Genomic DNA, 576,716 nt, shown 5'->3' with positions numbered 1-576,716 from the left:
CCCGACCTGGGGGGAATCAGTCAGTCGCCTTTTCCTGTCCTCTTCTTCATTCTTTTGCTTTCCTATCGTCTTTCTTAACCCTGTCCTGCCATCTTCTCTCTTCCTCATTTCTCCGGTTTTTCTCCAGGCGGCGAAGGTTAACCCTGTACGATGGCTTCACCCCAGATCCCGAGCATAGGGTTATAGTGGCGAGGTACAGTTAACGTGCGCTTCAAAGCCACGTTCCCTTGTTGGGCTCGGTGGTGGGTGACTGGCCCTGCCACCGACCTGATTCCATTTTCTATGGCTATCTTCTCAGCTCCTGCAAAACACCTTGATCGACCTCCTAAAAGGGGTCGCACCGAAGCACTCAGCACCCAACCACCTCAGGCAGCTTTCAGCAAATACCTTGTTGTACACTCGACCGACAAAAAATCTATCACCGACTTGTCAGTTTTCTTGATTGCCAAGTGTATTGAAGACATTGTTGGAAAAGACTGCAATGCCAAAAAGATGTCCTCTGGAGACCTTGTTGAAGTTATGCGAAAAAACCAAAGTGAGAACCTCCTGAAGCAAGAAAAAAAATCGCGCTAATCCACCCCGTGAATGTGGTTGGAAAGCAAAGCTGTAAACGGCAGTCATAACGATTACTCATGAGACGTCACTTAAAATCACTCACATCGCTTTACACATAGTAAAACCAGAGAGAAGTGAAATGCACTAAACCACACCATTTATTACTTCAAAGAGATATTCTTGGTAAGGTTAAATCAATGCATGATGCATGAACGGTGTTTGGTTGAGTTGTATTGGTGTAACAAGAGTGGAAACTTTTTTTATAAAATCAAAGTAAGCTCCAACCCGGTGTTAGACGATCTGACTTCTCCGTCTCTGCGCCGCGGACGGAGGCGACGAGACTTGCGGCTGAGAAGGAGGAGGAAGAAATACTTCTGTTCAGATTTCTGAACGGCCCAGAGTGCAGCCTTGGGGAGTGGTTCCTTCTTCTGTGGGGCCCATATGCAGCCCGCGCGGCCTGTGTTCTGTCCACCCGCTGAAGCTGAGTAGGTAGAGAGGGCCCGGACAGCAGCATCTCCCATTGCTCTTGTTGGGTAGTTGACAGAAAGAGAGGAGGGAGCTCAGGGCTAAAGTCGCACACCCCGATTACGGGGCGGAGTATTCCTACTTTTGAGAAAAATTTATATTCAGCATCGTAGCGATTCGGATGCATTACGTGAAGACGCATAGGCTGTGCGAAGGAGCCCAGATTGTATGAGCCCTATGGTAGTTTGTTGTTCTCTGGAAAGGTCAGGGTAAGGCGAAGGTATGGTCGGTCTCAGAAGGCGATAATGCTGGATTATCTCCCTGGACGGGACAAGCGGGTGACTGTCCTCGTGCAGCTCCATAGCACGGGAGGTAAAAGCGCAGGCTTGTTGGTTGGGCGTATTTGTTGCCCTCCATTGAAGCGTGAGGCGTTGTCCAGATGAGCTGAATGGAACCGTTTGGGGAGTGGTTTTTTAGCACGCACAGTGCAGGTCAGGACACCCAACCCGACTGGTAATTCCAGTAGGCTTGCCCGTGTTTACGAGATTTCGGCGCACGTTAAAGATCCCCAGGTGGTCAAAATTAACCCGGGGCCCTCCACTACGGTGCGCCTCATCGCCTGCGCTGCGTCGGCGCGTTAAACTCTACAATCAATCAAAATCAATTCCAGTAGGCTTGCTGGGAATCGGTGACTACCCTCCGAACCCCTGGTGTAGTGAGAGCCAAGGTGATGGCTGCCTCTTCTGCGGCCGTCATTTGTTGGGTCCTAAGCGAGGTACACGCAAGAAGGTTGGTTCTGGAGGTAGCCACAATGATGGCGTGTTGCTGCCCTCGACGTTAGGCGAAGTCTGTGTAGATAAATGCATGAGCCCCACCGAGGGTGGTGTTTAGCGCTTGAGCCCGTGCTTTTCGTTGACCCTCGTCATGTGAGGGGTTCATTTTTCTAAGCAAAGGGAGCATCTTTAGTTTTAGTCGCAAAGAATCTGGGAGTACGTCAAGCGGAGTGACATTCTGGCCTTCCCAGCCAATCTGGTGAAGCATGCGGTTACCCACCGCAGTTCTGAGTCGGACCTTCTGGTTAGAAAGATGGCCTTCTATCAGCTCTTTCACCGTGTTGTGAAGCCCGTGCTAAGCAGCCTCAGTGTAGACGCACTCATGAGAAGACCAATGGCCTACTCAATCGCCTTTCTAATCATAATATCAACCATTTCTATGTCTTCCTCGTCGAGAAGAAGATAGGGGTTTGTCGTAAGTAACTCTCGAGAGGACAAAAGCTTTAATTAATCGAAAGGTACCGGATTCTTTTAGGCCTCGTTTTTTGGTGGCCACTCGCCTGATCATGTGTATGATTAGATTATTGCTGTTTTTGAGGCGCTGCAAGGAGACGTCACTCTTGGTGTTGGCGTCGAAATGTAGGCCCAGGATCTTGATGCTGGGGTTTGGAGTGATGGCCAGGTCATCAAGGAGTATTTGAATGTATTCCTTGATTTGGCGTGAGGGCGGACGACAAGGAGCTTTGATTTTGTACGTGAACACTGGAGGCCATAGGCTTTAGCACATTGGCGTACGAAAAGTGAGATGCCATGGATTGGTGTGCGCTTCCTTTAATTTTTGTAACTCTTAGCACATGAGGAAGTTGCGCACAGGGCCGCTAGACGGGCGTGAGTGGTCGTGTGACGCTTTCACGTGGCATTCGGCGAGAAGGCAGGGGGTAAACCCGTAGATGTGCTTGGTGAGTACACCATTTGTCTTCCCGTGTTCGCGTGGGCTCGTAGCTGAATCGGTAAGACAACGGGCTCTCGCTTTGTTAGTCTATTAGTTCTAGGTTCGATTCCCGGCGGTGCCAGTAAATTCTTTTGTTTGTTCGCTGGAGTTTCTGGTGATACCAACGGTCGCGAAAGAACCCCTGCGGGGGTAAAGGTAGAAAGCTTTGTTTTGAAATTGCCACCTTGACTGTCACAGTTACGCCACACCGCACGCTAAACACTGTCCAAGGTGTTATCTCTCACAAAGAACTCCTCCATGAGACAGATGATGATCTCCTTGAGGGACTGCATGACCAAGGTGTTGTTGGCATTCGTAGAATTATTATGAGAAGAGATGGAGCAGAGATCAAGGCCCGACACTTTATACTAACATTTTCTAGCTCTACCCTGCCAGAGACAGTGAAGGCAGCTTTCCTTAGCTGTCGTGTACGCGCCTATATTCCAAACCCGAGGCGATGTTTTAAATGTCAACACTACGGTCATGGAACTCTAGCATGCCGTGGCAAGCTCACCTGTGCGAAATGTGGCGAGAATGATCACTCTTCTCATGACTGCAAAAACACAATCATGAAATGACCGAACTGCAGTGGTTCACACGCTGCATACTCAAGATCTTGCCCATCTTTCAAGAATGAAAAAGTGATCATTCAGATCAAAGTAACCGAAAATATCAGTTTCCCTGAAGCACGCCAAAAGCACAAGATGGTTTCGGCTGCATCCTATGCAGACGCCGCCCGCCGGGGGTTGGGGCGACGTTCGGTTAGTACTGCGACACAATGAAGCTTACCTGATGTGTCGCTGTCGTTAACCCCCTCCGAGCAACCACCAGCTCCTGTCTCTACAGCAGAGGCCCTGGTGGTTCCTCCTCCTGCTGGGCTGCCGTCCACAGGCGAGCACCCCGCCCTACGTCTGCGGAGCCCGTGGACAATGTGGTGACGTGCGCTGTAGGGACTGGTCCGGCCTCTTCCAGTCCAGCTCCATTGGCCTGCACCACATCCGAGGGCATTGAGAGCATGAACTCAGGTGGCCCCACACGTACTCCGTCCCTTCCCGCACCGCAGGTTCCAACCAAGAAGCCTGCGGTCACTGCAGGAACCAATCCGCGAGGTGGATGTCGGATGGACACCATGTCGGCGCCGCCTGATTTGTCAGACGAGGACATGGACACATCGGCATCTCAACCTGCCCAGCAGGAGCAAAATGAGTGCCGCAGCACTTTTGGCTGTGGGAAAAAACCACCTCATCGTACAACAGGCCCTAAACAAGACTCACTGACGTGAACCAAAATAAGCAAATTCTCAACTACATCTTTACAATCTTTAATCCATAATAGCTGTTGAAAACATAGTTCAATGGAACTGTAGGGCTCTCATAAAAAACTTGGATGATGTATATGAACTTCTTCACAAACATCAATTCAGTATTGTTTGCCTCCAAGAGACACACCCGAATCCCAAGCAAAGTAACTTTCTTAAACAATACACTGTCTTCAGGAAAGATAGAGATGCCTTTGCTCATTTATCTGGTGGGGTTGCCATTGTGACGCGAAAATTCATTCCATCCCAGTCCATTAGACTACTCATCAGCCTTGAGGCAGTTGCTGTCCGCTTGATCATTTTTGGTTGGCTGAATATAATATGTTCCTTATACATTCCCCTGGATCAGCAATTGTCTACCTCAAAATTTGAGTCATTGGTAAATGAGCTTCCTGAACCATTTATCTAAGTTGGAGACCTAAATGCACACAACAAACGCTGGGGTTCTGGGTGAACTGACGCTCGTGGCCGCTTGATTGAACATTTCCTTCCTAGTATCATCTGGTGCGTGTTTGTTCAACAAAAAACAGCCCACATATTATAACATTACACACAACACGTACTCACACATAGACTTGGCAATCGGTTCTGCTGTTCTTTTTCCACTGGTTGATTGGGAGGTGGAGAAAAACCAGCTTCGAAGTGACCATTTCCCAGTATTCCTGAGATGCCTAGACAGAGACCCTTACACTCCCACCTCAAATAAAAGGTTTAAGGAAACCGCTGCAGACTGGGAGAGATTTAAGCAGAAATCTCAACTCACATAATGTTCTATAGAGCACTTGGGTATTGACGAAGCTTGTAGCCTTGTCACGGCCCATATCCTTGACGCTGCAGAGAACTTCATTCCCCAGACTTCTGGTAACACAAGTAACCTAAGGCGGCCCTGGTAGAATGAATAGTGTCGACAAGCACGCCAGGCACAGAACAAGGTGTGGGGAATTCTTCGCACGGACCCCACTGCGGATAACCATGTAGCGTTCAAGCGCACCAAAGCCATGGGAAGGCGCATTCGCCGTGAGGCCAAAAACAATAGCTGGAGGTCCTTCTTAACTTCAATAAATTCTTTCACCGATACAAGAAAGGTTTGGAATAGGATAAGAAAACTAAATGGACAAAGGACACATGGCTTACCCCTTGTTGACACCACTGGTGGCACCCTAGGGGACCAGGCAAACGCGTTGGCACAACACTTCGAACACACATCAAGCTCTTCACATTACACAAGCATATTTAAACAATACAAAAAGTCAGCTAAGCGGAAGTCCATACATGACCACAAGCAATCAAACGACTCCTTCACGAGCTCATGACTGCGTTTGCTGGTTGCAAGCCTTCGGCGCCAGGTGCAGATAACATAACGTACAGCATGATCAAACACCTTCATACAGACACAATCAATACTCTCTTGTTTTTATGTAAAAGAATATGCGTGCTGGGCACTTTCCTAAGGCATGGAAACGGGCTATTGTTGTGCCACTGCTGAAAGAGGGAAAGGATGCATCCTGTGTTTCAAGTTATCGTCCAATTGCCCTGACCAGCTGCTTGTCCAAGCTGTTTGAAAAAATGATTAACGGAAGGTTACTATACTTCCTGGAATACAATGGTATTCTGGACAGCTGCCAGACAGGTTTTCGGTCGGGCCGATCAACAAGACCAACTTGTCGCTTTTGAATCCTATGTGAAAAATGCCTTTGTTAACAAACAGTTTTGTATGTCCATATTTTTTTATCTAGAAAACGCATATGACACTGCCTGGCGCTACGGCATCCTGCGAGACCGGAAATCTTTTGGAATTTGTGGGAATATGCCTAATGCCCTTGAAAGCTATTTGCCTGAACGAACATTCAGAGTGAGGGTCGGGGCTCCAGTATCCGCGCTGTATATGCAAGAAAATGGCGTTCCCCAGGGTGGAGTACTTAGTTGCACACTTTTTATAGCTAAGATGAACACACTTGGAAAAGCTCTGCCCCGTACCATTTTTTACTCCATTTACGTGGATGATGTTTATATCAGTTTCCGGTCTTCTAACCTGGCTATCTGTGAACGGCAGTTACAACTTGCCACAAACAGGCTTGTAAAATGGGCTGACGAAAATGGTTTTAAGCTAAATCCTCAAAAGAGCACATCTGTCTTATTTTCCAAGAGGCGTGGTATTCACCCAGAGCCCACCGTCCAGCTCAGTGGAGTGGCTGTGCCTGCGAAGGGATTAAGGATTGTGCTAGATGAAAAGCTTTCATTTATTACACATATAAAGCTACTCAAAATAAAATGTATAAATGCAATGAATATCCTTAAAGTCCTATCCCACCACTCCTACGGCGCAGATAAGATGTGCCTGCTGCGTCTCTACAACAGTTTAGTGAAGTCGCGGTTGGACTATGGGAGCGTAGTATACGGGTCAGCTTCGAAAACCGCTTTAAAAATGCGTGACCCTGTTCTGCACCTTGGGCTTCGCCTTTCATCAGGAGCCTTCCGAACGAGTCCTGCACAAAGCCTATATGTGGAATGTGACATGTGGTGCCTGGAAGACCAGCGCTTATACACAGATCTATTGTATGCCATAAAGGCAACATCCATAAAAAATCACCCTTCTTCGTTTATTGTCAACGACACCTCTGCCATGCACTCGTTTCTCAGTCGGCCCTCTATATCTATGCCTTTTTCGTTGAGAGTGAAAGTGCACGCTGAAGAGCTTGGGGTTTCTTTTAGCGAGACTTACAAAACTTCTATCACAGACCTTGTTTCTCCCTGGGGAATGTCCCCGATTTCGTGTGATTTACCTTTTAGAGCCATTAACAAAAGAACTGCACCAAGAGAACTCATCTTGCAGCACTTCCTACATCTACTACACAAATATATCTACACAACGTTTTACACAGATGCCTCCAAGTCCACCCATTCTGTGTCATGCGCTGCACATGGCCTAAACTTTGCTATCACAAAGACAATGAACAAAAATACCAGTATTTTTACAGCTGAGGCACACGGCATTTTAACCACTGTGGAACACATTACAGAAACCAGAATACACAGTTCCATTATTTTTACAGACTCCCTGAGTGTAGTTAGCTCTCCATTCAGGAAAACAAACGAGAAACATTATTTTCATGCAGAAACTACAGCAACGCTCGCATCTCAATATGTGCCCTCCGGTTACTAAAAAACCACAGGGATACCCTGAACCCTACCATACTGACATGGACGCCAGGTCACGCACGGCTCGACGGAAAGGAGCGAGCACACGCTACAGCCCGACCATGCACCCTCCGGGCACCGCACCAGTCGCTCCGTGAGCCAGAGCCCGTCCAGCAGCAGTACCGTGCACTTCTGCAACACCACTGCCTTGCCAGATGTGCCTACCCACCACCGCACCAGAAGCTTACCCGAGAAGAGTCTGTAGCTTGGCGGCAAATACAGACCAACCCATACCACTACCTTAGCTTCCTGCACATCATACACCCCACAATATATCTACCAACATGCCCACACTGCAGCGAACATGCAACACTGTACCATACCACGTGGGCTTGCCAGAGCACACCAGAAGCCCCCATTGTTTGCACCCCCTCCCTCGAGCAGTGGGAGGCAGAGCTGTGCAGTTCGGACACTGAGGACCAGCGACAGTTGGTGGGCCGGGCACGTAGGACCGCAACCTCCGCAGCGGCCCTGGACTGAAGGCTTCTTTCGCTTTCAAGCGCGTATCTCTTGAATAAATGTTTTACCACCACCACCACCACCACCACCATGGAGTGCACCAAAGAAAACACGTTTGTTTGTAATTTACGAGTAAGCCTACTTCATAACCTATTACGTGGGTGTAATTTCGACCAGACGTGAGATTTATCTGAGCGGACAAACGTAAAGCTGTCTCTTTCCCTCCCGGGTCTAGGTATCTTACCATTGTGTGATCCGCCAACCCACTCCAGAGATGACACCGGACCGGTCGCATAGTGCTGTTCGACAGGCACGTTAAAGCTCAAGCCTAAACAGTGCACATGTTATCAGTAAGGGTATGAAACCTATATCTGCGTGTGCCTCCGCCGCCAACCGCCTACCTCTCCTTACCCGTGCACCTGCAACCGGGCAGCCGGTCATGAGCGGGGGCTCAGTAGTGACAGATACTGTCAAACATGTCGCTCTGGAAGCCCTTTAGGCTGAAAGATTGATATTGGCCCAGGTCGGCGTTCCAAGCGGGCCAGGTGCTGTTCATCCGGGAAGAATCCGCAGCTACACGACAAGCTGGAACTTTTGCCGGCAACGGTGGCGACAGCGTCTTCTAGTGGTTTTCAAACCCCTTCACGCTTCTGCTCGGATTGACGTTTAGTTTTTCCCTCTTCTTCCAAGCGAGCGACATTTGTTCGTCCCATAGCGAGATAACATATCGACGGCTTCGACCTTTTTACTAGTGGACACACACCTGCAAATCTCTTTCGCTGCCCAGTCGTAGGCATCTCTTCGCCCCGTGCAACATACCAACCCAGACCAAAACTGCTCGATTGCGGATTACAGCTGACTGGGCGCATTGAGCCTTCAGACTGCTACGTTCAAATCTCCCACCACCACAACGGGTATGTCATCGATAGCGGCATTAAACCCTGCTGTGCGTGCATGCCCGCCCCCGTTTACCCCCAACCCGTGCATGCATAAACTGAGAACTTGAGATGGGTGCCTAATTAGGCGTGAATTAAAATGGCCATAATGGCGAGAAAGGCTTTATATGCGCTCCGACTAGATCTATAATTCTTCCGCCCGAAGAACTCGGACGTGCTGGTGAACGACGGCCGGCGATGCGACGACATTGCTGGGAATGGCTTTCTAGCTTAGAAGGATAATGCGCCCACGCCGGCGTTCCAACGGGGAAAGTTTCTACATGAAATGGCGCACCGGTAGTGGCCGAGGTCGAATTTGAAGCTGCAACTGCCGGGGCTACATTCTGGGCATCGCCGGGGGGGACGGCTTTCGGGCGTTTTTACACCCATTGGTGCTGGTGTTGATTCTCTGCAGTCATCTCATAAAAGCGCTACAACAGCTGTCAGCCGACTCCCCAACTTGTGAAAGGGGCATCAGTGGTTGCAAGTAGAATAATCGTTCTAATAACCATTGTAATTGAGGGGTCGGCTGCGAGGGAAAGCCCCGGAGTGGCGCCTAGTAAATGTGCTTCACCGGAATGAAATGAGGCATATACTGCTTTACTGTAAAATGCGGGAGTGGTAGCGGGGAAGGAGAAGCTACCTATGCAATGTGACAGTTCCGGGAATATACTAGAAAGCATATTGTAGGCACTGTAGCTATGGTTTGAAACAGCTCGAAGATGCCGGGACCTTTGGCGAGATTTCTCTCGCAGCGAATTATTTTTTATTGGTGCCCTACGTTACCAGAGGCGACTTAGCTGTTGCCAGTACCCGCCAGACTGCACTCTGATTGCGGTACTCAGATCCGGATCGACATCCCCTATACAAGACCCTGTAATGAGCGTCGAGGATGACAATTCAAAGTGGTTCTGAATAGCTCTGGTGCTTTACGACCACCTTCTTGGCTTGAATGCGTGCGTGCGTGCAGAAGCGTTGGGCGAGTTGAGCTTGTTTCAGCCAGGCGAATCAATCTGATCTCGCGTTTCGCTTTTGCCACCGCGTCCTTCGCTGCAAATGTGGACCAGCCCCTGTTCCCCTAAATTACCGGCACCGCCAGTAATCCAACCTGGACCAGAATAGAGTGTCTTATTGACAGCCTGTCGTCTTACCGACTAAGCTACGCCCACACGAGAAGGGGAGACAGACGAAGCACATCACGAGCACAGCGGCGGGTCTGCCACCTGCGCTTCTTCAAAACCCTCGTATGAAGTGTGAACCGTGTAATGTATGATAACGATGTTCACATTGTTTGAAATATCGGCGAACAGAACAGCGTCTAGGGAGGGGAGGGCAGAGAGGTCGCTCTGTGGCAACGACGAATAAAACAAGAGTGAGACAGAGGCACTGAGGGAGATGACGCCATAGCCGCACGTATTGCCCTTCTCACCCTTCGCTAGACGCCCCTCCCGGTTTCCTTTCTGCCGTGGTTGCTTCGTTTGGTAACCTTTCACTCTTTGTAGAGCCAGGTGCCATGGCCATTTGTGTCAATTTAGGTGACGTCACATGTGTAATAGTTATGAGTGTCGTTTACAGCTTTGCAGTCCAACCACATTCACAACATGAATTGGAGCGAATTTTTTGTCGGCGTTCCCGCTGAAGTCGGAGATGACGGACTGATAAGGGGCCAATCATAGGTTTTCGTTTCTTTAACATGTATCGGAGTAATACCTGCTTGTCATTGGCGCCAAGACCAAATTTGCGGGCAACACAACGTGCGATGTCGCACCTTCGATACGACGACCAAACGGCCAAACTCTTAATCTAGACCCTGAGTCCTTCAATGCTTCTCTGGTCATGAAACTCCCGGCCAAGTTTCGTACGGGCACAAAGGCTACCGCGGGTGGCGCCACCGCAGACCGGAGGGCATCGGGCGGCCGCGGCTGCTCTGTAGCCAGACCGGCAGGCAGGAACGCCGTAGCAGCATGCCCGTTTGCACCAAATTTTTCCGGCACTCACAAAATGATAAGTCTACTTGAGCAGCCCACGACACGTAAAGCGAAAGACCACTGCTGATGAGGCGGCGAGCGTCTGTTTTATCTTACTCCGTGGTTCATTCCCTGCCAAACGCGCTCTGACCATGCCCACGGCTGCCCACCGATCAACACCAGTGCGGCGGCGCGGTAGCGTACGAAGCTCTCCCATAGCGTGATGGCGAAGTTTCTTGACCAGAAATGCATTGAAGGCCTCTGCAAGAACTTTTGCGTAAACAAGCAATTCCACATCGACAGAAGTCGGCCTGTTAAACGTATTACCGTGAACCATGCACGTGTTATCTCTTCTGATAAGGAGAGCGTTCTGAACTAATGTGAACCGCCTAGAATAATCTTCGTTGATCTACAGTGGTATGGATACACTTCGATTATTCGAGAAACCCTAGCGCCGAGTGATAAACTCCCGCAGAGAAGATGCCGCAGCATTCGATTCGACGACACTTGCCTGCGCAAGTCACTTTGTTGACAGCTGCTTGGCCGCCTCGGTATTCTTTTGAGTTGTTAGGAGAGCACACGTTTTCTCCAATAAACTTGTTTCTCATTCAAGACAACTGCGTCGTCCTTCGCTTCGTGACATCTAGTGGAGGTGCTGGGTACGCACCATTTATGCTCCCTACGACCTCTGGAAGCCGCCAGGCCAGTTCAACTAAAGCCAGCCGCCGACTGCAAGGTTTGCCGCCTGACTTCGGCCTCCTGCAGAAAGACCCTAGACAACGACCGCTACAACCACCACCATGGTCTAAGAAATAACGTTGCCAATCGTCCTGCAGCAACCCCGGGAACCGCCAAAATTCGGAGGACTCCCGGCTGAAGACCTGCAGGAATGGTTGGAGAAGCTAGAGCGCGTGCGGATTTTAAACAGGTGGGGCGATGAAGAAACCTTCCAGCATGTTTTCTTTTACTTGGAGGATGCAGCTTGAACTTGGTTCGAGAACCAGGAGAGAGCCTGGACCAATTGGAAGCAATTGAATAGCGAGTTACTCAAGACCTTCACGACCGTGGTGAGAAAAGAACGACCTGCGCTTTTGCTGGAAACTCAAACGCAACACCCCAACGAAGGAGTCGTAATCTTCCTTGAGGAAATGAAGCGGCTATTTCGCCGTGCGGACGCAGAAAAGATGGAGGAAAAGAAACTAAGGTTTCTGATGCGAGGCGTAAAACAAAAGCTCTTCGCGTGCCTTGTTCGCAGCCCCCCTCCCAAGACCGTGTCTGAATTCGCGTCTGAGGCTGCCGCGATGGAGAAGACGTCCGAAATTGGAACGAGGCAGTATGACCGCCCAGTCAATACGCTGGCTTTGGAGGCGACCGGAGCCGGGGCTATTAGCTCTGACACACTCTGTGAGGCAATCCGCGAAGTCGTCAGGGAAGAACTGCGGAAACTCTTCCCAACAACGCCGCAACCCCCAGTCACCTCTATGAGCGACGTGATCCAGGAAGAAATTGAACTCCCTTTGGGGACTTTTACGCTCTCCGAAGTACCACGCGATCCACAAGCTTGTGCGAATCGTAGAGAACCGCGACCCGCGATCCCGAGCCAGCGCACGCTTCGGGAGAGACTTGTGCGCATAAATCAGTCCGGCGCTCCGCTTCTTCGTCGGCGTCCCCCGAGAGATGGCACCAACCACCAATCTTATGTGCGGGCATAGGCGCGCGGGCGCGGGCGGCGGGAGTGTGTGCGCGCGGGCGACGAGGACAGTCTCGTCGGATACCCACTCGGGGCTGGTTCGGCGGAACATCGCGGCGATTGCGGATACCAGGTCTCTCAAGTGAGAAATGTTGTTTGTCGCGCGCCGTGAGTGCTTGCCTCCCGTTCGTGGTCACGACTCGGACGGCGTGATTCGTGAACGCCGTCTAGCCTTGTGCTCGCATACTTTGGGATTCTCCAAATAAACGGATGTGCTTCGGCACTACTGTCTACTGTGTTCTCGTATCGGCGAACCTCGCTGGGCTTCCGTAGGCATGGGAGCCCGGGTGGTTGACACGCCGGTAGCTAGCGTCGGGGCCTACCCCAGAGTGCTGGCAAGCTCCCCGGTTAAACACGACATATCAAACATGGCGCCCGAACGTGGTTCTCGCCTTCAGACGACTTCGAGGTTGCTAGCTCCCCGAGAAATGCGTTGCTGCAGTCGTAGCCCGCTACCTTTTGTCCGGAAGACTTCGGACGAAACGCCTCGCGCCAGTCGGTTGCAGGTAGACAGTTATTGTGCCCGATACTGCCGTGACGGCAAATGTGTAAACCTTCCTACACGCACCAGGCGGTACGTCAGAAGGATACCTCCGAGCACCACAGTCGCGGCCCACTTGCGAGACGGGAGGTACGTAGGCCTTGTTCCAACATGGCGGCGGGTTGCCTTCCTCGTAGCGCCATCAACGCGCAGTCGCGGCGGCGGCGTCGATTGAAGTTTCCCGAAGGCGCGGAGGACACTACCGAGCGAGGGTTCGGTGTTTCGAAGTTCGCACGCCACACGAAGAGGCCGCCGCTACTGGGCTTCGAGTCCGAGGCGGAGTGTTTGCCGATTTGTCGCCTGACAAAGAGGGCGGGATATCGCTGAAGAATCAGCCTCCTCTCGCTGCGGGGGGAAGCGGGAGTAATGGGACCGTTGTCTCCGCGCTTCCGGAATGCGTGCGTCTCGTTGCCGTGAAGTCTCCGCTCGATATTGGGTTTAGGCAGTAAGAGCTTCGCGCGGCTCGGCAGGGGGCTCGTTGGTCGTGACAGGTCACCAGTTTTAAGAAGAGACGGACTCTCAGGCGACCTATACCGGTGATCTGCGCTCGTAAGCCGCTGGTATTGCGGTTGGCGCTGCTCTACGGCAGCTTGTATTGTTGCGAGTGAGTTGCAGGATCCCCGCATGCTTGATGCTGACGCAGCTTTGCCGACCAACGCACCAGGCCGAAATAGCTGGGATGGGTGTTTCGATGCCGACAACCCGTAATAGTCAGGCGAGCTGCCTACAGGCGGGGGTGGTTGCTGAAGCACAGTTGCCTGACTTTGTAATTCTGCGAGTAAGCGAACGTGCAAGGGGGAGTACCCTCGGGCATGCACCTTTCCGGCCAGTCAAAGGACATTGCTCAGTCCCGCTGCTCCCCACTTCAAGTTTGTGAATCGTTTGCGCCAGTCCGTGAGAGCGAGACCTGCAGAAAACGGATACCACCGGGAGCCACGCCAGTCACAACTGCCACGGACAGCGACGATGGCCTGCTGAGCCACCAGCGGGGCCGAGCGCGGCCCGCGGAGCTACCACCAGTTGCTGCTCCGGCCTGCCGGGTGGCAGCCAACCCTTCGGGAGGACCTGCGGCCGAAGCGGCCACGGAACCCAGGGAGCGGCGGGATCTGCCGCCTACGCGAGCGGCGCGAGCCTTTGGGCAGCCACAGTGGGCGTGGCCGTCCTTGTTGCCGCCTAGAGCTAGGAGTGGGGGTCGCATCATGGCGCGATCCCGGCGTTCGTCGGCTGTGGCTGCAGGCTACCCCCGGGCCTGCCAACCTGCTGTGGTGTCCAACCGCGAGAGACTCGGAACCATTGCAATGTGTTTGCGGATTTGTGAGGCGAGCATCGCGACGCCGAGATCGTGTGGCGAACCCTGCTTGTGGACCGGTGTAGGAGTGGCGTTCGGTGACTGTTTTGCTGACTTCAGACGTCGTGACGAGTGTGGTTTAACGTGGCGTCACTAGAGCTCAAGTGGCTTCCAGTTTTAGTGGGGAGCAGTGTGGGAATCGTGGAGAAACGCGACCAGCGATACCGAGCCGGCGCGTGCTTCGAGAAAGACTGTGCGCGGAAACCGCTCCGGCGGTCCGCTCGTTCGTCGGCGTCCCCCGAGAGATGGCACCACCGATCTTATGTGTGGGCATAGGCGCGCGGGCGCGGGCGGCGCGAGCGTGTGCGCGCGGAAGACGAGGAGAGTCTCATGGGAGATCCGGTCGGGGCTGGTTCGGCAGAACATCGCGGCGATTGCGGATACCATGTCTCTCAGGAGGGAACTGTTGTTTGTCGCGCGCCGTGAGTGTCTGCCTGCCGTTCGTGGTCACGACTCGGACGGCGTGATTCGTGAACGCCGTCGAGCCTTGAGCTCGCACACTTTGGGATTCCCCAAATAAACGGCTGTGCTTCGGCACTACTGTCTACTGTGTTCTCGTATCGGCGAACCTCGCTGGGCAGCCGTAGGCATGGGAGCCCACGTGGTTGACATGCCGGGAGCTTGCATGGAGGCCTACCCCAGAGTGCTGGCAAGGTCCCCGGGGAAACCACACATATCCCACAAGCTATGACCTACTCCGCGGCAGTTCGCCGACCCCGGCCTGCTGAAACCCACCGTCAAGAAGTCCCGCCGTACCGCCGTCCACTGTCACCCACTCAACCCCCTGTAGCCCAAATTAAGACACCGAGGAAGACCGACGTGTGGTGAATGCCCGATAATCGTCCGCTGTGCTACCATTGCGGAGAGGCCGAACACATCTACCGTCACTGCCCCTATAAGAGGCTCGGTTTTCGAAGGTTCTCCGTCGACGCTCCACGCCCGCGTTACAGCCAGCGCCCTGCTGAGATCGAAGAATACCTCTCCAACACCAACCGAGGACCAGCCCGCTTCAACCGTTCGCAGTCGCCCTACCCGTATCAGTCACCGAACCGCCGCAGCACTGCTGACTTCTCACGTGGAAGGTCCCCAAGCCCACGCGGGGGAAACTAAAAGCCGCAACTTCTGGAGGTAAAGTTGCACGACCGCGGAAAAATGAAGACCCTCCAGCGACCCAGCGACTCGCTGAATACCATGATTCAGGACATGCCTTCAGCCCGACTACCCAACCTAACCTTGTCGTGAATTCAGAACACGACACCAGCAAAACGGCGCGACGCGTACCCGACATGACCGAACCTGCCGCTGAGAACACGACGAAGACTACGCCGCATAGTCCCGGACCGTCAACACGTACAAGCGGAGATACGACGCCCCGACGCACCCAAAACTCTACAAAAGCGGCGTCCGACGTTCAGCTGTCCATTGACGGCTTCGATGTAGTCACCCTCATAGTCACGGGAGCCGACTACTCAGTAATGAGCCGACCATTTGCGTCCAAGCTGAAGAACGTTATGACCAGATGGGACGGTCCGCACATTCGCACAGCAGGAGGTCACCTCGTGACGACAAGTGGAACGTGCACATCGCGCGTCACCATAGACGGCACAACGTACACTACGGCGTTCGTCATTTTTCCTAACTGCTCGCGCGACGTAATTCTCGGAATGGACAATTTGACGGAGAAAGGCGCAATGATTGATTTACAGACCAAGTCGATACCTTTTGCCTCTTATCACTCCACGACGCGGCAGAAAAACCCCGAACACCGTGCTGCTGTAAGGATCGCCGACGATCACGTCACCCTGCCAGTTGTACGAGATTTCGGCGCACGTTAAAGATCCCCAGGTGGTCAAAATTAATCCGGAGCCCTCCACTACGGCGCGCCTCATCGCCTGCGTTGCGTCGGCGCGTTAAACCACCACAATCAATCAATCACCCTGCCAGTCCCCGCAAGCTTGATGATCACCATGTACAGTGAGGATGCTGCTCCTGACATCGACGTTATTGTAGAGAGTGACCAAATGTTGCTTCTCAACCATGGTGTCTCCGTCGCAAGAGGCATTGCGCGCTTTAGACAATGTAAATCCCACGTTTTGGTAACCAATTTCACCCACCCGCCGCGGTGGCTCAGTGGCTAAGGCGTTGCACTGCAGAGCACGAGGTCGCGGGTTCGATTCCCGGCCGCGGCGGCCGCTTTTCTGATGGAGGCGAAAAACAAAAACGCCCGTGTGTGCGAGATTTCGGCGAACGATAAAGATCCCCAGGTGGTCAAAATTAATCCGGAGCCCTCCACTACGGCGCGCCTCATCGCCGCGTTGCGTCGGCGCGTTAAACCCTACAATCAATCAATCAACCAATTTCACCCAGGAGTACCAGCCTCCAAACAAGGGCGCTGCAGTCGGGTTCCTCGCAGAAACGCGACGAGCAAGTCAAGTGATCGTGGTCGCCAACTTTGAACGTGCACGCGCACATGCTTCCAAGCTGCCGCATCCTTTCGACGTCAACCCGGCGCTGTCGCAAGAAAATTGGGACTGATTACTGGATTTGCTGCGTCGCTACAGCGAGTGGTTCTCCTCAAACTCAAAATTACGTTAGACACCCCTGGCGCAGCACCGAGTTATAACCTAAGATGGAGCCCGACCTACCCGACAGTCACCGTACCGCGTATCTCCACACGAGCGCGAAGCCATCCGGACTCAAGTCGACGACATGCTCAACGACGACATAATACAGCCATCGAAAAGTTCGCGGGTTGCGCCGGTCATACTCGTGAAAAAAACGACTGCAAACTGAGGTTCTGCTTTGACTACCGGCGTTTTAACAATATCACCAAAAAGGACGTGTAGCCCCTGCCACGAATCGACGACGCCCTCGACCACCTCTGCCACGCGAAGTACTTCTCATCGATGGATTTGAGGACAGGCTAATGACAAATTTAAGTGGACGAGAGAGATTGAGAGAAGACTGCATTCATAACCCCGGGCGGCCTATACGAGTTAAGGGTGATGCCGTTTGGGCTATGCACGGTGCCAGCAATGTTTCAGAGAGTCATGGACACTGTGCTAGCTGGCCTGAAGTGGCACACCTGCCTCGTATACCTCGACGACGTTGGGGTATTCTCCCTTACTTTCGACGAACACCTTGCCAGGTTGCAGTCTGTACTAGAGGCCATCCGTACGTCGGGGTTAACGCTGAAGACTGAAAAGTGCCGCTTCGCGTGCGAGGAACTCACGTTTTTGGGACATCTCGTCAACACCGCGGGAATCCTGCCTAAAGAGGGGAAAACTTCAGCCATAGCGAACTTCCCAAGACCGAAAGATAAGAAGGGCGTGCGAAAATTTCTCGGACTGTGCGCATACTACTGGCGCTTCGTCGCAAACTTCGCACGCATTGCAGAGCCACTCACGCGCTTGACGAAAGATAGCACCCCTCTCCGCTGGAAAAATGACCAAGAAAAATTACGCTCATCTTCCCGCGAGGGAACCCTGACGTGATGCGACGCATCGGGGGGTTCAATTGGCGTTACCATTGGGTTGATTCTCTAAATCGGGTGAAACGTGTTGTGAACGCGTATGATGCATTCCATCACATGCGGGTGTTCTCATACGCGGGAAGATGGGCGTAATTTTACTCTTCATGAAGGGACCATCGCTTCCATCACGTCTTCATCATAAGAATCAAGTCAAGCACGCAGTCGTCAAGCGCAGTGACGCGGAGTCGAACGAGAGCGAGCTCTGACTGAACCGCCGCAGCGCGATACCCGCTTTATATTCACAGCGCCTCAAGGAGAGGAGACAACGTAGGAGAGCCGCGCATGCGCACACTTGTGCGAAGGGAGCGGAGCGAAGCGAGCGAAGCGCGCGCACACATCTGTTGTTTATGATAATGAGGCGGATTGAGAGCGTTGCGCGCACAGCTGTCGGAGAGAATACGGGACGAGAGTCGCGCATACGCAGCTGCCGTGCGGACGCCGGTCAACGCCGACGCAGGAGTGACATGATTCAGAGAAAGAGATGCGTCGCATCTAAAAACATTCTGCGGCCTGCAAAAACGCCTGCAAAGCCGGCGTGAGCTCCCACATTTCGACGAAAACGCCGGAACGGAAATGCACACGGACGCCTGTGATATAGGCTTTGTTGCTGTCCTCGTCCAGAAGCGAAGCGGTTGCGAAAAGGTAATCACCTATTCCAGCCGTGGTCTGTCGAAGGAGGAGAAAAACTACTCTGCCTCCGAGAAAGAGGGCCTGGCTATTATATGTGCGCTTTCAACATTTGGCCCATACGTATATGGAAGACGAATGAAGGTTGTGACTGACCACCAGGCGCTGTGTTGGCTCGCCATTTTGAAGGACCCCTATGGCGCTCTTAGACGGTGGAGCTTGCGCCTGCAGGAGTTCGACGTTACAGTCGTCTATAAATCCGGCAGGAAACACTCCGACGCCGACTGCCTGTCCCGCGCCCCCGTCGACCCACCACCACAAGACTCTGATGAAGACAGCGCGCTCTTCGGAATCATGACGGAGAGCGACCTAGCCGCCCAGCAGCGTGCCGACCCCGACGTACGCGTAATAATTGACTACCTCGAGGTATGCAACGTCGCCGTTCCTAGGACCTTCAAACGCAACTTACCAGCATTCAGCCTGAGAAACGTCGTCCTCGTGAAGGAGAATTTCAGCCCCGGAACAAGAACGAATTACCTCTTGTCATCCCCGCGGACCTTCGTGACAAAATTTTGGAAGCGTGCCACGACGACCCGTCTTCCGAAAATCTCGGCAAGCTCGCACTATTTGAAAAATCTAGACGAAGTACTACTGGCCCTGTCATGCATCCGACGTCACCCACTACGTCCGGAGCTGCCACAGACGAGACGCCACAGACGAGACGCCAGACGAAAAACGCCACAGACGAGACCCGCCGGACTTCTGCAGCCGATCGCCGTACCATCGAGGCCCTTCCAGCTGATTGGAATGTACCTTCTGGGCCCGTTCCCTACGTCACGATCCGTGAACAAGTGAATTGTCGTCGCAACCGACTACATCATGCGCTACGCAGAAAGTTTTTCGTAAACCAAGTTGTGCTGCGACTTGGAGGCCCTGAAGTCCTAATCAGGGACCGCGGAACGGCCTTCACTGCGGAGCTCATGCAAGGAATCTTACGCTACAGCACCACGGATCACCGAAGAACCACGGCCTACCACCCCCAAATGAACGGAGTAACGGAACGTTTGAACAAGACGATTGTGGATATGCGGTACATGTACCAATTTTTTACCAATATCACGGGAGCGTCGACCGTTCTGCCGATGAGCGCGGCGTGATGGAGTGATAGGGCAAACTCGGCGAGAGTAGCCACATGCGCACTGTAAGCAAAGGCCGCTGCTGCCATCGTCTGCTAGGCTGTTCCAAGAGCAGAGGGTCGCCCCAGATTTTTGTTATTCGCTCATCGACCTGTCCTCCATACTCGAAATTTTTTTTCAAGACCAGGCACGTGGCGCCAACTGAAAACAGTAACCAGCTTTGCCGAACGCAAGGATCGTTCGGCGACGCTGATTACTTTGTTTTTAGTTAGGGCCACGTTCCTGGTCTTGAAGAAAAATTTCCAATATGGCTGGCAGTGTGATAAGCGAATAACAAAAATTGGGGCTGGCTTTTGCTCTCGGAACAGCCTAGCAGACGACGGCAGCAGCGGCTTTTGCTTAGTACGCATGCGGCTACTCTCGCCGAGTTGGCCGTATCACTCCATCACGCGGCGTTCATCGACAGAACGGTGGACCCTCCCGTGATATTGGCAAAACATTGGGCTGGTGTACAGCAGTGTTGCGGAATGGGTGTACTCATTCCATTCCAATTTCATTCCGGGGAATGACAATTCGCCTCAATTCCATTATTTCAATTTCTCGGAATGCCAAAAGATCGCCCATTCCCATTCCGGGAATAGCCGCTAGCTCAATTCCATTCTTCTAATTCCTCCCCGTTTTATCGGGTGATTATCAAGTTACCAATGAACACACCATTAAGCTGATGTTATTACACTCGTTAAGAACTGCTAAAACACGCAACACACGTCCCCAAGGTCAACGGATAGGGGTTTTGTGGCTGATCTCGTGCAGTGCGATCACCCTACTAATTCCCGCAGGGGCAGTTCTCCCGTTAGGTATTATGGTATTTCTATGGTCAACATGTCTTTACGAGTTGTGATGCTTTCATATTGTTTAGGCCTGAATGGGTTAATGCTAATGAATGTGTTAAGTATGGTTGAAGAAGACATTCCTTAAACGCGTATTACACGCGTAGTAGTTTACATGACTATGGAGCGGTCGTGAGTATGGTTAGAACTATAATTTTGTTAACGGGGAACAGAAGCTCTGGATCTGGTGGTATCAGTTGGAAGAGTTACCGCTCCAGCACCTTGTCCTGCCTTTGCACCAAATACGGATCATGGGACGTAGAGGTCGTCAACTGTCACGGATGTCGAGCGTGCGTTGAAAGCATGGATAGGTTGAGAACTTTCTGTGTTTGCGTGTGTGCAAGCATGCAATGTCGCCCTTGCCGAAAAGCTTAGTTACGTGCGTCACGTATCATCCACTGCACATGATCGAAAGTTCAGGCTGTGCTTAGAGTATGCGCAACGCTTGTACGGGTGTCTCAGTGGGAACCAATGCGCCGGGATAGTTTTTTCTCTCGTTAGTGTATACTGGGATCAGGGCCGGTATAAGGTGGGGGCTACCGGGGCTGCAGCCCCGGGCCCCCCGCTCTCAGGGCCCCGCTCGACCATTTGACAAAAAGTCCTTGAGTGTGCTTGCTACCCGCACCAAAAGTTGAAAATAGGAGCTTCAACCTCACCTTCACACCGAAGCTGGACTAACTCGTTACAGACCGGGAGAAGCGGGGAGCCCCGCACCTTATAATTGACGACCTTCGACTCCATTTCAATTTAATTTAGTTATTTGTCCTAGGAAGAATCATCCTCCTCTAATTTTTCCCAAGGTTTCTTAGGAGACGTCTTGGACCAAAAGTCAAGGGTACACAGGCTTACGGGGCCAAAGAAGCCCCATAAAAAAGGCCCCGAGCTCGGTTACGGTCTTTTCCGGCACAGGTCGTATCGGTGGTCTTTTCGGTACATGAGCCTGTAAGTACGCGGACGTTTCGACGCGCACGAGTTTCGATATAAGAAAGGGTCAGGCATGCGAAGATAAACTAATTTCTAGAAGCGTGAGGGTTCCGGCTAGTTGGTAATTCATGAGAAACACAGCGCGAAAAAAGACCAGGGACGAGGCGAAGACAAAAAACAAGCGCTTGTTTGCGGTCTTTGTCTCATCCCCGCTCTTTTTTCACGCTGTGTTGCTCATAATTTCTAAAGAACATTGCGAAATGTTTCAATTTGAGGGACGTAAATGTGAATATTGACAACCTAAAGGGGCCATGCAGACAAAATGGAACTTTGATTCATTCAAAAGATTGCGTCGTTACAATCATGCTGACAGCACATTTGACGCAAACTTCGCTCAAATAAACTAGATGTGTAATCAGGAAAAAAGGGAATAGCCATGCGACCCACAAGCTCTACTCCTGCAACAGAACCTATGATGTCATACCAGCCAGCTGTGTGTTTGGCGGAGGCCTGAAAAAGCAAACGCAAATTAGGCGGAACTTTTAACATTGCCGAACGAGCTATTCGCGGTTAAATTTAGGCCACATTCTTTTTATATCAGTAAGAACGTTGGGACATACAGTGAAAGTTACGAAAGCACACGTAAACATAGAAGTACAGACGCGTACTGCTGTTAGTACTGCGTGCACTATACTTGGTTTAACAGCAAAGGACTGCGGGGTTTTGGGGCTATTTCAGACGGCACTGGCCGATTGACGCAAGCGCCGTTGTCTTACATGACCACATTTGTCCACTGAGCACCATGTTGCACGATTATTTTCTCCATGAACAAAAATAAGCCAGCTTAAATACAGTGTGGTGGCGACATTTAGGTTGACTAACACTAAGGAAGTCTTCGCTCCACTCAAAGTTTCTCTGGAAGACCTGTTGTTATGATGTCATGGCAAACGTCATTCAAACATGTTTTGGCGCGAGAATCAAAATGATAGCTTAAATTGATTAATTTCGCAGTGAATAGAGCATGGTTTGCTTCCGAACAAGCGCTGGGGGCACTATAGAAGAAAATATCTTTCGAATAAAACAAACTTGTATTTTGTCTTCATGGCCCCTTTAAGCACTACGCTGTAGGCAGAGATATCTGCGACGCCCGTGTGTACGAGATTTCGGCGCACATTAAGATCCCCAGGTGGTCAAAATTAATCCGGAGCCCTCCACTACGGTGCGCCTCATCGCCTGCGTTGCGTCGGCCCGTTAAACCCTACAATCAATCAATCAGAGATATCTGCGTACGTATTTCTGCCAGAAATTTAAGTGCATAGCGCTTGACAATAAAGTTCACTGCGATTACCACCCGCTCCATAAAGCTAGTGTATTATTTGAATCGCATAAGGATGATATCGACTCGATATTTCTCGCTGAAGTGGTTCAGTTTGCTTGCATTACCTGGAGTGTTGCACTTTCCCAGACACAATCGTGAGTGGTCTTATCAAAAAAGATAAAGCAAAAAATACTTTTTACATTGCTGTTAGTTTATACCGAACTCTTCCTGCAACACATTTTCAGACTGAACACATAGTGAGTGAGTGTGTACGTGAGTGAGGGGTCTTCACGCACTTGGAGCTGGAGTCAAAGTGCAGTTTTAAAGTTTTTCTTTTAATTATCATGTATTCAGCTTTGTTAACATATAGTTGTATATAAATCCTTCACTTCCCTTCATCATATCAAGAACATCTCGAGTTCGTCACTCCGGCCACAATCTGAGAAAATTTCAACACCATCTCCATGCTGAACCCACTGCCAAATCTGGAAGAGCTGGGCGATCGGTTTTCTTATCGACGCGCCACTTCCGGGAAAAACCTTGACCGGTTAGAACTAGCCACAATACATACGTCCTGTTGATTTTATGCGTTTAAAACTAAAACCTAAAAGGCTTAATAAAAATGTTTCTTGTTACAAAATACTCTTCTGTACAATAGCGAGTGCAGGCGGACACGGCACTTCAATTATCTGTGAATTTGTGATGAACCGGCAATCAAACGATAGTAACTTTTACCCCTGATAAAATTCGTTATATAATAATAGACATCAAGCGAAGAAATTTGTTTCCGGAAACCGTGAAATTATGTGTAATTTATCACTGATCAGAGAGCATAACATGGGCTTCGAAAATTAAAGCATAATAAAGTGGAATCATTATCATCGTCGCACCCTCATCATTAGGGCCCCAAGGACACAGTAGCCCCGGGCCCCAAAGTTTCCTAATCCGGCACCGACTGGGATAGTGCACTTGTTCCTATACTAATTTGGGTCTTGTTTTTTTTTCTTTTACAAAGTGGGAGATCGTTCACAATTTTACACCACGCAACCTTTGAATCTAGCTAAACAAAGAAGGACTTAGAGAATGCGTTGTGACCTTGGGCTCAGCAAACACTGAGTCCAACGCCTATATAACTCATTGTATAACTGAGGCCTGTATAACTAATTTGAGGAGTTGCATGCAGTGGAGTAGGAATGTAGGTTCCCCCAACTGTCCTCTGGTCTGGGCGATCAACCGAAAAAAATGTAAAGAAAAATGATAACGATAATAATAGAAGGACACGTTCGGCAACCGGCCAGTCTAGTGTTGCGGAAATCCCTACACCAGAAAAAGTGCTTAGGTGGCCTCGTTGATTGATATTAGGGTTTAATGCGCCGACGCAACGCAGGCGATGACGCGAGATGTAGTGGAGCGCTCCGGATTAATTTTGACCACCTGGGGATCTTCAACGTGCGCCGAAATCTCGTACACACGGTTTTTTTTTTTTTGCTTTTCGCCTCCATTAGAAAAGCGGCTGCCGCGGTCGGGTATCGAACCCGTGACCTCGCGCTCAGCATCGCAATTGATGTCCTCGTGAATTTTATATGGTGTAATAAAGGTCTCAAGCTGCAGTGAAAGGTCGCAAAAAAGCTTTATATTGGTTTCATTCATCAAATTACTTAACAAAATGGTATGAGCTAAATGGGTGCTTCGCCGTACAGTTCTCAAAACACGAAGTGTAAATGACGGCTGCTTAAACGATCAGTTCTAAAAACAAACAAAGCAAAATAAAACAGTACCCTTCTGCCTATACGTGGCGCTTGACAAACATCTGCTGCTCGAAATACGTGTTTGAGAGCCGGTTTCTCTTTGCTGTCATAATCAGGAATGCCGTGGATAACATGCGTTCCACGTCAGCTGACGTCGCATTTACACTGAAAACTGCCCTTGAGAGTCGGGAAAGCAAGATAAAGCGGCTAGCGTTCGCTGTTCAATAGGTCGGAACCGTTTCGGAACAAAGCTTGCAGCGTGCAGCTTGTTTTTTTTTTCTTCACGGGTAACATAAAAAAACTGTTTCCAGTGTGCCATGTTGGCAGACGTATTGTGCGTACGTGAACCGCTGGGCACAGGAGCAAGTAAGCGGCAGTGCGCTATGAAATCGGTGTTTATTTCCCATAAAAAGCTAGGAGGGAGAGGGGGGGGGGTATAGCACAGAAAGTGAAAGGGGAAGCATCGCTCAGCTTTTACAGTATGAGCGTGCTCCAAAATCAATCATTGGGCTTCAATTTGTCGCCCACAGGGTCCAGCGCGGCGGCAGTGCCAACAAACCCCCCCGCTCCTTCTCCCCACCTTTCAGGCGCCAGGTGTGCGGTTACTTCAGTCTTACATCCAGCATGGGGAAGCACAAGTCGTCATCAAAGGTCTACTTGCTGTCTCGAGAATTATTTATTATATTTTTGTCGGCTGCCGTAGCGACTGTTCAGGTGACGGAGAGCTTCTTCTTTATAGCTTTCCTCCGTAGCCGTATGGCTGCATTCAAGTGGATGTCGAACTTTCCTTCATAGAAACTTACTCCACCTTGGGGATTTCCCCTAAATCCGGTCGATTAACACCTGTCCTTCGCTTCGAGTTGTTGATCAATTCGCTCTCCGGGTACAAACTGCTAGCCTCCTGGTTAGCTCAGTTGGTAGAGCAACTGCTTCTGTTTTAAGCGGTGGTCCCGGGTTCGAATCCTGGACCGGGACGAATTTTTCTTCAACTGCGAAGTTTCTGAAAAAGCTCTTTAGCTTTCCTTTGTAGCCGTATGGCTGCATTCAGGTGGATGTCAAACTTTCCTTCATAGAAACTTACTCCACCTTGAGGATTTCCCCTAAATCTGGTCGATTAAGAGCTTCGTCTATCTGGTGAGAGGTTCGTTTGTGCCATGCGCTTTTTGCTGATTTTGCAGACGCTCCCTGGAACTGAGCGAACGCGGCCTTTATTCTGCAGCTCATTGCCGCGTCGGAGCTAGGAAGCGCAGCCGTGGCCGCAGTTTCGATTTCATGGGCTCTGCAGTTTCGGGTGGATCCCCGAACCAATATTTTAGGCCTTCTTCGACGCTGCTTCGGGCAAAGGCGTCCAAGTGTCTAGACAGGACGGACAGTATTGCAAACGTTCCTGGGGGAGAACTGGGCAGCGCGAGGTGAGATGGGGCGTAAGCTGATATGTGGAACTTTGAAGTGAACACAAGAACCGCCCCAGCGTCCCGCTGACGGGAAGGTTGGATGCGAGTCGCCGAAGGTTCCAGAAGCAAAAAACAAAAGTTTAGGGGGTGGGTCAGAGACAGCTTGCAGCCGGAGCGGATGCGCTGCCAAGGTAAAAAATCACAAGGCCCAGTTAGTGGGAGAGAAGGGGGGAGGGCGGATGCCTCCACACTACTTCCCCACCACTCATACCAACGCCTTAGAGCCGCGGTTATCACGCGGAGAATTGCGACGAATGTCGTAGCAGCGCTGTATATCAGGGCAGAATGTAGTAGGGTGCTGCTTATACATGTACCATGCTTGAAACTAGCCAATCGATTTTAACAGTACTGTGTTGTTCAATTCAAGGCTCCGGCTTGGTGATGTTTGAACTTGGGTGGTGGGTTCTTTTGCGTGTTTATGCATATTTTGACAAAAACCGCGCGTAGAAGGAAAAGGTACATGTGCTTTGTTTTGGGAAAATACATGTAATTCCATTCCCCTTTCATTCCGGGCAAAATGCACTTAATTTCATTCCCATTCCATTCCTTCAAGTATTGTCGCCATTCCATTCCCATTCCATTCCGGGGTCGCAAAAATGTGGAATGATCCCGGATTCATTCGATTCCGGACTGGTAACTCCGCAACACTGGTGTACAGTGATGATCTCGCTAAAGGTGAACACTGGAGCGCGTGGCCTCCGGTACTACCAGAGCAGCCTACCGTGACCAGCGCTAAATATCACGCATGCGCTGTGCGTGCCGAGCGAGACTATGCTTTCAGCCTTGGCCTCCTGTATTTTTGGAATGCCAAACGCATCGCCCGCTTCTCAATGGGAAAGCCGGGTACGCCTGGTTTGCTGATTTGCCACAAGATGGGACCGCGGTATGAAGCGGGCCGCGAGCGGGCCAGCGGGGCAACAAGTCAACTCGAGAACGTACGATGCGTGGCTGTCAAGGCCTCCCCCTCTTTGATGCCTGTTCACTTCGCTCCGGCTTCTTGGTTGCTTAAGTTCGCCTAGGCGCCGTGACAAAGCTTTCTGCTTGGCGCTGAACAACTCTTTAGTACAGGCGGCTTTTTTAAACAGTGCCAGCGCGCAGGGTGCACACATTTTAACTACCACAGCATGTTAAACGGTTTTTTAAATGCGGTGGTCGTTGGTTGAGTACACAAACCCGAACATTTTCAGCTGTCTGTCTTGGATGGCCCTCAAAACAGCCTGAAAATCTACTGGTGGGTTCGCTCACTAATGCATCGCCGGGAGTTGCTTGTAAATGATTGGTGAAGAGAGAATAGTGTAGAGGAGAAATAGAGGAGGGAAGAGAAAGAGTAATTTAATAAAAAACGGCGAGGTTAGCCGAGTCGTCTCGCTGGCTTGCTACGCCAAATGGACATAAAAATAATCATAAAAATGAAAACATGTCGGGTGACGGGCACAAACGTTTCCGTCCCAGACAGAAAGGAGTCTTTCCCAGAACTCTAGCCAGTACTGTGCTCCGAATAAAAGTCAAAATAGCTTTGAAATGAGATGTACAGAGGAAGAGGAATAGATGCGGGAGACGGATACGGGAACAAGCGTAGCGAAAATGTACGGGAATGAAAGACTCGGAATGGAATGTGCACTGCAGGATTTGAAATGAAAAATGAGTGCGATTTGAGAAGCGGAGTATGGAGGGATATTAAACGACGAACCTTTGAGGGGAGGTCATGAGGGTGCTCTCATTTGTGTGAACAAAGGAATGAGGTTGTGCGTAAGTGACCACGGCGAGAGTAGTAATTAGCAACAAATGGAGCCCAATACAAAATGCTTTGTTATGTTTTTCAGCCTACAGAGATTGCAGGAAACGGACGTACCCACAACGGAATTCAGCCGTCGGAACACGTATTCAGCATGGTTTGGCAGCTAATATGGAAATGTAAAATGCTTTGAAATTCCGTCATCTTGAAGCAAGAGAAAAACAAGATATACGTACAAAGAATTCGTTTTACTCATGCTTGTGAGACGCGACTCCATTTACCGGTTAACATCAGGATGCACCTTATAGTACTAAATCTGAACCTTTGCGGTTCTGATATTGTCATCTGCGGCTGTCTGCGCTGACCACCATTCTGGGCTGACTTTAGCTGTCGGGCGATGTGAAGAGAGGGGCGCAAAGGCTTCCAGAGATGCATCCGCCGGAGGATAAATGAGACGAAACCGCACGCCTTTTCTTTGATTCCGGAACATTCTTTTTCACCTTTAAGGAACTTCCTTGAAATGTGAAGGGTTCATGACTACCCACGCGATGGTATAACGTGCTTGGCGCGTGGCACTGGTCATTCAACATACATCTGATGTAACTTGTCTTATGCAAACCTCGGTTCTTCCTTCGTCAGTTGAGTCGTGAATTTTAATTTAAGTTCCTGACTATATGTACACGATTGCTTGCCAGAAGGGAAACAAGCGAATTCATCGCCACGAACGGTTGGACCATTGGCCTAAGAATATCCATCCTGTAGAATGCCGGCACGCTAGCCGTCAAGCTTTATACACAGATGAACCTGATCGACAACGACTGTGAAGAGATGAAAGACCTCGACGAGACGATCCAGGCGGAGCTCGATGGTGAGGAATTGGACGCCTGCATGGTCTCCAGCTACGAATACGATGGCAGTGATACCAAGATTCACACGCGCGTTTACTTGGTCATAACCGTCGCCGTTCCTTTATGTACCGTGGTTGAGGACCAGTCACTAGCTCAAACGGTGCCTCCAATGCAAACGCGCCTGAACCAGTGGCCTCTTCCTCTGCCACCAGTGCACGCTTAGCGGCGCTTCCTAAGTCGCAAACCTCTACTTTCCCTGCAGGTGACCGTTGAAGCTAACAGGACTTTCCGACCACCTCGAATAGCAAACACGGCTTGGCTTGAATTGAATTTCTGACCTGTCATTCAACTACACACGTCCGCGAAGCCACGAGCAGCCAGAACACTGCGTTCTCAACTGAGGGAGAGATGAGTGCTGTTATATACGATCGCTGAATTAACACATGACATGGCGGTCACACTAATGCTGTTCCGACTGCCCAAACCTTACTGTTCACCTTATGAGGCGGCTAATTAAGTAAAGTAAAAATACTAAGAGCGACACTCACGCAGCCGTTGTTATTAAAAACATAAATTGCGATTAACAATTTTAGCGGGAAAACGTTCTTACGTAGGACATTCCGCACAAGTACAAGAGCTGCCCTTGCCCATCGCGTCCTGCGTCCGAGAATATTTGGGCTTGAAGTTTCTGATCATGCAGTACCAATTAGCTCAAACCCATTCTTTGATAAAGTACGAAATTCGCGAAAGCATGGTTCCCAATAAACCAGCCATCCATGCCCCGCCTTATTAAAGAAGTACTCTTATTTAACCATGCAAACGCCAAACCCATCAATAACTATATGTTTGATTTATTTGTGCGCGTGGCGCGTCCCACACGAACGGCAGTAAACTAACTTCAAAGCTATAACGACGCTATCAATGCTCGCCGACAGAAGTTATATTTACTAAGTATGTTTTTTTTTGCATACGCTCGAGACGAATCTCGCTTCGAGGACATATAGCCGTGCCAGCGTATTGCGAGAGTTCCAATTTGCATTTCCTTCAAACTGCGCGACCTGGTTGAATGTTTTAGCGGCTGTAAAGATGCGCGTTGCGCGAGAATCACGCTGCGAGAGGGGGTATTTACATTGGAACCAAGCAAAAAAATAGATGGTACAAAGAGAAAACATTTTATAACGCGGAATTGTTTGCTGGAGTATTGCGCGGACAATTTCCGTCTGCGGGCCATCTAAGATTATGCCTGACAACGCCGGTCATTAGTAGGAGCTTTATTGAAAACGAATAGACTAATTTTAACCGTTATAAAATGAGCGAAATACTTTTTCTTTGTGCCAATACACGTTTCTGCGACAGCAGTTAATAGCGTGTAAAAGGGTCACTTCAACTTCGGCCTAGTTTCATTTGTACAAACAAGAAAACAAAACCCGCCCATCTGCCGTCTGCATTTTAGGTGATTTAGACATGCATGTTTTGCGGAACCAACAAACGTCAAGCGCTTTTCTTACCTATTACTTTCTTCTAAATTTTTGAATTCCACACCACTTCAATACTAGTCCGAATAAAATATTCCGAGCACGATGTTTGTCGCTGTTCATTATTATTGTTTTTGAATCCATGTATAGTTCGTCAGAGATTCTTAGTAGACTTACCTGATGATAACTTTTTTTTTGTTGGCCCTAATGAGTACAAAATGACCGGGCCATCTCCACTAACACGAAACCTGAGGAGGGGCGAAGCATGCACTGTAAACTTGTATTCAAAAATTGTAAGTCTCTCTTAGCACACATCGCCAGACATCCCAATTACGAAGACGGTGGAGAAGGGAATTTGGAAACGTAGAACTGCAAATTTTAAGACTAAAGGGACTACGGCGTGGAATTGGTGTAAAAAAGGAAGCGCGAACGAAAAGCGAATGTCCCGGTGTGTTGTTCTGCTACGCGTTTTTCCCACATACATGAAACATTTCTAGCGCGAGGCGTTGGGAAACGAGTGCCCTGTTGTTTTAGTACCGCGAGCACATTAGAATATGACGACGAAGAACGACGACAACATGAGCCGCCAAAAGCCTGAGCCGCCAAGGTACTTAAATAAACTTTACCAGCAGTCATTTTTAGCCTTGGCTGCTATCAAGGAGACAGGTCGGCCAGAAAACAAACAAGCGGAGGCGATGAATGCGCCGCGTTACGTTGCAACGGCCTCAAGCGCATCCACCGCGTCTACGGCCACTGTTGGCGAACGACAGCAGTATTGCCGGTATGGCCGTATGGCGGGGTTCGAAACAGCAGTCTGACATTTATACAAAATATGATCACTGCAGCGCCCCTTATGAGAAGTGGCAGAACAAAACAGCTTGGTTGCCATTTTCCACCACGCGTTGCCCCAAGATGAATCGGTCACGTGATTAAAGCACTAGGAAGGCTGGCGATTGGGGGAGAGTGGCCGGAGTAGAGGGAGAGGGCCTGGTTGGCCGGTCTGGGCTGACGCGTTTGGCATTGTAAAAATACAGGAGACGATAGCTCAAGTCATGGCGGGACTCGGCTTCACAAATATGACGTCAGGGCCTCTCCTAACCTTTTCTTTCCACCATGGCTCTCATCCAGCGGCCGTGCATCTTGGGATTCTTGGCTGAATGGTTGCCAGACCAGCGGTGCGCTTTACGCTAAAAGAGCGAAGGCGAGGCAATGAGTGTCATTACCCAAACATACCTGCCGTACTGTTTCGTGAAACATTTTTTCTTCTTTCAGCTATTTTACTACTTCTTACAAAACCTCAAATATATAAAATTTTTCAATTGCACGGGTTACATTGGATGAAATAACAAAACCCACCTAAGGCTTAAGCACTGCCGCGGGTTATTGAAACAAGCAACGATGTCACTGTTCCTACCTGCATTCTCGGCGATTAGGGTTATAAATGCGTTTGACAGGAGGCGATGTTTCAGCGCGCGCGCTGCGTCATCGGAGCATCTGCGCGTCATCTGTAATGTTTATCGCGCGTGTAGCGTGGAGCCATCAGCCACTTGGAAACTAGCATCCTCATGAAAAATGTTTCCGCGTGAGCGGTAAGTCGTTGTTTAGCTCCAATACAATGGTTTCGGCAGAGCAGCGTAACTCGCCCACTTGTTTCAAACATACTCAATCAAAAGATCACGAACATTTTAACAGCACTTTATTTTTGCAAGAGCTTACAAAAAGTCTTTTAAATGCACATATGGAAGCACGCAATTCAAGGCTTTGAAGGTGGTCACTTAAAGAGGGCGCAGGCGCTATGACCTTCATTCAATATACGGGAGAAAAATATCCTTTACCTTTTCATATTTGGTCGTTTACATGCAAGAATGCAGTAGTCGCGGATCAAAGCAAGGTACAATTAGCAGACGAGACGCAACATAGCCGACGACGAGCAGACGCTCCGATGACGCGATGCGCGCGCTGGAAGCAACATATCGTTCGGCCCGCACAGCGCATGCGCGATGGTTCGCGCTAGGCACGCCAGACTACTCTGATAGTACCGGCGGCCACGCGCTCCAGTGTTCACCCTTAGCGAGATCACCACTGTACGTCGACGTTGAGCATGAGACTTAGGACGAAGTCCTACCGTAGGTCACGTTTGGGTACAACACGGCTATCCAGGAAACCACGCAGATGACACCGTTCGAGCTTGTCTACGGCAGACGGCCGACTACGATGCTGGACGCCATGCTTCCCCACGTGGAAGATGACGACCTCAACGCCGACGTCCAAGGTTACCCTCTGCGTGCAGAGGAGACCCGCCAGCTCGCTCCAGTTCGAAAAACGGACCAGCAGCTGGTGGATGCGAGACGCTACAACCTCCGACGCCGAGACGCCGAGTACCGCCCAGGGATCGTGTGCGGGTTTGGAATCCCATCCGGCGACGTGTACTCACTGAGAAGCTTCTACGACGGTACTTCGGGCCCTACCAAATTCTACAACGTGTTGGCCACCTTACTTACGATGTCCCCACCCGGGGCACCTTGAGTAATCTTGGTGACGATGTTGGCGACACCGCGGACCCCGAGTCCACAAACATAAGCTGCATTCAACCATGGCGATGGGTTGTTTGATGAAGGGTAGAAACCACAAACGGTGGCCGTCGGAGCCCAGGTCAAGCTCCGGCGGACGGGCTACCTGTCTGTTTACCAGGCAGGGGGCTACGGGACCTCTTCAGCTATCAGGGTAAGGCTGACGAAGAAAGTACCCCCGTCTCCCTGCTTTTATAATATGATATATGGATTCCAAATTTTCTAAATCCAAAAATGGGCCCCCTAAAAGGGGCCGCACAGAAGTGTCCTTTCCTCCGTTGCCAACGACGAGCTTCCCAAAGCCGGACAACTATGCTAGGTTTTTGGTACATAATGGAATCTGTTGACGCGTAGAACCCCCTTGCCACAAAGTCTGTCTTCCTGATTTCCAAAATTCTTGAGAGCATTGTTGGTCAATTCTACAAAGCCAAAAACTTAGAACGGGAGAAGTTCTTGTAGAAGTGAACGACAAGCAACAAGCTACAAATCTCTTGGCTCAAACTAGCATCGCAGATCTGGACATCAGGGTCACACCCCACCGCAGCCTTAATAGCTCCCAGGGTTGGATCTCTGAGCCAGATCTGATGAATGAAACTGAAACCGATCTGGCGCAAGGCTTTAAGGACCAAGGTGTGACAGCAGTAAGGCGTATTATGATTCGTAGAGATAACAAGGAAATCCCAACAAAACATGTAATATTGACTTTCGACCATTCCACAGTTCCTGAATCAGTAAATGCAGGCTTCAATTATTGCCATGTCAGACCATACATCCCCAAACTCCGCCGCTGTATAAATGCCCACGGTTTGGGCATGGCACTACCGCCTGCCGTGGTCGACTAAAATGCGCCAAGTGTGCACAACATCATCATCCATCTGACAACTGCCCATCGCAAACCCTCATCTGTGCTAACTGCCAGGCACCCCTCGGGGCCTACTCTAGAACATGCGAGAAATTCAAACAGGAGAAGTAAATCATCAAGGTTAAAATCACTGACAACCTTAACTTACCAGAGGCGCGAATGAGGTTCGCCTATTTCCCCCTGGGGAAGTACGCCGACGCAGCTCGCCGGGGGGCGGAGCAGCGTTTGACGTCAACAAGGACCGAGTTAAGCGAACCTGACCCGGTCCCGCCCTCTGCACCCGTTGGGGTGCCTCACGCAGCCCAACCCGCCACCACACCGCTTGCTGAGGCAGCGGCAGTTGTGGTGCAAGCCACTTCTGTCGGGACCGGTGCTGCTCCCACCCCTGCTCCCCGTCCTCCAGTGCGTTTGGGGGGGGGGGTACCGAGGGGAAGGACACCGTGGGCCCCGAACCAGCTCCCACCGCCACCGCACCGCCTGTGCAACCTCTGGCACCCCGGACGCCCTCGGTGGTGGCGACTCAAAAGAAGGGCTATCGAAGGGGGGCCAAGCCCAAGGGGCCCGGCCCGTCGGGCAACCCTCTGACATCAGACGAGAAGATGGATGTCACGTCGTTTCTGCCTGACACGCAGCGCAAGGAGCGGCCTCCGATGTCCAAGCCGACAGAAAGGCCCAATAATCCCAGAATAACAGCCCCGAAAGACGACACATGAACACACATGCACACACGCTCCAGTTATTTTTAAATGTAAATAATTGGAACACAAAAAGTCATCCAATAGAACTGCAAATGCCTCCTTTAAAATTCTTGACGATGTTTATGAGATGCTGCATGCCAATCGGCCAAGTGTCTTGTTCCTCCAAGAAACACACCTCAATTCTAAACAAACAAATTTCTAAATAGGTACATGGTATTCAGAAAGGACAGGGTTAGCTGCACACATTCTTCGGGAGGTGCGGCCATTGTTGCCCGGAAATGATTAGCATGTCACTATGGTCCCTAGAAATTGTGCTAGTCTGCCGTCCGCGCGCTTTCTCTATGGGAAGGCGTGTCCGCAGCCGCTGATGCACGCACAGCGCTGCGCAGAGGGCGCTGCGAGCAATCGGAGCGCCCGAGCTATAGTGCCTGGAATATATTCCAGGCACTATACCCGAGCGGCCGGAGCGAGAGCGGCCGGCCTGTGCCGCGCGCTACTGCCGCGGAGCGCGAGCGCGCATCGGGGTTTGTCGGCCACTTAGAGCGGTGAAATCGAATGGTACGAGGTACATGAGCTCACAATTGAAGGTACGATAGTACTATAAGACCCTTTAGTTTCAATTGGAGCCTCTTTGCGGCCGCTGAATTTCGCGAGTGAGGCCGAAGGATGAAACCGCAACAACCAGCGTAGCCGTTTCACTACCACCGCTTGAACCATTATTAAAGTGAAGCTTTCTATGTCTCACTGTTGGCGTATGTCGCCTCGAAAAAGCATTGCAGGAAAGCCAACGGTCTCTGATGACGGTGATATTTGTGAGTAAAGTGAGAGGAAAAAAAAACGCTTCCCGTGGTCAGAATCGAAGCTGGCTCCATCGCGTTTTGAAGCCGACGTCTATCTCAATGAGCATTTCCAACATGGTCAAAGCAGTTTGGATTTGGAGAGGAGTGCAGCCAGAAAAATTATCCACTCTTCCACTCCGCAACGATGGTTGAACACGAAGCTTTCTTCGCGTGAAATCAAATGGCAAAGGGTCGATGTCAAATCCGACGCGATCATAAGTCTAAAATGCGTTCGAGTCAAAGTGAAAGCTCAATGAGTCAAATTCAAAACTCAGACGACAAGGAATCCCTCACAAGAAAGCTTCGCGTTCAACTATCAACGTTCAGACAGTGAATCCCGTTCAAAAAGAGCTCCCTGCGGCACCAGAAGCTGCGTTTGTTCCACATCGAAACTGCCGGGTCATTCCCGAACGTCATTGACGGTGACAAGCACGCAGACGGCTGGTAGGCTGACAAAAAGAAAAGCGAAAGCTTGAGTTAAATGTTTTGCCAGCAAAAACTTGTTCCTATATACTTTGGGCAGAGTGCGGGGGGAGGGTGGAGGGGGGATAAAGCAAGGTATATATGGTCATGACAGTATAAATCAACCTCAATATTTTTACTCCTTGGTTTCAAACAGCCGCGATTATAATGAGTGGCCATAACGCACATATTCTCCCGTTTTGCTTTCCCCGCGTGCGTCTCGCAATTCCCTCCGAGTGTGTGGGTGACCAAAAAGAACCTGTGCAATGAGGAATGCAAGCCAAGTTACTGATTTGCAGCCGGGTGTTATTAAAAATCAGTTTCACGTACCCAATGCTGGCGAATGTTTCAAATCGTGGTATTCACGAAAATTACAGGCACGCAAAGGAGGTTTGATAGTACCCAAATTTTTGAAAATTTCGAGGTAAGCGGAGTGTTTTAAGCGAAATGCGAAAAATGTATGGCCAGATCACTGGAACAATAGCTAGTCCTGGTAACAAACGCTCCAATGCACAGGGACGCTTCCGGAATACAGGCAAAATAATTTGCAGAAACTTTTTTTTTAGGTATTGCGGAAAAAGAACTGCGTGATGCACGCCCGTTTCGCCTTCGCATCTGGTCCCAAAAAAGTGTTTTCGAGCTTCTCAATGCCGCATCAACTGTTGGTCGCCAACGCTATATTCTATCTTGCTGTGAAGCAGGCAAAGCTTATGTTTTTCTTGTTCCTGCCGTTTTTTGGCACTTCTTGAGACCCGTCGTCGTCCACATGATCAGAAGCGTCTTCCCCAGCTATATCAACAATGTACGTGTCGGACAGCACTCCGCTAACGGGACATCGGCCGCGCACAGTGCGTACCCCGCGCAAATTGGCCGTTCGCGACGGTGTTCGGCGGGTATGCTAAGCTTTAACGGAGAGCTTATCAGCTGCCTGCAGCGGATGTTGCATTGCGTCCTCTTTGTCAACATTTCCAGATATCCGTGATCCCCGAATGGACGTTTCGAGACAAAGGGTGGAAAATGTCGCCTATGGCAGGTATATGCACGGCAAACAAAGGTTTCAACTTAACCGGTATTTCGAGATATACGAGTTCGAGTTATAGAGAAATCACTGTATCTGATGACTGAAGGTGATTAAACTTCGTATGCATGTGCACACGTCTTGTTTTTTTATTCGGAATTTACATTTAACAGATTCCCAGTTGACTGGACGTAACTGAGGGGGCCGCGAAGACGCGCGCTTAAGGGCCTCCAGATCAACGATGCGAAAGGTCAGAAGGCACCGGTTCGAGCTGCTTTATTTACATACATGTACAGGGGACAACATCTTGGGAAACTTGCAAAGAAAGACGGTTCCAAAGAGCCATACAAAAAAGCGGAGCGCCGACACACCACACACACATTTTCAGGCGCTGACTAATCCATCAGTTAACAACGGCGGGGATATTCACAAAGAACGGTTGTTTGCTTGGTAATGTAGCTGAAGTCCCGCATGATGTTTCCAAGCTGGAAAACGATGCCGTGCCGGCAGTGTTCCCGAAGCTCCCGAGTATGTGCCGAAATCGAAATAGCGTAGCGACATGATTCCGCGGTTTTTGAGGAAACTCGATCCTTCATAATACGCGAAAACGTACTCCTGTCACTTCACGCTTCGGTTAAAACTCTTCGTACTGCTAAGAACCAACTTATTTGGCTAATCTGGTTTGTCGACAGAAGCGGATAGGGTTCGAAAAGGGGCAATTAAAATGGGCTGAACCCGCCCAGAAACAGGGCAGAAATACGAAGGCAGCAGCGGCACGGCAGAGCGCCGTCCGCCGCTGCCCATCGCGCCGGCCGGCCACCGCGCTCCGATTGACTGCAGCGCCGCCGCTGCATGCATCACGGAGGAGCCCCCTTCGCGGCCGGCGGACGGCAGACTAGCACATATTTCTAGGGACCATAATGTCACCCTCTCTCTTTAAACACTGTCATTGAGGCTGTAGCACTCCGTACGATAATATTTAATAGGTTGGTAACGGTATGCCCCATTTACATCTTTCCTGATATTGCACTTCTGAGCTCCGATTTAGAGGCACTGGTTGAGCAGCTACCCGAGCCATACATCCTCACAGGCGACCTGAATTCGCACAACTCTCTCTGGGGCTCCTGAAGAACGGATGCCCGAGGTCGCCTGCTTGAGAAGTTTCTAACATCCTCTGGAGCATGCTTTTTCAACAAAAAAACAGCCTACATATTATAACTTAGGACACAATACATACTCACATCTTGACTTCGCTATTGGCTCCGCACTTCTCTTTCCATGTCTTGAGTGGGGTGTGGGCACTAAACCATTAGGTAGTGACCATTTCCCCACTTCATTACCATACATAGGTACAGGCACAAGCCTTCCATCTTCCCATAAAAGGTTTATTTAATCGAGAGCAAACTGGAGTACATTCACAAACACATCTAAACTACACCAAATATCCATAAAACACCTATGCGTGGAGGAAGCCGCCCAACTCATCACGGCGCACATCCTCGACACTTGCCAAAAGTCCATTCCCGATGCCTCCAGTGCGTCCTGCAACCCAAGGAGGCCCTGGTGGAATGAGAACTGTAGGCGGGCGTGAGAGGCCCAGAACAAGGCGTGGGGTGTCCTTCGCCAGTACCCCACGCCGGATAACCTCATCTCGTTTAAATGGGCAAAGGCGTTTGGAAAGCGTGTGCGTCGTGAGGCGAAAAGGGAGAGTTGGCGGGCTTACCTTACATCCATTAACTCATACACAGACACTCACAAGGTAAGAACAAGAATACATAACCTAAAGGACAACGTACACATAGCCTGCCCCTGCTGAGTACAACAGACGACACACTCGAAGACCCGGCTAACACACTTTCGGAACACTTCCAACACGTTTCTAGTCTGCACACTACACAAACACTTACCTGAAACATAAAACCGCTTGTTAAAAGAAGTCTAGAAATTATAATAGCGCGTAACTCTTTCTCAGAGGCTCAGTAATTTTCTCGTCTTTCGACATATAAAAGCCGGCATAGGCATAAGAGGTAAAAATCTGGTTGCGATTCTTAATTTACATTATATGAGTTGAGAGCTGCCCTGAGCACACGTAAACCTTCAGCTCCAGGTGCAGATAAGATTACATACACGATGATACAACACCTACTCCCAGACACTCTTGAAACACTTCTAGACATATACAACAACATATGGCTTTCGGAGCACATTCCAAAATCTTGGAGGGAGTCCACAGCAGTGGTTTTCCTGAAGGAAAGAAAGGACCCTTCCGTCCAGCCAGTTATCCTCCCATTGCCCTGACAAGCTGCATGTGCAAGATCCTCGAGAAGATGAGACACAGTAGGCTCGTGTACTTTCTTCAGTACAATGGCCTTCTCTAGAGCTGCCAGGCAGGTTTCAGGGCGATGCGATCTACAAATTACCAACTAGTAGCGCTAGAATCCTACAATAATGATGCCTACCTACATAAGCAGTACTGTATGACAGTATTCTTTAATCTTGAAAAGGCGTATGATACTGCTGGGCGGTATGGTATCCTCAGCGATTTGAAGTCCTTTGGCAAGTCGGGTAACATGATGAACACGCTTGCCAGTTACTTGTCTGAAAGCACATTTCGCGTGCGAGTTGGTACTGCACTCTCCAGCGTTCACGTGAAGGAAAATGGCGTGCCACAAGGTGGAGTTTTGAGCTGCACCCTTTGTATTGGGAAAATGAATTCTCTTAGGAAGGCGCTGCCACCATCAATTTCTTGTTCAATCTATGTAGACGACGCTCAACTTTCCTTTATATCGTGTAACTTATCTGTCTGTGAGCGCCAAGTCCAGCTTGGTGTTAACAAGCTAGCCAGCTGGGCAGATAGCAATGGGTTAGAATTTAACCAAGAAAAGTGCACTTGTGTTTTGTTTTCAAGAGGCTTGCATTCGGCCCGATCCAGACATTCAACTCCACGGTGTCTCGATTCCTGTTAAAAAGGAACACAAGTTTTTAGGTGTTATATTTGACGAAAATATCAGATTCTTCCCACACATAAAACTAAAACATGAATGCTTAAAGGCAATGATCATCCTGAAGGTTCTCTCGCACACTTTTTTCGTTGCTGACAAACCACTTCTTTTGCTTGTTTTTACAAGCCTAAAAGGTAATGATTCGACTATGGTAGCGTTGTCTATGGGTCAGGCACTAAAACATCTCTCAGAATGCTGGACCCTGTGCTTCATCGAGGGCTCCGCTTGTCGTGTGGTGCCTAACGGACTAGTTCATTTGAAAGACTGCATGTAGAGTGCAACCAATGGAGCCTAGAACGTCAGCGAGCTTACACGGACCTGCTTTATGCTTTAAAAATCTCATCAACGCCTCACCATCTTTTTACATCAGTTTTTTATATCAGCTCCTTTCATATCTTCTATCAATCTCTGCTCCCTTTCCTTTCAGGGTAAGAGAATAAGCTTCGAAACTTGATGTCATGTTTTCAGACACCATCAAAACCTCCGCTACTCCGTGGCAGCGTCGCCCGATATTATGTGATGTAGATCCACAGGTGTCGAGAAAAACAGAAAGCCTAGATGCGCGATCGTGCAACAATTCTTGTCCCTGTAGCACAAATATAAGTGTGCTGAATTTTACATGGACGCTTCAAACACTGCCACAACTATTTCCTGTGCTGCGCACGGTGGCACCTCCTAGGGCATCCTTCTCGTAGCTGAACATATTGTCACGAAGCCAAGGACCACGCAGTTGTTTTGGAAAAGAAACAAGTTTTTATTTGAGCGAACTTGTGCTCCCCTAACAACTCAAAAGAATACAGAGGCGGCGAGGCAGCGGTCAACAAAGTGACGTGCCTCGGCGAGCGTAGCAGAATCGAGTACCCCGGCATCTGCTCTGCCGGCTTTTTATCTTTCGGCGCGCGTTGTTCTCGAACCGTCGATTCGCATCGAGAACATTGTAGATCCAAGAAGATTATTCGGGCTGTTCACGTTAGATCGGAATGCTCTCCCTATCAGAACAGATAACACATGCGGCACAGAAAGAAAGAATGGAACACGCGCTTCCCCTGGCACTGAGATAACACAGACCGGGCGGTAAAATCAAAACCCAAATAAACAAACCAAATGCATGGTTCGCGGCATTACCCCCCCCCCCCCTCTAATGACGAATTCCATTGGGAGAACAGGAGCAAGTGGAGCGAGCAGCCAGAGCAGCACACGGGAGTGACGGGGATGTGTGCTTTCGTTCCGCGAATGAAACATTCGCGCTGCTCCGGGAGCAGTGAAAAGAGGGGGAGGGCGTGATGTCAAGAGTCATGTGACACAACTTTTTCAGCTCTCCTTCCCGGAGCATTTCGCGCGCTCGTGTTTTCCGCACGCTGTTCCTCGCCAGTTTTGCCACATACGCGCCGGTAGTTTTGTGTCTGCCTTTCGCATGGCGAGGAATGAACAAGGCCAGCGGATATTCATGCCCATGATAGGGTCGCTATCGTATCCCCCTAAAATTAGCTGGAAACGGTAACAGCATCCGCCGTCTTTTCCAGATACGACTCTACCTTCGGTCGCTGGTCCGGAGGGGTGAACAGGTGCTCGAACATAAACTCATGCAATGCAAATCGTCTTCGTCGTCGCTGCTGCTGCTGCTGTCCGATGATGAGTTTCCGCTTGAATCTGCGGTGCTTTCATCATCTAAAAGTAGCAGCATCGTCCAGACGGCCGCGTTTAGCTGCTGCCGTACGCACTGAGCGACTATCGCGGCTGCTGGATTCCGCGATTTTTCCTCCGCCACCCGGGGATAAAACTAGAAATGACGTAAAAGAGGTCATGTGACTTCTTCGGCGTTCCCTGTTACTCCGCCGCTGGCGACGGAGCACCGAAAACTGCTCTCGGCTGCTCTCGGCGCCAAAAAAGTGCTGCTCCTCAAACAATGAAACACGACCCCCCTGCTCCTGCCCGACCACTGGAAGACGCCAGAACTCGCGAGAGCACTTTGGGTGCAGTTAGAAGTGCTCCTGTTCGCTCAATGGAAAGCGCTGTAAGAGTGCATCGACCCGATGCTAACATAAGCGACAGTCCGAACAAATAAAAATAAAAGTTCGTCATCGTCTGTAGAAAGGTTTTAGGCGAACCACGTGGACGACTTCGGCCCGCGTGTGTCGTCGTGATGTGCCGGAGTCACCATCAGGGATCACTTCGTCGGTAAGTTGGACAACACGACGTAGAATATTGTAGCGTCCGAAATATCGTCGCAGAAGTTTCTCACTCAGTCCGCGTCGTCGGATGGGAGTCCAAACCTACACACGATCCCATAGGTGATACTCAGCGGCTCGGCGTCGGAGGTTGTAGCGGCGGCATCCACCAGCTGCTGGTCCGTTATACGAACTCGAGCGAGCTGGCGGGCCTCCTCCGCACGCTGAAGGCATCCTTGGACGTCGGCGTTCAGGTCGTCGTCTTCTACGTGAGGCAGCATGTCGTCAAGCATTGTAGTCGGCAGTCTTCCGTAGACGAGCTCGAACGAAGTCATCTGCGTGGTTTCTTGGATACCGGTGTTGTACGCAAACGTGACATACGGGAGCACTTCGTCCCAAGTCTTAAGTTCAACGTCGACGTACATGGACAGCATATCTGCAATAGTCTTGTTCAAACGTTCCGTTAGTCCGTTTGTTTGGGGGTGGTACGCCGTCGTTCTTCGGTGAACCGTGTTGCTGTAGCGTAAGATTCCTTGCATGAGCTCCGCCGTAAAGGCCGTTCCGCGGTCCGTGATGAGGACTGCAGGGGCTCCATGTCGCAGCACAACTTGTGTTATGAAAAACTTTGCGACTTCTTGTGCAGTCCCCCTCGGAAGAGCGGTGGTCTCCGCGTAGTGCGTCATGTAGTCTGTTGCTACGGCAATCCACTTGTTCTCGGAACGTGACGTAGGGAACGGGCCGAGAAGGTCCATTCCAATCTGTTGGAAGGGCCTTGATGGGACGGCGATCGGCTGCAGAAGTCCGGCGGGTCTCGTCGGTGAAGTTCATCGTCGCTGACAGTCATGGCAGCTCACTTCGCCTTGATTTTTCCAATTGTGCGGGCTGTGCCGAGATGTCCGGAAGACGGGTCGTCGTGGCACGCTTCTAAAATTTCGTCACCAAGGTCTCCGGGGATGACAAGTAGGTAATTCGTTCTCGTTCATGGGCTGAATTTCTCCTTCACGAGGACGGCGTTTCTCAGGATGAATGCTGGTAAGCTGCGTTTGAAGGTACAAGGTACGGCGACGTTGCATCCCTCGAGGTAGTCGATTATGACGCGTAAGTCGGGGTCGGCACGCTGCTGGGCGGCTAGGTCGCTCTCCGTCACGATTCCGAAGAACGCGCTGTCTTCATCAGAGTCTTGTGCTGGTGGGTCGACGGGGGCGCGGGACAGGCAGTCGGCGTCGGAGTGTTTCCTGCCGGATTTATAAACGACTGTAACGTCGAACTCCTGCAGGCGCAAGCTCCACCGCCCAAGAGGGCCAGAGGGGTCCTTCAAATTGGCGAGCCAACACAGCGCATGGTGGTCTGTTACAACCTTGAATGGTCTTCCATACACGTATGGGCGAAATTTTGAAATCGCCCATATAATTGCCAGGCACTCTTTCTTAGAGGTAGAGTAGTTTTTCTCCTCCTTCGACAGACCACGGCTGGCATAGGCGATTACCTTTTCGCACCCGCTTTGTTTTTGGACGAGGACGGCACCCACGCCTATATCACTGGCGTCCGTGTGTATTTCCATTTCGCCGTTTTCGTCGAAATGAGCGAGCACAGGCGGCCTTTGCAGGCGTTTTTTTTTCAGCTCGCCGAATGCTTTTTCTTAGTCGTTGTCCCAGCTGAAAGGGGTGCTGTCTTTATTCAAGCGCGTGAGCGGCTCTGCCATGCGTGCGAAGTTTGCGACGAAGCGCCGGTAGTATGCGCACAATCCGACAAATCTTCGCACGCCCTTCTCGTCTTTCGGCCTTGGGAATTCCGCAACGGCTGAAGTTTTTGCTTGGTCAGGTAGGCCTCCCGCGGCGTTGACGACGTGGCCCAAGAAATTGAGTTCCTCGTACGCGAAACGGCACTTTTCAGGCTTCAGCGTTAGCCCCGAAGTACGAATGGCATCGAGTACAACCTTGCTAGGTGTTCGTCGAAAGTCCGGGCGAATACGACAACGTCGTCAAGGTATACGAGGCAGGTGTGCCACTTCAGGCCAGCTAGCACCGTGTCCATGACTCATTCAAACGTTGCTGGCGGCGTGGACAGCCCGAAAGGCATCACCTTGATCTCGTATCGGCCATCCGGGGTTATAAATGCAGTCTTCTCTCGGTCTCTCTCATCCACTTCTATTTGCCAGTAGCCGGTCTTCAGATCCATCGATGAGAAGTACTTCGCATGGCAGAGGTGGTCGAGAGCGTCGTCGATTCGTTGCAGGGGGTACACGTCCTTTTTGGTGCTTTTGTTCAGTCGCCGGCAGTCAACGCAGAACCTTACTGTGCCGTCTTTTTTCTTCACGAGTACGACAGGCGCAGCCACCGGACTTTTCGATGGCTGTATTATGTCGTCGCTGAGCATGTCGTCGACTTGAGTCCGGATGGCTTCCCGCTCGTGTGAAGAGACGCGGTACGGTGACTGTCGGGTAGGTCGCGCTCCATCTTCGGTTATAATTCGGTGGTTCGCTAGGGGTGTATGACGTAATTTTGAGTTTGCCGAAAAACACTCGCTGTAGCGACGGAGCAAATCCAGTAATCTGTCCCGATTTTCTTGCGGCAGCGCCGGTTTCACGTCGAAAGGTGTCGGCGGCTTGGAAGCATCTGCGCGTGCGCATTCAAAGTTAGCGACCGCGATCACTTGACTTGCTTCTTGCGTTTCTTCGAGGAACGCAATTGCAGTGCCCTTGTATAGATGCTGGTACTCCTCGGTGAAATTGGTGACCAAAACATGGGATTTGCATTGCTTAAAGTGCGCAATGCCTCTTGCGACGGAGACACCGCGGTTGAGAAGCAACCTTTGGTAACCCTCTACGATAGCGTCGATGTTAGGAGCAGCATCCTCACAGTAGACGGCGATCGTCAAGCTTGCGCGGGGTGGCAGAGTGACGTGATCGTCTGCGATCCTTACAGCAGCACGGTGATCGGGGTTCAGTGGCGGCGTCATGGTGTGATCACAGGAAAAAGTTATCGACTTGGTCTGGAGATCAATTATTGCGCCGTTGTCCGTCAAAAAGTTCATTCCGAGTATTACGTCGCGGGAGCAGTTAGGTAAAATTACGAACGCATCAGGGTACGTGATGCCGTCTATGGTGACGCGGGATGTGCACGTTCCACTTGGCGTTACGAGATGGCCTCCTGCTGTGCGTACATGCGGACCGTCCCATCTTGTCGTAACTTTCTTAAGCTTAGACGCGAATGACCCTCTCATCACCGAGTAGTCGGCTCCCGTGTCGATGAGGGCGACTACGTCAAAGCCGTCGATGGACAACTGGACGTTGGACGCTGCCTTCCTTGAGTTCCGGGTGCGTCGGGGCGTCGTATCTCGGATTGTGCGTGTTGACGGTCGTGTACTGTGCGTCGTCGTTGTCGTCGTCTCAGCGGCAGGCAGGGTCATGTCAAATACTGGTCGCGCCGTGTGGTTATCGTCGTGTTCAGGACTCACGTCAGGGTTAGGTCGGGTCGTCGGAATGAGGGCATGTCGTAAGTCACAGTCTTGGGCGAATCGTGGTGTTGTTGGAGGGTTTTCGTTTTTTCGCCGTTCTGCAACGTCACCTCCAGAAGTTGCTGCCTTTAGTTTCCCCCGCGTGGGCTGGGGGACCTTCCACGTGCGAAGTCAGCACTTCTACGGCGGTCCGGCGACTGGTACGGGTAGGGCGATGGCGAACGATTGAAACGGGCTGGTCCACGGCTCGTGTTCGACAGGTATTCTTCAATGTCAGATGGGCGCTGGCCGGGTTGGGGGCGTGGTGCGTCGACGGAGAAACCACGAAGTCCGACTCTCTTGTATGGGCAGCGACGGTAGATGTGGTCGGCCTATCCGCAGTGGTAGCACAGAAGACGATTATCCGGTGTTCGCCATACGTCAGTCTTCCTCGGCGTCTGGTTGCGTACTACAGGGGGTCGGGCGGGCGACAGTGGGCGGCGGTAGGGCAGGGCCTCTTGACGACGTGCTGGATCGTGGCGGGGTCAATGAACAGCCATGGAGTAGGTCATCGCTTGTGGTAGGAGGGGTGCTTCTGACGGCGTAGAAGTTCCCAGTGCATTTTGGACTTCTTCTCCGATTACGTCGGTCAGAGAAGCCACTTGAGGTTGAAGCTTTGTTGGAAAAAGCTTCCGAAGCTCCTCCCTGACCACTGCTCGGATTGTCTCGTGCAATGTATCGGAGCTTCCAGTTGTGGCACCGATGGTCTGGGAGAACAGCGCGTTGACAGGGCGGTCGTACTGCCTCGTTCGAATTTCTAGCGTCTTCTCCATCGCGGCAGCTTCAGACGCGAATTCGGCCACCGTTTTAGGGGGGTTGCAGACAAGGCAAGCAAATAGTTCTTGCTTTACTCGTCGTATCAGAAACCTTAGTTTCTTTTCCTCCGTCATTTCTGGGTCCGCACGGCGAAAAAGTCGTTTCATCTCCTCGACGAAGATCATGACACCTTCGTTGGGGTGCTGCGTTCGAGTTTCAAGCAAAAGCGCTGCGCGTTCTTTTCTGACCACGGTAGTAAAGGTCTTAGTGAACTCGCTTTTGAACTGAGCCCAGTTTGTCAAGGAGCTCTCGTGATTCTCGAACCAAGTGCGCGCCGAATCTTCCGAGTAAACGAAAACATGCCGGAACGTTTCTGCGTCGTCCCACCTGTTGAATTTCCGGACGCGCTCCGGTTTCTCCAACCATTCTTCTGGGTCTTCTGCGGGGGATCCTCAGAATGATGGCGGTTCCCGTGGCTGCTGCAGAACGACGGGAGGATTGGCTTGGTTGACCATGGTGCTGGTTGCGACGTCTTTCTTCTTCGCTTTCTCCGGTAGTAGACCGAACTCTGGTGGTAAATCTTGCTGGCGGGGGCTGGCTCTTGTTGGACTGGCTTGGCGGCTTCTAGAGGTTGAAGTGGGCATGAAGGGTGCGTACCCAGCACCTCCACCAGATGTCACGAAGCCAAGAACCACGCAGTTGTTTTGGAAAATATTCAACTTTTTATTGGAGAGAACTTGTGCTCCCCTAACAACTCAAAAGAATACAGAGGCGGCGAGGCAGCGGTCAACAAAGTGACGTGCGCCGGCGAGCCTAGCAGAATAGAGTACCCGGGCGTCTGCTCTGCCGGCTTTTAAATGCAGAGCATTTCTTAGCCTCGCCTCTTCCTGCGTCGGACGGCGTCCACAGCTCCGCGTCCGCAGTAGGTGCGCGCATGCGTCGTAGTCAGCCCGTTCGCTCGTCACCCCCGGAACGCTCCTCCAGTCCGGCCGTGTCTCGGCGTAACAAGTGCGTGATAGCCGCGCGGTGGGGCGTAGAAAAGCGCGCTGATTGTGCATGCGTGCTCTCCCCCCGTACCGCTCTCCCTCTACTGCGCGCGCTGCAAATATAAAGCCGCTAGCGGTCGCTCGTGCTTCAGTCACTGCGTTGCTCCTTCCTTCCTTGGTTGACGCTCGTTCCCACGTTTACTCGTGTCTGCTACTCCAGCATCACGGAAGAAGCGATGGAAGCAACACTGCCTTCAACCACTACTGAGGCCCCAATGCTCTGCATTTACTCGTGTTCCCCTCGCGGGAAGGCGCGGAAATTTTTTTTTATCTTTCGGCGCCCGTTGTTCTCGAACCGTCGATTCGCATCGAGAACATTGTAGATCCAAGAAGATTATTCCGGGCTGTTCACGTTAGATCGGAATGCTCTCCCTATCAGAACAGATAACACATGCGGCACAGAGAGAAAGAATGGAACACGCGCTTCCCTTGGCACTGAGATAATACAGACAGGCGCAGCCGGGCGCTGAAAGCAAAACACAAATAAACAAACCCAATGCAAAGTTCGCGGCAATATTGTTCTAAATCGAATTCCCAAATCCGTAATTTATACTGATTCTTTAAGAGTTGTGTGTACATTATCTTCACAGAAGTCTAAAACCATGTGGTCAGTGCTTCCATTAGTACAATTATGTCTGTGTATGCGTTAGACCTTCAAGTGACCATATGCTGGGTGCCAGGGCACTCTGGGTTTCCAGGTAATGATACCGCAGACCGAATGGCTGCCGCTGCGGCACTTACAAATACAGTTGACGTAACAATACCCTACACCATTCCAAGTCACACATCAGACAACACACTCGCACAACATAGCAAGCACACTGGAATCAACAGACAGACAACGAACTACACGTTATAAAGACACTCTTCGTCGCATACACCACTGACACACACAACAGACACAACGAAGTTACCTTGGCTCGATCACGCAGAGGCCACGCGCATGCAACACATTCCTACCTGCTCACGGGATCTCCAAAACCCCTGCGTAGCAGGTGTGGAGAGCGCCTATCCGTGATTCACTTGCTATTTCAATGCAAAGCACTCCACACAACACGAGACAATCACATCCCGAAACTATACAGATAACACATCCCGTTTCACCCATCATATTTTTAGGAGACGAGCCCATGTTTTCCTTTAAGCGTGTTTTTAAGTTTCTTGGTGATGTCAATTTTTTTTACATCTCATCTGTTATCATGCATCATGACAACCGCCCTTTACACTAGTCATCTTCATTAGCTTGTATTTTACTTCGTTTAGTTTTGCTGAAGTGCTTCACTTTTACTTTCACGACACTGAAAAAAAAATCGCGCCAATCCACCCCGTGAATGTGGTTGGAAAGCAAAGCTGTAAACGGCACCCATAACGATTGCCCATGCGACATCACTTAAATTCACTCACATCGCTCTTCAAATAGCGAAACCAGAGAGAAGTGAAATGCACTTAACCACATCATTTATTACTTCAAAGAGATATTCTTGTTAAGGTTAAATCAATGCATGAAGCATGAACGGTGTTTGGTTGAGTTGTATTGGTGTAGCACCAGAGTGGAAACTTTTTTATGTAAAATTCAAGTAAGGTCCAACACGGTGTTAGACGATCTGTCTTCTCCGTCTCTGCGCCGCGGACGGAGGTGACGAGATGTGCGGCAGAGAATGAGGAGGAGGAAGTAATACTTGTGTTCAGATTTCTGAACGTCCCAGAGTGCACCCCTTGGGAATGATTCCTTCTTCTGTGGGACCCATATGCAGTCCGCGCGGCCTGTGTTCTGTCCACCCACTGAAGCTGGGTAGGTAGAGAGGGCCTGGACAGCAGCATCTCCCATTGCTCTTGTTGGGTAGTTGACGGAAAGAGAGGAGGGTGCTCAGGGCTAAAGTCGCACACCAAGATTATGTGGCCGAGTGTTCCTACTTCTGAGCAAAATTTACATTCACCGTCGTAGCGATTTGGATACATTAAGTGAAGACGCGTAGGCTGTGAGACGGAGCGCGGATTGTATGAGCCGTACGGTAGTTTGCTGTACTCTGGAAAGGTCAGGGTAAGGCGAAGGTACGGTCTCTCTCAGAAGGCGATAATGCTGGGTTATCTCCCTGAACGTGACAAGCGGGTGACTGTTCTCGTGCAGCTCCATAGCACGGGAGGTAAAAGCGCAGGCTTGTTGGGTGGGCGTACTTGTTGCCCTCCATTGAAGCGTGAGGGGGTGTCCAGATGAGCTGAATGTAACCGTTTGGGGAGGGGTTTTTTAGAACGAGCAGTGCAGGTCAGGACACCCAACCCTACTGGTAAATCCAGTAGGCTTGCTGGGAATCGATGACTGCCCTCAGAACCCCTGGTTGAGCGAGAGCCAAGGTGATGGCTGCCGTCATTTCTTGGGTCCTAAGCGAGGTACACACAAGAAGGTTGGTTCTGGAGGTAGCCACGATGATGGCGTATTGCTGCCCTCGATGTTTGGAGGCGTCTGTGTAGATAACTGCATGATCCCCACTGAGGGTGGTGTTTAGCGCTTGAGCCCGTGCTTTTCGGTGACCCTCGTCATGTGAGGGGTTCATATTTCTAAGCAAAGGGAGCGTCTTGAGTTTTAGTCGCCAATAGTCTGGGAGTACGTCAAGCGGAGTGACATTCTGGGCTGCCCAGCCAATCTGGGTGAAGCATGCGGCTACCCATCACAGTTCTGAGTCAGACCTTCTGGTTAGAAAGATGGCCTTCTATCAGCTTTTCCACCGTGTTGTGGAGCCCCGTTCTAAGCAGCCTCTGCGTGGGACGCACTCATGAGAAGACGAATGGCCTGCTTCACCGCCTATCTAATCATTATATAAGCACCTCTATGTCTTCCTTGTCGAGAAGAAGACAGGTGGTTTACGTAAGTAAATCTCGAGAGGACAAAAGCTTCAATTAATTGAAAGGTACCGGATTCCTTTAGGCCTCGCTTTTTGGTGGCAACTTGCCTGATCATGTGTATGATTTGATTAATGCTGTTTTTGAGGTGCTGCAAGGAGACGTCACTCTTGGTGTTAGCCTCGAAATGTAGGCCCAGGATCTTGATGCTGGGGCTTGAAGTGGTGGCCTGGCCATCAAGGAGTATTTGAATGTATTCCTTGATTTGGCGTGAGGGCGGACGACAAGGAGCTGTGATTGTTTACGTGAACACTGGAGGCCACAGGCTTGAGCACATTGGCGTACTAGAAGGAGATGTCATGCATTGGTGTGAGCTTCCTATAAATTTTTGTAACTTTTAGCACATGAGCAAGGTGCGCACAGGGCCGCTAGACGGCGTGAGTGGTCGCGTGACGCTTTCACGTGGCATTCAGCGAGAACGCCGGGGGCAAACCCGTAGATGTGCTTGGTGAGTACACCGCCTGTCTCCCGAGTCTCTGCGTGTGCCTCGTAGCTAAATCGGTAAGACAACGGGCTCTCGCTTTGTTAGTCTATTAGTACCAGGTTCGATTCCCGGCGGTTCTAGTTAATTCTTTTATTTGTTCGCTGGAGTTTCCTGGTGACACCAACGGTCGCGAAAGAACCCTTGGGGGGTAGAGGTAAAAAGCTTTGCTTTAATAATCTAACCATCCTTTTGCGCTCTTTTTCCTCAGTCGGCCTTGCGCCATAAAAATTGAAGCATCATCATCACCTTACCTACGAGGTGATCCCCATGGTGATTCCGGAACATCACGTCGACGCACGCGGCCCGAAGTCGTCCACGTGGTTCGCTTAAAAACTTTCTACGCACGATGACGGACTTTTTATTTTTTTATTTGTTCGGACTTTCGCTTATGTTAGCATCGGTCGATGCACTCTTAGAGGAGGGGGGTAATGCCACGTACCATGCATTTGGTTTATTTATTTGTGTTTTGCTTTGCCGCAAGGCTGCGCCGGTCTGTGTTATCGGTGTTGTCTGTGTGCCAAGGGAGGCACGTGTTCCGTTCTTTCTTTCGGTGCCACATGTGTTATCTCTTCTGATAAGGACAGCGTTCCGAACTAAAGTGAACAGCCTAGAATAATCTTCGTTGATCTGCAGTGTGCTGGTACACTTCGACTATTCGAGAAACCCTCGCGCCGAGTGATAAATTGTCGCAGAGCAGATGCCGCGGCATTTGATTCGACGACACTCGCCTGCGCAAGTCACTTTGTTGGCCGCTGCTTCGCCGCCTCTGTATTCTTTTAAGTTAGGCGAGCACAACTTCGCTCCAATAAACTTGTTTCTCATTCAAGACAACTGCGTCGTCCTTGGCTTCGTGACAGTATACTGGGTATTGGTCAACTTCCATCGCTGTTACGTTCCTGGCTAAACGTTAAATCTACTGTCGAATACCCTTGCTAAAGCTTCCCGAAATTATTCTGGAGTATAATAGCTGGTGTGATTGACACGAACTTCCTTATCTCACCTGATACACAGCTTACAGCATAAATTGGATATATGCTTCATGCCCAAGTTTAATGAAAAATCTTTGAGAAGTCACCGATTAGTATGAACTTTTTGTTTATTCGCCAACCATGAAAATAATTGGGAAGAGGCAGTCATGCTTTGCATTGTGAAGTTTGCCCTCTCCGAAATGGAATGCTTTCATGCCATAACAATGCTCCAAATACCGTTAGGTTAGATGGATATGCTCCCCTATTGGATTACCGCAAAGATCCTGCATTGGCTGCTGAGCAGGACGTCACGGTTCGATTCTCGACTCCTGCAGCCGCTTTTCTGATGGAGGCCAAAAGTGAAAATGCCCGTGTGTACGAGATTTCGGCGCACGTTAAAGATTCCCAGGAGGTCAAAATTTATATGGAGCCCTCCACTACTGTGCGCCTCATCGCCTGCGTTGCATCGGCGCGTTAAACCCCACTCTCAACAATCAAGATCCCACAATGTAACGGGACTGTCAAAGCTGTGGTGGCAATAAAACCTGATAAAAATAGTCTTTAGTGCTGGACTAGAAACCCGAACGGGTTTGATGCCGAATTTTCTGCCCAGCACTCTTTTCCGACCGTTATCGAGTCACTAGATTACACTAACTCTACCCGGTGCGCCCACAAGGTGGCTGTACGTTTGAATGTCATGCGAGGTAATTTCTTTTGCTTGAAACTCATTGTGCCGTCGTATACGTCAATGTAAGTCTGAGAATAAAGTTTGACAAAAGAACGTGAACTCGCGCAGGAAACGCGTGTGCAAAGAGGAAACAGGTTAGAGTCTTGCTGTAATAGTTGCCTGACAACTGAGCCACCAGGTCCGAGTCCTGTAATGGTTGCCAGAGAACTGAGATGGTAGCGCCAGTGGTTACGTAGGCAGAAAACTTTTGTTATAACAGATTCGCCGAAACAGCGCATTTACAAGGAGTAAAAAGAGAATTAGCGTACAAGGAAGGTAATCACGAGTAACGTCATCACCGAAGAGTCAGCGCATGGTATGAAGAAGAGTCGTATGCGGAAGTCTGTGATCCTACAGCCGTACGTACAGGGAAAATACCAGAGAGGGCTTTAAAACAACATTATCGTCGATAAACACATTTTGGCTTACAGCGTTAAGTGCCTATGTTAGGGCTGGGGGTACATTTTAATAAGGCACTGCTTTATTCCGGTGTCCACCAAGACCTCACGGACGTCATATTGTGACGAAGTCAAAGATGACGCAGTTGTCTTCAAGGAAAACAACTTCCATATTAGAAGGAACGAGGGCAAGTGCGTTTGTGTTCCTTCTTTGTCATTGCTTGACAAGGAACTTCACTTTCTTATCCGCTAGCAGATTGTGTAACTTCTTGGATGTCGAATTTCATCGCTTGCCACAGTGTTTTAAAGCTGTTAATTTTTTGTCGCTCACATGCTTTGTCCATGTTATCTGTTCACACGATAGTATGGTTTTTGTGCATAAGTAAGTGTTTTCTTTCTAATAAACTTTCAGTTGCGAGTCAGCGCTGTGCGTCTTCCAGTCTTCATTTTGTCGCCGTGTTCCTAGGGCTGTTTTTTCACCATGAATCTTAATCTGCACCAACTAGCCCAACTTGCCATCTTACTTCAGAAGCTTCTCATTGAGTCCGCGTCGTCGGATGGGAGTTCAAGCCCACACACGATCGCCTGGGTGGTACTCGGCGTCTCCGCGTCGCAGGCTGTAGCGTGGCAAGTCAGCCTGCTCCTGGTCCGTTGCAGGAACTCGAGCGAGCTGGCCGATCTAGTTCGCACGCTGAAGGTATCTTTTGACGTCAGCATTGAGGTTGTCGTCTTTTACGTGGGGAAGCATGGCGTCCAGCACGGCAGTCGGCCGTCTTCCGCAGACAAGCTCGAACGGTGTCATCTGCGTAGTTTCCTGGATAGCCATGTTGTACGCAAACGTGACATACGGCAGGACTTCGTCCCAAGTATTATGTTCAACATCGATGTACAAAGACTGCATATCCGCGATCGTTTTGTTCAGACGTTACGGTAGTCTGTTCGTTTGTGGGTGGTACGCCGTCGTTCTTCGATTACCTGTGTCGCTGTAGCTGAAGATTGCTTGCATAAGCTCTGCAGTGAAGGCCGTTCCGCGGGCCGTGATTAGGACGTCAGGTGCGCCACGTCGCAGCACAACTTCGTTAATGAAAAATTTCGAGACTTCTTCTGCAGTCCCCCTCGGAAGAGCGGCGTTCTCTGCGCAGCGCGTTATGCCGTCTGTCGCTACGACAATCCACTTGTCGGAGTTTGACGTGGTAAATGCCCCCAGAAGGTCCCTTCCAAACTTCTGGGAGGGCCTCGATTGGACGGCGATCGGCTGCAGAAGCCCGGCGGCGCGTCTCATCGGCGGCGTTTTTCGTCGTTGGCAGTTACGGCAGCTCCTGACGCAGTGGGTGACGTCGGATGTAAGGCGGGGCCAGTAGTACTTCGTCTTAATTTTTCCAATTCTCTGAGCTGTGCCGAGATGTCCTGAAGAAGGGTCGTCATAACACACTTCCAAAATTTTGTCACGAAGATCTGCCGGATTGGCAACAACATAATTCGTTCTCGTTCCGGTGCTGAAATTCTTCTATATAAGGTAGGAGTTTTTGAGGCTGAATGCAGGTATGTTGTGTTTGAAGGCCCTGGGCACAGCGATGTTGCGTCCTTAGGGGTAGTCGATCGTGACGCGTGGGTCTTGGTCCGTCCGCTGCGGGGCGGCTAGGGCGCTCTCAGTCACAACAGCGAATAGCGCGCTGTCTTTAACGGGGTCTTGTGGTGGAGGGCCCACGGGGGCGTGTGGCAGGCAGTCAGCGTCGGAGTGTTTCTTGCCGTATTTATAGACTATTGTAACGTCGAATTCTGGGAGGCACAACCTCCACCACCCAAGACGGCCAGACGGGCCCTTCAAATTGGCGAGCGAACACGGCCCATAGTGGTCTTTCACAACCTTCAGTGGTCTACCATACACGTATGGGCGAAATTTTGAAATCGCCCACACATAATAGCGAGGCACTTTGTCTGAGAAACTGAGTTGTGTTTCTCGTTCTAGAGACCACGGCTGGCATAGGCGATTACTTTCTCGCAACAGCTTTGCTTTTGTACGAGGACGGCACCCAAGCCTATAACTGGCGTCCGTGTGCATTTTGTTTCGGCGTTTTCGTCGAAATTAGCGAGCACGGGCGGGGTCTGCAGGCGTTGTTACACCTCGCGGAATGCTTTTAAAGCATAGCTTTTTACCTCTACACCCCAAGGATTCTTTCGCGACCGTTGGTGTCACCAGAAAACTCCAGCGAACAAATAAAAGAATTTACTGGCACCGCCGGGAATCGAACCGGGAACTACTAGACTAACAAAGCCAGACCCCGTTGTCTTACCGATTTAGCTACGAGCCCACGCGAAGACAGGGAAGACAGGTGGTGTACTCACCAAGCACATCTACGGGTTTATCCCCTGCGTTCCCTCGGAATGCCACGTGAAAGCGTCACGCGACCACTCACGCCCATCTAGCGGCCCTGTGCGCACCTTTCTCGTGTGCTAATAGTTACAAAAATTAAAGGAAGCTCGCACCAATGCATGGCATCTCACTTCTAGTACGCCAATGTGCTAAAGCCTGTGGCCTCCAGTGTTCACGTAAAAAATCAGAGCTCCTTGTCGCCCGCCCTCACGCCAAATCAAGGAATACATTCAAATACTCCTTGATGGCCAGGCCTTCACTCCAAGCCCCAGCATCAACAGCCTGGGCCTACATCTCGTGGCTAACACCAAGAGTGACGTCTCCTTGCAGCGCCTCAAAAACAGCATTGATCAAATCATACACATTATCAGGCGAGTTGCCACCAAGAAGCGAGACCTAAAGGAATCTGGTACCGTTCGATTAAGGGAAGCTTTTGTCCTCTCTAGAGTCACTTACGTCAACCCCATGTCTTCTCGACAAGGAAGACAAAGAGATGCTTTATATAATGATTAGAAAGGCGGTGAAGCAGGCCATTGGTCTTCTCATGAGTGTGTCCACAGAGAGGCTGCTGAGCACGGGGCTCCACAACACGGTGGAAGAGCTGAGAGAAGGCCATCTCTCAAACCAGAAGGTCCGACTCAGAACTGCGGTGGGTAACCGCATGCTTCACCAGATTGGCTGGGCAGCCCAGAATGTCACTCCGCTTGACGTACTCCCACTCTTGGTGACTAAAACTAAGGATGCTCCCTTTGCTTAGAAATATGAACCCCTCACATGACGAGGGTCACCCAAAAGCACGGGCTCAAGCGCTAAACACGACCGTCGGTCGGGATCATGCAGTTATCTACACAGACGCTCCAAATATCGAGGGCAGCAATACGCCATCATCGTGGCTACCTCCAGGACCAACCTCCTTGCGTGTACCTCGCTTAGGACCCAAGAAATGACGGCAGCAGAAGAGGTAGCCATCACCTTGGCTCTCACTCAACCAGGGGTTGGGAGGGTAGTCACCGATTTCCAGCAAGCGTACTGAAGTACCAGTGGGGTTGTGTGTCCTGACCTGCACTGCGCGTGCTAAAAAACCACTCCCCAAACTGTTCCGTTCAGCTCATCTGGACACCCCCTCACGCTTCAATGGAGGGTAACAAATACGCCCACCCACCAAGCCTGCGCTTTTACCTCCCGTGCTATGGAGCTGCACGAGGACAGACACCGGCTTGTCACCTTCAGGGAGATAACCCAGCATTATAGCCTTCTGAGGCAGACCGTACCTTCGCCTTACCCTGACCTTTCCAGAGAACAACAAACTACCCTACGACTCATACCATACGAGCTCCTTCCCACAGCCTACGTGTCTTCACTTCATGCATCCGAATCGCTACGACGCTGAATGTAAATTTTGCTCAGAAGTAGGAACACTCCACCCCGTAATCGGGGTGTGCGACTTTAGCCCTGAGCACCCTCCTCTCTTTCCGTCAACTACCCAACAAGAGCAATGGGAGATGCTGCTGTCCAGGCCCTCTCTACCTACCCAGCTTCAGCGGGTGGACAAAACACAGGCTGCTCGGACTGCATATGGGCCACACAGAACAAGGAATCACTCCCCGGGGCTGCACTCTGGGCCGTTCAGAAATCTGAACAGAAGTATTTCTTCCTTCTTCTCCTCCTTCTCTGCCGGAAATCTCGTCGCCTCCGTCCGCGGCGCAGAGACGGAGAAGTCAGATCGTCTAACACCGGGTTGGAGCTTACTTTAATTTTATAAAAAAAGATTCCACTCTTGTGCTACAGCAATACAACTCAACTAAACACCGTTCATGCATCATGCATTGATTCAACCTAACCAAGAATATCTCTTTCAAGTAATAAATGGTGTGGTTAAGTGCATTTCACTTCTCTCTGGTTTTACTATTTGTAGGGCGATGTGAGTGAATTAAACTGACGTCGCATGCGTAATCCTTATGGGTGCCATTTACAGCTTCGCTTTCCAACCAGATTCACGGGGTGGATTGGCGCGATTTTTTTCTTGGGCGTTTTACTAGCAGAAAGGGGTACCATCCTTCTTCAAGTGCGTGAGTGGCACTGCAAAGCGTGCAAAGTTTGCGACGAAGCGTCGCTGGTATGCGCACAGTTCGAGCTCTCTTCGCGCGCCCTTGTCTTTCATTGTGGGGACGTTCACTGTGGCTGAAGTTTTTGCCATCTCAGGCATGACTACTGCGATGTTGACGACGTGGCCAAAAACCTTCAGTTCGTCGTACGCGAAACGGCACTGTTCAGTCTTCAGCGTTAACCCCGACGTACGAATGGCCTCGAGTACAGACTCAAACCTTGCAAGGTGTTCATTGAAATTCCGGGTGAATACCACAACTAACACATTCCCACACCCGACGCGGCAACACGCCATCCACCCCCTGTGCAAACACAGTGGCAGCCCAGCTACGCTCCACCATGTGGTTTGGGCCTGCCAGTAAAACACAGACTTCGATTAAATCCCTAATACAACTCACGAGCAGTGGGAGAGTGAGCTTACCAGCTAAAATCTGAGTCAGCAGATTTGGATCGCTGAAAGGGCGAAGGCGGCAGGCCGCACCAACGGAGTCCTGGACTTAGGACCCCGCCCACGATCTCGCTCGACTTCATTTTTAATAAAGTTTGCTCCTCCTGCTACTCCACAGCGTCGTCGAGGTATACGAGGCAGGTGTGTCACTTCAGTCCAGCTAGCACCGGTCCATGACTCTTTGAAACGTTGCTTGCACCGTGGACAAACCAAATGGCAACACCTTGCACTTGTATAGAGCGTCCGGTGCTATAAATACAGTCTTCTCTCGGTTTCTCTCGTCTACTTCAATTTGCTAGTAGCCGGTCTTCCAATTTATGGATGAGAAGTACTTCGCGTGGCAGAGGTGGTCGGGGGCATAGTCGATTCGTGGCAGGGGTTACACGTCCTTTTTGGTAGTCGGCGGTAGTCAACGCGGGACCTTAATGTGCCGTCTTTTTTCTTCACGAGTACGACCGGCGCAGCACAGGGGCTCTTCGATAGCTGTATAAGTCGTCTCTTAGCACGTCGTCGACTTGAGTCCGGATGGCTCCACGCTCGTGTAAAGAGACGCAGTACGGTGACTATCGGGTGGTTCGGGCTCCATCTTTCGTTATAATTCGGTGCTTTGCTAGAGGTGTCTGACGTAGTTTTGAGTTGGACGAAGAACACTGTCTCTAGCGACGCAGCAAAGCCAATAATTTCTCCCGTTGTTCTTGCGGCAACGCCGGATTCACGTCGAAGGAATTAGGAAGCTTGAAAGTATCTTCGGGTGCGTTCTCGAAGTTCGCAACTGCGATCACGGCACTTGCTTCTTGCGTTTTTTCGAGGAACGCAGTTGGAGCAACACTTTTTAAATGGTCGTATTCTTCGCTGAAATTGGTGGCCAAAACTTGGGATTGGCGTTGCCCAAAGCGCCAAATGCCTCTTGCGACTGAGACACCGCGGTCGAGGAGCAACCTTTGGTCACTCTCTATGATAGCGTCGACGTCAGGAACAGCATCTTCGCAGTACATGGTGATCATGAAGCTTGCGCGGGATGCCAGGGTGACATGATCATTGGGGATCCTTACAGCAGCACGTTGTTCAGGGTTTGATGCCGGAGTCATGGAGTGATCGGAGGAAGAAGTTATAGAGTTTGTCTGTATATCAATTAATGCACCGTTGTCTATCAAAAAGTCTCTTCCAAGAGTTACGTCGCGGGAGCAGTCAGGCAAAATGACGAACGCCGCAGGGTATGTTGTGCCGTCAATGGTGATGCGCGATGTGCACGTTCCGCTTGACGTCACGAGGTGGCCTTCTGCTGTCCGTATGGGCCGACCATCCCATCCGGTCATAACTTCCTTCAGCCTAGACGGAAATGGTGCGCTCATGACTGAGTAGTCGGCTCTCATTTCTGTGAGAAAGACTACATCAAAGCCGTCGATGGACAGCAGAGCGTTGGACGCCGCCTACTTGGAGTTCCGGGTGCGTCGTGGCGTCGTATCTGGGCTTGTGCGTGCCGACGGTCGGGCACTGTGCGTTGTCGTCTTCGTCGTATTCCCTTTGGCAGGTTTGGTCATGTCGTGTACACGCCGCGCCGTTATGCTGTGTTCGTGTTTGGGAGTCACGTCAGGGTTAGATCGGGTCGTCGTGCTCGGGGCATGTCGTGAATGAAGTGAAGGTCTTCAGCGAGTCGCTGCTTCGTTGAGGGGTTTTCATTTTTCCGACATTGTGCAACTTTACCTCCCGAAGTTTCTGCTTTTAGTTTCCCCTTCGTGAGCTATGGGACCTTCCACGTGCGAAGTCAGACTTGCTACGGCGGTTTGCCGACTGGTATGGGTAGGGCAACGGCGACCGTTTGAAACGGGCTGGGCCATTGCTGGTTTCGGATAGATATGTCATTGGCCAGGGACAGGGCGAGGTTCGTCGAAGGAGAAACCACGCAGTCCGAGTCTTGTAGGGGCAGCGACGATGGATGTGGTCGGTCTCTTCGCAGAGGTAGCACAGCGGACGATTATCGGTGGTTCGCCCTACGTCAGTCTTCCTCGGCGTCTGGTTTAGGGCTGCACGGGGTCGTGCGGGTGACAGCGGATGGCGGTACGGCGTGGATTCTTGACGACTGGTTGGAGCAGGGCGCGGTCGACGAACAGCCGCGAAGTAGGTCATTGCTTGTGGTTCTGGGGGTGCTTCCGACGGCGTAGAAGTCCCCAGTGATTGTTGGACATGTTCTCTTGTCACGTCAATCAGGGTGGCTACTTGGGGTTGCGGCGTGGTTGGGAAACGTTTTTTTAGTTCCTCGCGAACGACGGCGTGGAAGGTTTCCCGTATGTCTTCGGTTGCGATTCCAGGGGCGTTGATGGGGTTCAACAAAAACACGTTGAGTGATCCATTGTATTGCCTGGAACGCATGTACAGGGTCCTCTCGATCATCGAGGCTCGGTTACGAACTCAGCTACGGTTTTTGGGAGGTTGCGAATGAGTCCAGCGAAGAGCTCTTGTTTAACTCCTTGCACCAGAAAACGCCCCTTCTTCTCTTCTGCCATTTCCGGGTCAGCTCTTTGGAACAGCACTTTGATCTCCTCAACGAACGCTACAACGCTTTCAATGGGGTGTTGATTTGCGTCTGCAACAACGATTCGCTCGTTCTTTCCACACGACATTCGTGAACGTTCTCAAAATTCTATTTCGAACATGGTCTATGATGTTAGCGAGCTCTCCTAATGTCCTAAACAGACTAAACCAGACTTGAACCGAGCCTACGAGGTAGAAAAACGCTTGCCTCAGGGATTCTTCCTTATCCCAGTGGTTGAAATATCGGACGTGCTCCAGCTTCTCCATCTACTTTTCCTCGTCTCCACCAGGGGATCCTTGGAATGATGGGGGCTCCCGAGGTTGCTGCAAAACAACAGGAGGATTGTCCTCGTTGACCAAGGTGCTCGTCGCGACGTCTTCTTTCTTCGCCTTCTCCGGTAGTACTCCGATCTATGTTGGGAGTCCTCGCTGTCGGCGGCTGGAACGAGTGGGGCTTGCTTAGCGACTTCCAGAGGGTTTTGGGTGCATCTACCCAGCACCTCCACCAGATCTGACGAAGCCAAAGACGATGCAGCTGTTTTCAAGGAAATCAAGTTTTTTGGAGCGAACTTGTGCTCACCTAACAACTCAAACAATACACGGGCGCCGAAGCAGCAGTCGGAAAAGTGATGTGCTCAAGCGAGCGTCAGCGATTCGAATGCCGCGGCATCGGCTCCACGAGAATTTACCTTTGGCAGCGAGTGTTTCTGCAACAGTCGACGTACATCCAGAACACTGTAGACCAAAGACGATTATTCTAGGCTGTGGACGTTAGTTGGGAACGCTCCCCTTTCACAATAAATAACACATGCGGCATAGAAAGAAAGAAACACGCGCTTCCCTTGGCACACAGATAACAGAGTTAACACAGACCGACGCAGCCGGGTGGTAAAAGCGAAACATAAATTAACAAACCCAGTGCATGGTTTGCGGCAGTATCCGTCACGGAAATAATATCGCCAGAGAAACTTCGATTGACGCGGCAGCACAGGGATTCGAGTCACAATCTCGTTTACCACAACAGGAGGTACGAAAGGAGCTCCCAACTGCGCTACGAAGAGGCGCATAAATAGGACGACGAACGCGCCTTGTATCCTTCACTTCAGATGGGGCTGCCGTCTAGGTGAAGTAAAGCGAAGTAGTGCATTACCACGCTATGAAGCGCCGACAGTTAGCGACTCGATGCCAGCGCCTACGTGTAAAAGGGACGCGCAGCGTAAGCTGCGGGGGAGCCTGTAATGCAACGATGCCTGCTTGCGTACGTCGCGCTTGTGACAGGGTCAGCTGCTCCTTTCGCTGCCGCGGACAGTGTGTTCATGAAACGATTCGCTGACAACCCGTTTGGTTTCGTTTGCCCGGCTACTATGCGAGCGCCTGTGGTTTCAGTCGTATTTATGCAATGCTCCGACGAGTGCAGTCCAGTGTCTAACGTTGATGCGTATAATGGGCCATACCGACTGAATATAAATAGTGCTGTGGAAGTTCACATCGATGCACAATAAACATTCAACTGCTCCTGTGAAGGCACATATGCTTTCGTGTTTTACTGGTTCCTACGAAAGATGGATCAACCACATTTTTTAAGAAACTCACGCTAATTATCAGAGCTGTAAGTCGACTCACTCTAGGCGCATCGCAGTCTTGGACCAAGCGGGAAACTCTGGCATCACACCAGAGGAAAAATTTGATAGTAGTTAATCACGCTGCTCGCAAGGAGACTGTTTCATAAATCTGCCCGCTTTTGTTGGCTGCAATCTAGTCAGGTTCGGGGTTTATACTGAATTTTCATCTGTGTTTGTCACGTCTTGTTATGCAGGGGAGACAAGCTGAATCTGACGACAACCTGTCCCGGTGCAGCACACTGTCGTCTTGAAGGTTATTGCTGTAACTACTGGCCACTGGTGAAGTTTCCACCTGGCTTCATGCTCAAGGCATCGCCAGAAGCACTAAGAATGAACGAAACAATCGTTAATAAAGGCGTTTTAAGGTTTGATTGCTTGTGAGGTGTCTTCTACACGAAACAACTTTTCAGTGCATACGTTTTCACGAGAATCAAAGGGCAGCAGCACTATACCCGTACAAAAGAATGTTTCCCTGTAAAAATCGCATTTGTTGTAATTTCTTCAAGCGCCTTCGCCTTATGGTTACGTAGACAACAATGTTGCGCGGTTGCCGTACTGCACAAATATTTACCAAATTCGTGCTCTCCGTTGTAATATAGTCTTTGAAAATTTGGCTAGGCTGCCGTCCAAGGTCTTCACCGCGGTCTTTTTGGTTATGACAACTTTGGGCAGACCGCAAACCGGTCGATTGCAGCACTCTCTCAGTATACTGGCCCTTTTTGTTTCTGAGACAGTTTGCTAAAAATTAAATTCTGGTTTTCGTAGTTCTTTCTAACAACATTATTTCTGTTCATAACTATTTGAATCTGAATTATATTGTTTAAGAATCTTAAGATTGTGAACCGTATTGCTTACGCCTGTGATCGTCTGCTCACCGTAGAGTGCAGGCGAGCGCAGCTAAATCCGGAGTGCTGCAGACAACGGTAATTTTTCTCTTTAAATTACGAGAAGAAAAAGATTTAGTCGAGAAAAAGTTAGCAAATGAATAATTGTACAGTGAAAATGTATAAAACGAAAATTTGATTTTTTTTAAATGTCTCAGTGGCAAACGCGGTGAGTGCACTGCATGCTGCACTGACAGGGCGCTACGGTCGAAGGGCTTGTGCGGTTCGTCGAGCGCTTTCGATACTTCGACGATACACCGCTGGAATGCAAAGCTGACCCGGACAGCAGACTAGCCAAAGCTCTAGGGGCTATAGTTACAATTGAACTTGAGATGCGTTGAAGACGCAGTGAAAGAAAATAACGCGCCTAGTTAGAGTTAGCAAATCGAATGCCTTTGGTTGCGGAGGCCACCAACAGCGTTGGAAACTATCCCACTTCTTCTGTCGCCGCTCCGTCAGCTCCCAGTACACCTGAGGGCATCGAGGAGATGGACACAGGGGGGAGGGCAGAAGCTCTAATTCTTGCCCTAGTGCCTGCCCCACCCGCGGTGCACTCCACGCCCGCGGCGGTTTTGCCAAACCGAGGGCACTCAAAGGGTACTAAGTCCAGGGTGCCCGGACCGTCGGGCTGCCCCCGGATATCTGACGGCGAGATGGACGTCGGACCATTCCTGCCTGCATCGCAGCGAAGGGGACGGGCTGCAGCGTCCAGATCAAAAGAGGAGGTAAGAAAACCACTCCAATTGTCAAAGGATCGAAACACGATAGATAAAGGCACACATACTTCAGTTGCTAAAAACTAAATAATAACATGAGGAAATATCTTTCAATGGACCTTCAGAGATATTCTTGAAATTCTCTATGATGTTTATGCGATATTGCATTCCATTCAGGGAAAGTGTGCTGTGTTTACACGAAACACATTTAAACTCCAAACACCAATTTCTTGAATAGTTACTTGGAATTTAGGAAGGACAGATATGGTGGTAGTAAATCCTAAGTGGTGGGGCCATCATGGCCTGGAAATCCTTAACATCTCATTCCATCATTGTGAACACTGTCCGCGAGGCAGTCGCAAGTTGTACAATGATACTTTTTTATTTTTATTTTGAATACCCTCAAGGCAATTGAATTGAAGAGGGGAGTGGGTAAATACATTACAACAAATCAGGAACCTGCACCACAAGCAACAGCACAGAAGTAGCTATAACCTCTACAAAACAAAGTTATACGGGTCAATAAGGCCGCAATCTTCCTGTTGCGACGGCAGAAGTGCGGCTGAGGTTTGCATGGGTGACAATTTTTGGCATTCATTGCAAATATGATAAAAAAATTCATACATTGGACAAGTTAAATTCGTAGAAATCAATGCTACGTTATACAGAATCAAACGGCCTAAAATATAATATTAGACACAGCGGTACGAAACAAATCCGGGTTGCTAATTGTAGCAATATTAGAAGGAAGCTGGTTCCAGTCGCTAGAGGTGTGTGGAATGAAGGAATGAAAAAAGGCCTTAGTATTGCAAGAAGGAACGTCAACTTTATGAACATGATCTAAACCCGAAGATATGTATGAAGGTGGAGTAAGTAAAGCGTGGCGAAGCATGTTGTGTAAGAATACTTTATAGAATAAGCGCAACCGTGCAATTTTGTGACGCGACGTCAGAGATGTTTGACCCAAGTTAATTTTCATTCCGGAGACGCTGGCTGCTCGCTCATAGTTGGAAAAAATGAAACGTGCGGCGTTGTTTTGATTCATTTCGAGTTGATGACTAAGAATTTCAGTACATGAATCCCATATCGGTGATGCATAGTCAAGTTGTGAACGTACAAGGGATTTTAAAAGGAGCTGTTTTATCGAAGAAGCAGCGGAATAAAAATTTCGTCTTATGTAGCCGAGCATTCGGTTGGTTTTGTTGGTAATGCTTTCAATGTGAAGATTCCAAGATAGGACAGAAATGATATGAATGCCCAAGTATTTATGAGAAGTAACCGCTTCAAGAATGTTACCATCGAGGAAATATGAGTGCGCGTTAGTAGTGATTCGGGAAGCTTGCATTGATTTGCATTTTGTAGTGTTTCGAATCATCTGCCATGTATTGCACCAATGGGATATGGCATTATAGTAAGATTGGAGTGCGTGTATGTCAGTTTCGTTATTTATTTCCCGAAAATAGACGTAATCGTCAGCGAATAAATGTATTGATGATGAGATACATTTGGCCAGATCATTGATATAGATAAGAAAAAGTAGCGGCCGAAGGACGGTGCCCTGGGGTACACCTGAGATAACCGGGGTTAGAGATGAATTGGTGTCATTAGCTGTGAAAAATTCTTGGCGATGCACTAAGAAACACTCAATCCAATTTAATATGCTGGTGTGGAGAACAACATTTCTTAGCTTGAGTAGGAGTAACGCGTTCGGAACTTTGTCGAACGCTTTAGCAAAATCAAAATGAATGCAATCAGCAAATGAACGGTTGTAAAGAATAGAGTGAAGTTTGTGAGTAAACAAAATTAACTAGGTTTCGCACGAGAAAGACTTACGGCATCCATGCTGTGCAGGGTCAAAAAATGAATTCGAGTCGAGAAGGCTGGCAACATGAGAGTAAATGATGTGTTCTAAATTTCACATGATATGCTAGCGATAGATATTGGCCTGTAATTGAAGGGGGACTGTCTGTCTCCAGATTTAAAGACTGGTACCACTTTTCCTATTTCCCAATCAGCAGGGATTTTACTTTGTCATATGGATTGCTCAAAAAGCTTTGCTAGGATAATAGAGCAGTTTTGTTTAGTACGTTTGAGAAATTTGGAATTAATACAATCTACACCTGAACTAGAAGAAATTTTAAGGGAGTGAATAATTTTAAATATTCCGGTAGGGTCAATCTGCAGAGGGTACATCGGTATGTAGTCGTTGCTTTTAAAACTGGGTAGACAAGAAGTGGGATTGTTGCAGAATACGTGAGAAACACTTTGTTTAGCACACTAGCGCATTCGTCATGAGGTATAGGTTCACCGTTTGTGTCACTTAGAGTAATGCGAGAGCTGTCAGCTGGGTTAACGACGCCCCAAACTTTCCTAGGAATATTTTGCAAAAAACTAGGCATCGTATTAGTCAGGAAGTTTTGCTTTGCAGTTTTGACAGCAGTAACATTCATTGACTGCTTAGCGGTACAAAGACAACCTATAGCTACTGCGGAAGTTTTGCGTCATGGTACAGACGTCTTTTTTTGGTTTAATAGACGCTTTAGGTTGTAGTTGTACCAGGGAGCCTTCGCATTACAGGATATTTCCCGATTAGGTATGAAGCGTTCTGTCAAATCAATGATCTTCTTCCTAAATAATGCCCAGTTGCATTCCAGCGATCGCTCATCGAATGTATCAGAGTAATCAATAAAAAATAAATGCAGCTTACAAATAATAGCGGATTGTACACCAACTTCAATGCCTTCTAAGGCTTGCAATTTATTTTCAACTACTGTCAGTCTACTTCCAATAGTTGCGATTCTTGCCTCAATACTCTGTTGCCTGGCAAGAACCTCCGCAACACTTTCTTTTAATTCTGTTGTTGCTGATTTGTAGGCTTCTTAACTGCACTTGCAAAGTCTTCAAGATGCTGATAATCTCGCTGTCGGCGTCTTTACTGGTTGCAACTTCGGTACCACTATTACAACGAGCGCGAGTGTTAGAACTAGGACCTCGGTTTTTTTCAACGTCACCAGACAACAGCAGAAGTTCAGTACAGGTTAAACACTCTGTCAAAACGCCACAAAGCACCCGTGGGCACGGGAGCAGCAAAAATTAGCGCCATATTCCCGAAGGGAACGCTGAGTAGATGCGGGGCATCGCGGGGTTCCGTTGTGTTTCCGTTGTGTTCGTAGTCGAATTTGGGGGAAATGCCAACCCACTAACTGACAGGACTGTTGCTTCCATCACACTTCATCGGAAGAACGGAGTGAAGTGGAGTCAACCGCAGCAAGCGCTGAACTGAACGCGCGCAGCGCGCTACCCGATTTACATTCAAGGTTGAAGGAAAGGAGACGAGAGGAGGAGAAATGCGCAAACGCCGAGCATGCGCTGCGAAAGCAGAAGCGAGAACGCGGGAGAAGCGAAAGCGAAGTGCACGCAGCTGGTACGAGAAAAGAAGTGGCGGGAGTATCGCGCGGCTGTGGGAGAGAGGGAAGGAGGAGAGTTGCGCATGCGCAGTGTGAGTGCGGACGCCGACGCAGGACATGCCCAGACTATAAGATGCTCCGCATCTAATAAACAGCGATTGCTACTTCTTTTCGCCTACAATGCGGTGTTGGTACACACCTGTGGTACAAGAAGAGGTGGTGTTTGAGCCATTGTGGGCCCTTTGCTGCTCCAGTGCCCATTGACGATGTCGACAGAAACCAGGCCTTTCGTAGTCGACGCTGTGGCTGCTCCCGATGTCGACCCGGTGATGTACTTAATACGGAAAGCGTCACTGAGCCAAGGCGTGTGCGCGATAGCATTTTGTGACGCTCCGGAATTTTGATGCTGCGCCGTGAAGGCGAAATCACTTGCGATACTGCCATGCTGGAACGTACCATATGCCAGGAGAGGAAGCAGGACCTGTGGTACAAGACGACGCTGCTTTTGAGCCATTGTGGCCCCTTTGCTGCTCCAGTGCCCACTCAAGGTTAAATCTAAAAGGTTAACCAAGGTATTAACGCTATAGATTCGTCCTGCATACGGGGTATCGAGTTAAGATTTCGAGGCTCTGATAGACCAGTTGCTGGAACCATTTTTTATTAGGAAACCTCAGTGCTCATAACCCTCTCGCTTCGCCCCTTCCGCAAGGATGTTCGAGGAGGCCTAATTGAAATGTTTTACATCATCGGGACCATGCTTTTTTACCAAAAATCAGCATACGTACCGTAGGCACAACCCGTATTCGTACCTTGACTTGGCAGTTATCTCTACAGTTCTCCTCCCATCCCTTGAGTGGGACATGGGAACACACCCGTAGGGAAGTAATTCCTTCACAACCACATTAACATACACAGGCAGAGGCCCAGTAGTTTACCTTCCCATAGCAAGTATAACAAACTAAAAAACAGACTGGAGCACATTCACAGATGCGTCTAAACTTCACCACACAGTGGTAACACACTTACGTGTCGACAAAGCAGCCCAACTCCTCCCGGTACACATCCTCGCCGCCGCCGGAGAGTCCATTCCCCAGGCCTCCGGGTCCCCACACAACCTAAGGACACTCTGGTTGAACAAAGACTGCAGGTGATCGCGAGTGGAATGTCTTGCGTGGAATGCCCTTTGCCCCCCCCCCAACCTATTCGGCAACCTTGTATCTCTCAAACGGTTAAATCGCCTGGGAAGCGCGTGCACCGTGAGGCAAAAAGGGAGAGTTCCTTACATCCTTCCAGCCTTCTTTACAGCCTTCCTTACATCCATTACGCCATGCACAGACACATACAATGCACGGAGAAAAATACCTAACTTAAAGGAAGATATACACACAGCCTGGCCCGGTCATCGTGACAGGGGATACACTCGAAGACCAGGCTAACACATTTGCACCACAGTTCCAACATGTGGCCCGTTCTTAACCCTGCGCAATCACTTTCCTAAAACGAAACCACTTGTGAAAAGATGTCCCTGCATCTCAACAACAAATCACAGATTCCTTACAACTTCCTATTTACGCTACATGTGCTGCAGGCTGCTTTGAGCACATGTAAGCCTTCAGCTCCGGGCCCAAACATAACCTAGACCATGATACAACACACACACGTAGACACACTTAAAACACTTCTTCAGTTATACAGCACAACATGGCTTTCGGGGAACCGTTCCAAGTCTTGGCGGGAGGCCATAGTAGTAGTGCTATTCCTGATGTAGGGAAACGAACCGTCGCCTTCCTCAAGTTACCATACCATCGCCCCGACAAGCTGCCTGTGCAAGCTTCTCGAGAAGATTATAAACAGAAGACGTGTACTTCTTGGACTATAATGGCCTTCTCGAGGGCTGCCAGGCAGCCTTTAGGGCGGTGCGATCTACTGACGATCAACTTGCTCCCTCGGAATTTTTCATAAAAGATGCCTTCGTTCATAAACAGTTCTGCATTACAATTTTCTTAGATGTGGCAAAGGCGTGCGACATGGACTGGCAATACTGCATACTTGGTTAGCTGATGTGATTCGGTGTTCCGGGTAACATGCTGAGCATCGTTTCTAGCTACATGTCCGAACGAATTTTCAATGCAAGAACTGGTAGTGCACTTTCCAATATATATGCTCAGGATAATGACGTGCCTCAAGGCGGTGCTTTTGCTGCATACTCTTTATAGTCAAAGTGATCTCGCTCCGGAAGGCATTGCCATCGACCTTTTCCTGTTCAGTATATGTAGATGATGTTCAAATTGTTTTTAAATCATGCAATATCTCAATGGGTGAATGTGAAGCCCTGCTCGGGCTGGACAAACTTGTTGGCTGGGTACACACAAACGGTTTCAAATTAAATCCCGAAAAAAAATACTTCCGCTGTGTTTGTTCACCCGTGTGCGCGGGATCCATTTGGACCTTGAGATTGCCATAAATGGCGTGTTAATTCATGTTAAAAAAGACAACAATGTACTAAATATATTACTTGACAACAAACTGACATCCATCCCACACATGAAATCGATTACAAAATGCCTAAAAACAATGAACATTCCTAACGTCGTCTCACACCAATCCTACGGTAGAGAAAAGCGGCTCCTTCTCTGTGTTTATACTTTACTGGTAGGATCTGTATCGTACTACGGCAGTGTCGTGAATCGGTCGTCCACAAAAACGGCACTAAATGCTTTACCCGGTGCTGCATTTGGGGCTTCGCCTTGCCCGTGGCGCCTTCCGCACTAGCCCTGTTGAAAGCGTCTCTGTAGAGTATCATAAATGGTCCCTGCATCACAAGAGTTACGTACACGGACTTGCTGTATGCCTGAAAACCATGTCTATGACTATTCTATGACAAATTCGTGAACTCGGCGTCTGTAGCGCGAACTGTGTCTCTGTAGAGAACTGTCTGTAGAGAACTGGGTCTCTGCTCTCCACTTCAGGCGCGAACACACGTGAACTGGCAATAACACCAATGCTGCCCAGAGTGTTTCGTAAGATCGAGCCGGCCGATCTCGGGTGCTTCTCATGAGGCGCACGCTCCCGTACGCTCGGTAAGTTTACCAACAGAGCATCCTAAGCGTTTTGCTCCGCTGTCGAGCATTACCAGAAAGAAATACGAAGAAACATATCGAGCGCACGGGTGCGTGCGCCTCTTGTGAGGCGCCAGCGGCGGCCGCCAGCTGGACCTCCGAGATCTCTGCGTAGCACTCATGGCGTGATCCCTCGTATGCTCTTTTACTCGACAGTTCACGGGCGTTTTGCGCGTCAAATGATCGTTTTGGGAGCACGGCCGTCGAGTTTAGCGGACGAAACTACCAGGCCTGCCAGCCGTGGAGAACATTGAGCGGGAAGTCCAAAAAACTACGTGAAGGAGATCAGCCGGATCTCCGATGAAGGGAGAGGAGTCGCCAGCTCTGTTTCTCCATCCTTGCAACACTAGTGCAAGCTGCGCCAATTTTCGGTGCCCAGAACCTTGGCAGCCGCTACTGTTTGCCATCGGCGTTGGCATCGCAACCAAACGAGCGAAGACAGAAGGAAAACGGCGGAGGAAAGTGTAGCGAAGTGGTAGGGGGAGGGCTCCATGCTGAAACCGCACAACCAGATCCTCGGTGTCGACGCACGGCGAAAGTGTGAGGGGGAGGCAGTGAGACATGCTTGGCTGTGACGACATGCTACGACATGAAGCCATAGCAGGGCGTGGCGTGGTATGCTGTAAAGTGATGCGCATTCATCTCCTAATACGCAGTTCGTGGTCCCTTCTGGAGACGCAGTTCGTGCCGCCGACGCAGAGGCTCAGCAGCGCAGCCGTCGAGATAACCAACGAGTGAGTGCTGCCTCAGCGCACTGCAGCACTCAGAAGTGAGAGTTGAAGTACGAGTGAGGCAACCGGTGGATGTACTTGGCGTCCTCTCCCTTGCGTGGGACATCCGAACTAGCTGACGTTTGCGACGGAGGTTAAACACGATTTACAACAACATTCTCTGTGGTGGGGATGCGCTACGAGATAAAGGTATAGTAGCGTGCACGACCGTGCGTTTGCTGATGATCCCGCCATCACTTATTGAAACGCCGCTGCTATGCACCGTAACCGAGAAGACTGCAGCTCGCACTGCGCAGAAATTCCATATTACAGGTTACAGTCATCGTCAGGCATTTTAGGGGCAAAACTCCTTAATCGCTCGAGCTTTCGGCGTTTCCGCTAGTGTAAAGTAGTCACGATGCTGAACCACCGGGAGGTTTGTTTTCCGATGCCTCGCACTAGAACGTTTCATCTGCATGGGCAAAAACGGCTACAATAAGAACACACTGGGATATTCGTTTTCCAACGCTTCGCGCTATTTCATAGCATACTTTTTAGCATGCTGCGACATTTGACACGAAGACAAGTTACAGCCAGCATTTCTCTGATTTATTTGCCTAAACCCGGATCAACGCAAGAGACGGCGCCACCGCGTGCGTAGCCACCATAGCCTCAGCCAGCGCGCATTTGCTCCACCCACCGGTGCTTCTGCAGTGCAAAACGAGCGCGCAGTGTGCCAAAATAGACTTATAATCCCTGATTACACTTACTTATACACTTCACGCTTCGCTTGTCCTCATGTTTCACTCTAGTGGAGATGGCACGATTTTTTTCTTGGTACTTTTTTGCGAGGTCCTAAAGGCCAACTGCAATGAAATTTTCAGTTCCTTAAATGCACTATTTTCCGGTAAAATTAACTTAAAATTGCTACTTGCAAAACTTGGAGGCCCAATTATGCGGCGCTGCGTCGTAAACGAAGATCACAAACGCTCTTTCAAAACCGAAACTGGAATAACAGGGTGGCCTTTACGGACGCCGGAAGAGACGTTACACTCAGGAATCGACTTGGCTCAGCCGCTGGATTCTCCCACGGCTGCCTGTGAGAAGACGCCGCGCATTCAATGTCTTTTGGGTCGTCCGTTTCTTCAAACATTTAAAACATGCGCTAAAACGGGTTCGCAAGTTCGTACAACCATTATTGCTTCAATGTGAGCTGCAGAGACATGCCTATAATCGTCCGTTACCATGTAAACACCGGCACCGCGAGGCGTCGAGGGCACACAGAAGGCGGTGTTGAGCGCTAGATGAACGCCCACACAGCCAATATGCCCTGTGCCGACTGAACTATCCTGTGTTTGTGAGAGAAAAAAAACGCTACCGTAAGAGGGAGGCGTCGAAACATGCCAAATAGCCTGTAAGATTTCGGTTTCAGCGCATATCAAAGTTCAAATCAACAATTTTATTATTTTGTTTACACGGGCAGTTTTTTTTGTGTTAGCAGGGTGCCCGCGCTAAATGTTTAGATAATGATGCCATGTATCGACAAAAGAACTGCAGTGTCTTCGCTGGCATCGTGATACACTGACCTTTCCAGATACTCAATGCGGCCAAATGTGCCTGTCTCCCCACCTTTTTTTCCTCAGTGGTAAGAGAAATGTTGTAAGCAGAGTCTAGTATTTATTTGTTTTTCGACGAAGTTCTTTGAAGTAAATCGATCCCGTGCAGTTCCCCGCGTGCTGTACTTGTTCTCGCCCCGACCGACGCGAAAACAGTGACAACAGCGTACGCCTCGCGTCGGCCGTACTCGCGCTACTCGCGCTCTCGAAGAGTCGACCGGCCGCGATCGTGCAATAGGCCGCACGGCTATCTGCCGTACCAGTTCACGACCCGACCGGCCGCGACAACAGCGCGTCGTCTCGCGTCGGCCGTTCTGCGTATTGCGCACTCGTAGAGACGCCCGGCCGCGAGCTTGCAGTCCGCCTCACAGCTGCCGTAGTCGTTCGCGCGCTGACACACCCACCAGACGCGCCAATAGCGTATCGCCTCGCGTAGGCCGTTCACACGTCTCGCGTGCTCGTCGAGTGGACCAAGAGTCTGCTGCCGCATTCGCGACCCCGAAATCGGGCGGTGTGCAACTGCCGTACAGGAGGCGTTGGCAACGTTGGCAGCGTTGCCAGATTGAAAAGAGGCTTCGACACCAGCTTCCTGCCAAAATTTTACCAGATTTCACCAGCAATGAAAAAAATGTCAAATATGACGTATTTCCGGCTACTTCACTTATTTTCAATCGTCGGCAGCAAATCACGTCTTCTTACTGTTTCTTTCTTTTTCATTTTCGCTGCCTTCTTACAGCCTAAATTAAACCATTTTATCGATAAAATAATAAACTCATAAGAAAGGACTCCAAACACACGTACTACAATACAGTTCTTAAAATTGAAAGCTTCGACGCTTTAAATTATACACACATTTTTTTTTATTCCGAAGTAAGCAACACAAACGCATAAGAACGAAGTCCAAACACAATGACGAAGTTCGGTTCATGAAAGGTTTCGAAGTCAAGATTTTAGAAAAAAATTACGAAGCATGAAATCCAGTTACATAAAAGGTAATTCATAGTCACACTGACATAAAATATCCGTTGACACCAAGCACATTCACCCCTGATAATTCATAAGAACACGGAAAACATAAACGGATAGAACAATCGCCCGAGTTCACTATTACAATGATTCCTTGTGTTGCGCTCCTTAGGCGTGTCGTGGCAGCGTTCAACGATGGGGCTTGAGGGATTTACGGCAGAGCTTGCAGAGCGGTAGCCTTCCGTTTGCCGACCCCACGCTAGTCAGCCACAAAAGTATTTGCTTTCTAGAATGTACACAATCACCACATGTGAGAGCGTCCATCCGCGTGCGCACGCGTAAAGCACCGACCCGACCGTATAGCTATAGGAACAGATGGGAGCAATATAACCAACATCGTATGCGAGCAAAAACTGCGCGGAGAGCTAGGAGCTAGAAGCGGGAATAGAAAGCTTGACTACTACCACATGTGATAGAGCGCCAGCTTCCCATTGACCGCCGCGCACAAATACAATGCCCGAAACGGGGAAACAGAGGAGAGGAACAAAACAATAACAAACCTCCCGTCGCACAAAACGTATCCTCCAAGGTCACGTGGTTCTGTTTCTCTCTCGCGCACTTTTTATGCAAAAAAAAAATGGCATCATGCATTACGCTTCCTTACAGGTCACGTGATGTTTTTTTTTTCTCTCACACACCTTCAACTCACGTATGCGTGCATAGCATGCGAGAGAAAGAGAGAGAGAGAGTCTCCCTCTCTTAAATGTGCGCTGGAAACTGTCCCCCCGATGGTCGCTTTCTAGTGCGACCGAGTGTGGATGTGGACAAGAATGTACCGGCAGCTACAGGATGCAAATCAAACCGCTAACAAAACCGCGTGAATTTGAATAGTTTAGGTGGCAAGTCATGTCACAAAATGTTTCACCAGTTTTCACCAGATATCATCTGGTGTAGCCATTCCGGGACATCAACACCAGGCGCCCCCAAATTTCACCAGATTTCCAAAATCTGGTGCCGAATTTTACCATCTGGCAATGCTGGGCGTTGCCCGTACTCGCTCGCCAACGGTCTTATGCAAAAGTGCCGCCATCTACCGGAAGAAAAACGAAACGAGCCCGCGACGCCTTGTTGGGGGGATGGCGGTCGCCGGATTGCTTGGTACGGAGCGTGTGAGGGGCTTTCTCGGCTCGGCGATCCTTTTATATTCAGATTTAAGCCCAGCAAAATGAGCGGCGAGTGATCTGTGGCCCTTTCTGTGTTGCCCACATTTGCGGGCGACTTCGTAATTACGCGTTATGCATCGAAAAAGCAGTCAGGGAGGCACCGGCAGGGAAGCTGTTGGAGGCTGTCGCGTTTCTTCTTTTTTCTTTTTTCTTTTTTTGCTTTGAGAACGAAACATTCAAAGTACATCCGTGTTGGTTCGCATCTTGCGGGTTTCTTAGGAGGTCATTCCTGAAACGCTTCGAAACTTGCGGGCTGTCCTCAGGTTGAAATGGGGGAGAGGGGGGGGGGCACTCGTGATATAGCTATACGCTAATGATCCTCTGGGACACAGAGGAAACCTGCAAAAGAAAAAAAAAACACTTAACAAAATAAATTGCATACCTGGCATTTTTTAACAGCAGATCTGTTGCAGCTGGCCGTAATGTGTAGCGCGTAACGTGTGTGGCGTGTAACGCGTTAAACATTGGCAATAAATTACCAATAAATTAGCAATGAATAATTAAAGTACCAAAAAATTGCCGAGCGCTGGTGAGCGCGTGCCTCGCGGCGACCGCCGAGCGTTCCCAGCACACGCAAAGGTTTTGGCAAAAAAAAAAACAACAACTGTGAAACCTTAAAGAGCGAGAAAATGCCGAGCGCTCGTGAGTGCACGCCTCGGGGCGACCGCTGAGAGTCCTTTGCTCACGCCGTGGACAACAAAACTGGGTGTACACTACCGCTTAGAAAATTCCGCGCGAAAAATTTGATCTTGGGAAAATAGGCTACGGTGGAACAGCGGGCGACGAGCGGTAAAGGACCGATACACGGAATTACTACGTACAGTCCGCGCAGAAGTAAACGTAGCACGAGAGGGGTGACCGAACTGCATCGCTGCGCCGCGTGTGGGCGCCTACGGCAACTAAGGATCGCCGGTTTAAGAGTGCGCTCGCACTGCCCCCGCCTTCCCTATCTCATATGTTTGATCGTCGCTCTGCTGCCGGGTCGTAACGGGCGTGACGGTTTTCAAAAGGCAGCGCTGGGCTATAGAGGGGCGCTGGTTGCATTCCCGCTCCCAGGTATCAGCGGCGGCCGAATCGGTGGCTGTTGAGCGGGACGAAGCTATGTGCGCTTGAAAACGGGCCTTGTGGCGCGCTGTAAAGGGATGCATAAAACTGTAGCCGGCTGCGGTTTCCCATATCATGTCTTTGCGATATAATTCATTGCAGCCCACCAATAAGATCTCCCTGGACAATATAGAAAGCGCATTCGCTGAAATGTTTGTTATTCGAAAAAAAAATCCGGCTTCGATGCGTTGTTTTTCGTAATTTGGGTTTCTCTAAAGGCATTGCTGTCGCTCAGTTCAGGCCAGTTTTGAAGAAGGGAAATGATAAAATGCCGATACGGGGGAAATTTGCTCTGCGGGAAAGCATGCTGCCTATATTTTTAACGAGTGAAGAAGGAGCTACAGCTTTCAATCAACTCCTTCGCGCTGTTATGTCGATAGTAAGGCAAACAAATTATTGTTGTTCTGAGGCTTCGACACGCGCCGTTAAAACAATAACTGCGTCCTTTCACTCTGTGAGGAAGGATGACCAGCGGAGCTGCGGCGGCGGTAGTGTTAGAGTCGTCTTAGCGGTGAAGAAGTGTCGCGTAGTTTGTTTCCGGGTAGTCCCTGCGAAACAAGAGTTACAGCCGTTTTCGTGTAACCGTGCTCCCTTCGTAGATGGCCCTGTACTGACAGCAGACCGTAATTCTGTATCGTTTACAACTCCACTGTGAACTCAGGATCACGTTACAGCCGTTTTCTGTAATCATACTCCCTCCATAAATGGGCATGCTTCACTGCGCATCCGGCAATGTAAGAAAGCCCGCCACCGAGTTTTGTAATTTGGCTTCACCGATGCGCACACAGGCATTGCTGGAAGCAATTTCTAGAGGGCAATAAAAGCCTCTCTAAATACGGGGCCTAGTAGCTTTTTGATATTTTTACGATTTGTTTTTTTCATACTGGGAACTGGCTTTTACGGGGTGGGAAAACGGGATCCGGAAGGAGCGTGATGCGATACCACACCTGACTGCCGTAAAGCCCAGCCCTAGAACAGATCCGCTGTTACAAACACCTTGTGTAACTCTGTAGCAGCGCGAAAGTAGTTGCAATTACACCCGTATTCGGGATGGTGTGTGAACAGAAAAGGGCAACGCCCCAATCTTGACTTCTGGATTTATTCACAACTTCAATAAATGAAAATAATTTAGATGTTTTGAAAACAATGCATGAAAATATTTTACATGAACAATTAAAATGAAAGTAACCGGCATGTTACAAATTAATTTACGTTCATTCAGTTCGGTGGTTCAGTAGCCGGTGAAGGCGCCGTCCACCCTAATGGTGTCTCCAATCCTGCGGGGCAGTGAGGCGTACAGTTGATCAGCGTAGCCTGGCTTCTGGCGGAGAGTTTCTCCATGCGCTTTCCCAGCCATCCACAGATCGTCGGCGGTCGCTGTGGGGAAGTTTAGATGAGCAAGGTTATGCTTAATGGCCCCCTAAACGTTCTCTATAGGGTTCAAATCGGCCCCATTCGGGGGCCACTCGAGTAAACGCACAGCGCGCCTTTCCAGTAGCCTCTGGACGGCCTTTGAAGTGTGGACGGGGCTTCGATCTTGTTGCAAGATGTAGAAGCCGTCCTTGAAGGGCCCGTTCAAGGCATAAGGGATGAGCGTATGCTTTATTACGTCGCAGAAGGCGGCCGAATGAAAGGGCTGTGGAAGCCTAACGAGTGGGCCACGGCCGTCCCTGGTGATGGCTTCCCACACATTCACTGCATACCGACCGCTGCTCAGGACATGGGACACATACCCAGGCTGGTATCTGGCTACAAACAAGAAAAAGCATTAGAAAGCCATTGTTGTAAAACTCAGCCTTGCAGAAAACATGTGGGCACTAACAATGAAGGTTTGGTGGCCAATGAAAAGTTTTGAAATGCATGCAATAAATTGTTTTCAGTCGTGAACATGGACGAGGGTGCGTTGTGAGGAGGGCTAGAGAGGGGAAACATAAAAAAGATCAACAACAGTGTAGCTGCGCTTGCAGGACTGGTTTCTTTTTCGTGCGAGTACGCTGTGTTTTGTATTACTCAGGATGAATTTGTGGTGGTAATAAAGAATGTAATAGTCACGCGCAAACAAGCCTAATACCATTGCATGGTACACACTGGTTCACGGTACAAATTACCATAATTTGTTTAAAAGGTAAAGAGATTTATGTTCTTTGGATATGAATTGTCCGTAAAGTCGCGCAAATAAGCAGTCTATTGAAGGAATGTATGCAAAAAAATCGAACAAACAAATCGTCAATATTGTCGATAGAAAACTCCCTTTCGCGTACGTCTTCTAAAATAAGGCCAAATGCATTTACCGGGCCCGAAGGCATATTACCGAAAGAAACCAATATCGAGACTTCCTTAATGCTGGCTACCGCAAAATTCAAATCGGAAATGAGCCTCATGGGCCCCTCCTTTACATGGGATTTGATATTTTTCTTCCGGGCGATCAATTACGTGCTTCCTGATCTCGACACACGGCCGCTCTTCGCTTTCGCCTTCACCAAAAATTACTTCAGTAGCGCAACAATGTGCAACCGCGGCCACGGGTTGCTGGATTGCAGTGGTAAATGGCACAGTTTCTTTCCTTTTTGGCCCCGCGATGACACTGCGCCTACAAGTGCCACGGCACTAGGTGCACTGGCCTGCACGTATTCGCGTGTCTCAGAAAGAAGCTGGCATTTTCTGCTTCCCTGGCTAAAACGAGGCTCTCTATTTGTGCCTCGTAACATCTCTTCCCGAAATTACCTATAATGTTGATAAAGTCCCCTTTTCCCTAGAACGTCTCCTTGAGAAGCTGTTGTTCACCCTTGAACTTCTTCATACTTCGTTTTTCCTAATTTCACATACAGTTTCTGGCGCAGCCATTTACTCGCTGTGAAAGGCCTGGCTAAGAACTTCGGTTTCAAATGAGAATAAAAATGGGGGCTTTAACCACTGCTCAGTGCAATGGAGTGCCCGGCCGTGAAGAGTTACAAATAATTCGTCCGCTGGGGATCTTTAACCCGTGCCCAAATCTCAGCACATGAAGAGTGTTGTTTTTCGCCGCGTGAGAAACAACAATTCGGTTTGAAAAAGCCTCCCAGAAGGAAGTAAGGGCATACCTGCAGTTGTATGGCCTCCAGACGCGGCACTGCTGGTCCCACCTGGAGGAAAATGTGGATTCATCGCTAAAAACCACTTCTCCCCAGTCGTCGAGACTTCATGCTTCGTGGGCTCGAGCGAATGCCAGGCGCTGCACCCTATGCCGCTCGGTGATGAAAGGTTTCTGGGCTGCAATGCAGCCATACAAACCAGCCTCATTCAGGCGCTGCCTAATTGTGGCTTCGCTGATGTCCAACGACATGTCGCGAATCTCCCTAGCTGTTTGAAAGGGGTCATCGGTGATGACGGCAATGATGAGCAGATCTTGTTCTTCGGAAGTACAGCGGTGTCTTCCGGGCGATGGGGCGTCGTCGATTCGGCCGTTCTCTTGCCGATATGCTTGTATTATGTGGTTGACCGCTGTCATAGATCTTCCGGTCCTTCGGCATATCTCTCGTTGAGGAACACCCTCACTACAGTATTTTATAATTTCCAGCCTGGCGCTGTGCGGTACTCTCGGCGGCATCGTCTTCACACTGCAGGTTCTTAACTTTCCTTGACTTTTTTACCTCAAGCTCAGTTATCGTATTGCATCTGTACCTATCAGTGGAACATCGTTCGGTCCACCGAAGAAAATTGCTTCTTTATCAACAGTTCTACTCGTGGTTTGCTCCGGATCGCTCCCAGAAAAAAAAACGGCTCAAAGCATTGCTTCTTTCTTGCCCCTAGGAATAAATATGTAAGGCGAATATTACGCGATAAGTGGGGTGACTTTAAGGCCACAGACACTCGAAAAGCGAATGGAAAAAAACTAGGGCCCTTCCATTCTGTGAAGAAAGATAACTAACGAAGGTGGGCGCATTTTAAGTAGTGGACGAATAAAATACCTATGTTTGTAATTTTTGATTAGGATCATTGGCTGAATGAAACTTTCTTCATGGAAAATGAAATTAGCTCCATGGACCATTAGCTGAATGAAACTTGGAAGGACTCAAGCTTTATTCTAGCGAAAAAACATGGGGCTGTCCGTTTTCCTCGTGTAGACGGCCATGTGCTGGTAGCAGAAGAGAATTCTGTAACACTTTCACCATCGTCGCGAACAACGCATGAATAAAAAGTAAATTAAACTCTGCATATTGAGTGTGCAGAAACCCCGTGTTGTAGTCGCGGACGAGTGATAGTGGACAAAAAAAATGAAGAGAACTCTTAAAAACTAGGAAAGGTATTTAAAGAATACCAAATTAAAAATAACAGTAAAGAAAACATCCCATTAGTTACGAGATCGCAATGCGAGCTTTATCATGTGACCTTACTTAGAAATCCAAACCAACGTTATTCAAAAAATTAAGACTCCGGAATTGTTCTTTTTTGTTCCAGAATCCTCCCAGATGCGGGCCTAATTGAAACAACTCCCGCACTGCTACAGAGTAAGGCAAGGTGTTTTTAACAGCGCAGCGTTCTAGGGCTGGGGTTTACGACAGTCGTGTGTAATATCGCTTCACCTTTTCCGAAGCAGGCGTTCCCGCCTCAGCGAAACTGGTTCCCAGTGTGAAAAGAAAAAATCACAAAAGCATAAACACGATTTTAGGGTATTCATATTGCATAAAATGCGGATGTATTGCCGCTGCAAAAATGTCCTCTAGCAATGCATTTGTGATTAGACGTAGAACCGTCTTGGGGAAGATCCGTGTAAGCTTGCTCTTTGTAAGCTTGCTTTCCCACATAGCTCTCGCACAGGGAAGCATGGCCATCTACGGAGCCAGTGATACAGAGAAAAACTCTTCATTTTTCCAAGGAAGTTAGTTTAGGAACGCATGTTGGCCGGCGCCCGAAGGCTGGTGGTGGCGGTGACGGCTGAGTCAAGAATTAATAGCTGCATCCCCGGTTTCGAGCTGCCCAGCGCGTCCTCCCAATGCGCGATGCTGGAGATGTGGATTGAGAGTACAGGCCCACATGGCGTGAGTGAGAGGGTCAGGGCAGTCACAGAGGGGACAGATGGGGGAAGAGGACTGGGAGGGATGCATCTTGTGGAGGAGGGAGCGACAGACGAGAGATATGTGGCCAGAGGGGTAGCGTCGGCAGGATAGACTTAGGTAATGCTGCGTGACTCCTTATTGAGAAATGATTCCAAATGCGGACCGACATAGCGCCGTGTTGGATGCGGGAGCGAGCCCAGCACATTATCGGGCTGCATTGCTGGCCGCCTCGAGGGAGTATGATTAGAGAAAACGGCTGTCACGTGATCCTGAGTTCCCAGTGGAGTTGTAAACGATACAGAATTACGGTCTGCTGTCAGTACAGGGCCATCTACGAAGGGAGCACGGTTACACGAAAACGGCTGTAACTCTTGTTTTACAGGAACTACCCGGAAACAAACTACGCGACACTTCTTCATCGCTAAGACGACTCTAACACTACCGCCGCCGCAGCTCCGCTGGTCATCCTTCCTCACAGAGTGAAAGGACGCAGTTATTGTTTTAACGGCGCGTGTCGAAGCCTCAGAACAACAATAATTTGTTTGCCTTACTATCGACATAACAGCGCGAAGGAGTTGATTGAAAGCTGTAGCTCCTTCTTCACTCGTTCAAAATATAGGCAGCATGCTTTCCCGCAGAGCAAATTTCCCCCGTATCGGCATTTTATCATTTCCCTTCTTCAAAACTGGCCTGAACTGAGCGACAGCAATGCCTTTAGAGAAACCCAAATTACGAAAAACAACGCATCGAAGCCGGATTTTTTTTTTTTCGAATAACAAACATTTCAGCGAATGCGCTTTCTATATTGTCCAGGGAGATCTTATTGGTGGGCTGCAATGAATTACATCGCAAAGACATGATATGGGAAACCGCAGCCGGCTACAGTTTTATGCATCCCTTTACAGCGCGCCACAAGGCCCGTTTTCGAGCGCACATACCTTCGTCCCGCTCAACAGCCGCCGATTCGGCCGCCGCTGATACCTGCGAGCGGCAATGCAACCAGCGCCCCTCTATAGCCCAGCGCTGCCTTTTGAAAACCGTCACGCCCGTTACGATCCGCCAGCAGAGCGACGATCAAACATATCAGATAGGGCGGCGGGGGCAGTGCGAGCGCACTCTTAAACTGGCGCTCCTTAGTTCCTGTCGGCGCCCACATGCGGCGCAGCGATGCAGTTCGATCACCGCTCCTGTGCTCCGTATACTTCTGCGCGGACCTACGTTACTTGCGCTACTCATGGCGCTACGTGAAGGTTGCAACTCTCGCGGGTGCTTTATTTCCTGTAACGTTTGGCAAACGAAAGTATGCGTAGCACTTCCATCAAAGCCTACCGAACTTCCAGAATAAAAAGAAAACGCGGGCGTGTAAAGCACGAACGGCTGACTCAAAACTCTACCCGCACGATAAAGTACGAGCTGACCGATTCAGTGCGCCTTAACTACCAGCAGAGAAGAGTGCTCCGCGGCAAATACAGGGCTAGAAAATAGCTCACTTTGGTACCTTTTTTAGTCCTGCACATATTATTCGTTTCGTGGCTATGCATACTATCTAGCTATAATATTACTGCGCGAAGGGAAGTCGACACCCGCAAGCGACTTCACGCAAGGCTCGAGTCATGCTTGCGTTGAGAGATAAAAAAAATATGTGTACGCTATTTACGTGGTCGTCCTCGTATCAATTTTGTGGACAGCAAGTTACACGGCAGTAAGTTGGGCATCTTGGACAACGTTAAATGCCGACGTCCGCGTCGCTAACCCCGGGCTATCATGTACACAGCGGTATCCGGAGATCCGGGAAGCCCCCAACATGGCGGAAGAGCGCCAAGATAATATTTAGGGGTCCTTCGCTGTCATTTTAGCGTCTAAGTTGTGTATGATATGAGTATGATCCTATTACTAAAAGAGCTTAATATATGTGTATAAGGGGCTCTGATATTGAAAATATGAAGATGGACATAATGGTGGATGAAGATGGCTATGATGGGTGCATAATCCTCGGTAGCTCTCTTATACGCTGACAGATCCGAAAGTTACATGTGGTACGAGATGAGATTTAAAAAATCGGCTTCAGCGAGATATGATAAAACCCGTATGTTCGTGATCGCTGGTTCGTCTCCTAAAATCAAAAAGGGATGAAATGGAATTCTGTACTTGTATAAATCAGGGAAGTGTCGCTGTCTCACATCGTTTAAGGATTTTCAGTCAATTAATATAGGTAGGACTGAAAGCCGCTCGGGACATCTACTTCAAACTGGGGGTAATGAACCAGTGAGGAGATACGAATGTGTGCGATGTGTATTTCATATTCGAAGCCTGGTCATGGATGTTTTATTGAATCTATTTTGTTTGCCTGTCATGTATTTGCCTATCTGTGGTTTTATTGTGTGTAGTTTTTTGTGTGGTTGTTCATCCCAGTGTTGTTGCCAGCAATCGCGGAGACGGCTTCGTCTTACTGGTTTCATGTCCTCGTATGGTACCTGTGAGATTTCGACATTACAGCGCAAAGCTTCCAGCGAAGCATTTTTTTCAGCGATCTCATTTCCCCGCATACCACAATGCCCTGGAACCCAGCATACTATTATCTCCAAGCCTAGTGCATGTGCTGTCACCATTTCTTGACTGATTCAGTTTATGACAACATTGCGACTATATTTTCATGCGTGTAGTGACCTAACGACGCTCAGAGATTCTATATTGATTGCTGTATTTTTGTTCGTGTAATGTGCTGTAGTGTTGGAAGAATTACATGTGTTTCTGCCGTGAAAATTCCAGAATTTACATACATCCTTTTTCAACAGCAAAGGTTATGCGATGTAGAGCACATGAAACAGGAGTAGCACTTTTCGAGCCATCTGTATAGAAAGCATTGTACTGGTGATACTTGCGCTGTATGTGTAGAAAATCTTTACAATGAGCTATCTTGGTGCATTCCTCTTAACGATTTCTCTAAAGGAAAAGTCGCAGGCAAATGATGACACTTACCAGGGTGCAGTAAGGTCTGTTACACTGGTTTCATAGAGTTCGTTGAAGGATATCCCTAGTTCTTCAGCTTGTCTTCTCACTCGCAAAGCAAAAGGCGGAGAAAGTTAAGAATGTTTTGAAAACATGCTCATAGTGGATGTGTCTTTGATAATAGTTTTACACGGATTACTTATATTTGAAGACGTCTTAATAGCATATGTTAGGGCCGTAAACATGCGCTGGTACTCCAAACACCACCGGTCACACTCTACATAACACCTGTCAGCGGGCATTTCCGGAAAGCGCCTGACGCAAGACGTAGCCGGAGGTGTGGAACTGGGTCCAGCATTTTTAAAGCAGTTTTGCTGGCTGAGTCACATACTACTCTTCCATTGTCCATGCGCGACCCAACCAAGCTGGTACAAACACGCAAGAAGCACTCCTTATCTGCACCGTAGGACTAAGGAGACAGGACTTTCAGTATGTTTAATGTATTTAAGAACTTTATGTGGTTTTCTTTATATGTGATATAAACGTCAGTTTTTCATCCAGGACAAGGCCCAGAAACTTGTGTTTTTTTGGGACAGCTAACGGTAGTCCACTTAAAGTAAGGTCAGGTTCAAGGCAGAGCCAGAGTCCTTCAATGCTTTACTGGTCACGAAACTGCTCCGTACCTCAATGGGAGAGCTTCATATGCCACCATCTCACTGAGGTCACTCCTCGGGCGGTGTTGTGCTGTCTCGAACGGCGGAGACGCGGCAAGTTGTGTTTGTTTTGTGCGAGAAAAAAATGTAATCTGCATCTCGCGCTGTTGTGACGCGACCTAAGTAGTGCAACGACGATGCCGAGCACGTGTTGCGTCCCGCGATGTCGTTCCTTGTACAACGATGCAACAGAAAATGTTTCATTGGTCTGTTCACCGAGCGACGGGGAGCTGCGTGAGAAATGGAGGAGCGCAATTTCAAGGCAAGAAACGGGATATTGCAGCCTCGATTATAAGTGTCTGGCAGTGTTTGGGAATGCGCTGTGTGTGAGAATGAAAAAAACAATTTACCCTTTTGAGAGCATCCTGGAGCCTAGAATTGTACAAGGCTAACTTAAAGCCGGATTTTTGTCAGATCAGTCAGGTTACATATTCCCGGCCGCGGCGGCCGCTTTTCTGATGGAGGCGAAAAGCAAAAACGCCCGTGTGTACGAGATTTCGGCGCACGATAAAGATCCCCAGGTGGTCAAAATTAATCCGGAGCCCTCCACTACAGCGCGCCTCACCGCCTGCGTTGCGTCGGCGCGTTAAAACCCCACAATCAATCAATCAATCAGTCAGGTTACATGTTCGCAAACTTGTTCGCAAACTCGCAAACTCAGGTTACCTGTTCGCAAACTTGTATTACCTTGTGCTCTGGCTCGCATGTAAAAAAAGCTTCGGCACGACCATGTGCTTTTACTTTTCACATTTCCGCGAATTATCCCTTAGGGTTCGTTTTATTTCTTTGTAACCGCACGTGGCCGCTTCCGGTTTTCTTATCTGGCGTTTCAACCGAATCGCGCCCGTTTGCTATTTTTGTCGTACGTCCCGTCGGGCAATATTGCTTGATATGAAAAGGGTGTCACCTTGTCGCTAACTTTATTTTTTGTTTCTTCTACAATGATCTCGATCCTATTTCCATGGATCTGCAACTAATAACGTTCCGAGAGTAATGCATTCATAGCAAATGCCACGCAACTCACTTTATCGATGTTCATCTGTGCACGTCAAACTGCGGATGTTGGTTCTCGATGTTGGTTCTCGAGCTTAAGAAGGTTCGACGCTGGTCGACCACTTTTGACATGTCGTAGACACTCGAGTCACGGCCCGAGTCAGTGGGCTTGGCAGCACAGCATCGATGGGTCGCACTCACGATCCTCCGTTTTTTGTGCAGCTCTTCTGTCTGTTATGCCCTATACTCCTGGATCTCCCTTTTGGCCCTACTACTGGAACGGATGCTTCCCACGGCTTGCATCCTGGATTTCATGGATAGACTGCTCAGATCCTGACCACCTGGCCAACGCCGGGCAACGGCGGGCAACGCCTGGCCAAAGCAAACAAAACAGGACAAGCTATTTTGAAACATGGAAAAGAAGAAAAAACAAGCTCAGACTTTATTTTTCAAAATACCACAACAATCGGTTCATTCTGCAATTTAACACAGAATGCAATTTATTGGGAAATAAAATATCACGACATAAAAACGGTTCCTACTACACATGCACACAGGAGACGTAGCGCCTATTTAGGATACATCCAAGAAAAATTCACAAATAAAAATGCAGCAAAGCAATTGAAAACACTGAAATACAAACATTAAATTATGACGATAAAAATGACATTAACATCTACAAATAAAAAGGTACTGGCATTAGCACGAAAAGCGTCAGTAGACATACAGCAGTGGGATAACAGTTAACAGTATTAACATAAAACAAAATGGCCTTAGTCAACGCCGCCTGTATTAACATTGCCTGACGCGTCGCGCGCTTTTCAATGGGAAGGGTAGGTACGCTTAGTTCAGGCACTGATCCGCTATGTGGCGCGTGCCGGCGGACATTTCTCCTTACGTCACTGCTCGCGAGTCGCGAACGCTGCACCCACTTCTACGACGTGTGTCTGTCAGCTTGCCTGTTGGGCTTCAAGGGCCGTTTCGCTTACATCTTAGCCGTGACGGGGCGCTAGTTCTGTGGCGCACTGGGGATCTCGTTCGACGTGTCGCTCGCTTCATACTTGCTGCATTTTTCCAAAGATAAAGACGGAGGCGGACTGAAATAGTCTAAGAACATACTGATTGTGGGGTAGACATGTAGCTAACAGAAAAACGATATTTTCGGATGGGGCAGCCATTATTTTACTGATATTTTTCTTTCTGGAGTATTTAGAGAAGAAAAAATTGCGTGCACGTTTTTTGTTCAGGCGCTTACTTCTACGATTACTTTACAATAATATCACGTGCTTGTAAACTTCAGAAAATTATAGGAAACAAAAGGATAAGCAGCTGCGATCCCGCCACGCTGTCCGGGCGCTTCTACAGTATAGTCCTCAATTTTAGAAGTGTGTACCGATGCTGAGTGCGAACAGGGGGGTCAAAACAATACCTAAATGCGGAGGGGATAGAGGGGGGATGCCCCACTCAGAAAATATCAGGGCCTGTGATCCGAGTAGATAAGCGCGCAAAGCCGGCATCAGCCTGCGGCAGCGCAAGGGATTTTGCTTCGGGACAAAGGAAGTTTTATCAGTGACAGACCAAGACAGACAGGCAAGGTGAAAAACAAAAAGGCGTAGGAGCGCCGCCTCGGGAACGCTAAACAAACTTTCCACTATTTTGCATAGTTTCCGAGAAGCGGCGCTGGCTGGCGGACACGAAAGCACGCTGGAAGGCTATGGAGCGGGGGAGGGTAGGAGAGAGCAACAGGAGAGTGGCTGTTTGGCCATTTTTCGCTCACGCGTTAGGCACTGTTTATACAGGCGGCGTTGGCCTGGCGCATCCCGGACGGCGCATCGGATCCACTGCAGCGTATCCCTCTCCCCGAGAATCACAGTCGTCCCCGGCAGCCTTATCCGCCGCTCTGTTGGCCCTTTGTCGGAAGTATCGGAACCAGATCATCTGGACCACCCTCTCCCGCGCAAAGACCCTACTTAAGGCCGACACGGAATCACGCGCCCTTCAGTGCGCTTGGCAGCACAGCATCGATGGGTCGCACTCACGATCCTCCGTTTTTTGTGGAGCTCCTCTGTCTGTTGTGCACTATACTCCTGGATCTCCCTTTTTGCCCTTCTACTGGAACGGATGCTGCCCACGGCTTGCATCCTGGATTTCATGGAGAGACTGCTCGGATCCCGACCGCCTGGCGCATCCCGTACGGCGCATCGGATCCACTTCAGCGCATCCCTCTCCCCGAGAATCACAATCGTCCCCGGCAGCCTTATCCGCCGCTCTGTTGGCCCTTTATCGGAAGCATCGGAACCAGATCATCTGGACCACCCTCTCCCGCGCAAAGACCCTACTTAAGGCCGACACGGAATCGCGCGCCCTTCAGTGGGCTTGGCAGCACAGCATCGATGGGTCGCACTCACGATCATCCGTTTTTTGTGCAGGTAACCAACTCTTATAGCATTTTTGCTAAGCGTACTAGTCGTCGTTCTCTGCTTGTGCTGCCGGGCCCACAGTGTTTTCTTGACATTTTGTGTGATTGTTGCCGTATGACGTTTAAGCTTCTTCTCTTGCTTGCCGGTGACGTGGAGTCAAACCCCGGTCCTTCGAAACCTGTCCCTCTCTCTCCCGACGTGCTCAGCACATTGAAAGACCTGCAGTCAGGGCAGAATGCTATGCTCGAGCAACTCCAGTCCTTTCGTAAAACATTGCCAAACCACGAAAAAACATTTGGTTACTTGAAAGCTCGATTAGAAAAAATCGAATCGGACTGCGCCTCCATTGCAACAGCTAAAACACAAATTGGAGCCGTCGAGTCGACAACGCAAGCGTCGTGTTTCGCAGATTTCTGAATTGTCTGCGCGTGTAGATGACGCTGAAAATAAGTCAAGGGGTTGCAAACTGATCTTTTACGGCTTAAAGGACGCAAAAAATGAAACTTGGGAGGCATCCGAAAAGCTTGTCCTTAACCTTTGCGCCGAACACCTTAACTTGACCATTCCGCCGCGAAATATCGAACGCGCCCACAGGCTAGGTTCCTTTCGCCAGGACCGGCCCCGTCCAGTAATCGTTAAATTCTCGCACTTCAAAGACAAACAAAGTATCCTCTCGTTGCGTAGTCAACTTAAAGAAACTGATTACAGCATAGCGGAAGACTTCTCATCGAAAGTTCGCCTTGCTCTAAGGAACCTGATTGAATTTGGAAAGGCTCGCAATATGCAGTTTAAACTTAAATTCGACAAACTTACTTGTGATGACAAAACCTTCGTTTTTGATCAGACTTCCGAAACTGTTACCGAACTGACCCCATAGCAACCAGATAAACCTAGAAAGGCCTCTTCTCAACCCAGTCATTTCCCCTTATCATTCCTGTTTACTAAGATTCGTAGCCTAATTCCAAAGCGTGATTCCTTATGTGACCTATCGAGTTCACCTTCCAGTAACATTATCATAGTCACAGAAACTTGGTTAAGCCCCTCGATACTCGATACTAAAGTGCTTCCACAGATTTTGACATATTTCGTAAGGATAGAACAAGTAATGTGCGCGGTGGTGGCGTGCTAATAGCAGCTAATCGGCAGTTACAATGCAGCGCAGTTAACTTGTCAACATCACTTGAAATGGTCTGGATTTGTTGCAACGCCTGTTTACCTCCCGTGCTGATTGGTGTGTGCTATCGCCCTCCTTACAGCCACAGCTCTTTTGCGGCTTCGTTTCATGACGCGTTGTTCGCAATCAAAGCTACTCACCAGAACGCCCTCATTCTACTTTTTGGCGATTTCAATTTTCCTACTATCGACTGGTCAGACCTCGCCGCTGCGTTATCATCCAGTAACGTTGCATCTCAGTTTGTTGATACATGTCTTACTTTCGGGTTGTCCCAAATCGTCACGAATCCCATGCGAATTACTGATCATTCAGCCAACATTCTCGACTTAATCCTTACCACAGATCCTGATCGCTTTTCACCTCTGTGTTATCTCCAAGGGCTTAGTGACCACGCAGTCTTACACGCAACCTTTCAGTGCAGCCTTCAGATACCCAAAAAGAAAAAGAAAACCGTTACCCTTTACAACCGTGGCGATTATCTGAACATGAACCGGGAGCTTGAGACTTTCGCTGACAACTTCGCCAATAGTTTTTCCAGCTGCTCTGTCGAATCTAACTGGGAAATATTTAAGAATGAAATGCACCGTTTAATCAATCTTTATATACCAACTACCACCATAACTGAACGTCTTCACTCTCCTTGGTTTAACGTCGCTTTAAAACGCATGAATAACAAGAAAAAACGCCTGTTTCGCTCTGCAAAATCTACTAGGCTGTATTCTGCCTGGCAAAAATATTACGCTGCTGCTAAATAATAAGACACACTAATTACCGAAACTAAGCGCAAGTTCTACTCTGACACTTTACCTACAATGCTACAAACTGACCCTAAACGATTTTGGAAGACCATAAACCCAAACCAATCTAACCTTATCTCTTTACTCGACCGAACCATGTGCCCTATCCCCGATGCAAGGGTAGCCGACATCTTAAACACTGCTTTCTCTTCAGTATTTACTAACGAGCCTGCCAACGATCTCCCTGATATACCCGATTTTTTGCATCCTTCCGACACTATCATTACTTTCAACACTACTGGCATTGTTAAGGTTATAGACTCACTCAGTAATTCTTCCTCTACTGGAATCGATGGTATTTATGCTAAAGTGCTCAAAAACACCAAATATTCATCGTCAAGTATCTTGTGCCTCATATTTCAACAGTCATTGGACACGGGCATTGTTCCATTAGACTGGTTATTTGGCAAAACCACTCCTTTTTTTCAAAAAAGGAAACCGATCATCCCCCCATAATTACCGTCCAATCTCTATTACGTGTGTATGCTCACAAATCATGGAACATATTATTTACTCCCATGCTGCCAATTTTGTATCGTCGTCAAACTTTTTTAATCCCAACCAGCATGGTTTCCGCAAAGGCCTATCCTGCGACACTCAACTTCCTCTATTCCTTCACGACCTGCATTGGCATCTTGACCGCAACATTCCAATTGACGCCCTTTTCTTAGATTTCGAGAAAGCCTTCGATAAAATGCCCCATTCTCTACTAATATTTAAGCTATCTCGTCTGAAGCTACATCCGTCCACGTTAAACTGGATTCACTGTTTTCTTACGCATCGTCAACAGTTTGTTTACGCCAACTCGCACCCGTCCGCCCTGTCCCCAGTTCTCTCTGGTGTCCCCCAAGGCACCGTGCTTGGGCCCCTTCTTTTTTTAGTCTATAATAATGACCTGCCCGACGTTGTCTCTTCTAATATCCGCCTCTTTCCGAATGATTGTGTTGTATACCGGCCAATAGTCGACTCTTCAGATGAGACTGCCCTTCAACACGATCTTCTTGCTGTTCAAGAGTGGTGCAGGAAATGGCTCATGTCACTTAACGTCAGTAAAACATCTTTGATCTCTTTGCACCATCGTTCTAATTATGCACCCAATCGTATTACCTAAACAATACTGCGGTACCCTCCTGTACGTCAGTCAAGTACTTAGGTATACACATCAGTCATGATTTAACTTGGCCCAACCATATCAGTCATATTACTAACGCAGCAAATTGTGTTCTCGGTTATTTACGTCGCAACCTTTCCTTAGCACCATCGTCTGTTAAACTACTTGCATACAAAACACTCGTTCTTTCCAAACTCGATTACGGCAACGCCATCTACGACCCACACCAAGCCAACCTCTGTAACATCCTTGAATCAGTTCAAAAACGCGCAGCCAGATTCATCCTTTCAGATTATTCGTATCACTCAAGCATCTCGGCATTAAAATCGCAACTTCTCCACCCTCCTCTCACCTCCCGTCGACAGATAGCACGCCTGTCTCTTTATCACCGGTTCTTTTATACCTTGCCCCCAAACAATCAGTTCATCCTACCCCCTCCTAAAACATCGCGCCACAGCCATCGTAACGCTGTTTACCCACCACGCGCTCACACTACAACTTTTCAACGTTCATTTTTTGTTAATACAGCGCATCACTGGAACAATCTTCCTGCCGACATCGCCGTTATTACTGATAGCACTCGTTTTAGGTCTGCGATACAAGATTTGTGTCATGACGTGTAACCCTTATTGTTTACATCATTGCACTGTATTTCGCCTGTTTATTTTCCTGCCCACCCCTCATGTAATGCCCCAAAAGGGCCCTTGAGGTACCAATAAATAGATAAATAAAAAATAAATAAAAAGAAGGTCCCCTTCACCCCGAGTATTCCGAGTGGCACTGGCTTCCCAAGCACGGAAAACAAAAATACCTAAACATAAATACCCCAGAAAGTGGAGGAGAAAATCGCCCCGCCGGTAAAACGTCAGTAAACTTATTTCTATTTTCTACGTCTTTCTCGTTTGTCTCTGTCTCTACTAACCTTATTTTTTTCGCGCTCTGTTTGACGTTTGAAAAGAGACAGAGACCAAAGACGAGCAAGGCAACGAAGGCCGATGTCTCAGCACGTTCTCTTATTGCACGCTCTCGTTCCGGGCCACGCGATACTGGTCGTGGTTCGTCTTCTCGCTACCATCATCGTCCGGGGTATAATAGTCCTTCTCACTGCGCATACCACGTCCACAGCACAAGAGAGACTGGCGCACAGCAACCACGTGGGATGTCGTCTTTTTGGGGACAACTGTCTCCAGTACAACCACCCCCGGAGAAAAGAGGAGCCATCCTGGCGACTTAAGGGGTTAAATGAGAAGGGGATCATAATACGGCTTCAAACGGTTTATGTGACTATTTCACGAGCTCTACGACGAAGGTCTTAGGTGGGTGCCGCCGGCTCGATGAGGTAGTTCATGGGCGATGTTTGGTCGATAATTATATATTGGCCTTTGTACTTCGCAAGAAATTTCCTCGAAAGAGCAGGACTGGGGCATTGAATCCAAAGCCGTGTGAGGGATCCAGGTTCAAACGCGGGTGCGTCATCGGAGCTGTCATGGCGGTACTTCTGACGTTCTTGGTCTTCTGATTTCACCTTTCGAGCGAGCTGACGACACTGCTCGGTATACCTCGCCATTTGGGAAACTGGCGCCCATTCAGAGGTGTCGGGGCGATTGAGTGTCAATGAGGCCAGATGGCTCACGCCAATATAGAAGAAAAAACGGTGGGAAGCTTTTGGTCGCTTGCCTGGCGGCGATATATGCGTACGTGACGAAAGGTAAAACCATGTCCCAGTTTGAGTGGTCCGACGATATGTACAGTCGGCAAAAGGCTTGTCTACAACGCTCGAGCGGCGTGCTTTGGACTGCGCGGGAGACACCTAGTGACAAAGCCTGGTTTCATATGGGTAGAATAGGAGCATCCGCGGCCCGTATCAGCGCGATGGCTGTGTCCCTTTTCGCTGTGCCCGTCTCCTTGTCTTTACGCCTTCTTTGACCGTAATAAGCGCTCCATGCCTGCGCTGTCGGGACGGGAAACAAAAGCGGAGATGACCCGCCTTAGCGCGCGCTGTGCGAGTTTTTCGTCTGCATTAGTTTTGGCGCACAGCTGTTCATTGCGTCATAGTTCTGCCAATGCGCTTCATGACTACCGCGTGCACCACTATCCCGTTTCTGCGCTCGGCTTTGCACGTCACTGCTGACGGGCTAACGCCCCAACATTTACTGCACTGTGCATGCGATCGCGGACAGATATCTCGTCACTCTAGAACTCAGGCAGCGATGTGTTATCTACAATTCTTGTTCGTTTTCTCGCATACAGAAAAAAAAAATCGCGCCAATCCACCCCGTGAATGTGGTTGGAAAGCAAAGCTGTAAACGGCACCCATAACGATTACTCATGCGACGTCACTTAAAATCACTCACATCGCTCTACAAATAGAAAAACCAGAGAGAAGTGAAATGCACTTAACCACACCATTTATTACTTCAAAGAGATATTCTTGGTAAGGTTAAATCAATGCATGATACATGAACGGTGTTTGGTTGAGTTGTATTGGTGTAGCACAAGAGTGGAAACTTTTTTTTATAAAATAAAAGTGAGCTCCAACCCGGTGTTAGACGATCTGACTTCTCCGTCTCTGCGCCGCGGACGGAGGCGACGAGACTTGCGGCTGAGAAGGAGGAGGAAGAAATACTTCTGTTCAGATTTCTGAACGGCCCGGAGTGCAGCCCTGGGGAGTGATTCCTTCTTCTGTGGGGCCCATATGCAGTCCGCGCGGCCTGTGCACTGTCCACCCGCTGAAGCTGGGTAGGCAGAGAGGGCCTGGACAGCAGCATCTCCCATTGCTCTTGTTGGGTAGTTGACGGAAAGAGAGGAGGGTGCTCAGGGCTAAGGTCGCACACCCCGATTACGGGGCGGAGTATTCCTCTTCTGAGAAAAAGTTACATTCAGCGTCGTAGCGATTCGGATGCATTACGTGAAGACGCGTAGGCTGTGGGAAGGAGCCCGGATTGTATGAGACGCAGGATAGTTGTTCTCTGGAAAGGTCAGGGTAAGGCGAAGGTGTGGTCTGTCTCAAAAGGCGATAATGCTGGATTATCTCCCTGGACGTGACAAGCGGGTGACTGTCCTCGTGCAGCTCCATAGCACGGGAGGTAAAAGCGCAGGCTTGTTGGGTGGGCGTATTTGTTGCCCTCCATTGAAGCGTGAGGCGGTGTCCAGATGAGCTGAATGGAACCGTTTGGGGAGTGGTTTTTTAGCACGCACAGTGCAGGTCAGGACACCCAACCCGACTGGTAATTCCAGTAGGCTTGCTGGGAATCGGTGACTATCCTCCGAACCCCTGGTTGAGTGAGAGCCAAGGTGATGGCTGCCTCTTCTGCTGCCGTCATTGGTTGGGTCCTAAGCGAGGTACACGCAAGGAGGTTGGTTCTGGAGGTAGCCACGATGATGGCGTGTTGCTGCCCTCGATGTTAGGATAAGTCTGTGTAGATAACTGCATGGGCCCCACCGAGGGTGGCGTTTAGCGCTTGAGCCCGTGCTTTTCGTTGACCCTCGTCATGTGAGGGGTTCCTACTTCTAAGCAAAGGGAGCATCTTTAGTAGTTTTAGTCGCCAAGAGTCTGGGAGTACGTCAAGCGGAGTGACATTCTGGGCTGCCCAGCCAATCTGGTAAAGCATGTGGTTACCCACCGCAGTTCTGAGTCGGACCTTCTGGTTAGAAAGATGGCCTTCTATCAGCTCTTCCGCCGTGTTGTGGAGCCCGTGCTAAGCAGCCTCAGTGTGGACGCACTCATGAGAATACCAATGGCCTGCTCAACCGACTTTCTAGTAATTATATAAAGCATCTCTGTCTTCCTCGTCGAGAAGAAGATAGGGGTTTGTCGTAAGTAACTCTCGAGAGGACGAAAGCTTACGTCACTCTTGGTGTTGGCCTGGAAATGTAGGCCCAGGATTTTGATGCTGGGGTTTGGAGTGATGGCCTGGTCATCAAGGAGTATTTCAATGTATTCCTTGATTTGGGGTGAGGGCGGACGACAAGGAGCTGTGATTTTTTGTTTGATTGATTGTAGGGTTTAACGCGCCGACGCAACGCAGGCGATGAGGCGCGCCGTAGTGGAGGGCTCCGGATTAATTTTGACCACCTGGGGATCTTTAACGTGCGCCGAAATCTCGTACACACGGGCATTTTTGCTTTTCGCCTCCATCAGAAAAACGGCCGCCGCGGCCGGGAATCAAACCCGCGACCTTGTGCTCAGAAGCGTAACGCCTTAGCCACTGAGTCACCGCGGCGGGTAACTGTGATTTTTTACGTGAACACTGGAGGCCACAGGCTTTAGCACGTTGGCGTACTAAAAGTGAAATTCCATGGATTGGTGTGGGCTTCCTTTAATTTTTGTAACTCTTAGCACATGAGCAAGGTGCGCACAGGGGCGCTAGACGGTCGTGATTGGTCGTGTGACGCTTTCACGTGGCATTCAGCGAGAAGGCAGGGGGTAAACCCGTAGATGTGCTTGGCCAGTACACCATTTGTCTTCCCGAGTTCACGTGGACTCGTAGCTAAATCGGTAAGACAACGGGCTCTCGCTTTGTTAGTCTATTAGTTCCAGGTTCGATTCCCGGCGGTGCCAGTAAATTCTTTTATTTGTTCGCTGGAGTTTTCTGGTGACACCAACGGTCGCGAAAGAACCCTTGGGGGGTAGAGGTAGAAAGCTTTGCTTTAAAAACTGCTGTTTAAATTGCGGAGGGCGCCACGAAAAGTAAGCGTTACACGTCATTAAACGCGCTTAACGCGGTACTAACAATCTTTAATCTCCACTATTCTTTCCCGGCCCGGAAGAAGATATGGAAGCCAAGGCGACGGCCACAGCGACAAGGAAAACAGCCATCGTGCTCATCCGGGTCGCGCATGCTCACATTCTACCGGTCTCAAACGAGGCGTTATCACTAGACTTCTGCGGAGTAGGCAGCACGCTGCTCGAACGTTATAGACAAGCGTTTTCCCTACTGTACATGGAGAGCATATCGCCAAGGGTGCAGTTGAACCTTTCTTTTAGTCCATTGGTCTGTCGGTGGTACGAAGTGCTAGTTCTGTGGACTACCTGACATTCCTTAAGCAGCGCCTCTACAACGTCAGAGAGGAGCACCCGTCCTCTGTCACTAAAGAGATCTCTAGGAGTAGCGTGGCGTAGGACTAAAGGCGGGAGCAGAAAAATGGCGACGTCGCGAGCCGTTGCGGTGGCCAAGGTGGCTGTCTGAGCGTACTGAGTTCCATGATCAACCGCAATGATAATCAAACGGTTGCCTGATGGAGTGCTTGGAACAGGTCCGTAGAGGTCCATTATAACCCCACAAAAAGAACGTTCCGGGCCCGGTAGCGGCTGCAACTCTCCAGAAGGGTGCTTTGAAGGGTTCTTCCGACGCTGGCAGGCAGTTACCGACCCTATGTACTTTTTATTTTTATTTCTTGGCAAAACCAAGGGGAGGCTGAAATTAAAGGCGGACGTGACCTGACAGGTGCCTCAGCCACCCGATTTACAGCGTACATAATAATATATCTGTAGGCGTAGGCGTTGATATGTTTTGAGTGTTCCAGCATGACCAAACTGGGCGTCAGAATGAAACGCTACGCATTCCTGCGAGCGCAGGTGACTCGGTATGACGAGCAACCATTTGCGGCCTTCTGCGGTATAATTACTCCGGTATAGCATCTCGTCTCTGATGGCGAAATGCACTGCTTGGCGCCGTAGCGTGCGAGATGCGGAAGACGCCTTGGGTTTCTAAAGAATTTCAGTACTGAGGCAATCCAAGGGTCCTTCCGCTGCTCATTTGGGATGTCGTCAATTTATAGAGATGACACGTCGCAATTCGCCATCAGAGCTTGCGTTGTAGTTTCCGCTAGTAATGACGAACGAGAAAGGGCGTCTGCGTCGCCGTGTTTTCGTCCTGTCCTGTAAACAACACAAATGTCGTACCCCTGCAGGCGAAGTGACCAGCGTGCCAGATGTTCGGACGGATCTTTGAATGATACCAACCAACATAGAGCATGGTGGTCCATTACTTCCTCGAATGGGCGGCCATAGAGGTACGGTCGAAATTTGCCAATCGCCCAAATGATGGCGAGGCACTCTTTCTATGTTGCAGGGTTGTTGTGCTCCGCTTTTTTCAGAGCGCGACTGGCGTACGCAACGAATATAATTGCCAAAAGCAGTCTTGCTTTGATCAAGGACAGTGCCCAGACCGGTACCAGTGGCGTCCGCGTGAAGTGCAGTATATCTTTACGGGTGACATCTACAGATTGCTCCGAAAATGTAAGATGTGATAGCGTTTCTTCGGCTTGAAGGGGCATTTTCTTGTGGAGTTCGTGCATTTACAATTTACTCTTTCCATGGGCTACAGTTCAGTGACGGTAGCTAGAGTAGGTGCAACCCTTTTTTATTACTGAGGCACGGGAAAATCACGGGAAAATACGACCGTGCACCTTATGACATGGGCGTGAAAAGTTACGGCTGCGGTGTGCAAGAAGGTGACAGTCTCGGTGTTTCAACGTGTTTATTCTTTAGCTTCGTCGGTTGAATGAACGTTTTGGCTCCCCCCCCCCCCCCCCCCCCCCCACACACACACACACACACACACACACACACACACACACACACACACACACACACACACACACACACACACACACACACACACACACACACACACACACACACACACACACACACACACACACACACACACACACACACACACACACACACACACACACACACACACACACACACACACACACACACACACACACACACACACACACACACACACACACACACACACACACACACACACACACACACACACACACACACACACACACACACACACACACACACACACACACACACACACACACACACACACACACACACACACACACACACACACACACACACACACACACACACACACACACACACACACACACACACACACACACACACACACACACACACACACACACACACACACACACACACACACACACACACACACACACACACACACACACACACACACACACACACACACACACACACACACACACACACACACACACACACACACACACACACACACACACACACACACACACACACACACACACACACACACACACACACACACACACACACACACACACACACACACACACACACACACACACACACACACACACACACACACACACACACACACACACACACACACACACACACACACACACACACACACACACACACACACACACACACACACACACACACACACACACACACACACACACACACACACACACACACACACACACACACACACACACACACACACACACACACACACACACACACACACACACACACACACACACACACACACACACACACACACACACACACACACACACACACACACACACACACACACACACACACACACACACACACACACACACACACACACACACACACACACACACACACACACACACACACACACACACACACACACACACACACACACACACACACACACACACACACACACACACACACACACAGACAGACAGACAGACAGACAGACAGACAGACAGACAGACAGACAGACAGACAGACAGACAGACAGACAGACAGACAGACAGACAGACAGACAGACACGCACACGCACACGCACACGCACACATTTATAAGATCCAATTGAAGTTTGGGAAAAGGTAGTAAATACGTGGTAGACGCGAAGGGTGACACCGACGTCCAGGTCTCCAGCCTCAGCTGACCCTACCTTGAGAATACAAGGTGGCCGGGACAGCTTTCTACGCGTCGATGCAAGTGTAAAATGCAATGTTTGAATTGTTAACCGCAAAGAATTTCCTGCAATATACCAGGTTTCGCAAAGAGAGTTGGCCTTTCTCCTTGCTTAAGGAAGTTTGACTTTAAAGTTGCACGTTTCCTACCTAACATCCTTAACATGTTCACCCGTATAAACTTGTGGATGTATCTGTTGGTTTGGATTATGCGCCGAGGTGGCAATTTTTCGGCGTTGGGGATCCGTGTGGCCCCGGGAAGGTTGGTATTCCTACGCGCAAGATGAGGTCACGTTATCAATATTTTAGGAAGGAGGTAGGTGTGGTCGCCGTGGTCAACAAGGAGCTCGGTATGCGAGTTTGAGTGAGTGTCATCGGGTGCGTCATTATTTCAGGCCCTTTTTTCCGGGTATAGATGTGATGTTAATGAAAGGTTCCTTCCCAAGCGTTTAGGTACTATGCCTACGGCCAAGAGCCGCCTTTTGAGCGTGTGTAAAGACGTTTAGGCAAGTGCCACGGTAGTCCGCAACAATTGTTGCCTTCTTCCTATCGAGCGTCCCGGAGGTTTCTTCGAAAGAATGGGAGCCCAGCTTGTCGCAAGATCTTGTGTAGGTTTGGGCATATGTTTTGTTGTACGAAGGCTTTTATGGAGAGCCGCAGGAATTTTTACAAATACATCATGGCAGCCAGACGTTTTCTCTCTTGAGGTGCGGCATATATTTCATCGCAACACTGGTCCTAATGTTTTCCCCCGAGCCTCGTTTGGTGGTAGGAGAGTGGCCTTTTTGATATATTCAAAGTTATTAGAAGAACCAATTTAGGACCTGGGCGGCAATCACAAAAATTGAGAGGGAAGGCTTCCCTATAACCTGTTGTAATAATTGTGCTGTTTTTTTGGCTTTCTGCAGAGCGGGCAAGTTTCGGACAAGGAAGGCTGACCAATGTCCTGCTTATGATCAGTCCCCACATACGTTTTGTCGTTTCCTGTTTTATTCCTTCGGTTTCCGTGTGTCGGCGTTTTACAATTTCGGCGAAATCTTCAAATAATTTTTCTGTATTTTCCCAATTGTGTCATCAGCGCTGCTGTTTCGCTGTAGGACCCGGCCAATGCTTCTTTCGTGACTGTTTTCTTATAAAACACGACTGCTTATTTTTAGGTTTTGTGAATTGGCTTCGTCGCGTCATTAATTATTTGCTGGACAGAGCTTGCAGCAGAGATAGGGCACCAAGGAATTAAAAATCTTTTAGAATTCTTGTAATTAAAAGCCGTATACTTTTTGTTTCTTGGCCCAGCCGCGTTTTAGTTCGTTTCGGGTTTTAGTTGTGGTTGTTCGCAGTTTGAGAGAGTAAGGCATCATTCTCTTTCGCCCTTTTTTCTGTAAGCTAGCGGCACCATTAGAGTCGGTTGAAGATGCGCTTTGGTGGTGACGTAAGTTGCGGGTATGGCTGGTTACCGCGTCGGACGAGCATTCGAATAAATATTGTGCGTAGAACCAACATCACTGCGCAGACGTGGCGCCTATTGAAATCGCATGCGTGTCCCTTTGTCTTGTCGGAAGTCTAAAATTAATCATTTCCACAGTGTAGTTGGCGATGGTCAGTACTCCTGATGTGGACGACCCCTGGTATCTGGTTGGCTCAGTTGTAGATTCCTGTTAGCACCGATGATGCGCTTCCGTGGACTCTTGATGAGCACAGATAATAGCAGACGGCTTGCAGGCCCCAAAAAATTGAGAAACGAGCCTCGTAACACTATCGCTTTAAAATGCGGTTTACCCTTCTTTTATAGGAATGGGTAAAACACGAGAGTGAAATGTGCCTTCGCGGGGATATTTGAATGTTTATTGTGCATCGATACGAACGTGCACATCCCTATTTATATTTTGTTCGTATTTCACCATTAAACGCGTCAATATTACACACTGGATTACACGCGCCGGAGCATTGCACGAATGGGATTGAAACCCCAGCAAATCTGATTGAAACAACCGAACGGGTTGTCAGTGAATCGTTTGGCGAAGTCACCGTCCGCTACACCGAAAGGAGCATGATCTGTAGTTCCGCAGCAATCTTGTGGGTGTGCTTGGTGAGCAATGTCCTGCTGGCGACCGACGTCCTGCTGGCGGGTCACTTCGGCAAAGGCGTTGACATAGATTGTTTCCCCTTTAGTGGGAAATCGTTGCTGTAGAGCCTTCGCCCGGCGCTTTCTACATCTGGCGTGGTATACAGGATGCGTGTTCCCGGGGGTTGGTTTGACAGTAAGCTTTTTGTGAATTTCAGTGGGTAGGGGGAACCTGTCTTCCGTATTATTGATCTCGTTGATTTTGAGTTGTTTGAGAATGTGCTTTTCAGTTGAGGTTTTGGATAAACGAGCTATTTGATTCGATATGTGAGCTTCTATAAGCATCGTTCTGCATTCGCAATAGCAGTAACAAACGACCCCAAAACACCACCTGCCCCGCCTCCTTAACTGCCTAACTTTTCTAACCTCCAACCCTGCAACTGCGAAAGAGGGGGCTATAGCCCTAGCCCTCGTACAAAGTCCAACTTCTACAACCATAATTTAACATTCTAAGACGGCCATTCAATATTTTTCCCCAGACCTATTATCGCTGCAGGCAACCAAAATTATCCCACAGTACCCACCACAATCCCCAGTAGAACTCGTACGGGCTCCGGTGAAAGCCGGCGTGGAGGGTAATAAGGCTGCCCACTGCAAGGCTCGAGAGCTTACTATCCCAGCCGGGGCGAGAACGTTCCCCACCATGGTGCCAGATCCGCCAGAGGCAGAATAGTCTCATATGAAGAAATAACAATGCACTACCGCCTCTCCCGCAGAAAACTCTCTTCAGCCAACGTGCTGCTCACACCCGCGAAAGGGCCCATGCGGAGACTCCTCCAAACGAATAACTTTCTAACCCAGACAAGCAAAGCCTCACCCACCCTTCCTTTTGACACTAATAATAATAATAATAATAATAATGACTTTATTTGGCATGAAGGATACATGATGCAGGAGACCTGCAGAAAAAGCTGGCGTGATGCCAGCTTGACAAGGCCGCAGGCCCCCCTCCCTCTCCCCGAACACATGGCAGCAGCCGTCACACTTTCATAAAAATATTCCGGGTCATACGCGTGAAATAAACAGGTCTACTACAAGAAGAATCATTACTGTACATGTGTAATGAAACGAAACGTGTAATGCTTGAACAAAATATAGTTTCACAAAATGCGAAAAATGTAGGCGCATTAGCCTTAAAAAAAAGAAAAGAAAAGAAGAACCATACGCGTGATACATACAAGTGAAGCATACGAGAAAGTCTACGAGAAAAAAGAAAAAAGAAAAAAGGAGCAACAAACACTGTACAGGTGAAGCGCATTGGTGCGTATAATGCTGGAAACAAATAATCGATTTCGCAATGCGAAAGACAGGCGTACTTGCCTTGCAAACACAAAAAAACAGCATCATAAAGAAAAAAAAACAGCATCATAACCAAACTTAAAAGCATACGGAGCCCTCACGAGCCTTTCCCACATCATATAAAAATGCATCAAACACCCTTTCCCCCATTTCCTCCAATGAGCAGAGGGAGGAGGCACTGGCGAGCTCAGACCAGAAGATACAAATTTCTCTGGTCACCGGAGCCGCCGTCGTCGCTGCCCGGCGTAAACCGGCACCCACAGCAGGCTTCTAACCGCACAAAGCGAATAAAGTGCTCTCTCTCTCTCTCTCTCTCTCTCTCTCTCTCTCTCTCTCTCTCTCTCTCTCTCTCTCTCTCTCTCTCTCTCAGGGAATGTGCGACGACGTTGGTCCTGCTCCGTGGCGTGCACGCCAGATGCGTCCGTTGCGATGACCTGAGCTTGTGGAACGCGGCGGCAGTGTTCCACAAGATGAGCGGCGTTCCACATAGGTGGCGGACGGATAAACATAGCAGGCTTCTCTGCTATACGCTGCCCTATCGATACGCCAACGATTGGCGCTCATTAGCGTCATGACGCACTACTTTGGTTTACCTCGCCTACACGGCAGCACCATCTGAATGGAGAAGTTACAGGGAAGGACTATAGGCGTGTTCGTACAGCTATCTGGGCATGAGTTCATGGCTTTGTTGGCAGAGCGTTTCACCTCTCCTGTTGCAGCCAGACTGATCGTGGGCTCAAATAGAACTTTTTCTGGTGATGTCATTTCCGAGATGGATATGACATCGGTGAGGTATGTGTACCCTGACTTAAAACACTTTCGTGCTAAAAAAACCCCAGGGAGAGACAGCGATAGAGATAGCTGCTGCGACTTCTGCAGCCACGCGTGTTAATAGCCTTACTTTCCAATTGACTAGAGGCCCTGAAGTGCCTTCTAAAAATTGGGACGTCCGACGGTACTTCACGCCACAAAGGCGGAAATTGAGAATATATTGCCACAAGTGTTCTGCCCGAACTCTCACGCAGGGTTATTATCCTCGCTAGGCTATGGCCTACTACCCGAACAATGGGAGCAGAGAATACGAGGACGCCCAAGTGCTAGCTCGGCTGGTGTTTTGGACACTTGGCTCCAACTGCCAGTTCAGGTGTCATCTGTACTCCCACCTGGTTCAGTAAAGAACAATTTTTCTACTCTTAACACGTGACATGTTTGGTAGAGGAACTGTTTAATCCAATGCACTTCGACCCCTTGTAGCTTGACCTAAGCGGCAGTTATTTGGAGACGACACCAGTGCACAGGCCAAGTCACCGCGTTCGACGACTGCATCCAAAATTCGGACCCCCGGTCCCTCCACCCCTTATCATGAAAACCACGACGGCTAGCCAAACCAGCCAGTGCAGCAGAGCCTTCTCACCACTGGTCCCCCACTCACCGCGCACACCACGGTCATTCCAAGGCGTTACCTTTGGCGGCGTTGAGGATTTTCTGGATCATTTGGACCACTGGCCACGTTCAACGAGTGAAAAGGTGAACGTAAGCTTCGAAACGTTCAAAGATTCCGCGCAAACGTGGTTTGAAAATTACGAAAGTTTATTTACCTGTCGAACTAGCTCTGCAATCCAAGGCGAAAAAGCCGAACGACAGCGTTAGTATGTTCGTCTAGGGCATGTTCAGCTTGTTTAGGCAAGCCGATCATGGCATGAGAGATGCGAAAAAAGTGCGCTTTCCGATGCAGGGTGTGAATGAGCAGCTATTTGTGGTCGCTTTCACAACCCAGCCGCCACAGTTGCTGACTTTCTTCGAGGAGCTACAACAATGCAGTGGTCACTTCAGCAATGTACCATGCAGTATGGGCTTCCAGCAATCTAGCCCCTTGCGCTTCATCCTTCGACAAAAAGGCCCTCCGGGGGCTGGTGCGAAGCGTTGTGCGTAAAGAACTGCAGATACTTCATCAGAAGTAGTGCCGGCCAACGTTCGCTGCTGTTACAAATGTCATCTGCACCGCAGTTCAGCGAGCTATGGCGCTAGTTGCGCCACCGAAAATTCTGTGTCCGGCCACAACCTACATGGATGCGCTAGCCAAGTCGGCTTCTGCAGTAGACTCCTGTTGGAACTTTTAGTGATCGTTTGCTCACGACGGCTGCAGCACAGCATCAGCCAACTCCTGCCGTGACACCACCACTCAGGCGCACCCTGAGTCCGGCCTCGTGGTATGAACCGAGAAGACTCAAACGGAAAGCGGTTGTTCGGCGCACGTCTAACAATCGGACTCTCTCCAACCACTGCAGTGAAGCCGGTCATCTGCCTCGTCACTGCCTGTATCGTTTGCGTCTCCGAGGGTTTTCGCCTGACGCCACCCCAACGCGTTACGGGGAACAGCCGTGAGAAATGGAAGAATATTTGTCGACGCACGAAATCTCGCCTACTTCGAAGGTGATGCATCAGCCCAGACCGCCTTCACCCATCAGGTACCTGTTCCCCAGCCGTTCTGGCGCTCCTCGACCCGCCGAGAATCACTCCCCGAGAATCGCTCCCCGGGGAAAGCCTCTGGGTGTGAGCCAGCTGCAAACATCGCTCAAGAAGCTCCATCGACGCAAAGACATGCGCACATTACTAGAACTCGAGAATTTTTCGAAAATAACGAAAATATTTCCGCCGAAATTCCTGTCCTCACCGACAATCATCCGCTACCGTTCCTGTTAACACCGGCGCTGATTACTTCATTATTAGCTGGTTACTGGCGTTCAACCTACGTAAAGTCATGACGCCGTGAATTGGTCCGCGAATCCGCACGGCTGGTGGACGCATTGTGGTTTCAAGTGGCGTGCCCACAGCTGGAAGTGGAATACACGATGAGACTTATACCAGCTGTTTTGGCATTCTGCGAGAATAGTGTAAAAATTCTATACTCGGCTTGGACATTCTCCGAGATTTCGGTGCGGTGATCAACCTCTGAGAAGTTTTTTAGACATGTTTTGCGCCCGGCGACGAGGAGAGCCACGAGTCAAGAACCGCGCTATGTGACTCCGCTGAGAGCGTTACATTATCACCCACTGTCAGTACGCTTGTAGTGCCACCGATAACCGTTCAGATGGGGCATCGTGGAAGAAAACGTATCACTGCTGCTTTCTTGACAAGCCTGGTTGAGGTCAGAACAGGACGAACAGATATTCTTGTCACAAACGGTACCCGCGAATACCAGCACTTATTGCAGAGAACAGCGTCCCCTATTTCGAAACAGTCACAGGGGAGAACAAACCACATAGCCTTGCAGTGTTTAACGTGACCAATTACCTCGAAAAAGAAAACGTCTAAAATAGACGTGAACCCCCATCTGGCGATTTCCTAACAGGAAGCGCTCCTCAGTGGTATCGAGTCTTTTAGCAGCTGTTTTGCCCTGTCGACCAAAATACGACAAGCAACCACTACTAAGCACCGCATCATCACCGACGAAAACGAACAACCCATACACCAACACCCCTACCGAGTGTAGACGAAAGAACGAGCGGCTATTCGGCGCCAAGTGCATCCAAATTCTCCGAGATGAAGTCATACAACAATCGACGAGTCCGTGGGCCTCACCAGTTGTCCTCATTGAGTAAAAAGATGGTTCTCTTCGTTTCTGCGTGGAATACAGAAAGGTTAACAAAGTAACAAAAAAGGACATCTATCTGTTGGAACGCATCGAGGACTCGTTCGATCGGCTGCGCCATGGCAGGTTATTTACCTCGATAGATTTTCGAAGCGGCTACTGGCAAATCGAGGTTGAGGAAATGGATCTCGAAAATAAAAATGGACACCACCCCGCCCTGCGGAAGCGGATGTCCAGCGAAGCTGTTGTAAACCACTACACATGAGGGTATGAAATGTGCCTTGTTGTCCTGGCGGGCTTGTCGCTTGCCCTTGGCTTCTCTGACGGCAAGTGCTGGTCCCTGACGAATGCGCTCAGGGTTTTAGGCAAGAACTGCTGGGTCCTGACTTGCCTGTGCATGCGCTACCCTCAAATGATGTCAACCCCCCACCCTATCGAGAGCATCTGCAAAGCTAATCTTTATCAGAACACATTGGGGAGCATGAAGGGTGGCTCCATTGTTCAGCAGCGCCTTATTGTACATCATGCGGTTTCGATGCTTGTTTTGTGGTTATTTCTTTACGCGAAACACTGAAGTCAACGCTGCACGCCTGATTAGCCTGACGCATGCGCTCGGCGTCTTGGGCGAGAACTGCTGGGTATTGCAATGAGTTTTTTGTTTACAACAAAAAATTTTCGGACCATTGAGAGGCTAACAGCTTCGCTGTAAAACAGGTTTGGTTACTTCTATATGAGTCCCCGCACGGGGTACCTTGAGTAATCTTAGCGGCGGTATGGGTGACACCGTGGATCCCGAGCCCCCATACTAACGCTGTAACCGACCGTGGTAGTGACTTTTATGGTGAAGGGTAGAAACCACAAACGGTGGCCGTTAGAGCCCAGGTCAAACTCCGGCCGGTGGGCTCCCTGTCTGCTTATAAGGCCGGGAGATCCGGGACCTCTCTAGCTAACAGGGAAGGCTCGAGAAGGAAGTACCCCCGTTCCATGCTTTCTACTATAGCGTATGCTTTAGCCTAAACGCCCCCAACCAAACGATCGAGCCCTGAAGGGCACCGAAGTAATTGCTTTGGCACCAATTTCTGCTGAATTGTTTACAAGACCTGACAACTTCCCTTGTTTTCTGTAAATACAGTCTTTCGAGAAAGATTCACCAATCACCAGTAAATCAGTCTTTTTGGTAGCTAAGTTCTTAGAGAGTGTAGTGGCTGTCAACTACAAGCCAACATAAGGTGACATTCTCGTTGAAATGCAAAATAAAGAACAATCCAGTAAACTATTCCGCGAGACCGACATGCACGATGTCAAAGTATCTGTCACTCCACACCGAAGCTTAAACAGCTCGCAAGCCGTAATCTCTGCACTTTACCTTTTGAAATATGTTGATCTTGACATTCTAGATGGCACGCGTGACCAAGGAGTTACTGCAGTCAGGAGGATAACGATAAGGCGTAATGGAAATGAAATACCAACGAAGCATGTGATACTACCTTTTGATCGGAGCACTCTTCCCTATTCAGTCAGTGCAGGATTCTTGCATTGCGAAGTCCGACCATACATACACAACCCATGCCGACGCTTCAAGTGCCAACGGTATGGGCACTCCTGGCGCGGTCGTCTGACGGGCGTCAAGTGGGCAGCGCACGATCACCCGTACAATCGGCCCGTACAATCGGCCCGTACGATCGGCCCGTACAGCTGTACAACCGATCAGCTGAAATGTGCGAACTGTGACCAACCACATGCGCCTATTCTCGAACGTGTGAGAAGTTCAACGCAGAAAAATAATCAACCACAAACTAACACAAAATATACCTACCAGGAAGCACGGAGAAAACGTTATCTCCCACGTATGCCCACGAGACTCGCCGGGGGGGGGGGGGAAGGGGAAGCCGCGTTTTGTGTCGGTGGCGACCCAGTACAGCAGTGCTGACTTGGTCCCATCTTCGCCCCCCGCTGTGCTGACCTCGGCAGCCCAAAACATCGTCACACTGTCTGTGGCTGCAGCAGAAGATGCCACAAAGACTTCTGGCGATGGTTGGTGAAGATGGACTCGGGGGGAGAGCGGTTCCATCCTCCACGCTTGCCGTGCCGTGTTCCGCGCCTTCAGCGCGCTTGGCCAACAAAGACACAAACCCTCTCGGAGCACGTCCGAAATAGCCTGACTCATGAACTGCTAATAGGGTGTCCGTTGAGGAAATGGACGTAACACCGCCTACGGTGGCACCAGAGCTGTCGAGGCAACGGCGCCCCTTAGTTGAGCGTAGAAAGCAAATAACAAGAGTAACAGCTCCACCATGTAACAAATAAAAATCAAATAAACAAACAAGCACAATCTTCCCTAAAAGAAAATCTATACTGCAAAACATTGTACAGTGGAATTGTAGGGGCCTGTTGAAACATTTTGACGACATTTGCGAAACACTTTCAGAACACAAGCCAGATGTAATTGTCTCCAGGAAACACGTCCGAACGCAAATCACACACACTTTCTGAGACAGTACACAACTTTTATAAAGGATAGATACAGCTGAACTCGCTCTTCCGGAGATGTGGCCGTAGTCATTCAGAAGTGGATTGGTTGTCACAAAAAATCAGACTGCAAACGAACCTGGAAGCGGTCGCAATGAGAGCACTTATTAGATGCGACGCTGAGAGGAGCATTTCTTGCCGGCGGCCCTGTCCTTCCTGCGTCGTCGTCGTCCGCGTCCGCACAGCTGGGCCTCTCCTCCGCTCGCCTCCTCTCCTATCTCGCTCAGCGAACACTCTCGCCCAACATCTGCGGGCGCGTGGCGCAGCGCACTCTCACTCCGCCGGTGGGCGGTGCTGCGCGCGGGGCAAGCGCGCTGTGCGCATGTGCAGCACACTCTGTCTCCGCGGTCGCCTCTCCGTTGTGCGCACTGCGCATATAAGCGGAGTACAGCGCTCCGCCCGGTCTCTCATTCGATGGTCGTCCGCGCTACGCTTGCTCTCTCTCTCTCTCTCTCTCTCTCTCCCTCTCTCTCTCTCTCTCTCTCTCTCTCTCTTTCTCGCATTACCCGATGATTGCTCACGCAATTCGAGTAATCGACCCAACGGAAACGTACAATGGAACCCCCTTCAGTGTCGCATCACACCAGGGTTCCCGCGAGGGGAGGTCGGCGTAATTTTTTGGGTAAGTTAACAACAGTGTGTTCTTTATGTATACCCCAGGATTACAAACTCTGGGTTAATAAATTTGAAAGTCTAGTTTACCAGCTCCCACACCACTTGATACTGATGGGTGATTTTAATGCTCGCCATGAGCTCTGGGGCTCTCCACGTGCCGAAGCCTGGGGGAGACTTAAAAAAATTTTCTTCTCTCATCGGGTACCTGGTTGTTTAACAAAAAACACCCAGCTAGCTACAGTACTACGCACAACACATACTCTCCGATCGACGGAGCAATAGGCTCCCCCACTCTCTTTCCTTTAGTAAAATGGACTGTAGGTTCCAATCCCCACGGCAGCGACACCTTCCCTGTCACTTTATGCGCTCTAAGCAGACCCGGAATCCCAACACGTGCAGAAAGATTTTGTGAGGTGTGTACCGATTGGAAAAAATTCAACGAAATGTCCCAACTATCTTATGCACACTTCGAAAACCTTGACATTGACCACGCCACAGATATCACCACCGCAAACATTATTAATGCCGCTCATTCCTCTATCCTTGAGACTTCTGGTAGAAACAAAAACAAACCGAGGCCTTGGTGGAACGAGGTGTTCAGGGGAGCTTGAAAGGAACAAAACAAAGCCTTGAGTGACTTTAGAAGGCAGCCTACGACTGAGAACCTCATTTCTTTTAAACGGGCAAAAAAATGGGCAGGCGAATACGACGCGTTGCCAAAACTGAGAGCTGGAAAGCATATTTTTCATCCATGAACTCATACAATGATATAAACAAAATTTGCAAAGCTAATAGTCCGTTACAACGGCGGAACGCAAACACCTTCCCACTTGTTACCACGACTGGAGACACGCTTGAAGATCAAACTAATGCTCCTGGCCGACACTTTGAGAGTGTTTCCAGCTCTGCTCACTACACCGCACTGTTTTTAAGACACAAAAATCTCATGGAAAAACAACCCTTGCGAAAGATTAAATCCGAAAAAATGGGATAACACTGTCCAATTACTGTGCATGAGTTCTCTGCAGTACTCGCAATATGCGGGAAAACAGCCCAAGGGGCGTGCAGTATCACATACGAAATGATAAAACATGCACATGCAGACACCCAAGCCGCAATTCTTCATTTACTCAATAAAATATGGCGAACAGGACGCCTTCCAAAATCGTGAAAAGAGGCCATTGTTTTTCCAATCATCAAAGATGGAAAGGAAAACTTTTTATCAAACAGCTATAGGCCGATTGCGTTGACGAGCTGCTAGTGTAAACGGCTTGAAAAAACGATTAACACGTTTAGTGTACTTTTTAGAATATCATAAAATTTTAGAAAATGCCCAGGCGGGCTTTCGGTCAGAAATGTGCACAACAGACAGTCTCGTGGTTTTTGTGCCTTATGCAAGGAATGCATTTTTACATAAGCAACACTGCATGACTGTCTTCTCCGACATGGAAAAGCACATGACACTGCATGGCGTCATGGCATCCTAGTGGATCTCCGCTCGTTTGGAAGTTGTGGCAATATGCTAAATATTATACAGAACTATCTTTCGCACAGCACGTATCTCGTGCGGCTTGGCAATGTTCTATCGAGAGTGTATACTCAAGTACATGGTGTACCCCAACGAGGTGTCGTGAGTTGCTCTCCCTTTATTGTCAAAATGAACTCTTTAGGACACGTTTTGCCCCACTCACACTCTTATTTCTTCTATGTGGGTGAAATTAGGTAAGTTTTAAATCATGCAATTTGGCCATTTGTGGGAGACAATTCAGGTAGGAGTGAACAGCTTCTCGACATGAGCCGATGAGAATGGTTTTAAGTTAAACAGAGACAAGAGCACCTGTGTGATGTTTTCTAAACTGCGAGACGTGCGGCCGGACCCATGTGTGAGTCTTGATGGAAGAATCATTCCAGTAAGAAAAGAGCAGTAATTTTTGGGTGGGCTGCTGGTTGAAAAATTATATTCCATACTGCACATCTAAACATTACAGTTAGTATGTATAAAAACAATGAACATCCTTAAGATTCTCTCTCGTCAATCGTATTACATGGATAGGCGATGCATATTTAAAATCTCCAACAGTTTTATCAGTGTGGTAGTGTGGTAATATGGTTGTGTGGTCTATCAGTAGGCCCCAAAAGGTGTGCTGAAACTGCTTGATCCTGTTTATCATGTAGGCCTGCGGTTGGCAACTGGTGCTTCCCGCACCAGCACAATAGAAAGTTTAAATGTTGAATCAGATAGGTGGTCACTGGAAAATCAGCGTGCCTACAAAGCCTTGCTATACGCTGTAAGAACAACCTGAATCGTAAAGCATCAATCCAATGTCCTAATACATGACACATCGACTGGGTCTGTATTCCATACAAGGCCCTCACTTCCACAGCCTTACATGATGGAGTGTCCATGACAGCATAGCTGGGATCAAATGCCTGTAAATAATAAAGCTCTAAGCTGAACAAGCACAATAAATGTCAATCTACGAGAAATCAACCCACAAAAACCTGTTCCCTAAAAGTAAAAATCACGCTTCCCATATTTGTTCTTCCCAAATTTCTTTATTCGCTTTCGTGCACCAGCCAGTGCTAGAAAAACTGCGCTGCAGGACATCAAGCTGTCCTATTGTTCACTACCATCACGCAGCCTGAAGGCGGCAGAAAATGTTTCGAGTATTTATATTTCACAACTTATTTGTACCTTATTGTTCGCGCTCATCTGAAAGTAAGCTTACACTTGTTCATGTCTCAAAACGAGGTGCTGGTGGGCCGCTGGGTGCCTCATCTACCGTGGATAAGTCAGGAATTGGGGCTCTATCCTTGGGTGGTTTTTATTTCGGAGTTTTCTGAAAAAAGGCTTGCTTTTCGTTATAGTGACCATCACAACTCAACTATCAATTTATGCGCAAACAAATCTTACAAAATTAACTCATTTACATGCACGAAGAAAGCGGCAGTTAAAGGTGACTCATCCAAGCATCGCAATAACGCATCGCAAGCACCGCAATAAGGCAAGAAAAAAGTGCGAGGACATGCTTAAACCATTTGGTAACGTGCAACGATAATTCTTTGCCCCTAAAATACAGCTTCACGTTGCAAAACATGCGAGCGATGCTTGTTAGTAAGGACTCAGCAAGGAACTGGCTCCCACAACGCAGCATACAAGCGTCCGGAATGAGTACTGCTCTGAACGACGAAACTGCAAGAATGGCGGACACATTGACAAGGCTTGCACCAAGGAGTGCTAAGACACCCAAAAATGCTGCCTGCATGATTGTTAGCAAGACAATGTGAAGTGCTATGTGGAGACACAATCCACCTAGGCTACAGACGGACAACGTGTTGATGCTCACGTGGTCAGGCCAGTTTCTTCAAGTTTTTGGTTCTGCAACAGTTAACATTGTAGACGCCCTGAAAGCTCACTTTGACTCACAACAATCGTAGCTCTAATGTCGAGCGCGCTTGCAACGTCGAAATCACGAACAGGGAGAAACCGCGGGTCCCTACGCTACACGCTGCAAAACTAAAACATCGATCATATACGCAGAACGGTAAGCCAGGCATAAACCAGACTTAATTCGAGGCGAGTTTCTGCGTCGCATGGGTCCCCGATCATGGCTCGTCAAGCATCGGCGCGTTAAATCTCACAATCAATCAATCAATCAATCAATCAAATGCTACACTGGAGAGGTCACCAATTTCAATGTTCGCTCAACCGAATAGCAGCCGGCGGTTTACTGAAGCGCTGTACATATGTACAGGACGACGACACGCGTGTGCATGCTTCGCATCGGCTCCGGGAATGTTACCAAATGTCGGCGGACCTTTTTGCCCCAGTGAGTCTTAAAAGCTACTATCGTGTTCAGCTTCACATGAGGAATAGACTGACACCAAATTTGGTGAGTTTCCGCAATATTTTGCCGATTTACTGGACTTTTAATGCTCCGAGGCGGTGCCGCCTGGCTAAGCCTACTTTGGGCTTAGCTCGAACCCGGCGCCCGGCCACGCCGGCGGCAGCTGCTAGGCCTAACGCCGGCTGCCCCAACGCGTCGACGCGTCGCCGCCAACGCCGCAGCCAAGCAGCTAGGGTCGACGACGAAGCAAGCATCGCTAACCGGTGAGTCCACCGCCAAGGCCTCACCCAGTTACAACCCCCACTATGTCAAGAAAGTTAACGCTGCAATGACTAAGTCGGCACGCATGCCCGCACGCATACCGAGGGATGAGCATAAGATTATAATTAGACTGCGGGGCGGCCTCCATGCCGGGCGTGTCAGAGCGACAGGGCTCTTGGCAGCAATAAGAACGGCCACCGGTATCGCTAGGGACGAAGCCTTACGTGACACCATTTGCCCGAACACGCAGCAGAACATCATCGTTGTGAGCACGCCGTGCGAGGCCCGCGCAGCGAAGCACGCACAGCTACAGTCGCTACGAGTGAGCGAGCAAGAAAACCAGGTATATGCATACCAAGCCGCCCCCGACGGCACTGCCAAGGGAATGATACACGGTATAGACAGGGAAGACACCGCAGAGGAGATTAGGGAGAATGTAGTTAACGAATACAACCCGCTAGCGCAGGACGCGCATCGCATTGGCAATTCCATGGCGGTGATCGTCCTGTTTCAAGGCCTCAAAGTACCGTCGACAGTCAAGTACGGCGCAGTACTGCTAAGGTGTAACCTGTACAGACAACACCGAGAAGTGTGTACCACGTGTGGAAAGATTGGCCACAGAAGGAACGTATGTCAGCAACCGCACGTGCGGGTATGCCTCGCGTGTGGCAAACGAGACCCGGGAGAGGAACCCGAATTAGAGTGCAAACCGCAATTCAAACTGTGCGGAGGGCCCCACACGACCGGAATGCAGGGCTGCACAAACAAATTCAAGATCACATATATCGTGAAACGGGGGCAATGGGAGCGAAAGGAAAGAAGGGCCCCCGAGATTTCCGCAATTTCCCGTCAATTTCCCGTCATTAGGCATCGGCACGGCGAAGCGAGCGCGCAGCCGCAGTCGCGAGGAGGGACGCAGCCGATAGAGGCGCAGCCGCAATCGCGCGAGTGGCGACACCAGCTGTTCCGCCGATAGAGGGGCAAAGGGGAGGAGCCGGAGTAGAAGCGCGTCACGATCATGTGGACGCGTGGAGTGGGCTGACGTGATCAAGGCAACACCTGCGCGCCGAGCCCACTCCCGATCTAGAACGCCGAGCAGAGGAGAACGTGAACGCGCGAGAGGAGGACCACAGATGAATCGCCGAACCACAGCAGAAGAAAGGATACATGCGGAGAACACGTCGTTACGGAAAGAAAATGCGCAACTGAGACTAAACTGACATAAACTAAACTGACTGGCCGACATAAACGAAAAGCTGCAGCGTCTCCTGGCCTCACGGGAAAAGCAGCAACCACAACAGCAACCACAACAGCAATCGCAGCCGCAACCACAGCGGAAAGCGCCGGCCCAACCAGGATGGGAGCTGGGACGGGCTCCGCTCCCCCAATCGCTCTCGCCGCGAAGCCAACCCCAGCCAACAACGCCCACAAAGCCAACACCGCAGACAACACCGGCAAACCCACAGCCGAAGAAGAAAGCAAGGAGTCCAACACCATCACCACCACCTGGAGTGACCGAGGGAGACCACGTAGCCGATATGGAGACCCAAGAAGAAGACAAAACAGTCCCTCAAACGGCAGAAGACGAACAAGAAATGCGAACCCAAGAAGGAATGGAATGCGTGCCGCCGACCGGATTCGACTGCGGCGCTGCGTCGATAGAATCGACAAATTAGAGAAGAGGGTCGACCGTCTAAGCGCGCGACTAGACGCTCGAATCGACGAGCTCGAACACAGCGTGAACACACGGCTCGATGCGCTGCAAGAATTCTTATACAAAAAGCTCGGCCGCGACGAAGACGTGGTCGCAACAGGAGACCGCAATCACACCGATAACTCGAGAACATCAACACCATGAACAGACGACCCAAGAAGGCAAACTCGAAGATCACAATATGGCAGTGGAACGCTAACGGTTTCCACTTTCGCAAGGCAACGCTACTCCAAATCATACAGAGTTCCGAGAAGCCCTCGGACGTCCTCATGGTGCAAGAGACGCTAGCGGAGGACGCCCCGTCCCTCTCGGGCTACAGGGCGCACGCGAGCCCTCCGAGCGCGCGAGCCTGAGTCAAGGGATCGGCGCAAGGCGTCTGCACCTTCGTAAGGAGGGAGATCCCGTTCGTGAAGCACGAGGACTTCCTCGGACGGAGCGCGCTGGAATACTGCGCGACCGAGGTGGTGCTGGGAAAGAAGAAGAAGGAATCCATCCTCCTGTTGAACGTATACAGCAATCCCGCGCACCGCCAGCAAAAGTTCCGCACCATGCTGCACAATACGCTGGCGGCGGCACCGAGAGACACGATAGCGATCTGCGGAGACTTTAACGCTCCTCACAAGGAGCTCGGATACACCCGCACAACGCTCAAGGGCAGGGAACTACTAGACGAGGCGGCGGACGTGGGGTTCACCTTACACATGGACCCCTCGGCTCCCACCGGAATCGGCACGTCGGTGACCAGGGACACGAACCCGGACCTCACGTTCGTCCGCGCGGCCAACACAACCAAAGGAGGCGTAAAGTGGCGAAACACGGGCCAGAACCTGGGCAGCGACCACTTCGTGATAGAGATTGAGCTGCCGACGTCTGCACGACACCGAGACGAGCGCGATCGCCGCCGACAAAAGATTACGGATTGGAATCTCTTCCGCGCGCGAGTCGAAGAAGAAGGGCCCGCACGAGAAATCACAGACATCGAGAACTGGACCAGCGATGTCGTTCGCCTAACGAAGGACGCGACGACGGAAAACAACGTAGACGAGGACTGCCCCGGCATGGACAACCGCCTGGCGCACATGCTGGAATTCCGCCGGTCGATGCAGAAGAGGTGGCGGGGAAGGCGCAACAACCACCGCCTCCGCAAGAAAATAGCGACGCTCGGCCGCGAAATCGAGAAGTACAGCAGGGAGCTCTGCACCCAACGCTGGCACGCGGTGTGCAATGAAGCGGACGGCCAACTCCACAAGGGGAGAAAGTGGAAGTTTCTCCGCCACCTCCTGGCCGAGACCGGCACCAAGGGCTACCAGCAACACCCCCTCGCGCAGGTCATACACGCGGCAACCATAGCGCTGGGAGAAGAAGAGACGAGAAACCGCATAGATACCAAGTATCTCCCAAGCACCCCCGTTGAACGACACGGCAAATACGCGGGCATGGACAACCCGGCTCTCGACCGCGACATCGAGGAGTGGGAGGTCCGGGCTGTGCTCCAGAGCATCAATTGCAAGTCGGCGGCCGGACTGGACGGGATATCGAACAAGACCCTACGAAACCTCGGCGACGGAGCCATCGCGTCCTTGAGGACATACTTCAACCGCTGTTGGCGTTCAAGAACACTACCGAAGCAGTGGAAGACGGCAAAGACGGTACTCATTCCAAAGCCGGGCAAACCGCCGAGCATAAAGAACCTGCGCCCAATCTCCCTAACGTCATGCGTGGGGAAGATCGTAGAACACATACTGAACGACAGGTCGCAACGATACCTAGAATCGGAGAGACTCTACCCGGACACCATGCTCGGCTTCCGGGAGAGATTGAGCACACAAGACGCAATGATTCAGTTACAACATGACATTCTGGACGCATCCGTACCCACCCACGATAACAGGGCCGTGCTGGGGCTGGACCTGCAGAGGTCGTTTGACAAAGTCAAGCACTCTGCCATCCTCGCGCAGGTCAGCAGCCTCGGCATGGGCAGAAGATCCTATGAATATATTCGGGACTTTCTTTCGGAACGAACCATCACAATACACACGGGCGACCTACAGCTGCCGCCCAAGAAGCTAGGGAGCACGGGAACCCCCCAGGGCTCGGTGATATCACCGCTGCTCTTCAACCTAGTCCTGATCGGCGGAGATCACGCAGGTCCGCCACACCATCTACGCGGATGACATCACGCTGTGGGTCCCCGGGGGCAGCAACGGCCACGTCGAGGACGCGTTGCAGATAGCGGTGAACGTCATCGAAGACCAGCTCATAGGCACGGGACTGCGGTGCTCGCCGCAGAAGTCGGAGCTGCTGATCGTCCCACCGCGGGGCAGGTACCGCAAGAAAGAGGCAGAAGAATCGGCAAACATCACATACGAACGAGGGACGGCGCAGTCATCCCAGGGTCGCCACTCTCCGGGTCCTTGGCATGCACATCGAGGCCAGCAGAAGCAACAAGACCGTGGTGGACCACCGCGTCACCAAGATCGGCGCGGCGGCCCGACTCATCCGGAGGGTTTTGACGCGGCACAACGGAATGAAGGAGGCCAGCCTCCTCCGCCTGCTCCAGTCCTTCGCGATGAGCCACGTCACCTACGTCGGGGCGTTCCCCTTCTGGCTGCGCCAGGAGAGGGACCGCATCAACGCGGCCATCCGAAAGGCGTACAGGACGGCCCTGGTCTTGCTAAATAGCACCAGCACGGCCCGGCTGCTCGAGCTCGGGGTGCACAACACCATCGAGGAGATCAGCGAGGCCCAACGAACGGCGCAACTCGAGCGCCTCGCCACCACGAGCTCGGGCAGGCGTATCCTGGAACGCCTCGGGGTGGCGGGCACGTCGTCGCAGCAGAACGAGACAGCGCAGCAACAGCAGCGGCAGCAGCTCCAGCCGGAGGTGATGGGGCGACTCCGGATCCTCCCGCTGCCCCGCAAAGTCCATCCCGACCGCAACCGCGGTCGCAGAGAGGCGAGGGCCCGCGCTCTCGCCGCAACGCGCGCCAACGACACGGGCGCCCTGTACGTGGACGCCGCCCGGTACAACGACCGAACCGACGCCTACGTAGCGGTGGCGGTCCGCGCCACCACGGGAGAAATATACAGCGCCTGCAGCGTCCGCGTGCCCTCCGCCCGCCAGGCGGAGGAGACGGCGATCGCGCTGGTGCTGACGGATCCGCAATGCACCACAGTGCTCAGTGACTCGCGGTCGGCCATCGCGAACTACGCCAAGAACAACGTATGTGAAAGTGCAGTGCGGTGGTCAGTGGAGCGGTGCCGGCCACCCACCTTCGGTGGTTCCCGGCGCACACCAACATCAGAGGCAACGTGGGGGACGGTCTCCCCAACCGCAACGAGACGGCGGACGCAGCCGCGCGAAGACTAACCAACCGCGCGGCGGCGGTCTCTCCCCCCCTGCCGAGCTCCGCGACAGAGGGAGGCCAACGCGAAGACAACGACGACGAAGACGACAACGACGACGTAGAGTGGGACTCGGAGCCCCTCCTGACGTACGGGGAGGTGCTGGAGTGGTACCGGCTCCGCCGGCGCACCGCTCCGGCGCCCCACCCGGAACTAACACGACAGCAGGCAGTGCTACTACGCCAACTACACAGTCAGTGATCACGCCGGCGCTCGCGCGTCACGTGTGCCCGGACGTGTACGCCAGTGACGTGTGTAGTGTGCGGGCAACATCGCGCAACTCTGGCCCACATCCTGTGGGACTGTAAAGTGCACCCCGTGGAAGCTGCCGACCTCTACGGCTGGCTGCCGGACACCATAACGAGTGCCGTATATTCGACGGACCTGGACGCAGAAACTCTAGCCGTTTAGCAGCTCGATTCTGCTCTCGCCAGGCAGAAGCGGAGCGAGTCGCAGACGGGGGGAAAGGGACGAACTCCCGAGTACATTTCGCGCACCGCTCACGCCTACGCCGGCGGGGCATAGTCCCGAAGACGTCGTGAACGTGGGTGGGATGTGGAGGCTCTGCGCAGCCCGACCTCCCACTCCCTGCTAGCCATAAAGAAAGTATTTCTCTCTCTCTCTCTACATATGTACATATATCGTCTTCCACCCACACACTGCTTGTCTATCGCGCCAGAAAGGCGCTATCGGGAACTCTCCGGAGCAGCGTAGCGAAAGCGCGCACGGCGCGCCGTCTCAAATATCACCCAGGTTTGGGGCCTTGGTCAGCGGTATATGTTACTTTTGCCGTGCATGTGAGATGCTACATTCGGGAAAGATCTTCTACGCAGCCCATGACTTTGCTTAGAAGTTATTGGTGCACATTGAGAAGACGTCTCACCTTCTACAAGTGCTCCGGGAAAGAAAACACGCTTGGGATGGCATCGCTTTTCTGACGCGTTCTTACACCCGAGCGGTCAAAACACGACTCGGTAAAGTGCTTGCTGCAAAGTCTGCTACCTCAGATGGCTTCCGTGTGTCACTTTTGAGATTAACAACCCACTGCTGGTACAAGTGGGGCTTGGAACGCGGAAACCTGGGGGACAAATACCGGAGAGCTTTAACACACTGTTCTACGAATCGCCAATGTTTTCTTCATGCTCCCTGAAAGTCAGTTACGGGAAATAAAGAATGATTTAAGGGCACTTACGCGTAAAACGTCTCTCCAGAAGACTTTTCTGGCCTGCTTGTGCAATTAACAGCACAGCAGACAGGCATTCTTTTGAGAGAAGTGCAGAAAACATGCACGCTGGCAGTAGTCAGGCACACTCTAAGAACTCGAGGAGTGCTGGGCACTCTGTCTAGGAGTAAAAACTTTTGTCCCATATTTCACTCCCTTTGGAAGCATTGGGCGACTCTTCCGAGGAGTAGCGCGTGGCGACCGAACGAGAGGCGAAACCCTCCCCGTGGGATTTACTTGCTGCTTTCGAAGCGGAGTACTGGAACCCTGTGGGAATTGCAATGCCATCTCCAAGGCAGCGTTCCGTCACTCCCTTCAGGCGTAAATAAGCTCTATTGGCGGCGTTCCCGCATACTGCAGACGAGTACTACTACTCTCTCTTGGAAACCATCTCGTTACGCCTCAAGAGCGTTCTGCTATTCCCCGTGAGGCAGCGTGCTTTCGCTCCGCCTGCTACTAGACCCCCCCCCCTTCCCCACGATGGTACTATAGGCAGTTACAAGCAAACAAAACAGGACAAGCTATTTTGAAACGTGGAAAAGAAGAAAAAACAAGCTCAGACTTTATTTTTCAAAATACCACAACAATCGGTTCATTCTGCAATTTAACACAAAATGCAATTTACTGGGAATTAAAATATCACGGCATAAAAACGGTTCCTACTCCACATGCACACAGGAGACGTAGCGCCTATTTAGGATACATCCAAGAAAAATTCACAAATAAAAATGCAGCAAAGCAATTCAAAACACTGAAATACAAACATTAAATTATGACGATAAAAATGACATTAACATCCACAAATAAAAAGGTACTGGCATTAGCACGAAAAGCGTCAGTAGAAATACAGCAGTGGGAGAATAGTTAACAGTATTAACATAAAACAAAATGGCCTTAGTACATCAGTGAGTGCTTCACATGGACTGGAAAAGCCAGCTCTTATTTAGCACACATAAAAAATATTTACAAATAAATTTTGCGAAAGAAAAATCTGGGACTAAAACAATTCAGCGTGGATTACTATTACGCATTACAAGGTGCACTCAACACAAAGATACAAAGCCATTGACACGGCAACTTTGCAACAGATATATTTTGGTGGTACAATAGGAAACCGCAGGAAACATTCCCACTGGGTTTTTTAGGCGGGTGGTTCTCAAATGAGGATGCGCTAGTAAGATTTAAAAAGGCATAACTTGGTATTAAAAACAAACACGTTCGAGCTGACTGCTTCATAATGTTGGTGGCGGCCTTCAGAACAGTACCGACCAGGGCACCGTGCTTGAGCCAAAGTAACGTCTACAGAAGCAAGAAGGTGCGCTTCGCCTTTGAAGCGTATTACACAATGAACGGCCAAAACACAGACAGCAGCAATGGGAACCCATCCACGGTGTCCAAGGGTGTGAGGAGAAGTGTCTTGAATGCGACGGCCACTCCTGCTGACACCTCGGGGTTCTCTCTCTCTCTCAAAAAAAAAAAAAGAATCTTCGGGCAAATAGCGTCTTCCCGTGGTTTCCTACATAGACAGAAAGAGGGGCACAGCAAAGATAAGTTCTACAATGAAAAAAATATTAACGAGTTTGACAACGTTAAATTAAGTTTATTGGGTTAGATTAGTTTTTGCGCCGAGAGCACGCACTGAACCCGTATTGGAATGCCATACTGCTTGGCGCAGTAACCAGTCTAGATGCGGATGTGGTGACCTTGGATGCCACCACGCTCATTGTACCACTTGCCCAATGTCATGTCAGACAGCGCGCCCTACAGCTGTCTGCCTACGCACTGCGCCCCAAACCCATTAGTGCTTACGTGTCCGTAGCTTCAACTGTTTACCCCGCTATCATTCGAAACCCCGACCTTTCCCTCATTCCCAACCATTCCCGTGAGCAGTGGGAGAGCATGTTGTCCAGCTCGAGCCTCGACGACCAGATGATCTTGGTTGACCGAGCGGACAGAGCCAGGACAGCCCATGGACTTCCGGACTAGGAAGCCACCCCACAATTTATCTTTGCTCATTAAAGTTTCTTCTCTCTCTCTCTCTCTCCCGGTATAAAAACATTGCACAAAATTTAAGGAAACATAACTCTTTTTGTAAGGTTATAATCCCTGAATAATTTGCATTGGATTTTGTCCTCAGCCGACTGCAACGTAGGGCCAATTATACGTTCACAAGACTAGCGTGGAAAAGTTGCTAATGGGTCACATAGCTACTGTTTTCTTCATTCTCGAGTACGCTTCGTTGCATGCACGCTGCAGATCGCAACATTTGATGAGAACCAATGGGCTCGTTATTGAACGATCAGAACGCTCGAGCGACGGCGACAACCGACGCGAAAAAAGTAATGTAATGGGTACAACAAACAGTGTGGGCGACAGAGACAAACGAAAAAAAGTAATGCATTGCTGCCAATGCCCTTCGTCGTCGTTGCTGCCGCTCGCTTGTGGGCTGCTTCTGTCCGGGAATAAACCCGCGACGGCGACGGCCCGTCGCCGCTGCCGCCGCCGTCAGCGGCCTGTGTAAAAAATTTTCGCTTGTCTGTGTCGCACACAATACCTGTTTGCCGTACACACTGAGTGAGGTTTCTCGCGTCGCTCATCGCCTTAGACGCATGTAATTACCCCTTAACAGTGCGGTGAGTACGCCCCGAAAAGTCCCATTTCCGTCCATCCTGCCCTCAAGCAAAACGTAAAAAAACTTGTCTGAACAGCATTTCAGTCTGCTGCTGTACGCGCGGCGGTCACTAAAATTATTGTAATTTAGTGACTACCACGCGCTAGACGCGCTCCTATCACTCAGCCTATTGTACGCAATTATTTGGAGCCGCGCAGGTAGCCACAGCTACTGCACGGCCGCCACTCTAACCCTAGCCGCCGAGCTACGAGTACAGCGTAGCGCTGCGACTACTCGCGCGACCATGCTTCCTACCTGCGAAAACATTCCGCAAGGATACCAACACTTCACGAATCAAAGGGATTGAAACGGTGCAAGAATCGACGCTGTTTGCACACGGGTACAAAAGCCGCCCTTCAAAACTAAGAAACGGTCAAAATCAGTCACGAAAACGTTAGGACTAACCGCTTCCGCGGACCGAAGTACCGAGAGTAACTTTGCTTCGTTAAATACACAAGACAAGAATACGAGGTTAACTAATGGCTTACCTCTACTTCCCGCCAGCGTTTCTTCGTCCGGTAGATAAATCCAAGGTCGTAATAGCTGCGAAAGATCACAAGCTCAAGGCGCGAAGCCTGCGACGGCCGCGGATAGAGTCCGGCCATACCGCGCGCATCGCTACACAGTGCGCATAGTTCCGAAATCGGCCTCAGCGCTGTCGCCGCTGTGATGTTCGTCCGACAGAAAAACTAGTACCACGCACGCACGCACGCACGAATGAACGAATATACGACTTGCTCGCGTGTGCATGATGGCGCGTTGACGCACAAGCGGCCAGCAGTTAGCCAACACGCGTCGTATACTGTGTCGAAGCAAGTATGACGATAAGGGCAGGTCCAACTTCCCATGTTGCACGAAGCGTCTGCTTGAAAGCCCACTTAGTTCGTAGCACATTGACATCACGGTCTGGCGCGGCCTGTAAGTCGCCCGTCCGGCCTTGGCGGGTTCACCGCCTGTGTAGGTTTTTGCAGAACACGCGCACTCCGTGGCTCGCTGAAGGTGCCTTTCTCACGCTTGCTCGGGCGGTTCGCGTTACCTGATCCCCCGGATGTATGACGCGTTACGTATCGTGATCCACGCCTGCGCCGCCGCGCGGGGGGGGGGGGGGGTCATCATTTCTCTTTGCTTAATAAAGGCGCTTGAGTTCCAGCAACCGATCGGTGTGTACGCTTTTATCGTCGCTCGTCAGCCGACGAGATAGTTTTCACCGTAGAGGGTGTATTTGAGATGCCCTCGCAGTGATATCGCCTGTTCCTCACACTCTGATCTTGCAGATAGGCCCCGTATTGCTGTTAATACCAGTTATGTATACGGATTTCCTTTATTTAACCTAATAAAAGCTATCGTATGTACATGCCTATCTCGGCGACACTAGCCACGGTTGTTGGGTCGGGTTCGTGTTGCGCTTGCAGCTTGAGCTATCAGAAGAGCGCGGACTTCACTTCTTGCAACACCATTTTTATCAATCGATCTCAGATTTACAATCCGTTTTTTTTAGCTCGACTAGGCGCGGGACAAGCGTACGTCTATCAAACTCTTTCAAAGCGACCGTCGGCAGCGGTCCGTAGATTAGTTCCTTCGGTTTGCCGCCTGCCGCCACTGAACGCTGCGAGCAATCGTTACATGAATTCATATTCTTGCACGTTTAGAATGCGCGGCAGAAGTAATCGGGCGCTTTTTACACAACCGCTTTATATAATCTATTCGTATGCAAATAAAACATCGCTGATGAGTTGGTGTGCGCAGATGGCAGGAGTGCATCTCCATGCTTACTCCCGCACTGGACAAGAATGAAATTGCAATTCTACTCTTCGTACTGGAGATGGGAGACGATGCGCAGGTTTACTCTTCACTGGTGCGGGAGCAGAACTGGGGCTGCACTCCGCCGCGCACGAGAAGAGTACGCGGTCAGTTTTGCTCTCCTCCTCATGGGGAGCGAGCATTGCATCCAACTCCCCGCAGCTTTCGAGGGGAGTCCACCAACGCTTGCAAGAGTACAATGACGGTTGGACTCTTCAACTGCTCCCCCGATTTCTTAGAGTGCATGATCAAGCACCGGCTTCCGGGACAAGGCCGCCGACTTCCGGTGGCTTTACGCCGGCGTGCTCTAAGCGCCATACAGCTGCCCTAGTGGAGGTCAGTGTCTCAGACCCCCAGAAACCAGCAAGCTGGACGCCCTAATCCGCAAAACGTACAAAGCTCCTTGGGCATCCCTACATTTAACTTCAATGACCGTCTGCTTCAACTTGGGCTGCATAATATCCTCAGCGAAATTCTGGCAGCCCAACATACCTCACACCTACAAAGATTGGCCCTCACTCCCACTGGAAGAACGTGCTTCGCACTATCGGCCGTTCCGCCCCGTCTGCAACTCACGAATTTCAATGCATCCCTCTACACATTCCCCAGCGGCCTAAGGTGGCCCCAATCCCAAAACATATGCATCCAATGTTAAATAGGGGAAGACGAGAAGCTCGTGCCAGAACGCTCACAACTCGATATGGAAACGACGCTCAAACGCGCTACACGGATATCGCCCATACTCCCAACGGTTCACACACCACCCTCGTCCCCCTGGACTCTACCGACCATCTCGCCACTGCAGCCACCTGCAAGCAGCTACCAGTTCCCACAGCAGAGGCACTCGTCGTCGCTCACGCGACCACCACCCACAAAAACAGCCCTACCTGACCATCATCCCTGACTCTCAGCAAGCATGCCGGTACTATCAAGGTGTCCTGGCACCCCTCAACCTCTTCCCATTTTTCACTGTCTCCCCAAAGAAATAGAGATAATAATACTTTGGACCCCTGGCCACTCTGTTCTTGCTGGAAATAATGGGGCTGATGCCGCAGCTCGCACTCTCCACAACAGGGCACTCCCCTCTGCAAGGGTAGACACCACAGCACGTACAGGTTCCGCAAGCACCACCTTAACACAGCTCAACTATAGCTCCGTCCTTTCCCACAACACAAACAACACAAGGAGGTGCCCTCTTCCTCACCCGTCCTTTACCCCACATAACGCCTACGTCTATGGCCGCCTTCAGACTGAAACTTTATATAATCACACAATTCCCTCACACATGTCGCCATCCCACTTCCTCCATAACTGCCAAGCGTGTGACCTTTCTCTTACCACCTACCACCTAGTGTTCTCCTGCCCCCATCACCCAACCTCCCTTTACTACCCCACCCTTGAACAGTACAAGTCCTCCCTGACAAGCTCAACACCGGTGACAGCAACTCGACAGCAGCTCGACAGCAACTTGCCCTGGTGAAACGAGCTATGGATTCGGCGCCGGCTCGTGGCCTCCGGGACACGGGAGAATGACCACTTCGCCTTCATTTTCCCCTCAAACTCAAATAAATGTTTTTTTTTTACCAAAACCACCACCTGAGTTACTTGCAGAGCACTTAATAGTCCAAAAGAACGAAAGTTTTCTCTAAAGTTGTACTTATTTAAAAAATTGTAGATTGTTGCGAATGACGCCCTGCTTCTGGTGGCTGCAGTTCTATTCACCTTTGTGATCACGCATGGAAAGGCGTAAGACCTGTGTTTTATAACTTGTTTTGAGCCAACAACATAGCAATCGTACTATGCATACAGCAAACTGTGCATACCGGAAACAATAAAATGTAATCAATATTTCATTCGTCGAGTTTCAAGGCGTGACGCCCTCAACCCCTCGAGGGTGAACTGGTGGTACGGCCCTAGCATAAACACATTCCTCCAGCTTTATATCCTAATATAGCTTCTCTCACACGCCCCTCGAAAACAGCGCCAGCCATACATTGCACTGTAATCGTTTCAGTGGCCACGTTTTCCAACTTTCAGCCGCGTCAATGGCTGCGTGTTTTTCCTTTTTTGTTACGACAATTGACACTCAGGGAAAACGATGTCTGTGCCCTTCTGTTCCCGTTTGGCGAAGGATGCCCACAATGACGCACATTTCTCCGGTTCTCTATTTATTAAAGACGATAGTCTTTCTTCGGGTACACAAACCCAGAAATTTTTGTCTGTCTGTATGTCTGTATGTCTATCTGTCTGTCCGTCTGTCTGTCTGTGACTCGATTCAGCCACCCGGCCAAAGCAAAACAATGCCTGCGCAGTAGTCTTATATAGTAAGAGCTAAATCTACCCGTCTATGTCCGGTGTAATGCTCATACTTGTCAACATTGTTGAAGAAGAACAAGACATTACGCAAATATGTGACAACAAATCAATACAGAAGTGATATTTGCAGTGTTCCTGCATAAAAAATCAAACATGCTTGGGTTTTGCGAAATTAAATACTTCATCAACTGCAGAAAAAGAATTCACTCCGCCGTTGCCTGCTGTCGCCCGCGCCACTACAGCTTCGGGCGCCATTTTAAGAAAGCGACCGGCAACAGTTACGCAAGGTTCCGGTAGATAGGTTTCACGTTCTGCTTGCAACGCACGTGGAGTAGGGAAACGCGGTTCTATAAACGTTGAAGTAGGGCGCCTCGATGAACGCTCGTCTTCACGGTACGGCAGCGTTCGCATCGAGACACCCGGTTTGGACCAGTGGAACGCGGGAAATTTAAAATGATTTAAGCAAACATTTGGCGTATTTACCTTGGGAGGAGCGCGACGCAAGAGGAACAACATGAGAGGTGAGCGGGAAAGCGAAGGGAGGCATTTACTACGCAAAAGCCGATAAAGACTATCGTCTTTTGACGGCATTTGCAACGAAAGGAGCAGATACGCGGCCAATTTTTTTTTAAATGCAGAGCATTTCAGTAACTCACGATGTCACCCGCGTTGGCGTCTGTAGTCCGCATCGCCCCCCTACACTATATAAAAAAAAATACTTACCGGCGCCAGGTTTCGAACCAACGACTCTGCGGGCGGAACGCAAGGTACATGGTACTCTACCCACTGCACCACAAAGCCGACACAGAATGGAAGGTTACGAACACGCCTTATATCCTTGACTCATTCAACCGTCGGCCACAGGTGCGCCCTCTCCCTCGCGTCCTCCTCGCCTTCTCTCTGCTCGCAACGCCCTCTCTCGCCGCGTTCGGTTCGGGCGCACAACAGGTGGGGACGTGCGCAACACCCTCTCTCGCCGCGTTGGGTTCGCGCTGATCAACAGTCGGTTCGCGCGCAAGAACAGGTGGGGCGCTCGCATCGCGCTCTCTCGCCGCGGTCGGTTCGCGCTTAAACCACATATGTCGTTCGCGCGTGCTCCGGTCGCTAACATCTGTGGCGTGATCGTGACGTCAACATCACGCGTTCGTGTGGTGGCGCGATTTTGGCGCTATAACACTCTCTCGCGAGGGGCATTGGATTGGATTCGATTGGATTGGCTTGGATTGGATTGGCTTGGCTTGGCTTGGCTTGGATTGGATTGGATTGGTTTGGATTTGGATTGGATTAAAGTGGATTGTGTTGGATTGTGTTGCGTCATAGCCGCGCCACGTTGCGTCATAGCTGCTCCACGTTGCGTCATAGCCGCGGCAGGGGGTTCACGGCACGTTTCACGTTTCACCAGCGACTTCATCGACAATGTCTACGCTGGAAGACAACAATTACAACAACAACCAATACGCAATCCATACGACTAGCAGGCGCGCCCCCCGCGGAAATGCTCTGCATTTGATCGTGCCCCTCGCGAGGGGGATGTTTCTTGGCAGCGGCCGAAGGCAAGGAAATGGAGCAGCGTGTTTTCCCTGCCATCGCTACAGCTGAACGTCAAACGTCCTCGTCCATAGCAGGGCTACAGGCCGGCGTTCTGGGGGCGGTGGAGTGCCTGCAGTCTTTGAAGTCATCAGCGTCAAATCTGAAGAAAATAAGATAGGATGATAAATGAAGACGCACTTCGCACAAGTTCTTTACTTATTAGTGGTGGCCTGTACTAAATCACTCCTGCCAATATTATGTCACTGCAGCGCGAAATTTGAACGTTCTCGACATTTGTTTCTCTGTCTGGGGGGGGGGGGGGGAGCTTGAAAACAACTTTAGCACCCCCCCTCGCCTCCCCCCCCCCCTTCCCCTTGAAAAAAATCCTGGCTACGCGCCTGCTCCGTGCGTCAATCTTGGCGCCGCACGGGATGCGAGATGTTGGTAAACAATGTGACTGTGCCGCGCAGCCTTTTACGTCAGGTGTCTTCGATTTGACTGCTCTCGCTAAAGTCATTCAGGTAGTGGAATACTCGCCTCTTCGATTTTCGAGTGGAGCGACGGTGCAGAGAGTGCAAGATGCGTTCACGGCTTTGCCTGCCGTTCCCAGAGAGGAGGTGTAGAAGCAGACGAGAAAAGTTCTGCAGCGGCGGCACCTAGGCTAGACCTAAGCTGAACTAACCCTGAACTCGCGCAGAAAGTACAGGCCAAATCGAAGAGACCTTTTACCTAGAAAACGTCTAGCGGACAGCGCAACCGCAGCGCGAACGACGGCCGGGGCGCTCCTGTGATTTGTATTCTCGTTACGGATAGTCGGGTTTTGGTCGTTTCGATGCACTCGGCATAACAGTGTGACGCCATCTCTTAGTTTAACTTGTAACAGCATGCGATGCTAACTTAGTGCGGCCCGCTACGGCGGCACCTCGACGTGAGTTTAAGTAGAACGTTTCGTCAGTTTTCCGTCGCGATACGGCAACGCTTATTTCGAGCAACAATTCTAACTCGGGCTTCACTTCTTCCTGCTCGAGTTGAATTTCATGCTCTAGGTGCTTGTTCTCCCGTTAGAGTCCATCTCACTCGAGCCTCTTTTTTTCCCTTCGGATTCGCTCGAGGGCGTACCATCGGATCTTTTCCTCGTGTTCTCGTAAAAATTTCTGATGTTCTCGCTTCCGTTCCTCGCGTGCCTGTTTCCGTCTCTCGAGCTCCTCACGCTTGCGCTCAGCCTCTGCCTCTGCAGCCTGACGCTTAGCGGTCTCCCTGTCATTGATAAGCTCAATGCATTCCGGCAGCTCGTCATCGTCAGCTCCAACAGCGAGTATAGCCTGTATCAGCTCTGGCTCTCTCAGCGCGTCCGTAACATCCAAGCGCAACTCTTTTGCAAGCTCAAACAACTGCGGTTTTTTCAACGCTTTCAAATTCATGGCCGGTCTAGAGTACTGCTTTCCCACTGCTCCAAAAATGTTTTGCGCGAATAACCCACGCGACAAAAACACACGCCCTACCAGCTATCCTCAGAAGCCTGGTAAAACTCAGTGAAGAAACGTCCCGCACTCACCCTTGACCGCCGTGAATTCTGCGAAGTCTGAAGCCGCCTTGACGTACGTGGTGTTGGGTCTCGCACCGCTGGCTTCAGGTGTTACGAAGTTGCCATCCGACCGCTGCCAACCAGTTGTTGCGACCGAGTGGGGGCACCCGATCCGAGCTCCGTGGCTTCCGACATACGAGTGGTAGCGTGTATGATGCGAGCGGCCAGCCGCTGTTGCCGCCGTGAAGAAGTCCAGAAGCCGTAGGCTAACGTAACTGTTTACTTCATAGCGAGAGGTGAGCCGAAGCCAAAGAACAATGCCCCGACGGGCGAGGTTACAATACAGGACTCGAGCAGAGCGACAACATCGATTCGCTGCTCTAACAGGAATGGTTTACAACGCTTGGGCAGCTCTATTTATACCCAAAAGCGATAACGGTCAAACGCAACAAGCTGGAACACACACGAACGTCACAGACACACACAACACTCTTTCCAGAGTTCGTAAGTCGTCGGTAGCCTCCGCGCACGTTGAGTCCGAGAGAGGGGAGAGAGGAGGACTCCGTTGCGATCGACAGGGACTCTGTGTCCTTGAAGAGCGTGGAGACGAGCCTCGCAGGCAGCCGCCGAAGTTTTGAAATGCGCAGAGAGCAAAGCGTCTGACGCGGCTTTGTCGCAACTTGTTGCCGACATGATTGCGCTGTTTTCGAAGGCGCACGAGTGGCTTCGCCGCACAGCCGAGGAGTGATGCGGGGAAGTACTGCGGCGCTGGCCGATTCGTAACAGGATCCAATGCTGTGGGTAGCGGCGGTTTCTGTGAAGATAGCGTTTTCGTGACAGCATAGTATGAGCTTGTCACTGCTGGATTATTTGGATACTTATGCGGACGTTCAGGTTGGTGAAAGGTAAAATCGGAAGCGCTGGGGTTGTTTTAAAAAATATATTTTTTTGTAGGTGGGGTAACCATTACTTTACATCCGAGATTTCACGGTTATTTTCTCTTTAACGAATCCCGATCTACCACAGCGGCCACAAAGCTAATATCACTACCATTATTCTAAAGTAATAATAAAACATAGCCCCCATCAGCATGCGCGCTGTTTGATAGAGCTTCAATCAATCAATCAATCAATCAATCAATTTATTAATATCTCCAAATGATACATGGGGGTTATATACAGAAGGAGGTCCCAAGGTCAAAGACTGTAGCGGGACCTCCTGCCAAGAATCACTTAAAATGCACTGTATAATAGCAGCAAATGAAAAGAGAGATGTGTACAAGAATGATGTAAAGCAGAGTCAATAAGTAAATTACATGGTAGCAATAACTATACACAATCAATTTAGAAGAGAAAAACACTGAAAAACAAAGCATCAGGAACAATCTTGGTTAAGTCTGGGGCAGGGACATCAGGTAGCACTTTAAATCTTTTTTGAATTTGTGCAATGTGTTAGAAGACCTAATGGCGGGTGGCATAGAATTCCATAGACATATAGCCGAGAAGTGCACTGTCTGTTTGCCGTAGTTAGTCTTTACTATCGGTAAAATGAAATTGTGCTTAAAAGCTTAAAAGCAAACCTAGTGGTGTTAGTATTAACAAGACTAGCGGCCAAAAAAGAGAAACACGGAAACTCATTGCGAAGCACCTTAAACAAAAAAATACCTGTGGGCGTGAATGTCCAGCTTCGCTGGACATTCACGCCCACAGGGCGGGATGGCGGCCAATTCTTTTATTTCACGTACCATCAACTTCGTACCCGCTCGCGCACTTTCCCCTCCAGACAAAACACTATCACGTTCTATGTAACAACAGGGTAAATGAATGAACACCAATGTAGCAATTGTCTGTTGCTGCTGGAAGCCCGAGCGTAGTGCAAGCTGACCAAACGAAATGTCATTCTCGGCAGCTTGCAGGGGATGTAAAACGACTTTGCCCTTCCCTAGCTGCGACTTTATTGGAACAATCAGGCTGCACGAGTGCTCCACTGCGGAACAGCGAAAGCCCACACCCGATGTGTGCAAACGTTTTGCATTTCAAAATTTGTTTAAAAGGTCCGAGACCTGCAAATTGTTAATACTTGACAAGTGTGACTACAGGAGCTTCCCAGTGGCTAAGCCGTTTGCTGCTGACTACAAGTGGCCTCGATCTCCCTTCCCCACGACCGTTTATCTGAAGTAGATGGGAATCGAGAACGTCCGTGTGTGGAGATTTCGATCCACGTTTAATATCACCAGCTGGTTAAAATAAGTCTACCGGCCTGCAACATAAGCTGCGAATCGAATCAGAGATATAGCACGGGACATCAAATGCGCCAGTTTTTTTTATATGTGTTTACGCGGAAAACCACAAAAAAGAAAAGGCAAATCACGTTGTTTTAAAATATTACGCAAAAAGTAAGTAAAACCGAATAAGTAAAAAAAAAAGCACCAAAACGTGGATATCGTGTGCTGCAGCTGTGTGCCCTGCCTTTCACAACCAAACGTGTCATCAATGCGAAGGAAGTGAGTTCCGTGGTCAGTTTTTTAGGACAGTACAGTTGACAAGTTCCGTTTTTTACAGATAAAAATAACAACAGATATTACAGGGGAAACTGTTAAGGTGCCCACTTAATCCTTTGGCAAGAAACTGCAGTCCTCGACCTTGTCTTGGAAGCAGAAACAGTAATAAAGTAGAAGACACGTGCAGAAAGGCAGGCCGGTACCTCACACTGCCCCATTCGCCCAGCTATCAACTTTTCTGCTTGTTCTGCAGTTTTGTCCCTTTCAGATCTGCTTTTTTTTCGAAGGTGCACCTGTACTGACTGCCCTACTCGCCACATTACTTCTACTGCTACTCGTTCCGGAGGGGAGTACTGCGGTGGACGAATTAAACAGTGTCTATCCAAAAAAGTCCCATCTAATGCTGCGCGCGTCAAACTTCCCTTTCATTTTGTAACAGCATAATCTGTTATAAGATTCTGCAATGTAGCACGCGGAACGATGGCGGGGGGTCAGGCGGTGCGATGACATACTGATTGTAATGCCCAGATCCGGTAAAGCTATTGCAAAAGGAATCGCAGTGGTCAGAGCAATAATGCAGTGACTGAGCGTTAACTAAACTTACTTTTAACAAAAGTGTTGCTAACACATTCGTTAAGGCGACAGCTATCAAATTATTCAGGGTGACCAAATAATCTAATTCATTGCTAGTATTTATGTGCCTGTTGTAGGATTTTTCTGTTTTGTTACAAATACAAAAAAATGTGGGCCAGCTGGTATTTGTACATGCCAGTACGCAGGCCTAAATCGAAGGCTTCAAGGTTAGCATGATGGGCGGTTCCATAGCGACGATTGCGATTTAAACAAAAAAGGAAAGGGCAGAAAAAAAAATCGCGCCAATCCACCCCGTGAATGTGGTTGGAAAGCAAAGCTGTAAACGGCACCCATAACGGTTACTTATGCGACGTCACTTAAAATCACTCACATCGCTCTACAAATAGTAAAACCAGAGAGATGTGAAATGCTCTTAACCACACCATTTATTACTTCAAAGAGATATTCTTGGTAAGGTTAAATTAATGCATCATGCATGAACGGTGTTTGGTTGAGTTGTATTGGTGTAGCAAGAGTGGAAACTTTTTTTTATAAAATCAAAGTAAGCTCCAACCCGGTGTTAGACGGTCTGACTTCTCCATCTCTGCGGCGCCGCGGACGGAGGCGACGAGACTTGCGGCTGAGAAGGAGGAGGAAGAAATACTTCTGTTCAGATTTCTGAAGGGGCCAGAGTGCAGCCTTGGGGAGTGATTCCTTCTTCTGTGGGGCCCATATGCAGTCCGCGCGGCCTGTGTTCTGACCACCCGCTGAAGGTGGGTAGGTAGAGAGGGCCTGGATAGCAGCATCTCCCATTGCTCTTGTTGGCTAGTTGACAGAAAGAGAGGAGGGTGCTCAGGGCTAAAGTCGCACACCCCGATTACGGGGCGGAGTGTTCCTACTTCTGAGAAAAATTTACATTACGTGAAGACGCGTAGGCTGTGGAAAGGAGCCCGGATTGTATGAGCCGTAGGGTAGTTTGTTGTTCTCTGGAAAGGTCAGGGTAAGGCGAAGGTACGGTCTGTCTCAGAAGGCGATAATGCTGGATTATCTCCCTGGACGTGACACGCGGGTGACTGCCCTCCATTGAAGCGTGGGGGGGGGGGGTCCAGATGAGCTGAATAGAACCGTTTGGGGAGTGGTTTTTGAGCACGCGCAGTACAGGTCAGGACACCCAACGCGACTGGTAATTCCAGCAGGCTTGCTGGGAATCGGGGACTACCCTCCGAACCCCTGGTTGAGTAAGAGCCAAGGTGATGGCTGCCCCTTCTACTGCCGTCATTTGTTGGGTCCTAAGGGAGGTACACGCAAAGAGGTTGGTTCTGGAGGTAGCCACGATGATGGCGTGTTGCTGCCCTCGATGTTAGAAGTCTGTGTAGATAACTGCATGAGCCCCACCGAGGGTGGTGTTTAGCGCTTGAGCTCGTGATTTTCGTTGACCCTCGTCTTGTGAGGGGTTCATATTTCTAAGCAAAGGGAGCATCTTTAGTTTTAGTCGTTAAGAGTCTGGGAGTACGTCAAGCTGAGTGACATGCTGGGCTGCCCAGTGCCCAGCCAATCTGGTGAAGCATGCGGTTACCCACCGCAGTTCTGAGTCGGACCTTGTGGTTAGAAAGATGGCTTTCTATCAGCTCTTCCACCGTGTTGTGGAGCCAGTGCTAAGCAGCCTCAGTGTGGAAGCACTCTTGAGAAGACCAATGGCCTGCTCGACTGCCTTTCTAATCATTATAAAAAACACCTCTGTCTTCCTCGTCGAGAAGAAGATAGGGGTTTATCGTAAGTAACTCTCGAGAGAACAAAAGCTTCAAATAATCGAAAGGTACCGGATTCTTTTAGGCCTCGCTTCTTGGTGGCAACTCGCCTGATCATGATTAGATAAATGCTGTTTTTGAGGCGCTGCAAGGACACGTCACACTTGGTGTTGGCCTGGAAATGTACGCTCAGGATCTTGATGCTGGGGTTTGGAGTGATGGCCTGGTCATCAAGGAGTATTTGAATGTATTCCTTGATTTGGCGTGAGAGCGGACGACAAGGAGATGTGAGTTTTTACGTGAACACTGGAGGCTACAGGCTTTTGCACATTGGCGTACTAAAAGTGAGATTCCATGGATTGGTGGCAGCTTCCTTTAATTTTTGTAATTCTTAGCACATGAGCAAGGTGCGCACAGGGCCGCTAGACGAGCGTGAGTGGTCGTGTGACGCTTTCACGTGGCATTCAGCGAAAACGCAGGGGGTAAACCCGTAGATATGCTTGGTGAGTACACGATTTGTCTTCCCGTGTTCGCGTGGGCTCGTAGCTGAATCGGTAAGACAACGGGCTCTCGCTTTGTTAGTCTATTAGTTCCAGGTTCGGTTCCCGGTGGTGCCAGTAAATTCTTTTATTTGTTCGCTGGAGTTTTCTGGTGACACCAACGGTCGCGAAAGAACCCTTGGGGGGGTAGCGGTAGAAAGCTTTGCTTTAATATATCCCACCGTCATATCTTTTGGCGGTCGCTTTATGAATAGTCGCTAGGACAACATAAAGTCTGGGCGAGAAAGTAGGTGGTAAATCGTCGCCACTTCATCTGTTTTTCTAATATCTGGTATTTGTTTAAATTATTTATTTGATACCTGCATCGCTTTTGCATTCATTACACGAGGGGGATACATAAAAGTAAGCATCCAATTTGACACCAAATAACAAGGTAGTTCTAGAAAGCGCAGTAATGATCGTCAATAGAAACAATAGATACAATTATAGGTGGCATAAAACACGACTCTCGTGTTGATCTAAAAATGAATTGTGCAAGGCGGCACATTTAAAGAGAGTTATTAATTTACTTTGAATTTAACTTCGCACTTCGTGATGTGTAGAATAGCGCTTGGATATACTTCTCCTTACCGATTACAGTTTACGAATGGTAAATGTTGTGGAAAAAAATTCAACCTGAGGTTTCATCTGCGACGGTTCACGTATTACCGTTTATGTTCACTTTAGCTTTCCCTCATACCAAGTTGGCGATTCCAATCACTAAAACGAATCGCACTGCCTGTTTGTCTATGCTTTCGAGCATATCGACCTGCTCATTGGTGTACAGATCCCGAAAACACATTCGTACTCCAACATTCGGCACACATGAGTGAAATACGGTTGTTCTTTTAAGTTAGATGTAAGTTCGCTGGAATTCTGTCTCAGAAAACCGAAAACACGTGCAGCCTTGACTTTTATTTTGTGAACGTACCTATTTATTCTCAAACCACGTGTAAATTAACTCCTAGTTATTTATATTCACAGGCAGTTCTACAAGGAGCGTCATTAATGCTATACGGATTCAACTATGAAAGGTTCTTTGTAATGATGACGTGAACACACTTTCTAACATTCAATGAAATTTCTTCGGCAGTGGCGGTGGCGCCGAACGTTTCTTGGGCTGACGTATCGTCTTTACGTGATGCACGCATGCAAAAACTTTTCAACACCGGATTTCTCTGCGGGATTTTCGTTCCCCCGTGAGGAATTTCCTCCGTCTATTCTGCGGATTACTTCGCCCACGTGGTACTTCTAAAATGGGAACTACTGCCGCTAGCGCCCCTACGCTGTCATTCACCGCAACAATCCCGGCAGCACTGCAGCTGAAGCGCCCACATCTTGCCGCTTCGGCAGTGGCGGTGGTGGCGAACGTTTCGTGGGCTGACGTTTCATTTTTACCTGATGCAGATTGGTTATTCTGTGTTTTAGCCTGAAAAGTGCTGCTGTAATTTTTTTTATTCGCCACTTCGCCCTGGTGCTGCCGACGATGTGATATTTGCCGTTTTCTTCTTTATTCTTTCCTTGTTTCGCAACTTGTTGTCAATGTGTAATGGACCATTCTGACAATAGAGAGTTTTAGCCACTGAGTAAGACCGTTTTTGACGCTCCGCTTTGCTCCCGACGTCCCGTTCCGCACAAGCGGAGCGTCAGCAGCCGAAAGGCTTTTAAGCGATAACCGTATCTCCCTCGGCGGGGAATGATTCGCGTGACTGGTCGTTTCGCGTGCGCCTGTAAACCAAACTTCAACCTAAAGGAAACATAATAATTTGTATTTGGTCACCCAAACAAAGCAAAATAACGTGTTTCTTACCCTCATTTAACCTTTTTTTGTATTATGTAGCCGCTGACATGGTATAATTTTTCCAAATACCAATAAACAAGCCGATAAACTTTGGAGTAGCCAAGCCAAGGCTGTCTTTCACTGCGCTGCATAGAACCAGCCCCGCGGTTCGGTCGACGTTTTTCGCTTCCGTTCTAAAGATCTTTGAGGTGTGTGGCACCATTGCCTATTCGGAAGCGCTTTCGCGGCTGCGTCGGTCGTGTTTCAACTGAAGAAACGAAGTTCGCCGTAGCGCGCTCCCATCGCGGGGGAGCCATGTTAAATTTCCGCACGGTAGCGTAAGCTGCCGCGACGGTCCGCTAAGGGGTCTCAGTTAGCGGAGCGGGCCCCCCTCCTGTATCGCCGGTAGCGCGCTAGCGTGCCACGCATGCGCAATGGCGCTCCCGCTTGCTATCAGAGCAGAGCGGACCGTCAGAAATGGTCAGCTAAAACTCCCTAATGCTTGCGGTGGCTGTTGTAAAGCGCTTCCTGCGCGAGGCCGTTCTATGCGATGCTCGGAGTGCTCGAAGATTTATCTTGGTAAATGTTCAGGTATCACTGAAGCAGTGGTTAAGGGGAAGGGTGATGCCTTTTTCGAAGCTTGGAAGTGCGCAGCGTGCTAGTCCTCGCGACTGAGAGGTACAGGTGCACCGAACGAAAGGTCTGATAGCGACCTAAATGAAATGTTGCTCTCTATTAAACAGCAGTTGAATAAGCTGGAAGACCTGCCGGAAAAAGTCGACAAGATCGAGGAATCGATTTCTATTATGTCTGCCGAATACGACAAAGTGTTGGTGACCATGGCAAGACAGTATGCGGAGTTAAAGGAACTGCGCAAGCGCGTAAACGTTCTTGAGGCTGATAATCAAAAACAGAAAACTGAGCTACTCAAACTAGAATTAATACTGGTCAGCCTAAATTTAACTGCGTACGCAGACAATGACATGAAACGAAGCACATGCGCTGGCTGTGCTTCGGCGCTGACTGCGCCGTTTCATGTTATTGTCTGCGTACCCAGTTAAATTTAGGCTGACCAGTATTAATTCAAGTATGATCCAACTAGCTCAGACTCTGCCTATTCTACTCAAACCAGCTGCTAACGACTTAGAATGGAGGACCAGGCGCCAGAATCTTGTAATTCATGGAATTTGTGCTACGCAAAATGGGAACTTGCTTGCGAAAGTGAACGAGGTTGCCAAATTATTGAATTTACCGGAACTGGGTCCAACAGATCTGGGTACAGTGCACAGGCTTCCGGCGAAGCCTGGTACGATAACTGGCATTATTGTTCGCTTCCTGCAACAGTCCGTTAGAGATAAGTGGATCCAGAAGAACAAGAACCAAAAAAATCGGACTTTACTGTGTACATTGTTGAAAACCTAACTCATCTGAACAGGTTCCTACTCGCTGCTGCACAAGATTGCATCCAGAACAATGGCTACAGGTTTGCGTGGCACAACAACGGGAAAATATTTGTTTGGAGAGCAACAGGCGAGAATGCTTACGCAATCAAATATAAGGCAGATTTAACCAAGTTGGCTCCCTAATTACTTCAAGCTCTGAGGGTCTGTTCGACAATTGTCCACTGCATAGCTCCCCAAGTGATGGTACTAATCTTATATGTGGCTCTTGTCCTCAATGTTTTGACCTGCAGTTGAATATACAATTTGTTCGTGGAAAGTAAGATGTTTTGCAAGTGTTTTTGAAGGAATTTACATTTTAGTTTTACGTGGTAATGCTTACGGAAACATGAATTTCGGACGATAGTGACTTTTTTTGGAAGAGCATGTTTATGCCGAAAGCGCTCGTCCAAATCTCGTGACGTCACTTCACGCGCGTGGCCCCAGAAGCGGCGACTGGGCCAGGGGAGTGAAACGTCCTGTACCAATGCATGGGACACGAATTTCGCTCGCAACGCCAGACAAACCCCTGGTATATGGGGCCGGTACTAAAAACCTGGCGGCGCGTTGCAGACATACACTGGTAAACACCATCTTGATGAGGACTGAAACGCCGAGAGGGTGGGGGGCGATTTAGCGCCAAATAGAATTGGGACGCACATGCAAAGTAAATTGAGCGAGTAGAAGATATTCAGATTCCCAGCCCGCAATCATGTTACTCTTGCGCACCCCCCCCCCCACCCCCATTAATTAAAAGGCAATTGTTTCGTTCTTATTGCAGAAGTTTTGTCCATGCACTCGTTTTGCACCCCTTATTGCAAGTGATGGTGATGGTTGGAGTTTTATAGCGCAAAACACGTTTATCGTAATGTGCGATGGAGCATATTTCCTAGCCAATTAGCTGAATGAACGTCTCACGGATCCAAGCTTGTTCTTGCAGATAAAAATGGAACTGCCTGTGTCCCTCCCGTGTAGTAAGCATTTTACTCTTTGTGTAAAGCCGGGTTCAGATTTTGCCGCAACTGCCGTAACAACTCTAAAGAAGGACGTCATTTAACGTCTCAGCGTAGCAAATTGAGTGACATGGCATTTTTTACGCCCTCAGATCACGATACGTGTTTTGCATCGGTAATCTGAACACAGCCTAACACACAAACCCAATCCACTCTAATACTAAGGACTCCGGATAGGTCCCATTGGGCTGTTTAACGTCCCCGTTTAAATCTCGCACCACAACAACGGACATGCCACCCATCAATACGCGCATAAAACCTATAGCTTCGAGTGCACCCCTCCCCTTCTCCATCCCACTATTCTCCACTACAAACCTTAGCACGCATAAACCGGCGACCGGTCATTTGCGCGTGCTTAGAAGGGACAGACGCCGTCGAAAATATCCCCTGAAAGCCCTCTGAAGAAGGGACATTGGCTCACGCCGGCGTTCCTGGCGGAAGTAGCGGCGAATTCTTCCCATCCGGGAAGAATTCGCCGCTACTCGATTAGCTTTCCGTTGTTTTTGCACCCATTCGCCCTTGTGTTGGGGCCAAAGCTTCAATTCTTGCTCTTCTTCCTCCAAACGAACGGCATGCATCCGTCCCATTACGATTTAAAACATAGAAGCCCCGGAGCTATATTCACGTGTACAAACACATGGCTCTCCATTTTCCCTCCCCCTGGTATGCATCTTACTGTGTGTGCAAGATGTCTGTGTAACACATCAACCTACACCCGAACCACTCGATTGAGGAGGACAGCCGATGGGGCCATGTAATTTCGAAATTTAAATCTCCCACCAGCACCACCGGCATTTCGTCGGTAGTGACATGAAACCTATCTGTGCGTCCACGCTCCCTTTTTCTTCCCCCAAGCCGTGCACGCATAAACTGCAAACCGGCGATGGCGCATACTGAGGCAAGAAAGACACCGGCGAAAATGTCTCTCGGAAGGCCTTACAAACTGAAAAAGAAATATGGGCTCAAGCCGGCGTTCCAGCTGGGGAAGTTACTCTTCTACCGGAAGGGATTCGCTGCAACTTGGCAAAGTGAATTTGAGTGAAAACAGCGACTGCGGGATTCCGTCGTTCAGTGGGAGCAATTTGGATGCCGTTACCTGGGCTTTTCGGGAGCGGCGTTTCTTCATATCCGCGTAACGGAGTGAGTGAACGCGGCAGCTACGAAAGAAAGAAAATGGCCAGGAGCGTCTAGCGAAGGGTGAAGGGGAGTACGACACGTGCGGCTACTGCGTCATCTCTCTCACGTCCGTTCCCTCACACACCTTTCATGTGTCCCCACAAAAGAGAGCCCTCCCTCTGACACTTTCCCCACACGCTGTTCCATTCTCCGCTAATCCAAACCACGCGACATTTGCGCCAGAGGTTCAAACACGATATGCAATAACATGCTCGCTGCTCCCTTGTGCGGGGCTAATCGTAACCACGTGACATTTGCGCGGGAGGTTCAAACACGATTTGCAACATGCTGGCCGGCGATGCGGCGCACTGCGAAGTAGCAGCAGGGTAGCACACGCCGCGTTACGTTCACTGATCAGGGGAGCACTTCCTGATACGCAGCAGAAATGCGCCATGACCGAGAAGACTGCACCGCGCTCTGCGCGCAAATTTATTATTAGGGAGTGTAGTAATCATCGGTGCATTTTCTAAGCCCATCCGTGCTTCTGTTGTTTTTCGCAATCATCTGATAACCACACTACCGCCGTTAGATTCCGTCTGTGCAACTTGCAAAAAGGGCATGTATGGAGGCGCGGGAGAAAATTGTTATGAAAGAGATGTCAGCGGTGGTGAGGAGGAGTGACGGAGCGGCGCCGATTAAATCGATGACATCGGAATGGAAACTGGGGGGGTTTGACATATACTGCTTTGCAGTAAATTCGATTTTTGAGTACCACAGTACATCTGAAGTAAGAGTTGCAATATGCAAATCATGTGTTTCATGAAACTATCCAACAGAGGTGACTGCAGGAACAAGGGCCAATTATTCACCAGGGAAACTGACAGCAGAAGAGTGCTGGGTAGCACCGGAAGTTATGGGAGTACAGACTGTTAACTATTATGATACAAGGAGTTAAGGGCCGTTCAGACTTGTAACTGGAGCGACCAAAGCGACGCGATTTCTGTCAGTCTAGACACCCGGTACCCCTCCTATCGCATCGCTGACGTTGCTTTTGCTCACTGGTATTGACCAATTTTTTTCACGGAAACAAGAACAGAAATTAGAACCGCTTTTGCTGCTTCTGTCGGACGTGTAAATAGGCCTTATACACGAATCATTCACACTGTGGCTGGCAGCTTGTGGAGGGAGGTTAATTTGCGCACCGAAAGCCGAATTGGTTTTTAAACATCCAGTAGCCCACTTCAAAGCTTGGCAGACCCAGTTGGCACAGTTCGATAGGCTGTATGCAACTACTGTTAATGTTTACTGCAGAACAAAGGCCTAGCCAGATTTTAAATACTGAAAAACTGCATACCCCGATTGCATCGAGCAAAGCGTTTGTATGCCCGCCGGATATATAACAATATAAACGTACGCGTTTACCTATGCGCTTTGACAGCGTCTATCAATTATGAGGTGTAGCGCGCCGACGAAACGCAGGCGATGAGGCGCGCCGTAGTGGAGGCCGCCGGATAAATTTTGACTACCTGGGCTCTTTAACATGTGTTTTCGCTTTTCACCTCCAGCAGAAAATTGGCCGCCACGGCCGGGAATCGAACCCGTGTCGTCCGTCTCAGCAGCACAACGCCTTAGCCACAGAGACAACGCGGCGGGTATTTACGGCTTCTATCATCGGATAGTATGTATACGAACGCATACAGCAATACGCTAAACATATTAGTACACTTTACGCTCACTTCGGCAAAATGCGGTGACTTCGCCGCGTTCGCCGGCATTACTTTCACCGCACTAGCCGGTAGGCTACCTCGGCGTAAACGCTACGGCCGGGTTCCTACTGGGGTCGTGAAATCACATCCCTCCCTAAAAAAAAATCGCGCCAATCCACCCCGTGAATGTGGTTGGAAAGCAAAGCTGTAAACGGCACCCATAACGATTACTCATGCGCCGTCACTTAAAATCACTCACATCGCTCTACAAATAGTATAACCAGAGAGAAGTGGAATGCACTTAACCACACCATTTATTACTTCACAGAGATATTCTTGGTGAAAGTTTCCACAAGAGTGGAAACTTTTTTTTATAAAATCAAAGTAAGCTCCAACCCGGTGTTAGACGATCTGACTTCTCCGTCTCTGCGCCGCGGACGGAGGCAACGAGACTTGCGGCTGAGAAGGAGGAGGAAGAAATGCTTCTGTTCAGATTTCTGAACGGCCCAGAGTGCAGCCCTGGGGAGTGATTCCTTCTTCTGTGGGGCCCATATGCAGTCCCCGCGGCCTGTGTATTGTCCACCCGCTGAAGCTGGGTAGGTAGAGAGGGCCTGGACAGCAGCATCTCCCATTGCTCTAGTTGGGTAGTTGACGGAAAGAGAGGAGGGTGCTGAGGGCTAAAGTCGCACACCCTGATTACGGGGCGGAGTATTCCTACTTCTGAGAAAAATTTACATTCAGCGTCGTAGCGATTCGGATGCATTACGTGAAGACGCGTAGGCTGTGGGAAGGAGCCCGGATTGTATGAGCCGCAGGGTAGTTTGTTGTTCTCTGGAAAGGTCAGGGTAAGGCGAAGGTGCGGTCTGTCTCAGAAGGCGATAATGCTGGATTATCTCCCTGGACGTGACAAGCGGGTGACTGTCCTCGTGCAGCTCCTTAGCATGGGAGGTAAAAGCACAGGCTTGTTGGGTGGGCGTATTTGTTGACCTCCATTGAAGCGTGAGGAGGTGTCCAGATGAGCTGAATGGAACCGTTTGGGGAGTGGTTTTTTAGCACGCACAGTGCAGGTCAGGACACCCAACCCGACTGGTAATTCCAGTAGGCTTGCTGGGAATGGGTGACTACCCTCCGAACCCCTGGTTGAGTGAGAGCCAAGGTGATGGCTGCCTCTTCTGGTGCCGTCATTTGTTGGGTCCTAAGCGAGGTACACGCAAGGAGGTTGGTTCCTGAGGTAGCCACGATGATGGCGTGTTGCTGCCCTCGATGTTTGGAGGCGTCTGTGTAGATAACTGCATGATCCCCACCGAGGGTGGTGTTTAGCGCTTGAGCCCGTGCTTTTCGTTGACCCTCGTCATGTGAGGGGTTCATATTTCTAAGCAAAGGGAGCATCTTTAGTTTTAGTCGCCAAGAGTCTGGGAGAACGCCAAGCGGAGTGACATTCTGGGCTGCCCAGCCAATCTGGTGAAGCATGCGGTTACCCACCGCAGTTCTGAGTCGGACCTTCTGGTTAGAAAGATGGCCTTCGATCAGCTCTTCCACCGTGTTGTGGAGCCCGTGCTAAGCAGCCTCAGTGTGGACGCACTCTTGAGAAGACCAATGGCCTGCTCAACCGCCTTTATAATCATTATATAAAGCATCTCTATGTCTTCCTCGTCGAGAAGAAGATAGGGGTTTGTCGTAAGTAACTCTCGAGAGGACAAAAGCTTCAATTAATCGAAAGGTACCGGATTCTTTTAGGGCTCGCTTCTTGGTGGCAACTCGCCTGATCATGTGTATGATTAGATTAATGCTGTTTTTGAGGCGCTGCAAGGAGACGTCACTCTTGGTGTTGGCCTGGAAATGTAGGCCCAGGAACTTGATGCTGGGGTTTGGAGTGATGGCCTGGTCATCAAGGAGTATTTGAATGTATTCTTTGATTTGGCGTCAGGGCGGACAACAAGGAGCTGTGATTTTTTACGTGAACACTGGAGGCCACAGGCTTTAGCACATTGTCGTACTAAAAGTGAAATTCCATGGATTGGTGTGAGCTTCCTTTAATTTTTGTAACCCTTAGCACATGAGCAGGATGCGCCCAGGGCCGGGCGTGAGTGGTCGCGTGAAGCTTTCAAGTGGCCTTCAGCGAGAACGCAGCGGGTAAACCCGTAGACGTGCTTGGCCAGTAGACCATTTGTCTTCCGGTGTTCGCGTGGGCTCGTAGCTAAATCGGTAAGACAACGGGCTCTCGCTTTGTTAGTCTATTAGTTCCGGGTTCGATTCCCGGCGGTGTCAGTAAATTCTTTTATTTGTTCGCTGGAGTTTTCTGGTGACACCAACGGTCGCGAAAGAACCCTTGGGGGGTAGAGGTAGAAAGCTTTGCTTTAAAAGCGCTGTACTGCCCTGAGCTGAAGTATACGGACAAGGGGAGCGGTGGCCAAACCTAATTGCTGTGCCGTCTGGTTGCGCGGCACCTGATGTAGAAAGAGCGCACAGCGCAGGCACGGTCTAGCAGTACAGCACACATACCGCTATCGCTCGCTTCCGCGCGATTGCCTCACTCTCCGATAAATTGTTGTCAGGAGAACCTCACTGCCCTTTTTCTGTCTGCTCCTGCTGCTAAAGATACCTTCTGCGGAAACGGCGCGCTGGCGCAATCAGTGCCAACGCTGCTCCGCTGCCAGAGTTGTCGCGCTGGTGATTATCTCGGGGCTGAAGCTTATTTTAGGAGCGAAGCATCATAAAGGGACAATAAAGACAAAATACAAGATTGTTTTATTTGAAAGATTTCGTGCTTTATAGTGATTGATTGATTGTAGGGTCTAACGCACCGACGCAACGCAGGCAATGAGGCACGCCGTAGTTGAGGGCTCCGGCTTAATTTCGACCACCTGGGGATCTCTAATATGCGCCGAAATCTCGTACACACGGGCGTTTTTGCTTTTCGCATTTATCAGAATAGCGGCCACCGCGGCCGGGAATCGAACCCGCCACCTCGTGCTCAGCAGCGCAACGCCTTAACCACTGAGCCACAACGGCGGGTGTGCTTTATAGTGCCCCCAGAGCTTGTCTAAATGGAAACAATGCTTCCTTCACTGAGAAATCAGTTCATTTAAGTTGAAATTTTGATTTTCCTGCTAAATCGTGCTTTCGTGGTCTCCAATGACCTCACAGGAACCGAACGCTCTGCACCCGATTGGGCACGGCGGGCAGAGCGGCGGCGTTCACGCGTTTGTTTACGTTACTGAACCTAGATTGCGCCACCATACCGTGGCAAGCCGTTTACTGCCTTCGGTTTGTTTTTGACCCTATTAGTTTTGTTCTGGAAGAAAATAATCGTTTCGTGAAACACAGGGCTCGCTCGAGAAATATGTTCCAGTAAGACACCGTTGCTTGCGTCAATCGGTTAGTGTCGTCTGAGACAACCCCAAAGCCCCGCAGTGCGGTGCAGCTAAACCAAGCATAGTGCCCGCAGTACCAACACCAGTGCGCCTTAGTACTTACTTCTATGTTTACATCGGCTTTCGTAACCTCCACTGTTTGTCCCACCATACGTATTGCTTTAAAAAGAATGTGCTCTAAATTTAAGCCTCTGAATGCCTCTGATACGCTCAACACGTTTGTAGAAATCCTGCCTACAACAAAAAAATCAACATCGCTCTTTATTCTCAACGCGTATAGCCCACCTAACAACCAAGTCAACCATGTCAACCCCCTCATCTAAAAGGCTATTACAATAGCAAGAGATGCCCCCTTCCTAATACTTGGAGACTTCAACGCTCCACATATGGGTTGAGGATACCACTAAAACTCCAAGAAAGGCACGCGCCTACAGAAACGCATCCACGATCATAGACTTTGTCTTCAAGACTACGCTACTCAACCTACCCGCATCGGAAATAGCGTAACGCGTGATGCTATTCCGGAACACCTTTACGTAGAACTGCTCGCTAATAGATTGGACGTGCCAAGCCAATCGCTTAGGCAGTGATCATGCCATTATCTCAATCAGACTAACTTACCAAAGTAATCCAATACGAATCGGGCAAGCTCGAATCACCGACTGGCAAAATTCCACGGAGATAACGCCCCTCGCCCTTCCCCGCAAGAAAATGTCGCCGCATGGATTGATGCGCTCGAACAACGGCTGCGGAAGCACACGACAACAATATCATTGATGAAGGAACACCAGGTAGCACAGCCACATCTCTTGCACAATTCGGAAGCTAGACAGAGTCTTACTAGGCCGTGCCGTAAACAAAAGCACAATAAACGCCTAAAGCAACGTACTGCTGTCTTAAACCAACAAGCGGAAGACTACTCCAAAATTTTACAGAAACAGAACTGGCCATCTTTCTGCAACCAGCTTCAAGGTACGCTAAGCACGAAGAAAACATGGCACATACTGCGCTCTCTCATGGACAAAGAACAGACGCGCACCGTTACTTCAAACCAAATGCACCGCCTAGTACAAACCCCAGACTTATCACCTGAGGAACTCCTACAATAAGTTCGACGGAAGATCTTTGGCCATGAATTCCAATATTCACCATCAAATGATTCTAAGCGATATACTGGAAATGACAATACAGAGCTAGAGTCCCCGTTCACTATGGAAGAACTCCATCAGGTGCTACAAATGCTAAAACGCAACAGTGCCCCTGGACACGATCGAATAACTAACCGACTACTCCGCAATCTCGATGGCGAAACCGTACAAGCCCGTCTTGACCTTTTCAATCAACACTGGGAAACCGGAACTCTGCCTGAACAGTGGAAAAGATCGGTTATCATCCCCATACCGAAACCCCACAAACCCCTAGGACTCAACAATCTCCGACCTATCTCTCTTACGTCTTGTGTTGGCAAAACATTTGAGCACTTGGTTCATATACGTCTAACCACGAATCTTGAAACAACCGGACAGTATCGCAACATGCTGTTTTGCTTTCGTACTGGACTATCCACTCAAGACGTGCTGCTACAACTCAAAGAGCAAGTAATTCAAACCCTCAGCCGCCGCCATTCCAAAATCATCATGACTCTCGATGAGCAGGGAGCATTCGATAACGTTTACCATTTTGCAATTGTGGACAATCTTGCCACTACACACTGCGGCCATCGAACCTTCAACTACGTCAAGGCAGCACACGCCCAGGACACGGAGCTTCTTGAACCTTCAACTACGTCAAGGCTTTCCTCCACAACCGAGCGGCCACACTTCGACTCAGCCCGCACTCGACCCCCCTTTTTGACATGCCTGCGCGCGGCCAACCCCAAGGCATCACGCTGTGGACAACTGAAGGGTGAGTCGGAGCCCAACAAGACACCACTACACCAAGCCATAAACACCATCAATACGTATCTCATACCTCGAGGGCTTCGCTGTCAAGCCGAGAAGTCTCCAGTACTGATGCTTCGCTCGCGCACACGAGGTACGCCTCCTGAACCCCCAATGAATCCTAATCTGAAAATCCAAAACACTTCTATCCACCAAGTGCCTACTCTGCGTATTCCGGCGTTCCTTTCCATCACGATGCCTCTGGTGCCTCCCGTATCCCTCAACTCAACAAAACATGCGCCCAGCTTACCAACCTGATAAAACGTGTAAGCCACCACCATGCAGGTCTAAGGGAGAATGAATCCTGCAAGCTCATACAAGCTTTGCTACTTAGCCGCATCACCTATGGGACGCCGTATGCTGCACTCAATTCCGCTGAATTGAGAAAACGTGACATATTAGTACGAAAAGCCTACAAGACGGCCCTTCATCTGCCCACTTTTACGCCCACACAAAAACTCCTCGAAATGGGTACTCACAATACCATTGCGGAGCTTCTTGAAGCACAACGCAAGACTAAAATCCATCGCCTTAAACTTACTCCAAAAGGGTGACACCTGCTCGGTCTTCTGCGACATGACACCCCAAGAGCTCAGGACACGCCATTTACAATCCCTCTTTCTTTGTGTCAACGTAATCACGTCACTCATATCCCTCAGGCAGATGCACCCTAGTCACAACCGGGGCAGAAGAATAGCTCGTATCCGAATGCTACAAAGAAGACTAGACAGAGATCCACACGTCCGATATAAAGATATCGCCTGTACTCACCATGACCGTCGTACCACAACTGTAGCTCTCGACTCTACAGGTACCACGATGACTGCTGCCAGGTATCATGGAATCTCCTCCACTACCGCTGAATCGATCGCAATAGCTAACGCCCCTACCACGCACTGCCTTCAACACCCCCTCACGATTGTCACGGACTCTCTCAATGCATGCCCACACTACCATCGTGGACAAGCTCCTCTCGCAGCTTTTCTCCATCTGAAAAAGCTTCGCTCTCAACTATTCATCACAGTAATATGGACCCCTGTTCACACCGGCCTGCTCGGGAATGAAGCAGCCCAAGCTGCAGCCCGCGAGATCCACAACCGGGTATCCTCAGCATTCGAATCGTCAGCCACGGAAGACACCACCACCGAACCTCTGACCACAACTGAGGCCATTCTCACCCACTACAGGCACCTCCGCTACAAACATCCTTTGCCGCACCCCTCCCTCACGCACGCCCAAGCATACACCTGGCGACGCCTACTAACAGATACCTATTACAACTGTACATGATTTGACCACATTGCTCTAACGCTCTACCCGAAAACCTGTTCCCCATGTAACGCCTCCCAAATCACTTTCCATCTTGTCAATTAATGCCCGCACTCTCCAACCCTACCTCCCCGACTGACCCCCCACCACTGCCCGTGAGCAGTGGGAGAGGTTGCTGACCAGCTCCGACCGTGAAGATCAAGCTATGCTGGTCGGTATGATTCTAACAACGTAATCTTTTACATGATTGAAACTTGTGTTTTGTCTTCGTGGCTCCTTAAAGGCCGGGACTTGTCCGGCTCCCGGCGTCCGTGCTCACGGCACAGCACCGTGTAAACCGAAACATCTTTGAACAAAAGGCTCACAACAGGTTAATACGAACAAAAAAAGGTTCACAAAATGTTAGAGAGAGCGAGAGAGAGAGAAAGAGACAGAGAGTAAGAGAGAGAGAGAGAGAGACGCACAGAACCGTGTAAATCAAAACATCTCTGAACAAAAGGATCACAAAAGTTTAACAAGAACAAAACAAAAGGTTCACAAAAGGTTAGAGAGAGAGAGAGAGAGAGAGAGAGAGAGAGTTCCTGAAGAGCCAGGCTGTGCATGCGCGAGGAGCATTGGATTGAATTGAATTGAATTACATTAAATTGCATCGGATTGCGTCGGATTGAAATGGATTGAATTAGATTGGACAAAATTGAATTGCATTGTATTCGATTGGAAATCATTCTAGCGGCAGTAAGTACTTTCACGGGTGATTTACGGTAAGAACGGTCGCCACTGCTTCGCCCACTCGTCATGACTCATTTCGTGGGGATGCGGGATTTTGTTTGCATATGGCCCGGATGATGTAGCCAAGCAGAAAATGAAGCAGAATGAAATCACTGTGCAGTCGTAGAAAAGAAGACAAAACACTATTGTTGCCGGGACTGAGGACTGTGGCAAAATAATAGCGCCCTGCGAATGCAAGCGAACTTGAAAAATTATTCATGCTAAGCTTACATGCTAAGGTTTTGACTAATGCTGCTGTGCTTAGGCCGACTAGATATGATTGAGGTTAGTTTCTTGAGCTAATTTGGTTAATATTTTCGCCAAAATAAGTTAATATTGTAAGCTGCTTTGGTATATATCTTGCATCTCATTAAGTTCAGTTTGTTTCAATAAGAAATAAAGAAACGTGGGAACGTCAGCTTCGCTGGTTGCATCCATGTTAGAATGAATTAGTGGGCTGCCATTTTGTCCTTGTATTTTTGATCATTTTGAAGCAGTTATTAAATTCTCCAAAAGCAAGGTATACTGTGTTTCACGTGACCAACCACTTCAGTGGTTTTATATTTTCAGCTGTTCTATTTATGGGAAATATAAGGACTGCCCCTAGCACGAACACACACCGACACGTTGGTCACGAATAAGGTGCTATGCCAAATCAGCTGGACGTCCTTTGGGAAAATTTAAGTCCTGTAACAAGGTGTGATGTGAGAAATGGCGGGATATGGTGACGGGGCGTGAGGGGTTGTGGCAGCTGAATAGGATAGGATTAGCTGTAATGTGGTCGGAAGCCTGTTTCAGTAGGGGACAAGTTTTCCCCGCAGCAGGTGCAAATATATCAGAACAAGCAAATTAGCCCGTACACCCCCTTGAGCAAAGAGAGAGCACCCGCGTTGGTTGGTCCTTTTGTTCGTATGTATTTACTGCAATTCTTCCCCGCTGGGACCTTGTGATACCGAAGAATAAAAATGGCTACAAGCCCAACGCAGCCAAAACAGGCTCTGTGTGACAGTGTGACACCATTGCCGCATATCAGGAAGTCGCACCATTTCTAATATTAGGGCCGTGCCCGGCAGTATACCTTTAAAGGAGCCATGAAGAAAAAATACAACTTCGATTAATTTGAAAGAACTAGGATTCAGTATCTCATTCAGCTCCATTACAGCCACAAAAAGTTTTTAACAAAAAAAAGCAAGAAGTATTTAAAACTTTCTAGTTTTGCACCACAGTTACGTGTTATGAGCAAGAATGACGTCATACGGGCCAAGAATAAATCACAATTTTCAGTGCGTTAACTGCACGTTAGCATTCAAGTGATGCGGTCAAATGGAACTAGAGGCCACATTACAGACGTGCAGTCATGTGTCCTCGCGACAGGTCAGTTAGGCGGCCGCCAATCGCACAAGCAATGTTCCATGACGTCATAGAAAATTTGCGGGAAATTGACTAGTGGGTCGCGACTGCTTCAAACGTTTTCTTTAATATCTCCGTTATTTGTTCGAAGATATCGATGATATTGGTATCATTGTTATCGGGGCTAAGCAGTCTTGATAATAAACCCAACTTGTTCTTTGTCTTCATGGCTCCTTTAACTGTGCGGCGTGGATCCCCTAACGCGCATGCAGTCACGAAGGAGCGAATGTTAGTGGCATCCATGCAATACTGATTGGTCGCTCCTGCGCTATGGGGGGTCTCTACAGTGGGCGCCGCGCAACTAGCGCATCGGTTAGTTTAGGGCGCTACTGCCATGGTCCGTATACTTCCGGTCATGGCTGTACGGCTTCTAATACTATTCATCACACCGTCCCTATATTTCTCCTCAACACCAATGGCACGTCCGCACCAAGCTCACACAATAAAAATTACCCCGCATTTCCCCGAGGGGGAGAATGTGAAAGTGCGAATGCACGGTTGTCGGCCCGCTTGCGGCGCTTGCGCTCGGCCCCCGCAGCCCACCGCCTCGCCGCCTTCTCTTCCATCTCTTCCATCGGGTTTGTAGTATCACGTGTACACCACGCAGTTATCAAGCCGCTATAACGCCGCTGAGTCGCCAACGCACGCCGCTGACGACGTAGTTTGAATGCGTTAAAGATATAAGGCGCGTCTAACAATGATATCACCGTCGCGTCCGTAGCTTGGTCGGTAGAGCGTCGCGCTGCGGCCGCAAAGTCCTCGGATCGAAACCTGGCGCCGGATGCTGTTTCTTTTTCAAATATAGAGGAGCACTGCGGACGCCAACGCCGCCGCCGGCGGTGGATGGTTTGGGGTCGCTTATAAAGTGTATTCACACTTAAAAAAGTTACAGCCGTTCCACTCTACGTGAAAACTGTTGGAAATGCAGAGCACTGATTCGCCATAATGGGCTGTAGCGCCGTTATCCGCTCACTGCTACCACCCGACGCATTTCAAATTCCCCGCCTTCGCAGTGCTCGCGCGCCCCCTGCCTGAAACTGCGCCAGCAGGAGTTCTGTTCTTTTTGTGCTTGTTTTCCCTCCCGCATCGCCGCCCGACGTTCACGAATGGCTGCGGCTTCTCGCTGGCGAAGTTCGGCGTCGGCGGCTCGCTTGCGACGTTTGCGCTCAGCATCCGCAGCACGCCGCCGCGCCGCCTTCTCTTCCCGCGTAGACATTGTCGATGAAGTCGATGGTGAAACTAGCATAGAGTTGGAAACTAGAGTGAACTAGAATAGGGGAGTGTCCCGAGCGGCGGCGCCGAGCCGCTCCGGTTGGCGTCGACACCGCGAGGTGGCGCGACTGCGCCCTTTCGCAGCTGGTCTGGCGCAGTGAGACTACGCGTCTGGCCTTGCACGATGATGTTCTCGCGTTCTCTTTCGGCTTTCAAAATCATTCAGAAGCTAAGCAAGATTCTAAACGGCCAAATGTAATTTTTGCTTTACTTACTGCTGCTCCAGGTCGAGCACAAGGCCTGTGACCTCGATGTGGTGAGCCGTTCTGGTTGCAGGCACTTTAGTTCCGCTATCCACGATTTTGATTCACCCCGATCTTTATATCTGGCGCGGACGCTTCTGAATGTCAATTAACTGTCACCTGTGTTCTCCGCAACCCGCCGAATACTGCCTGACGATTGACAATTAACTACTTTTTGCGAACTGGCAGGTGTTCAGCATGGACTGTTAGTCTCTGCACAGGGCAGAGCATCGCGGTTCTAAAAACACGTCATTGCTCGTATAGGAGCATTTAAGAGCGACAATTTTTTTAGCTGAGGTGTTGCAGTAAACTCTCATGTATTATTCGGCGCATGTGCGCAAATAAGCACGTTGACCCCCCTCACCCCCAATCTCCTAAAAGGAGATTAGACCCGCCGCATAGCACAAAAACGAAACTAACTGCTGCTTGCTTGCCAATATGGTATGGAGTCTACTATTTTTCAGAGATCAAGGGTCAGGCGAAAGGCAAATTATTTTGTAGTTATTTCTTGTTATAATTACTATAAAAAAAGAACAGTAACTAATGTTAACACTTACATGCAATGCTACATGTTAAGCAAAGTTGTGTACAGCTATATAATGACCCAGCTTCACCTTTTTCAAACCCGATGACAATTTTTATAATATACATACAGTGAACGAGATAGAACAGATTACCTTTCAGTGTGCTGTCATGTTTATTTCGCAATTTGGTCCAGTACTACGGGCATTTACCTAGTTTAGCATACTTTGCAGATTGCCGTCTTTTTGCATTGCTTCTGTTGATGCTTTTGATGCAGAAGTGAATGCGGGTCGTGAGGTAAAAAGCACCTCTGCCGCAACAGCCTTACAATGATCACTGCACTCAAGTTCCCACCGCTGCTTAGCCTTCACCGCACTCAAAATGTCAAGGATGCTATCCCAATGAAGCTCAAGAACACTGAAACATTCAGTGAACGCGTTCTCCATGTTTAGCACAAACTGGTGCAGAACGGCCTGTACACAAAGTGGAGCTCGCACACTGCAGCCGACGATTCTGTGAGGGGTTTGTCCTAATAGTTACAAATACGTTTGCCCATTCAGTCAGGATGCATCTGTTATTTCCCACACAATTCGACGCACAATGTAAATTCTGTACTCAACCAGGCACTCTATGGCACATAATATGGGAGTGCGTCAAGAACCCAGACCTCCCACCTCCTTTTCCTTCCCCTACTCCTGAGCAGTGGGACATACTGCGTTCCAGCTAGCTCCCTTTCTCAAGATCAACTTCTGCTGGTCGAGAGGGCCAGTCGAGCCGGGACGGCACATGGTTACCTGAAATGAGGAACCACCCCACCTAAAAGCTCGATAAAAAAGTTTTGTCTCTCTCTCCTGCCGGCGCAAATTGCGCTCCCACTTTTTTCGAACCTCTTCGTCTCTTGGGGCGGCGAACAAATACGCCTTTGGAGCGCCTTGATAGCCGGCGTGGCAGCCTGGTCAAAACAGTGCGCATCAGTTCTTCTTTTCGCCATCTTCCTCACATACTGGTCCTTGACGAAATGCACTCTCTCACTGTTTTAAAAAACACGTCAGAACCTCCGCACCGATTCCACCGAACGCGCGTGCACCCACCGCCTTCCAAGTTCTACATTTCGTCCGGTCTGAGGGCTGCGGCGACAGCGCGGGCGCGGCTGACCGGCTGCGAGATCGTGCACGAGCGCCCCTAGCCACCCTAGCGGTGGTCGACGGCGCGCGGCACGCCGAAAGCAACGCCGTCTCCGCCCGCTCGGGCCACTCCCCTATTCTAGTTCACTCTAGTGAAACGTGCCGTGCACCCCTGCCGCGGCTATGACGCAACGTGGCGCGGCTATGACGCAACACAATCCACTTTAATCCAATCCAATCCAAGCCAATCGAATCCAATCCAATGCCAGACCGACGGGGAGCGATGCGGACTACGGACGCCAACGCGGGTGACATCGTGAGTTACTGAAATGCTCTGCATTTAAAATAGTGGCCATCACTCACTGCCACCGCTGCCACCTAGAGCATGGAGGAAAGAAAAGTTTAGGAGGGAGCGTCACGTGACAATCGTGAAGCCTAGTCATAAAAAAGCCGCCCGCATCTTCCCACGGGGGGAACTCGAGTAAATGCGTCGCATCTACTCGAGTCAAGCAAAGCGTCACGTCAAGCGAAAGCCAAGCAAAGACGCCCTTGACTGAATTCCGAACGCGCGCTCCACCGCTTATATACGTTGAGGGGACTGCGTAAACCGATCCCAGTCGACTACGTTGGCGTACTTGTGAAGTGGCGTGGACTCTAGGTGTTTGAGCCAACCGCGGATGTTGCTTGGCCGGAGAACGGCACATCGGTTATATGCGCAGCGTGCCCGAAGGAGAGGAAACCGCGGAAGAGAGAGTACTGCACATGCGCCGGCCCAAGCGCGTCTGCCGCGGCTATGACGCAACGTGCCGCGGATATGACGCAACACAATCCACTTTAATCCAATCTAATCCAATCCAAATCCAATCCAAGCCAAGCCAAGCCAAGCCAATCCAATCCAAGCCAATCCAATCGAATCCAATCCAATGCCCCTCGCGAAAGAGTGTGCGAATCCAATCCAATGCCCCTCGCGAGAGAGTGTTCGCTTTCGCCTCGACTCGACGCGCATGCGCAGTGAGCGTGCGGACTACGGACGCCAACGCGGGTGACATCGTGAGTTACTAAAATGCTCTGCATTTAAAAATTGGCCGCGTATCTGCTCCTTTCGTTGCAAATGCCGTCAAAAGACGATAGTCTGTATCGGCTTTTACGAAGTAAATGCCTCCGTTCGCTTTCCCGCTCACCTCTCATGTTGTTCCTCTTGCGTCGCGCTCCTCCCAAGGTAAAGACGCCAAATGTTTGCTTAAATCATTTTAAATTTCCCGCGTTCCACTGCTCCAAACCGGGTGTCTCGATGCGACCGCTGCCGTACGGTGAAGTCGCGCGTTAATCGAGGCACCCTACTTCAAGGTTTATAGAACCGCGTTTCCCTACTCCACGTGCGTCGCAAGCAGAACGTGGAAACTATCTAGTGGAACCTTGCGTAACTGTTGCCGGTTGATTTCTTAAAATGGCGCCAGAAGCTACAGTGGCGCGGGCGACAGCAGGCGACAGCGGAGTGAATTCTTTTTCTGCAGTTGATGAAGTATTTAATTTCGTAAAAGTCAAGCATGTTTGATTTTTTTATAAAGGAACACTGGGAATATCACTTCTGTATTGATTTGTTGTCTCATATTTGCGTAATGTCTTGTTCTTCTTCAACAATGATGACAAGTATGAACATTACACCGGACATAGACGGGTAGATTTAGCTGACTATATAAGACTATTGCGCAGGCATTCTTTTGCTTTGGCCGGGTGGCTGAATCGAGTCACAGACACAGACGGACAGACAGACAGACAGACAGACAGACGGACATACAGACAGACCAAAATGTCTGGGTTTAAGTAGCCCAAGAAAGACTATCGTCTTTAAAATTCTTACAACCCTCTCCGTGAACTTGCGTGAACGTAAAATTAGCCACTACGCACACCACGTTGTAGGTAGCGCCGGCCTGAATGCGAACGTGGGCGCACTCAACGACTTTCGTTTTGAGCGAGACTATGCGTACGTACGGCTGATAGCCTTAAAGAAGCGGTGTAACTAATTTATCACGCCCATGTTTGCGAAGACCAAAATATCCCTGAGCGTTTTTTTTTACACTGCCATTCAAAACGCGCCAAGCCACTTATGTCTAACTTCAGTACAGCGTACAGTGTTTGCAGTACACGGATAGCTGTAGACAATTTCCCCGTACCCTCCCCACTTACTGACACTCATGAAAATGACGTATCCTTCGTTCAGGACGCAAATAGATGTCTTGAAGAGAGCAGCGGGGTTTCTTTCTCTCAAATAATTGAAGTTCGTTGGCGCTTCGCAACTCGCACACAAAAAAATTCCCTCGCACTTCCCCGAGGGGGAGAGTGTGTAAGTGCGAATGCACGGTTGTTGATTGCGCGATTACGGTGGATATCGTGATCTTAATGAGTAGTCGAGAGATTACACACACGCACACAACTGTAATGTTCGCAAAAGAGAGATCACACACACACACACACAACTACAAAGAAAGAAAGATGCATTTATTCACAGACACCTATTTGTGTTGTCGTTGTAGTTGATTGCTAGAGCGGATCTCAGCTTTGAAATTTCGTGTCAGTACTCCTTTAAGCGGGTGCATTCGCCCTTCTCACGCCCGATTCCTGGCATTTCCCCCACGTGGGTATGTGCCATGCACAGACACCTATTTGTGTTGTCGTTGTACTTGATTGCTAGAGCGGATCTCAGCTTTGAAATTTCGTTTCAGTACTCATTTAAGCGGGTGCATTAGCCCTTCTCACACCCGATTCCTGGCCAATCCCCCACGTGGGTATGTGCCATGTCAGCGGCCAGGCAGCGCGCGCCCATCTCCCCCCATTGCCAAGGAAGACGAGGAGATTCCTGGCCAATCCCCCACGTGGGTATGTGCCATGTCAGCGGCCAGGCAGCGCGCGCCCATCTCCCCCCGTTGCCAAGGAAGACGAGGAGCGCGCGCACCCGCAGCTGTTGCTATGCGGACGGCGGCGGAATGCGGACGGCGGCGGACGCTTCAGGCTCGCTTAAGAAGTGCATTCGCACTTAAAACCAAATGCCTACGGCTCTACGGCTTGATGTGGCTTGACCAGTGTTGGCTTTGCATAGCGCAAAAAAAAAACAGTGAAAAACTTTGGTTACAAAAGAACATACTTTTTACCCTAATTAGCCGCAAATCAAACAATACAACATTGTATATCAACCCAACGGTTTTTATGAAACTTTGCGATATCTGCTATCTTTCCTTTTTTAATTCGAATATAATTATACACAGTCATGGACAATTCAAATACGAACCGCAGAGCGCATGGCCGAAGATACCGGCGCCGTCACCTGGCAGCGGCCGTGAAAAACACACGGACTTGCGCAGTTGATGTCGGGAGTGAGGCTGCGTGTCCCACTGCGACGTGTTGCCCTCTGGTCGCTCGCATCCTTGCCTTCTCGCCATGCCGCAAGAGAGATGAAAAAATTGTTAGCGGTGCGGCGCAAGATCGTATCTGCTATTACTCTGTGCTCGGCTCACATGAGCGCCTGCTCCCGTGTGTGCCGGCGTCACTTTTCAGTAACTCACGATGTCACCCGCGTTGACGTCCGTAGTCCACACCGCACCCCTCCCTACTATATAAAAAAATACTATCCGGCTCGCGGTGTCGATCCCTCGACCCTGCGGGCGGAACGCAATGTACATGGTGCTCTACCCACTGCGCCACAAAGCCGACACAGAATGGGACGCTACGAACGCGCCTTATATCGTTGACTCATTCAAATTACTGCTGACGAGCGCTCTCTCGTCAGCAGTTGCCACAAGTGCAACAACATTAACGTAACGCAAGCTACTTAACGTCGTGTGCCCCCGGAAATGCTCTGCATTTGATCGTGCCCCTCGCGAGGGGGATGTTTCACTGCGTCTTCTCTCGGTCGCGGGACCCGTGGCGCCATCTGGCAGAGGTGCGGAACAACTCGTAGCACTTTCTTCGAAAAAGCGCCTCGAAAGCGCGGCAAATATGAAATAGGGATAACGCGCTTTCGAGGCAATCCGCCGACGCGGCTGCTTTGTGTACAGACTCGGCGGCGAGCGTCCCGGGATTCTGGTGCCGAGTTCTTGCCATAACTTAGCTTATAACAGCTCTATAACTTCAACGTTCGTCAGCGCATTTTTTCGACGTAGCTTTGCATGCGGGTTCACTAACTGGAGCCAATAACGATGGGCACCTGGGTCACTCCCAAACCAAGCTCAGTGCTCCCCGCTCCACAGATTTGCTGCCCGCTCCGCAAAAGTACTGAGGGGCCTGCCAAACAAAAAAACGAGAAAAGGAGGCCAAAAAATTGTTGCACGGGCAACTTTCCTATAGAATGGTTGTACCTGCCTCTCTTCCTAATTTTTGTTAATATTTGAATTCTGCCAGTAATTTTCCCAGACCACACAATGCTTGCAGTTAATTTACATAACTGGCTATGAATTCTGGTGGTATATCAATTGTTTGCTACTAGCACCAACTCCGCGAAATGACTCAGCCATTACTCTGTTATATCAGGAAGCATTCTTAGCGGCCAGTTCATTGTTCGATTCCCGAGCCGCTGCACAAACGCAAAACAATGCAGTGCCATCAGAAGTTGGGCGGCATGCATTTCTTTTGGCTCCATATCTGTGCAATTTTTTTCTTGAAGAAAGCATGATGAGCTCAACAACATGGCTTACGAAAGCTTGCACGCGTTTCCCACGCAAGCACTGGCCGCATTCGCAAACAATTACGCGCCGCATTGCTCTCAACGCGACCAACACCCTCAGCAGCATCAGCGCTGGTACTTGCAGTGCTTGCAGCGCTCTTGCGGCATGGCGAGAAGGCAAGCATGCGAGCGAGGAGAGGGCGACATATCGACGCGGGACACGCAGCCTCGCACCCGACATCTCAACTGCGCATGTCCATGCGTTTTCCACGGCCGCTGCCAGGTGACGCCACCGGTATCTTCGGCCATGCGCTCCGCGGTTCGTATTTGAATTGTTCATGACTGTACATAACTCGTTCAGCGCGCGACGAGTGTTCGGTGAACGAGCCCGAAAGGCGCAAGGGTTAAATCTATTACATTGGTTTTCTGAGGTGAGAAATTATTTTCCTCCCGCTGCAAGCAGCAAGAATAGAAATAACGTAATTAACTCGCAGCTAATTACGATAAGTGGTTAACATGATCCAGGAATATTGCTTCAACCATGCTGACGTACGATGGCGACCAGCGGGCTTGATTGATGAGACCATAATAAATGTACATGCACAAACGTAGCTCGGACATCCATCAGGCCAAATTTAACGGACGTTCACGTTTCCCAGAAAAATAAATTGGAAGTACGTTCGCCGGACGCCAAGCGCGAGACTCGGACGTTTGGCTCTAAAACGGACGTCCTACGGATGTCTGTGGTCCCGTGGGATCCTACAGCTGTTCTGCCTCCTTTCTTCCTTGCCCCGCACGGGACACCTTGAGTAATCTTGGTGACGGTACTGGCGATACCGCGGACCCCGAGCCCCCCAACATAAGCTGTGACCTACCGTTGTGACGTGTTTTCAAGGTGAAAGGTAGAAACCTCTAACGGTGGCCGTCGGAGCCTTGGTCAAGCTCCGGCCGATGTGCTCCCTGCCTGTCTACCAGGCAGCAAGCTCCGGGACCTCCGGGAGCTCCGGGACTACCAGGGTAAGGTCAAAGAAGAAAGTACCCCCGTCTCCCTGCGTTTTCCTATGCCATATGTATAATTCAAACCCCCCCCCCCTCCCCAGACGTGATCGGCCCCCGAAAAGGGGCCGCACCGAAGTTTCCTTTCCATCCCTTCCAACAATCCACATTCCGAAACCTGACAACTATCCTCGATTCTTGGTTATCGAGGCAATTGACAAAACAAACCCTGTTTCTTCCATGTCCGTATTCTTGATCACTAAGTTCCTGGAAGGCATCCTCGGAAAATCGTTCGATGCTAAGAAACTCCGTACCGGTGAAGTCCTAGTCAATGTCAAGACGCAGCAACAAGCCACTAACACCCTGTCGGAAACCTGCATGGCAGATCTGGCCATCAGAGTAACTCCCCATCGTAGCCTCAACAGCTCTCAGGGTGTGATTTCGGAGACCGATTTGTTGAATGAGACCGAAGATGATCTGTTAGAAGGCCTGAAAGATCAGGGTGTAACTGCAGTGAGGCGTATCACCATCAGACGAGACAAGCAGGAAATCCCCACAAAGCATATAATCCTGACTTTCAACCGCTCCACACTTCCTGAATCCATTAAGGCAGGCTTCATCTCGTGCTCCGTCCGAGCGTACATCCCGAATCCGCGTCGCTGCTACAAGTGCCAGCGGCTCGGGTATGGTACTAACTCGTGCCGGACCCAGCCAACCTGCGCTAAATGTGCCCAACACCATCTCACTGATGACTGTTCATCCAATCAATTCCTCTGTGCCAATTGCCAAGGACCTCACGCTGCATATTCGCAAACCTGCGAGCGGTTCAAGCTTGAGAAAAAAATAATAAACATAAAGGTCACAGAAAACATCACCTTCCCAGAGGCGCGAAAGAGGTTCGCCTCTTTCCCCCTGGTGAGGTACGCCGACGCAGCTCGCCGGTGGGCGGAGCGGCGTCTAGTATCGGCGGGGACCCAGTACCGCGAGTCGGACTTGGTCCCGCCCCCGCCCCCACCGCCCCCACCCCCCCTTCCTGGGTTGCCTCTGGCAGCCCAACCCGCCTCCGCACCGCTCGCTGAGCCAGCAGCTGTTGTGGTGGCAACCTCTTCCGTCGGGACCGGTGCCGCTCCCGTCCCTGCCTCCCCATCCTCCAGTGCGTTGGAGGGTGCCATGGACACCACGGGCTCCGCACCGGCTCCCACCGCCACCGCACCGCCCGTGCCACTTCTGGTGCCTCCGATACCTGCGGCGGTGGCGGGTCAAACGAAAGGCCCTCGAAGGGGGGCTAAGTCCGGGGGGCCCGGTTCGACAGGTACACCCAGGACATCACACGACGAGATGGACGTCGTGCCACTCTTGCCTGCAACGCAGCGCAAGGATCGGCCTCCGACGTCCAAGCCTATAGAAAGGCCCAGAAAGCCCAATCCAAGAGTCACAGCCCCGAAAGACGATACATAAACGTACACATTCCAGTAGCTCTCACACTAAATAATGGGAAGAGAAAACATAGTTTAATGGAACTGCAGAGGCCTTCTGAATAATCTTGACGACGTGCATAAGATTCTGCATGCCAATCAGCCAAGTTTAATGTGTGTCCAGGAAACACATCTGAATTCCAAGCACACAAATTTCTTGTATAGTTACCTGGTATACAGAAAGAACAGGGTTGGCTGCACACACTCTTCTGGCGGTGTGGCCATAATCGCCCGCAAATCTTTAGCATGCCACCCTGTCGCCTTGAACACTATATTTGAGGCTGTAGCAATACGCTTAATAATATTTAATAGGTTGATAACGGTATGCTCCATATACATTCCTCCTGATGTTACACTTTTGAGCTCAGACTTCGAGGCGCTGGTTGACCAGCTGCCCGAACCGTACATTCTAACAGGCGACCTTAATGCTCACAATTCTCTTTGGGGCTCTTTTTGTACGAATGCCCGGGGTCGCCTGATAGAGAGGTTTCTTACATCCTCTGGAGCATGCCTTTTCAACAATAAACAGCCTACATATCATAACATAGGACACAACACATACTCATCTCTTGACTTGGCTGTTGGCTCCGCAGTTCTCTTTCCTCTTCTGGAGTGGGGTGTGGGAACTGACCCATATGGCAGTGACCACTTCCCCACCTCACTTACATATATAGGTAAAGGCCCAAGCAGTTCATCTTCCCAAATAGGTTCAATGAAGCACGAGCTAACTGGAATACATTTACAGAGACAACCAAACTACACCACACATACATAGGACACCTACACGTTGAAGAAGCTACCCAACTCCTCACGGCGCACATCCTCGACGCCGCCGAAAAGTCCATTCCCCACGCCTCTGGTGCCCCACGCAACCAGCGGAGGCCGTGGTGGAATGAGAACTGTAGGCGGGCGCGGGAGGCCCAGAACAAGGCGTGGGCTATCCTCAGTCAGTACCCCACGTCGGGTAACCTCATTTTGTTCAAACGGGTTAAGGCGTTCGGAAAACGTGTGCGCCGTGAGGCAAAACGAGAGAGTTGGCGCACCTTCCTAACACCCATTAACTCATACACAGAGGCACGCAAGGTATGGACAAGAATACGCAAACTTAAAGGACAACATACACATAGCCTGCCCCTGGTCAGTACAACAGTGGACACACTCGAAGACCAGGCTAACACACTCGCACAACACTTTCAACACGTGTCCAGCTCTGCACACTACACAAACACTTTCTTGAAACACAAAGCCTCTTGTGAAAAGAAGTCCCTACGCGACAACAACAAATCACAGACTTCTTACAACTCCCTGTTTTCACTACATGAGCTGAGGGCTGCTCTAAGCACGTGTAAACCCTCAGCTCCAGGCACAGACAACATCACATACACAATGTTACAACACTTACACGCAGACACACTCGCAACACTTCTACATCTATTTAATAAAATATGGCTTTCGGGGCACATTCCAAAGTCTTGGAGGGAGGCCATAGTAGTGGCTTTTTTGAAGGAGGGAAAGGACCCGTCGTCACCCTCAAGTTACCGTCCTATAGCCCTGACAAGCTGCCTGTGCAAGCTCTTCGAGAAGATGATCAATCGTAGGCTGGTGTACTTCCTTGAGTACAACGGTCTTCTCGACAGCTGCCAGGCAAGCTTCAGGGCGGGGCGCTCCACCAATGATCAGCTTGTTGCATTGGAATCCTACATAAAAGATGCCTTCATTCACAAACAGTTCTGCATTACAGTCTTCTTTGATATGGAAAAGGGCTACGACACGGCATGGCGATACGGCATCTTGAGTGACTTGAAGTCATTCGGTGTTTCGGGCAACATGCTTAGCACTCTTTCTAGCTACATGTTAGCGAACTTTCCATGTAAGAATTGGTAGTGCACTTTCTAATGTACATGTTCAGGAAAATGGAGTACCTCAAGGAGGTGTTTTGAGCTGCACACTCTTCATAGTGAAGATGAACTCACTCCGTAAGGCATTGCCACCAACCATGGCTTGTTCAGTTTATGTAGATGATGTCCAAATATCTTTTAAATCATGTAATATGTCAATCTGTGAACGGCAAGTCCAGCTCGGCGTGAACAAGCTTGCTGGCTGGGCGGATACAAACGGCTTTAAGCTGAACCCCGTAAAAAGTACTTGCGTTGTGTTCACCCTTGTTCACGGCATCCATGTGGACCCTGACATTACTCTAAACGGCGTGTCGATTCCTGTAAAAAAGGAGCACAAGTTTTTAGGCCTAATATTCGACAACAAACTAACATTTCTTCCTCATCTGAAAATGCTTAAGCAAAAATGCCTAAAAACTATGAATATCCTTAAAGTAGTCTCTCACCAATCGTAAGGTGCAGACAAGCAGCTACTCCTGCGTCTTTATACTGCACTGGTAGGATCTCGCTTGGACTACGGCAGCATCGTATATGGGTCTGCAACGAAAACGGCCCTTAAATTGCTTGACCCAGTTCTGCATTTGGGGCTTCGCCTTGCTTGTGGCGCCTTTCGCATCAGCCCTGTTGAAAGCCTCTATGCAGAGTGCCACAAATGGTCTCTGTATCACCAGAGGATATACACTGACTTGTTGTATACCTCTAAAATCATGTCTCTGACAAATCATCCTCTTAACTCGACCATTCATGATGCATCCTCACAGCAGCTCTTTCTAAACCGTACATCTATTCCCAATCCGTTCCCTCTCAGAGTGAGAGCAGAAGCTTCTGAGCTAGCAGTGTCATATTCATATATCCACAAGACAGTGATCATTGATTTTATTGCACCATGGCAAGCCAGGGATGTTTCTTGTGACATGTCCTTTGTGCAGTTCGACAAAAACAGGGCACCAAGGGCAGCTATTATGCAGCATTTCCTCTTCCTACAGGATAAGTACCAGTGGGCAGAGTTTTACTCCGACGCATCAAAGACAGCTGATCCTGTGTCTTGTGCTGCGCATGGACTAAACTTTAACGTGGCAAAAAGAATGAACTCCCACAACAGCATTTTTACAGCTGAAGCACACGGCATTTTACTTATTTTAGATCACATTGTCCTACATCAAATTCCAAAGTCCATAGTGTTTACAGATTCTCGTAGTGTTGTACGTGCACTTTTGTCCAGAAAACGCTCCAAAAATTATGTAATCAATCTTATTTTTAAGGCCCTTATGGCAGCATACGCATCAAGTCTTGAAATAACAATATGTTGGGTTCCTGGGCATTGTGGAATAGCCGGGAATGAAACCGCAGATGAAATGGCCTCTGCTGCTACACTCTTGAATTCAGTGGGCATAAGAACACTGCCGTACACAGATATGAAGCCACACATCAGACACCAACTTCACAACACGTGGCAAACAAACTGGAGTGAACAGACAGATAACAAGTTAAATGTAATAAAACCTCACTTGAGACCATACGCTACTGACTCACACAACAGACACATTGAAGTTACCTTAGCTAGGTTGCGGATAGGTCACACACATGTAACACACTCACACCTGCTCACTAGCTCTCCAAGACCTGGGTATAGCAGGTGTGGGGAGGGCCTATCCGTAGTCCACATCCTAATCACATGCAAGGCACTCGACACAACAAGACACAGACACTTCAAGGAACTATACAGACAACACATTCCGCTACACCCTTTGTTGTTTTTGGGTGATAATGACATGGTCTCTTTGCAACGCGTTTTTAAATATTTGTCTGATGTAAACTTTTTAAACCTCATTTCCTATCATGCGTAATCAAAACTGGCCCTATACACCAGCCGTCACCATTGCCGTTAATTGATTTTACTGTTATTTTGGCTTTAGTAGCCACTATTTTCTTCTAGATACTTTTGTTTGGCGCCCTTTGCCCCAGCTAGCCTTGCGCCAAAAAACTCCAACCATCATCATCATCTTTCTTCCTTGGTCAAAGTAAAAAAAAATAATTCAATGTTAAGCTGTTAGGAGTGTACTTTTCGAGTAACCTAACGTGCGATAATCAAGTTAATGAAATATACAAAATCTTCGCAAAACAATCGGCCTCGTCAATAGAAATAGATACCGACTACCAGAGGCCATAAAGCTCTTGTGCAATTCTCACCTCAGCTTAATCTCACGCACTTGTTTGGCGGATCACCAATAAAGAACATTGGCAAGTTACTTTTACAGAAAAGGGCATTGAAAGTTGTAGCAAATGTTCGCTTTTTAAATGCGGAGCATTTCTTAGGCTCGCCTGGTCCTCCGTCGTTGATGGCGGCGCCGTCCACACGCTCACTGCGCATAAGCAACTCTCCTCCTTAAACCCACAGCTCCCCGATACTACACTATAAAAAAAGAAATAGTTAGCGGCGCCCGGTTTCGATCCTACGACCCTCTGGCCGCAACGGGAGGTACGCGGTGCTCTTCCCACTACGCTACAAATCCGGGACAGGAGCAAGTGCTACGAACGCGCCTTATGTCCTTGACTCATTCAAACTACGTCAAGAAGCTACTGATACAACGAAGCCACGCGAAGCTGAACGTCAACGGAAACGACGAACTGAAAACTTTAGAGGGGGATGCTGAATTTTTCGTGGGAAAGCTGTGGCGGGAAGCGCCACGCGCCTTGCAGCTCAACCAGCCCCGTCCGCAGCGCCTCTGCTGCTGATTGTGGCAGGATGCCCCTAGGGATTGGCCAACCAAAGAATCCATCACGAGATAGGTTCGCGTTCAACCACCGTCGTCATCTTCCCGTTGGGGAACCGCCGAAGAAGAAGAAGAACGAGAAGACAAAGCTGCGAAGAGGAGGGCGTGTACATTGCTCTCAGCCGGTGCACCAATGTCAACAACTTTACCTCACCAAATCTGACGGAGACTACCAATTCTACCAATGAGACAACATCGACAAGAACATGATGGACGAGTTTAGGTGCCTCGAGAACCACCGCCTACTCACCGTAACACAACAGCACTTGTGTGCCTTTGCCACCGGTGTGGACCCGGACGCGGAATTCCCTCTCGCGCTAGTAAAAACCAGATCACTCGCCATAACGGACACACAATGGAACCACACGGAACCGCCACGATGCTTCGCATCTTCAGCAGAGTTCCACACGGGAAGATGGTGTAATTTTTATTTTCACTCCCAGAAATATTTTCATCAGTATCGCGAGTAATGAATGTAAACCACCTTTACAAATACCCTTTAACATTTTGTTTCTCGTGGAAAAGAGAAACAATAACGTGTTTTATAACCACCTATCTATACTACAAAAAGATCTCACTCGGCAAATATGCATTTCGCGTAGGCCTGGTTTCCTCCCATCCCCTGAAGTTCCTACGCATTTTGTTCGATTTCCTATACACTGACCCGTCTATTAGAAAATGTTTAGAGAACGCTATAGACATATGTCGCTTGCCGAAGAACATTTTACAAAATGTTTTTGTGTCGTAAGATTGTGGCATTTTTTATTGCTAATAATCCTTTTTGTTGTTGTTCTTTCTATTGGTGTATAGTTTTTATAGGATTTTGTCGCAAAAATTTGTGTTGCTGCGTTACACCACGGTGTAAAACAACGAACCCGTATTTAACGGTGCGACTATCCTTGTGTACAACAATGCCTTTTTTGCGTCCGTGAAGACACTTTTTTCACAGACGTTTCTAGTTTTTCTTGGTGGTGTTTCTTGGTTTTTCCTGGGGAATATGCGACTACCTCTGTGTACAATACTGCTATGCGGATTTTTCGTTGTCGGTGCAGGCGTTTTTATAGTATGTATTCCTAGGCGTGTTTTCTACTGCTGGCACTGCAGGTCTAACCGCGTGGTCAAGCTACGTCTCACCGTAGCTGGTTGCGGCTGCTCCATCTTGTTTGATAACAAAAAATAAAGATTTGATTTCATATAATTTGATTCAACTTCATAGGATTCTTGAACAGGATGATGTACACAAAGCTTCATTGATGTAGGGTTGAATGCGCCAACGCAACGAAGGCGATGAGGAGCGCCGTAGTGGAGGGCTCCGGAATCATTTTGGCCACCTGGGGATTTTTAAAGTGATCAACACAAAGGTCTCTACACAAAGCTCAAACAAAGTACTTCCCACACTGTCACAGTGAGGTTGATTCCTGGCTACTCTGGAATACCACGTATCGAGGTGATGCACAGCCCCGCCCGCTAACGTTTGCACCTGGCGTCTGGGATACCCTGGACCTATCCACCCACGTGGGACAGCACTCTCTCCTACAAACAGCAAATAAAGAATTTCAGAGAAGCTCTTGGTACACTTCTTGTTGGAGACAAATCTCTAGCGACCACGCAAGAGCGAATTCTTTGATGCATACAAATAAATACCATCCTCAATCCTGCTCTTTCCTTTTTCTACTGTATCCGTAACTCCCTCGGATTCCCCAGTTCTCCCAAACCATACAGTAATTTATTACACTGCATTTTCCCCTTCCCCTTTGCCATTCAGCCACCACATTTTCCATGACATCCTTTTTCGACAAGGCAGGTTTCGCTTGCCTTGGACAAACTGATGGACCAGTTGGTGTTCGTGAACCTAGTCTACGGCATACTCGATGCTTAAAATTGCGTTTTTATTAAGATTTTTCCTCCTCCGTCTCCTCCCAATGAGTCGTTCACGCTGCGACTTTACGCGGAATAGGCCCGGTTCCTTATGTAAAAGTACAAGCGCAGAGAAGGCGAGAGTCTATTCTCTTGTGGGTACAATCCCACGAATTCGTGTACGCCCCCACCGCCACGTACCGGTTCACATCCAACACTCATTTGTTTTGAGCAAGTGCTAACATAGCCTCAGCACTCGATAGCCTCAGAAGCCTAATGGGTTGAACCATGCTGGTGGTGCGAATGGGCCGGATTGCAGCCCTAGCAGTGCCGGCATTTTTACAGTGGCGACATCTCTGGTGGCGTACGCCGAAATGCCTTTTGAATAAGCCAACTTTATCTATGTGCTCTGATGATGATGATGATGATTACCCTGAAGTGCTTGGCACGCACCCACACGTGAATATTGGCCAGAGCTAAAGTTTTGATGGTGCCCCTCTTCGAGCCTAATAGATTGTTGGAGCTCCCCGTTCGTGGCCGGCGAGGGCGCCATCGCACAGTTGTCGCGCTCTATCACATCGTCATAAGAGTCGATCAGCGTTGTCGCTGGCATCACATATTTATTTCAAGAGCCTAAGCTCGCTCTCATCGGGCAGGTCACCTAGCGCGGCATAGGTAGGCCGTGAGGGTCGCACCGAGAAGAGTGGACCGCCATTCAAGAACGTAAAAGTTCCCGAGAATTGCCAATTGCCAAGAAGAACAATATCGCTTTCTAAAAATTTGCGTTGGGGTAAAGCTCAGTGAAGTGAAATTGTTTCGTTTTAGTCGATCGATACCATTTCGTTTTCATATTGGTTTTGTTGTCATATGATTTTGACAGAAGTGTGTTTGTTTACGTTTTGCAGTCGTTGCTTCACCCGCACCTCTAATTCTGGAGGGAACGGGTTCGTTACTTTGCTCATCTTTCAGGTCGGTGTAAAGGTGGGGCGCCGCATAGAAATACGTTTAATCATAGTTCCGCATATTAACCGAAGTGCCTGACTTCAACCTATGTCAGCACGAAGTATCGTCAGGTCGCCGCTCAAGCTCTCTCTCTACCCAGTAAACCACGACGCGCTTGTCACCTGGGAAGCCGACATCATTCAGCACATCCAAAGCAGATAATTTTTTTTACACGGAAGAACGTGGCGGTTAGTATCTGTAATCCGGATTCGCTAGCGACGTTTAGAAAGCGGTTTCCTAGAGGTCAGATTTTTTGCTGCCCCGAGGTGGTTGATGTGCATTGAAATCGCCCGTTTTCACATACTGGGGTGGCGTGTTGACAAACTATAAAACCTGACGCTTGTGTCAACGTGCGCGAGGTGGTATGTAGCCTGTATGACTGTGCATTTCGCGGCAGAGAGGTTTACCGTTGTCGTCATATGCCATTTAATAGTCGGAGGAGCACAAATCCGCAGGCCATCTCCAATCGCCAGCAGCACGCGGCCTCAGCCCTTTTTATTCACGTATACTCAGAGCGAACACTCAAAAGCCGAACCCGGTAGCGCATGCAAGTTAATTCCGATTTGGAAAATATTAGGATGCCGGGACGGCTGACAGCAGCCAGCGGTAACGGAGTCCACAGGAATTCTATTGATGTACGCTTTCATGATGCCGGATATCTTGTCGCCATTTTTTCACGCCAGTGCTCTATGATGGAAGCTACATCAAGTAAGGTTCTGATGGCACGGAACATTGGAGACTTGGAAGACATCCAGAAGCACATCCCACGAGGAGCTTGAGCTCTGGGTAGGCTGGTTTCGCTATCGGCTACAACTTACATTCATCAAACAGTATATGTAAAGCTCACCTCACCCGGTAGATAACCTAAGACTATCTCAGAAACGAAGGTGGTACTGAGAATTTCCTTACGGGCGCCGTGAGCTTGGGTAGCTTAATAAGGAAAAGGGGTATACGTTTGGTGGGCTCGTGGCGCTTTCTACGCAAATCTGTCACTGAAATCTTTTTCCACGCCAATCTTTCGCTTTTTATCACGTGCATATTCGAGGTCCATGTGTTCCTGCTTCACCTGATAGATAAGGCCAAAGGGGCGTAATTATAGCACCCTTGGACCATCATGTTCATACCACTAATATTATACGACAACAGTGGTGCGAGATTGGGAAAACTATTGTGTCGTCTTTGTATAGAACAGTTTCCCTTTTGTATGTTAAGTATGTCTACATATTGTTCCACAATGTGGGCAATTAGGTAAAAACTGCGTGTATGGTTTTTATTGCGAGGCATTGCACCTCTAGACGCCGACGGTCGCACAGCTCCCTAGGTAGCTGTGCGACCGTCGCCGTCTACAGAGAACTCCCGTGAGCAAATATAAGAAATTAATCGCACCCCCAGTAACCGAACCTTGACCCGAATAGGGTGATGGAGTTACAGCCCTCGTCTTACAAACTAAGCTACGCCCAAATGAGGAGACGGGGAGACAGACGATTCAAACAGTCAGCACAGCAGCGGGTGTACCACCTGCGCCTATTCGAAAACCTCGTATGAGATGCGAGCCCCATAGTGTATGACAGCGGCGTTCACGTGCTTAGGATTATCTGCGAACACAACAGAGTCTGGTGAGAAGAGGGCTGGGAGGGTGCTCCGTGGTGAAGACGCATGAAACAAGAGTGAGGGGAAGGCAGTGAATGAGATGACGCCATGTCCACGCGTGCCGCCCCGTCCTCACCTTTCGGGGAACGCCCCCTTCGGTTTTCTTTCTGCTGTCACTGCGGCAGTCGTTCTTCTCTGGTTGCACTCTTTGTGGGGCCACGTGTGTCAATTCAAGTGACGCCGCATGTGGAATCGTTGCGGGTGTCCTTTACAGGTTTGTAGTCCAAGCAACTTCACTCGTGGATTGGAGCCAATTTTTTTTCGGCTCTGCTGCTCAAGTCGGCAATGACGTAACGATATGGGACAATTATGGGCTTTGCTTTCTATAAAACGTGTCGGCGTAAGACCTGCTTACCATTGGCGCCAACACCAAATTTTCTGGCAAAACAACGGGCGATGTCGCAACTTTGTTACGACGACCAAATGGCCGAACTCTTAATCAAGAACTTTCGGGTGCTCAGGGGATTCGGTGTCGGAAAAAGTGGGCATGTGAAACGTAAACTAGCTGTTGATAAACTCTCAGCGCTGCTTCTTTGCTCGCATAGGTTTTGTTCTTTAACTTTCCCTAGAACTGTGCAGGATTGGAATAGTTTAAATAACCATCAAGTCACAAAACAATCCTTAGCTTGCTTTGCCGCTGGTCCAGAATAGCAGAGAAAATCATATGACTTTAGTGCTAGCTTTGTTTTCTTTTCGTAAAATGACAGTGATGTTTGATCTGTGCTATATTGTTATGTTTGTTTACGTTTGTAAAACGCAAGTGATGGTTCTTTGTTTGCCTTGTGTTATATGGCTGCCTACTATGTGAATTGTGAGTGACTGTTCCATTTGTTTGCCTGGTGTTATATGCTAATATCTTCGTCTTTTGTACCCACCTGCTAAAATCCCTCCAGGGGATTGCAGTACCAATAAATAAATAAATAAATAAGAAATAAATAAAAAATAAATAAAAATAAATACATAAATAAATAAATACATAAATAAATAAATAAAAAATAAATAAATAATATTTTCGCGGAAGCTCCCGACGTTAATCTGACATATCCTGCTGTGGGTGACGCGAAATTCCTTTTTGGGCCTGATAAACGGCTCATAGCGTAAAATTCAAGATTACTTCATGAGAACGTCTGTTAAACTTTCAGAAGTCGCGAATTAATATTAACCTATTGCTAATTCGGCAATCGTGAAAATAAAGGGGAGAAGCAGTGATGCTGTGCGCTGTGCACTTTTACCTCTCCGAGATGTGAAGCTTTCATGCCATAATAATGCCTGCAGTGCGTTTGGTCAGCTGGTTATGCTCCCCTATGGCTGAAATGTAACGCCGCTGTAATTGTAACGTGGCTGTGATCCTGAAATGTTACGCAGCTCTGAAAGCTGTGGTTGTAATAAACCTGATTAAAACTAGAATTTAGTGCTGAACTAGAAATACTAACAGGTTCGATGCCGCGTTTTCTTCCCAGCAAGCACTATCCTCCCATAGTGATAGAATTGCTATACTACCTCAACTCTACCATGCGCGCCGACCGGGCGGCTGTACGTTAGGATCTAAAACGAAGTAATTTATTTTTGTTTCAACCACACTGTGCCGTCATATACGTTAAGTGTAAGACTGAAAATAAAGTTTCGCAAAATAACGTGACGTTGGGCAGGAAAAGTTTGCGCAAGGAGCAAGCAGGTCATTGTGCTGTAATGCTTGCCAAACAACTGAAGCAGCACGTCGGAGTCCTGGTTTAATAATTGCTAGACAACTATAACATTCGGGCGGGCGGTTACGTGGACAGAAAACTTTTGGTATCTGAGATACGCCGAAACAGAGAATTTAGAAGGAGTAAAAACAGAAAAAAGAGGATTAAATTACAAGGACTTTAATCACAAGCCACGTCATCACTTAAGAGTCAGTGCATGGTATGTGAGTGGAAGTGTATGGGGAACTCGATGATCCTACCACCGAAGAAATACGAGAAATAGCGCAGAGGGCGTTAAAAAAGCGTTATCGCGGATAAACCCATTTGGGCCTGGAGATATTCCCGCCTATGATAAGGCAGGCGCTTACTTTGTTATGAAACTCAGGGTAATTATCATAGCTATTGGTCTCTATGCGTCGCAACTCCTGTCTATGCAAGGTCCTTCGTCACACAGGCAACGTCAACTACGAACTTCGCCCTCCGGGAACTGCGCCTTTTCCTCGTGCCGCGAAGACATCCGACGTCGTGCACGCCTCAATAATGATGCCTTATTACAACGTCATACCTCCTCTTGAACTGCTTTGGAACCCATGTCTTTTTTTATGCTTACTCTTACGGTTTCTGTATCTTCCTTGATTCAAGCACTTCGTTAGTGCGCATCGTGGCGAAGCATTCACTGGGGAGAGGATAAAGCCAACAGTGTTATGCCAGACCTCTTACTCAAGGTCATTAGCTTGCCAGGGTATGCATCACTACCCGCGAACAATGTAGGCAGAGAGGACAAGGACGCCGATCTGTTAGCTTGCCAAGTGTTTTGGATGCTTCTTTTTCACCTCCAGCTCAGGTGTCATTTCTACTCCAGCCTGGTTTTGTAAACACTAGTTTTTTCTGCTTTTCATGCCTGACAATGGGCCGTGACTAATATAAGTTCTGCAGCATCATATTGTTTTCACTATGTGCAACATAATCATCAAAAACGTACGTTCAGTAGTAAAAACAGTGCCGTGGTTCACTAAAACGAGCCCTTGCGAAGTACTGTTAAAATTTGGCCGCGCACTTCAATCTTTCATTGCATATGCCGACAAAAGACGATAGTCTTTGTCGACATTTGCCAAGTAAATGCCTCCCATGCATTCCCGCTCACCTATGATTTTGTTCCTCTTGCGTCGCACGCCTCCCAAGGTAAACACGCGAAAGTTTTGCTCAAGTCAGTATTAATTTACCACGTTCCACTGCTCCAGGTCGGGTGCCTCGATGCCAGCGCTGCCGTACGGCGGAGGCGAGCATGAATCGAGGCGCCCTACTGGGACATTTCTAGAACCGCGTCCCCTAGTCCATGTGTGTTCCAAGCAGAACGTGGAACCTTTCTGGTTGAACCTTTGGTAACTGGTGGCCCTTCATTTTTTAAAATGACGCCAGAAGCTATAGTGGTGTGGACGACAGCAGGCGAGAAAGTTAATTATTTTGTCTGCAGCGGATAGAGTATTTTATTTCGCAAATATCAAGTATCCATGAATTGTTTGATTAAGGAACACTGTAAATATCCCTAGTGTATTAATTTTCTGTGTTATATTTGCGTAATGTCTTGTCCTTGTTCAACAATGTTCACAAATATGAACATATAAACAGGACATACACGTTCAGATTCAGCTATGAGTATATAGGACTATGGCGGAGACTTCGTTTCACTTTGGCCGGGGGGCTGAATTGAGCCACAGACAGACCGACAGACAGAGAAGCAGAGATACCGACAGACTAAAATTAGTGGGTTTAAGTAGCCCAAGAAAGACTATCGTCTTTTACAGCTTATAATTGTAAATTTGTAGATTGCTTATTTTATTAGGCCATGTAGTCGTTTTGACGTTACGCATTCCTTTTATATTACTATAATTTTGTATGAACATGTAAGTAGAAAATTTGTATTTCAAATGCAAAAATGTATGTGTCTACGATTTTTCATTTTTATGATTGTGTATTGTGGGCGCATACATAGAGTATCTTAATGTAACCTAGTGGGAAACCTGGGGGCACGCATGGTTTGTGCAGGAAACGGCCGGTACTTTAGACGACTTGGGGGTCGACAAAATTAATCCGCTGACATAGATTTCCTGTCTGTCAGCAGGAAATGGTTCTATCTCTTACCCTAATGACAAGAACTTTCTCCGTGATATATTTAAAAATTGCCTTATACACAGCCAAATAAAATTTGTAGTGAACGCATCGTATATCCCATTTCTGCAAGTTGTAGTGACGAAAAATAACCATCTTTTGAAAATTCGCTTAAGCTAAGCGCTTCTCGCTTTGCTTTCAACTTTAGGAGGAGCTTCTGATGTCAATGCGCCATTTCTTACCTGGGTGCTTGGTGTTTTTTTTAGGGTACTCCAGGTGGAGCTACAAAAATAAATGAGCAGTCGAGAAGTCAAAAAAGAGAAATTAAAATGATTTTAACTACACAATCAGCCTTCCACAATGCACACAGTCTAGAATATATATGGCTACAATGTTTTGCACATAACATACATACCGCACGCAGTGAACATAGCTTCGCCCATGTAAAGGAGGCAAAAATCGTGGACAGGCAGAGGGGAAGTAGAAGCTCGCTCTGCAATGTACGTCTCGAGAATATACTGGCAATTATATTGTAGGTGCTGCAGGTATTGTTTGAAAGACCTTGAAGGTGCCGGGACCTTTGTCAAGATACCTCTCGCAGCGAATCGATTTTTTTTTTTGGTGCCGTACGTTGCCAGAGGCGGCTCACTGGTTTCCACTACCCACCAGCCTGCATCTAGTGATTGCGGGACTCGGATCCGGATCGGCATCGCCAACAAAAGACCCGGCCATGAGCATCGTGGTAGGAAGTCCAAAGGTGTTGTGAAGCGCTCTGGACCTTATCCAGGACCTTCTTGGCTGAAACGCACGAGTGCGTGCAGGAGCGTTTGGCGAGCTGCGTTTTGTTCCAGCCAGGCGAATCAATGTGCTCTCAGGTTTCGCTTTTACCACCGCGTCCCTCACTGCAAACGTGCGCCAGCCCATGTCCCCCTGAATCGTCGCTGTTGTCGTTTACCCAGGCGTCTCCATGGAATTCCAACCAAACAACGTGTTCTTGACGCCACTACAGGTGTCCACCAGTGCCACAAGAGACGTAGAGCGCTCCACTTTCTTGGCTATTGCCATGGACTGCCACTATTGTGCTGCTGTAACTTGGTACATTGAAAGCAGAGCTGGGCAGTATCGCGATACTAGGATATCGCGATAGTATCTTAGAGATACTTTTGAGTATCTGTATTTCAGTATCGAAATACATTTGAAAAATGTATTTGTATCTCGGTAGTGAAATACTTTTACGGTGTATCGAATATATCGAGATACTCCGGCGCCGAAAAGTATCTCGTTACATTCATTTTCTTGTCTCATAAGAAGTCGGCTTTTTTATTTAGGTTGGCGCCACACCGCCTGGCTTCCTTCTGTGGGCGGCAGTGTTAGCCTAGACATTCCGGGCACGGCGGCAATTAGGCAGCCGGGTAGATAATTTCCACCCCAAGGCACATGTGTTTGTTGTAGCTCTTATTAACCAAATGGTCGACGCTCCCTTTATATTAAAAATGGGGAGGGCGTACTCACAAAGAGCTTCGTCGCCGCTCATTTTGGTGTCAGGGAGTGCGGCGTTTCGCCCGATAGCGATAGTCACACGTCGCCCCGCGCCCGATCCCTCTAAAGAAAGCGCATACTTCGTTCCGTTGAACTGCGGAATGGGAGTGAACTTCCAGGAAGGGGCGTGTTAGATGTACAAGAGATTTCGTCGACACTTAATTTGGTGTTAACGCACTGGGGCGGCTCGGGCGACATGGTGTATTTAAAGGGGCACTGACACAAAATTTTGAAGGCCAAATAACTTCGGAGATAGATTAGTGGGAACACATATACATCATCTGCAAAATATCAGCGGCGAATACAGCCTATAACGTATTTAAAATCAATTTTAAAGTGTTCGAAACGCCACCGAGCAGCCAGCAGAGGACCACGCGCAATCGACATCCCGAGGATATTTTGTAAATAAACAACATCCAAACACGTCACGAGTTTGTGTTTGCCGCTTCCGCACTGCCGGCGTTTTTCGCCGGCTCGCCCGGCTCGCCGCTCCAATCGGAGGGCCGGAGGGCGGAGCTTCTGCTCTCGAGAACGAACGACCCGATCGTTGGCGGCGGAGGCGCCGTGATTTCGTCAGCTCATCGGGCAGCTGGCCGCGACCAAAGTTCTACAGCGATTCCAAGCACTCTGTTTCCATTACTGTTTAACCCGCCGCGGTGGCTCAGTGGCTAAGGCGTTGCGCTGCTGAGCACGAGGTCGCGGGTTCGATTCCCGGCCGCGGCGGCCGCTTTTCTGATGGAGGCGAAAAGCAAAAACGCCCGTGTGTACGAGATTTCGGCGCACGTTAAAGATCCCCAGGTGGTCAAAATTAATCCGGAGCCCTCCACTACGGCGCGCCTCATCGCCTGCGTTGCGTCGGCGCGTTAAACACTACAATCAAATCAATCCATTACTGTTTATTACCATTGGATGCGAAAACGCGCCGGAGGCACGAAAAGCCCACTGAGCTAGTCGCACGGTCGCTGTGCAGGCGGCGGCCACGGCCGCGAAGTGGCCCAGGCCGGCGCAGGTAGCTCGAGTGATAGCTTGTTACCGCTGCACAAAATTGTCCCCAAGTCCCGACCATGGTGGCTTACATGAGAAAGGAGTTAATGATGCGATGGCGGGTTGCATTAAAAATTGTCATCTGCACCGCTTACGAGAGCGGCACTAGAATATCCGCCGCAGTGCTAAGCCGAACACATCTGTAGGCGGACCTGTAGGTAGACCGGCCGGCTGCTCCCAGCTCGCGTCTTGCCACCCACCATCTCGAGCGTCGCGCGAAGTTCTTTAGCCGCGGTAGCATTTGCACTCGCAGCGCCTGCGTCACATCCACGGTCGCTTTATAATTAAGCGCCTCACGAGATCAGTACGTGGGGGCATTCGCAGAATCTGCCGTCGATGCGGATTCGACAGTGCTACGGCGGCTCCGCTCTGTGATATCCCTCCGACGGTCACGTGGTTAGCTTTGTTCACACAAAATCCACAAAATCCATCGTGTCGCGGCACTCGCTGAAACCGAAACTGCGACTGGCCGCATTGAAAATGCCTCTTATTAAACAACCGTCGCACGCTGAAGCAAATGAGGTTTCTACAGGTTATAAGTAGGTCACTAGCTACTTATCGCAACAAAAAAAACAAGATGCAAAATTTTTGTGTCAGTGCCCCTTTAAGGGCCGGCTGTGGTAAACGAGGATTACTGGCGTGTTGACCGTTGCTTTCGTCGGTGGCGAACGATGGCGGCCGCTGAAGGCCGTGAAGCACGGTTTATCCTGGATGGCACGTTCTTTGAACCCTTGGAAAATGATTCAACTGGTTCAACTCTCAAAGCAGAATCAAGCTTTGCGGAAAAGTACTTTCGGGTTCGAGGACGTCGAAGTCACACTTCAAGATACATCTGAAGGTAAGCGGGCACATTTACTCGAAACGGGCTCGCGCATTTCTATTTTCGGTGTTGTGCGTTTTACTCGCTAATATTTGTAAACGGTATACAATCGGTTTTTCTTGTTTTTCATTTATTTACCAGAGGAAACATCCCGGCGGAGCAACCGATTAAGAACAGTATTTGAAGAGGCCCTGGAAGCACACTTCCAGTCATAATAAAACAAACGACAACGAGTGTTCAAACCTGTTACAGCAACACCCAAGGCTGGACAATTTTTTCGGTGCAACTAAAAACAACGTAGAACAAAAGAAGTTTGATGACCTCCTGCAGAACTTGATAGTGAAATCCATGCTGCCGCTGCAATTTATTTGGGAGGACGCGTTACAGCAGTTTGTGAAAGGTAGTGGCAAGTTTTTTTCTGCCCAAACTGGTTTCGTTTTATTCTTATGGATGCGATTAACGGCGTATGTTCCCTATTTTCAGGAACATGCCCCGAAGTCACGCTGATGTCTCGTAGGACGCTCGAAAGAATAATAGATGATGCATTTCAACAAAAACTAAACGACATTAAGCGTAAACTGTTACAAGCGACTAGCGTGTGCACTACGGCGGACGTGTGGTCCACTTCCACGAAGAACTTCATTGGTGTGACAGCACACTGGGTAAAGTCATATACTAATTTCTATAGGCTATTTGGTGCAAGAAATGGCGCACGGGCGTTTTTTCGTATTGCCATAGTACACAAAATGTATGATGGTCAACTTGTAAGCGGTTAATTGACCGTATGCCTGATCGCAGAATTTGATGTTTGTGTTCAATTTTCATCTACCACTTGCAGATTGACTTCGACACACTTGAACGAAGATCTGCAGCTCTGGCGTGCAAACGCTTCATTGGGACGCATCCATACGACCCTGTAGCCGGCTTGCTGTTGGATGTCTATGGAGACTTCAACCTTGAAACGAGCAAAATTGTAGGCACTGTGACCGACAACGGGAGGAATTTTGTGAAAGCTTTCAAAGAATTCGGAATTGACGCCGCCACTGACGGTATACTTGAGTGTCATCGAAAGAATAGTATCTTGTCCCTAAGCTATTTTCTTCGCAGATATTTCGGGCGTATTTTCACATTCTTTGATTGTTCAGATTCCGAAGAGGACGTCATCTTCCGCCATGAACTTCCCGGGCCATCGCTTCCTCATAACCTGAGGTGCGCATGTCATACATTGAGCCTTGTGGCAACCGCAGATGTCAAGAAGGCACTCGCCATCAGCCCCGTGTGCAGTCGTCTCCACGACACCGCAATGGCGAAATGCGCTCTGTATAGGGTCTCATCGAATCGGCCAAAGTCTGCACAGGTGGTGGCATCAGGTCTTGGAAGGCAGCTGTCAACACCATGCGTCACGCGTTGGAGCTCTCTCTACCATGCCCTGGGTGTCCTGCTCACCGATAAAGAGAAACTGAAGACACTCTCGGGAAAGCTCGACCTCCCACAATTCAGAGACACAGAATTCGACTTCCTGGACGAGTATCGGGGCGTAATCTACCCGAATGCCGCAGGTGAAGTACGTTTGCTCGTATATTTCTAGGGACATTTGTTTGCGCTCACCAAGCGTAGAAAATAGCTTGCAAATTGACAAAATATTTTGTATACTATATTTTGCAGCAGTTGATGTATTGCAGAAAAGCCGCAGCGGATACTACGGAGAGCTTCTGCCTACCATCGTCACAGTAGAAAAAAGCTGCTTGCGCAGAAAGGAAAGGTACGACAGGGATCAGTGATACTAGACAGCTGCCTCTCGGGCTTGCAGAAGCGGTTCTCTGGCCTCTTAAGGATGGAAAATGAAGAGGCAATAATTGCATCGTGCTCGCACCCATACTTCAAAATGCGGTGGGCCCCAAACAAAGTTCCGAGAGCTTCAGACTTCGAAAGCTTGTTCTTGCGAGCAGCAGAAGCTCATGGACCGGACCATAAGAACTCTTACGACGATACGTCATCAGCTGCGACGAACCACGGCTTCTACGCCTTCGAAAATGAAGACTTCCCGACATCAGGACGGTCAGAGCATACGCATGTTCGAGCGGAAGTTTTTCGGTACCTTGACGACCCGAGGAAGGATTCCGCTACGCTGCAGGACTTCCCAGCCATTAAGTCTGTGTTCGTTCATTACAACACAAACTTGTGTTCTTCTGCACCGGTTGAGAGACTTTTCTCGTTTTCGAGCCTCGTGCTCAGACACAATCGACGTTGTCTAGAAGACACCTTGTTTGAGAAGCTGCTTTTGCTTAAGTGTAACTAACTAAAGAATCAGCCGCTGAAATTTAGACTTATTATGGTAAATGACCTAGTTAAACATAAAAACAAAGATGTATTATCAATTTATTTAAAGACCTCCGCCGCGTGATTGTGTAAACTTATGATGATTGTGTATTATTAGTCTTTTCGTTATTTAATTTTCTTTTGTTTTTGCATTTACTTTTACTTGCTGTTTTTTTCTTTGATTTGTTCACAACTGCTTGCAAGTACCTGCACGTCAGTTATACCTTGTCATGTATGTATACCAAGTTTGTATCTGTATCTTGTATCTGTATTACAGAATACTTTTTTGTGCAAATTGCGCAAGTATCTCAGTAATATCCCGTTACGTCTAATTTACATGTATCTTAGTATCTGTATTTTAGGCGCCCAGAGCATGTATCGGGACATCTGTATTCCAGAATACATTTTGAAGTATCTCTGCCCAGCCCTGATTGAAAGGAGTGTCTAGCATACGCCGGGTCGTAGCTGCATTCAATATTAATTTGCAGACGTCAGCATTGTTAACTTTACGAACATAAATCACTGTTTTTATGCAGTAATTGATAAATATACTGACGGGTGGTTCAGGGAGAGGTAGCGGTTTTGAGTGTTTGTTAAAGTAAATGGAAAGTGCTTTAGCTAGAGTTTGATCCTCCAATCTGTAGTTGTAGTAGTAGTTATGTATCATCTTGACGAAACAGCGTAAAAAACAGGGACACTAGGACACGCTAAAAAACGGGGACACGGGGACACGCTGTTTCGTCAAGATGATACATAACCAGTACCAACTCGCCCAAATGTTGATCCTTCTGTTGTAGTAGTAACTTACAACTAACGGTACCTCTGCTTGGCCTCTGACCAGAAACGGTTGTGCGAGAGTTGTAAAAATCAAGATACACTGTATGAATAGGTGGCTAGTGGGCTCCGGCCTGGATGTGTTCGCTGGAGCATCTGGATGTATTTTCGAGCAAATATTTTAGCTATATAAAATAAATTCTTCGCAGCAGTGGGGGCAGTGACCAAATTTCGCCCATATATTTATGGCAGACATTTCGTGGTGGTAACTGACCATCACTCCCTATGTTGGTTGAAAAATTTTAAACGACCCTTCAGGGCGCCTCGCTCGTTGCAGCCTTCGCTTAAAGGACTTCGATGCCGTAGCCTATAGAAGACAGGTCTCCAACCAGAGGTCGGCGAACTCACTCATGAGTCCACTCACTCAGACTCATTTGGACTCAAACTCACGCGTGAGTTTGAGTTTGAGTGAGCGCGAGGCTAGTGTGGCATGGTGAGTTTGAGCTTGAGTGAGTTTGACCCGAGTGATCCCGACTGAGTTTGAGTCCGATTGAGTTTGAGTATGCTTGAGACCTAGAGATTTCTGAGTCCATTTTGAGTTCTGAGTACGATTTGAGTTTGAGTCCATTTTGAGTTCTGAGTACATTTTGAGTTTGAGTCCATTTTGAGTTCTGAGTACATTTTGAGTTTGAGTCCATTTTGAGTTCTGAGTACATTTTGAGTTTGAGTCCATTTTGAGTTCTGAGTACATTTTGAGTTTGAGTCCATTTTGAGTTCTGAGTACACCTTGAGTTTGAGTCCATTTTTAGTTCTGAGTACATTTCGAGTTTGAGTCCATTTTGAGTTCTGAGTACATTTTGAGTTTGAGTCCATTTTGAGTTCTGTGTCCATTTTGAGTTTGAGTACATTTTGAGTTTGAGTACATATTGAGTTTGAGTACATTTTGAGTTTGAGTACATATTGAGTTTTGAGTACATTTTGAGTTCTGAGTACATATGAGTTTTGAGTCCATTTTGAGTTTGAGTACATATTGGCGCGAACCATACATTGGGTTTGTTTATTTGTGTTTTGCTTTTACCGCCCGGCTGCGCCGGTCTGTGTTATCTCTGCGCCAAGGGAAGCGCGTGTTCCATTCTTTCTTTCTGTGCCGCATGTGTTATCTGTCGTGATAGGGAGAGCATTCCGATCTAACGTGAACAGCCCAGAATAATCTTCTTGGATCTACTATGTTCTCGATGCGAATCGACGTTTCGAGAACCACGCGCGCCAAAAGATAAAAAGCCTCGCCGGGGCATTCGATTCGACGACACTCGCCTGTGCAAGTCACTTTGTTGACCGCTGCTTCGCCACCTCTGTATTCTTTTGAGTTGTTAGGGGAGCACAAGTTCGCTCCAATAAACGTGTTTCTCATTCAACACAACTGCATCGTCCTTGTCTTCGTGACAACTGGTGGAGGTGCGGGGTAGCAGGGTGATGTGATCGTCGGCGATCCTGACAGCAGCACGGTGATCGCGGTTCGGCTGCGGCGTCGTGGAGTGATTGGAGGAAAATGTTATCGACTTGGTCTGCAGATCAATTATTGCGCCGTTGTCCGTCAAAAAGTCCATTCCGAGAATCACGTCGCGGGAGCAGTTAGGCAGAACGACGAACGCCGCAGGGTACGTTGTGCCATCTATGGTGACGCGCGATGTGCACGTTCCACTTGGCGTCACGAGGTGGCCTCCTGCTGTGCGTATGTGCGGACCGTCCCATCTGGTCATAACTTTCTTCAGTTTAGACGCAAATGGTCCGCTCATTACCGAATAGCCAGCTCCCGTGTCTACGAGGGCGACTACGTCAAAGCCGTCGATGGACACCTTGACGTCAGATGCAGTCGTCCTCGAGTTCCGGGTTCGTCGGGGCGTCGTATCTCTGCTTGTACGTGTTGATGGTCGGGCACTGTGCATCGTCGTTGACGTCGTCTTCTCAACGAACGTCTCGGTCAGGTCGGGTACGCGTCGCGCCGTGTAGCTGTCGTCGTGTTCGGGAGTCTCGTCAGGGTTAGGTCGGGTCGTCGGGATGAGGGCATGTCGTGAATCACTGTCTTCAGGGCGTCCTTGCGTCGTTGGAGGGTTTCTAGTTTTTCGCCGTAGAGCAACTTCACCTCCAGAAGTTGCCGCCTTTAGTTTCCCCCACGTGGGCTGGAGGACCTTCCACGGGCGAAGTCAGCGTTGCTACGGCGGTTCGGCGATTGGTAGGGGTAGGGCGACGGCGAACGGTTGAAACGCGCTGGGCTACGGCTGGTTTCAGATAGATACTCGTCGATCTCACGTGGTCGATCTCAAAGAAAAAAGACGGCACATTAAGGTTTTGCGTTGGCTACCGGCGACTGAACAAAATCACGAAAAAGGACGTGTACCCCCTCCCCCGAATCGACGACGCCCTCGACCACCTCTGCCACGCGAAGTACTTCTCATCGATGGACCTGAAGACCGGCTACTGGCAAATTGAAGTGGACGAGAAAGACCGAGAGAAGACTGCATTTATAACCCCAGACGGCCTATACGAGTTCAAGGTGATGCCGTTTGGGCTGTGCACAGCACCAGCGACGTTTCAAAGAGTCATGGACACTGCTAGCTGGCCTTAAGTGGCACACCTGCCTCGTATACCTCGACGACGTAGTGGTATTCGCCCGGACTTTCGACGAACACCTTGCAAGGTTGGAGTGTGTACTCGAGGCCATTCGTACGTCGGGGTTGACGCTGAAGCCTGAAAAGTGCCGTTTCGCATACGGGGAACTCAAGTTCTTGGGCCACGTCGTCAACGCCGCGGAAGTCCTACCTGACCCGCCAAAAACTTCAGCCATTGCGAACTTCCCAAGGCCGAAAGACAAGAAGGGCGTGAAGAGATTTCTCGGGCTGTGCGCATACTACCGGCGCTTCGTCGCAAACTTCGCACGCATTGCAGAGCCACTCACGCGCTTGACGAAAGATAGCACCCCTTTCAGCTGGGTACGCACCCTTCATGCCCACTACAACCTCGAAAAGCTGCCAAGTCAGTCCAACAAGAGCCCGCCCCCGCCTGCAAGATTTACCGCCCGAGTTCTGTTTGATGCCCGAAGGGCCCAAGAAAAGGAACGCTGCAACCAACACCATGGTGCAAGAAACAACGTCGCCAATCGTCCTGCAGCAGCCCCGGGAACCGCCATCGTTCCGAGGAGCCCCCGCAGAAGACCCAGAAGAATGGTTGGAGAAACTGGAGCGCGTCCGGAAATTCAACAGGTGGGACGACGCAGAAACGTTCCGGCACGTTTTCTTTTACTTGGAAGATTCGGCTCGCACCTGGTTCGAGAACCACGAGAGCTCCTTGACAAACAGGGCTCAGTTCAAAAGCGAGTTTACTAAGACCTTCACTACCGTCGTGCGGAAAGAAAGAGCCGCCCTTTTGTTGGAAACGCGCATGCAACACCCCAACGAAGGTGTCGTGATCTTCGTTGAGGAGATGGAGCAGCTATTTCGCCGCGCGGACCCCGAAATGACGGAAGAAAAGAAGTTGCGCTTCTTAATGCGCGGAGTGAAGGAGGAACTGTTTGCTGGACTTGTCCGAAATCCGCCCAAAACCGTCGCCGAATTCGTGACCGAAGCCAGCACCATTGAGAAAGCCCTCGAAATGCGTGCTAAGCAGTATGACCGCAACTTTGTTGCCGCGGCCAATGCGAACGACTTTGGCAGCACGCGGATCCCGGCCGACAGCCTACGCGAGACTATCCGCGCAATAGTGAGAGAGGAGCTGCGGGAAACTTCTCCCAACGCCGCCGCAGCCCCAAGTCGCTTCCCTCACCGACGTGATTAGAGAAGAAGTACAACAAGCGTTGGGAACTTCTACGCCATCCGAGGTACCCCGAGAGCCACAAGCTATGACATACTCCGCGGCTGTTCGTCGACCCCGCCCTGCTCCAACACGCCGTCAAGAGGCCCCGCCGTACCGCCGCCCACTGTCACCCGCCCGACCCCCGGTAGCCCGAAACCAGACGCCGAGGAAGACGGACGTATAACGAACTCCCTATAACCGTCCTCTGTGCTACCACTGCGGAGAGGCCGACCACATTTACCGTCGCTGCCCATACAACAGACTCGGACTGTGTGGTTTCTCCGTCGACGCACCTCGCCCTCTCCCTGGCCAACGACCAAGAAAAAGCCTTCGGCGAGCTGCAAAAACGCCTGCAAAGCCCGCCCGTGCTCGCTCATTTCGACGGAAATGCCGAAACGGAAATGCATACGGACGCCAGTGATATAGGCTTGGGTGCCGTCCTTGTCCAAAAGCAAATCGGCTGCGAAAGGGTAATCGCCTATGCTAGCCGTGGTCTGTCGAAGGAGGAGAAAAACTATTCTGCCTCTGAGAAAGAGTGCCTGGCTATTATATGGGCGATTTCAAAATTTCGCCCATACGTGTATGGAAGGCCATTCAAGGTTGTAACAGACCACCATGCGCTGTGTTGGCTCGCCAATTTGAAGGACCCCTCTGGCCGTCTTGGGCGGTGGAGCTTGCGCCTGCAGGAGTTCGACGTTACAGTCGTGTATAAATCCGGCAGGACACACTCCGACGCCGACTGCCTGTCCCGCGCCCCCGTCGACCCACCACCACAAGACTCTGACGAAGAGAGCGTGTTCTTCGGGATCGTGACGGAGAGCGACCTAGCCGCCCAGCAGCGTGCCGACCCCGACTTACGCGTCATAATCGAGTACCTGGAGGGATGCAACGTTGCCGTTCCTAGGACCTTCAAACGCAGCTTACCAGCATTCAGCCTGAGAAACTCCGTCCTTGTGAAGAAGAATTTCAGCCCCGGAACAAGAGCGAATTACCTTCTCGTCATCCCCGCGGACCTTCGTGACGAAATTTTGGAAGCGTGCCACGACGACTCGTCTTCCGGACATCTGGGCACAGCCCGCACTATTGGAAAAATCAAGGCGAGGTACTACTGGCCCGGCCTTACCTCTGACGTCACCCACTACGTCCGGAGCTGCCGTGACTACCAGCGACGAAAAACGCCTTCGACAAGACCCGCCGGACTTCTGCAACCGATCACCGTCCCATCGAGACCATTTCAACAGATTGGAATGGACCTTTTAGGCCCGTTCCCTACGTCACGATCACAGAACAAGTGGATTGTCGTAGCGACAGACTACATGACGCGCTACGCAGAGACCGCCGCTCTTCTGAGGGGGACTGCACAAGAAGTGGCGAAGTTCTTTATAAGCCAAGTTGTGCTGCGACATGGAGCCCCGGAAGTCCTAATCACAGACCGCGGAACGGCATTTACTGCGGAGCTGATGCAAGGAATATTACGCTACAGCAACACAGATCACCGAAGAACGACGGCGTACCACCCCCAAACGAACGGACTAACAGAACGTCTGAACAAGACAATCGCAGATATGCTGTCAATGTACGTTGACGTTGAACATAAGACTTGGGACGAAGTGCTCCCGTATGTCACGTTTGCGTACAACACGGCTATCCAGGAGACGACACAGCTGACGCCGTTCGAGCTTGTCTACGGTAGAAGGCCGACTACGATGCTCGACGCCATGCTTCCGCACGTAGAAGACGACGACCTCAACGCCGACGTCCACGGATATCTTCAACGTGCGGAGGAGGCCCGCCAGCTTGCTCGAGTTCGTATAACGGACCAGCAGCTGGTGGATGCGGGCCGCTACAACCTCCGACGCCGAGACGCCGAGTACCAACCAGGGGATCGTGTGTGGGTTTGGACTCCCATCCGACGACGCGGACTCAGTGAGAAGCTCCTGCGACGGTATTTCGGACCCTACCAGATTCTACGACGTGTTGGCCAACTTACCTACGAAGTGATCCCCGATGGTGACTACGGCACATCACGACGACGCACGCGGCCTGAAGTCGTCCACGTGGTTCGCTTAAAACCTTTCTACAGACGATGACGAACTTTTATTTTCATTTGTTCGGACTGTCGCTTATGTTAGCATCGGGTCGATGCACTCTTAGAGGGGGGGGGGTAATGCCGCGAACCATACGTTGGGTTTGTTTATTTGTGTTTTGCTTTTACCGCCCGGCTGCGCCGGTCTGTGTTATCTCTGCGCCAAGGGAAGCGCGTGTTCCATTCTTTCTTTCTGTGCCGCATGTGTTATCTGTTGTGATAGGGAGAGCATTCCGATCTAACGTGAACAGCCCAGAATAATCTTCTTGGATCTACTATGTTCTCGATGCGAATCGCCGTTTCGAGAACCACGCGCGCAAAAGATAAAAAGCCTGCAGTGCGGACGCCGGGGCATTCGATTCGACGACACTCGCCTGTGCAAGTCACTTTGTTGACCGCTGCTTCGCCGCCTCTGTATTCTTTTGAGTTGTTAGGGGAGCACAAGTTCGCTCCAATAAACGTGTTTCTTATTTAACACAACTGCATCGTCCTTGTCTTCGTGACAATATGAGTAGCCTAGCAGGCAGCTATGGTTGGCTGTTAAGATTCATGCGTCACTGTGGGCTCGAAATTCGGGTTACCTGCGGGTACGGCACCAATCGCGATCTGAATGATCGGTTGGGAGGGAAGGGGTGTCTGATTTTTTTAATTTCTTGTTGAATTTTCATGGCCATAAGCACTTGCTGTATACTTAATTTTCGCGGCTGGGCGCGTGGGTAATAATTGACTGGTGAGGTCTTAAAAAAGGGTTGTCTTAACTTTTCCTCCTGACGGATCCACTAAGAGCGTGGGAAAGGGTGGTGGGAAAGCACACGGCGGCGCTGGCGTGCTGGTTGTTCGCCTGCTACTGTTAACACCTTGATATACTAGGGGTCACAAAGGAAGAGGTGAGAGCCGGGGGGAAATGGGGGTGGGGGCTGTCCTTTCTGCTGTTTCAAATGAATTAGCTGAATTGACAGGGCAGCGCCCCTTAAGACAGAATAATGACCACATTAGATTGGGTGAAAAGTGAAACTGATGAAGCTAAGGCGTGTAAGGTATCAAACGAAAGGTCCGGATTAACGGAATAACGCGGGGTAAATAAAAAAAATGCTTCCTGATTGAGTCATTACGCAGTCATAATGAGTCATAGATTGGGTTAAAATTCAAAATGACGCTGCGAGGGCATGTGGGGAATCGAATCAAATTCAAGGTCTCGATGTGGGGAATCATTCGGGACGAAAATGAGTTATGGATATATCATGACGTAGTCAGGTAAGTCATAGATTCAGTTAAAATTCAAGTTCGTGACGCTAGGGCGTGTGGCGTATCAAATTAAAGGTCTCGATGAGGGTAATCACGTGCTTCCTGATAATTATCATGACATAGTCAAAATGGGTCATAAATTAGGTTAAAATTCACAGTGATGCCACTGGGTGTCCCCGACATCAAATTGAAGGTTCCGATAAGGGAAAACACGTGGGACAAAAATGTGGTAGGGCTATATCATGAGATAGTCATGGTTAGTCATTGATTGGTTTAACATTGAAATTGATTCCGCTAGAATGTGATGGGTATCAAATTAATGGTCTTGATGAGCGGAATCACGTGGGAGAAATACAAAAATGCTTCCTGGTTATAACTATGAGATTGTCATGGCGAGTCTTATATTCGAAGTGGCCCCGCTAGGGCGTGTAGGGTATCAAATTTACGGTCTTGACGAGGGGAATCACGTGGTACAAATAAAAAAAGGCTTCGTAGTTCGAATTATGAGATAGTCATTATGAGTCATAGATTGGGTTAAATTCAAGGTGAGGCCGCTGAAGCATGTGGGGTATCAAATTGAAGGTTCCAGTTAGGGGAATCACGTCGGACACTTAAACAATGCGTCCTGGTTACAGTCATGAGACTAATTGTTAGTTTGACTGGTATGAATTCCATATGACCCTGCTAGGGTGTGTGGGGTATAAAATTAAAGGTCTCGTCGAGGGGGATCACGTGGCGACAAAAATAAAAATGCTTTCTAGTTATAGTTATGAGGATATAGCAAAAGGTATATAGGAAAAGGTACACACTCACACTCACACTCGCACGCCCACTCACTCACTCACACTCACTCACTCCCTCACAATCACACTCTAATACTCACTCTCACACTCTCACACACTGACACTCATACTCTCACTCTCACTCCACTCACACTCATTCTCACACTCACACTCTCACTCACACTCACACTCACACTTACACCCACACTCGCACTCACACTCAACTCACACTCACACTCTCACACTCACTCACCCTCACACTCACGCTCACACTCTCACTCACACTCTCACTCTCACTCACACTCTCACACTCGCACTCACACTCACACTTACACTGTTACTCTCACTCTCACTCACACTCACACTCTCACTCACACTCACACTCACTCTCACTGTCACTCTCACTCTCCACACTCTCACACTCACACTCTCACTCTTACTCCACTTACACTCACACACACATTCACACTCTCACTCACACTCACACTCTCACACTCTCACACTCACTCTCACTCACACTCACACTCACACTTATACTCTCACTCACTCCACTCACACTCACACTCACACTCAACTCACACTCTCACTCTCGCTCACACTCACACTCACTCTCACACTCTCACTCTCACTCTCACTCACACTCTCACTCTCACTCTCGCTCACACTCTCACTCGCTCACACTCTCACTCTCACTCTCACTCTCGCTCACGCTCACGCTCTCACTCTCACTCACACTCACACTCACAATCTCAGTCACACTCTCAGTCACACTCTCAGTCACACTCCCACTCACACTCACACTCACACTCTCACTCTCACTCACACTCTCACTCTCAGTCACACTCTCACTCTCACTCTCACTTTCACTCTCACTCACACTCTCACTTTCACTCACACTCACACTTTCACTCACACTCTCACTTACACTCTCGCTCTCACACTCATACTCTCACACTTACACTCACTCTCACACACTCTCACTCAAACATTCTCTCACTCTCACTCTCTCACTGTCTCAATCTCTCACTCTCACTCTCACACTCACACTCTCACTCTCACACTCTCACTCTCACACAGTCTCTCTCACTCTCACTCTCTCACTCTCAGTCTCTCACTCACTCTCTCACTCTCTCTCTCGCTCTCTCGCTCTCTCTCACTCACACTCTCACACTCTCTCACTCTCGGACTCTCACACTCACACTCTCACACTCTTTCTCTCTGTCACTCTCACACTCTCTCTCACTCTCACACACTCTCTCACACTCTCACTCTCACACTCTCTCACTCTCAATCTCTCTCACTCACTCTCTCTCGCTCACTCTCTCTCTCTCTCACACACTCTCTCACTCACACACTCTCTCAAACACACACACACACACGCGTGCATGCTGGAAGTTAACAGCTGGGTACGGTGGCAATCATTGCTTACGACAGCGTGGTGTTTTTCCGAGCTACGAGAGCTCATCCCACCTAGCAAACGCTAATAAAAACTAATACAAGTGCCCAGTGCCGGATTAGGAAACTTTGGGGCTCGGGGCTACTGCAAGCTTGGGGCCCTAATGATGATGAAGATAATATTGGTTCCGCTTTAATATGCGAAAATTTTCGAAGCTTATGTTATGCTCTCTGATCAGTGATATTATTATACATAATTTTACGCTTTTCGGAAACTAATTTCTTGGCTTGATGTCTAGTATTATATAAGTGATTTTATCAGGCGTAAAAGTTAATATGATTTGATTGCCGGCCCCGGCCGGTCCATCACAGATCCACAATTAATCGAAGCGCAGTGTCGGCCTGCACACGACATGGTACAGAAGAGTATTTTCTTACAAGAAGCATATTTTATTAAGCCTGTAAGATTTTAGTTTTATTGTAAAGTTCTCCACCTGCATATATGGCAGGGCTCAAAGTTTGCGCAGGCAGCTGTCACTCACACACATCTGCCAAACAGTTCGCCGCCACGGCTTACGGGCCAAAATCTTGTAGGTCACCCGCGCATACGAGAAAGCACGCGGCGGTTAGAACACGCGCCGCCTTTGAAGGAGGTTGGGAGGGCGGGGCTTGGACATGTCGCGCAACGCAATCTTCCTATCGCAGCACGATTAGCACAAAGACGATAAGCAGAAAAATGTCGTTTTTTGGGCTTGGGAGCGGTCTGCTTCGTGCGTGGGTTTGCGCATGGGCGTCGAACTTTCAGCGGCGATGAACTCCGGTTGCGGAGCTGTGATAGTCCTGCTAGTCGGCAAGCCGTTACAGATTAACGGGTCCCCTTTGGGTTCGAGAGCGACAGGTGAGCACGAGAGATGGCATCAGACAACAGTTTAATGGGGATAGAATGTCTCTGCTCACCCCCGCGCTGCTGCTCCCGTCGGTGCCGCGCAACAGTTCCAGCAGTCAGTAGTTCGATGTTGATCGGTCGGCTCGTTGTTCGGTCGTAAATGGCAGTGGAAACACGCTAAAGCTTCTCGTATAGATTCGGTATCTACGACGGAGGCGAGCATGGGTGGACCTCTCGTTTTCGAGTCCCCAACACGTCTGCCGCGTCTACTGTTTTCCCGCACTCCTTCGGGGGTTCCTCTCCTTGTGCTGCCGCACCCAAGCGGGACGAGACCTGCGGGCCGTCTTTTGGTCCGCGCCGTCCGCCGGCTCAGCCCAAAGCGAAAAGCGCCCACGGGGACAAACAGCTTACCGTCCCCGAGTCGCGGCGGAGGTCCGTTTTCAAGGCGGCATCGAAGGGGCCGCACGCAGGATGCGTTTTTAAGTGGACACAGCTTTCGTCATCCCGAAAGGGAACAGATGTTGTTGTTGCTTTGTTTGGCGTCCACGCCTGAGCTCGTCACACCACCCAGGCCTGCTGATTCCCCAGCTCTAAAGGAGCCGCTAGGGTCGGGCTGGCCCGGCGGCCTCTGCGTCCACACGGAGTGGCGCCTAGAGAATTACGCTACGAATGGAGTCGCGCGGACATGTAGCTTCCGCAACGCTTGTTGCTCAGACAGCGTGCAGAGGCTACAGCACAGAGGCGCAGGCTGAAGCCGAACGACCCCGCGAGTGGCTCACACAACCCTTAAACATTTAAATAACCATATATAGTACGCTGACCATTCAGCGAGAAATATCGAGTCGATATCAATCACGCTTATGCGATTCAACTAATCCACTAGCTTTATTGAACGGGTCGTCATCGCAATGAACTTCCTTGTCAAACGCTATACATTGAAATTTGTAGGAGAAACTGTGAATGAGCCCGTAGGTCAGTGCTTAAGTTGTCAATAATTACATATAACGTCCCTCAGGCTTAAACAATTTGCAATGTTCTTCAGACATTATTTCATTATTCGCATGCCTGACCCTTTCTTATACCGAAACTTGCGTGCGCCGAAACGTCCGCGTACTTCGATGTCCGTGTACCGAAAAGACTACCGAAACGACCTATGCCGAAAAAGAGCGGAGCCGAGCTCGGGTACTTTTTTATGTGGCTTCTTAGGCCCGGTCAAGCTGTGTACCCACGACTTTTGGTCCAAGACGTCTTCTCATAAACCTCGAGAAAACAAGAAAGAAGAGCAGGAATAACTAAATTAAATTAAAACGGACTCGAAGGTTGTCAACCATAACGTGAGGGGCCCCCCTACTCCTCCCCACGGGTCACGAGTTAGTGAGCTTCGTTGTGAGAAGGAGGTTGAAGCTCCTACCTTCAACTTTCAATGCGGGCAGTCAAGATATTTGTTCTCATATGATCGAGCGGGGCCCCTGACAGCTGGGGGCCCGGAGCTGCAGCCCCCGTAGCCCCCACCTTAATCCGGCCCTGCAAGTGCCTCAGCAAACAACGAGGCACTTTTTTGTTTGTCCCACGTGATTTCCCTCCTCGAGACCCTCAATTTGATACCCCACATTCTTTAGCACCAGATCTCTCTACATTTTCACCCAATCTGAGACGATCTATGACTCCGGTGTTACACGGTTCGCCATTTTCGATATTTTTCTTATTTTTTTAACATTTATTTTTCTCAATTCTCTCCATTTACACTTTTATAATGATTACAGGTTGAACTTCCGGGATATCTGCATTTTTGTGTATATGCAGGGCGTTACAAGATCATGGGGGGATAGGGGGAGGGGTGTACTCGGCAAAGAATGCTACGCAATAAAACAGCAAAGGTATATCCATGAACGCCTCGCGCTTCAGAGATTCGCGGGGCCAGTTCGCTTTGACACAAGGCGTTTTTTCACGGAACCGTAACCCTAAACAGCTTCGACATAAATGAATGGAGCAGTGAGCGCACGTCCCCTGACCCAATTGTTTCGACCTGGGGACCCAGCACACCATCGAGCCTGGACCACCTCCGTCATGAACACGAATACGGAGCCTACATCAAGAGTTTGGTATCCAATATATACGTACAATTGCATCCAACCAGCGCTACTCTTCATGGGCAGCAGGTCTAGCTGTATTAAACCTGCAACGAAAATTGTTTCCGACCTCACAGGAGCTACGGTGTCATGTCGTGGCGAATTCAAGAGTTTGAGCTCACGAATTTTCGCCCGTAATATTTTTACCACGCGTGAATTTGGAAGCACTGACTTCTAATGAAATCAGAGTCCATCTGACCCCGAGTAAATTCCTAGCATGAGAGTTGTGAGGACATTTGAGTTCTGAATTCATTTTGAGTTCTCAGCCCATTTTGAGTTCTGAGTTCATTTTGAGTTTGGGTTCATTTTGAGTTCTGATTACATTTTGAGTTTGAGTCCATTTTGAGTTCTGAGTACATTTTGAATTTGAGTCCATTTTGAGTTCTGAGTATATTTTGAGTTTGAGTACATTTTGAGTTCTGAGTACATTTGGAGTTTGAGTCCATTTTGAGTTCTGAGTCCATTTTGAGTTTGAGTACATTTTGAGTTCTGAGTCCATTTTGAGTTTGAGTACATTTTGAGTTTGAGTACATATTGAGTTTTGAGTACATTTTGAGTTCTGAGTACAATTTGAGTTTGAGTCCATTTTGAGTTTGAGTCCATTTTGAGTTCTGAGTCCATTTTGAGTTCTGAGTATATTTTGAGTTTGAGTACATTTTGAGTTTGAGTACATATTGAGTTTTGAGTACATTTTGAGTTTTGAGTACATTTTGAGTTTGAGTCCGAGTGAGTTCTGAGTTTTGCGCTCCATGTGAGTTTGAGTGAGCGCAGATGTCCTGCTCAGCATTGAGTCTGAGTTTGAGTGAGTGGTGTTTCGAAAAAAAAATTGTGAGTGAGTTTGAGTGAGCCGCGCCAACTTTGCCGAGGTATGTCGCCAACACAGTGATGCGGATTTCCTGTCCCGCGACCCAATCGGAAAAGCCTCGACTGATGCAGACGAGGAGCAACGCTTTCTCGGACCCATACTGCCATCCTATCTTGATCAACTACAACAGAATGATTACGAGCATTGCTGTGCAAGCGATAACCTTCAAGGATGCACCTCCACGCCGCCTCGACCTCTCACACGCAGCTGTCGGTAATTTCGTTTGCGAGAGAATGTCCTATACAAGAAAACATTTAATGCTGCAGAAGCTTAATACCTACTCGTAGCACTGAAACAACTACGCGGAGAAACCCTGCAGGCCTGCCACGGTGAAACATCTTCTGGTCATCTTGTATTTTCCCGTACAGTGCCTCGCATACAACGTCGATATTAATTGCTCAACCTGCCGGAGACGTGAAGCGGTACAGCAAGACCTGCGGCGACGGCCAGAGACTGAAACGCGGTCTACAAAACTAGCTGGATTTCTCCGACCTATTGATCCCCTGGAATTCCATTTCAACAGGTCGCGATATGGATTTGCATGTCCTGTCTCTCTTTGGTCAATGTGCAAGAGATGAATTCTGGTCGCTACAAATTTTTTACATGCTACTGTGAAATGAAGGCCCTGACGAGGAGTACAGCCACTGAATATTCATTTTTTTATTGAGTACGTGGCACGTTGTCTTTGTGCCTCGGCAATACATCACTGACAGAGGTGCGACGTTCACCCCGACACTTGTTCATAAAATCACGAACTCAGCAGAACGAAACACCGCAGAACGACCGTGTACCACCCGCAGGGGAGCAAGACTATCGCGAGCAAGACTATCGGAGACATGATCTCCATACATGTTGACGTGGAATACCGAAACTGGGACTGCGTACTTGCATACGCACATTCGTCGAATACACCCCGGCTCTAGAAACCACACGATTCACTGTTTTCTGCTTGGTTCATGGGCGAGACGTCCTCAAGGTGTAGGATGCCAAGCTTTTCAAGGTCGACGGAACTACCCAATTGACGGAAGCCGACAAAATCACTCAGCGTGCAGAGATGACCCGAAAACCTGCACGCCAATATATTGGTTGTCAGCAGGGGAATGATGCCCAGCGGTACACTCTGCGACAACGACGAGCTGCATATCAGCTAGGAGATTTAGTCTGGATGTTGAGTCCTGTTCGCCAAAGGGGCGATTCGGAAAAATAATGTGCCGCTACTCCGGTCCCTGTACACAAGGTTCTTCATTGCACAGGCACCGTCAGCGACGAGGTTCGCCCTGACGGAGGTGTGTGGTCTCCTCGCAACATGAAAAAATCAGACGTCGTGCGCGTCGGAGAATGAAGCTTTATTGCACCCGTCAGACTTCCTCTTGAACTGTTTTGGGATCCATGTCCTTTGTTTTCATGCTTACACTTACGGTTCCTTTATCTTTCCAAATTTAAGCCCTTCCTTCGTGTGCATCGTGTCGATGCATTCACTGGAGAGGGGGTAAGGCCACACCTGTTCTGTGAAATCGCTTACGCAGGGCTTTCCCTTTGCCTTTGTATGACCAACTACCTGAAGAATGTCTACAGAGAACGCAAACCCTCCGAAGTGTTAGATCGGCATGCGTTTTGGATGCTTGTTTCTCACCGCCAGTTGAGGTGTCAGCTGTACTCCAGCCTGGTTCAGCAAACACCACTTCTTGTGCCCTTATGTCGCGCAAATATACCACGAAAATGATCAGTTCTCCCACGTCATATCGCTTTCAATATGTTCAGCATATTCAGGCCAAAGGTCAACATTAAGAGTAACAGACTGTTAAAACAGTGACGCGGGCCACTCAAATGAGCCTTTAAACAGTGCTAATAAATAGCTCATAGTTGTAAAAATTCTCTTTTGCAATATATATTGCATATTTTCTTACTTAAGAACTAAAAACCGTCTAGCTTTGTCGACATAGCGCACTTCTTTGATATTACTCTAGTTTAATTAAACAGTTAGGGAATGAAATTGTATTTATAGTGCCAAAAAGTACGCTTTACTAGTTTTAAATTTTTTATTGTCTGTTATGGGCGCACACAGAGGTTTCCAAACTAAGCTTGCGACAAACTCTATGGGCGCGCATGGTTGGGGCAGAAAACACCCGGAAATAAAATTAACTAGCTGACATTGGTTACCTGTGTGTCACTGGGAGATGGTTCTCGTTCTTGTCCCTATGATCACAACTTTCCCTGCAATAATTAACATTGCATAGGCCGGAATCAGACTGTTGCCGCAACAGTCGCAATAACTTTAAACAATTAAGTCATTTCACGTATAATCCAACCGAGCTGCGTGACGCACGATTTTTTACGTTCATAGTTCATGACATGGCTTTTGTGTCGGTAGTCTAAACATAGGTTCAATCGAAGCCAGATTATATTATTTTATGTGAATTCGTGGTGTTTCACAAATGTGGAAGGTGTTATGACGAAAAATTGCAGCCTTTTAAACATTTGCTTAAGCTAACTGCTTCTCGGTTAGCTTTCAACTATCCTCGAGCTTCGCGATCGCTGCGGCGCCTGCCGCCGCCTCTCCGCGGCGCTTACAGGATGGCCGCAGCGCAGCCGGTAGTGGCTCATGCAGTAGTATGGTTCACTTTCGCTTCCTTTTGCCTTTCGGCGTGTGAGACAACTTGTTACGGTGATGTCTGTAAGCAAATAGTACGTTTAGGGCACTTAAAGAAACAGATGCGCCCTGAGAGAGCGCTTGAACGCCAACAAGAGCTCTCCGGGGAGGCAGAGTGCGAGCTTTTCGCCGCTCTTACAGGTGTCAGCGACGGCAGCAGCATATCACCACTGTCACCTCCGAATGCGTAAGGTGCAAATGACTTCTTTTATCGCCTCGTTTAGACCTGGTACTGCCACAGTGAGACGTTGGTTTTGTTTTGCATCACGGAGGACGAATGAGGCTTTATTTTGATTATATACGTCGTAAAAAATATTATTCAGGGATGTGGTTACGTAATACCTGACAATAACGTGTGCCTTTTATTGGAATAGAGGCCTCGCGAAAACGGTTAATATATTAGAGGGCTCTGCGTCCTGAAATATATACCCACAACGCCATATAGCAAGAACCAATGTGGGTTAATGAAACCATTGAAAAATCAATGGTCTACAATTCCAGGACAAACGAACTAGCTCGTACGGAAATGTTAACAAGCCAGTGTCGCTTCCGAAATACTAAAGAAGTTCGTCGAAACTTAAGCCAGGTAGTACTTACCAGAGCACTAGATGCGAAATGCAGGGCTATTTCGTTGGACATAGGGGGGGGGGGGGTGCGGCCGGGGGACGCTTAATTATGATCATTGTGTTCAAATGCGGAGCGAAATCAAGGAATAGGTGTTTTAGTAATCACAAACACACAAGCTGCGCGTTCACTTTTATTTAGTTCTTCGACTTTAACGAGCAGCTGATCTCTCGGCAGACGCATTTTTCGAAGTATACAGTAAGTAAATGCGTAGTCAGAAGCGATAAAAGGCGTCGTTGGAAGATTAGGCCCCCTGATTTCACTTTTTTGCTAGATTGTGCAGGCTGCCTATGTCATATGAATATGTTTCGAAGGAGCGTTTAGTCGCGGACGCGGGTATATAAGACGAGGATTTATGGTGCAGACGATGAATGTTTGTGAGTGCTCACCTCGCGACAAGACGACCCAGCAGTAAATTCTGTGTCGTGTGCTGATTCGAGCACATAATTTTGCGTTATCCATCGTACTAATTCCATAGAATGTCCGTGAAATTTATGCCACATTGGCTTGTTCAAGGTAGTGAGGAATATCTGAGATGCGTAACTGGCGAGCTTTGCTCCGCTAGATTATATAAGCACACGAAAGCGATTTACGTAGAATGATTATCTGAAAAAATGCTGCTTACGGAGGTACTGCTATCAGATTTCAGGGCCATGGAAATTCCATCAGCTTCATTCATATGCGGGTTTCGCGAGGCCGGCCTGTGACACACACCTGCTTATGCGGACCGAATGCACCACACTAACATCGCGTAAGAAGCATTTACACTCGTAAATACACAGCATTAGCGAAAAACGTGACTGCTCCACAATGATATGTATTTCCACTGCATAGAGACGGAAAATATCAGTCGCGAATGTGCCGCAAAAGCAACGGTGACAATGGTGAGCGGGCCCCAAACTCCCGCGGCTGCTTTCGAAACGGGCCCGCTAGGGGGATTTCAGTGGCTCCCCTAGAGGCAGCGCTCGAGGCGTATAAAAGAGGCTTACACGCCAAGGTACCATTCTTAAATGGGAGCTAAGTGTTTTTTTGGATACACCTGATGGAGCCAGAGTAGAAACAAATAAGCAGTCAACAGACCAAATACACAGAAAATACGACGATTTTAATTTCACAGTCAGCCTCCTACATGGCACACAGTCGAAAAAAAAATATGACCGCAATGTAATGTGCAAACATTAAATATAAACGCATTATTACGGCCTCCTTTATGTAGCTTCCTGTATGCAAAGGAAGCACCAACCTTAGTGCCCTTCCACTCTGTGAAGAAGGGTGACTTGCGTTCCAACACGTGTCCAGCTCTGCACACTACACAAACACTTTCATGAAACCCAAAACATCCTTTGAGAAGAAGTCCTTAAGAGACCGTAATAAGTCGACTTCATCTTATAACACCCCCTTCTCACTTCAAGAGCTGAAGTTTGCACTCAGTACTTGTAAATCTTCAGCTCCAGGCGCAGACAACATTACATACACTATGATACAACATTTACACGCACCCACACTCGAAACACTTTTGCACCTCTACAACAAAATATGGCTTTCGGGGCACCTTCTAGGGTCTTTGAGGGAGGCCATCGTAGTGGCTCTCTGAAGGAGGGAAAGGATCCGTCTTCCCCTGCTTGTTATCGTCCCATCACCCTAACAAGCTGTCTGTGCAAGCTGCTGGAGAAGATGATCAATAGGAGGCTCCTGTACTTTCTAGAGTACAATGGTCTTCTCGAGAGCTGTCAGGCTGGCTTCCGGGTGGGGCGATCTACAAATGATCAACTTGTTTATTTAGAGGCTTACATTAACGATGCATACATACACAAGCAATACTGCATGACGGTATTTTTTGATATTGAAAAGGCTTTGATATGATATGATATAAAAATTTGATATGATACGGCATGGCGATACGGAATTTTAAGAGACTTAAAATCTTTTGGTATTTCAGGTAACACGCTGAACACTCTTTCTAGTTACATGTCCACCCGAACATTCCGTGTCAGAGTTGGGTCGGCACTATCAAACGTTCACGTGCAGCAGAGTGGCGTGCCTCAAGGTGGCGTTTTGAGCTGCTCATTGTTTATCGTTAAGATGAAATCTCTCCGAAAGGCACAGCCGCCCTCCATTTCTGACCTCGTGTATGTCGATGACGTTCAAACATCTTTCAAATCATGTAATATCTCCATATGTGAACGTCAGGTCCAGCTTGGTGTAAACAAACATTCCCAGTGGGCTAAAGAAAATGGTTTCAGACTTAATCCTGCGAAACGTACCTGTGTTGTATTCAAAAAAAGGAGCGGCATTCTGCCCGATCCTGACAATAAACGCAATGGTGATTCAACCCCAGTGAAAAAGGAACACAAGTTTTTGGGTGTGGTGTTTGACGAAAAACTCCCTTTCATCCCTCACATAAAACGACTCAAACTAAAATGCCTAAAACAATAAATATTCTAAAAGGCATTTTAGAAAAACAATAAATATTCATACGGTGCAAACAAACCACTTCTGCTTCGAATTTATGCTGCGTTGGTAGGGTCACGATTAGACTACATAAGTGTTGTTTATGGGTCACCCACGAAAACAGCACTGAAAATCCTCGACCCAGTGCTTCACTTGGGGCTTCGCCTGTCTTGTGGCGCATTCTGTAACAGTCCTGTTCACAGTCTTTATGCAGAGTGCGACACATGGTGGTTAGCCTACCAGGGAACTTACGTTGACCCTCTACATACTTCCAAAATCTCATGAATGGATAACCATCCTTATAAACCACTTTTTAATGATAAATCAAAAACTTAACTCTTTTTAAACTGTCCATCATTTTCTGTTCTCTCCTCGCAGAGAGTGAGGGACGAGATGACTATTTATAAGGTCTCCTTCTTCAACACATTCAAATCATCTCACACTGATCTTGTAGCACCATGGCATCTTCATCTCGTGTCGTGTGACTTGTCTTTCGTATAGTAAAATAGGAACAGGACCCCAAGAACTGAGATTTTGCAGCATTTCATGTATCTGCAGCACAAATACAGGGCTGCAGAGTTTTTCAGTGATGCATCTAAGACGTTCACTGTGGTGTCTTGGGCTGCACATGGACCCAACTTTGCAGCAAGTAAAACCATGTATGTAAAGACTAGTATTACAGCAAAGCTTTTTACCTCTACCCCCCAAGGGTACTTCCGCGACCTTTGGTGTCAACAGTAAACTCCCGCTAACAAAAAAAAAGAATCTCTCGGCACCACTAGGAACCGAACCTGGAACTAATAGAGTACCAAAGCGAGAACCCGTTGTCTTACCGATTTAGCCACGAGCCCAAGCGAAGACTGGGAAGGCAGGTGGTATACTCACCGAGCGCATGTACGGGTTTACCCCCTGCATCTTCGCTGCATGCCACGTGATAGCGTCACGCGACCTCTCGCGCCACTGTGCGCTTCGCCCACGGCACGCCTAGTGGCCCTGCGCGCGCCTTGCGGGTGGGCTAGAAATTCAAAAATTAAAGGACGCTCACACCAACGTATGTCATCTCACTTCTAGTACGCCAATGTCCTAAAGCCTGTGGCTTCCAGTGTTCACGCAAAAAATCACAGCTCCTTGTCGTCCGCCCTCACACCAAACGACACATCAAGGACCACATTCGAATACTCCTTGACGGCCAGCACAGAACGTAACTCCGCTTGATGTACTCCCAGACTCTTGGCGACAAGAACTAAAAATTCTCTCTTTGCTTAAAAATGTGAACCCCTCACACGACGGCGGTCGCCGAGAAGGACGGGCTCAAGCGCTCGACCTCATTTTGGGTGGCGATCATGAAGTCGTCTACACAGACCCCTCCCAACATCGAGGGCAGACGTACGCCATCATCGTGGCTACCTCCAGAACTAACCTCCTTGCGTGGCCTCACTCAAGACCCATGACATGACGGCAGCAGAAGAGGCAGCCATCGCCTTGGCTCTCACTCAGCCGGGTGTTCGGAAGGTAGTCACCGCAAAGCCTACTAAAACTACCAGTGGGGGAGGGGGGGTGGTCCTGACGTGCACTGCGTGTGCTAGAAAAACAGTCTCCAAACGGTTCCATTCAGCTCATCTGGACACGCGCTCACGCTTCAATGGAGAGCACCGAACACGCCCACCAACAAGCGTGCGCTTTAACCCCCCTTCCCCGCCAATGGAGCTGCACGAGGACAGTCACCGGCTTGTCACGTTCAGAGACATAACCCAGCATTATAGCCTTCAGAGACAGACCCTATCTTCGCCTTACCCTGCCCTTTCCTGAGAACAACAAAGTACCCTACGGCTCATACAATCCGGCTCCTTCCCAAACCCGACGTGTCTTCCCTTAATGCACCCGAATTGTTACGACGCAGAATGCAAATTTTGCTCAGAAGTAGGAACACTCCGCCACATACGCGGGTGGTGCGACTTTAGCCCTGAGCACCCTCCTCTCTTTCCGTCAACTACCCAACAAAAACAATGGGAGATGCTGCTGCCCACCCCTTCTCCGCCTACCCAGCTTCAGCTGGTGGACAGGCGGCGCGCACTCTAGAGAAGGAACCACTCCCCTGGGCCGCACTCTGGGCCGTTCAGAAATCTGAATAGAAGTATATCATCCTCCTCATCCTTGCCCTCCGTAATTCTATGCCGGCGATCCCGTCGCCTCCGTCCTCGGAGGCAGAAACGGAGAAGGGAGATCGTCTAACAGCGGGTTTTAGCTTCCTTTAATTTTGTAAAAAAAGTTTCCACTCATGTGCTATACCAATACAACTCAACCAACCACCGTTCATACATCATGCATTGATTTATTACTGACCAAGAATATCTCTTTGAAGTCACAACGGGTGTGGCTAAGTGCATTTCACTTCTCTGTGGTTTCACTATTTGTAGAGCGACGTGAGGGAATTTAAGTGACGTCTGATGGGTAATCGTTGTGGGTGAGGTTTACAGCTTTGCTTTCCAACCACATTCACATGGCGGATTCGCCTGAATTTTTTTCTACGGCAGAAGCATGCGGCATTTTTTCTGGTTGTAAGTCACATAGTTGAACATCATATTCCTAAATCCATCATTTATACAGATTCGCTGAGCGTCGTCCGTGTAATCGAAAAACCATGTCATTAACCTTGTCTTGAAATCACTTATGATAGCTTATTCGTCAAAACTTGTGGTGACTGTGTGTTGGGTGCCAGGCCACACTGGCATTCGCGGAAATGAACTGGCTGGTGAAAGGGCCGCCAATGCCGCCCTCCGAAACACAGAAAACATAAGAACACTACCTTAGACAGACCTCAAGGCGCACATAAGACACCAACTCCAAAAAACGTGTCAAGCAGACTGGAGCAAACAGACAGACAACAAGCTACACGTAATAAAACCGCACTTGGGATAATACACCGCTGACTCACACAACAGGCACATTGAAGTTACCTTAGCTAAGCTACGGATAAGCCACACACATGTAACGGACTCGTACCTGCTCATGGGATTTCAAAGCCCCTGTGTAGCAGGTGTGGGGAGGGCCTATCCGTGATACACATCCTCATTTAATGCAAGGCACTCGACATTACACGACGCAAACACTTCAGGAACTCTACAGACAACATATCCTATTATATACGCCATACTTTTTAGGAGACGAGGCCATGTTTTCTGTTCAGCGCTCCTTTAAGTACCTATCAGAAGTTCACTTCTTCCAACTCATCTCATACCACCCATAGTTTTTTCCCTGGTCCTATACACCAGCCACCTTATTTATCTTTTACCCATTCTTGGTATTCACCCTGGCCCTTTACACCAGCCTTGCTCATAGCCTTTAACTGATTTTATTCGTGTTCCCTCCTCATCAAAAAACTTTGTGGTGGGCGCTCTTTGCTCATGTCGGCCTTGCGCCATTAAACACAAACCATCATCATCATTTTAAGGTAGTTTTAATCTTCGCATGCTCGAAAAAGTTCAGAAGGGATTCCCCTTTGACATCGACAAAAGCGTGATGCCATGTGTGCCTCTCCCCAAACTGCCGAAGTCGGCTCCCGTGACGTAGCCAAGGTGGCTTGCTGGTGTTGGGCCGCGCTGCTCTGCCTTGGGCATCACGCCAGTTTTTGGAACTGACTTCGTGCGGCACGAGAGCGTGCAACCACGGCCGGTCTGGTGTACATATGCGGGTGTAACATATTTAGCACAAAAATGCTTAGCACAAGCATTGCGTGTGAGTACTGCTTTAAACACTGACCTAAAATGATGGCGGCCGTGTTTTCAATTGCACACAATTTTCGAGAGCCATGAGCTGCTGTGCAGCTTTTCAATGTTCTTGGTGTGTCTTTTTCGTCTATTCTCATTAATCTTCAGTTGTGACTATGCGCTCGTCTGGTGTTCCCATCGTTTGTGTCCCATTTTTTCAAGTTTTGCGTTTTTTAAAGATTTCGACATGCTTTAAAGTAGTTGGCCCCAATCCTCGCTGTGAGGGTGGTTGTAAAGCATAGCTTTAAACGGCACCCACAACAATTGCCCATGCCTCGTCACTTGAATTCAAACACGTGGCTTTGCAAAGAGTGAAACCAAAGATTCGGCCAGCCATCATCTGGAATTCTAGGGGGCGGAATCCCGAGCGCAGAAGCGTCGGCCACGGCCTCGATAGAGCGGCGGACGCTGTCGCTGTAGCCCAACCGTGGGTCGGCAGAGAGAAAACGGAGAGGAGCGTCTTTCGAAGGTTGAGACAGCGGAACCTAGCCATCCTGATGTGCTAGCTAGGGGCTACACTACGGCGCGACACCAGCGCAGACACCGGAAAAATTCGGCATGTGATCTTAGTGATTACCATTTACACAGATTTAGTAAGTTTAGTAAGTTTGAGATTTGCGAAAAAGGTGAGTGAACATTTTGGCATTGACATTGACATGGCAAAAACAGGGTTTTACAGAAGGAGGTCCCATGGAAAAAATCCGACAGGGGGACCTCCCGTCTCATAATGTAAACAAAAATATCACTGGGCAGGTGCTATACACAGCGATAAAAATTAAACACAAAGGAACAAATTCATTCAAATAGTTATTCATTGGTAGTAAATTCGAGTACTACGCATGTGCGCAGATCACTATAATCACTATTTATCAGAACCAGTTGCTCCTTGCGCCTCTTGCAATACATCTTCAAACACGACCGAATCGGTATTCACTAATTTAGAAAACGTGGGTCCTATTCCTGGCAAGCGGTGCGCAAAAGGTAGTGTTTGTCTAGTCCAAAGATGTCTCCACGTGGTCGCTACATTTTGTTTTCCCGCCCTGCAAACCAATCCTTAGCGCATCTTTACCTTACGACCATTAATTGCGTCGGGTCCGGGTTACCCAGGAGGTGCTGTCAAAGAGTTATTCAAGCCGTGCAAAGGAAGCGTGCAATGACCCCGAAGCTGCGCCATATCCGGCCCAAAACAACCGTTGCTATAGCAGACGACAAAGCAGACCGAATGATTCCCGACATCGTGCCCGCCGGTAGGCACGGAACGCTTGGTAATAGCGCGCCTTCACCGCCCCATCTGCACCGTGCTCCGTGAGTTAAACCCACCCCTCTCCCTCTTAAGCCGCGTTAGGAGTTTCTTGTACGGCATGCCGCGAAGAAACCGTTGGCTGGTAGAGGTAAAAAGCTTTGGTTTAAAAATGCATGTTGTCCTCATGGATGAAAAGAAAGTGAAGTGCACAAAACAAGCAATACACAAGACAGCGAAATTGGCACGAACTATAGCACTTGTGTGTTTTCTTATTTCTTTGTCCTAAATGTGCCGCCCATTTACATTCTCTTTTTCAACTTAGAGCCAACTTGCCTCAGCCTCAACCCTAGCAAGTCTTCATGAGTCCTTCATTAAAATTGTGAAGCGTTTAATTGGTTTGCATGCTTGCGTGGTGTATCCAATGAAAGACCTTATTTTCATTCACTTCGTAATGAACAAGTTGTGACAGGTTAAAAATTTATTGCCACTTTTGCTGAATATTAGATTGTAGCAGGGGTTGGCACACTTTTCAGGCGGAGAGTGAGTACATGAAGCCGACAAGGAAGAGGCAGGGGGCGCATTGGGTTGTGGGGAGGGGGGATTTTCAGGCAAATAACTTTTGTACAATTGAAAACAGTGTACAAAATTATATTAACAATCAAAATTACATTTATTTTTAGTACTGAAGTAACGGGCTTTCATGCCATTTGAGGTGAAAACTGCCATGTCTGCCTTCAGATAGTAGCTGAAAGAGGAAGAGGTGGGCGGGCACCATTGTGCCGTCCGCCACATAATATTGCCCCTCAGGCTGCGGGTTGCCGGTCACTAATTTATAGCATTTTCGCATATCAACTGAATTTGAAGCACTGGGCCAACTCATGTTGTCAGCTCGTGATGGCTTCACTTGAGACGGTCATGCGTGGCATCTTTGGAAACTTTCTCGGTGTTTGAAACAAGTCAAGACAGTTTTTGTGGTATGATCGACAAGCATGCTCTCATTACGTTGCAACACTTGGAACAAGGAAACGCTGTGTCAGAGAACCTGTTTACGGACTAGTTTTCTGGGGCGAACAAATTCCAAAATTTTAATGGCTGCGGCAAAGATTTTAAAGAAAGAATTGTTTTTACAATTATGTAACAGTTTGTGACCCCCCTCGAGCATTCAAAATACTTGCTCTGCTCGTTTGCGATGCTATTCCATTTTCAATTCGCAAGATATTCTATAATATACTGTGTCGCGTCTTTTTTTTTTTTTACAGTGCCTGGCATGGGCTCCCTACCACAGATACTGCCAGAACAGCTGTGGATGAGAGTCGGCGAAAGTTGTGCGTCACTGCTGTCAATCTCAGAAGGTTTGTGAGCTTTCTGCACCTTAAAATCGAGGAAATGGACGCGAATTTTGATTGGCCATAGACAATACCCCCGGTTTAAAGAGACTGGTGGGTTCCTTGGCATACCCATGAAGCAGATTATGATTGCTCTGTGTTTAACGTTATTTAAGACCTTCTTTCAAGCTTTCAAACACGTGTTTGGTGCGTTGGTGCATCATTTCTTTTTGGCGCATCTTTTGTTGTCGCCTCTTTCACAGCAATTTGTGTGCTCACCGCTTCACGTGCACGTGTAATATTTGGCTTGGGTATTCCTGGGAATGTAATCGAAACGCCATGGAAGTTTATTCGCACTACGCAAAGCGTGTTGCAGGGTCGCTTTAATCTTGCTTACAATGCGGGAGCACATTCTTGCTTGCCTGATTGGTGGTGAAATCACCACCTCAAGTCCAGTCAGTACTCACCTTCGTCATGTTACCGGACATAATTTAAATGCTTAGAACTGCACGGTATTCATTTCCCTCTTCTTTTCATTGTTACTGTTACAATTTCCGGTTCTTCGCTTTTTCAGTAGTTTCTGTGCTACCGCAAACACGAATTGCAGCAGGAATTCCAGTTCTTTGATCCTGACAATCTGCACGCCGAAGCATTACTTACTTTGTAGAGGCATGATTTAAAGTAGTTGGCGGACATATGGAGTCTAGTGCCCCTTTAAGCAAGAAAAAATATGGTGTTAGTGCTGAGACACACATGCGAGATAAATGCGTGATGCTTACCCCTTGAGAAGGAAAATGACTGTGTCAATAAGGCTGTATACTTGAAAAATGAAGTACATGGAAGAGCGTATTTATTTGAGACACTGAAAACTTTCCTTATCACATTTTTGTGCGTGTGCAGCCATGTACCTCTGCTTGTGCCGTCGTCATTGCATAATAGTTGCTACTCTGTGCCAGTTCTTGTCTGGTACTCTCTCTCTGTGGTTGTTAATATTTTCCCTATTTTAAGTATTGTTTCAAGCTATTCATGCACTCATTGACAGACAGAACTGGTGCGAATATTCACTTGCAGCATTGTACAAATAGAGCGTTGGCAATAACAAGAATTTGTGCATATGAAAACGCAGGATTAGGCACAATGAAAGGGGGAAGTTTGGTTTCAAATCGAATGCGATTTAAGGGGTCGTGGACAGAAAATGCATTTCTCTTTCTTTAATTTGGTATTTTTGAACGACATTTTGAGGGCAAAAATCTCAAATATTTTCACAATAAAAAGCTTCTGGAATTCAGGATGTCTTCTGCCTGCACTAACGTCGGAGGCAGAACACATTCAAAAGGTAAACGCTCTTTGTGTATAGTGCTCTGTACAACTGCAAACACGACATTTTAAAAATAAAAGATCCTTTATTCGTTGCTGTAACTACTTTGTATTGACGTGATAGGTGTCGTGACCACCTCACTTATCTGGCAACCACTCTAGCAGAAATATGCCATAGGCTTCTATAGAGGGTATCATTCTGACCTACTGGCTGTTTTTACGATTTGTAGCCATTTTCCCTGCTGATGTTCAAGTTGTTTTGCCAATTATCTTCACAATCATACCTTTTTATTGTATCAATAAGCGGAAAACTGTTCAAGCAAAAAAAGAAAAGTGCCCCATGTGTGATTCAAACTTTTGGCCGCATAGCTAGCCTTACATTATGGCCAGCCTGCATTCAAGTAGGACACTTTATCCAATACCCTGTCACCGTAAGAAGCGTGTGCGGCACAAAACAGCGGCATATGCGCCCCTGCGCAATATTAACCCAGCACTCTGGTGCTGAGAAACTGTATTTAGCAGAGAGCTTTAACCGCCAACTCACTGTTGAACGTTTCTGCAGTACGTCAAAGGGGAGCGTATCAATTCCACGAAACAACAACAAACGCATGGTTTATTGGAGTAAATAGGAAAGCAATCGGAACTGCGTGATGGTGGCACTCAGCGATTCGGCGCTGTATCACTGCTTCTTGCTAGTTATTTTCGCAGTTGACGAGTAAATGACGTGTTGTTGTTAAGTTCTGCCTGCTCGAAGTAACACGTGTTTATGTAGTAACTTCTCATTTTATGCTTTTGTTAATAATCTCCTCAGGTCAGAGGCTTTACGTTCGCGCAACTCACTTGCAGGCTGCGTGATACAGACGTTGGCAGTTAAAGCTAGTGCGAACGAGAGCAACCCACATTACTTTAAACGTGTTTACTTCTGCCTGCGCCACTCGCCCGCGTTGTTGGCTGAACGTTCTACGATGTTTATCAGGCGCATCCGATATCAGACATCTCCCATTCAGCTGAAAGTGACTTTTATCATGGCGCAGATGCAGCTTTATATGGCTCTTTGCCAGTCGGCTCTTTGCCATTGAGGGGGAACTGTGATTGGCTTCTTAGCAAGGCATCACTTCACTACCTGAGAAAAGCCTCGGTGAAACCCTAAATGATTTTTTGTTCCTACTTGCCCATATCGGACAAAGAAACGAGTGTGCATTGTTTGTTTTTAAAGGTTCCACAGCTATAGGTACCCACACAACGCAATAATTTTTGAAAGTCTCTTCGCGGCCACTTTAATGTGTTTTTGCGGCAAGCACTATTCTGTTTTGAAGTTTACAGAAAGCTGTCTTTTTGTTGCTTTTTGCGTGTAATTTAAGGGCCAGAGAATTTATGACTCATAAAATACTGCTTGGTATTAGGTATAGTATACCTGAATAAAAGTGGAGGGACCGGCACGTGACTTCTAGAAGTTATCCCGTTAAACCTCAGGTTTTTCCTATAGGTGGCTAGAAGCAGATGGAGCCATATGTGGTCACTGCGGAATTTAAATAGCCTTTGAGCTTAACTAAATTGAGTAACAAGGCAGTGTAGATAACTGAGATAATCAGAAATCTTAGAATCATTGGCCACTAAAGCAGCAAACTACAGGTGTCTAGTGCCTTCTCCATCACCTTTGAGAAAAAAATAAAGCAAGATTAACTTCATGTCAAGAGAGTCTAGTTGAATATTCTTCCAGCTTCATCACCATAGCAGACTTCGTATTCTTTCGTATTGCCTCGCGGTTAAGCTACTACATTCAGAATACCCATATTTTCGCTTTAGTGGGTAACCATCTTATTGCAAATATCCACCACTTTAGATTTTTACTTTTTGTTGCTCTCCTAAATATTTGTGTGCTATTTTTAGGCACACTATAGAGATGCAAAAACAGTCTGCCTGTTTGTGGAATATTGAACGTAAAGGGAAAGCTTTTCTATTATTGCAAGAAAAACTGCTTTGTTGAATTACAATAGTAAATTTAGCGAGTGCTATTAAAAATAAAGAAATTTGATGATAACCAGCCTAAGATTCAGAAAACAATGTACTCAATATTTGTAAAGGGTCAGTCTGACCATTTTGTCATGTATTCCTTGGACATGCAGATTTGTTGATTTGTAGATGTTATTGTGAAAGGAGAGCAAAATTACGCCGTTCTTGCTGGAGAGTTGTTCTTACCCCCATGTGTTCATGATTTCGACGCACGTTAAAGATCCCTAAGTGGTCAAAGTTAATCTGGAGCGCTCTGCTACAGCGTACCTCATCGCCTGCATTGCGTCAAACTTTTCAATCAATCAATAACACAATCAACAGTTCTTACTGTTCGGCAAACTGGGACAGGGAAGCTAAAACATTTCCGTACAGGGATACAGGGGTAGAGTCATGGAGGCAAACTTTCTGCCTACAGAATGTTTTCGATAGTTGTTCAGATGCATTGAGTTGTGTAAACGGGGCTGGTGGATCGCCTTGTCGTGAAAACGTTATCTGGATCACCACACAGTATCTGCTATTATGACTTGAAAATGCGGCCTGCGCTCGGCACCTGTGCAAAGAAAGGAAATATTCAACAGCTTAGGTATGAACTCAAATCATTTCTTTGTATCCAAACAGAGAAAAAGCAATTCACCATCTTCTCATTTCTTGCTGGATTTGTGAATTTGTGGTTATGATCCCCGTACACAAGATAAAGTGTTGGGCAAGCTCTTTATCTTAGTGTAAATTTACATATCTTGCACTCTCGGTCCCTATTACTGATCACACAGAATTTGGGGTTAGTTCACTGGCACATTATGTTATTGGAGCTGAGTGCGTTTACGGCGCAACAATTATTTTACAGCTTTCATTTCACTGTCAGAAAACCAGTTGCCCAGCTCTCTTTACTTTCGCAGGAAGCTTGCAAAGTTGGAATAGCTGCATAATTTGTTTCCACTGAACTAACAAAAGCTACAAATTGAAGCTGTGGTACTTGTGCCCAAACAAAAGGGTTTCGATTTTCTTCACCAATAAACTAAGGCAGTTTAGGCTTAAATAAATGAGTTGGAGCATATGTTGCTTTTTAGAGTTGCAGTTGGTTTGTGAATTACAAAAAGGTGCAATAATTGCAAGCACAAATTAATATGTAGGAGTGACCTGCTTGCTGTGTGGGCCAGCAAAAAAAAAATGTCACTGTCGGTGGGCTCATGTCAGTGTGGTCTGTTTGTCCAAGGAGTGAATCATTATGGCAGCAGCCACCGAGCTGTGTGAAACAGCCTATCTGTGCATCATGAGTAATGGCCAAAGATAAAGCGCTGCCTAAAGGATAATTATAGGGTAAATTTAAAAATGCTCAGCTTTTTGTGGACTCACTGAGGTTGGCGGGCCCGTTCTGCTGAAATGCTTTACTATAGTAACTTTGTAGCATTTCCTCCGGGCTGGTTCGCTTCTTTGAACAAGTGCGTCTTTGAATTAAGTTGTATCTGAAAAATGGCTTTGGCCATCCATTGTTTGAACTCTTCCTATAAGCAGTCCAGATTCTTTGTAACTAGATTACTTGTACTGGTAACCCAAGATTCATCAAAAATGTTCTTTCTAGAATTGTTACTTTCTTAAATCAAGGTGCACTGCATATTAGTAGTGTAAATATCTGTAGGTGGCTTGAACTGCATTCCTGAGTTTGGTGACAGTGTGAGCTGTGCAGTGTTGTAACTCGTCATTTTTTATTTGTTCACTGCTGCAGGCATTCTCGAGCATAGCAGCTTTCATTTTTATTGGAACAGAGCGGCGGTACACTTTCCACGACCACAATGGCGGTCGCATCAAACGGAAGCACCATCACGGTACGGGCTGCAACTCAGGGAATAAATCTGCACCACATTTTGTAATCAACACAGTCGCTTCAGCTGCTGGATTGAATTTTTTCTGGAAAAGCACGAATGATTGCTGTTCCAATGCTATAAATTCTGCACTTAGCTATAAAAACACCTTGGCTATAGCTATTGTATGGCTGAATGAGAGCTGGAACACCACAATCAAAACGCCTGCTGCAGTGGAATGGCTGCGCGAGAAAGTCGCACGGGTGAAGTTCTTCTATGGCTGAACAGCCATGGTTCGACAACGGGTCCCCTGGCAATGGTGAGCAGCCGTTTCTCATGTGATTTGAATGGCCGTGTTTTGTTAGAAGTTGAACTGCCATCGGCCAACAAAACAACGGCAGGGCGGTGACAAAGTCTCACGGGCGAAGCGCGGTTGTGGGCCCCTTGGCGGTGTGTTGGTGAAAGGTGAGAAGCTGCTCAGCTTACACCAAGAACCTTTCAGCACATGGCCAAGGCCCACTTTTGACTATGGGCATTACACTTTGATGCAGCAATGGCCGGGTAGAAATTACTTGGCCAGCGATAGACCGCAATGCTTAGCGGTACAGTCTTTGTCAAAATTTTGTGGGCCACGGCGACCGTGGCCGGAGCAGGCGCGCAGCCGAGCAGGGGCGCTGCGCTTGCCACTGCCGGCTGGTTACGCGGCTAAAGAAAGTGAGGGGAAATTGCTCGCTTCCCTTCGTAGCGCGATAAGTGCAGCGAGGCCGGTTTCTCAGAGCAGGTGCACTTCGCTTCAGCGCAGGCACTTTGCGCAGCTCTTGTCGCACCGGACACAATACAAAAGCGAGAACAAAAGTTCCCCTCGCTCTCTTTAGCCGCGCAACCAGCCGACAGAGGCAAGCGCAGCGCCCCTGTCTGGCCGCGAGCTTGCTCCGGCCACGGTCGCCGTGGCCCACAAAATTTTGACAAAGACTGTACATGCTTGTGCTGCTTGGGCATAGCTTCCTGTATGTAAAGGAGCCGTGAATCGAACATTGGTAGAGGGCAAGACGAAGCTCCTTATGCAACAGCACAGTGCCTAGATAATACAGGCAAGGATATTCTAGTCAATGTAGCTATGGTTTGAAAGACCTTGAAGGTGCCGGGAGCTTTGCCGAGGTACGTCTCGCCAGTCTGCATCCTCTGATTGCGGCACTCAGATCTCGATCAACAAAACCCAAAAACGACGCTGTCACGAGCACCCCCCATGACTGCCCAAAGTGGTTGGGAAGCGCTCTGGTCCTTTCCGTGCACCTTGTTGGCTGGCACGCAGAGGAGTGTGCAGGATCGTTCAGCGAGGAACGTTTGTTCCAGGAAGGCAAACGCATCAGTTCTTGTGTCTCACTTTCGCCATTGCTTCCCTCGCTGCAAAGGTGGACCAGCCCGTGTCTGCTCGAATCATCTGTGTTGTGAGTTTCACACGCACATCCATGCAATGTAAACAGCACAACCCCTTATTGACGCAGCTACAGACGTCAGCCAGTGCCCCAGGAGGCATTTAGCACTCCACTCTCTTGTTCAGGCAATGCACTACCACTATAGTGCTGTGCGCACTTGGTACGTCGAAGGGAGAGTTTAGCATATATCCTGTCGTAACTTAAACCACATCTCTTTAATGTCCAGACGTAGCCATTGTTAAAGTTATGACCGTACATGGGTGGTTATTAGCAGTAATTAATAATTACAGTGATGGGGGTTCAATGAGAGGTAGCGGGTTTACGGCTTGGTAAACTGAAGCGAGACTCCTTTCACTGGAGTGAGATCCGACCATCTGGAGTTTTTGAGTAATTGATAATTAACAGTGACTATGTCGGATCGCTGACCAGAAACGGTTGTGCCAGCCGTGTAAACATCAAAAGACTGTATGAAGGGGGTGGCCCAAGGTGTTCGGCCAGGAGGCGTATACTGGAGGATTTGGACGCATTTTTGCGTGATTATATGCTCATACAGGGTGTCCCCGCTATCATGCACCAAGATTTAAAAAAAGAGTAAAGGCGTAACTCAAAGAAAACCTAGTGCATAATGTTTGCAGTACTGTGAAGAAGCGGAGAGTAATTTTTTCGTTAATGAGACTTAATTAACTCATTGTAATTAATTATCTAACTCGAGAAATACTGTCCTAATCACTAAAGTGTCAATGAGGCACTTGTAGGTAAACACGAGGGGCATCCAACTGCGGTATTTTCAGTGATGAACTAATTGCGGACACATTTATTCTGACTGATAAAGGAAACCCGCGAAATATGAAAAATACCACGTGACGGCGCCTCCGCGCGCACCATCTGCTTGTTTGACCGCCGTAAACTGACCCACATTTCTCCAGAGGATTCCTATAAACCACATGCTCCACACATGGGACGTGCGGCACACGATGCTTTACCTGGCACCCAAGGTTCTTCGCCCCTGTCTTTGTACTGTAGTTGGCAGATTTCACGAGCTTGTGGGTAGCGCTAAGCGCTACCTTCACGTATACACGGTTGGAAATTTTTTTATACCGTGAGACAAGCCGTGAATGTATGGTGCAACACCAACTATTTTGTCTTACAACTCCTAACCAGGCTCTTCTTGCAGATCCTTACGACGGCACTTTTTCGAGGATGTTGACTATTTCGAAAATGCCCCGCACAAAGTAATTGCCTACCCAGGCGGAATTCCAGACGCGCGAACCTAAGCACGCGGACGCTGCCGTGAGATCACGTTGCCATGCATGCGAGTGCTGAACACGAGACAGTAATAAGCCAACCAAACGCCATAAGTAGGCCACTAAGCAGACGAAACAAGCAGACCGTATAAGTAGGCGAAATTGTAGACCATTCGCGCTCCATCGCCGGAGCTGCGTCGGCGCGTTAAACCCTACATTCAATCAATCAGTAGTAGTATTGGTGTAGAATAAGAGTGCTAAGCATGTTACGAGATGCATATTTTTTTTTTCCACCAGTGCGTACGCGCGCCTTAAGTTGTGCTATCATTCCCAGCGTCCCGGGAGTATCACCACGCCTTGAGCATCAGCGGCGTTTTAAGTGCGAATGCACTTCTTAACCGACCCTTGTCATCCGTCCGGCGCGCCGTCCGCAGCCCGCTCCACCAGCAGGTGTTATCTCTCCGCGCTCCTCCTCCTCTCCCCTAGCAACGGAGCGCGCGTAGCAACGGAGGGGCGCCGCGCGAGGGCGCGCGCATCGACGGCGCTCCGGCAGGTTGGGCCACGGCCGGGCTGGAGGAGCGGCGGGCGCGCAGTTTCATACGGCCTGCGCTTCGGGTATAGTTCCCACCTTTCACCGCCGCTAGTTTGTGGCGCTTCGGACCAACCCTCGCCAGTTGACCCACAGCACGGGCGGGGTAGAGGAGCGGTGCGCGCGGATTTGCCGCTGCCCTAGCCCTGCCGTGGCTACAGGTGATACCTGCCAGTGTTAATTTACATGGGCGTTCTTAAAATAGTTGATTCCTTACCCCCTTCTGAATTTTCGGTCTATTAGGGTCAAACAGCCTAACATTATCATTCGGAAGCGCCGAATCAAACATTTGAAAGAAACATTTCAACGCGGGGCGCATGACGAAAAATATGCGAGGTCTTCATATCTTATCAGCGACTGTATTATATGACAATGGTGAGACAGCCAAATAAACACGGCACTTTCCGTGACTGAAATATCATTTCTTTTTTTTTATTTTTCCTTTCGGATGATGTCTTGGTTTGCACACGCACTGGGCACGACCAGTGACGCGAATGATTTCCCGTCGAGGGAGATAGGGTTATCGCTTAGCTAAACGTGATTCTGCTATTCACGCTCCGGTCGGGCTGAGCGGCCCGCCGGCAGCGAAGCGCGCTGTCAAAAACACACAGCTGCTCGGCCAGAAGCGATGCGTCGACTAACAGAAAGGCGGGTTGGAAGGGCAGAGGGTTGGTTCGAAGCGCCCCCACTGTAAAGAATCTGCTGTATTGGTTCCTTCTTGGGTGCGCAGGCCGTATGAAAGTGCGCGCTCGCCGCTGCTCCAGTCCGGCCGTGGTTGGGCGTGGGCGCGCGCGGCTGCGCGGGCGTAGTAACGGGTTGCGCCGCGTGAGGGCGCGTTCATCGGGGCTCCCGGCGGGTTGGGCGCGGGCGCTCGCTGCTGCGCGGGTGTAGTAACGGGTTGCGCCGCGTGAGGGCGCGTCCCCTCTCCCTCTCCACGCGTACCCTCTTCACTCCACGCGTACCCTCTCCACTCCACGCGTACCCTCTCCACTCCACGTGTACCCTCTCCACTCCACGCGTTTACCGCCCCTGCGTAATCAACTCGTGCATTCGCACTTTCACATGCTCCCCCTCGGGGAAATGCGGGGGGAATTTTTTTTCCTGCAGAGGAATTTTGTTCTTCGGAGCCACTCCCTTACCAAGATTTCAGGATATTTCGAAGCATAAATACTGTGTGTAAGGTTTCGGGTGCATTTTTTTTGTTACGACCCCCGCCGCAGTGACGACGGTGTTAAGGTGTTGGGAGCAAGCACGACGTCACGCGATTAGTTTCCGTCTGCTGAAGGGGTATGGTGTCGAAAGAGCCAGTGTATACGTACGACGTTTCAAAGACATTAGAATACTTTATGGCAGTTTGTATATTAACCAGCAGCCTTACATTTAAACCGGTACATGGACATTCCTCACATCTCCGATATACAGTAGTGCAAGACATCAAAAGAAACGTGCTCTGCCGAAAACAAAAATAAAATAAAATGCCCTTGTGGTCAACAACGATGGTTAAAATGCCCAGCTTACTCGTGGGGGATCCTTTCGTCGTTGTGGTGGTACGGGTTCGCAGAGTTTTGCTGGCGGGACAGCCGAGTCAATGAGACGAAGAAAGCTGCGCTCTAAATCAAAGCCGCTTTGATTGTGTCGTAGTGGCCCGATCGGATAGACGTCGCCTTCATAACGGCAGGGACCCACGTTCGACTCCGAGCACCGCAAGCGTTTCTTTCTCGAGGCGCTTCATGCGCCTCGGCTCATCATCATCATCGGTTTGTGAAACCCCTGGAGTAAAGTTGACTTCGCTGCTGCGTGTTTTCGTGACCGGACGGTCGCCATCATTGAGGCATTGAAAGCTTCGCTTTCAAATTACAATAAACCTGTTTACGAAATCACGCCAAGGGTATGAACCTCTTGTGGTAACCAGATAAGAGGAAACCGACACTACGCCGACAATTGTGTTATGTGGAGCCGACATTTAACATAACAACGATCACTGATTTAGTCTGTTAAGTAAACCACTGAACGACTGCTCCGTAAAAGTAAATCGCTGAACGACTGTTCCGAAAACTACCCATGGCGGAAAATTGCCCGTTTCGGATTGATCTGAAATACGGAGCTTCCGCGCGAAAATGTTGGGTTTGCGGATAAGGCAATCAAGACCTGCTTAGGAGGCTTCACGCACAGCCTCACCTCACAGTATGGTGAAAAAGAACTTGCGCTCAAATTTACTTATTTTGAAATCAAAGCATACGTTGGCTACTCAACGCATTTTGCAGTATATTGCAGGCTGGCCATGTGGCCTTCGCGCCTTATTGCAAGGTCACCTGTACGGGGGTACCACCGAACACAGGGCGCCTTGGTGGTGAAGCAACCATTAGTATTGTATTACGCAGCACTCCTACTTGCGTTGGTCGCACTTTCCCGCACTCCTACTTATTCCACGTAATCATATGTTAGTCCACCACTGTTTGCGACCCCCCCCCCACGTCATTTTTTTCTCCCCACCTATTTCCAGTGCTTTTGCTCATTCTCCAACCCTCAGAAGGCAAGCGTGTAGGCGATTGTAAGCGCCTCCAGAACTCAATTAGCATTCAGAAAATTCAGTAAGGCCACTTTCTCTCTCCCTCCCTCCCCCTCCCCCCTCTTTCTCTCTCTCTTTCTCTCTCTCTCTCTCTCTATCTCTCTCTCTCTCTCTCTCTCTCGATCTCATTCTCTGTAGGAATCCTTCTTGGGAATAGCGATTAACTCTCCCAAGCCAAATAACGCATCCCATTAAAAGACAACCTTGAGAAGTAAATTCGGCGTGCAATTGTTTTCTTCTGTGATGTTATTTTAGAATTTGGTATTAACGTCAGGTGCATAGAATCCTACGATTGCTATTTGAAGAGGGGAGTGCCGGAAAGTGCAGGTAAGGAACAAAGCCGCAGTAGTATTTTTTTTTTTTTTTGCTGGCGCTTTTTCGTGTAACACTCGACTGAAAACTACTATTTTTTTTTTCATTACTTCATTTCTTTGGAGTTCCAAAATGCGCTTACCTTCTGTTCGAATGCGTCAAAGCAGAAGTCCTTGATCCGCTGTTATGGTCACATTGTCATTTTGCTGCTAATGGTTAAATCGCAATTGCAGACTAATTTGGGTCAGTTACATACACTCTTTGGTACTGCTCCCCTGTAAATTCGATCGCAAATCAGGTATTGTAAAATTGCAATTCAAACCACATTGACCATTCATCACGTAATACGAATTTGGTATTTTATCTGCTCCGCTGTTCAATCATGTGACACGACGGAGTGTCAGCGATTTTTTTTTCTGATCCTGTTTCATCAAAGAGAAAAACTAAGCAATTTTCATATTTAAGCGCATTATCTCACCGTAAGTATTTCGGGTATTGCCAGGCCATTATTTTACGATGTGCCTTAAGATTTTGAAGCGTAATCTAGAGGTCGTTAGCAAACTTAAGCGCCGTAAACGATCTTACGACTGTGTAGATAAAAGAAATCCCAAATGCCATTGCATCCGCTTTCCTGTCGTTTCCCTACAGGTACACGAGAATCACAAACTCAATTTGTTTACGAGGCTTAGTTTGAAAAAGACACTGTTTACACCGCTTTTATATCCTCCGGAAGCAATAAAAGACTTTATATACGTACTTCACTCATCGGTCCTTTTTATGAACCATTTAAATACGAGAGCCTCAAAAATGGGAGGCAGTTAGAAAGAGGCATCGAAGCAGAGAACGCAATTTCGTTGGTAACAATAGGGTGTTCAAGGGCCAGAGACACCGAGTAGGAGTATCCACCACACACGCCACAGTGTATAAAGAATTTTATCGTTTCCAAAATGAATTCTAAGTGGAATAATGACGTCACAATCATCTTTTCAGGTGATGGTTTCCGTTATTAGAAGGGAGGGTAGAGTTCAGAGGAGGTAGGCACCGACTAGCGGGGGAGAATTCTTTGAGTGCTGTAGGACGAGCAAACTTGCGTTTCCGAACTTCGTTCTTGCTAGAAGTCCATAAACTCGGACCACGAATGGTTTTATCATCGGAAATTTAGGACAACGTTATACAACTGCTCTGCGGGGCACATGATGGGGGCGCTCCGCAAGCGGCTTCCGGGTAGTACAAAGCCGGGCGGGTCCCATAGGACCGCGTGTTGACAGAAGCAAAATGAACTCGATGTTCTCTATTGTTTTGCGACATGGTCACCAGCCCATCTCCGGTGAGTCCGGTCTCTTCCGACGATCAACTTGACATCAAGGGAAAAAGCTTTGCAGCGCTAAATACGTTTGCAGCGCCGACGAAAGTGCCGGGACGGTGACGGCGCTCTCCCACTAGCAGGTTCACTGACCATTTGAAGTGAAACTTCTAGTTTCACTTCAAAAAATAAGAGGCACGCAATCGGCGATGATCGCGCTTTAAAAGGGTCATGGTTTGGGCCTGTTGGTGATGCATAATGGAAACTGAAAGCGCAAAATAGACACGGACAAAGAAAGGGGACAACAGGACGAGCGCTAGCTCGTCCTGTTGTCCCCTTAGCGCTCGTCCTGTTGTCCCCTTTCTTTGTCCGTGTCTATTTTGCGCTTTCAGTTTCCATTACGCGCTTTAAAAAGCCAGCGAGTCCGGCGGACTACTGGCTCGCCTGCTGCGGTGCGCCGCTCTTTTGCGTACCTGCGCACTATTGGTGCACTTTCATTAAACAGTGCTCGTTTGCGTCGTTGTTACGAATACATGGTGCAGCGTTAGCTTGCCGTTTTGCTGCGTGTCTCATCTACACAATGCAGCGAGCGTCAGAAGCGTGAAATCTGTTTTGCGATTCCGAAATTAGTGGCGGTAAAACAAGGTGGTCGGGCGAACTGAGAGGCCGCTCGCTTTCCTTGTTTGCTCTCACTGCATACTTAAGTACCCTCTTTCATTATATATTCCCAGTTCGCACTTAATAGGCTAGAATTAGGGTCAGCAACGTTTTGAATTGCAAGGCCGAGTTATGTTAGCCGACACGGCGGAGGGCTGGATGGCAAATCGGGTGGAAGAAGGCGAGGGGGGGGGAGGGGGGGGGGCTTTGAACGGAAAAAAAAAGAAATAGCGAATTGCCAATAATATTTGACAGTAATCTGGTGAAGTGTGAAGATGGGGGACAATTCAACTGGAAGTGACCAATTCTCTGTTCTTGTCTCCCTGCCTAACTCCATTTGAGGACAAAACTGGTGTGTCGGCGTTCATATTGTGAGCGACGACCCCTGCACTAGAAGATAACAAACAGAGTCAGTGATGCTCGTATGTAAATATTCGGGGCCACACGCCGTGTATGCGGCTGTTATGCTATGAAAATATAAAAGTACACATCTTTGCGGGTAGCGGGCGTGCGGTTTGGTGCTTGTTTTGCGTCCTTTAATAGCGCTTAAGTTGTTTATTTGACGCTATTGCCTCACCTACTCGCTAGTATACATGTACCCTGCCGTTCGTTAATCGCGCGGCGTAAAACGTTACGCAAGAATCATTTAGTTTGCGAAAATACAAAACAAAATTCAAACTCGTTTTCAAGGCGGTGCCAGGCCAGCAGTGTCAGCTGAGTCGGCTGCGCAATTCTTGGGTTCGCTTGCATGCTCCCGCAGAAGCAACCTTCCGCAGTTACCAGCAGCGTTCCCTGTTTATGCTAGTCGTGAACTTTCCTTTGTCGACCGCACGCAAGAAGAAAGAACGGTAATGGTCGTCAGGAAGTTAGACCACCCGACCTGGCGATACTGTCCCACGCCGCGACGACCGCGACCGCTCGCTCAAATGAAAACCCATAAATCGGCTTGCTTCAGCGGATATTACTTTGTTTAGCCTCTGCAACTTCTTTAAGGAGTATTTCAGACAGTATGCAGTCATTTAAACGCGCGACAAAGCGATTAAACTAAGTACAACCAACTTTACCCCGGGTTGTAATTGAAAACACATGGAGGGAGGCGAGGGTCGTCTGCCTTTATACTACCCAGAGACGTCGGCCACTAAAGGCGCTGCATGTCGCCAAAACTCCAGCGCGGGAGGCCTATAGGGACCGGGCGGCCGTTGTATGGCACCACCGTCGTTTCAGCGAACAGCGCCGCCCGTGGCGAACCGCTCGTCAGTGGAATGCCGGTGGCGGTCAGCGCAGCGTAGTTGTGCATGGCTTTCTGTCGTTTTTTTGCGGTGCGGCTTGCAAAGCGAACGTAACCCCACGTGCATTTTTCAAATCGGTAAATCTTGAGTGTGGATGTGACGTTTACGAGGCACGCCATGTGTGTTATTTACTCCCATACTCAGTATTTACAAATAGCAGACGACGCTCAATGTGCCAAGCTGGAAGTCAAGCTGGAAGTGAAAGTTCGTTGTTCATGCAGTTTTTTCATTCCTGCATGCAGTTTCGCGAATCGAGGAGTATATTGCCGCTAAATGCTCCCACAAACCCGGTGTGGGCAACCGATCTAGGAATGCTGCGGCGCTGGCCTTTGGCAGTTGATGACGAAACGGCGCCGACGTCGTGCACAAGCGAAAGACAGAGTTGGATGGTGTCTTCGAAGATTTACCTCAAAACAGAAATTGTGACGGACGACGCTTCCGTATCTTCATTACCTACGGCTGAAATGTGTTTAATTTCACAGAAATGTTCTTACTACAGTCATCGGGAATCATTGATAGAATAAATACTCCATGATAGTAGAATGTTATTGCTTGTCATGGAGAAGCATTTCTTTACAAGAATTGCAATGGTTGCTGGCTAGTTGGTAAATGGTTTTTCAAAAACCAATTCCTGCGTGGCTGAAGGACGCAAGACAGGAGGGTGCCCGAAACCTGTACTCAGCTTCACAACCGAATGCTGCATGCGGTCGGTTTACAAGCTGCCACCTACGCTTGAAAAATCATGCACACCTCCGTCTAACGACGATGATAGTTTATCGCAAAGCTCTATCGTATGGGTTTCCCTGGTTGTCTTCTGGATTTAAACTCTGACTAGTTAAGCGTCGAATTTGACCAGCACGCAGTTTGGTCTTTTGATCGCAGCGACTTTGACTTTGACCATTTCCCATTCGATCTCGCACGAAGAAAGATTTGTGTTCAACCATCATAATCATTAGACGGGGGGCTAGATGATTTTGCTGTTTAATTTTGAACTTCCATGCCCCCTCTCCGAATCTAAACTTTTTCCAGCGTGTCGGAAATGTGTCTCTTGTGGAGGACTCGGGCTCATGCACCCATATTTAAGGCAACTAATCGCGCGTTTTTGGCGTCTTCACCAGGCATTACACAATTTTTATAGGTACTCTGTAAAGAATACTTAAGCATTAAAAAACACCGTCTGACGTTAACACTGCCACATGTTTTAACTATCGGTGCCAGCCTTTATTCTACGCAGGTGGAAAAACGGGAAGGGGAGGAGGGATGGGTTGTAGCTTGGGCTGTTGGGTTGGTGAATAACTTTGGCTCTTCATAAAATGACCACCACAAACGTGGGATTTCCACTTCGGCTTTCAGGCTCCCATGCTGTCACACTGTCGCTCACCAAAACCGAAGGTACAAAGCTCACGGTTACAGAAAGTGTAAACTACCGCAATATTTCTACGGCTACACGGTAATCCATCTCGTATGCAGGTTCCTTTCTATTTAAAGCACGCGTGTCGAGGTGTCCCAGCGCTAAGGCTGGCGTGGAAACCGTAGTCATTGAAACCAGTGAAGATAATTTAAAATGGTAGAAATGCATTCCATTATTGCTAATAGTTTTATTCCTACTCAGATCGCGCGGAGCCAGGCGCAGAGCGCGGCAAAAAGCGCTCGTGTCAATGTAGCCCTTCCCCAACCTTACAAGCATCCAATAAATTTGCGTAGCCGTGAGTGCATTTAAGAAGAAAATAATAATAATAATAGTAGTTTTATTCGTAACTCATATCGGATGGAGCCAAGTGCAGGTCGCTGCAAAAAGCGCTCATGCTATATATTGCAGCCGATACCCAACTTTAGACGCGTCCGACAAGTTTACGTAGTCATTACTGCATCTAAGAACCCAACACATCTGTTTAGACTTCTTTTTATCTCACATGTCTGCTCTCAACGCCACCAAAACATACAAAGCACCGAAGCAAACACGACAAAAACAACGGGACGCTGTGTAGTCCAATGCACCGGCTCATTCCACTGACGAGGGGAGCGCCGAGTGGTGGCGCCACCCGTCCAGCTGCCCGGTCCCTATAGGGCATGGTGCAAAAATAGCTCGTCCAAAAAAGCGAGCGCGGTATAGCTGCGGCACTTTTGTTTTCGTTTTCAGGCTGGTAGAGTATTTTTTAGGAATATTCGGCTTTTCTGCAGACCGTAGAAGGGTATTAGAATCCTTGGTATGACTGATTGAAAGAATTGCAACACAATATGCACGCGCGAAGCGGTGATCCGCGTGTAGCTGACGTTACGTTCCCACGCCACAAATAATAGTTGGTGTGATTGTCTTCTGCAAACAATAAACGTTTCCTCGCTTTGCAGCGGCTGAGGCACGTAACGCCACCGTCAAGGCGACGGGGAAGTCGAGATCTAAAATGAAGTCAACAGGCAGCAGCAGATGGCGCTTCAATATCAAGAAAGAGTCTGGGCTTGGATTTTCTTTTTGTAGTGGCGCATTTGCACTGCCCTCCTGCGACAGGCATGGACACTGCCGCGCATGGATCCAAGAACTCTCTGTAGGTAGCGGGACAAGGCAACAGGTTTGGCTATTTCGGAAGTTTCGGTGGCTCCCACACTTGCGAAGCAGCCTCTTTGCGAGGAAGTTAATTATACCACCTTCCGACCTACGCCGGTAGTTCTGGGGGCCCCGCCACCACTCCTTTCTCGCGTTCCCTCGCGAGACGGCAACCAACTTGTACCTGTAGAAATGCCTTATTTTGTACCATTTCTCATATTATCGCACCGCAAATGCTACGCATACCCTTTGCGACACACAAGCAATTTTCCCAATTATTATCCCCTATTTGCGTTTTGAGAGTTCTGTAGGATATACCCGAGGACATCATGGGCCATTTTTCACGTGAAAAATCTGCAACGCTGCGGCGGGCGTTGCCCTAAGTGGTCGATCTAGGCTGAACATTGGCGGTGTGGTGGGAATTATGAGAGGAACGGCGGGAAAAAACATGGCCAGGAAAAGAGCTGCGGGGCTGTTGGCTTGTGCTGTACGAGTGATAGATGCTAAGATGCTTATTAGTCGTGCCAATGCTTAGAAACGGTTACGCGGTCATGCAAGGTATGTTTGTTAGGGCACGGCCGCTCGCTGAAAGAGAGGTGAGAAAGGGCAAAATACCAGAATGTTATAGAAAAGCAGGAAACCGGTCCTCGTGCGCGTCCTCGGGAATACTCTCCGTCTATTGGTCTGCGTACCGGGACCGTTTCTCCACTCTGCTGACAGTGATAGCGGAGTGAAAGCCTAGGACACATATACGTCTTAGCAATCCAGTTTCTGAAGCGGGGCGTCAAAACATCTAGCTGGTTGGATGAGCGCGGGAGGTGCCGATGCGGCGGTTCTAGGAGCGGAAAGGCATGCGAGACGCGTGCCTTACCGCTCATGTGTTCGACACTTGTGTTAATTTTTCTATAATTAGGGATTGGGCGGGGCTGTTTTATTTGTGCGAATGCGGTGCGCTACTTCAGTCCCTATCTGGAAACATTTCGTTTCATTTCATTTTATTACCTTAAAGGTCCCCGGGGGGACATTACAAAAGGGGTGGGGTTACACAAAAACGTACAAAAAAGCCAAGAATTAGTTTGAAAAATGGCTTGTGACGCTATGCATAAATGTTGATGGACAGGTGCTTGCTGCAATATGGTGGGGGAGGTCATTCCAGTCTTTTGCTGCACGAAGAAAAAATGAGGCAGCAAAAGTAACGGTGCGGGAACGTTGACGGGTAACTTGAAAGATATGGCCAATGCGATGTGATCTGCGAAATGGGGGGGAGATGTAAGGTTCGATTGCAAGTGGACTGTGAAAAAGTTTATGAAACAAGCAAATGGTAGCAATGCGGCGGCGGGAAGACAGAGGGGACAGGCCTATTTCTACTTTTAAAGATGACACGCTAATGTGATAGGCATATGAGGAATGAATGAATCTAGTAGCCCGGTTTTGAAGTGATTCGAGTGCAGTGATGAGATACGCGTGGTGTGGGTTCCAAATTGACGACGCGTATTCGAGCTTGCTTCTTACGAGGGATTGATAGGCTAGTAATTTTACATGGCGAGGTGCGTTGCGCAGATGACGTTTTAGGAAGCCGAGAGTACGATTAGCAGCCGTGATGATAGTTCGGATATGCTCAGTCCAAGTTAGGTCACTGCACAAAGTTAGGCCAAGGTATTTGTATGATTGCACAAGTTGAACATTAGTGTTAGAAATTATGTAGGAAGTGGTCAGCGGGTTATGGCGACGCTGAAACGACATAAGTTTACATTTGTTAGGATTAAGTTCCATTTGCCAGTGTTCACACCAACGCTGTACTTGGTTAAGGTCACATTGGAGGCTAATTTGATCGGATACATTAGTTACTGTGCGGTACAAAACGCAGTCATCAGCAAACATGCGTATGTTACAAGTTAAGTTCGTTGGGAGGTCGTTAATATATATTAGAAATAACAAGGGGCCAAGGACGGAACCCTGAGGGACACCTGATGTTACTGGAATAAAATTGGAGAGCTGATTATTTACAAGGACAGATTGGGAACGGTTATTTAAAAATTCTTGGATCCAGATTAAGACTGCGGGGTGTAAGTTTAAGTGGGAAGGTTTCAGTAACAGGCGTTTATGGGGTACCTTATCGAATGCTTTGGTGAAATCTAGAAATATGGCGTCGGTTTGAAGGTTATTATCGAGATTGGAATGAAGGTCATGGACAAAAAGTGCTAGCTGTGTTTCGCATGAAAATCCTTTTCGGAAGCCATGTTGTGCAGGATGAAAAAAATTAACCTTGTCAAGAAAACTGATAATGTGAGTGAATATGACGTGTTCCATGATTTTGCAAGGCACCGACGTTAGGAGATTGGACGATAATTTAGAGGCGAGTTTTTGTTACCGGTTTTGAAGACTGGCATGACCTTCCCTTTTTTCCAATCGTCGGGCAGTTGGCCTGTTGAGAGTGACTGTGAAAACAATAAACATAAGTATTCGGCACAGACATCTATAGTGTTTTTAAGGAACTTGGAGTTAATATTGTCTACACCAGCGGAGGACGACAGCTTTAGGTTGTTTATTATAGATGTTATACCGGACACGGAAAATATGATGGATGGCATGAAGAGTTCGATAGTGGAAGTCGGCATGAAAAATGGAAGGTCTGTTTCTTTTGTGAACACTGATCCAAATGCGTTATTAAAGATGTTTGCACAATCGACGTCACTCACTGGTCTGCCGGCATCATCGGTGAAGTTAGTCGATTGAGTTGGGTGAGGGTTGATTATTTCGAAAAACTTGCGTGGGTCACTTTTTAGAATGTTCGGCAAGTTATAGTTATAGAAAGAGTGCTTTGCTTCGCATATCTTTCCTAGGTAGTCATGTTCAGCTACATAGTATTTTTCCCATGCGCATTGGCTTCCCTTCTGTTTGGCTGAACGAAAGAGGCGTTTCTTTTTGTTTTCTAGGCGTTTTAATGTTTTGGTGAACCAGGGCTTTTGAGTGTCGGCCTGGAAATTAAATGTGGGTATATATTTGCTCACAAGATAATCCACTTTGTCCCTAAATATTTTCCAATTATCTTGCACGCGTCTATTTTGGAATAATGATTCGAATGATGGAAAGAAAGAGCGGAGTTCATCAATGATAGCTGTATAATTTCCTTTGTCATAAAGACGTATAGTTTTTTTGCTTTTCTGACGAGACACCGGTTTGAACGTAAACTCAGCATGATATACCTTGTGATCGCTAATTTCAGGAAGATATGAAATGGACGAAAGGCTCTCAGGGTGATCCGTTAGTATTAAATCAAGGGTATTGGCGCACGTATGAGTTACGCGAGTTGGTTCAGTTACAAGTTGGGTTAAGTTAAAGTTTAGGCACACATCAAGAAAGTCGTGCGCTTCGGGTTCTCCTGATGTCAAAGTAATTTGGTTTACCCAGTCAATGAGAGGATGATTGAAATCCCCAAAAAGGAGAATGCGGGCGTTAGGGTATGCAGTAGTTAGATCATTTAACATGTCGTTAAGTTTACGAGCAAAATCGGGAGTGCTGTGGGGAGGTCTATAGCAGGCACCAATTAAAACAGTTTCGGGAGTGGCGTGGCAAAGAAGCCATATAATTTCGAGGTCAGTCTGAATGTTAATTGCAGTACAAGAAATATCTTTGCTGATTGCAATAGCCACGCCTCCGCCTCGCCTATCTATACGGTCCTTGCGAAAAACTGTAAAATTTGGAAGGTCTGCTAGAACTTCATGGTCGCTGATGTCAGGGTATAGCCACGTTTCTGATAACACTAATATGTTACTGCTTGACGAGGAAACAAGATTAGAAATGACGTCGCGCTTTGGTAGAAAACTGCGTATATTAGTAAAGATAACTGAGAAGGAAAGTAGTGGGCGTGGGGTGGATCTGGGGCCATGACGCACGTGTTCAGATTCTACACACCAATTATTTACTATGAGGTAATGACACGTCTTACATAGTGCGTTCAATTGTTCTGCTTGTACAGATCCTATTTGGCTGATGGTTTTAAAATTAATTTCTTGTAACCCCCCTAATTCTTAACTACCCTGTACGAGAGTGAAACAGCTTGGCACTTGGTACTTCGCAGCCCAGTACCTTTTCTGTAACGTTTTATTATTCCAGTATTTGGTTCATCCCGTATTCAGCGCTGTTCATTGACGATTGACATTCTTCTCAGGATGGCAAACGTTGTTCCTGAGCCGCTATTTCTGTATTTGTCGCATTAACGGAAGTAAGCGCATGCTTGCTGAAGGAAGCCACGCCTATGGTAACGCGGGGTGCCACTCTGGAAAGCGCCAGTGATGCTTCGTCGCTCCGCCTGCGTCAACATCTGTTTTGCGGTGGCGTCCGGACAAATAAGTGGCGTTGACATGAGAAAAGGTGCATTCATTGCGCCGCTCCCACTGAAAGTCCAAGCTAAAATTGCTTGGATGACGTCGGCGGACAGTGGGCGTCCCATGAAGAAATAATACGCAGGCGCCAAGATGATTTGGCAGCGATGCTTAAGCGTTCCTAATACATCACAGGACACGAGGCTCTCCGTACTGGTCCTCATGCGCGTTGGTCTGCGGTATTGCAGCAGTCGTCGTTTATGTTTGCCTTGAATTGAAGTTTTCGATTGCTTGTGCACAAATGGTGTCATGTACTGGAGCGACACAACATTCCTAGCAAAAAATTCGGAGACAAGGTTGTCTTTAGTAGGAAATGGTGGAAGAGATGAATAGAATCCTCAGCGTATTTTATTGTTATCATTGGTGGTAGTTCCATTAACTGAAAACGTAATCGAGGGTGTGTTGCACGACTACAATGAGGTTCAATGTTTTTAGTATTGCTTTTCATTAATTTAGACGTTGTCACGCCAAACTGAAAGCCTCTAATATGAGTGATTTGTACTTGTAGTTCCACTTGGTGAAATTCAACTTTTCGGCTCGGGATGGTCCCCAGATTGTCGTGACGCCATTGTCTACACTCTCGACGAGATTAGCTGCATTCTTTAACGATTCGCCTAAGATGTTTAGTCTTTTGTTGTTCAAAATTGGCGTTGTTCAATATTGGCATACCAATATTGTCTATAAAAAAGCTCGTGTTTGTTTAGGAACTGCGGATGGAGGGAGAACAAAAAGCTCCTTCTTGAACATTATTTTTAAATGTATTTTTAAATATTATGTTGAAAAATTTTAAGACAGGCCGCCTGCCGCCGCTGGGTTGCTCCAAGTGTGGCTAACTGAGCCTCCATGCCCAAAATCAACGGCAGCGTTCAGTAAACAGATCCAGTGCAAGAGGTTTGACTATTCTGCCTTAGTCACGGGCGTTTGTTGAGGCAAAATACTCAATTTCAGTTTCTAAATATGCCAACAGCAGCGTTCAAAAAAAAAAAAAAGAAGAAGGCGCCCGGGGAGAATCGAACTTCCGACCACCACAACGTGGAGCCAGATTCTACCTATCGCCCATCCCAACAGATGGCGCCTTCGTGCAAAATAGACTGGATAATTAAAAAAAAAACATAGAGGAATGAAAGCCTGCGATTCACGCTTTTTTTAGCTGGGGAGAAGTTTTTAAATACCGCTTTGTATTTCGCATACAGACAAAAGTATGTTGCCGCGCTACTGTATGTTATGGTTGCCAGCATTATTTTTGGGAAGTCACATACGATTCATAGATCTAAAAATTTTGGTTTAAAAAGTTCTAGGGCGTTATCAGCAAAACCGTTTCTCCTTAAGTTGTTTTAAGTGATGCCCTTTCATTTGGGATAGTGATTGCGTACCTGTCAAAGCTTCATCTGCTTATATTACCTAAAAAGGATTTTTAATCAAACTGATTAAAAGTGTGTCGTCATTCGGAGAGCATTGGTTTCATTTAGGAAAAAATGAACCAAATGTTTTTTTATAGGGTGCTGCACGTGATGCTGGAACACCAAGCTACGAGCGAGAATGAAATTCCCCGCCTCACTTCCTTGCCGGCTATAGTGCAGGGACACGACTTGCTTCGAAAGACTTCGGGTTCTCCAAGGTGCACAATATCTCTGGGCACAAGATTCAAGGCTTGACAGAAACGTTATATTCTTCAGTATTTATCCCTGCCGCATGTACCGCTTTCTGAACCATAAGTACACCCGATGCCTCGGTGTGTACATGACTGGATTCTACACAACATTAGTGAATGGTAAAAGAATAATATGGTTATAGGCAAATTTTACAGAGAGCAACGTATGTACGCATGAGAACATATTCCAGAAAGCCACCAATCTGCGTAGTTCTCAAATACAGTACCAAATTTTCACTTTATTTACTGCCAGTTACCAATGGAATGATAGCACATCTGAAAATATTAAGGGGCAAGGTAAGAAGGCAACTAGAGATTTAGACATATTTTGGGGACACCACGGAGCCAATAGAAAGCACGACTTGGCCATGTGGATATTTATCAATGATCACCTGTTAGCAGATCGTAACTTTGCGCCCGTATTCTCCTTAGCCTATGAAGGTCAGATCTATTGTGTTTAAGGTATTAGAGATACTTATGTGCAGTAGACTGCGGTAGGTGAAATATTTAGGTAGGATTGAATGAATAAACAGACGGATGCTATCGCTGTGTGCCGCAAAGATGGGCCCTGGCGGGGCAAGCAATCCCAGAGGGCAACTGCCCCGGAAACCTGATATCAGCGCGGTTTCCACAATCCATCGATGCGGCGCGCGGGCCAGTACATCGAAGGGCATTTCATCGAGAATGAGAACTGTGGGACGGTGCAGACTTCTCTTTGTCTCCTCTTTATTGAATTTGTTTACAGCTTTTCATGGATGTAGAAATAGGCTAAAAGAAGTAGAAACACGAGAAAGCCAGTTTTGATTCGTAGAGCACAAGGACGTGCTTCAAGAACGGAAAAAAATGAACGGAATGGTCAATTTCCTCTTCTGCTTTTGTTCTTTTAATCTGAAAGTCTGCGCGGGCATTTTCCGAACGAAGCCTGAGTGTCCTCACAGATGCCGTTATACGCCAATACGCCCAGCAGGAAAGCCAACTTTTTCTGACGATAATTATGAAGGATACTGGGTGAAGTAAAAGAAGAAAAAAAACGCTTCCAGCGACCATGCTCGACCTGGATCCACCGCATTATGAGGCAGGTGTCTATCCGACTGCTCCATTTCGACATTTTTTTCTTTGCTGCATCAAAAACTGCACCTATTACAGCCTACACAAGCTATTAATCGTCCAAGAAGATGCACATCACTGCAGCTAAAATAAGCCGTCCGTGGAAACTCCGGCAAGCAGACGCACGCGTCCAACAGATGCAGCCATTCCGGTGGGTCACTTTGCGCCGCATAAATTCTCCGCACCAACGCAGCCTGCTCCTGAAAAATGCACTTCGTTGGGCGAGGGGGTTCAGCATGCCTGTCCGTCATGCGGCACTTCCACAAGCTATACAATCCCATCCCAACAAATATATCATAGGGCAGTCCAGTAATATCTCCAAAAGGCAAGAACCGAATTGTATGAGGGGTAATGTCCATGTCCTTTGTAAGAGTTCGTTGCAACATATCCCAGAAAAACAAAACAATGATCAATGGTTTCAGGTTGATTGCATAAACGGCAATTGTCAGACCAAGGAATAGACATTCCTTTCTCGCGGAACCATGTTTTCACTAGGAGTGTTGATGTATGCACGTTAAAGAAACACGTTTTTGCATTTGGAGGAAGGCACATACGTGTGACACGCTTCAAAACGCTGTCCTTATGGTGGCCAATGTAAGGCTGGTGATAAACCGGCACTTGGAACAAACTCTTTAATAAAGTGTTCGTGAAAGTCTTCCTGGAAAGGGTAAACAGATATTGCAGGGAAAACCTCGCAGTAGGAAATGAAAGGTGTCGACCACCTCCTTTAAAAAGCCCATGGCGGCTTCGTACTAACTTGACCCGTGGCGACAAGCAAAAAAGGTAAATGAAAACGTATTCGCTGTTCGATAATGCTTAGCAGAAGTGAATGATGGGTCACTTTATAGAAGAAAAACGGAGATACTAGCTGATGTACAAACAAATGTGTCAGTCCAGCACCCCCAGACACAGATGGAAGAAGAAAATTGTCCCTACACATAGGTTCCCATTGAGACCCCCACATAAATGTCGCAAAAACTCTATGTAGAGCTTGTACTATAGAACGAGCACAATGAAGTACTTCCAGCACATAAACAAGCTTAGGACAAGGAAAACATAACACACCTGCGCACGCGCAAGCACAGAAAGTTCCTGCGAGGCTCGCTTGACTTTTTGGAGTGTCAATGACCAATGCGACCCGTTGTTTCGTATTTGGTGCGAAGGTACACCTAGATATTGAAGTGCGTCCTTATTAATCCCACCTAATAAGGAGGGTTTCGTCCCCATTTACCAAACCAAAATCTCTTTGATTTTTTCTATATTCACAGCCGCTCGAGACGTGTCACAAAACTGCCTGGTCAGATTAAGGGCTTCTTGAACGCTTTTTTTATCAACACAAAAATAGGCAATGTCATTCGCGTAAGCAAGGAACTTAACCTCACAGGATAGTGAGGAAAGTCCCCGTACTCTTTGACTCTGCTGAATTCTACGGCACAGAGGTTTGAGTTATAAGGCAAACAACAAGGGTGAAAGGGGGCAGCCCTTTCTAACAGACGGCTTACTCCATTTCAAAATGGTCGACGCGAAAGCCAAGCAGCAGATACCGATTCGCGCAGTACGCCCGAAACCCAAATATTTGGCCAATGTAGTGCACACCCGAGAAGTGCTGTGGGTATTTTAGAAAAGTGGGGCGCACCTCCAGAGTGCTCGCACTGGGCGATTTTCCAACCAAAGAATCCATCACGAGAAAGCTTTTCGTTCAACCATCGTTGTCGTTAGATGGAGGGGTGCATGGTTTTCGGCCTGCGAATCTGCCTCACGACGCCAGCCATCAAGTTAAAATTCGGCTAAGAACAATCCCTCGGAGAACTCAACACTGCTGACGTGATTTGAACACGAAGGCATAATGTCTCTGACCAGACTGCGTCAACCGGGGCGGTCGCCCAGAGATGACGTTGCATTAATATGCTACACACTAAACTTTTTTACGCCCTTTTGGCCAAAAAGGGTGTAAGATAATTGAAAAAAGGGTGTTGGGAGGCCCTTACGCCCTTTTTCTTGAATCTCAACACCCTTTTTTGTAGCTTTCCACACTTTTTGCGTGAAAAAAAGGGTGTTGACCAACCTCAACACCCTTTTTTTTGGAAGGGTGTTGAAAGGGTGGGGAAAAGGTGTTCAGCTCAGCATTGATTGAGGTCATGCATGCAATATAATTTCAAAAAGACATCCCATTGTACCATCCACCCAACCTCGTCAAAAATGTTCAAAAGCAAAAAAAAACTGCCAAATTCAATAAAATGCAGCGCCAGCACCGACGTTGAAACAGGAAAAAATTTCAGCCCTTGCTTATTACGACATTGACAGAATAACACTCCCCCTCCCACGTTTTGTTTTCTACAACCTTGCACGGAGCACAGCACAACCTTGAACTGTGACATCTGTATCATCATTCCGTCGTTCCCTGTTCCTCTCCTGCCCCACCAGCACAATCATAGCCCCCTCTGACAACAGTCATTCTCGTCACTCAGTGGAGTTATAAAGTACTAGCAATCACAATTTTATTCCATTCTTATTGTTAGCGACCGTAAATACTGTGTACAAATGCAATAAACAGACCACCTAGTTTCTCCTGCAGAAACAACGTTGGAGAACAAGGCAGATATCAAAGGAAAACAAAAGTTGGGGAGGGAGGGGGCATGAAATCGGGCGCTAAATAAACAGACGCCAAATAAGAATACGATTACTTACACTAGAACACTGCCAAATTTCATTGCGGAGTGTTATCTTACTATCTGCTGCTTTTTTTAACGTTCAAATTGAGCGCCAAAAACTCAGTTCGCGTTTTGTGTTTGTAAACTTAAAAAATATAAGCTTCTTTATTATATTACACACAAACAATAATAAGTTACTGTTATATTCAGTAAAATAGGCAATTATTTATTGTTGTCGTTTTAATTTGTTTACGCAACCCGCTGCCAATGGCCGACACCCTGAGTACGGCGTGCGGCGGCGCGGCCAGTTACCTCCTCGAATCGTCCCGTGATCCGTGTGGCGTCGATTGTGATCTGTGGTGTACCGTCGTGCCGTTAAAAACAAGCGCAGTTATCACGGTTAATTGGGTCCCTCGTCGTTTTCGGTTGTGGCTGTCGTGTACGACTTCGCGAAGAAATATTTGAGAACAACTTTGCACCTGAAGATGGCTAATTTCGCTTGGCGCTTGCCCCTGAACGTCGCTCGCTCTTCTGCGTCGTTAAACGTCCTGGCAGGTAAGCTGTCTCGTAACATTTGCCGCCTTTCTCGTCACTGGATGTCGTTTGTAGCTGTGATCGCCACTTTAAGGATTCGTTAACAGGAGCCCGCGTGTGTGAATTGTTTAACTGAACTGGCTAGGTTGAACCTAAAGGGCTGGTCTCTAAAAAGGCGATGTGCTAATGAACATTGTGGTGCTTGCATTGAGCGCTGAACGCACTGGCGCTCAGTAACGCAGCGGCGCTCAGTAACGTTTCCCATTCCGGAGCACTATATTGAACAGCTTCAGAGTTCACCACTGCGAACCACGTCTTACGCGTAGTTTATCAGAACACGGGCGGCTACTCCTCTAAACTGTGCTGCGCAGCGTTTACGGCTTCGCTAATCACCGCTGTCGTTTGTGCCGTGTTGGGAATGGCGAGGGAGAATCGTTTGCGAGCGAATGTGCGCGCCTCGCAAGCTTCGTTGCGTTTGCGGCGAGCCACCTCACCATGTGTACGGCGCCGCTGTACGCGGGCATTGATTTTGGCTGAATGTTGTGTTGTCCGAGTTGTAACATTCGTGCACCCAATAATTTCCATTCTTGCCTGTGTGGTAATCATGTGTCATCCTGTTTTAGACCTCTGGACGGTCTGAGCACATCACGTCCCTCCATTCAACCGGCCAAGAGCCACAAGCATTGTCAACAGTGTTTGGCTGCCAGAACGTAAGTTTTCAAACACAGTTTTGGTAGCACAGTGGGCTACGATACTTGAATAATGTTCAATCACTTGAATGTACAAGTTCTCGCCCCCGTAACAACAATTATTGGTGTTTCATGCATAACCTAACATGTAGCCACTAAAGGGCAACCTTTGTTGTTAATTTCGGAAAACTCAAAGTTTCACCCAAGATCATAATGTGGGCGTAGCAGTTAATCACCATGTATACGAATTTCCTGGTGTTAGTCATGTTTACGGTGAAGCCATATTTCTTGGGTACACAAAAATGTTATTACCTTCGTAGTTTAGTCTTCGATAAAGCCTTACCAGTTCTGTTTACAGCTATTTTTTTATGTTTATCATGTGAATTGACAGTCCTTGCAGTCCACTTTTCCAAATAGTTATGTAACTGCCCGTACCATTTAAAGAGGCCTGATTGGGGTTCTGAAGGCTGCTATTTACGCACGCTAGTGCTGTACCGCCAATAAAGAAACATCCTTCCACAAAGAAAAAGATTTGAAAGTGTAAAGTATCAGCTGCATTATTCTTAACTGGAACATGCTAATTGAAAGGCCTGGGGCTTTTTCTGAAAGCACTGTGGATGTTATGAGAGAGGAAAACCACTGTCAAGGCCGTTGTCAAGGCCGTTGCTGCTCTAAGATGCGTGCAAGCATGGAGTCTTCTGAGCAATACATTACACCCTTTTTTTTTAAACAACCGACGTGCATGCTGAACGTACTCCTGATTGGGCGTGTGCCAGGCGCGTAGCCAGGAATTTTTCTCGGGGGGAGGGGGGGGGGGGCGTGGTCGACCAAAAGATGGGACGGGGAAATATGTAGGCAAGGCATCGTGCGCGTTGTTTTGCAAACGAAGCTTGAAATAGCTGACTTTAACATGCGATTTGTGTATGCTCAATACTAACCGTAAAGCCCACCTTAAGGAGCTTAGATGGTGATGATAATGATGATCACCTAAATTCCCGTTCGCTGGTCTATGGGCAGACCACGGGCGATTCATTAGTCCGCAGAGCAAGTGGTTAGGTGGACCCGCGCTCGTGAGCGTGATCATGAGTGCGCTCGTGAGTGGAGCGCGGTCCCCGAAGTTTGTCGGGCGGAAGTGGAGGCTAACACTGGTTGTTTACTATCAAGATTCTCATGTTTTATAAAAGATTTTCCTTTAGAAAAGGGACTTTTTCTTGTCAGGTATGAAGTACAGTCGAGCACGATTTGAAGGTTATCGCGCCAGCATAGAGCGGCCAAGCGGGCCACCAGCCCACGGTTTCGTTTCGGAACCATGAAAATCGAGATTTCGCACTCTTCGCTCCCTTGTTGGCTGTTCCATGATACAACAATGGCCCGCACGACTGACTTGCCACCCTTTGCGTTTCAAGCTGTACATTCGTTGTTATCGAGCACAAACTTGGACTTGGTTGCCCTTTATCTACGCCGACGATAACGGAACTTGCATGGAATATTTGCTAAAGCTGGTGTTTTTTCTGCTTCGTTTGAAAGAGTAGCTTTCCCGCGACAACCTTCGAATCGCAGTGGACTGTACATGCGATGAATTCGTATATTATGGCGGTGAAGCTAGCAAACGTGCGTCTTCGATGATGTTTAGAGTTTAATGGCGCAAGGCCGACTAAGGGCAAAGAGCGCCAAACAGAAAGTTATTTGATGAGGAGACAACACGAAATAAAATCAGTTAAAAACTATGAGTACGGCTGGTGTAAAGGGCCAGCGTGAAGAACAAGGGTGGTTAAAAAATAAATAAGGTGGCTGGTGTATAGGACCAGGGGTAAAGCTATGGGTGGTATGAGATGAGTTGTAAAAAGTGAACTTCTGATAGGAACTTAAACGTGCGCTGAACAGAAAACATGGCATCATCTCCTAAGAAGTATGATGGGTGTGGTGGAATATGTCGTGTGTGTAGTTGAGGGAAGTGTTTGCGTCGTGTAGTGTCGAGTGCCTTACATTCTATGAGGATGTGGATCACGGATAGGGCCTCTCCGCACCTGCTGCACAGAGGTCTTGGAGATCCAGTGAGCAGGTGCGAGTGCGTTGCGTGAGTGTGCCCTATCCGTAATCTAGCCAAGGCGACTTCAGTGTATCTATTGCGTGTGTCGGTGGTGTATGGTCCCAAGTGTGGTTTTATTACGTGTAACTTGTTGCCGGTTTGTTCGCTCCAGTGTGTTTGCCATGTTTTGCGAAGTTGTTGTCTGATGTGTGGTTTCACGTCGGTGTAGGGTAATGTGGTTATGTCTACTGTATTCGAGAGTGTAGCAGCAGCGGCCATTCGATCCGCTGCTTCGTTCCCGGCTATACCACAGTGGCCAGGGACCCAGCAAAGGACTAGTTCAAATTTGTGGACATACACAGACATAATACCCTTGACTATTAGATTCACAACGTGATTTTTTGAAGACTTTGTTGACGACAACGCCCGGACGACACTGAGGGAGTCTGTATATATAATGGATTGTAGGATGTGACTTTGAAGGATATGATTAACAACAAGAAGTACACCATAAGCCTCTGCCGTAAAGATACTCGTATTACTGTTAAGAGTTTTAGTGACATTAAGGCCGGGCCCATGCGCCGCGCAGGACACAGAGGTGGCAGTTTTAGAGGCGTCCGTATAAAATTCAGAAAATTGATATTTCTGCTGCAGATACAAGAAGTGCTGCAGAATTGCACATGTGGGAGCTCGGTTTTTATCTACATGTGTGAAGGATGTGTCGCATGATACAGGGCGGAGATGCCATAGTGCTATAAAATCTGTTTGAGAACTTTGTATGGTGTCTAAAAAGGAGACAGAAAGCTCTGACGCTTCCTCTCTAACTCTGTAAGAGAAGGGCGCAGAGAACGATGGTCGGTTAAGCAGTAGTGCAGTCATAGACGTATCATAAAAAGCCGATTTAAAAGGAGGGTGTGGCATAGATGAAATTTTAAAAGCAAAAAGGAGATCTGTGTATGCTCGCTGACGTTGTAGGTTCCACTTATTACACTCCACATAGAGGCTTTCGACCGGGCTAGTCCGGAAGGCGCCACATGCCAACCGCAGCCCCAGATGAAGCACTGGGTCCAGCATTTTGAGGGATGTCTTACTTGCTGACCCATAAACAACGCTTCCATAGTCTAATCGTGAACCTATCAGGCTGGTATAAACACGTAAAAGAAGTTGTTTGTCAGCCCCATATGAAGAGTGGGAGAGAACCTTGAGTATATTCATGGCCTTTAAGCATTTATGTTTAAGTTGTTTTATGTGTGGAATGAACGAGAGCTTTTCGTCAAGGACTACACCTAAAAACTTGTGTTCATTTCTCACTGTAATTGAGACACCATTGAGTTTGATGTCTGGATCCGGCCGAATGCCGCGCCTTTTCGAAAACAAAACACAAGTACACTTCACTGGATTAAATTTAAAACCGTTGCTATCTGCCCAGCCAGCTAGCTTGTTAACACCAAGCTGGACTTGGCGCTCGCAGATAGACAGGTTACAAGACTTAAAGGATAACTGCACGTCGTCTACATAGATTGAGCAGGAAATGGTTGGTGGCAGAGCCTTCCGAAGAGAGTTCATTTTTACAATAAACAACGTGCAACTCAAAACTCCACCTTGCGGAACACCGTTTTCCTGCACATGAACCCTAGAGAGTGCTGTTCCAACTCGCACGCGAAACGTTCTTTCAGAGAGGTAACTGGCAAGCGTGTTCCACATGTTACCCGACATACCAAAGGACTTCAAATCGCTGAGGATGCCGTACCGCCAAGCAGTGTCGTACGCCTTTTCAAGATCAAAGAATACTGTCATACAGTACTGCTTATGGAGGTAAGCATCTTTAATATATGACTCTAACGCAACGAGTTGATCGTTCGTAGATCGCCCCGCCCTAAAGCCCGCCTGACAGCTCTCGAGAAGACCGTTGTACTCTAAGAAGTACACGAGTCTCCTGTTTATCATCTTCTCGAAGAGCTTACACAGGCAGCTTGTCAGGGCAATGGGGCGATAACTGGCGGGAGAGGAAGGGTCCTTCCCTTCCTTTAGGAAGGCCACTACTATGGCCTCCCTCCAAGAGCGTGGAATGTGCCCCGAAAGCCATATTTTGTTGTATAGGTGTAAGAGTGTTTCAAGAGTGTCTGGGTGTAGGTGCTGTATCATGGTGTATGTAATCTTATCTGCGCCTGGAGCTGAAGGTTTGCACGTGCTCAGGGCAGCCCTCAACTCATAGAGAGTGAATTCAGAGTTGTAGGAAGTTTTTGATCTGTCTTTGTCGTGTAAGGGCTTTTTTTCTGCAGATGTTTTGTGTTTCATAAAAGTGTTCGTGTAGTGTGCTGAACTGGACACGTGTTCGAAGTGTTGTGCAAGCTTGTTAGCCTGGTCTTCAAGTGTGTCCCCTGTTGTGCTAACCAGGGGCAGGCTGTGTGTCTGTTGTCCTTTGAGCTTGCGTATACGTGTCCAGACTTTGTGTGTGTCCGTGTATGAATTAATGGATGTCAAGAAGGTGTGCCAACTCTCTCGTTTCGCCTCACGGCGCACACGTTTTCCTAACGCCTTGGCCCGTTTGAACAAAATGAGGTTACCCGACGTGGGGTACCGACGAAGGACACCCCACGCCTTGTTCTGGGCCTCTCGCGCCCGCCTACAGTCCTCATTCCACCACGGCCTCCGCTGGTTGCGCGGGGCACCAGAGGCGTGGGGAATGGACTTTTCGGCGGCGTCGAGGATGTGCGCCGTGAGGAGTTGGGTAGCTTCTTCAACGTGTAGGTGTCCTATGGATGTGTGGTGTAGTTTGGATGTCCCTGTAAATGTGTTCCAGTTAGCTCATGCTTCATTGAACCTATTATGGGAAGATGAACTGCTTGGGCCTTTACCTATATATGTAAGTGAGGTGGGGAAGTGGTCACTGCCATATGGGTCAGTGCCCACACCCCACTCAAGACATGGAAAAAGAACTGCGGAGCCAATCGCCAAGTCAAGACATGAGTATGTGTTGTGTCCTATATTATGGTATGTAGGCTGTTTATTATTGAAAAGGCATGCTCCTGAAGATGTAAGAAATTTTTCTATAAGGCGACCTCGGGCATCCGTGCGAGAAGAGCCCCAAAGAGCGTTGTGAGCATTAAGGTCGCCTGTCAGGATGTATGGTTCGGGCAGCTGGTCAACCAGCGCCTCGAAGTCAGAGCTTAAAAGTGAAACATCAGGAGGAATGTATATGGAGCATACCGTTATCAACCTATTAAATATTATTAAGCGTATTGCTACAGCCTCAAGGACGGTGTTCAAGGTGACAGGGTGGCATGCTAAGGATTTGCGGGCGATTATGGCCACACCGCCAGAACAGTGTGTGCTGCTAACCCTGTCCTTTCTGTATACCAGGTAACTATTCAAGAAATTTGTGTGCTTGGAATTCAAATGTGTTTCCTGAACACACATTACACTTGGCTGATTAGCATGCAGTAGTTCGTATACATCGTCAAGATTTTTAAGAAGGCCTCTACAGTTCCATTGAGTTATGTTTTCTCTTCCCATTATTTAGTGTGAGAGCTACTGGAGTGTGTGTGTTTGTTTATGTGTCGTCTTTCGGGGGTGTGACTCTCGCCTTTTTTGGCTTGTCAGGAGGCTTTGGCGTCGGGACGCGTTCCTTGCGCTGCGTTGCAGGCAGGAACGGCCCGACATCCATGTCGTCGTCGGATGTCCGAGGGGTGCCCGACGGACCGGGCCCCCCGGACTTGGCCCCCCCTCGGGAGCCCTTCGTTTGAGCCACCACCGCCGAGGGCGTCCGGGGCGCCAGAGGTGGCACGGGCGGTGCGGTGGCGGTGGGCGCCGGTGCGGGGCCCGTGGTGTCCATCACCTCGGTACCCTCCAACGCACTGGAGGATGGGGAGACAGAGGCGGGAGCAGCACCGGTCCCAACGGAAGAGGTTGCCACCACAACCGCTGCTGCCTCAGCAAGCGGCGTGGCGACGGATTGGGCTGCCTGAGGCACCCCAGGGGGGGGCGGAGGAGGGACCAGGTCAGACTCGCTGAACTGGGTCCCTGTAGACACCAGACGCCGCTCCGCCCCCCGGCGAGCCGCGTCGGCGTACCTCCCCAGGGGGAAAGAGGCGAACCTCTTTCGCGCCTCCGGGAAGGAAATGTTCTCGGTTACTTTTACGTTTATGATTTTCTTTTCTACTTGGAATTTTTCGCAGGTGCGGGAGTATGCTGGGTGGGGTCCTTGGCAGTTGGCACAGGTGAAGACCTGTGCGTTGCAATTATCAGTGGGGTGATCGTTCTGGGCGCATTTGGCGCAGGTTAGTCTTCCGCGACAAGCGTTAGTGCTGTGACCGAACCGCTGGCACTTGAAGCAGCGGCGCGGGTTCGGAATGTATGGACGGACTGGGCAACGGATAAATCCTGCATTTATGTGTTCTGGAAGTGTGGATCGGTCGAATGTTAGGATGATGTGCTTCGTGGCTATTTCTTTGTTGTCTCTCCGGATTGTGATCCGCCTCACTGCCGTCACACCTTGATCTTTGAGGCCCTCGAGGAGGTCGATGTCTGTCTCGTTTAGGAGATCCGTCTCAGAGATCACACCCTGCGAGCTGTTGAGGCTGCGGTGGGGTGTGATCCTGACATCTAGATCGGCCATGCGGGTTTGCTTGAGAAGACTTGTTGCCTGTTGCTGATTATTGAGTTCTACTAGGAGTTCACCAGTTCTTTGTTTTTTAGCCTTATAAGATTTGCCCACAATGTTTTCAAGGAATTTCGAGATCAGGAATACAGACTTGGAAGTGATGGGGTTTTCTTTTTCTGTTGATTCGATTATTAGGAAGCGGGGGTAGTTGTCCGGTTTAGGGGCAGCGATTGCAGGGAGTAGTGGGAAGGAAACTTCGGTGCGGCCCCTTTTCAGGGACCGATCGTGTTTGGAGGGGGGTTTCGAAGAAGCCATGAATTAATAAATTCTATTCGGCCGTGGTGCATCCGCCCACCCCGGGGCCCAACAAGGGGACGCGACAGGTACTTGCAAGCAAGGCCTGCCTGCGCCAGATTTACACCACAGCTATAACCACATATGGCATAACACAGGGTTGTTAGCCACACCAGGTTAACCCTAGCCGCCAAGAAAAGGAGAAGAACCAAGAAAACGTGCGTCTTCGTCCTTAAGTAATCACCTTTTGTTATTTTTTTGTGCTAGTAACGTGAGTAGTAAACTTGCGCTAAGCGGAACACCTTATTGCACTGCTGTTGAATGTTGAGCTTGTTGCACGTTTCTTAAATTTCATTATATTTCTATCTGTTAAAATGAAACAGACGTGGCTTCAGTAAAATTCTGGTTAAGCAAATACAGAATGCTGATCCTAACCAAGAGGGAGGTCAAGGAAACAGTGGAATAGTGCCAAAAAAACAAAGCTTCGCAATAAGGAGAATTGTGTAGTTTTGTTGATGTGGAGGAAATACAAGATGGGCAGAGCAATGCTTTTTATGCAGCAGAAATTATGGATCTGCAATAGTCAATGAAATGCGATGTCGGTAGAAAAATAAACATATCAAGGATTGATAGTTGACTGAACAAAATACAGCGACATGCTCTGTCATGTGATTATACTTTGTACCAGTGTAAAGACAAGGAATGACACGCTCCCGTCCACATGTAAGCCTATATGAGGCTTTTCCTGCTGTTCTGCCATTCCCCGGCCGTGCTGTTCCGCCAGGGAAACAGTGGGGCTGTTTCGATCGGCTCGCGGCAGGCTCCCGGCACTTGTCGGTGTATCCGGCGCGAAGTGCAGCCGGGCTGTATATATTGACAGGTACAACACCATCCTGAGCGAGCGCAGGGATCAGACGTTGACATAGCCCTTGTTTTCAGCTTTATATGAGCAAGAATGTCCTTAAAACTGCAGGTTCCGTGCCTGCAGGTGACTTCAGGCGGTTTTTCAGGCTGCTTAAACCGCACCCCAGCCTTGGCATAAAACATTATAGGGGTGGGGGGGGGGCACTGCCCTCCCCTCTCCCCTCTTTTCCCGGCTACGCCCTTGGCGTGTGCTTATTCTTTCTTGCATTCACCACATTCGAGTCGTCACGTTGATTTGGGAATGCTGGAATCCAGCATATGCTGGCAATATACGAGAGCTTGAACACAACCCACTTGACCGCAATGAGTTTTCAAAGATCTCCACCACCTGAAGGTACTGAAGTGAGATGTAAGCATTGCCTGAAAACCATACCAGATGGGGGTACCAAATTATAGTTATGGGTGTTTCTCGCCCATTTACGTGTTCTGAACGAAAAAAGTGCCATTTAAAGGTGACACGTTCCCTACCGATTTCTGATGCCTGATTAAGTTTGTGGGCATAAATTTAGCGGCTTGCTCACATGTCTAACGTGTATGTGTGCTTGTTAGGAGTGAAGTAGGTAAAAATTGAAAGGTTTGATTGTAGTTGTGTATAGATTACCTACATTGTTTTCATTCCTAGAAAAGAAAAATTAAGGTAACCCTGCCAATTGTTCTGCATTACTGCATTTTATTATGCTCGTATGATGCGTAGAACCTGCAGGAGTTCAGGTGCTTGTTAAAGGAGAAATGAACAGTGGTACAAAAAGAAGAGCATCTACTAAATAAAAATCTTCACAATCGCAGGATGCCAACGGTCCACCTACCAACTTGCGTCCTGCATTGTTTCTGCTGGGTGGAGCGGCGCATGGAGAATTTTTCAGCTTCTCGAAGTTTGTGATCAAGCGCTGCCCCAAGTGAAGGATGCCACAGAGGGGTCTTCTGTTTTAATGCCACAATTTCATGTGCTGAGCACTTACTCGTAAGGCATTTTAAATATTCATCATCCCAGAGGGTATGTTACCTCCGTCTTGGGTGGATTGTGGCTGCAATCAGGTTATTTGTGACAGAAACAAGTGAACCACGTGGTGAGAGTCATTGAGGCCTTGTTGATTGCGCATGCTTCTGAAATAACATTATCATTCCGCTGTATACTTTCTAAATATTTCAATTTGTGAACAAAATATGATAAAAGTCATGATTAGTTGTACTACAGTGCAGGAAAGAAATGCCAGCATATATTTTAAGAGCCTCTGATATTTCAGGTCATTGGCTGGTGAGCAATAAAACAGAACTGAAAATTGTTTAAAGTGAAATCAAATATTTGTTGTCACCAGTGCATGACCCGTAGTAAAAGCTATCTGGTCTCCCAATTTCAAATGAGACCGGAAATGCCAAAAAAATAAGGAAATAAACAAGACAGCTCTCTACAATTAACCCATTCAAAGAATTGCTCAATGTCTATAAAGTGGTGATTCAGGCGGGTTAGTTCGGTGTTGATGAAATACAAGCAGGGACTCGCCTGGTCAAAAACAAATAAACAAATAAAGACGTTTTGGGGGCCCTACTGGTCCCTTGAGCACAATGAAAGGAGGGGGGGGTGAAAGGTCGCGATTATTTATAGGTTCGGTGGTGCAGAGTGCGCATGTATATCTCGGGGAGATTACCCCGTGACCGGTTAATCGTGTTTTTAGTTGGTTGAATGCACTGATTCTAAAAGTAGTCGTGTCGACAGGCGCTTCTCTGATGCTATTATGCTTGCGGAATCCCAATCGATGACGTGGTCAGTAGCCAGGTGATGATCCGCCAAGGCATTTCAGCTTGCATTGCCTTTTTTGACATCGTTCTGGTGCTATTGAATTCTTTTAAAAATTTCCAGTTTCACCTATGCAGGATGCGTCGCAATCCTTGCATGGAATTTTGTAGGCAACTCCGGGGAATCTTGATTTTCCTAAAGGGTCCTTCACGCGTACCAGCTTCTGCTTAAGCCTGTTCGTTGGCACGTGTGCAATTTTAATGCCATATGTGCCAAACACCCTTGCAAGAGCTTCACTGATGCCTTGCGTGTAGGGGACGGCAGCGCGTTTTTGCCTGTCTTCTTCAGGAACCCTTTCGGAGGAGGCAACTGAAGCCCGCAATTGTTGCGTCCTCACAAGCTTTGAAGGGTAGCCGTTGCTACGAAGGTCCTTCCTTACCACGGCTAGCTCTTGCTTGCACAGACCAGGCTCAGAGCAGATTCGTGATGCGCGTGAGACGAGTGCAGCGGCGACGGAGCGTTTTTGGCCTATAGGATGCGCAGAGTCGAACCCCAGGTATCTACCCGTGTGGGTCGGCTTTGGATACACAGTGGTTGTAAATACTTTGGCCGACCGTTTCAGAAGTACGTCGAGGAAGGCGATCTGTCCGTTATTTTCCTGTTCTATTGTGAACTGGATGCTTGGAACCCAAGAGTTTAGATGCTCAATTAAAGGCATTACGTTTTGGCGGTGGATCACACAAAAACAGTCGTCTACGTAGCAGACAAAGATCTTGGGGCCATCTTGTACGAGCATAGCGCAGACTTTTCTAGAGCCTCTAAGGCAATATTCGGACAGACTGCTGAAACGGAAGCTCCCATGGCTGTTCCAAACCGCTACTTGTAACATTCTACGTTGAAAACAAAACATGTGTTCTGCAGGCCAAATTCCAGGCAAAATTACGCGGTCCGGAGTTGCAAGGATCTACTCGAGAACGATGCATCTCTGCCTTCACGTTCGCCAATTGAGACGCAAGACTTATATCGTCTCCTGGAATTTGGCCTGCAGAACACATATTTTGTTTTCAACGGACACTATTACAAGCAGCGGTTTGGAACAGCGATGGGATCTTCCGTTTCAGTAGTCTGTGCAAATATTGCCTTAGAGGCTCTAGAAAATTCTGCGCTATGCTCGTACAAGATGGCCCCAAGATCTTTGTCTGCTACGTAGACGACTGTTTTTGTGTGATCCACCGCCGAGACCTGATGCCTTTATTTAAGCATCTAAACTCTTGTGTTCCAAGCATCCAGTTCACCACGGAACAAGAAAATAATGGACAGATCGCCTTTGTCGACATACCTGTGAGATGGTCGGCCAAATGATTTACAACCAATGTGTATCGAAAGCCGGCCCACACGGGTAGATACCTGTGGTTCGACTCTGCGCATCCTATAGGCCAAAAACGCTCTGTCGCCGCTGCACTCTTCTCACGCGCATCACGAATCTGCTCTGAGCCTGGTCTGTGCAAGCAAGAGCTAGCCGTGGTAAGGAAGGACCTTCGCAGCAACGGCTACCGTTCAAAGCTTGTGAGGACGCAACAATTGCGGGCTTCAGTTGCCTCCCACGAAAGGGTTCCTGAAGAATACAGGCAAAACCGAGCTGCCGTCCCCTACACGCAAGGCATCATTGAAGCTCTTGCAAGGGTGTTTGGCACATATGGCGTTAAAATTGCACACGTGCCAACGAACAGGCTTAATCAGAAGCTGGTACGCATGAAGGACCCTTTAGAAAAATCAAGATTCCCGGAGTTGCCTACAAAATTCCATGCAAGGATTGCGACACATCCTACATAGGTGAAATTGAGAGCATGACTGAATCCCGTCTTACCGGGAGGGTACATAGGAACGAAAAAGAGACGCCGACCAGTCCAAACAAAACGTACTGACGTTTCGGCTTCCAGCACGGAAGCCTTGTTCACAATAAATGCATCACCAGAAGTGGGTCGTTTAAGTGGGCTTGAATAATGGCTTTAAAGAGCGTGCGTAGATCGGGTTTAGATTTCAGTCGTTACGATTGACCGTGTTAGATGTGGTCTGAATGATTAGTGATTCCAGATGTAGCCGTGATGCGGTCACTTTTTCTGTAGCGACGATTCTTGCATTGTCCCAATCAATCTTGTGGTCATTCACGACGGCGTGTTCGGCTAAAGCATTGTTGCGGACGCTTCTATTCTTTACGTTACGTGCGTGCTGCTGCAGACAATTCTTATAATTTCCTGATTCCCCGATATACACGCCGCTGCAGTCTGCACAAGGTATCTCGTATACCTTATCCGTATACCACACCGGGGAAGCGCTCCATGGGCAAGCGGTCCTTGACTCGCACGAGCTCATGGCGCATCTTTTTGGCTGGAACGTGGGCCACCTGTCGAAGTTCCTGCACCAAGTTATGGCTCCGCTCGTCGGTAAAGGGACCACTCACGTTCGTAATTCTTTCGATTTTGTCGAGAAGACTCACAACACCGTGATCGAGAAAAACGACTTGATGGTGTCCTTCGACATGAAGTCCCTTTTCACGAGCGTTCCGATTGACCTGGCTGTCAACGTATGCACCGCTGCTCTCGAGGCTGATGAGACGTTGCCGGGAGATCACCGATGGATGTGCCAGAACTACGCAGGCTTCTAGATTTTTGCCTGAACAATACGTACTTCGTCTTTAAGGGCCATTTTTACAAGCAAAGGCAGGGGACTCCAATGGGTGCCGCTATTTCGGTCACGGCGGCGAACCTGACCATAGAAGCGCTGGAAGCACGCGCGCTAGCCTCCTTTGCCCCTCAACCAAAAGTGTTCTTGCGTTATGTCGACGATTGTTTCTGCGTCGTTCAGAAAGACGCGGCGAACAGCTTGCTGGCCCACCTCAACAGTATGGAACGTGCCATTCAGTTCACGTCAGAAGAGCAGGCCGATGGCAAAGTTCCCTTCCTGGACGTCCTCGTGTCTCGGCAGGGCCAGAGGCTACGTTTCAGCGTATACCGCAAGGAAACGCACACAGGCCGCTACCATAACTTCAACTCCGTGCACCCCGCTTCCCACAAGAGGGCTGTTGTTAGCACGCTACTGCAGCGTGCGAAAAGATTGTGCTCGAAGCCCGAGGATGCGGCGATGGACACGGCAAAGGGGTGGGACGACCTGGCTAGCTGCGGTTACCCGAGGCACTTTATAAATGCAACGGAAAGCCAACTGACCCGACGGGGACAACTGGACGTGCCTCCTGCCCCGATGAAGCGAGCTCCTGTGCCCTACCTTCCAGGAACAAGTGAATGTTTGGCACGTGTCCTACGGGAATATGACGTGCAGGTGGCCCACGTTCCAGCCAAAAAGATGCGCCATGAGCTCGTGAGAGTCAAGGACCGCTTGCCCAACGAGCGCTTCCCCGGTGTGGTATACGAGATACCTTGTGCAGACTGCAGCGGTGTGTATATCGGGGAATCAGGAAATTATAAGAATCGTCTGCAGCAGCATGCACGTCACGTAAAGAATAAAAGCATCCGCAACAATGCTCTAGCCGAACATGCCGTCGTGAGTGACCACAAGATTGATTGGGACAATGCAAGAATCGTCGCTACAGAAAAAGTGACCGCATCACGGCTACATCTGGAATCACTAATCATTCAGACCACATCTAACACAGTCAATCGTAACGACGGATATCTAAACCCGATCTTCGCACGCTCTTTGCAGCCATTATTCAAGCCCACTTAAACGACCCACTTCTGGTGATGCATTTATTGTGAACAAGGCTTCCGTGCTGGAAGCCGAAACGTCAGTACGTTTTGTTTGGACTGGTCGGCGTCTCTTTTTCGTTCCTAATCCTACATAGGTGAAACTGGAAATTTTTAAAAGAATTCAATAGCACCAGAACGATGTCAAAAAAAGGCAATGCAAGCTGAAATGCCTTGGCAGATCATCACCTGGCTACTGACCACGTCGATTGGGATTCCGCAACTATAATCGCATCAGAGAAGCGCCTGTCGACACGACTACTTTTAGAATCAGTGCATATTCAACCAACTAAAAGCATGATTAACCGGTCGCGGGGTAATCTCCCCGAGATATACATGCGCACTCTGCGCCACCGAACCTATAAATAATCGCGACCTTTCACCCCGTTTCATTGTCATGAAGGGACCAGTACGGGCCCGAAAACGTCTTTTTTTGTTTATTTGTTTTTGACCAAGCGAGTGCATGCTTGTATTTCATCAATAAATCACCCTCCCCTGACGAGTTTTCGTCGAACCTTGGACTCTGTTAGGTGTCAGTGGGTTTACACAGCCAACTTGTGGGGACGCACATAAGCTCTTAACAAATGAGCTGCGTGGTGGCTATGCACTAGCGATGGTTTTTATTAGTTGCCTTGATCAATATGATCTTCTGTCGCAGTGTTTTAGGTAGCTCACTCGCACATTATTCCTTTGTTTTAGGACATGGTGGAGTGTCCAACGATTTTTCGTTCCATTTCTGATTTTTATTGCAACTGTAAATATGTCAGGAGTCAAGTAATGAGTTTCTGGCAGTAATAGAGCACTAATGTGTGCATGAAGGCAGCCTAAATAAAAAAATTGGCTGCCTTGCCTTTGCTTAGAAGGGCCATGCAGACAACACACAAGTTTCGTTCATTCGACAGGTTGCCTCGTTAGAATCATACTGACACCATTTTTAACGCGCACTTCACTCGAATAAGCTATATAATTAGGAAAAATGGAATGGCCATGCGACCCACTAGCTCATTTCCCGCAGCAGTACCTATGATGTCATATGTCCCCAGCTGTGCGATTGGCTGAGGCCGGCAAAAGCAAACGCAAATGGGGCAGGCCTTATAAACATGCCGAAAGAGCTATTTGCGCCTAAATGTAATGCATATTCATTTTACAGCAGTAAAAATGGTGCAGTAAACAATGAAAGTTACGAAAATACGCGTAAACACACAAGTATCGATGCGCACTGCTGTTGGTACGGCGTGCACTGTGCTTGTTTTAGCGGGACAGCACTCCGCCGCTTTGGAGTTGGCCTGCACGGCACTGGCTAATTGGCATAGGCGATGTTGTCTTACGTGACCCTGTTTGTCGAGGATACCCCATGTTTCACAAAACCATTACATTCTACAGTAACGAAAACAAGCCAGGTGCAGACGCGGTCAAAAACAAAGCAATGGCAAACAGGTTCGTGGATGAGTATGGTAGCTCCACCTGGGAGGACTGATGGCTAGCAAGGCTGTAGACCCGAGTGACGCAGTAGTTTGTTTGATTACACGCACTTATGTCTTCATTGCTGACATCCCAAAAACACACGATATAGTGGGAGAATCAGACTTTTAACCTAAATTAATTTCTCAGTGAATGCAGCATCATTTGCTGCCGGTCAAGTGGCGGGGGCACTTATAATACAGGAAATATGTCGAACGAAACGAAATTCTATGTTGTCCCAATGGCCCCTTTAATGCACTGTATTGTATTTTTGGTTGCTGTAGTGATGTCACCATGAAGGAACCGCAGTAGACAAAGTTAATGTCAGCACTTTACCATGCATTTTTTTGTGTTTGATGGAAACAAATATAATACTCTAACGAAGGACTTTATCCGAAGCGTTCCCCGTTTCGCAACCTACTTGGCTCCGTCATTAGAACTGTCTATGTTTGACCAAGAGTAATACTAGTTCTACATATAAACAATTTTTTTGTTTGCTGCAGCGGATCAGAGGCTAGGGCACAAATAGGGGTTAGGACAGCTGGATATCTGTTCATCTTTCGCCGGCTTGCTTGGGTGTGACAACTGTATCTAGTTGTCAATTCCAATTTGTTGTGGTCAGTTTTTCTCAGCTAAATTGTAGCTTTTTTAAAGATTATGGTATGTTTTTGTGGGCCTGAAGGGTTGCCTCATTGCATGTTCGGCCTATGTAGCGTTGAAAGCGGATATTTTGCTTCAAAGTGGATTGTCGGCCTAGCATCATGGTCCTTTGGTTGCTGCTCACTTTCATTCATGCCATTATTTTTTATATTATCACTTAAAATTAAAAGTTAATTTTTTTTTGTGTTTGATGGAAACAAATATAATACTCTAACGAAGGACTTTGTCCGAAGCGTTCCCCGTTTCGCAACCTACTTGGCTCCGTCATTAGAACTGTCTATGTTTGACCAAGAGTAATACTAGTTCTACATATAAACAATTTTTTGTTTGCTGCAGCGGATCAGAGGCTAGGGCACAAATAGGGGTTAGGACAGCTGGATATCTGTTCATCTTTCGCCGGCTTGCTTGGGTGTGACAACTGTATCTAGTTGTCAATTCCAATTTGTTGTGGTCAGTTTTTCTCAGCTAAATTGTAGCTTTTTTAAAGATTATGGTATGTTTTTGTGGGCCTGAAGGGTTGCCTCATTGCATGTTCGGCCTATGTAGCGTTGAAAGCGGATATTTTGCTTCAAAGTGGATTGTCGGCCTAGCATCATGGTCCTTTGGTTGCTGCTCACTGTCATTCATGCCATTATTTTTTATATTATCACTTAAAAATAAAAGTTAATTTTTTTGTGTTTGATGGAAACAAATATAATACTCTAACGAAGGACTTTGTCCGAAGCGTTCCCCGTTTCGCAACCTACTTGGCTCCGTCATTAGAACTGTCTATGTTTGACCAAGAGTAATACTAGTTCTACATATAAACAATTTTTTTGTTTGCTGCAGCGGATCAGAGGCTAGGGCACAAATAGGGGTTAGGACAGCTGGATATCTGTTCATCTTTCGCCGGCTTGCTTGGGTGTGACAACTGTATCTAGTTGTCAATTCCAATTTGTTGTGGTCAGTTTTTCTCAGCTAAATTGTAGCTTTTTTAAAGATTATGGTATGTTTTTGTGGGCCTGAAGGGTTGCCTCATTGCATGTTCGGCCTATGTAGCGTTGAAAGCGGATATTTTGCTTCAAAGTGGATTGTCGGCCTAGCATCATGGTCCTTTGGTTGCTGCTCACTTTCATTCATGCCATTATTTTTTATATTATCACTTAAAATTAAAAGTTAATTTTTTTTGTGTTTGATGGGAACAAATATAATACTCTAACGAAGGACTTTGTCCGAAGCGTTCCCCGTTTCGCAACCTACTTGGCTCCGTCATTAGAACTGTCTATATTTGACCAAGAGTAATACTAGTTCTACATATAAACAATTTTTTTGTTTGCTGCAGCGGATCAGAGGCTAGGGCACAAATAGGGGTTAGGACAGCTGGATATCTGTTCATCTTTCGCCGGCTTGCTTGGGTGTGACAACTGTATCTAGTTGTCAATTCCAATTTGTTGTGGTCAGTTTTTCTCAGCTAAATTGTAGCTTTTTTAAAGATTATGGTATGTTTTTGTGGGCCTGAAGGGTTGCCTCATTGCATGTTCGGCCTATGTAGCGTTGAAACCGGATATTTTGCTTCAAAGTGGATTGTCGGCCTAGCATCATGGTCCTTTGGTTGCTGCTCACTGTCATTCATGCCATTATTTTTTATATTATCACTTAAAATTAAAAGTTAATTTTTTTTTGTGTTTGATGGAAACAAATATAATACTCTAACGAAGGACTTTGTCCGAAGCGTTCCCCGTTTCGCAACCTACTTGGCTCCGTCATTAAAACTGTCTATGTTTGACCAAGAGTAATACTAGTTCTACATATAAACAATTTTTTTGTTTGCTGCAGCGGATCAGAGGCTAGGGCACAAATAGGGGTTAGGACAGCTGGATATCTGTTCATCTTTCGCCGGCTTGCTTGGGTGTGACAACTGTATCTAGTTGTCAATTCCAATTTGTTGTGGTCAGTTTTTCTCAGCTAAATTGTAGCTTTTTTAAAGATTATGGTATGTTTTTGTGGGCCTGAAGGGTTGCCTCATTGCATGTTCGGCATATGTAGCGTTGAAAGCGGATATTTTGCTTCAAAGTGGATAGTCGGCCTAGCATCATGGTCCTTTGGTTGCTGCTCACTTTCATTCATGCCATTATTTTTTATATTATCACTTAAAATTAAAAGTTAACCAATCTGCTGTCATTTTAATTTTGTCACCTGCTTTATACTTTCTTTTTTTCCAACTGCCTGTAAGGAGTGACAATTCGTCTTTTTATGATACCAAGGCGTCGGACTGTGCTAGTTGGAACATGTTTGAATGGATGAAAAACTAGCGGAAAACACAGGGTACGGAAGAGAACGACGGGATAAGCTTGTCCCGTCGTTCTCTTTTAACTGTGTCCTGTGTTTACCGCTGGTTTTTTATCCATTCAATTTTCATGAATTTGTTGAACAGTGATTAGTTTAAGTGCTCAAGCAATTTTGGGCTTGAAGGTTCCCTGTAGCATTTATATAAGTGCTCTCTGCTCTTTTTTTACCCGAGACCCCATTACCAGCCTTAATGAGATTGTCTTTTGTAGACATGAAGTTGAAATAAATATTTGTTTGCATTGCTTTGCATATTTTGAAAGAATTCCTTGCTCACTTTCTTACAACCCTGTTTCTTAATCCTGCTTAAAGCATTTTTCCATGTTTATTTTTTTTTCAGAACCAGGAAGGGTGCTCATCCTCGGTTCTTGCTGAAGCACCAGTATCTGTACTTCACACGTGAGCTTTGAACACGCAGTAATTATGGTATGAAACATTTTACCAGTATTAGCTTGCTTTGTAGATGTCAAAGCTCTCGACAGTGTAGTACATTGTCTGGTGTAGTGCACAATCTCTATATAACAGCACCCGCTGGGTGCTGTTGTAGAGAATAATTTTGTGGCTATAATACTTGAGATTATTTTAAAATGTACATCAAATACTAGTAAGAATAGCTCTCTAAATTGGTGGCCATTTTCCTGGTGGAGGCAGAAAGTGAAAATGCCCATGTGTGGAGATTTAAGTCCACAATAAATATCCCAAAGTTGCCAAAGCTAATCCAGAGCCCTCCTCGCGGTGCACTTAATATCCCATGTGCAGCTTTGTGTAAAAACAGCCAGAAATGTATGATCAATTTAAATTGATTGTAACGTTTCTAAATGCAAGTATTCTAAGTTTAAGCTGCCTTATTTAGTAAAATATTTTCTAACAATTGCATAGCTACCAAAGGTTTACAGAAAAGCTTTCATTGGTTATGCACCTTCTCAGCGAAACAAAAATGTCATTAAGAAAAGCAGAAAAAACCTAAATATGGAAAGTAGCAACACTAAAGCTGCTAATAAAAAAGATGCTAAACGTTTTATCAATAATATTGCTGATTTTACTTCTAGTCAAGTCTAAAAAGGGCTATAGACGGGTTTGATGGTTCCCATGACGCACCTCGTAATACTAGACGAAACTGATGGGCACTGGCTGTTGGCTTTTCATTTGCAACATCGAAAAATGACCCCACATCCACCAGCAGGGACATAATGCAAGGCACCATGCACAAGCTAGACTCATGATAAAATACTGCTATAACAACAATGTCATCACATTTCAACCAGGGAACTCATATGCATTGTTCTGTGATGTTTACAGTTCTTGGTATTGCTATGTGGGGTCATTTTTCATGAAGCAAAAAGAATAATGTAAAATAAAATAAGTGGCAGTGGGGACCCAACTTTTTGGGTAGAATAAAGCCACAGTACGTAGCTAAGTATACATATTGTATTTGGTCTGCCTTAATATTGAGCTTTTCTGCTCAGCTCAAGAATAAGGCACTAAACATTGCGAGTAGCTACCGTGATTGGAAGTTTGAAGCAATGCTGAGAAGCTAAGGGTTTTCAGGTTCGAAGAACTTTTGTGCAGTTGATCTGTTGCACGCCTACTTGCTTTCACTGCATAAAACGTTTATGCTGTGCAGTGAAGCTCGAAGGGTGTGCGCTGCAGTTTAGCAAAATGAACATAAAATTGAATTTTTAACACCGTTTCGAATAATCAACATCCTCTAATGATACAGCTTCTGTACTGCGATTTGGCTGTAATATTAGACTTTATAAATGGGTGTTTCAAAAATCGGCGGGTCAAAAGTTCAAGTAACTTATCAGCTGACATTGAGCTTTAATGGAATGTCTCATAGAACGGAGCTTGGAAAGCACGAATGTTTCATACCGTAATTGTGTGTCATACTGTGCCATATGTGGCTGCACACCTGCAGCGCCATTTGTGAACCGAGGATGATGCACCCTTTTTGTACCCCTTTAGGTGGGTGCTTTTGCAGGAAAAGCTCCTACCTATGATATTTTGGGCAGAAAAGGGTGCTCCTGTGGCGAAAGAATCCAAGCACCGTAAAGCGTGTGCTTGGATTCTGGCGGTATTTGTCCGTGCTAAGCGCATGATATGGTTTGGACATTCCAAGCTCTAGCCCGCCGAACGCAAAGTGATGCCTTGACTCCAACGCAAGTGCTTTTAATAACAACTTTGATGACACCACTGTTGAGAATCGGTTGAAACGGAGCAGGCGACGCACGTCGGTGTTATATTTTTCTTCGGTGTGCGGCCGCAGTGGCACGAGCCGCGCAATCAACCATGTTCGTGGCTATTTCAGTGTTGCCAAACGAAGAAATTGACAGCTAAACTTTTCAATGAATACCGGCTATAGGCTGGGTCAAAGATAAATGTTATTTATAGTTCAGACTGCTGTGTCCACCTCATTGCATTCGGAGGGAAGGAAGTTCATAATTGCTTGTATCTTGATATTTGGTATGTGCTTGGCTGTAAAGTTTTAAGGGAAGTTGCCAAAATGTTTATTAATAGACACCTCAATCATAGTTTATGGTTGTGAATTAGTTTTAGTCTCAGGATTCATGCACAGAATTTTGCAAACATTCTCGTTTCTTTTTTTGTGTTGCAACATTTACTGTCGATTGTAAAAGTTTGTTCGGAAAACGTGGTTTCATTCGGCTTGAGTCTCAAGATTTTTGACACAAAAGAAATTGTGCAATTTATGCTCAATAGAACTTATAAATGTGGTTGTCTGCCTTTTAAAAAAGTTGTGACGACAAATACCAATACAAGTTCTCTACGGGTGCACATCACAAGGGATATTGTTTTTGGAAGCTACCACCAGAAAACATGATTTCAATTGTAGTGGGGGTCTAGTTCTGTCTAGTTGTATCACTTGAATGCTAATGTGTAGTGAGCACACTGATAACGGTTTTCAGTGGTCCCTCTAGTGCACCAATGTTGTGATCGTCACGTGCATGAAATTGTGAAGTTCTATTATTTCTTCTTTTTTGGTTCAGACTACTACGTTTTTATTGTGTGTGTCATGTCAAGTTAACCGATATTTCAAGATATCCGAGTTTGATGCCACGAGGGATCACTGCATATATAACTTAAAATTGTGCCATTAGTCATAAATTGTTGCATTTCATTTACTTACAGAGCCTCCAGACATACACCTGGCGCCATGAATTGCATTAGGACACCATGGTGATAGGTCGCAAGCCTCCAAGGCTATGGTGATGACATGCGCAACACCATGGTACTGCGCATGCCATCACCTATAAAAAACAGTGTGAGGATGCTCAACACCTTTTATTTAGGGTGTTGAGCATCCTCAACACCCTTTTTTGAGCTCAAAACCCTTTTTTTGTTCTTACACCCTTTTTTCGTCCGTACACCCTTTTTTGCGAAAACACCTTTTAAAGGTGTTAGCCATGGGACAAGGTTTTTACACCCTTTTCGGCCAAAAAGGGTGTAAAAAAGTTTAGTGTGTACCACGCGCTAAGTGCGCAGCCGCAGTAACTCCCGCTTTCAAGCACTTATCCGCTGTACCGAACTTGTTCACTGGACTGGTAATCGGCTATTTCAAATGTTACAGTACGGGTTAAATCACCCACCACGTAACAGCCACCACCAACATAATGGTTACCGTTAATACGAATCCGGAGCCCTCCACAATTAATCAAAATTAAATTTGAATCCGCAGCCCTCCACGATTTATTTAGAGTAATTGTGTAAGGCTCCGGATTCAACTTTAATCCGGAGCCCTTCACTACGGCGCGCATCATCGCCTGCCTTCGTCGGCGCGTTAAATCCTACAATAAAAAAAAACAATGGTAATAACTATTACTTACACAGTCGGCTACCGTTAATACGAAGTACAAGGTGGTCGCGAGACACTTAATTTAACCGAACTGCCAATGAAACAAAAAGCGCAAAAAGAACATTGAGGACCTCAAAAGAGAGAGATGCGCACGCTGGCGCAAGTCTAAACTGGCCTGACGCTTTATCAACTGTGTTCTGCCTCAGTTGCAATGGCGCAGACAACTGTACAAAACACGGCCCTGTTTTTGCGCTTAAACGTTTTGAATTTTATCAACAAATGACGGGCACTTCGGTGTTTTTTATTCGAAATAACTTCCAATCAACCGATACAGCTAGATTTACCTTCGAGCTATCGAGTGATTTCTGCCCATTGGATTGCATGCGTAGTTGCCGGGACCACCACATGACTTCCAATTAATCGAAAAGTCCCATTGAGCGACTTAGAATTATCTAGAGTCGACTTTACCGCCTGAAAGATTCGTTCTGAATGCATTTTCCAGTCCCCGCTATTGAGGCTAAAGCACACTTCGACGTGATTACTATGGAATCAAAAAGCAAGATTTATGATAATGGCCACGCTGCGCAAATGCTAGCTCAGCCCGTCTAACCTTAATTCCTAAGTAAAATATGGTGTCCCCCGGTCTCACGCTGTATGTAAGCCCTAGGTCATACGTGTACGAGGAACGAGCAAGCGATAGCAGGAGTCGGCTCATAACCCCTGTACTGTTCTCCTTTCCCATTCCTTTTTGACCAACTAAAATTTCGCATCGCTAAGCCCGATTCCGCGTGCTTAGAAAGAAAAAAATGAAGGAACAAGAACGCGAGCCGGTGGTCCCAAGTCATCTCTTGCAGTTCCGCATGAAAGAAATCCGGTTTTACAGAGCTGCGAAAGGGGCGACATTTTCAGTCGCTAGAAAAGCCAGCCCGGCCTTTAAGTAGTAGTGAAATTCGGCCACAAAGCCTGCCTTTTTAATGAGTCAGAATTTTTTGCCCAGCGCCCCCCACCACCAAGAGTGTAACGCCTTGCATCTGCACAAAGATGGATAATTGGCGAAGTTAACGCGTTTAATCGTCGTAATAGTGTAAGTGGGGATTACTGGGTTTTCGAAATTTAAAAAGACAGCTAACACAAAGTCCAAAAATTAAGAAAATTCTCAAAATAAACTAACAAAATCTCAAATATCAATATTCGACATCGCGCTCACACGACGAAGGCAAAACGAATAAAAAAAACGGACAGAACAAAATAATTGTGAAGAACCACCTACGGAGTAACCCCTGTATCTGCAAAAATATGCATAAACTCCGCAGTTAACACGTTTAATCGTTATGCTAGTGTAAATACACAAATTTGTAGAGGAAAAAAACTGAAATCAGGGGAATCCGTATAGCAATGCTTCGCTTTAGTAGAAACATAAGAAATTTTCTTCATTTTATTTATTGAGACCCAACCAGCCACAGGTCCGACATTCAAAAGAATATACCGTAAGATCCCGGTTGCTTCATGGTGAATAAACGAGAGAAAAAAAGCTATACCTGATATGATAACGACAGTGAGGGTAACCCGCCGCGGTGGCTGAGTGGCTAAGGCGTTGTGCTGCTGAGCACGACGTCGCGGATTCGATTACCTGCCATGGCGGCTGCTTTTCCAATGAGGCGAACGAAAGACAAAAACGCGTGGGTGTACGACATTTTGGCGCACTATAAAGATCTCCAGTTGGTCAAAGTTAATCCGGAGCCCTCCACTACGGCGCTCTTCATCGCCTCCGTTGCGTCGGCGCATTAAACGCTACATTCAATCAACAGTGACGGTAATGCAATAACCACTCTATAGCCCTCAATATTGCAAAATTTTGAACATAATTTTTATTGTTTGCTGGGATAGCGGCGCAAGCGAATTGCAGGCACACTGCACAGGAGACTACACCAGCAGCCGCAGGGGTCCTGGTTCTGGCGTAAGTGCGACCCGGTTGCACTTACGCAAGAATGGCCGTCGTTACCCTTTCGGTACCGCGCTTGCCGACACAGGCGCGTGAAATCCCTCTTCCTCTCTCTGTCCCTATCCACCGGCTTACCCACCCCCTCACCGTCTCTCCCTCCCTCCATCCTTCTCCTTCCGCCTCCTCCTTCTTACCCTCTACCTCTAAAATTGAGCTTCTTCGTTGGGTGGTACTCGTTTGTAAACTGCAAACTCCGACGGAACGTACGCCTTGAACGTTGAAGCCGCTTGAACGTTGAATTGAACGCTGAAGCCGCTTATACGTATCCTCACCGAAAAAGTACAAAAATCTCCGAAACAACACAATTTAAAACGACCCTACTAAAACTGAAAATTCGAACGCGAAATTTTCTAAACAACACATTTACCACAACTCTTCTAAATCACATCTGTCACCAGACCACCAACTGCGACTGTCGATCGGGACACTTCTTCAGAGCCGTCCCTAGGGTTTGCAGATATTGGATAGTGACGCATATTTTGCTTTTAGCTGGCACAGACGAAAGTTTTTGTGGCGCAAAGATGAAGGAAATGTATTTGTCACATACCATTTTTCTTTGTTTAGAGACACAGTGCGTTTCATCCAGACATCGTTTGTAGGCATATTCTGTACTTTTGCGGACCGGCACATGACGCGATTTAGTGCGGCCGTTACCATAATGGCCATGGACGGCCTCACCTTGTCGTTAGTTTTCCACACTGCCCATTCAGAAGTTCCTTGTTGTGTTTCTCTTGTCCCTATATTCCAAATAATGACTCAAGCTCCTGGTGACTCGAAAGACAAGCCATTCTTTTTAAGCTTAAGCACGATATTGTTTGCGCACTGTTTTTTCTCGGGCTCTCGCAATTTGTACAATATGAGTACCGAAACGACACTAAGATACCAATAATGTTTGCTTTGCTATTTATTCCAGGATTCATATCTTATATATGATTATATATCTTTTGATTAAATATATATATATATATATATATATATATATATATATATATATATATATATATATATATATATATATATATATATATATATATATATATATATATATATATGATTATCTTATGATTATATAGTATAAATCTCGGCCTGTCATGTTTGCTTCTAGTCGCTTCTAAAGTTCGTGCAAAGTAAGTGAACTGTCTTCGGGTGCTTGCAGTTTTTGAATAGGAAAGCATCTGCCTGCGTTCTCACATAAACTGACCGACATTCGGTTCCTTAAAATTAACATTAGGTGAATTCCTTTCTTTTGCGTAATAAAATCAATAATTTCTTGCAAAGTGGCTCTCTACCCCTCTGCACCCCTTTATCTTGGTTGCCAATGACCAGCCGCAACAATGTCTACGAGGCGCATTTTCACAACAGCATATTGAATGAGATAGTGAGAGACTACAAATATGGAAAATGTACAATGTTTCTGGCTAAGACCGCTGAAGAACTTCCATTTGTAAAAGCTCGACGCTTGCTTTGCTGATGTAAGATTAACTCGTAGGTTTCACGTCTGAGCACTCTGAATGCACCCAGCTTGATTGATTATATACATATTTAAATAAAAATAATAAAACAAGAAATAAATAAACAAAAATAGTGTAATAGGTTAAGTTTGAAAGTTTAGTTTGATTTCAAATGAAAAATTGTTGGCTGCGTTCGCGTCGAAAGGCGCTCGAACAGTACTTACACCACGAAATGCCCGGCTCATTCATTCATTTCTGTGATTGATTGATTGATTGATTGATTGATTGATTGATTGATTGATTGATTCATTCATTCATTCATTCGTTCGTTCGTTCGTTCGTTCGTTCGTTCGTTCGTTCGTTCGTTCATTCATTCATTCATTCACCCACCCATTCACTCACTCCCTCACTCACTCACGCACTCACTCACTCACTCACTCACTCCCCCACCGGGAACCAAAACGGACTGTTTCTTTTTATCTAAAATTTTAACAAAAAAGGACTCGTTTTTTTCATCTAAAATTTTTGGCTTGTCCATACCGTCAGTGATGTCGTATGGCTCTGGTAAACCATCACAAACGAGAGAATAAAACCAAATGGTGTGATTTTTCTTAGGTTTGTAATTCGATCCTGTCATCAGGGCAATAATGGCACATCGGCAAGGAGTCATCATAGAATGCGGGGGCCATACTAAACACAAAAGCTCTTCGCGTCAGGTAACAAGGAACTGATCGCGTATCATTTGTCCCATCGGACAAATGAGCTTCGCTGGCAAGAAATCTCCCTTACAGGCTCGACAATTGTCCATATATGTGCCCGGCTGGTGTTGGTTCTTTGGTTCAGCTGGCGCCTCACCTGTCTTTCCTTACCAGCGTCCCCTAAAACGATGTTCCCTCGTGTGCCTGCCCCGCACACTAAACTTTTTTACACCCTTTTTGACCGAAGAGGGTGTAAAAGTCTTGTCCCATGGCTAACACCCTTAAAGGGTGTATTGGCAAAAAAAGGTGTACGGATGAAAAAAGGGTGTTGAGCTCAACACCCTAAAAATGGTGTTGAGCATCTGGCATGCGCAGTGGCAATGTGAATCGGCGGAGCGCGCAGAATTCAACACAAACAGTCAATACGCACAAGTTACAGTTGAAACACAAATGAATTGACCAAGAAAACCAACGGGATGCAAGCGGAACAGGGAGACCATACTTACTTAGAAATACATCTGCTGTTCTTGTTTTTATATCCAGCAGAGGACAGCCCCCCAATCGAGTCGGTGGGCTCGTCGCAAAAAACAAATATTTTAGCGCTTATTTTGGAAGTATGGATTTTACTATGCGAATACACAAATCAACACGCGGATTTGCAAAAACTTTTTAATTACGATGTAGTTTTTCTGTTCCATAACTTATAGAATTTTATTAAATACCAAACAAGTCTTCCCCGCCACCTCAACACCCATCAAAAAGGGTGTTCGTTATTTCAATACCCTTTTTCCCTGAAGGGCGTAAAGCTACAAATTAGGGTGTTCGAAACTAAGAAAAAGGGCTAAAGAAAAAGGGTGTAAGAACAAGGGTGTAAGAAAAGACCGTCAACTGAGAAAAAAACGTGAAGAGACCTCCAACTTTGGAGGCATTTTGTACCTGTTGTACACGGGTGGACTGAACATTTTCTACAAGTGGTGGGCGTTTTGTACCTCACAATGTTTAAAGCAATATGAATTGGCATAATTTACTACCAGTGGAGCTCTTTAAGCTTGAGCTATTTTCGGTGGCGCTAACAAAAATACAAAGAAAAAGAACTGCGGCAACTGTAAATGGTGCACCACCGCAGATAGGGTATTATAACAGTGAAGTCGGCTTTCGAGCTTGTTAGAGTGTGAGCACGGGGGGCGTATGCGTATGCGCACCTCTTACTACACCATTTCAAAGGTACTAGGCTTTTTTGGATTCTAAAAGGCAGACAAATTTGCGCAGCTGGCAGTAGGGGTGCAAGGCAGGAGAAACAGCATAGCTGGGGGCCGACGTAGCTTGTTTCCCCCTTGGATCCCCTGGCAGTGAGGTGGGGGGGGGGGGTAGGGGGGAGGCACACACACTGGAACAGCCTTGTAAAATCGGGTTAAACTTGGCCTCACCCCTCAGCAGTCGTTCTAGCTTAGCAAGAACATTGCAAAGCTTAGCAAAGGCAAACATAACAAAACTTAGCAACACAGGAAAAAAACTAGGTCGACCCCCAGCTTCGCTGTTCTTTTCTTGCAGCGGAACACCTATTTCACACCGTTTCAAGAACCTACAGAAAACCAAGCGTGTTGAAGTCGGTAAACACCCTTTCCGCCACACGACTATAGTCTTTTTCATTTTGAAGGTTCAAATTCGTGTTTCACGTGCCAATGCTAAATTTGGGGCATGAGGTGCACCGCATATGGAAACGATCGATAATGGCATAAGAGCTATTTTTTTGCGTTTGAAAATTTCTTGCGAGTAGAGGAGTATATGAGGGGATGGCTTGTTCTTTACAATGCTATTATGCATCCAAGCATGGCCTTATTAAACGAACATCTGAACACCTTTCGCACACCCTTTCAACACCCTAAGAAAAACCAAGGGTGTTGAAGTTTATCAACCCCCTTTTTTTTCGCACAAAAAGGGTGTAGAGCTAGGAAAAGGGTGTTGAGGTTCAAGAAAAAGGGTTAAAGGCCTCCCAACATCCTTTTTCCACTTATGCTACACCCTTTTAGGCTAAAAGGGTGTAAAAAAGTTTTGTGTGCGCTAATAAGCGTCTCGTTGCTTCAATTCTCGCACAGCCGAAAAGGGAAGGGCTATTGATATGAAAGAGCGCATCTTTTTTACCGAGCATACTTTCATCTCTCATCATTTAAGTGGATATCCGAGACACCCCACCAGACAACTGTGCGCACCACCGCATTAATTATATTCCACACGACCTTTCCGCTGTGGCGCACCAAGAGCAATATGGCGCCGGAAAATTGCTCTTCACGGCAATGAGTACATGCCGGCCCGGCTTGTGCGTACGTGGAGTGGTACTGTATTCGGTAAATTCCAGTGCAACTCCTCGAAGAGACCTTGAGAGCTTAGGGCTGCTTTGTGCGTCTCACGGTGAGACAGGAACCGGGAAAATGCTCATATGGGCTTATTTTCAATATTTATCGACAGTTTTTTTTGTGTTCCTGCCAAAGAAAGCTATACCGTGTTGTACTGAGGAAGAAAAGTGCGCGTATTCGCCAGGATAATTCTGCGGCCTTTTACCAGACGCACCATCCAGCCGGAAGCTTTACGTTACTCAATTACAAGTGGAATAGTAGTGTGATTGGGAGGTTGAGAGGTCGTTGAGCTGCCTTTGATTAAGGCCCCTTCAAGGCGCGATACACTTGCGGAAGGAATCGCAAATAGCCATGACTGCCTTCTGTCCCGTCCTCTAGTGACATATTGGAGTGTTGCGGCGTTTTCTTTGCGCTCTACCTATGCCTGCCCAAAACTACGACCGGATTAATTCAGAAGGGGCGGCGAGAAAATGATGTGGACGCCATAGAATTACATGACCATTAAATAGGTATTTAAGGAAGGTATATGCATTCCCAGTTTACTTAACAAGAATGAGGTCCACGAGATGTAGTTAACGTGCTGAGTTTGCGCTGACGATTTGCATTGTTTTCACAAATAAAGGCGTTGAAGTATCCTTCATATCCTACTATGCTCCTCTGTGATCTGGCGATATACTTGAATATCCCTGGGCGGCATCTAGTGAATTCAGGGGCCGTATTCTGTGACGTCAAAATGACGTCACAGAATACGAAATGACGTCACAGAATACAAATAATCGTGACGTCAAAATGACGTAACAAATCGCCACCGCCTTCGCCCTCGGAGATCCCGGGTAGTACGTCATGTCCCGGAAGTGCGTGTCAAGCGCCTTCGGGGACAATCTCATAAATTTGAAATGCTGCTAGAGCGAAATTAATTATATTGTTTAGATATAACGAAGCCTTTTCTGTTTGTGTGTTTTCACTAGCACTGCCGTTGCTTCTAATGCTAGTTGAACATGTTTACAGGCAATTATTTTTTTACTTTGTTCAGTTATAAGGCGCCAGGGAGCGCTGCGTGCGGTGCAGCTGTTTTTAAAGGAGGGATATTTGAAGGCTGAGTGCAGGCACTGGACAAAGTTTTCGTCCCACCAGGGTGTTCTCTTGGGACGAAGAGCGACGTAAACGGCAGTGGACTTTCTCGTGCAGCTTGCAGAGTACGACTCCATCGTTTTTCGAGACTTGAGCGCCCACTCTAGAGTGGGAGGAAAACTGTTGCCAAAGCGGCAGTATATATGAGAACTATGACGTGAGTATGATATTTTCATCAGTTTTCTAACGCCATGTCATTGTTCGGCCACTCTCGCTTGTGCAGTGAATTGAAACAGTTTTTCAAAACGTATGTATGCGTGTTTTGCGCACGATCAGACTACGCACTCATATTGTCAAGAAGCCAAGGACGACGCAGTTGTCTTGAAGAAGAAACAAGTTTATTCGAACGAACTTGTGCTCCCCTAACAACTCAAAAGAATACAGAGGTGGCGAAGCAGCGGTCAACAAAGTGACTTGCGCAGGCGAGTGTCGTCGAATCGAATGCCGCGGCGTCTGCTCTGCAGTCTTTTATCTTTCGGCGCGAGTGTTTCTGGAACCGTCGATTCACATCCATAACACTGTAGATCAGAGAAGATTATTCTGGGCTAGTGCCGTTAGGGCGAAACAGTCTGCTTATCTAAATGAGATAGCCCGTGCGGCACAAAAATAAAGAATGGAAGACGCGCTTCGCGGACACAGATAACAGAGCCAGGCGTGGCCAGGTGGTAAAAACAAACAATAAATAAACAAAGCCATGCATGGCTCACGGCAATATCATGGCAAGCTCGTTTTAATTTTTTTTAATGAAAGCAGGGCTGCAAGTGCAACGTCAATGAAAAATAATACTGACCTCCAATCTTTACCATCCCCAGGATACGTTTCCCGCCTAGCTTTGTTTCATGATCTATATTAACATGCTATTCAGTGTGACGAACTTCTCTAACAGCCTCAGCATGTATCACGTCACATTGACCACGCCCACAATTTTGGTGTTTAATCACGCAATATGAAGTACTTTGCTGAGTTTTTTTTTTAAACATCCCGAGAATCAAACCACCCGCCGCCGCGGTGGCTCAGTGGCTAAGGCGTTGCGCTGCTGAGCACGAGGTCGCGGGTTCGATTCCCGGCCGCGGCGGCCGCTTTTCTGATGGAGGCGAAAAGCAAAAACGCCCGTGTGTACGAGATTTCGGCGCACGATAAAGATCCCTAGGTGGTCAAAATTAATCCGGAGCCCTCCACTACGGCGCGCCTCATCGCCTGCGTTGCGTCGGCGCGTTAAATTCCACAATCAATCAATCAAATCAAAATCAACCGAGAATCAAACCGCGTTCCCGCAGGTGTTCTTTCTATCCGCGATAATAACTTGTTTCTACAAGCATAGGTACAACTGTGCAATGAGGTGTATTTTTCGTAATTTAGCACCTGCACTGTATACTTACGTTAGCATATTTTGTAATTCCACTTCCCTATTTAATGCCTCTATCCTAGAGTTTAAAATAGGTAAAGTATATCGCAATACGCTCCATTAACTAAGATAGAGATCGAAGTTTTTACCCCTTTGTTGTTTTTTGGCCGTAAAGCTCATAATGAACACATTTTCAGACACACTGGATCTCACACTAAACTTTTTTACACCCTTTTAGCCAAAAAGGGTGTAGCATAAGTGGAAAAAGGGTGTTGGGAGGCCTTTACACCCTTTTTCTTGAGTCTCAACACCCTTTTCCTAGCTCTATGCCCTTTTTGTTTGAAAAAAAGGGTGTCGATCAACTTCAACACCCTTGGTTTTTCTTAGGGTGTTAAAAGAGTGTGGAAAAGGTGTTCAGCTGTTCATTGAATAAGGCCATGTTCGGATGCATAATAGCACTGTAAAGAAGAAGACATCCCCTCATATACTCCTCTACTCACAAGAAATTTCCAAACGCAAAAAAAAATAATTGCTCTTATGCAATGATCGCTCGTTTCCTTATTCGGTGCACCACATGCCCCAAGTTTAGCTTGAGCACGTGAAACACCAATTTGAACCATCAAAATTAAGAAGACTGTAGTCGTGTGGCGAAAAGGCTGTTTACCAACTGCAACACGCTTGGCTTTCGGTAGGTTGTTGAAACGGTGTGAAATAGGCGTTCAGTTGCAAAAAAAGAACAGCGGAGCTGGGGGTCAACCTAGTTTCTTCCGGTGTTGCTAAGTTTTGTTATGTTTGCTGAGCTTTGCAATGTTCTTGCTAAGCCAGGATGATCGCTCAGGGATGAGGCCAAATTTAACCGCATTTTACAAGGCTGTTCCAGTGTGCCCCCCTTCCCCCCCTCCCCATTTCCAGGAGATCCAAAAGGGAAACAAGGTAGGTCGGCCCCCAGCGTTGCTGTTTCTCCAGCATTGCACCACTATTGCAAGCTGCGCGAATTTTTTTACCTTTTAGAATCCAAAAAAGACTAGTACCTTTGAAATGGTACAGGAAGAGGTGCGGATACGCATACGCCCCTTGTGCTCACACTCTAAAAAGCTCGAAAGCCGACTGTTATAATAACCTATCTGCGGTGGTGCACCCTTTACAGGTGCTCCAGTTCTTTTTCTTTGTATTTTTTTGCTAATGCCACCGAAACTACCTCCTGAAGCTTAAAGAGCTTCACTGGAAATAAATTATGCCAATTTATATTGCTGTAAACATCGTGAGCTACAACCACCCCCCCCCGCCCGCTTGTAGAGAATGTTCAGTCCACCCGTGTAAACAGGTACAAAATGCCTCCAAAATTGGAGGTCTCTCCACCTTTTTTCTTCGTTGGCGGTCTTTTCTTACACCCTTTTTTTCTTTACGCCCTTTTTCTTAGTTTCGAACACCCTAATTTGTAGCTTTACACCCGTCTGGGAAAAAGGGTGTTGAAATAATGAACACCCTTTTTGAAGGGTGTTGAGGCGGCAGGGAAGATTTGTATGGTATTTAATAAAATTCTATAAGTTACGGATCAGAAAAACTACCGCGTAATTAAAAAGTTTTTGCAAATCCGCGTGTTGATTTGTATATTCTCGTAGTAAAATCCATAGTTCCAAAAGTAGCGCTAAAATATCAGTTTCTTGCGACAAGCCCACCGACTCCATATGGGGGCTTTCCTCTGCTGGTTATAAAAGCAAGAACAACACATGTATTGCTAAGTAAGTATGCACTCCCTGTACGGCTTGCATCCCGTGTTCCAACTGTAACTTGTACGTATTGGCTGTTTGTGTTGAATGCTGCGCGCTCCGCCGTTTGACATTGCCTCTGCGCATGCCATCACCTCAAAAAAAAGGGTGCGAGACTCAACACCCTTTTTCTAGGGTGTTGAGCTCAACACCCTTTTTTCATCCATACACCCTTTTTTTGCCAAAACACCTTTTAAGGGTGTTAGCCATGGGACAAGATTTTTACACCCTTTTTGGCCAAAAAGGGTGTAAAAACGTTTAGTGTGCTGGAGAGCTGCTGGACGTGGAAGGCCCTGAACGAACAAGCAGTACTGTGGGCCTCAACAAGAATAGGTGCCAACTATGAGCACTTTAACTTAGCTGGAGTAGAGAAAGCGGTTTTGGTATTGCATCACAAACATCAAAGTACCCTTCTTTATTTTTTCAATGAAGATAGCATTGGTTTCTGTGCCCTTTAAATAAGGCTGTGTACCAACACTAGAGAAAGGCTATAGTTGATTTTGTCACGATTATTTTTTTCCCAGTGTTGGTTACTCTTGGACGGTGCTGCTGCTGCAGGGGAAAAGAAAACAGTTCAACATAACTTGTCGCACTCTGATTTATTAAAGAAAAATTCAATACACCTTTGTAGATGCTGCTGTTGGCATATCATAATTATTTTTTACAAGCAGGTGTCCTTCATGATGGAAAAAATCGCAACATCACTCTTCACAAATGTAAGCAAGCAGTCATCCAAGCACTGAGTGCTTGAATACAGGCAATGGTGGGGTAAATAAAACGTTTGTGACCATTTTGCCACTTATCATGAGAATGTCAGAGTGAACCATGATAGTGAACTCTGTGTTAAGAGACAGCCTCCAACATTTTAAGCACGTTTATTTTTTTGCATCAACAGTGGAGATACATACTTGCATATTGTGTTCTCTTAAGTAAAATTATCTGCCAGAGATCATCAAACAAAGTCACTGTGCAATGGTTGTGCTATGTCATATATAACTCTTGACAGGACTGAACAAAATGTGTCCAGAAGAGTCCGCAGTAAACTCATTATTTTTTTGTTTGTAGTACATGCATCACCATTCTTTGCTTCAGAGCAGAATGACGGTTACAGTGTAATAAACAGAATTTTCTGAAAAGAATCTTGACCGGTCTCTATAATCACAACAAGGCCTCACGACCCATCAAAACAGTAGTCACTGGCTATTCCAGATCAAGCAACACCGTGTCAAGATATAGTATATAGTGGTCGAAAGCAAAGCAACTTTCTCTGTTATCCTCACACCACCATGTCCAACACAAAACGACAAGAAGCTTCTCTACAGGAAACAATGCCGCGTCAGGGCATAGTATATGCTGCTTGAAACAACAACAAAACAACTTTCTCCCGACAAAACAAACACCGCACACCACACACAATCAGAAACGAAAGTTAAAAATGGCATGTTCAGTGCCACAAAGCTGTCTCAAGATGCGTTGGTTGCCCTGCTCTGCACCTGCCTGTCCTTCAGGAGCAAGAATCAACATGTCGGGGGCAGGTACCAGGCGACCATGCAGGCGACCTTAGAGGAAAATTGGTTACTTACAACTATAGATAAGGGCCCTCCCTCCCATCTATGCGGTACAACTGCGGAGCACAACCCCCCTCCTCACCGCGCATTTCGAAATCGATAAACCCTTAAAACGAGCCGACAAGCTGAACTTGTCACCTTTTCACTATGTGTCAAGGAGGGGAAAACATGTCAGCTGAAGTGACAAACCACCGAAGCAGTTGATACACGATGCGGGCGGGGCGAGGGCGATATAGGTTACGCATATATTACACGGTTCGTTATGAATTCAGTTACACGCCCCACACGATACACCTGTTTATCTTTCTTTATAAGGTTTTTTTCTTTCAAGACGCCACCCTATTCGATACCTCTGAACGTGTTCATTTTATATACATTTATTGACATACATTTTCGATATTATTTCACTTAAGGCAACATCGGCCGGACAGCTAAAAGATTATTTACATAGGCATCTACTAAGTTGTTTTTTGTTTTTTGTTTTTTTGACACACTATTTGATCATCCACAACTGCGAAATTTATGGGAGATCACTGCCACCACACGACACCGCTCAAAACAAACGCATTTCAGTGACTGCTTTTCAGACATCGCACTCGTTTTCCCTTCGATGCAAGACAATAGAGAGTTTTAGCTGACCGTTTCTGACGGTCCGCTCCGCTCCGATAGCAAGCGCAAGAGCCATTACGCATGCGTGGCACGCTTGCGCGCTACCGACGATACCGGAGCGCGACCCCACTCCGCTAACCGAGGCCTCTTAGCGGACTGTCGAGGCATCTTACGCTAAAACACTGCATGGGCCTGATTTTAAGGCCCGAGCCCGGCCCGGGCCCACTTTGTGAAGCCCGAGCCCGACCCGGGCCCGTAATTCAGAGCACGAGCCCGGCCCCGGCCCGGAAATTCATAAGTGAGACTAGCCCGGGCCCGGCCCGGGCCCGCTGTCTCAAGCCCGCGGCCAGCCCGGGCCCGGTCATTTATTTTTGAGCCTAGGGAGGGCCCGCGTGTGTGTGACCAGGCCCGGTCTTGGACGCTGAAGAAAATAAAAAATTTGTTTATTATTGGCCTCGAGGACATATACCGTGGCGCCACTTACGAGTGACGCCGCTTGTAGGACGCCGAGTCGTGTTGTCGTCTGCCAACGTCTGCGACAACACATTTCCTGTGCTTATGCAGAAGCGTGGTTTTTTGTTGTGACCACCGTCTCCCCCCTCCTTGTGGATTTCATGCAAATTACCCAAAAAGGTTATCTGCAGACCGAATAATCCGGGCAAGCAATCAGCGACTCGCTTGTTTCCGGCGACACCGCGGCGTTTAGGTAGTTGCTACGATCGCGATTCACAGCTTGTACGCAGCCAGCTAATGCCAGGGACGATGCAACTGATGCCGAGTAAAGTACGCTGTAAATTTATTATGAACTGCTTGCGACGGACATGTACGAGACTGTGTGCGCAAGGAAACACCTTGTAACAGCGGCGGAAACGCGTCGCTCATTTGTGATCGCACCGCATCGTACTGTTCTGACATGTGCACGATTGAGGACTCGATACCGTCCACCTTCGCAACAAGGTTAGTTAGGGCATCCACTTTGGCTACAAGCGGCAAGAGCAAGGACAGCTTTTGGTTTATCTCAGTCAACGTGCGCTCCATGCTGCAACTCCCTTCTCCACTAGGAATCGGAGTGATTGTGCTTGCTCGCTGTCTCACAAGTAGCGCAGCACCATTTCGCTTTAAGAACATCACCTTTACTTCAAAAAAAAAAAGAAGCATTTACGCCGGAACATTTGCCAAGATGGTAAATGTAGTTGCAGGTAGTTCATCTGAGGTACAGTCATGAACAATTCAAATACGAACCGCGGAACGCACGGCCGAAGATACCGGTGCCGCCACCTGGCAGCGGCCATGGAAAAGACACGGATATGCACCGTTGAGATGTCGGGAGCGAGGGTGCGTGTCCCACTGCGATATGTTACCCTCTCCTCGAACGCATGCTTGCCTTGTCTCCATGTCACAAAAGCGCTGAAAACAACTGTTAGCGATGTGGCGCAAGATCGGGCACTCGTTTTTGGCGCACACGAGCGCCGGCTCCCCGTCTGTGCCAGCGCCGCATTGGCGACATAGCTTTGCATGTGTGGTGCAGTAACTTGGGGCCCTATTCTCGACTGCACAAATTGCCGGCAATGTGCCGGAAGTCTTGTCTGATTGGCTTTCAACTTTGGTCACGGGCTTTCGGTTGACAAAGCGGTTGTGTGTGTTGTCATTTTGACGTTTAATGACGTTTACGGGCACCAGTTCTAAAGTTTGCCTTATTTCTTTTCACTGAAAGCGCATAATTCTTGGCCGGCAATGAAAAACCAGACTAAATCACTAGACATGACAACGTAGGCCTGTCTTTGCTGTTCAACAACAATACTGCCTGTAATACACGCCCTTTCTGTGATTGGCTGAGAAGGCATGACGTAATTTAAACAGTTGGCGGGTACGATTACGTCATGCATTGGCAACTTCAGCCTGTGTAAAAGTGACGTAATACTACGTAACAGCTTCAAAATGGCGGCTTTTTTTGTCTCAAAATAAAAGCAAAATAGGGCAAAAAATTGCCCCGGTGTTCGGCGCCGCGAAATGTCCACCAATTTTCAGCAGGCGCAGTTTCGCACGCACGCTGTTTAAAGCATCTTTCCTACCGAAACAAATTATAGTTTCAACTGCTTCCAAGTCAGCGATCGTGGAGCATACAAATAACGTGCAGTATTTTGCTTTTATGTTGGGCAATAAAATAAAATTATTTGTTTGGCGTAACCGCAACATAAGAGGACAGTACTAGCCTCTCCATGACAAAGAGAACCCAATGCATGGCATTTGTCCATACTCGTCCTAGTAAGCTGTTGGGTGACATGATCGAACTCAAGGGAAAAATACCAAAGAAAGGTGACTCTTTGGTTCGTTACAGCGCTGATTGAAGTAAGTCGAGATTGCCGAATGAGTGAATCGGCGACATCTGTGCGCTCCGCGGTTATCAGACGTAGCGCTTTGCTGCTCTTATGTGTCATAGAAGCGATGGTCGCGGGCGTCTTTTTCTGTGATCACGCCATAAACTTGTAACATAGCAGCAGACGATGGCGTGGCGGTGGTGGTAGCAGGGAAGGTGATAATGCAACAACGCTTGCATTGAAGCATAGAGCCCAGCTATGTTACTAAAAGCGATTGAAAGAAATAAATAGATACTGTAAAGAAATTGTGTGCTGTTCTTTAGCTCGACATCCGCCTTTCGCTCGCTTTTGGATCAACGTTACTCGATCGCCCTGTGGGGTTGACGCCAATTTTGACCTCCAGAAATGTGTTTTTCTTGTCAGCCTCAGCTACCGTCTTAATTTTTATAGTACATGCCAAGTGTTTTTATATCTTTCTTGCACAATATTTGACACCTTGGTTGCGATCTTTATGAGTGAATCGTCAAGTTACACTCCAAGTCGTCATAGCTATAGGTGCCGCACATCACTGATTGCTTACGTCGTGCTTACGCAAAAAATTGCCGGCAATTTGTGCCGTCGAGAATAGGGCCCTTAAGCGAATAACGATGGACACCTGTGTCCCGCACAAAACCATGTTCAGTGCTGGCCGCTGGAATTGTGCAAGAAAATAGGTGCCTCCGAAAAAAACGAAAATACCGGGCCGTCAACATTGTTGTGCAGGAAAAACTGACCTAGAGGTGGTATTCGTTGAAAAGTTTAGCTGTCAATTTCTTCGCTTGTCAACACTGGAAACGCGGCCACAGAGGTGGCGGATTCGCCACGGAAATGGCGCGGCTTGGGTCACTGCGGCCGCACGCCAGAAAAAAAAAAACGCCGGCGTGCGTCGTCTGCGCCGTTTCAACCCGATCCTCAACGGTGTTGATGTTATTATTCGCACTCACATTGGACTCGAGGCAATACTCGAGGTTCGCTGAGGTAAAGTTTGTTAACGTGCGACACAGTTATGTCCTTTGCACGGATAAGTACCGCCATCCTGCTGAGTCCAACGTAACGAGGGACGGCGCACTCACACGGTTGCCTGCATGCGCGCGTCACCAGTGAGTACAAGCAATAGAAAGGTTGGCGGTGCCTAATTTCTTAACTTGAACATTAGAATTCTGCCAGTAATTCTAAAAGCCACACAATGCTTGCAGTTGGAGACGAATCCTGGGGGTATATGTATTGTTTGCTACAAGCAACGAATCCGCGAAAGGGGTCACCATGCATAACTGCGTCAAACAGCGTGTTCTTGTTGGCCAGCGCAATGTTCGTTTTTCGAGACCATTAACCACTAACGCAAAACAATGCAGTCTCATCAGAAGCTATGCGTCATGCTTTTTTTTCTCTCCATTTCTGTACACTGTTTTTTTTCTTCAGGAAAGCAGGATTACCTCTACAGTATGCCTTTTGAGAACGTGCACGCAATTCCCACACAACCACTGGCCGTAGCTGCAAGCAATTACGCGCCGCATTTCTCTAAGCACGACCAACACCCTCAGTTGCGGCGGCGGTAGTACTTGCAGCGCGTACAGCGCTCTTCCGGCATGGCCGCAAGGTAAGCGTGCGTTCAAATAGAGTGTAACATATTGCAGTGGGGCACGCACCCTCACTCCCAACATCTCAACTGCGCATATCCGTGTATTTTTCGACAACCGCTGCCAGGTGACCGCACCAGTATCTTGGGCCGTGCGTTACGTGGCTCGTATTTAAATTGTCCCATGACTGTACGTACATTTCACCGTCAGGCAGTTGTAAATGGCATGTCAAGCACGTTCTGTCCCTAGTAGAAACTCAGCACAGGGCACCATGCCCTGTGCTGCCACGCACAATTCCACTGGTGCAGTATAATTATCTACACGATATACTAGGGGTGGCATAGTCGCCCAATGGTGGCAGTGGCAGCTTTGTCTTCGATAAACATTTAGTCGTACGCATTATAGAAACAACGTCCGGGTGAGGTGACGCTCCTCTGGAACATAAAAAAAGGCAATAGGTAGGTTCACTTACAATGTAAACTATAAAAACAACTTTCCTAGGTTTGCAAGACTTGCTTCTCCTCGAAAAATAATTCGTTTCCGTTGGATAAACGACGCAGCTGCGCGCCCCTGAAAGTTCCGTCATCGCTTCAGACGTGTACGAGGGGATGCGAAAGTTTGAATAATGGCCGCATTGGAGACACGACGGACACGGCCGCATTGGAGACACGACGGACACGCTCGAAGTTGCGCTGCTGCTTCTGTGCACAGAAGCTCAATGTTGAACTCACATGCCAAAGTTTTCCTCCATCACATTTTTGTTATCTACTGTTCGCGCTGGCTTCCAAAGTTTGCGGCACATTGCACCCACTCACGGTCACCGTGGAAAACGGGAACAACCACGCAGGACGCTGAACTCGCAAACACGAAGCTTTACAGACGTGCGCGTTCGGTTGGTTGGGCACGTGGGGCACTCGCCGAACTCAGCCGTCGTGCAACCGCGGCATTGTAGCGCTGGGTTGACAAAATAGGGGACAGGGAACGAAGGTATACTAGGTATACTAACGTACTCTTGTCCAGAAGGCGAACTGAAATTCAAGCGAGCGGCCGTGTGCCATCCGCAAGTCGTCGTGGTTAGTTCCAAGAATTTCTGAAAAAGCTTTCACAGATGAGTGAAGATCTAACACATCGCGACTGAGCTGCGGGCATTCGTGACAGGATCTGCCTATATTGCTCCTGCAGCGGGCCTGTGGAGGATAAAAGTTTCGCGATACTCAGCCGACTCGCGCTCTGCGTATATCTTCTTTGGAGTTGGTGTGTAACACGCTGCGCTCTCGAGCTGGCTGGAAAACGTTCCATAACGAAATTTTCGTTTAGGTGTAAACAGAATTCGCCGCAAATCGATGATCTGATCTGATTGTGGGGGTTTAACGCGCCGACGCAACGCAGGCGATGAGGCGCGCCGTAGTGGAGGGCTCCGGATTAATTTTGACCACCTGGGGATCTTTATCGTGCGCCGAAATCTCGTACACACGGGCGTTTTTGCTTTTCGCTTCCATCAGAAAAGCGGCCGCCGCGGCCGGGAACCGAACCCGCGACCTCGTGCTCAGCAGCGCAACGCCTTAGCCACTGAGCCACCGCGGCGGGTTCGTCGCAAATCGAACACTTGCGTATGGGTACATTTACCTATATCTGATGTTCACCTTTATTTTCTTTACTGGTAAAGAGATTTTTGAAAGCGAATTCTTCTCAGTTTTTTTATTTGCTGTAGATAACCTAATTCAGGTGTAAGATAATTTCCAGAATTTTCTAGATTCCCTCCCGCAGCCTCCACTACGCTCCAATGTTACCGGAGATTTTCCGCATGAAATCATGGGCTTGCTCTGCGTCAATTCACGTCCTGACGTTACTACACAATAGAGGGTAATCATCGTATCGTAACCGGCCCAGACATAAAGTATCGGGTACTCCTTTATGATTTTTTTATTTTAAATACCATTGTGGTTAATTACGACGGATTGCCATAAGATAAAATGTGCGCGCGAAAAGATGGAATGCAGTAAAAATACAGAAAGAAAACATCTAATCTCCAAAGGTTGAGGTTTTAAGACCTGCAAATTCAGGCATGACGCGCGCTATGGTAAAAAAAATGTGTGGAACAAATTGCATTCATTGGAACGGTATGGGGTTAACCTAGTCCAGTAGAAATCATACAGCATTGAGCAAAAGTGACAATCATTTATAAAGCCCTGTGCTTTAGAATTTCAATCATGATTTAGAATGTCAATCATGCCTTCAAGCGCTTATATGCGTTGAAATGAGGGGAAAGAATAATGCCGAGACTGGCAGGTGATGCGCTTCTGTAAATCATAGCTGCGTATTGACCGCTATTCACCCTTCTGTGTGAAGAAGACAGTAAATTACAAGACCCAACGCTGAGGTTACAACCAAAGGCCGCGCCAACGGGGTGTGAAAGCGGGCAGAGAAACCGCAATTGACAGAAAAAAGCACAATGAAGGGGGAGTCTGTCGCTTCTAAACACATTCATTCTGAGCCTTTCGGTTCCACCATATTGCAGCCATTGGTGTTTTTCTTCTTATCGCTCCCAAGACAGAACAGAAGCACTGCCGCTCGAGTTGTCGTAGTCGGACGTTCAACCTTTGTTTCACATAGAGAGAACCGCAGCTACCCGCGCATTTTAAGAGGGCGCTAGTTGAAATACGTGTGTGCGCCCGTCAGCCTCGATCGCTGTGCCATCGCGGTATCTTCGGCATGCGCAAAAGAAAAAGGGAATCGATAACCAGGTTGTCCGTTAATTTATCAAGCCCCCGCCTGCTTTCAGGAAGCCACTGGACGTTTAAGGCTGTTTGCTGACAATGTCGTTCAGTTAATCGCGCATAAACTTTTTATAAGGGTAGCCACGTGTGTCAAGAGAAATAAGCGAGTTCATATTTCTTGCTTCACGGCGAGTAGTGCACTTCTGTACTGATCTGCATTACAGATCAATACAAAATAGAAAGAAGTAGCATTTCCACCATAAGAGCAATAACGCAAAAAAAATGTGTTCGGATACAGGCATTCATGCACGCCATTCGTAAAATCAAAGAGTCTTTGTCCTCCATAGTATGTACAATTGATTAAAATTGTTCTAGAGTGTACACCGTTTTCTGAAGAGTGCTGCCATCTTAAAGCAGTGGCGCTACGTAGCACCGGGCAATTATTGTGACCACTTATCTCCAGCGGCCAGCTCCGGAACATTTCGCCAAGCATGCGTACTCGTCTATCTCGCTTTAGAGGTGTACTCTACGCATGCGCGCCCATTATGCGGGGCTACTGCAAGCTCGAGAAAGGGAGGAGCACGTTCCTTCTTTCTTGTATGTGCAACAGGCTATACCATCGCCTCCTGTATTTTTACAATGGCAAACGCATCAGCCCGGACCGGCCAATTAAGCCCTCTCCTTCTACCCCGGCCACTCTCTCCCAATCGCTAGCCTTCCCAGCGCTTTAGTCATGTGACCGGTTCATCTTGGGCGACGCACGGTGGAAAGCGACAATGTTGGCAAAACCTGCTCCGCCGCGGCGAGTTTTCTAACGCTAGCGAGAGCGTCGTTACTTCCACAACGTTAAACATCGGTTGCCTTGGCAACCAGGCACAAGCCGCTCTCGAATTTAGTTACGGTCGGGTGATCCCAGTTCAGCTGAGGGCCTCACCTTGCGACGTATGTACACTGCAGGCGTACCACTCACTCCCATTGGGAAGCGCGCGATGCGTTTGGCATTGCAAAATACAGGAGGTGATGGCTATACGTAAGAAAATTGACTGGGGTCGAGGCTAAACGAGAAAACGGTCTATATGCCCCCTCCGTCACATCTGCATTCAACAAAGCTCACCTTACAGGCTCAATAGTAACGAAATGAATGAATTAAGTTTTATTGTAAACAACGGAAGAAAAAAATCAGGGAAGCTTGCACTCACGTGCAAGAATTCAATGGCGGAGCTGTTGTAGGTGGCTATTGCCAGATCCACAGTAAAGTTTCAGTATCATTGTTTATTTGCATAGTTCCGGTGCATATAAATCGTCATATCCTCGTCATATGCATCGAAGAGGTCGTCGTCTTCTTCGCGGGGAGTGGTGGATGCAAAGTCAACCTCTGCCTCGTACACTTCTACCGGTTCAACTGGCAAAGCTTGCACTAAGTCGCGCATGGTTTCAACCATAGCGAAGCCGCAGGATTTCTTTATACGTGCGCACTAAAGGACACATCCCCATGCATTTGTGAAACTTTGAAATTGTTTATTTACATTTCCATTGTTGCTTTGCACTGTGCTAGTAGTAGCCATCGTCAAATGCATCAATGTCGTCGTGTTCCGCATGTAAAGCATGCATGCGCAGTAGCGCTTGACAACAGCCCTGGACTTTTTGTTTTGTTGTGTTTTTTGCTCAAGCCACTGCGTGTGGCGGGAACGCTCGGCGGTCGGCGCGAACAACACGCTTACGGGTGCTCCGCATTTTCTTCGTATTTTTTCCTGCAACACGAAACTTTGGCTTGTACAACAGCTCCGCTCTGAAAGGTAAACGACGCCGTTCTGATGTTTTTGTTTTCTGTTTCTGCAACACACTCTGGGGACACACGCTGTCAAAGCAGATATAACAAAACTAGCAGCGCGGGTTTATTGTACTCGTCGGCGCATACAACATTCAGGAGTGGGTATTTTTACACACTTTGTTAGATGAGCTTGCTACCCCTTGCCTATAATATGCATCTGGTTGGAATCCACTCGTGAATGCCGGCACAACACCCATCTAACTATAATGGCGAGCGACAACCAAATGAGCCCCCGCGTGCCCTTAGCAACCAGAGCGTAACTTCGGAATATACACGCACACACGACCGCACACTCGCACATAAATGTACGCCTTAACATAAGTGACGCAATGTTTACAGCGCCGTCCAATGGCGCTCCATCTCAGCGCTGCAGCCGTGGCTAGTGTGCTGTTCAATGGCTTTCGCATGTTTAAAGGAGTACTGACACCAAATTTTGACGCCTAAAAAATGATATAATTGGCTTCAGTAGTTTGTAGAAATGCCTCACAGAAATGTTTGCAGCGATCCTAGGCCGGAATCACATCTAAAATCGATTTTGGTTGTCCCGGCCGCGAGCTTCCACAAATCGGCAGCACTAGCGAAATCGCTTTCGCCGTGACGAAACATCGGCCTGCGTGTCTGGCCGATTCAGGGTGACGTCATATAGTCGTTTTCGGAACCGGAAACGATATCCTGCGCTGCTGTTGTCAGTGGTATTCGTTTGGGCAGGAGACGTGGGCGTTGCTGTGTAAGCAATGCTTGTAAACTTTGCGAGTTCGACAAATTTGCTCTTCAGTTCGTGGCCGGCGCATGGTGTTCCCTTGCACTGGTGCCGAAGACTGCGCGGTGCCGACACCGCGCAGGGCGCGATGTCGACGCGCACCGCGGCGACGCGGCGGTGCGCGTCGCCGAGCTCGCCCAAGTTGTGCTATCGCAAGCTCGCGGAATGCGAAGTTCTGCTCGTCGAAGCCTGTCCGAGCAAATCGACGACGACGCTAAGATGCATTATTTTCCACGCGACGACATGCAGCGCTAAACGTGGACTGAGTTCGTGCGCGGCGGCGACCGCAAGAACTGTCGCCCAAGCCAGCGGACTCGGCGTTGCTCTGGTCAGCTTGGGTGTTGGGAACTTTAGGCTTAGTATCGTGGCGACTATTTGATCGCTGGTATCTGTACAACTGCGAATGACCATCCCTTACACAACTTTTCCCCACACTATCATCCCCTTTTTCGCATATGGAGCTTTATTGTGGCGATAAATTCCGCCTCAGCGATCGGTGACCAAAGCCTGCCATGGCCTGTTTTGATTCTAGCGCGCAGGTGGCGCCATCTTTCGGCCGCTCGCCGCACCGCGGTGCCGGCAGTGCCAGAAGGCTCTGGGCAGTGCTGGGTCGGAGCGCCGAACCTCTGCTTCCGGTCAGCGTAGGCTTACCATCGCGGCAAATATCTGAACGCCGCTTTTAAATTCAGCGCTGATAACAACCCCTAGCACAATTTTTCAACGCACTAACATCTACTTTCTCGCATGTGGAACTTCTTTTTCGCGATCAGATTGATTAAAAGAGTGGCGACAAGCTGTTGCTATCACGGTCTGCGCCGGTTCGAGCCGCAGTGATATTAAAAAACGGACGACGGCGAAGACATCGCCGGCCTAATTGCCTGGCCAAATAAAGTTGTTCTGCCTGTCGGGTGGCACCGACTCATCCGAGTCTGACGATTCAGACGACATGTCGACTGCGCGGGCGAGTGCGTACCATGTGCAATCCTAGCAGACGATGCGGCGAACGTCCCTGACGTCACGGGTGAGACCGTGACGTAAGGCTGGCCCGCTTGCAGGCTGGCCTTCGAACGGCCATTTTCCCGCACGGCGACCAAATTTAAAGCTGGTTGCAATAAACGTGCTATAATTAATTCTGTGTTGGCGGCTGACGGCTTTCGGTTCGATTTTCGTAATTACTGGGCCAATAGGTATTCTTTACAGCATAAAAACTGAAAGCGAGAAATTTCGTGTCAGTACTCCTTAAGGCTGGCCTCGCACGGCGCGGAACATCTGGCATAGAAGAGGCTTTTTTACCTGCACTGGCACACTGGTGATAGCAGTTGATTGATTGATTGTTGGTTTTAACACGCCGACGCAACGCAGGCGATGAGGCGCACCGTAGTGGAGGGCTCCGGATTAATTTTTACCACCGGGGGATACGTGTGCCGAAATCTCGTTCGCACGGGCGTTTTAGCCTCCATCAGAAAACTGGTGAAAGCAGCGCAGCATATGTTCATTGTTTTTACTAAATTATAGCTGCAGTAGCACTCTGCGCTAGTCTGCCCTACGCTGCTCTCATCTGGCTCTCATCTGGCAGAGTGGTGAATGTCTACAGATGTTGAAGCCGGGCTTGAGAGTCCTCGAGCTGCGGTACTCTCTAAAGACTCGTGCCCCTCATCGCGTCCAAGCGATATAGATGTCTATCGAATTTTTTCGTGCTGTATGAGTCGTGGATAATATCGCAAGTGTCATCGCTGAAATACGACTCTTTTGAAAGTTAAGGCAAGGGAGTTGCGAGTCGGTAATGACGGTAACCACGTCATCACCGACAAGAACAACTGCTGTTTCCTCCGTGGAGTCAGTGTGATCCGTATTTACCACTGCCCAGTGTAAGTCCTCTCCTTCAGTGCTTATCACACTTATCGCGTGCGCTCCCTTGACTCTTACACGGTATTTCGCAGTGTCGACCCTACTTGTTGCGTCATACTTGCTGTAGGCTCTTCTGAAGGTCCTGACCGTGGCTTCCTTCCAAGCGTTGTGGTAAAATGGGTGTTCTTTGTGTAGGGCATTTGAAACATCTTAAGGCGTATACGGGATGCGCAGTTTTTCGTTTCGGGCTCCCATTTTCCGCCCTTAACCGACGCGGTGCAGGGTTTCTCAGCGGGTGTCTGTAAGATTGAGTCGCCCGATTTGCCTGTTGTTATTCGCCTTGGGGAGCTCCTACCACGTGTTGCGCACCCTCAACTAAAGTAGCTCCTCTGTCGCTGTCTTGGCTGGTAGTCGCAGCGCTTATATCTATGCTTGCCGAATTAAAATGTGGTGTTTCTTTATTTCAGCGATTTTTATATCCCCAGGTAAGGGGTGCCGTAGATGATTCTGCTAATTACAAGGGCTTGCATCATTTTGATTGTGTCCTCTTCTTTCAGGCAGTGTTTTTGTTCGTCACTCGCTTAATTAGGTTATTCACTTTGGTGATAGTGATTGGTAATTTCTGGAGGGTGGCGGCACCGGCCACTTATTAAAAAGTCAATACTCGGAGTGTATCGACACTTGGAATAGTAGCGGTGTGAAGCGTCACCTCTTAAGGGGGGGTTTCAGTGGGGGTCTGGCTGTGGTTTTTTTTAAATATCAGAATTTAATATTTCTGCTTAACAATAGACAGCTTTTATCTTTTCGGATAGGTTTTTGTGCATGAAACCGCTTCCTGCAGGGTGTCCTCTTGTATGCTTGTTTGGGCTTTGGGAGTTCAAAAGGTCACGTTGTGGGCATAGATGGTATGACCGTAAAGGTGGAAAGTTCACACGTACTTGAAGCAGCTCCGAGCGCAAGCAGCCGTTTTCTGGTTTCAAGCATTTGACTTCAGTTTCCAGCAAACCCAGCCTGTTTAGGATGGTCGAGAGCCCGCTGATGTGGTCGAGGGTACTTAGCCTTCCAAATTACAGCTGAGTTGCTTGTTAGGTGCACTTCCGTTGATTAAGAGAGCCGGACACTTCGCCCGCATCACGCGATCAGGACGAAGGCTTTGCACACGATGAACACTTGTGCAGACTTTGGCCGGACTCCATGTACAAGTTATAATCTTCAGGGCGAAATTTTATGCATTTGCAGTCAAAGCGTCGTTCGCAACTCAAGAACTGCAAACACTGCTGCTTGGCGAAAATGCGAGTGGTGCAAGATCCATGCCCATCCATCAGCGAAGCATTCATTGAAAGGGGGTTATGTCCCGCTGGATCACTCGGCTTTTTAAGTGCGAATGCACTTTATAAGCGACCCTGAATTCCGTTGACCGCCGTCCGTCCACATAGCAACAGCTGCGGGTGCGCGCGCTCCTCGTCTTCCTTGGCAACGGGGGGAGATGGCACATACTCACGTGGGAAATTGGCCAGGAATCTCCTCGTCTTCCTTGGCAACGGGGGGAGATGGGCGCGCGCTGCCTGGCCGCTGACATGGCACATACCCACGTGGGGGATTGGCCAGGAATCGGGCGTGAGAAGGGCTAATGCACCCGCTTAAAGGAGTACTGACACGAAATTTCAAAGCTGAGATCCGCTCTAGCAATCAAGTACAACGACAACACAAATAGGTGTCTGTGCATGGCACATACCCACGTGGGGGATTGGCCAGGAATCGGGAGTGAGAAGGGCTAATGCACCCGCTTAAAGGAGTACTGACACGAAATTTCAAAGCTGAGATCCGCTCTAGCAATCAAGTACAACGACAACACAAATAGGTGTCTGTGAATAAATGCATCTTTCTTTCTTTATAGGTGTGTGTGTGTGTGTGTGTGATCTCTATTTCGCGAACATTACCGAACCGCGAAAATTCAACTCCTGCATTCGCACTTTCACATTCTTCCCCTCGGGGAAATGCGGGGAAATTTTTTGCCATGGTGGCAAGCGAGCGCTTGAGCAGGCGTCAATAAGGCATCGCCAAAGTCAACGATTAGTTAATTTAACTGCCAATAATTGTAATTACAGTGAAAGCTCATTAATTACAACTCTATGAATTCGAACTCTCGGTTAATTCGAACTGACGCCCTGGTCCCGACACAGACCTGTATATTTTAATGGGACAAGACTCTCGATAATACGAACGCATCGGTATCCAGACCTGTTATTTCGAACTGGGACCCCTGGTTTCCATCGCTCCCCGCAGAAGAAGTCGGCCCAGAGCGACTAGAATGTGTTGCAAATCCAAATCAAACCAAATTTACTAGAGATGCAAAACAACAAAACAAAAACAACAGCATAGAACACACTGTTGCGACAGCTTATTTAGACTAAAGCGGTAAGTTGGGCGAGTTGGTTACTAACTAGGGAAACCATCGTACTAGCGAACACTAAACAGAGACGAAGGTAAAAGAGGCGACGAAACACACGCTAGACGAAACACACTGCAGCGGGTGCCGCGCCACCGGCGCCAGTGCTCGGGCACATGCCGTTTAAGGTTTTCTTTGTGCCGCAGTCGCTAGTATGGGCTTCCCAGCGTGTATTAGCATAGAGTTTTATACTAATATATACTAGAAAGAAATCTGGCGCCACTGTTTTGGGGAGCCACGCTTCAGCGAGCGTTCCGTCATGTACAGGGCAGGCACCATATAGAGTTTCTTAGTAAGTATACTAGAGAGGAAACTGCGCCTCGTAAGCCATGTCGTCGGGGGGGTTCATGGGAAGACCCCCTTTTTGGCTTGGGCTTGGCATGACAATTGGATTTTCAAGCGGTTTTTGGGATTTACTTTCTTCACTATGCATTAACACGTTTACGAGCTACAAGGAAGCCGAAATCCTCCCTGTTCTGTGGTAGCCATGTTCGGTGAAAAAGCAGGCAGTGCGTGATCGCACCTGACGTTGCTCATGCCGCAGTCGAAGGACGCATGGCTGAGCGGGTACTATGCCGCCGCGAAATTTGTAGCCGACGAAAAGAAGAAACAAAACGTACTTCGACGAAGACAAGATATGACCACGGGGATACGACAGATAGGGGCGCTTGTATGCGTCCTATCTTGTCATCGTGCACGACTGTTTAACGCCACGTTTTCTTTTTTCTTGTTAAACTATAGTTGGCGGTCGGTGCACCGGTTCACCACGAAGGCAACGTTTTAATAGGCACGCTTAAAAAACTTTCCAAACTCTTCAAGCAACCTAATATTTGCAATTATGGTAAAATTAATATCAGAGTCTCTTATGAGTTTCCCCCCAAAATACTAACTTTGTTCGTAACTACAACCTTAGCCTGCGGAATAGCAGGCACAACCGTTCCGGCAAAAATACGCTTTACTTCCTTTTTCCTTAGTGTTCAAACAGCTGTTTTTAAAGCAAAGCTTTCTACCTCTACCCCCCAAGGGTTCTTTCGCGACCGTTGGTGTCACCAGAAAACTCCAGCGAACAAATAAAAGAATTTTGTGGCACCGCCGGGAATCGAACCTGGAACTAATAGACTATCAAAGCGAGAGCCCGTTGTCTTACCGATTTAGCTACGAGCCCACGCAAAGGCTGAGAAGACAGGTGGTGTGCTCACCAAGCACATCTACGTGTTTACCCCCTACGTTCTCGCTAAATGCCATGTGAAAGCGTCACGCGACCACTCACGCCCGTCTAGCGGCCCTGTGCGCACCTTGCTCATGTGCTAAGAGTTACAAAAATAAAAGGAAGCTCACACCAATGCATGGCATCTCACTTCTAGTACGCCAATGTGCTAAAGTCTGTGCCTTCCAGTGTTCACGTAAACAATCACAGCTCCTTGTCGTCCGCCCTCACGCCAAACCAAGGAATACATTCAAATACTCCTTGATGGCTAGGCCATCACTCTAAGCCCCAGCATCAAGATCCTGGGCCTACATCTCGAGGCTGCCCGCCGCGGTGGCTCAGTGGCTAAGGCGTTGCGCTGCTAAGCACAAGGTCGCGGGTTCGATTCCCGGCCGCGGCGGCCGCTTTTCTGATGGAGGCGAAAAGCAAAAACGCCCGTGTGTACGAGATTTCGGCGCACGATAAAGATCCCCAGGTGGTCAAAATGAATCCGGAGCCCTCCACTACGGCGCGCCTCATCGCCTGCGTTGCGTCGGCGCGTTAAACCCCACAATCAATCAATCAATTACATCTCGAGGCTAACACCAAGAGTGACGTCTCCTTGCAGCGCCTCAAAAACCGCAATAATCAAATCATACACATGATCAGGCGAGTTGCCACCAAGAAGCCAGGCCTAAAGGAATCCGGTAGCTTTCGATTGCTTGAAGCTTTTGTCCTCTCGAGAGTTACTTACGTCAACCCCCTGTCTTCTTGTCGACAAGGAAGACATTGACATTCGTTATATAATGATTAGAAAGGCGGTCGAGCAAGCGATTGGTCTTCTCATGAGTGCGTCCACACAGAGGCTGCTTAGCACGAGGCTCCACAACACGGTGAAAGAGCTGATAGAAGGCCATCTTTGTAACCAGATGGTCCGACTCAGAACTGCGGTGGGTAACCGCATGCTTCACCAGATTGGCTGGGCAGCCCAGAATGTCACTCCGCTTGACGTACTCCCAGACTCTTGGCGGCTAAAACTAAAGATGCTCCCTTTGCTTAGAAATATGAACCCCTCACATGACGAGGGTCAACGAAAAGCACGGGCTCAAGCGCTAAACACCACCCTCGGTGGGGATCATGCAGTTATCTACACAGACGCCTCCAAACATTGAGGGCAGCAATACGCCATCATCGTGACTACCTCCAGAACCAACCTCCTTGCGTGTACCTCGCTTAGGACCCAAGAAATGACGGCAGCAGAAGAGGCAGCCATCAGTTTGGCTCTCGCTCAACCAGGGGTTCGGAGGATAGTCATCGATTTCCAGCAAGCCCACTGGAATTGCCAGTAGGTTTGGGTGTCCTGACCTCCACGGCGCGTGCTAAAAAACCACTCCCCAAGCGGTTCCATTCGGCTCATCTGGACACCCCCTCACGCTTCAATGGAGGGCAACAAATACGCCCACCCAACAAGCCCGCGCTTTTACCTCCTGTGCTATGGAGCTGCACGGGGAAAGTCACCCGCTTCTCACGTTCAGGGAGATAACCCAGCATTATCACCTTCTGCGACAGACCGTACATTCTCCTTACCCTGACCTTTCCAGAGAACAACAAACTACCCTACTCCTCATACAATCCGGGTTCCTTCACACAGCCTACACGTCTTCACTTAATGTATAAAAATCGCTACGACGCTGAATGTAAATTTCGCTCAGAAGTAGGAACACTCCGCCCCGTAATCGGCGTCTGCGACTTTAGCCCTGAGCACCCTCCTCTCTTTCCGTCAACTACCCAACAAGAGCAATGGGAGACGTCGCTGTCCAGGCCCTTTCTACCTACCCAGCTTCAGCGGGTGGACCGAACACAGGCCGCGCGGACTGCATATGGGCCCCACAGAAGAAGGAATCACTCCTCAGGGCTGCACTCTGGGCCGTTCAGAAATCTGAATAGAAGTATTTCTTCCTCCTCCTCCTTCTCTGCCGCAAATCTCGTTGCCTCTGTCCGCGGCGCAGAGACGGAGAAAATAGATTCTCTAACACCAGGTTGGAGACTTTAATTTTAAAAAAAAAGTTTCCACTCTTGTGCTACACCAATACAACTCAACCAAACACCGTTCATGCTTCATGCATTGATTTAACCTTAACAAGAATATCTCTTTGAAGTAATAAATGGTTGTGTTAAGTGCATTTCACTTCTCTCTGGTTTTGCTATTTCTAGAGCGATGTGAGTGAATTTAAGTGACGTCGCATGGGTAATTGTTATGGGTGCCGTTTACAGCTTTGCTTTCCAACCACATTCACGGGGTGGATTGGCGCGATTTTTTATTTTCCACTTACATAACTGCACACTATTCTTGGCGTTTTTGTGGCACTTTGTTTCAATTTGCGATCACTGAAACGTTTCAGCCCAAGCCAATGATGAAACTAAGGCGAGCGCCATGTATAATGGCGGTCCATGACGACACAGACGGCCTTGATGTGAGCCGCATAGACGCTAGCGCCAGATTCCTCTCTAGTGTATATTGTAAGAAACTCTATGGCAGGCACGTTCCACTTGTCCTTGGAATGGCTCATTAACTGGCTGAAAAGTTGGCTCAGGCTGCAAAAAATCAACAATATTACTGTAGAAGGTTCATGAAATTTGCTTTGTTATTATAAAATTCTACGTCCAAAAGGATTAATTTTCAGTAATTATTTAAAAGCTTCCTGTACAATGAACAAGAAAAAATTGTTACCCTTTTTTGTTGATTTTGGCTTCGAGACAAAAAAGAAGTCGTCTGGCTAGCTAAGCCAAGTAGGCGAGGAACGTCGCTAGCGGCAATGGCGCCGGCCACGGCGGCCCGCGACTGCAGCGACAGATTTTCCTCTAGTATATATTAGTATGAAACTCTATGTGTATTAGCGCCTCATTCGTGATAAGAAGTCGAGAGGTGGCTTCTTTGTGTCTTGCCAGCGCAGTGTGGCGCGATGTCCATTCATTCCAGCGCCCGCCCGCTAATTCTAACTCCGCTTGATTCGAACAATTTTATAGTCCCCTTCGAGTTCGAATTAACGAGTTTTTACGGTAATTGGCGGATTCATGGGAGGTTGCGGCCATTACTACACCAGGGTGGCCAATTCTGTTCTGGTGAGGGAGCGCGTTACCGGCAATGGTCGCTGGGATCAGGCGGCACCCCAAGCCTCATTCTCCAATTCCATCAACACGCGGATTTACTTTTTTTTAATCCGGTGGGACAATAAAGTTCCTCGTCTCTCTGTCTGTCAATCCGGTGGGAATGGTGCGGAACCGAGATTGGAAACACAGCACGCGAGGTAGATGCTCTACCTCTACGCCACCGCTGCACCGCGGTCCTCACCTACAAGGCAGAAATGTGGAGGCTCACTAAAAAATTAAACTTAAATTGAGGAAGACTCAGCGAGCAATGCAACGGAAGATGATAGGTGTAACATTAAGGGACAAGAAGAGAGCGGAGTGGATCAGGGAACGAAAGCATGTTAAGGGCATATTAATAGAAATTAGGAAGAAATGGGTGTGGGCAGGGCAAGATAATTGTTGGTCATTAGGGCAATAGAGTGGAACCCTAGAAAAGGCAAGCGTGGCAGAGGGCGGCAGAAAGTAGATTGATTGTAGGGTTTAGTGTGCCGACGCAACGCAGGCGATGAGGCACCCCGTTGTGGAGGGCTCCGGATTAATTTTGACCACCTGGAGATCTTTAGCGCGCGCCAAAATCTCGTACGTACGGGCGTTTTTGCTTTTCACCTCCATCAGAAAAGCGGCCGCTGTGGCCGGGATTCAAAACCGCGACCTCATGCTTAGCAGCGCAACGCCTTAGCTACTGCGCCACCGCGGCGGGTGGGCGGCAGAAAGTGAGATGGGCAAATGTGATAAAGAAGTTTGTGGGGATAAACTGGTCGCAGTTAGTACAGGACCGAGATAATTGGAGATCCATGGGAGAGGCCTATGCCCTGTTTTGGGCGTAGATAGGATGACGATTACGATGATGATGATGATCAATTGTAATTAAATAGCTTCCAACACGGTATACAGGAAATATTTTGTAAATCAATCCATGTTACTGCTACGGGCATAATTCAGCATTGAGGCACGGAGAAACTCCCTAAAAACGAAGCCTTCCTCGCCTTTTTCGGACTTACCTCGTGTCTAACCAAGGAATAAAATGACCAGTCAACACGGCCAACGAACGTCTAGAACTATTAGGTATTTATAACACGATAGAAGAACTAGTCAAAGCGCAGTTAACAGCTCAATCGGAACGCCTATCCAAACAGGTAGACACATTCCTCATTCTTTCGGATTCAGAAGCGAAGGTTCCCTCCAACATAAATGGGACCTCCTACATAAGTCACGAAGACGAATTCACATCCCTCAATTACGGAAGAATATGCACGCAGAAGAAAATCTTGCAAGAAAAATAAAAAATCGCGCCAATCCACCCCGTGAATGTGGTTGGAAAGCAAAGCTGTAAACGGCACCCATAACAATTACCCATGCGACGTCACTTAAATTCACTCACATCGCTCTAGAAATAGCAAAACCAGAGAGAAGTGAAATGCACTTAACACAACCATTTATTACTTCAAAGAGATATTCTTGTTAAGGTTAAATCAATGCATGAAGCATGAACGGTGTTTGGTTGAGTTGTATTGGTGTAGCACAAGAGTGGAAACTTTTTTTTTAAAATTAAAGTCTCCAACCTGGTGTTAGAGAATCTATTTTCTCCGTCTCTGCGCCGCGGACAGAGGCAACGAGATTTGCGGCAGAGAAGGAGGAGGAGGAAGAAATACTTCTATTCAGATTTCTGAACGGCCCAGAGTGCAGCCCTGAGGAGTGATTCCTTCTTCTGTGGGGCCCATATGCAGTCCGCGCGGCCTGTGTTCGGTCCACCCGCTGAAGCTGGGTAGGTAGAAAGGGCCTGGACAGCGACGTCTCCCATTGCTCTTGTTGGGTAGTTGACGGAAAGAGAGGAGGGTGCTCAGGGCTAAAGTCGCAGACGCCGATTACGGGGCGGAGTGTTCCTACTTCTGAGCGAAATTTACATTCAGCGTCGTAGCGATTTTTATACATTAAGTGAAGACGTGTAGGCTGTGTGAAGGAACCCGGATTGTATGAGGAGTAGGGTAGTTTGTTGTTCTCTGGAAAGGTCAGGGTAAGGAGAATGTACGGTCTGTCGCAGAAGGTGATAATGCTGGGTTATCTCCCTGAACGTGAGAAGCGGGTGACTTTCCCCGTGCAGCTCCATAGCACAGGAGGTAAAAGCGCGGGCTTGTTGGGTGGGCGTATTTGTTGCCCTCCATTGAAGCGTGAGGGGGTGTCCAGATGAGCCGAATGGAACCGCTTGGGGAGTGGTTTTTTAGCACGCGCCGTGGAGGTCAGGACACCCAAACCTACTGGTAATTCCAGTGGGCTTGCTGGAAATCGATGACTATCCTCCGAACCCCTGGTTGAGCGAGAGCCAAACTGATGGCTGCCTCTTCTGCTGCCGTCATTTCTTGGGTCCTAAGCGAGGTACACGCAAGGAGGTTGGTTCTGGAGGTAGTCACGATGATGGCGTATTGCTGCCCTCAATGTTTGGAGGCGTCTGTGTAGATAACTGCATGATCCCCACCGAGGGTGGTGTTTAGCGCTTGAGCCCGTGCTTTTCGTTGACCCTCGTCATGTGAGGGGTTCATATTTCTAAGCAAAGGGAGCATCTTTAGTTTTAGCCGCCAAGAGTCTGGGAGTACGTCAAGCGGAGTGACATTCTGGGCTGCCCAGCCAATCTGGTGAAGCATGCGGTTACCCACCGCAGTTCTGAGTCGGACCATCTGGTTACAAAGATGGCCTTCTATCAGCTCTTTCACCGTGTTGTGGAGCCTCGTGCTAAGCAGCCTCTGTGTGGACGCACTCATGAGAAGACCAATCGCTTGCTCGACCGCCTTTCTAATCATTATATAACGAATGTCAATGTCTTCCTTGTCGACAAGAAGACAGGGGGTTGACGTAAGTAACTCTCGAGAGGACAAAAGCTTCAAGCAATCGAAAGCTACCGGATTCCTTTAGGCCTGGCTTCTTGGTGGCAACTCGCCTGATCATGTGTATGATTTGATTATTGCGGTTTTTGAGGCGCTGCAAGGAGACGTCACTCTTGGTGTTAGCCTCGAGATGTAATTGATTGATTGATTGTGGGGTTTAACGCGCCGACGCAACGCAGGCGATGAGGCGCGCCGTAGTGGAGGGCTCCGGATTCATTTTGACCACCTGGGGATCTTCATCGTGCGCCGAAATCTCGTACACACGGGCGTTTTTGCTTTTCGCCTCCATCAGAAAAGCGGCCGCCGCGGCCGGGAATCGAACCCGCGACCTTGTGCTTAGCAGCGCAACGCCTTAGCCACTGAGCCACCGCGGCGGGCAGCCTCGAGATGTAGGCCCAGGATCTTGATGCTGGGGCTTAGAGTGATGGCCTAGCCATCAAGGAGTATTTGAATGTATTCCTTGGTTTGGCGTGAGGGCGGACGACAAGGAGCTGTGATTGTTTACGTGAACACTGGAAGGCACAGACTTTAGCACATTGGCGTACTAGAAGTGAGATGCCATGCATTGGTGTGAGCTTCCTTTTATTTTTGTAACTCTTAGCACATGAGCAAGGTGCGCACAGGGCCGCTAGACGGGCGTGAGTGGTCGCGTGACGCTTTCACATGGCATTTAGCGAGAACGTAGGGGGTAAACACGTAGATGTGCTTGGTGAGCACACCACCTGTCTTCTCAGCCTTTGCGTGGGCTCGTAGCTAAATCGGTAAGACAACGGGCTCTCGCTTTGATAGTCTATTAGTTCCAGGTTCGATTCCCGGCGGTGCCACAAAATTCTTTTATTTGTTCGCTGGAGTTTTCTGGTGACACCAACGGTCGCGAAAGAACCCTTGGGGGGTAGAGGTAGAAAGCTTTGCTTTAAAAACCGAGCACGAGCCCTCCGCACATCTTTGGGTAAACAGAATGACCCACGGGAAATGGGCTATGTACACGCTGCCGACTACTATGACGACTCTCATCTCAACGTCAGCTGTCGACAACGACGGAGTCACGGTATCGTCAGCCGTGTAGGCTGACGACACCGTGAAAGACATCATACTCAGGATGTGGAGACGGCCGACGCCCCCCTTACCCCTGGGTAGTTGTGTACGACCTGCCTCTTGACCAGGGACGGATCCAGCTTTTTTCTGGGGGGACGGCCACCTTGTACTAGCGATGAGGATGATGATGGGGAGGAGGAGGAGGATAGTAGCCTTTTTGTATTGCGATAGTATGCCCTTTGGCATAAATACTATATTACAAGTATAGGTTAACTCCAGTTTCGCGAAGGAACGCAAGAAGGGAGCGGTGGAGGGGTCCTTATATCCACCGATGAAGGTCAGGTGGTTTGCCAGGGTGGAGGCCTGTGCCTCGAAGGTGTCGTTTTACTCACGGAAATTTTGTATTAGCGAAAAGTACAAGAAAAAGAACAAAAATGAACTAGACTTCTACCATAACCTGAGGTGTCATATTCTTGGGAGTATAAATTCCAAAATTAGGGGGGCGGGGGGTTAGGACATCCAGACCCCAACCCCCCTCTGGATCCGCCAATGCTCTTGACCTTGTCCGTAGAGTGTGCCAGAATTTCTAGTACACTATATTGTCTTGGCTTACCGCCCCATAGGAAACGGAACACAAGGCGCGTCGCCTCCAGTTTGGTTCGCGCAGCCACGCAGAGGAGACGTTGCGCATCAGCGGCGTGAAGAGCGAAGACCGCGCCGTCGTGGCGCCAGCAGAAAGTTGGTAGTTGAGAGGTTCATAGTACCGGGCCTTCCTTTGGAGCCTAGTGAGAACTGCGTGCCAATACTGTAAAAGGGATCTGAAGGGGAAGCGCAGAATAAGCCCGCAACGGAAACTCCGAGAGCCCAAGTTTTCGTTGCAGTGATGCACAGTGAAAGTACATGAACGAACACTGGCGGTGTTGAGCCGCCTTCCAACGGCCCCGCCGTGCAGTCACTGGCGTCCAGCAGGGAGCAATGAGCTCTCACCTGCGACGGCGATGGTCGGGGCACCCGCGTATCCGACGGCCAGCGACGCAAATGCATTCTGATTTTGGATTTCTTTATCATACGTAATTACATCAACCACTCACCAATACAAGGCCAGAAAGTAGGGCCAACACGGAGTGTGTGAACTTCGTTTTTTTTTTTTTACTCTACCCTAGAGCCCCAGCATAAAACACCGGTGGTAAACTTAAATAAAACAAAGTAACTCTCTCAGTGCTTGTTAATTGCTATTTTTAAACAATAAAAATGTAGCTCTTCTGTTACCTTTGCATTGTTAGTTTTGTGTGATAAAAAAAAAGTAAAGTAAGGTAAACAAATTTCAAAGGCAGATGTATTTTCAGTCAAAGCACAAGCCGCACACCAGAAATGTCTAGTAGGGGGAGTGAACTGCCGGAGAGCGCAGGGCCATTATGCGACGGAAAGTTGTAGATGGCGCTGGCTGCAGCAGGCGTCCACACTGGTGGTCAATCGCAGCCTGGCCGCGTGGCGTGATCGCTCGCTGTGCTGGTTGCTATGGGTCGCAGTTATTTGAGGTGTTTGTGAAACCCCATGCCACAAAATTGGCAAATATTATTGTTTACAGCAACCAATTATACATAGACTGTAACAGACGAAACTTGTCAAACCCACCTGTCATTTGTGATAGCGGTAAATGCGTATTTGAATCGTCGTACCAAGAAAATGTGTGCATGCGGCCACTTTTTCGTACCGCTAAGTAGAAGTTAGTGCACGCGTAGACGCCGTCCTCGCAGCAATGACGCCCCCCCCCCTACCCCTCCACAGCACTTAGGAAAAGCCGTCTGGTAGTAGTGCTCGTGAGCCCTCGTTCTGGTCTGTTCGTTGCCGTTCTGCTTCGCTTTTTTGTGCAGCAGAAGCGGCAGCATGTAGATGAGAGGTGGTCGGGCCTGTTTGCTCAATGGTTGATATGTTTGTGCCTGTTTTAAATGCAGAGATTTTCTTAGCCTCGCCTCTTCCTGCGTCGGACGGCGTCCGCAGCTCCGCGTCCGCAGCAGGTGCGCCTCTCCTCCTTCCCTCCTCTCTCTCAACAGCAGCTGGCGCGCGCATGCGTCGTAGTCAGCCCGTTCGCTCCGTCGCGGTCTCGGCGTAACAGGTGCGTGATAGCAGCGCGGTGGGGCGTGGAAGGGCGCGCGCTGCTTGCGCATGCGCGCTCTCCCCCCCGCCCTGCTCTCCCTCTACTGCGCGCGCTGCAAATATAAAGCGGCTAGCGGTCGCTCGTGCTTCAGTCACTGCGTTGCTCCTTCCTTCCTTGGTTGACGCTCGCTCCACCCTAACGCGACTTTACTCTCCTCTCTCTACCCCAAACCAACACCAACGCAACAACGACCCAACTACCCACCCTAACGCGACTTTACGCGGCGTTAACGACCCCCAATGCTCTGCATTTACTCGTGTTCCCCTCGCGGGACGGCGCGGGAATTTTTTTTCCAGCCTTCTTCTTGGATATTTTGGATACGGCAAGTTCGAAGTCGGCCCGGCCAGGTCAGTCGTGAGGGTTTGTTTAGTTATGGTTTGTGAGGCGTGCTTGCGCGGAAAGGAGCGTTTTCTTGTCCGTCCGTAGGCCGCAATGGCGAGCCATAATGTGCGGCTGCGGCCGTACTGGTTCTTCGCGAGGCTCCCGCACGGAGTAACGAATGTTGAGCTGTTGAAGGCACTGGTCCAGCGTTTCACGAAGGCATAGTCGAGTGGAGTCCAGGATTTCTCAGCAGGCAGGTTCGAGATCGTGTTTAAGACGAACGTGGCGGTCGATCCCTTCTTAGCAGATCCCATCGTCAATGTGCGTGAGGAGAAGGTCAGGTTCTAGTACAGAGGATCCCGAGGGAAGATTGTGCGAGTGTTTCAGTACCTGCTGGAAGAACAGAACGAGGAACTGAGGCATGTGTTCAGCGAGTACGGGCACGTTCACTTGATCCATCGCGAGACGATCCCAGGCCTCGCCAATTTCCTTTCGGGGCCTAGGCGCGTGCGGATGGACATGTCTCGGCCTCTCCCTAACCTGGTCAAGATGTTGGACAGGTTCGTCGCGCGGTTCGAGGGGGTCGTGCATCAATGCGTTCGCTGCGGTGGCACGGGCCACTACGCGGCCGCATGCCCTCCCCCAGGTGCTCGCGAATTGAGCGTCTAAAGGTCCAACGAGACGAAAGATCTAACAAGATGAAACGTCCCGCAGTGGATATTCCGTCTCGATGGACCTATCATCTCGTTGGACGTTCAGGCTCTATCGGACCTTCCGTCTCCGTGGATTTTCGTCTCGTTGGACATTTAGGCTCTTACTATTAAATGAATGTCCGGAGCACTCTAAAGTTAGCTTCAATGATCTCTACGCAATATAGTTTTGGGACCTTCTGCATTCTCACATGGAATAACTTTTACGCGATAATTTGAAGTGAAATGCACGCCTGGCACGTCTTATTTACGCCGTAAAATTTCGGTCTGTCTGCAACGCTATTGACGAAAGCAAGCTTGGTCACGAGTACGTTGCTGAGAGTGCCGAAATAGCACTTCATTTTTTTCATTGGGGCCTGTTTTATCATTCGGGAAACTGTACGGGTTTTTCTAGTTTTTTTGGTGTGCGCTAATATCAGCAAAAAAATAACGTTCCCGAGCTTCATGCGCATGGCACGCACTCGAGCGCTAAGCAAACAAGCAAACAGTCACGTGCTCTTCCATCCAAAAAAGGAGGGCGCTACGACAGTAGCCTGACACTCACCGGGTACGCGTGTGAGTGTCCGTCAAGTGCTCGCAACCCGTAAGAGGCGGTCGATGCGGATAAGGGTTGTATGTTCTGAGTTGGGTCTCATCAAGGCGTCAGTTTGATGTGTCATTTGTCATGCGAGATTTCACATATTAATCAGTTATTGAGATAAAACAACCAACTTGAATATCTTCCCTTCTGATATTTTGTTTATATTTCGAGCCCACTTATTAATAATTTACACCATCTTCCCGCGAGGGGAACCATGGGGTAGATGCGACGCATCGGGGGTTGCCGTTGCGTTTCCGTTATGTTAGCGATGTCAGCGTGTGGATTGCTGTTGTTGTGTATCCTATTTACGCAGCATGTTCACCCCCGATGCGTCGCATCTACCCCATGGTGCCCCTCGCGGGAAGATGGTGTAAATTTTTAACCGAGCGCAAGCTGCGCGCTAGCACACAGCTGGCACGGCGACGGGAGCGAGAGCAGCCGAGCGCAAGCTGCGCGCTGACCGCGCTGACGCACAGATGGCGCTGCGGTGAGAGCGGTGGAGCGCGCAGCTGCCGCGGTGAGGAGAATGGGGGAGGGATGCGGACTACGCCACGACAACGTGGGACAAGGCGAGTTAAAGAGATGCGTTGCATCTAAAACGACGTTATTGTGCTTCACGCTGTCACAAGAGCAAGCCGAAATACAAGCTTCAAGCCATGGAAGGATCATAGTATTCACTTTTCAAATGTGGAAACTTTTCACAAACCGTCTTTTCACTGATTCCCTTTCCTCATCTGTCCGCAACACTTGTGTGCTTGATGGGCCCATGAGGGCCTAAGTGGTGTTCGGGGTGTTTCCCCACGCCCGGAAATGACCCATCCAAAATGTCCCAAAAAGGTTCGCGGCGTCCACGAGGGAGACGCCGCGACGGGTTCGACTCACCGACAAAGGCGACGACAGGCTCCAAAGGGCCAGAGCGAACCAGGACATTTATTGGCCGAGTGGTACAGCGCATAATGAACGCCAAGACAGGGTTAAGAACTACACTGTACCGACGCGCGCCTCAAGCGGGCCGCGACGGCTGAGGCGACACGTGGCTGCCGGCAAGGTTGGACTAGCCCACCTCGCGCGTCCGGTCGGGGTCAGGGGCCCCGCTCCGGACGGGTGGCGGCGAAGGTGCGGACGAGCCGCGAGCCCCAGTGTTCCCTACACTCTATCACCATCTCCTTTCCGTGCGCCCGAACCAAGAGCAAGAGAGAGAGAGAGAAAGTGTTTATTAACATGAAAATATTTACAGGGCGAAGTTTTGCCTCTCGGTAGAGGGCACAGGTCTCGCCGGGGGAAGAAGGAGTGAGAGGGAATTGTTGATTAAGTATGATAACAGGCTATGTAAAGACTATGTATAAAAGGCTATGTACAGACTATATACATACGCTCTCAGGTTACCTGCAGCCTATTTACACACACACGCACTCACACATACACAGCCACGCACACAAGAGGGCTAACAGGGGGTGGATGGCCGGTGGGTTCTGGTTTCAACAGTTCATGGGCGGGTGTTGAGGCCTGACTCGTCGAGGTACGAGAGAAGCAGCCTGAAGGCCTCCCGGTGCAGCATGAAGGGCCCCCTAGGACGCAGGATGTCCTCTGCGGTGCTTGATGGTAGCCCCAGCCGCCGGTACCCAGACACCAGTTTGTTTCGGGCACCAGCGTACGCAGGGCAGGAGCAGAGAATGTGATCCAGTGTCTCGGGGTCGGGGCAGTGGGCACAGGTGGGTGTGGCCTTGCGGCCCTGCCTGTGGAGGCGTGCTGCTGTGTTGTAGCAGCCGGTGCGGAGCCGGAGGAGGAGGGACCGCTCAGACTGGGTTATCCCTCTGGTGGGAAGGAGCCGCGGGGCCTCGCCGGTGGCCACTCTTTTGCAGGGGTGGCGGGCAGTCACCTCACGCCTGATGACGTCCCTGGCAACATAATAGCGCACCAGGGACGCAGAAACTGGGGTCGTTGGGGAGTGGTGGGCTGCTTTGGCTAATTCGTCTGCAGCCTCGGTACGCGCGCGCCGCGTTTATAAGGCGCGAGGGAGAGGAGGCAGGTTCCCGGGCGAGGAGGAGCGACAGCGGCGGCGGGACAGTTGGTGCCCGCCGGCGCGTCGGCCCGCGAGAAAGCGCGCTGGTTTGAACGCTGCGCTCGCGGGAGGAAGAAAGGGAATCTAGCGGATCCCCACACACTAGAAATTTGGCGATGCCATCGGCAGCATAGACTCAGCACTAGGACATACAGGGTGTTACATCAATAAATGGAACACGTTAAAAACATTTCCTGAGCGCATCGCTTCTCCGTTCGCGCTCAAACTTCGCACGGAGGTGGCATTTTGTAGTCTATTTTCTTTGGCACTGGAACAATATAATATGGATTTTCGACTATGGCAAATGGCGGCCATTATGGACGGGCAAGCTGATCTTGGATCGATGGTGCCACCTGACATATACAAGAAAAAACGAGCGATGGCGATTTACGGTAGGGAGAAGACGAATGAGGTAGCAGACGATCGGAAAACCTCTTTTGTCCATAGCTTAAGATGGCCATAAATAATTTCATAGCAGCTACTACAAATCATAATTCTGAATTCCTGCGGTTCATTGTTGTAGATACCAGACATCTATTTTCAGTTCAGCTGTCGTCTGCTGTGCCAGGTTACCCCACTTTCCGAAGTAAGGCTTACGATTCTTTGTTCACGTTTGTTGCTTTGTACTTGTTTTTCTTCTATTATTATTCTGTGCGTGCGTGTCTGTGCTTGTGACATGGCGTCATGAGATCACTCACAGCATACGAAAAGGCATATCCTGTTCACCTGCAGTTAACGATATCATGGCGTCATGTCACAAGCACAGAATGTTCGCCGTTCGGCTGGCTTGAGAGGCAGGTAAGGTGTGCCGTACAAAACGTGCCTTATGAAAAAAGCTTAAGTCAGATGATTTGGTTGGCTGGGTCATGGTGCGTTGAAGTTCTAGTACTGCATGGAAGCCTGATCCGTCCTGTGGGATGGTGGGATGGTGAGTCCGAGTAGGCTCAAAGCCAACTGCACTCAAAACTTCAACCTCCTGAAAACGTTATTTCCGCATAGTCGGCCTAACAAGACTACATGCATGCTTAGGCAAAATGGCTAAGTGTTCGTGTTCTGGGGGACTACTTGACCTTTCCCCAATCATTACACCCTTTAGGGACTAAATGTGAGTGGACGAACGGTTATTCCGGCACCCCGTTGGTCTGTTCCGATACTCCCCAGGGATGGACAACTATAGTTGAATCGAAGGAGTGAACAAGAGAGAGCGCCAGCCGCCGATGCTGCTCGAATGCAATTATTTGTTCTCATAGCGGTTCATATGATTTTGTGAGCACGTTAATTCTAGTCAACCATTAAGGAGTGCTCCAGCTAACTCGGGAAAATATATCCCATACGTTACTAAAAGTATCAGTTGAGCGTAAGTTCATTTTCTAGCTTAAGAGTAATTGGCAAAAAAACGTGATTGCCGTGCCAGTCTTCACACGCCATTAATTATACGATGGTATTCTGTGCAGCGAACAAACAGATAAGTCTTATAGATTTCCATACACACTTTCTTGTTTGTTTTGTGGTGGAACTATTTTGAGGAGGTTTACGAAAGCCATCCCACGGCAGGTTCATGTGTAACGCTTTAAATTGACGCAAAAGTGAGGCCTGTACACGACTACCTGCGCTGTCACAACGCTCTTTTTTTTGGCACAGCACACTTGAACCCATCGCTATTGGCTTAATCTGCACATAAAATTCGTGTCTTAAATAAAACAGTGAGGCCTTCAGACTCGCTTGTGGTCTGAATGTCCAACGAGACGAAAGGTCCAACGAGTCGAAAGGTCCCATTCGTCACGTGATCAGCGAGCCTGAATGTCCAACAATACGAAAGGTCCAATCGAGCCTGATTGTCCAACGAAACGAAGGATCCACTGAGACGAACGGTCCAGCAATACTAAGGCCCCACTGTTTCATTCAGGACACGCATTTTTTTTAAAGATTAAGCAAATAGCGATAGGTTAAAGTGTGTTGTGTCAAACGTTACACTAGGTTAATAAAATGAGTGTTGTGACAGTGCCGGTAGTCGTGTGCAGGCCTCACTTTTGCGTCAATATAACGGGTTGCACGTGAACGTGCCGTACCGGATGGCTTTCGTCAATCTCCTCAAAATAGTTCCACTACAAAACAAGTAAGAAAGCGTGATTTTGAGTATGGAAATCTATAAGACTAATCTGTTTGTTCGCGGCACAGAGTGCAATCGTATGATTAATGGCTTGTGAGACTGGCCCGGAAATCACAAAATTTCGCCAATTACTCTTAAGTCAGAAAAAACGAACTTCTGCTCAAGTGATTTTTTTAGCAACGTATGGGCTATCTTCTCGAGTTAGCTGGAGCACTCTTTAATGGTTGACTAGAATTAACGTGCACACAAAATCAGCTAAACCGCTTTGAGAATAAATAATTGCATTCAAGCAGCATCGGCGGCTGGCGCTCTCTCTCTTGTTCGCTCCTTCGTTTCAAGCATAGTTGGGCATCCCTCAATAGTTGCATGTTACTCCATCCGAGAGTGATCCTAGAGCGATATCCGACAGCGATATCCGACAGCGGTATCCATTATCCCGATGTCCATTAGGAAAATATTAAACATGTGTTAAAACAGGGATTTCGGGACAAAATATACAGCCAGTATTTTGCGGACAGCAATCCATGGTTGGAGGGCTACTGATTAATTGATGACGCCTAATGATCTATAACGTGCGCTCAAATGTAGACACACTGATGCTTTTGCGTCTTCTACGTTACCCTGCGTAGAAACCCACCGCTAGTTTGTGCTGAGTGGCGCAGCACAAACTTGCAGTAAATTAAACATAAAAGAAAGATGGGCATAGTAAATGAAACGTATTGTGCGGATGTGCGCAAATAAGTACTGTGGTGCTCTTGAACCGAAGAGGCCGGGTATTTCTTATTACGTCACCGCTGTCGTAGTGTGGCGGGAAATTTATATCTTTTTCAGTTTTTTGTATTGTTCTTCGGTTAAAAAAAACGTCTTTCAGGGCTGGTATGGAGTTGAGTGGGTGATTAAAGGCTGGCTCCATCGAAATATACTGTTGCATTTGGCATTCTTAAACCCTTTAAAAAACAGACATATAACGACCTGGACAAAGAAAAATGAGAGAGAATTATGAAGACGTGGCAGCAGGGGTTTCCCCGAAATTCCGAGTATATATGCGCACAGGTTGCTATTTCCTTTTAGTGTTTCGACTTCGCGCACAAATTTATGCTAGTTTCTTTGTTACGCTGGTCGACTGAACACAAGCTAAACGTATCTGCCTTTTGAAAATTCCGCTTACCGATGCGTAAGTGCTAAATTTGGCGAGTAAGCTTTAAGGACGATTTTTTCTAAGTTCTAAAGCTCATACCTCGCGATTATGCAGAAGTGTAAATTGATAGAATTACTGCAAAAAGTATTTACCGAATTTGTGCAACACGTACAGTATGCACAACCAAGAGCACCAAATATAGTTTTACCGAAGGCTTGAAGAAGCTCTGAGCCTATATGGTCAAAATATTTACCTTTTCAGATTCCTGCTTGGTAAGAAGTTTAAAGTGGGAACAAATTCAAAACTAAATGGAAAATATCTGGTGCAGCTGTCCATTTTCTTTCCTTTTTCTAGCGTGTATTTTACGGCTAACGCTGGTCATCGCATTTTTCACGGAAATGTATTAGGTTAAGCTATAGTGCAAAACTTTTGGAAAGATAAACGCAGATTGTTGGCGCACACCATCAAGCATTTTTAGGCCCATAGGAGCCTTAAAATTATATCGTATGTCTTTTGTATGTATGCTTCGTTTAAATATTGTTTAAAAAGTTAATTGTTCTCATGCGAACTCTCTATTTTAAGTTGACTTAATAAAAAGTGGTTATTAGTGAAATAGGGTAGGCCTTCACACATGCAATGAACCAAAATTAATGAGAGACATTACTGATATACCATGAGTGCGCCTTGGTGAGAAAGGGAGCCGTATCAAAACTTTTGGCGCGATCTTATTTGTTGAGTTTTGTTGCACACCCCGTAATGTGCGAAAAAAAAAATGGCCAAGTTTTACTAGAAATCAGTATCACGCAGAAGTTATGAATGTTTGCGTTTGAACCAATCGCCAAAAATAATAATTCTGAGAAAGTCAACCAGAAAGAATTCCAAGAAGCCCAGCGCATGCACAAGATAAGCCTAAATTGCAGCAAGCTCAGTCTTCGGTCATGCTCTCGTCTGATTTATATCATGCTACATTGAACTAGCTAAACAATGAGCCTCTAGGTCAGTCTCGCAGTTCGACTTCCTTGTATTGCTTGCTGGAAAACTTTTATTTGTTTGCCTAGTGTTCTATACTTACCAGATTATGGCTGCCAGTAAGAACAGATAGTAGACAGAGTAAGCCATCCAGAAAGCAATGAACTGCTTTTCTGACGTGTCCTCAAAGCCTCCGGAACTCTAACAACACATCCAAAATATTGCGCATCCGCATGGTCAGAATTTTAGGATTCCAGTTGATAAATACTTTGGCGAGAAGAGTCTTAGGGCATTATGACATTTTTGTACGTGGCATTCTTTTTATAATAACCAGAAAAGAACTGCAAGTCAGGGATATTTGTGTTACGCGCAAAACTGGAGTACTGACACGAAATTTCATAGCTGAGATGACTATGTAAAAGGCTTCCTTTGTATATGGAGATGTGTCCCACCACGTTTCAGCAGTAACCGTTAAATATAACGTATTGCCCCTACGCAACTGCTGTTCACCAGAACCGAAAAACGCTTTTAATGAGGAGAACTTGTTCCTTGCTCTTTTAACTAGAGAAACACGGATGACCGGGTTGCAATGAATCTGTGGCGTTGTGCACTAAATACATTTTCACTAAATACAACACTGCAATACACATTTTCTACTGACAATTTCGTCGCGGCATGGTAGCGCATTCTGCTCCTTGGCTATTGCTCCGGGAGTCGGAGTTGCGATCCCTGCTGGTGCTAGGTTCATTTCTTTTTAAAGCAAAGCTTTCTACCTCTACCCCCCAAGGGTTCTTTCGCGACAGTTGGTGTCACCAGAAAACTCCAGCGAACAAATAAAAGAATTTACTGGCACCGCCGGGAATCGAACCTGGAACTAATACACTAACAAAGCGAGGGCCCGTTGTCTTGCCGATTCAGCTACGAGCCCACGCGAAGACAGGGAAGACAGGTGGTGTACTCGCCAAGCACATCTACGGGTTTACCCCCTTCGTTCTCGCTGAATGCCACGTGAAAGCGTCACGCGACCACTCACGCCCGTCTAGCGGCCCTGTCTGCACCTTGCTCATGTGCTAAGAGTTACAAAAATTAAAGGAAGCTCACACCAATGCATGGCATCTCATTTCCAGTACGCCAATGTGCTAAAGCCTGTGGCCGGCAGTGTTCGCGTAAAAATGCACAGCTCCTTGTCGTCCGCCCTCACGCCAAATCAAGGAATACATTCAAATACTCCTTGATGGCCAGACCATCACTCCAAGCCCCAGCATCAAGATCATGGGCCTACATTTCGAGGCTAACACCAAGAGTGACGTCTCCTTGCATCGCCTCAAAAACAGCATTAATCAAATCATACACATGATCAGGCGAGTTGCCACCAAGAGGCGAGGCCTAAAGGAATCCGGTACCTTTCGAATAATTGAAAATTTTGTCCTCTCGAGAGTCACTCACGTCAACCCCTTGTCTTCTTCTCGACAAGGAAAACATACAGACGGTTTATGTAATGATTAGAAAGGTGGTCGAGCAGGCCATTGGTCTTCTTATGAGTGCGTCCACACAGAGGCTGCTTAGCACGGGGCTCCACAACACGGTGGAAGAGCTGATAGAACGCCATATTTCTAACCAGAAGGTCCGACTCAGGACTGCGGTGGGTAACCGCATGCTTCACCAGATTGGCTGGGCAGCCCAGAATGTCACTCCGCTTGACGTACTTCCAGACTCTTGGCGACTAAAACTAAAGATGCTCCCTTTGCTTAGAAATATGAACCCCTCACATGACGAGGGTTACCGAAATGCACGGGCTCAAGCGCTACACACCGCCCTCGGTGGGGATCGCGCAGTTATCTACACAGACGCCTGCAAATATCGAGGGCAGCAATGCGCCATCATCGTGGCTACCTCCAGAACCAACCTCCTTGCGTGTACCTCGCTTAGGACCCAACAAATGACGCCAGCAGAAGAGGCAGCCATCACTTTGGCTCTCACTCAATCAGGGGTTCGGAGGGTAGTCACCGATTTCCAGCAAGCCTACTGGAATTACCACTCGGGTTGGGTGTCCTGACCTGCACTGCGCGTGCTAAAAAACCACTCCCCAAACGGTTAAATTCAGCTCATCTGGACACCCCCTCACGCTTCAATAAAGGGCAACAAATACTCCCACCCAACGAGCCTGCGCTTTTACCTCCCGTGCCATGGAGCTGCACGAGGACAGTCACCCGCTTGTCACGTTCAGGTTGATAACCCAGCATTATCGCCTTCTGAGACTGACCGTACCTTCGCCTTGCCCTGACCTTTCCAGAGAACAACAAACTACCCTACGACTCATAAAATCACGGCTCCTTCTGACAGCCTACGCGTCTTCACCTAATGCATCCGAATCGCTACGACGCTGAATGTAAATTTTTCTCAGAAGTAGGAACACTCCGCCCCGTAATCGGGGTGTCCAACTTTAGCCCTGAGCACACTCCTCTCTTTCTGTCAACTACCCAACAAGAGCAATGGGAGATGTTGCTGTCCAGCCCCTCTCTACCTACCCAGCTTCAGCGGGTAGACGTAACACAGGCCGCGCGGAGTGCAAATGGGCCCCACAGAAGAAGGAATCATTCCCCAGGGCTGCACTCTGGGCCGTTCAGAAATTTGAACAGAAATATTTCTTCTTCTCCACCTCCTTCTGTGCCGCAAATCTCATCGCCTCCGTCCGCGGCGCAGAGACGGAGAAGTCAGATCGTCTAACACCGGGTTGGAGCTTACTTTAATTTTATAAAAAAAGTTTCCACTCTTGTGCTACAATACAATTCAACCGAAAACCGTTCATGCATCATGCATTGATTTAACCTTACCAAGAATATGTCTTTGAAGTATTAAATGGTGTGGTTAAGTGCATTTCACTTCTCTCTGGTTTTACTATTTGTCGAGCGATGTGAGTGAATTAAAGTGACGTCGCATGGGTAATCGTTATGGATGCCGTTTACAGCTTTGCTTTCCAACCACATTCACGGGGTGGATTGGCGCTATTTTTTTTTTGCGACTCCCTTTCACCATTTCGTCCTTTGGGGAGTGTGGAAGAACGTCCAGGGAGGCAAGGGAGGAGGCCGTCGTCAATAAAAAGCACATATATTTACATTATGTACAGGGAACAGTCTAAAAAGCGTCCATCTTGTAGCCGCGCCTGGTCGTCTTCGTCTTCTTCCTATGCGTCTGTTGCGCGCGGTACTTGCATCATCTTCATCGTCATTGAAAGTTCCAACAGGGAGTATCGGAAGTGACCAACCGGGTGGCGTACTAACCGCTCGTCCACTGTCCCTGTGTCCACTGCCCCTGTACGCTCAACTGATACTTTTAGTAACGTATGGGATATATTTTCCCGAGTTAGCTGGAGCACTCCTTAATGGTTGACTAGAATTAACGTGCTCACAAAATCATATGAACCGCTATGAGAACAAATAATTGCATTCGAGCAGCATCGGCGGCTGGCGCTCTCTCTTGTTCACTCCTTCGATTCAACTATAGTTGTCCATCCCTGGGGAGTATCGGAACAGACCAACGGGGTGCCGGAATAACCGTTCGTCCACTCACATTTAGTCCCTAAAGGGTGTAATGATTGGGGAAAGGTCAAGTAGTCCCCCAGAACACGAACACTTAGCCATTTTGCCTAAGCATGCATGTAGTCTTGTTTGGCCGACTATGCGGAAATAACGTTTTCAGGAGGTTGAAGTTTTGAGTGCAGTTGGCTTTGAGCCTACTCGGACTCACCATCCCACCATCCCACAGGACGGATCAGGCTTCCATGCAGTACTAGAACTTCAACGCACCATGACCCAGCCAACCAAATCATCTGACTTAAGCTTTTTTCATAAGGCACGTTATGTACGGCACACCTTACCTGCCTCTCAAGCCAGCCGAACGGCGAACATTCTGTGCTTGTGACATGACGCCATGATATCGTTAACTGCAGGTGAACAGGATATGCCTTTTCGTATGCTGTGAGTGATCTCATGACGCCATGTCACAAGCACAGACACGCACGCACAGAATAATAATAGAAGAAAAACAAGAACAAAGCAACAAACGTGAACAAAGAATCGTAAGCCTTACTTCGGAAAGTGGGGTAACCTGGCACAGCAGACGACAGTTGATTGATTGTAGGGTTTAACGCGCCGACGCAACACAGGCGATCAGGCGCGCCGTAGTGGAGGGCTCAGGATAAATTTTGACCGCCTGGGGATCTTTAACGGGCGCCGAAATCTTGTACACACGGGCGTTTTTGCTTTTCGCCTCCATCAGAAAAGCGGCCGTCGCGGCCGGAAATCGAACCTGCGTCCTCGTGCTCAGCAGCACAATGCCTTAGCCACTGATCCGCCGCGTTGGGTTTTCATGGATGACCATTACTATTCTAGCACAAGCGCTGGTTTTTGCTTAATGAATTCACAACTCCAGAAAAACGTGACAATCACACACGTGGGGGTGGCCTCGTGACTGAAAAGTTGCGGTGCTACGCCCTGGATTGCTTGCTCTATTCCTGATCGACTAGACTGTAATTGTTTTCTTCAAACAAGGTGTCCTTCCTTAACTGAGTTAAATTCATCAACGACCTTCCACTGTACGCATCGCCCCTGTTTTGATCCATCCGTAGCTTTGGTGCATTAAGCCCGAATAAGATATTTTTTCTAAATTTGTTAAAATGCTCGCCCTGCGCTGTGGATATCTCGCATTTGACACATTGATGCTCCGAGCTTTCTCTCACTCTGGCCGCCCATCCAGGAGGCCTCAGGAGAATGACCGATAGCCGCATTTAACAGCGCAACCGGACACGAAAACAATTCCCAAGCTTCATGCGAACGAAAACCGCTGCCAAGTGTGTGAAATCCTCGCAGTGAGCCAACTGCTGAAACGATACGTGACATAAATTAGGGCCTGATGAAGTTGAAGACATCATAAAAGCAGGCTTACTCGGGGAAGGTACCTCTTGGCAAGCCTGCTGAAAAATAGGATTGTTATAACGTGCTGACCTCAACGCTCTCGCAGGGCCTGCACGTGGAGCATGGTGCTACGTTGAGCATGGACTAGAATGGATGGACAGACAATGGTATTCCTATAGGCTGAAGACACTCGCACTTCAAATCAGCCTGTTTTATTAACGAGTGCGCTCCCATATTGGCTGTACAGAGATCACACACCGTTGCCGCGGCTGAAGAGTATTGTAGGTTACTGTCTACCCGACCGGTACCGCCGACACGCCCACAAGTGCCCCCTCCGAAGTCCCGCTTGCGGCATCTGCCGCCATCGACCTTCTCTTTTCCATATACGAACTCAACGCAGCCATTTCTCGTGCGAACTAACGTTCTTCACCGGGTCAAGACGAAATAACTTACGAGGCCGTTTCTCATCTGTCCCATCACTGTCGATTGCGTCTCCTAGATTATTATCATTCAATCTGGCTCTGTGGCACAGTACCTTCCCAATGGAAACTAGCTAAGCTAGTGGCCATCCTAAAACCTGGTAAACCACCATCGACTTATGACACTTTCGGACCAATAGCTTTGCTAAGCTGTGTCGGCAAAATTATGGAGAAAATGATATTCAACAGAATGGCCTGCTACCTTGAGAGCAGAAAACTCTATCCGCCTCAGATTAACTGCTTTCGCGAAAATAAAGCAGCCATTGACAACGTGGTTGGCTAGTTTCATCTCTGGAAGAAGAATTACATAAAGTATATAGGCAATTGCGCAGCCACCGCCATTGCTCTCACCCTAGTGTCAGCCGGGGTTGAGGCCACCTGGAGGAGGGAGCCCAGCACGTGGGGATCCGACCATTACCCGCTGCACATCGCACCACCCGACAGGACAGCCAAGCGAGCCGCACTGCACCACGTCACCCACTGGGACCTGTTCCAGCGCCGCCTTGCCGAGCAGGACCTGGGGGAAGGAGCCGAGCTGTTCCGGGGCCTGGTTTGCTGCGCCAGACAAGCCAGGCAGAGCTGCACAGTAGCCGAGGGGGCCACCACGCCGGACCTGAAGCTGCTGCAGCTGCGGGCGGTGCGCAACCGTGCGGAGAGGAAGGCCCAGCGCTCGGGGGAGCGGACGGACTGGACAGCATACCGGCGAGTGGATGCGGCTTGCCGCCGTCACGCCAACCGCCTGAGCCGGCAGCGCTGGGCCGACCTATGCGTCAGCTCGGAGGCCGACCCACGCTGCCGCCGCCTCTGGGGCATCTTCAACGCCGTCCTGAAGCCCCAGAGAAACCGCAACCCCCTGGCTGCCATGGCCATCCGCAAGCAGGCCAGCTTTGCGGAGTTGGCCAACCTCTTCGCTGCACACTTCCTGCCGCCACACCAGGCGGAACCAGGGCCCGCTGCTGCTGTTGCTGAGACGGAGGAGGTACTTCACCCCCTCAACAACGCCCCTATCATGGAGACTGAGCTCCGCAGTGCCCTCCGCAGCTGCAAGCGTAAGTCGGCGCCAGGGGCGGACGGCCTCACCTACCAGATGATGCGCAATCTGGATGAGGTGGGGTTCGGCCGGCTCCTGGCCGCCTACAACGTCATTTGGGACGCGGGCCGGCTGCCACCAGAGTGGCTGCAAGCCATCTTGCGGCCTATCCCAAAGCCAGGCAAGGGCCTTGTGGCAGTCACGGCGTACCGGCCTGTCGCCCTCACATCCTGTGGCTGCAAGCTGCTCGAACGGATGGCACTGCAGAGGATGGAGGCCATCGCAGCGGAAGAAGAGGCCATCCCCGAGCAGCTAACGGGCTTCCGGAGGCACCGGGCAGCCACCGACTCCATCGCCGACGTCGTGGCGGCCCTTGAACACGCCATGGCCTCCAAGCAGGTGGCGGCCTTGGTGCTGCTGGACGTGAAGGGCGCCTTCGACAACCTGCAGCGTCGTGCCATCTCCCTGGCCATGGAGGAGGCTGGCATTGGGGGCAAGCTGCGGGGCTTTGTCGAGGCGTTCCTGACGGGCCGCACGGCGCAGGTGCAGGTGGGAGACGCCCTGTCAGCCCCCCAGCCGGTGGACGTGGGCACCCCACAGGGCTCCGTCATCAGCCCCTTCCTCTTCAACCTGGTGATGGCCGCCCTGCCAGGCTGCCTGCCCAGAGGAGGGGGCCACCGAGTGTACATTTCGGTGTACGCCGACGACATCGCCCTGTGGGTGCTGGGGCCCAAGGGTCAGGGCCGAGCCATTGTGCGGCGGCTGCAGGCGGCCATGGATGCAGTCCGGGCCAAGCTGGCGGGCGTCGGCCTACAGCTGTCGGCGTCAAAGACACACGCCATGCTGGTGCATCCAGACGCCGCCGCCCGTGCACGGACCCGGCGCCTGACCATCGATGGTGAGGAGCTCCAGTGGAAGACCAGGGTGCGGTACCTGGGACTCACCCTGGACCACCGGCTGAACTTCCGGCAGGCAGCCAAGGAGCTCCGAGCCACGGCGCAGCTGGCCACCACGGCGGTGCACAAGATGGTGGCCCGGGACAGGGGTTGCTCACAGCGGACGGCTCTCCGGCTGTACAACGCCTCCGCTGTGGGTCTCCTCATGTATGCGCTGCCGCTGGTGAGCCTGCGGAAACCGACCTGGCGGCAGCTGGAAAGGGATCACCGCAAGGGGGTCCGCGCTTGCCTCGGCCTGCCCCAGAGCTCGTCGTGCGAGAAGACGCTGGCCGAGGCGGGGGCGTGGAACCTCCAGATGACGGCTGACCGGCGGGCGCTTGGCCAAATTGACCGGCTGCGGCGCGCCGAGGGGGGCGGCCCGCTGCTGCAGCGACTGAGGGGCCACCACCGCTCGCGCATGGGGCGCATGCTCGCGCTCTACGAAGAGGTGGTGGCCCCCGTGGATGCGCAACCTGGTGGCCCGGCTCCTGCTCTGACAGCTGAAGTGAGGCTGGACATCCCAGGCCTGCGCAGCAAGCGGCGGACGCCCCCATGCGGACAACTGCAGCTGACACGGGGCGTCGTCTGGGGCGATCTCGAAAGCCACACCCTTGTCTACACGGACGGCTCGGTGCGGCAGCAGCAGGGGTCGGCCGCAGCGGCCGCCTTGCTGGGAGAGGCCACCCGGCAGGCGCGGCTGCCCTATGCCTCATCTTCGGCCAGAGCTGAGCTGGTGGGTGTCGGACTGGGCCTGGACCTGCTGCTGGAGGTGGAGCCCTTGCCCGAGCGCTGTGCCCTGCTGTGCGACTCCCGGGTGTCCCTGGCGCGTCTACGGGACGGCGACTCGCACTCCCTGTTGGTGCGGGGCATCCTGGAGAAAGCGGCGCAGCTGGCAGACCGGGGCACTCGGCTGTGCCTTCAGTGGGTGCCCGCCCACATCGGCCTGGACGGAAACGAGCGGGCAGACGAGCTGGCCGCCGGGGCTCACGCGCTGCCTCCCTCGGACATGTTGGCCCAGGCGGCAGTGGACGACGCCCGCCTGCTCATCCAGCGACACCTCCGCACCGGGCATCCAGACCCGCGGCTGTGTGTCGGAGGGGGTCTGCCGCCTGTGCGGGCATCACGCCTGCCTCGTCGACTGCGCTCGGCCGTCCTGCGCCTCCACGTGGGGACCGCGTGGACGTCAGAGCGGAAGCACCGACTGGGGCGGGTGCCCAGTCCCGCCTGCACTCACTGCCGAGCGCCCGTGCAGTCCCTGCCGCATGTACTGTACGAGTGCCCCAAGTTTGCGGCAGGGCGGGCGGAGCTTCTGGCCGTGCTCCGAGGGGTGCGGCCGCTCGAGGAACTGCTTTGGCCCCCAGGAAATGCCAGGGAGCGGGACAAAGTGCTCGAGGCCCTGGGAGCATACCTGGGGGCCTCGGGGCTCCACAATGCACTAAGCTACAACTCTACGTAACTGCCCTGGTCGCAGTGGAGTGTAGCTGTTAGGGTAGAATTCCTGTGTGTGTGTGTGTGTGTGTGTGTGTGTGTGTGTGTGTAAGTGTGCAGGTGTCCTACTCCTTCGTGTCCCGTATTTTGATATTTATTTATTTGTCTAGTGTTTCGTTTTTTTTCTTTCACCTAACGTTGTATATAGGTTATTCTTGCCCATGTTTTATATATTTATGTTAGCCCTCTACCCTATCCCCCTATTCCTATGTACTCTTTCCTCCCTATCCCACCTCCCCTACACCAGCAGGCGTTCCGGTGTCCGCCCCGAGGCGAGACAATTTACGCCTGTTGGTGGACCTTCCTTTCTTGTTTTTGTGCAATAAATACATACATACATACATTGCCGTATTTTTAGGCATCAAATCGGCATTTTATTCCGCTTTTCATGATGCCATTCTGACATCCCTTGCTGCTCTTGGGTTTGGTGGAAAACTTTACGTTTGGATTTCAAGTTACCTGCTAGAGCGACAACGTTTCATGTCCACACCGGATGGCCCAACTTCCTATTATACTATACAAAAAAGGAGTACCTCAAGGAGCCGTCTTGAGCCCTCTGCTCGTTAATCTTACTCTTATTCACCTAAAGCGAGTATTCCCACCTGGCGTCCCCGTCACACTTTATGCGGTCGATATCTCGATCTGGAGTGCGTCGCGATCGCGTCGTACTACGCAGCAAAGGCTACAGAAAGCTCTCGCAAAAATATCTGCGTACCTTTCACCGAGAGGACTCCACCTTTCTTCCGAGAAAAGTTTCGTCATTGCTTTTACTCGCAAACACATGAAATGATATCCACTGGTTTTCGGAGGCCGCACCCTACAATATATGCGAACCCGAAGATTCCTCGGAAACTTTATAGACCGGAACCTTTCCTGGGCACCGGAAGGGAAGAAACAACGTACAAAAATCATCGAAATTTCAAAATCCTGGGGTATCTCGCCGGCAGTCGCTGGGGCAGTGACTGTCGCTCTATGGTACTGTTCTGCAAAGCCTATGTCCACGGTCTACTGCGTTACAGCCTGCCTGTCCTCCAGAAGCTTCCGCCCACAAGCAGAAAGCAGCTAGATGCGGGCAAAAACAACTGCCTCCGCATCTGCCTCAGCCTCCCGAAAGGGTCGTCGTGCTTAGAAACGATCGCTGAAGCTGGCTGCCTGCCTCTGGACGTGATTCGACTCCAGGAGACTGTGCGAATACATCTGCGTCATCGGCTGCACGCCAAAAGCCATATACTAACACGCATGGTTGAAAATGGTAATTCGAGTTTCAGGCAAACACTCAGGACGCTAAATCTTTCTGTTCCCTCCAAGACACCAAAAGCAGTGTCGTCTAATTTACCACCCTGGACCCTTTCGCCCCTCCATACCAGATGCAGGATTCCCGGAATCGACTCCAAAAAGAGCATGCCTCAATGTGGACTCCTACAATTAACAGTTTATCTTATCAGCCGGCTGTACTCTGAAGCAGACCACACCTGAGCGCCATTCCTCCGGAATATGTATTCCCTCTACTGGCCAGACGTTCTCCTATCGCCTCGAGCGTGAGACATCATCTATGACCGCCGAGCTTCACACCATCAAGGAAGCTATACGCTACATTTTACGCCGTCAGCCGAAGCAATGGACTTTTTTCACAGACTCGAAGTCGGCTCTCCAAAGCCTACAACGCAGCGACTGCTTCACCATTCATGAACATGAATCTCGTGACATCACATATCTGCACCACCTTGCCAACGCCGCTGGACACCGTATAGTGTTTCAGTGGCTTCCCGGTCACTGTGGTGTTCTAGAAAATAAGAAGGCGGATGAAGTTGCTCGCAAGGGCCTGGTAATGCGCAATGTGAGAAAGAATTTTTTTCACTGAGCGTGATGCCACGGATATGGCGAAGGCACTCGTTTTAGTGGAACGGAACCGTCTCTGCTCCCTTCCAGATCACCACCACGCCTTCCTACGCCACATAAACCCTGAACTCAGGATGAGACTGCCAGAGGTACTTCCGCGCCGATTAGAGACGTTATGCCACCGACTTCGTCTCAAAGCAGCGCTGACGAAGTCATGCCTGTTTCGAATTGGTGTCACCACAAACCCTTATTGCGACAACTGCGGGTCGCCGGAAACCATGAAGCATTTGCTGCTGAAATGCTCCGCATACATACACGCAAGGTGCAGTCTTATGCAGAAACTAGAGCGCCTCAGCCCAAGACCAATGACCTTGAAAGTACTTCTTAGTCTATGGCCATCTCCACCAGCTCAAAGCTGAGTACTGGAGGCGCTGTTCGACTATTTGGACGATATTGGCGTGATTTCAGTGATGTAGAGTTTACAAGACAGACTTTTAAATCCCACTATTCACAAACTGAACGCAATTTTTTTATTTTTCTGTCTTATTTTATTTCCTCTCTTTCTGCTTTCTTCTGCCCTGTAATCTATGGGACTTTTTCTCTCCCCCTTACCCTTCCCCCGCCGAGTAGCATGTCAGTGTCGCAATTCAGGCAAACATCTCGGCTTTCTCTTCTAATAAAGAGCATTCTCCCTCTCTCTCTCTTTCTCTCTCTCGCTCTGACGCACACACACAGCAGGGGGGTAAAGCGAGCTCCGAGACCGTACGAATCGTGGGCGCCGACATGATAGAATTCCCATGGTTGCCAGATCAATTGTAGTCAGCCTCCTAAAAATTTGTTCCGTAATTATTTACCTCAAACAAAGAACTGAAGCAAAATAGTTACAAATGATTGCCTCAATAATAAAAACTAGCTCTATAAAAAACTTTTAGTGTAATTAAGCTCTAATTAGCGAACAAAGAGTAAGTGCGCAGTTCGGTTTTGGTTTCGATTTTCTTTAAGTGTGCTAGGAAGTGGCAAGGCCCTTACCCCTGACTTGCGCAGTGTGTGTGTGTGCAGTCTCCAGCTCAGATCTGCGTGCGTACAAAATGTACACAACTGGTACAACTCGGATGCACGAGCTGAGCAAGTGCCTCCCCGGGCGCTTGCGAGACTGTCATTCGTTTCTTCGCGTTGAGCACCCTATCTATTACCCCTGAACTGACGCCAGAACAGCGATTCCGATCTGACCTTGACTACCGCAAGTTCACTATGGGCTACGGAGTGGCAGCCAGCCATCGTTAGCTTTTATAAATGTTCGGTTCCAGTTGTTTTATTCATTGAACTTCTTACAACTCTTCGTGCTTCGAACTTTCGCGCAAACGTTCGTGAAGGTAGAACGAAAAAATAGGTAACGAAATGCGGTTTCTTTTTTAATCTGTCACAATAAGTAAAAAAAATTACACCATCTTCCCGAGGGGAACCCTGAGGTGATGCGAAGCATCGCAGAGTTCCAATCCAATCCAATCCAAGCCAAGCCAAGCCAAGCCAAGCCAATCCAATTGAATCCAATCCAATGCCCCTCGTGAGAGAGTGTTCGCTATCGGAGAGGAGAGGGGGTGAGGCGGAGAGCGAGCTAGCTGGCGCGGCGAGGAGAATGGGGGAGGGGTGGACGCCGACAACGCCGACAACAACGCCGGATGGATGCAGGGACAAGGCGAGTGAATGAGATGCGTCGCATCTAATAAGTCAATGTTCTCTCATCGCGCGCTCTGTGCGACAAATCGCTGCCCATTTAATACTGCCCATTCAGTCCCGTAAGCTTTCCTTTTGAAGTCGTGGAAAGCAGTTAGAACTTGACGAACACAGACTGAAATAAGACGGGACACGCCGCTGACTGTATTTCGCATACTCCCTTGGCATGCATTCTTCCACTCCGTTGGCCTGCGATCGACCGCGTTCTTTCGTTCCTGTGCTTCAAAGGGCCGCGACTCTCCGGCAATATCAGCGTTGGCCCATGCGATAACTTTTTTTGTGTGTGTGTCGATAAAGGTTTTACATCCAGCTAAACCCACAGTTCCCTTCACTTCGTTTGAAAAGCATTGAGCGCCTCACAAAATGTGACAGAATGGCAAATAAAGCGGCACAGCGCAAAGATGCACGGAGATCATGACGGAGATTCATTTTTCTGCGCGGCCCAGTACGGATCAGATGATTCCTTGGCGTCCTCGCGCATGCGACCAGTCGCATTCGAGCTTGCGCGCAAGTGTTGTGTGAACGTTGCCACATCTTGCTCAAATTGTCTCAGTACATACAAGTCCCACGCTAAACCGAAAACACATCGGTTACCTGCCCACAGGAGATAAACTACGCAATGCTGTCGACGGCGCCTAACAAAATCCGCCTGGCCAGCGGTCCGCCATGTTACAATTAATCCCGGCATGCTTCGCTAGCCGGACGCGGAAACGCCACAGTAGCACGTTGACAAATGACAACCCATCACTTTCGCCGTTTTAAGTAAGCAAAAGCTCAGCTGGCAACCTTCAAATCGTTGTATCATGTCTGCCACTGTGTGTCGTACGGTTCCAATGCATTGGCTCAGCGGCGCGCTTTCCCTCTAGAGTCAGTATATTATCTCTATGACACACACCGTTGCTCCAGGCAAACTGGCACGGGTAGTCCCGATGAAAGTAGGTCGTGTGCCTTTCGCCTACTGACCGTGCGAGGAATTCGAAATAATCGCGGCCGCCACAGATTACCGCAGCAGTCGCCGCTCAGAGCGGATTCATCCCCCATTCGTTTTTGTTCTAGCGTTTGCATCTCACGGGCGTGAGGGGCTACCGTAAAAACAAGTTTACGCCACGTGATCTACATAGCTTTCGTGGCCAGGTCAAACCGCTCTCGCCACACCATTGATACGCGTGACGAAAGCAACCTTCGTTCCGTCGAAGCACGTCATAGGAGAGGCAGCGGTGGGAAAGTAGTTGGCGCGAGAAAGGCGGGAGAGGATAATCACCCGGTTCTCCATGAGGACAACAAAGGCGGAAGCAAGGCCCGGCCGGCCCCACGCGCGAAAACCTCCTTGCAGCCGAACTGTCCGCACGAGGCGGCACAGTCTTTTTAACTAACGGCACGTTAAGAGGTCAGTTCGCCGTCTGTGCTGGCGAGGAACTGGGTGTGTTTGCGGGGGCGGTTTGCGGTAACCGTCTACCGCAGGAGGCCAAATTTCTCGCAGAGGTGTGCCTGCAACGAGTGCACGAGTTTCGGTATTCCACTGGGATGCGGAACGCCGCTACATCGGGGTGAAAAATACCCGTTACTTCAACTTTGCAGCGGAGGCCCAAGTGGGTCATCTGACTAGACCAGCGCATACATTGGAATTGAGAGGTGAGCCGTCGCGGGTCTGCTCTTGCATACACGCTGGCCTCGATTTCGCCGGCTCACGATTGCTTACAGGTTCATTGAGTGCTTCTCCGCTGTGCGTGCCCCGCTTGTGACTACGCACCTCATTTATCTTCCCGACGCCTAACCATGCTGGCCCAGCTACCAACTCCCGGTAATCGTTGCGGCTTTACGAGAACGCTCGACGAGACTTGCACAAGAGAGAAACAGGAAGAGAGCTAGCTAGGCAAGCAGTGGTAAAATAGTGCCGAAGGTTGTACAGTGGAATAGAGAAACTAATATGTCTGAGCTTCTAGCGTAAACGAAGCCGGTCGGGAACCGAATAGTTATCGGCGAGCCATCCACCCCGACATTGAATATAGGCGCATGGGAAAAATTGGTCGGGGGGATGCCATGAAACATGGTAAAACAGCGCCGCTAGAGACAGGAGGCAGAGAAATAAAGCACAGGACAAGCGCTGGAGTCCTGTGTTGAGGGGTGATGCGCCTTAAGATCAACTTCGGGAAGAAAAGACGGCGACTAATGTGGTCAGAAAAATCACCTAATCGCGTTCAGCTTTGGTGTGTTCGACTTCGCGTTTTCCATCCCCTCGTGCGCCATTTTTATTCGTACGCAAAGGCAGCCGGCGCGCCAGAGTGCACTTCATAATCACGGATTACACCGTAAACGCTGCAATAACATGGTATTCTATGTATGTAATGATATATATTTAGGGGTGGGCGATTGGTCGATTAACCTTCCGATTAATCGATGATTAATGCTTTCGTCGCGATTAATTTTTTTAATCTGTTAATAGGTTGAAGTGTAGGGCGCCACAGGAGAAAGGCCTGCTGTCTTCGACCCTTCGTGCGACTCTGCGTTTTTTTTGCGTTTTTTACGTCCCGTGTACCAGCCTTCTCCTTTCCATTAGCGGCCGCCACCCTCAACTACCGCGTTGCCCTTGTCCAGATCGTCGCTGTCAGTTCCGCAGGCGAAGGGGGAACGCCGTGCTGTTCACACCGCGCAGCTCTGAGAAGAAAATGCTGTTTGGGGGTTCGTTTAACCGAAACAACATGCTTCCGCATCGGAGAACCCTCGCAGCGGAAGCGATCGGCGGCGGCTATTTGAAGAATTTACGCTCTCAAGGAGTAGATTGCACAGCACCATTGTACGCTAGCCAACGAACCCTGCGTCCCAAGATGTTTTCCCGAACAGACCGCCCGCGACGTTCTCCGTCTCACAGCGAGAAAGCTCTGCGATGCGCTTGCGGACAACAGCACTCGCTAGTGGGGACTCGCATGTGTCGAGACGTCGCTATGCGTTGTAGATTGGCGCCTTCTAACTTTTTCGTGTCACGTGCTTTTGCGCCTCGTCAGTTATCCATGAACCTCCCGGGAACAGAGCTGCTTTTGATACCTTCCGCGCATGCGCTTTCCTGGTTGCGCGCAGCTGCTGGTGTCATTCTCCTTTCTGTGTAAAAATGCTGCTGTGTGTTCCGGTAACTTCAACGCCATGCGAGCGTGTGTTCAGCACAGCCGGGATGACTGTCAGCAAGCAAAGAAACTGTCTGCTGCCTGAAAATGTTAACAAGCTTCTTTGTCTCCGCAACTGGATGAATTATCACTGATTGTGTAAAACGATGTGAACAAACTAGCATCGAGACCGTGGAAATGTAAACAACCATGAAGAAAAACTGAACATTCTGTCTTTTAAGCCTTATTCACCTGAATGAACACATCCGATTAATCGATTAATTAACCGATTAAAGGAAGCCGGTTAATCGGATTAAAATGTTTGACCGATGTCCAGCCCTTATATATATATATATATATATATATATATATATATATATATATATATAGATATATATATATATATATACACATACAGGAAATGTTTGTTTTCGGGTTTTTATATTTTTCCACAATAGGGGGTGGGGAAATTTGGGTGCTACTTTCAAACTGATCATCGGAGAAAAATCGGGGATTTTGCAATAGCATTCCGAACTTCAGGTTTTTTCGGGTTAAATGCAGAGATTTACTCAGAAATACACTTAGTTTATTTTATCAGTATTCATTTTATCAATATTTATTCTATAATTTTTACGAGCTTCCTAACACTAACACGTTAAAATTGTTGTTTCTTTGAAGCCGGCAATCGGGGTGATATCGGGGTTTTCTAGTGAAGAATCTACGAGATTTAGCGCTTGTTTGGATACGAATCAGTTATCATGAGGGTAGAAGGCATTTATAACTTCTAATAAATGAAACATTTTATTCGCAAAAAGACCTTCTTTACATACATCATCCGAATACGCGACATGTCAGTTTCCAGTCGAGACCTGTCTGATCGATGAACGAATCTCAACTTGGAGAAAGTTCTCTCGACAACGCAGCTTCCACTGGCTAGGAACAACAATGTCAGTGCAGCATTTGCCAGATTAAGGTAGCAAGCGGTAGAGCTATGCAAACACTCCATGAGTTCGGAAGCTGAGTTTGCTGTGCTTGCTTCCAGCGAGTACTGCTTGGAAACGGCGGACCGTCGGCGCACGATGGTGCAGATCGCTACTTTGAAAAGGTCAGTTCTGGGAGCAATCGGGTTCAATTCGATTGTTCGATTTTTCTGAAACGTGTTCGGGGTGTAAAAATAGGGTCAAATTGGGTTTTACCCAAAACTAAACAACCCTAATATATATATATATATATATATATATATATATATATATATATATATATATATATATATATATGTGTGTGTGTGTGTGTGTGTCGACCCAAAAAAAATACCGGATCGGTTACGGTTCGGGTTCGGATAAATTCATTTCGTTCTGGTTCTGTGCTGGTTCGACTAAATCCCGTCGCCAACCGATTCTACAAGCCTAATTATCGGGGATATGAGAAAAACAAATGTTTAGTAGTTTATAGCGACCGTAAAAACGAAATACAAACACAAAAATGAAAATATTGCTTTCTCGTAATGGCAGTGGTGCAGTTTCCACGACGACTTTAAAAAAATTGGGGCAGAATAGATGAAGTAGTTATCCTTTTTAACCTAGTCCCTATGTCGCCCTATGTCAGGAGAAGTTTAAGGGTGGGTTTGTGTTTAAGTTTAAGCACCCAAGCCTTCACAGGTGGTGGAAGAGGTGGTTGCTGTCAACCTTTTTAATTCGGACAAAGAATTTATATGCAACTTTTTGTGCACAAAATGTAAGAAATCTGAATTTTGCCGGAAGAAAAGTTTTCCTTTCTGAATAAAAGTCTTGAATCGATCACGGGTCACAGGCACTGGACGAATATCGCAAAACTTGAAATTCTATCCTCGGCACAACACAAGCTATCGCCGGTGTTGCCGCAGTCTTTTTTCTGTAAAAACATTGTATACATATAAATGAGCTAATAGATTCTTTTTGTTTGCAGAAGATTTTATAATAAAAAATTACAAATGTGACTCCTTTTAAAAAATAGCCGGAATTTCGGTCCTGTTTTTGTGCATCTAAATATCCTAAGGACTTTAATTTGTTAAGTGTTATTCCTCCACCTTCTTTTCCTAATTGTGCTAACCTTTGTTTAGGTAGAAAGAGCATTTCAATTTAAGAAATGCACTTCATTTTAGTTAAGTTGAGCGTTTTGCTGTAATGTTTGAACTAATATTAAAAAAGGCTATCGTGGGATTTCTTCCTCAAGCTTTTGAAAATCGAAGCCAGAGTTGGTTTTTACCACACGCCTCGAAAACATGTTGAAACCTTTGAATACTGTTGTAGCTAGAAAGCACGAAATTTGACCTTGTTAGCTTTATTTCTGTGACATACTAGACTTGTTTGTAAAAAACTTCTGACGTCAACGTAAGAAGAGAAATATCCTCGTACAACCTTGTCCACTGTACGCGTCCTGAGAAATGAACAATTATACCAGCCGCGACGGCCTTCGCTGCTTTCGCAGTGATGAGAACTGTGGTTGTATGAAAAGGGCGACAGAGAAAGGGCGACAGAGAAACTCTTCGCGGAATAAATTAAGACCAATTTATGTATGGGCTTTACTTTGGGTTTTCCTGCGGAAACACTTTCGTCGTAAAATTTTGCCGCGTTTGGTGCTTCGAAGCTGTCTGTGCGATCAAGTGCACCGTGCATTGCAGGGCAGAAGAAATAAATATTTTGCCCACGTGAGAGTTAGTAACCAGCATCCAAATTGGGACCGGAACCTAGAGTTTGCCGCGCGACACTAGCGTCATTTTTTTGCCGTAGTGGTGGAAAACGGAAATTGTGGACGGAAAGAAAAAATAACGTGCCGCAGCTGTGGGCGAGATGCCAACAGCTGCAGCACGTTTCTTTTTTTTTTTTTTTTGCGCGCGGGAGCGCTGTCTTTGCTTGCCGCGAGTTTTTCCCGAGGCAGCAGGGCCCGAACGTTACTTACCCAATTTAGGTTAATTAGTTATTATTGATTCGTCAAATTGGGTTCAAAGTCAAAGTGATGTCACTAGGGCTTGTGAGGTATTACATTAAAGGTCTCGATGAGGGGAATCACGTGGGAGAAATTAAAAATTTCTTCCCGGTAATAGTCATGAGATAGTCACGTGAGTCATAGATCGGGTTAGCAGTGAAAGTTATGCCAGTAGAACTTGTGGGGTATCAAACTAAAGGTCTCGACGAGGGGGATCATGGGGGACAAATTAAAAATCGCTTCCAGGTTACAATCATGAGATAGTCATAGGAGTCATTGATTGGGTTAAAAGTCAAAGTGATGCCACTAGGGTTTGTGAGGCACCAAATTAAAGGTCTCGATGAGGGGAATCATGGGGCACAAATTAAAATTCGTTTCCTGGTTATAGTGATGAGATTGTCACGTGAGTCATAGATTAAAGTACCACAGATAAAGTACCATGGTACTTTTATCATAGATAAAAGTACCAGTTCGGTACAGTTCCGGTTCGACACACTTATATATATATATATATATATATATATATATATATCAATAAGGGTGTCGAACCGAACAAAATACCGTTGCGGTTACACCTCTGGTTCAGGCGAAATCATTTCGTTCCGGTTCAGTTCCGTACCGCACCGGTGTTTGTGAACGGGTTCGATGAGTTGAATTATCACTGAAATTAGAAAAAAAAACATTTAGTAGTTTAAAACGAGAGCCAAATCAAAATACAAACAAAAATTCAAAATGCTGCTGTTTCCCAAGGGCAGTGGCGCAATTGCAAAGCAAACTTTAAACAATTACGACATATTAGAACAACAGATGACGTGGCGACGATTTACCACCTACTTTCTTGCCCAGACTTTATGTTGTCCTAGCGACTATTCATAAAGCCACCGCCAAGAGATATGACGGTGGGATATATTTTCTGCCCTTTCCTTTTTTGTTGAAATAGCAATCGTCGCTATAGAATCACCCATCACGCTAACCTTTAAGCCTTAAATTTCGGCCTCCGTACTGGCGCGTTCAAATACCAGCGCCTAGTACCAATGGCCCACATTTTTTTTATATTTGTAACAAAACAGAAAAATCCTACAACATGCGCATAAATACTACCAATGAATTCGATTATTTGGTCACCCTGAATAATTTGTTAGCTGTCACCTTATCGTATGTGTTAGCGCCACTTTTTTGAAAAGTAAGCTTTAGTTAACGCTCAGCCATTGCATTATTGATCTAACAACTGCAATTCCATTTGCGATAGCTATACCGGACCACGACCTCCTGGAGGTCGTGGGTTCGGATCCCACCCGGCGGGCATTTTTTCACCACTTTCTTTTCGACTCCAAAAATTCTTCATCTCTTTCTATGACTCACCACAACCTCCCCTTTGCTTTCCGAGGTTTTCTTGACTGCCAACCCTTATTTTCTATATATATATATATATATATATATATATATATATATATATATATATATATATATATATATATATATATATATATATATATTATATATAATCATCATCAGCGTGTTTGTGCCTACTGCTGGACGAAAGCCTCTCCCAAAGATTTCCATCCACGCCTATCGAGTGCCAGCTGAGTCCGGAATCGTGCGAACGTTTTAGCGTTGTTTTTGAAGTTTCAGGGTGTTAATTGATGTTGCAGCAGGATGAGAAGACAAATACTTATGCACATACTGCATGATTTCATGCGGGTGCAGGCCCGTTCCTCACATGGCGTGCTGTCAGGGGCAAGTTGTACCAGGATAATTGGTCACATAGGATCATTTTGATTGGAAACATCGCCATAGAGGCGCAAAAAGAAATTTGGAAATAAGTATACAGTCTTCAGTGAAGCCGCGATCTGACGTCGCTATTTTCGGTGACTGTGTGCTGGCATGTACTACTGCTGCGGAAATTATTTCGTATACATGCCAGTGCAGCCTCCTAATTGTTTTCAATGCGTCTCATAGTTGAACGCTTAATAGCTGATCACAGCACTTCAAAAAATTTTCATAATCGGAATTGTAACTTTTATCTTGCGAACTTCCTTTTGCCGCGGGGCCAAATGAACCCTCCGTTCGTTAACCTTGGTAGGAGTGTGGATATAACGGTTATGCAAAGGCGTAGCACAAGCTCTGTTGGTGGTTAATAAATCTAAGTCAAAATCCAGAGAAAAATCATACAATCGAGCAGCCCATCTGTTATCATCAATTAGTTGATAACAAATAATTTGGGAGAACTGATAAACCAACGATGGCTTGCAACCAAATGCCTTCCACGCTTCAAGCTGCCTTGGGGTCATCTTGTCGCGGTTTCCACTTGGGACCATGTTGTCCGGGTTTCGCATTGGGATCAATGTGTCCGGGACCATTTTCTCCGGATTCCCATGTAAATACTTGTTTCGGAAACCCCTCAATGAATACAAAATACACATTAGGCTACTATGTACTATCTTCAGTGCGAGATGTCAATCTTACAGTAGAAACAACCTAACAGCGCAATACATTTTACAGCAATATGTTTAGGTGGTCGTCACCCAGAAACTTTTCAGCCTTTTTTGTTTGTGCAACTAAATTTTCTGAATGGTTGAGGGGGAGAGCCCCGCAAAATTTCCAAATGAGGTTGGTTCGACCGACTTGATATTTTTCAGTTCACTGTAACCGTTTCCAGAGCCGCTTCACTAACCGTTCCCGGAACCGGTTCGGAATCGTTCCTTCGATTTGTTCCGGTTTGGGTTCTGTTCCAAAATGGCGGAAAAAATACGGTTCCGGTTCCGGTTTTCTGCTTTGGTTCCGGTTCCGGTTCGACACCTTGGTTTTAACTGAAGTTTACCACGTTAAGAATATTTGTCGCACACGGATCACGTGCCGCCTTCCGCCCACATAATAGACTACAACTCTACAGTGATTAGCACCTTTCGTTGAAACGACGGAACGAAATAGTGACAGGGCTGGTTGCCAATGCTACACGGGATAGATAATATTTTTTCTGCTAGCCGTTGAGCCGCCTTTTTCTGCACGTTTATTCCAGTAAAGCTTATTGCCGTCAGGCTTATCTTGAAGCAAGTTTTAGTAGTGCGCCGGCCAACTCGATAAGACAGCTCCAGCTCATGCGTTGCTTTCAAGGAAAATGGCAAGTGGAAGAAGTTCGTTTCTCTGGACTACGGGTAATTATCGAAACGTTGAATTTTGTCCCACCATTCCTCACATATATTTAATGATGCGAACACACTCTATGTGGGCAAGCCAACGGATTACACCTTGGCGGATATCAGTACTGAAAACCAAACTTGATTGTTTTGTTTTAGAGACCAACGATTGTGTTGAAATTGAGGAGTTCGTTGCGGTACAATATACGTTCATAAGCGGCAGGTTACGCTGATGCAAATTGAGCGAAAGTCGGGCAAGGCGGAACTGTGGTGATAATAGTAAGCTCATGATAATATTCCGTGGCAGGGTTAAAACGCTTTAAAAATGCGATTCATGATATCTGCTGATTGTTAAGGTGAAGCAATCGGTCCAGGGCGGCCCGCTCCAAGGATGCGCGACTAGGGCGTGGCACATCTTTCAGTGCGTTCTATCGCTCCACTGCGGCACTGGTAACTACTGGGGGCAAGCAAATCCATATACTTTATTTCATTTCACTTTTACTATTTTAATATGTAATTCGCTATAAAGTTCATTTCATTTTTCATTCAAGGCGTTCATATGGGCTTTTTGTTTGAAATTTTTCGTCCGAAGAAGTAGTTTCTGCCGTCGGTGGCAGACAGTGCAATCACGTGACTATGGCCGACTGGCAAAAAGAGAAAGCGGGTGATAGAAGCGCGCCACATTGAAAACAGTTGCTGCTCGTATTACGTTATCGAAACCCCCCGCTTTTCGACACAAAGTTCCCTCGGCGCGGTCCAGTCTGCCTACGTGCTTTTAAGGCGAAAGCCTGGCGATACGTAGTAGCAACTTCTTTTCTGATAGAGTGTACTTGCGCCTTTTTCCTCGCTTTCGTTTCTTGGTCTTTTGGTACGGAATAATTTACAGGGCTTCTTTTCTGCTATTGCGTGTTCCCGCCAGTTTCTTCTCTTTCATTTGATCGTCTTCTTGTGTGAATTACGTCAGCGAGCAGACTGGAACATGCTGCAGCCTCCATAGAATAGGGGTTCTGCGAAGGTGTTGTGCACCTGTCCTACTCCCGTGACACCACGTTTAGCCTTCACTCTGCACGTACTATTCCACAATTGTTACTTTTCAAATTCACAGTGTTATGAATTTTGCGAACCAGGCACGTTAGTTCCTCAAAGCTCCCACGTGCCGGCCAATCGCCCAAGTGGCCAAGTGTTACGAAGGAAAGAATAGCAACAAGGACAACAACTTTTAAGATTTGTTTCCCTTATTTTATTTTTCTCGTCACCACTTTTGTTCGAAGAAGCTTTCCGCAGTCGTTTTTTTTTTTAATATAGTTCAATCCCCTCATTACCCTTTCTTCTTTCGCACCCTTCCCACTCTCCCTTACCCTCCCTCTGGCATCACGTGGTTACTTTAATTCTTCGCTCTCCCCTTTGCACGCTTTCCATGCTCTGCTTCCTGTCATACAACGGGGACGCTGAACAAAACCAGTTGAAATGTCTAAAGACCGCCTCTGACTATAGGCACATGCCGTTGATTGTATTGTAGCGAGGATAATAGTGAACAGATGCAACAGGGCAACAAGCTGTCGTGGTATTCTCCGTACAAGTATCAGCCATGTGGAAGGAGGAGGTGGGATTACGTCCAATCCAGACGCGAGGATATGCGCCAAAGACGTGTCAGGGGAAGAAGAACCCCATAAGGTGCATGCACAAGAAACGGGCTGGGTTATCTCAACGCTCGGACCTGCGTTCGTATCGGTTGCACCCCTGCGAATAAACCACCTCAACCAGCTATCGATGCGTCGACTGTCTCCTCGACAGTATATGTAATACGTATAGGCTGTCCTGCCAGTAACCTTTTCACAAGAAATCCGCGTCACGCAACCCCTCAAGGGAGGGAGTCTGCCGCTCTGATGATAAACAAAAAGCACAGTTACGCAACGCCTCGTTCGAAACTTGTTTTGCGAGCAGACGATAACTGAAGCGCACACTCCGGCTGCAGACGGATAGACGCGCGGTATAGGAACCTGCGGAACTCATGTCCGCCAAACCACCTAAAAGAAAGGCGAGGTCTTGGAAACACGTCTCCGCTGATCGTATTGCGCACGCACCGGTTGACGGTCGACGGTTGAGGGCGTGGCCAGCATCCAGGCTGGGGATTTCAAAGTAGCAGTGGGGTTATCTAGTTTATGCTCGGGAATGAGTATTGAAAGAGCGATTTCAGATGGTTGTGCATGAGGAAGATAGCACAAGCCGTACTTTACCAACGTAAACGGCCCAAACGCAGCGCGCTGAATATGCCAGGCGTGCTGCGCGCGATTCCGGTGGTTTCAATGGAGGTGTATCGAATGTTCCAGTATCTCTACTTTCATAACCCAAGAAGCTGGAAACTCGGGAGTATGCGAAACTCGGGGCTTTGGAATAGCGCCCAAAAACTGAGCCTTGCATACATATGCATACATACCCGGCTTTCTCGCTCAAAATTCTGACCTCTCAGGAACCTAGCAAAACCAATTCAGGAAAGTGACATTTGGCATAAAGCAAGAAGTCTACGTGCAGATGAAAAATCTCTAAAATTTACTTTCTAGGATTCTGAGTATTTTTATATTTTTTGCGTAATTCGCTGTCAAAGCTTACTCCCCATGCACTTGTATGGGATAGTTTCCATGGATCTGGGACTTAGTCGCGCAACGTGCAAGACCTGAAACCATCCACAAAGCAAGTCCCCCCCACCAATATTAGCTGCGCGCAAAATGTTTACATTTCGTTAAATAACTACAGAGTAAATCCTAGTTTAAAGGACTGCCATGAGCGCAAAATCTGCCCGTGAATACGTGTATTACAATTGTTAAAGCGATCATTTAAGTCTTGGGGGGGGGGGGGGAGGATTCGGCAGAACCGAGTGAAACCCATCACTGACCGCTCTATTCGAATAAGCACACTAGGCCTTTCCCATTGTTGGACCTTTCATATCGGTGTACTTTTCATCTCGATGGATATTCGGGCGCGACTGTATCTTTTTCCGCGGTAGATCTTGATATTCAGGCTCGATTGGATCTTCTGACCCCGTGGTTCTTCCGTCTCGGCGGATATTAATGATCGATTGGATGCTTTGTCTCGGTGGACGTTTCGTCCCACTGATCATGTCACCGATGGGATCCTTACGACACAATAGGCCGTGCAGTCGGTGCCCCGACCTGCGGTCGCGGTGCGGGGCCGCAAGAGTTTGCTGTTGTAACTTACCCTATAGATCTCCACCACCGGTCACTTCCTTGGCCCTGTGGCCAGTGCCAACGGCGTTGTGCTGCTGAGCCCAAGGACGTGGTTTCGATTCCGCTTCGCAGGGGGAGGCGAAAAGCGAAAACCTCTGTGTATGGAGATTTCGGCGCACGTTAAAGATCGCCGCGTGGTCGAATTTAATCTACCCGCTGAGGTGGCTCAGTGGCTAAGGCATTGTGCTGCTGAGCACGAGGTCGCGGGCTCGATTCCCGGCCGTGGCGGCCGCTTTTCTGATGGAAACGAAAAGCAAAAACGCCCGTGTGCTCGAGATTTCGGCGCATATTATAGATCCTCAGGTGGTCAAAATTAATCCGGAGCCCCCCATTACGGCGCGCCTCATTGCCTGCGTTGCGTCGGCGCGTTAAACCCTACAATCAATCAATCATCGAAGTTCATCTGTAGCTATCCGCTACCACTCGAATCATAGCCCAGTTGTAGCTTCGGTGCGTTGGAACCTCAAAATATAACAAAATTCGATTTCCCCGGCCCCTTCAGGCGTGAATCGCCGGGGTCAGCGCTATCTGATAATAACCCAAACGCGCACCCGGCAAGGTTTGCAGCCGCAGCAATCCTCAAAAAACCCCGAGGAGAACCAAACGAAGGTTCGTTATACCTACACGACTCCGGGCACTCGTTAAAGGTTGGGTGTACCTGGACGCAGCCACCTTAGAATAAGAACAGCCAACGCACGTGTGATAGAGACGTTGCGCAACCAGTCCTACACTAGCGGGAGCTTGAACGGGTGCGGTGCTTGGCGCTCCGCTTACGCCGGACGTTAGCGGACCTTGTTCCGCACTTCGCTAGCCGGCTTCGGCTTAGCTCAGGGCGCAATCGCACTCCGCTCAGCAGCTGAGCGGAGCGTAAAAAATTGCGCCCACCTCCCCGCTAGGGGAACCCTGTGTAGATGCGACGCATCGTGGGGTTCACTTGGTGTTTCCGTTGGATTGATTCTGAAATCGCGTGAAACGTGTCAGGAACACGTATGATTATTATGTTTTATGATTATTATAATGTTTTATTGGCCAACCTTGGTCAAACTCTCTAAGTGGTATGCTTGGGGCTTCGCTGTCGCAACGACCTTTACTCCATCATTGTTGCTGTAAGTGGGGGCTTCTTTTCTTTTATTGCAAGTGTTAATCATTACCCCATCATGCGTTGTATCAGTAGCTTATTGACGTAGTCTGAATGAGTCAAGGATATAAGGCGCGTTCGTAGCATTTGATTCTATCTCGGTTTTGTGGCGCAGTGGGAAGAGCACCATGTACCTCGCGTTCCGCCCACAGGTTCGTGGGATCGAAACCGGGCGCCGCTAACTGTTATTTTTTTATAGTGTAGGGGGAGGGGTGTGGACGAGAGAGGGGCATCGGAGAGGAGAGGGGGGAGCGGCGGAGAGCGCAGCTCGCGCGGCGAGGAGAATGGGGGAGGGGCGGACGACAACAACGCCGACGCTGCATGGACAAGGCGAGTGAATGAGATGCAGTCTCATCTAAAACGGCTAGATAAAATTCGCTTTTCATGGTAAACGCCGCGCTTGAAAGAGTTGTACAACAGCGAAAACGACGCCGGGCTCAACGTGCGATCGTTGGCCCCGAAGGGCTCGGCGAACACATTGCAAAAAGAAATCCGAAACAGCGCAACGAATAGTAGCCAAGCGGTGCCACCCTCGCTCGAACGGTAACACTCGCATTCATTTCAGTCAAACCTACTTTGTTTTTTTTGTTGTTGTTTTTTTTTGCCTTTGCCGGTAAGGGACTTGGAAACTTCAGGCCGGAAACTTGCATTTTGCTATCGTCTGTTCGTGTATAGCGGGTTATCCTCACACCAAAACGCGACACTTTCAGTGACCTCAAGTACTGGTTAAGAGAGAAAGAGAGAGAGGGAGAGAATGAACCCTATATACTACGAGCACCAAAAAGGGGGGGGGGGGGGTCCATGGGTGAGGACTCTACGAAAGACTCCTGCTGCAAAGGCCGAATCTGGATGTCGGTATCGGAGCTGGACAGTGCCTCCCCCACTGCTCACGGGAATGATGCGGTGTTGTAGCAATCTTGAGATTTTCCGAACACTTCCATACAATTTGGGGCAGAGTGTCTTGTGCAGCGCAGAATATACACAACGGGAAGTGCTGTGAGTGGAGTTTGGTCAGGTGCTAAAAGTTATTTGTCAATGAAACATTTAAAAATTCATCGCAAAATGACCTTCCAGTGAGCCCAAGTAGTCTTTAAAAACGCAGAGTTTAAAAAACAAGAAAAATGTCTCGTTTTCAGTTTCCTGAGAACGCAACCACACGCGTGAAACGCCGCAAGAAAGTATTGACGACAGGGTCACAATACAGGGTCACAGGTCTTCTTGCGACAGGGCACTGTCGCAAGAAGAGTAAAGACTGCCTGCCATCACAAGTTCCTGCGGAACAAAGTAAGCGCTGACCTAAGTCAGAGCGCACGAAATTAGCATACGAAACTCGATAAGAGAGTCGTGTGCAGCACGCGTCTTGCGCCGCACGCAACGTGAAAAAGCAGACGACGCGAGAGCGCCATCCACACTAGCAGCGGTTCGTCCCGCCGCCGCCATGGGCCGACTGTGTTCGCGCTCGGGGCGAATAGGCGGCGTAAAAATCGACGCCCCACGTGACCAACCTACAGCACAGTTTTCGACCATCAAGTCCACCAGACGGCGAAACCGAAAGGTTACATTTGGTATATAATACAAAACATTCATTCCGTGACTCAAAGAGCCAACACAGTTCGCTTACAATGTGTTGTTTAAACATATTATTAACAAGTTCCGCATCAAACATTCGTTGAGCAAAAATGTACGCAACTTTTTACGAACAGCCGACTGGTGCCCCACCTCGTTTCTGAATTCGCAACCACAAAGCCGCCAATTCAAATTGAAACCGCTGCAACGGCCCACCGTTTCTAGGTGCGCGGAGCACTGGTTTCGTGACTGTTATTGCTGTTATGGCTTCAGCCGCATTTGCGATCGACGGTGTTGTGGGGGCAGTGTTTTCCAATGTGGCCAATGTGGTGTCAGTGGTAGCACAGCGTGTGTTTTGGGTGATAATCAGCTACTTTTACTATTCCCATATAATATTTGACTATGTTTGGGAGTGTTGTGGCGTTAAAGGACTTCAGCCTGTTGGCAGCTCAACCATTTCCGGATTTCTTCATTCGACTCATTGGGTTCGACATCGATGACTCCACGTGTCATGTTCGGACGGCGATAGGAACTGTTGATCTCGACAGAATAGTGGTTACGCTGCCGTTTGGTCTTGCTTGTATGGATGTTGCGTGAGCTATTCGCCATGTTCGTTGTCGTATACCGTGATGTGTATGCAGTTGCTGTTACATCTCATCAGTGGGAAGCTATTTCTGAGAGGTATGTTTGGTATGCCATCATGCCAATGAGATGTGCGAACGAGCTTTTCGGTATGTCGCGGATGTTAATTTTAGTAAGAGGTCTGCGCGCGAATACTGAACGAAACCGACTTACCAGGTCTGTCTTGGCGATTGTTTCTGAGCTGTTTGGTTCCGTTGCCACGTTAGAAGGGGGTCACCGCCGGGTAGTCAATTTGGTGTGCCATGCTCGTCTTGCTGGTCGTAGTCCATCAAGGTTTCACGTCCAAGGCCGGGTAGAGAGTCTTTGCTCCGTTGTGTCGTAGAGCCTCCTCTGGATGATGGGTATATCCGAAGTCTAGTTTTATTGCTTGTGAGCCGATCTGCGGCGCTTCTAGGCTCACCAAAGTTCGCTCCTTTTTAAAGCAAAGCTTTTTACCTCTACCCCCAAGGGTTCTTTCGCGACCGTTGGTGTCACCAGAAAACTCCAGCGAACAAATAAAAGAATTTACTGGCACCGCCGGGAATCGAACCTGGAACTAATACACTAACAAAGCGAGAGCCTGTTGTCTTGGCGATTTAGCTACGAGCCCACGCGAAGACAGGGAAGACAGGTGGTGTACTCACCAAGTACATCTACGGGTTTACCCCCTTCGTTCTCGCTGAATGCCACGTGAAAGCGTCACGCGACCACTCACGCCCGTCTAGCGGCCCTGTCTGCTCCTTGCTCATGTGCTAAGAGTTACAAAAATTAAAGGAAGCTCACACCAATGCATGGCATCTCATTTCTAGTACGCCATGTGCTAAAGCCTGTGGCCTGCAGTGTTCACGTAAAAATTCACAGCTCCTTGTCGTCCGCCCTCACGCCAAATCAAGGAATACATTCAAATACTCCTTGATGGCCAGACCATCACTCCAAGCCTCAGCATCAAGATCCTGGGCCTACATTTCGAGGCTAACACCAAGAGTGACGTCTCCTTGCATCGCCTCAAAAACAGCATTAATCAAATCATACACATGATCAGGCGAGTTGCCACCAAGAGGCGAGGCCTAAAGGAATCCGTACCTTTCCAATAATTGAAAATTTTGTCCTCTCGAGAGTCACTTACGTCAACCCCATGTCTTCTTCTCGACAAGGAATACACAGAGATGCTTTATATAATGATTAGAAAGGTGGTCGAGCAGGGCATTGGTATTCTCATGAGTGCGTCCACACACAGGCTGCTTAGCACGGGGCTCCACAACACGGTGGAAGAGCTGATAGAAGGCCATTTTTCAAACCAGAAGGTCCGACTCAGGACTGCGGTGGGTAACCGCATGCTTCACCAGATTGGCTGGGCAGCCCAGAATGTCACTCCGCTTGACGTACTTCCAGACTCTTGGCGACTAAAACTAAAGATGCTCCCTTTGCTTAGAAATATGAACCCCTCACATGACGAGGGTTACCGAAATGCACGGGCTCAAGCGCTACACACCGCCCTCGGTGGGGATCGCGCAGTTATCTACACAGACGCCTGCAAATATCGAGGGCTGCAATGCGCCATCATCGTGGCTACCTCCAGAACCAACCTCCTTGCGTGTACCTCGCTTAGGACTCAACAAATGACGCCTGCAGAAGAGGCAGCCATCACTTTGGCTCTCACTCAACCAGGGGTTCGGAGGGTAGTCACCGATTTCCAGCAAGCCTACTGGAATTACCACTCGGGTTGGGTGTCCTGACCTGCACTGCGCGTGCTAAAAAAAATCGCGCCAATCCACCCCGTGAATGTGGTTGGAAAGCAAAGCTGTAAACGACATCCATAACGATTACCCATGCGACGTCAATTTAATTCACTCACATCGCTCTACAAATAGCAAAACCAGAGAGAAGTGAAATGCACTTAACCACACCATTTAATACTTCAAAGACATATTCTTGGTAAGGTTAAATCAATGCATGATGCATGAACGGTTTTCGGTTGAATTGTATTGTTGTAGCACGAGAGTGGAAACTTTTATTATAAAATTAAAGTAAGCTCCAACCCGGTGTTAGACGATCGGACTTCTCCATCTCTGTGCCGCGGACGGAGGCGACGAGATTTGCGGCACAAAAGGAGGTGGAGGAGAAGAAATATTTCTGTTCAAATTTCTGAACGGCCCAGAGTACAGCCCTGGGGAGTGATTCCTTCTTCTGTGGGGCCCATATGCACTCCGCGCGGCCTGTGTTCCGTCCACCCGCTGAAGCTTAGTAGGTAGAGAGGGGCTGGACAGCAGCATCTCCCATTGCTCTTGTTGGGTAGTTGACAGAAAGAGAGGAGTGTGCTCAGGGCTAAAGTTGCACACCCCGATTACGGGGCGGAGTGTTCCTACTTCTGAGCAAAATTTACATTCAGCGTCGTAGCGATTCGGATGCATTCAGTGAAGACGCGTAGGCTGTGGGATGGAGCCATGATTTTATGAGTCGTAGGGTAGTTTGTTGTTCTCTGGAAAGGTCAGGGCAAGGCTAAGGTACGGTCTGTCTCAGAAGGCAATAATGCTGGGTTATCTCCCTGAACGTGACAAGCGGGTGACTGTCCTCGTGCAGCTCCATGGCACGGGAGGTAAAAGCGCAGGCTTGTTGGGTGGGCGTATTTGTTGCCCTCTATTGAACCGTGAGGGGGTGTCCAGATGAGCTGAATTTAACCGTTTGGGGAGTGGTTTTTTAGCGCGCGCCGTGCAGGTCAGGACACCCAACCCGAGTGGTAATTCCAGTAGGCTTGCTGGAAATCGGTGATTATCCTCCGAACCCCTGGTTGAGTGAGAGCCAAAGTGATGACTGCCTCTTCTGCTGGCGTCATTTGTTGGGTCCTAAGAGAGGTACACGCAAGGAGGTTGGTTCTGGAGGTAGCCACGATGATGGCGCATTGCTGCCCTCGATATTTGCAGGCGTCTGTGTAGAGAACAGCGCGATCCCCACCGAGGGCGGTGTGTAGCGCTTGAGCCCGTGCTTTTCGGTGACCCTCGTCATGTGAGGGGTTCATATTTCTAAGCAAAGGGAGCATCTTTAGTTTTAGTCGCCAAGAGTCTGGAAGTACGTCAAGCGGAGTGAAATTCTGGGCTGCCCAGCCAATCTGGTGAAGCATGCGGTTACCCACCGCAGTCCTGAGTCGGACCTTCTGGTTTGAAAAATGGCCTTCTAACAGCTCTTCCACCGTGTTGTGGTGCCCCGTGCTAAGCAGCCTGTGTGTGGACGCACTGATGAGAATACCAATGCCCTGCTCGACCACCTTTCTAATCATTATATAAAGCATCTCTGTGTATTCCTTGTCGAGAAGAAGACATGGGGTTGACGTAAGTGACTCTCGAGAGGACAAAATTTTCAATTATTCGAAAGGTACCGGATCCCTTTAGGCCTCGCTTCTTGGTGGCAACTCGCCTGATCATGTGTATGATTTAATTAATGCTGTTTTTGAGGCGATGCAAGGAGACGTCACTCTTGGTGTTAGCCTCGAAATGTAGGCCCAGGATCTTGATGCTGGGGCTTGGAGTGATGGTCTGGCCATCAAGGAGTATTTGAATGTATTCCTTGATTTGGCGTGAGGGCGGACGACAAGGAGCTGTGAATTTTTACGTGAACACTGCAGGCCACAGGCTTTAGCACATTGGCGTACTAGAAATGAGATGCCATGCATTGGTGTGAGCTTCCTTTAATTTTTGTAACTCTTAGCACATGAGCAAGATGCAGACAGGGCCGCTAGACGGGCGTGATTGGTCGCGTGACGCTTTCACGTGTCATTCAGCGAGAACGAAGGGGGTAAACCCGTAGATGTGCTTGGTGAGTACACCACCTGTCTTCCCTGTCTTCGCGTGGACTCGCAGCTAAATCGACAAGACAACAGGCTCTCGATCTGTTAGTGTATTAGTTCCACGTTCGATTTCCGGCGGTGCCAGTAAATTCTTTTATTTGTTCGCTGGAGTTTTCTGGTGACACCAACGGTCGCGAAAGAACCCTTGGGGGGTAGAGGTAAAAAGCTTTGCTTTAAAAACCACTCCCCAAACGGTTAAATTCAGCTAATCTGGACACCCCCACACTCTTCAATAGAGGGCAAAAAATACGCCCACCCAACAAGCCTGCGCTTTTACCTCCCGTGCCATGTAGCTGCACGATGACAGTCACCCGCGTGTCACGTTCAGGGAGATAACCAAGCATTATCCCCTTCTGAGACAGACCGTACCTTCGCCTTGCCCTGACCTTTCCAGAGAACAACAAACTACCCTACGACTCATAAAATCATGGCTCCTTCCCACAGCCTACGCGTCTTCACTTAATGCATCCGAATCGCTACGACCCTGAATGTAAATTTTGCTCAGAAGTAGGAACACTCCGCCCCGTAATCGGGGTGTGCAACTTTAGCCCTGAGCACACTCCTCTTTTTCTGTCAACTACCCAACAAGAGCAATGGGAGATGCTGCTGTCCAGCCCCTCTCTACCTACTAAGCTTCAGCGGGTGGACGGAACACAGGCCGCGCGGAGTGCATATGGGCCCCACCGAAGAAGGAATCACTCCCCAGGGCTGCACTCTGGGCCGTTCAGAAATTTGAACAGAAATATTTCTTCTCCTCCACCTCCTTCTGTGCCGCAAATCTCGTCGCCTCCGTCCGCGGCGCAGAGACGGAGAAGTCAGATCGTCTAACACCGGGTTGGAGCTTACTTTAATTTTATAAAAAAAGTTTCCACTCTTGTGCTACAACAATACAATTCAGCCGAAAACCGTTCATGCATCATGCATTGATTTAACCTTACCAAGAATATGTCTTTGAAGTATTAAATGGTGTGGTTAAGTGCATTTCACTTCTCTCTGGTTTTACTATTTGTCGAGCGATGTGAGTGAATTAAAGTGACGTCGCATGGGTAATCGTTATGGATGCCGTTTACAGCTTTGCTTTCCAACCACATTCACGGGGTGGATTGGCGCGATTTTTTTCCATTATCTGTAAACATCTTATTGTACAACGCGTCGTTCGTATCCCATGTGAATTATTGCTTCCTTGTCTGGGGAAATACAACAAACTCCAACATACAGAAAATTTACCTGCTCCAAAAGAAAGCAGTGCAAAACATAGCTAACGTTGACTACCTTGCGCACAACAGGGAGTTAGTTGTTCACGCGTTTTAAAATTGTACCTCTTACTAATTATATAAATTTTGCCTGGTGACACGTTATACAAAATCTTTTGCTAATTGTGAAGAATGTTTTTTACAAATCCTATGCCTTAAATGAAACGTCGTAAGTTACACGTTTCGAAAGCAACAATTTTGACGCTGCTAAATGATTTCATTTCAGACGGTTTCTCCCTAGAAGGAACTAGTGTTCGCGCTACACGAGGGCACTTCCTGTAACTGCCACTTGTTATGACGACTTTGTTTTCATAGGTATTGCTGTTGTGCATTGCTATATAATATGCAGTGTTGTACGGAACGGTGTTCCAAGGAATGGCGGTTCTGGAACTAGTTCCTTTTTGGAGGAACGGAGAAACGCCACCATTTCATTAAGGGTCGGTGGATTTGTAACGGTAACTCGTTATGTTTCTGAGGGAATGGCAGGAACGGCGTTCCTTCTGCAAACGTTACATCGCTAGGATGTGGCCCTTTTTGATGCCAAGGCTGGAGTACAAAAAATCTAAAGTCGCTACTGTGTTTCTTTTCCTTTAAGCGGGCCAATTAGCTCGTCCTTCAGCGGAACGTGCTTCCTCGAAATGGAAGGCAGAAGAATAGCCACGCAGCGGGCCGCAGCTTGTGCTTTCTTTCATGCCGGGTGAGCTTACACGGCGTTCGGCGGGTGAATAGCGCAGCCGCCAGAATTGTTTTCACCTTTCATCGTTTGTCTAGGGAGGCCAGGATGCGCGTCTGGCCGATAGAATTGTTCCCTGCCGGGGAAAGGTTGCCGAAGTCAGAACGGCGCTGCAGGTAGATTGTGAAACCACCGTATATTGTGAGGGGTAGTTACCGCATTAGTGCGCGCGAGGCGCGAGTCTATTGTTGTAGTGGGAGTTGCGCTCGCTGTGAGGTCATTCGAAGGGTCACCGGATTGAAGGGTCACCGGGTCACCGGGAATTGTTCGGGATTGCAGGTTTGCAGCCCTCAAAGGAAAGCGCGAGCTCGTGGGCGCCAGTTGCTTAATCACATGGTTTAAGCGATCAAGGATCCCAGACAGTTCTATGCTAGACAAGGCGACCAACGACATAAAGACAGAGCTGGCTTCGCTCACCAAGCCATCCAGCCCAGATTTTGCCACCTCGTCCGCACCCGAGGATCTCTTTTCCTTTGGGCAGCAAACCCTTCCAGCAGAGACACAGGATCAGCCGTCGCGGTTCCTGCTGGTACCAGTTGACTACCCGCTGCCGCAGCTGAAGAACTTCGAGGTACTGAACCAACTTTTCTTCAAGTACGACACGGCAGCGCCCTCAAGCGCTTCCGTGGTACGGCTCTTCAACATTGCGAACGAAGTGTTGACGAAAAAAAAATCGCGCCAATCCACCTCGTGAATGTGGTTGGAAAGCAAAGCTGTAAACGGCAACCATAACGATTACTCGTGCGACGTCACTTAAAATCACTCACATTGCTCTACAAATAGTAAAACCAGAGAGAAGTGAAATGCACTTAACCACACCATTTATTACTTCAAAGAGATATTGTTGGTAAGGTTAAATCAATGCATGATGCATGAACGGTGCTTGGTTGAGTTGTATTGGTGTAGCAAGAGTGGAAACTTTTTTTTATAAAATCAAAGTAAGCTCCAACCCGGTGTTAGACGATCTGACTTCTCCGTCTCTGCGCCGTGGACGGAGGCGACGAGACTTGCGGCTGAGAAGGAGGAGGAAGAAATACTTGTGTTCAGATTTCTGAAGGGCCCAGAGTGCAGCCTTGGGGAGTGATTCCTTCTTCTGTGGGGCCCATATGCAGCCCGCGCGGCCTGTGTTCTGTCCACCCGCTGAAGCTGGGTAGATATAGATGGCCTGGACAGCAGCATCTCCCATTGCTCTTGTTGGGTACTTGACGGAAAGAGAGGAGGGTGCTCAGGGCTAAAGTCGCACACCCCGATTACGGGGCGGAGTATTCGTACTTCTGAGAAAAATTTACATTCAGCGTCGTAGCGATTCGGATGCATTACGTCAAGACGCGTAGGCTGTGGGAAGGAGCCCGGATTGTATGAGCCGTAGGTTAGTTTGTTCTCTGGAAAGGTCAGGGTAGGGCGAAGGTACGGTCTTTCTCAGAAGGCGATAATGCTGGATTATCTCCTGGACGTGACAAGCGGGTGACTGTCCTCGTGCAGCTCCATAGCACGGGAGGTAAAAGCGCAGGCTTGTTGGGTGGGCGTATTTGTTGCCCTCCATTGAAGCGTGAGGCGGTGTCCAGATGAGCTGAATGGAACCGTTTGGGGAGTGGTTTTTTAGCTCGCGCAGTGCAGGTCAGGACACCCAACCCGACTGGTAATTCCAGTAGGCTTGCTGGGAATCAGTGACTACCCTCCGAACCCCTGGTTGAGTGAGAGCCAAGGTGATGGCTGCCTCTTCTGCTGCCGTCATTTGTTGGGTCCTAAGCGAGGTACACGCAAGGAGGTTGGTTCTGGAGGTAGCCACGATGATGGCGTATTGCTGCCCTCGATGTTTGGAGGCGTCTGTGTAGATAACTGCATGAGCCCCACCGAGGGTGCTGTTTAGCACTTGAGCCCGTGCTTTTCGTTGACCCTCGTCATGTGAGGGGTTCATATTTCTAAGCAAAGGGAGCATCTTTAGTTTTAGCCGCCAAGAGTCTGGGAGTACGTCAAGCGGAGTGACATTTTGGGCTGCCCAGCCAATCTGGTGAAGCATGCGGTTACCCACCGGAGTTCTGAGTCGGACCATCTGGTTAGAAAGATGGCCTTCTATCAGCTCTTCCACCGTGCTGTGGAGCCCGTGCTAAGCAGCCTCAGTGTGGACGCACTCATTAGAAGACCAATGGCCTGCTCAACCGCCTTTGTAATCATTATGTAAAGCATCTCTATGTCTTCCTCGTCGAGAAGGAGATAGGGGTTTGTCGTAAGTAACTCTCGAGAGGACAAAAGCTTCAGTTAATCGAAAGGTACCGGATTCTTTTAGGCCTCGCTTCTTGGTGGCAACTCGCCTGATCATGTGTATGATTAGATTAATGCTGTTTTTGAGGCGCTGCAAGGAGACGTCACTCTTGGTGTTGGCCTGGAAATGTAGGCGCAGGATCTTGATGCTGGGGTGTGGAGTGATGGCCTGGTCATCAAGGAGTATTTGAATGTATTCCTTGATTTGGCGTGAGGGCGGACGACAAGGAGCTGTGAATTTTTACGTGAACACTGAAGGTCACAGGCTTTAGCACATTGCGTACTAAAAATGAGATTCCATGGATTGGTGTGAGGTTCCTTTAATTTTTGTAACTCTTAGCACATGAGCAAGGTGCGCACAGGGCCGCTAGACGGGCGTGAGTGGTCGTGTGACACTTTCACGTGGCATTCAGCGCGAAGGCAGGGGGTAAACCCGTAGATGTGCTTGGTGAGTACACCATTTGTCTTCCTGTGTTCGCGTGGGCTCGTAGGTGAATCGGTAAGACAGCGGGTTCTCGCTTTGTTAGTCTATTAGTTCCAGGTTCAATTCCTGGCGGTGTCAGTAAATTCTTTTATTTGTTCGCTGGAGTTTTCTGGTGACACCAACGGTCGCGAAAGAACCCTTGGGGGGTAGAGGTAGAAAGCTTTGCTTTAAAAACGGGTTCGTCTGTCTGACTCCAACATCGAGATGCAACTTGTGCTGAGAGAGAGAGAGAGAATGCTCTTTATGTGAACTACTGAGGTCAGCCCTGCTAGGGAAAAGGCTTGCTACACCAGATGGGGGGACGGTGACTACCTTGTAGAGTGGTGAATATTAGACATTAGGGGTACAGCAGGAAGAAGACAAACAAGAAACGTTAAATAAAAAGACAAGAAAAACAAGAGAATACTGCCGGCAGAGTCCGAACATAAAAATACAATTGAAAAGAAAATCATTATTGGAAACGCTGAAACAACATGAGAAGTAAACGACGCGAAAAAAAATGAGTAACACCACCAACCCAAGAAAAATAAACAGATGAACGACACAGTGACACCAACACAAAAAAATAAATAGATGACTTCCACAGTGCGAAAGAGTAGATATTGTAACACACTTTCTCTGCCTGTGATCTAGAGAAATTTTTCTTGTTCAGTGTCTCTTAGGAACTGGAGTAGAACTTTTGTAGCTAAGGTACTGTCAGCACCATTGGCCCAGTGCCCAAAAAAATGACTAAGTTCCAGGCTGCCTCCATGGCGTACACGAGAGAGGGAGCTCGCTGCAGTTTCTCGCGCAGCAGTCAATCGAGGGCAGACGTACAGCAAGTGTTTTACAGTCTCACGCACAGCACATGTCCGGCACAGGGGGAATCGTTCCAACCTATCTTGAACTTTCAACTCCGAGTAAATGCTACATTCAGGCGCAGTCGGTGCAACACTCCTTCAAACCGCTTCAAATAAGGGACTCTACGTAGTTCCGACTGTGCATTCAGGCATTTTTTTCCACTAATTGTTTTCAATTTTTTGCATTCATGCTACATTTTTTTCTCTTCTGCCATATCTGGTAACTGTTTTATGTACTTCACTTTTTTCTGCTTGAAGAAACAAATAATCTGTCATGTCTGTACCACAGCACGTGTTTTCTTGTTTTCGTGTTAGTTTTTATTTATTTGTTGTTGTTTCTTTTACTTTTTAGTGTCGCATTTTGTGTCCGACTGTATTTTATTGGTGTAAATGTTTTTTTTACGTGCGTGAGTAGGGTCCGCGTTGTTTCCTGTGCTTTTCCCTTATGCGTATTTCTAACCACAGCACCTTATTTGTTCCGCGCTTCCACAAAAATATTTTAAAAAAATGTCAAAATGGGCTGAAATAAATTGCTTGGAAAAAAATGCTTCCAAAACAAAAGCTGTTTTTTTACACCTGTACAAAACATAGTGAATCGTAACCTCAGTTTATGCTTAGGATAACAAACATAGAAGTAGTGCAGGAAGTAAAGACATTGGGAGTGATGTTTCATGAACACCTGAACTGGAATACACAAGTCGGTCATGTGGCTAAACGATTGTCAAAGGCATGTGGTGTCCTATGTAAATTTCGGCAGGTACTGCCATCCAAGGTTAAATTGTTTACAACTGTATGTTTGCCGCTCACATAAATTACTGCAACCTGGTATGTGGAAACACATTAGAAGGCAACATAACAAGCTCATTGCATTTCAAAAGAAGGTCATCCGCCACATTGCAAACGCTTCTTATGACGCGCACACGGCCGAGTTGTTCGAAACGTTAAACGTGCTTCCCCTGCAACACAGTTTTCAGTTTAATCTAATCATGAAATATTAGCACAGTTTAAAATATAAAAATGAACTCTTCTTAAAATTACGTAATCTCAGGAGGCCTTATGAATACCAATATATTATTAGGAACAGACACCCATGGTTAATACATTTTTCTCGCACAAACCATGGTTTCGATAGACTAGAGCACTGCATGCCCACTTCCTTAGGACACCTTCAACGCCAGGAAATCGATTTGTGCACTATATTACAACAAAGAGTTAAAAAGCTATCTCATCCTGAATAATAAGTAATTACGCCTTTTTTTACATTTTAAATGTCGCACAAATTGCATGTTTATGTAGTACCTCCTGTTCAATGTTCACGACTTAAATTTTCCCCATCTATGTTATTGAAAGAATTTCGTTGATACCTTGTTGTTAATACGTGTATATTTAGTGGCAAATCTTTATTTACGTATTCCCTGTATGTACACCTTCTCTGTAAATGTGAAATGTGAGTTAGGTGAGATCATTCTATCATACGTCTGCTTCTCTACATGTTAACATGAATTTGTTTCTTGTGTTTTTATGAATGTCTATGACTATGTAACGCGTTGCCCATGCGTATTTTATGCACTTTTAATCTTTGCTTGTTTTCCTCTGTGCCAAGAAATAGGCAAGAACCCCGTCAAACTACTTTGCTGTAGCTTTTTGTTCCTGTCCAAGCATTTTTTTCTACTTTGTTGTGTAAGAGGAAAAATGTGAAAAATAAAGTTCAAGTTGAAGTTGGAATGTTTGGCTATCTTTGGTTGTTTCCTCTATCGACTACCCTGATTTTGTTCGGTATACTTTGTAATTCTTCTGCGTAGATTTTCCGTATGACTACGCTGTTGACTTTTTTCTTGTTATCGTCTTCCGATTTTAACTTGGATTGCAAACCTCGTAGTTATTACTTGTTCTGCTGTGGTTTGTTACTCGCAAATCTGTGCCATATGACCCGCAAAGCTTCACTTTTGCGACCCCTTACTAAATTTCCTGCAAAGGGCGTGTAAAGTATTATAAACTGCAATGTTTAATCAGGATTTACTAAGGGCCTATGTATTGTTTTTTTCAACGCGGTTTCTTATGTAAGACATTTAATTATGTTCCTGATGTTCCTGCATGTGAGTAGCTTTCTATTTTTACATCTGAAGCGCAGGAACCTTACTGCGCATTTGTAAGACCGAAGTAGAATGTGCCATATGTGTTGCACCTGTAATAGACGAGCACTAAAATCGCAGTTAGACATGTCGGGAGTTAGTGCGTGCTTCCTAAAAAAAATCGTCTAGGAGCTTTTCTTTAGATTCTTTTTATCTCCAGATAAAGTGCTCCCAGTGGTGTTTATATTCGTAAAATATACGTAGTTCGATGTGATTTTAAAGACGATAGTCTTTCTTGGGCTACTTACACCCAGAAATTTTGGTCTGTCTGTCTGTATGTCTCTCTGTCTGTCTGTCTGTCTGTCTGTCTGTCTGTCTGTGACTCTATTCAGCCACCCGGCCAAAGTAAATAGATATTGCGCTATAGTCTTATATACTCATAGCCAAATGTAAACGTCTAAGCCCGGTTTACATGTTCATACTTGTCAACTTTTTTGAACAAGAACACGACATTAGGCAAATATAAGACAGGAAATTAGTAAACAAGGCATATTTGCAGTATTCCTTTATTTAAAAATTCATGGATGCTTGGTTTTTCGATAGCAAATGATATTCTGCATCTACTGCCGAAACCCGCCCCCTCCTGTTGCCCGCGCCACCTCCTGGCGGCATATGAAAAATCACGCGGCAACAGCAACGAAATGTCCCACTAGCTAGGTTCCACATTCTGCTTGGAACGCACGTGGAGCACGGCTACGCGGTTCTATAAACCTTGCAGTCAGCCGCCTCAAATTCACGCGTGTCTCCGCCGTACTGTAGCGCTGGCATTGAGGAACCCGGCCCGTAGCAGTGGAATGCGGTAAATTCAAATCGCATCTGTTTTATCAATTGAGTGCGTGAAGCGCTTGTCACATGAAGCGCCTGTATTGCTGAGGGTGGGAGATGTGCCCTTGATGCATGTCTTGTACCCAAGGGGGGCTCGGGTGTCCTCAAGTGAACGCTGTTCGCTTTTTGCCCGAGCCTACCCGCATCACTGTGATGCAAATAAACTGATTTGATTTGATTGAGGCACAGGTACGGGAGCTTGAAGGGACATTCTAGCGGCGGCCCCTTGCTGTGATCCCTGCTGCAGCCCCAACATGGCGGGCCGCAGCGGCGGAGGATGCAACAACGGCGTGGTGCTGGTTAGGCTTAGGCCACCCGAGAGATTTCTTCGCTCGCAATAAGTTCACCAGTGGACCTACCAAGGTGGTACTTACACCACGGTGTAGCTGAGCACTTCACAAACACGATAATGCAACTCGTGGGTCACTGGCGCTAGAACTGCACTTACTGATGTACAAAGCGAAGCCGATGTGGGAGCCATCCGCACCCGTTCAAAGGGCCCTATGCTCTCCGCCTTTCTAAGAGCAAAAAAAGCTGAACATGCCTTGCGTGCGTTGTTACAACAAACCGTAACTCCGGTGGTACTCAACAGCACCAGCATAATTCCGCCCTTATTGCAGTTCTATTAAATATAAATAGAAAGCTAGCAGAGCTGCCGCAGATTATAAGCAAAGTCGAGTTACTAATGGAAGTGAAGCAAACAGTGAAAAATATTGAACAGTGGGTGCAGCTCATATCCGACAAGCACGCCGACGTGTTACAGGGACTGAAAGAGCACGCGACTGAAATACAGTAATTCCTCGTTATAACGAAATCGCTTTATCGAAATATTGCTTTATTCGAAATTTCGTCTGGTTTTAACCCAAACGCCTGCATTTGCGGCCGCTTTACTCAAAGCGCACGAAGACCTTGACCCGCTTACAGCGAAATAGCGAGCAGGGGCCGTCGCCTAGCACCAGCGACCCAGCGGCGAGTCAGGCTGTAAAATGGCGGGTCAAGGCAAGTTGGTGCTTCCCGGCGAATTTTTCGAGCCGGTCATGCTCGATTCGCGCCATCCAACTTAAGACAAACAGTCGAAGTGCGAGGTAGGGTCACTGAATTTTGTTCCTAGACGCTAGTCAATGGCGTTGACCTGACGGTGCGCGAACACCGACACTCGAACCACATAATTAGCAGCGTCGTCAACAAGGGGGCACCGGAAAACACTTGTTTTGCAATGTTTACGGCTGCACACCTCGGGAAAAAATTGTCCAGTGATCAAGAAAATTCCCTTGTGCAAATCCAGCCAGTTTTAAGTATTGCGCTGTGTACCCACATGAGCTGGTGGCAAGACTGCGCTGTGTACCCACAACCGTATAATGCATAGACGGTTCGACACAAAGAATCGGCAAGTGGTTTTCATAACTGATAATTGTCGGAGCCACGGGAAGATAGAAAACCTCACGCCGATCGCTTTGGAATTTTTTCCTGCAAACACAACCGCAATACTGCAACCGATGAATCAGGGCATAATTGAAACCACCCGGAAGCTGTACCGCAAGGCTCTTTTGAGGCGCATGTTCACAGCGTATGATACCAGCAAGAGGTACAACATTGATTTGCTTGGTGCGATACCTTTGCTAAACATTTCATGGAAAGAACTTGCACCTTCGAAGGTAGCCAACTGCTTTGCGCACGCCGGCTTTTCCCGCACCCTTGTCAGCGACCCTGACAATGACCAGCTTAATGAGGGCTTGACTTGCAGCGATCTCCACGAGGCTGTTCATAAAATTGCTGGCCAAAAGGTAGAAGGTGACTTCTAGACGTTTATTTTGGCTGATGCTGCGGCTCCCGTGGTCGCCCCAACGTCGGATGTGGAGATAATTGACACTGTTGTTGTGGCCCCGATGAGGACGAAGAGCCGGTGGACGAAGTGCCAACTATGGTGCAGACGCGGGAGTGCTTACGCCGGCTGCGAAATAAAGTTCAATGCATGGGCGGCGACCACAGCCTCATGCGATTCATGGTAAAATGGCAGCACGGGTTGCTTGTGCCCTGCAAGAACTTGAAACAGCCATAGCTCACTTCCTTTATTGCACCTGAATGAAGGTTTGCTTCACTGAATACATGGTGTTTTGATTGCTCGCAGTTGTGGCGCAAGTAAAGCTCAACTGATTTAGATTTTCTCGAGCGGTTGCTTATATCGAAATAGTGCTACGAACGGAAATCTTCGCCGTTCCACTGATTTCGTTATAACAAGGGATAACTGTAGTTGCTTTGAAAAATAAATCGAACGAAGGGCCGCTGACAACGCAGGCCGTGATCTGCTAAAATTACGGGTTAACAGCCTTGAACAACACAGTCGGATACAAAAGATTAAGATGTACGATCGGCCATTATCTGGCAACGAAGACCTGAGGATCAAAGTTAATGATCTGGCCACAGATCTGAAACATGTTCAATAAAGTTAAGGTAACAGAACCTATGAAGTGATTCTAAAATTTTCGAATGTTTCCAATGACTATGAGTCTATTGTTGTGCGGTGTTTTGAAACAATCATTTTGTCAGTTTATCGCCCTCTATTTGGAGATATTAAAAGGACACTGAAGTGATTTGTAAACATTCCGGGATTACTAGCACAAATTGAAGTCCAGAGTCCCTAGGCCGTGTTTCAACCACGCTGGATGCGTTTACGCGAATTTATTTTGTAGAAAAATCAATTCGAAAATGCTGTCCTCTCTCTGCATCCTCTCCCATTTTCTGTGGCGTTTTCGTGTAACGTACGAAAAAAATGACTTGGCTTGTCTGCGCTACTGCACGGCTCGCCGACCTTCCGACAGAGTCAGCGGGCCCAACGTTTATAGTCTGCCGGCCGCCGACTGGTCGTCGCAATTCGTTCACTCAGTTGCGACACGTTTGTGGAAAGTCATGGGTAACGCATAAATTGTGTAAAAGAATTAAAGAGATAAGCTCTTCGATAAATTTATCCGCCGCAAAGGATCCGAAATATGTTCAGAATACAATCCCTAAAGGAACAGGCGCTTGTCGGGTTGCTCCGTGGTAGAACCACGTTAGACCCGTACCTGTAGGGGAGTAGATACTACTGCACCCTCAGGACGTAGCGATGGGTGCAAACCCTATCGCTCGCCGTTCTGCCACTAGAAGCGGGACTCCCACTTTCTGCTTCCAGTATGAGCTGTTTGTCATCGCTTGTGCGAACGTGATAGGCCTTTAGATCGCTAACGTGATCGCTAACGGGACTCACCAGCTCGTACCTTTCAAGCGGCTGCATCTCATACGTGAGCAGAGTTGTCTGCACCATAATTCGGTATGGCCCTCGCCTTTTGTGTGCGAGCGCTGCGGTGAAACCGCGCGCAGTGTTGCTGAGTTGGTGCGTTCTCCTTAGCACTAGGTTATATACAAGGTCACGACGGCCTTTCCTATACTGCTCGGCTTGCTCCATGCGCGCCACGTCGAGGTTCTCCCGAGCCGTGCGTTGGCTGCTAGAAGGCGTTCCCGGAGCCTAGCCGCGTACTGCGACAGAGGAGGGGCGTTACCCGCCGCCGCGCACAACACTGCATTTTCCAGTGGAAAAGTGATCTTTTGACGAAGTTTTGGTAACCTGGGGCGGTAATTCTCGTAACTTTCCCTTTTGAAAACGTCCCTTTTGAGTCCTTTTACCGTGACGTACTTCTGGTTAAGCAGTGGGCGTTGGCAGTAGTTTTGTTGCGCTTGCGTTACATCACTTCCGGTTGTTTGCTTTTAGCCAATCAGGGCTCGCCAAAAGAGCACTTTTGAAAGGGACGCAAAAGGGATAAAACTCGAGAATACCGCCCCTGGTGACGAACTCGTTGACCTATTTGCGGTAGTAGTTGTCGCGAAAGCCAATTTAGGCAAACGCGCGTGCCAGTCCGTATGCTCCTTGGTTATCGCAACCAGCATGCACTTCAGGTTCCGGTTCACCCTCTCAGTCATATTGCTCGGAGCATGATAGGGACTCATTTTCCAGTGCCGAATGTGCAACGCTCGACAACATTCCAAAAAGACTTTCCTTGTGAAAAACCAAGCGTTGTAAGTGACCGGGTCGGAGGGGAAGCCGAAACGAAGGGATGTCTCCAACAGCTTCTCTACGATCCGCTCCGACGCCAGCTTTCCAAGGGGAAACAACTCCATGCACTTAGAAGAGTGGTCCGCTGTAATCAGAATGAACTGGTTTCCTCGCGCAAATCTTGGGAGGGGTCCCATTACGTCCTACGCTACAATCTGCCACGGGTAGCTGCTTTCCACCGGCTTCATGAAACCCACAGGTTTCCCAGCGCGCGGCTTCGCTACCTCACAGAGGGCAAGCGCGAGAATAGCTCAGTACCAGCGTTGCCAGATTGAAAAGAGGCTTCGATACCAGCTTCCTGCCAAAATTTCACTAGATTTCACCAGCAATAAAAAATGTCAGATATGACGTACTTCCGCCTACTTCACTTATTCTTAATCGTCGTCAGCAAATCGCGTCGTCTTACTGTGTTTTTTTTTTCATTTTCACTGCCCTCTTACAGGGAAAAAATATGTGAATAAATACGTGAAACAACAATGGGCTTTTTAATCATGCAGACGGAAAGAGTAGCCATTAAGATAGTGTTTTTGTTTCTTATTAGGGTGCCTCCTACAACGGAGGAGGTATATTTTAATTCCCTTTTGAACTATATTTCCTAAATAGGTTTGAGAAAACTTAAACAAAATTAGTTATTTATATGCGCCCAGTTCCTAGTTGTCAAAGCACCAAATAATCAAAATACCAGGTGGTCTAATTAGAGCAACAGTGACTACCCCCCTTTTTGTGATATACTTTCGCACGCTGCATAAGATACCAGTAGCCATAAACACTTAATAGACATGGAGTCAAGGATACTGTGTTTTTTATTTATGTGCTTCTGTTGTGAAGTGGCGCTGCAAACTCGAAAACATCATTTCTTTTAGGGGTACAGTTAACTAAAATACTGCGGGCATGCACCCACCGAGTTACGGCGCATTCAATCGAGTGCTCACTGTGTTCTGCACCACGATATTTAAACACCCGCCCTTCGTGCAGTGTATATTTGCTTCAAGTTATATTTGAGCGTTTATATTTTAGTGTGTTCATTGGAAAATCAACATGCCAGACAAAGCTATTGCAATTTGTAGTTACCACAGGTTACTAGGGCGTGATTCATTATGGAAGGAATATTAGGGGTACATTATTCATAAAGAATTTCCAAACACGTGTCATTTAGTGGTGGTTTATTTGAAATACAGAACGTCACACTCTTTTTTTGTCACTTTCAAAACCAAAATACAAATGACAACATGCCTGCAGCAAGTTGGTGTTTAAGAGCATGAAAGTCTTCTACTCATTCAAAGGAAAGCATGGTTCGAAGCAGTGGCTCATTTCTTATAGCTGCACAGGAAATAAATCTCAGAATAAAATATATTGTCTTTATTATTATTATAACTCACTAAATTAGTATCGACATTAGCACAGCATGGACATATTTAAAAAAAAACGGGTGAATTTAAGAATGAATATCTTTTGTATCGGAGAATGCACATCAGTACAGTGAAGCACCAGTTATTATCATTCACAGTAACTTATCACAACAGCATTTTAAGGGGTCTGAAGACATGGATGATGAAACACATTATAAATAATTATCACAGTAAAATACAGCCAATAGATTAAAATTAGACAAAAATGATCCTTCTACACGCGTACTGAAATATCAGAATCCGATTTTGGATGCAATGTCCAAATAAAAATACAAAGATTGCTAAGTGTGTAGGTGGCCTAAGTAGTTGCTCGTTAGGACCCTTTAGCGTACTTAGAGTCACGGTATTAGCACTACAATTCAAATTAGAAAGGTCACTTACAGGTTTAGTCAATTAAGGCTCGTCACAGCCCAATATAAAAAATAAATCAGCCATCTGGCGCTGGCTACACTTTGAAAGGATATTTAAAATAATGGCGGCCACCGCATCGTACGAAAGATTACAAAATATTGCACTTAGGCACCTGTAGCGTAAATTAAGCCACATTTTTTCGATAAAATATTACACGCGTAAGGAAGGAGTCCAAACACACGTACTACAATGTAGTTACTGACAGAGAAAGCTTCGACACTTTAGAGACACCTATACTATTAATTATTCACTCATTTTTGTTCAGAAGTGATCAAAACAAACACATAAGAACGAAGTCCAAACACACAATGACAAAGTTCGGTTCATAAAAGATTTTGAAGTCAAGCTTTCACAAAAAAAATGCTAAGAATGAAATCCAGTTACATAACAAGTAGTTCATAGTCACACTGACATAAAATATCCGTTGACACCAAGCGCATTTACCACTGATAATTCATAAGAACATGGAAAAACAAACGCATAGAACAACCGCCCGAGTTCACTATTACAATGATTCCTTTTGTTGCGCTCACTTAGGCGTGTCTTGGCAGCGTTCCACGATGGGGCTTCAGGGATTTACGGCAGAGCTTCCAGAACGGTAGCCTTCCGTTTACCGACCCCGGGCTAGTCAGCCACAGAAATTCTTTCTCCCATGAGTCCGAATACCTCCTGGCGCTGTCGTATGACTTCTTTGCTCTTTTGCCGCGTTGATATGCATCAACGTCACTGTCGGAATCACTCTCGCTGTTTTTTTTTTTTTTTTTTTTTGAACTTGCTTTGAAAATTAATGTGCAGTCTAGCCTAAAAAAATTAAAGGAACATTAACACAAGAATAACATCATGTTTAAATCTACGAGCAATACGTGTAAAAGAGAAACCGTCACGCCAACAAAGTACATGCAGCCTTTGATGTGCTATCCGTGCTATTTAAGGAATATAAGTCATCTACTTACAAAATATCGGCGGTGCTCGTGTTGGGGAGTGGGTCGCACCAATGACAGCACGGCGGACGGCGCACTGTCAGATTTTTGTAAAAAACAGATTAACAAGAAGATAAACACTGGACAAGACCCTGCGTTTATATTTCCCGAGCAACCCAAGTCAGACACGCGGAACAGAGCCAAGTAGTATGACAAAAGGCGATAGCGTTAATGATCTGGCAAAGTTCTCACAATGCAGACATTCAGTTCAAGTGCTAGGCATGAACGCTAGTACAGCCGTCTTCACGGAAGAGAGTAATTTAAAATGAAGCACTCATAATCCCCAACCAAGTACTGAAAAGCATGAAGTCAATATTAAAACATTTTTCGTTCGTCCGCAGTGTTTACAAGGTCTTTGGCACCTCACTGCACCTAGCCTAGCTAGGACTTCGTGCTGTGGAAAGCAAAGGTTGGCTCGCTTCCTCGCCGTGCCTGTTCGTTTAGACCAGTAAAAATTAAAGCACGCGGTTGGAAGCAAGCATCAGCTAAGACCAGGGCCTTAGACAGAAAATTTTTCGGAAGGGGTTATGGGCTATTAGAAGCAGGAGTTTTGCCCAAGGGAACGCCGATTCTCGCTTACGCGCTGCCCGGAAAATTTTCAGAGGAGGTTCAAACCCACAAACCCCCCCTCTGGCAACGTTCCGGGCGAAGATTGCACCCTAGGTCTGATGAATCTACCACACACGAGTGCTAAAACTCTCTATTAGAGAGTTTTAGCAGTCCGTCTGTTCCGTCGTGTGCGTTGTTACCGTGTTGACCGGGACCTGTCTGGGCACTTCTGCATTCGATGCGGTAGGGGGATTAGTTCCGCGGGCCGGCCTTCTCCATGTCCGCGCATTCGTCCCGATGGAGTGCGCCTCCTCGCCCTTCGCTCGCGCAGGCGCAGTCGGGTCGCGGTACACACGATAACTACGTACACGACGGAACCGACGAACTGCTAAAACTGTCTATTGTCTGCACACGTGCACTACCTTGACCGCGTCAGCTGCCTCGTGGTCGGCCCGTTCGTACAGCTCCTGCATCGCCCTTGGGTGTAGCCCCAATCAACCCATTCCCGTTGGAACCCGTACCGTTTGAACCCATTCCCAAAACGCCCTTCCCATTTGATCCGCCCCGTGTGCGCCCCTTCCCGAAACGACCTTCCTGTTTAAGCCCTTTCTGCCACAACCCGTTCCCAAAACGCCCTTCCCGTCTCAACCTGCTCCCCCATTTTAACCCGTATCGTTGACGTTGCCGTTTGCGTTACCGTTTTTGAAAGTGTCCCCCAAAATATGCATCCAAAGAATGGGTCATTGGTTACTGTAAATACCTCTGTGCGAACATTTATCTAGAACAGAGCATTCGGCCGATATTTCCGGCGTATAAAAGTTTGCGAATACCTGAGGTACTCTTAAAGCATTTTGAAAAAGTAAATGCTTCCGCATTTATCGTTCGTCTGGCTTCTGCACGGAATAAAAAAAATTATTCGTGCATTCATGGCTCCCATCAGAAAAGAAACAATCGCGCTGAAACAATTATTACGCTCTCGAAAGACTTTTTTTCTAATACCGGGGCTCCTAGCAGCCACCACGGTGAACTAATTAGTCGTTCCGGGAAGATGTCGCTGTCAAAAAAACTTGTGAACGGACCATCCTGCATCGATGTGGGTGGAAATCCCGACAGTTGCGCGTTTTTATATAATCAAGAAGCGTGCACCCAAGTGCAAATGCAACTAATGCAAGGACTCATTCGACAAAACTGCGTGCATTGCAGGTGATGCATGTCTGCGCTGGAATTTCAAAGAAACATTCCTAAGCAGGCAGCTGGTTCTGCAAAAGTGTTTGAAGCATTAGATGGATAGCAACCTAAATATGTACTACATTGGCTTTTCCACGTATGGCGTGCCCACATATGTATTTGCCGCAAAACGTACACGCAAAAGAATAAAGCTTGAGGTGCTCTTACCGCCTGGATGAGAAATGTGTGCTAACCATTTCCTCCAGAGAAATTTTCAGCTTTAGACTTCTATGGCAATCCTTTTTCAGACATTTGCACATGGAGTGAACGTTAGCCCCAAATGAAAATGGGTCGTAAAAACCACTGGCTTGGCTCGTAATGTTTACCGCTTTCATAAAATACGTTTCTTACTGGTTAATTATATTTGGTAATTAAATTTCGCGAGATGTTCTTCCCGCGTGAAAATGAAACAGTTGCCCTTTACTACCCCTAATAAATTATTCATTGTCCTTGGTAAAAGACCTAAGTTCGTACTTAGCGCGGTGCGAACGCTACAAACTGGCAATTTGTAGCGTTCGTAACTTTTTTTTACTGGAGAATACGTTTGACGTAACTTTAGCTTAATTTTCAGGTTACGTCGGAAGTAAGAGTAATTTTTTACTTTGGGTATGTGTTACGTCCGACGTAACTCAAAACATTGGGTTAATTTCAAAACTCGCACGCCTCGGGCGGAGTCATCTAAGTCGAACCGGGTACGTTATTCCAAGAAGGGGCTAAATGGGTCGTTTTCTACAGGGTTGAAACGGGAGGGAACAAACGAGAAGGTTCAAATGGGAATGGGTTCGATTGGGAACAAAAAAAATGGGAAAGGGCTAAACGAGAAGGTCGTTTTGGGCCGGGTTTAAACGGGACGGAACAAGCGGGCAGGTCTAAATAGAAATGGGTTCAAACGGGAACCCCTCTCGCCCGCACGTACTCGAGGAGGCTCTCCTCGGGGTGCTGCGGGCGGAGAGCAAGCTCGGAAGCCGGTTGGCAACGCCTCAAACGCGCAGCGATGCCTACTAGTGCCACGGGTAAGACGTATGCCTCAGTACGTCATCATCCGATGCGCCTACCGCAGTCTGGTAGGAATTCAGTTGCTGCAGGTATTCGTAAACAGATTCCACGTCTCCGTAGCCGGAATACGAGGGAACCTCGATATTCAAACGCCGCTTCTAGACTGGCACTACGGGACTCGCGGCAAGAGCTGCCGGTGCCGAACCGAGCGTTTGGGTCACCTCCGCGAACATCACGGTCATCTGCCTCACCACTGAGGTGAGATCTGCGGGAAGCAACTGCTCAGCAGCCTCCTGCGCAACGGCGTCCACGCTGCGTCTCCTCCCGAGCCCTGCGGCCCCTCCTGTCCCGTCTCACTCCTTGTGATAGCAGCCGTTCCGAGCGAACTACAGAAGAATAGGCTGGCTCACCGGCGCCAAACTGCACACGAGCAGATACCAAGCACTTCTCGTTGACTACATACACAACGCGACAAACCCCACACAGAAATCAACAACGGATGCAAAAAAAAACGTCTAGGCAATATATGACAAAAAACTGCAGTACAGGCACGGCAACATACACGAGCGACTAAGATCCCTTCAAACGCTAAATAAGCTCGCAATGCGACCACTTAAGACGTTACACAAACAACAGAAAAAACATGTGGTTGCAGCCTCTTTCATAGGAATCGGTAAAACACGGAAGTGCAATGTGCCTTCACAGGAGCATTTAATGCTTATTGTGCATCCATATCAACATGCGCATCGCTATTTATATTACGTCGGTATGGAACCGTTAGGCGCACCAACGTTAGACACTGGATTGCATGCGCCGGAACATTGCGTAAATCCGACTGAAACCACAGCCCCTTGAAAACCATGCTAACGAAACCGAACCGAAACCGAAATCAGTAGGTGGCGGAGGGTGGCTAAATTCACCCGCGTCCCGCGTACACGAAGACGCTGGCATCGAGGAGCCAACTGTCGGCGCTCATTAGCGTCATGGTATACTTCGCTTGGCCTGTCCTAGACCGCAGCACCATTCGAACAAAGAAGGTAGTGGGAAAGATATAAGGCGCGTTGGTAAACCCACTTGCGCTTGAATTCACACCGCAGTCGGCATAGCGCTATCCATGTACCTCCCGTTACGGCGACAGTGTTCGTGGTTCGAATCCGGCCGGAGCCGCGTCAACGGAACTTTTTCTGGTGATATCATTTCCGTGTCAGATATGACGGCGGTGAGATCATGGTGTACCGGGGCATAAAGCACATTCGTGTAGAAAGAGCACAAGAAAAACTTCGGGCATCTGCAGCCATCGTAAAACCTAAGCGAACTAAAGCACCGCCATCAAAACTATTTTACAAACAATGCATCTATATGGTTGCATGCCCCGTTTAACCTACTGCCGAAATGGCGTTTCGTTGCCGGAACAAAGCAATGCTGTCCCAAACCGCAGTGAGCCCTTTCCCGGCCGCCGCAGAAAGCAAATATCAAGGGGTGGGCTTGAATTTTAGCCCCACATTGGGTGCCAGATGTGGGCCTGCTCTCTATGGCATGCCAAGTGATGAGGCACAGTGCGGTTTTGTACAAGAACTCTTTACTCACATATTGGCCAAACCCAGCCACACCGCCCAGGCACACACCAAACGTTCCAGAGTCCTGCGGGCCGAGTCCGGGGCTCCCGCCACACGCCCGCTTCTCCCTCGGGCACCGACGTCCCCAAGTCCCACAGCCGGAGGCCGCAAGGGCAAGCGAGGAGGCAGGGGGAGAGAGCCCACGTTGAGGGGCGCCCAGCAACACCCTTCAGTCCAGAAGGCCCTGCACCAAGGCGTTCCCCACACATTCAAAGTTCTCGTCGGTCGCTACGGAACCCAAAAAAGTTTAGAATGTAGCGGGAACTATCATAGCGAACTGTTCGACTTCAGTACCAGCGATGCTCATGTTTGATGGCGTACAATTAAGGCACAGTTGACAATTTTCCGTCTGTCTTTCTGTGTTTTTCTATTCTTTGTCAGTTTGTTTCCTCCTCAATGTCACACAATCAGCAACGAAAAAGTTTACCAATTAAAGTGCTGATGTGTTTTACACTGCCTCCAATGTCGCTTGCCCCAATATCTAGCTGGCAGCAATGTGGAAGAAGCCTGCATACCCAAAGCATCCCCACGCAGACGCAAATTGTGTCGCCCATTTTACCTGGGGGATATAAAGGGACACTGAAGTGATCTATAACATTGCGGGATTACTAGCGCAACTTGTTGTCCTGGGTGTGTTTACGTGAATTTATTTAGTAGAAAATTCAATTAGAAAATACTGTGCTCCTTTCTGCCTCCTCGACCATTTCCTGTAGCGTTTTCGTGTGACGTTAGGAAAAAATGACTTGGCTTGACTGCGCTACTGCAAGGCTCGCCGACCTTCCGACAGCGTCAGTCTGCTGAGCGTTTAGTCCGTCAGCCACCAACGGATCGTAACAATTCTTCTGCTCAGTTGAAACTAAGCCACGACACGTTTGTGAATGGAAGAATATGCCTTTTTTAGTTTGTTAGTTTGTACACTGTATCAAGCTCCAACTCCAGGTCGCTCCACACAAGCGCTGCACAAGCGCACATGCTACACTTCGCTGACTGGTACGCTAGTAGGAAAATATGTGGCCAATTGAAGGCCGGATAAGAGTCAGCGAAGTTATTATAGGTACTAAGGAAATATATTCAACAGAAACGTTTACCGTACAACGTAAAACTCGCGTGCAAGAAGCCCTTTTTTGCGCTGGATGAACAAGCAGTGCGGTCAGCAGCACGACACCACATCTGCGAACGCTTTTCCGACTAGGAAATGCAATTGCTAGACGTGAGATATTGTGGAAATTTGGGGGACGCTGACTGCACGAGCGCTATAGAACAAATGCTCATCTAAGCTGCTTGAAATGCTAAAGCTAACTAAAAATGTCAAATGGTTATAAATTATATACCTTATATTTCCTACAGCGGCAGCGGTGGCTGGTAGCCGAGTGGCCTGAAGCCTTCCGAGGGTTGACTTCTTCGTTTTCGGCCGATGTTTTTTATACTCAATTCACCATTTTTGGGCCGTACGTTCATAGCCCCACGAGCAAATTCGCTGAAGGCGCGCAGGCTTACACTGACGCGCTAGCGAGTTCTCATTGGCGTGCTGTTGCCATAAGCACCGACTGCTTGCGGACAGTGGGGACAGGCCAGAATCAGCAGACCCTTGGCCTGGTGCGAACACGCTTTTTACGATACAGGCATGAGCGAGGCAAGCTCCAAATATGGGGGGAAAGCGCAAGGCGTTTGAGCGTCTGCGGTGACGCGGAGGGCGTTCATGCACTGCGTATGCCTCGGCTGGTGATTGCTACGATTCGAAGCCATCCTGGTAGGCTTATCTGAGGCATCTTAATTAAGCCGACAACATGACAGAAGCACGGTATGTGGATTATTGAGATATCGAGAATGCCCATCGAACGGTAACGTTGGATGTCAAGCATCTTGTTTCACAGAACCGAAACAAAAACTAATTTGATTGCTAATCTTCGACATCATCCAATCACGTAGAACCTTTACCCGACGTCAGTGTGGTTAGTTCGTGCAGCCTCCATAAGCTGCGCATGGTAGGTTTTTTTCTTTCAGGCTTTATTTAATAAATACTGCCTTTTCGCCCGGATAAACGATGAAAAGTGCTTTCATTTGAGCCAGTCTACGCAGTACAACAAAAAATGGGAGCTTGACAACTTCACTTCAGTGTCCCTTTAAGGTTGAACTGCCGTCTATTAGTACTTTCCGCCAGAAATACGTAAAATATTGAAATGGCTCCGTGCATCGAATATTCACAAGCCGTGGCATAAAAGCACACGTTAAAATAAAAGGAAGCGTGTAGCTTGCCGGTGTTATGGTTCTGCATTTTCGTTCCAGGTATCTATCGAAACGGGAATTTTTGGAAGAAAGAGATATATTTAAAAACCACACTGCATTGTTTATACTTTTGTATTACTATTGTACTTTATATTCATGGAGCGATCATACCGAAATCAGAGATCACCCACTGCCGCATCCTAACCTCGTAGAGATAAAGATTTCTAATTTATTATTCATGTTCATGCGACAACATTTTTTCGTAAATACCACACCGCTCCAACCATGCAATGTACTCTATCTCTACAAGAATGCGTTATAGCCAAAGATAATAACTTTATTCGTTATAAATGTGTAACTGTGAATTATTCGTGAAAAGAGGCAAAGTAAGAAAAAAAATTCAGACAAAACACAAGCCCCACGAAGCACCCTATAATAGCCCAAAAGTATCCTAATTTGCCCTCTTATTGGCAAGTCTTGCACGAAAAAAACTCCAGAAATCGAGCGGCTTATGAGTGCACTTGTATTAGACAGCAATTGACCAAAATTCTATGCATTTTCTGTGCCACCAGGCTGGTATGTTCATGAATACAATAGTTAGTACAAGGACATGTAGTCAGGATGGAAAGAATTAAATCAAAGTAAGCTTTGCCTGCATTAATTTAACTTATGCTTATTGTTGTAAGGTGCAGAGGGGGAGATAGATATTGCCCGATAAACATGTCATGAAAACTTTGCGGTGCTGTTCAGAGCCACGCTACACGTTACGTTTCACCTGCCATCGACTAACATTGTGCGCCATCGGAACGTTTCCAGACTATCTGTGCTCCAGAAACAGAATTTTCGGCTTGTTTAAATACAGAAAAAATCGGGGCGCTTGGGTTTTTTTCCTTTATAGGGTGCCAATATTAATATGCGGCAGTGGGGCACCGCCTACATATAATCACAGGGCACCTCAATAGCAACATGGGTCCGTGGACCAGGGAGTGAGTGCCCGTAGGCAAAGCAATGTTGTTTGGCGGGTGGCTTGTTTCGCGCGTCGAGGACACGAACCGTTGATGCTGAAGCTGTGTCTGATGATGATTATGAAGGGTGCTTGCGGTTGACAAAGACGTGGCTGCTACAATTCTAATCTCGCATAGTTGGTTGTTACATCTAACTCTGACCGAAACTTCTTGGGTATCCTGTACCATTTCATACGGCTGAGGTCCTCCGCTCCTTTAAAGTTGGCCGCATGAAAACAGCAACGTGTGGGCTTTGAAAGGGCTTATAAATGTGTCCATCATGTTTCTGCATCTGAGAATAATGTTTTCTTCGCCCTGAGACACATTGGTAGAAGCTCTTGTTTCAACAGTTGATAATGGGATACATTGGAGTTAAAAATACGTCAGTGTAGCAGATATACAGGGTTTATTTTATAGCCATGAGCAACGCGAACAGTTTGTGTTCCTCCGCGGTGGCGCAGTGGTTTTACAACGTTGTGGTGTTGACCCCAAGAACGCGGGTTGGATGACAACTGGGCGCACGTCAGCTTTTCTGATGGAGGCAAAGAGCGAAAGTGACCGTGCGTCGAGATACCAACGCACGTTAAGGATACCCATGTAGTCAAACGTTCTCCAAATCCATCCACATGAACAGCCTGATTGGCCCGTGGCAGCTTCGGCCCATTCAACACTGAAATCCCAATTTAATATACCTATTTGACATACGTAGCAGTCTGTCGAGTTCGGGAGAATAATGAATACTGAAACAAACTCTAAAAACGCGACTAGTTTATAATCCACAAAACACCACCTATGCACGCAACCGGCATAGAAAAAGGAATAACGCTTAGTTAACGGGGCTAAGTTTTGGCGAAATCGAGAAGAGTTCCAACACATGAACAAGTTTCAGTACGTGGTAATTAGCGGCAGGGGTCCGTAGCAGCTCATGTTCCGATAGCACAATCGTGGAGTGTCGGCGTCGCTCACCGAGGTGACAAGTCGGGGGTCAAGCTGACACGGCGCGTTCCCAACTCGTGTCTAGAAGGATTGGGCTATTTTTAGCGGTTTACTTGATTATGACTTGTTTATTGTATTTTGTTTATTTCCGTCATACCAGGCTACTTTTGTGTATATTTTATCTGCCGGACAATGTAAACACCGTTGTGGGGGAACCGAAATTAGAAGTACCAAGTATATGCACAAAGGAAAGCATGTATGAGAAACCAAGCAATAGTAACCATACTGAAGCCTAGTTTGCTGTCCCGCACGCGGTGACAGGGAAAATAAGCAAAAAAGACAAAGCAAACAGGGAACATGAATGGTCAGAACCGACTGGATTAAGGTAAACCCAGTGTTCGAGCACTGTACCTTCAAGTTCAGTGATCAAACACCAAAAAAAATTCAAACAAACGCCATCAAACACACGTATAGCCTTGCTCTAATGTTTTCGAACGCCTCAGGTGGGCATAGCGAAAAATGCGGGGAGGTTGCGAAGTTGTTCCACCCATCCTGGGGATACCCCATAATATGGCCTCAGAGAACACTCGCGAAGCTAACACACTATAAACATGGGCGGCAGCCCTGGCTAACTCTTACCCCCGAGACTCAGTTCGAGCTGATTGGACGAGCGAAGATCGGGTAGCTGAAACTGGGCCCATAAAAAGAGGGCTCCACTCACTTTTCTGGCTCCATCTTCCCCTTCCCCCCTCTCACATCACCACCCTCTGAAAAAAAAAATTTCACGCAAACTTTCACTCACTGATTGACTGGAGTTCAGTGAGAGTCGCTGAAGCTTTTGCTGCTACAGTAGTCGAGCAATTCCATGGTTCATAATTCCGCGGTTTTCAAAGGGGGCACAGAAGCTGTAAATGTTTTGTTTCAGCTTTTCGTCTAGATGTTCTTCAATTTTGCAAAACATCTCCGTTCACAACGATTTTTTCGTTGTTTCACCGAAACCTCCGAAAAAAATAATCAGGGAAGCTTGCACTCACGCGCAGGACTTGAATGGCGAAGCAGTAGCAGGACACCACAGACGGACACAAAGCTCAGTCTTAGTATTGTTGTACTGTAGCGGTTGACGTCGGCGGCATAGCCTTTCAATAAACTTACGTTGAGCAAGGCAAGAGTGAGCTCGTTGCTTCGGTCGACGTGTTCGTACTCTACCCTGCAAGCACGACTTATCGTCCCTAGCGGATGCTTTGAACGCCGAGCCTCTCGAAGCGCGGCCTCTTGCTCGGACGTGCGAACCACGGAGCAAGAATTATTGAGGAGGCGCAACAGAGCTTGCTCTGGCAGCGCGATAAAGTCACGGCGCCAAGCACGGCACCGACGCGCCCTCTGTCGCGAGGCGCGAAAGAGAAAAGGCTCGCCGGTTCAAGCTGAGTCACTGTATAGCCGGCTGCCGCAGAGGGCATACGACACCGACGAATCCCTAGCGCAAATGGACTTTCATTGGAGTCTGTTCGCGGCGGAAGAAATTGCGTTTCAAACGTCTTTCATAGGATGAAAGCGCTTTGTGTTTGAGAATATTAGTTCCAGTGAATGATGGTTCTGATCCTCTATGCCATTAGTCATATTTAGACTGTCCCAACTTCGCCGCCCTGCCTGTGCAACACGAAAAGCGCGCGCAAATCTTAGAAGCCGCCCGAGCGGCGAGAGAAAACCAGTCGTGGCGGGAAGGCGGCGTCGGCAGACGTCGTCTGCTCCGGGATTCCTTCAAGTACTTCGTTTCAAGCGCGGTACGGCTTGTAACCACGGCAGTATTTATCAATAACTGCTGCTAAAAGGTTCAGCCCTTGTATTCATTTATTTTACAGAGAGAAATTGGCGATTTCCACAATATATGCGATGATATTACGATTTTTGTGCGTCGCGTCCGTAGAAGAACATGTACACTATGGCAAGCACTTGACGCGCCACCTGTTGGGCTGCTACGCAAGCTGCATTTCCTCCTCGCCAGACAGTGACATTAACGCGCAGCCCGCTCGCGCTGTCCCAACCCAGCAGATTCCCCTCCTGAAATACTTCTTTCTCCGTGGTGCGAACTGTGCACGACCGGGTCATGTGGAGTCAATGATCACCGACAGCAGCTTCGACATTCAAGTCACAGCTCTTCTACGGTACAGAGGGCAAGCGCACGACGACTCGAGGACGAATGTACGAGGGGCGTACGATATATGACGTGTCTTTTTCATATGTTTCTCGTGTCTTTCCCACGATACCGCGAGCGCTGGAGATATTTTTTTCGACCAATGTTGCCCAGTCAACCTAAGTGGGTAGGCTTGGCTTTGACGAACCTGCACTCGAGGCCCGCGGCGAACGCTGGAGTTTTTTTTTTTTTTTTTGCAATATTGGCCAATCTCTCTAAGTAGGTATGCTTAGCTTGACTAACGTGCTCTCGAGGCACGCGTGCACGAGCGCTCGGAATTTTTTTTTTCGTATTTTTAACTGCGCACACCATACAAAAACGATTTGCTCAACAGCTTCGCTGTTAAGACTACATACAGGGTATTTTGTTCAAAGCTTCGAAAGATCTAAGTAATACTTTTGAACTGAAAGAGAAAGGAATGGTTTGCACTTTCTGCTGCGCGGGTTGAGTAAGCTCGCTACGCGAGCAGCTGACCGGACACCAGGATGACGGGAGGCTCAGCGGTGCTCCTGACCCTGACTTTCCTCTTGGTGGCATTTGCGGCGTGGGCCGTAAGGAGGCGCCACAAGCAAGGCCTCCTCAAGAGATACGGGTTTCCTGGACCTAAGCCAAACCTCTTTTTAGGTAACTGGCTGGAACTGAAGATTGATCGTATCAAGGTGTGCGATAAAAACCAGTGCTACATTGCAAAAAAAAGTCGTAATGGTTTTGTATATTTCGCAGCTCATGGAACCAAGAGGGAATTGTTTCTGTGGAATATTAAGGATGAGTTTGTACGATAAATAGTTTAGGTATATCATCTTCATTTTTGTGACAGCATCGCAGGGAGGTGTGCCGATTGCCAGCCCGGTGGCATCCTGCACCGGCATACCCTGGCGTCGGTATAGTAGCTATCGTGGGAGGCGGTACTTGTGCAGCAGTAGCGCGTTATGCGGCTGTGGCGCAAACACTTAATTTTGATCCTGAGCTCAAGAGAAGTGTATCTTGACATGTCAGTTGTGGTATTGATTCGGCGATGGCTACATACATAGTTTGCCATAACGTAATGTATTCTTTCTTTGCAAAATGTTTGCTGCTGACCAAATCCTTGTTGCTGCTAAGGCTAACTGGCAGAAGCACTTTTGCCTTCTGCGCGTAATTTGGTGCGTAAAACGGGTATGGAAAAATCAGTGCTCAAGTTATGGAAGCAGAAGCTGAGAAAGGTAGCCTACTTAATTTCGGCAGTTAGAACTGACCTCTTCTAATCTATACGCTATTTTAATCTATGAGCGAAACGAACAACCACTGATCGCTCAGTGGAAATCTTCCCCGGGGCGAATTATACACCGGCCCAATCTTCCAACGAAACCGAATTAAAGTACAAATGACTGCGGGTTAAAAGCAACAGCCTGATAGCCTCAGCTATTTCGTGATGTGGTGGTGTAATGTTTTAACTGCAATTCAGCTTTGACATGAAAGATAGGCAGGTTGTATTTAGTGCACAGTATAGACCTATTTATATAGGGGTGGCTCAGCTTGAAGTTCTGTCCTGTTATGTCCGCCTCGTTTTCAAAGAATAGGCTGTGCCTTGTCATGCAAGAGCCGCAGGACGGCGCACTAATAGAAAGGTGATGCAGCGCACAATGAACCAATTTTAAAGCAAAGCTTTTTACCTCTACCCCCCAAGGGTTCTTTCGCGACCGTTGGTGTCACCAGAAAACTCCAGCGAACAAATAAAAGAATTTTCTGGCACCGCCGGGAATCGAACCTGCAACTAATACACTAACAAAGCGAGAGCCTGTTGTCTTGCCGATTTAGCTACGAGCCCACGCGAAGACAGGGAAGACAGGTGGTGTACTCACCAAGTACATCTACGGGTTTACCCCCTTCGTTCTCGCTGAATGCCACGTGAAAGCGTCACGCGACCACTCTCGCCCGTCTAGCGGCCCTGTCTGCACCTTGCTCATGTGCTAAGAGTTACAAAAATTAAAGGAAGCTCACACCAATGCATGACATCTAATTTCTAGTACGCCAATGTGCTTATGCCTGTGGCCTGCAGTGTTCACGTAAAAATTCACAGCTCCTTGTCGTCCGCCCTCACGCCAAATCAAGGAATACATTCAAATACTCCTTGATGGCCAGACCATGACTCCAAGCCCCAGCATCAAGATCCTGGGCCTACATTTCGAGGCTAACACCAAGAGTGACGTCTCCTTGCATCGCCCCAAAAACAGCATTAATCAAAACAAACACATGATCAGCCGAGTTGCCACCAAGAAGCGAGGCCTAAAGATATCCGGTACCTTTCGAATAATTGAAAATTTTGTCCTCTCGAGAGTCACTTACGTCAACCCCATGTCTTCTTCTCGACAAGGAATACACAGAGATGCATTACATAATGATTAGAAAGGTGGTCGAGCAGGGCATTGGTATTCTCATGAGTGCGTCCACACACAGGCTGCTTAGCACGGGGCTCCACAACACGGTGGAAGAGCTGATAGAAGGCCATTTTTCAAACCAGAAGGTCCGACTCAGGACTGCGGTGCATAACCGCATGCTTCACCAGATTGGCTGGGCAGCCCAGAATGTCACTCCGCTTGACGTACTTCCAGACTCTTGGCGACTAACACTAAAGATACTCCCTTTGCTTAGAAATATGAACCCCTCACATGACGAGGGTCACCGAAAAGCACTGGCTCAAGCTCTACACACCGCCCTCGGTGGGGATCACGCAGTTATCTACACAGACGCCTGCAAATATCGAGGGCAGCAATACGCCATCATCGTGGCTACCTCCAGAACCAACCTCCTTGCGTGTACCTCGCTTAGGACCCAACAAATGACGCCAGCAAAAGAGGCAGCCATCACTTTGGCTCTCACTCAACCAGGGGTTCGGAGGGTAGTCACCGATTTCCAGCAAGCCTACTGGAATTACCACTCGGGTTGGGTGTCCTGACCTGCACTGCGCGTGCTAAAAAACCACTCCCCAAACGGTTAAATTCAGCTCATCTGGACACCCCCTCACGCTTCAATAGAGGGCAACAAATACGCCCACCCAACAAGCCTGCGCTTTTACCTCCCGTGCCATGGAGCTGCACGAGGACAGTCACCCGCTTGTCACGTTCAGGGAGATAACCCAGCATTATCGCCTTCTGAGACAGACCGTACCTTCGCCTTGCCCTGACCTTTCCAGAGAACAACAAACTACCCTACGACTCATAAAATCATGGCTCCTTCCCACAGCCTACGCGTCTTCACTTAATGCATCCGAATCGCTACGACGCTGAATGTAAATTTTGCTCAGAAGTAGGAACACTCCGCCCCGTAATCGGGGTGTGCACCTTTAGCCCTGAGCACACTCCTCTCTTTCTGTCAACTACCCAACAAGAGCAATGGGAGATGCTGCTGTCCAGCCCCTCTCTACCTACCCAGCTTCAGCGGGTGGACAGAACACAGGCCGCGCAGAGTGCATATGGGCCCCACAGAAGAAGGAATCACTCCCCAGGGCTGCACTCTGGGCCGTTCAGAAATTTGAACAGAAATGTTTCTTCTCCTCCACCTCCTTCTGTGCCGCAAATCTCGTCGCCTCCGACAGCAGCGCAGAGACGGAGAAGTCAGATCGTCTAACACCGGGTTGGAGCTTACTTAAATTTTATAAAAAAAGTTTCCACTCTTGTGCTACAACAATACAATTCAACCGAAAACCGTTCATGCATCATGCATTGATTTAACCTTACCAAGAATATGTCTTTGAAGTATTAAATGGTGTGGTTAAGTGAATTTCACTTCTCTCTGGTTTTACTATTTGTCGAGCGATGTGAGTGAATTAAAGTGACGTCGCATGGGTAATCGTTATGGATGCCGTTTACAGCTTTGCTTTCCAACCACATTCACGGGGTGGATTGGCGCGATTTTTTTTCAGCTTTTGGAACCACTCGAGCTGGGAAAAGGGCTGAATCCTCATTGCGCCAGCACTCCAGTTTGTTATTTCGGAAAAAATAGGCCTCGCTCCCTTAATTGTAAACAGGTTATTGTCTGCGTCAACTGCCTGTGGGCATGACTGGGTCCTGGAGGCAATACTCTCCACTCCACGATTATATGTTCTGTTATCTTGTATTTAACTACAGTGGAACCCTGCCTATACGTCCCCCGGACTTACGACTACCCGCTTCTTACGACGGATCACCGCAGTCCCGGCAAACTCCCCATAGAAACAATGCATTAAAAATCCCGATAATATGACGCTCGGGTGCACACAGTCCGCTTCATACGACGCACACTGGCGTTGTCTAAGATGGAGGCAGTAATTTGGCCTTCTTAGAACAACCTGCAAAATTCTCCAAAAGCAAAAAAGCGTTGTAGGCACTGTAAAAGTATTGAAGTACTAACTCGCCCACCTAAAACGGAACAAGATAGCGATGTCAAACTTTTCCCGCGCCCGCACAGCATATTTGCAGAGAATTAAAATGATAATTTGACACCTTAGGAAACACCGCGAAAATCTGACACCCTATAAACAGCGCGAAAAACTTGGACAGTAAGAGGGCAAGCAGACACGTGTCTGTTTGCCTTCTCTCTGTCCAAGTTTTTCGCGCTGTTTCCAAAGGCGTCATGTCTGCCCAACTAGCCCAAAGTCAAGCTTTAGCAGTGCATAAGCAGAATTCTGGAGGGAAAAAAACTGTTTCCTTTGGTTCTCCTTCACGTGGTTCAATATATTGCCCTTCCGACGCATCTCATGGTACCAACCTGCCTGATTCAACCGATCTGGGCATAACACGAAAGCAAGCAACAAGAGAGAAAGAGGACGACAGGATGACGCTGTGCTCAAAACTAAGTTAATCTAAACAGCAAGACAATACGTAAGTACTAGGACCAAACCTACGTGCCCTCACATCATGAAGCCATATTTATAGACTGCAACACACATCCCCACTGCATGAATTGACACTGATCCTTGCAACATGGGCTAATTCAAGAATTAAAATTTTTATTCATGAAGTGTTATTGAGAGCTCGCGTACGCACAGATCGCCTCTTTTTGTAATTCTTAAGCGATTTATTGATTGATTGTAGGGTTTTAACGCGCTGACGCAACGCAGGCTATGAGGCGTGCGGTAGTAGAGGGCTCCGGATTAATTTTGACCACCTTTAACGTGCACCGAAATCTCGTACACACGGGCGTTTTTGCTTTTCGCCTCCATCAGAAAAGCGGCCGCCGCGGCCGGGAATCGATCCCGCGACCTCGTGCTCAGCGGCGCAACGCCTTACCCACTGAGCCACCACGGCGGGTAATTCTTAAGCGAGCCGTGGATCACACTTTATGGAGAAAAAAATTCACTCTTTGATCAGTCCGTTTCAATAATCAGTGTCAATCCATGCAGTTTGGGATGTGTGTTGTAATCTATGTATAGCGTCATGATATAAGGGCACGTGGGTTTGGTCGTAGTACTTGTGTTTTGTGTTGCTGTTTGAATTAAATTAGTTGTGAATACAACATCGGCCTGTCCTCTTCTGTCCCACGTGTTGTGACTACTACGCTGCGCTGTTCAGAATGCTTAACCAAGACCAACTTCCCCAAATTTCCATCCTTTGGGAGCTGAATAGAAACCTGCCCAACTGCTTTCTACCTTTTCAAGTAATGTTTTCGAATCCTTACTTAGATTGGCACAGAGAAAAACGCTAGTTTCGAAGTTTGCTCGCCGGCAGTGCCTATAAGGCAGTTCTTGATGCGGCGGACGTATTTTTAAGACATATCCTAATGTTCTTACCAGCTTCAACTATGCTCGACACTGGTATTTTTGAAAAAAAAAAAAGTACCTTTGTTAGACCCGTCTGGTTATACAGTGCTGATGGTGATGACGGCGCTCTCTTACTTTCGCCGGACAGACCTCGAAAATAGGCGCAGCGCATTTTACACCGTTCTCACTCAGCGTTGCGTCCGTCCACTCCTCCCTCTCTACCTCCGCCAATTATTGTGTTCCCATGTTATTTTGAAGGCAAAACTTCCTGCTTCCTGCTTTGTGTTGAGGTAAACAAGGTTACTCCAGCCTTTCTTCTGCCTCTTCCTTTTGCCGCTGCGTCTTTCACTCTCTCAAGCCTCGTACATGAATGCACGCACAAATGACTCTGCGGCCGCTTCCCTTGGGCCGCAACCCTGGAACGTGTGCAGCCTTTGGGCCCGGTAAAACGACACGTCAGATGAAAGGTCGCCGCATTGCAACTCGAGAATTCTAATCGATAGCCTTGGCTGCTGTAGTAAGCAGTTTAATTGAGACATTATACCCCCGGTTTTTTTTTTACGAAGCATACCAAAACATTTTAAAATAAAGCCCACCAAGTCAAACGCAGTTTCGAAGCTGAACAACTAGGACTGTCAGGCTTCGTAGCACGGGTTATATCTTCTAATGTGCTTGGTATAACTTGAATACTCTAATTAATTCATTTATCAGCAACGTTACGTGGTTACTGACAAGTGAAAGTCTGCAGCTACTTGTACAGGTGATTTAAAATCAGTTTTTAAATAGTACGGAGAGTGTTTCTTCTTTACTTTGGGGCAAAAAAAGTCGTGATGAGAATTTTGCTTAAACCTTCGTATGTCACAACATGCTTCCAATAGTTTCTCACCCCAAAAGCACATTTCTCTGGGAGGAAAAGGCCGTTTTACTGCCATCAAGACAGCTCTCGGACTGTGGCCAGTAACAGCAATCGGTGCCTTGGTAGTTGTAATTTTTATCTCCTTCACATCCAGGGATTGGCTTGGGTGGTCTGCTTTTTGTAGTGAAAAGAACAAATACGAAGATAAGTCCGGCAAGTAAGCAGGTAACGAACGATTGATAGCGTCATCGGGTATTCACTAATAAATTGCCAATGGCTTCGTTGTGTGTCGCCAATAGCATTGTCGTGATGCACGATACACACGGCTCACTATAGCCCAAACCGAGGCGTTTTTTTTACGAACGCCACGGCTTCAGCAATACAAGTAAAAGATGTGCTTAACAGTCTCGCATTGCCGTACAAACTAGGTATGCACTTCCCTATTTGTATTCAAGCAGGGGATCAAAATTGTTTTGATCCTTCAGTATACTTGTATTTCCTTTCTCTGTGGCGGCGATAGAGGAAGGGGGGAGACAAGAGGAAAACACAGCCTTTTTCCATTAACATTATTGCTGCTTGGTTTGGGACCGTACCCGAAACACCACTACTCATTTAATGAGGTGATTTTGTGCAAAAAAAGCCTTGATCAGAAACCAACTATTTTTTCAGTTCATAGCGGGCGTTCAAACGGCCACTGTCTCGTTTACAGAGAGAAAAGGGGGAAGAAATATTGCGCTGACATCTTCTGAACAAAGCTCCTCCGTTACGTTCGGTAGACTCAACTCGCAAGAATCGACATCAACGCATTTTTCCCAATATGGTGCAACGTTTTCCCATGGAAAATTTTGGGCGTATTTCTATTTACAAATGGGTTTTCAAGGTAGCTCTCGTCTGCGTGCTCCTCAAAAGACAAGTCGCCTAGTTTGTACTTAAAAAACAATACGTAACAGCCTGTTGGGATCGAATATTCATTTCACCAGTCTTCGCAGGCCCTATTGGAATTTTCAAGTGATCTGTACTACCTCAGAAGGGAACAGTACTTGATATCGGCGGCCATCGGCCATTACTATAATGACAAAGACGGTGATATAGTTACCTGACACTGTGGCTTAGTGTCTAAGGCGTTTGGCTGTTGGGCACAAAGACAATGGTCCGATCCCATCCGCGGTGGCCGCTTTCAAGTTGGACGCGAAAACATAGTACACTTGTTTGTCAGCAATTCGGCGCACGTTAAAGGCCTTCAGGTAGTCAAACTTAATCCGGAGCCTTCCGCTACGGCGCGCTTCATAGCCAGGGTGTAGCTTCGGTGCGTTAAATCCAGTAATCTGAATCTCCGGTGACGTATAAAACGCCTTGAAAGAAAAAAAAAACACTCTTCGGAAGTTTGTGCGCAATGCATATCAATACATTTGCCTCGTGGAAAGGTCGGTGCTAACACCTTTTTTTTTTTTAAAGGGATATGTGATAAGTGCATAAGTGCCCCGTCCATTCTGTTGTCAAAAAATGAGACCACTTACTTGGGCAACCAATGGTGAACTTTCCTTGAGATGATTATGTAGCGATGTATGCGTCAGAAGGTCTTGATCTGTTTTGTGACGTGGTTTTGTTTCACCTTGGTATCTGCCATTCCTTTGTGATAGAATGTATATTTATGTGTATGTTTCTTGTCATTAAATTTTAGTTGGAAGTCAGCGCTTGTTTGTCGTCTTCGTTCGTCCCTGGTCTTCTTCGCGCTGTGTTGACGATGAAGCGACGTTAGTTTTTTTCTTCCGTGGTTTTAAAAATTTCGCGGACGTCAAGCTTGTTCAGTCATTTTAAATACGTCTTATGCTTAGAAGTAAGAAATGTACTATAGGAAAGGACCCAATAAAATTCGCTGTGGCACACTAAGAATTAAGCCGACGAAATTTTACCTCTTCACATTATTACCACTATTGGTAACTTAAGGGTGCCCTTAGAGCGCACTGTATCGACAACAGAAAATGCAGAAGTGCAACTATCTTCGTAAGGCGAAAAACAAATGTTACACTCGTCTAATTGTTACAAGCACTCTTTGTACCGATTTGTCGTTGTGAGAGGTATGGTTAGTACCATAAGACTTGAGAAGATATCCGCAAACTTGCTCCTCAAAGTTGCAACCGTCGAAGCTTCACCAGGAGTGGCGAATGCCCAAAATGCCGCATATATATGCTGCCTTTTACGTTTACCTGGAAGGGAGCGGTAAATAAAAACGGTGACAATTCGAATCTTTTATTTTCAAGTCAAATAAAAGTTTATTAATTTAAACAAAAGTACAAGCGTACATAAGGGAACTGCAGAAACCCGTCCCTCAGTGGGGCGCGGCCGAGAAGACTTCTTAAGAAGATATAACAGCGGGTCCGTTTACATGGCATCGTATCTGCGCTGTCATGAGCAGTACAGTCTGCTTTCTTCCCAATCATTTCCCCTTGAATTCGTAGGTAACGCCCCAACAGAAAACATCGGAGCATAGTTTTATTTAGCCCTTGGTACGATCCAAAGGCCATCTTAGGAACCCAGATTATCCGTTAAAAAAATTGGGTACGTGCCGAAACTCAGAGAATCGTTTAATTGACGCGTTTACTCTTTTCTCCCACAGGAGACGAATGGAGACACGTGCGGAGCACCTTAAATCCCAGCTTTACGTCAGCAAAAATGAAGCTCATGCTCCCAACCATACACCAATGTGATGAAACGGTGAAAAGAGCGTACATTTGAGCCAGTCTACGCAGTACAACTAAAAATGGGAGCTTCGCAAATTTTCTTCAGTGACCCTTTAAGGTTGACCTTCCGAGTGTTTGTACTTTCCCCCAGAACTGCATAAAATATTTAAATGGCTCAGTGCATGGAATATTCACTAGCCGTGGCATAAAAGCACAACCTTAAAATGAAAGGAAGCGCGTAGCTTGGCGGTGTTGTGCTTCTTCTACATTTTCGCTCCATGTATCTATCGAAAGGGGAATTTTTGGAAGAAAGAGATATATCTAATAACTATACTGCATTATTTATACTTTTCTTTACTATTGTACTTTATATTCATGGGGCAATCTTACCCTAATCAGAGATCACCCACTGCCGCATCCTAACCTCGTACGGATAGAGATTTCCAATTTATTCTTAATGTTCATGCGACAACATTTTTTCGCAAATACCACACCGCTCCAACCATGCAATGTACTGTATCTCTACAAGAATGCGTAATAGCCAAAGCTAATAACTTTATTCGTTATAAATGTGTAACTGCGAATTGTTCGTGAAAAGGAGCAAAGTAAGTAAAAAAAATTCAGACAAAACACAAGCCCCACGAAGCATCCTATAATAGCCCAAAAGTATCCCAATTTGCCCTCTTACTGGCAAGTCTTGCACGAAAAAAACTCCAGTAAACGAGCGGCGTACGAGTGCACCGGCATTAGAAGGCAATTGACCAAAATTCTACGCATTTTCTGTGCCATCAGGCTGGTATGTTCATGAATACAATAGTTAGTAAAAGGACATGTAGTCAGGATAGAAAGAATTAAATGAAAGTAATCTTTGCCTGCATTATTTTCATCATGCTTATTGTTGTAACTCTTGTAAGGTGCAGAGGGGTGGTAGTAATGCCCGATAAACGTCACATGAAAACTTCGCGGTGCTGTTCAGAGCCACGCTACACGTTACATTTTTCCTGCCACCGTTTCCAGACTACCTCTGCTCCAGAAACTGTATTTTTCGCTTGTTTATATGCACAAATAAGCGTGGCGCTTGGGGTTTTTTTTTTCGTTTAGAGGGTGCCAATGCGGCAGTAGGGCCCCGGCTACACATAATTACACGGCACCTCAATGGCAACATGGGCCCGTGGACCAGGGAGTGAGTGCCCGTAGGTTGTGAGAAAGAGAGAGAGAATAACTTTAATGAAGACCAGCGATGTTAGCCGACCCGTCGGGCTCGCTAGCTACGCTAGATGAAAGAAAAACAAAAAAGAAAAAAAGAGAAAAAAAAGGAATGATGTCATTTGATGCGGCCTAAATTTCTAGTCACAAAACTCTGTCCAGTTCTGTGCTCCGAAGAAACTCCGAAAGAGCTCTGATTGCACGTGCACCAGGCAAAGCAATGTTGTCTGGCGGGTGGCTTGTTTCGCGCGCCGAGGACACGAACCGTTGATGCTGAAGCTGTGTCTGATGATGATTATGAAGGGTGCTTGCGGTTGACAAAGACGTGGCTGCAACAATTATAATCTCACATGGTTGGTTGTTACATCTAACTCTGACCGAAACTTCTTGGGTATCCTGTACCATTTCATACGGCTGAGGTCCTCCGCTCTTTGAAAGTTGGGCACATGAAAACAGCAACGTGTGGGCTTTGAAACGGCTTATAAATGTGTCCATCATGTTTCTGCATCTGAGAATAATGTTTTCTTCGCAATAAGACACATTGGTAGAAGCTCTTGTTTTACTAGTTGATAATGGGATACATTGGAGTTAAAAATACGTCAGTGTAGCAGATATATGGGGTTTAAGGTACTTTAGATACTTTATAGCCATGAGCAACGCGAACAGTTTGTGTTCCTCCGTGGAGCCGCAGTGGTTTTAAAACTTTGTGGTGTTGACCCCAAGAACGCGGATTGGATGACAACGGGGCGCGAGGCGGCTTTTCTGATGGAGGCAAAAAGTGAAAGTGACCGTGCGTCGAGATACCAACGCACGTAAAGGATACCCACGTAGTCAAACGTTCTCCAAATCCATCCATTTTGGAGAGCCTGATTGGACAGTTGCAGCTTCGGCCCATTAAAACCTTAAATACCAATTTAATATACCTATTTGACATACGTAGCAGTCTGTCGCTTTCAGGACAATAAATTCTAAAAACGCGAGTAGTTTATAATCCCCCACACACCACATATGCTCAGGACCGACATAAAAAAGGAATAACACTGAGTTAGCGGTGCTAAGCTTTGGCGAAATCGAGAAGAGGTCCAACACATTAACAAGTTTCAGTACATGGTAATTAGCGGCAGGGGTCCGTAGAAGCTGCTGTTCCGGTAGCACAATCGTGGAGTGCCGGCGTCGCTCACCGAGGTGACAAGTTTGGGGTCATGCTGACACAGCGCGTTCCCAACTCGTGCCTCGTAGGATTGGGCTATTGCTTGTACTATTTTTCGCGGTTTACTTCATTATGACTTGTTTATTGTATTTTGTTTATTTCCGCCATAACAGGCGACTTTTGTGTATATTTTATCTGCCGGACAATGTAAACACCGTTGTGGGTGAACCGAAATTAGAAGTACCAAGTATATGCACAAAGGAAAGCATGTATGAGAAACCAAGCAACAGTAACCATATTGATGCCTAGTTTGCTGTCCTGCACGCGGGGACAGAGAAAATAAGCAAAAAAGAGAAAGCAAACACGGAACATGAATGGTCAGATCCGACTGGATTGAGGTAAGCCCACTGTTCGAGCACTGTACCTTCAAGTTCAGTGATCAAACACCAAGGAAAATTCAAACAAACGCCATCAAACACACGTATAGCATTGCTGTAATGTTTTCGAACGCCTCAGGTGGGCATAGCGAAAAATGCGGGGAGGTTGCGAAGTTGTTCCACCCATCCTGGGGATACCCCATAATATGGCCTCAGAGAACACTCGCGAAGCTAACACACTATAAACATGGGCGGCAGCCCTGGCTAACTCTTACCCCCGAGACTCAGTTCGAGCTGATTGGACGAGCGAAGATCGGGTAGCTGAAACTGGGCCCATAAAAAGAGGGCTCCACTCACTTTTCTGGCTCCATCTTCCGCTTCCCCCCTCTCACATCACCACCCTCTGAAAAAAAAATTTCACGCAAACTTGCACTCACTGATTGACTGGAGTTCAGCGAGAGTCGCTGAAGCTTTTGGTGCTACAGTAGTCGAGCAATTCCATGGTTCATAATTCCGCGGTTTTCAAGGGGGCACAGAAGCTGTAAATGTTTTGTTTCAGCTTTTCGTCAAGATATTCTTCAATTTTGCAAAACATCTCCGTTCAGAACGATTTTTTTGTTGTTTCATCGAAACCTCTGACAAAAAATCAGGGAACCTTGAAGTCACCTTCGAGACTTAAATGGCGAAGCTGTTGTAGGTCACCACAGACGGACACAAAGCTCAGTCTTAGTATTGTTGTGCTGTAGCGGTTGACGTCGGCGGCATAGGCTTTCAATGACCTTACGTTGAGCAAGGCAAGAGTGAGCTCGTCGCTTCGGTCGACGAGTTCGGGCGCTACCCTGCAAGCACGACTTATCGTCCCTAGCGGATGCTTTGAACGCCGAGCCTCTCGAAGCGCGGCCTCTTCCTCGGACGTGCGAACTCTGCGCGACCGGATCATGTGGTGTCAATGATCATCGACAGCAGCTTCGACATTTAAGTCACAGCTCTTCTACGGTACAGAGGGCAAGCGCACGACGACTCGAGGACGAATGAACGAGGGGCGTACGCTATGACGTCTCTTTCTCGAATGTTTCTTGTGTCTTTCCCGCGATACGGCGAGCGTTGGAGATATTTTTTCGGCCAGTGTTGCCCAGTCAACCGAATTGTGTAGGCTTGGCTTTGACGAACGTGCGCTCGAGGCCCGCGGCGAACGCTGGAGTTTTTTTTTTTTTTGCAATATTAGCCAATCTCTTAAGTAGGTATGCGTAGCTTGACTAACGTGCTCTCGAGGCGCGCGTGCACCAGCGCTCGGCATTTTTTTTTCGTATTTTTAACTGCGTACACTCTACATAAACGATTTACTCAACAGCGTCGCTGTTAAGACAACGTACAGGGTATTTTATTCAAAGCTTCAAAAGATCTAAGTAATACTTTTGTCTTGAAAGAGAAAGAGAGAGAGAGAGAGAGAGAGAGAGAGAATACATTTATTAAACGTCTAAATTGGGAGTGGTTCTTTATTCACTGGAGCCCATATGATGTCATGGCCGCCTGCGCCCGGTCGACCAGCGCTAGCTGGGTTGCGAGTAAGGAGCTGGACATCAAAATCTCCCATTGCTCTCTAAAAGAGGGGGTGGGGGGATGGAGGAGGGGTGGATTTTCTGAGCTGAAGTCGCACTCCCCATTTATGTGGCGGAGTGATCCTGGTTTTTTACAAAATTTGCATTCGGCCGAGTACTGTTCCGGGAACATGAGGTGTAGTCTTGTTGGGTGGGGGAAGGATCCAGATTGAATGAGGCGAAAGACTGTCTGCTGCTCCTTAGAGAGGCTAGGATGAGGTGGAGGGAGTGTCTGTCTTTCTAGCCGGTAGTGCTGCGTGACTTCTCTGAAAGTGATAAGCGGGCAGTACTCCACGCCTTCCTCCGTAGCCTGGGGTGCGAGTGCGCAGGCTTGTTGGTGGGCAAACTCGTTATCCTCAATGGAGGCGTGAGCTGGCGTCCACACCAATTTTATTTTTCTATTTGCTATTTTGTTCTGCAGCAATCTAAGGGTCACTGGTGACACCCATCCTGATTGGTAGTTCCGATATGCTTGCTGCGAGTCGGTGACAATTGTTTGTGCCGGCGTCTGTGTGAGGGCCAGAGCAATTGCCATCTCCTCCGCTGCAGTGATGTCCGTGGTCTTGACTGTTGCGCTTACCAGGAGACTGTTCTTGGTCGATACCACTATTGTTGCGTATGGCTTGCCTCTACAGTGGGAAGCGTCCGTGTATACGACTCCGGGGTCTTTTCCAAAGCTCGTGCTGAGCGCTCGAGCTCTCGCTGCTCTTCTCGCCTCGTGATGGGTGGGGTGCATGTTTCTTGGCAGTGGGTGAATAATTAAAGACTGGCGCCAGGAGGTTGGTATCTGTACCTGCGGGATCGCGTCGAGGACCGCCCACCCTATGTTGAGGAGTATTTTCGTCCATCTTTAGTTCGGCTGAGTCTGGCATTTTGACTTGATAGATGACCTTCGATCAATTCTTCTGCGGTGTTGTGTATGCCCATCCTGAGCAGCTTGTCTGTGGACGCGCTCATGGGTAGTCCTATGGCATGCTTGACTGACTTCCGTATGAGTATATTGAGGAGATTTATGTCGCTTTTGTTTAGTAAGAGGTACGGCGTGATGTAGGTTATCCTTGAAATGACGAATGCCTCGACCAAACGCAGGGTATCCGCCTCTTTTATTCCTCTCTTCCTTGTTGACACCTTCCTAATCATGTGCATTATTTGATCGGTAGTTTGCTTCAGTTTTTTTAGGGAGATGTCACTCTTGGTGTCTGCTTGTAGGTGAACTCCTAGGATTTTAATGCTGGGACTAGGAATTATCGCATGTCCCTCTAGTTGGACTTGGATGTCTTCCTTGATGTTCTTCTTGGCTTTCGGGCGGACAACAAGGAGCTCGGACTTTTGGGGCGCACACTGGAGGCCACAGGCCTTGGCATATTGATTTATGACGTCCGTTGCCCTCTGGAGTGTGTCCTGAATATCGCCGAGGCACCCGGTTCCCGTCCAGACGGTGATATCGTCAGCATAGAGAGCATGCCCAAGGTTATCTATGGCGTCGAGTCTTCTGGGGAGGTCAAGCAAGGCAACATTAAATAACAACGGTGACAGCACAGATCCCTGGGGCGTGCCTCTAGCTCCTAGCTTTATCGGGTCGGATGTGGCATCTCCTATCCTGAGTGCGGCAGTGCGGTCCGAGAGGAAGTTGCGGATGTACTCATACGTCCGCGTTCCGCAGTCCGTAGCATTGAGGTTCCTCAATATACTTGCGTGAGTCACGTTGTCAAACGCGCCCTTGAGATCGAGGGCCAGGATGGCCCGGGGGGAGTGGCGCGTAGCTTGCTTGAGTACCTCCTCCTTGAGTTGAAGGAAAGAAATTGTTTGCGCTTTCTGCGCGCAGGTTGAGCAAGCTCGCTACGGGAGCAGCTGACCGGGCACCAGGATGACGGGAGGCTCAGCGGTGCTCCTGACCCTGACTTTCCTCTTGGTGGCATTTGCGGCGTGGGCCGTAAGGAGGCGCCACAAGCAAGGCCTCCTCAAGAGATACGGGTTTCCTGGACCTAAGCCAAACCTCTTTTTTGGTAACTGGCTGGAACTGAAGAAGGATCGTATCAAGGTGTGTGATAAAAACGAGTGCTTCATTGCAAAAAAAATCGTAATGGTTTTGTACATTTCGCAGCTAGTTGTACCAAGAGGGTATTGTTTCTGTGGAATATTGAGAATGTGTTTGTACGATAAATAGTTTAGGTATAGCATCTTGATTTTTGCGACAGCATCGCAGGGAGGCGTGCCGATTGCCAGCCCGGTGGCATCCTGCACCGGCATACCCTGGCGTCGGTATAGTAGCTATCGTGGGAGGCGTTACGTCTGCAGCAGTAGCATTTTGTGCGCCTGTGGCGCAAGCACTTAATTTTCATCCCGAGGTCAAGAGAAGTGTATCTTGAGATGCCAGTTGTGGTATTGATTCGGCTATGGCTACATACATAGTTTGCCATAGCGTAATGTATTCTTTCGTTGCAAAATATTTGCTGCTGACCAAATCCTTGTTGCAGCGAAGGCTAACTGGCAGAAGCACTTTTGCCTTCTGCGCGTAATTGGGTGCGTAAAATGCGTATGGGAAAATCAGTGCTCAAGTTATGGAAGCAGAAGCTGGGAAAGGTAGCCTACTTAATTTCGGCAGCTAGAACTGACCTCTTCTAATCTATACGCTACTTTAATCTATGAGCGAAACGAACAACCACTGATCGCTCAGTGGAAATCTTCACCGGGCGAATTATACACCGGCCCAATTTTCCAACAACAGCGAATTAAAGTACAAATGACTGCTAGTAAAAAGCAACAGCCCGCTAGCCTCAGCTATTCCATGATGTGGTGTTCTAACGTTTTATCTGCAATTCAGCTTTGACATGAAAGATAGGCACGTTGTATTTACTGCACAGTATAGACCTATTTATATAGGGATGGCTGAGCTTGAAGTTCTGTCCTGTTATGTCCACCTCGTTTTCAAAGAATAGGCTGTGCCATGTCATGCAGGAGCCGCAGGACGGCGCACTAATTGAAAGGTGATGCGGCGCACAATGAGCTGATTTTTGAGCTTTTGGCGCCACTCTAGATGGGAAAAGGGCTTAATCCTCATTGCGCCAGCACTCCAGTTTGTTATTTCGGAAAAACTTTGGCCTCGCCCCCGTAATTGTAAACAGTTTATTATCTGCGTCAACTGCCTTTGGGCATGATTGGGTTCTTGAGGCAATTTTTTCCACTCCACGACTATATGTTCTGTTATCTTGTATTTAACTACAGTGGAACCCCGCTAATACGTCCCCGGGACTTACGACGACCCGCTTCTTATGACGGATCACCGGAGTCCTGGCAAACTCCCCATAGAAACAATGCATTAAAAACCCCGATGATATGACGCTCGGGTGCACGCAGTCCGCTTCATACGACGCACCCTGGCGAGGTTAAACCGGCCCTTTTTCCATAATTTAAACCGCTTCGCCGCCTCGTCCGGACCTTCTTTATTCTTAACCCCCGTCTGACGCTGCTTGATGTGCAAAGGTCCGCACGCGGGTCAGAGCACTTAACAGACGCAAGCTAGCAGGCAGGCACATACTCGTGACCGGGAGTGAACCCGTGACTCCCCACGCGGCAGCAGTACGCCAAAGCGCTAACCGCCAGGAGTCGAAGTTCAGGTGGCAGGTGCACCTTGAATTTGAAGCTCCCGTTGAACCGACGACGAATGCAAAAACACATACGACGCAACCCCACGGCGATGACCGAACAGCCGCATGCCCCTCCGCACCACCCGCCCACCCGGGTCGATCCAGGTTTTGTTCCTTTCATGAGGCTCTTTCTCCCTATATCGCTGCTCTCTGCTTATGAGTGTTTTTCAAAGCCACGTTCTCACTCCAGTCTTTGCTAGAGTGCCTCACCCGCCGCGGTGGCTCAGCGGCTAAGGCGTTGCGCTGCTGAGCACGAGGTCGCGGGTTCGATTACCGGCCCGTGGCGGCAGCTTTTCTTATGAAGGCGAAAAGTGAAAACGCCCGTGTGTTCGTGATTTCGGCGCACGATAAAGATCCCCAGGTGGTCAAAATTAATCCGGAGCCCTCCACTACGGCGCGCCTCATCGCCTGCGTTGCGTCGGCGCGTTAAACCCTACAATCAATCAATCAATCAATCTAGAGTGCCTCAATTCACGCGCGTCCGCCGCAACGGTGGAGCAAAATACAGGAGGCGATGAATGGAGACACTTACCCGTTGGCATTGCCATTTTGGGTCTCTCGCTGCCGCTGCACCAAGTCACTGTAGCAAGACCGCGCTATAATTTTCGCCGCAACACGGTTTACTTGTGAAGGCTGAATGATCTATTTCGCGTTTCTGGGTCTTGTGGGAAACGAAAACAGCTAATGTTGAGCATATGACCCAATAGTGGCGGCAGGGGATCGTTCAAAGTGTGTCTCCACCACGTACGGCAATGCCGTTTTTTGTTCACCTCCGCCTTGTACTATCGTTCGTTTCGCTTGTCCTTGGTAGTTTCATATTGTACTTTTCCCCTCTCAATTCGCTCGACCACGTCGGGCTTATATCGCGTAGCGCGCGGCACTTGGCTTTGGGGCTAGCTGGACGCCATAAAGGGGAGGGGGGCACAACATAGGCGTTGCATTTTTTAACTTGGGATTTCAGCTAAAAGTTCGCAAATCACATGAGAACGCGCTAAATATGGTAGTTTAAATAAGTTCTTAGCCCACCTGTCGCGTGAGACCGTCTACTGGGCCGGAATTTACCCGCACCCCGGTCGTATGACACCTCGGTCATACGACGCTTTCTTGCGATCCCTTGAAAGTCCTATTATCGGGGTTCCACTGTACAAGATGCGCTCTCAGATTACGCAACAGAGTTTCGTGTTCTCTTGTATTGGCGTCAGCCTTCATAAGCGTATACGGTCACGTGAAGGCAGATTCGTGCGGGGGGCTAAGCAGCGGAGCTGACTATATATACCTTTTTTGTTGGTTCTTGTGCAAGGTGAAGCCTGAAAAATCTGCTATTTTTGCTAAAAGCAGGTGCCATTCACAGCATATCCGATTTTCTCTTCTGTTTTCCAGTATCGTCACTCACAGTTCGTGCAGCACGCAGTACAGCACAGCACAGCACTGTGCGTGCCGCACAGTGTGCAGCACGCAGCGGCACACAGCTAAAATACATTAGTCACACATCGCTAGCAACGCTTAGGCATCTACGTCTTGCCCAGGGAAGTGGCACGCAATATCTGTGCGCACGGAGCAAGAAACAACGATACATTCCTGTTCCGCGTATGCACCTGCAAGCTGTTTACGGTATTTGCTAAAAAAATAGATTACTGGTGCTTTTCCCAACTGAGCCAGCATTACAAACAAACAAGAAGGCGCTAAAACGCGGTAAAGGGAAGAGGCTAGCTCAAAAAATGTAAACGCCTTTAAAGTACCAAACCCTGTTCTTTATTAGTCTACGACTGACCGTAGGTTAGCGGTCGTATGTTAGGAATTACATTGAAAACTCAACAAATAGAAGTAGAAACAAAGAAACCGAAAACAACTTTAGAGCCATTCGCAGAATCTCATTTTTTTATTTAATTCGGGTCATCTTCTCGAGCCGGGAAGACTAGCCGTATAAAAAACCCCAGAGTTTCAACGACCAGAATCCTTCTTGGGCTACCTAAACAGGAAGATTTTGACTGCCTATCTGTCTGTCTGGGATTAAATTAAAAATGGTGTGAAAAGCATCGACAACAGTGCCTTTCAGGCGCTATTAGCAAAGCACCTGAGGACGATTGCTGACATCCTCTCATCGCCTTACGGTCAAGCTACGATGAATACGGCGAGCAAATGGAATATTTAGGCACTCATCTATCCGGAACGAGCCTTTGTTGAGCTCGGCACATTTGACACACCCACACACGCATACAGGCATATACCGCTAACCGGCGACATCAACCTCGCTTAAATTAAACCCGTTTGGGACTTATCTCTGCACAAAAAAAGCGTATTAGTAGAAGTGGAGTGACTGAGTAAAGCAGATATAATGATGCGAGGCATGTGAGGTTTTTTGTCAGCCACTGAGCGCATTGATATGCCCGTCTCGCGGCTTGCGAGAGTAGCGTCAGAGACAGAACGACGATTCTTGCGGTTTAGTTCTTTTGGTCGTTATTGTGGTCGGTCGACACGCCTTGGTTTCATTGTGAACACACCTCCTGGCACTCCAGATCTCTTTTGAAGCGAAATTTTATTTGTCTAGGTGAAGGCAGTCCAGCGGGCGCTAAAAGCCCTTCCATGGCAACCCAGGCGAGAAGCAAAAACGCCCGTGTGCACTAGATTTCGGCGCACGTTAAAGATCCCCAGGAGGTCAAAATTAATCTAGAGCCCTCCAATACAGCGCGCCTCATCGCCTGCGTTGCGTCGGCGCGCTTTAAATACTACAATCAACCAGTCAATCAAATTAATTCCTTGGCAACGCCATAAGAATGCGTAAAAAAATCACGTTGGATAAGAGTTAGAAATAAGGGGATATGTGTAGTTGGGTTTATCTCGCTCACAGCGGAGCGGGCGTGCAGCGAGCTGCTGTGTGCAGCACAGGTGAAGCGATTTCTAACGGCGAGCAAGGACGATCGGTGGATCCTGTGGAGAAGCCTCAACGTTGCAGTGGCGAACACCGGCCGCACGTCACTTCGAAACGGGAAGGCCACGCGTGACACGAACTTCCGAGCAGCAAGCAGCTTCGCAGAGGCGATGGCGCGAGCGGGAACGGGTGCGTAAGAAAATTCCAAAAACGTGCAACGCATGATGAAAAAACTAATGAACCAATTAAGGGGTAACACGCTGGTAAGCAGCGGCCACACGTGACAGCTTCGCTGGGTATTCATCTGTGCGCAGTCCGGGACGCATTTCTTTCTTCTTCTTTTGCAAGGCTTGTGTAAGGTTTGTGTCATCCCAATTGACCCCCGTGCAGCTACGCCGAAGGAGACGCGTCGAGCTTAGCAACATTTGCGATATCGCGTCCAGAGCTGGTGTCTGCAAAACGCGTCCACGAAAGCCTTGTGCGGAGACCTCTCCTGCCGGAACTGACGGCTAAGCAATTAGGCCGGGACGGGAATCAAACCCAGGTATGCCCAGTTACTCGCCCTCTATTTTAAGCCGACTTTTTTTCGCAGCAGAGTTGCTTTGTTTACAAATGATACACAGATGTGTCAACTAGCTGCATCAATTTGAGTCGGCGCAGATACGCGAGTTGAAAGTCCGTAAACACGTAAGTTCTAGCAGGAAAAGATAAACCGAATCGGGGATAAGAATAAGAGCCGCAGAGCCGTCAAGCAGTGTGTTAGGAAAAGGTGGTGAATATACAGGGTGTCCCCGCTATCATGCACCAAGATTTTAAAAAAGAGTAAAGGCGTAACTCGAAATAAAGCAGGTGCATATTGTTTGCATTACTGTGAAGAAGCGGACAGTATTTTTTCGTTAATGAGACTTAATTAACTAATCATAATTAATTATCTAACTCGAGAAATACTGTCCTAATCACTAAAGTGTCAATGAGGCACTTGTAGGTAACCACGAGGGGCATATAACTGCGGCATTTTCGGCGTTGAACTAATTGCGTACACATTTATTCTGACTGATAAAGGAAACCCGCGAAATATGAGAAATACCACGTGACGGTGCCTCCGCGCGCACCGTAAAGCAACGCCCTCAAACAGGCTGCCTCTGAGTTAGCCAGAATGAAATAGACAAAAGAAAGAAAGAAGAAATCGTGACCGAGTTTGTTCCTTATCTGCACACGCGTCCCGCGAATCTTACTGCTGCTGCTCCTGCCATACATGCTATTACCAAGGTGATGCGCTGTCTCTCCGGGCGGGTAACACGCGAAGCAGTTGCTTTCAATCAGCTTTGTTTGGGGACGCTGCTTTACAATGCGCGCGTAAGCGTCGTCACGTGGTATTTTTCATATTTCGCGGGCTTCTTTTATCAGTCAGAATAAATGAGTACGCAATTAGTTCAACGCTGAAAATGCCGCACTTAGATGCCCCTCGTGGTTACCTACAAGTGCCTCATTGACACTTTAGTGATTGCAACAGTATTTCTCGAGTTATATAATTAATTACAATTAATTAATTAAGTCTCATTAACGAAGAAATTGCTCTCCGCTTCTTCACAGTACTGCAAACATTATGCACTAGGTTTTCTTCGAGTTACGCAATTTCTCTTTTTTTAAATCTTGGTGCATGATAGCTGGGACACCCTGTATAATTTACGGATTCTTTCAAGGGCTCTGGAAAAGAGCAAATGGATGGAGAGGAAGGCTCTGAAGGAAGTTCATTGCTTGGTAGAAATGAACAATGAGTGCTTACCCGTTTTAAGCACTCAAATGAAATCCCATCTCCTGTGGCGTTTGTTTCAACTCCATCAGCGCTCCCAAGCTTTCTCCAGCGTGTCACGCTGCTCAGCCTCTACCAGGACCGCCAAGGGCAGTCACTGCCCACCCGCCTTTTGCGCAAAATGCCTTTGAGCGGGAATGGGGAATTCATCACCGACAACCACATTAATTCTCGCCCTCCATAGCCACTGGAGACGAATGACAAGGACGCAGTCACGGAGGAGTGGGTGCTCCGAAGCCGTATTCAAGAACTTTTGGTTCATCCAAGTGAGCTGCCAGCGTGTTCCAAACAACAATTGCGCCTCATTACAGAGAAAACCCACCGTATTTCACTGATAGGACTCGGCGCGCAGTGCCTTGGTTCTTGTTGAACCATTTGTGCTACAGAACAGTGCTTAATGTTTTTCTATCACACCTTAAACTGCGGGTCGTTGCGAATCTTTTTGGAAGCAAGCAGAAGCTCCTGAAAACAATCTTTGATATTTCGCGAATGCTACACTGAAGGCCACCGGCTGCTTTTAATACTCAGCCGTACAGTTCCCGCCAATAAAACGTAAGCGTCGGTTATAAGCGATTTTGTTCGCTGCGTCGATACATAAGCATAGATTTCGACCTGAACACGTAGTACAAGGATAATATAAAATGCCACGCGCTGTCCCCCACTATTGGTCGTTCAATGAAGCAATTAAGTTTGCATGGTTTTGTCACGCAGTCCTTGTACCAATCCGATAACCGGGGAATGCATTGTTGATAGGAAGGAACAGGAGGACAGGCATGTCGGTTCCATCTTAAGACATTCGGTACCGCTTACTGGTGCAGTAAATCTGCCCGCGTAGCATCAGAAGGTGGGTTCACAGGTTGCAGCTCTTCTGCTGTTATACTGCAATGTAAGAGGTGAAGCTTTCTTTCCCGACATTAGTGCCTGTTCATAAATCAAAATTCAATACTCGCAATAATAAAGAGGAAAAGCACATCAACTAAAATGCAAGATTCTAATTAACGAGTCGTTGACGATAATCAGTTTAGCTTCCTGCCAGGTTTACGCCGGCGTTGCTTTAGTGAACTTCATGACTCGGTCACGGTGAACGCGTGGAGTATGGCTAAACCTTGAACATGCATTGGTGTTTCAATACCTTATTGGTGGGTGAAAACATTTATTTTCGGAGAAGAGGCTTCCCGTCATGACTTTCTGGCATTCATGGCTGCCAATTACAATGTACAAAAAGTTGTGGCGCGCCTTTTCTTAACGCTTCTTCAGAAGCAGGCTATTGTCCACTCCATCTTACATGTTGTCCCGCATCGACCATCTGCATAAATTTCACGTCCCATCATGTCGTACCAACCTGTACCAGGATTCCTTTGCCCCAGCACTTGCGCAAGTTGGAATCGGCATCCTCGGTCCGTAGCTGAAATTGCTTTTCGTTCAGCCATAACCAACCTGTTTTCGCAACAAGCTGTAATTGTAATCTTTATTGTTGTTGTATGGTTGCTGTTGTCTGCATTATTGTGTTGTAACGCCCTCGGACCCTGAGGACAACACAAACAAACAAACAAACAATAAATAAATAAATAAATAAATAAATAAATAAATAAATAAATAAATAAATAAATAAATAAATAAATAAATAAATAAATAAATAAATAAATAAATAAATAAATAAATAAATAAATAAATAAATAAATAAATAAATAAATAAATAAATAAATAAATAAATCGACTACTCGGGCCCGCTGCGCTCACGAAATGGGTTTAGGAACTAGAAAACAACATCACCATGTTGATTTGCGCAATGATTGCGATTAAATGCCCGGAGCGGTGACAGCTCACGCTTAATCTAGTTTACATATGCACTGACACATGAAACTTCTGGCGCTTAATCGCTTTCTGTTTTCCTTTCACAGGTCATGGAGGAGTGGGCCCAGAGGTACGGTAGGGTGTACGGCTACTACGAAGGTGAAGTTCCCAAAGTGGTCATCGGCGACATGGACGTCATCAAGGAGTGCTTCATCAAGCAATCGCATGCCTTCATTGATCGCCCGCCTTTGGTCATCAGCGTTGAACCGATGGAGAGCTGCCTTATTGGACTGAAAGGCAAGATTTGGCACTGCAGTAAACTCGTTCAAAAGAATTTTTGGCTGCTCTACAGCGCAAAACCTAAAATGTACCCTTACAGAAAACTTCGAAGCTCGTTCTCGTTTATTGGACTACATCTGGCACGGGAGCACGGCGTAGGCGATTGTCTGGGTGTGCTTTATTTGCGTTTCGGGAGGCGGTTCTGTTGTTTAGCTCATATTTTCCTCCAGTAGCGTGGTCAGTTGATTTCAGTATCCTTTAAGGTGGCCAGCTTGGGGTTTTGAAACTTATTCCCCTGGTAGCATAGCATGACTGGCTTGATGCCTCTAATGTCTGACAAGAAAGCCAAGCATAACATGCATTGCTCTTTTGGAGGTAAATTTTACACCATCTCTAACGAAATTGTTTCTCTGCACTGCCCAATTTACCCAGCAGCGAAGGAGGGTTTGAATTTTTTATGTTTCTGCGTATTTTATCTGGGAATTATTTACTTTTAAGTTAGGTGGATATGAATTCCGTAAACTGACTTCATTTCGGCAGCAACGTGGACTTGGCTACAGCGGCGGTACTACCACTGCGTGACTGTATTTGACTACATAACTGCTTGTTATTCACGACTCCATTAATGGGCGTGGAGGGGTTGGAAGCAGCCAAGACTAACCTGTAAATACTGTTTGGTGCGGACGTGCACACGCTTCACACAGTGCTGTCACCGCAAAAAGTTGTCCGTTCAGGAGCGCAAGGCGACCAGAGGCTAGGGAATCGCATATATTTCAAAATTTTTAAATCCGTTCATCATTTTACGTAATAGTACGTTTGGCAGTTAAAAGTAAAACATTCATGGCCAAGATAAAATCCGAGAAAAGTGTGAACCAGATGAAACTTTTCTTGAAAATTTTTGGAACTATTAAAGTTTAAATTTAAGCTTCCAAAGAGTCCAAATAACAAGGGATATTATATATGAGCTGAACTGATCCGTCAAGGTTGAAGTTTGTACACAAATCATCCACATCATGATTGAAACAGAGTTGGCGAACATGCACGCTTTCACACCAGAAACATTGATCCGTGTTCACATAAAAAGAATTCTAGCACCGTTTACTCCATCAAGCTTTAACCAGTGGGTGCGTTCGAGAATACAACATAAAGGGGGCGTCCAAGATTGCAGTTATTTACCCTTAACGTGTAATGTAACAACGACAGTAGCAGAAATCGTAACATTATGGATGAGTTTCTAGGTGCTTTTATTCACCTTGAAGCGTAAAAAAAACTCTCTAAGCACCCCTTGCAATTACCTCTGGAACTTAAGTATCTAGCCACTGTCGAATGATGTAAGGGCATGAGAAAGGCAGCGTTGTCAAAACAAAAAAGAACGACATTTTTACTTTTTCATTCTGCAATTTTGCCCCAGGGCATCAAAGGAATGGAAATATACATGCTCAAGTTTACGTGCATTCATAAAGGTCGAGAAACTGAATAGGGGAAAAAAAGGTGATGCAATGTAGGCGATTTCATGCAACACAGAATACTCTACAAGCCAGTCTCAGCAAGATAGTTCAACAGCTGCTTGTAGAGATGACCATGCGTCCACCGCTGAACATCAGGAGGACGGCCTGGGCGATGTCCTGTGGCTACCATGCGCCGGGTTCGAGCTGGTCGGAGTCTTGCCCAGGAGGTGGTCCAGTGTCGCTTCCGCAGCGGGAGCATGGCAGTAGGAGAAGGCTGAATAAGTCACTGCCGGTCTAGAAGTCCGTGCTGCACGATCAGCAGGCGTAAGTGCAACGCCCAGGCGAATTCTCCGGAGCGTGACCTCCTCACGGCTGGTTAAGCCGCCAGGAATGTCAGTCCCACGCGGAGGGAGAAAGGCACGCGTCGAGCGCCGAAGAGACTCTTTTTTTAATAAGAGTGTCCTGCCATGACAGCTGCAGAAGCGGGAGCGGGTACATTGTGCGCGGAGGATGAGCAGCTAAGTCGACGTCAACGTGCTACGGCGGGTCCAGAGGATGCGAACAGGTCATGGGAAATGATTTCCGTTTCCGATGCACCTCGCATGTAAGGCCGAGTGCACGCCGTATCTGTTGAGTAGCCCGGGTGTACGTCGTGTACTATATGGTCAGGCGAGGTGGTGGTGCTGCACAGAGGCGAGGGCCTAGAACACAGAACCCATCACGCATGGTTACGAGCTCAGCTAACATCGATGGAAGTGGCCCTTCCGTAACATAGGCGCATGTCTTGTTTGTGTGCGGTATAGCAGGGCAAACTAGGCTCTTGTGGATGATGCCATTGTAAACCCCTGCATCCACATGAGCATGATGGCCATCTGGTGTATAGATAGAGAGGGGTGGGTTGGTCTGCTGCGCTGGGCGAATACTTTTTATACGCCCGACAAGATGGTTGTCGGTGGCCAGTGGACGGTGCCGTGGTGGCTCGGTTGGACGTGGTATGAGAGGAAATGAGTCGTTATAGTAGTGCGCTAGTGCTGCAGCGGCAGGAATGAAATTCATTTTTAGACGAAGAACGGATCGGGGATTGTGTACAATTTCGTCCATTGTGTTAAGTTGTGCCTCGACTTGAAGGGTGGGAATACAGGTCATGCGAGAAAGGCCGGTGATCGCTCGCATGGCTTCCGTGTTCGCAGTTTCCAAACTGTACCATTCGCGTAATGTACAGTGCTGGAACTGGGCTTGGTACACGATGCGAGGATGAAAGATGTTCCGGCCGGACTAGTACACGCAGGACTCGAGAGCAAGCACCGCCTGACTGCTGGCAGATTCCGTGGACCGAGTGTAGCATGCTGGCAGCCTTTTGTCAAGTGTAAACGAACCGATGAAGCTGCCGAACCTGCTGCGCTTATCTCCAACCCCATACACACATATGAGCAGCAGCATCCAGGGTTTCGCCATTAAAAGACCGTACAGAAGATGTGACTATGAGGTGGTTACACAACGAACTGCACCGGAAACAAGCAGGTGTGAAGGTTGCCTTGCACATTATTTCTCAGTGGTGTTCAATTCTTGGAGTCTGTACCCTACAAAGACTATACTTACATGTCAAATGCCAATCGTGTAGGCAAACGCCGGTTGTCGCAGACACTAATATGCCTGTCTTTTAATGGCGGACCCCTGGAGACGCTGCTCATATGCGTCCTCCACTAAAATGACTTCCGAGCGTGATAGTGTTACACGGACGAGCGGCTAAACAACTCGGCTGCCGTTGCCCTCGTATGGCCCAGGGGAATGAGAAAGGCAAGCCGCGGAGCTTGGGACACTGTCGCACTGAGTTTGTATCTGAGCCAATCTCTGAGCATGCACAGTGGCCCCATTGTGTGCGTCACGGCGTGCTCACGCAGCCGCTCCATAGTAACCACGCCGACTCTGTATTGGCCACAGCACACTTCGCAAGTTCTGGGATGCAGCGAGTGCCAGCAACAAGCGCGCGTAGTAGACAGACGAAACCCATCCATCCACCCCTAGCCGTTCAGAAGTATCATGGGGCACGAAAGCCTTAACACATATGATCAAGCCCTCACACTGCCAATCCAGTCAGTGAACCCAAAGCCAGCCCCGTTCCCTCCTCCACCCTCTTAGCAACTTCCCTGTCAGCCATCAGCCGCACAAAAGAGGCCTACACTTAGATCAATGCCCATGCGCTGAATTATGGGTTTAAATGCCATGCCACCTCGTTTTGATGGACAGGGGCGCAACACCCCCCCTTCTCCGCCCCCCCAACCAACTAAAAAGCCGTAATTTTTAAAGCAAATATTTACTAATCTTGTCCAGTTGTTTCGCCGTTGCAGAGGATTTGACCCTCATTTGACCACAGCTGTGCCGCACGTGACTCGCGGGGCCGACGTCTGGCGTCAGCTGAGTTCGCTAGCCGCCCGGCGCTGCTGCCAGCTCAGGCTTGGTGCATGCGCTCTCCGCAGCTGCTCGGCCGCCTAGTCTCATGATTCGCCGCGTGCACACTTGGGCCATGGATGAGAGCAGTGCCGGGCTGGCTTCTCTTCTCCGAGCATTACGCGGGAGCTGGAGGCTTTGTGCCGTCGGCGGAAAGCGGCGTCTCACCTCCCCTGGGATATCGCCGGGCAAGCTGCTTCACTGGAGGAATGCCAAGCGCGCGAGGCTAACGTCGGAGACTGAGAAAGAGAAAACGCCGGAAGATGCACGAAGCGGGACCCCAACCGTGTATAAAGGCAGGCTTTGGACGTATAGTAGAATAATTACAACTAAATCAAATGTTGCACAAGTGAAACCAAGACTTAACCAGGCTAAGCCAAGCTTTCGCTTTGCATATCCAGGGTTAGCTGAGCTAATCCACGGCAATTTTTTGAAGAAGGTTACACATGAACATTCTCTAATTCTGTCCTATTAAAATAATGTAAGTGACATACCATTAATAGCAGTTTTATCTCGAAGTCTTCAAGGCGAGTCCTCTCTCTCCTGCCATTTATCTCACCATCATACGTGCTGTTCCACTTCTTTATACACTCTTTCTCCATCTAAAATTTCCTCCCTCCCACTACTACCCGACCTCACCACCCCTTCCCACCTTTCTTTTTCCGTTCCCCAATTCCTTCAGCTACGCTTTTCTCCCTCCTGTTTTCTCCATCCTCTTATGCCATGTCTCTCTACACCACTCTCCCTTCTCTCTACGCCACTCTGACTAAACTTCTCTTGCCTTGCTTCCACTCTCTGTCTGCTTTGTCTCTTCCCCTTCCTCAAATTTTCCTTTTCCAGCCGCACTCTATCCCTCCGCTTCCCCATCCCCGTCTAACTCGTATCCTCCTCATCTGACCTTCTACACTATTCTTTCGTTCCTCTCTCCATCATCTTCCGTCTCTATTACCCTCACTTCATCTACCCCACTTCACTCCTTCTCTTGTTCTACTACACTGTTTTAGTCTCACCAAGGACTTCTCCATCAATTTTGAGCGGGTCAGAAACCCACTAGAGAAAATCCTAAGCTATACAACTCCAAGCTTATTGAAGTGGCAGACATGCATACCGACAGACGGACAATGGACGGACGGACCGACGGACGGACGGTTCGTTTATGCGCCCGAGGAGAGACGATCGTCTTTTAAGTGGCCATGCACACAAAACACAGGTTTAGTTCAGTCGAAAGATTGCCTCGTTAGAATCATACTGACAGCCCTTTTAATGTAAACTTCGCTCAAATAAGCTATATAATTAGGAAAAAAGGGAGTGGCCATGCAACCCACTACCTCATTTCCCGCCACAGAAGCAATCATGTCATATGCCCATATGTGCGATTCGCTGAGGCCCGCAAAAGCAAACGCAAGTTAGGTAGGGCTTATAAGCTTGCAGAACCAGCTATGTGCGCCCAAATGTAAAGCATATTCATTTTTAGCGGTAATAATAGTAGGGTAAAGAATGGAATTTACGAAAGTACACGTAAACATAGATGTACCAGTGCTGTTGGTACTGCGGGCACTATGCTACAGCAGTGTGGCGCTTTGTGGTTGTCTCGCAGGACGCTGGCCGATTGGCGTAAGCGACATTCTACTAAGTCACCCTGTTTGTCGAGCATCCCCATGCTTCATGAAACGATTACTACATACCGTAACAAAAACAAGCCAGGTGCAAATACTGTCAGCAACAAAGCAAAGGCGGACGCGGTCCTGCGCAGTATGGTGGCGCCGTCTGGGAGGACTCACGGTAAACAAGGCGCTCCGCAGTACGCTGCACACTAAACAGCGCACTAACGTTCGTTTGAAGATCCGTCCATGTGACGTCATGGCAGACTTCACAAAACACGCGATTTGGCGGGAGAATCAAAATTTCGACTGAAATGGATTAATTTCTCGTGAATAAAGCATAGTTTGCTGCCGGAGAACCGCTGGGGGCACTATAAAACACCAAATCGTTCGAATAAAACAAACTTGTATTTTGTCTGAATGGCTCCTTTAAATTTTGACTTAAAATTCACGTAGCGGAGTAGTATAAATCCAGTCCTGGAACGGCCGCGCTAAACATAACGCATTCAGACATGACGAGAGAAATTATTCCCATCCGCAGGTAAGCTGTTCAAGCAACGTGATGTCGGAAATGCATCAAGTCGGGAATTGTAAACGACGTTTCATTCATGCTCCACCCCAATTTTCTTGGAAATGATATCAAAGAGCACTGGGATTTGTGCAGTACCGGCCCATCACGATACTACTATCCATGCAGTAGAATGGTTTCATATGAAGAGTAAATCCGAGATGCGTCATGGCGGATGCAATTTACGTGATTTCGCCAACATATGCCTCACATCCCTTCAGCATACCTAGGCAAGATTGATTGATTGATTGATTGATTGATTGATTGATTGATTGATTAATTGATTGATTGATTGATTCGTTGATTGATTGATTGATTGATTGATTGATTGATTGATTGATTGATTGATTGATTGATTGATTGATTGATTGATTGATTGATTGATTTATTGATTGATTGATTGATTGATTGATTGATTGATTGATTTAAAAAGAATTCACAGCATATCCACGGCGTGAATGATGATGAGTGGGCGAAGCTCCTGAGGGGAAATCATCGGTAAAACCGTGACTCTTCAGTGAAAGTTCGCCCACTACATCTGTGTCCTAACGTAACGTCTAGAAAGTCTCGCTTAAACCGCGCGTCGGCACCTTGGGGCTGAGCTCGCCTGGTGCGTTTTGCAGACGCCTCACGAGCTCTCACTGCATCGGGGTCTGCCTGCCGATACGCGCGCTTTCTCGCCGCTTCCCGTTCTCTGACGTTTTGGAGATCCTCTTCGCGCCGCAGCCGTGCCGCTTCGCGTACGGCAGGGTCCTCGCGCCGTTGCCGTGACGCTTGGGCCTCTCGTTCTCGAACGCTGGGATCTTGGCGGCGTCGTCGCGCAGCCAGACGACACGCTTCGGCCTCCCGCTCTCGTACGGCAGGATCTTGGCGGCGGCGTCGCGCAGCTTCACGGAGCGCTTCTGCCTCGCGGGCTCGCACATCTGCAGCCTTATCCATCGGGAGACTCCGAGCACGCGCCAACAGCGAACGGATTTTATTACAACGCTCCCCGCCATCTAGTAAACAATCCAAGAACTAAACTAGAGGTAGTCACGCCATCTAGTAAACAATCCAAGCGCATCTTTTCATCATATACAAGTACCGCCATCAAGTGAACAATCCAAGAACTAAACTAGAGGTAGCCACGCCATCTAGTAAACAAACCAAGAACTAAACTAGAGGTGGCTACATACATACGTCGAGGATGGACAGACCCACACCCTAAGGAGCTTCGCCCCTAAAAATAACTTGCCATTCTAGTTATACAAAAGTGCATGCCCAGCGAAGCTTTTTAGGATACGCCATGAGACGACAACAAAATTATGCGCAAGTGTCCAGACATTTTATCTCGTGAGCGTTGAAGAAAGTCATCCTTACGAAAGACGTATTCATACACGCACGCATTTTTATTTTGACTATACTGATATCGAAAATGATGCCTATTAATGCACCAATATACTCCAAATACCTATCCAAGTGATAATCCGTATGAGGTTGAGGGAAAAAATCGTTTGAAAGGCGTGCGACTTAGGCGGCGACCGCCTTCTAACAGCTCACACACCTACACGCTTGTTATCTAAGGCCGCGCGCTTGCTCGCCTGATCAGGCGCATTCTACGACGCGAGCGGCAATGCGTGTACTTTTGTTGGCTCTCGCTCTCAATTTACAGGGGACGGTTTCCGCCGCTACGCTCTTGGCGATATGCGTTTGCTTTGGCAATAAGCTTGATAATTTAAAGCGAAGCTTTAAACGGGTAGGCGACAGAAAAATGCGCTGGTACCATGTGCGCAGGAAACAACCTCACGCGCATGCGCGAAAAAACCAGTTCGGGGGGAGCTAGGAGCAAAGGGAGAGAGGTTGGCTGGGTTTATAGATGACGTAGCTACACGCTCGCATCTACCGACACGGATAGGTTGGAACGGCGCATCGGAGGGAGCGAAAAAGTGTTACTCTCGCCGGAGGGCGTGCACTCAGAGACTTGCTGTGGGAAGCACAGCTCAAGCGACAACGGCGGGCAGAGACGGCGGCGGTGCTGGCGTAGCAGCGCCAGCGTGGCAATGTCAAGCACCGGCCGCCCGATACTTGGAAATGGGTAGGCCACACGACATACGTAAAACACCGGCTGTACGTCATAGCTTCACTGTTTAACCATATATACAGAGTGCATAGGTCATTTTCTAACGCTGGCTTTCACACCTTACAGTTTCCCGCGCTGCGCGATCACCGTAAAATTCTGGATTCGAGCCATAGAAGCTTCTCTTAAAAATATAGATAGAGGTGGGTGGCTTTCTCAGTCCAGAAAGCGGCGACTGAGCGCGACTTTCTGGGCGCAAACGATGAGGCTCCTGGCTGTTCCGACTGGTTTTGGCTTGTCTTGGCGCACAGGGCCATTCAGGAAAAAAATGTAAGCCGTTCCACTCAATTTGAAAGCTGTCAGAAATACAGAGCAGTGATTGGCTGTAATAGGCTTTGGCAGCATTACCCGCTCACTGATACCACCCCTCCCGTTTTTCGCATCCCTGCCTCACTCCTGTCTTGGTGAGTGGAACAGAGGTCTGTCCAACCCAATTCAATTTTCCCACCTTCATAGTGCTCGCATGCCCACAGCCTGGAACTTCGTAGTAATAGCCGAAAAATGTATGCGAATTTGTTCACACGTTTAGGAAAAGCGTTTTGAGTGAACTTGCCCTGTGCAGCTTAACAGAAGGTGAAGTTACAAAGCGCGCAACGGTATGAAAGTAGGCAAGGCACCGGATGATGGAGTGTATATAACCACAAATCTAGTGCATCGTTGTGAGCTCATTGATGCTGAAAAGCTCTCAGAATAATTCCCACGACCTCTAAGTCCTTACAACGTGCCCGGGCATGAGGAAACGAGAAAATAATTCTGCTATTCAAAACGGCGGTATCAAGGAGCTCCAAAATAATATTCGCACTACTTTACGTTCGCATGTGCATAAGCTACTCACTAACGTAACACAAAATGGCCCCACTGATAGCCCCGGCATTTAAAAGCCAGGAGGGCAAGCCACACTTAGGAGGGTCTCCTCACCAGTGAATCATATTTATGCGCTCGACCAGGTAACCACAAAAATCTGCAAAATACAACGTATCTCTCTATTGGAACTGTATGCGGCAATTTCTGCATTCTCTGTAAATGGCCTTTGTAGATTCCAAAAGGAATTTGACTCAGTAGCTACCACCCCTCTACATCCCGAAGTACAAGAGCCATACATAGCACTATTTGAAGGCATTTTCAATGATGCGCCACTAGGATACTTCTTCAAAATTGTTTCGTATCCAAAAATCTTTCAAACAAGGTTATACAGTCTTTCCTGAGATTTTCGCAGAATGTCTTCAGTGAGTTTTAAGAAACATCACTTAAAAAAGCAGGCTTACGAAGAAATGGAGCATACTTGAGTCACTCAAGATTCGCAGATGACATCGTCCCTTTGAACCCGTCCGAGCTCGGTCTGCAGAAAATGCATAATGAGTGCTACTGAAAAGCGTGTCTGCGGGAATAAAATTTTACACACAGAAATCAATAATAGCGTAAATATATGCATGCAACAAAATACACCTTCACGATGTGCACCAAATATGCATGGTTAACTGAGTGAATATAAGTATATTGGACAAAGTACAGTGCTGACCCAAAGCATGAGAAGAACTCAAGGGTATAATGTTTATGAGTTGGGCTGCATTCTGAAACCATTCATAAAACATGAGCAGTAATCGGCCCCTCCCGTTGAAACGACTATAGAAGCATATCCGCCCGTGTGCTCGAGATTTCGGGCTAGTTAAAAATCCCCAGGTGGTCAAAATTAATCCTGAGCCCTCCACTACGGCACGCCCCATCGCCTGTGTAGCGTCGGTACGTTAAAGTTCGCAATCAATCAATCGTCGAAAAGGCTGGTATACAACCAGTGTGTACTTCCGGTGATTACATATACGGGTCAAAATGTTGGGGTCTAACCAGGTACCTTCAAATAAACTTAGGCCGGGCTAACCAGCCGTAGAAAGCATGACACTACGGATAGCCTGCGAAGACTGCATTATGTATTAGTCAATAAGTTTGGGTCGTAGTCACTTTAGCTGAAATTAAACGTGAGAAAAAGAGGCGGGAAGGTCTGCTAGGCGAACGTCCGATAATCGGTGGTCGATCCTTTTGACGGAGAGAAGACAGCGTCGACATCACGGGGAGACCAAAGACCCGAAGGAGGGACGGAGCACGGAAATTTGGGGGCATATAATGGAGTCGGAAGGCCTGTGACACAGGGGTCGGAAATCTCTAGGAAAGGCCTTCGTTCAGGAGTAGACGCGAACGGGCTGTCGACGCCTACGTCAGAGTGGACCCACCTTTCAACACAGCTTTTGAATTTCTCCATTACGTGTCTCTGCCTTACTGTATCTACCCCCATTTCTCTCCACTTCTCACCGCTCCTCTTTGCAATGCTTAACCGCTGCGAAACAAAGAATAAGTGCAACCATGTCTGTTTAAGTCCGCAAGGTAAAAACAATTGGAACCTGTTGGCAAAGTCACGTAATATACTAGCTATTAACGAAAAAGTCTGGCCAGGGTGCTAGAATACGCAGGATAGGCAGATTATGTGCAGCTCTCCTTATATTCATTAGCCAACTCAGCCAAACACGCAGAAGGTGCCCGCAGAGTTGCAATGTCATGTATAAAAAGTTTATACCTTACCCTATTTAGCGCATCACTTTAAATCGCTTGATTTGTCCTAGAAACCAAACTAGGCATTTCGTGGTTAATTTTTTTGCAGTAGACCTCTTTGGAGCCGTAGGCACGTCGGATGGACGCGAATGGCTTGGAACGGAAAGCGAAGGAAAGAAGGAAGAAAGGCTTTGTTGAATGCCTGCAACAGACACGGTGTGTACACTGCGCCAGGACGTAGCCACTCGTCGATCCCGACGTCGCCCCTACTCGCACCACCCCTTCGCTACTCGCTACGGGGTTGAACGCCGCTGCCCCGTCAGGCAGGGCGTCGCCCCGCAGCTTTCGCTCCGGTGCTGCTTTTCGAGGGCCGCCAGGACCTGCTGGACGGCTGATAGTTGGGTGCTCTTGTCACAACTGCGCACTGCTTCTCGGATCCACGGTGGTAGGTCTGTCCTGGTGGCCGCCTCATTAGGTCGCACTTCACAGTCCCACAGTAAGTGGGCGCTCGAGGCCCTAGCATTGTCACACAACGCGCACTTGTAGTCCTATCGAGTTCTGGCTGTGTGTTTCATGACGACCAGGCTCATCAGTGAATTCGTCTGCAGCTGTCTGAACGTGGACGCTTCCTCCCTGGTTAGCTCGGGGTGCGGCGGTGCCAGCGCCCTCTTGCTGTTGCTATAATATTTCGTGATACCCTAAAAGGTGATACCTGTCCTTCGTCTCGGTCCACCACTCTGCAAACGTTTCCACTGCTGCCGCGCGGCCAGCTACTAATCCTTGCGCGACTGCGTTCGCCGCCTCGTTGTGGTTGGTGGCGAGTTCCGATACCTCGTTCCCCTCGTGGGCGGGGAACCACTTGATTGTCACCTTGCGTCCATCGATGTTCACCCGCTCGAGCACCCGCACTGCTTCACAGCACAGCCAACCCTTGGCGAAATTGCGCACCGCACTCTTGGAGTCGCTAAGCACCGTCGTCGTCTCTCGGTCCGCGATGGCGAGGACGATGGCCAGCTCTTCCGTTCGCTTCGCGTCTCTCGTGACGATGCTCGCGGCGTTCACTGTGACTCCCGTCTTCCCGTCTATCACCACCGCCGCGAAGCACCAGCGGTCGCCGTACTCCGCGGCGTCGACGAATCTGGTGCGTTCAGAAGCTGTTCCAACACAGCCTTCACTCTGGCCAAAAGCGAGAATTTTACCTGCACACATGCCGCGGACCCTGCCGTGGTTTGGAGTTTCTCGCCATTTTAAAGCAAAGTTTTTTACCTCTACCCCCCAAGGGTTCTTTCGCGACCATAGGTGTCAACAGAAAACTCCCGCGAACAAATAAAAGAAGTTACTGGCACCGCCAGGAATCAAACCTGAAACGAATGGAGTAACGGAGCGAGAGCCCGCTGTCCCACCGATTGAACTACGAGCACACGCAGAGACGGGGACGACAGGCAGTGCACTCACCAAGCCCATCTGCGGGTTTACCCCCTGCGTGTTCGCTGAGTGCCATGTGATAGCATCACGCGACGTGCTGCGCCTCTGTGCACTCCGCCCATGACTTGTGTAGTGGCCGTGTGCGCGCCTTGCGCATGCGCTAGGAGTCACAAAAATTAATGGAAGCTCACACCAACGCATGGCATCTCACTTCTCCCCCGTCTCTGCCGCCGATCACGTACCATTCACGTGGCTACTAGGCACGCAGGACAACACCCCCCTCACCCTGAGCGGCCAGCTGCTGCTGTGGTGCCTGAGGGTCATATATCTGGGGCTCCTCATCGACTGCCGACTGGCCTAAATTCCAGCGGTGAGGGCACTCCAGCAGCGCATGGTGGGAGTCCAATGGGGCGTGCGGAGGCTGCTGGTACGAGGCCAGTGCTGCTCAGACTCTGTGGCCCTGCGAGAGTTTCATGGAATTGCGTCCTGGGCCGTCTTCTATGCACTGCCACTGGTACACATGCAGCCGCTGCGCTGGAATGAGATGGAGATGGACCAGCGCCGGGCCATACGCCTCTGTCTGGGGGTCCCGGGCACGCCCTCGGCTGCGGCTACCTACACAGAGGCCGGCACCTGGTTCATTCAGATACGGGCACTGCCGACGGGGCTGCACCACAACCACCGGCTCTATAGCGCACCGGATGAGGCAGCCCTTCTGTGGAGCTACCGCAGCCGCGTCTACTCGCAGATGGGCATCCTGGGGTACATCTACGACAGTCACATCTGGCTGCCTCAGCGTCCCCTCGAGGCACCGCCACCTGGCACCGGGCGAGCTCTTGGCATCAGCACCACGCTCCCGGTGATTCATTGCAAGCGGTAAACACCAACCTAGGCTATCCATCAGGAGGTTGCTGCCCTGCTGCGGGACGATATGGCTGGCATCCTGCAGCTCTGCACACAAGGCTCCGTGCAACCGTCCATGGGCAGAGCTGGAGCCGCCTGCACGGCCATGAAGCTTGGCACCAGTCGGGTGGGCTGCCTGCCCTTCCCCGCCTCCTCCACACATGCAGAGCTGGCCAGGCTGCACCTTGCTTCAGACCTGCTCCTGGATAAGGGAAAACAGATTCAGGGGGGCGTCATCCTCACCGACTGCCGGCCCGCTCTCTTGTGACTTCGAGCGGCAGACCAGCCATCGAGCTCCAGCGGCTACGTGGAGCGGTCGATGGCGGGGAAGCTTCACCTGGTGGAGTCCCGCTGCTGGGCCCTGCGGCTCCACTGCTTGGCTTCTCATGTCGGCATCAGCGGCAATAAGCTGGCTCGCGCCCTACCCAGAGGTGCTGCTCGCCAGGAGGGGGTCCCTGCCTCCCGTGACCTGAGGCCCTTCGATGCCGCACAACCCACACTGGCGCGGGAGGTACCGACGATGCACCCGGACCCCAGAGTCATCACCGGCCAAGCTCCACAGCATCAGCAGGGACGCCTGCTCCATCTCCTCCGCATGCGGCTCGAATGCTGCAATGTGGCAGCCCGCTTGCACCGACAAGGTCGCCGGTAGTCGCCCAAATGTGCTGACTGACGAGAGTCCGAGACCCTAGAGCACCTGCTATGCTTCTGCCGCCAGCACGATTCCCCGGAGCAGAGATTCAGGCCGCACTCCAGGGTCTCGGGCCGCACAGCCACACCCTGCTGAACCTGCTTTTCCCGACGGGCCCCACCTTCATCTGGCTGGAAGCCTTCCGACGTGTCCTGGCCTTCCTCGAGGAGACCGACCTCATCAAACGGCTGTAGCCAATGCCTGCCGGCCAGCCTTACACACTCCTTATCTCTTTATTTTTCTCGCTGTTCCTCTGGCCCCATTTGTTCTCACCTACACCCTTTCATTCCCTCTCCCCTTCCCCCGTACTGGGTTTTATGCTGGTGAACCCCGAAATTATTTCAAAACATCCCCAGCCCACTTCTTTTCCACTTTCGCTTTCAATAAATACTCACTCACTCACTCACTCACTCACTCACTCACTCACTCACTCACTCTCGTCGCCTTCGTCGGCGGCGGTAGAGACAGAAGTGAGATCGTCTGACACCGGGATTGAGTTTAATTTAATTTGATAAAAAAAGTTTCCTCTGATGTACTTCAACAATACAACTCGACCATACACCGTTCAGCCCACTTCTTTTCCACTTTCGCTTTCAATAAATACTCACTCACTCACTCACTCACTCACTCACTCACTCACTCACTCACTCACTCACTCACTCACTCACTCACTCACTCACTCACTCACTCACTCTCGTCGCCTTCGTCGGCGGCGGTAGAGACAGAAGTGAGATCGTCTGACACCGGGATTGAGTTTAATTTAATTTGATAAAAAAAGTTTCCTCTGATGTACTTCAACAATACAACTCGACCATACACCGTTCATGAATCATGCATTAATTCAACCTTACCAAGGAATATCTCTTTGAAGTAATAAAGGCTGTGGTTATGTGCATCTCACTTGTCTCTGGTCTCTCTTATTTGTAGAGCAACGTGAGTGAATTTAAGTGATGTCACATGGGTGATCGTTGTGGGTGTCGTTTACAGCTTTGCTTTCCCACAACATTCACAGAGTGGATTGGGGCGCATTTTTGCACATTTTTTACATTTAAAACCATTACCTAACCCAAAATGTACGGCTTGCTCTTTACTATTACGAAAAATACCATGTACAAATAGCAATGGTGCATCCATCACAACGATTTTAGAAAAGTTAGAGAGAACATCTTCATTGCGGTCTTCCGACATGCGACGTGATAGCGTTAATTCCTCGTGAAGGGAGCGTTTTGAAACGAGAATTTTGAAACGCCGAAACGAGGTCTTTGGTCATGGTGTCTGTTCTGAGTGTTGTCTTGCTTTCCTCTGTGATGTTCCAAGGTTCAACTGACTTGGACCATGACATTGTGTTGCGCACCGACTGCCGCCAATCCGGCCACCTTCCGGCCTAATAAGTAAAGCTTCGCCTCGGTCATTCCCGGAAACGGCCAGTTATGGGGACAAGGCTAAACGCCTTCGGACGGAGGAGTTTTCCTCGAGAGCGGCTACCGAAGCGGAACTGGCGTAAACAGAAAACCGCCGGGACGACTGTAGACCGGTACGCGCAAAAAAACACCAAAGAAGGGTTGGAAATAAACGCATTGGCTCAAATGCGTTACTGAAACACAAATACTAAATATTCAGCAACTTAAACTCTCACTTTTTAGGTTACGCTTCCGGGAAAGTATAGATTCATGCAATCGTCTGTGAGTTTATGTGCGCTCATTTGCGTTTGTAGTGTCTGTATAAGCTTTTGTGTCTTCGCTTCCTTTCACTTTCGCACCTCTCATGTTTATGTCGAGCAGCAAGCTAAGCTCGCTGCCAGGCTTACTTCTCTTCATCATTTAAAAGCATCCCTCATCCCCCCCCCCCACCTAACCGTACAAATGCGCGTAAGTTTTCTGTAAAATAGTGGCGCGCCTGTCGGCCTTTCCGTTCGCTTCTCTCCTCCTCCTCCTAGTGACGCGCCACGTAGTGAGGGCTTGTGATTGCTAAGATGGAGACAGTAATTTGGGCTATCCTAGAACAACCTGCGAAATTCTCCAAAAGCAAAAAAGCGTTGTAGGCAGTGTAAAATATGGAAGTACTAACTCCCCCACCTTAAAAGGAAAGAGATAGCGATGTCAAACTTTTCCAGCGCCTTCACATCATATATGCAGAGAATTAAAATGAAAATTTGACACCTTAGGAAACAGCGCGAAAAACTTGGACAGAAGGAGGGCAAGCAGACACGTGTCTGTTTGCCTTCTCTCTGTCCAAGTTTTTCGCGCTGTTTCCTAAAGTGTCGTGTGTGCCCAACTAGCCCAAAGTCATTTACAGTGCATAAGCAGGATTCTGGAGAAAAAAAACTGTTTCCTTTGTTTCTCCTTCACGTTGTTCAATATATTGCCCTTCCGACGCATCTCTTGGTAACAACCTGCCTGATTCAACCGATCTGGGCGAACAGAATGGCATAACACGAAAGCAAGCAACAAGAGAGAAAGAGGACGACAGGACGACCCTGTGCTCACAACTAAGTTAATTGAAACAGCAAGACAATACGTAAGTACTAGGACCAAACCTACGTGCCCTCACATCATGAAGCCATATTTATGGATTGCAACACACCTCCCCACTGCATGAATTGACACTGATCATTGCAACACGGGCTAATGCAAGAATGAAACTTTTTATTCATGAAGTGTTATCGAGAGCTCGCTTACGCACAGATCGCCTCTTTTTGTAATTCTTAAGCGATTTATTGATTGATTGTAGGGTTTTAGCGCGCCGACGGAACGCAGGCGATGAGGCCCGCGGTAGTGGAGGGCTGTGGATTAATTTTGACCACCAGCGGATCTTTAGCGTGCACTGAAATCTCGTATACAAGGCCGTTTTTGCTTTTCGCCTCCATCAGAAAGCGGCCGCCGCGGCCGGGAATCGATTCCGCTACCTCGTGCTCAGCAGCGCAACGCCTTACCCAATGAGCCACCGCGGCGGGTAATTCTTCAGCTAGCCGTGGATAACACTTTATGGAGAAAAAAAATCGTTCTTGGATCAGTCCGTGTTTCAATAATCCGTGTCAATTCATGCAGTTTGGGATGTGTGTTGTAATCTATGTATAACGTTATAATCTAAGGGCACGTGGGTTTGGTAGTACTTGTAACACAAAACACCCCCGTAGTACTTGTGTTTTGTGTTGCTGTTTCAATTAAATTAGTTGTGAATACAACATCGGCCTGTCCTCTTCTGTCCCACGTGTTGTGACTACTACGCTGCGCTGTTCAGAATGCTTAACCAATACCAACTTCCCCAAATTTCCATCCTTTGGGAGCTGAATAGAAACCTGCCCAACAGCTTTCTACCTTTTGAAGTAATGTTTTCGAATCCTTACTTAGATTGGCACAGAGAAAAACGCTAGTTTCGAAGTTTGCTCGCCGGCAGTGCCTATAAGGCAGTTCTTGATGCGGGCGGACGTATTTTTAGGGCATATCCTAAATGTTCTTACCAGCTTCAACTATGCTCAACACTGGTATTTTTGAAGAAAAAAAAAGTACCTTTGTTAGACCCGTCTGGTTATACAGTGCTGATGGTGATGACGGCGCTCTCTTACTTTCGCCGCACAGACCTCGAAAATAGGCGCAGCGCATTTTACACCGTTCTCACTCAGCGTTGCGTCCGTCCACTCCTCCCTCTCTACCTCCGCCAATTATTGTGTTCCCATGTTATTTTGAAGGCAAAACTTCCTGCTTCCTGCTTTGTGTTGAGGTAAACAAGGTTACTCCAGCCTTTCTTCTGCCTCTTCCTTTTGCCGCTGCGTCTTTCACTCTCTCAAGCCTCGTACATGAATGCACGCACAAATGACTCTGCGGCCGCTTCCCTTGAGCCGCAACCCTGGAACGTGTGCAGCCTTTGGGCCCGGTAAAACGACACGTCAGATGAAAGGTCGCCGCATTGCAACTCGAAACACGACCGACGAAGCCGCTTTCGCGGCTTCGTCGGTCGTGTTTCAGTTGCAGAAACGAAGTTCGCCGGAGCGCGCTGGCATTGCGGGGGCAGCCATGTTAACATTCCGCCCGGTAGCATAAGCTGCCGCGACGGTCCGCTAAGAGGCCCCGGTTAGCGGAGCGGGGCCCCGCTCCGGTATCGCCGGTAGCGCGCTAGCGTGCCACGCATGCGCAATGGCGCTCCCGCTTGCTATCGGAGCGGAGCGGACCGTCAGAAACGGTCAGCTAAAACTCTCTATTATACCCCCGGTTTTTTTTACGAAGGATACCAAAACATTTTAAAATTAAGCCCACCAAGTCAGACGCAGTTTCGAAGCTGAACAACTAGCACCGTCAGGCGTCGTAGCACGGGTTATGTCTTCTAATGTGCTTGGTATAACTTGAATACTCTAATTAATTCATTTATCAGCAACGTTACGTGGTTACTGACAAGTGAAAGTCTGCAGCTACTTGTACAGGTGATTTAAAATCAGTTTTTAAATAGTACGGAGAGTGTTTCTTTTGTACCTTGGGGCAAAAAATCGTGATGAGTATTTTGCTTAAACTTTCGTATGTCACAACACGCTTCCAATAGTTACTCACCCCAAAAGCACTTCTCTAGGAAGAAAAGGCCGTTTTACTGCCATCAAGATAGCTCTCGGACAGTGGCCAGTAAAAGCAATCGGTGCCTTAGTAGTTGTAATTTTTATCTCCTTCACATCCAGGGATTGGCTTGGGTGGTCTGCTTTTTGTAGTGAAAACAACAAATACGAAGATAAGTCCGGCAAGTAAGCAGGTAACGAACGATTGATAGCGTCATCAGGTATTCACTAATAAATTGCCAATGGCTTCGCATCGTCGTGATGCACGATACACACGGCTCACTATAGCCCAAATCGAGGCCTTTTTTTTACGAACGCCACGGCTTCAGCAATACAAGTAAAAGATGTGCTTAACAGTCTCGCATTGCCGTACAAACTCGGTATGCACTTCGCTATTTGTATTCAAGCAGGGGATCAAAATTGTTTTGATCATTCAGTATACTTGTATTTCCTTTCTCTGTGGCGGGGATAGCGGAAGGGGGGAGACAAGAGGAAAACAGAGCCTTTTTCCATTAACATTATTGCTGCTTGGTTTTGGGACCGTACCCGAAACACCACAACACGTTTAATGAGGTGATTTTGTGGAAAAAAAAGCCTTGATCAGTAACCAACTATTTTTTCAGTTCATAGCGGGCGTTCAAACGGCCACTGTCTCGTTCACAGAGAGAAAAGGGAGAAGAAATATTGCGCTGACATCTTCTGAACAAAGCTCCTCCGTTACGTTCGGTTGACTCAACTCGCAAGAATCGACATCAACGCATTTTTCCCAATATGGTGCAACGTTTTCCCATGGAAAATTTTGGGCGTATTTCTATTTACAAATGGGTTTTCAATGTAGCTCTCGTCTGCGGGCGCCTCAAAAGACAAGTCCCCTAGTTTGCACTTAAAAAACAATACGCAACAGCCTGTTGGGATCGAATATTCATTTCACCAGTCTTCGCAGGCCCTTAGGGAACAGTACTTGATATCGGCGACCATCGGCCATTACTATAATGACGAAGACGGTGATATGCTTACCTGACACTGTGGCTTAGTGTCTAAGGCGTTTGGCTGTTGGGCACAAAGACAATGGTTCGATCCCGGCCCCGGTGGCCGCTTTCAAGTTGGAAGCGAAAACATAGAACACTTGTTTGTCAGCAATTCGGCGCACGTTAAAGGCCTTCAGGTAGTCAAAATTAATCCGGAGCCTTCCGCTACGGCGCGCTTCATAGCCAGGGTGTAGCTTCGGTGCGTTAAATCCAGTAATCTGAATCTCCGGTGACGTATAAAACGCCTTGAAAGAAAAAAAAAAACTCCGCTGTTCGGAACTTTGTCCGCAACGCATATCAATACATTTCCCTCGTGGAAAGGTCGGTGCTAACACATTTTTATTAAAAAAAAACAAGGCGGGGGGGGGGGGGGGGGGGGGGGCGGGGTTAGTTTCCATTGTATTTTTCAGACCTCTGGCGCTGTCAGATTCTGACGTAAAAACAGAAGTGGCGATTTCTGTGCTTCACTGATGGCGAACGCACTGCAGAAAAGCCAACTTTACAAAATGGGTTTCACAGAACGATGATGATGATGATGATGATAGGCGAACGCACATGAGGCGCCTCAAAAAAGAAAGAAAACGCTTCGTGGGCTCGGAGTCCCACCTGGGTCCCTGGGGTTGCAAAGCCGACGTCTCTGTGATTGTGCCATTCCGAAACAACCCAAGCAGTTCCGATTAAAACGAAGTGATCTTGGTCTCACTGATGGCGACCGTCCCGTTAAAAAACTCTGTGAATCCCAACAAACCCAACGACAGCGGCCTAATTCCACACGAAAAAGCCGAGGGCTTCCATCATCGTTCCCGATAGACGAAGCGACGTTAGTTTTTTTCTTGCATGGTTTTAAAAACTTCTCGGACGTCAAGCTTGTTCAGTCATTTTAAATACGTATTATGCTTAGAAGAAATGCACTATCGGAAAGGGTCCAATAAAATTCGCTGTGGCACACTAAGAATTAAGCCGATGAAACGTTACCTCTTCACATTATTACCACTATTGCTAACAAGAGTGCCCTTAGAGCACACTATCGACAGCAGAAAATCCAGAAGTGCAACTATCTTCGTAAGGTGAAAAACAAATGTTACACTCGTCTAATTGTTACAAGCACTCTTTGTACCGATTTGTCGTTGTGAGAGGTATGGTTAGTACCATAAGACTTGAGAAGATATCCGCAAACTTGCTCCTCAAAGTTGCAACCGTCGAAGCTGCACCAGGAGTGGCGAATGCCCAAAATGCCGCATATATATGCTGCCTTTTACGTTTACCTGGAAGGGAGCGGTAAATAAAAACGGTGACAATTCGAATCTTTTATTTTCAAGTCAAATAAAAGTTTACTAATTTAAACAAAAGTACAAGCGTACATAAGGGAACTGCAGAAACACGTCCCTCGGTGAGGCGCGGCCGAGAAGACTTCTTAAGAAGATATAACAGCGGGTCCGTTTACATGGCATCGTAGCTTCGCTGTTATAAGCAGTACAGTCTGCTTTCTTCCCAATCATTTCCCCTTGAATTCGTAGGTAACGCCCCAACAGAAAACATCGGAGCATAGTTTTATTTAGCCCTTGGTACGATCCAAAGGCCATCTTAGGAACCCAGATTATCCGTTAAAAAAATTGGGTACGTGCCGAAACTCAGAGAATCGTTTAATTGACGCGTTTTCTCTTTTCTCCCACAGGAGACGAATGGAGACACGTACGGAGCACCTTAAATCCCAGCTTCACGTCAGCAAAAATGAAGCTCATGCTCCCAACCATACACCAATGCGCGGACACCGCCGCCCAGATTCTTGAGCAACTTGTATCGACCACAGGACATACTCCCATCAACGTGTCAAAGCTCTGCCAAGGGATTTCGTTGGACGTTATCACCAAGTGCGCTCTAGGGTGGCAGGTGAGTTAGGCGGCTTGCAGGCATAAGATCAATCAAGTAACTCTAGTTCCAGTATAATAACGGGACGGATGCCTCGGGTCCGATTTACAAGAAGTATGTTAGAATATTGCACGTTGTTAGCGGTATTTTGAATGCCAGTATTGTTTCTTGCATACTAGCTTAAACACAAACATTCCTGACTTTATTGGAAACTTATTCAGCTCCCGAGGCCTAAAAACACTTTGTTTATGTTATACCGGTCGCTCGAATCCACGCTTCAAATGTCAGAAAGCTCGATACGCGAAAGTAAACTGAAATACATCCCCTCAAACGGAGCGAGCTATGTGCGGGACTTCATTGGCCAGTTTCGAGCTGACGGTAACGATAACTGCTTTAGGCTGGAAGTTTGTTGTAGCTGTTCTTTTTAAAACGGCCAAAGTGCTAAAACTTGTTTTGGGCATTGTGTCTCTCGAAACATACTTTCTGCGGAAACCCCGCACGGGGCACCTTGAGCAATCTTGGTGACGGTACTGGCGATACCGCGGACCCCGACCCCCCAAACATAAGCTGGATCCAACCGTGGCGATGTGTTTATAGGTGGAGGGTTAGAAACCACGAACGGTGGCCGTCGGAGCCCAGGTCAAGCTCCGGCGGATGGGCTCCCTGTCTGTCTACCAGGCAGGGAGCTCCGGGACCTCTTTGGATACCAGGGTAAGGTCAAAAAAGAAAGTACCCCCGTCTCCCTGCTTTTATACTATGCTATATGGCATTTTCAAACCCCTTCCCCAACCGTGATCGGCCCCCTAAAAGGGGCCGCACCGAAGTATCTTTTCCTCCTTTGCCTTCTATCTAGCTCCCAAAGCCAAATAACTACCCTCGTTTTTTGATCATTGAATCTGTGGACAAATCGAAGCCGGTTTCCTCTCAATCAGTATTTCTTGTTTCTAAATACGTTGAAGGTATCATCGGCAAAACATATGACGCCAGAAAGCTGAGAACTGGTGAAGTGCTAGTTGAAGTAAAAACTCAGCAGCAATCCACAATCCTCTTGAAAAAACCCGCATGGCAGATCTGGAGATCAGGGTCACACCCCACCGCAGCCTCAACAGTTGTCAAGGTGTGATCTCTGAGGCAGATCTCATGTCCAAGACCGAGGCCGACCTTTTGGAAGGCTTAAGGGATCAGGGCGTCACGGCTGTAAAGCGCATATCAATACGCCGCGATGACAAACAGGTAGCAACTAGACACATTATCTTAACCTTCGATCGATCCATCCTTCCAGAATCCATAAATGCCGGTTACATACATTGTTCTGTCCGCCCATACATTCCGAACCCGCGGCGCTGCATCAAGTGCCAACGGTTCGGGCATGGCACAAACGCCTGCCGCGGCCGCCTTACCTGTGCAAAATGCGGCCAACATGACCACCCATCCGAAAACTGCAACACCCAGAGTTTCACCTGTGCTAACTGCCAGGGGCCCCACGCAGCGTGGTCCCGCACTTGCGAGAAATTTAAACGGGAAAAACAAATCATAAATGTAAAGGTCACAGAGAACATCACCTACCCAGAGGCGCGGAAGAGGTTCGCCTCTTTCCCCCTGGGGAGGTACGCCGACGCAGCTCGCCGGGGGGCGGAGCGGCGTCTGGTTTTGGCGGGGACCCAGTACCGCGAGTCGGACTTGGAACTGCCCCCCCCCCCCCTGGGTTGCCTCTGGCAGCTCAACCCGCATCCGCACCGCTCGCTGAGCCAGCAGCGGTTGAGGTGGCAACAACCTCTTCCGTCGGGACCGGTGCCACTCCCGTCCTTGCCTCCCCATCCTCCAGTGCGTTCGAGGGTGCCATTGACACCACGGGCCCCGCACCGGCTCCCACCGCACCGCCTGTGCCACTTCTGGTGCCTCCGACACCAGCGGCGGTGGCGGCTCAAACGAAGGGCCCCCGAAGGGGGGCCCAGTCCGGGGGGCCCGGTTCAACGGGCACACCCAGGACATCGGACGACGAGATGGACGTCGTGCCGTTCTTGCCTGCAACGCAGCGCAAGGAGCGGCCTCCGACGTCCAAGCCTACAGATAGGCCGCCCAAAATGCCAAATCCAAGAGTCACAGCCCCGAAAGACGACAAATAAACATACACACTCCAGTAGCTCTCACACTAAATAATGGGAAGAGAAAATATTGTTCAATGGAACTGCAGAGGCCTTCTGAATAATCTTGACGACGTGTATGAGATTCTGCATACCAATCAGCCAAGTGTAATGTGTGTTCAGGAAACACATTTGAATTCTAAACACACAAATTTCTTGAATAGTTACCTGGCATACAGGAAAGACAGGGATGGCTGCACACACTATTCTGGCGGTGTGGCCATAATCGCCCGCAAATCCTTAGCATGCCACCCTGTCACCTTGAACACCGTCCTTGAGGCTGTAGCCGTCCGCACAATAATATTTCATAGGTTGATAACGGTATGCTCCATATACATTCCTCCTGATGTTACACTTTTGAGCTCTGACTTCGAGGCGCTGGTTGACCAGCTGCCTGAACCATACATTCTAGCAGGCGACCTTAATGCTCACAATTCTCTTTCGGGCTCTTCTCGCACGGATGCCCGGGGTCGCCTGATAGAGAGGTTTCTTACATCCTCTGGAGCATGCCTTTTCAACACTAAACAGCCTACATACCATAACATAGGTCATAACACATACTCACATCTTGACCTGGCTATTGGCTCTGCAATTCTCTTTCCATGTCTTGAGTGGGGTGTGGGCACAGACCCATATGGTAGTGACCATTTCCCCACTTCATTAACGTATATAGGTAAGGCCCGAGCAGTCAATCTTCCCATAAAAGGTTTAATGAAGCAAGAGCTAACTGGAATACATTTACAGAGACATCCAAACTACACCACACATCCATAGGACACCTACACGTTGAAGAAGCTACCCAACTGCTCACGGCGCACATCCTCGACGCCGCCGAAAAGTCCATTCCCCACGCCTCTGGTGCCCTGCGCAACCAGCGGAGGCCGTGGTGGAATGAGGACTGTAGGCTGGTGCGAGAGGCCCAGGGTGTCCTTCGTCGGTAAACACGTCGGGTAACCTCATTTTGTTCAAACGGGCCAAGGCGTTAGGAAAACGTGTGCGCCGTGAGGCGAAACGAGAGAGTTGGCACACCTTCTTGACATCCATTAATTCATACACAGACACACACAAAGTCTGGACACGTATACGCAAGCTCAAAGGACAACAGACACACAGCCTGCCCCTGGTTAGCACAACAGGGGCCACACTTGAAGACCAGGCTAACACGCTTGCACAACACTTCGAACACGTGTCCAGTTCAGCACACTACACAAACACTTTCATGAAACACAAACAAACGGCCGAAAAGAATCCTATACTAGATAACAATAGGTCAACATCTTCTTATAACTCAGAGTTTTCACTGCATGAGCTGAGGGCTGCTCTGAGCACGTGTAAACCCTCAGCTCCAGGCCCAGACGACATCACATATACAATGATACAATACCTGCACGCAGACACTCTTCTACCACTCTTACACCTGTATAACAAGATATGGCTTTCGGGGCACATTCCAAACTCTTGGAAGGAGGCTATAGTTGTAGCTTTCCTGAAGGAGGGAAAGGACCCGTCGTCCCCCTCAAGTTACCGTCCTATTGCCCTGACGAGCTGCCTGTGCAAGCTTCTCGAGAAGATGATAAATCGCAGGCTCGTGTACTTCCTTGAGTACAACGGTCTTCTCGACAGCTGCCAGGCCGGCTTCAGGGCGGGGCGATCCACGAACGATCAACTCGTATCTCTTTAATCGTATATAAAGGATGCCTTCGTTCATAAACAGTATTGTGTAACTGTGTTTTTCGACCTCGAGAAGGCGTACGACACCGCTTGGCGGTACGGGATCCTCAGTGACCTAAAGTCATTCGGTGTCTCAGGTAACATGTTAAACACTCTTGTCAGTTACCTGTCAGAAAGAACGTTTCGAGTGAGAGTCGGTGGTGCACTCTCAAGGGTTCACGTGCAAGAAAATGGCGTGCCACAAGGTGGTGTGTTAAGCTGCACTGTCTTCATAGTAAAAATGAACTCTCTTGGTAAGGCACTGCCACCCACAATCTCTTATTCCATGTATGTAGATGACGTCCAGATATCCTATAAATCATGTAATATGTCGATCTGTGAACGTCAAGTACAGCTTTGTGTCAAGAAACTTGCCGGCTGGGCAGACAAGAATGGTTTTAAATTGAATCCTGCAAAAAGTTCCTGCGTTGTGTTCTCCAGGAAGCGTGGGGTCCATCCGGACCCAGACATTCATCTTAATCTCGTGTCGCTTCCTGTGAACAAGGAGCACAAGTTCTTAGGTGTGGTGTTTGATCACAAACTCACATTTATTCCCCACATCAAAGGAACTTAAAAATAAATGTCTCAAAACAATGAATATACTTAAGGTTCTCTCCCACCAATCCTATGGTTCCGACAAAGAACTCTTACTTCGCTTGTATACTGCTTTGGTTGGGTCTCGTTTGGACTATGGCATTGTGGTGTATGGGTCGGCGACTAAGACAGCCTTGCGAATTCTTGACCCAGTGCTACACTTGGGCCTTCGTCTTTCGTCGGGTGCTTTTCGCACTAGCCCTGCTGAGAGTCTTTATGTTGAGTGTAATAAGTGGAGCCTTGAGAACCAACGAACATACATGGACTTGCTTTATGCTTTTAAAATTTCATCGCTGAATAATCATCCTTTTTATCCTGTCTTTAACGATACATCAACATCTCTGCTCTTTGTAAAGCGCCCATCCGTTCCTCTGCCCTTTTCACTTAGAGTGAAAGAGCGAGCCTCGGATCTCAGTGCTTCGTTTTTAGATGTGTACAGGTCATCCTTTTCAAACAGTTTACCGCCTTGGAAAGTTCGCACTGTGTCATGCGACCTTACTTTTATTACACTTGACAAAAATCGGGTACCACGAGCTGCAATACTGCAACACTTTCTGTCTTTGCAGTCTAAATACACATGTGCAGAATTTTATAGTGACGCTTCTAAAACATCCACTATGGTGTCGTGCGCTGCTCATGGTCCAAATTTCAATGCAGCCAGAACCATGAGCGTGCACACAACAATTTTTTCAGCAGAAGCGTATGGAATTTTACTGGTTGTACGACACATCCTTGAAAATCAAATTCCCAATTCCGTCATCTATACAGATTCTTTGAGTGTTGTTCGCGCACTGTCGTCGCACAAGCCCACCAAAAACCACATAGTTAATCTTGTATTCAACACTATCATGTCCGTGTATGCACTAAAGCATGAGCTGGTCCTCTGCTGGGTTCCAGGACACGCAGGGATTGCTGGGAACGAGTTGGCAGACGAGAGGGCCGCTGCTGCTGCACTCAGGAATACTGTAGACATTACAACGATACCCTACACAGACCTCAAGCCACACATAAGGCAACACCTGCGCAGAACATGGCAAACACACTGGGACGAACAGACAGACAACAAACTACATGTAATAAAGCCACACTTGGGACGGTACACAGCTGACTCACACAACACACACACACGGAAGTCGCCTTGGGTAGGCTGCGGATAGGGCACACCCATGCGACGCACTCGTATCTGCTGACGGGATCTTCTAGACCCCAGTGCAGCAGGTGCGGAGAGGCCCTATCCGTAGTGCACATACTAATCACATGCAAGGCACTTCACACAACACCACACAAACACTTCAGAGAACTCTACAGACAACATATTCCCCTACATCCGTTCTTTTTTCTAGGTCACGATGCCATTGTTTCTATGAAACGTGTGTTTGAGTATTTGTCAGAGGTCAAGTTTTTAAACCTCATTTCCTATCAGGCATCATGAAATCTGGCCCTATACACCAGCCATGCTCATTGTCGTTTCGTGATTTCACTTTTGTTTTTACTGACTTTACTTAGTGTTTAAGGTTTCACCCCTCATATATGACTATTGTTTTGGCGCTCTTTGCCTCAGTTGGCCTTGCGCCATAAACATCCAACCATCATCATCATCACTTTCTGCGGAAAGCAGTCGCAATTTTCTTAAAGTTTGCAACAAGTTTGTGTAAATGTTTGCATTACTCTAAACCAAGTCTCCTGGAGACCGCATGCAGTGCTGTTTCGTACTGGAGAGAAAAAGTTCCATTTTTGGGTTCAGAGATTCCCTATTTTTAGCACTTTCTCCCGCTGGTTTCTCGGGAATTCCCTGGAAGTTTTCCTGCATTGTGTTTTTGAAGCTGATAGATCTTTAGGTGGATTCGTGTTCGGTTTTGGGCGCACGCCACCTATGTATACTTTATGTAGCCACTGCACTCCTGTTTTATTAATGGGATTGAAAGCGGTGCTGTAGCTTCTGGCTTGTGGGAACATGACTGCGGATATCTTTCTGTGAGAAAAAAGCAATAAATAACGCTAGGTCCACTTTACTGACATTGTTTCTCATTTTTTAGTCCATGACTCCCAAAATTCCCTGCATCTATTAAAGATGCCTGTTATGTTATGGCAGGTTCAGGGCCGTAGTGGGAGCGGCTCTCAAGTGACCAGGCAGGTGACCAAATTCAAACAACGGAAATATTTATCAAAAAAATAAAGGCAGAAAAAGGAAGGGGGAGAAAAATGAATAAAGATGCCGCGAGTCCGGCGTGGCACGCGAATACGCTGTCACTGTCAGAAAGGTCCGAGTCCAAGCCGCGCGAAATCGCTCAAGGGCCTCACAGTTTTTTTGGCGGCGGCGGGAGCGGCAGCGGGTAGAAGCTCCGGTCGAGGCGGCTACCGCTGGCGGTTGTTGTCGTTGACGCGGCGTGGCCCCGGCATCCGAGCGCAGTCACCGCGCCATGACGACGTTACCGTTGGTCTGCCCGAGAAGCTGGTCGGCGGGAACACGAGCAGTGCTTGGGGTAGCGCTCCCGCAGTCCGGGCGACTGCCGCTGAAGCGCAGGGTCCTCACCGGATCGGCGTACCCGCAGTCCGATCGACTGCCGCTGGTCCGCCAGGCTACCACGGGGTAGACGCTCCGCTGGTTGCCCTCGATCACTTCTCGATCCTTCCTCGAACCCCCCCGAGCCTCGTTCCTCCTCTTTCTCCCTTGTCTCGAGCCCCTTTTCCATCTTCGCTTCTTCCTCTTCCCTTTGCCACTCGCACGCTTGCTGCGCCTTTTCCCCGCCGTTTCTTCTTGTATTTCCCGCGCTCAGGGCACTTCATGACATCACCCCCCGCACAAGAAAGTTGCCGGGTGAAAACACGCGCACTTTCACAACTTCACGCGGGAAAAACAAAAGGAAGAAGGGTATTAAAAGTAAGAACTGCAAATATTGTGCACGAAAGTTATTAATACCATACTTGACGATTAGGCATACAAGTGCCCATGAAATTGCTAGAGCGTTCCCTCGGCTTTTTATATCTGACCCTACGTTTTCGCATTCCTTGATGCAGTGAACTGTGGGCGAATACGCTTGCAAACAAAGGCTCAGTTTGAGCACTTAGTTGTCCCGGTGCTAGGCTCTCTGAAGTTACTGCATGGGCTGGTGGTCTGTTCGCTAGATTAATTCCTTTCCGTAGGGTTAGGTGTCCTTTCGGATGGCCCACACAAGCGCTAAGCATTCCCGGTCGACTGTTGCATAACGGTTTTCTCGCGGGACAAACGTTCGGCTTGCATATGAACCCTGGTGCGGCTGGGCGCTGTATTCCGGTAGCTGTACTCCTCCGAGGCTTCTCTGTGAGCCGTCTATTTAAAGAACAAACAATTTGCTTCTTTTGGAGGGGCAGGAAGGGTTTTTCTTCCCAATCGATGTAACCTTCTATCGCACTGACGGCCGCTACGCACGAGGACGCCTGTTGCCGTGCCTCGTATTTCTTGAGCACGTTTACGGGAAAGAGGGTTGTCTTCTTGCCCATGTCCACTTCGGAGTCGACGTCGTCCTTTCGTCCCCTTTCGTCCTCGAGGTCGTCCTTTCGTAGTCGAGGTCGTCCTCTTCCCTTCGGTGCAGTCCTTTGGCAGATGTAACAGGATTTTACGAGTTGCTTCACGTCGGCATGCACCCTCGGCCAGTAAAATTCGTCGAGAATCCTTTTCGTTGTTTTTCGGATGCCGTGGTGTCCAGTCGTGATGCCTTCGTGTGCCCTCTGTAGCACTGCGTTCCTCAAAGGTTGGGGTACCACAACCTGTTTGAATGAGCGTCCAGACAAAAGGTGATACTGCCGGTACAGCAATCCCCTGTCTACGACATATTTGTAGTGGTTGCCACTCCTCGATATGAAAGTTGTCCCCCGCTTCCGAAAACAGTCTTTCAAGCTGTCATCTTGTTCTGGTTTTTCCTTGAGCTCATCTCTCGTGACCTCCGTGATGTTAAAGCTACCTGGAGGCAGCCTGTCGATTTCGGCGACAGCCACGAGCTTCTGAGAGTCCATCGCAGTATTAGAGCTGCCCGAGCTCTGAGCTGGTTCTTGATAGCTTTCTGGGGTTGTCTTGGCTTCATCAACATGTGGATGCCATTTCCAGTCAGGGTCGTTGGGTGGTCTGGCTCCTGGTATGTTCCCTAGTACTAAATCATACAAGGGATCCTGCATGCATTTCACCAGAAGCATCCCTGAAAAGTAGGGCGTGTGGACCTTGACGTACGCTTCTTGAAGTTGCTGCGCAGTTTTGTCCACGAACACCACACTGGAAGCTTGGCCCGTCAGACAAGAGTCTGGCACAAGATCACGGCGCACGATTACGGTATTACTGCCGGAGTCTCGTAGCACCGATATCCGCTTCCCGTACATTTCCCCAGTCACCACAGGTAGGTTTTCAACCAAGAACTTGTTGATCCTTGAATCGCTCTTTTCTAGCTGTTCGGGTGTCCTCTGCTGTAGACGTCAGCGCTTCGCTACGGTGCAAGCCGAAACCTGTTTTGCGTCGCCCTCTTTTCCTCGACAGTTCTCAGTTCTATGGCCAGGTTTTCCGCACTTGCCGCAGCTACCATGCCGTCCTGACATTCTACAGTCACTAGCACGGTGGCCTAGTTTGCCGCAGATGAAGCAACCTTGGATCTTCGTTAATTTTGGGGCCTGATCTGACCTCTGGTCCCGTCTCGGTTCATCTCGGGCCTTACCCAAGTTTTTGATGGCCTCTGCTTCCATGAAGTGGTCGCATGCTTCTGCCATCTTCTTAGTTGTCTTGCAGTTCCTTTCCTTGATAAAGACTGCTAGTTGCGTGTGGCAGCACTTCATGAATTGTTCCCCAATCATTCTGTCTCGCAGTTCGTCGAAAGTTTTCGCGACGCCGGACGTCTCTAGCCACCTGTCAAAATAGCCAGCAAGGCGAGAAACGAACTGTACGCCGGTCTCCCCGTCTTCGGCTTTCGCATTCCTGAACTTTTCGTTGTACCCCTGCGAAGTGAAGCGGAATCGTTGAAGCAGGGCCAGCTTCACTTTTCTGTAATCTAGGGAGTCCTCTGGGGTCATTCTCCCTATTACTGTCAGCGCTTCACCCGCGAGGCACATACTCAGAGCTACTGCCCATTCACTTTCAGGCCACTTCTGCGAAAGCGCGATTCTTTCGAACCTGACAAGATAGGCGTCGAGATCGTCTCTCCTGTCATCAAAAGGCGGGATAAGCTTGTGAGGGCTGACCGCCGTTGCGTGTCCCGAGGCTACAGGTTCAGGTGCTGAGCGATCAACTTGCGCGCTATCCCTCGCGAGCTCTTGCAAGCGGATCTTCATCTCTAATGTCTTCTGCTCCCGCTCGGATGCTTCTTTCTGCCGTTGCGCTTCTTCCCTCGCGCGTTCTGCAGCTTCTTTCACGGCCTCACGCTCTGCCAGCCGTTCTTCCCATAATCGAGCCTGCTCAGACTTCACCCATTCCCGAAGCTCCGCATCCTTGTAACCCAATTCCTTCCCTAGAGCGATAGTCTTTTCGAGGTCCATGCTGCCACTCCTCTCGTGAATTCCGCTCGGTTCTACGTCCTGCTCTTCAAGATGTTAAGAAGAGTCCTGTCGCGGACGCCACTTGTTATGTTATGGCAGGTTCAGGGCCGTAGTGGGAGCGGCTCTCAAGTGACGAGGCAGGTGACCAAATTCAAACAACGGAAATATTTATAAAAAAAATAAAGGCAGAAAAAGGAAGGGGGAGAAAAATGAATAAAGATGCCGCGAGTCCGGCGTGGCACGCGAATACGCTGTCGCTGTCAGAAGGGTCCGAGTCCAAGCCGCGCGAAATCGTTCAAGGGCCTCAGTTTTTTTGGCGGCGGCGGGAGCGGCAGCGGGTAGAAGCTCCGGCCGAGGCGGCTACCGCTGGCGGTTGTTGTCGTTGACGCGGCGTGGCCCCGGCATCCGAGCGCAGTCACCGCGCCATGACGACGTCACCGTTGGTCTGCCCGAGAAGCTGGTCGGCGGGAACACGAGCAGTGCTTGGGGTAGCGCTCCCGCAGTCCGGGCGACTGCCGCTGAAGCGCAGGGTCCTCACAGGATCGGCGTACCCGCAGTCCGGTCGACTGCCGCTGGTCCGCCAGGCTACCACGGGGTAGACGCTCCGCTGGTTGCCCTCGATCACTTCTCGATCCTTCCTCGAACCCCCCCGAGCCTCGTTCCTCCTCTTTCTCCCTTGTCTCGAGCCCCTTTTCCATCTTCGCTTCTTCCTCTTCCCTTTGCCACTCGCACGCTTGCTGCGCCTTTTCCCCGCCGTTTCTTCTTGTATTTCCCGCGCTCAGGGCACTTCATGACAATGCCCTTTTTCCCTTCTGACCAAATTTCAGCCGAAAATTCCCCGTGAATGGGAAAATTCCCCGCATGGCACATCACTGCTGAGAGCTATGGTTGTATTGGCTACAAAACACATGGCTAATTATTCGCTTGTAAGTATGAGCTGAACCTTCCCCAAGGCACCAAGGCTTGAAAAAAAGGGAAAAAAAACTGAAATAACGTAGGTCGTATGCAGGCACGTTTAGAGCGGTCGTCAAAACTTTCGCAACAAATACATTAAGGCGCAAGCCTGGTCTGTTCAATCGAACGCGAGAAGTGATCCCAGTTGTCGCGATCGTCTGCGGCAACGCAAGTGGCACCAAAATTGCCGCCGCTGCAAAGGGAAACTAAATAAACAAGATCACATACACATTTTCCTCAGCGTGGGATTTGAACCGGAGTCGCCAGAGCAGCAGCAAAGTGCGCTAACCACGGCGCCATGATGGAACAGGAATCAGCCAGATGCGCACCCGCGACCGGTGATCGCGACGGCACGTGCGTAGGACAGGTGCACTCGGAGGAGAGCTCTCACCGTGGGCAAGCGGCCGCGTGAGTCGGGGCCAGTCTGCCAGTCCGGGTAACTCGCATCAAAAGACGTATACAAAAGAAGGCGAAGAGAGTCGTACACACGCACTGCAGCGGGGGAGAAGTTCGCTGGCTTTCGCCTTCAAATCATCCAATCCGGCTTACGTGTACCCAGGAATATGGTTGAAAAGTTGTTACCTGCCTAAACATGACAAAACAGTACGGAAAATTAAATTAGGCTTACACTGGACAAGCGCTACCTGTGTATTTCACTTTTGCAACTTTACCTCAACTTTTCGCGCTGTCTAGTCTTGTCAAGAAATTCTCGACCGATGTAAAATGGCGGATGTTTTAGCCTGCAAGAAAAGCCCTTGCAGTTAGTCGTAATATTTGGGGGCAGAGTTCAAACTTAAAAATCCTCATCCGGCCCCGAAGCTCCTTATTTTCAAGCACATTGTTTATCATCCCCTCTTAGCTTTCCTTTCAGACCTCAGCAACGATATTCGAAAAGCGGGAGGGGGGTCAGAAGCTACAAAACGCATAGTACAAAATGCAAAAGCCACAGCTGCCGATTACGATCAAACAAGGACTGCTACCCAATCTCGCACCCGGAATTCTCCAGCAATTACTGCGAACTTCTACTTTCTTGTTTGCCACGTGGGCTGCAGAAATAAGGGTTGCTCCGTCCCATTTTGACTCAAATTAGTAATCAAATCGCATGTTTTAGCCCTCACAAATTTGTAACTTTCGGATAGCATGCGCATGATATCAGCAACGTGTATCCTGTGGGCAAACGTTTTTTGAAGGTGAATGTGCGGACGAGGCCGTGAGGCGGCCTGTTGTGGGCACAAACAGGGCCTGAGGCCGCCAGAGAACATGGTGTGCAAGGGCACCATATTTGAAAGGTTGTCTTGCTGGGATAAGCACCGTACTGGTTTTTAGGCTAACCCTCCGATTAGTAACTCCACTCTAAGGCTGCACAGGAGTGCCGCTCCTTATGGGAATGCCCCCTCCACTCATTCCCTTGAATCACCCGCAGCGAGCACTGAAGGCAGGCGTTGGGTATACTCTAACCGTACTGTACAAAAATCTGGGGTCAAAAGAGCGACCGAAGTCGCCACCAGCCTTCGTCCGGTGGCCACCGCGCTTCTCTGAGTACTTGCTTGAATAAAGCTCTCTCTCTCTCTCTCTCTCTCTCTCTCTCTCTATATATATATATATATATATATATATATATATATATATATATATATATATATATATATATATATATATATATATATATATATATCTATATCTATCTATCTATCTATCTATCTATCTATCTATCTATCTATCTATCTATCTATTTATCTATCTATATCTCTATCTATCTATCTATCTATCTATCTATCTATCTATCTATCTATCTATCTATCTATCTATCTATCTATCTATCTATCAATCTATCTATCTATCTATCTCTCTATCTCTCTATCTACACTCTAAAGCAATCCCGTTGTTCAGCTACACCACAGTGCACTCAGTTGCCCAATCTGTGCCAGAAACAAAGCACATTCGGCGAATGGAAGTGGCGCTCTACAATTTGACCCAACATTGCCATCGGCACAGCCGCCCAGCGCAACTCAGAACGCCCCGCTTGCATTGCGCGGTGCCACAAGGCGGAACAAGCTTTTAAGTCAAATCGTATCTACGGCGTCGTCATTCGTTAAAAATTTTATTGTCGCCGGCAAGTATTGGTGAATCAAGCGCTCTATGGTGAAGCTGAACTACAAATCGTCTTAGACTGTACAATTAGGTAACAGAAGAACCACTGGAGATGCACAAGCGTTATTTCGTGCGGTACTAGAGCCACAAACACGGGTGATAAGCTGATGCAAAACATGGCAGTCAACAAAACCAAGAAAATGCCTAGCGCTCTGGCGCGCGTGCCTCGCGAGGACCACCCAGCGTCTCCTGCGCAGGTTTATCAAGCCAAGCATACCCACTTAGGCAGATTGGCCAAGATTGCGGTGACCGCCCGGCAGTAAAGAAAAATCAAGAAAAGGCCGATCCCTCGGGGGTGCGTGTCTCGCGGTGACCTCCCAGCGTCCCCGACCCACGTTTGTCAAACCAAGCATTCCATCTTAGGGAGATTGGCCAAGATTGGCAAAAAAAAAAACTCCAGCCTTCGGCGTAATCGTGGCAACACTTGCTAGGAAGGAGAAAAACACGCCATAGCGTACGCCCCTCCACTGTAATGTCCAATGATTAACACTTCAAAAAATATATGAAACAAGCTCATACTTACAGCAACAATTATGGAATAAAGGTCGTTGCGCCAGCGAAGAAGCAAATCGGCTGCAACTGCGGACTCAAACTTTCGTGATGGTCGTGAAGGTTGCGTACAGCTTCGCTACCTTCAAGTCTTACGCGTTGGTGCTAGGCTTCCTTCATTTTATTTTCGGCGCGTTACGTTGCAGCCTTCACGATCACTTTCAGCCTGGAATTTTTTTTTCAGCAAAAATTGTTTCTCTGTGTGTTTTTGTGCAGTTTTTGACCTCACAATCACAGAAGCGAAAGATTGAGCTGATAGTGCAAGTATTTATTAATTTACGGACATGACAATTAATTGTGTCACTAGTGAATTAAAATATTTCTTTCGTGTATAAAACAATATTTTCTTGTTTTCTTAACGGTACACCGCCATAGCTTGCAGGGAAAAAGCCAGTGCACTCGCCATTTGTACAAGTGCGGCACGCACACACACAGCTGGCTGGCGCCGCATCTTTTCAAAGTGCTACGAGTTGTGCCGCGCCTCCGCCAGATGGCGCCACGGGTCCCGCGACCGAGAGAGGACGCAGTGAAACATCCCCCTCGCGAGGGGCACGGTCAAATGCAGAGCATTTCCGGGGGCGCACGACGTTAAGTAGTTTGCGTTACGTTAATGTTGTTGCACTTGTGGCAACTGCTGAAGACAGAGCGCTCGTCAGCAGTAATTTGAATGAGTCAACGATATAAGGCGCGTTCGTAGCGTCCCATTCTGTGTCGGCTTTGTGGCGCAGTGGGTAGAGCACCATGTACATTGCGTTCCGCCCGCAGGGTCGAGGGATCGAAACCGGGGGCCGGATAATATTTTTTTTATATAGTAGGGAGGGGACGGTGCGGACTACGGACGTCAACGCGGGTGGCATCGTGAGTTACTGAAATGCTCTGCATTTAAAATATGCTGGTAGTGCAAGTATTTGCAGATTTACAGACATTTGGACAAAACTGGACTACCCGCCCCGCAGTCATACCTTGTGTCCACTGAAGCCTTTTATTGTATATATCGGGAGCCCCACGAACACGAACAGTGGTGATGTCTATCGCAAGAGGCATCCTTGCAGAACACTTGCACAAAAAAGTGGCAGTTTTGTTTGTTTTTTTCTCAACACGCCAGAGGTTATGTGTGGTGTCGTGAAATGACGACACCAGGGCCGAAAGGCGAAATTCAAGTTTGAAGGTAGCGATTTCAAATTACCCACTACCTCCACCATTATATATGGCGTAATAGGGGGAACAGCCGAAGGCGGGGCTGCTAGGGATGAAAACGGAAGTCTGGAATCGCGAATCAAACCTAGCGAATCTTAGCCCTGTTTTTCACCATGGGATAAAGCTACGTGTAACAATAGCCTTCGCTCCCAGTTTGCGCAATGATATTGATTATTTCAGGAGGGTAGTATAAGTAAAAGACAATGGAGTGTTAATGAAGAGGAAAATGCCCGCGATAATTTGACCTGCACACTGACGAGTGTTTGGTCTGTCAGTATCCGCCTAACCGTCTTCGCACGGCCTTTCTGATTGATTGTGTGGTCTAACGCACCGAAGCCACACCTTGTACTATGAGGCACGCCGTAGTGGAGGGCTCCGGATTAAACTGGACAACCCGGGAATCTTTAACGTGCGCCTAAATCTCGACCAATTGCCTTTCCGGAAAGCAGCCGCCGCGACCGGGATCGAACGCGTGTTTTTGTGCTCAGCAGCACAACGCATAGCCACTGAGGCACCGCGGTGGGTTCGAAAGGTACGGCGTTAATTTCACTTTCAAAGGGAGGGGGGTCGAGGGTGTGTAGGGCTTGCAGATTGAACTAGAGGAAGGAGGGGAAATTGGAGAGGGAAGGGGTAATTGGTAAGGGGTATTACGAACCGACAGCATTTCAGCAGAATGCTGCACGTGCTGCACTTCCTGAATTTTGTACAGGTGATATTAAAATCTCCCTACAAATCTAAATCCCACGGGCCAAATTAGAGGCTAGATTCACAACACCTAAAGTGATGTTTCAGTTCAAAATATGAGGAAATACAAGAATACACCGAAGTTGTGAACGGTGTGTAATAATGTACTTTAGCTCCTTCGTTACTAGTGGTTACAATTAATTTATATGAATCTCCTTCCTGTAATGTGGAGGTTTTTTATCTCAAATGTTCACGTATCTCTAGCTGCATTATAATGTCTCTCTACCCATGACATAACGTTTCTCCGCATCACTCCGTTCATATAAACAGTTTACTGTATTACAGTAAAACGTGTTTTTCGCATTATTGAGCAACAAGTCAAAGGCGAGTTACGCTTATTTAATACCGGATAGAGTAAGCTGTGCTTCGTGTTTTTAAATGCGTAATCTGGCAGTGTCCAACCTATTTTCGTATTTTTCTTTCAACAGAGTGATAGCCAGAGGAACACGGAAGACCCCATCATCAAAACCCTCCTGAAGATTCTAATCGATTCGGGCAACTTCATCAGTGACGTGTGCGTCCTCGTTCCTTCCCTCGGGGCTGTGCTGTCACGAATCTTCCCATTCCTCAGCTACGGCAAACTATTTGCACGCCTCCAGGAACATCTGCGGCAGCTTGTCGAGTCACGCAAGAAAGCGTCCGCCAAAGTGCCCGACATTGTTCAGCTCTTGTTGAAGGCCCGCAGGAAACCTACCCCTACCACCAACATTGAGAAGGAAGTGACAACAGGCGCGGAAATGCCGTTCAAGACCAAGCTAAACACCGGCTTCGTGACAGATACGCACATTGTATCGAACTGCTTTCTATTTCTGGTGTCTGGCTTCGAGTCTACATCTGCCACACTTGCGTTCACCCTCTACGAGTTGGCCACACACCCCGAAGAGCAGTGGCGACTCTACAGAGAGCTCATGGCTTCATTTCCCGTCCAGGAAGCGCTTACATATGAGGACCTGAAGGTTCTGAACCGATTAGACGCGGTCATCAAAGAAACCCTCAGGCTTTACCCTCCCCTCGTAATGGTCACAAGTCGCACATGTAGCAGGGACGTTCCTCTGGCTACAGGTCATGTGATTCCTACTAAAGCACACGTCGTGCTACCCACGTGGAACGTACTTCACGACCCTGACCTGTGGTCCGAGCCGTACTGTTTCGATCCGGACAGGTTCAGAGAGCGGCTTGAGGGGTATCAGCTCGATGCATCCCGTGTCGTCTTTGGCATCGGTCCGCGCGAGTGCATTGGAAAGCGCTTGGCAGTGCTGGAGGTCAAGGCTGTCCTGTCTAAGCTCATCAGAAAGTTCGAATTCGGCGTCTGTAGCGAGACCGAGGTGCCCCTGAAGGTCAAGGTACCGCTTGTGAATGTTTTTCCAGAGCGTGAAATCTGTCTACGCGTCACGAAACGGCGTTCTTCGAAAGTTTAAGGCGGGTACGTGTAACTTGGAAATTGGCTTCAAGTTTGTAGAATAACATTGCTTGCTCATCTGTTCAGGTATAGTTGTGATCTGTAGCCATACATACACGAAATTGAACAGTAAGGGCGCTGTTCAATGTATACATTCTTACGCAGCGGCAGGATGAAGGTTACACAAATCACGGTATGTGAGAATGATCTATTTACATTATCTAAAAGGCGGCAATCGCGGAGTCCGCGCAGGGTGCCCTCACAAAAAACCCTGTTGTGTTTTTGACGTATTTCTGTAGGGTTTTGTATTCCTCTTGTATAGAGATTTTGTAGCGTTTGTGAAGAATTTTTTTGACGAGCTCTTGACGTGTTTCAACAAGTATTTGGCCACGGAGTTTCTGTAGAGAGTGTGACGAGTGATTTTCTGTAGAACTTATGATGTATTTTGCAGCCTTTTTAAGTAGATTTATGCGTACTTCTTGATGCACTTCTCATGGAGTTTCTGTAGAGAGTTTGACGAGTGATTTTCTGTAGAACTTCTGATGTATTTTTGAAGCCTTTTTAAGTAGGTTTATGTGTACTTCTTGATGCACTTCTATGGCTTTCATGATGACGTCTTACGTACTTCATGACGTATTCTTACGGAGCTTCTGCATTTATTTCTGCGTACTTCCTGACGTATTCTTGCCATTTTTGTAATGCGTTTCTTAAACTATGTGAACATTTTAGGTCAGCAAAGTGATACATAAGTCCACATTTTACGCTTTGCTGCAAAGTGTCATTGGGCAAAATAGGGACATTTTTGGCAGTGTCACAAGATGTAAATGGGCAGCAGTAATGGTCACACATAAATTTAGTCAGACAGCGACAGCTAGCTGAAAGTGCTGCCAGTCAAAGCTGCTGAAATGTATAAGCAGAGACAAAACTCAGCGACTCACGACCGATTTAATTTTGAGACAGATCTATGCAGCTGACTGACTGAGCCTTGATTTCCCGTGACACTACGGACAAGAGGGTCGCCTTGATTAGCTGCTGTGGCACAGCAAACTTGGAACATGTGGAGGCTGGAAAGAAAGAAAAAAGCAAGTTGATATCAGAATACAACATATAAACATTGCATTTTTTTTAAATATCCCTTTTTGCTTATGTTTCGTTTGACTCTCTTCGATGCTGATATTTAGCCCATTTTTAATTTCCTTAAATGCTAATCTGTTGATAAATTCTTAGCAAGAATACACTAATTCTTATTTTAATACTTGTGTCATTGCTTGAAGTTTTTAAGCCAGCACGTGTGCTAAACTATTTTTACATGAATTGTACCAGCAGTGGCAGTAATTCAAAAGATTTTGCTCACATATACATTGTAAGGTCCACTTATGAGATCAGCGGCCAAGCGCCCGGGCTGCGCTTGAGAACCCGCCTCTCTGTCTAGGGGTCCAGCACTGGGGACTCCACGCCGCAGCCGTCGCCAATTCATCATGGCGCGCACGGGAGACGGATTGTCTGGCCCACCGAATGCCGCGGGGATGATCCCCCATTGAGAAAGCAGACGGCGCCACCGAATTCCGAGAACCGTCGACGTGACGCGCGGAGGTGGTGGAATTACCGGCGTCGAAGCACGCGCGGCGCGAGACACCATTGTTAACGTGCCCCGGTCCGCACAGTACACTGTCGCCGCCTTTCGCTCTCACCCCGCGGGGTCACGCGCACCTGCTCGTCCGCGAGCGTGCCGTTGACCCAAAGATGGCGGCGCCTCATTGAATATTCCGTAGCGCGCTGAGTGACAGCTGTCTACGTGAATTTGGGCACTCCCTTACGCGTGTACGAACACTACAGGGGCGTTCCCGAGAGAGTGTGATCTCGAGGTGTTATAAGGCCGAACTTGGCCATTAGAAATCACTCTTGTCTGAGCGCTGAGCTGGGCAGTTCCCGGCGGGAAAAGGAGTCTCGACCATTAAAGCTAGGTTAGGATTTGTGAGCCCCCTAGGGTAGAGGTTAAGATCGCATCGGAGGTTTAGGGTACAGCGCCGTACTGGGCAACTAGACGGATCTTGCGGCGAGACAGTCTCGGCCGTCATTTCTCGAGCGGTTTGTGTACGCTCCGAGAATAGGAGAGTTAGACGAAGTTGAGGAGCTAGCGTCTAGGTGAAGTTTGAAGTTTTTCTTTCTATTACTCATGTACCCAGTTTTCCTACTGGAAAAGCTGTATATAAACTCTTCGTTTCATTTAATCAACCCCAACGCCTTGACTTCGTCAATTCGACCGCCGTCTCCAAGAACTTCAACACCATCGCCCATCCAGCCTCCTGCCAAATCAACCGGAGCCCGGGCGATTGGGTTCCTCATCGACACCGGACTTTGGGGAAACGAACCACAACCGTCTTTACTTACATGATCTTCTCTCAGTATAAAAAGCCACCTCATGTCACTAGACGTTCAGCACCAGCAAAATGACGAAGGCTAAGAAGGTTTCACCTGAATCCCCAGAATGCCACGTTACCAGCCACAAAAGGCTATGCAATAAAAGCACCAATGACTTGGTTTCACTTATGAATAATGCTTGGACACCTAAATAGCTTGTGTGCCTGCATACACAGGACACCTATACTGTTGTCATTCTCATTCTCTGCATCCAGAGAACTCCAGCCAGTGCAACCTGCGTCCGCAACTTTCATCCCAAAATAAACAGTTCCACTCTTGTTCTCGACCGGGCTGATCTTGTCTCTCTTGGCCTCTCACAACAATAGTGTACATTACATGGTGTAAGAAGTAAACCGCAGCCTGCAACTATGGTCACTGCTTTCATACAACATCCTGCAAACTTCGAGCCAGGCGACAGCCCTCAATAAATCTGGGAAGATTCGAAAGACGCGTACAACATCTACGAGTAAGTATGTGAGCACACCACCAAGCCTAACACCACCCGAACAGCGCTGCTCGTCCCCTATTGGGGCCCCACTTCCGCCGCATCGCGCCGACATTTCCCCCCTCAGCCACCGAGCGCCGACCCTGTGCAGCCTCAGGATCAGGTTACGCACTTCCTCAAGCAGTTCGACGCGCTCTACAAGTCATACGAAAACGTAGTAGAAGCGTCTGCTGCCTTCAACTGCAAGAAACAAAAAGAAAGCCAGGGCTTCGACGATTTCTTGGCAGTCGTTTGAAGGCAAGCTGAGAAATGCGACTTTGGAGAGAAAACAGAACGGCTCATTAGCGACCGTGTCGGAGTAGAAATAAGAGACGAAGCACCCAGGGAGCGACTACTTCGCGAGAGAGACCTCACGCTCTATATACATAATAGTAGCTACGTGCAGGGCAGCGGAAATTTCCAGAAGCATGCAAGAGATCTAGAAGAGCCTAAACTGCATGTGTAAGTCATACAGAGAGGCAGAAAGGTAACCAGCAACAACCAAAACAAACAGCTCCGAAAGCAGCCCATCCTAAACAGCCGAAACCCCAACAGAAGGGCTCGCACTGTGGAACGACACACAAACCGCGGGAAGATCCAGCCTCCGCACGTAACTGGCTACAACTGTGGCAAATTTGGACATTTTGCCAGCTTGTGTAGATAAGGGCAGCGAAACAACAATACCTCACGCCAAAGAGTAGGGTTACTCGGGGATATTGAGGAACAACACAACCAACAAGAGGTGTTTTCGGAGAGCCTCGATCTCCTTAACGTAAACTCCTCGTCTGAGTGCATGGAGAAGATTTCCGTTCCGTCAATGGCTATGACGTGTAGTTCACGCTCGACACTGGCTCATCCGTGAACGTGATTCCAATGCATTTGATAAAGGAATGGGAGGCGCTACCAGAAATTAGAAGAACAAGTGCGAAAGTAATCACATATAGCCGACTAGAGCATCCTATCGATGCTGAGGGCGAACTCAACTGCGCAAATAGGGCAGCCTCATGCATTTTGAAGTGACTGGTAGTCAAGCAACCTCTCAATCCAATTTTAGGAGCCAACGCTTGGGAGCTTCTTAACCTTCTCACGAAAATTCAGCCGGAGCAAACGACTGTAGCTCAGTGCTCAGCGCTCGACGGATTCCCACGTGTATTCGAGGTCATGGGAAACTACCGGGATTATGCTCCATACAACGCAATGAAGGAGCCATTCCTACCATTTCAGTGACGGGAAGAGTACCCAGCGCTCTAGAAAGCGAAGTGAAGGCGTGCAATCAAGGTAGTGCATAGCTCAAACTTTCACCCGCATTCCAACCCAGTAGAGCGAACGCACTCAGTGCGAAAGCGAAGGTTGAGAGTCCTCTGCTTTGAGGGAAACCGCGGTTGGGAGGCATGCGTGCCTGCCGCTATGTTCGCTTTGAAGTCAGCTCCACACGAGATTACGGGCGTCAGCCCCAGGAAGATTGTATGTGACCGGGGAAAGAGAACGCGTTTGAAATGACGAAACGAGCCTAGGACGTAGAGCTAGTTCGAACGCTGCGTTCGTTTCCCCTTTCGGAACAGTCCGTCCCGTCGTCATGTTGAGCTTCGGTCTCAAAAACGCACCGAATTGCTTGTCGAAACTAATGGATCACGTTTTTCGTGGCCTGTCCGAGTACGTGCTCCTTTACCTCGACGATGTCGCCATCTTTTGTAAGACATGGTAGGAGCTTGTAGAGCCCTTAGAGTCATGCTGAGCAGGCTCAAAGAAGCAGGCGTAAAGTCAAAACGTGGAAGGTCACATAGTATGCGCCGAAGACGTATCTAGCGCATGTGGTCGTAGCCCGGCCGACGCACCATCAGAAATTAATAGAAGGACTGTCAACTGGGCTACTTGGTACTTGTTCATGATGGAAAAACAGCTCAAAGACGACGAACTAGAAATAGGAAGGAGACAGGACACGCTGTCAGCGCGTGTCCTGCCTCCCTTATTTTTCTAGTTCGTCGTCTTTGAGCTGTTTTTCCATCATGAGTCAGAAATCAAAGTAGCCGCAGTCGTGAACTACCGCCGACGAACCACTAAGTCCGAGATAAGGGCTTTTTTGGGGGGTTTGGCTGGCTATTACCACCATTATGTGAAAGATTACTACACAATTGCTTAAGTGACGCTATTAGAAAGATTGAGCCAGTAAAGGTGGAGTGGGAAACAAAGAAGGAGGACGCGTTTTAAACACTGAAACGAGCCCTGAGCGAGGAGCCAGTTCTATTGGCCCCGACTTTTCAAAGGGTTTCGTGATTCAGTGCGATGCGAGCGATCGTGGCATGGGAGGTGTACTATGCCAAGAGGACGCGAACGGCCGGGAATGACCAGTTTTGTACTTAAGCCGCAAGCTAACTTTCAGTGAACAGGCGTACAGTACATCCGAAAAGGAATGTGGCTGCGTCATGAGGGCAGCGCAGAAGTTGGCCTGCTATTTAGCCAGTTCCCAGTTTGTTGTAGACACTGAGCATTGCCCGCTGACCTGGCTAAATAACATGTCATGTAAAAGCAGTCGTTTGCTAATGTGGGGTAACATACTCAAGCAGCACAATTTTGTCATTTGCTATAAAAAAGGAAAGTTGAACGCTAATGCAGACGCACTAAGCCGTGCGTTCTAAATAATGCTGCCTTCGTCCACCCCGTGACTTCTGCTTCATCTCTTCGTGAATAGCTTTTAGCCTAGCAGGTATGTGGGAGCAAAATTATTGCCCTCATTTGCTGCCTCAGTTGATTGTTTCCGCACCACGTGATTTCAAGTAATCAACCGTAGTTACGATCATTTCATGTCGCGTGTTATGTTTTACACAAAGTTTGAGTTCTCACTTAAGATTCTTGCGTCCCGACGCGTGGGCCTCTGGGCGTACAGGGTCCAAATTGGGGACAGACACTTAGCTAGGAGAGTTTATCACGTTTTTGGAGTGTGGTGTTTTGACTGAAAACAGAGGGTACTTGCTAGCGCTGGGTGTTGCCTGTTGTTGTCGGTTCTTTGCAAGCTGCGGAACGATGAGTGACCGGTGCTGAGTAACAAGACCGGAAGAGCCGGGCGAAGCTGGTCGACACCCGTGGGCAGCACGGCGACGTACCTGTGATCCGGACCTTGCAGGTGGTACCTGTTCGTAGAAGGGAGCGTGGAACCACCCCCTTTTCTTGGAGCACCGGAGGTGAACTTGGATGAGCCTGGCGAACGAGCACGCCCGGCATCCGAGCCACGAGGGAGCAGCTCGTCTTCCTGGCGCATTGTCTGGCGCCGGGGGTACTGTTTTGCCAGAGCGCCCAGCCCAAATTCGCTTCATCTGGCGACGCGTGACGGCAGAGCCGATTCGCGCCTCTTTCAATCCGCCCGCGGCAGGCGTGCCTCAATATAAGGCGCCGCAGAGTCGCTTCTCGTTTTCCCTTCTCAACGACTGAACCGAATCATGCCTCGGACGAACTGCCCGCGGCAGACACGGCGCTACATGTCTAGAGATGGTGCCGCTCAGTCGCCTTCCCTTTCCCCGTTAGGGGGGGCTCGGCTGACGCAACCGCGTCGCCTCCATTCATCAGATTCAAACTTCGGCCAGCGAGAATCCTGATTGGAGCGATTCAAACCGCTCCCGGTTGCAACAGACTCCCGATGGTATAAAACACGCCCGAAAGCACAGCGAGCGCGGCACTTTTCGGAGGCACCGAGTTTAGACGTGCTCTCGCCTTTGTGCGAGCCATGTAACGCTGTTCATACTGTATAGGCTCCGGACAGCGAAGTTTGCTCGGCGAGCACAGCTCCAGCCGCGGCAGACCCGTGCACCTCTGGGTCGATCCCGCCACGCCGACCGCCCTCAGCGCTTGCGAACGCACCTTTGCAAAAACGGGAGACTGCACTTCAGTCTCTCGGTGTACACCGACCTGGAACACTCAAGGAGTGGATAGATCCACCATCGCACGTTGGACCATCGGACGCACTCTGGCTCTGGCGGGCTTTTCTTTGATATTTTCAGAACGAGAGAGGACCCGGCCGTTTCTTTGTACAGCCGACGTCGGGACCACCCCACCTCGGAGACGTGAACAGCGGCCCCCCTCCCCCTCCACCATAAATTCCCCCATTTCTGTCGCAAGGTTTATAACCCGTAGAAAGCAGAAACAAAGACGTCATTAAAAAACGTGTGCAATGACGTTGTTTGAGTGCATATCTACTAAAATGCAATGAAGTCACGCATAAATGTTATATCGTAAGGGGAAAGCCTCCAAATGAAACTGCGTGATGATAGAACGCTGTCGTCTTGCTGCCGATACGTAGAGAAGATTGTAATCAAGGCTAAGCGTTCTCCCACGGATTTTCTTATCCTCTTCTTTTCTTATTTTTAAGATGGGAAGCGGTGGTTACAGAATCTTCAAAAGCCAACTGTAAGCGAGTGGATTACAGGCTGCTGTAATGTACGAGCAGCTTCCTAGCAGTCTGGTTAGCAGGCGGTATATACACATAAGTGCGCATTTTTATTCACAACGAGTGCCCCCAAACACACTTATAACAGTCTAGTTTATCACTGCGCGGTTCTACTCTGCTCACCTAATATTTCATGTGCTTACATCGCCGTATTAAATACATGTAGCACATATGGGGCGGGCGCCTAAGGCAATGACGTTCCCAAATATTTCGTCAGCTGTCACATAGCATAAAATTATAGTCTCTTCTTGCAAAAAAACTATGAAATGGTTGTCTAAGCCGCTGAAAAGCTAAGAAAAATACAGATAAGACGTGCAGAAATAAATGTTGGAAATACATGAACTCAGGACGAAATTTTCGTGTTTGAGTAGGGGGGGGGGTGAGGAAGGAGGAGAAATTTTATCTACCCCACCCGTTGTTATTTCGGTCACTCCGCACAGGGAACTAAATTTTTTTCCCTTGCCTTTTTCTGCAGAGGTGTTACGGTAATAAAATCGCTACTATCCCTTCTTAACAGAGGTCTTAGGCCGGACCCGTTAGCGCAGAGATACAAAAATCACCGAATATAAACATTCTGAAACTTATTCCAATATGCCTATTAGATGTTCTTCTTACCCCTCCTCGCACATTGGAAGGTACATGAAATGAAAGACAGTAGCCTTCTCGTGACAGTTTCTTTTTTCAGGGCGTGTTTTTACACCGCTGGCGCGCTTCGTTACACCTGGAAGCCCATCAAGTTTTTTTTTTTTTTTTTTTTTTGGGGGGGGGGGTTGCAACTTACACCGAAAGCTATCCATTTTTCTTTATCTGTGAGGCTGGAAAGGGGGATTTTATCTGTCTGACATTGCTCCTGCAGAACCGAACGACGATACATGAAAAGCAGATGACACGTTCAGCTCTTGTAATAAATCGCTGATGTTTACCCGAAGTCACGGATTCAAAATCGCCATTGCACCGAATACGAAGTCTCGTGGACTGGAAAGTCCTCGAGAGTTCGTATTCCGTCGTACATTGCACTAATTGATGTCAGCACTTCCGCTATACACCAACACAAAGGTGAATTTTAAATTGTTACATGTATGGAGCATCACATTCGAATAAAAGACCGATGCGTAATACCCATGTGGTCCAGTTAGTAGTTACGCAGTCACAGGTGCAGGTCACTTACATAGCTGAAATACCCCGCGCAGAAACATCGCGCAACGTGTGATATATTTGCAGAGAAAACCTCCTCCTTTGTGGGGTTAAGAATATAAATTAAGTTTTCTTTAGAAGTAAATCATGCAGATTTTGCGAAAGTTGTGTTCGCAGGTCGGCTGTACAAGCGTTTCTCCTCTTGGCGTAACGCCCATACGGCCTTTAGTTGCCTTCCCATACGCGAGTTCAACCGAATAAATCCTTCTTCATTCACACCTGCACTGTGTGGCTGAATCACTGTACAATCTCGTACTTCGTTTTAAATACAAAATAGATTCATCTGCGCTGCAAAGAGGAGTGCGCCAGAGCCTGGAACGCACTGGCTTACGGGGACCGACCAAGTTTTGCGCGCATACACCGAAGTTGGCGCTTGGCGCCACGGGCTCCGTGTCGCCCTCTGGGCGCTATCCGGTGCCTACGTAAATGTTGCTTCAACTCTTCGTCGGCTCGAGAAGTTCATCGCTCTGCTCGGCGCCGCGTCGATAGCGGACGGAGCAAGACAACTTCACAACACCGGTGACTGCCTTCGGATGGCCAGTGTTGGGAACGACGCAGGCACATTCCTTTTCGGATGTACTGTAAGCCTCTTCCCTGCAAGTTAGTTTGCGGCTGAAGTACAAAACTGGTCGTTCCCGGCCGTTCGCGTCCTCTTGGCATAGTACAGCTCCCATGCCACGATCGCTCGCATCGAACTGAATAATGAACCTTTCGAAAAGTCGGGGCCTTAGAACTGGCTCCCCGCTCAAGGCTCGTTTGAGCGAGCCCTCCTTTCTGTCCCATTCTACCTTTATTGGCTCAGTCTTTCTAAGAGCGTCAGTTAAAGGACTAGCCATAGTGGAGTAATCTTTGACACGAGCCTGATTATGTCTCATCATCTTCACCTTCCCATTTACGCCCACTGCAGGGCAAAGGCCTCTCCCATTATTCTCCAATAACCTCGGTCCTGTGCCAAATGTGACCAATTTATCCCCGCAAACTTCTTGATCTCATCTGCCCATCTAACTTTCTGCTGCCCCCTGCAACGCTTGCCTTCTCTAGGGATCCACTCTGTTACTCTCAATGACCAACATTTATTTTGCCTTCGCATTACATGCCCTGCCGATGTCCATTTATTTTTCTTAATCTCTACTAATATGTCCTTAGCACGTGTTTGTTCCCTGACCCACACCGCCCTCTTTTTGTCCCTTAATGTTACACCTATCATTTTCCGCTCCATTGCACGTTGAGTCGTCCTCAATTTAAGTTGAACCCTCTTAGTGAGCCTCCAAGTTTCTGCCCCGTAGGTGAGTACCGGCAGAGTCCTTGAAGGACTCTGGTACCGGTAAGATGCAGCTGTCATACACTTTCTTCTTCAGGGACAATGGTAGGCTGCCATTCATTATCTGAGAATGCCTGCCGAATTGCCGAATGCACTCCACCCCATTCTTATCCTTCGAATTATCTCTGCCTCATGGTTGGGATCCGGGGCCACAACTTGGCCTAAGTAGATATATTCGCTTACTACTTCCACGTCCTCGCCACCTATCTCAAACCGCTGTGCTGTCCCGAGGTTATTGACGATTATTTAGTTTTCTGCAAATTAATTTCCAGGCCCACGGTTCTACTCTATTTGTCCAGTGCGGTAAGCATGCTTTGCAATTCCTCCCCGAGTTACTTAACAAGGCAACGTCATCAGCAAATCTGTATTCTCCATTAACCCTTACTCCCTCCTGTTCCCAATCCAATGTTCTGAATACTTCTTGTAAACATGCTGTGAATAACATTGGAGAGATTGTCTCCTTGTTTCACACCCTTCCTTACAGGTATTTTACTGCTCTCCTTATGGGTGATGATGGTAGCTGTGGACCCATTGTAGATATTCTCTTGTATTCTTACATAATCCTCATCTACACCCTGGTTCTGTAATGCCTGAATGACTGCTGAGGTTTCGACCGAGTCAAATGCTTTCTCATAATCTATGAAGGCTATATATAGGGGTTCAGTGTACTCATCCCACTTCTCTATCACCTGATTGATCGCGTGAATATGGTCCATTGTTGAATAGCCTTTACGGAACCCTGCTTGTTCTTTAGGTTGACTGAAATCGAAGGTTGCAGAAATTCTGTTAGCGATTACCTTGGTAAGTACCTTGCAGACGACTGACAGTAAGCTGATCGGCCTGTAATTTTTCAAGTCCTTCATGTCCCCTTTCTTAAGGATTAGGATGATCGTCGCGTTCTTCCAAGATTCCGGTACACTTGCGGTCCTTAGGCATTGCGTATACAGGTTTGCCATTCTTTCAAGTACAATTTCTCCGCCATCCTTCAAGAGGTCTGCTGTTATCTGATCCTCTCCAGGTGCTTTGCCCCTTTCATTTCTTTCAAAGCATTCATTACTTCTTCGGTCGCTACTGGTGGGATGTCTATCTCCTCTGAGCTACTGTCTCGTTCGGCATTATCCTGGATATCCCGGCTACTGTACAGATCCCTATAGAACTCCTCGGCTCCTGTGACTATTTTATCCCTATTTAATAATGTCTAGTCAAACCCAAATAAGCCCTTATCTCTGACTTAGTGGTTGGTCGGCGATAGTTCACGACTACACCTACTTTGATTTCGGATGGTCTGCATCGGCCGCGCTACCACAACCACCTGCCTTAATTACGTCACTTCGGCGCAACCTAAGTGACACGACACGGTTTGACTCTTACGCCTACTTCTTTGAGCCTGCTCAGCCCGACTCTAAGTGCTTTACATGCTCCTCCTAAGTGCTAGAAAGGCTGGCGACATCGTCGAGGCAAAGGAGCGCGTACTCCGACAGGCCACGTTTCGAGAGGCCACATGGCGCGCTTTTGACATCGAAGCTCAACATGACGAGACAGAGCGTTCCGAACGGGGGAACGAACGCAGTGTTAGACCTAGCTCTTCCCCAAGGCTAGTTTCATCACTCGCAACGCGTTCTCTTTCCCCGGTCATATACCAGCCTCGCACGGCTCACGGCCGTAATCTCGCGCGGAGCTGACTTCAAGGCCAACATAGCGGCCGGCACGCATGCCTCCCAATCGACTTTTCGCCCTAAACAGAGGGCTCTCAACTTTCGCTTTCGCCCTGGGTACCCTTGCTCCACTGGGTTGGAGTGCGGGTGAAAGTAGCCCACCTTGCTTTCAAGCAAGCCATCGAGAACTGGGGACAACATCGAGATCGCCTCGCAACGCTCGGCCACCCGGGTTTCCCCTCCGATGGGGATGACGCTACGCGCTTCGGCCGTCGGCGGCTCCACTAAGCTACTGCCAGAGCTTTCGGTCCGCTCGCCGCTCAGGCTTCGTTGCTCGCGCGTCTTTCGTGTCCCGCTCGCAGGTTTTGCCACAACATCCCCAGAGTTAGAGCTCGCACCCGAAGGAACACCTCCTGTTTCCGGGGGCTCTAGCGGCTTCGTCTGGCTAGCCTCGCTGTCCACACTTTCCCGCGAAACCTCGATATCTCGCGCACCGAGCGCGTAGCGATCGGAAACCACCTCCAAGGCCTCCCATGATTCTGAGCATTCTACCCAGATCATTGAACCCGAGGCGCCACATAAGCGCGATCTTTGGACCCGTACGGCCCTCTATCGGACGTCTCAGCAAGTGCCTTAGCTCCTCGGAAATTTCGATGAGTTCCTTCACTTTCACTTTAAGGTCCTCCATCGCAGTGGCGGATCCAAGAGGGGCGGGGGGGTTGGGCGATCGCCCCCCTCCCCCCCCGTTACACCCCCATGGACACCAATTTTTCGGCACGTCTAATTTTTTAGACCATGGAGGGGGACGCGAGGGCCATCGCTGTACGCGGCGAGCAAAGCACCCCTCGCTTCTAACTTTTTGTTGGGCGTATAGTAAGGACGCGTGCCCCCGGCTGCGATTTGCCTTGCGCGAGCGAGCTCAAAGAGTGTGGAGAGCAAGCTGGTTCCCCGACAGGAAGCGTGCGCCGACGGCGTTTTGCTGCGCCGAAGTTGGTGTTTTCTTGTCTGTCCGTGGTTTTCCCTGTCCGATAATTGAGTCCAACACCATGAAAACAGGAGTAATTGGTGTATTTTACATTAGACTGAATTCGAACTATTGGCTACTACAATGGCGTCCGCTAATCCTTGTTGTCTTCTTCTTTCTTCCCTAGCGTCCTCGAGCCATGTCCCCTTCTTCCTCTCGGTTACCTTGCTATGCGTGACACAATTAATTCAACAGTCCCCTCAAAGGGGAATCGTGACGGGGCTGCGGCGTTCCGTATCGCCCAGGAAGCTCGCTTTCACGAAGGCGACGCCAGCGGGCCAGGAGGAACCGTGAATATCCAGCACGGGCCGCCACCTGCTTGATTCCGGGAAGGCGACGTCAGCAGGAGACAGGAGTGGGGGAACGACAGCTGTCCCGGCCGCATGCGCGCGTTGTTTTGAGGGGTGAAGTCGAGAGCGAGAAGAGAAAAGGTCCAATGGGGTCAAAGCGAACGAGAACCGAGTAGCCACGCCCGGCCCTCTGAGGAAGAGGGGGTCGATCCTTGGCATTGAAATAAAGTTGTACCACCACCACGGTGGCACCACCACCTCTGAGGGGTCTTCTTAAGAAAGCCCGAGCAGTAGCTATGGGCAGTCGGTTTGAGATCGTACAATGTGCAAGTCCCTTCCTGATGTCCGATGTCCGATGCTAGGTTCCTGATGTCCGATGCTGGGTTAGCGGCTGCGTGTTAAGCCTCGTCTCCGGGATCGTGTGTGTCATCGTGGACTTCAAGGCCACCTTGGACTCCGCACCCCGGACCCCGAAAAACCTAAGCGAATGCCCCGGTGAGGCCGTCGTCGTTGAACTTACGGTTAAGGCTAGCCATGCCTAGGGTTACGATGTTGGCCTCCTCCTACAGTACGATTTTTTTCGTAGTTCCTTTCTAGTGTATTTGTTGTATTTTTTCCTTGTGTAGTTAAGGCCTTGCGTTAGCCGCCTATCACGCACGTGCTCCCATTGCACTGCGTCCCGCGCGTAGTGCCTGCGCCCGTGTACCATGTCCGCGTGAGTTTTTTTTTTTTTTTTTTTTTTTTGTTAAGCGTTGTCTGTCCCTCTGTAGTCTGGTCTGGTGTCATGCTTCTGAGTAAATCCCTGTGTTTAAACCGCGGCCGGCTTTGTAGATAGCGTACTGCCCACGCTCGTCGATTCCGCGGGCCGACTTTGGTATTGCTTGTCTGGCTTTTTTTTAATTTTTTTCCGACGCCAGTGCACGGGCTGACGCTAAATTTAATCCCAATTGCTCCACTGTGTACGCACTGGCTCTGCCTGCCATCGTTGTTATTTCGTTTTTTTCTCGGCTCGTTGTGCCTAAGGTTGTGCCTAATCTTTCTAGCGTCTTTTTCGAGTTCGGCACGAAATAAAAAAATAAAGGAATATAGCTGTGTGTGCCGTTTTCACTCAGCGCAGCGACGGAGCTAAATAACGCTCGCGTGAGCGGTCGGCGCACGCAGACGGAAGACAAACCAAACTGGTCACACGCCGACCGACGATCTTTCATACCAAGGGTGCACACGTATAACTTGTTCATAGTACTTCGTACTGCGGATACGCCGCTTTTCGCCCGGATGTGCGGCATGTGCTGAAAGCCACGCGATCCGTTGTTCGTATTTCCATGTACCACGATAGTACATGTGAGAATTCTGAGTAGCTCCAGCGACTTCGGCGCACGTGTATACGCGCGGGACGACCTCCCTGCAGAAATAAATGCCTACGTCGCGTCTTGTGTGCTCGAGCAGGCAAGGGGGTTGTGACAGTCATCCTCGCAAATGTGCTTGCAACAAACGACTGCGTAGATGTTCCTAGTCACTATTTCTCAGCGGATCGCCGCTTTTTCACTGTAGTGATAACAAGCTCATTGCTGCTTTGATGAGCCATATTGAACGCTGAGGAACGTGCGAAATAGACACGACGCGAGCCCATAGCCATTCGCGCGCTTCCGTCAGCGGAGCACCCGAACTAGTAGTCTCACGGCGAAGACTAGGAGAGATGCTAATGCGCGACAGCTTTTGCGCCATCGTAACACGTCAGAAAGAGCTTCTCAAATTTTTCGTAGGTGTTTTGATCATTGATACCGATAAAACTGTGCAAACTGCCCAAACGTGGGTACAATGGTACATGCTGGTACCTGTCTGCTGCGAGCCGTACTGGAACTGCACCCGTAAATCGCGTTTTCAAATTGTGTCTTAATTTTTGTTGTACCCATTGCCTGCTAAAATTTTGTAGTGTTGCGTGCGAGCAGACCTCGGATAAAAAGCCTTTTTGTGCTACATGGGTAATGTCTACGTTTGCTGAGACTCATGGGTACCATTTTTCTAAGCTTCTGAAACCATTTCGAACTAAACGTTGATTGGATTCATACCTCTTTTAAGCGCGATTCGTACCTCTTTTTTCTGCCTCGTTATAGCCTACTGTGAAACATGAAGCGAACGAGTTCTAGAACTATCGACAGTTTTTTCAGTCCAGTGACCAAGAAGGCCTTCCAAGTTGCCGTTCAAGACAGCCAACCCGAGACATCATTTCCAGCCCCTTCTTTGTTACACCTCGATGAGAATGATGCGAATTCCGAGTGCGCGCGGAATGCCGAACACGAAAGGGAAATACCGTGCGCATTTGCGGACAAGCAAGTTGACGACTTCTCTAAGAGGCGTTTGCTAGAGTCCCATTGGCAGCCACCAGAAAATTATAGTTTCCCACACTCCGTCCACAATAAAGGCGGCATAGACGAGAAGAGATACTTGATCCACTCACACTTGTTAAAATTCAATTGGCTTGTTCTGTCGGACAGTCAGAGAGGTCTCTATTGCAAATACTGCGCATTGTTCACAACGGGAAGCGTAGGAGGCTACCAAAAAAAGGTTCGTCTTCAAAAATTTCTGACGAGGCCGCTCAAAAAATTTGCGAGGCTACTAGGCAAAGATGGGGATCTTCCTCTGCATGAGGCCACAAGATACCACAAGGAAGCAGTGGAGGCCGGAAAAAACTTTCTTGCGTGTGCTGATGCACCAGAAAAAAATGTCGCCAACCAAGTTTCCAACCAGCGACTTCTCTAAGTAACTGACAACAGAAACCGCCTGCTAACTATCGTGGAATCCATCATATTTCTAGGCCGTCAAGGCATACCGCTGCGTGGACACAGAGACGATGGCATTCTCCTCGGCAGCTCACAAGAGGCTTCGCCAGTCGCTAACGAGGGCAATTTTCGTGAACTTTTGCGCTTCCGGTCTCCAGTGGTGAGAAGGAACTTGAGAAGCATCTAGTAAGCACATCATCTCGGGCCACTTATATGAGCAAAACGACTCATAATGAGCTGATCAAGGGCTGTGGGGAGGATATCCTTGCTAGGATCATTCAATGGGTACAAGAAGCCGGCATGTGCAGTGTAATGTTCGGTGAAACCACTGACGCAGCCCATTTGTCACAGTTATGCCTTGCTCTGCGATATGTCCACAACAACGTAATTCGAGAGGACTTTGTGCAGTTTCTAGACATTCGTAGTGACATAGGTGGCCCGGATGTCGGAACCTGTATAAGTGAGCCTGTTTTCACAGGAAGGGTGCTCGGAGAACAGGTTATTAAAGGGACCCTGCAACACTTGCCATCGACTACTAGTAATGTATTTTGGGATAAAGTATATTGTCCTAGAAATCTCCTCCCACAAGAATTATGAAAATCCGTTCACAATTAACGAAACTACGCGCGATGAGAAATCGCGCATAATCGTTCCCTCTCAACTCGACCGCGGACAACTCGACGAAAGCTGCGCGCTCTCTCCCGGAGAGGGGGGCGGCTCGCGGCGTACTCTTCGCCGGCCTTCGATATATCACATGCCGGGTAGTTTTCTTCTTTTCTCCGCAACGCGGAGGGGCCTATTTCCGGTCTGGTGCCACAAAAAAGCAGGCATGGGTGCCTGGTCGCAAATGCGCGGTCGGGCTGCTAGGGCGTTTTTGAAGCAATAAACGTTTGTAGTCGAGTGGTCCCGTTGAAAGGGAAGTATTGAGCTCATCACTCAAACTCCGCGCGCACTCAAAACACAAAAGAAACGGCAAAACAGTGCCTACAGGTTCAGGAATAGAAGAGGTTCGTACACAGCGATGACGACGACGGAAATGGGAGAATCTAGCCGCGAAGTTGACCAGTGACCGCCGATCGGGCAGCCATGGCCTATGGACGTCCCTTAGGCCATTCCAGGGGTTGCATAATGAGGACAACTGAAGAGAGAGCGGTTGGTTTTTCCGCGTCTTTCACATCGATTTGCGCGCTCACCGCTTCACGTGCACGTGTGATATTTGGCTCAGGTATTCCTGGCAGTGTAATCTAAACGTCGCGCAGGTTTACTTGCACTGCTCAAAGAGTGTTGCAGGGTCCCTTTAAGGCTCTGAAGGCGTTAGGACTTGATCTTCAAAAGTGCGTTGGTATAGGTACGGATGGCTGCAGTGTCATGGTCTCTCAGGCTTGTGGCGCTGTATCTGAAATTAAGCGTTCTGCACCCAATGCTGTGCACTGTCCTTGCTTCAACCATGCGCCTAACTTGTCGTTGTCAAAATCATCAAGAGTCCAGTCCATTGGGAACGCTGTTGGTGTTATCAAGGAGGTAATTTCCTTCTTCACAGCGTCCCCTAAACGGAATGTCGTTCTGAAGAGCGTTCTTGGTAGCCAACTTAAAGGCCTCTGCGAAACAAGATGGGTGGAACGACACGACAGCATTATCCGGTTTCGAGATTCACTCGGGAGTGTGGCGAAAGCTCTGGATATCATTTCCGGCTGGACAGAAATGCACAGCTCTGCGAAAGCTGCGACACTGCGAGCAGCTATCAGCGACGGCTAATTCCTGGTTGCAGTTACTTGCTTGGCAGATATGCTTACCCGTACACTTCCGCTTAGTCGCCTGTTCCAAAAAGAGTGCGGTGACGTCCGAACAGCTAGGACTGCGTTGGTAGAAACCATTGTGGTTCTTGATAACCGAAGAATGGACTCTGCCAGAGCATTTTCCAAGCTCTACAAAGACGCCGTCGATTTGGCGGATTATCCGGAAACTGAGATTCCGTCCCCACGTATAAATAAAAGATAGACGCACAGGTGCAACGCGCCTATGCTAGACACAGAGAGCTATTACAGAACGGCCGTATACATTCAATTACTCGACAATGTGCTTACCGACTTGAAAGCGCGATTCACAGTCGAGACGGAAAGTGCTTACGAACTGTTCATGCTTGTGCCATCACAGACACGCACTACAAAAGACGACGACGAAAAATCTCTCGCAACTATTGCTGAGAGATATTCCGCGTTTTTGGCGACAAATGCTAATGCATCAACGACCGCAAAGATAGGCCACGCTGAGCTGCGTTTATGGCACCAGAAATTGAAGCGCGAGGCCGAAAACGGAGCGTAAATTCCAACTACTGCTGTTGGGGCGCTGAGCATGTGCGACAGGGAAGTCTTTCCCTTAATACATACCTTCCTGCAGATACTTACCACCTTGCCTGTGAGTGTTGCCAATGCCGAAAGGTCTTTCTCCGCTTTACGCCGTTTGAAGACCTGGATGCGCTCTCAAATGGGCGAAGGGCGCTTGACTGGACTGGCAATGCTACACACTCATATGGACATTTCCATTGACACGGCCAAAATAATTGAGCGGTTCGCAACCAAAGACAGCAGACGACGGAGGTTAGAATTTGTTATCTAGGTAGCTTATACATATAGTGCTGCGAAGCAGCTGGTCTGTTTGTTCAATTATGTGTTTTGTTTTAATTGTCCGGCTGCGCCCGGCTGTGTTATCTGTTTTGCAAACGGAACACGCGTTTCTGTATCTTTCTTTTGTATGCCGTGCCGGCTATCTAATTTGATAGGAAGAGTGCAGCGCCGTCTTAACTGAACTAGAATGTTCTTTTTAATCGCCGATCTTCGAGATGTAAATCGATGGTTCTCGAAGGGTTGATGCCGACGTATAAACGTTAGCCCGGAGAACACCGCGGCATTCGATTCGCCGACGCCCGTCTGCGCATGGTCACTTTGTTGACTCCTGTATCGCCGCTTGTGTATTCTTTCAGTTCGTAGGGGAGCACAAGTTCGCTCCAATAAAGCTTTGTTAAGGAGCCTGCGTCGTCCTTGGCCACGTGACAATATGTTGGGTCTTTACAGGGTAATTATGAAGATGCCAGCCCTGATGTTTGTATAACAAACCTTTGAACCTTGTTATCGCAAATGAACATTTTTTCACAGTTTGTAGAAATATTGTCTTTTCTAGTGCTGCGTTTTTCAATTTTTCTGTGCTCGTTGGTTAAGGTTGTCGCCTGTTTTCATATAGTTCTTCGTTTCTTTTAGTAGACGTCACGTTATTTTAGTCGTTTTTCTTCTCTACATATCAGTTTGATGTCATAGTGTTAACGTGTTCTCTATGGCTATGAGTTACTCTACTTCCTACAGGCATAGCTCAGCATGGCTGTTATGGAAAACGAAGGAATCGTCGCACTGTGCTGGTGAACGCTGCTCGTATAGCTCTAATTTCCCATTGTGTTTTTGTAGCCGGAATTACGATTCCTGTATGAAAAGTGTGTTTTAGCGTTTAGGGCTAGTACAACGTTTCGCCTTGCCTAGTGGCGTAAATAAATTGTTTTTGAACTGGTCACATGGTTGTCTCAAAGATGTTGATAAAAAAAGCACTAGGTGTGCAACTGAGGACAAATGAAATTTTGGTCGGTTGCGCCCCCCGTCCCATCAGCATTATGGAACCGCCCCCCCCCCCCCCCAAAGTTGGCACCTGGATCCGCCCCTGCTCCATCGTTTGCACTGGCATCTTGCTACTTACCCGCGTTAGAATTTCCTTGCCCTTCCTATACTATCGAGCTACTAGTAAGGCACGCGCAAGTAATTCCCTACGCTCCTTTGCTTACACTCTCGGCACTAGCTTTGGTTTCAGCCCACTTTCTCTAGGCTTGAAACACTCAAAGCTATACACAGTGCTTCACACAGCCCTCCTCTAAACTACCATAGCATATGCTAGAGAAGTCTGGTGAATTGAGAGAAAACGTTGAGCGCTTACCACACTAGGCACCAGCCGTTACCGGTCGATCCCGCAACTGCCATCCACTGTTGGGAATAACCTTCCCTGCGCTGCTTCCAGGTGTCTCACATCCAGCTCGTCACAGGTGTTGGGAATCAGCCATCCCGACGCTGTCACCGCTGTTGGGACTGGGCCCTCTCACCGCAGCCTCCACTGTTGCGACCGGCCATCCGAGCGCAGTCACCGGTGTAGCGACGTTGCCTTGCTCCGTCCGCTATCGACGCGGCGCAGAGCAGAGAGAAGAAGTTCTTGAGCGACGAAAAGTTGAAGTAACATTTATATACAGTATGTACAGGGGTAAGCACACGTTACACGGCTCGCACAAAGGCGACAGCACCTCTCCACTCGGTGCCTCCGAAAAGTGTTGCCGGAGAAAAGCCGGCGATACTCGATCCGGGCGGGTTTTTATACCCCGGAAGGTCGTTGGAACCCCGTGAAGTTTGAATCGCTCTCGCTGGCTGAAGTTTGAAATCCGACGAATGGTAGCGAAGCGGTGAGTCAGCCGCGCCGCCGCGATGGGGAAAGGGAGGGCGACGCCCACGCCGTCTCCGCGACCTCGCCTCCAGGCGAGTAGCGACAAGCCCGTTGTGGGTCGTTCACCCGATGCAGGATCTGGCCGAGCCGCTGCGACGTAAAAGGAGAGGCGCCTCTGCGGTGGTGCGTGTTTCAGCTTGTCCACCGCGGGCGGTTTGGTCTGGTTCGTACGAGGCGTGAATCGGCCCCGCTGTCGGTGCGGCGCCCCGTGCAACGCATTTGGGCCGGCCGCTCTGGCACAACACCAGTCGCTACAGTGGTGGCTGCGGTGAGAGGGCCCAGTCACAACAGGAGTATGCAATGCGTGCCAAATTTTCACAGGTCTCCGGTACTTTCAGTTTCCAGTAGCATCCTTTCAGACGTTAGAGCATGTCCTGTCATGCGCCTGCACCCTACATTGTGATGTGCAACGGCACAGGCAGTACAATGTCAACCAATTTTCGTAGTCGTTTTCTTTTTGGCATAACCCTTGGTAGCTACTTTAAAGTGGAACGCGCACACAAAAACTGGGTCATTTGAACAACTTCACGGAAGTAGGCTTTGATTGCTCCGCCAGGAAAGCATGCAGACGTAACAACAAGTTCAGGTAATGCCTTAGATCAGGGGTAGGCAATCACTTGAGGTGGAGGGCCGAGTTACATGAAGCGGACACGGAGGAAGACCGGACCTCAAATCGGGTGGTGGTGGTGGGGGAAATGGGAGGGCGGCTTTGCAGGCAAAGAGAAAAAATTTAGTAAAATGACAATGATTGACCATAATCTGGTTCAGTGTGAAGATAGGGGACAATGCCAACTAGAAGCGATCAAGTATCTGTACTTGTCTCCCGTCCAACCATATTAGAGGTCAAAATTAGCGCGTCGGCCTTCAGGTGGGAAGTGACAGGGGGAGGGCAGGAGGTTCTGACGACGTTCTGAGGGCCGCAGAATACTGCCCGCGGACTTCAGCTGACACACAGTGGGCGAGAAAGGATTGCTCACATCACGAAAGAACAAAAAGCGATTGGCAACTTGCAGCGAAAATAAATGAGACTAAGAAAGGCCCTCCTAACGCACACGCCGAAATAGGTTCGTGCGGCTGGTTTTTTCCCTCCAAGTGGATCAGCAAGCATCGCAGCAGGGTCATCCAGCCTCACAACCAGACCACCCGGGGCGGCCCGGTGACCGATCCAGAACCCCATCCGCGAGAAGGAGAGGAAATTCAAGCACCAGGTCAAAATCCGGGTCCTGCAACCGTGCACCGAAGACCGAGAACGACGAGAAACAGGTGAGCTGGGCTTGCGTTGTGTCTCCCACTGCTCGACGCGACCCCACACCCACACCAACAAAAAACACAGATTCCCACCCATGTCCAGAATGTTCAACCTTTAAGGCGCAGTTGGCGCAACAACAGATCATAATTGCGTCATTAGAAAAAAGGCTAGCCGAACTAGAAAGCTCCCGTGACGATTCGCACCCAGACAAACGCAAACGCCCTTCACGCATCGCCGGAACAAATTCGAATGCCATGGACACAGCTCCCTCTGTCCCACCCGCTCAGGGGGAGTGCGCAAGTTTCTCTCCACAAGCTGAAGTCGAAGCGATAGGTCAAAACAAGACTTCGTCGGAGCACACCACAGGCCACTTCTCGCAACAAACCCAGTCTCAAGGAGGCACAACCTCCCTCGAAGACCTACTCAAGGCGCTCCAGACCCAGAGACAGACCCAAACTGACCAAATTGACTACAGGCGCTATCCGCTCAGGTAGCCCAGAACGCCGTCCAAATCGATCAAGTCGTAGGTCGGGTCGACCAACTCGGAACTCGCATCGACCGGCTAGAAGGCAGAATGGAGACGGTTGAAAGCAACAGTCTCCGCAGAAGGCAAGCTCCGTATTCCCGCCCTCCAGTATCCGAAAGCAAGGATTTCGTTTCATTCCCCGATGAGTATGCTACCAAACAGGCAGGACTCCACCACATTGCTCCAATAGAATTGCCGCGGAATCAAAGACAAGTCAGCAGCTCTACAACAGTATCTCGGCACACTCTCTCCCCCACCTGATATCATTGCAGTCCAAGAGACGAATGGTCCAACCAAGCTCCCAGGATACGTTACTTACACGGATCCTTCTGGGCGATCTACGGCAACCTTGATCAAGAGCAACATAGCAGCAATGCAGCACCTTACCCCCTAAAGGGAATGTGAGCACACTCTAGTGGAACTCATTCCTCGGACATCAAAATGCAAAGAGAGCATCTTTATTCTCAACGTCTACTGCCGACCCTCGAAAAAACGACCAGGTATAGAAGATACTGTGTGCGAAGCCCTCCAACTCGCTGGTAGCTCTCCTCTTCTCATTTTGGGGGACCTTAATGCAGCGCACGAACTTTGGGGATACACATACAACAGTAAGAGGGGGAAAGATCTGCTCAGTGTTATGGAATCGCACAACCTCACGCTCCTAAACGATCCGCACACCCCAACTCGCACAGGGAACAGCGTTTCTCGAGACACAAGCCCAGACTTATCCCTACTCCGAAGCTCACTCGACATCACGTGGACCAACACCATGGAGAATTTGGGATCCGATCATGATATGATACAAGTCCTCATCAAAGGCTTGAGCTACAGGTCATACATTGGTACAGCCAAATTAACTGATTGGGACGAATTCAGAAAAGAAAGGAAAGATCGAGATCATTCGAAGGGACAATCTTACGACCAGTGGGCGGAGAGTGTTATACGAGATGTAAAGGCCAACACAAAAACAATAGCCACAACATACCAAACACCACATGTCGATTCCAAACTCCTGCACATCTGGGAAGCCAGACACAGCCTGACCAGACGCTGGAAGAAGCAGAGGCACAACCGCCGGTTTAAGAAACGTATAGCACAACTAAGTAAGCAGGCGGCGGAGTACGCTGCCCACCTGTGCAAGGAGAATTGGCTTACGTTATGCGATCGCCTCCAGGGAACACTATCTACTCGCAAAACGTGGCACCTGCTTCGACACCTTATCTACCCCCTCAAGAACAAGGGAGAGACCAGTAGAAGCCTAGCACGCACTATGCACTTGTACCAGGGAACCACGGATGACCTCATTCAAGACTTGAAGAACAAGTACCTACGTCCGGGAAAAGAAGGTGCTCCTCCCCCTTATGAAGGTCCAACCAATCTCGCGCTAGACAGAGACATTGAAGTCTACGAGGTCCGAGCCGCCATTGCAGCCTGCAAGCGCTCCCGCTCACCTGGGCAAAACCAAATCACCAACAAAGCGTTGGCTAACTTGGATGACAGGGCTGTGGAAGACCTCACAGACCATTCCAACGTCTGCTGGCGCACAGGCAAGCTTCCCATCTCCTGGAAGACAGCCGAGGTGCGACTGATCCCGAAACCAGGCAAATCACCACATATAGATAATCTTCGGCCGATTTCGTTACCATCCTGCGTGGGGAAAATCATGGAGAGGGTAATTTTTCTACGACTTCAGCAATACCTCGATGAAACCCAGCAAATTCCCAACTCGATGTTTGGATTCAGAAAGCACCTGAGCACCCAAGACATCCTGATTCAAATCAAGGAGGACATACTCGTTCCGGCCACGAGACACTGCCCCCGGGCCATACTGACCCTTGACCTAAAGGCAGCGTTCGATAACGTGGCGCACAACGCAATCCTCAATAACCTGGCAAGAACAGGCTGAGGAGAGAGGACGTACAACTACATTGCCGATTTCCTCTCCAACCGCCAAGCTGTCATAAAGATAGGGATGTCTCCTCTGATCCAATTACTCTTGGGGACAGGGGAACTCCTCAGGGGTCTGTTCTATCCCCCATGCTTTTCAATATAGCGCTGATAGAGCTGCCGAAACAACTAGAGAAGATCCCAAACATAAAGCATGGCCTTTACGCCGACGATATTACTATCTGGACGGGCACAGATTCGATCGGCGGCCTCCAAGACAGAGTCCAACAGGCAACTGATACCGTCAATCAGTATGCCAAAGAGTGCGGACTAATATGCGCTCCGCAAAAATCTGAACTTCTGGTCGTACGCAGACGACCCACAAAGAAAGAGAAAGACGACATCCAAGTCACACTGGAAGGCCATCCCATCAGGCCTACAAAGGCGATATGAATACTTGGACTTAATATCCAGGCGGACACAAGGAACAACGAACTGATTCAGAAACTGAAGACTACCGCCGAACAGGTCACCCAGATGTTACGCAGGGTGTAGAACAGACAAAGAGGGATGAAAGAGGAGGACACCACCAGATTGGTCCAGGCCTTCATTCTATCGCGCATTATCTACGTGGCCCCGTATGTAACTCTGACCAAAACTGAGGAGGAGCAGCTCAACGTCATTATACGGAAAGCCTACAAACAAGCACTAGGTATCCCCACGAGCGCTTCGACTGCTCGACTACTCAAATTAGGCATTCACAACACCGCATCAGAATTAATCGAAGGACACCTCTCCAGCCAAAAATTAAGACTCGAACTCATACTTGCAGGCAGAAAGCTCTTGACGAAACGTCAATGGACGCCTCAAGGGCAGCTACAACCCCGAACTCTTGCGCCAGATATGAGGCAGCACATACACATTAAACCAGTTCCCCGCAATATGCATCCGGAACATCATGCAGGCAGAAGACAGGCCAGGGCCGAAGCTCTAGATAAAATTTACGGTAAAGACGAAGGGACGGTTTACACCGACGCAGCAAGCAGTAACCATAAGGGAGCAATGGTGGCAGTAGTAACATCGAGAGATAAATGCCTCACCAGCGCAACCATCCCCGAAACTTCCCCTCAAGAAGCAGAAGTGGCCATAGCGCTTGCCATAACCCAGACCAAGGCAACGACGATAATTTCTGACTCGCAGCAGGCCTGCAGAAGATTTACTTTTGGATCGGTGAGACCCGCAGCATACCGCATCCTGAGCACAAACCCCCCGAAACGGCACGTCACGATAGTCTGGGCGCCGGCAAACTCCTCCCTCGATGGCAACGAATTCGCCCAAGCGACGGCCTGCGCACTCGCCCACCAGGCCCTGGAAGGAGAACCTGACCCCACCCCTCTTGTGACTTACCGTAACATTACCCAGCATTACCGGCTAGAACTTAAAGTCTATCCACCACCTCACCCACAATTAAGTAAAAAACACTTCGCTTACTTCAAACAAACACGTACCCTCACCCAGTCCGGCTCCATATGCAATTCCCCAATCAGCATCCACCTCAATGCAAGTTCTGTGGAAAATAAGGCTCCCTATATCACGTAGTCTGGGAATGTAGCCAAAACCCGGACTTGCCACCCCCTTTCCCTAGCCCCAACCTCGAGCAGTGGGAGACAGCGCTGTCCAGCGCACACCTCGCCGACCAGGTCAGGCTGACGGAGAGGGCGGAACGTGCGAAGACGACGCTTGGACTTCTGGACTAAGAAGCCATCCCCACGCATATAACTGCTCAATAAAGTTTTCCTCTCTCTCTCTCTCTCTCCCAGGCCGATTCCCAGATCAGTACTGGGAGCACCCGGTGCAAGCGCTGTAAATTAGCACGTTAACAGTGCAGCCCCTGAACAACATACCATATTTTGCTAATTAGAAGAACGTTGCATACTGATGCCCTGGCAAACAAGGATAGATCACTGCCTTTCCATTTATCCGTGTTTTCGTGCAGTTCAGCAGTCTGCGCCAATAGCGTTCTGCATCTTCATAGTATACTAGGGGCACTCCCAAGTAATTGGCTGGCGTCGTCTGCCATCGGATATATTCAAAAACACTTGGCGTACATTCCCAGTCCCCAAGCCAGAACATCAAACATTTTAGCCTGTTGACTCCACCGGAACTATATTTACAAAACTTTTTCTGGATTTTTACAGCAACGCTCATACTACTCCTGTCGGCACAGAAAAGGGTAATGTGACAATGTCGTCAGCATAAGCACACGCGCATCTCAGAGGACAAACCGCAAACGGTTGATGCTCTCACTTCTTAAAGAAAGGGCTTCAATGTAAAAACAAAAAAAGCAAAGGTGACAATGGGAAACCCTGACGCACGGTGTCCTTACCGCTTTGTTGAAAAGGTGAGAGCGACACCAACTCCTAACGACGACCGGCCCGAGCCTGTCCGCGATCCGCGCACGCACAATGCCAAGCTATCTCCAACCCAGCCGCTAGCAGCAGATATCGGCAGAATGCTCGGAAGCCACGCGCTCGGTCGCCTTAGACAAGCCTGACACGCGCTGTACGTCTGTCCCTGCAAGTGCACGAGCAACTTTTGTGGCGGGCGGAACACACACAGTTAAAGTTGACTATTAAAATTACTAGCATCTAGCCCGCTCTGCATGGTGCGAATTTCGCCTGCGAATTCGCAGCTGCGACGCCGCTCGTGTGGCAAAATGATCTACTTTTTGTATTTTCCGCATTACGACAAATGGCCAAATGCCAAGCGGTGTTCACATGAAGCGTTCGATTGTTCCAAGCATTTGGCATAGCAATGGGAATAGATAGTTTCAGCTCAGGGGCGGCGAGGGCCTTGCAACGACGAGGGCCTTGCAACCCGCCAAACGAAGGTTGGCGGCAGGTCGTCAATGGTCACATCCACCTTCAACTTGAAGGTTCCGAACGCTGCGTCGAGCCCTTGTCCTGAATGCGCCACCGCTCCTCGGGCACCTCGCCGACACGCTTGTAGGGTGCGAGTGCAGCGCGAGATGCGTCGTCCGGCACATTGTAAAGCAGCCAGTGCTGTTTGAGCCTAACTTCCTGCTTGGTAGGGTCGGTGGCGATACAACGACGGTCCTTCACCAGTCTCACAATAAAGTTTTACCTCCTCCTCCCCGGCTTTGCATCGTTCATGGCCAAGATCTTCTTGACACCACCCGCCGCTTTGAAAGTTACGGCCTAGACGTGATTCATCTGATACGGCCCCAATGACCAAACATCGGGGAGCAGTTCCAGACGAGTAATTTTCTCGTAAATCTTGGACCCGGTACGGGCGCGCACCCAAGACCGCATGAAAGAAAACCGTGTATAACACAGAGTGACCTGCTGGAAACTCGAGCAATTAAATAAAAAAAAACTTGATCATCTTCGGAAACGGTAACAGTGATCCTGTTACCGCGGGCGGTAAGGCCCACGGAAGCGTCTTTTCAGAGGAACACTGAAGTGATTTGTAAACATTGCGGGATTACTAGCGCAAATTGTAGTCCGGAGACCCTAGGCCATGTTTCGACCGCTCTCAGTGCGTTTACGCGAATTTATTTAGCAGAAAAATCAATTCGAAAATTCTGTCCTTCTCTCTGCATCCTCGCCCATTTTCTGTGGCGTTTTCGTATGATGTCAGGAGGAGATGACTTGGCTTGACTGAGCTACTGCACGGCTCACCGACCTTCCGGCAGAGTCAGTCGGCCCAGCGTTTAGTCCGCCGGCCGCCGACTTGTCGTCGCAATTCGTTCGCTCAGTTGAAACGAAGCCACGACACGTTTGTGAATGGAAGAATGTGTCTTTCTTTACTTTGTTAGTTTGTACAGTGTATCCAGCTCCAAGTCAAGGTCGCTCCACACAAGCGCTGCACAAGCCCACATGCGACGCTTCGCTGAATGGTACGCTATAGGATAATCTAAGGCCACTTGAAGGCGGGAGAAGAGTCAGGGAAGTCAATATAGGTACTAAGGAAATAAAATCAACTGATACTTTTACCGTGCAGCGTAAAACTAGGGAGCACCAAGCACTTTTTGCGCTGGGAGAACAAGCACAGCGGCCAGCAGCACGATCACACATCTGCGAACGCTTTTCCGTCAAAGAAATGCAATTGCTAGACCTGAGCTATTGTGGAAACTCGGGGGATGCTTACTGCACGAGCGCTATACAACAAATAGTCACCTAAGCTGCTTGAAATGCTAAATTTAAATGAAAGTGTAAACTGGTTACACATTATATATCGTGTATTTCCGGCTGGCCTACGGCCGAGTGGTCTAGAGCGCTAGGAATGTTATTTTGCAAGTCAAAAGTTCGAATCCCCGCGGTTACGTTGTTTTGTTTGTTTTGTAAGTTGACTTTTTTGTTTTCGGCCGATTTTTTCTGTACAGAGGTCACGATTTTTGGGCCGTAACGTTCACTGCTCCACGAACTAGTTCACAGAACGCGCGCAGGCTAACAGTGACGGGCTAGGGAGTTCTCGTTGGCGTGCTGTTGGCATAAGCACCGACTGCTTGCGGGCAGTGGGCACAGGCCAGAATAATCAGACCCTTGGCCTGGTGCGAACACGGTTTTTGCGACACAGGCATGAGTGAGGAAAGCTCCAAATATAGGGGGAAAGCGCATGGCATTTGAGCGTCTGCGGTGACGCGGAGGGCGTTTATCCCACTGCGTAGGCCTCGGCTAGTGATTGCTACGATTTCAAGCCGTCCTGAGAGGCTTATCATAGGCATTTTACAGCCGACGTAGCAGAAGCGCGGTACGACGATTACGACGATTACTGGGATATCGAGAATGCCCATCCAACGATGCCGTCGGATGTCAAGCATATTGTTTTACAGAAATGAAACCGAAACCTGTTTGAATTCTAACCTTGGACATCGTGCAATCAAGGTGCATCTCCTCCCGTCGTCACAGTTTTTAGTTGGTGCGGCCGCCGCAGGCCTCTTATGTTAGTTTTTCTTCTTTCGCGCTTTATAAAATAATTACCGACTTAACAACCAGATAAACAATGAAAAGTGGTAATTTGAGCCTGTCTACGCAGTGCAAGCAATACCGGGAGCTTGACAAATTCACTTCAGTGTCCCTTTAAATTGAGTACTACTCAGCGAGCAATGGAACGGAAGATGATAGGTGTAACATTAAGGGACAGGAAGAGAGCGGAGTGGGTCAGGGAACAAACGCGTGTCAAGGACATATTAGTAGAAATTAAGAAGAAGAAATAGACGTTAGCCCGGCATGTAATGCGAAGGCAAGATAACCGTTGGCCATTAATGGTAACAGAGTAGATCCCTAGAGAAGGCAAGCGTAGCAGGGGGCGGCAGAAAGTTAGATGGGCAGATGAGATCATGTTTGCAGGGATAAATTGGTCGCAGTTAGCACAGGACCGGGGTAATTGGAGATTAATTGGAGAGGCCTTTGCCCTGCAGTGGGCGTAGATAAGCTGGTGATGATTATGATGATGATGATGATGATGATGATGATGATGATGATGATGATACCTTCAAGTCTAAATAATTGAGGCTTTTTGTTTCTTAAAATGTAATACATCTGCTGACTCCCCTATTCTTAGACAGCGCTTAAAATCGTTCAGTATTTTGGAGTCATTCTATGACACGGCTAATAAGGAAGCGAACCGATGAACCACTGGAAATAATTAGTCTTCTGACGTGGTCAAGCATGCACACACGCAATACGCCACGTTCGAACTGCCATTAATGTCATGCTCACAGTCCCTTGGGACTACAAGCCATTTTGGGACGCATGGGCGATCCCCGTTTGCAGTGGAAAGCGCGAGCAAAGCGGACGTTGTCCTTGAGGGGCAAGTTGCACTTCGCCGGGCCGTCGTCTTCGCCACACTGGGGAAGGCATCTATGAACGAAGAACAGTTGCTCCTCCGAAAGCGACCGAAGGCCTTCTAGCGTGGTACTACCACTAGCAAGGCTGCCTTCTAGTACAGACCATAGGACGCTGGAGGAAAATATGGACACCAGGATGTCTTTCTTGGAAAGCGCCGGGAACTCTCCGGCCCGCTCCCTTCTGATAACGCATTCCCACAGTCTCTCCATGTTTTTTTCTAACATGTCACAGGTGTTTAGGTTTGAGATCAGCTCGTGGAATATCGCTTACGCCACACGAGATCCAAAACCTGCAAGCTTCACGGAGAGCGGGGCGTCAATCGCGTACCACGGAATGTCAAGGCACGCGGGCTCGATAGGAGATTCTCTAACGCGAGCACTTTCTCCTGATATTAGTTTCCCAGTAAGCACTTCTTGATCAATATAACTGGGTGCCGCTTCGATTGTTTGCATCCAGTTTGCAATTGGACTGTCAGTCATGTCCGGAAGTGACTTGTACGCCTCCTTGACGTAAGCGGGGTCATACTTCTCTAGTACGCTCAGTAGTCTGTCCCTATCGTTGGCATAGGCGGGGCAGGCACCAAAGAATAGCCAACTAGCCGTTGTGGTGTCGTCGACAGCCCGCACAAGACGGGCCACAAGTCGAGTTATGTCGTCCCGAACAGATTCTGTAGTTACATCGCGAGCGATGCTCTCTTGAAATGCATAATGCATAATGTAGTCCGTTTGATGAAAACAAAGACCTCGGTGCTGAATTGCTGCATCCTGGAAGGAGTAGTAGCTTGACACTATCTTGGCATTCGTGAACGAAAAAAGTGCTTGCGCACACAGCCAACTGTACAGATCCATCGCCTTTGTTGCTCCAAGCCACCGGTAGTGGGCGAAAACCGCCAAGAAATAGTCTTTGCTGTACACTGTTACTGGCACAGAATCGTTGTTGTTGATTCGCCAGTATTTGTAGAATACCGCCTGCCACCGCAGCTTAGATAACATCCTAGTCCACGTGTGAATATCTGTAGTGGTTGTTACTGCCTGGTCTAAACTCCGTAGCGAAGCGTTCAGAGACTCGAAGAGGCGGCTCTCCATGTCTACAAGAGCCTCGAAGCGCCTTCTCTCATCTGGGGCTTCATTAGGCGAAAACGCTTTGTAGAGGGTTTTTAAGAAGTTCTTGAAAGGGGATTGTGCCACTTCCCTTGCACGGCTATTCATTAGATAAAACATTGCCATCGTGTTAGTAATTCCAATTCTCCTAGACGTGCTGCGGCGATTGTACGAGAAATGAAGCAAAACCGGCACTCTCACAACCTCTGCCATATAGAACATTGCGTTCAGAATGTCTCCATTGTTTCTTACACCTGGCCACGTGATGCCACCTTTACGAAGCAATTCCTTTATGTCTTCCAGGTGGTCTACTGAGTCTGACATGATGCCATTACAAGCTGTAAAGTACCGGGCAGCCTTCTCTTGAGGCGTTTGATGGGCGTCGGGAATTGGCAAGTTTCTTAAACGCTGCGTGACGTTGGCTATAAAAGCTTCTTGAAGATATTGCGACATGGTTTGCGAATGCGTTTGAAGCCAGCCACCACAAGCGAAGTCGTAGAAGCTGACGCAGGGTTGCGCCGTGATGTTCACGGCACTCAGCAACAGCCGGACAAGTCTACTGCAGGCTTCGCTGCGGCACAGCCTCGGCAAGGGAGTCTTCCAGCGCTGTGGGGCCAGCCTGGGGCCGCGGCGGGAATCGACCTCTGTGAATAGCGTTGTCACGACCAGCGCTGCAAAGAAAGAAGCGGCCAGTCCTGAGGCTGCTGCAGGTGTCCGCCCCCGTCGATGGGATAGAAGCATCCCGGATGACTGCGCCCTCGTTCGGTGGCCTTTCAACATGCTTGTCATCTCCTGCACAAACCCGCGAAAACCCGCAAGTTTTTCATTCCCTTTGAATTAAAGGATAATAACGCTCGACGTTCTAACCTGGTGACGGGTTTGCGAACGCAAAGAACGCAAAGATAACTTGGAGCGAGAATTAGCGTAGAGATGCTGTATTTTCCTGCTATAAACAGTAAAAGATCAATTAAGGTAGCGTAAACCAGCTCATTGTAGTTCAACATTTGTGGATATACATTCGGCAAAAAATTAGCGTAGCTTGCACTAGTTGTGCAAGGCATGAGAAACAGCAGAACTGGCGGCCCCTCTCCCTTTGTCGCAGACCCGGCTGTTGCACCTCACGTAGATTTCCGAAATTTCCGAAGTGGATTTCACATTGATTTTCCAATGACGATGAAATAACTGGTGAACGTGAGAGTCAAGCGAGAACTATCAGCTGCAGAGTTGCAGAACATTGAAATAAACAGCAAAGAATTTTACGTTAAATTTCAATTGAGGGACATAGGTATCTGGAACGCTATGAACAGGACGAGCCTAATTGGAAATGCGGGTGTACGAGCACATGTTAATGCGTCGGTTGGCTCAGCGCGCCTTCGCAGTGGACGTCGCCGTGATGCTTTACGTGCCTGCAGCCACGGTTGTTTTTTGAGACCCATGCTCTGCAATTTTGCTGTAGCGTTTATGGGGTGATATTATCAGTAGCCAAGGTAGTGGCCAGTGTAAGTACACCGCTTTTAATCAGGGGGTGCTCTCCACTAGCGTAAAATATTTTCCGTGTTGAACGCGGTTGAACCGTTTTTTTCTGAGTGACATCGGACACACGATTGAACCTCAAGACAAACCACAGAGGCTGCTCGTCCCAGTCACCGGTCACGCGAGCGCGTAGTGAACTAAGATGCAGAAAACGCCTCCTTTCTTCCTTTTCTGGTGGCACGCGCCCTGAATTTTTCCGCGATCCCTTTCGTTACATCCCCCTGCCCTTGGAATACAAAAGCAATAGGATGTTTGCACTCTGCAATCGCATGGCCTAACCTTGGCGGCGCTTGAAGGTAAGATTGACGGTACGAGGCATCTTCGGGGTTTGTACTTGGAGTTGTAGAGCTTTCGCTCTAAAAGGAACATCAAGACCGGGCCATAATCCCGTCGCTCATGAGGGCCGGCGCAGCTTTACATTAACCAAAAAGAGCGGGCACCTTATATCCTCCCTCATTCACTCATATCGCCTTTTAGCACTGCTCCTCACTGTCGTGACTTATTCTGAACATCGCCCGTCATGACGCACAAGTGGCGTTTCACCTGGTTCGGGACTAACGCAATGGGGAGAGGTTCCACGAGGCCACGCCTTATTAGGGCGGGCGCATGGAATCCCATGTAACGGACTCAATCAATGCACTTCAATACAGGAGAGAAAGCTACGCATCGAAAGCAATCCAAACCGACTCATCGCCTTCCCCACTCCGACATTGAGTAAACGCATGACTCACTTATCACTGCATGGTGTGCAGTGGCAGGTCCCGGTACTTTCATACGAAGCGGACGTCCACGTCACAGTGAGCTCCACCCTGTTCCTTCCCAGCGGGGTGCGGAAATGCACTTCTCTGCCTTGCGATGTGGCGCGGGGCTGCGCATTTCGCGGCACCTTGTGATCGCAATTGGAGGACTGGTTGGTCACCTCAAAAGGTGCAACATACCCCCGAGGAGTATGGCCGAGAAGCTGTACAGTAACAACGTGTACAGTAAGTGGCGTACCCTTTAGACGCAGAAATAGCACTATCAAAATAATGTAAGCACAAAAGCACTTCAGGGCTCTCAACTACTAGTAAGGTTACCTACCAGATGCGGCGCAGCCTGGGACTGGACTGCTCACATTGAATTCCTGTGGCCAAAGCCCACAACTGCTGCACCAATGAGTGAGGCGACCAGGGGTGGCAGCAGAAGATGCAGCTGATGAAATGGATTCAAGGTAAATTCGTAGTTGTCTGGCGAACGTGCCTCAAAATACAAGAAAGTGATCTATCGTTTCCAAAACCTCAGTATTTTGTACGATGGTGATGACGCTTACAGTGAAATAAACAGGTGCACGAATATCAACAGAGATTGCCCAAGACGGCACGATTTGGAAACTGAACACGGAAGCCTTTTCTGCAGTCCGCACGTTAGGGAATACTGCTAAAGTCTAGTATAGTTGCGTGTTAGTACAAGGTAGTAAAATAAGGCATGCCTACAAGGCGAAACTTAGAAAACCTGTTGCGGTCACTCGACGCATTGTTTTGAGCTTATGCGGAAAGACGAGATGTCGACTCGGGATTCAGGATATATTAATATTTCCCTTTCCGTAGTCTTAGGGCAACTTCGAAATGATGTTCCTTTCAAACTGCGGAAGTTTATCTTCTCGATAAACCTTAGTGAAAACTTGTCCCCAATTTTACAAAGTGTCCCATACGTGTGACGTTAGCGGTGCACGCGTTTTACACGAATGACCAACACAGATTCCTGCTCTTTTCCAACAGTAAGTTACCGGCTTTCAATCGTTCAGCCTCCCCACCCAAATGTTGCATATAAATATGTATTGGTGTGTGTGTGCGCGGGCGTGCGTATACAATCAGAATTTGGAATGAATGACTCGTTGAATGAACATAGAAAATCCAGCAGTCAGGAACAGCACGGTGGGAATAGTAGTAGTTCGCCGTTTTTCTTTTCGGAAACGAATTTTTTTTTTGTAACAAAAGAAGGACTGTAGAAGGAAGGCATACTACCGTGGTGGGAACCGAACCCAGGAACTTTGGATTACGTGTCGAGTGACCCAGAAACTGGGCTGCTGAGGTGTCTGTATTCCCCTCCGTTCTATGGTGCACTTTTGCGGATGTGTTCGCTACCCTTATGGGTGTGACCAGCGCCGCTACGACATTTCGCGGTGAATCAAGCGAAGGTTTTTTAAACCCCCGACTCTCGACTCGAGCTTGTACTTCTTGTTAAGAGCAGTAGGGTAGCGTGTAACCGTCTCATGCTACCAGTGGCATCAAGGCGGCCGACCCTGATAAAAAGGGGAGCCGAGCTACCAAGAACCGAAAGGTAGGCACAGGGGCAGCAGTTTGTGACTCTTGGTGTCGAAATAAACAAAATGTGCTATGAAATAAGCAAAGTGAAGGAAACACGCACCCCGGTGGGACTCGAACCCATGACCTCCGGATTACGTTTGTGCGTCCTATGCCTCATTTGCTCGGTTAGGCTGCATTGCCCTTCAGTCGCTGGCTGACTGCTCCCCTTTAGTGGACTGTCAAGGTTACTCACCACTCGACCCACCTGAGAGTAGAAGACGTTCGAGTCACGGCCCGGGTGCCAACATGGAGGTTGCCTGCACTACGAGTTGTCAAATCTGCACAGCAGGCAGAGAGTGAAGGGTAATACAGCCGCCCTGGTAGCGTACTTCCAAACGCTTAGCTGAAGAGCGCCACCCACGTGACATTTGTCACGCTTCTCCACGCAATGCAGAACGCTACTTATACATGCTCATAGGCTGCGCCCTGAACCTGAACCGACATAATGGCTACCAAAACAACTATATTAACGAAAGGTGTGAGAGAACTAGACTGCTGAGGCTGGAACTCAGGCCTTCAGTGCCAGAAGCCAGAACCCTACAACTCCTCCTCACTTTCTACCTGTGAATAAAATATTATCTCTCTCTCTCTCTCTCTCTCTCTCTCTCTCTCTCTACCTCGACGCCACAGTGGACCAACGGCGGACTGATTTTAGTAGTTTGCTCAATAGAATAGCACGCAAATTGACGTCAGACATGCCACGTAGGGGTGTTCTGCAGTGAAGCATTTAGAACCATGCTCCCAGAAAATCGAATTGGTAAGCCATCTTTTATGAAGAAATTACGGAAATAGAGCCTTTGCACCCCTGTCATAGTCCAAGTGTTTCCGGGCTTGAGAGATCAGGGTAGCCTTACTTTTGAGCAGCCCTGCCAAAAGGTCACCGTTGTTGGCGGAGCACACGATAAACAGTTTTTCGGCTTGGAATAGTGTTAAGAACAAAAGCACCAAGAACAAAATCGTCTATCGGGAGAGCGATGTAAATACCGCTTGTAATGTTTTCCTGCAAGCCATAGGAGAATGCTACGATGCAGCCTTTCCTCTACAACCTGCAAGTAAAAGAACCAAGAAGGTGCGGAAACCCTGGGTGTATCCAGATCTGTAAAAACGCTAAAAAAATTCTATGTTACACAATTTTATAAAAACGAAGGATCCCGAAATACGCAAGGCGTACAAAAAGTCAGAAACAAGCTACAGAGCGATTTAAAGAGACTGAAAAGAAAATATTACGAATGGCTATTTTTTCACACACGAGGCCAGCCTAAAAAGATATGGGACACTTTTAACAAAATAACAAGTAGAAAAACAGTAGCGCAGCTGCAATTCACGCATATAGATGGAGAACCGGTAGAGAGCCTTCAGCTAGCCAACTGTATGAATACTCATTTTATTGATGCTGGTGCGCACCCAACACACACTGATAACGGCAGCCGCGAATCGACTGGAATTACACGATTGTCCAGCTCTATCTTTCTCGAACCTACGAACGATACCTAAGTACGGGACCTTATCGGAAAAATAAATAATCATTCAGCGGCAGGAGTTGACGGGTTTTTATCGAGTGTGATTAAGCACGTGGCACTGGAAGTGACGTGTTAGAGTACATTGTCTGTCCACCGGTGTTTTTCCTGAGCAACTTAAAGTTGCTAGAGTAACGCCGATTCATAAAGGGCGAGCACACGACGATGTGTCAAATTACAGGCCAATATCTGTCCTGACAGTTTTTTCCAAGGTATTTGAGGGAATAATCTATAATAGACTATCGACTTTCTTTCTTAAACACAATGTAATTTCGAAGTATCAATATGGTTTCCAAAAATCTAAATCAACAGAGTAATCATTACTGTACATTAAAGATAAAATAATTGCAAACATTGAAAAAAGGCAGTTCACAAGTGGACCGTTTTAGACCGTAAAAAAGCATTTTATTCGATCGATCATAATATGTTGCTCAATAAATTGGAGAGATATGGAACACGTGGCGAGGCAGGTAACCTTTTAAAAAGCTATTTGACTCAAAGAAAGCAGTTTGTTCAATTAAACTCCATTGCATCACACATATTAGAACTAAAACAAGGTGTCCCGCAAGGCTCCAAGTTAGGCCCGTTACTGTTTATAGTTTTGTAAATGACATCATTAATATAAAAGGTCCGCAAGAACTTGTAATGCATGCGGATGACACTAACGTATTCTTCACATCTGGTAATATACTTAAACTTCACTCAATGGTAAATGTTTACTTGGAACAATTATCAAATTTGTTATTAGATGGGTTATTTCATACCAAATGTCCCAGCCGTAAAATCGACCATCACGGATTTGCTCAGTAAAAACTGTGGGTCATCCTCGCAAGGCCCACAATGCTCCCTGAAAGTGTTTTTGTGCAAAAAAAGTTTCTTTTTCTAGCGGCCCTTTTACCTCCATGGTTTAAAGCAAACTTACGTCTGCGAAAAATTCATGAAAAAATAACTTCTATTACAATGGCCACCATTTTTTGTGAACGTCATGTTGAAGCCCTGGGCTGCTCTATGCCGCATTTTTACACTATTCTTCCTTTTTTTTTTTTGCTGTGATTACGCTATTCAGAAAATGCATGATGTCATGCATTTTCAGACATTTTAGCAAATACGAGCACATTATCTCAGCCAATGAAGCATTTGTACGTCTATCTCAGCATTGTGAAAAATTGGAGAAAACTTTGTTTACGCTGAAAAAAGGTGAAGTGTATGAGAAAACGTTTGTCAAACTTTAAAAAATCTCCTTTCTGGCCCATATTCACATTGAAATTGCGCATTGTTGTGCTCGTAGTAAAAATATCAAATACAAACCATTCACTACCACAAATGATCGCCGTTTATTTCAGAAAGTTTAATCAGAACAGTTTTTGTTTTGGCAGAGAAAAATATTTTTCAATTTGTACAGCGCCACTACTTCACCCCGCTGTTCCACAGAGCGTCTTCTCTGCACGGCATGCACCTGCCTGCATGAAAGAGGCGCGAGCCAGTGGGTTTGCGCTACAAGAATACCTTTCGCCTCAATGCTATTTGTAGTGTCAGTACAGGAAAAAGGAATAATTCGAGTGTTAGTGGGGAAAGTACGACGTGGAGCCAGCGGTGGTGCCCCCATTCTATGAGTACGGTTAACTCAACGGCTGGCTGGACATGGACGTGCATTTAAAGAAGCAGGGTATATGTGGTATCTTTTAAGTATGCCGAAAATTAGGAAATAAACAGCGGCGGAGTCATCGAGTTAAACGGATTTATTTGTATGCGTTAGTGGGAATTGCATAACCCGATGCTTTAAATGCACATCTAATGTCCAGCCGGTGAGTTACCCGTACTCATGGAATGGGAGCACCACCGCTAGCTACACGTTGTACTTTTCCCACTAACACGCGAATTATTCCTTTTTCCTGTACTTACGCTACAAATATCATTGCGCCGAAAGGTATCCTTGTAGCGCAAACCCGCTGGCTCGCGCCTCTTTCATGCAGGCGATTGCATGCCGTGCAGAGAAGCCAGTCTGTGGAACAACGGGGTGAAGTAGTGGAGCTGTACAAATTGAAATTTTTTTTCTGTGCTAAAACAAAAACTGTTCTGATTAAACTTCTTGAAATAAACTGCGATCATTTGTACTAGTGAATGGCTTGTATTTGAAATTTTTACTACGAGCACAACAATGCGCAATTTCAAGGTGAATATGGGCCAGAAAGGAGATTTTTCCATGTTTGACAAACGTTTTCTCGCACATTTCACCTTTTTTCAGTGTAAATATAGCTTTTACCAATTTTAGACAATACTGAGATACAGGTACAAATGCTTCATTGGCTGAGAGAATGTGCTCGTATTTGCTAAAAATGTTTCAAAATCGTGTATTTTCTGAATGGCGTAATCACAGCAAATAAAAGGAAACATATTTTAAAAATGCGGCATGAGCAACCCAGGGCGTCAACATGATGTTCACAAAAAATGTTGGCCATTGTAAGAGAAGTTACTTTTTCATGAATTCTTTCACAGAGGTAAGTTTGCTTTAAACCCTGGAGGTAAAAGGGCCGCTAGAAAAAGAACAAAGTTGTTTTGGACAAAAACACTTTCAGGGAGCATTGTGGGCCTTGCGAGGATGACCCACAATTTTTAGTGAGGAAATCCGTGATGGTCGATTTTACGGCTGGAACATTTGGCATGGAATGACCCAGATAATAAATTGCAACTTAACGCTACAAAGACAACTTACATGATATTTAGGCCGTACAATAAAAATGTCGAGAAAGAAATCCCGATTATTTTCAATGGAACCAAGTTAAACCGAGTGACAGAGCAGAAGTTCTTAGGTGTTTGGTTTCAAGATCAACTTTCGTGAAATACGCATATTGCTCACCTGTCCACCGAACCCTCTAAAAGTGTAGGTCTTATATATAGAATCGGCCATTTGATACCACTGTGGTTGAAACAAAACTTATACAATGCTCTCATTTATTCGAAACTATTCTACGGGATTTTGGTGTGGGGGTCCACAACTAAAACTAATTATAACAGGCTCATTGTATTGCAAAAAAAGAATTTTGCGCATATATTTAGATTATCATGACTCTTACGCAGATTTGAGGACAGGTCCTTTATTTACTGAATATTCAATGCTTCGAGCTGACTATATCCATTATATGAAGGTTCTGCACACCATTTATAAGCAAAAGACCCACAATCAAGTTAACAATAAATCTTCTGGCTACCATCTCAGGCATACAATACGGCACACTCCAAAAGTAAGAACAAACTATGGTGAGCAATCTTTCCTGTACCAGTCAACTGAAATATTAAATAAATTTGGAGAAAAATTTAACTTCGACGCCAGTGAACTTACGTTTAAAAAACAAGTCAAAGAAGTTTTACTTAAGCAAAACGCTTGCAATACTGATATATAATTAAGGGTTTGAAATATATGTCTACATGTTCCCTTAAAGGTAGAAATTAAAAACAATTACAAACAAAAATACATTCATACGTAATTGTGACGTAGTAGTGTAACTGATAAAACTTCATGCGTACGAATTACTGCGTTTATGTGTACACTGTGATCCTTCTGTGAATTTTAGACCTATGCTTTGTATAATACATAGGAAATGTAGTAATGACTTTGCTTTGTGGTGTTTTTGTATTACGATTGTGCTATTATGCTTAAATTTGTGAACCGACGTGTTATTATGTACGCTATAAATCGGGTGGGTGAGGCCCTGTCAGGCCACGCCCACCTTTAGTCTCAACCTCGCCTTGTTATTGCCAAGAAATAAAAATCAAATACTCAAATACTCAAAAAGGCGAGGAAGGACGCTAATACAGCTTCGGTGGTCTTTTTGGCGAGCTCAACTTTAAACTACCCATTTAGTCATACCAGTACCATTGAGCATAGCAGTGGCTTACTTTTCTAACGGCCAGGCTTCAGTGGATCAGTCATCATTAAGCCGGCATCTCAGCATATTCCTTCAGCACCGCGCGTAAAAAAGCAAAACCGACAAATGCTGGCTCAGTATGGCGTGCACGGCAACATCGTCCGCGGGAAACTTCTCTCGCTCTCTCTTTTACGTACGGCTATCTGAGCCGAGCCCATGCAGGTATGGAGTACCGCCTGCCCGGAAAGTAACCATCATCCCGCATACCTAAGCGGCTGCACTAGAAAGGGTCAACCCCGTTAGGAAGGCTCTTAGGGACACAAACAGCACTCCCTCACCAGAGAAGGATCTGGTCACCATGGTGTAATAGTTGGCCGCCACCTCTTATGCCTGACCAACTCAACACTCGCCTCTCAGTCCCCAGCAGCTGTTGAGCATCTGACGACGGCGGCGGCCAGAACAGCGATACAACAGAGGGTGCTAAAACTCTATGGGTCCGGACAGGTTGCCTTTGAAGGACAGGAGAAGGCTTCATGTAGTTCCCTAGCGGGCATACACACTAAGAAGTCGAGGAGTGCTGGGCACTCTGTCTAGGAGTAAAAACTTTTGCCCATATTTCACTCCCTTTTGAAGATTGGGCTACTCTTCCCAGGAGTGGCGCGTGGCCGTCAAAACGAGAGGCGAAGTACTCCTTGTAGGATTTACTTGCTGCTTTCGAGGCGGAGCACTTGAACCCTGTATGGGAATTGCAATTCCATCTCCAAGGCAGCGTTCCGTCACTCCCTTTAGGCGTGAATAAGCTCTATTGGCTGCGGCGTTACCGGATACTGCAGAAGGGTACTACTATTCTCTCTTGGAAAGCATCCTGTTACGCCCCAAGAGCGTTCCGCTATTCCGCGCGACACCTGCTACTACCTCCCTCCTCATGATGGTACTGTAGGCAGTTACAAGCAAACAGAAAAGGACAAGCTATTTTGAAATATGGAAAAGAAGGAAAAACTAGCTCAGACTTCATTTTCCAAGAAAATATCACAACAATCAGTTCATTCTGTAATTTCACACAAAAAGCAATTTATTTGGAATTAAAATATCACAGCATAAAAAACGGTTCCTACTCTACATCCACACCGAAGGAGACGTAGCTCATATTCAGGACACATTCAAGAAAAATTCACAAATAAAAATGCAGCAAAGCAACTAAAAACACTGAAACTACAAACATTAAATTAAGGCAATAGAAAGGGACTGGTATTAGCACGAAAAGCATCAGTAGAAATGCAGCCGTGGGAGAATAGCTAAGAGTATTAAAATAAAACAAAATGGCCTCAGTACATCAGTGAGTGCTCCACATGGACTGGAAAGCCAGCTCTTATTTAGGACACATTAAAAACACAAATATTTTTTTAAACAGAAATCTGGGACTCAAACAATTATGTTTCAAAGATGCCATCAATTCAAAGATGCCATCAACACAAAGATAAAAAGACATTGACACAGAAACTCTGCGACAGGTATATGTTGGTAGGACAATAGGAAACCGCAGGAAACATTACCACTGGGTTCCTTAGTAGGGGTGGTTCTCAAATGAGGATGCGCTAGCAAGCTTAAAAAAAAGGTATAACTTGGTATTCAAAACAAACGTTCGAGCTGACTGCTTCGTAATGTTGGTGGCGGCCTTCAGAACAAGTACGGACGAGGGCAGTGGGCTTGAGCCGAAGTAACGTCTCCAGAAGCAAGAAGGTCCGCTTCGTCTTTGAAGCATATTACACACGGAACAGCCAAAACACAGACAGCAGCAATGGGAACCCATCCACGATGTCCAAGGTTGTAAAGAGAAGCGTCTTGAATGCGTCGGCCACTCCTGCTGACGACTCGGAGATCTCCCTGAAAAACAAAATCTTTGGGCAAGTAACGTTTCTCCTAGTTCCTACATCGGCAGAAAGAGGGGGACAGAAAAGATAAGTTCTACAATGAAAAAAGAATTGACGAGGTGGAACAATAAAGTTTATTGGGTGATAGCTTAGTTTTTGCGCCGAGAGCAGGCAGTGAACCCGTATAGTAATGCAATACTACTTGGTGCAGTCACCAGTCTAGATGCGAATGTGCAGTGACCTTGGATGCAGCCACCCTCCTTGTGCCAGTTGGCCAATGTCATGTCAGACAGCGCGTCCTACAGCTCTGTGTGCCTACAAACTGCGCGCGAAACCCATTAGTGCCTCTATGTTATGTTTACGAGTCCGTAGCTTCCATTGTTTACCCCGCTATCGTTCCCGGTATAAACACATTGCGCAAAATTTAAGTACAGATAACTCTTTGTGTAAGGTTATAATCCCTGATTAATTTGCATTGGATTTTGTCGTCCTCAGCCGACTGCAACGTACCACCCGTGGAAAAGTTGCTAGTGGGTCACATAGGTACTGTTTTCTTCATTCTCGAGTACGCTTCGTTGCATACATGCTGCAGATCCCAACATTTGACGAGGATTAATAGGCTCGTTATTGAACGTTCAGAACACTCGAACATAAAAGGGGTAATCACATGTAGCGACGGTGACAAACGAAGCGAAAAGCGTAACGTAATGGGTACAACAAACAGTGTGGGCGACTGGGACAAGCGGAGAAAAATAATGCATTAACGCCAATGCCCTCCGTCGCCGTCGCTGCCGTTCGCTAGTGGGCTGACTCTGCCCGGAAGAAAAGCCCGCGACGGCGAAGGCCAGTCACCTGACCTGACGTTCAGGAACGGTGGACGAGCCCTACTGCGCATGCGCCAGCTAGACATCAAAAAACAAAGAAAGCGACTTTTTTTTGCCGGACGTGACGTCATGGTTTAAAAAAATGGCAGCTGTTGTACGGTTACCTCGCTCCGATCTTCTCGCTGTGATTTTTGTCTGCCGTTGCAGCGGTGCATAGGTGTTTGGCTTGCGATTGTGATAAGGGCGCTCTCGAAGAACTTCTGGAGAGCACTCATGGTGGTGTGCAGCGTGTGATTGAGACGCTGAGTGTGTGCGGCCGCCTTATTTGCACGTAGTGCGTTACGACGGTGAACACGGGCGTTCTGCATGAGTTGTGCCGCCTAGATTTGCGAGAGTGATGAGTGCGCTCGCGAAAAGCTTCTGCGCTACATTTCATTAGAGCACCGTGTTGAGGCCGCTGGGCGTTTCGTCTTCGACGTGCGAGTGCGCGTATGCCTTCAACTTCAAACGGCGGTGCTATCATAGCCAGTCGCGAACGATCGTTCGCACGAAACTCTTGTCGCTCACCACACGGTCATTGGCTAAGAAATATCAAGACAAGACTATTCGACCGGCCAGCCACGAACGATCATTCGCACGAAACTCTTGTCGCTCACCACACGGTCATTGACTAACAAATAACAAGACAAGACAATTGCGACCTACAAAGGTGATTCCTGCGCGTCGCTTTGGTACGTCGAACCCCGTGTCTTGTAATCGCTGCGTGCTAACATAAGCTCCGGGACATCATATTCAGGAGGTCATTGTCCTGCTGCATATTCTTGTTAAATCATTGCAGGGGACTCTTGGCGCGCAGAAATGAAAAGTTTGTAATTATCCACGTTAGTTTCGTTGGTCTCCAGAGGGTTGCGTTCCTGACGAGCGTATTGATGCGTATATCGCGGTATGGGAGCTGTACAAATGTGTTGACGGATGTGGAGGGGCACACTTTGTAGCTATTCTTGGGGCGCTGGATATACGAGTAGTTCAAGGGTGTCTCGTCTGGTAGGTGGTTGAGGCGGGAGGTTTGGGAGTGATGGTAAGCTTCGTGCAGTTTATCTAAGGTATTATGTACTTCCAGTCCTACCAACTTGCACGTGGGTGTCGAGAGGGCACTGTTCGGTCTGTGGAAATATTTATTTTGCCCACCACCATATTTGGTGCCCGTTTGTGCTTCTGCTAGCAGCCTTCGTCGTGTTCTGCTTGATCCTACACAGTGACAAAGTTTGATAACCGTAGCGGGACCCCGCACGACATGCGACAGTGGGCCAAATTAACATTCTCAAATGATATTTCCATAACACTGTTGGACACGAATTCTTGTAACTTTGTTCCTCCTGTGGCTACACAGCCCGTCACCATGATGCACAGCATGTACTGAAAGTCACATGCTTTGTTGTTCCTATTTCAATGTATCTTGATGGTACATAGGGCAGACAAGGCCCTAACAGGCGGCGGTGGGAGCATGCCGCATTGCTGACGACTGGAACAGAAACCGATTTGGTGCTCCACTCCAAGGCTCAATGCACGCCAGGTGGCTGCATGCCAGAATTTGATACGACGAGAGGGCTGAAGTTGTATGGCACAAAACAGGAACGAGAAATCTTTGAGGCGTATGTGATAAAGGTGGGAGACAGATGCACTATAGAATACTGAATAATTAGTGTGAAATGTGCAGCAGCTGTAATTGATTGTTACATGTGGTGTTAAAGCAGTGTCACATGAGGGTTTTGTTTACTTTGTAATCGCTCTCAGAGGGAAATGAAGCTTCGTTGATGAAGCTCATTCCTGTCTCTATCCTTTCTTTGAGTCATGCCTGACATTTGCCCAAAATTTCCACGATGAAGTCTCAACTAGCCTGCGTAGCCACCTTCAGTCAGTTCACTGTTTTGATGCATATTTAAGCACAAAACCCCAGGACGTATGCCATTAATCACTCTAGCAGGGTGGCGAGTTGGTGTACTTGCATCTTGGGGAACAGCGCGAACTAACCGGGACACAATAAGAAAGAAGTGGACAGGACTATCGCTGTCCTGTCCACTTCTTTCTTATTGTGTCCCTGTTAGTTCGCGCTGTTCCCCAAGATTAATCACTCATAAGAAACCCTTGATGCCCACCACACTCACCACTCCCACTTCCACAACTTTGCAAAAAACAGATGCAAGCACAGCCATGACAGGTTCCACCGTGCTTCTCAGTAAGTATGTCCCTTGATCAAGAAGGATGCATCACATCTCAAATACACTACGACGCATACAAAAGCTAGTGATCATCTACCTCATCTGGACATCACGCCTTTCTACAAGGGAATGAGGCGGCACGCACTGCTGCTCTCAAATTTACTAGCCACGGATTCGTAGAAAGCAGAACAGACCTTCCAGATTCCCTCACCAACCTCTAAGTTCAAAGCCGTTGTACAGATGCCTACAAACGCACACATACTACAACACAACATATTACCCAACACGTGCCCCTATGAATGCCCACCCTGTAAATGAAGGAAGGAGAGAGAGAGAAAGAGAGAACAAACACTTATTTCTAAGTCCAGGTCCTAATTTGAAAGTTCAATTTACCGGATCCACGTTGTACTCCTGAATGCCTGGTCCTAATTTGAAAGTTCAATTCACCGGATCCACGTAGCACTCCTGAATGCCTGTGCGGATCCGGTGCACGTGTTTGTAGAGAGCTTCCTGAGCAGCCTGGATGTTTACGCCGGCGGGGAAGACAGCCAGAGCTCCCAGGAGGTGATGGAGGCGAGGGATAAGGCAAGAAATGGTGGGGTGAAGTCCCAATTAGAATGAGGGGTGGATGGGTAGGAAGAACACCTGGGGCAGGAAGGATGGCCAGGGCGCCGATAGATGCGGTGAAGAATGTGATGGGAAGGGAGTGAAGAAGTGCGATCCTGCCGAATGAAACACGCAGTCTCACGAGTTAGACGGGAACTGCGGGGAGGGTTCAGGGTGCGTGATAGGCGTTGGGCGTGTGATTGGTAATGGCGGGAAGCATGGGTGTTGAGTACGAACCGTCGGCGGGTGGTACAAGGTTGGCCAGGACATGGGCGAACCCGGGAAAGGTACTCGGGTGAGCGCGTCTGCCAAAGCGTTTCCGCACATGTCAGCGTGGCCAGGAACCCAAACCAGAGTGAAGTGTGGCCGAGGATCCGATGCAAGTATCGAAGTGACGAAATCACTGGTGTGTGGGTGGGTCTCATGGTTAGCGAAATTACGAAGGGCTGACTGACAGTCGGAGAAGATATATTGTCACGGACACCTAGGCGGCCAACGCCCCATTATGGCTCATCACGTGAAGACGACGAGGACGACGAAGAGGTGGCTGGGTCCCAGCGGGCGCTATTATGGCCGCATTGTAAATTATGTAAATAGATCGTTCCCCATCCTCCAGTCATCGTTCGAGTCATTGGCTCTGCCGCCACGTTACAATATACTGCCGTGGTAATAGGAACATTAAAGGGACCCTGCAACACTTGCCATCGATTACTAGTAATGTATTTTGGGATAAAGTCTACTGTCCCAGAAATTATGAAAATCCGTTCAAAATTAACGAAACTACGCGCGATGAGAAATCGCGCATAATCGTTCCCTCTCAACTCGACCGCGGACAACGCGACGAAAGCTGCGCGCTCTCTCCCGAAGAGGGGGGCGGCTCGCGGCGTTCTTTTCGGCGGCCTTCGATATATCACATGCCGGGTAGTTTTCTCCTTTTCTCCGCAACGCGGAGGGGCCTATTTCCGGTCTGGTGCCACAAAAAAGCAGGCATGGGTGCCTGCTCGCAAGTGCGCGCTCGGGCTGGTAGGGCGTTTTTGAAGCAATAAACGTTTGTAGTCGAGTGGTCCCGTTGAAAGGGAAGTATTCAGCTCATCACTCAAGCTCCGCGCGCACTCAAAACACAAAAGAAACGGCAAAACTGTGCCTACAGGTTCAGGCATAGAAGAGGTTCGTACACAGCGATGACGACGACGGAAATGGGAGAATCTAGCCGCGAAGTTGACCAGTGACAGCCGATCCGGCAGCCATGGCCTATGTGACGTCTCTTAGGCCATGCCAGGGGTTGCATAATGAGAACAACTGAAGAGAGAGCGGTTGGTTTTTCCGCGTCTTTCACGTCGATTTGCGCGCTCACCGCTTCACGTGCACGTGTAATATTTGGCTCAGGTATTCCTGGCAGTGTAATCTAAACGTCGCGCAGGTTTACTTGCACTGCTCAAAGAGTGTTGCAGGGTCCCTTTAAGAGTAGCGTGCTCTATTGCAAAGGCAATGGCGTATTCTTCGAGGGAGGTCGAATCCGGTGGAGAAAGAAAGGAAAGCATAGCAGTGTCTAAAGAAGGGAGTAGGAGAAATAAAGCCATGCCCGTTGAGTTTGAGGGGATGTAGGAGATAGTACAGGGAAGACAGAGAGGTTAACCATCCAATCAACTGCACCCAATGCTTAATAAGACCTATAATTAGCAAAAAAGAGAATGGCTATGCGATACACTAGCTCATTTCCCACACTAGAACCTGTGACGTATTATCGGCAGCTGTGCGATTATCAGGGATTTCAAATAAATGCGTCAAACTTGCATGAAACACCTTACTGCATTTTTAACTCTCATTCATGAAATTATTTGTGTAAATTATACACTTATACTGAAGTGAACACGCAGTATATTTGAAGGTGTGTGAACATTCGCAACTTAGAATACTGTGCGAGTACTTTTTGATATTCGATTTGCAGCTCTGTTTCAAATATTTGAAATTTACAAATAGTAGAGGAACGAATGTTTGCTCTATCTGAAGACGTGCAAACTTTCAAGCCAGGGTGTCGAACCGGAACCGGAACCGAACCCGAATTTTTGCCCGGAACCGGAACTGAACCGGAACAGTATTCTTTCCGCCATTTTGGAACTGAACCCGAACCGGAACAAATCGAAGGAACCGTTCCGAACCGGTTTCGGGACCTCAAAAATATGATTTCTAGTTTTCCATTTCGGTACCCTACCTTTGCCACGCGCCAGACCGAACCATGAAATATTTTGCATAGTATGCAGTTCCCAAGGCCCATCATGTGCCCTCACTATTGCCCTCAATTTAAGGGGGGACGAGGGTCTTAAAAGTAACTTTTTTATTTATGGGTAGAAACATGAAAATTTGCACACGGATGTGTTTTTCTCTGTAGATTTCAAATATGCAATTATATTTGAGCTGGTGCTGTTAGTTCAAAAGTTATCATACAAAGTCTAAACCGCAATTAGGTAATTTCTTACCAAGCTTTAATGAACTTTCGCATTGCATTTTGTCGCTTTTAATTACATGAATGGATAGCCAGAGAGTTCCCATACCCGATGACATTCTTCGTTTTTCTCTAAAGTCACGGCATCCTAAAAAAATATGTCAAGTACAAAAAATGGCAGTATTGGATATTTTGGCTCATCAAAATAACTGCAAGTCATTATTTATGCGTAGCCTAAACAGAAAAACTAAGAATGTCATCGGCTGCCTCAGGCTGTACTGAAAAAAATGGTACCAAGATTGACCTTATGAAGCAAGAAGAAGTTTCCAAAAAGCTGCGTAAGGCTGAGGGAAGTGACCAAAAATATGAAACTGAGAAAACTGCATTTGAAGTTTGGCCATGTGTTATGAGATGAACCGTCAGTAGCGTAGCTTCAAAATTTCCCAGTAACAAAGACATGTTCTTCCCATTTTCAAATCTGTCTTTGGATTCCAAAAATGTCAACTAGAACTGGAGATACAAAAGGCCAAGTAACGGACCCAATCATGAATTTTGCAATATTTATCGACTTCGAATCGGTTGGCATTTTGTTAGCGTTGTTAAATCTGGTGGTGTCTTGCTGGCGTCGTGAAAACTGCAACAGTCCTTCGTGAAGTGCCATCATCTATTACAGTGCACTGTGGTACCCAGAATATTGTGTACGGCAAAAGTGTGAGGGTGAAACTTGCTTTAGGTGCCCCCCTTTTTTTGTTCTTTGGTGAGGCTATTTCATTCGCGTTTTTATGCTGGAAGTTTGAGAGGATACAGGGGTGGGACACTGCGCAGTGCGTTTTCCGCAAATGCATCATGTTGTTGGCCCTCAAAAGAGTCTTTTGGGGAAAATAAATGTAGCCGAAAGGCAAACTTTCTTGGCCTATGGGGATAAACCCATAGACGCCTTTTTCCTTCAAGCCGTGCATGGTGCGGCTATCTCGATCGGACATCACGGTTGTGTACCGCAGCCCATTCTTGGAGAGCAAGCGCTTGAACATTATCAGGGCTGCCTCTACCTCCATGCGTCCTGCACCACAGTCAATGTTTCGCTGACACTCATGGTCTGCCAGCCAATCTTCGTAGCCCTCATCTGAAGCTTTGGGTCCGATGGCGCAACCTAAGCAAAAGTTAGAGAGGACTACATGATCAATCACCAAGCCGGTGTACACTTCAATGATGCAGCCCACTTCAATGTGTGACAACCGTCCCCTTGTCATCCATGTGCCATCAAACATCACATCTATGTTGTTTGGCGGCTGACCAAGGTCCGAGTACAAGTCCTTGATGGCACGCACACTATCAACTTCAGAGGCTGCTGCAGTGTCCTCGCAAACCTGAACCACTTTCCTCAAGTGCGCTTGAAATGTCTTGTGGTGCAGGCCTCTGTAGGACAAGTTCATACCAGCACAAAAATCTGACAGAGCAGTCACCCCCTTCCCGATGCTTTGAATACTTTTCTAAGCCCTCATATTCACTTCAAAAAGAGTGATATTGCCAGATCCTTCGGTCCTTGGCGAGGAAAAACGTTCCACACGGTGTTCACAAACCGAGCACGTCACCTCGAGCTTCACGGCGAGGCCGTACTGCCGGTCAGGCTTCCTCAAATCCGGCGCCGCCAGCCCGCACTTGCCACACCTGACGTGCGCAAAAAGGTCCTTCAGCATTGCAGAATCCACTAAGACAAAATCTGTGCCGGATTCTTCCTCTCAGTGCGCCAAATCCACTTCAAGGAGGTCGAATTTTCGCTGCGTTGCTGACTTGGTCTCCATTCCGCGCTTGACCTCGTCCGCGTGTTCCGTACGCTCGGCGATCTCCTCCGCCGTGTAATACCTCGTGCCAAGCCGGCAGGACGTGCTTGGACCAGGTATGGATTCCGGAGGTGGTTGGTCAGGCGATGGGGCAGGCGAGGCAATACGAGGCGGCAAACGATTCTCATCCGGCGGAGTCGAGCGGCCCGAAGTCACACCACGCGACCTTGGGATAGGCGGACGACGCTTTCGCTTCCCGTGCGCATGACGGGTCGTCGTCTTCAAACGTACGTCTCCTGGCATCATTCACGAAAGTACGCGATGGAAGAATTAGAAGAAACTGTAAAAAAAAAACTGCTCTAAGCGAGCGCTGCGCCAGAAGAGCGGACTCCGTCAGACGCGCGTAGCAGACGCCATGATGGCGACCGCCATGACAGCAGTCGCGCCGACCAATGGGAGGGGTCGTATGGCGAACTCAAACCGCGCGCGCCCGCTCTAGCCAATCGGCGGCCGAGAAGGTACCTTCGGAAAACTGGCAAGGGCGGTCGTTCTACTCAAGCGAGGCCATTTTGAGATATCGCAAAATGCGCAGAAAGAAACAAGCTTCAAAACAAGACCAAGATGGCGGCGATCGGTCGGCTGCTTCGCCCGCGAGGCGCGCGGGAATTTGAAGCAACTTTTGCCCAATTCGGGGCATTTCGTGGCCCTCGAGGCGTTTCAAAACATGATTTTAGAGTATTTCCCGATGGAATTTCGCGTTGATATTTTGAAGGCAGGTGCTTGAAGGTACAATAATTCCAAAAATTGGATTTTCTCAAAATCGATATTTTGGCCATTTTTGACCATTCTAAGACCCGCGTCCCCCCTTAATCTAAAGTTGTCCGTATATGCTATCAGTTTGCGTTAGGTACTACCCATCTCTTCCAATTATCTATTACATTTTGCATAACCTAAGTTAGAACGCATATTCCGAGGCAACATATCATGGATTATTCTTCATGGTTTCTATCTGCATGGTATTTAAAATCTTGTAAAGTTTTTAATGTGTTGTTCATTAGCATGCATCCCTGTCCGCTTGTGAAGGCCTTCAGGGACCCCATCAACAATAAATCCATATATTCCACTTATTTTAGTTTGAATGGACAGTTATATACAAACAGCACTGAGACACAAACACTCGTCGTTCTCAAAAGTAACGTCACTTCTGCTTGTATACAGTGCCGCTGTGTAATTTGGTTACTGCTCTAAGAGAACATTATATAAAAAAATGGGGGATCCTAATTACCACTTTTAAAGTATATTTGAAAGCATTTTCATGTTCTCTTGAGCCTGCTCGACCTTAAACTTTAAAGGCGGATGGATTAAAGTCGATTAATGCGGGTTAGCGGGTAGACTGGGGTGGATTAGTTAGGTGAGTGAATTAGCTAATGTGAATTAGTTGGACTGGTGTGTTGAATAATTTGGATTACAGGAATTAGTGAGTCAGTTAAGGCGGATTAGACGGTCGGACCACACATGATATCTTTGGGATCCTTGGCATTTGGAAATTTTGCAGCATTCTCCTTCTCGACCAATCACGAAATTTTGTCAGGAACAAAGTAGCCGCAAAGTTATGTGACGACCACCTGAGCGCTATAAAAATTATTTCTTTATGCCCGTATTGCGATGTTATGTTGTTTCGATATTAAAATTAACATCTCGCGCTAAAGTTAATAACTGATTGCCTAATGCATGTTTTATATTCATCAAAGGGTTTCCAAAACGTGTATATATATGAGGTGAGACAGTTGGAAAGAAACTAAACTGAAAGAAAAAAAGGGAGGAACGATCAACTGGTTTGATGCAAGAGACGCCCGATAGCATTCTTCAATACCTTATCTTTCTTAGTGCTACCGTTTTGCAGCCTTCCACAGGTGTAGCATCTCAACCCCCGAACACAGCCCCCTTCAAGCTGAGGAAGCAGCGCCAAAACTCTCATAACAGACTTTTAGCAGGAGTGGACCAACTTTGCCAACGATCGATTGCATCTTACAGCACTTCCAATGATCAATCGGAGACCACCAACGAGACAGTCACGATTGTATGGGCACCAGCTCATGCTGGGATTTCCGGCAAACAAGATCACCAACCTCGTGGCTGGAGATTTGACCCGCTTAGCCAGCGCTGATGAAGCCCGAGTGCATGCATCCTGCAGTCACAGACCAGGAAGTTACTCAGAACTATAGCCTCTTCCGTAGAACGTATTCCTCCCAGCACAAATCGCTACCGATTAACCAGGAAAAATTACTCCGCGCCCTGCTGGCATACACCTTCCCACATACCACCAGACTCCACCTCTTTGACGGCACACAACTCTCTCCATTTCGTCGCTTCTGTGGAGAGCCTGGGAACCACATACACACAGTAGGCGGCTGCGATTAGTGTACCGTAGATCCACCCAACCTCCACGTTTCCATAGATATTTGGGAGACAGCTATGGCCAGCTCCGGCCTTCAAGATCAGTTGCTCTTGATGGAAACGGCTGTCGATTCGGCCCCCTCGAATGAGGACGCCTCTCTGAACCTTTGCCTCGATTTAATTACACTTCATTTTCTCTCTCTCTCTACAAGTGATCATTAGTGCTGCTTGTGACTTCACTTGGCTATCAACTTTCCTAGAGCCCAATCGCTGTCACCGGTCGCTGTAGGGCCATTACAAAGTTCTTTTCCATGTGGTTCCCAATCCAATGCCGTCCTATACACGCCGTCCAATGAGCCTTTATAGTCGTTCTTTCTTCTCAACAGCTCTGTTAGCAAGATAAAAGATGAGAAGAAGGAAACTGCTCTAAATGCCACATGCCACGCTTGCCAGTCAGAAATTAACGCCGACGCCGGACTGTTTTCTACTTCTAGCACTGCTAATCATTTCGTGTTAAAGCTAAAGCGCTGTTGAAACTTGGGGTAGATGAAAAGCGTATCAGACCAACCGATTTATTTACAATGCCTATTTTTTGCTTCATTGTGCGAAATTAGGGGTGCGTGCGTGCGTGCGAGCGTGCGTGCGTAGCATTAAATCGATCCAAAAAAAGATGGGCGCGTACGATCTCCTGTCCGCCAAAGAGACCGTCCGCTTGCCAGTGAACTACCTGCCCGCCTGCCCGCCTGCCTGCCTGCCTTCCAGGTAGAACATTCTGGTGAAGATGCATGATTTAGGGACGAGGGGCGGCCCGTCACGAGCTGCCGGGGGAGGGGGGGGGGGGGGGGGAGAGACTTAAAATGCCCCACCACGGCGACACTCAAGGGTACGAAAAACGATTGTGGACGGACGGGTCGTCTGCTTAGTAGGTCGAGGCAAAAGGCTGCCCATTGCCAGAAGATTCTGGATAGGATGCACCGATGGGGGAGGCGCTCGAGGCACCGGGGCGCTGCCCGCTGGCCAGGAGCGTAAATGTTCGCCTTCGAGAAGACTGTGGCGCGAACGCATTATTTGGAGATGATGTGCGGCCCGTCACCGGTCGGCGAAGGGAGTGGATCACAGGGCGGCACAGCGGTGGCTATGAAGAGCCATGAGTTAGAGCGCAGCCCTTAAGCCCGCTCTTGTGGTTTCGCGTAGTTTCTCAGCGTCGGCCTCGTCGTAACCGAGAGAACAAAGACGCCACCGAAGATAGAGCGAGCTGGAAAGCGAAGGACGAAAGTATGGCGAAAGCGTGAGGGGAGGGCGAAATTTCCAGACCGCGCGATACATGCTCCACGGCAGCAACGCCTTACGAGATAACGACAGAGTATACCGCATGCCGTCGTGCATTTGTTGAGGACGCGATCACTTCCTAAGACACAGCAGCTATGCGCCGTCGCCGAGAAGACTACAGTTCGCGCTGCGCTCAAATTTCGCAATAGCGACTACCGTAATCATCTGCCATAGTTTTTGTTTCCTCAAGAAAACAACTGTGGTGTATGAAATTGCAGTGGTATGAGGCAAGAATAAAATAAAATTAAATCATGAAAATGAACCAACTTAAATTAATTAAGGTAAAGTTGCGGCCATAAAGAGTAATGCTTTCACATTCATACAGATAGGAAGCCTTAAGTGTCCCAACGAACTTTTTGTTTCGCTTCAGTTATTGTTGTAATCGTTGACCTATCTCTCACAATTTGGCCCGCATTCGTGAACGTGGGAGGGTCGTAGTACACTCCATCCGAGTGACGACCCGCAGCGTGCTGGTGGTGACGGTGACTGACCGCGAACAGCTGTGCTCGTCGGTGTTTATTCGCCAGCCGTGCACAATGTTTCCCACCGAGCCTGGCAGGGCCACCGAACTTAGCGGTCAACGAAAATTGGGGAGGGGGCGGGTCCGCCACATACTCGTGAGACTACCATAGAAAAGGTTTTGCAGTAGCTTGTGCAGTTAAAGGAGTTATTGAAGACTTTAGATAAACTCGCCGTGGTGGCTCAGTGGCAAATGAGTTGCGCTGCTGAGCACACAGACGCGGGTTAGATTCCCGGCCGCGGCGGCCGCTTTTATGATGGACGCGAAAAGCGAAAACGCCCGTGTGTACGAGATTTCGGCGAGATTTCGAGGTGGTCAAAATTAATCCGGAGCCCTCCACTACGGCGCACCTCATCGTCTGCGTTGCGTCGGCGCATTAAACCCAACAATAAATAAATAAATAAATAAATAAATAAATAAATAAATAAATAAATAAATAAATAAATGAAAAAATAAATAAATAAATAAATAAATAAATAAAACAAAAATAAATAAAACAACACTTTCGATAAACGCTTTCACTCTTTTGCGCATCTGGAAGCACTGCGAGAACTATAGCAATTGCCAGCACAGAGCAACAGTGCGTGATTTGCTCGTCACTGCGGATGCAGCTTCCGTTTCTGCTTCGATTTTGTGGCTTTCCTTTTAAAGTGGCTATGAAATGCGTTCAATTCTGCAACCCAAGGAAAGCCGGCATATAGCCGCTACACCGCTGTAATGATATCATTCAGCGGTCGAAAAACGCCACGACCGGGAAGGAGAGAAAAATATTTTAAGCAAATTTCTAAGTTATCTGATGAGTTGAGAGCAGTAATTTTTGGCTGAGGCACTTTGCAACCCCCTAATGTGTACAGAATGTGTTGGTTGACTACTTTCTGCAAGCATTTAGAAAAAAGTTGAAAAAAGTGTTGCAAGGGTCGCTTTAGTTTGGCCAAGGCAAGATATTTGCACAAGGAAACGTTCATTATAACTTTGTTTTTATGCCGCCTTGATAAGGAAACGAAAAACGAGCACAAAAAATTAAAAAGAAAAAAACACGCCTCTTTTTTTTCTTCGAACCCGTTTGAACCCATTTAAACCGGTTCGAACCGGTTCTAACCGGAACAGAATGGTTATCTGGAACCGAACCCGAACTGAACCCGAAACGCTTGAACCCGAACCCGAACCGAACCCGAAAAAAGTCCGGTTCGACACCCTGTTTCAAGCTTCACTACATGGTAAGACCTTGCGGGTTGGTTTTTCTGCATGACACCGAAGCCGTGCCAAAAGCCTAATGCAGAAGCTATGCACCAAGCAAGTGTTCGCTAACTCTGGTGTATTTTAGGTCACGTGCAACACTACGAAAGCAAAATTTATGATCTAAAATAGGTTCCTATAAATATAATACCAGAAGTGAGAAATAAAACGTTATTGCTGGCTTATTGGTGAGGTCCCACCGGCAACTAGCATGCCCAGCCTCCTTTCAATCATTGAGGAGAGTGGGGGACTGCTGCCTATCATATTAAATATACCTAATATGCTTACTGTGTTCACAGTATTTTGAGGAACCCGTATTTCTTAATGGCAATGTATGCAAAATTCTTGTTGCGCTGGTTTGCATGTGTATGTTTTATTTTCTCTGTTACATTAAATTTTTTGTTGTATGTCAAGCGCAAGTACCTGAACAGAGATGTGTCTAGTTCTGACTGCCTAAGCTGTCTTTTTTGGTGTAGTTATGCTTTATACACTCTAGAAACACCACAACAAGGATAGTGCGGTTTGAAAATATTCAATTCGCAGCCAGCTTTTACTATTCGTATTCAAAAATATTTTATTGAATTCACAGCCAAGTTTAACTTGTATTCAATCCACAGACGCAAAGTTGATAATCACACACCTCTAAATATATATACAAAAGGTAAGTTGTCGTTTGTAGTGACAAAAAACACTCAGCTGCAGAGGCGTCGCTAAGGGGGGCGCGGGGGTCCCTGGGCCCCGGGTACCAGCCCCTCGGTAAGGGGGGGGGGGGGGTGCCACTTAATGCTGACGTCGAAAACTGGAAGACAACTGTAACGAGACCACAGCTTTGGCCTGTTCAATTTATGTCCCCACCAGTCTATTCAAATTTGTTTCCTGGTACAATGTAAGAAAGCGAGGAGAATTTTGGCATTCAGGAATGTCGCGGTGGTAGAAGATGGGTGCGGCTTGAGGAGTTAATTGGCTGCAGGGTGAGCGGAGGCGAACAAGGAACGATTCCTGGAGAGGGGGTGCATCGGTATACGACTGCGACGCTCGGAGGGGTGTAGCGAGCGAGCTTGCTTTTCAATGGGACGACAGGGGCCTAACAAAGCCCCTTCATCACGTCCAGGACCACTGTTGGGGTGGCGGACGAGATCAGTAGGGGGGGAGGAGTGAAGGGGGAGGCATCCAAGCCTACGAGACTTTGGTCATGTGTCCTCGGCGGTTATTTATGAGGCTTTTTTTACGCACATGAGATGTTGTGTACGGGTCATGGTGAATGTTTAGCATTTTCTGGAGTCTTCGCAGTGACGCGTCGGAGACCACCCCGGTCCGGTTGTCATATTTTCAGAAGAAAACCAAGGTGAAAATGATCTGAAAATTGTTTGCTCGAAGCCGTGTTAAAGGAAGTGGTTTGAGAAGTATCGAAGAGCTATCACCGTTGGCAGGCGTGCATGCGTGTTCTGCTCCTTTCGTTTACCGCCGGTGCAGCTACACGGCGCTCCTATGCGGTTCGGCCCCAGCTCCCGTGCTCCAATTACTTCTGACGGCACCTGTACACCCGCCCAATTTTTTTCCAATATCACAGGAGCGCCGACCGTTCGGTCGATCAGCGTCGCGTGATGGAGTGATACGGCAAACTCGGCGAGAGTAGCCGCATGGGCACTAAGCAAAGGCTGCTGCTGCCGTCGTCTGCTAGGCTGTTCCAAGAGCAGACAGCCGCCCCCCGATTTTTTTTTATTCGCTTATCACACTGCCTTGGATTGGATTGGATTGGATCTGTAGTTATACCCCTTTTAAACGGGCTGACACTCCCCGAGAACACCCGTGAGTGTCATAGCAGGTTGATTACACTTCTGCACCTGGCCACCCACCCCTATTGTTTCCCACCCACGCCATTGCCCGGCTCCTCCACACCTCCAGTCTACGTTTAGTCCGGTCGATGATGGCCGTCACTGCCTCTCGATCACGTCCTTCACTAGTAGCCGCCGCGTCTCCTGACGGCCCAGTCAGTCCGAACCCCAATGCCTGCTCCAGCGACACCCCACTGGGCTGTTTGGGCTCCAGCCGCGGGAAGGACAGCACACCATAATCAGCGTTGCCAAAGGAACCTTGCGTTCGGAAACGCTGACTACTGTTTTCAGCTGGCGCCACGTGCCTGGTCTTGAAAAAAAAAATTTGGAGTATGGCAGGCAGTGTGATGTGAATAAAACAGGCAGGCCGGCGTCGAGAGAGAGGGAGCTCTGCCGCGCTGCGAACGCGTTGCTCGTCGAGTCCTCTCACGTGCGTCCGCGAGCTGTGCGCTGGACGCCACTTGGCACACTCGCGCGTGCTACCCGGCGCAGAATCTTCTGGAAGGCGGTCGCTTGACACGGCGCTGTTCCAGTGGTCGCTGGCACTCCCCGCTTTCACTAAAATGGAACGCTTTGTCGGAGCGTGTAGCAATGTGGTGAAAAGTGTTTGCCGAAAAAATAGCAGCTTCTCGTCTGTATGAGAAGCAGAACAAAAAACTGCCGTTGATTCCTCTGTCATAGGACTCAGGAAAAAGAAAGAAAGAAAGAAGAAACTTTTCAAAGTGCAACGAGTTGTGCCGCGCCTCCGCCAGATGGCGCCACGGGTCCCGCGACCGAGAGAAGACGCAGTGAAACATCCCCCTCGCGAGGGGCACGATCAAATGCAGAGCATTTCCGGGGGCGCACGACGTTAAGTAGTTTGCGTTACGTTAATGTTGTTGGACTTGTGGCAACTGCTGACGAGAGAGCGCTCGTCAGCAGTAATTTGAATGAGTCAACGATATAAGGCGCGTTCGTAGCGTCCCATTCTGTGTCGGCTTTGTGGCGCAGTGGGTAGAGCATCATGTACATTGCGTTCCGCCCGCAGCGTCGAGGAATCGGAACCGGGCGCCGGATAGTATTTCTTTTTATATAGTAGGGAGGGGTGCGGACTACTGACTTCAACGCGGGTGACATCGTGAGTTACTAAAATGCTCTGCATTTAAAAAAAATATGGGGAAGATTGAATCTTGAGGAAGCAGGGATTGATAATTAAAACGAAATGAAAGTAAGTGTGAAACATGCAATGAATGTTGGTGCGGGGGAGCTAACTGTACAAATTAAGCCTGTGTTGGGAGGAGGGGCGCAAATGGAAGAGGAGGGGTGGGAGCTCAGGGGTCCAACATTAGGCGAGACAAATGGGTTGTCGCGATTTCCCCTTGGTTGCACCTGATTCCTTCAGTGCTTGCACTAACCAACCAATTCGCCATTTTAGCAATCGCGAAGGATCTGATATCGGGTGTTGATAGCTCATATTTCTTATGTCGTTGACTTTCCTTCATCGTGCCCAGCGACGCAGCCAGCACATGGCAATTGTACGAAGATGGCATTATATGGAAGGGGCGTATCCCATGCGGCCCCGCGTAATTAAACTTAAAAAAATAACGGACGAGTAGCTTGTCGAACAAATTATGCAAGAAATAGAACAGTTATGTAAGAATTTATTTTATTTACGTAACTTTTAATCAGGTAAATCTCCGTTTTTTTTATTTCATTCCCCTGTAAGTTAAGAGCGATATAAATGAGTATCTGCGTTGCGCACATAAATAAAGCGGATAGCCGTGGGTTCATCTTTTCATTTTATCATGGTTTTCGTGTGGCCGTCCCAAGGAGTTCTAAGTGAAGAAATATTTGAAGCTGATTACCTAAATATTTTGCTCTCGTAGGTTCATCTTTCAAGGTGGAGGGTGAGAAAAAAAAGGACAGGACAGCGAAATTAAGTGCATAACAAAAAGTTAAACACCAGGTACGTTACCCACTTTCTATCATTAGGCATTCGATCCGCTGAGTGCTCCCATCCCGGAATATGGTCGGGAGACCCCACGATAATTGAGGTGGGAGTGAGCGGCAGTTTCTGTGTTAGTGAAAGCATTATGCTGAGTGCTTTGTGAACATTACTAGAAAAAAATGCTGAAGACTGTGCGACAGAGGACAGGACGCCCGGTGTCGTATACAAGATTTTTGAGCTGAGTGCCCCTCCCCATGCATTGGGGAGGAAAAATCTACTGGAATGACTCGGGCAGCACAACGACGACGTCCGGCTGCAAAACCGTCGCCCAGTACTGCAATACATCAGACTGCAAAAGAGACTTCAGTGAAACGCTCCAGAAGCTTGACCAACTGGAGGAAAAGATGCAAAGAACATAAATCCTTCCCTCCGAACCCTCCCACTTGTGTACCTGCGGGCACCGCGCTCCACAGCGAGGCGCTTTGTGAGTGACTGGCGCTACAACGCGACCCCAGTCACCCCTGAAGGAAGAGGGAATCAAGATGGGTCCCAAATGTCTTGTTCTTGGTTATTACTTTTGTTTGGAGAGGGCGATATTATTTCCTCAGCTATTGGGAAAAGGTTGTTTCATCTAGGATCTGTCTTGAGCTAGTCGACTGTACAACGACATCAATGAAATCGTTGTCCCCAACACATCGGTATGGGCGCGACCGAACGGTTGTGAGCCAGCGTGTGGCGCTGATACATTCGGGCCCGTACGAATCTGATATTTTACTCAAGAGTTCTTTCTTTATCGCTTCGTAACCTCCTTCGATTCAGATTTACTCCATTGGCTGGTGGCTGCTTCACTGGTAAGCCCGAACCTCACATTTTAAACTTTCTACTGTGTTCGTTTTCCCAAGACGCAAATGTCAATTAACTTATTTGCAAATGTGTGGTGGAATCTTTTTACAACGTACGAAAGGAAACGACAACATTGTCGTAGATAAATATCCACACGACTTGCCGTGCACTGGCCGCTTAGACAACTCATGTACGGCCAGTCGTCTCTTTCCCCGCTAAATGTTCCCTTTCTATCTGCTTCCATTTTTAGTAATCACATAGCCATAGAAATAAAGAGAACCGACAATGCATCTATTTCAAACGTACTGAAATTCTCACTTAGAGAAATTTCCAACAGTTGCATGCTGCCACAGAGGCTGCCTTTAGTGACAAACGGGCATACACAAGGGGTTTTTCCGAATTTATGGGGCGGCCGTTTCTTTCACATTTTATACCACTTTTCCTGCACAATACTTGGAAGCAGCTTTTTTTTAAGTCCGGCTGTTCTTTGTTTGCTGGGACAACTTCTATTTCTCCCCCAGCCTTCTTTCACCAGGCTCCGCCTGTGGTCCTTCAAGCAAAATTTGTTCAAGGTGTGTTCCTAGACAAAGGAAAATTGATGCGAATGAAGCGACTATTTGTCTTGCATGGGTTGCCTTTAAACAGCTCTATCATTGCTGGCCACCCTCCTCCACGCCCGCGGGACGTCTGCATGATTTAGTCGGCACAGCGGGCTGCAAAGCTTTCCGAACGCCTCTGGCGACCACCTTATAGTGTCGTTTTCTGACGAGGCCCGAGACTCTCTCACATCTCCATTGCTCTTGCAGGCATCCATTCGCTTGGTATCGACTGTAAGATGTGGTACCCTCACACTGCCGCATATCAGCCTTCACTTTTCCCCTACCCTACTTTGGTTTGGCGCATTACACCCTGTGCTGCCGCAAGTAGCTCTTGGCCACTCCTTTCTCGGCTGCTAATGATGTTTTCGTGCTCACGAGTGATACACCATGATGCTCCTTACTGTTAGGGTTTTTATCGATGCCTAATTCACTGAAAAGGTCGCTGTTGTGTATCAAGATCTGCACCAGAGTCGTCGTCTGGGGTTCTCTAAACCAAGCTCGTGTAGCTATTATTGCCTAAATAACACACGGCTTCTTATCTTGCTGTTTACTTTTCTAATATACAGTTCTTTATAAATAACTACACATCAAATATCCTGTGGCTTCATTTCGCATCGCATGTTGCATATTATGCATGCTTGCATGCACGTTTCGAAGCCCATGCATTTAGTAGCTGTAAAAAGTTTTTTTTTTACATTGGTATCCAAATGAAAGACACAAAATTTGTCGAGCCCTATCGCTCTTGTAGCGCGATGAGAGGAAATGCCGAGTGACAAGAGTGACAGAAATCGCTTTTGGTAGCTCCAGTCGCAAGTGTGAACCAACCTTCATATGCTAACAATAGAAGACATTAATATTATCAATAATAACAATAACACTAGTTTTATTATTAATAATTGTTTCGTATATGTGAGGCGGAGACAAATTTTCTGGGCCCCGGGTGCAAGTTTACCCAGCAACGCCACTGCTCAGCTGCCATTGCCATCACTGCTGGAGAGAGAAAACTGACAAGCAAAACCTCATCCCTGACTAGTTTCCGTTTTAAGTTGCAGTGACACTTTTGTGCTGTTCGACAAGCAATAACTTATTTGCGGTAAGATATTGTTGCAGACAAGTCCTCAGTCACGCTAAACACAGAAGGAATGAACTTGAAAGCATCGCACATCATAAGATCTGTTCCTAAAAGTACCAACTGAAGTACAATATTGCTCTTCGGCACGTGACAGCACACATCAAGGACATATTGGGTGAACTGTCCAGCATCTGTTGAATGCATGGCATTATACCAGCTTGAACGTGCCTTAGAATGGATAATTTTAAAAACGGTAACTTGAGAGGGCCCACGAAAAAAAAATGCTTGGCACCAGGGCTCAGTGCAACTAGTTCATATTTTCTCATTCACTACTTGAGGCCTGGATGTGTGTTATTAAGGCTTGGTTCCTACAGCTGGTAACAACAGCAAAAAAAAACATTGGTCCTATGCGCAGCCCTACCTCCCACCGGGCTGCATGTCCTATTATCAGCTGGCTTAAGGTTTCAGACCAACAAAGTGATTAGCAGACAGATTGCGGTAGCTACTACACCTTCGCAATGGTGAACATTACCTGCCTGCCTCATGACTCCGAACACACAATTATACCTTCGCACAGGTTAACTCCGTTGTACTGGGACGAAAACACAGCCCTGTGGTCTACGTAGAAGTAGTCTACGTTTGCAGTGGCTAGCTTGGTTACGATGGGAGTGGTCATGCGCCATCCCAGTGCCCTCGTCTGACCGGCGTCGCTGCCTCTCGCCACGGCACGTAAGCTGCGAAACGCCCAGCGGCCTCAACACGGCGCTCTAATAAAACACAGTGCAGAAGTTCGACGGGAACGCACTCATCACTGTCGTAAATCGAGGGGGCAGAACTGATGCAGAGGGCCTTGGTCACCGCACGCACACACTCAGCGTCCCGATCACAGGCTGCACACCACTGTAAGTGCTCTCCAGAAGGTCTTCGAGAGCGTCTTCATCACAATCGTAAGCCAAACACCTATGCACCGCTGCAACGGCAGGCAAAAATCACGACGAGAAGAGCGCAGCGAGATTAGAGTGAACTGCGAGATGACCGCGCAACAGCTGCCATTTTTCTTAAACCATGACGCCACATCCGGCAAAAAAAAGTCGCTTTTTTTTTTGTTTTTAGATGTCTAGTTGGCGCATGCTCAGTAGGGCTCGTCAACCGTTCCTGAACGTCAGGTAGTCGCCTGCTGCAATCGCCGCCGCCGGCGGCCTGTGTGAAACTTTTTCGTTTGCCTGTGTCGCCCACAATACCTGTTTGCTGTACCCATTGAGTGAGGTTTCGCGCGTCGCTCATCGCCGTAGACGCATGTGGTTACGCCTTAACAGTACGCCCCGAAAAGTCAAAATCTAAACGCAAAAAACCTGTCTGGACAGCATTTCAGCATGCTGCTGTACGCGCGGTGGTCACTAAAATTATTGAAATTTTAGTGACTCCCACACTCTACACGCGCTCCTATCACTCAGCCTATTGTACACAATTATTTGGAGCCGTGCAGGTAGCCACAGTCACTGTAGGGCAGCCACTCTAACCCTAGCCGCCGAGCTACGTGTGCAGGATAGCGCTGTGACTATTCGAGCAACCGTGCTTCTTACCTGCGAAAACATTCGGCTAGGATACCAACACTTCACGAAACAAAGTGATTGAAATTGTGCAATAATTGATGCTGTTTGCACACGGGTACAAAAGCCGCCCTTCAAATCTACGCAACGGTCAAAATGAGTCACGAAAACGTTAGGGCTAACTGCTTCAGCGGACCGAAGTTAGAGAGCAACTCAGCTTCGTTAAATACATAAGACAAGAAGAGGAGGTTAACTAACGGCTTATCTCTACTTCCCGCCAGCATTTCTTCGTCCTGCAGATAAATCCAAGGTCGTCATAGCAGCGAAATATCCCAAGCTTAAGACGAGAAGCCTGCGAAGGTGGCGAATGGACTTCGGCCAAATTGCGCTCGCATCGCTACACACTGCACATAGTTCTGGTATCGGCTTCCACGCCGCCGCGCTGTGATGTTCGTCCGAAAGAAAAACTAGTTCCACGCATTCACATTATTTACAAAGCGCAGCCCTGTACTCTGCGCTGGCGGGTCATCACGGTCTGGCGCGATCAGTCAGCCGCCCGCCCGGTCTTGGCGGGTACACCGCCTGAGTCGGTTTTCACCGTAAGCGCAAGAAATTGTCGTGATCGCCGTCGACGTCATAAGGCCAGAATACATGGAGTGAACTTCCCCAACGAAGTTCGCGAGGCGGAAAATACGCCATGGTAGGACGCCGTATGTTCGCCGGTCTCAGCTTTTCTTTCCTTCGTGGTCGGGCTGAACTACGAAGACACGGCGTCCACCACCGAGCCGCCGCTCGAATGTTCTCAGTTCGGAGGGAAGAATACTCAGGAGAGGCCCCTAGCATCCCAATGCATTGCGAAAAGTGTGGAGGAAGTGACGTCATTTTTTTTTGAGCCCACAGACAGCGTTGCCTAGTTTTTTACGGCTGCGGCGGCTAAATTTGGCCAAATGCCACGGACAATTTTTTTTACGGCGCTTTGACTCTGGCTGCCTCGCCACGCTTCCAACACAGCGCAGTCGCTAAGGAAACGTTTTTAGATGAGGTCAGTTTGAAAACTTCGCCGTTGGAGGCGGCCCCAACTCGTATCTCCGGCCACAGCGGCGCTGGCGTCGCCTCGAGGTCGGCGAGCGAGCAGCCGCCGCCGCCGCCGGCTTCTGCCGGCAAAAGCCTCCCCGCTCAGCGTTGGCGAGAGGCACAGTCGGTGCTTCGCTTGCTGTGCGTTTCTTCATCGTGAAGCGAAGCGAAATTCTTCGCAGCTGAGACGTAGCGCACACCGCCGTGCTGTACGGACCCAAACACTGCTCCCGTCGTCTGCGTTCGCATTCGCGAGCCGCCGGTACCGCGAAGCTGTTATAAAACCGGAAACAGCAAAGGATGATGGGAAAGAGTGCTGGGATCAGTGGACTCAAGTCATGGCGGGACTCGGCTTCACAAAAGTGACGTCAGGGCCTCTCCTAACCTTTTCTTTCCTCCATGGTTCTCAGTGTGGCTAGCTCCATACCCATAATCAACGTCGGCGTTCAGTAAATAGACCCAGTGAAGGAGCTTCCCGCTTGGGTTCTACGTCGTTTGACGATTCTGCGTGACTCGGGGGCATTTCTTCTCCTGAAATATGCGTTTTCAGGTCTCAAAAGCGCTAAGGCAGTAAATAATAATAAAAAAAAACGAGTTGCTTCTCCCCGGGGAGATTCGAACAAGCTAAACCCTCAACACTGAACCGGCGTTCTACCTCCACTCCACCTCGCCAGAGATCGCGTTGGTGCAAAATAGGGCATGTCAAGCCTGGCTCTGAATACATACGACTGGTTGCTTCTATTTTGCTGTATTTGAGATGTCCTCGCAGTGATATCGCCTGTTCCTCACACACCGATGTTGCAGACGGACTCCATGTTGCTGTTAATACAAGTTATGTAGCCGGTTTTCCTTTATTTAACCTAATAGGAGCTATTCATTGAAGCTCCGCTCCGAGATGGCACCACCCGTCTCACCACTCATCCGCCATGTCGTTGGTCGCCGACTCTCCTGTCGGTCGGTTCGGTTGGTCGCCCGGGTCACCCCGTACAGCCCTCCTGCTGCCGGCCCAGAGACACTGCAAGGCACACTCTTTGCGTACTAAATCGCGCACAGTCACAAATGAGGTGTTGCAGATCTTCACGGACACCACACTGTGGGCACAGAGGCGAGGTGGACTGATTGATTTTGTAGCAGTAGTATCGCGTGTAGGCGACGTTCAACCGCATGCGCTGGAGTACTGCTTCATCATGCTTCGATATTCCAGGTGGCATGCTAAAGTTACAGTGTGGGTCGATAGAGTGGAAGGGCGCGTAATGATGGGATGCGTCTGTCCAAATCGAACGCTGCATGCTATATGCCACGTTGGATGCAAGTGCTGAAGCACCTTTCTGAGAAAATGGTACCGGTACTTGTGGTCCACGTTTGTTATGCGCTATGTATGCAGCAGCGTCCGCCTTCACATTTCCAGTTATTCCGCAATGGGCAGGAACACACTGGAGTGTTATTTGATGACGCGCCTGCAGAGATTGAAGATGCAAAGCATGTACATCAAGCACAAGCTGATCTTTGGGGAAAGACGCCAAACATTGCAGTGCAGCCCGAGAGTCCGTGAAGATGGCCCACACGTGTGCAGGTTGCTCGATGATATAAGCCAAGGCCAGCCGCAGAGCTGCGAGTTCCGTAGCCGTGGATGAGGTTTTGTGGCTTAGAATGGCACTGAGGGTGGTGCGATATGAAGGTATCCACACCGCGACAGGACAGTGGATGATGTGGATGACACCGATCCATCAGTGTACAGATGTGTATGTACTCCGTATGTGTAGTGGATATATTCAAGGGCGAAAAACCGCAGAGCGGCAGGCGGAATATACTCCTTGCTTGAAATTCCGGGCACTGTGGTCACTATTTTTATGGTTGGGAACATCCAGGGCGGATGTAGCGGAAGAGCTGGCGGCTGGTAATGATGAGGCAGGAAGTCACGCACTTCAGGGACCGAACTTGGCGCTAAAGGGAGATCACATTGCCTTGCCACAATCCGCAGTCGCACGCGAAGAAGCTCCTGTGCGCCGAGAGCCAAGGGTGATAGGCTTCGGCACTCCGTCAGTGTTCCCACAGTCGACGTAGTTCTCGGGACACCAATGCAGGTCCTCAATATCTGTGCTTGCATGGACTCTAGGGTCTTTATCGTTCCTTTAGAGAGAGGGGCCAATACAGGGATGCTGTAACGTATCAAACCGACGCAGAGCGTTTCGTATAGCCGAAGGAGAGAGTTAACAGAGCAACCGCCGGAGTTACTAGAAAGCATACGGAGGACATCTTACCAGCAAGGAGTATGCCCCACGTTCTCATGGAACGACTAAACAGAGGGAGCTCCTTGTGTGTGTCACAAGGCGCCTTTGTGAAAGTGAGGATTTTGATGTCTGTACCAATGGTAATCCCCGTGACACTGTGCTAAAATACTTGTGGCAGCAGCAAACACTCTTCTTAAAAAATACGCTCACATGAACACAGATATTTCGAAGACCAAAAAAGCGCAGCCACATCAAAGGAAACTGCAGAAATTTTCAAAACACACAAAAAGTTTTTATGCGTTCTCTGGACATTTCAGATGTATATAACACACCTTTCTTTCAAAAAACTTTCATTTCTTCTTTTCTCGTGCAGCTACGTTATATGTCACTAGTGTCCAAGGTCTCTGAACGACACAGCATGTTACCGTGCACGCCAATAAAAGCCCTCATGATTCACATTGCTCACTATGGCGGTTTCTGATAAGTGTGTATCACCTGCAGTCTGGCACTACGGTCGCGCGAGGCTTTATTATATTATCTCCGCGTTTTTATTGTTCTCTCGTGGTGTGCAACATAGTGCTCAGTAAAAAAAAACATTTTTTCTGTACTTACTGTATGCCTCGTGTTTGCCACATTTCTATGTTTTTTTTCTATTGCGATCTAGTGGTTTGCATTGCAATACTTACTAAACTGGCGATTGATAAAATTAGTTGCGAGTGCGGCAAGTGCATGTCGTCTTTGTTCCCTTTCGTGTTCTTGAGAGCGCTCTGCTTCACCTATACAGCATGATGATCAAAAACGAACTCGCCGAGGTTCGAGTCTTATTGAATTTTAACACGAAAGTGTTTTATTTCCGGATACACAAAGATGTCGCTGAAGTCATATCAGTCACAGAAGTGACGCCAGTACAACGACGCCAGCGGCCTGTAAAAAGTGCACCCCTGCACACGGGGTCTTCGTGCGGGGAAGCAACCTTTAGTACTAAAGAAGGCGTTATTGGCGGTGAGATGTTTGAGTGGCGCCCCCTGGCTCTGACGTCGGCTTAGGGACTCGCGCCGCTGTCGTCTGCTACACTCCGCTTGTGAGGGGCAACAGTGCTTGGGATAGAAATCACCCGCTTCGTTGCTGTAGTGCGTTAAAAAGCGTATTTTTAGCGACTAAGTTTTTTTGCCAGCTTCTGACGCATCTGAATAATTTGAAGCTGTATCCCCCACAAGTTTGCAACACACGAAGAGATAACATCTTTCTTCAGAGTATCGGTCAGAAGATCGTGTGTAACTCGTCCTTTCTTGCTTATTCGCGAGGATCAGCGATCAGAGCTTCTCGATAAGTATTCAAAATGCGTAGGCTTCCCTGCAGTATTTTTGAGATGCTCCTACGAAGACTCAACAGTTTAATGCTACGTACCAAGCAGCGGCCTCTACACGCGCATCGCACAGCAGGAAATAAAGCGGCTTTCTTCTGTTTCTTTCATTGTTGTCTTGTATCAGATTAATGTTTCTTGCTTTTAAAGACGATAGTCTTTCTTGGGCTACTTAAACCCAGAAATTTTGCTCTGTCTGTATGTCTGTCTGTCTGTCTGTCCGTCTGTCTGCCTGTGACTCGATTCAGCCACCCGGCCAAATCAAAACAATGCCTGCGCAATAGTCTTATATAGTCACAGCTAAATCTACCCGTCTATGTCCGGTGTAATGTTCATACTTGTCAACATTGTTGAAGAAGAACACGACATTACGCAAATATGAGACAACAAATCAATACAGAAGTGATATTCGCAGTGTTCTTTTATAAAAAAATCAAACATGCTTGACTTTTGCGAAATTAAATACTCTATCAACTGCAGAAAAAGAATTCACTCCGCCGTCGCCTGCTGTCGCCCGCGCCACTATCGCTTCTGGCGCCATTTTAAGAAATCAACCGGCAACAGTTACGCAAGGTTCCACTAGATAGGTTCCACGTTCTGCTTGCAACGCACGTGGAGTAGGGAAACGCGGTTCTATAAACGTTGAAGTAGGGCGCCTCGATTAACGCGCGTCTTCGCCGTACGGCAGCATTCGCATCGAGACACCTGGTTTCGAGCAGTGGAACGCAGGAAATTTAAAAGGATTTAACCAAACCTTTGGCGTCTTTACCTTGGGAGGAGCGCGACGAAAGAGGTACAACATGGGAGGTGAGCGGGAAAGCGAAGAAAGGCGTTTACTTCGCTAAAGCCGATAGAGACTATCGTCTTTTGACGGCATTTGCAACGAAAGGAGCAGATACGCGGCCAATTTTTTTTTTTTCTGCCCAACGCATTAATTTTTCTGCGGCGTCACCAACTTCTTATTAGGAGGTTTCGGGATGTTTGGGAGGATCACAAAGGTCGTGTGGATACTTCCTTCATGTTGCATGTCATACGTTCCCTTCTTCACAAATTGGCTTTTATTACGGCTGCGTGCAAGAAGGTGCATGTCCGCAACGTGCTTTGTTTATTCACATGCAAATACAATGAGAAGGTTTGTGCTACGCCCCCGCGATCGCACCCTAAACGACGTGGTCCACAGTACTCGAAGGCGGCTTTTGTGCTACGAATTTCTATGATAATTAAATCGTTATCATAACGAACTGACTCTCAACTCGAACAATGATGACATGATTACAGTGTTGAAGGCATGACACACTCGCTAACTAACGTAATAAATAGTATACCTGCATATATGTTACAAGAATCGAAACCGAAGAAAAATTCCAAGTAGCTCTTTATTGCTTTTCAATCCTTCCAGGCGCGAAGAACAAATCCTATTCTACTCAGGATGGCGTTCTATGATTTGAAGAAAATTACTTTTACTCTCTTGTCCTGGACTGAGGACCCGTCCCACTAACCAGATCGATTTAATTGTTAAACAAAGTTTTCCCCTCCTCCCCTTACTCCTCTTCCTCCTCTTGAGTGCAGATTTCCTATAACGCATATCCGAATATCGGGAAGATATGGCTGTGCAAAATGTTCCGAAATATCCCTCCAGGTCTTAACAAACATATATGTGTTACTATAAATTTAACGAAGACATGACTCGTTTTGCTCAATAAACCTCCATACTGGTTAGATGCCTGGTATAGAATCAGCACGCGCGTATTACACACTGGGTTATTTGGAACTCAACCTACAGTTTTTGCAGTCTATAGTGCATGTCGGCAAACTTTCATGCCTTGACAACGTAAAGTGATGTGACAAAACGCGTTCGAGCGTTCGGCAAGGTTGCAAAGACTGTTTTACCTTACATATGATTACCGGGAATCGTAATGCCTTCTGCCAAAGCCGACAGCCCTGAAGGCCTAGAATTTGTTTTGGTCATCCATTTTCGCTGTTGTCGGTTATTAGCAGCTGACTGTTCCTTTTGTTCGAATGCTTACTTGAGAAGCTAAAGCCTAGCTCCGACTCTTCGCGCTCCGCTCAGGACCGGCTTCGCAAGGAATGGGGTGGCGCCGGCAATGTTTCTCCGGTAGCGGTATCCAAAACTATACTTTAATTGACACCATGAGTTACTGTATGCGATTTTAAGCCTATTATTATGATAAAAAGTTACCCACACGCCAATTCTGGTGCGGACAAGCATCAGACGTTGACCGAGCGCAAAGAAACAGCAGGGAGAGCGAGCCTGAGTGAAGCAGACGACAAATGCGAGAATCCATAAGCTGACGTCACGGAGGCGCGCTTCGCAGCGCCGCCTGTGTTCGCGCTCACCGCCAATACTTAGGGTGGTTCGTTTTCGGGTTTTATATTTTAACACTAAAGTGTTTTATGCCGCGGTACCCCAAGATTTCACTGATGACATATTAGTCCCGGAATTGACGCCAGTACGCCTTTGCCGAGGCGACCCGCAAGCAGGACGTCACTCGCCAAGCACACCCACAAGACAGCCGACGACCCGCAAATAATACTCAGCAGCAGATTTCGCTCCACATTTCACTTTCGTGCTTCACTGATTCCTATTACAGAGGAATCAACCACAGTTTTTTTTTTTTCACGCGCCATCTATCTGCGTCGTCGCGAGTACTCTATGCGTCTGTAATGATCAATTCCCTATCACTCGCCTTATGATCGACCTCACCGGCGTTATAGCTATTTTTATGCTCTTTGTTATTATTGCGCGCAACACTGTTTTAGTTATGATCTGTTTATAAGGAAACCGAAATGCATGTCTTTGTTTGAAAGATGCTGGGCCACCATATGAAATGTTAGTAAAATGGATGTGGAAATCCAACGTGCGTCGTAGTCCTTTTTCTTCAGTATACTGCCGAGGCCAACGTGATTTTCTTCCAACAGCTATATATATATATATATATATATATATATATATATATATATATATATATATATATATATATATATATATATATATATATATATATATATATTAAAGCAAAGGGGAGGATGAGGTAGGTCATTCAAACAGCTAAAGAATTTTTGGAAGACAGAAAGTGGAGAAAAAATGCCCGCCGGGTGGGATCCGAACCCATGACCTCCAGAATACGCGTCTGGTGCGATGACCACTACGCTACCGGCGGGGCTGTTTTTCCCCTCAACTTTCTTGGGTATTTATGTTAAGGGATTTGTTGTCTGCGCTTAAGGGTGGTAGCCAGCGCCACTTGGGCTGCTCGGGGTGAATGGCACCTTCTTTTTTACCCCCGGGTCGTGACTCGAGCGTCTACGGCATGTCGAGAGTGGTAGACCAGCGTTGAACCCTCTTAAGCTACCGATGGCACTAAAACTACCAGAACAGGGACGACCCTCGATATGCATGCAGCGAATCAGAATGGGAAATGGGAGGCTCGTTGAAATAATACAGAAATAAGGATTTGCACTCAAGAATGCCAAGGAAAGCAAAGGGGAGGATGCGGAAGGTCATAGAAACAGATAAAGAATTTTTGTAAGAAAGAAAGAAAGTAGAGAAAAAGTGCCCGCCTGGTGGGATCTGAACCCACTACCTCCAGAATACGCGTCTGGTGCGATGAGCACTACGCTACCGGCGGGGCTGTTTTTGCTCCCCACTTTCTCGGGTATTTATGTTTCTTTCTTTTTCTTATGTTTCTTTCTTTCTTCCAAAAATTCTTTATCTGTTTCAATGACCTACCGCATCCTCCCCTTTGCTTTTCATGGAATTCTTGACTGCCAATCCTTATTTCTGTATTATTTCAACGAGCCCCTCATTTCCCATTCTGATTCGCTGCATGCATAGCAAGGGTGTGTGTTCTGGCAGTCTTGGTGTCATAGGTAGCTTAAGAGGGTTCAACGCTGGTCGACCACTCTCGACATGTCGTAGACGCTCGAGTCACGACCCGGGGGTAAAAAAGAAGGTGCCCTTCACCCCGAGTACTCCGAGTAGCGCAGGCAACCATCCTTAAGCGCATGCAACAAATCCCTTAACATAAATACCCGAGGAAGTGGAGGGGAAAAAGAGCCCCGCCGGAAGCGTAGTGGTCATCGCACCAGACGGGTATTCTGGAGATTGTGGGTTCGGATCCCACCCGGCGGGCATTTTTTCTCCACTTGCTTTGTTTCTTCCAAAAATTCCTTATCTGTTTCAATGACCTACCGCATCCTCCCCTTTTCCCCTTTGCTTTCCTTAGCATCATTGACTGCCAATCCTTATTTCTGTATGTATGTATGTATGTATGTATATATATATATATATATATATATAGTATAAGTAAAGAGTCGGATACACAGCAAGAACAATAACAAACAAGGTTTACTTACGTAGCGGCAACGGGACTTGCCTTCATCAGAGTAAAGTTACATGATTTATATATATATATATATATATATATATATATATATATATATATATATATATATATATATATATATATATATATATATATATATATATATATATATATATATATAGGGTTTTGGAAATGAGGGGCTCGCCAGGAAATACAGAAAGAAATTCCGGCAGTCTTCAACGCCAAAGAAGGCATAGGGGAATGATTAGACTATTTTTTACCGTTAGTAACGTTAAATTATTTTTTTGTTATTAATTACATGAGAAAGAAAGAAAGAAAAACACGCGCCCAGAGTGGGGACCGAACCCACGCCTTTCGATTAGATCTCGAATGCCTTACCAATTCGGCTATCTGGGCGACTGTGTTCTCCGTCACTTTCTGGGGTATTTATATTTACTACAACTATATCTGACGCTTGAGGGTGGTAGCCAGCGCCACTCAGACTACACGGGGAGAAGGGGACCTTCTTTTCAACCCCCGGGGCGTGACGCGAACGTCTACAGCCTGTCATAAGCGGGAAACTGGCGGGAAACCCTCTTATGCTACCTTGGCATCAAGGCTGCCATAACCGAGGCCCTCGCTAAGCTTTCGCACGATAATAGGGTTTTGGAAATGAGGGGCTCGCCAGGAAATACAGAAAGAAATTCCGGCAGTCTTCAACGCCAAAGAAGGCATAGGGGAATGATTAGACTATTTTTTTACCGTTAGTAACGTTAAATTATTTTTTTGTTATTAATTACATGAGAAAGAAAGAAAGAAAAACACGCGCCCAGATAGCCGTATTGGTAAGGCATTCGAGATCTAATCGAAAGGCTTGGGTTCGGTCCCCACTCTGGGCGCGTGTTTTTCTTTCTTTCTTTCTCATATATATATATATATATATATATATATATATATATATATATATATATATATATATATATATATATATATATATAAAGCAAGTTAGTTCTCTTTGCTGAAACGTAGGCCACAATCGTGCTTTTACCTTGTTCGAAGTTTTTCTTCTCTTGTGTTCTCTACCATCTTCAAAGTTCTACTACTCCCTATATATATATATAACCAACGTCCGATGTCTACGATGCCATGTTTATTCTGCCCCTGAACGAGCTCCGCGCCGCTTCTTCCTTTTCTTCCAGTCGGCCGCTGTCCTCTTTGCACTGCTGGTGGATTGGCCGCTGACCACGCCTGCAGCTTTTCGTTGGCGAAGCATCACGCCTTTACACTCGGCCACACTGCAAGCGGGCCCCCCAATGAACTGATTGCGTGGGCCCCTGGCTCTGACTTGAGGGTCAACCCCCGAGGAGCTGCAAATACCTTTGTACGTCTCTTCTCGGTGGACACGTCTCGTGGTTCGGTGGATGTACATCACGGCTCGCTTGAAGTCTTTCTTTCCGGTTTGTTCGAGGGCCGTGTCGGTTTCCGGAAAAATTGTGTTTTGCGGGCCCAGGACAGGCGGCATGCTGCCCTTGTAGCCGGTGTGTGTTAGGCTGCTATTGTTGGTCGTGTAGAACGGGTGGTTGTTTTGCCTGTTCTTTGTGGGCTTCGAGTTTTGTGTCCCTCCGGCCTGACCCGACCGGAGGGAATCGGCAGTGGCCTCTTCCTGTCCTCCTCTACATCTTTTACTTTCCTATCCTCTTTCTAACAACTTTCCTGTCACCTTCTCTCTTCTTGGTTCTTCTCCTTTTCTTGGCGGCTAGGGTTAACCTGGTGTGGCTAACAACCCTGTGTTACGCCATATGTGGTTATAGCCGTGGTGTAAATCTGGCGCAGGCAGGCCTTGCTTGCAAGTACCTGTCGCGTCCCCTTGTTGGGCCCCGGGGTGGGCAGATGCACCACGGCCGAATAGAATTTATTAATTCATGGCTTCAAAACCCCGCTCCAAACACGATCGGTCCCTGAAAAGGGGCCGCACCGAAGTTTCCTTCCCACTACTCCCTGCAATCGCTGCCCCTAAACCGGACAACTACCCCCGCTTCCTAATAATCGAATCAACAGAAAAAGAAAACCCCATCACTTCCAAGTCTGTATTTCTGATCTCGAAATTCCTTGAAAACATTGTGGGCAAATCTTATAAGGCTAAAAAACAAAGAACCGGTGAACTCCTAGTAGAACTAAATAATCAGCAACAGGCAACAAGTCTTCTCAACCAAACCCGCATGGCCGATCTAGATGTCAGGATCACACCCCACCGCAGCCTCAACAGCTCGCAGGGTGTGATCTCTGAGACGGATCTCCTAAACGAGACAGACATCGACCTCCTCGAGGGCCTCAAAGATCAAGGTGTGACGGCAGTGAGGCGGATCACCATCCGGAGAGACAACAAAGAAATAGCCACGAAGCACATCATCCTAACATTCGACCGATCCACACTTCCAGAACACATAAATGCAGGATTCATCCGTTGCCCAGTCCGTCCATACATTCCGAACCCGTGCCGCTGCTTCAAGTGCCAGCGGTTCGGTCACAGCACTAACGCTTGTCGCGGAAGACTAACCTGCGCCAAATGCGCCCAGAACGATCACCCCACTGATGATTGCAACACACAGGTCTTCACCTGTGCCAACTGCCAGGGACCCCACCCAGCATACTCCCGCACCTGCGAAAAATTCCAAGTAGAAAAGAAAATCATAAACATAAAAGTAACCGAGAACATTTCCTTCCCGGAGGCGCGAAAGAGGTTCGCCTCTTTCCCCCTGGGGAGGTACGCAGACGCAGCTCGCCGGGGGGCGGAGCGGCGTTCTGCTTCGGCAGGGACACAGTACTGCGGCGCAGACTGTGCCCGGCCCGAGCCCCCCGCTGAGTTGCTGTTGGCAGCTCAATCCGTCACCGTGCCGCAGGGGGAACCTTCAGCGGTTGCGGTGGCAACCAACACGGTTGGGAGTGGTGCCGCTCCTTCCGGTTCCACTCCTCTGGCCCCCAGTTCACCTGATGGCACGGAGGAAATGGACGCGGAGGGACCGGCAGGTGCTTCCACCTCCGCCCCACCGCCTGTGCCACCCTTGGCACCCCTGGCGGTCGTGGCCCCAGAAAAGGGCCCCCGAAAGGGTCCACAGTCCAAGGAGCCCGACAAGTCGGCAACTCCGAGGACATCTGAAGAGAAAATGGACGTCAATCCGTTCGTCGCTGCTGCGCAGCGGAGGGGACGGGATCGGACGTCACAATCCCAAGAAAGAAAGAAGCCAGCCAGAGTAACCGCCCCGAACGACACATAACCACACATTCCAGTCGCTCCTAACATAAAATAATGGGAAAAGAAAATTTAATACAATGGAACTGTAGAGGCCTGTTCAAGAACCTGGATGATGTATGCGAGTTACTGCACTCCAATCAGCCAAGTGTCATGTGTCTCCAGGAAACACACTTGAATAAAAAACACACAAATTTCTTAAATAGTTACCTGGTGTTCCGAAAGGACAGAGACGGCTGCACATACTCTTCTGGTGGTGTGGCCATCGTTGCCCGCAAATCCTTGGCATGTCACACCATCCAGCTGAACACTGTCCTAGAGGCTGTTGCAATCCGAGTAATAAGTTTTCATAGGCTAATCACGGTGTGCTCCCTCTACATCCCACCAGACTATCACTTGTTGAGCTCCGAGTTCGAGGCTCTTGTGGATCAGTTACCTGAACCCTTCATTTTAATGGGTGACCTCAATGCACACAATCCTCTGTGGGGCTCTTCTAGAACAGATGTCCGAGGTCGCCTCATCGAAAAGTTCTTAACATCATCGGGAGCATGCCTGTTTAACAAGCAACAGCCTACATACTATAATATAGCGCACAACACCTACTCACACCTTGACCTTGCTATTGGCTCTGCAGTACTCTTTCCATTTCTTGAATGGGGAGTGGACACAAACCCCTATGGTAGTGACCACTTCCCAACATCCTTAACATATATAGGTAAAGGGCCAAACAGTTCTCTTTTCCATAGTAGGTTCAACGAAGCTAGAGCGAACTGGAACACATTCACAGAAACATCTCAACTGCACTACACAGACATTAGACACCTACACGTAGAGGAGGCAACCGAGCTGGTCACGGCGCACATCCTCGACGCCGCCGAAAAGTCCATTCCCCAGTCCTCCGGAGCCGTGCGGCACCCAAGGAGGCCCTGGTGGAATGACGACTGTCGGCGGGCGCGAGAGGCCCAGAACAAAGCTTGGGGTATCCTTCGCCGGTACCCCACATCAGAAAACATGATTTCTTTTAAAAGGGCAAAGGCTTTCGGGAAGCGTGCACGCCGTGAGGCAAAACGAGAGAGTTGGCGCGCTTTTCTTACATCAATAAACTCCTACACAGACACACGTAAAGTATGGACAAGGATACGTAAACTGAAAGGACAAAATACACATAGCCTGCCCCTGGTCAGCACAACAGGGGACACACTAGAAGACCAGGCTAATGCACTTGCACAACACTTCGAACACGTCTCCAGTTCATCACACTACACGGACACTTTCATGAAACACAAAACATCTGCCGAAAAGAACTCTCTACGTGACAAGAACAGATCAACTACGTCTTACAACTCTGAGTTCTCACTTTTTGAGCTGAGGGCCGCTCTCAACACTTGTAAGCCTTCAGCTCCAGGCGCAGACAACATCACATACACTATGATACAACACTTACACCGAGACACTTTAGAAACACTTTTACACCTATACAATAGAATATGGATTTCGGGGCGGTTACCTAGGTCTTGGAGGGAGGCCATAGTAGTGGCCTTCCTCAAGGAGGGGAAGGATCCCACCTCCCCTGCAAGTTATCGTCCCATAGCCCTGACAAGCTGCCTCTGCAAGCTTCTCGAGAAGATGATAAACAAGAGACTTGTATATTTCCTGGAATACAACGGTCTTCTCGAGAGCTGCCAGGCAGGCTTCCGGGCAGGGCGATCTACAAATGATCAACTCGTTGGCTTAGAATCATATATAAAGGATGCATTCGTTCATAAGCAGTACTGCATTACACTGTTCTTTGATCTTGAAAAAGCCTACGACACCGCTTGGCGCTACGGCATCCTCAGCGATCTGAAGTCGTTAGGTTTGTCGGGCAACATGCTAAACACACTTGGCAGTTACATGTCCAAGCGAACCTTTCGTGTGAGAGTTGGGTCTGCACTCTCTAGGGTTCATGTCCAAGAAAATGGCGTGCCTCAAGGTGGAGTTTTGAGCTGCACATTGTTTATAGTGAAGATGAACTCGCTTAGAAAGGCATTGCCACCAACAATATCCTGTTTTATGTATGTAGATGATGTTCAAATATCTTTTAAATCATGTAACATGTCTATCTGTGAACGGCAAATTCAGCTTGGTGCCAATAAACTAGCTAGCTGGGCAGACCGAAATGGGTTTAAACTTAATCCAGCTAAAAGCACCTGTGTTGTGTTTTCTAAATTGCGCGCGATCCGGCCCGATCCTGAGATCAAGCTGAACGGCCTATCAATTCCTGTTAAAAAAGAACACAAGTTTTTAGGAGTAGTGTTTGACGAAAAACTAACATTTATATCTCACATTAAACAACTTAAACATAAATGCCTAAAAACAATGAACATTTTAAAGGTCCTCTCACACCAAGCATACGGTGCAGACAAACAACTCCTGCTGCGTGTATTTACCAGCTTAATAGGTTCAAGATTGGACTACGGGAGTGTGGTGTATGGGTCAGCAACGAAAACCACATTGAAAATGCTGGACCCATTGCTGCACTTGGTGCGTCAGGTGCGTTTCGCACTAGCCCGGTCCAGAGCCTGTACGCTGAGTGTGATAAATGGTGCCTAGAACATCAGCGAATCTACATAGACCTATTATATGCTTTTAAAATTTCATCAATTAGTAACCATCCTTTTAAACCAGTATTTAACGATACTTCCTCATTGCAACTGTTTTTAAATCGTCCATCTGTTTCTGTACCTTTCTCCCTTAGAGCGAGGAAGGAAGCTTCTGACTTTGACTTCTCGTTTTTAGACTTATACAATTCATCGTTTACGGACCTTTTACCACCGTGGCATCTCCGCCCAGTTTCTTGTGATACATCTTTTACACAAATCCAGAAGAACCGGGTTCCACAAAGTGCGATTCTGCAGCACTTTTTGTCCCTACAGCAAAAGTATCAGTGTTTAGAATTTTATAGCGATGCCTCAAAGACTGCTTCCGCTGTGTCCTCTGCGGCACACGGACCAAACTTAAGCATCTCTAAGGCTATGAATTTACTTAGTAGTATCTTCACGGCAGAGGCGTATGGCGTGCTCCTCATTCTGAATCACATCCTTCAACATAAAATACCCAAATCCATCGTTTACACAGATTCTTTGAGTGTTGTGCGCGCGCTATCATCTGGAAAGTCGTCTAAAAATTATGTGATGAATCTTCTTTTTAAGACCATTATGTCCGCGTACGCCTCAAATCTCGAAGTGATTGTGTGCTGGGTTCCGGGCCACTGTGGGATACGCGGAAATGAGCTGGCGGATGAAAGTGCCGCCGCTGCTGCACTGACGAACACAGTGGACATAACAACACTACCGTACACAGACCTCAAGCCACACATCAGAGAACAACTTCGTAAAACATGGCAAACACAGTGGAGCGAACTGACAGACAACAAACTACACCTAATAAAACCACACTTGGGACGATACACAACAGACACACACAACAGATTCAATGAAGCTACACTAGCCAGATTACGGATAGGCCACACACATGCTACACACTCCCACCTGCTCACTGGATCCCCAAGACCTCTGTGTAGCAGGTGTGGAGAACACCTATCCGTAATCCACATCCTAATTCAATGTAACGCACTCACCACAACTCGACGCAAACACTTTCCACAACTATACAGACAACACATCCCACTCCACCCCTCACATTTTTTAGGCGACAACGCTACAATTCCTTTTAAGTATGTTTCGAAGTTTTTAAAAGAGATTAATTTTTTACAGCTCATTTCATACTGCGCGTAATTACAACCTGGCCCTCTACACCAGCCATCCCATTTGTTTTTAAACAGCTTCTGCTTCACTTTAGTTTACAATTGTAATTTTAATTCTCATCGCTTTTATTAAATCACAATTGTTTCTGGCGCTCTTTGCCCTCGTCGGCCTTGCGCCATAAAAAGACAATCATCATCATCATCAGTTTTGTGTCACCGGATTGGACGCTTGGTGCGGCTCGGTTGCTGGTTCCCGACGGCATGTCCTTCCAGTTACTTTCATCAGCCTTAGCTTAAATGATGGGTTGTTCTTTAAAAGATACTTGAGAGGCGTCAGCAGATGGGTTGCTCGGCGTATTCATCTCAATCGTCTTCTCGCGTTCTTGTAGCGACAAGAGGCGCTCTGTGCGGTTGTTGGTTTCACTCGTCGCGGAGAACGGAACGTTGTCTTTCTGCGCCATTTTGTAAGATTTTGGAGGTGTTTCCCCGCCGTCTATGACCTTCATGGTCGTCTGTATGGCCACCTCCTCTTCTTTCAGCGACTTCAGTTCAGCGCTGATCCCTTCCTCGATCCAGCTCTGGGGGATTTTGAGCTCGTTTGCCTCCATCGGTTCTTGTTGTCATTTCAACAGGCAGAGGTTGAGTGACGGTGATGACCGGCCCTCCGTCGGCGATAACCTCTCCGAACCTTCGGGAGTTGAAGGTGGCTCATCTTCAAGGAAGGCCTCCAATGGCATGGAGGAAACCGTCGGCTGGTTACAGGTTTGGTACGGAGGCTCGACACACGGGGCCCCTCCTTCAGTCACAATCAGTGTCGTCTTGCTGGTTGCCTCCGCCTCCTTCACCACCGCATCACTTAATTCAGGACCAGGGCCCGGATTCTCCGCAAGGGTCTGCATCGAGGCTTGCAGACGAAGCCCATCTGTCTCCCAGGTTGCACCCTGCTGCAGTTGCAGTTCCACAGCAAGGTGGATGAAATCTTGCAGGCTCAAATATCGTGGCTGCAACTCGAGGATTGCAGCTTGGGTGGGGTCAGCAAGGCCATGTAGGCCTTGTGGTCCTCTCCGCGGCCTTGGTAGCGGCTGCGCATCTCCATGTAGCGGGTGTCATAGGTATCTGCGAAGTTACCGAACGCAGTGATCAACGCACCGCTCCAGCTTGCCCAGCTCGAATGCGTGTGTCCGTCGTAGAGATTCCATGTCCGAGCAGCGTCGCGCAGGCGTTCTTCCGCGACTGACCGCTTGATGTTCTCAGGCCAAGCATGGCAGGCAGCAAGGATGTCAATCAGCTGTACCCAGCGAACAGCGTCGTCCTGGAATCCATGAAACGCCGGTACATCCGCGAGGGCAGGCGATGAAAACGCGCTGCCACGGACCGCGTATTCAGGAGCAGGCACGACGTCGTCAAGCCGCCGGCCCACCTCTGTCAGGGCCTGGACAGCCCAACAAGGGTGGCCGCCACGCGCAGCACCAAAGGTCGCTCACTTACGAAGGAGAATCCAAAGTGCAGAAATCACGCGCGAACTGCGGACGCAGCGGCGAGTCAAGAAGACGTCGGCCGCTGGGGAAGGTCACGCCCAAGCCTGGCTCGCCTGGGGGCTGGGCTGTCCTTGCGTTCGGCGCTCGTGCCGGGACCGCGATCCCACCGATGAACTCGGGCAGCAGGGATGGAAGGCGTGACAGGCCTTGGCCGCTGCTGAGGGCCATCCCTGCGGCTGGATCGCCGCTAGGGAGAGCAGGTCCGGAGGCTGCGTCGCCTCGGGGCTTGTAGGCGTGTCGACTGCGTCACTTGCAATGAACTGCGGCCGTATTCTAGGACGCCATGTTTATTCTGGTGGTGGTGGTGGTGCCAAAAGAGATGGCTCATACCCACTCAGGGGGATTGGCCAGGAAAGGGGCGCTCACAGAGAGAAATTACAAGGTAATTAAAGAAAGACATTTAAGGAGGTAAATAAAATATTAGGGAAATATATACAGAAAAAAAAAAAAGTGCTCAAACATGAGACGTAGCATCAGGAAGTGTTGAAACCAACATAAAATAAAATAAAAAAATAAAGGAAAGAAAACATGAAAAGTACGTAGAGAAATAAAACAAGAAGGGAAGCTGGCGAAGGAGAGGCAGTGGGCGGGAAGGCACTGATAGTAGCGATCATACACGCAGGGATCTTTTTGAGGGAAGCCCGGCATGGCCTGGGGCTAGCACGGGAGACGGCCAGATTCCGAAATGAACAAGTGCACGGCGGAGCAAAGATCTGCGCGGCTAAAACCCAGTGCCTTCGCCCCGAACGATAAGATCAGAGGAACAGACAGTGGGAAGGCCAATTTGTTAAAGCTGTTTTCCAAGTATCTTTTTCGTATGGAGGAGTACCGTCGGCAGGAGAGGAAAAAATGTTCAGCTGTTTCTAATTCGTTACAAAATGCACAGAGCCCCGCGCTTCTTCTTTCCTCGCTTCCAGTCGGCGGCCGTCCTCATGGCTTTAGTGGCGGATTGGCCCATAACCGCACTTGCAGACGTCGTCCCGGTATTCCGAGGTTTCCAGGACGATGCTGTTTGGTGGGTACAGGAGATAGACGCCATTGCCGCTCGCCTCGCATGGCCTGAACACGTCAAATGGTCGTTTGCACAAGAACGCCTACGTGATGCAGCCCGAGCATGGCACCTGTGCGAAGGCCACTCGAATTCCACCTGGGCAAGCTGGAGCGAGTCATTAATTGCGGTCTTTGGTAATAGGCCGGGAACTTACGATGACCGCTTCATGCAGATGTGTGCCCGACGCCAGGGCCCTGGCGAAAACGTCGTCACCTACGTCTACGAAAAGCTATACCTGCTAAAATGCTTGAACCTTGACTGGCCATCCCATGTCGCGAAAAAGTACGTCGTCGATGGCCTGGCTGACCCATTCCATGCTGCAATCTTGGAGGGGCACCCGCCGCATTTAAGCCTGCATGACTTTATTCGCCTCGCTGCGGAATTGCAGCACCGTGAAACCCAAGGAGCCACGTGTCCCCAGTCTCCGCACCAAGCCCAGAACCAGTCGACGGCTTCCTCCGTACCAATGCAGTCCTCCATTGAAGATGAGCCACCTTCGACTCGTGAAGGTTCGGAAAGGCTGTCGCCGACGGAGGGCCGGCCACCACCGTTACTCAACATCTGCCAGCTGGAAGGCCAACAAGAAGTGTTGGAGACAACCGAGCTGCAAACGCCCAAAAGCTTGGCCAGTGAAGACCTCCCTTGCGGACGTCACGAAGACTCCTATGCGCAGCTCGACGGCGACAATGTGACGCGGTACGCTAGCGGCTCCGAGCTTTCCCAGTCGGCCTCCAGAGGTACACCGTAGCAGCGCCCGTAAGTGTTGTCGCCCACGTCCATCACTCTGAGTGAAAACAAGAAACGATCCTGCCACTTCGCGGACATCACAACGCCCGTACTATCGTCCCCAGACAGCTGAAGCCCGGGAGGCCTTTGCAGCATTTAAACTCCTCTATTGGAACAACGGAAGATAACGTTTCCTTTCCTACAACGTGTAACAGTAACTATCACAGGGAGTACTTCTTGTCGGTACCAGATCACGAGAAAACGACCGAGATCGACACACCGAGCAGCCCATTCGCTAACGTCTCTGATATCAACAAACAACAAGCCATCTATTCAGCGCCGCTCGATGGGACCGAACGCAAGGACATGACGGCGGAAGACAGCGATGGGGTTTCGTCAAGCCTCCAAACGCATGGTGAAAAGCGTGCGGTAAACAAGAACCCGCCTGTCTTAGACGAGCACCTTTCAGCAACAGTTGTCAGAACAGACGGCGGCGACCGCGCGAAAGGCAAGGACGCTGAAGAACAGGCGAAGTCACTCAGCAAAGAAAACAACGACCAGTTCTACAAGACCGACAATACCAGCATAACAGAAAGTTGCTGCAAGGACAGCATGCCGCGTGTCTTGGGTACGCGCAACACAATTTTCTCGGAAATCGACATGGCCCGGGATCACACCAGAAAGAAAGACTTAAGCCGAGCCGTGAAATACGCCCACCGAGTCACGAGACATGCCTACCGAGAAGACACGTACAATAACCCTGGAGTCGAAGTTAGGGACCGACGCAGAGAGCTCGTTGGTACTCGTCATTGCAGTGTGGCCGAGTGTAGAGGCGCAAAGCGTAGCAAAGCAGAAGCTGCAAGTGCGGTTATGGGCCATCCGCCACTAAATCCATGAGGACGGCCGCCGACTGGAAGCGAAGAAAGAAGAAGCGCGGGGCTCGTTGAGAGGAAGAATAAACATGGCGTCCTAGAATACGGCCGCAGTTCATTACAATATACATATATATATATATATGTGTGTGTGTGCGTGTGTGCGTGTGTGTGTGTGTGTGTGTGAAAACGGGCGTTGAGGTGTTGTGGCTTCCTTAAACCAGCACCGATTACAGCGAAAAATGCAAAATAAAGCGGTCACATGTGTGGAACACCCAGCGGTCCTTTGTTTTCGCGGTAGGCGACGAGACGCGCCTCCTGCGCGGCTCGGTCACCACGCGTGATGGCACGGTGGCAGTGAGCAGGCCTGGAGTTTTTTCTACGTGGCATTGACTGAGCCGACTGAGCGTCGTTGTGAGTGGCTGTCCTACGACGCCACGCTGGAGTGTTTTTTTTTTTCGTTTTTACTCCACGAGATGGATCTAGGTTCCATGCGGTGCCATCCCCAGCGGGAACGAGAGAAGCAGGAACGCTACAGTACGGCCATTCGTGGGGCTGCAGGGTTGAAAAGTTGGGGGTGCGTGTATTACGCGGGAAAAAAATAAACCTAGTTTTGACGACTAATGTTCGGGGTGCGTTCATTATGCGAGTGCGTTCATTACGTGAGTAAATACGGAAGACTTCTAGAAGACATGTATATAGGATGCAAGGGAAGGATAACCCTCCTCAAGCAAAAGCGATATATTTCCGACCCGAAATGGAGTAAGACAGAGAGATAACATCATTCCAAAACTATTCACAGCAGGTCTGGAGGGGGTATTTGGAAAGCTTAACAGGGGAAGCATAGGAATAAGAATAAACGGGAAATAGTTGAGCAATTTGAGGTTTGCGGGCGACATAGCCTTGCTGAGTGAGAGTGTAAAACCCCTGCAAACAATGCATGATGACCTGCAATCAGAAAGCAACAATGCTTCATGACCTACAATCCGAAAGCATGGAGGTGGGGCTAACAATAAATGTGAATAAATCTAAATTAATAAATAATCTTCACCCCTAAGAACGTCCTCTTGAGCTTAGGAAACAAAACGATAAAAGAAGTAAATAAATATAACTACCCCAGACAGATGGTTAGGGCTGACCCCAAGCACGAGAGAGAAATCCGGTGCAGAATAAGTATTGGTTGGGGAGCACTCGGCAAGCACTCCCAAATAATGAAAAGCAAGCTACCTCTGTTACTCAACAGAATAATCTTCAATCAGTGCATACTGCCGGTGATGCCGTACGGTGGTGAAACTTGGCGCCTTACTAAACAACAAGAAAGCAAACTCAGGTATGCTCGACGGGTCATGGGACGAATAATGTTAGGCGTAACACTCAGGAACCTGAAATGAGCTACCTAGAGCAGAGAACAAACTAGAGTTGACGATATCATAGTTCAAATAAAGTAAAAATGTACTGGGGTGACCATGTAATGAGACGAGCTCACAACCGGTGGACAATTAGGGTAACAGAGCGGGTATCAAGAGGTGGATCTAGTAGAAGGTGAAGACCATTAACGCGATGGAGGGATTAAATAAATTGGGGGGGGGGGGGGGGGGTAAACTGTGCACTGTAGCAGCGCAGGACAGGAGCGGTTGTACGTCAGTGGGAGAGGCCTTCGTCTTCTTCTACTGACCTCCAACCTCCAACCTACTCACTGGACCTCAGTAGGACGATAATGATGATGATGACGCAGATGTTGATCATGAAGAGGCTATTGGACACGTAATTCCAAGGTCGTGAGTTTGTGTTCTACACAGGCAGCATGTTTCTCTAGACTTTCTTTTAGGCATGTTTATATCCCCCCTCAAGACGACGAACATTAGGTAAGGAAGATTTCAAGAAACACCTTACGAAGAGCAACGTGCGTTGTTATGTAGCTCTGACTCGTTCTGTATTTTGTCTAGGAAATCGAGTTCGTTATTCACAATCAAAAGCCAAGGTAAGTGCAGTGTTCTGCAGGCAAACGTTTCTAGCACTATAGAGATGAGGTGGGAGGAGGTGCAATTTTTGTCGGTTATTATTTGTCGGTTAGTTTCTTTCAGAGACAGTTTCCAGTTGTTGGACCATGCAATGAATTTCTGGAAGTCATTTCGCCTCAATTGATTGCGCGGAGGTTCGATCTCTCCGTGATCTTTTAAGCCATCCTCATATCACCTGATGTGAACAGAGAGGTCAGAAAATATGTAAATTATTCATGAAAACAAAGGACCAAGTAATTATTATGTAAATCAACAAAAATGCCGAGTACCAATAGAAGGGGAACGCCAGAGTCAACTGTTACACAATTAGAAGAAACGCTATTCAATACCAATACAGAACAATACCAATAATTGGAGGTACGCTGAAATTTGGGCAAGTAATTCATTATTTCGTAGAATTCATCGTAGGTTGAGCACAACCTTCTCGTGCGGTAGTCTAGTCGATTTTTTTTAATTCTGAAAACTTACACCTGCTTGTTTTTCTTCAATATTTGCACTCCCAAAGAGATGAATGGTCTCAGCTTTCTTCGTAGTTGTCGAGAAACCATTACAGAAATCCCAGTCGCACGTGTGTTAGCTCTTACGTTATTCTAAATGGTTACATATACGCTTGTATGTGATATGTTCTGGTACTTAACGTAATGGAAAAACGAGTGACATCGGATGGTGATTTTGAATACAGGTTTTTCTTTTCTGGTATAATGCACTGGATTTATTCTAGCCAACCTCCAGTTATCAGGTACAGCTAGGGTTACCAACCGCCCCGGACTCTGCGGGACTGTCCCGACTTTTCATACAGCGTGCGGAGTCCCGTGCCACCCCTGTCGGGACAGCTATATATCCTGGATATGTTCCGTACCGTCAGGTCAGAAATTTTTACGTTATCCAGCTCATACCCAACAGCGCCCCTCACGCTACGGAACACAAAGTTAGCACGAACATTTTCCAGGGAGCGCTGCCGTTAAAGATGAACATCCGCGCATAGCGATGACAATTCGTATGTCCGAAAGAGGTTACATTGTTGCCCGATTCATTGTCAGCACAATAACGTGATAGTTGTCCAATCCATTACAGTAACTGAAATACATTCTATGCGCCGGTACATACTTGCGACATCTCTCAACTCAAAACACACAGGAAATACGCATTGCGTTTTCTTTTGCTACCTCCTGTTTCAGCGTGTACAGATAATCGAGCTCATTTAAAATTTTTCACTCTGCACCAAAGAACACGCCACAGAAATGTGGCAGGCAAACCATCAACACTGCCAATTAAGGCCGGTGGAGTACGTGGAATCTGGGCCGGATTCGCTAGCAATTTTTGCTGCTCCCGGAGAAATTAAATGCCGATTGTTGTTTTATGTGCTGAAGCTACACGTAGGCTATGGAGCCATCGTAGTGGCGCGATTTACACTACGTGGACTATTTAGACCATGTGGGCTTTATTAAGTGTACTGAATTCCTGGCATATGGGAGTTTCTTTTTTTTTTTTTTTTTTGTCGCCTTCAACAAAAAGTAGCCGCCTTGGTGGACGATTTAACCAAAAACCTTGTGCTCAATATCAAAAGAACGCCCTATTCACTGAACCACCATGGTAAGTTCATCTTAAGAAATATCACCACCGGGGACACATGTACAGGTCCGCGCAGAAGTAAACGGAGCACGGGAGCGGTGGCCGAACTGCATCGCTGCGCCGCGTATGGGCGCCGTCGGGAACCAAGGAGCGCCGGTCCAAGAGTGTGTTCGCACTGCCCCCGCCTCCCTATCTGATATGTTTAATCGCCGCTCTGCTTGCGTGCCGTGCTGGGCGTGACGGTTTTCCAAAGGCAGCGCTGGGATATAGAGGGGCGCTGGTTGCATTGCCCCTCGAAAGCATCAGCGGCGACGGAATCCGCCGCTATTGAGCTGGGCGAAACTGCGCGCGCCCGGATACGTTCCTTGTTGCTGGCTGTAACGATAGGCGTAAAATTCTAGGTCGCTGCGGTTTGACATAGCATGTATTTGCGAAATATTTTTATTGTAGGCCGGCAACAAAATTGCCCTGGACAATATAAAAAGCACATTCACAGACATTTTCGTTTTTCGAAAAAGAAAAATTCCGCTTCAGACATTTTTTTAAATTTTGGGTTTGTCCCAAGTTATTACTGCCGCTCAATGCAGGTCTGTTCTGAATAAAGGGAAATAAAAAAATGTCCGTCTGGTGGAAATTCTGTATTAGAGAAACCAGTAAATAGGTACAATCGTTGCCTGCTATCACAGCGGGCATCATAGGGCGCCTATTTTGTTGTCACATTAAAACCGACGTTGTTATTTTTAAAGAAAATTTTATATCAATTAAGAAGGTGTTGCAGCTATAAATTAAACTCCGATGATGATGATGATGATTTCTATTGGTTTCCCCTTTGTATCGGGGTGATGACATGTCATCTTACCAAAAAAGACTAATATACCTATGTTTTACACTTTTGGTTCAATACTAGCGCTGCTTAGGGCAGGCACAAAAAGCTTATTAGGCACAAAATACGTTTTTTTTTTTCTGTTACAAGTGGTAACTGTCCTAGGCAATATTCCCCTCTCTGCTTTTCGTCCACCAGCATTCTAATCTTCTTTTCGTCCCCTCGACAGCCTTGAAGTTAACTTCCTCTGTGATACCTGTGATACCTGTGATACCAATGAATTGAAAGGTGGCTTCACCGCATGGGCTCAGTGTCTTGCAAAAAAGCGCCAACAGGGCCCGAAAAATGACCGATGGTGAGTATAGTCGTCATGACCGATGACGACCATGGTCGTCATCAGTTAATTTGGTACAAAATATATTGGCGGCTATCCTCGTCAACGGAATCGAAAGGGTTAAAGCGACAACAAACTATGCGCCCTATAAGGACCGCTGTGATAGCAGGAACAATTGTAACCATACTTTACGGTTTTCTCTAATACATAATTTCCACGGCATGGACATTTTTTATTTCCCTTTCTTCACAACAGACCTGGACTGAGAGCAGCAATAACTTGGGACAAACCCAAAATTAAGGAAAAATGTCGGAAGCAGGATTTTTTCTTTTTCGAAAAACGAAAATGTCTGTGAATGTGCTTTCTATATTGTCCAGGGAAATCTTGTTGCAGGCTTAGAATTGTATATATCACAAAGACATGCTATGTCAAACAGCAGCGGCCTAACATTTTATGCCACCCGTTACAGCGTGCAACAAGGAACGTTTCAGGGCGCGCGCAGTTTCGCCGAGCTCAATAGCGGCGTATTCGGTCGCCGCTGATGCCTGCGAGCGGCAATGCAACCAGCGCCCGTGTGCAGCCCAGCGCTGCTTTTAGAAAACCGTGGCGCCCAGCATGACGCCAGCAAAGCGGCGATTAAACATATCAGATAGGGCGGCGGGGGCAGTGGGAACGCACTCTTAGACCAGCGCTCTTTTGTTGCCGTCGGCGCCCATACGCGGCGCACCGATGCACTTCGGCCACCGCTCCCGTGCTCCGTTTACTTCTGCGCGGACCTGTACATGTATCACAACTATTACGTAAAACCCACAGTCTGAAAGAACAAGTTTTTTGCGCACTTTAAATCACAAACTCTTGAAATAAAAAAAATGCCGTGGCTCGAAGCTCCTCCAAGTTAGTTCAGTAGTGCGCAGTAGCAAGCACGACTATATTACACAGCGATGGTGTAATAATCATAGCAGAGATCAAAAACAAAGTAAATGCTAAATCAGCTTGTTCATTTTTGAAGGTGCCTTATCTTGCTTTTTCTTTGACGAATTCTTTTCGTGCGCATTTCCCTTGCGCATATTTTTATGAGGTTCGCAGATTTTACACGCGACTAGACTGACATGACAACACGTTCCCAGCAGACATATAGATATATGTTCATATCGATGGAGCACTGCCTATTTATATTGCAGCAATCGTATATGCGAGATGCCCCGCTGAAGGCTAGTTAATTTTGCGTGCGCGGGCGGTTCTCTAATCTCTGATAACCTGGACAAAGAACGCGGTAAGCACCTTGCCACTGGGTCAAACAACCTCTCCTACATTGCATAAGTAAGAATGCGTATGTGAAACTTTGGGTGTTTTTTGTATTGCGCTGTTTTTTATTTCTTTCCCATGACGTTTGCAGAGACGTGCCTCGCTCTATTTCAAACAGGCTTTCCTGCACGACTCAAGAGTGTGGAACTGGTTTTTGCCAACCAGGCACCGGTGCGGCAGAAGAACTCGTCCAGACGTGTTCATGCATCGGCCGTGGCCTGTGACCTGCATGTCAGCAAAGTACGGATATCGGAGCTCCTTTAAACTGCAAGCTTTCGGACGGGGAGCCCTGCAGCTCGACGGGATCTTTCCGTGTGCCTTCGTGCCGCTCATACACGTGCGAGAGCACTGTTCGAAGCTAGAATGCGCACCGTCCTCTCTCGACGGGCACTTCCCATGCGGAAACTTCCACGGGGTGCAGTTCTTGCCGTTGAAGTACCAAGGAGATCCCAGGACATCTTGCCTGTAATAAACTGAGCTCAAGAGAGCAGTACTATCCCACGTCGACATTTGCGGCATCCAGTTTACAGCAACTGGCATGTACTAACGCCGATGGTAAGTAAACAGTTATGTTCACATTACCCCTCACTAAAACACGAGAAAAATGTCTAAACCTGGAGTCTTAAATTTACATGCCACTAGATTTTCTGCTGCCCAGACCTTAAAGTGTTATGCTCACTTACCTGGATATTCTTCTGTGGCTCGTTAAATCCAAGTGTTTTATAAATATGACAATGATCCCACATGGGCACGCGAAATTGGAAATTTAAACCCTTAACAACGAATGGTTGTCACACAGAATGCTAACCACCATAAATTTTTGTCGCCATCACTACATTTTAGTGCGCTTGGATGTGTGCGGCGTGCGTGCATGCGTGCGAATACCCATTCACTGATATTACCAATGCATATTAACGACAAATCACTCATGTTGCTTGCGCTGGGAACCACACTTTCCTCTTCCTGAATTCTTCTACGCTTCCATAAGCTTTTCTTGATTATGTCACAGTCCTTCAATGCTTCTCTGGTCATGAAACTCCTGGCCAAGTTTCGTACTGGGACAAAGGCTACCGCGAGTGGCGCCACTGCAGATCGGAGGGCATCGGGTGGCTGCCGCTGCTCTGTAGCCAGACCGGCAGGCAGGAACGCACTTGCAGCATGCCCGCGTTCCCCAAATTTTTTCGCCACTCACAAAATGACAAGTCCATTTGAGCGGACCACGGCACGTAAAGCGAAAGCGCACTCCTGATAAGGCGGCGAACGTCTGTTTTATCTTACGCTGTGGTCCGTTCCTTGCCAAACGCGCTCTGACCACGCCCCCGGCTGCCCTCCGATCAACACCAGCGCCGCGGCGCGGCAGCGTACGAAGCTCTCCCATAGCGTGACGGCGAAGTTTCATGACCAGAAAGGCATTGAAGGACTCTGATTATGGCTTCGGTTTTTTTGCGCTGCGCAGCACACATGCCCACGCAAAGTCTCGTCCCGTGGTCTCGTCGTAGGCAGAATCCCCGCTGTTTCCCGCAGAGGAGTAATAAACGTTCTATTGTTCCACAGCGGTACATCGTGCAAATAACTCACTGCCTAAGTACTGTTTCTCTGTTCACCAAAGGGCTACTTCAACCACATCAGAAACTGCGAAAGAGGATACTAGAGCACTGTGCAAAACCCCGTCACAAACTGCGACCGAGGACACTAGGGCACTGTACAAAGGCACTGAATTATCGGCGCCTACGAGAGCAGCCAGTGACGAGTGATCTTTCTGAAGTCACCAACACGTGCCTGTTGTCCAAGCTACATGAATAAAGACCGGCACTTTAGGCAAGATGCCCATTTTCTGTTTGAGTCGGTATCAATCCTATTTAGCATATAAGTACAAACTAAGGGAATGTAAACATTGTAAGCCACCATTTAGTGTGACTAGAAGTGCCTATTTGGAGCTTTGTGCCTATATGGGCTTACTAAAGCCTAAAAATGCATTTTAATGGTGAAGCATCTTTGGACATCACTGTGTCCGTGGTTTGTCCCTTGGCGTCCGTGTACACAGCGTTGCGCATGCACGAGGTCCGGGAGGAGCATAGGATTAGATAGGATTGGATTTCGCTTGGATTGGATTAAATTGGATTGTATCGGATTGGATTGGAATTGTACATACTGTACACATGCGTTGTCACTCATTTACATGCACGAGTTGGCGATACCTCAGGTGATTTATGGCAAGAACGATCCCAGTGCTTCGCCCACTCGTCATGATTCACTTCGTGGAGATGCGTGTTTTGTTTTTTTGTTTTTTGTGGTATACATGCGTTTTGGGTTGTACATGCCGTTTTGGGGTTTTGTGATTCCACTTTCTGCTATAGGACTGTTCTCTCTTCAGGAGCACCAACTCAGCGTTTGTCGAACGCAGTTTGCCAGCAGAATCCGCGTGCTGTGCCACGTACGCCGAGACGCGAAAATCGGCTCGAGCCGCCGCCACCTCGAGCTGACGTTACACCGAGAAATTCGAGGCCCATACGCAGCGAAACCGCGCCAACCTTTCCGCCGGAAGGGCTTGACGTCGCCCCTGCCCGCACGAGCTGTTTCGTTCCATTGTTTTCTGTCGCGCTGTGTTTTCTGTTCCCTGTTCTATGTTCTTCTAACATGGGGAGAGAGAGAGACAACTTTATTGGCTCGCCTGCAGAACGAGAGGATCGCCTCCTAGAGAGGCACCCTATCGTGACGCGGCCTGGACGTCCTCGTGGTGTGCGCCGCAGGCGTCGACTGGCTCGGCTGACGGGCAGTGAGGGGGTGGATCCCTCGGCCTCGCCGCCTCCCCGAGTCTCTGCCGTGCGAGAGCTGCCTCCAGCTGCTGGACGGCCTGGAGTTGGGTCGTGTATTCGGACGAAATCATGGCACTCGTGAAACTGTCCGGCAGCCGCGTCGGGGCGGCCGCTTCGTCTGGGTTGCGTTCACAATCCCACAATAGGTGGGCCAGAGTCGCGTTTGCTCTCGCGCACACACTGCACTGCACGCTGTCGTAGGCACCCGGACACACGTATTGCGCCAACACGGGGGTGATCACAGAGTTCGTCTGTAGCTGTCTGTAAAGCACGGCCTCGGCCCTTGTGAGCCGAGGATGAGGTGGTGGCATAGTTCGTCGGCTGAGCCGGTACCATTGGAGGACCTCGGTATAGGTCGTGAGGGGTTCGTGGTTGATGGCCGGCTGCCTAGCCGAGCGAGAGGCGAGAGGGGACGCCGCGCGGTTGGTGAGTTCGCGCGCGGCGGCATCTGCCGTCTCGTTGCGATTGGCGTGGCCGTTGCTGGAGCCGAGCGAGTCCATGTGCGCCGGGAACCATCGAAGGGACGTGGCGGACACTGATGGGGTCGTGGTGTTGCTTCGCACTTTCACCTCACTTTCACACACACTGTTTCGCGCATAACTGAGTATCGCGGAGCGCGAATCACTTAGCACTGTGGTGCACTTGGGGTCCGTCAGGGCCAGGGCAATGGCCGTCTCCTCGGCATGACGCGCGACCGGGACGCGGAGACTGCAGGCGCTGTAGATGTCGCCGGTGGTAGCGCTGACGGCCACCGCTGCGTACGTGCCGGGTCGGTCGGGGTACTCGGCGACGTCAACGTAAAGGGCACCGGTGTCGCGGGCGTAGAGCTCCGTGAGGGCCTTGGCTCGGGCGACTCGTCGGTCGCGGTTGTACTCGGGATGCATGTTCTTTGGCATGGGATTAACCCGCAGCCTGCGCGTGACGGCGTCCGGCAGCGGGCGTGTACTAGAGGTTGAGACTGCTCTGGATGCGTAGCCTAGCTGGTCGAGTATGGAGCGACCGGTGCGCGTGGTTGAGAGCCGCTCGAGCTGGGCCGTGCGGTGGGCCTCCATGGGGAAAACTTTTCTGCGCATGCCAATGCAATACAAAACAAGAAAAAAAAAGAGAATGTACACGACAAAGCAGTGCACGTGCCGCTAAAGGTTATACCTCGCGGGAAAAACCACGTGAACATCTGACATACAATAGTTTCTAGATGACGCCACAAACACGTGCACACTAATCCGCCAATCACGGGAACACTGCCGGCCGCCAAGATGCCGGCCGCCAAGAGAACACGGAGAACAAGCACGTCGACACTTTTCAAGTAGTCTCGTCGTGACAGACGTGATCTGCCGTGCCAGTTAGGGTGTCTGCAACCTATGCAAAAACTCTTGCGTGCTGTCTAATTTGTTGATCGATATATAGTGCATAGTTACTGAATGGCGTTATTCCCAGCAGATTCGCTGGTCGTCCACTTTTGCAGGACAGGGTGGCTCGGTTTTTTTATCCGCAATTATTGCAGTTCACGGTACTATCAATGGAATTCACCGGTGTTGTGAAGAGCTTAGCAGGCTGTTCTGGTGTCAGCGAACAAATAGCTGCAGTCAAGAGAGCGTTTTTCGAAGCGCGTTCGTGGCTTCAAGGAGCAGTGACCGATTGTGCGTCTCCCACCAGAGCCCGTTGTTTCCTCCAGAGGAATGAAGCTAAGGGCGGAAAATTACTACAAGAAACACCTCGGAGGTATTCAGCTTTGCAGTCGACCAAAGCGTCGAAGCCCAGAATATTTTACACCACGCTACAGTTATACATGACTTGGTGCACCCGTGTGAGTATTTCACATTCTTTGACGCCAATCTGACTCCGAATGCTGAGTTCATTTCAAACTTCCTGGACAGGTACGCCACCATGCCCGAAGGACCGGCTGCTGATAAAGCCATTCCGAAGCTTAAATCCACCTCGGTCACAAAACTCCTGGGTTATCTGTGCACAAAGAACTACCAAAGGTTCCGAGCGGGAATAATTTTGTCATTCCAGATGTAATTAGGTCATTTAGCATTCCCAAGTACACCAGGCTCCGCAAAATTCAGTAGATGTTAAGCGTTCAGCTTTCGCACAGAAATGTCGACTAAAAGGCGTTACAACTTCACGCCGTAAAACTTTCAGATGGGGTTGGTTTGACGCCGCTTAAACCTTTCTTTTAGTGTTGAGTCACCCTTAATGTTATGCAAATTTGTAAAATAGCGACACTTGTATCGCTTAGTTTCACTATTAAAATAAAATTACTGTCTCACAGCTGTTTTCATTGCAAGTAAAACATTTGTTCTCAAATATGCTGCTGAAGTAGACGGGATTGTCTGACGCCCATATATGCCTAAATGAAACTCAGCGCCTATTATAGGGGCATGAAACCTTGATTTTTCGTGCGTAAAGTTGCGGTGTGTATACATTACCATCGCAGAACCCGAACACGCCATCCATTCGGCAGTCCCGCGTCGTGGAAGCCACTGACTGTGCCGCATGCCGTTATTGTGCTTCGTAGGTGAGTGTACCTGTCGAAGTATTTACCTGTACGCTAATATACTCCTGTATTTAAACCTGCCCACTGGTTGCCTATTTTCTGCTGTTGGCTCATCACATCTAAAGATTCATTGAAGACCTCAAGTGCGAAATGTGGGCCGAAATGTCTTTGATATTGCTGATGATTCCAAAAAAGCATTAGCATAACCTCAAACACTGACTTCTGAGGTCAAAAGGACAAGGAAGTGGAAACAAAGAAGAGGCCAGAAACCAAAGGGCCAACAAAAAAGGTAAATAGAGCTGAAGGTAAGAGTACGAACTTGCAGCCATGCAACCGGACGACTCTGCGGTTTAAAGCGACCGACAACTGATCTTTTTTCTTTTTGGAGTCTGATTGAATTGACGGAAATAGTTTAAATTTGGCAATACACTTTCCGAAACCTGAAAATGGCGCCACGTAGTATCTATATCTTACAATACCATGGATATACGTAATACAAACGGCTCTGCCAGTTTCAATGCGTGATTCAAAATCCCCACAAGGGAATTGGGGTGACTGCATTCTGATATTCTTTTAGCTCAGTACAAGATTTTAAATGGTTCTTTTCATCTCACGCACACTGAAAAGTTTTTTTTCCAGACGGCTCACTGTCATAGATGCCAGCATTCGTTTTGGCAGCAAGCGTAAGGCTTGAAGATCTAAAAATTCTGCTTTCAGACGTTTTAGGGCGCCATTAGGAAAACCGTGTTGGTTCAAGGTGTTTCAAATGATGCCCTTATGTTTAGGATAGAGAGCACATACTTCATAAAAATCGTTTGTCTGCCCCTTTCAGATGGCCGAGTAAGTAAATAAATGAAATGGCTCAGTGATTTAAGAGGGTAACGAAGCAAAATATCGGTATGACTTTAATAATTCGCCCAAGAAATTATGTCGATTAATTAAATAACTAATTAACGATTACTTAGGAAAATTCGGGGGAAAGAATGGACGCGACAAACAATGATAGAACACTTCGAAATCTTTCGATAGGCCTTCACCCTGCAGCGGGCACAAACAGGCTGATTATGAGGATATCATTAGCGATGATGATGGTTCTGATAAATTAACCTAAGTAATTAAGCTGAATCATTCAAGTTGTAAAATGTGCATGACAGTGAATTTGTGCGGAACTGTGGCATGCTCACTCAAATTGAGCAACACCCGCAGCCACACACTCTCGGCGCCGGGCCCAGACGGCATCACAAATAAGATCATAAGAAACATGGATGACCATGTTTTCGCACGCCAAAGGCGTGCGGAATTCGAACATTGAAGCCTTCCAAATACTGGATGGCAAGAAGCAATTCAGGGTCTTCTCGTTGCAGTCGGGCCATTTCAGCAGGACTAACGACTCCGAGACAGGGGAAGTATTCGTCGTTGTCTGAGCGTGTGTCACAAAATTGCGCGAGGTAATTTAGGGGCCGATGTCTCGGACGGGGTGAGCGACAAACAACTCCCCCCTACGTGCGAATTCGAGAAGGTGGTTCGGACCTGCTAACCGGCGATAGGTCCACGCCTGATTGGCCGCTGGCGTGAGGCACGAGACGGGGCACGGGATAACCGTTTCAAAACAAATCACATTTACTTCCTCCACACACACAAGGAATACAGACTGGTAATACAGACAAAGAAAACAAAGCTCGGCTTAGGAAACAGGCGACCGTAACACAAAGGGAGGAGTAAGGCAGACAATAGGCGGGCTGAGGAGCTTCCCCCAACTACTCTAACAATAGGCCCGCTAGACACACACACACACCCGTACACACAACACGGTACACTAAGAAGGGAGGATAATCCAGTCCGCGGAGTCTATGTGAAGGAGAGAGAGAAAAACTTTATTTGAGCCCCATGGGGCTAGTCTGGGTGGCGGGTGACCGGCGGTGGTAACCGGCCGGTGACCATTGCAGCTCGCTGGATTACGTCTTAGCCTGGACCTCACGGTCCGAGCTGCACAACGCCTTCGCCCAGTGCTCTCTGTCTGTGAAAGGGGGGAATGGGTTTGGGGGGCACTGCCACATGCAGTGGTCTTGGGTATCGAGGGACCCACAGTCGGGCACAAAGGGGTGGGGTACAAAGAAGGGTATATTAGGTGAAGTCGACATCGGCAGGGGAGTACGTGTGTCTGGGTGAGTCGCCATAGGCGTTCCTCTTCGTTGGAGATGGTCGGAGCGGCTGGGGGTAGTTGGCGGAGGGAGAGAGGCGGTAATGCGAGGTTATGTCGTTGAAGGTAACAAGTCTGTCGCGGGCTGATAGGGCTCCGTGGAAGGGCTCAAGGCCAGGACCAGCTCGGACGGTGAGCTCTCGAGCGGCCCTGTGTGCTGCCTCATTCCCCCCCTACCCGTATGGGCCGGAGTCCATACCAGCTCGACTGGGGTGGTGGGAGAATTTTGAAGAAGGATTTTGAGGGCCAAAGGCGAGATCATTCCTTTGGCGAAATTTTGAACGGCCGTTTTGGAATCGGAGATTACGATGGAGGGGGGCGGCCTGAGGGTGAAGGCTAGGGCTACTGCCGCCTCTTCCGTGGTCGCCGGGGAGTGAGTGTACAGACTCTAGAGTAAGGAGGACGATAATAGAGACGGCAATTTTAGAGTCTGCAGAAGAGTGGGGAAGGGGAAGATGCCTTAGCTCGGTTTGGTCGGTGGTCTCGCCATGGAAAATGCGCCGGTCCGCCGGTCGTGTGCGGTGAGTCCCGTTGATCGGCGACGCAATTCGGGTACACCTGGGCCGCGCACAGTCCCCTCCTCGAGGGGAATTCTCGGGGCCTGAAGTCGCCGCTGTCGTCACACTCGAGGCTACAGGGCAGCCCTCAGAACCGCGGCCGCCGCGTCACAACCGCACGACCTTCCACCGCCACTTCTCACTTCCTTCTCCCCGCGAGTCGCGAACCCCGCGCTGCACCGAGCACACAGTCTTTCGGACAGCGCGTCTTCCGAGAACCACGCGGGTGGGACCTCCATTGACTGCGGCACTCTCGCCCCTCCCTCGCCGAAACACATGGCCCACTGGCCCGCGGGCCGAAATGGCGGCGAAGATATTCCTACTCCGCCCGCATCCCTCCGCTGGGTCCCAATATGGCGAGCGAAAAAAAGAAGCCATAAAGGGACCCGAATTTCGCGACAGCGTGCCGAGTCGACAGGCGCCCGGGATAAGCAATCAGCATCGCTATGCTTCCTTCCGGACTTGTAAACGAACGTCATGTCGTACTCTTGCAGCCGGAGACTCCATCTGGCGAGCACAACTAGGGGCGATCACTGATAACTTTAAACGGCCTGCCATAATGGTACGGCCAGACGACGGCAAGACACTCTTTCTCAGTGGTGGAATAATTCGTCTCTGCTTTTGAAAGCGTGCGGCTGGCATAGGCTAGAACTTGTTCGGCTCCGTCCTGCGTGTTACGAATCGGCCAGCGCCGCCGTACTTTCCCGCAGCACTCCACGGCTGTGCGGCGAAGCCACCTCGTGCGCCTTTCTGCCGTCAGGCACCACCATGTCGGTGACAAGTTGCGACAAGCCGCGTCAGACGCTTCGCTCTCGGCGCATTTCAAAACTTCGGCGGCTGGCGGCGAGGCTCGTCTCCACGCTCTTCAAGGACACAGGGGCCCCGCGAACTCATCACATCCCTCCTCTCTCCCCTCTCCCGGACTCAACGTGCGCCGAGGCAATGAACGGCTTACGAACTCTGGAAAGAGCGTTGTGTGTGTCTGTGACGTTCGTGTCGTGTTGCAGCTTGTTGCGTTTTGACCGTTACCGCTTTTGGGTATAAATAGACCCCCGCAAGCGTTGTAAACCATTCCTGTTAGAGCAGCGAATCGATGCTGTCGCTCTGCTCGAGTCCTGTATTGTAACCACGCCCGTCGGGGCACTGTTCTTTGGCTTTGGCTCACCTCTTGCTATGAAGTAAACAGTTACGTTAGCCTACGGCTTCTGGACTTCTTCACGGCTGCAACAGCGGCTGGCCGCTCGCGTCATACTCGCTACCACTCGTATGTCCGAGGATCGGGTGCCCCCGCCCGGTCGCAACAACTGGTGGCAGCGGTGGGATAGCAACTTCGTAACACCTGAAGCCAGCGGTGCGAGACCCAACACCACGGACCTCAAGGCGGCTTCGGACTTCGCAGAATTCACGGCGGTCAAGGGTGAGTGCGGGGCTTTTCTTCACTGAGTTTTACCAGGCTTCTGAGGATAGCTGGTAGGGCGTGTGTTTTTGTCGCGTGGGTTATTCGCGCAAAACATTTTTGGAGCAGTGGGAAAGCAGTACTCTAGACCGGCCATGAATTTGAAAGCGTCGAAGAAACCGCAGTTGTTGGAGCTTGCAAAAGAGTTGCGCTTGGATGTTACGGACGCGCTGAGAAAGCCAGAGCTGATACAGGCTATACTCGCTGTCGGGGCTGACGATGAGGAGCTGTCGGAATGCATTGAGCTGATCGATTGCAGGGAGACCGCGAAGCGTCAGGCCGCCGAGGCAGAGGCTGAGGCTGAGCGCCAGCGTGAGGAGTTCGAGAGGCAGAAACGACAGCATGAACGCGAGGAAAGATAACGACAGCACGAGGAAAAGATGCGATGGTACGACCTCGAGCTCGAGCGCCTTGAACAGGAAAGAAAGGAGCTCGAGGGAGAGAGACTCCAACGGGAGAACAAGAAAATTGAGCATGTGATTCAACTCAAGCGGGAAGAAGTGAAGCCTGAGTTAGAAATTTTGCTCGAAAAAGACCTCGTTGTCGGGGAAAGCACCGTGCCAGCGCTGCCAGTAGCAGACGCTCGGGAGCGCGGGTCAGAAGTGACGGTTGCAGCAAGCGCGGCAAGGTTGCTGAGAGAGATAACGACGGCGCATTAGCTCAGACTGTCGGCAGAGGCGGCAGAGGGCAGTGCGTGTCCACTGAGTGCGATAATGCGTCGGCGTTTGTTTTTGAGATCTCGGCGGAGTGTTCGGACGGTTCAAATTCGCGGGATGCCTTGGGAGCGGCTACCGGTCTGAACATGAACATTTCGCGAGATAGCGAGGTTTCGCTGGAGTGCGTAAACCGAAAGGCTACCGAAAGGCCGCACGAGTCCGCTGAAACGGAGGTTGTTCCTTCGGACGGTAGTGCAGAAACGAGCGACGTGGTGGGAAAGCCTGCAGCCGAGGCAGCGAACGGTTTGCACGGTTCAGTTGGGAGTCGTGACGATCTCGCCACTGAGCAAGCCGATTCCGTCCTGCCACCAGCTCAGGTAACTGACCTCGAGCAACGGCCAGCCGAGCTCGTAGAGATTCAGGTGTCTGGGGCGGCTGAGCCGTCTTTTGAGACAGGGCAACCTGGTTGTAGTGTAGTTCTGGCAGTGAGGAAGGAGAACGGGAACACGCTTCGGTCTTCGCGTGCCGAGGCTGTCGCTGAAAGCGCGAGGGACGACGACGTAGTGACTGTTGGGAACTACAAGGTGTCTAAAGAGCTCTTCGTGCCCGTTTCACTCCCAGCTGATGCTCCCAAAGATAGGCCAACATCGGCTAAGCTTGTTGAGGTTCCGGTGTCGGCTGTGGCTGAGCCGAAGTTGAGAAACGACCAGCCTAGAGAGAACGTAAACGCGTTCCGACGTTTCCTTGCCGAACGCGTTCGTAAAAAGACGAGCAAGAAGGATAGATGGAAAACTTCCGCGCGTACTCGCGGCGCGTGTTTCAGTGCGGGCACGCCAAGGGGCAAAGCCGTGAGCTCGCATTGCGCCAAGGGAACGCCGCCTCCAAGAAGGAGTGCGCGCCTCTCGTTTGAACGCTGGAAAATGTCGCTCGCTCATCCGCGCGCTCGACCTTTGTCAAACAAGACGACCGGTGTCCTTTCACGCGGTCGCAGCAGCGTTCAGAGAACGGATGCACCGAAAGTGCGGTACAGAAGGGGAAAAGCTCAGGGCATTGACGAGAGCTCAAATCACAGCTCTCTGCGCGAGAAGTGGCCTGTAGACGCCTGACTTTCTCTATTGCATTGTTTTTCCTGACGCAGTTTTCGCCCTTTACGATTACATTTCTTTTTTTGTGTGGGAAATTTCCAATCACGCGAAATGTCAACTTTCAAGTTTGTGCTCTTGTCTAAAGTACTACTGGGCTAAAATTTAACTAGAGTAGTTAGTTATTCGCGTACTTTTTCGCAACTAAAAGCCTGGTAAAGCTTCAGTGTGGATTTGTCTTCGCAATTGCCGGCGATGCGGTTGTGTCTTCCTGTGTTGTTCTGTTGCTTGCCTGACCAAGCCAGAGACGTTTTTGGGGAGCCACTACTCGTCCAGTGACCCGGCCGGTGAAGCTCCAGCACGGTGTCGTACAGCCCAGGCCTGGAGTCGAGCGTCTGCCGAACACTTTACTTCGACAGCATCCCTCCGGACAACGGTTGAAGACCCTTATCCATCGGAATCTCGGACCCCCGGCGAAGAAGCTGTTACGAATCGGCCAGCGCCGCCGTACTTTCCCGCAGCACTCCACGGCTGTGCGGCGAAGCCACCTCGTGCGCCTTTCTGCCGTCAGGCGCCACCATGTCGGTGACAAGTTGCAACAAGTCGCGTCAGACGCTTCGCTCTCGGCGCATTTCAAAACTTCGGCGACTGGCGGCGAGGCTCGTCTCCACGCTCTTCAAGGACACAGAGGCCCCGCGAACTCAGCAGAGTCCTCCTCTCTCCCCTCTCCCGGACTCAACGCGCGCCGAGGCTATGAACGGCTTACGAACTCTGGAAAGAGCGTTGTGTGTGTCTGTGACGTTCGTGTCGTGTTGCAGCTTGTTGCGTTTTGACCGTTACCGCTTTTGGGTATAAATAGACCCCCGCAAGCGTTGTAAACCATTTCCTGTTTGAGCAGCGAATCGATGCTGTCGCTCTGCTCGAGTCCTGTATTGTAACCTCGCCCGTCGGGACATTGTTCTTTGGCTTCGGCTCACCTCTCGCTATGAAGTAAACAGTTACGTTAGCCTACGGCTTTTGGACTTCTTCACGGCTGCAACAGCGGCTGGCCGCTCGCGTCATACACGCTACCACTCGTATGTCGGAGGCCACGGAGATCGGATCGGGTGCCCCCGCCCGGTCCGGGGCACCCGATCTCTGTATCCGCGTGTTCGTCAAAATGAGCCAGCACTGGCGCTTTTTGTAGCCGGCCCCGCAGATGATGAAAGGCAACTTCTTGCTCTTCTTGCCATGCAAAAGGCACGTCGTCTTTTGCCAGCTGCGCCAATGGTTCCGCGAGGTCAGAAAAATTCTCTACAAAGCGTCTGTAATAGGCGCAGATGTCTAGGAAGCACCTAACAGCTTTTTTATCACCTGGTCGGGGTAAGGCTGCTACAGCTGCCGTCTTCTCAGGGACTGGTGCAACACCATCTGAACTGATGACTAGTACTAGGGACCTCAGCTGTTCGTAGCAGAAGTTGCACTTTTCGGGTTTTATAGCCAAACCAGCCGACGTTAGAGCGTCAAGAACCAGTCGAAGTCTGTGTAGGTGGTCATCAAAGGTGGCAGAAAACACGACAACATCGTCCAGGTAAACGAGGCAGGACTGCCGCTTTAAACCGGACAGGACAGTGTCCATCATTCGCTAGAACGTCGCAGATGCCGAGCAGAGACCAAACTGAAGTACTTTAAACTCATAAAGCCCATCTGGTGTGACGAACGCGGTCTTCTCTCGGTCTCGCTCATCAACCTCAATCTGCCAGCACCCACTTTTGATATCTAAAGAGGATATGTACTTTGCATTATGCAGTCGGTCTAAGGCGTCGTCTATTCGTGGAAGAGGGTATACTACATCTCGTTTTGTTACACGATTCAGCTTCCTGTAATCGACGCAAAATAGTAAGGTTTTGTCTTTCTTTTCGACCAGCACAACAGGGGATGCCCACGGACTTGTCGACGGTTGAATCACGTCGTCCCGTAACATTTCTGTTACTTGGTTCCGGATGGCTTCTCTTTCCTTATAGGACACGCGGTATGGGTGCTGTAGACTGGCTTGTTCGTTTCGTCGACGATGATTCGATGTTTGGCGGCCACAGGCGTTTGTCGAACTTTCGATAAAGTGGAGAAACATTTGGGACCCCGCACCTACCAGTACATCGCCAACTTTCTCACTGGTCGCACAGCATCCCTCTCGGTCCAAGGCCTTGAATCGGACCCCATGCCCTTGGGCAGTAAAGGCACACCTCAGGGTTCAATTCGTTCTGCGCATTCTGCGCAGAACGAATTCTGCGCATACAGTGAGCGGTGTATCGCGATATGGGTTTTCTTAGAGTGGAACTGCTGTGTTGTATGATCTTTTGTGCCGAACTGACTGGAGAACTTTCTTCTGCTTCGTTTTATGTTCCTTCGCACTTCGTTTTCCTTTTAAATTTTGCTTGGACGTCCTGCTGTTACCTACGTCGGGGACTCTGGTTTTTTTTTTTAATCATCAAATTGGCTTTTTCTTAAAAATGTTTAGTTGGCTTTTCGCCCTATTTGCTTATTTTATATTGGCTTTAAACCTGTCATAGCCTAGCTGGAGCAGGCCTCGTTCTTCAAGTCTTCAGAAGGGGAAGGGGGGGAACATGGAATTGGAATTGGGTTTCTTAGTTTTCACTACACGTGCCGGTATGATTATTTGTTGATTACTTGCTGCTTTCTGATATAAATATTTCTTTCGTTCATATGTATTTTTGGAATGTATCGATGATATCAACAATTTGGTGATGACGCAGATTCATGTTCTTGATCCTCGTATACCTGTTCGTTTTTTTTTTTTTTTCGAAATAAAATTCAGTTGCTAGTGCACTTTGTCCTGTGTCTCTTCGTTCGTCTTCGTGTCTAAGTAGCGCTTTTTCAATCGTGAATGTATACCAACGAGCCCAACTCGCAGTTCTAAATGTTCTGATTGAACAAGCTAACTTTATACATATAGGAGTGCTATGGCACTTGCATCTAAACAAGCTTTGTTCGAAGTTTCCTTTCCCCACAGGAAGGGACGACGAGAGATGGAGAAGAGGGGCACGGTGTGGGGAGGAGCGTGGTCCACAGGCCACGCAGCAACGTTGTTGCCAAGGTGCCGTCCCTTGAGATCCCCTCCATGCTCTTCATGCAGAGCGCAAATGGGCAGCAGACTGCTCCCCACTTAGCTGCATCAGTGGAAGCAGAGAGGCCGCCGATATGCCCTCCCTTGCTGCTGCCCATATCTGGAGGATGAATAGAAGGCTAAACAACGAACGCACGAGGCACCCGCCATCCCAGCCACGCTTACGGACACCGACTCTGACCAACCCCAAGGCCTTGGGTATCTCTTCTTCTGGGCTTCCGCAGCTGCGAATTCTGTGTCAAGAGCATGTATACACCATACTCGGGCATTCGTGAGATTAATTGGCAACAAATATGTGCCGTATACAAGAAACTTGAATCGGTCGAAACGAGATGTGCTTTAAAAATGGAAGGGGCATTTCAAGAATCGGTTGAAATGGTACTCAGCCGAAAAAAACCATTGACCCACCATTTGGAATTCCAATGCGTCGGCCAATTGGTCAGCCAATTGGTCGGCCAATAATGTATTAGCAGAGTCCTTCAAGCATTGAAGGACTCTGGTATTAGGCACCCATTGGCGTTGCCATTGGCTGGCCAATTGGGCGACCTATTGGCTGGCCAATTGGGTGACCTATTGGCCGACAAATTGGAACGCCAATAGGTCTTCCCATTGGCCGCCAACTTGCTGCACTTTTAGTTGGTTCTATCCCATTGCTGCAGCCACTCCATCTGAGCTGCCGCTGCAGTGCGTTGGTTACTTGTATCACAAATAGAACTCTTGGAAAGGATGAATATCTTTATAGCTCTGTTTGTATACACAGCATGCAGACAGTTCGTCCTTTAAGCAATTTTCCACAGGCCATTGTCCATGCCGTGCTCCGCTCGCCGCAGGCTGGCTGGACCTTCACAAAGTGAGTGGCAAAAGCGAACAATGGGTTAAGTTTATAATAAACCGCAGTTTCGCGCATTAAAACAACAAGACACTGAAATGTTGACTGGCGTGAGCTCACCTCTTCAACAACGTCCCATGCATGACGAACTCCGTTGCGTGGCGATGTCGTGAACCCGTCAATCGTAACATGAGCAGCCCTGAAATACATTTAGGCAGACAAATTAATTCTTAATAACACCGCTCATGCTATGAGGAGTGAAAATGGCAAGGAAAACTGAACCAGCTATGTTACTCACATAAACAGAGGCACTCTTCCTTCGGTGCGAGGCTTAGCGGCGTTCAGCGTAAAGATGCATCTTGAAACACACTGCTATGGGTGTGCGACATCATCGTCGCCACTTCTCACACTCTTGCAGACCACTTTACATTTCCAATGCAATGCACAGTCAGAGAAGACTGCGTGTGCAACCGACCAACACGCCTACACTACCTACACCGCCAGCACCACGTTGAATACATGGAGGAAGAAAAATGTTAGGGGGAGCATGACGTCAGGTGGCCCAGCTTCGGCAAGCCAACCTCCTCTGAAGCTGCTTTCTCCTCTCCTCGGGCTCCTCCCGCGCAATGAAAATCCACCACGCTCAGGCCCGCGGTAGCATTTAGTGGCTCCGGCTGGCTTCCGGTGGAGGTGGAGGCGAGCGCCGTCGCCGAAGGCGCCGTACAAGATTGTTCGCCAGCGTTGCGCTCCAAGCTTCGTATCGTGGAAGTACTGCCGCTGTCGCTGTTCAAAGCAAGGCGATACTTCGATCGCATTCTTACGAAGCACCCTCACGAGCTGCAAGCTGAATTTCACTTCTGACGTTGGATCGCTCGAACGCGCCGCCGTAAACATTCACAAGCATGGAGAGGCCTACAGCTGCGCGGTGTTTGCCAGGTGTGCTGTGACGATTGCGTTTGGCATTCTGCTGAGTTATCGCGCGTAACGAGTGTCGTGTCGGCGGGGAGGTGGTGAGAGTAGCTTTGGTTTCGCTCGCGCGCGCTTTTGCATACGTTCGCCTCTTCGTGCTCCGGCGTGGTGGTACGTTTTTATCTACTTCAGTGCACTGGAAAACAAAGGGTTCGGAACCCTTATGTTGGGTGTGACTACCTCGCGTCGCAAGCAGTACGGCTGTTTGTCCGCTGAGGACCGCTCGATCGGTGCGATACGTATACAAAAAAAAAAAAAAACCGAATGCTAGTTTACGCCTGGGAGGGACCTTGCTGAATTGTGGACTGACTGCGCCTTGGCAATAAATGGTTTTTTACCTAGAATGCCTGATCTTTTCAACTTTGCCAGAGCGGCAAAGTTGAAAAGATCATCTCCACTTCTGCACGCGGCGGCGGCGCACAACTCTCCGACTGCGGCGTGAACTTTGACGGGTCCGAAAGCTCAGTAAACAAAGATGTTTTCTGCCTCTCCCGTCCGACCACTTTGCCCGCACGATCAGGCCGCTGCGCGTTTCGCGTTGCAGGCAGAGCTGCGCGCAACGACTCGTCGCCGAAACTCGAATACGCGGACGGCCCGGCAACCAAACGGATAGACGCACGCACGCAGCGTCGGCGAAGGGCCACATGAGGCGCAAAGAACTACCGCTTGCCTGTCACGTGAGTGGAACACCTCCCATCAGTCTTTCCTTTTTATTTTTTATGACTAGGCTTCACGATTGTCACGTGACGCTCCCTCCTAGGGCCCTATTCTCGACTGCACAAATTGCCGGCAATTCTCGGCAATTTTCCGGAAGTTCTTTCTGATTGGCTTTCACTTTTGGTCACGTGCTTCCGGTTGACAAAGCGGTTGTGTGTGCTGTCGTCATTTTGACGTTTTATGACGTGTACGGGCACCGGTTCTAAAGTTTGCCTTATTTCTCTTTACTGAAAGCACATAATTCTTGGCCGGCAATGAAAAACTAGACCAAATGCACCGTGCATGACAACGTAAGCCTATCTTTGCTATTCAACAACAATACTGCTTTAAACACACACCCTCTCTGTGATTGGCTGAGAAGGCGTGACGTAGTTTAAACACTTGGCGGGAACGATTACGTCATGCGTTGGCAACTTCAGCCTGCGTCAAAGTGACGTAAGGCTACGTAACAGCTTGAAAATGGCGGCTGTTTTTGTCGCAAAATACAAGCAAAATAGGGCAAAAAATTGCCCGGCATACGGCGCCGCGAAATGTGCGGCAATGTGCAGCCGGCGCAGTTTCGCATAAGCAGCACTTTATTTTTACATTGACCATAAGCAATAATACTGTAATTCGTTTTAAACACAAAAACTTAAATTTGCTTAAACTGTACATTTTTTAATCTCCAAAAAAATGTTTTTGCTATGTTGGATATAGCTCCATACTTCCGGAAAGGAGAGAAAAAAAGAACGCGAAAATGGCGGTTCCTTTCGTCGTCGCCTTGATCGAGTGGGAGCTCGATGAACGTGTTTATCGGCTTCACAGGGATGCTTTCCTGCTCTCTGAGGATGCATTTCGGCGTCAATACCGATTGACGAAAGAGCTGGTTCGCTGGCTGTGTGAACGACTGCAGGGCGAGCTCACCAGAGTCCGGCGAAACACAGCTACCTCTCTCACCGTCGAGCTGCAGGTGTTGTGCGCGCTTCGTTTCTTTGCCACTGGCAGCTTCCAGGGCATGGTGGCAACAGATGAGCACTTGGCGACCAGTCAGTCTAGTGTCAGCCGCTGCATTCGTGCTGTTGCTCAAGCCATTGTAGACTGCCTGGGCGAAGAGTGGATCGCGTTCCCTTCAACTCGGGCAGCTGTGGCTGCGACGAAGGCAGCCTTCGCTCGTCTAGACGACCGGTTCGACGGCTGCGTCGGTTGTGTTGACGGCACCCTCATCGCCATTCAAGCCCCTTCCTCAAATGACCCCGACATCAACAAGGCGGCTTACTTTTGTAGGAAGGGATTCTACGCGCTGAACGTAATGGTGGTAAGCCATCTGTTGCACTGAATGATAAAAATGGCTCCTAGTTTTGCAGGCACCGTTTATAGCAAAATGTCATGCCGTGATCGCAAACTTGCATTAAAATAAAGTAATCACCGCTCAAAGACCTTTGCTTCGAAGCGATCTAAGCCAACGTTTTGCGAGGATAAGCAAAGCATGCCTTTCTTGCTTGGCATCCGCCAATAATAAATGTTGCAACTCGATCCTTACCCGACCACTATGTCAGAATAGTGCATGTGCAGCTCTTGACATTCGTCGACAACAAAATATGGAAACGCAAGTTAGGGTATGCACAAAGTGTTAGTATGGTTATGCAATGTCATGTCAGAATTTTTGTTCCACCTTAGAGATGTCTGTTTTAGGACCATTATTGTGGATGGCTGATTCTGCGAGATGTGCCTGATAGGAGTACAAGATATGGCGTCAATTAAAGCTGAAGCATATGGCTATAGCCACAACAAATACACGTCCATGCTGCCTAGCCCACCGAAACATGCTGAAAAACTGCAACCATTCAAGCGATTCTTTTTTTTCACAGGTGTGTGATGCTGAAAAGCGCATCACCGCTCTGGACCCAACGTTCCCTGGTTCAGTGCACGATTCCTTTGTCTGGAAAGCCTCCTCGCTGCATGAGGAATTCGTCGGCGGGAGGCTTGTTCGACCAGGCGAATACTTGCTTGGTGAGTGCATACACAGTTACTGGAAGAATATTTAGTTCATTCAAAAGGAGGACAGTGAACGGACAAGACAGATAGCACCAGTCTTGTTTTTTGCCGTCCTTTCCTATAATGCACTAAATCTTCCCATAACAATGAACCAACTCTCCCACCAACACGTTACCGAAGCATACCAACTTCATGCTTGTGGAACTTGTGCCTTGGAAGAACACCGTTACAGGCCACCAATCTCCGTACAAACATAGCGCAAGGCAAAAGGATTTTTATTGCGAAAAGAAAATGCCTCCGCAGTGAAGCTTACAAATACAACACAGCATGGTCATAATAAGGCACGCCCTCTTAAGCGGCTTTCAAAGTAATCAAATCGGCCTGATTTAGGAAACAGTGTGAAGTTGTTCAAATTCATTAAATGCATTGGCAAAAAAAATTTCACGTGTATATAACACCTGAAAGCAGCCCGGATTGTCACCTTAATGCTGACAATGGAAAGCATCACTATGCACAAACTTGTGAGAAACACGTTGCCGTGTGAGGTTTTTCTATGTTTAAATTAGGAGGGTTGCTCAGCGCTTACCAGTAGCTTGACATAAACGAAGGAAGGCTGAGATTTATTATATCGCTTTCCAAAGTAGTTGCCTAAAAATGGGGGTTAAGACATTCGCCTTGCTGTGAAGGTAAACATTTCATTTAACCTAGGAAACGGCCGACGCAGTCACCGTTACAGACGCATTATGAATAGTTGATGACCAGTTTCAATTCTCTAAGCACTTCTCAAAAATTGTGCCTTGCATCATTGCTCACTGAACACATTTGTGTGTTCACTGCACATTTGTGTTCTTTTCTCGTCTTTTAGCTCAGGTGTTTTCATCTCGGCAAATGTGCATGTCTGGCGTGTCGGTGCGGGCAAATGTTTTTGGTGCAACAGATATGGATAAGGGTCACAGACATACTGGGGAGACCAACATTTTAGCCTGAATAAACTCCAGTCCTATCATAGCAAGCTCCTTCTGCCATGAAATAAATGAATGAACAAACATGGGAAAACTACCAAGGTTTCTTTGGGAGTACAGATATCCATCATGTCATTCACGCGTAACCATTCAAAAATCCTAGATGTTTCTGAGGGGGAACAGTTGTGTCATGGCGCAGGTGCCATCCACACCCCTGGTGAAGTAGTGGCGCTGCCTCAATTCCTATTATTTCAAGGAAGAACATGTGCTACAGAAAGCTTGCATGTAAAATCTGTTCATAATGGTATGGTAGTTCGGCAGTCGGTGCTCTTTAGATCTATGTCTATTTACAGCACGAACCATCTTTTGTGCCTGTATCCCAACTAGCTCAGTAGCAAACTTTTCTGAAGACATTTTTTTCGCAATTCTATGGCATAGTGTATCTGACACTACACTTACTAAAAGATCAACCTCCAAGCTACCACCAAACATGTGGATGAGCCTATCCGGTTGGCATAGGCAGCAGGTTGCGAGGCAAGTCACCGTGGGCTGCTAAAACGCTAATAAATCCTCTTGCTCCCCTCACAGATATTGGTGAAGCTCTTAGGCAAGCTCAGGTACGATAAAGAACAGAAGGCTGCGCTTGTCACGCCTGCACACCAAGGAGAAGCAAGAGTGCACTCCTTGAAACGTTTGTGTGTAATGCAGTTAGCATGTTAACGATAGCAGCAGCCTCGCTTGTGCATAAGTACACAATAGTTTTGTGTTCTAATCAGTCTAGTGGATGTCCTTGTCACCAGTTTGCCTGCAGTGGCCTCCTTGGCACTTACATGGCAGGCGGCGGTTTCCCTGATAGAACATCACACTCACGTACTGATTGGAAGACTTGCAAATTGATGACCGAGCCCCAGGGGCCGATTTTTTTCTCTTTCCTTCTGCACATGGTGCCATCACACCGGCTTGCCGGGTAATGCGGGAAATTGTGGCAGACTGACTTTTGCTTTTGCAGTTCTTGTGATACATCTTAATCTGTTGGTCGCACAGGTGACAGTGGATACCCCCTGCAGCCATGGCTCGTAACCCCGGTGCCTGGTGACCACGCAGCGAGGACTCCAGCAGCCAGATTCAACACGGCTCATGCGTCAGTGCGGTCGGTTGTGGAGCGCTGCATAGGGCTGCTGAAAGCCAGGTTTCGGTGCCTGCAAAGGTACCGGACACTGCACTATGCACCAACCACGGCATCAACCATTGTAGCAGCATGTGCAGTGCTCCACAACCTCTGCTTGCACTATGACTGCCCGGAACCTGACACCACTGGGGATGACGAGGAAGGCACCAACGATGAGGGAAGCACCGATGATGAGGAAAGCAACGATGATGAGGAACGAGGAGGGCCAGAAGGAATGGCACGACGTGGCAGGGAACAACGGGAGCAGTTGCTCTGCAGATTCTGTTGTAGCCGCAACTCGTCCTAGGCTCTTGGTGTGGCTGCTCCGTCTTCGGCACAGCCAAGTGGTGCTGGGGAACGGTGGTGTTGCTCCGTCTTCGGCACGGCCAAGTGGTGCTGGGGAACGGTGTTCGTGTGGCTGCTCCGTCTTCGGCACAGCCAAGTGGTGCTGGGGAACGGAGGTGTTGCTCCGTCTACGGCACGGCCAAGTGGTGCTGGGGAACGGTGTTCGTGTGGCTGCTCCGTCTTCGGCACAGCCAAGTGGTGCTGGGGAGCGGAGGTGTTGCTCCGTCTACGGCACGGCCAAGTGGTGCTGGGGAACGGTGTTCGTGTGGCTGCTCCGTCTTCGGCACAGCCAAGTGGTGCTGGGGAACGGCGGTGTTGCTTTGTGTTCAGCACGGCCAAGTGGTGCTGCTCCGTCTTCGGCACGGCCAAGTGGTGCTGGGGAACTGTGTTGGTGTGGCTGCTCGACCTTCGGCACGGCCAAGTATTGGTGCCTTGGTCTGTGTGCGTCATCAAGGTCCAGTGGAATGACGTGGACTGTAGCCACATGCGTCACTCAGTCTCCACCTAAAAGTACAAAAAATAGGTGGTTAGACGCAAGATAGTTGTTTTCGCCTTTTGATGCGAGAGCAAGCACAGGTTTAATCCGCGTGATCAGCTTTGCTATGATATCTTTACTTTTGATAAAGGTAGACTAAAAATACCAATGTGTCGACATTTTGGGGCACGTTCAAGCTCCAAACGTGGTCAAAAATTACCCCGAAACCCTTCGCTACTGTGCGCCTGATGGCCCAGATCTAGCTTGGCACATGCAACTCCTCTAATTGTTTAACTATGTGACATTGCTTTGCAAGATCTGTAGTTTGTGATTCAGGCAATTGCTTTGCAAGGTCTGTAGTTTGTGATTCCCCTGCCTGTGTTGAATGTGAAAGCTAATGGTATAGATGGTGCAATTTCGGTTACGAGAACTTTTGTTTTAGGTAATGTCCAAATGGGCCAGGTTTACCTATTGCACCACCTACAGCACCGCAGATAGAATGCAATAATATGCTCCTAGGTTGAGGTTGCTGTGAACGTGGCAGTGTCTGCTGCAAAGTCCACATGCCAAGTTTAGCAATGAAAATTTACGTTTATGCCATACCTTTTCAGCAACATGTGCAGTGTGATGCACTATGGGGGGCACACTCACATTACATGCTTTCACTTCTACATATATTCCAGTTTTTCTTGAATGGGCTTCCAATGCATAGTTGCAGATTAGTTTTCTTAGTTTATGTAAATATGGAGATTTTTTGTTTGCAGGCTGTTAGCATGTGCAATGCAAAACATGGTGAGTGAAGGTTCTTTCCGCGCACTTTCCTACAAGTTGTAACTTTGCTCAAACTGTTTTGCATGTCATTGAAGTGCTACCACGCTACAGATGAGGATTTATCAAAAGACTATGAATCTGCTATGCTACACAAATAGTGATCTCACGTTAAGGCTAATGAAGTGCATCGTAACTGAGTTCATGCTAATGAGATTCTACTGTATGCTGCACAAAATGTATGCCTGAGTGCTGCTAGCAACCTGCACACGTTCTGTCATGCGATGATGGTTCACAAATTGATCACCTAGCTACTTATGGTCTTTCATTCATCATATTGCCAATTTATAAATGTCCTAGGCAAGCAGCACGCGTCCTGTGCCTTAGCATTCACACAAGCACCTTTCTTACCATTGCGGGTGCTACTAGTTTGCGGTGGCTACCTGCTGTCCCGCAGCTCTTGCAGCACCTGCTGCAGCACCGTTGTCTGCTGCGCTTGAGCATCAGCGAGACGCTCTTGCGCTTGGGCCAGGCGTTCCTGGCTACCGGCCAACAGCTCAATGGCCCGCACGAGCTGGTCACTCCGCACCGCCTCCTGTTCAGGAACACAGAAGAACAACTTAAAACAGAGGAGAGGCAGCAGAGTTCTATTATGTTGAACATCAATATTACTTTGGGTAGCTCGCAGAAATTTGTCAGTTTTTTGTCCCATTGTTCGCTTTTGTAAAGAGCGAAGCAAGAACAACGAAACTAGGACATGATTTTTTGCCCTTGTGGTATAATAGAAGGCACTTGTTTTTCCACAGTTTCAAAGCTCCAGTTCTGATATTAACCTGCATGGAAATGAAATAGCATCCTGTGAGGCATTCAACATTGTAAATGATAATGTTCGCAATTTCACACAGCACAAAAAAGCCGAACTGCGGATACGTGACGTGAAATCGCGGATTTCATCGCCTATACCTTTAGTGTCAGTGTGGCTACCATTTGCCTCCCTGTGCGTGCTTTCCTGTTACATTTCTATGTTTACGTGACACCTAAGGCCTGTTCATACTTGAAAACTACAGTCCCAACGTTTTGCTGTGCCCAGGTGCGCCCTTGTGAACACAGCTTGCGTCTATTATAAAATGTTGGGTACGCAACTGCCTCAAGGTGCCGCTGAAGTGCCGCCCTGCACTCTTCTTCGGCAGCAAGCCGCTGGCACTGGATCGAAATCAAGTGCCGATGGTCTGCTGCCAAGGTGGTCGCAACATCGTGCAGGCTCTCCAAGCGTGCTGTCCTTGCACCACCGTGGCGGTTTGCTACAGCCCGAGGAACGGGTCTGCGGCGGCGCGGTGGCGTGAAGCGGTGCGGTGGCGTGCGGAGCTGTGGTGGCAGCCCGCGGTTTGGTGGAGTCCGTGGCGAGCCTGGTGATGCCTGCCTGCTGCTTGTTGGTGGACTTGGTGACGGCAGGGGCCACCGTGTCCGGCTGGTGCTAGACTGCTGCAGGGCTGCAAATGAAAAACTGCATTTGTGGTGTGTGCTCCCACAGTGATTCACGCACTAAAATTTGTGAACACAGTTATCCCAATAATTGCTGAAGATATGCTGGGGAACCCGTAAAATAAAATGGTGTTGAAAAGTTCCATCGCCCGCAAAAGTATGGAGTGCTCCTGGCTTCCAAACATTTCCTTACGTGAACTTTGATTAGTTTTCATGGTTGCAAGTCGGCAAGCACTACTGCTGGAATTCTGTTTATTGACAGGTTATTTTTGCGCCTTAGTGGTACCAATAGTTTTTGAATGGAGCTTTGCTATCTTGAAATGAGGTGTCCCCACGATCACGAGTTCAGGCTGGCCTGGCGCAATGTACAGAACAAGTGTAATATATGGAAGGGCAATGTGTGATAAAGGATGAGGGCGAAATTCAGGCTGCCTTTGACTCACCCATAGGAAACGGTAATTTGTTTTGCTAAATGTAAATTGCATACATGCGCGGTCACTCTGTGCCGCTGCCTGTGAAACAGCACTGTCATCACTGAGTATACGTCTAGCACCAAGAAAAACTGTAGCAACATGAAGCATTTAGCATGCTTCATTTGGGGGTATTACATCAATGACGCCCTCACCTGGCGACGCTGGTGGGGGAAGAGGCGGGGCCAAACTTGGCACATAATCATGGTCAGCCAGCGCCTGGCAGCCAGCCTGTGGGGATGCTTGTGGTGGCGGGTGGACAGCTTTACAAAAAAGTGACCTCAGTTAGGGCATGTACTACAATGTGTGTCTAATCGATACACTGATGTCTACCTCTCGTACCTGGTGGGTGGTCGGGCGATGAGCTGCCCGCAGCAGCATTCTCATCCTGCAGCACTTGCGAGGAGCCCTGGGAGGAGCCCTGAGCTGCTGACACGATGCCGAGCCTGGCTCGTATGGCCGCCTGTGGGTTAAAAATGATTTGTGGTGTATGCTGCAAGCCTCAGCATTTTTATTACGGCATGGGTGTCATGCTTACGCGAAGCGGGCACCTTTGATGCTTATCGGGTGATAGTTATGACATGTTTTAGTTTTCAGGCAAGTTGCTGCAGTCAATGCAGCAACTTTCCTGCCCCTCCCTTCATACAAGCATCACTTTTTGGCATATGAGGCAACTGCCCTTGTTTATGCAGGATGACCTATATGCATTAAAAAAAATGATTGCCTATTACAGCTTGTTTTTTTGCCTCTGCATGATGCAATAATATACAGGTGATTTCACATTGGAAGATGAACACCCCACCCAATCACAGTAAAAGCAATCGGTGGTCAGAACATTTTCCACTCTTGAATGGCAAAACAAAGAAAAGGTCACCGGTGGGACCACCAACATTAGCTTCCAGCTTGACAATATTAAAATTAAAATGTCTTGCCAACCTTTCAATGTCTACCAAAAAAAATGATAGGGAATTTCCCTCATGTGAGATATATTTCCAGGAGCATGGCAGGCCATGAGTACTTCACCATGATGATTGCCAAATGTGGCACTTTCATTCAGTTCTTTTTTCTTTTTTTTCATTGTTTAGGCAGCTACGGTTCCATAATCTCAGCCTGAATGCATGCCCAAATTCATTTCAACGTTTTGGTACTTGCCTGGGCGACAGGGAAGGCACCAGGTCCACGACGTGCCGGGAATGAGGGGCCACCGCCACCCACAACTGACTCGAGGCCAGCGATGTTGACGACACGGACAGTGTCGTCGTCCAAACCATTCAGCATGCGGGACGGCCCCGCACCTGTGACCCTGTCATGGAAAAGAAACATTGCCATGTTTAGCAATTGTTAAGCATTAATATTATGGAAAGGGGCGCGCACATATCTTGCATGTGCACAGAAACCTAGTTTGGCGAAACTTTCTTGGTCATAGCAAAAGTAATTGGTCCCAACGAATTAAGTGGACTATCTTAAATGTTCTCATGCGACCAAGTTCTTTTATGACAATAACACAGGCTCTTTGCCGAATTTCTGGCATGAAAAGTTTGTCTTGTTCAAAAGTTAAGCTTGCATTTTGAATTCTGTGTGACCTATGAACCTTTGGCATGGCCTAGAAACTTTTGACAGACTGCAGTTAAGCGCATGCACCCGTATTACTACTGGGGCACCGTCCACGCAAGTGCATGCGTACATTTGATGCACGCGAACGGTAAGAGCGGCATTTGCGGAGAACTTAGTTTGTCACACCTGAAGTCGGCGACGGCCTTCGCTGCTTCAGCCCGTGCCGCAGCCACACGATGACGCCACAAACGCCGCCAGTTGTCCACCGAGCGTCTGCCTGGCCCTTCCCGGTTGAGGAGCCTCGCCAGGGAGTTCCACAACTGGGTCCTCAATTCGGGCCTAAGCTCACTGGCCTCCCTGCCGAGAAGTGGCTTCTCGGTCATAAAGTTCAGCATGAGTTCCCACTGCTGTGGGCTTATGCGGGGCCCGTACGGACCGCGCTGCCTCAATGTACCACTCGTCGAGGGTTCGTCCATTGCGCAAGCGAAGCACGCGGGTTTAAAGCAGACGATACAGCTTGGTGATGCCGATGGCGACACAAATAACAAAGTTACGTCCTTCAAAAAACATATTTGCAACCAGAAGAAAATGCTATATAAAATAAGACTCGCGTGTTTTTTTTACAATAGTTTTAACATTTTACAATCGCTGTCAAATCTTTTTATTTAAAAAAATTTTTTTTGTTTTGTATTGTTATCAGATGAGCATGCTACCGACTCTAGTTTTGACCAAACAACTGTGTTTTTTTTAATACGTTTCAACACTCACCTTTATTTTTTTTATATGCCTCAGCTGTTTTGTTTTCGTTTAGTAATAAAATTAGTTATCTGTAATAAAACTTTTATAAAAGACACGTCAAATTACACTGCATGTCGTCATAGCTATAGGTGCAGTACGTCACTGATTGCTTACGTCGTGCTTACGCAAAACAACATGGGCGAATTGCCGGCAATTTGTGCAGTCGAGAATAGGGCCCCTAGACAACGTTTTTAGATTAACTCAGTTGGCAAACTGCGCCTTGAGAGGCGACACCATTTTGTCGCCACTCCGAGAGGTGGCGCTGGCGTTGCGTTGAGATCTAGTTTGAGGAGCGGGGCTCGCTCCGGCCATGTGTTTTCGGTGTGCTGTTGGTGCTCGGCTGTCCATCACGCCTTTATTAGCGCATTAACTCTGTGCTGTCATCGTGCATACATATTTTAGCGGATCTCTGAAGTGTCGGTGGGGTTTGTTGACGTGCTCCGCGCCGGGCTGCCGTTGGGGGTATGCTTCGGCAGCGGCAAAGTCCGTGCCGCGGCATTTCTACAAGTCGCCGAAGGATCCTGACGGATTGAAGGCGTGGAAAAGCGCGATTCCGCGGAAAAAACTTCAAAGTTACGTCATAAACATACGTTTGTGGCATTCACTGTGAGCCTTCAGACATCGTCATCTGCTACGAACACATCGTGAACGATAAAACTAAGGATACCGCGAGGCAGGTGGACCCTGAGGGAGAGCGCGGTGCCCCATATTATCCCTAACATACTTGAGCATCTGTCTAAACCAAAGACGCCAAACTCATGCAGAAAACCACCCTAAGGGAGTACAGTGGTTCCCACACATGTAGCGTCCTGCCAAAAAGATGGGCATTAACTGGCGCAAGTGGCGGTATGGGCGGTGTAAAAACCGCCGAACTCAGCAGGAACTGTTCTGTGCCTCGTTGTTGTGCAGGGATTCAGCAAATGTTCAGCGTTTGAATCGTCGAATGTGAATACTTCGCCCAGCCAGCTCGAAGAGTCTGGGGGCATTGACAGAAGGCTGAAATAATCAGGCAAAACTTGTTGTTTGAAGTTAGTTCAAGAGTTATGCTTCCCCCGCCGTGCAGCTACAGCGATAAAAATGGGAATATTCACCCCCAGCTAACAAACCAGTAAGAATATTAGCAACGTTTCTCCGCTACATTGTTGCCTTAAATATTAGCCGTTGGAGCAAATGGTATACCTGTCGCCAGGCATTTCATCAGCAACAACAGCCGTGAAAAAGGGCAGTGTGTGGCACAACAGATGCACGGAGCTGTCAGATCAAAACTTTTACCCTACCCGGCGTGGTGGTTAAGGTTTCGTGCTTCTGGGCGCAAGGACGCGGGTTCGATTTCCGACCGCGGCGGCCTCTTTTCTGATAGAGGCGGAAAGCGAAAACGCCCGTGTGTTCGAGATATCGGCGCACGTTCAAGTTCCCCAGGTGGTCAAAATTAATCTGGAGCCCTCCACTATGGGGCGCGCCTCATTGCCTGAGCGCCGGCACGTTAAACCTCCTAAGCAGTCTGACTAGTCAAAACTGAGTTGTGTTGCCTATCTATTGACTGCAAAAAGAAACGAGCAGAAAAATCTACGTTGAAAAAGTTAGGAAGACAGCACACACGATGGCACAATGGAAAAAACTGTCAGGCGAAACGCGTAAAATATTAGGCGTATCCGGGCTACGAGAAGACAAATAAAGTTTCTATGACCCTAATAGACAGTTAATAAGATTTACAAACCAACAAAAAAATAGCACGACAAATATTCTCATCCAAGAAAAACTTTATTTCTTTCAAGAAAGCAGATTATACCGCCCAAAGAAATAAAAACGTCGAAAAACATTGGTTTATTTTCTTCGTTATTAATAAAGCCAACTACTGTTGCAGCGCTTGGTTTCCGATCGGCTCACTAATTTTGCTAGAATTGCAAATTTATTTCTGTGAAAATACTTACTGCATTTGCTTGCCCAGCATAAATAAAAATGACAAGGCATCCTTTCTTGATTCCAAGCGGGTGGTTTACTATTGTAGGCTTTTCCGCAATTTCAACCGCGTAAGACGTGTTCGTGTATGCTTTAAGTATTATTGAGGTATAAGGGATCCCGTACTGGGGAAAAATAAACGGCCGTTGGAACGGGATGCGCCTGAAAGCAAGCGCACTGTGCAGCGTTTGCCTTGCCTTTTTCCCACCCGAAGTAGAGCTTGTGTCTCCTCAAAATGGCCATAAAAATGTAGAGCTCTTGTCACTAAAGCGGAAGATTAGGGCGAAATTGGATTGTGCATTTCAGAGGAGAACGTTAACGGAGTGTGGTGGGCGCTCACCGGCGCCTTTTCAAGCAAGGAGAAGCAGACGACGCGCCGAGACCGATCTCAACGCTACCGCAGCGCCACCGCCTGGTCGGCGACAGCAGCGGCCCGCGCCGCCGTGCATGGAAGGCCGCGCTCTTTGCCAACTGACCTAATCTAAAAACGTTGCTCCTAGACTTTTCCATGGTTGAATACATGGAGGAAGAAAAATGTTAGGAGGGAGCATGACGTCAGGCGGCCCAGCTTCGGCAAGCCAACCAGTCTGAAGCCGCTTTCTCCATAGAGTTTCTCAATGAGTGGTGGTACGTTTTTATCTACTTCAGTGCACTGGAAAACAAAGGGTTCAGAACCGTTATGTTCGGTGTGACCACCTCGCGTCGCAAGCAGTACTCCGGCTGTTTGTCCGCTGAGGACCGTTCGATCGGTGCGATACGTATATGAAAAAAAAGAACGAATGCTAGATTACGCCTGGGAGGGACCTTGCTGAATTGTGGACTGACTGCGCCTTGCCAATAAATAAATGGTTAAAGAAACGGTTGCAATGGTTGATCTTTTCAACTTTGCCTGCGCGGCAAAGTTGAAAAGATCATTTCCACTTCTGCACGCGGCGGCGGCACACAACTCTCCGACTGCAGCGTGAACTTCGACGGGTCCGAAAGCTCAGTAAACAAAGATGTTTTCTGCCTCTCCCGTCCGACCACTCTGCCCGCACGATCAGGCCGCTGCGCGTTTCGGGTTGCAGGCAGAGCTGCGCGCAACGACTCGCGTCGCCGAAACTCGAATACGCGGACGGCCCGGTAACCAAACGGATAGACGCACGCACGCTGCGTCGGCGAAGGGCCACATGAGGCGCAAAGAACTACCGCTTGCCTGTCACGTGAATAAAACACCTCCCATCAGTCTTTCCTTTTTATTTTTTATGACTAGGCTTCACGATTGTCACGTGATGCTCCCTCCTAAACTTTTCTTTCCTCCATGGTTGAATACCACTATTACCACTTATCATGGAGGAAAAAAAAGTTTAGGAGGGAGCATCACGTGACAATCGTGAAGCCGAGTCATAAAAAATAAAAAGGAAAGACTGATGGGAGGTGTTCTATGCATCATCATCACCATCAGGTTTACGTCACAGGCTAGCGGTAGGTCTTACTGCCTCACGTGGTCACCCACCCGCGCTGCAGCTGCTACAGCCGCTGTAGCGTGCGTGCATCGTCTGCTACGCGTGTCAAGCCGCGGCGTGCGGGTCAGGCGGCGCGTATCTCATTACTAACTGCGGGGCGCCGCAATGCAAACGCCGATGCAAGAGGGGGCGACTTCCGTACCTTCAATTTTAAGTAATGTAATTTTCCTATTGTTATTGCCTATTGCCTATTGCCAGTTATTGCCTTCTGCGGCCCTTGGAGGCTTGGGTCTCCCAGAATATGCATGTATGCTAATAAAGTATTATTATTATTATTATTATTATTATTATTCTCTCTTCAGGAAGCGCGCGGCTTCCTGAACTGAGGACGCCACCCACCTTCTTCTTTATTTTTTTTTTTTTTTTTTTTTTGCTCAATAAAACGTTTTGCCTCCTCCTCCAGCTTGAAAACCGAAAGATAAGCATGGCCCATCTCGGGTAAGGATCATGGAGGTGCATTCACACACACATCAGTGCCGTTTGCTGTGCGCGATGCGAGGCGTGTGAACTCGAGGGGTGCAGATGCCGCCGACGAAGCAGTCGAAGGTCGTCGCCGTGTAGTACGTACGACGCAGCTCCGAGATCTAGAGCGTGCGCGCCCTAGAAATAAATTACTTCGCTGCCTTCAGAGGTGACTTTTGCCTGCCTGAGAAATGATACTTCGCTGCATCCTGCTAGTACGTGCCTTTCGTGGGATCGGCGGGCCCCTGAAGCAAATTACAGTCTTCGAGCGACAGCAACAACGTCGTCACATCATCGTGCCCGTGAAATAGTTTACTACGCTGCATCCATATATCCTGCGCTCGAGGTGCCCGGCTGACAGCTTAGTTTATACAACTCAGTACGTCTCTTCCACCGATAGCAGAAATATCGTTTACGCGCATACCCGCGCGCCCTTAAATGTTCACCGGCCGGGGACGACCGTGCCTGCCTGAGAGCCTGAGAAATAATACTTCGCAGTACGTGCCTTTCGTGCGGCCGCGCGGCCGCGGCCCATGATAATCTTCGAGCGGGCCGCAGCAACTACGTCGTCACATCGTCGCGACCGTGAAATAGTTTATCTCGCTGCATCCATAAGTCCTGCGCTCGAGGTGCCCGGCTGACAGCTTAGTTTATACAACTCAGAACGTCTCTTCCACCGATAGCAGATGTATCGTTTACGCGCATACCCGCGCGCCCTTAATAAATGTTCACCGGCCGGGGACGACCGTGCCTGCCTGAGAGCCTGAGAAATAATACTTCGCAGTACGTGCCTTTCGTGCGGCCGCGCGGGCCCGTGATAATCTTCGAGCGGGCCGCAGCAACTCGTCACATCGTCGCGACCGTGAAATAGTTTATCTCGCTGCATCCATAAGTCCTGCGCTCGCATTGCCCGGCTGACAGCAGATCGAGTTTACACTACGCCGCAAAGAACGTCTCTTCGAGCGAAAACAGCTTATAAGCTGTTTTCGCTCGAAGAGACGTTCTTTGCGGCCCGCCCGCAATTGTTCAACGCCCGGAGATGCCTGCCTGAGAAATAGCATAAATATCCTGCTAGCTCGTGCTTTTCGTGCGATCACCGGGCCCCTGAAGCAAATTACAGTCTATGGAGCGACAGTAACAACGTCGTCACATCATCGTGCCCGTGAAATAGTTTACTACGCTGCATCCATAAGTCCTGCGCTCGAGGTGCCCGGCTGACAGCTTAGTTTATACAACTCAGAACGTCTCTTCCACCGATAGCAGACATATCCCCAGATAACGCAAAACAAACCTGGGTAAATCCTCAGGATGTCCGGCTCTGGACATTTCAGCATCCTCAGGTTGTCCATATCTTATCCTCAGCCAGTCCAATCGGGGTCCGTTTGTCCGTCCAGCGTACATCCTCAGAACGTCGTCAAAATGATGCCGCTGGACAATTTTCGTACACTTCCAGGATACAAACTAATGTTCTTTTTTCTCGGTCTTTTTTTCACAAGCTAATGCAACAGGCCTCACTACAGAAATCGGGCACGTCCTAAATGATTACAGTAGAACCTGGGGAAGCCGTGCCTGGTGGGAAGGCAAAAACACTGCATCCGAAAAGACGGCACGGGTAACCCAAGAAAACTAAAGCGGAGTATATAGGCTAGCTGAACCCCAACAGACAAACCCTGGAAGTTCGAGCAGAACCACATCACCAGTTCTTGGTGTCAAATTTTGTTTCAGTTTCAGGTAAAGGGAAGAATCTTTCAGGTGCCCCAGAGAGGCGTGGCTTGTACGAGCACAACGTAAGCCCCCCTGAAGGTTAAAGGTATCACGGGACTTCTCTAGCTTAGGAGAATCATGGCAGCTGCATGAAGAGTTGAAGTACTTTTCCGACTTTTTGAGGATATTCCAAGATAAAGAAAAGGCAGCTGTTGAACAGGAAGAGTGCGGATGTTGCCAAGAAGACACTCCTGTCCGCATCAATCGTGCTCTCGACACCCAGTGACCTCAGTTCCAGAGCAGCAAGGCATTGCCGCTGAAAAATGAGTCATATTACTACTTTTGTGCAGGTTACTTTAAAAAGCCCTTAAGTGATATGTTTCCAGCCGTTATTCACTCGCAAAGACCTGTGCAATTAACAACTTTTCATCCAAAATGGGTCAAATCCTGCATGTCACATCAATGTGTGCCAGATCCGAACTTTACAAGTACTTACCATTTAGGGAAGTAATGCAGCCACATTTCTATTTCAGTGCTCAAATAAGATCCTTTCCTTTAGGAGGGTTTGTAACCGGGCTAGTTGGTTCATTGCATGAAGTTGAACAGCGCAGGGACGGGACTAAGAGCAGAGGCGCCCGTGTTTGTCGCCTCTGCCCTTAGTCCCGTCCCTGCACTGTTCAACTTCATCCTTTCCTTGCTTCTACACCATAGCAAAAAATTATTTCAGCAGTTGCCACCGTTATTTTGGGAGCAAAAAACGACGTTTTTCTCGATTCCACCCAAGGTGGACTTAGCTAATTTTGAAAAAAAAAAAAGAACTTCTGATAAACTTTTTAACTGTTTTTCTTTTATTGGCGAAATTCTGATACAAATTCTAATACACGTACATACTTATTGCCGCTAATAGACCTATCAGTCTGTATTAGTCTATTAGGTCCATCAGTCTGTATTCGTCTATTAGATCTATCAGTCTGGTAGGTCTACCAGAGTGTACTAGTTCTATCAGAACCAGTGGCAAGTTCAAACAAAGCAATGAAACATGGCAACACGTTTTATTATCAGGGTACAGGGGCGATTAAAAGAAATGCGAAAAGCGGAGCACACAGCTTCCGACGCATGCTGCACCGTCTGGCTGCAAAGTCAGTAAACTGCGCGCATGCGCATTTCTTTGAGAGCGTTTGAGAGTGTGGCCTATATTTATGGGAAATGCTTGATCAAGACGCGACCCCGATCGTTTATTGAGAGGCGTCTTTTCACGCTGCGTCGCCACTGAGTAGGGTGATCGTTCAAGGGCATCATGCTTGCTGCAATCAGCCTGCTGCGAGCTTGGCTCCCGAATATGTTCAGTGGCGACAGAGCATAAGAAGACGCCCCAAAATAAATGGCCGGCGTCCCTTCTTTACCAAGCATTTCCACTAACAGTAGGCCACACTCTCAAACACTCTGAAAGAATTACGCATGCGCGCCGTTTACTGACAGCGCAGCCAGACGGTGCGGCATGCGTCGGAGGCTGTGTGCTCCGTTCGTATTTCTTTTAATCCCCCCTGTACACAGGCAAATTCCTCTGGCTGACAGAAATCTGGCTGAATAATTTAACGATGCATACTTTCGTAACCTGATTAAGAACAAACGAATAAATTGCAATGCGAATCCACCAAATAGCTGCAGCATGCAATCAAAAAAGCTGAAGTCAAACCTGCACGGTCCAGTCATAGGCACACATCGAGCGCATTAATGGCCGATTGAACACCATTCGCATTTCGATGCAACTTCAAAACGGCATTCACCCTTCCGCAACACGCGATTAGAATGGAATCTCTTCGGCGTAAGGCATTCCCTTGAGAATCAACAAAAATGTCCGCAGCGGCGAGGTGATGGGTGAAAGACGGGTCGGGCGGCGGCCCGGATTGTATTTGTAAATGTTAGACGGGCGCTACACATCTCCAACACCTCTCGATGACGTGATGCGCACGTTTTCTTCCATGTCAGGCGTTCGTTACACAGCATAGCAGAAGGAGCAAAGATGTTCGAAGCGGCGAGGTGACGGGTCCAAGATGGGTTGCGCGGCGGCCTGGTTCATACAAGTTATGCGAGCGTTAGACACATCTCCAACACTTCTCGATGACGCGATGCACACGCGTCCGATGTGAAATAATGCTACAAGCTGTTTGCTTCTAGCCGTCTTCTTCCTGAACGTTCACACACGCCAACCGCACTTTGATGTTTGTCGCCATATTGGCTACCATGTTGGCTACCCATAGAGTTTCATACTAATCATTAGTATGAAACTCTATGTTGGCTACCCAACGAAGACCATGGCATGGCTTGGCTTGACTTCGTTGCAGTCTTTTCGGGTTAGATTCTTGCTCTTCTTGCGGCCTCACAGGCGCGCGCACCTCCATGCGCGCGCAGCACTTTTAGCGCTCTTAGCTCCCATCAGCTCTCTTCATGTCTGATAGCAGCGCATTTTTTAGGGGCGAAAGTGAAAAAAAAAATGTTGACCTATTTTGCATAATAATTTGGTTAGAGATTTACGGAGATTTAAACTGATAAAAGTTTGTATAAGACTAATAAGCGTCTTATATATACACCCAATACAAAAACCATACAAAAATGTATAAGACTAATACAAGTTTCTATCAGAATTTTTGCTAGGGATACGAGTGTGCCAGATCCTTTCCTCCATGGTAACGGCAGCGTCAGACGTCTATACGGATTGTGATCCAAAAGAAGTAATACAACGGATCATTTAGGGACCATTCGCAATCCATTGTGGTCCAAAATAAGCTCTAGGATGGACCATTGAGGGATCATTTACAATATCTAACCCTGTGGATGTCCCCTGGACGCCCAGTAAAGGATCCAGGACGTTTAGAGCATTTGAGGACGTCCTCAGGACGTTTTGCGTTTACTGGGTCGTTTACGCGCATACCCGCGCGCCTTAATAAATGTTCACCGGCCGAGGACGACCGTGCCTGCCTGAGAAATAATACTTCGCAGTACGTGCCTTTCGTGCGGCCGCGCGGGCCCGTGATAATCTTCGAGCGGGCCGCAGCAACTACGTCGTCACATCGTCGTGACCGTGAAATAGTTTATCTCGCTGCGTCCTGCGCTCGCGGTGCCCGGCTGACAGCCGAGTTTACACTACTCGCAAAGAACGTCTCTTCCAGCGATATCGTTCACGCGCACACACCCGCCCGTAGACGATCATGCGCGCCTGAGAAATAAAGTACGTACTTCGCGTCATCCAGACGTGCTTTTCCGACGCTCGACTGGCCCGGCACAGCGCTATGCCGCGAACATATATTGTCGTCGCCTGGCCGCGTTGCCGTGCGCCGCAGTGCAAAGGTCAAGTTAAGAGGGGGCAACTTCCGTGCCGTAAATTCGCTCGTTGCGCGAAGTGAACTACTTTTTTCTTTTTTTGAAAAGCGAGAGTCAAGCATGCCCCATACACGGGAGGAGTCGGCGTATGTGCGTCTGTCCAATGCCGTTTGCATGCGCGCGTTGCGCGGCCTGGGAAGTCGCGACCCGCGGCTCAGAGGGATGGAGGGTATATATATACGGTCGAACGGATCCTCCAGCGATCCAAGTATCTCGCACCACACCTGGGCCATGAAGTGCTCTGCGCCGCAGTGCAAAAGTCGAAATGACAGACGAAATCCGGGCCTTTCATTTCATCGGTAAGCTGCATGCACATATATGTATATATTTTTGTAGTCATTCCACTTTCGATGACCAGCGAGAATAAGTGAACGCATATTTATCTTGCTCATCATAATCCTATCACTAAAGATGAACCATATCTTTGAACCACTTCGAAAATTGATTTAAAAATATCACTCGGTGCAGATAACAGACTGCACTGGTGTATTCCTGTGTGGGCCATACGTACAACTATTTTGTAAACTTTGAGCTTTACATTGGGTGTAGCATCTTGCAACTTTCCCCTTAAAACAGACCGATGTTTCCATTGTGCCGATTCACAAATTTTTTCCATGTGTTCATTCCAATTTAAATTATGCGTGATTGTCACCCCGATATACTTGAGCTTATTGGAATGTTGAAGTAGACTATTACTTATTGTGTAAGTAAAGAGCAATGGGTTTTTTTTTTTTAGACATTGCCAGCTAAGCCAATTTATCAACATTAATTTTTATGTCTGATCCGGGGCCTTTCATTTCATCGTTAAGCAGATTGCATTAATTTCCTGCTTGCGTGGTGCATGCACATACTATATGTATGTATTTTTGGAGTCATTCCACTTTCGATGACCAGCAAGAATTTTCAGGAAGTGAACGCATATTTGTTTTGCTCATCATAATCCTATCACTAAAGATGAACCATATCTTTGAATTGCTTCCAATATTGATTTATAAATATCACTTGGTGCGGATAATTCCCGTGGGGGCTATACGTACAACTATTTTGTACACCTTGAGCTTTAAATTGGGTGTAGCATCTTTCAACTTTTCACCTTAACAGACCGATGTTTGCGTTGTGCCGATTCACAAATTTTTTCCATGTGTTCATTCCAATTTAAATTATGCGTGATTGTGACCCCGATATACTTGAGCTTACTTATTGCTTATTGTGTAAGTAAAGAGCAATGGGGTTTCCTTGTTAGACATTACCATCTCAGCCAATTTATCAACATTAATTTTTATGCCTGACGTACACCAGGCTTCTTTGTACGTTTGCAGGCATTCTTTGCAGGCATTCATTTAACAAAACTTGATCCTGAACATTCTTTAGTGCAACAGTCAGGCAATAATTCGCACACAGACATAGTTGAATGTTAGGATGCAAGAATGTCATTTACGTACAACAGAAAAAAAAAAAGGTCCTAAAACTGAACTTTGTGGCATACCAGATAAAACCGGTAAAAACAATGAAATGCATTCAGCCAAATGTTTTGATACTGTATGGTCTAACAATTTACACGTGAAGTTGTAAATGTAACAGAATTTCTGGCTGCTGTGAATGCAGGGCTGCCTATGTAGGGCGTATGGTTACAGTAACGGCTGTAACTGTTGTTTTATCAAGCTTCCATTATATCGCAATGAGCTGCTAATGTGACTCAACATTTTGTGGTTTTCATCATTTCGAAAGAAAGCGGCAGCACAACAGACTGAATGGGACGAGCAGTAGACAAATACTTGCACTTACTAGCAACCAAATGACAAAACAAATGGGACGGAGTGAGAAGCAGACAAACACGCGCTAACCTAACATTTCATTGCTAGAAAGTGGAAGTATTTGTCTACTTCTCGTCATTTAGTTGCTAGTGTACGCAAGTGTTTGCCTACTTGTTGCCCCGCCTTGTTTGTTGTGCTGCCACGTTTATTTCGAAGTTATGTATAAACCAGCCCAAGTTCCAACTCTCCTGAGCTTCATCAACTATGTATAAATAAGTAGTTCACAGTGCACTTGCAACTATTGTGGAATTCAAGTCTGATGTCAATACAAATGTACTTATCACAGTACATCTTTGCTCGTCATCCCTCTAAGTGGAATGGGAACTAAATGTCTTGAAGTTGCTAGCTCTATTAGGTTATGAAATAAAAAGGCCTTCATTTTATAATACCAACATTACTTGCACTAAACACAGTACACATCTGAACATAGGTATTTAACCTTTAGTGAGATACGAACTCTTCCAGGTGCATTGTCCCTTCATCTGGCCCTATCCTAATCATAGAATTGCTGTTGTTCAACAAAATCTATAGAAATGAAAAACATCGTATACACTAGTTGGTGGTGCATGCATGAAGTGTGTAATACCATTTTTTTTTAGGTTTCCAAGGGATCCCATTTTGAAAGGAAAATGGGTGAGGGCACTCCGCCGCCCAGATACGTGGTCACCATCAGTAAGAAGCGTTGTGTGCTCTCTCCACTTCAAGGACAGCGATTATATGGCATACCAAAAAGGTGCAAGTCATCTCATGCCTAAGGCAGTGCCATCGCTAAATATAGAGGTACGTGATTTCATGCATCTTGTAAGCTCATGATTTGTCAAGCATACAGTTAGCCATATTTTTGGCGGCTCAGTGGCTACTACGCATACATTACAATTGGTACTCATTCAAGCAATGTGCATGGAAATAACCTTCAGGCTCAAGTCTTTTGATTGTATTCAGCCCTATCTTGCCAGGAGCAGCTAGAACAGGATAGCACCTACGCCTTCTTATAATCACCTGACACAAATAACGAGAAAAAGTACAAGTGCCCCATTTGTGTTTGTGATCTGCTACCAATCATTTTCACTGCTTGTGAAGTACATTTCAAAAGAGAAGAGGGTATAATGTTAAGCTGTATTTTGTTTTTGCGCCTGCACTGCATGCGTACTTCAAGGAATGTTGTATTCAATTTCCAAAACCCCCTCAATTACTGCAGATGAATGCAATGGAGAGTGTTGCTGCAGGCGGTGAGTGTGTGGGCGCAGCCGTCCACACCACTGAAATGGCACAGTCTGAAGACGAGCAGGTACAATCGCATGTTCTCAACTGTCTCCAATGAAATAAGATGATCTCGTAAAGACTTTCGTATACCAAGTAGTAATCACTGTTTCTGTATTACACTTCATCTTCTTCCCCCAGGCAGTTACACTGCTACACACAAGAGGGGCCGTGGACGTGTTGGACAGTTCTGTTGCCCGTCCCACTTCCACCTCCACTCGCTCATGGCCACAGTCATCAGAAGACGCTCTGGCAGCTGGGCCATCACAGGTGGCTTATTTTTTCTGTTATTGTATATACTTACCACCGGTAACTAGACCAATTATGTGTAGCTGTAGACTCTAGATGATCTGAAGCAGTTCTTGGGGCAGAGGAGATGACAGTTTGGAGTAGATAAGGAAGTTTTTTGAGCTGACATTAATGTGACAGCTAAACCAGAAAAACCTAGTCACACTATTTACGAAGCTCACCAACAAGTACTATGGAATGTATATATACTGTGCAAACAGAGCTTCTCAAGTCATTTACATCTGTGTGCATACGCTTTGTAGGTAAAATCATTAAGACTTCCATTGGTATGCTTGTCGGACTTCTTTAGTGTTATGTCGCACTTGCGTCTCCTTGCTTACATTCTCAGTCTCTTGGCTATTTTCTCTGCACTCTTCGCCTACACTGACTTGGCCTTGGCATATTTGTGTAGTCAACCCCAATTTGCCAGTATAGAGACTGGCAGTGTACCTGATATAGAAGAACTTTTAAGAGACTAGACACAGTGCAACTTACTCCAACAGGTAAACTTACAACACTTCATGCCTATAATTGCCCAGAATCACTGATGTCAGTGACATTGGTGCGCCTGTTTTCATGTACCGTCACACGTACCTCATCCTTATTATAACAAAGCTTTCTATGCCTCACTGATGGTGATGGGATGTGAAAATGCACTTCAGGAGAGCCAGCTTTACACAATGTGTTTTCACAAAGGCTACAACCATCACACACTCCTGCCTCACAGATTTCAATGTTACATGACTATTACTAGACCCAGTCACAAAAACTCATAGAAAATCGTAACATCACATTCAATCAGATCGACGTTGTTCACATTCAATCAGATCGACGTTGTCGTAGATGTGGCCTTTAGTGGCTGATTTAGATTGTGGATTTTGCATTTGTATCTGGGAAAGATTTATTGGCTACTCTTCACGTGTCAGAGGACACATGCACTGGGCACAACTTCAGTCAGTTAGAATGGTGGGAAAATTGTGCTGTGAGGGTAAAACGTTCGTCTTGTACACTGGAGGCCCTGCATTAATTCCCACTTGGACTGAACAGCACCGATTTTTTTTTCAGAGCAACTACAGTACTTTGTTTTCAGAACTTCACTGAAAAAGTTGATGTCAATCTGCACTTTCTTTACTTGGTTTCTATTATTTACTCCATCAGCCGTTTCTTGTGCCTTGTGCAGATATGCTAGAACTTAGTACCGTCACCAATATTATACTTCATGTTATGCTTATTTTGCTTGCTTGTGAACGACTCTTTGCTCAAAGCAGTAGTAAATTTTGCGTGTGTGTGTATTTATCAAGTACTGAAATGCACTTTTTTGCATATGTACGTCCAACAAACTTCTTAAAATGATTGTTTTTTTATGCACTGTTCAGCCATCAAGCGCAACATGATGGGGTGACCCTATGGAGACTGCACAGCCCGCAAGGTCATGGGGTGACCCTATGGAGACTGCACAGCCAACTTTGGCGGCACAAGCAACGTCTTTTCCTTCAACACCGTCAAGGCATCGCATGGTAAAGAAATATGCTGTGTTGTTCAGTATTCTGTGCTGTAAATATTACTTGGGTAGTTTTATGTTGCCTAATAGATATTATTAGATGGGTAATTATCATTATATTAGACATTATCATTAGAATGGTGGGCTCTAATAGTATGCAAAAGGATGCAGTGTACATACCTGGCTTCATAAAAAAATTGCTCGTATGAGACAGTTACAATCTTATTCATCTGGACACACCCTTCAATAACAACAGGTAATACCAAAAACATTTAAAACAATTGAATGGCTATGCACTGGCATACGAGTATATTTCAGGTACACCACTAGGATCTAAATTGCTGGGGAAGGGAGAATAGGATGCATGCCAGGCCATAAAAAATATGGTCCCATGTAGATATACGGAAAAGATCACAATTTCTCCCCCATTTATGTAACTAGAGCAAAGTGCTTAGTTGGTTTTCATTTTGCAGCTGCCGGCCATGGAGGACACTCCGGAAAAGGCATTTTTGAGAAGTGAAGTAAGGCGCTACGCAAACTTGCAGACAGCAAGCAAAAAAAAGATAAAAACTCTGCAGCAGTCTCGACGCCGTCTTGCTCAGAAGGTAGCACACCTTCAGGATGTTATTAAGAATTTGTCGGAAAATCGAATTCTGGCAGATGAAGATGTAGCAACCTTGCAGAGTCTTGGCGGGTCGAGGAAGGACCTGCTAATGCGGCAGTTGGCCAGAAAGTCGGGTGCCCCACTCCAAACGACCTATTCACCAGAACTGAGGGCATTTGCATTGACGTTGCATTTTTATTCACCGCGGGCGTATAGATATGTGCGAGCTGTCTTCGACACGTGCTTACCCCATCCAAAGACACTAAGCAAGTGGTACCAATCAGTCGATGGCGCTGCTGGCTTTTCAAAAGAGGCGTTGACTGCATTGGAAATGAAAGTACAGGAAAATTCAAAGAAGGGCTACTCTACACTCTGCAATTTGGTGGTAGACGAAATGGCAATTAGGAGACATGTAGAATGGGATGGGAAAAAATTCTATGGCTATGCAGACGTGGGGACAAAGACAAGTGACGACAGTTTCCCGATTGCCAAAGATGCTTTTGTCTTGATGCTCGTCGCAATCAATGGCAGATGGAAGCTGCCGATTGGTTACTTTTTTGTTGACGGAATCAGTGGGGAACAAAGATGCAATTTGGTGCAGCAAGCTGCCAGCCTTGCCCATGAAAAAGGCGCACACATTGTTGGTATCACTTGCGACGGTGCAGCCTCAAATCTCTCTATGTTGCGCAGCCTTGGCTGCAAGCTAGACTTGCCCGAGCTGGATGCCTCTTTTCCACACCCAGTCACAAAGAAGCCTATCTTCGCCCTTTTGGACCCCTGTCACATGCTAAAGCTCCTCAGGAACACCGTGTGTGACAAAAAGACAATTGTAAATTCGGCAGGCGAAGCAATCATGTGGAAACATATTCAAGAACTCCATGAGGTGCAATACTCCGAGGGATTGCACTTGGCTAATAAACTGAGGCAAGCCCATGTGAACTGGAAAAACCAACCTATGAAGGTCTCACTGGCAGCTCAAACGTTCAGCCAGTCAGTAGCCGATGCCATTGGCGAGTGCAGAGCACGAAAACTTTGGAAATTTCGTAATTCTGCACCCACAGAAGAATTCATCAGGCACGTAAATGATGCATTCGACATACTAAATTCTAGAAGCATGGGTCAGAAAGGGTGGAAAAAACCACTCTACGCAGGAAATGAGGCTCGTGTCACCACACATCTTGAAGAGCTGAAGGCCTACTTTTGCTCTTTGAGAGAGTCTCCAGAAGGTAAGCTCATGACTGAAACCAACAGGAAAACAGGCTTTCTTGGCTTTGTTGTGTGCATGGACAGCATCATCCGCATGTACAATTACCTGGTAAGAGACAACCAGCTCCTTGTCTATCTACCAACATCAAAACTGAGCCAGGACCACTTGGAGCTATTTTTCGGAGCAATTCGATCATTTGGCCGCTGCAACGACAATCCAACAGCAAAACAATTTGAAGCAGCCTTCAAGCGCCTCATCATCCACAATGAAGTGAAAGATGTTGATGGTGGCAACTGCTTGCCTTTGGAACACATACAGATTCTTTTTGCGAGTAGCTCAGGCGAAAGGCCCGCCTCAATTGATGTTATTAATTTGACTACAGCACAGAGAGGTCCCGATGAGGGTGACTCACTTGTCGAAGACAGCCCTGATATCTTTTTAGACCATGCATACACTGCAGAACCAGGCAAAATTTCTGACCTTGGCGTTTCGATCGTAGCGCATATATCTGGATTTGTAGCTCGAAGCTTGTTGCTGCGCCTGAAGTGCAGTGAATGCTCTTCCGCACTGAAGGTATCCACCGCCCCTCTCATGCCTGCATACTCGCTGATTCGGCGCAAAACACGTGGCGGGCTCATTTATGCCTCGAGTGACGTGCTTACCATTTGCAAACAGACTGAAGCAGAGCTTCGCAGGGCTTTGGTGTACTACTCTTTCCCATCTAAGGGGTTTGTAGCCAAAGTTGTTGTTAACACTTTGACAGCGTTTGTCGGCAAGGACTTTTTCAAAGCACTAGATCAGCACATGCTTGAAAATCATCCATTGGAGTGCCATTCATCTCATCTCGTAAGAGCAATCGTGGAGAAGTATTTGGATGTGAGGCTGCGTCATCTTGCAAAAACAACAACAGAGCGCCTTCACCAGGAAAGGATTCGGCAAAACACACAAAGTTGACGCAGTTTAAAGGCCAATAAATTTACCAACCATAGCAAACTTCAAATGAGTACTGACACCAAATTTGGGCTTTTGGGTTTTTGCTCAAATGAGCCCTTGCTAGCCCATAAACTAAAAGTGCATACAGTTCAGCATTTCACCGATTATGAATGATAATGCCATTCATAGCATCAGTTTCGGTTTTGGCAGCTGAAAGCCCAAGAGCAGGCATGATTGGGTCTTCTGGGGCTTCATTAACACCACATGTTCCTGCCAAGAAGCCAGTCTTGACCTTGTTATAGGCTTCAAAAGCATCTGAGGCATTTTTACTTGGCCGCCTACCTACACTACGCTGCCCCAGAGTTCAATTAAAGATTAGTCCAGCTATATTCGTCACGTACGTCTAAAACTGGGGGGGCAGTGGGGGCATTACGGTATATGACCTGTAGTACCGGTATATGACCTGTAGCACCGTATGTGACCTGCTGGCAGCTACTTATGTCACGCATCTCCCTAGGCATAGTTGACAACACACAGTAGCTGAGCCACTAGTTCTCGGTCTTTTTAAAATGGAGCAAAACTTTCGATTGAAACTTTGTTACAACCATTGCTTGGTGCCTATAATTTGGAGTACAATGTTCTGGCACCTCCACAAAGCAAACTGTATTAGAAATTGTCCTTTGGTGTCAGTACACGTTTAACTGTGCAATAGGATGTACCTTTCGGATTAAAGCACCAAATTCCCTCACCATAAAACCACCAACTTTGGCCTGCACCACCAGAGAGGGAACACAGTGCTTGCAACCCCTTAGAGTCAGTTTCTGTGCTAGAAGTATGTGCAATGAAAGGTTACAACATACCATCATGCTAACCATGCAGCGTGTGCAGTATCATGGTATATGTTCGATATCATTGGCATATCTATGTTGTAGTATTATTGGAGAGCATTGTGGGGCACCCGACTTACTGTATTCCCATACAAATCTATCGTACATGTGCGTACCACATTTTTCATAACAATGTTCTCACACTAATAATTGACTCGGCAAGCCTCACGGAGTGCGCATGAATAGTTAAATGTCCTAGACTACTGTTATGAGAGTTTCTAGATGTGGTTTTTTTAGCACCCATCATTTGCGTTAATTTTCATAGGACTAATGCTGTCTTACTGTATACTGACTTGCTGACAGAGTGCAATATATTTGCTGTTATGAATATTTCTTGCTCGAATTTATTGTTTTGTACTTCTTTATTTTGCGTACAAAAATTTCCTGCGTAACATTGTTAAACTCATGGCATTCAAATTCACTACAAATTGGAAACCGCCAGTGAGTACATGTGTACTTGATTTTACAGAGGAAATTCGTCCACTAGGTGGGCACCCCAGGCGGCGTTTTTTGGCACTTTTCAAATTTATTCCTGCGTAGTTCAGCAGTTTGGTAGTGCACAGCTGATAGAAATCGAATGGTCTGCACGTATATCCAGCTATCCGGTATTCACACTGTCACTGCACTGACCTCTTTAGACAAGGGTGCTGTATTGTGGGGTACTTACCTCCGCCCTATAAATACAAGAGTTCTCATTGGTCCCAGCTGCAATTAATGACTACTGTGCGTCATTTTGTGAGGACCGAAGTACGCAATGGACGTCCGCAGCTGCTAGGGTAGTCATTGAATGCTCTTAAACTTTACGCAAAAAAAAGAAAAGGCTGATCATGCGAACTGTTCAAATTAAACACACTCCAGTTCTGGCACCCTTACACTCTAAAGAGCGGTGCAACGCATTTTGGATTTGCGAAATCTCCGCCCACAAGAATGCTTTTTTACGTTAATTGCAAAAAGCTTCGAATGCACCATGAAATACAAAAAACAATTATCTAGATTCATAATTTTCTTCCCTTGACTGTTTGAGAGTTTCATTCCAGAGAAGATAACCACATTTCTACCTTAATTTTCTCCTACGTTAGTGGCATCGTGTTCCCTTTCTCACAACTTGAGCTTAGTTCTTTCCGCACCACTGTGCGGTAAATGTACAGCCTCGTTCCTCTTTGAAAGGAAATCCCCACTACACAGAGCTTGCCCCCCCATTTTTTTGTCGTCATTTGGCCCCCTTGACCCAGTGTCTTCAGGGTTCCAGCTTGATGCGCCGGAAGCACCGGTCGGGCAGCGATTCACTGATGTCCCGGACGTTTGCAACGTCTCGCTTGAGCTGCTCGATCTGGGCCTCGTAGTCGCGCATCCAGCCCTGCTGCTGCTGCTTGGCCGCCTGCAGCTCGGCCAACCGCTCGGCCTCCTGAAGACGCCGCTCGAGCTGGTCCAGCCGGCTGGGGTCCACGCTGTCCACATTCGCTGCAACAGGGGAGTCAGTGGGCACAGTTTATGCTGCAGGGGGCACAGTTCTACGCACTCGCATTTCAATAAAATGCTCCCATTATGCACAATTGTCATTCAGTATACATAGCACACAGGCAGGAAAAGCACCAAGGCAGAGAGGAACCAAGTGAGCACGCAATCGCCATTACCATTCCCTGTCTCTTGCTGCCTAAATGGTAGTAGAGCACTGTGTGGACCATATAGAGGCACAGGACTGGCTCAGCTTTTTGAGCCTAAACCGCACATACACTCGCCATATGCTTTTGCCCCGGCACAGCTTGGTCAAAACACTATGGCTGTGTCTGCCAACAGTGAAAGTGGCAAGTTGGTGAGTATGCAGTACATATACGGGTGCATACTGGGCACAAGGCCACCACATGGACCAATCAATTAGCCTTCAAGCTGGCTTAGAGTGCTTAGTACGTCCTTGAAAAATGAGTGCTTATTGGGCAAACATTGGTATGGCCAAACATTGAACAGGCAAAATGAGCAGCCTTGGTACATGTGAAGACAGCAACTTTAACAGCAATAAAACTGTACTGTCAAATTCCAAAAGTTAATTTTCTCAGTTCATGGTGTCTTAATAAGGAACACTGACACAGCGAGTAATCTGCTGCGGGGCCACTAGGATGGCACCCTTGTGCCAAGGCTTCTGTACAGCTGGCCACTCCAATCGGGGGTTCTTCTCGCGAGGGACAAACAATCCGAGCCTTGGCAGTGAAGGCAGCGCCGTTTTTTAGGCTCGTCTGCAAACCAGCAGCAACTAAAGTTTGAGCCACTCCTTTTTTATTCCCTTTTATGATACTTTCTACCATCTTTGTTTTATTTTCTTGTTTATTATTTGTAATCAGGCCATGTCACATAAAACACCGTCAACCTGATAAAACAAGCATGGCGGTTATATCATTACTTCCCTGCCCCTGCGTGTCTGAAGCATCCGTCAGTGTGTGGCCAGAGGTTGTCCTGGAAGCTGCCATCATTAGTTTCCAAGAACACTGCAGCTAGCCATTGCAGCATGGCCACTCTTCATGAAGGCCCCCTCCATGTTTCACCATATTCTCAATTTAAACCCATCGCTGCTATGGCTGCTGTGCTTAGGTGTTGATATTAGTGACCAATATGGTCTCCAAACACTGCTATCCCGCCTCCAGCTGTAACATTGTCCGTGTGAGGAGGTCAAGGGGCCAGCAGAGCGGAAGTCTGCCTGTGTGGACACCATAAGATGCTTCGCCGGGATTTCCCCGCTTGAAGCATCCCTCATGTGAATGTCGCTTTTGTTTTAATGAAGCGGCTAGCTATGTAGTTAGACTGTTTGCCAAATCAGCAAGCTTGTTGCCTCTGAGTTTGGCAAGGTTGTTCATTTTTCTGCCTCGGGGAATGTCCCATATGTACACGAGTATGGTGCTGCAGTAATGCTTGACCTGGCATGACACTGGGGAAGCACAGGCCTGGTGCAGGCCACCTACCCAAGCCCGACCTGGGAACACCACACCAAGTCAGAGAGCACTCAGCACAGAGCCACCATAAAACTGCTTTTCCGAACAGGCCGGTACGAGTGAGCCCCAGGCTTTGTTGCAACACATTTCACTGCATTCCCAGATATTACAACTTCCAGGGAGCAAAGCCGGTGGAATGGAATTACCAAATGGTGGGTTGGAATAACAGCCCACCATTAGGCATGGGATGAGAAGTAAAGGAGGACCAAGAACTCTGTCAAGGGATGGGATCAGAAATTTCAGGGCGAAGAATGGATTGGGATGATAAGTGCAGCTGGAAGCCTTTGGGATAGACCTCCGTCCCGCATTGAACATAAGTATGCTGATGATGGTGATAGCAGCCAAGCTGCTTCCTGCGGAGTGTGTCTAGAGCTAGCAAGATCGAAAAATGGGCACATTGCAGTGAAGGGCCTGTAGTGAAGATACCAAAACGCAATAACTTATAATTGAAAGCTCAACTTTGTTACTGCTATGTGTGGGAAATAGCAAGATGAATGACAACCACCCACCATGTTGTCAATAGAATAACCCAGTTCTAGTTAAGAAGGCAACTGCTGTGGCATTATGAAGTGCATGGCCCATAAAACAGACTTTGTGCTGAACGAGTAACTAAGGCAGACTGGTGTGTGCATATTACAATTTGAGAAAAACAGCACTACAAACAACATGGAGAGAAGATGTACGGTGTGGCACTGGGCGACTTCTTCCCTCCATTTCATTTGTTTTTTCCCAAGTCTTGGGGCTCACTAAAGCAGGAAGTAGAGAATAAGAGGAAAGGTGAACGTCATACAATTGCCAACCTGTACTTTCTGTGATGAATAAAGGCCTAGGATGCAGGGGCATTTTATTACCAAGCGATACCCAAACAAAAGTAACAGCACAGACACTGCTTTGCTTACCCAAGGCTCTCAGTATCTCGTTGACTGTGGCCATGGCGGCTCTTACTTTGTCCGAAGCTTGTTTGGCCCCCGTGCGGGCTTCGTTGGCTTTTTCCAAGGCCTAAAGAGGAAAAGGACAAACAAAAATGGTGCACAGCTCCAGCTTTCATGGTTTTTTTTTTTTCTCTTAGATTCTAGCTGAGAAATACATCTCACCACACCCAACATGTGTGTGGCCTGTCGTTAAGCATCATTCACATGCTTTACCGCAGCCCCAACTGTATCAGCACTCTTACGTTGTATGCGCCCTAACACAACCGCATTTTCCCATACATGCATTGAGGCAATTCTGTGTTCCCTCCTTGTTTTCAGCACTTTAAAATGCCCAATTAACTGCACATCTACAGTGGCCATGTACAGCTGATGGATCATGTGTGTTACACTGCAAGGTGCAAGCCTCTGACTGTGTGAATCCAGGAAATGCCACAGCGCACGCCTGCGGGCGTGGCTGGTCCTTTAGACTGGTGTGCCCAGAATCACTTGGGAGGAGTCAAAGCGGGCGCTGCTGTGCTCACCTCCTTGGCGAGCGCCTCATCCCCGCGGGCCTGCCCCTCGAATTCGCTCATACGTTGAGCTGTCTCTTCGACTTTGCAGGCCAGATCTTCGGCCTCATCTCCCAGCTGGCGTGCCGTAGTCTTCGCATTGTCCGCCTCGTCGCGCACGTGAATGGCATCCTGCGCAGTGAAGAAGAAGAAGAGAAGAAAGATTTTCCATTGATACTTTTTCCACTGCATGGGTTTACCAAATTGCTTTGCTGCTACAACTCTACAAGGCACTCTTCATTGGTCTGCTTCGCTACAGCCTGCCTGCCCCTGGTGCACTGTCTAAGAGCAATGTCAAGCAATTAGAGGCACTACAGGCGCAAGCTCTGCGTATTTGCCTGGAACTCCCTAAGTGCACTTACACGGCCGCGACACCTTGTGAAGCGAGGTGCCTCTTGGCCAGGGCACTATTAAGACAGGAAAATATCCGTGTCTGCCTCTGCCATGTTAGCTGTTTGTTTGCTCATCCTTCAGCTGATAGCTCCACTAGTCATGTGCAGGAATTCCTGCCGCCATAACATCAACGTCCCATTAGATCCGAGTTACTGCCTTGGCAGTTTTCTACATGGTCAACAACAACAACAGTGCCTGGAATCGGCAAAAAGTCAACAATGCCTCCACCGGTTTTAACCTACTACACACTTCAGCATATATCACGCTGCTATGGCTGGTGTACCCACGTATATGCTGATGGGTCAGTTACTGTTGAATCTTCCGCCGTTGGTGTATGGGTACCATCTTCGGGGGCTTCTGTGAGCCAGAAGCTCAGCCACAAGACATTGGTACAAAAACCAAGCTGGCAGCAGTGAGAGCTGCACTGCAGACTGTCAAGGACTGCCCTCAAAAACCCTGGGTAGTTTTTCTGGACTCCCGCTTTGCGCTACAAGCACTTCTCAAGCGAGGAAGTAATCTAGGCCAACTTATTCATGAAATAAACATCATACACACAGAGGCACTGTGCAGCTGACACACTATTTCGTTGCAGTGGTTTCCAGGACACTGTGGCATCACAGGCAATGTGATATCTGATCGGCTCATGCACGAGGACCATTCCACGAGCTCAACAGCACAACTCCTTTTATCCAAGGGGACGTCAACGGAATAGCCACAACTCTCGGATGGCGCATGCAATTGCAGCACTGGCGGAACCCGGACCTGCAGGACCAACAGAGTGTGCTATACACCGCCTGCACCTCAAAGTATCCTATGTTAAAGCTTTCTTAACAAAATCGGTCTGGTGGCATCACCTCTGGGTCCCCTTTGCGGTGTACGAGAGGACACTGAACACCTGTTCTGTGTTTGCCCACGTTTCCGCTCGGTGCCAATGAAGGCGCAAAGTTTACTACGGGTGAGAAGTCTCGGCATGAAGGACTTTTTAGGCCCCTGGAACAGCAAAGACAGTGTGGTGTGGGGTTTTAAAGCTCTTAATTGTGCATTTCCTTAGGGACTCTGGACTTGTTTCCAACTTGTGACTGCCTCTGTCGCTTTTTTTTTGTATATGTGTGCGCGTGTGTGTGTCTGATAGATTTTCTTTTGTTTTTCCTTTTCTTATTTGTATTATTCATTTTAGCATTTAACCCTCATACATGTTCACCAACCATATGACGTAGAAAGCCCAACATTGTGCAGGGCTGATCTCTCTCTCTCTCTCTTTCTCTTTCTCTCTCTCTGGCTGCTACATCTACTTCGGGGCACCTGGCTGCACTAGCACTATAATAAATTCCTAGCATGAGGAATACTTTTATGCTTTTTTTTTTCGTTTCAAAAATCAGGTGCACACTCTAGTCAAGGGTACTAGTTAATTTGCCCAGTTAGGACAACAAGTGTTGGGGCCTTGTGGTTCCACCACCCCAAAGGCGGGGGGTGCAGGTATGGAACGGAAATGTCCTTCCAAAACCCCAATGCCTATTGCTGCTTTCCTTCAGCAGCACACCATCGAATGTCACAGTGAGTCCCACCCACTCATTGGGCACATTGTTGAGTTTGTTGAGCGCCATGCAGTGTAAACTGTGCACTCATGCTGAGCCCTCCATCACTGATTTTCCTGTAATAAATGCGCCAAGCACAAGAGGTATGTGGCGATGAAGCAAGCATTAGCATTGATGCAAAGCATACTTACACTACTCTCACTACCTGATTCCTCCCGTGTAAGCATCTAAAGATCCTTATCATTGGATGACTCCGAGGTGGAAACCAGTATTTCTCCCATGCCAAGAAATATTTATTGCATTTATATTCTGCCCATAATTATAATTTTTTTTCTGCAGCTTTCCAACGAAGGCCGCTGTTTTTCAGACACAGGTCATGCACATGAGGAAGTGTTCTGCGGGCTAAAGCAGGCACAGCCACTCATGGGGTTGGAGCTTGAATGCAATTCATGCCCTTATTTGACGCCATTTGGCTACTCGTGTGGCCAGAATACATCCATTTTTTGTCAAAAAAGAGATATCTGCCTGCCCTAGCATGCAATTCTGCAACCTGGCGCATGTTGCAGTAAGAAGACTGCACAATTGTTATCCACAATCTGACATAAGGCAGTGAGCAGAGATCAGAAACTCCTCCCTATCATTTTTCTTCGCAAGCAGTAAACAAATTTGTGCGAACAAAGCACAAAAAAAGTAACTTAATTCATGGTCTCATTAAAGGAGCCATGAAGAGAAAACACAAATTTGGTTCATTCAAAAGATTGCCTCGTTAGAATCATACTGACACCACTTTTAACATAAACTTCGCTCAAATAAGCTACATAATTAGGAAAAAATGGAATGGCCATGCGACCCACTAGCTCATTTTCCGCAACAGAACCTATGATGTCACACCAGACAGCTCTGCGATTGGCGGAGGGCGGCAAAAGCAAACGCAAATGAGGCAGAGCTTATAAGCTTGCCGAATGAGCTATTTGCGCTTAAATTTAGGGCACATTCTTTTTAAAGCCCTAAGAATGGTGGGACAAACAGTGGAAGTTACGAAAGCACACGTAAACATAGAAGTACCGATGCGTACTGCTGTTGGTACTGCGCGCACTATGCTTGGTTTAGCTGCACAGGACTGTGGCGCTGTGGGGTTGTTTCAGACGACACTGGCCAATTGACGCAAGCGAAGATGTCTTACGTGACCGTATTTGTCGAGCGAGCACCATGTTTCACAAAACGATTGTCGCCACGAGCCAAACAAGCCAAGTCTGTTACGGCACAATAGAAGCTCCAATTAAGACCAGGGTACAAACCTCGTGAGGTCGGGACCTCAGAGGTCAACTTCATCCTCAAATGGACCTCAACCTCACTCTGTGAGGTGAGGTTGAGGTGAGGTGAAGGGCTGTAACCTCCTGAGTGAGTGAGGTCAGGGTTTTGAACCTCCACCAGACCTGACAAGGTTGGGGCTGGAATTGAGGTTGAATTCAACTTCAATTAGGTGGGATCAAAAGTCAGTGCACTTACTTTTCTGCGTGGACAGCGCCCTGTCACATTTTATAATTAGGTATGACGTGCCAAGCTCCCAGTGAAAATTTATCCATATGGATATTAATGCATACCTATGCATGTACATGACTGCATGCACACAGTCATTGTCATCACCATGATAAAAGTGAAGGGCCTGGGGAAACACTATGACATTAGTTTTTGAGGACAAAGACTTCCTAAGCCCCCTGCCACTTGTTGGGCTATTTAGTTTGCTTTTCTAAAGCTATGATTAGGGACAGGATGCTGTAGAGAGGTCATGAGGATATCTTTACTGAGTGCAGTAAGATCAGGATGAGGTGTGAAAAGGGGTGTGAGATTAGACAGACACCTGCTCTTGTCTATGTGTATGGAAAGTTTAAATTTGCAATGTAGAGCATGCAGGCACGCTTTAATATTCCTCAAATGTAAGCCACCTGAGACAGACAACTGCATACAACAGCCACTTAAACTAAAACGGCATTCGTTAGGTATGAACCTGCTTGGGTTTACTCAGAATTGTCGTCATCGCTGGCTTCGTTGTTACATGTCCTTAGAGCTCACCCTCATAGAGTACACACAGTGTTTGATGCTGTAAACTGCATTTGCAATTATGCGCCTTTTGAATACGCCTGCTATCAAGCTTTCCAGGATGTCATTCTAAGTTTGCATTCAGACTCCCTCCAGTACATGTGGACGTTCTTTCATTAATTCCGACTTGTCGGCTAGCCTGAAGTTTTGACGAGTTCTCTGATAACAGTGCAATGATGTCAAGCAAGCAAACTTGTGCTGCCAAGCCGACATAAAACTCTAAGCCTTCCACGATTTGGTTTGCCATGGGCGCGCAGATGCCAGCAACTGCAAAACTCTCATTTTAGCAGAGCCTCCAAACAGCGTTAGCTGCGTGCCACTTATTGGGTTTGCTTGAGTACTTCATCTAAGCTGACCCACACATTCTATTCTGATTCCTTCAAAGAAGTGCCGGCTTACAATCAAGTAAACACAGAAAAAGAAAATTAAAATTTTTGTGCGTAGCGTATGGTACAAGCCACAGATAAATTATGACTTTCCCTTACCTCTGCTTTTAATAATTTAGAGATTATGTGGCACATGTGCTTCCTTTAATACATGAAGCACTTAAAGTAAATGCGACACCTAGCTGACACACTTTTAAAGCAAAGCTTTTTACCTCTACCCCCCAAGGGTTCTTTCGCGACCGTTGGTGTCACCAGAAAACTCCAGCGAACAAATAAAAGAATTTTCTGGCACCGCCGGGAATCGAACCCAGAACTAATAGACTAACAAAGCGAGAGCCCGTTGTCTTACCGATTTAGCTACGAGCCCACGCGAAGATGGGAAAGACAGGTAGTGTACTCACCAAACACATCTACGGGTTTACCCCCTGCGTTCTCGCTGAATGCCATGTGAAAGCGTCGCGCGACCACTCATGCCCGACCACTCACGCTCATGTGCTAAGAGTTACAAAAATTAAAGGAAGCTCACACCAATGCATGGCATCTCACTTCTAGTACGCCAGTGTGCTAAAGCCTGTGGCCTCCAGTGTTCACATAAACAATCACAGGTGCTCGTCGTCCACCCTCACGCCAAACCAAGGAATATATCGAAATACTCCTTGATGGCCTTACCATCCCTCCAAGCCCCAGCATCAAGATCCTGGGCCTACATTTCGAGGCTAATACCAAGAGTGACGTCTCCTTGCATCGCCTCAAAAACAGCATTAATCAAATCATACACATGATCACGCGAGTTCCCACCAAGTAGCAAGGCCTAAAGGAATCCGGTACCTTTCGATTAATTGAAGCTTTTGCCCTCTCAAGAGTCACTTACACCAACCCCCTGTCTTCTTCGCGACAAGGAAGACATAGAGATGCTTTATATAATGATTAGAAAGGTGGTCGAGCAGGCCATTGGTATTCTCATGAGTGCGTCCACAGAGAGGCTGCTTAGCACGGGGCTCCACAACACGGTGGAAGAGCTGATAGAAGGCCATCTTTCTAACCAGAAAGTCCAACTCATAACGGCGGTGGGGAACCGCATGCTTCACCAGATTGGTTGGGCAGCCCAGAATGTCACTCCGCTTGACGTACTTCCAGACACTTGGCGACTAAAACTAAAGATGCTCCCTTTGCTTAGAAATATGAACCCCTCACATGACGAGGGTCACCGAAAAGCACAGGCTCAAGCGCTAAACACCACCCTCGGTAAGGATCATGCAGTATCTACACAGACACCTCCAAACATCGAGGGCAGCAATACGCCATCATCGTGGCTACCTCCAGAACAAACCTCCTTGCGTGTACTTCGCTTTGGACCCAAGAAATGGCGGCAGAAGAAGAGTCAGCCATCACCTTGGCTCTCGCTCAACCAGGGGTGCGGAGGGTAGCCAACAATTCCCAGCAAGCATACTGGAATTACCAGTTGGGTTGGGTGTCCTGACCTGCACAGCGAGGGCTAAAAAACCACTCCCAAAACGGTTCCATTCAGCTCATCTGTACACCCCCTCGCGCTTCAATGGAGGGCAACAAATACGCACACCCAACAAGCCTCCGCTTTTACCTCCTGTGCTATGGAGCTGCACGAGGACAGTCACCCGCTTGTCACGTTCAGATGGATAACCCAGCATTATCGCCTTCTGAGACAGACCGTACCTTCGCCTTACCCTGACCTTTCCAGAGAACAACAAACTACTCTATGGCTCATACAATCTAGGCTCCTTCCCACAGCCTACGCGTCTTCACCTAATGTATCCGAATCGGCACGACGTTGAATGTAATTTTTGCCCATAAGTAGGAACATTCCGCCCCGTAATCAGGGTCTGCGACTTTAGCCCTGAGCACGCTCCTCTCTTTCCATCATTTACACAACAAGAGCAATGGGAGATGCTGCTGTCCAGCCCCTCTCTACCTACCCAGCTTCAGCGGGTGGACGGAACACAGGCCGCGCGGAGTGCATATGGGCCCCACAGAAGAAGGAATCACTCCCCAGGGCTGCACTCTGGGGCGTTCAGAAATCTGAACAGAAGTATTTCTTCCTCCTGCTCCTCCTTCTCTGCCGCAAATCTCGTCTCCTCTGTCCGCGGTGCAGAGACGGAGAAGTCAGATCGTCTAACACAGGGTTGGAGCTTACTTTAATTTTATAAAAAAAGTTTCCACTCTTGTGCTACACCAATACACCTCAACGAAACACCGTTCATGCATCATGCATTGATTGAACCTTACCAAAAATATCTCTTTGACGTTATAAATGGTGTAGTTAAGTGCATTTAACTTCTCTCTGGTTTTGCTATTTGTAGAGCGATGTGAGTGAATTTAAGTGACGTCGCATGGGTAATCGTTATGGGTGCCGTTTACAGCTTTGCTTTCCAACCACATTCACGGGGTGGATTGGCGCGATTTTTTTCCTTGCCAGTTTTGAATACAGTTGAGCAGGCAGGGCAAAATAAACGGTGCGATACTTTTTTGCGATGTATTCAGCTTAAACTCCAACAACTGCAAAGCCTGTCGAGCGTGCCAGGGAGGTAACATGGCCAAGCCACCTGCCAAGAAACGATGCAAACAGTACCTGCGAAGCCTGCTGGGCAATCCTTTGCGCTTCCTTGGCTATGTCACTGGCTGCGTTGGCGTCCGCCTCGGCATCCTGCAACGCCCCCCTGGCATCGAGGGTCTTGTTCTCAGCCTCTTCGATGAGTGCCTGGATCTCGGGCACGCGAGCCAGCGCCACTCGGGCCTTCTCCTTGCTCGCCTTGACGTTCTCATCGAAGGCTGCAGCGTCGTACATGACCAATGCCACTTAAATGTAGTGCGAGACAGGCCTTACCTGGTTCCAGAATCTTTGCCAGCCCATTTCTTTACACTGACAGTTTCACAATTATGCTTCTAAATCAGTAAAGTTGCAGTCTGAAGGCAGTTGAGGTAACCGATTCTGACAACCCCACAAACCATAGAAATGCGTAAAGTTTTGAGAGTCTTTACTGAGGGATGTGGTGTTACCGTTGTGTGCCAACAAACTGCTCTGTAAGAGTAACCATGCTTATGGTTGTTGAAAACAGTCGTAACCCTCATCCTAATGCACACAACTCTAAAGCAGATTATATCTGCACTGTGCACTAGAAATGATTTGTAAGCGTGTCCGCCGACATTATCCAAACACTCCCATACAGAGAAGTGGTCCAAGGGTGCTTTGCAGTAGTGGACTAATGCTAGCCCTATCATATAGACTTCCATCATTCTGAATTAAGCAAATTCATGACCAGTCATGGCAAATACCCTTTATGCGAATGGACTTCAAATCTCTTGGGCAAACGTCGGAGGGATCGGTCTTCCTGTTGCGTGGCATATCAGCCTTTAATAGTACATTGCTGTGGACCACACTGCCCTGAGCGGGCTGGTAGAGACACTACTGGCTCTGTGAATAACGACACATCAGAGTGAAGATGTACACGAGGCAAAACTGGAGAAGTTTCTGCCATCCAGGCCAGCTTATGCTTCTCACGTGCACTTTATTTTACATCGCTCGGTGCTGGCCTCTTAACACTGGCATGCTGTATTTCGTCGCCATAAGAATATCGCTGGAACCCAGTTCAGCAATTTGCTTTGTGCTGATAATAAAGTCTGGGCTAACTGCTAAGCAATATGAAAAAACAAGAAGCAGCAAGGAACTTGTGCCTACCTCTGAGATCCTTGAGTGTCTTCTGGGCTTCCTCGAGAATCCTTTCCCCATCAGCTGCAGCCTCCTTTGCCTTGGCGGAGGCCGCATCTGTCTCAGCCAGCAGTTCATCCGTGATCTGGAGAAGTGGAAGGGGTAATGTGGAAGACTCGCATAAAATGTGCACTTTTAATGGAGAATCGGGGCATGTTACAGTAATGTGTTGATTGTGCAAAGTCCTCTTACATGTTTTTCCGATCCGCATCAAGACCAATTTTTGCTCCAGCCATTCGTTGTACATGCTGCGACTCAATTTTAAACATACCCTTGCAAACCTGGCTCTGCCTAGCCACACACGTCACAATGAGTGCCTTACAAGCACAGCTACACAAGGCACCCCATTAGAGTAAACATGTCCCAACAAGGACAAGTTCACTATTCTATTAGGACTTCTAGTGTACATTAGTACCCACTGAAAATATGGAAAGTAGTATATTCACACTGCATCTGAAAGTTTCCTGTAGGCAAAGTTACATGTCTTCAGCCATTGCAAGTCCAAGTTATCAACGTCCAAAAATTGCATGCAACTTCATCAAAGGAGATCAGATATCGGGTGTTCTTCTGCCTGGCAGAAAATATGGGAAGGGTGACAACAGTACTGTACAAGCTGGAATATAGGTCGAGCCAGAATATAGAGAAACCCACTTTCTTACCTAAGGCCAAGAAATGTGAGAAGAAAAAAAAACGCACACAACATTGTTTTATTGCACCTATAAGCACTTGTTTCATTTCAGATTATTCGTTAGAGCTGCCTGAACTCTCGTCGAATGACTGTTCTGGCTGGCCGTCTTTCACAACATGTCGTGCTTAGTGTAGTCCAGTGAATTTCTTATGCAGCCCTTCTTAAGCACCCGCGAAACCGTGCCATCAGGAAGCAAGCACCAAGATGCCACTCTGTTAAACCGTATCCACGTGTGAAACCCCAGTGCCGGCCGCCGTGAGCAGCGGTGTGCGCAGGCAGCCAGCAGGCATTCTGGGGTTGTCACCAGCCATCTATTCGTAGAGACGTTGCACGACGTTTCCGAGAGAAAGCTCGCAACCTTGTCCTTCAGTTCCAGGTGTACAGCATGGCGCCCACGAAACGAGGTCTTTGGGCATTGAATGCCCGGAGCTTCCCATTTAGCTTACGCCAGTAGCATACACTTTTACCAGTGAAACTGAACTGGCACTATGCGGACATGCTGCCATTGGCGTTGGCATATACCCTATAAATTTTTCGTTGGCATATACCCTATAAATTTTTTTTAAAGTCCTGGAGTAAACTGCAACCAAGTGCCAAAACTCATCTTGAGCAAGAAAAGAAAGCACGCATGTTCACTGAGAGCGAGAGAAGCAACAACAAAAAAAGATGGTGGTGTATCCAACTGACGGCAATAGAGATAGTGCCCATGCAGTTTGGATCAGCTGCCTGCAGTTGCCAGATGATAACTAGCAATATGTCAACGACCAGGTGTACAGCGTAAACTCTGTGTAAACTCTGGGACCTCCTTCTGTAATAATAATTGCCATTGTTCTTCTCCTGTATGCAAATATTTTTCAATAAAACCTGAAAAAACCTGAAAAACCTGACCTATATATAGGTCGATGGCTTTTATAGGTGGCTTTTTGGCAACTTTTTGGGGAGAAACCTTGACCTATATTCAGACTTAACATAGCTAACTGATGACCTAACACAGTGGTTCTCAGCCATGACTGCCCCGGGGACCCCTTTTGGGCTTGCGATAGTGATGGGGGACCCCACGATGGAGCGTATGTTGATCTGTGCCATAATGTCAAACAATTTGTATTTGAATCTGCAAGCCTTCTAGACACCTATATGCTGCCTTTTGTGGGTTTCTTTTCTTTGTCTTTCATAGCTGGCGTGTTGGACAAAATGCAGATGTCAAAATATGTGCCACGCGGAGAAGCTAAATGTACATTTAATCCGGCGGATCCACCTTTTTGCTTTGCAAGCAAATGCTGGCAAAATCGAGAGAAAAATGGCGGGGGAAACGTTTGGCGGGAAGCTTCGCGGACCCCTGAAATGCTATCGCGGACCCCCTGGGGTCCGCGGAGCCCCATTTGAGAACCACTGAGTCCTAACAGATGACCTAACAGCTGTAGATTAAATGTGACTTCTGGACAAGTTTTTATTAATAAAAATAAAGAGCGCAATAACCATTTTCAAGGATAAAAGTTGAAAGTTTTGGTAGCTATTGTAAGATGATGCTACCACCCAGCAACACAGTAAAAAGCCATGCAACAGAGAAGCATATGCATACAGAAAAAAGTTGGTTATGTGTCAAACAGAAGCTTGTTTACTTTTGCGTGGCTACAAAGCGATAAACTGTGATGCATTCGCTGGAACAGCGCAGAAGAGAATTCTGTGTGCCAACATTCAGCTTAACATACAACACATTAATGACCACCGAATGCACAAGAAATGTAACTCCAGTGAATGGATGGTTATAGGCAGGGCAACGTTGACTCTTGTTGTTAAAGCTCGCACAGGAAACGGGGCAACCAAACAAATGGTGGCAGAATACACGAGTAGCCTTTTTTCTGTTGCCCAACAATCTCCTTTGCTAGCTTTTCAAACACGCGTTACATCACATGCATGGAATAAAGGACTGTACATTATGAATGATATGGTGCTTGCCATTTAAAAACACCGCAACCTCCAGGGCTTAGTTTCGACAAATAACTTGAGGGTTTGGCAAAAATGACGGAAAGGGTAGCAGGGTATAGTATGTCGTGCCTGTTGGTGCACTTAAGCATTTTACCGCAGCAATTACGTCACTGTGGTTTTGTACGTGGCATCCACCAAAAAACAGTCACCATAGAAGCCGTGACTTCATGTTCAGTAGCAGAACACCTCAGCCATTTAGTCACAAGGGCAGATTTTTTACGGGGAAGTGTATCTTCAATAACTAATGCAGTAATTTTGGTGTTGCTTTTCACCCAGTTCTGCTCATGGCATGAAGTCTCACTGAAATTGCAGTATCCTAGGACATACTGAAAATGTTTGACAAGCTGGTTACGTTATAGAAGTTACTTGCTCATAGAATTCCCAAGCATTTATTTTTCATTTCTCGTTGCCTCCTAGTATGCGTCCAGCCATGTAGTGGCAGAAAAGATCTGCTTCTCGCGAACTGAAACGTCACTTATGCTTAGCAGAAAAATTTTAAACTACTCAAACAAAACTTCATCAACCTCCGTGCATCAAAAATAAACGCCACTGATGGCAGTTTCCACGCAACATGTGTATCACACTGCCTCATGGATCATTGGGTTCAATGACAGGAGTATTATTGCAGATAATAGCAATAGTAACTGGCTTTTCAACAGACCAAATCTAAAGCAAACTATATTGCATTGGAAATTTTCTGGCGAAGGGTGGTCCATTCCCCATCTCTAGGGTGGGAGACGTAAGCACACTTATTATGTGCAAGGTGCTCACCTGAACACAATTCAGTCGCATGTGTATATTAAGATAAGTTTATATTCAAATGGCACGTGCATTGTGTGAAGCAATGACAATGTCACTAGTGCATACCAACTGAAAGCTTCCGGCAGTCATCACAAAGCAACCATTGTACATTCTAAATGACTCCAAATGAAAAATACTCCCGAGTACGAGTACTGCATTGACCGAATCATGTGCCCCACCATCAGCTCTTCAACACCAAACAACAAAATCACAAACATTCAAAAACATTCATTCCAAGCTATGATACGGAAAATGAAAGCACTCTGCATATACAGTTACCGTGAGAAGACATTGAATTTCCCACAGGATGTCTCATTCGGCTTCCTAACTGCTGAATAGGTGTGCTCACCTGCTGCTGCTTCTGGGCCTCAGCGAGCAGTTGTTCCACCTCTTCACGCTGTGGGCCCACCTTCTCGATGACTGCAGCGTGCTTGGCCAGCAGCTCGTCGGCTTCCTTCTGGATACGCAAGGCCTGCGCCGATGGCATAACGTGCGTGTTGATGCAAGAGTCAGCCACGTTGCAGTCAAAACGTATGACAGCTAAAATGCGCCAACAGCAATGTCTATTCTTGTTACCGAACCGCCTTTAAACTTGGCCATCGTACATCTGTTCCACCCCCTGAAAACACAGCTTTGCCGCAGTGTTTAGCTTTTGTGTGCTTGCAGTGGGCCTGGCAGCAGAACGCGTGTGTTTACCACGTGGTAACAGCATGGCTATAGTACGTATGCTTGCACTGAACACACAAGTTGCACGTGAATTGCTCATTTCAAAATGGAGCGCTAGCACAATAAATGGCCCACTTGATGAGTAAGCTTAGCTTTACGGACCTCAAAGATTGCCCAGTCTGCCCCCGTTTTACCTGCATGGCTGCAATGCAAACAGCCTCGCCTGACCACAACAGTGCTGAATATTATCCTTGCTAGAAATAAATATAAACAAAAAATAAACAAACACATATACTAAATGTTCTTGTAAACTCGGTCAAAGCAGGGTTTTCAAAATAAACATACAAACCTGTTTTTCCCATCAAAAATACATCACTTCCGCTTGCTTTTCATTGCTTCATTTATTGTGCTCCGAAAAAGAGACATTTTAGACACCACAGCGATCCACTTGCTGTCTAGCACACAAAAATGCTTTAAAAGTACGTGTTAGTGAAAGATGCGTATGTTCATTTTATTTTAAATTAAGGCTCGATGGTTACACTGTAGTCCCTAGAAATTTGGCTTGTCCGCTGACCGGGTCGGTTTACTATAACACAGGCTCGTCGAGGCAGCAATGAAAACTCACAAGAAACAGCACATTAGTCAACCACTGAGCCTTGTCATTGCACCCAACGTATGTTTGCCATTGAGACATATTCAAAAACTAAATTGCAGTTTAAATAACTTTTTCTTAGCCAATTTCTTGTGGCCTTGTTTTTTCATGCCAGAATAATTTTTTCGCGGAATTTAAAAGTGAAAAACTAGCGTCACCAGTCTGCATGCCGCTGCTCGCCGTGGTCAGCAGATGATCAGAGGCACGCACAGTACTGTTTACATCATTAGGATGCCTAGAAAAACTTATTCAAGCAAAAAAAAGTGGAAAAAAAAATTATGTAAAAGAAAGTCATCAAAACAGCAGTTATAGTCCTTAAAAAATGTCTGAATCACAAACATGGTCAGTACAATTTGAGGGTGCTGCAGCCAACCAGTGTATTGTTTGCCCTATAGTTTTCATTTTAAAAAAGATCCTGCTGAGGGCCTTGGTTGGGAAAATACCCAAATTCCTACGGAGTGTAATTGCACTGCAGCAACCTTAATCATATGAGTGATGATACAGGGGAGCAAGACAAAAAGAGGCTTGACGTCATGGACGCGAGGAATTGACATGGTAACGTGAGCCATCGCTCCATGACTCCTAAAGCGCGATCTCGCTATTTTAAGCTTGATTAGTAGCATACGTGAAACTTCAAGCAACCAAAGAATCAATCACACCGCCGCACCAATTGCTCACCCCCCACACAACATGCTAGTGAACACGCTACCAAATTACCGTGCTAGTCAAACTAACAAAGACTGTGCTGGATAAATAATGGTCTAACCTCCACATGCTGGTCCATAAGAGTTGCACAGCGTACGACGGTAACTGGGACACCAGGCAGTCACATGATTAGTGGCATCACCACAAGGTCAACAAAGTCATAATCTTAGAGATTAAGTTTACATTGTGCGGCTTGTAGGGGCATTGCATGCCAGCCATTCTTTGTTCTCTCTAGTGGGGAGAAGGCAGTGATTAGGCACGATGCATTGACGCTGCAGGGCAAGCCCACATGGGCGATCTGAGCCTTGGTAGCAGAAGGCAACGTGTGCATGTCAATGCCGAAAATGGCAATACCTGTTCGATGATCTCTTGCGCTTTGGAAGAGCTCGTCAGTGTCAACAGCTGGCATCTGGACTGATTGTGCGTCCGAGAGGACTCGGAGGGCATCACTGTACGCCTTCTTCACTTCTGCCTTTGCTTCTTCAGCCATCTTCTTGGTGCGCAGCATCAGGTCCATGATCTCACGCATCCTGCATGCAAAAGTGTGTGAATACAAGCTTGTGGTACCATCTGCAATGGTTACTTACTTAACATATGATTGATACTTGTCCTTTTTTGGATCCTGTACATATTCCATTTACCTCCGGTGGCAGGTAAGTGTGCTATTGAAAATTTACGAGACAAGCACACTGAGTTTTGTAATGCTCAAAGCCTGCGCCCTCACTCCTGACAGTGCAAGCAAGGCTATTACCTCTAGACCTTTTTTGTTCCTTCCAAGGGAGTGTGGACCTTCAGGCAAGTCAACACGTACCATCTTACTGCGTGTAATGATGATATGGGTGAAAGCCCGCGCTTGAGCACAAAGCACACTCCACTGCAGGTTGGGAAGCGCCAGCAAATGAAGCAGCCAGCAGATGGCATTTGAACTGAAATGTGCCTTGTGTGGGCTACGACCATACTTATAGGCGTGCAGCCGCATGTACCATCACCCGGATATCGGAGCCCTCCCATAAGGTGCTGACCAGCCTGCTGGACCACTTCCATCAGTTTCGACTGGACTATGCAACCACAGCCACGACCAGAGCTGAGTGTTTACTCCTCCGCAAGCTAGCGGCCCCCTCTGTTCTGACATATTAGTATAATCCCATCTTGCGGAAGGATTGTTGTAGGGATAACATGATGTAACCATCGTGCCTCCACCATTGCCATGCCATCTTCGTCTCTGTACAAATGAACACGGAAGCTGATGGTTTCATGTACTACAACCCCATCCTAATAGCACCTCAGAAACTTGTGTGGTGGTGCAATGAGCTCAGAACACACACTTAGACAATGGGTTCCCCCACTACTGGGATTTGACCATTCCACCTCCAAGCTTTCCGTCAAACATTGTGGATTTTATTGCAAAAAGCTTGAACAGCTGCGTTTTTTCTTATTTATTTGGAAGGCGAGTGGCAGATTTGCATAGAGTGTACATCTCGTGCTTATATTTTGAAGTGTAAATAGCATTTATGAGGTACCTCTTTCCTGACTTCTCACCATGCAGGTGGGTGGCTTATAATTAGTTATGCTTCCGTTGATTGATTGTAGGGTTTAACGCGCCAACGCAACGCAGGCGATGAGGCGCGCCGTAGTGGAGGGCTCCGGATTAATTTTGACCACCTGGGGATCTTTAACGTGCGCCGAAATCTCGTACACACGGGCATTTTTGCTTTTCGCCTCCATCAGAAAAGCGGCCGCTGCGGCCAGGAATCGAACCCGCGACCTTAGTTACGGTATGCTTCCAACCCCTAGCCTGTGCAACAACGGTACTGCGGAGCAGTAGTTGCTAGGTTTCCTTGCAGAGATTTCTTGTCGCTCAACTAAAAGAGATGTATACGTGCTGCCTAGACTCTTGGGCTAGCAACCATTCTGTCTCTTCATGTGAATTTCGCCCGCTATATACGGTGGTGCCTTTTCTGCTCGCCGGCACTGGAGGCGCCCGATCAGCTCATTAGTCTCGGCTGGCTCATGTTTCCAACTCTAGTAGAAAGGGCTCTGCAAGTGCGAGAATTACGAGCGGTGAGATGTAAAATAGGCTCGTGCCAATGGTGGCACCCCAACCATGTTGGTGTGCCACCACTGAGCCACTCTTCACTCTGTTCTTGTTGATATCTGTCAGAATGAAGGCTTATAAGCAGCTGGCAAAATCAACCCCGATGGTACATAGGATGTCAGCTTTGAAACGGAGGCTTTGATGACCGCGTTCTCCCCCTTACCTGTTCTTGAGCATGTATATCTCATTCTCGGTCTTGTCTTGCGTGCTGCGTGCACCTTCGGCAATGGCATGTGCCTCCTGAGTCATGTTGTAGGCATCCGATGCCAGGTTGCCAATCTCATTGGCGTCGTTCTCGTGCCTGCGGAAAAGGGTGGACAGTCACCACTGAGAACATATGCCACCGCACTTGGAAATAGGCAGTGGGTGTAGCAGTAATATAATCTATCGAGTAATTTTTTTTTTGTTCTTGTGAGAAAGAAAAAAAAGCCTCAGCAAACACGAAACCATGCTCAACGGAAAAATTTGTAGCAGCTGAACCACGTGCTCTGACAAGTTTGGGGTTGCACTGTTGGGGCAACAGTTACAGTCAGAATCGTTTAGGCTGTCATTGCAAGTCAGCATTCAGCGAGAGTTCCATGAATGTCGTTAAACATTCCGGTCCACTAATATAGAGTTAAACTCTCGCATGCTGTCTGTAATCGTCTCCTTTTTTAAAAAGGCACACCTTGTATCGTGTAGCTGATCTCGCATCAATATTTCTCCTGATCTGCCGCCCTGCATGCCAACCAAGGGCTTGGAATGGGCAGGCCGCTCACTGATCGGCCAGCTGCCGGGCGTCGCGGGCAATTTGGGACATCATTTCCGACTGCTGCCCGTAGCGGTCCGAGCGCTCCAGGGCTCGCTTGAGGGCGTTCTGTGCCTCATCCTCGAAGTATTTCTCGGCTTGTGTCAGCGTGGCCTTGATGCGCTCGGCAACCGCCTCCGCGCCGGTCATGTTGAGTGCCACTCCCTTCACGATGTCTTCAGCGAGCGCAATCTCGATGCCGATCTTCCCCGCAATGTCCTGCACCTTCTTGATGCGCCGAAGCAGCTCGTCCAACTGCTCGGCCAAACTTTTGCCCGTGCCTGTGGGTGAACAGGAAGGGTTGACCTGCTTCCTCTCTCTTACTTGCTCGCTTCCGAACGATCAACTAAATGCTACTTTCTTAGGAATGCCTCAGCCAAAAACAACAGGAACTCTGTCGAAGTTTCTTATGCGAAAGCAGTAAAACGTCCACCTGCACCTAGCGCTGCTAACAGTAACCTAACAATGATATGGCTTTAGGAGAATGATGGTAATAGAAATCATGAATATGCCTCCAGCCAGTGGCCACGCAACACAGATCAACATAGCCATAATTTGGTAAGCATTAAATCAAACTAGAAATATCCATTCCACCGTACACATTTCTGACATTCCTCAATTCCACTCTGATGTGCAAAGTTCACATTGACAAACCCCAACGAAGTTTTCGGTGTTAGTATTTCTTTTAAAGCAGAAATATTAGGAATGGATTTCAGGAGGACGGCGTATATGAAACACAAAACACACCTTCAACTCTCATGCTGGTCCATTCACTAAAACACCAGTCACGTCCTGTTTGTTCACTAAAATAAATCTGCCCGTGTATGGTTCTATTCCGTATGTGACAGTAGAAGTGCATTTAACGGCGGTTTATAAGAACGGAAGTTAATTTTCACCTACTTTCTGAAATGCACCCGCACACGCTTGTAGGACAGAAATCCATAAGTATCACCTCAATGCATTCTGTGTAAAACAAATTTCCCCCATTGGCCAAAAAAATATAATTTATAATGTTTGCAATTTCCCATTGTCAGAAATTTCTTTGATTGCAATTTGATTTTCAGAAATTCCTTTACTTGCAAAGTGGCAAAATTGTGCGACGGTGGACAATGCTGTTCTTTCAAAAGCTCTGGCAGAGGAATGGTGCAGGAGAGGAGAGTAATTTTTCTCTACTGAGCAAAACATGGGAAACCCACAGAGATTTTTTTTTCTTTTGCATGGAAGAATGGCTTTTATGCTGAGCTCTTTGCACAGCGAGCCATAAAGAAACACTGGAGCAAACCGCAAACATTGTTCTAATTACCTCAAAACATTAAAGTCTGCAATGCATAGGCCGTGACGAGCATTTTTGGGCGATTTACACGCATTTTTAGTGAGAAGACTGCGCTCGAAAGTTACTTCTTCCTCGCACCATCCTCCTCACCGATTTGCTGATGCCGGCTATGACGGCACACTGGTAAGTCTGCAGGGCTAAACTGGCCCATTGCTGGCATGTTTCATACGTGCAACCTGTGTGTCAACAAGTCAAATCTTGGTGCTAACCATGGGGTGGGTGGGAACTGAATTATTGTATGTTGAAATAGCAAGAAAATGCAATGTAAAGCAGAGCAATGTCACTGTGGCAGATGGCAAGGCTTTATACTCCCAGTAAACACTAAAATCATGAATGACATGGGTTAAACTGCATAACGCATCAGCAAATAACACTTTCATCAGTTCACTTCGGTGTCCCTTCAAGGGAGAAGTGAACCCATCGGAATCAATCAGCTGCCCGTGGCTCAGACGCATGTGCACTGACCCTAACTGGCTCTAACTGATCCCATACCCCTGAAGAGCCAGGTCGTCATGTGTAGTACTCTAGAAGAGGAAACTCACCGGAGGCCTGCTTGGCGTCCTTCCACAGGCCGTTCACTATGGTCATCACTTGCTCGAGCTTCTCCTCAAAGTCGACGCTCTTGACAATCTGCGGATTCTTCTCAATGTTGTCCAGAAGGCGTGCCAGCTCAGCCACCTTCTCCCGGTGCTCGTTCACCGCATCTTGCACCAGGTTGTAGCACATGGGACAGTCTGCAGCGTGCCACAAATCCAGATGAGCCAACTACTTCAGGTGCCTGAGCACACTGCGTCAGTGCGTGGAACCTCAAATTGAAAATCCAATGTTCGAGCACCAAAGCAATGACCCCCAGCTGCAAATTGTCCTGTATAGTGGAGCTGCACAATTATCGTACATTTGAAGCATTATTGGTGTTTTTTAGTGCCCACTGATACCTCATTCCAACTCATTTTGATTTGCCTCTGTCAAAAAATGTTCCGAGATTGAGATAGTTAAAGCAGTGTTTATTATAGCATCGTAGCAGTGTTTATTATCCTTT

At 48.3% G+C, this 576,716-nt stretch overlaps 3 protein-coding genes, 2 long non-coding RNA genes, 1 other non-coding gene and 2 pseudogenes across 8 annotated transcripts in view; 4 read left to right on the top strand and 4 right to left on the bottom strand.

The window, feature by feature from the left end:
- The first annotated feature begins 114,873 nt into the window (after positions 1–114,873).
- LOC144174936 (uncharacterized) lies at positions 114,874–117,980 on the top strand. The gene is made up of 5 exons (XM_077703948.1): positions 114,874–116,316; positions 116,402–116,496; positions 116,567–116,708; positions 116,793–116,885; positions 117,972–117,980. The coding sequence occupies exons 1-5, from the start codon at positions 114,874–114,876 to the stop codon at positions 117,978–117,980; spliced, it is 1,782 nt and encodes a 593-aa protein (XP_077560074.1).
- A 59,698-nt stretch (positions 117,981–177,678) lies between these two features.
- LOC144174863 (uncharacterized) lies at positions 177,679–339,991 on the top strand (annotated as a pseudogene).
- On the top strand, positions 313,057–422,311 carry LOC144176720 (cytochrome P450 3A5-like). The gene is made up of 5 exons (XM_077705226.1): positions 313,057–313,373; positions 372,921–373,136; positions 381,326–381,515; positions 402,482–402,696; positions 418,640–422,311. Exons 2-5 carry the CDS (start codon positions 372,963–372,965, stop codon positions 419,627–419,629), a joined length of 1,569 nt encoding a protein of 522 aa, XP_077561352.1. The 5' UTR covers positions 313,057–313,373; positions 372,921–372,962; the 3' UTR covers positions 419,630–422,311.
- A 68,158-nt stretch (positions 422,312–490,469) lies between these two features.
- Positions 490,470–490,542, bottom strand: Trnat-cgu (transfer RNA threonine (anticodon CGU)). Its single transcript has one exon. It is a non-coding gene; the product is annotated as a tRNA-Thr (tRNA).
- Positions 490,543–524,054: 33,512 nt separating this feature from the next.
- LOC144164352 (uncharacterized) lies at positions 524,055–524,673 on the bottom strand. The gene is made up of 3 exons (XR_013321163.1): positions 524,459–524,673; positions 524,281–524,359; positions 524,055–524,172 (listed from the first exon to the last, which is right to left on the bottom strand). It is a non-coding gene; the product is annotated as an uncharacterized LOC144164352 (long non-coding RNA).
- A 9,906-nt stretch (positions 524,674–534,579) lies between these two features.
- LOC144174798 (uncharacterized) lies at positions 534,580–535,828 on the bottom strand. Its single transcript, XM_077703728.1, has 3 exons — positions 535,231–535,828; positions 534,643–534,793; positions 534,580–534,600 (listed from the first exon to the last, which is right to left on the bottom strand). The coding sequence occupies exons 1-3, from the start codon at positions 535,518–535,520 to the stop codon at positions 534,580–534,582; spliced, it is 462 nt and encodes a 153-aa protein (XP_077559854.1). The 5' UTR covers positions 535,521–535,828.
- An 11,329-nt stretch (positions 535,829–547,157) lies between these two features.
- Positions 547,158–553,187, top strand: LOC144176689 (uncharacterized). Of its 2 annotated transcripts, XR_013323802.1 has the most exons (5): positions 547,158–547,447; positions 547,866–547,955; positions 548,069–548,197; positions 549,592–549,732; positions 550,190–553,187. It is a non-coding gene; the product is annotated as an uncharacterized LOC144176689 (long non-coding RNA). The 2 variants fall into 2 exon arrangements; XR_013323801.1 differs by having other exon boundaries at positions 549,592–553,187.
- A 1,119-nt stretch (positions 553,188–554,306) lies between these two features.
- The window catches only part of LOC144174733 (laminin subunit gamma-1-like), a 111,314-nt pseudogene continuing 88,904 nt past the window's right edge, over positions 554,307–576,716 (bottom strand). The window contains exons 17-26 of the transcript XR_013323519.1: positions 576,220–576,411; positions 574,316–574,625; positions 573,721–573,858; positions 571,817–571,992; positions 569,789–569,911; positions 565,935–566,049; positions 564,828–565,027; positions 557,782–557,940; positions 557,228–557,327; positions 554,307–554,808 (exon numbers count right to left, since the gene is read on the bottom strand). The product of XR_013323519.1 is annotated as a laminin subunit gamma-1-like (transcript). The remainder of the gene's footprint in view (positions 554,809–557,227; positions 557,328–557,781; positions 557,941–564,827; positions 565,028–565,934; positions 566,050–569,788; positions 569,912–571,816; positions 571,993–573,720; positions 573,859–574,315; positions 574,626–576,219; positions 576,412–576,716) is intronic.

This window comes from Haemaphysalis longicornis, unplaced genomic scaffold (genome assembly GCF_048455015.1).
Source record: "Haemaphysalis longicornis isolate Haplotype H1 unplaced genomic scaffold, Haemaphysalis longicornis Haplotype H1 scaffold_1, whole genome shotgun sequence".
In the NCBI taxonomy this organism is placed as follows: domain Eukaryota; kingdom Metazoa; phylum Arthropoda; class Arachnida; order Ixodida; family Ixodidae; genus Haemaphysalis; species Haemaphysalis longicornis.
The sequence above is the reverse complement of the archived record's forward strand: the minus strand, read 5'-3'. Positions and strand labels throughout refer to the sequence as shown.

What these genes read in the sequence shown, in the direction of transcription:
- LOC144174798 (XM_077703728.1), bottom strand. Translation starts at nt 535,520, where the DNA reads ATGGACGAACCCTCGACGAGTGGTACATTGAGGCAGCGCGGTCCGTAC. An exon ending in AAGGCCGTCGCCGACTTCAG is followed by an intron (nt 534,794 to 535,230) that starts GTGTGACAAACT and finishes TTTCCATGACAG; the next exon opens with GGTCACAGGTGCGGGGCCGT. An exon ending in GTGCCTTCCCTGTCGCCCAG is followed by an intron (nt 534,601 to 534,642) that starts GCAAGTACCAAA and finishes GCATGCATTCAG; the next exon opens with GCTGAGATTATGGAACCGTA.
- LOC144174936 (XM_077703948.1), top strand. Translation starts at nt 114,874, where the DNA reads ATGGACCCCTCGGCTCCCACCGGAATCGGCACGTCGGTGACCAGGGAC. An exon ending in ATCGTCCCACCGCGGGGCAG is followed by an intron (nt 116,497 to 116,566) that starts GTACCGCAAGAA and finishes CAGTCATCCCAG; the next exon opens with GGTCGCCACTCTCCGGGTCC. An exon ending in GGCACAACGGAATGAAGGAG is followed by an intron (nt 116,709 to 116,792) that starts GCCAGCCTCCTC and finishes CTGCGCCAGGAG; the next exon opens with AGGGACCGCATCAACGCGGC.
- LOC144176720 (XM_077705226.1), top strand. Translation starts at nt 372,963, where the DNA reads ATGACGGGAGGCTCAGCGGTGCTCCTGACCCTGACTTTCCTCTTGGTG. An exon ending in TGAAGAAGGATCGTATCAAG is followed by an intron (nt 373,137 to 381,325) that starts GTGTGTGATAAA and finishes TTCCTTTCACAG; the next exon opens with GTCATGGAGGAGTGGGCCCA. An exon ending in AGTGCGCTCTAGGGTGGCAG is followed by an intron (nt 402,697 to 418,639) that starts GTGAGTTAGGCG and finishes TTCTTTCAACAG; the next exon opens with AGTGATAGCCAGAGGAACAC.